Consider the following 576,716-nt stretch of genomic DNA (forward strand, 5'->3'; position numbering starts at 1 on the left):
AAAATTTATTTTACATGATGAAAAGGAGCTCAATTATTTTAGGGAAACAAATGCATTATTTACAGGATAATGTGGTTAATATTGCTCACATGTTAAGAGTGGCTAAGCATGAAACAACATGATTTTCCAAATGTTGTGAAAAAAATTATTTTACATCCTGAGCACAGTTTCTTCTCCCTCCTCTCCTCCTGTCCCTCCCCACCACTTCCTCTTTGTCCCCCCTCCACAGCTCCCATGGGCATCAACAAAGCATGGCACATCAAGTTGAGACAGGAATGAGCTGTTCCCCATGCATTAAAGCAACTCATCTTTGGGAATAGGTTCCTTATGCTAGAATCCCCACAAACAGACCAAGCTACACAACTGTTACACACATGCAGAAGGCCTAGGTTGGTTCCAGGCAGGCTCCCTAGCTGTTGCCAGAGTCCAGGAGCTCCCAAGAGCCCAGGTCAGCTGTCTCTGTGGGTTCTCCCTATCATGACTTTGACTCTTCCGGCTCGTACAATCCCTCCCCTCTCTCTTCAACAGGACTCCCCAAGCTTGGCCCAGTGATTGTCTGTGGATCTCTGCATCTGTTTCCATCAGTTACTGGATAAAGGCTCTCTGATGACTATTAGGGTAGTCACCAATTGGGAAGGGGGAATAGAAGAAATCTCCTGGGAAAACTTGGGACTGGAACAGGATGGAAATATGAGGGAATCAGGTTTGGTGCCTGGGGGTAAGGTAGAGTGGGAGAGTAATGAAAGAGATGTTTTGATGGGGATGCATTTCAGGGCTAGGAGAAATATAGTGCCAAGGAAACTCCCAGTAATCAACAAGGATGACCCCAGCTAAGACTCCACTGGCCTTCTGTAATCAGACTGGTGACTATCCTAATTGTCTAACAAATTTAAAGAGATACAATGATATCATTAATCTCTCTCTTTTTTTATTGACTTAGATTTTCTTTAATATATCATACTTAAAGCAATCTAAAGACATGATAAATCTGCTGATTCTTTTAAAATGTGATTTATCTATTAAATTAAAAAATCAAATTATAACCCTTTTCATTGATAGAGATTATGATGTGAGAAAAGTCATTCTGATAGTGTTGCAGTCAGTCTGATCTCTAAATTGTAGGGGATTTCAAGGTGATTGTGAAACCATGTTAGTACTGAAAGTATGATGGCTAGTGCTTTACTTTGCATTTTAAAATTGAAGTAAAAGTTTAATTGAAAGTGAACCATAATATGTGTAAATAGAACCTCATTTCCACTTGTATTATCTATCTAAAACTTTAGAGTGATGATAAAATTCTGCATAAGCTGGAGTGACTCTCTTTGAGAGACAAGACTAGTTGTCTCATTAATTTCAGACTTTTTTTAGGCTCTTTATAACTTAAGTTAGGCCACATATATAAGTTAAAAATAGTAATGCTCTAAGCTGCAGAAGATACTATCATATCTATCTGTTCATCTGTCTATCTACTTCTATCATGTCTTCCTCATCTGTCTATATCTGTCTGCCTGCCTGTCTGTCTGTCTGTCTGTCTGTCTATCTATCCATCCATCTATCATCTCTTTATCATCCATCTATCTCTCTATCTCTCTGTCTATCTATCATCCATCTATCATCTCTTTATCATCTCTCTCTCTCTCTCTCTCTATCTGTCTGTCTGTTTTTAGGAATGTATTCTGTGCTATCTACAGCTCCTCTTACATTCCTATTATTGTTTATAAAGAATATTTGCACATAGGTTACTAGTTCTCCAAAGACAGCTTGATTTTGTTATTTTAATGATAAAAATTAATGATCAGTCATGATGATAATACAGTTCAGAACACCACTTGATATTCTGAATTACAATACTGAAAATTCACCAGCATAATTAGTGATGAGAAGACAGTCTTTAAGATCTTTAAGACATCCTTGAAATGGGCCTAGAGAAATGATTATAATTCCCTAGGACTGGTGACCAGTATCATCCACAGGTGAAATTTTCTATTTACAGTGTCTTTTAGAAGTGTTTTGTAAGTAATGTGATGAATATGAGAAGAATAAGCCAAATAAAATATAATCACATACTCATGCACGTAAAACTCAGGGAATTTCACAAAAGAGGGCTGGAAAGATTCGAAGACCCAGAGAAGGTGAACATCTCCTGTGGGATTGATTGTGTCTCCTAGAAACAGCTGCCTACACAAGACCCTAGCAATGATAATATCAATAGACATGCTAATATAGAGGATGAAATCTCATGGATCTCACTCCAGACAAAGGACTATGGATAACTAATGACTGCTGAGGGAAGGACAATTGATCTCCTTAGAATGAGCCTCTTAAATGGTGATCCAATATAAAGTGTTGAGCCCTGAAATCATAGACACACAACAAAAAAAGCCTTAGTGGGTTACATTTGTATATTTGTATTTGTAATAATGGTTATCAAAGAAAGAGTCCATCAATTTGAAAGGACATGAGATAAGGACATAGAAGTGGTTGGAGAGAGGAAGTGATATAATTATATTTTGATTAATATATTATATAATTAAATAATTAAAAATATACATTATGATTTATGTTGATGCAAAAGGAGGAAATGATCTTTCATGGAAGTTTGAAAAATTGCATTAGAGAGAAAGTTTTCAATAAGATCACAAAAACATCTGTCAAGGTTTCTTAGACAAAATATTGCTATGTTGAATAGTGTTTGATAGTAATGTCTTAACAATGTGAGGAAGATCTTTATGATAGTTAATATAAGATGTATAAGGTGCCACTATGGTAATAAGTGATTTTGACTAATTAAAATCCTATTTGTTCTCTACCTATTTTCTCTTTAAAATATTATGGGTAATGTATGCTAAATTTAGAAAAAATACAAAATAAACATAAATAAATACAAAAATATCAAAGAGCTGTTATGATAGTTTATTTTTATTTTTTCCCAGCACAAATGTCACATTAGTAAAATCATTATGTGTTTATCTAATGTGTGGTTGGCACTAGGTAAACAACTCCAAGTATTACTTCAGATTCTACATTAACCCTTTTTTCTACATTTTTCCTATGACTGTAAAAGGAACAGTAGCAAGTGACACTGAATTTCAATAAACAAGAAGTTAGTCATTGAACCTCTTAACTTGCAAACCTGAGAACCGATTCCTTTACCTATGGAGACCCAGGAAATGACCCATTTTTCATTAACCATTTTTGTAATGCTAAAGTGATGGTTATAAAATAAATGTTCAGTTGGTTTTTAGTAAAATTTAGAAAAACAGTATAGGTGGAGCATTTATAATCTAAAAGTCTGTTCAAAATGATCCAGAACTCAAACCAGTGATTGTATGACAACACAAGTGGAAAATTCCTTTCCATGGAACTTTATTTCATGCACAGAATTACACACACACACACACACACACACACACACACACACACACAGTATAAAAATACTCCTAGGCTTTGCAGACAAGGGTTATATAACACACACTGATTCATTCTTAACCTTGGGTCTCATCTCCAATATATCTTCTTATGCATATGCAAATATTCCAAACATTTGGAATGCCAACTCCTCCAACCTATAAGAAACTATACAGATCTCAGTGCTTTCTTTCATCTCATCTTCACAAAGACTTCATTTCTGACTTAATTTCACATAGGTTTAATGTTGATCTGTGTCTGCCTCCTGTCTTTTACCATCACCACTATTGCTTCTGGAGAATGAAAGCTGTTACAGAGGCTCTGGCCTTTGCACCTGCTCTTCTGATCCAGGGTTACCTTGCCTATAAGATGCATGTGTGTTAGTCACATGCTAGATTCTGCAAAGAATTTCCTGAAGAAGTAGGGGTTTGGCATGTTTAATAGATTTTAAGTGACTTTGACATGATTTCAGAGAAGAAAACATTGTGTGTATGCTGCCGCTGTAGTGGAGGTCTGTTCATGGTTTTTGCTGTTGGGGGCCAACCCAAGTACTACCTCTGGGCCTGCCTACCAATCCTTCCTGACTCTTGACTTCCAAAACTTTAGATTTGAAATGAGTGTTGCAACAGTTTCTTTTTTTACCAGTAGTTACAGTAATATAGACTTCAGTGAAAATTTTAAAGTAAACCAGGGTTTATCCCGAGTAAATGAACTGGCTTTTTGGAGCCCATTCCCTATGGAGGGATACTCTCTCAGCCTAGATACAGGGAGGAGGGCCTCAGTCTGTGTTAAATGATGTGACAGACTTGGATGAGCCTCCATGAGAGACCTCACCCTCTCTGAGGAGAGGATTGGGGAGTGGGATGGGGAGATGAGGGTGAGTGGGGAGGGGTGGAGGGAGAGGGACCTGGGATTGGTATTAAAATAAGATTGTTTTTAATTTAAATAAAATTAATTAAAAACAAAACACAAAACTTTGTTTTTCATTAAAATTAAAAATTTATGCTAAAAACTAAAAAACAACCAAAATCATATATATAGATGTATATATACAACACACACACACAGACACACACATACACACGTATGATTTGAGGTTTGTTATTCTGGGTTACAAAACCACTAACCAGTGTGATGCCTGTAGTTCAGGTTCCCATTATAAGGGATGTTACATCATCCTCAACTCAATTCAAATTTATCATCTTGTGACCCAAGCCCTAGGTTCCAGCATTACTCATATGGTAAATTTGACTCTTTTCCTTCCAGAAAATGTATCCTTTCCTTGAAAACTTGGGTACCATCAGAGCCATCAAATAACTTTCTATTCCCATTGCATTTAACCTCATAGAAAATCCCTCTTAGTTTTCAGGCACTTGTGTCTTTCTGTGGTAATTTCTGTCCACTTGCCCTTTGGTGAGAAACAGCAGGTTCAGTGGTTGTTGGATTTTTTTGGATGGTTGGCTCTGGGATGTTTCCTGCTACTGCCTCATATGCTCTTTGGTCTTGGGCAAATAAATCCTAACGTTTGTGAAAAAGTGAGATGATCCATTACTATAAAATGAGGAACTTTAATGGAAGAATAAAAGATTTAGCACAGTGATAGTCACAACTGAGGACTTCATAGTAACATATTCTTGTTTTACACACATTTATGAGTTTGTTTCTGATGGAATGCTTTAGACAGAACCCTAACCTTAATCCCAACTTCAGCAATTTGTACTTCTGGTAGCATCTTTGTCTCATTTAGGAGCCTTGTAGAAATTCTACTCTTTGTATATTTGTGTACATCTTCAACTTAGTATGCAAATTTGACAACCAATGTATAGAATTAACTTAGGTGCCCATCAATAGATGGCTAAATAAGAAAAATGTGACACATAAACATATACATACCAAAGACATATTTTCAGCCATAAAACTGTCATTTGTTGGAAAAATGAAACTGGAGACCAACATATTAAGTTAATCAAACCAGACTCAGAATATCACATTTTTCTTATCAAAGGCATCTAAATTGAAATCTATATCATCTATCTATCTATTTATCTATCTATCTATCTATCTATCGTATAGATATATCTATCATATATCATCTGTCATCTATCATCTGTCTTTCTATCTCTGTAACAACTATAATAAAAGAAAAAGAGGTTATCAGTTTCAGAGTGGAGGACATGGGAGGGGAGGGCATGGGAGGGATTGGAGGGAGAAAATGGATGGGGGAAGTGATATAATTATATCTAATTATTCATATTAACTAAGTGTATTAAAATAAAAGAAAAAGTAAAAGACATAAAATTATAAGGGATGTGTTGGAGAAGAGAAAAGAGACCAAAAAGAGGCTAGACAAGCAAGGGGGGAATACAATATGTGCATGTATGAAAAAGCCATAATGAAGCCTATTGTTCCATACAACTAATATATGCTAATAAAATGAAATACAACACTCAGTGACCATTGCTAATGTTTATTTCCTCAAATATGGATCGTGCATCCTCTAGTCTTCTTAGCTAATAGCTAAGTATGCAGTTTAGGCTTTGTTCTTTCTGATATTGTGCAAATCATTACTATACCATGAAGCAGTATAATGTCCTCTCCATGTTATCAATTTCTGATGAAGACAGTGATGATGATGAAGTCTACAAACAAGGAGCCATATGTTTTTAGGCTGAAAGCCAATATCAGATGGAATATAGTTTGATTTTAATCACATTTGCTGCATATACACCTTAGCCTTTAACTTCTTCAGAGTTATAGAAGATGGTGTTGGTTGTCTGAGTGCTTCATACAAACATGTATTTAAATTTAATTTGTTTTTTTTGCAAATTCTGTTACTACAAAATGCTTTATGTGGAGGGACAAATGTCTCTAGAAACATCTATTTGGAGTGATTTAAATATGTATTTAGGGATTTGTCCATTTAAGGTGGTATAAGTCCATGGAGAGTCCCATCCCTGAATTACGTATACAGGAAGAATTTTGAGTTGCATCCTGTCACTATTTGGTTCTATACTCTCTTACTTGCTTCATATTGTGGCCTTGATCACAGCAATCCTTGGCCCAAAGAGTATGGACTAGTGGTGGTTCTCATATATTTTGGGAGTTTTAGGGACAGTATATTACTTTCCTGTTGCTATGATCAGATACCTTATAAGAAACAATTTAGAAAAGGACATATTTGATCCATGGATTGAGCCATGGTGGAGAATGCATGGCATCAGGCTGCTTTCTTCCATCTGGTTAGGTTAGGAAGCAGAGAAGTGAAACAATGTGGGCACTCACCAGGCTTTCTACTTTCTCACTTTTCATAAAGTTCTGGCATCTAAGTTATGAGTTGGTACTACCAACATTCAGGGCAGGCCTGGATTCTGAGCTTATCCTATGTGGTAATACTTTGTGATCTAACAGATAAAGCTTGCCTGAAGATCAGAGTGTGGAGCTAGCCACACTAGTTAGCCATAGAGGCCAGGAAGTGTTGGCACAAACCTTTAACCCCAGAACTTGGGAGGCAGAGGCAGACAGATCTCTGTGAGTTCAAGGCCACTCTGAGCTACACGAGATTGATTCAGTCTAAAAGAGAAACAGAGCCAGGCAGTGGTGGCTCACACCTTTAATTCCAGTACTTGGGAGTCACACACCTTTAATTCCAGCACTAGGGAAGTGGAGACAAGAGTGATATGGCTGGGGGGTGAGATGAATATAAGGCAGAGGAGACAGGAGCTCATTGCATTCAGTCTGAGAATTCCTAGAGACAGGATCACCCATTTGATTTGAGGATTCCATAGAAGTAAGACATCTTCTCTAGTGGCTAGCTTTTTTGCTTCTCTGATCTTTAAGCATATACCCCAATATATGACTCCAGGTTTTTATTATTAAGACCTATAAGAGCTCATGTTACAATCCTATCTGGAAATGTCTTCACAGCAATATTCAAAGTTTTGCCTCTTTGATTTCTTAATCCAATGAGGCAAAATTCACTATATTTTCAGGTAGCTTAATTTATATAAATCTTTGTCTGGAACCATAGTCAACTAAGGAATGTTGAGAGCTCCAGGTAAGAGCTCACTAATACAAGATGGTCAGTCCTCAAAACATACATAAGTAACATATACAGACTGAGCAAGTTGTATTTATGTATTTAAATTTATATACCTATAATAGATATTTATAATAACAATTAATGTAAAAAAGAGGCCATGACTTTGAGAGCAAGGAGGGTTATGGGGGGGGGTTGGAGAGAGCAAAGGTGGAAATATGTTGTAATTATAATCTCAAAATAATTAAAAAAACTTGGCTGATATAGGTTCTTTTTGTACTGCATATTTGTGTGTATGTGTGTGTGTGTGTTCATTCTAATAAACCATGTGTCAATGTCTTGATAAGTTTTCCCCCATTAAAATAAAAATCACTAAATATAGTTTGAAAGTCCTGTTGGGGAAGACAACTCCAAGGAAAAGTGTTGGGAAAAGACTAGACCCAAGTTGTTATTTATTTATTGAGTGCTGTGGTTCTCATGATTGATGTACATGTACTCTGCCACTGAGCTATATCCCCAGTCCTTCAAATTGACATTTATTCATTATTTTTGTGCTGAGAATTGAACCCACGTCCTGTGCGTGCTATGCAAGTGCTTTTCCATTAAGCTACACTCATAGCTGTGCTAGGATTATATTTGAACTTATTTCACAATATTTATTAATGTTGTGACATATCTCAGAAAAATACGTCAAATTTGAGTACATATATGTATATAAAACATAAATTTAGTAGAGTTTATTAGTAGCTTTTATACACATCTATTTAGTAAAAATTAAATAAACTAATGCATATTTCATTCCTGAAAATTGTGTCTTTTAAATTGAAACCAGGAACCAGGGTAGCTGGATGTAGGATTCTTCTCTGGAGGATGTCTGGGTCTGCTCTTTGAATGAATATCTTGATTTCTGTTAATGAGCCATTTAAATGTAAAAAGAACAATTCACTCTCAGCCTTCTACTATATTATTTTAATCTATTCTAAGTTGATTTTTTTAGGCAATCCTAGCTTTTTCTTAGGAAACACTAAGCTAGCATGTCTAATTGCCTTTTGCTGCTGTTCACATGTGTCTCCCATGCTGTCTCTCACTCCATTGTCTATTATTTCTTCTTCCACATAGGCCTCACAGAGCCTTCATGCTTCCTTTGGTTGTTGGGGCCTTCACCACTGCCCAGCCTCACCTGTGTCTATTTGCATTCAGCTTGTAGTTGCTTATCTGTTCCTTCCTATTTCCATTCCTTTCTTCTCTTCTTGCTTCCTTTCTTTTGGTCCTCAGAACTTAGAAGCTGTATAGCTTGTTACTATTTATGAAGAACCAGATTTTGCTTCTGGTTACTGCCTCTGCTGTGCCATTTAATTGAGTTGTTTTCAACTCTGAGCAGTTTTGTTTATTAGTTTCTTCTATTTTTTCAAAATTAATATTCTTTTTGCTTTGTACTCAACAGAGTTATTAGAATTTTTTTCAACTTTTTAATTTGAATTAGAAACAGGATTGTTTTACATGACAATCCCAGTTCCCTTCTCCCTCCTTTCCTCCCCTATCCCCCCCACAACTAAAACCCTACCTATCACATATCCTTTCTGCTCCCCCTGGGTGGTGAGGCCTTCCATAGGGTGTCATCAGAGTCTATTGTATCCTTTGGGATAGGGCCTAGGCCCACCCCTGTATGTCTTGGCTCAAGGAGTATCCCTCTATGTGGAATGGGCTCCCAAAGTCCACACCTATACTAGGGATAAGTACTGAACTACTACAGGAGGTCCTGTAAATGTCCAAGGTTTCCTCACAGTAACCCATGATCCTGGGGTCTGGATCAGTCCCATGCTATCAGTCTGGGGAGCAAGAGTTCCCTGATGTTTCAGGTCAGCTGTTTCTTCTTTACTAGCTTCTTTGGCAGTGTGGATTGTAGGCTGGTAATCCTTACTCTATGTCTAAAAAATCTGCATATGAGTGAGTACATACCATGTTTGTCTTTTTGTGATTGGGTTATCTCGCTCAGAATGGTTTCTTCTAGATCCATCCATTTTCCTGCAAATTTCAAGATTCCATTGTTTTTTCCCACTGATTCTTTATTCTTTATTCTGTTCATTTGGTGTTTTAATTATTATGTGACGAGGGGACTTTCTTTTGTGGTCCACTCTATTTGGCATTCTATAGGCTTCCTGTACTTTCATTGGCATGTCTTTCTTTAGGTTGGGAAAGTTTTCTTCTATGATTTTGTTGAATATGTTTTCTGCACCTTTGAGTTGGGTTTCTTCACCTTCTTCTATACCTAATATCCTTAGGTTTGGTCTTTTCATGGTGTCCCATATATCCTGGATATTTTGTGTTATGGATTTGTTAGACTTCAGATTTTCTTTGCTTGACAAGTTTATTTCCTCTAGTTTGTCTTCAGCATCAGAGATTCTGTCTTCCATCTCTTGTATTCTGTTGGTTATGCTTGCATCTGTGGTTCCTGATTGTTTACTCAGCTTTTCCACTTCCAGCATTCCCTCAGTTTGTGTTTTCTTTATTGTCTCTAATTCAGTTTCCAGGTCCTGAACTGTTTCCTTCAGCTGTTTAATTGTATTTTCTTGGCTTTTTTTTTGGCTTTCCTTGATTTCTTGCATGTTTTGGTTTATTTTTTCTTCCATTTCTCTGAAGGATTTTCTGATTTCCTCTTAGTTTCTCGATCATCTGCATGAAGCTCTTTTTAAGGTTGCTCTCTTCTGCTTCTTCTGTGTTGGGATGTTCATGTCTTGCTGGTGTAGAGTCCCTAGACTCTGGTGGTGTCAGATTGGTTTTCCTGTTGTTGGATGTTTTCTTATATTGTCGTCTTCCCAGCTCTTCTTCCAATGGGTACAGTTGGTGTCACTTCCTTTCGTGGTGTGTATGGGTCCACTGTTCTCTTCAGGTGTGTGCAATTGACTTTGATACTCTGATGGGTTTCAAGGTGGGTGCAGGCAGGTCTGAGGCACTCCTTCTCCAGGTGGGTGAGAGCAGCACTGGTGCAGAGATGTCAGCAGACTCTGTGTTGTTTGGTCCTCAGGGGTCAAGTCGTCCTGTCGAAGATCCCGGGGCAGGATTTGCCAGGGTGGGCAGACAGACGTTGGGCGCAAGGCAGGGGCTGAAGCAGCTCACCTCTGCTCTCTCTGCACTCTGTGGGGGCCTGAATAGCCCAGCGATCTCAGAGTCAGGATCCCAGGGTCCTCAGGGACCGATTCAGTCTGCCTGCCTAGAGTTGTTTTGTAAACACACTCAAGGCAGTCAGTTTGCTGTTTGATATTGCTTTATGTGTATTCTACAGGTATGATGTCTTTGTACATGTTTGCATAATTCCTAGATCTAAATATTTAAAATTTTCCATTATGGACTACATTTTTAAATTTAAATTTTATTCTTTTTAGAATTTCATACCTGAGTACTTACGTTATCTCCACCTTTGTCTTTCCCTCCAACTCCTTATGTTCCCAACTACCTTTCAAATCTGTGTGTGTGTGTGTGTGTGTGTGTGTGTGTGTGTGTGTGTGTGTGTGCATGTAATATACACACATGCACACACACATGTCTTGCTGAATCCATTTGGTGGTGTTTGTATGTATATATGTTTAGGGCTTACCTTGTGAGTTAGATAAGCTATCAGAGGCTTCATCCATGGAGAAAACCAATCCCCTCTCTCTTAGCAGCTTTTAAGTGCTCAAGCTCTTCATTTAGAGGTAAGGCCTTAAAGGATTTCCCCATCCACATTGGCAGGGAAACTGGTATTGTCATTGTTCAGGTCTTGTTTAGACTACCATATTGTTGAGATCTCATGAGAGGAGCTTTCCTGTCATATATAGAAGATACTCTCTCACAGCAGACATCTGGTTCTCTGTTCCTACAAACTTTCTGCCCCTCTTCCACAGTGTTCCCTGTGTAGGGGTTGTGCTGTAGATGCATCAGTTGGGGTTGGATACTACACAATCTGTTGTTCACTGCACTTTGACCAGTTGTAGATTTCTAGTGGTCTCATCCACTACAAAGAGAGGCTTCTGTGATGAGGGATAAGAGCTCCATTAACTGTGGGTATAAGGACAGGTTTTAGAATGCAGTTAGAAATTACACTGCTTTAAGCACCATGGGTTATAGCTGGATATCAACAACAACAGAAAGGTTACAAACTCATGGAAGCTCAACAACCCACTACTGAATGCAAAATGGATCAAGATAGAAATTAAGAAAGAAATTAAAGACAATAGAATTAAATGAAAACAAATACACAACATACCTAAACTTAAGGAAAACAATTAAGGTGGTTCTTAGAGGCAAGTTTGTAGCACTAAGTGCCTCCCCCCAAAAAAACTGAAGAGATCTCAAATTAGTTACTTAACCACACCTGAAAGTTCTAGAACAAAAAGAAGAAATCATATGCAAAAAAGTAAATAGCAAATTTAGGACTGAAACCAATAAAGTAGAAGCAAGCAAACAAACAAAACCACAAAGAATCAGTGAAACAAAGGGTTGGTTCTTTGGAAATATCAATAGGACTAACAAACTCTTATCCAAACTAAAAGGCACAGATACAAGAGCTAAACCAACAAAATCAGATAAAATGGGGGGGCATAACAGATACCCAGGAAATACAGAGAATTATAGGGACATACTTTAAAACCCCTAGTCCACAAAATTTGAGAATCTCAAAGAAATTGAAAAATTTAACAAAACATACCACTTAGCAAAGTTAAACCAAGGTCAGATAAGGTCAGATTAGACAAACATAACTACTAGGAAAATAAAAACAGTTATTAAAAATCTCCTCCCCGGCCCCTGCACTCCTGGGAGCCTCTGGAGATGGACTGGCATTTTGCCCTGGTGGGTGGGAGGGACTTCGAGAGCCCATCCCACTTGAAGGGATTCGCTCTGTCTCTGAACACATGGGGAGGGGCCTAGGCCCAGCACAGGAAGATTTGGTGGACTTGGTGGAGCCCTGGTTGGGGGCCCTACCCTGCCTGGGGAGTGGCGGGTGGATGGGGTGGGGGGTAGGTTGGAGGTGGGGGAGAAGGAATGGGGGTGGGGGGAGGGAGAGGGAGAGGGAAAGTACATGTGAAAATATTAATAATTTAATAAAAAAAATTTGAAAAAAAAAAATCTCCTCCCCCCCTGCAAAAAACCCCTCAGGGCCAGATGGTTTTAGTACAAAATTCTGCCAGAATTTCAAAAGAAGAGTTAATACTGACACTCCTCAGATTATTCCACAAAATAGAAATAGAAGAAATATTATCCAATTCATTTCATGAGGCCACAGTCACCCTGATAACTAAACCACATAAAGACCTAACAAAGAAAGAATTGCAGACAAATTTCCTTTATGATCAATGATGTAAACATTCTCAGTGAAGTACCTGGACTGAAGAAGGTACATTTCTTACATTTGCATGTCTCTGAGTTCTGCCTGCTAGCTGCTACCATCTTCTCTCTTACTCTGGCAGCCAATGATGATCTTACTGATGATAAACTTTTTCCTTTTCCAGAATGTTATACTGTGGGGATTGTACTGGCCTTTCTAAGCTGGCTTCTTAAATTGTTTGTATAATTTCATGTCTTGATAGATTTTTCTCTTTAAAACCTAATATTCCATCCTTTTGAGAGACATCTTGTTTGTTTCTATGCTAATAATCAAGAATGAAAGAAGTGTAAAGATTTTTTTGTGCAAGATTTTTGGTAAATCCTGGGTGTGTTCCTTGGATTATGTGGTAAGAGTGTGTTTAGTTTTATGAAAATCTGCAGAACTGTATTCCAAAGTAACTGTACCATTTTGCATTTGCACCAGTTTCAAAAGGCTGTTCCCACCTGTCCATGTTGTTTCTCAGTATTTAATGCCACCAGAGTTCTAGATTTGGGCTATTCCAATAGATCTGTATTAGGAGTTTATCATCATTTTAATTTGCACTCCCATGGTGGACATCTTTTCATATGCTTATATTTCATTTGTGTTCATTGAGGTTTATGTTAAAAGTTACTCATTTTTAATTAATTTTTTTCTTTTTTGTTTTGTTTTTCTTTTTCTTTTTTTTATATTTTTTTCATTTTTTTATATATTTGAATTACAAACAAGATTGAATTACATGATGATCCCAGTTCCCTTCTCTCTCTCTTCCTCATCTACCACCCCCACAACTAAAATCCTACCTGTCATATGTCCTTTCTTCTAATCTACACCTGACTCAAAATTTCTGATTCCTCATGACCTCTGCATCCTCCCTTTTCTTCCCTTCTCACTCTCATAGCTTCCTCCCCCTCTTGAAAATGTTCTCAATTTGTTCAGGGGATGGTTACCCTTTCCCCTTCTCCAGGGGACAAAGTTTGTCTCTTTTAGGGTCTTCCTTGTTTACTGGTATCTCTGGCAGTGTGGATTATAGGATGGTAATCCCTTACTCTATGTCTAAAATCCACAAATGCATGAGTACATATCATGTTTGCCTTTTGTGATTGGGTTACCTTGCTCAGAATCGTTTCTTCAAGTTCCATCCATTTTCCTGCAAATTTCAAGATTCCATTGTTTTTTTCTGCTGAGTAGTACTCCGTTGTGTAAATGTACCACCTTTTCTCTATCCATTCTTTGGTTGAGGGGCATCTAGGCTGCTTCTAGTTTCTGACTATTACAAATAATGCTGCTATGAACATGGTTGAACAGATGTCTTTGTTGTAGAAATGTGCTTCTTTTGGGTATATGCCTAGGAGTGGAATTGCTGGATCTTGTGGTAGACTCATTACCATTTTCTTGAGGAGTCACCACACTGATTTCCAAAGTGGCTGTACAAGTTGGCACTCCCACCAGCAATGGAGGAGTGTTCCCCTTTCTCCACATCCTCTCCAGCATAAACTGTCATTGGTGTTTTTGATTTTAGCCATTCTGACAGGAGTAAGATGATATCTCAGAGTTGTTTTGCTTTGCATTTCCCTGATGGCTAAGGATGTTGAGCACTTTCTTATGTGTCTTTCAGCCATTTTAGATTCCTCTATTGAGAATTGTCTATTTAGTTCTGTACCCATTTTTAAATTGGATTGTTTGGTGTTTTGGAGACTAGCTTCTTGAGTTCTTTGTATATTTTGGAGATCAGCCCTCTGTCAGATGTGGGGTTGGTGAATATCTTTTCCCAGTCTGTGGGCTGTCCTTTTGTCTTGCTGACTGTGTCCTTTGCCTTACAGAAGCTTCTCAGTTTCAGGAGGTCCCATTTATTAATTGTTGATCTCAATGTCTGTGCTACTGGTGTTATGTTCAGGAAGTGGTCTCCTGTACCAATTAATTCAAGGGTATTTCCCACTTTGTCTTCTAATAGGTTCAGTGTGGCTGAGTTTATGTTGAGGTCTTTGATCCATTTTGACTTAAGTTTTGTGCAGAGCAAAAGGCTTGGGTCTATCTGTAGTCTTCTGCATGTTTGCATCCAGTTATGCCAGCATCACTTGTTGAAGATGTTCTCTTTGTTCCAGCATATACATTTTGATTGTTTGTCAAAAATCAGGTGTTCGTAGGTATGTGGGTTAATATCAGGGTTTTCAACTCTATTCCATTGATCTACCTGTCTATTTTTGTGACAATACCAAGCTGTTTCAGGACTACAGTTTTGTAATAGAGCTTAAAGTTAGGGATGGTGATGCCTCCAGAAGTTCCTCTATTGTACAGGGTTATTTTGGCTATCCTGGGTCTTTTGTTTCTCCATATAAAGTTGAGAATTGTTCTTTCAAGGTCAGTGAAGAATTGTTTTTGGATTTTGATGGGGATTGCATTGAATATGTAGATTGCTTTTGGCAAGATTGCCCTAAATATATTTTTTTTATTTTTCTTATTGTTTACATGGGTATTTTGCCTACATGTTTCATGTTGTGCAGAACCTAAAAGGTCAAAAGAGGGTGTTGGATCCCCTGGAACTCTAGTTGTAGATGTTTTTTGAGCTGCTATGTAGGTGCTTCGAATTAAAGCTGGATACTCTGGAAGAGAAACCAGTGCTGTTAACCACTGATCTCTTCAGCCCTCTTACCCATATTTTCAATTGACATGCTTTTTATTATTTATTTATTTATTTATTTATTTATTGTTTTTTTGAGACAGAGTTTCTCTGTGGCTTTGGAGGCTGTCCTGGAACTAGCTCTTGTAGACCAGGCTGGTCTCAAACTCACAGAGATTCACCTGCCTCTGCCTCCCGAGTGCTGGGATTAAAGGCGGGCACCGCCAACACCTGGCTTTTTTTTTTTTTAACTTTTTTTTGACATGCTTTTTAATAGTGTTTTTTGAATAGTTTGCATAACAGACCTTTATCAGAGAGACATTTTTTTTCAGTCTGTGCCTTGTCTCCTCATTCTCTTGAAAATGTTTTTTTTTCAGAGAAAATTTTAATTTTAATGAAGGCCAGTTTCTTAGTTATTCCCCTTTCATAGATGTTGCTTTTGGTGATATGTCTGAAAAAAGACATTATCCAAAAGAGATTTGTGTTTCATCTTATCTAGAAGGAATTTGGGATTTGAATACTGTGGATAGTGTAAATTCTTTATGCAGATGATTTTTCTTTTTTGTGTGCCTGCCCAGTTGTTCCAGCACATTTATTGAAAAGCTGTTTTATTTTCCACTGTAATGATTTTATTACATGTTTGAAGATTAGCTGATTATATTCAGGAGGACTATTTTTATTGATATATATGCACATATCAATCAATATATATTTAAGAAAGTGTAATTTCATCTATATTATATATCTCTTGTGTTTATAAAATTTTGTTTTGTCAGATGCATCTTGTTGTGGATTGCTTTTCTCTTTTATCTATGAGAATTCAAATCATTTATTTATTCATTATTCTTCAAAGACGGATTTCCAGTGAGTGTCAAAGTATTGGAGATGTGTCATTGAAAATGGAATTCCCTAGATCCCAGAGTTTATAGACTTTATAATCTGTGTTGTGAGTATATAAGCTAAGGTAGCAATAGTCATAAATTAAACCCCTAATTATCACTAACCGTTTGTCTTGTGATTTTTATTCTGAACTGTCCCAATGAGGTGGATTCTTTTCTAAATAATTATTAATTTTCATTTGATTAAGAAGTTAGTTGTCTGTCTGTATGTGGATATGTGTACATTAGCACATGTCTGTAGAGGTGAGAGAGGGTGTCCATCCCCTGGGGACTGGAGTTAGAGGTGATTTTGAACTGCTTGATGTAGGTTTAGGACCAGAAACCAGGTGCTCTGAAAGAGCAATATCAACTCTTACCTACCTCTAGTCCCCCTAGCAATCATAAAAAACAAAACCTCCACAAACTTCTTTGTGTTTCCACTATCTTTCATCCCAAGTCAGAGTCATCATAGTGTCACCTGCATTCCTGCAGGCTAAGAAGGAAGGGAGTGTAGAGTATTGCCTGGATGCCACCTGTCACCTGATACTTTTTTGATCCAAAATCTTGTAGCTAGAAGTTTAGCAAATTTGAAGAGTTCCTAATAGAGGTAGTCTACTGTGGGCTCCAGGTTAAGCGGAAGCAAGTCTGGGCAGAGGTACAGCCTGGGCTGTGCTGCTGTCCAGTGAAAGGCCCACAGATCCTCGGGAGCATGATGCTGAGGTCCTTCAGAACAGTCCCAAGTTGAGTCAGTTCCCCACAGCTGCTCAACTCTGTGCTGACTTGCCACCAGAGTGAACTGCCTGGGAAAGGGATGTGGTTTTGAACAAGGTGGCTCCCTGGAGAGTGTGATTCTGAGGAATGTCACAGCTGAAGTCTGTACACTGTGCATTTCCAGAAGCAGTGACCAGTTTCTCTGGGACTTGTATCACCTCAGTATCCACTAGGAGTGTAGACGTTAGGTTTACCCGAAGACAAAATCCCGAAAAGAGAATGGCAAGACAGTGCATGAGAGACAAGCAGCATCCTGACTTTTTCTTTATATCAGATGCTTACTTCCAAGGGTGGTATGGATTTACGTTTTTCTTCTGATTGCTTGGCATCTGGAGTGTCCTTTCAGTCTGAGATTAACATCCGTTTTTGACATTGACAGGTCAAATATTGCTTTTCTTCTATTTCTCCCTTTCCTAAAACTTTGTTTACATAGAACCATTTAGTCTTTATTTCTCTTATTTTTATTTGTTATTTTATCTTTTCTTTTCTCTGTCTTTTCATTGCTGCTGGTAACTCCTCAGTACTATCTTCTAATTCTTATTCTACTCCACTCTAGACTTTATTTTCTACATTGGGCATATAATTTTTCCAAATAATATATTTCTATTTTGAAGCTCTTATTTGTTCTTTTTCACAGCTCTATTTTACTTCTGATGGCTTCTTTTATTTTCTCCTGTTTCATGGTAGAGTTTATCTTATTTTAAATTTTTTCATACACTTTTATTGTTTCTATTTCTTGTGGAATGGTAATGTAGGGAGAAATGCTGACCATGCCTGCTTGGGGCTGGACACAGGTAACACTTACCATGCCGCCCACTTGCGGTGGTGAGAGTGACGTAGCAATGTTTTAATTATCAGAGATAACAATAATTCATTTGACTTCTTATTACTGGCTACCTTTCCCAGTGTTAGTTTTATTTGTAATTTATTTGGGTGTGTGGTTGCATCTTGTAGCCTTCTTTTTCCTAATAGCAAATGGATTTTGAGTATCATTCCATCTACCCATTTTCCAATTGGAATATTCATTGCAAATTGTTTTCTTCCAGAATTTTTTCTTATCATTTTATTGATTTGTAAGGCATTCTAGATGTTTGTGTTTCTAATTTTAGATTATGTAAAACTAAAATTAAATGTGTCAACTTCCTGTAGTAGTTGATACTTTTACTCAAGTATGGCTCTATCTGACAGCGATTGAATCCTTTTGTTATCTGCAAGTCATTCTACTCAGCCACAGTGGTGAAGTGAAAGTTGGATCTCACCAACCTAGCCATAATCTGCTACTGTGGGTGATGTTTGATTCTTAGGGATATGCAGCTGGTGAAACAAGATAAATATGGAGGAAGGTTGGAGGAGAAGTATCCTCATGATTGGCTTGAGATGTGGCAGAGAGTCAGGGGGTCTGTTGCAGATTTGGTCATGGATTTCAAGGAGAGAGGAGAGGCAGGTGAAGAGTTGCAGGAGGCTCCCTGCTTCTCTGGCTGGAGTAGCCTGTGGGTTCCCAGGTAGCACCTGGTGGAGTTGAGGGTTGGGATAATAGAATGGGGGGCCTGGAAATTTAGAGGGGAAGAACTGTGTGATCCCCTGGAGCTGGGGTAGAGGCAGAGGGGAGGCTGAAGCAAGTGGTCTGCTCCAGAGCTGGAGATGAGAATGAGAGACTGGATTTGGAGGAGCGGATGGAATGGTGAAGATGTGTAGTTAGCCTACCTGCTTCCTTGGCTGGAATCCAGTTTCTTTTAACCATTATAATAAGACAGGGGCTAAAAGAGGATTATAATCTAATCAAACAGAATGCTGCAAATAATTATAAAGTATAATGTGAGGGGTTTAAAAGTTCTCAGTTTAACATCTTTAAAATGCTTTTAGAACTTATATAAAACAAAATAATATAATAAATCACTTTTTTGTGCTTTAAAGATTTAAATATTTTGTATACAAGTGGAAATATTAGAAACATTTCAATGTGTGATTGCTTGACCATCATTGAAATGACTACAACAACTATCTTATGAAACAATTAAGCTGAACTTCTCTGGGCCTGGAGCACCCTGGTAAGAGTAGATGAGAGGAGGTGCATCCTGGGGAGGCTCCGAGCTCCTCTGGTATCAGAAGAGGCAGGTGATCATCTGTTGTCTCTATTGCCCTCTGAGGATTAACTTAAATATGGATGAAATTCCTGTTTATAACATTGGTCTATTTAAAATCTTCTGTTTTTTATATGAGGAAGTAGAGCTCAGGTAGGCTAAGTGGTTTGGCAAAGATCATATACTTTGACATTGGAAGGGTGTGGCGGGATGGGTAGCCTAACAACTCAAACACATTTCGTTTCCATCTCCTGGTTCTACTAACCTGAGTTAGCGAATCAGAGAGCAATGTCTGCATCAGAAAATTAGTGTTATTCTATGTGTTTGCCATGTGGTACCTAGGCTGCTTGGATTCCCATCTTACCTGACATGCAGGATCAGAAGTTTATATAATATCTTCTTTCTATGTCATTTTGATCCTCTGACAAAATAGGTTCATGATATTTAATCCTATCATCTAGTGTACTTTTTGTCTACTTTATGTGCCTAATATTTGCCAGTAATATTGGCCCCATCTAGAAGTTGTTCAGTTTCCTTTAATTGTCTTTTCTTTTCTTAGTCCTGTAGTTTGTTGCTATCAGATAGTTATTTCAGAAGAGCCAGAGACTTGGCAGTGAAGTCATGGAACAAGTGTGGAAAATGAGCAGTCTAAGATTCTTTCTGTTATTAGTTACTGTTCTGTGTATAGTGAGAAGATACTTGCCAGAGGCACTTAGGAAAGAAAGGGTGTATCTTTGCTTGTGGTCCAAGGAAATAGTTCATAGTTACATAGAAGGTATATTGGTGAAAATAATTACAGCAGTGGTGGCAAAAGCAAGTGGTGGCTGGTCACACTCTATCCAGTCAGCAAGTGCGGCAATGACAACTGGGTCTCCTTCGTCCCAGTCCATTGCATGATGCCACTGACATGCAGGGTGGATCTTGTGTCTTAAAATTTCTGGTTAAACTTCTCAAAGACTTTCCCAGAAGTGTGTCCTCTGAGAAATTCCAGATCTAGTCCAGGGGACAATGAGGTTAGAACACTACACTTGCTAATTTGAAGAAGAAAATGCATCAGATAATGGAAACAGTGGCCAGAATAGATGGTGGGAGAGATTCCTGAGGTGCTATGGCAAGAGATGTAGTAGTGAGGACTACAGGTAGGCATATGACTCAGGAGGCCTGGCCTGCTCTGCCTCCTTTATGTCACACTCCAGAGCTTCTGAGAACACAGGAAGTATACACTGAGAGCCAGGCAGTCTTGAACATACAGCTGATTTCTGGTGTTTGGAACCAACTATTTGTTTTTCATTCCAAAATATACAAGAGCAAGGCACTAATAGTTTTAGAATCTGAAGGGCCCTTAAAAGTATTATATCCCAATAATTTATCACTTAAATGAGGCAAATGAAGCTGAAACAAGTCAAACTCACACACTGACTCAGTTCCAGAGTTTTAGAGTTTTAGGCTTGCAGCCCCAAGCTTCTTACCCATACTTTTTAGTTTTATGAGGTGAGTACAAAGTCTTTAAATGAAATCAGAAGCTGTGGGAAGGAAGTCATCTGGGCCATAGTTTAGAAGATGAACACTGCTATGCAAAGGATGAACTGAAACAGGCTACCAGTAGTTGAGTCAGGGAGCTGTTGCAGCAGTTCAGGGCTGAAGTGATTATGTTTGAGGGAAGATGATGAGATGCAGCTGTATTTTGAGGTTAACCATATGCACAGCTTGATGTATCGAATATAGCAAATAGAAACATAAGATGATTTGGGCTTATGACTCCAGGACACGTAGATACAGGTAAAGCTTCTGAGAGCTAATGTAGAGGTAAAAGTGGAACTGAAGGTTTAGAGACTTGGGATGGAGGGACAGTGGGGAGAAAGTTAGGGCTGGAATGAAGATTTCTGTCATTTGTTCTTGTATCAACTGCTGAACTATTTTCTTCAGGTCTCTAAAGTGTGATCCACTTTGCTGCACCCTGCCCCAAATACATCCGTATAAATGATACTTTTAGTCATCTTTCTATTGCTTTGCCAAAATTTCCAAGATACTAATGGTGAATTTTGAATGAGGAAAGTTTTATTTTAACTCATGGGTTCAAAGTTTTGTTACCGTAGTTGCTTGACTCCATCTTTTTTGTCTGTGGTGTCACAGTACATTAAGCCAGGAATATATGATACAGGATGTTTGTGCACCTCATGGTAAGTGGGAGGAGGGTGCCTATTGTTTCAGTATTCTCTATGCTTCAGTGCCCAAATATCCTCCCACCAGGAAATTTCACCATCTTCTGGCACTTTCATGGGCTATAGACTAAGCGTTTAATACACTGACCTTAGGGAAACATGGAAGATCCTATATAGTAGATTCCATGACCAACTCGTATCAGTTATCTACTTTATGAAGATGAAGTAGGAAATAAGTTCCAATTATGTTTGCCTCTTATCCTACAGAACAGGATTACACATCCTAAGCATTCCTGTCACCCAGTTTGGAGAGCCTGGAGTTGCATATACTTGGAGCAAAAGGGTAAAGGCATGTGTACTAGGATGCACTGAGGTAGGTATGAGAGGGAAGGGGCTCCTTGCCAAGTGTACTGTGACAGAAGTACTCAAATGTACAGCCATTTCTCAATACTTCTGTGTTCTAGGCCCTGTTCTGGGCAATGGGAGTATTGCAGGGAAGGAAATAAAGCTCTTGAATTTCTGAAAGCTACATAGAACACTGCTTATTTGACCATCTTAAAAAAGAAAAACAAAAATAAAAAACAACCCCCAAACAAAAGCAAATAGTTCCAGGCTCTTTCAGCAGCAGAAAATCAGGTCCTTCACTCCAGTCGGGCATACAATTCACTGTCCTCTACCCCACGTACATTCTCATCTCGTATTTTCTGTGCTGTGTCTTTCATGCAGCCATATTCACTGATTCTCTTGGGTTATGTAGTCTGTCATCTCAGGACTAATTTTCAGAGCAGGATTGCACCAGCTTGTGTCCTGTTTTGATTGTCTAATACCATCGTAATTTCACTATTCTACCATCCCACCCTTCTGGGTGTCTCTTAAACCTTCCTCTTTCTTTTCCTCAGTCCTTGATGCTGTTATTTATTTTTAAAACTAACCACCCTTTCAGGTTTATTCCACTGCTTCTTTATGACAAATACTGCTGTGATTTTTATTTTATTTTTGCATTTTCTTCCAAAATTGATGGTAGCAAGCCCCATGCTCAGGAAGACAATGAACATACACCTGGGGAAACTTGGATTCTCATAACTCTCTGGATGGTACTTCAAGTGGACAGGGACCCATTTCCCGATGTGTTGCGTCATTGGGTGTGTCTCTCAGCAGTACTGCCATCTGCAGTTGCCTTCCACCCATCTCCTGGCTCAGTTTCCCCATATTCTTTGGTTTTGTGGGAGCATTGCCATGAAAGCACTCAGTGGAATGCTTAGTGAATCTCTGCATTAAAAAGATAGGCACACATCTTGCTAGCCAGCCCATTTGGTATAGGATGGAACTCCTGGCATACTGAGTTAAGGCAAAGCAACACTAGAGAAGTCCATATCTATAGAGATATAAACGAGGAAATGACTGAGAAGGCCATGTCTCTAAAGATTGATAAAAATGAGGAAATGGCTGAGAAGTCCATGTCTTAGAGACAGATAAAAATGAGATCACAGAGCACAAATCAACTTAATTTTTCTCTTATACTGAAATACGAGAAGACAACAGTTGGTCAAAGCAGAAGACAAGCACTGCTGTTGATGGCTGAGGGCAGGGCTCGCTTCCATTCACTAAGTTTTGCTTTCAGGACTAGGCAGATCTTCAGCATGCTCTGTGCTCTTGCCTGCAGTATAATGCTGAAAATTTGAGAAACTCTTCCCCTAGATATTTTGGATTTTAAAGATGTGACTGTCATGGTTTCTTCCTCTGGGTAGAAGCCAAGGAAAATTTTTATACTTATGACTCTCATGACTTTCATAGGGCAAAGGTTATGCTTATTCCAACAATCTCTAAAGTGTTTAACAAGTTTTGAGCACTTCTTCACAGCATGTTGGTTGCATCAGTCAACTGAACAATTATATTTAGAGTTTAGAACAACAGCTCTGTGGGACCCTGCAAAGCATTTAGTATTCTTGTTTATAATCATGCAGCCACTGAGTGCACAGTAGTTTGCCTCAGTGGAAGTGATTGTGCAGCTGTAGAGACATTTGCTGCATTGTGCATAATGCTTCAGAAGGAATGCAGTGCTAAATGTAAGAGGGAGGGCTCACCTCAGGCCACACATGCATCAGTCTGTTCTTGAGCAGCTCCAGAATCTAGAACACTGGCTAGGAATACTGGGTCAGGATTCAAGCCAGGGATGGCTTCCAATTAACAAACATTTAGGCAAACTTCTAAAAAGAAGTTCCTAAATTCTGTTCTAGTCCAGCATGTTTTTTTATACCTTCCCAGGTGACTTTGGCAGTCATCCAGAGTTGAAGACTAGCTGAGTAAAGTATAATGTCCAGTATTTTAAGTATAGTTTTGCTTTTAGGGGCTAGGCAATCTGTTTGGGGATATAGGACTTTTAGAAACACCACTCCTGTTTTTAATCCCCTTACACAGCAAAGACAGCATAATTACCATAAAGCAGAGGTAAGAGGCTGAGACTAGGCAAATCATGAAGGAGAGGGGAAGAAAACAGGCATTTTAAGTTGACTATTAACACAAAACTAAGCTCAGAGCTGGGATATATAAGGTATATACCACATATACATTGGTAGTAGTAAGAAAGTAATGAAATTAGGTGAGCTCTCACAGGATCTTAGGCTCAGATATTTGAATTTGAGTTCTTTTATGTCACAAAACAGCTGTTTACATGGACAATTTATTTAATTTCTCTGTACCTTTATCTTTAGGTCTACCAAATGTGGGGCAGTAGTTCTGGCAGGGATGTAGTTTAGTTTTATTACTATAAATAAAATGTTTGAGGCAAGCTCAAATTATAAAGAAAAGTGGTTCATTTAACTCACAGTTTCAGAGGTACAAGAGCATCATGCTATTTTGTCCCAGCTTCAGGGTGGGGGGGTGGGGGCTGGGATGCTCTTGGCTGAACTCCTTATGGTGGGAGTGCATGCGAGAATGAGATGGTGTCTCAAAAACAGGAAGCCATAGGGGCAAGAGCACTGCTGTGGCCTCTTCTGATTGCATACTCCAGGTGGCTTAAAGACTTCACTTGCTTCTCTTTCACACGATCATGGCTACACTGTGGGCTGTGCTTCAAACACAGGAGCTTTTGGGAGTAAATTTAAAGACACCCAAACCCTTGAACATGTTTTTGGAACCAATAAGGTAGGACAGATACAGACACTCCATAAACTAGAGTTCTACCCATCCAAGAGGGGACGCTGGAAGTTCTAGATCAGAGGAATGAAATATCAAAGAGTTAGGTATTCATTTTATTTATTTATGGATGAGATAAATAGCTAAAATAAATGATCATCATGTCTTTATTACTCATGTAACAGCAGAGTCCACCATTCATAAAGACCAGCCTACCTGTCCATCATGGCAACTGAAGAAGCCATGCCTGAAGGAGCAAAAGGTGAGGACCAATGTTTACTTACTTTATGAGTAGAGCATAACACTTTCCATGTTTTGAAAAGTCTTTCCCTCTATTTTAATTGCCAGAATTTAATTAGCATGACTTATGACAATGTGTCCACTCTCCATCTACCAGAAAAGGCTCAACATGTTATCCACTAGAGCTGTGAGGACATTCACTACTTGGAACAAGTCAGGTGAAACTAAGTGTGCCATGACTAACAATTGATCATTTTTATGTTTAGAAAGTGACTTTTCCTACATGTGCATTGGTTTTAACCTATTAGATATATGTTTATTATAGCCAAAGATTATGTCTTTAAAAATAAAACTTAACAGGAGCTTAAATGTAGAGAAGAACCAGAGTTTGCACTATTCTGGCTGAATGAGGAGGGGCTCCCATGGCTCATGAAATAATGAAGTACAAATTTAAAGCCATTACTTGAATTGGGATCCAACTCACTGTGTTATTTCTCTGGAGACATTTCTGTTTTAAACTTTTTCTACAGCAATACAATAGAAAGCTTTAACTCTTTAAAGGGAAATTTTTGCATGATAAGTTGATTAGAGGTACTTTATGCTGTTCGATACTATAGTATATTTTCTACTAAATGTCATGGGGATTGTTTATAAAGTCTTTATAGAAAAAACTCCCTAAGCACTGTAGTAGCTAGAAAATAGGTGCAGTTAGCATCCCATTTGAGCAATTTAGCACCGAACAGGGCATAGTACTTAGTAGGTACTTAAGAAGTATGTGCAGAATCAAGTTCCATTGTGCCTAAAGGTTTTATACATTTTTGTTTTTCACTTTTTGAGACAGCATTTTGCTATGGAGTGCAGGCTGGCCTCAAATCCTTGTTTGCCTCAGCTTCCCGAATGCTGGGATTATAGTCATGTGACAACATGCTTAGCTTAAGAGTGCCTTTTCCAAATCCTGTGTTTACTCAGACTGTACATGCAAGATGGTCTCACCTACTTGGCCATAAATCTTTGATTATCTTCTTAGCAAATTTTTGCAAAGCTTTTCTGGAAAAGGAAGTCTTTGACTGGGAAGGAGTGAAACCTTCTGAATGTAGCAATTTACATACAATGGTTTTGAAAACTACATGTTTGCAAGATCCTAGGGCCTTTTGGACGCATAAGAGGCTTGTTCTGTGATTGTAATCAAGAGATGGCTCATCCCCGTCACAGTTACCATGACTAGATTTTCTTTGTGTAGCTCAGTTTAGAGGCTTACTGGAGTAACCCAGCAGAACTACTAAAGCGGTCAGAGTGCATCACACTATCAGCATTCAATCGGTCTCTAAGAAGAATGAGACTTTTTAAAGACTAATGTATGAAATTATTTTATGTGACTTCAAACTTTTGGAATCTGAGGTGTGCATATATTCTTTTCTTTGGAAGGACTAATTGCATCCATGTTTCATGTCAGTTTATTGTGGCCATTTCAATCTCTAAAATTTAGTTTATTATAAAATATTGTTATTGCTTATAATAATTTGTTATTTAGTTTTGGGTTTTTAGTAACACAGAGAATCTCAAAGATGACATTTTATTGTCTGTGGACACATTAATGCATTAATTTTAGATAAAATATCTATCACTAAGCAGCCTACTTAAACTAAATTAGATGGTTGTTTGTCTTTTTGCTGTTAAAAAAAACAAGAGTTGATTAATGAAATTAATTATGCAAACTTGGGCAGGAGAAACTTTAGTACAATGACAGCAGTACAGTAATCACAGCAATAATAATCGCCCAATGGGAAAACTTATGTGTTGGGTCTTGTAGTTAAATGTTCTGTGATAATATCTGAATCAACTCCCTTAACAGCTTTCTGGGACATAGCCTTATTTTTACCAATAAGAAAACCAAGGCTTGAGAAAATAAAATAATGTTTATGAGCAAATTGAATTAAAACATAGCAGGAATGTGGCTTCTTCAAAATTATTCCGTATGTTATGGGTCTGTGTTTTCAAATGTGATTAATCATAGATGTCCGAATGTAGAAGGAAGAGCAGTGACAACTTCATAATATCAGTTATTATGTGCACTTAGATATAAAAAACTTCATGTTTATACCCTCGCCCTTTTGTATCAAAGAAGTAGGAAGCTCAAACATTAATTGGATAGACCATTACTATCAGAGTTGTTTAATTATTCAAATCTTTAAACTCACTTGTTGAACATAGACCTGCTTTTGGAGCTGATAAGAATAAAAAAAACATAACTCTAGCACAACCTTTCCCATTGTGTTGCCATCTAAATTCTCTTATGCTGCCATGGTAATTTAAGCCTTCAAAGCTAAATTTAGTTATGGCAGAAATCAGAAGAGCTGACTCAGCACACTTGGTGACACGGAGGGCCAGCTTGAAGTCAGCATGTATATGCAGAAGACCCTCAGCAAAACCACATCAGGATCCATGGGAAGTTGGTGCATCGTGGCCTTGGTGGTGTGCTCTGCTGCTTTATGATCAAATAAATGGGCCTTGTCCCATTGCACTATCTAAAGGCCTGACCATAAGGGTGTGCACTGGCAGGACATCAGAGTCCAGATCTGCTTGCTAACCCCAAGAGGGCCATGAGGGTGACCATTGTGCACAGTTCAAAGGAGATATGTGGCACTATTGAGCACAGAAAGACCAGGTATACTGAGGTCAACAAAGGCACAGCTAGGAAGAAAATGATGTCTTGGGAATTTAACTCCTCTGTCAAAAGCTAATTTTTAGTTACAAGGGGGAAAGCTGGAATGCCAGCACATTAAATGACAACAAAGGGGCAGGCTTTTAGGCCTAGAATGAAAGTGTCAGTAAAATGTATTCTAGGAGCTCCAGTAGCTTCAGAGGAGTCTGTGGTACTCAGAGGGAGTGTGTGGCATCAAGGGAAGCAGCAGCTATGTAGAAAAGAGCAGCAAGTGGCACAGGAGGCCTTTGGACCCCCAGCAGAGCCTTCGTGCTTATTAATGCCAGCTAATTCTAGAGGGCATGGACTTAAGAATGGATTCTTGGACTAGAATACATGAGATGATGGACATGATGTACGTGCCAGAGAGTTTATATGTAGCTGTGGTTAAAGGAAATTATGAAATTTAGAAAAATGGAAATGGACAAGCACTATCATTATAACACTAGAGGCCATTAGGTATGAATATTTATTGTTCCCATGCTAGTCCTACACATTTATTGAGAGTTTTATTTTATAATTATAATTTAAATACACTCAGAGTAATGTTTGGTCATATGCATAGTCAACAGGGCAAAAGTTAATACTCTTTATGCCCCAAATATATTTGACTAATTTTTATAAGATGATATTCAAACAATTTTTAAGGCTGATGAATATTTAATTACCCTGACCATTTTAAGTTAGGTTTTCATTTTTTCCTTTTTTTTTTTTTTTGGTTTTTCAAGATAGGGTTTCTCTGTGTAGCTTTGGAGCCTATCCTGGCACTCGTTCTGGAGACCAGGCTGGCCTTGAACTCACAGAGATCTGCCTGCCTCTGCTGCCCGAGTGCTGGGATTAAAGACATGCGCCACCAACAGCCAGCTTATAAGTTAGGCTTTCTTTTTAAATAGCAGATATCATATAAAGGACATTATATTCATTTGTTTTGAATATAATTGTAAAAATCACTTAGAACATTTGAATAGAGCCCTGCAAAACTCACGACTGTCCTCAAAATTTAATCATATCATTTACCTTCTCTACCTTAAGGAAGTATAAGTAATTACTTTAACCAGAACCTGAGAGCCTGAGGCAGGAGGATTGCAAATTCCAAACCTGCCTGAGACCTTGTCTCAGAAACCAAACAAATTGTTTTATAAACAAAGATTTTTTATATAAAAAAGGATTTTTGTTTTTATTTTAGGTCCTGTATTGGAAACCACCCAGAAAGACTTTTTGCAAGAAGCAAAATCTCTTATTGCCCAACATTACAAGAGAATAAATGAGGTAGTGTTTTATATAACTTGATGTGTTTTATTCAGAAAAATGAATAAGTACTTTTGAATACTGCACTGGTTACCACAAAAGAGTTCATGGACACCAGTATGTGATATGCTTGGAGTCAGGTAGCAAATGATTCCCTCAGTAGCTTTTATGAAAAAAGATTCAGATGACATATCAAAATAAGATTTCTTTTACTTATTTAAAATATTTGATGTTATGTATATATTTAGTCTGCACATTTGATATAATTTTTCATGGTGCTAACACTTATTTGGATTTATTTTAAGTAAGTATCCCTTTAACACTGTTTAGACAAAACTAAAGTAAAAAATTCATAGATGTATTTCTGTCTTCTCCTTTGTCAGTTTGCTTTAGAACTCTCTTGCAGGGCACACTGTCTCTTCTGGATGTTGCATCTCCAGCAACAAGCTTTGTTCCTGGCTCAACAAACATTTGCCAAGTGGCAGACAGTTGTGAGGTTTCAGGAAGGGTGAAAAGGGACATAGAGATGTGAGGGTCACAGTTTGGAGCAAAGGCATTGAAAAACATGTGGGAAGACCAGGCAGCCATTGTGAAAAGCAAATCTTTGGGCAGAGAGGGGAGGGAGGGGATTTCAAGGATGCTTTACTGTGTGTCTGCTTCCTTTTCAAATAGCGTTTTAAACAGAATTTTAATGGTGCTTCTTTTGTTGAAAATAAGATTGTTCTTTTAGTTCTTTTGGTGAACCGTTTTGCTGAGAATGTCCATGGGTAGTGTTAGATAGTCAATATTGTTTACAAATAATGCAAATTTTTCTCTAAAAGTTTTAATTATTTTTAATTATATTTGCTTTAGAGTAGTAGGCAAAGTATTTAGGATGAATGTGTTCAGGGTTAGATACATACCTTGGAAATCTGACCTACTTTAAGAATTATATGTAATCTTGACAAACACTATTTCCCTATTATTTTATCAGACAAAAATAGTACTTATCACCAAAATATTATTGACATCTTGAGTAGGTAATGGTTAGAACCACCAACAATTTTAGTTTTTGTAATCAGCCCTATCTGTCTGTAGGGCATATATTGTATGGACAGTCACATTTCAGAGATCCGGAGCTGTATTAGTTTTCCACTGCTTATGTTGATCAAAATTAAGAAACAAGTGATTAAATGTATCTGAAATATTATATCCTGTTATCAACATGGTTTCCATGGCAGCATACTTCCATATATGTTGAGTGATTTCCAGGTTAGCAGAGAAAGGCTTGGGAATATTATTGGCAATTAAGAGATCTCAAAAGTAGTTAAAATAATTAAATTTGAAATTTCTTTTAAAATAGACTCTGAGCCTGTATATTTTTATTTTTGAGGTTATAATTTAATAATAACACTTCTTCGTTCCCTTTCCTCCCTTTTATTGTTAGTGCATGCATATATGTGCCTACATATATATTCTTAAATGTAACTTGTTCAGTCTGCATAATGCTGCTTGTATGTAAGTTTTCAGGGCTGACTATTTGTGTGCCTGCATTCTAAAATATCTTTTTTTTGAGACAGAAGTTACTATTTTACAATTTTTGAAGTGGGCTTTACCAGTCACTCTTGGGAATGGCTTTAGAGTGTGGGCTTAACTGAGAACTGCCATGTATATTGCAGTAAATGTCTTCTACAGCAAGACACTTTGGAAAACGTAATAAGTGAAGACAAGACTTTATCTTGACAAAATTTACTCTCAAAATTTACTATGCAATTATATTAAATGATGAATATTAAGACTTTTTTGTTTTATTTCCAGAATAAGACTCAAGGTACTTCCATAAATGTTTTTAAAAATAAACACCAAAAGCCAAAAACTGGCAAGTACATACCTTTTGACATTAAGAGAAGTGAAATTCTTAATGTGGTTCAAGAACATCGCACGGTCCTGAGAAGCATTAGCTTTCCCAAGGAGACTTCCAAATGCTCACCTTTAATGGAGGATTCACAGCAGATGGCCTCCACGGAGCCCCACTTTCCAAATTTAAAAGAGAAGTACCAGAGTGTGGATCTTTTCAAAAGAGGTAAGCTTTTGATGGAGGTAAGAAAATCAGAAACTAACGCTGGAACTGTTTACTTTTTGTGAGCTTGAAATGAGAGTTCCTGGTTCAGACAATACCTAGAAATTTAAATTTTAGCAGTGGTGCTTCCAACCTTGGATCCCCTGGAAACTGTTGCAGGAACATCCAGATGGGGAAGTGGAATATGGGAACCAGAAGTGTCTCATGTGTTTTCTATCCAGCAGCATTTTTTTCTAGGACAGATGGTCCAAAAATGTTTATTTCCCTGGTGCTAATCAGCTTGGGTTCCATTGAGAGAGGTAACCTCTTCTTAACTACGAGCCCCAGATCCTAAACAGAATTCTCAGGTGGTAGAGGTTAAATAAATGACCTTGCAACACATTTCTAATTGCAGGCATGAAAGCCTCTGAACTCAGGTATTTCTTTTCTTTTTTCTTTTTTCTTTTCTTTTTTTTGGTGGGGGGGTTTCGAGACAGGGTTTCTCTGTGTAGCTTTGGAGCCTATCCTGGCACACTCTCTGGAGACCAGGCTGGCCTCGAACTCACAGAGATCCACCTGCCTCTGTCTCCCGAGTGCTGGGATTAAAGGCACACGCCACCAACGCCCCGAGAACTCAGGTATTTCTAACTATTTACTAAGTCATTCATCTGTTGTAGCATTTAAAAAAAAATTGTTTATGCTTTATTTCTTTATATATTTTATTTTATTTAAATAACTTTTTAAAATTTATTTTACATACCGACTGCCCAGTTTCCCTTCCCTCATTTCCTCTCACCCTCCTCCTTCCCGTAGGCCCCCTTTCCTTCCACTCCTCTTCTGTCTCCATTAAGAAAGGGACAGACCTCCCATGGGCTTGAACAAAACATGACACATCAAATTGAGGCAGGATTGAGCCTCAAGGCTAGGGTAGGTAATCCAGAATGGAGAGCAGGTTCCTAAAAACCAGTGGTGATACTGTCTTTTCTTATCCCACTGGACGACAATTGCACAATGACAGTTTCTGTACTGTGGGTAAAAGCAAAGTGTGTGCAAGCACTAAAGAGTAACAAATTTAGGCCAGAATGAAAGTTTACCAGTGGAACCCTCACTAGAAATAGATTTTAAGGTGTTTTCTTTAGAGGTAGGTTGGGAACAAAGAAAAGCCACATTGAAGAATATGGGGAAAATGTATCAATCCCCGGGAGGGTGCAAGATCATGATATATGTTAGGAAATTAAATTTTGAGGAGAGATGGGGCTATATTTTGAGGTGCCTAAGCAGTGTAGGGTTTGAACCTATGCTTCATAAAAGCTACTCATGGCAAGGTAGTGGTGGCACATGCCTTTAATCACAGCACTTGGGAGGCAGAGGCAGGAGAATCTCTGTGAGTTCGAAGTTCAAGACCAGCCTGGTCTACAAGAGCTAGTTCCAGGACCAGCCTCGAAAAACCAAAAAAAAAAAAAAAAAAAAAAAAAAAAAAGCTACTCATGGTTCTAAAGCCATGGTGAGGCATAGCTAGATGTATCTGTTAAAAATAAAAACAAAACAGAAAGCCTGTGGAGAAAATGACAGCAGAGATGCCTGAGAAGGCTGCCTGAGAATTAGTCCTAGTATCAAACCTACATTAGGGCAGTGAAGTGTGTTGTGTCGTAATAGTCCATCTAATAGTCCTGAGTGTTTTGACGGGATACAAGTCTTTAGCATATAAAAGCAGAGGAAAACAAACAAACTCTGTATATTACACTCTTTCTTGGGTATTCATCAATAATTAGTATATTAAAATCTCAGAAAAGCACTGCAGTAAACTGTTTATTTTTATTCTCAATTCAGCTGACCAAGAATACCCCTGTCTTAGTTACTTTTCAATTGCTGTGGCAAACCACCATGACCAAGGCAACTTATAGAAGAAAGCATTTGATTTGGTCATTGGTTTCAGAGGCTTTGAGCCCATGACCATCATATCATATTGGAGAGCATGGCAGCAGGCAGACAGGAATACCACTGGAATAGTAGCAGAAAACTTATAACTTGATCCATTAACATGAGGGAGAGAGAGCATGAGACACTGGAATGAATCTGGGCTTTTGAAATCTCAAAGCTCCCTCCCAGTGACGTTTATTCTACTAGGGTCACACTGCCTAATCCTTCCTGAACAATTTCACCAACTGGGAACCAGATATTCAACCACATGAGCCTACTCTGCCATTGTTCTCATTCAAAACACCACACCCCTCGCCTCCTTTCACATACACTGTGCCTGTCAGTCCTTGAAGCTACTGTTTATTTAAATATATACCAGTAAATTCCAAACAAGAGGACTATAAGATGAATAAATAGTTTTTAAAAATTAGTAGGGTAATGTGGAGACATGAAGATTTTAAAGTTTGTAAAGAGAAAACTGAGCAGATATCACTGAGTTGAGAAAAGAATTTAGAGTATTTTGTAATCTGTTTCTGTTGCTACAGAAGAATACCTGAGTGTGGGTGTGTATGCATGCATGTATGTATGTATGTATGTATGTATGTATGTATGTATGACATAAATTTATTCCATACAGTTATGTAGGCTTTAAAACAGAAATATAATATTTAAGGCTTTGGACCTGCTGCCTAGGTGTAATAATCCATATGTTACATTATCTAGAGGGGATGAAAGTTATGTCCTCACATGGTAGATGCCCTTAAGACTTTGTCATGCCTCTAAAGCCCTAAACCTTAAAAATATCATATTAGATCTCAGTTTCAAATGTAAATTCTGGAGGGACACAAACCTTGAAATCACATTAGGGGAAATTTAGATATTAGGTGGGTGAGGAAATAAATGGAGGAAGCTAAAAATATATGTTTAGATCTATTAAATAGGCATGCACAATGAGATAGCCATTAGCAAGTTGGAAAAGGAAATATGGTATTTAAGTGAGCAGTAGCTGGAGACTGAATATAAAATCTCTCTCTCTGTGGGTCATTAATGTACTGAAATTGTGTGATTCATGCATTTGTTCAAAACACCCATTTATTCATCATTTAAGGTATAAGGAGGCAAAAGCTATACTAGTTCTGATCTAGAACTTCATATTTGATGTATGTAATTTGTATGATTTTCATTGAAGTTGGGTATACAAAACATGAAGCTATAGTATGGATAATATTGTAAATAGAAGCAGACTCTGATGCTTTGAAATCAATAGAAGAATGATTATCACATCAGATTAGACAGTCAAGCATGTATTCCCAAGAACTTTAAAGAATTTTGTAAATTTTGAAAGATATTTGTTAATACAAGAAAGAAGGAACATTCTACCTAGTCAGAGGGCCTTATGTGAACCTGATGCTAGATAACATGCAAATGAGCATTCAGTCTTCACAGGGACTGGAGTCTGATGATTAGGGGGTCTTAGAAATGACACTAGATATTGATGAACATTGAACCTTAACCTGAAAGTAGAGGAATAGTCCAAACACATTTAAGAAAAATTGCAGTTGGAATGTTTACAGAAAGGGATGAGATGTATTTTATAGGCATGAGGACCATTAAGGAGAGATTACTCAGTTACAATAGGATGGCTTCAAATAAGATGGTGGCACCTTACAAATTAGAGGGAAGATTCTTCAGATATCAGGAGCTAGAGTGACCTATCATCTGTCAACAAAATAGTAAGAAAGAGGGCGAGTGCTGAGTCTCTAGTTATTTCCACCAAGAAGTAACATGAAGCCATTTATGTAAGTGAAGCATATAGTAATTTAGAAGGCCAGGAGCACATCTCAAGCACGGTAGACCCACTACCAGGGATAAGTAGATCATGTACTACTGAATGTTGTAGCTCCAGGTAAAGAAACTCAGAATTATTAAAGTATGTTAGTGGTTCTAAGAAAAGTTTGAACTAAAGCAAGGGGTAAGAAGGTGAAGTATGTTTTAGAACTATGAACAGAAAGACACTTTGAATGTAGTTATTGGCATGTAGAATTAATTGGAAGCAAATAGATCGGAAATGCCAATTTTAAAAGAATATTCCTTACTGAAGAAACTATGAGCCTAGGTTTAATTGAGTGTTCAAAAAGTAAAATAACTTGCAGGAAGTGAACTGAACAACTTGTGTAGCCTCCAGAAAGGATAATAATAGCAAGAGGTGACTGGGAGCCACTCAAAAACTTCCTAGGGAACAGTAAGAACTTCCTACCACAGGCTGCAGGAGCTTTTGTGGCCACTCCCCAGCAGGTTCTGAACCTTATGTGGACGAGTGGCTGATGCATCTTCTTTCATCTTTCATCTTTTGCTGATGGAGGTTTCTCTGTGGTTCTGTTACATGCTTTATGGGGAAGATGACGATAACTTTTGTACTTAGTTTTTATGTCACTAGACCACCAGGAGCCACAACTCAATCTGATAGAGACAATAAGGCATCAGACAGAAGTGGATTCAGAACTGAATGGCACACCACAGAGAAATCTAGGTTGTTACCCTGTGGAGAGAAAGTATTTTCTTTCAGGCACCAAGAAATAAGAAAGTATTTTCTTTCAGGCACCAAGAAATAAGTGGATATTTAGTGTCCAGAGGGCCAGACTAGAAGAGACTGGTAGATACTCAACACATATTATCTTTTCTTTCCTTGATGCTCATATGAAATAAATTTCCTCAATTTCTTGTAGTTAGATGGTGCTGTGTGATGGTTGGAACTCAAGGGAACTCAAGCTGGAGATAATGAATATCCATAAGATCCTCTGTTCTCCCAGTGGGACTCCCTACATTTTCAAGCATGAGAACGCCTTTTAAGTTTGTTTACATTTGTTTTATTTCTGTGAGGATGGTAATAGGAATTTAAATATATTTTGATTATCAACTTTTTGTTCAGAGATTCAGCATATATACGAAGACATGTATATACACAGAGACTATATAGGTGAGAAAAACTGGACCTGAATTATATTCTTACAACACTATTATACCAGGTAGATATCAGTTAAATTATCACAGGTGCAGAATGATAGAATGTAGCAATTGAGTTAGACTGAACAGAGGGTGATATTTGAGCTAAGATGTAAGAAATGAACATGAATAATTCAGATCAGCAGTATGATGCTCTAGGTAATGGAGCATAGACACAAGGGCTTTTGACATGGAAAACAAGCCAAAATCTAATCCAACCAAACAAAACTAACAAAACTACAGTTTCAACAATGAGCTGGAAAAATGAGCTGGCTTTTATTGACACAGGATCTTATAGTAGATAGCAGCTGGCTTCAGCACACCTCTGAACATCGGCTGTTGTGTCAAATACTTTAATACACCACTTGAAGTTTCATCGCCTCACTTCTCGTTCCAGTCATTCCAGACACTGTTGTGGTGACTGGATTCTCTTACAGGCCTCCAGAATCCTACCTGACTTAGGTTACCCATGAGCTCAGTTTAGCACCTACATTTGGCAACCAGGAGGGGGATTGCTGTTGATGGGATAATGTTTTCTTCTTTCTTCTCTGGAGCAGAGGGATGCCAATAATATTCTACAAACTTCTCAGATGGCTAACCACCATATTACTTGCAGAATGGTTAACTCGGGAAAGACTGATATGAACTCTCTCATTGTGCTTGTTACCTCCTCTTTGTTCCTATTTCTAAAGACCACTGCATTAAAATGTTGCCTAAAAATTATCTTAATGGCAGAATTGTCAGTGTTTCTTGAGAGATGAGATGTAGTGTTGGGGAAACAGACATTCAAGGATGAACTTTTGGCTCTTGTCATGGGGAACTAGAAGAAGAGAATTTCCATTTCCTTGAGGTACAGGTAGATGGGCATTTTTTTAATCTTATGAGATTTTAATAAAATTACATTATTTCTTTCTTCTCTTTCCTCCTTCCAAGTTTGGCCATATAAACCCTTCTCTATTCTCTTCAAATTCCTTTTTTAAAATTGTGGTTAAGTGTGTGTGTGTGTGTGTGTGTGTGTGTGTGTGTGTGTGTGTGTGTGTATGTGTGTGTGTGTCCCCTGAAATATACAAATACAGCATGCTCTGTCTATGTAATATTATTTGTATGTATGTTTTTGGGACTGACCATTCAGTATTAGATAACCAATTATTGTGCTTTTCCTTGGAGACTATTTCTCCCACTGTCAGCATTCCTTAGTTGTCTTAGCTTTCTTGCTTCCATGTTAGCATGTTTACTGGTGCCCTTCAAATCATATTCAGACAGTCATGTTGGTGAGACTTTATGTGTGTACCTTCTGGCATTACACAGTCTCACAGAAAACTCCCTGTTACTCTGCTTTTCCAGTCCTTCTGCCCCATATTCTGCAATGATCACTAAGTCTAAGGTGCAGGAGTTGTATTGTAGATGTATGGCTGAGACTGGGTTCTACAAGTTGGCATTTTGATTGGTAATAGTTTTTTGTGAGGATATCCTTCTGTTGTAAAGAGAGATTTCCTCAATGAGGGGTGAGAACTATACTTATCTGTGGGTCTTAGGACACATACTCAGAGTGTAGTTAGGGATGAGCTGATTATGATTATTGGTTAAGTGGTAGATGTAGGTTCTGCAAGATCCATTACTTCACTAACCCTGAGTAGTTGGCTGGGTTTCCAGTGCCAGGCATTGTTTCTCTCTTGTTGAATAGGTTTTAAGTCCAATTAGAGAGCTGTTTGTTACAGCCAAGGCATGTGTGCCACTATTGCTCCCTTAGAGGTATTGTGCTGTGCTGGTTATTGTTGTGGTTCATAGGTTCATAGATGTGAAGGACTGTTGGTTGCCTCCCTCCTTTAGAATATTACATGATGTCTTTTAGTATCATGAAAGTTAGTCTTCAGGGAGAAAGTTTTCAAGTCAAGTCTACCTTGTGATGGGTCCTGTGTGGGCATGTAGTTTTTAATAGGCAGAAACCAAGGGTTAGGATTTAGATATTGTAGATACAAGGAGGCATTTAGACATTCAAGTCATGAGGTCAAGTAGTTTTTTTTCCCCTCAAGTGTGGACTCATAGGAATGGTTTGATCTATTAATGTATTTCCTAGTTTGCCTCTGTGCTGAGATATAGCACTCTGACCAAAAAGGGTATATTTGACTTACACTTCCAGGTCACAGTCCATTACTGAGAAAAGTCAAGTCAGGACCTCACACAGCATCAGTGGAGGGCTGTTGGCTAGCTTGTTCACAAGCTTATGCTTTTTTTAGCTCTCTTGAAAAGCTCAGGACCAGAGAATGGCATCACCCACATAACTGGGTCCTCCTACAACAATTAGGAATCCAAGCAACCTCTCAATCAGGTCCACAGACCACTTGATAAAGGAAGTATTCACTTGAGACTTTTTTTTGTAGGTGACTCTAGACTGTATTCAAGTTGACAGTTAAACTAGGACAGGTATAAACCAATATTATTCAACAGAAACATGAGCCAGTAGTCAATACTGAACATCTTTTGGGAGCCACTTATCAAGTTTAAAACAAGTTAAAATTACTTTTAATAATATATTTTCTATAATATCATTTCAATAGTCAATACAGAAATTATTAAGGTATTTTACTTTTCATTCATACTATGTGCCATTCATAAAAGCAAATTTTAGAAGCTTAATTCCTAGTGCAATAGTTAAAATTAGGACCTTTGAGGAGTAACTAAGCAGTGAGGGATTCATGCTTATGAATGGAATAATGGCAGTAATAAACAGAACTTGAGCTTACATGTTCCATCTCTTTCTCTGTTTCTCATTAATTGTTTGCCCTTTTGCCTTTCTGCCATGGCATGGTCCAGCTCTTCAATCTTGTACTTCTTGGCATCTAGAAGAGGAGGGAATCACAGTTCATAGTAAATTACCCTGTTGTGATGGCTAGTGTTCACTGTCCAACCTGACAGGACCTGGAATCACAGTGGTGAGAGGTGATTAAGTGGGCATACCTGGGAGTGATTTACTCAATCTGATGAACTGGGTAGTGTTTCACTATTTCTTGGGCTCCAATTTTAGAATATACAGTAATTAGAGAGTTGACTAAGCACAGGAACGTTTGCCAGTTTCCTTTTGACTGTGGATACAATGTGACCACTGCTTTAAAGCCTGTCACCTTGGCTTCCACACTGTGATGGACTATGCTCTCCAACCTGAGCCAAAATAAAACCTTCTGTCCTCAAGTTGCTTTTATTGCCAGATTATTTTATCACAATACCAAGAATATTAACTAAGACACCAATCATAAAGACTCTGTTATAGCATCACAAAATGGACTATGATAATTTTCAAAAAAATATTTTATTGACAACAACCTTCAAATTTGACTAGACAGATTTTGTGTTTACTCCTAAAACAGCAATATATATATAGTTATAATCATAGCCTTTATTTAAGAAGATCATGTAGGTAATAAATGAAGGATCAGAAGTAACAGAATTTAGAGGGACCAGGAAGGGATCAGTCTTGTAGAGTATGAAAGTGAATTGATTATGTTAAATTTTATTTTCACAGGAAAGAATCAGGATGTGAAAGTTTCTGTGAGGAGACTGACTTTATACAACCAAGGCATGGGGGATGGGCGGAAAGAATAAGTGAGAGCTTAGACAGTAATGTCCTTAAGTGTTGGGAAGGAAGATGAGGGACACTAAAAGACATGGTGAGAACCAACTTACCTGATTCAAAATCTGGAGGTATTTAGGACATAGTGGGGAGTTTATGGCAGTGGTTTGAGGAAAGATGATAGATTATGGATGTGTGGAACTTCAGATGAAATATTCAGAGTGACAAACTTGTTGTGAGTGTCTAGTAGAGATGATGAGGAACTCATTACAGTGATGGACTCTTTGGGAAGGTATTTCTCTCTGGCTGTTCATTTGTACACTTGACATTAGGAGTGGGGCTTGTGACAAGGGAGGGAAGCATTTGTAAGCATATAAACACAGTCCTCTTCCAGGGAATTTCATTATAAGTTCTGTGGAAGTCAGAGGCATTTGACTCAGAACCTTTGTATGTGCCCTGCCATGTAGCACTGATCTTAGAACTGATGTGTGAATTAAAATTGCGATTCATTTGTCAAGGTTCTTATCTCAAAATCATACATTAGGTCTGTACCTTGGATCCGTTTCTTAAACATATTTCTGATCTTCATTTCAGGGTGACTGGAAATGTAATCCAAGATATCAGTAACATTAGTTTCAGAACTTGATTAAAGTCTGTGTGATTAGAAAGAGAAAATCTGTTTTAGTACTTGTGCTCTACTCAGGCTGACAAATTTGGTTATATTTTCTTCTGAAAATGGAATAGCTATGTGAGAATATGCTAAACATTTCCTTGAATTTGATTCAATGATATCAGCTTTTTAAAATGCTGTGACAATTATCATATCAAATAGTTTTAGCAAATACTTTCTTTATGCTTGACTTTTTTTCTTAATAGAGTAAAATAAGGAAAAATACAAACTGAATTTCTCTTCAAGTTAATAGATTCTACAGTACTGATTAATCAATTCCAATTGTCATTCTTCCAACAACTTATGACTCTGGATTATTGTAAATTAGAGTTCAGAATGGTAAGTTGTCAAATTAGTGAGTGTTAGAAATTAGAGATCACATGAAGAAATCAATTTCATAGTACATATTAATACCACTTTATAGTCATCATGTGAAACAGATAGTGTTTATGTCTTCATGCTTTTCTTCGGGAATAAAGGTATAGCAGTTTACTTTCAGGTTCAATTTTGTAACAGTCTTTAACTGAACTTTGTGAGATTTAATATTTATGAACATAGCACATGCATCTAGGGTGGATAGTAGTCTTTAAGTAGTCTGAAAGGAAGTGAGAGAGAGAGGAGAAATTTTTTTTGAGCTGTGTAAATGTGGGTAGCTGTAAATGTGTAGACATGTGAGCATGTATGTATTCTTTGGTTAACAGGTCAGAAATCACTACACATACACATACACATACACATATACATATACAATTTCACAGTGCTTTCCTTAAGGCATCTTTAAGTGCTGCAATTGTGGGAAGCAACAGAGAAATTTTTAAGGAAAATGACATTGTGTTCTACTTATCTCTTTGGCCACAGTTACTGCAACTCATCAAAGTGTCTTGATAAATGATGTTTACAAAATATCCCATTCTATATTTTAATGACTGCTAGAATACATGGAATGGCAGCAAATGTGTTAAAACTTCTTTTTATACTTATTTCTACAAAATTATTTGGAAGGATTTAAGTCTGGGATCCATGGCAATTTATAAGAGAATAGGAACTAGGATATTTTTTCAATGAGGTGGAAAATTATATTGAATTTAGTATCACAAAGTAATTTGGTCTTTGAAGCTTTCAACTTGGAAGTATTTCTCTCTGCATAGAGGCAGTCCCTTGTTGCTGACTTGGGAGATGGTCACACTGAGAACTAGGCTTCTGCCTTTTCTTCTCAGTTTGGTTTCTTGTTTCTTCTCATTTTTTGTTATGGAACTTAGTTTTTTTCCCCCTTCTTACTTTGTGTTAGAAAGAAACTTCAAAGAATTCTTAAAATTAGTGACTGGAGTGAGTTCGAGGCCAGACTGGACTCCAGAGCGAGTGCCAGGATAGGCTCCAAAGTTACACAGAGAAACCCTGTCTCAAAAAACCAAAGAAATAAAATTAAATTAGTGACTGGATGAAATCACATGTCTGGGTCACAGGGCCTGCATCTCTATACTCTTCCTTTTTTCACTCTGTATCTTTGAAACAGATGGGTGCAGGATGATTGCTGATAAAATAGGTTCATTGCCTTTTCTGAAATAGGGTTTCTTATGTGAAAACTTTTGGTATGGTTACATTATCTTTTGTTTTTCCCTTCATTATTTTATTTCAATTAGAAACAGATAGTTTTACATGTCAATCTCAGTTCCCTCTCCCTCCCTTCTTCCCCTACCCCGCCCCCAACTAAAACCCTATCTATCCATACCTTTCTGCTCCCCAGGGAGGGTGAGGCCTTCCATAGGGGGTCTTCAGAGTCTGTCATATCCTTTGGGATAGGGCCTCGACCCACCCCTGTGAGTCTAGGATCAGGAAGTAGCCCTCTATGTGGGATGGGATCCCAAAGTCCATTCCTATGCAAGGGATAAGTACTGATTCTACTACCAGAGGACCCATAGATTTCCAAGGAATCCTCACTGACACCCACACACAGGGTGTCTGGATCAGTTCCATGCTGGGTTCCCAGCTATCAGTCTGGGGACCAAGAGCTCCCCCTTATTCAGGTCAGTTGTTTCTGTGGGTTTCACCAGCCTGGTATGGACCCCTTTGCTCATCACTCCTCCTCCTCTGCAACTGGATTCCAGTTCAGTTCAGTGTTTAGCTGTGGGTGTCTGCTTCTACTTCCACAAGCTGTTGGATAAAGTCATATTTGTCTTTTTGTGACTGGGCTACCTCGCTCAGAATGGTTTCTTCTAGTTCCATCAATTTGCTTGCGAATTTCAAGATTCCATTCTTCAGTTGAGGGGCATCTAGGTTGATTCCAGGTTCTGGCTATTAGAAATAATGCTGTTATGATCATCATTGAGCAGATGTCCTTGTTGTATGAATGTGCTTCTTTTGGGTATATGCCTAAGAGTGGAATTGCTGGATCTTGTGGTAGACTGATTCCCTGGTTACATGATCTTAAACATGACCATCATCATAAGAATTCAGAAAAAAAATTATTATTTTTAACTGTATTCCTTCTAGTAATTCTAATTTTATTAGTCCAGAAAAATCCCAGAACAGAGTGACTTGCCAGTCATCTGGTTATACTTGTTCCATATTCTTCACAGGTTGAGCAGAGTTAAGAGCATTGTCAAGTGTTTTACAAGAGATTAAGGTGGCACCATGAATTTTATATATGAAAATTAGTAACAACTCTTTTGAGGATGTAAAATGATAGCTTCTTAGGTATGGCTTCTTGTTTATAGTGACAACCTTCTTCAGTGAGAATACATATATTGCTTTGGACTTCTATGGACCCTTTAGTTTGGTTAACAACATAATAAACACTGCTTCACTTTGCATCCATGCATATGAGATGGACATGTGATACTCAACATGCCCACTGATTCACTATTCCTTGATCAGAGTGATAGATTAAAAGATCAAGCTCAAACAAACAAGGGTAAAATGAGCCTGAAGGAGAAAAGCTAAGACCTAAGGACACTGTTTAGTTCTCTGGACCTGAAAATAAGCCTTGCTTGGACCATGTAGCTCATGTAAACTGAGGACTGGATGACTGGTCCTCTTTGAGAAGTCAGTGACAATGCTCACAGCATGGGACTTTTAACTGTCTATACTAACATCCCACCTACACCTAAATTTCTTTTTGTGTTTCTGATAATTTAGTTTTGTGTTGTCACTATAATTCTGATGGGAACAAATTTCTTACCCAGTCCTCACAGGGGGAAAAGAACTTCCCCAGTTGTGGTCAGTAAGCTGAATAATGGTTAAGTGGAAAGTACAAACTCTAATCCATAGTACTTGTAAAGTTATGCTATTAAGCAAAACAAAACAAAAAAAGTCTTTGTAGTTATTGCTAACTTAAGAACCATAGTGTGGCTGGGCATTGGTGGCATATGACTTTAATCCCAGCACTCAGGAGACAGAGGCAGGTGGATCTCTGTGAGTTCAAGGCCAGCCTGGTCTCTAGAGCCAGTGCCAGGATAGGCTCCAAAGCTACACAGAGAAATCCTGTCTCAAAAAGCCAAAAAAAAAAAAAGGAACCATAGTGTGTGTGTGGGATATGTAGAGCTGAGCTAGAACCAGTATCCCAAGGAGAGCAGGAAGCTGCACGTGTGGAGAGGAGACAGAGGCCATGGCAGCAGGCCTCTGTTGTGGGCCAACATTGCTGGCAGCACTCAGGACTTGGAAGAGATCACTGTGTTCTTTTAATGCCTGTGAAGTATGGTGACCTCACTAGCTCCTTTATTTGTGGATGATATCCTCCAGAATTGGGAAGAGACTAAATTTCTACTATTTATCTTAGCAAATTACTAGCAAACTTGTTATAACAAGAATAGGGTACTAGTACAGTATGGTTTCAAAAGTAAACTTCAATTCTAGATTTGTTTTATCTAACATCTTTTACTTGTTAGGATGATTATAGAACAGTAGCCTAATGGTTTCAGCCTTTACTTCTCCAATCATGGTTTGTACTGTATATAGTTGTACTGAGTGCTTGCTTGGGACTGTCAGGACCATAGAATTTTATGTCAACAGAAATGGCTTTCTCTTTTCCTTGAAAGTGTAGAGTGTGGTTGGAAGGAAGTAGTAATCAAGATTATAAGAAGGAACACCCCCCCCGAATTTGGAACCAATTGAATTGGGGGCACAGAGAGCTCAAAATGATTGCTTTATGATAGAGAAGGCTGAGAGAGGGTGTGACGTGGGAAAGCAGCTTTGGCTTGAGCACAGCCTTCTTGCAGTAGGCTAATTGGACTTACAGTCTTCCCAACCAGTCTGTGTGTCTGTGTGTTGGACCACTCCCTTTTCTTTCTCTTTCTTTGAAGCAAGAAAGGGTATATAAATACGAATTTTCTCCAGGTTATGTAAATTCTGAATTAAAGGCTATCAAACAAAAGATAACTACTTGCAGGCATTGGAGATTTGTCTACTGTTACATGTCTTTTGGAAAATTTGGAAAAGCACTGCCAATAGACTGTGATAGTAACTAAATCTTTTACTGAATGACAGATAAATCTCCTCAGTACTCTTCTGAATACTATGGGACATTGAAAAAATGCATGCCATAAAACACTTCTCCAAGTGATTTATTTGTAGCCAAGAAATCCATACTCATGCAGCAAGTCAACAGCAAACATCAAAATAAATGCAGAGAAACTCAACATGATTCCCCTAAAATCAGGAACAAGACAAGGCTGTCCACTCTCTCCATACTTCTTCAATATTGTCCTTGAAGTTCTAGCTAGAGCAATAAGACAACAAAAGGAGATCAAGGGGATAAAATTGGAAAAGAAGTCAAACTCTCACTATTTGCAGATGATATAATAGTTAACATAAATGACCAGAAAAACTCTACCAGGGAACTACTACAGTTGATAAACACCTTCAGCAAAGTGGCAGGATACAAGATTTAACTAAAAAAAAAATCAGCGGCCCTACTATATACCGATGACACATTGGGAGAAGGAAATCAGAGAAACATCGCCCTTTACAGTTGCCACAACAATAAAAAATACCATGGGGTAACACTAACCAAAAAAGTGAAAGACCTTTATTATAAGAATTTTGATTCTTTAAAGAAAGAAATTAAAGAAGATATCAGAAAATGGAAGGATCTCTCATGGTCTTGTATAGGAAGGATCAACATAGTAAAAATGGCAACCTTGCCAAAAGCAATCTACAGATTCAATGCAATCCCCATCAAAATCCCAGCATAATTCTTCACAGACCTTGTAAGAACAATTCTCAACTTTATATGGAAAAACAAAAGAACCAGGATAGCCAAAACAACCCTGTACAATAAAGGAACTTCTGGAGGCATCACCATCCCTGACTTCAAGCTCTATTATGGAGCTATAGTCCTGAAAACAGCTTGGTATTGGCACAAAAATAGACAAGTAGACCAACGGAATCCAGTTGAAAACCCTGATATTAACCCACACACCTATGAACACCTGATTTTTGACAAAGAAAATTATACAATGGAATAGAGAAAGTATATTCAACAAATGGTGCTGGCATAACTGGATGCTAGCATGTAGAAGACTGCAGATAGATTCATGTCTTTCACCATGCACAAAACTTAAGTCCAAATGGATCAAAGACCTCAACATATATCCACCCACACTGGACCTATTAGAAGAGAAAGTGGAAAATACACTTGAATGAAATGGTACAGGAGACTGCTTCCTGAACATTACGAAAGTAGCACAGACACTGAGAACGATAATTAATAAATGGAACCTCCTGAAACTGAGAAGCTTCTGTAAGGCAAAGGACACAGTCAGTAAGAGAAAACTACAGCTCACAGAATGGGAAAAGATCTTCACCAACCCCACATCTGACAGAGGGCTGATCTCCAAAATTTACAAAGAACTCAAGAATCTAGCCTCCAAAACACCACATAATCCAATTAAAAAGTGGGGTACAGAACTAAATATACAATTCTCAATAGAGGAATCAAAAATGACCAAAAGACCATAAGAAAGTGCTCAACATCTTTAGCCATCAGGGAAATGCAAATCAAAACAACTCTGAGATACCATCTTACTCCTGTCAGAATAGCTAAAATAAAAAATCACCAATGACAGTTTATACTGGAGAGGTTGTGGAGAAAGGGGAACACTTCTCCACTGCTGGTGGGAGTGCCAACTCATACAGCCACTTTGGAAATCAGTATGGTGATTCCTCAGGAAAATGGGAATCAGTCTTGTGGTACATTTACACCATGGAGTACTACTCAGCAGAAAACAAAACAAAACAAAACAAAAAACCAATGGAATCTTGAAATTCCCAGGCAAATGATGGAACTAAAAGAAACCATTGTGAGTGAGGTAACCCAGTCACAAAAAGACAAACATGGTATGTACTCACTCATGTATGTATTTTAGACATAGAGCAAAGGATTACCAGCCTATAATCTACATTGCCAGAGAAGCTAGGAAACAAAGAGGACTCTGAGAGACATACATGGTGCTCCGGAGAAGGGGAAAGGGACAAGATCTCCTGACCAAATTGGGAACATGGGGGAGGGGAGAGGGAGTTAGGAGAATGAGAAGGTGAGGAGGGGAGAGGAAGACATGAGGGAGCAGGAAGTTTGAGTCGGGGAAGAACAGAGGAGAGCAAGATAAGAGATCATAATAGAGGGAGACATTATAGGTTTACAGAGAAATCAGGCACTAAGGAAAGGTCTGGAGATCTACAATGATGACACCAACTAACAATCTAAGCAACAGAGGAGAGGCTACCTTAAATGCCCTCTCCTGATAATGAGATTGACAACTATCTTATATGCCATCTTATAGCCTTCATCCATCAGCTGGTGGAAGTAGAAGCAGACACCCACAGCTAAACACTGAACTGAACTGGAATCCAGTTGCAGAGAAGGAGGAGTGATGAGCAAAGTGGTCCAGATCAGGCTGGTAAAATCCACAGAAACAGCTGACCTGAATAAGGGGGAACTCGTGGTCCCCAGACCAACAGCTGGGAAACCAGCATGGAACTGATCCAGACCCTGTATGTGGGTGTCAGTGAGGATTCCTTGGAAATCTATGGGTTCTCTGGTAGTAGATCAGTACTTATCCCTAGCATAGGAATGGACTTTGGGAGCCCATCCCATATAGAGGGATACTCCCTCAGCCTAGACACATGTGGGTGGGCCTAAGCCCTATCCCAAAGGATATGACAGACTCTGAAGACCCCCCTCCCCATGGAAGGCCTCACCCTCCATCGGGGGCAGAAAGTTTATGTGATAGGTAGGGTGTTAGTTTGGGGGGGCCAAGTTTGGCGGGGAGGGAGAGGGAACTGAGATTGACATGTAAAACAATCGTGTTTCTAATTCAAATAAAAAATGGAGAAAAAAGAGAAATCCATATTTATCCTGTCCTACTCTGTGGAATTCTCTCAGGCATACCCATTAACATTTGTTTCTTTAACCTCAGACACAAATCTCATCATTAATGCTAACTGGTAAATCAAGTAATGCTAATTTTTAATATCTGAGTCTGACTGTACTAAGATTTTATTTGTCTAAGAGAATAATACTCTAATGAGAATTTTGCATGTTTGAATAAAAATAAGCAGGGCTTAATTAATTGACTTTTCTTTTTCACTAATTCTTAAAGTTAGCATGGTATGTTAGCCAAATATCATATGGTATTTTCATTCATTAGTGTCATATAGTGTTCTGTTTCTACTAATTTTTTATGGGGTTCTAAGACACAGTCAAAAAATCAAAGGATGTTCCTTGGTTTTCTTCTCCACATTTCAGAGTAATAAAACTTTCCTCCTTCCACGTAATCCCAACAGCATGGTCAGGCCATGGGTGCTAATAGTAAGATAAAGGATTGGCTATTTAGACACCTTTTAACAGAGCCTTCAGACAAGAGTGGCTTTGGGCGAGTGTGTTGCATGAGATACATAACCTCAAGCAAGCCATCTTCTTAGGTAACAGAGGATAAAATAGTTTAAAACCTATTGTGTTAAATAGAAGAATTGTTGAATTTATAAGAATATAAGATATAGCTTCTAATTTTATATTTTTGGAAACATTCAGCAGAAAATAATTCTGTTATTAAATAATTATTTTTTGCTAGTCATTATTATTAGCAAGCCTTGGCTAGCCAGTATGTATATACTCTTCCTGCTCCTTCCTCCTCATGAGGCTGCTTATTTATACTCTGAGACAATTAGTTTATAACAGACTATACTAGAGTACATTACTTATTTCAGGCTAAATATTTCTTAAAAGGAAAACAAAACCTGGTGGTGCTGTGTAGCAGAGAGTTGATGGGGTAAACAGTGGAAGTTATGCTTGGAAAGTAGCTTCATGTGCTGTCCATCAGCTGTCTTCTAAAATGAATGGGTGAGGAATGTTCTCAGGGCCATTTGGGAGCAGTATTAGGTATCCTTAATTATTTGTAGCTCCAAGGATTCTTCCACAAAATTAGTTTGCCTCCAATGATCCTGCATTTCCTGTTATAAAGTCATCCTTTTGGGTCCAGGGACTCTCTACCTATCTTGTTTTCATTCATACTCCAGTGCCTAATAAGCAGAATGATCATTCCACTGAGAAGCTAATATTCTAGAAACTACTGAATAGAGGTAAAGGTAGTGTTGGTAATGATCTGTTTACCAGTGTAACAGAATGCCTTAAAATTAATTTAAGGCTGGGCATTGGTGGCTCACGCCTTTAATCCCAGTACTCGGGAGGCAGAGGCAGCTGGATTTCTGTGAGTTCAAGGCCAGCCTGGTCTGCAGAGCAAGTGCCAAGATAGGCTCCAAAGCTACACAGAGAAACCCTGTCTCAGAAAAAAAAATCAACTTAAAGCAGAAAATACATATAGTTTAGAGGTTAACCCATGATGACTGGCTCAGTGGTTAACCCATTGTGGTTGGCTCAGGGGTTAACCCATAGTGTCTGGCTCCCTTGTTTGTCAGCCTTATGGTTAGTTAGGGACAAGTGGAAGAAGATTCATGAACAGGGATGCTTGCTGCAAGGCTCTCAAAACACAGGGTGATCAGAAGTAGCTGGGCAAAATATACCTGACAAAGACCCCAGTGTACTGCCATCCTCCAACTGGAACATTCTATCACCTCCCATGGTCCATTTGAATTTTGACTCTATCAATGGATTAAAGCATTGATTAGACCAGAACCCACTTAATCTAATTATGTTCCCATATACCCTCATATACACATTAAAACATGTGCTTTACTAATCTTTTAGGCAATTCATAATTCAATCAAGATGCAGTAATTATTATCTACACACACACACACACACACACACACACACACACACACACACACACACACACACACACACATTCCTGAGTTTAATGTTGGACAGTTACTACACAGACTAAAGAGATGCATTCTGATCACTGTCTGGTATAAAACAGCTGTTGTCTGATCTATTCAGCACCTAAGGTAGTTATTCGTTTCTCTGCCCTTCATGGATGCTTCTAAAATGATTCTATCACAGCAGATGTTTTCTGGCATTTCTGGTAAATAACGAGAACCAGGACCCAAGGACCTATTAGTGCCTGAAGTCTAGAATGTGAGACACTGATCATCTCTTGTCTGAGCTGGCACACTATCATGAAACAGCCTTAGAATCTGGGGAACTTGCCCACTATCAAATCCTTGGGTTTTGATTCTAGTGCTCCTAATGAATCACAACATTATTTTAGATATTTTATTTTATTTTTTAACTTTTTCAGAAGCCCAATGAATTTTTTGATTTTGTTGAATGATGATGGGTCAGAAAAACATATACCACAATGTTATCACCACACTTTTGATACTTCATGAGCAAGCACTTGTAATGTGACAGAGTTAATGGAAGATTCTACCAATTTTTGTTGGTTACAGCCATACTTTACCACTATGTATTTAAGCAATGTTCAAACATACACTGGTTGGTAGCCCTGTGCATGAATGACCTTTACTTTTGCATTTCTCCACAAAAACCTGAAAATACACTGATCAAATTAGAAAATGATTTTTATGTGTTTTATAAAACTGAAAAATGCTTCCACTTTTCATTTAGAAGCCAACTAATGGAGACTGACTTAGATCAGCTGAGAAGTAGTTAGGTGATATTGAGCAACTGTTAATGATCTAGTTAATACATCAAGCCAGTATAATAGGTATAGTAGTTAATTTGACTCACCTGTGAAGTCAACTGAGGACATGACTCCATAAGATGGCCTTTGGGCATGTCTGTGGAGCATTTCCCAATTGTTAATTAACGTAGGCAGGCCCAGCTCACTGTGCTTGTTAGGATCCCTGGGCAGGCATGTTTGGGACCTGTTGAAATGCCTCCGATTCATCTTGACTTAAGGTCTGAGAGTTCAAACCCACTATTGCTCTTTCAAGGTTAACCAACAGGATGTTTGGCCTAAGGTGTGGCTATTGTGTGTCTTGCCTAGACAACAGGATATTTGGCCTAAGGTGTAACTAATGGATGACTTAACAACAGGATATTTGGTTTAGGGTGTAGTTATCAGATGTTTTGGGTATTGAGAAGGTAACTATGCTTGCTTGTTCTTTGTATCTTGGTAAGGAAGTCTTTTGCCTTTTCCCCCTTTGATTGGGGTATATAAGAGCTTTGAGTAATAAACTTGGGGCTGATCCTGGTGTTCACTAGGTGCCCTCCTGACTCTATCTCTTGTCTCTAGCCTGTTTCTTTCCTCAAGCCTCACTCCCTTCCTCATGTACAGACTGGACAGATGCCCCCACAACATGAGTGACTACACAGACAGACCTCACCTGTGTAAGAAAGATATCAAGATAGCAGAATGGTGCTGCAGAGCAAGCTACTTCCTTCCATCCCTGCCTTGGTTTTCCTTGAGCACAGACAGTAACTCATGAGCTGATAGAAAGAAGCCTTCCTCCCTATTTTAGTTATAGTACTATAACTAAAGTTGAGGTCTTCCTGTGTCTAAAGGTTTCTGTGCTCTACCCTTATCATGGGATCAAGTACTTCAGGGTGCTTGGACTTAAGGGCCTTCCATGTGCCTTGGGAGTGGTTAAGTGGCCAGGAGCTCTTTTCCTAAATTGTCATGTGATGTTGAGAACTTGCTTTTCTTCTACCTTAGTTTGCCCCAGAAACTGATCTAATGCTTGCTGCTTGGAGTCTATTTTATTGTTCATAAAGATGATAAGTTATCAGAAGAGATGTGCCATTGAGAGCAATGTCGTTCTTAGGTAACAGAAAGCTCTGCATGCAGTCCTCTGTGTGCTGAAGCACTTTAACTTTCCTGGTTCTTCCAAAAGTGTTCTCAAGTGGCAGAGACATTTTCAGTTGGTCCTCACAGAGGTGGCCTGTGTGTCTGGAGACAGCACAACAGGGAGTGCTGATGGCTGGGAATATGCCACCTTGGTAGACAGGGTTGGACTCTGCTGCTGTTCCTACCTTAAGCCACAAAAAAGCATAAATTTACCAGAAAAGACATTAAAATGTGTGTGTGTGTGTGTGTGTGTGTGTGTGTGTGTGTGTGTGTGTGTGTGTGTGTGTGTGCTGGGGGTTGTTGTAGGTTATGGTTCCACGGATTGGAGAGCTCAAGAAATCCCAGGAAACTCATTTATCTTTGCTAGTAAAAGTGAAAAAAAGAGCTGGTGTTTTACAGCTGTTTTAAAGGGTAGAATATTATTAGCTTTGGAATGAACTCTGACAGTTTGTTTTTCTCCTTTATTGTGAAAATGATGGCTTCTTCTTCTTGTATCTGGAGAGTCAGCAGGGATGTGGTAGAGTTTGACTTTCTGGAAATTCGGTGAGGGTTCAGTTTCCTTGTTAGCCATTCAGTAGTGACCTGCCCTAAGTGGACATAAATGATGTTTTGGTATTCCTGGTCTGGATCTTAGATGGAACTGCTCTAAGTTACTAGAATTTAGGAAAGATGTCTATGTTTAAAATTCTAGGACTCACTGCTAGGCCTTGGGTTTATATTGCCTGGGGCATTTCTTGCTTATCTTTAACTTTCAAATGGATCTTTTGTTATATTTAAAGGCAAACTCTGAGGACAGTGTCTAGAATCCAGGTTTGTTCAGATCTGCTATCACTGATTTTATTTATTTGTGAGACTAACTGTGTTTAGGTAATTTCATGGCATTCGCAATAAAATCAAGTAACTTTTCTAGTCATTTGTTTTCTTAAGAAATATAGTCTAGATAATTAGACTTTGATCAATTTTTCTGGAGTAAACTCTCAAGTTATTGCTATTTATTACAATAATTTATTTATAGCAGTTATAAGAAATTGTATATTTTTGTGGCTGGCCATTGGTTTTTTCTCTGAAATATAGAATGAATTTCATATAATACTTATTTTTGCATATGTAGTCATTAAATAAACATTCATTTCAGGAAAAGAAAAAAATAAATGTTTGCCTCTGTGGTTGTAGAGGAGGAAGAGTAGCAATAATCCCTGGAATATGAGTGTTCAGACCAGGTGTCGTTCAATACATGCATAATAATTGAAGACTAATGAACTGTGTGATACTTTGTAAAGTCTTTGCACCTGCTTGGAAGGAACCTGGGACTTAGGGACCAAATATCAAACATCAAGGGCTGTTTCCTTCTTATATGATTCTGGTCAAATTATTCAATATATTGGAAGCTCAGTTTCATAATTTTTTTAAATTGCAATGATAATTTAATATATGCTGATTATCTTGCTACTGCTGTGCCTGGTTTGCAGAGCCCAGAGACTAACCCAAGGAGTCAACACTCTGATGCAAAAGCAAAAGGTTTCTTTTTATTTCAAGCTGGCCAGCTAGGATATCACTGCATGGAGGGCAAATGAGATCCCAACCAGCCAATAAGAGAAGCTTTTAAAGGGGCAGACCATAAGGTTGAAGGCCACAAATTTCAGAGTTTCCATGGTTACTTCAGGTCATACAAAGTACAGAGTAAAGCAGTAGCTATATATTTTAAGTGAGAAACGTTTGAGTGAGATAAGACAGGGCATGGGCTTGCAGGGTTATAGGGTCACATTGTCTGTCAGTGATTCCCCTGGGCTGGAGGAGCTTTATAACCAGCAATTAGCAAAGGAATGTTAACAGGAGTGGTGGAGAGTTACCTGCCCTTCTCTGAGAGCAGGGGATCAGGCACCAGCCATGGCACTCCTAATTTATTTTATTTATATTTTTTAAAATTTATTTATTAGTTCTAGATAGGGAACAAGCTTCCCTTCTCACTCTCTCTCCCCTCATCCTCCCACCCCCAGCCTACCCCCCACCCCATCCACCCACCACTCCCCAGGCAGGGTAGGGCCCTCAACGGGGGCTCTGCAAAGTCCACCAAATCTTCCTGTGCTGGTCCTGGGCCCTTCCCCATGTGTCCAGGGCCAGAGTGTAACCCTTCACGTGGGATGGGCTCTCAAAGTCCCTTCTTGCACCAGGGAAAAATACTAATCCACCAAGAGGCTCCCTGGAGTGCAGAGGCCTCCTTATTGACATCCATGTTCAGGGGTCTGGATCAGTCTTGTATTGGCTTCCCCGACAGCATCTGGGGTCGATGTGCTCTCCCTGGTTCAGGCCAACTGTTTCTGTGGGTTTCTCCAACCTGGTACAGACACCTTCGATCTTTATTCCTCCCTCTCTTCAACTAAATTCCAGATTTCAGCTCAGTGTATATCTGTGGATGTCTGTCTCTGCTTCCATCAGCCACTGGATGAGGGCTCTAGGATGGCATAAAGATAGTCGTCAATCTCATTTTAAGGGAAGGGCTTTTAGGTTATCCTCTCCACCATTGCCTGGATTGTCAGATCATGTCATCCTTGTAGGTCTCTGGAGATCTCCCTAGTTCCAGATCTCTTTTCGGGCCTATAGTGGCTCCCTTTGAAATGGTATCTCTCATCCTGCTCTCTCTCCTCTATTCTTCCCCCAACTGAATATTTCTGCTCCTCCATTTCCTCTCCTCTCCTCCTCTTCTCTTGCTCTTATTGTGGTAGCTCCCTCTCCCCTACACTCATGCTCGCAATTAGCTCAGGAGTTCATGCCACCTCCCATTCCTGGGGTCCATTTAAAACTTAGAGTCCTTCATGTTTCCTAGTTTCTTTGGTGAAGAGGATTATAGGCTGGTAATCCATTGCTCTATATCTAAAATTCATACTTGAGTGAGTACATACCATGATTGTCTTTTTGTGACTGGGTTACCTCACTCAGAATGGTTTCTTCTAGTTCCATCCATTTGCCTGTGAATATTAAGATTCTATTGCTTTTTTCTGCTGGCTATTACAAACAATGCTGCTATGAACATGGTTGAACATATGTCCTTGTTGTATGAACATGCACTATTTGTGTATTTACCCAAGAGAGGAATCCCTGGATCTTGAGGTAGACTGATTCCCATTTTTCTGAGCAACTGCCATACTGATTTCCAGAGTGGTCTTACAAGTTCGCACTCCCACCAGCAATGGAGGAGAGTTCCTTTTTTCCACATCCTCTCCAGCATAGATTGTCATTGGTATTTTTATTTTAGCCATTCTGACAGGTGTGAGGTGGTATCTCAGAGTTGTTTTGAGTTGCATTTCTCTGATGGCCAAGGATTTTGAGCACTTTCTTAAGTGTCTTTCAGCCATTTCAGATTCCTCTGTTGAGAATTCTCTATTTAGTTCTGCACCCCAATTTTTAATTTCATTGTTTGGTGTTTTGGTGGCTAGCTTTTGAGCTCCTTATATATTTTGGAAATCATTCCTCTGTCAGATGTGGGATCGGTGAAGATCTTTTCCCATTCTGTGGGTGGTCATTTTGTCCTACTGACTGTTTCCTTTGCCTTGCAGAAGCTTCTTAGCTTCAGGAGGTCTCATTTATTAATTGCAGACTTCAGTGTCTGTGCTACTGGCGTAATGTTCAGGAAGCAGTCTCCTGTGCCAATTTGTTCAAAGGTAATTCCCACTTTCTCTTCTAGAAGATTCAGGGTGGCTGGATTTATGGTGAGATCTTTGATCCATTTGCACTTAAGTTTTGTGCATGGTGACAGGTATGGATCTATCTGCAATTTTCTGCATGTCCAAATCCAATTGTACCAGCACCATTTGTTGAAGATGTTATCTTTTTTCCATTGTATAGGTTTAGCATCTTTGTCAAAAATAAGGTATTCATAGGTACGTGGGTCCATATCAGGGTTTTCAATTCGATTCCATTGGTCTGTCTATTTTTGTGCCAATACCAAGCTGTTTTCAGAATTATGGCTCTATAGTAGAGCTTGAAGTCAGGGATGGTGATGCCTCCAGAAGATCCTTTATTGTAAAGAGTTGTTTTGGCTATCCTGGGCTTTTTATTTTTCCATATAAAGTTGAGTATTGTTCTTACAATATCTGTGAAAAATTGTTTTGGGATTTTGATGGGGATTGCATTGAATCTGTAGATTGCTTTTGGCAGGATTGCCATTTTTACTATGTTAATTCTACCTATCCAAGAGCATGGGAGATCTTTCCATTTTCTGGTGTCTTCTTTAATTTCTTTCTTTAAAATCTCAAAGTTCTTATTGTACAGGTCTTCATTTTTTGGTTAGTGTTACCCCAAGATATTTTATGTTGCTTGTGGATATTGTGAAAGGTGATGTTTCCCTCATTTCTTTCTCATTGGATTTATCATCTGTATATAGTAGGGCTACTGATTTTTTTGAGTTAATTTTGTATCCTGCTACCTTGCTGAAGGTGTTTATCAGCTGTAGGAGTTCCCTGGTAGAGTTTTTCGGGTCACTAATGTAGACTATCATGTCGTCTGCAAATAGTGAAAGTTTGACTTCATCCTTTCCAATTTGTTCCCTTTGATCCCCTTTTCTTGTCTTATTGCTCTAGCCAGAATTTCAAGTACAATATTGAAGAGATATGGAGAGAGTGGACAGCCTTGTCTTGTTCCTGATTTTAGAGGAAATGCTTTGGGTTTCTCTCCATTTAGTTTGAGGTTGGCTATTGTTTTGGTGTGTATTGCATTTATCATGTTTAGATATGTTCCAGTTATTCCTGTTCTCTCCAAGATCTTTATCATGAAGGGATGTTGGATTTTGTCAAAGGCTTTTTCAGCGTCTAGTGAGATGATCATGTGGTTTTTCTTTTTCAGTTTGTTTATATGGTGGATTACATTGATGGATTTTCGTCTGTTGAACCATCATTGCATCCCTGGGATGAAGCCTACTTGATCATGGTGGATGATTTTTCTGATATGTTCTTGGATTCAGTTGGCCAATATTTTATTGAGTATTTTAGCATCGATGTTCATGATGCTAAAATATATCATACATATATCGGTCTGTACTTCTCTTTCTTAGTCATATCTTTGTGTGGCTTGGGTATCAAAGTGATTGTAGCCCTGTAGAAAGAGTTTGGCAATATCCCATCTGCTTCTATTGTGCAGAACAGTTTGAGGAGTACTGGAATTAGCTCTTGTTTGAATTTCTGGTAGAATTCTGCAGTGAAGCCATCTGGCACTGGGCTTTTTTGGTTGGGAGGCTTTTGATGACTGCTTCTAATTCATTAGGGGTTATAGGTCCTTTTAAACTGTTTATCTGATCTTGATTTAATTTTGGTAAGTGGTATTTGTCCAGAAATCTGTCCATTTCCTTTAGATTTTCCAATTTTGTGGAATACAGGTTTTCAAAGTATGCCCTAAAGATTCTCTGGATTTCCTCAGTGTCCGTTGTTATATCCCACTTTTCATTTCTGATTTTGTTAATTAGCATGCTCTCTCTCTGCCTTTTGGTTAGTTTGGCCAGAGGTTTATCTATCTTATTGATCTTCTCAAAGAACCACCTCTTTGTTTCATTGATTCTTTGTACTGTTTTCCTAGTTTCTACTTTGTTGATTTTGGCTCTCAGGTTGATTATTTCCTGGCATCTACTCCTCCTTGGTGTGTTTGCTTCTTTTTGCTCTAAAGCTTTCAGTTGTTCTGTCAATACTCTAATGTGACTTTTCTTCAGTTTCTTCATGTGGGCACTTAGTGCTATGAACTTCCCTCTTAGCACTGCTTTCAGGGTGTCCCATAAGTTCAGGTATGTTGTGTCTACATTCTCATTAAATTTTAGGAAGTCTTTAATTTCTTTTTTTTTATTTCTTCCTCAATCCAGGAATGGTGCAATTGGCTGTTATTCATTTTCCACGAGAATGTAGGTTTTCTGCAATTCATATTGCTGTTGAATTCTAGCTTTAATGCATGGTGGTCTGATAAGATTCAGGGGGTTATTTCAATTCTTTTGTAACTGTGGAGGTTTGCTTTGCTGCCAACTATATAGTCAATTTTTGAGAAGGTTCCATGTGGTGCTGAGAAGAAGGTATATTCTTTTGTGTTTGGATGGAATGTTCTATAGATATCTGTTAAACCCAGTTGGGTCATAACTTCTGTCAGATCCTTTGTTTCTTTGTTAAGTTTCTGTCTGGCATTCCTATGTAGTGGTGTAAAGGGGGTGTTGAAGTCTCCTACTATAAGTGTGTGTGGTTTTATGTGTGGTTTGAGCTTTAGTAATGTTTCTTTTACAAATGTGGGTGCCTTCGTATTTGGAGCATAGATGTTCAGGATTGAGATTTCATCTTGATGGACTTTTCCTGTGATGAGTATGAAATGCCCTTCTTCATCTCTTTTAATTGCTTTCAGTTTAAAGTCTAATTTGTTAGATATTAGGATTGCTACCCCAGCTTGTTTCTTGAGCCCATTTGATTGGAAATTTTTTCCCATCCTTTTACTCTGAGGTATCACCTGTCTTTGAAGTTGAGGTGTGTTTCTTGCAAACAGCAGAAGGATGGATTCTGACTTCGTATCCATTCTGTTAGCCTATATCTTTTTATGGGTAAGTTAAGACCATTGACATTTAGGGATATTAATGTCCATTGTTCATTGGTTCTTCTTTGTTTTGGATTTATTATTGGTGGTGTCATTGTGTGTGGATTTTGCCCTCTTATTTCTTTTTGTGTTTGGTAAAATTAGATTGTCTATTGTCAGTGTTTTTGTGAGTGTAGTTATGTTCATTGGGTTGGAGTTTTCCTACCAGAGCCTTCTGTAGTGCTGGATTTGTGGATATGTATTGTTTAAATCTGTTTTTGTCCTGGAATATCTTGTTTTCTCCATCTATAGTGATTGAAAGTTTTGCTGGATACAGTAGTCTGGGTTGACATCTATGCTCCCTTAGTGCTTGTAGGGTATCGATCCAAGACCTTCTGGATTTCAGAGTTTCCATTGAGAAGTCGGGTGTGATTCTGATTGGTTTGCCTTTATATGTTACTTGGCCTTTTTCCTTTGCTCCTCTTAATATTTTCTCTTTATTCTGTAGATTTGGTGTTTTGATTATTATGTGTTGGGGGGGGACTTCTTTTTGTGATCCAGTCTGTTTGGTGTCCTGTAAGCTTCTTGTACTTTCATAGGCATATCCTTCTATAGGTTGGGGAAGTTTTCTTCTATGATTTTGTTGAATATGTTTTCTGTACCTTTGAGCAGTGTTTCTTTACCTTCTTCTTACCTATTATTCTTAGGTTTGGCCTCTTTACGGTGTCCCATATTTCCTGGATATTTTGTGTTAGGGATTTGTTGGAGGTTTTCTTTGGTTGATGAATGTATATCCTCTAGCGAGTCTTCAGTAGCTGAGATTCTCTCTTCCATCTCTTGAATTCTATTGGTTATACTTACATCTTTAGTTCCTGATCATTTATCCAGCCTTTCCATTTCCAGCATGATCTCATTCTGTGTTTTCTTTATTGTGTCTATTTCAGCTTTCATGCTTTGAACTGTTTCAAGAGCTTCCTTCACTTGTTTGGATGTTTTTTCTTGGCTTTCTTTAGATTCTTTAAGAGATTTATTTATTTCTTGAATTCTTTTGTTTGCCTTTTCCTCGCTTTCATTTAATTTTTTGTTTGCTTTTTCTCCTATTTCTTTAAGGGATTTTCTTGTTTCCTCTTTAAAGGTCTCTATCATCTTGCTGAGATAATTTTTGAGGTCCATCTCTTCTTCATACTCTGTGTTGGGCTTTTCAGCTCTTGCTGGAGTGGAGTCCCTAGATTCTGGTGGTGTCATATTGCTGTTTCTGTTGTTGGGTGAAATCTTATTCTGTCTTCTCCCCATATCTTCTTTTAGTGGGTGCAGGTGGGGTCCCTCTATCTCCCCTTGTGAACCCAGTGGTGTGTGGGGGCCAGTAATTCAATGTCCACAACTCTGGATGGTCTTGACTCACCTGGTAGTCTCCTCACTAGTTCCTGGGTCTAGTTCTGGGTCGGTCGGCAGAATGGAAGACTGCGCACTCCTAATTTAAAGAGTTAAATTTTCCTTTACCATTAGACATTCCCTTTTCAGGGCCTAAGTTTTTAAACTTTTATTAATTTTATTTTTTGGTTCTTCACTACAAGGACCAAAAGATTTGTGTGAAAACACAGTATAATATAAAATACTGTACATGACTCCTTAGCACATATGTGCTGTGCAGAAAAGCCTGTAGTCTTCTATCCATGTAACACTGCCATGAAAAAAAGAATTGTATTAGAAATACACACAGGCTTTGTGAGCATCTTTCTTTGCTACCTATGCCCACTGGGTTGAGAATCTAAAGATCAGTATAGAATGTTTATCCGGAGCCTGCATGAAAATGAATGCTGTAGTGTTTGTGCAATCTGTATTTAGAATATATGAGACCCAAGGAAATCAGAGAGCTCTAGCCTTTGCCATAAACTTAACTCCTTAATAAACTTCTTAGGGAACAATTGCAACAAATGCTTTTGCCTTTAAGTTTCCTGGAAAATACAATTTTCCACAGAAGCATCATAATTAAGAGTAGGACCAAGTTCTGACCTCTATTTTGAAAACATTGGTTCTGATCCTGCCAGGACAAATGGAACTAACTGCTCAGCTTTCAGCCTGAAGGTTTGTCACAGGTGGCAAATGTGTCCAATTTTATTCTGTCTGGTTGTTGATACCATTGGCAAGTCTGTGTGGAGATAGAGATGGAAAGAGTGACAAACCCATTTGAGGACAACTGCATATCACAATTTGTTGAAACTCATTTTAGGCATGGAAAAATATCACTACTAATGTGAGGCAAGAGAGTTTGTCAAGATGTTTGAGGTGTTTTACCTAAAACAAACATTAGTATGAAATGTGTGGAAAGTTGAGTTGTTGAGAAAATGACAATAAAATAATCATTACAAATAGCTGTTTACCTCACTTGAAAATGACACTAATAAAAATTTGCGTTTCTTTAAATCCTTTTTGTTAGTGATAATAACCCTTTCTCTATTTCTTAAAAGGCAATTATCACATAAAATGGTTTATGATAGAAGTGTTACTGCTTCTCTCGAATTCAGCATGCAAGGTTTTTATTGGCATACTTATCTTTTCCACCTAATCACCTCACATTATATTTACATTGTAACAAAATCTAGTAGTTATGGCACTTAAATCTCCAAGTTCTTGTGTGTCTTAAGAAGCAAGTTTTCCAGTTTTTTCTCTACTTCTTTTCAGTAACAATTTCAAATGCAGTAAAGGTATCAAAGTATAACTGGGAAGTTTCAAAGGGGGTAGACACCCTTAGAAAAGTTACCCAGGATCAGAAGACCCTTAGTAGTGAGACTAGCACCATCTTAGTTTGAATAAGAAAAGTTCTGATTGTATAGAGTAGACAAGAAAGCATGGAGAGGCAGCAGCATTTGTCAACTATAATGGAGATGCTGACAGTACTGCACTCAACTACCTCACAAATGACCAAAATACGGACATAGGCTTTAATTTCCAAATGAATTGTTTGCCAAACCATAACACAAAATATCCAGGAAATATGGGACACTGTGAAAAGAACAAACCTAAGGATAATAGGTATAGAAGAAGGTGAAGAAACCCAACTCAAAGGTGCAGAAAACATATTCAACAATATCATAGAAGAAAACTTTCCCAACCTAAAGAAAGACATGCCAATGAAAGTACAAGAAGCCTACAGAACACCAAATAGAATGGAGCACAAAAGAAAGTCCCCTTATCACATAATAATTAAAACACCAAATGTACAGAATAAAGAAAAATAATAGCAGCAGCAAAGGAAAAAGGCCAAGTAACATATAAAGGCAAACCTGTCAGAATTACAACAGACTTCTCCATGGAAACTCTGAAAGCCAGAAGGACCTGGATAGATATTCTACCAACTCTGAGAGAACATGGATGCCAGCCCAGACTACTATACCCAGCAAAGTTTTCTATCATTATAAATGGAGAAAACAAGATATTCCATGACAAAACTAGATTTAAACAATATGTAACCCTACAGAAAGTACTGGAAGGAAAACTCCAACCTAAGGAAATTAACTACACTCACATAAACATAGTTTATACACTCGCATAAAATTGTTCCACACAATAGAAGCAGAAGGGACATTGCTAAACTCTGTTTAAGAGGCTCCAATAACCTTGATACCTAAGCCACACAAAGACACAACTAAGAAAGAGAACTACAGACCAATATCCCTCATGAACATTGATGCAAAATTTCTCAATAAAATACTGGCAAATCGAATCCAAGAACACATCAGAAAAATCATCCACCATAATCAAGTAGGCTTTATACCAGGGATGCAAGGATGGTTCAACATATGAAAATCCATCAATGTTATCCACCATATAAACAGATTGAGGAAAAAAAAACACTGATCATCTCACTAGATGCTGAAACCCCACTCATGATTGAAGTCTTGGAGAAATCAGGGATAACAGGAACATACATAAACATAATAAAAGCAATATACAGCAAGCCGACAGCCAATATCAAATTAAATGGAGAGAAATTCAATCCAATTCTTCTAAAATCGGGGACAAGACAAGGCTGTCCACTGTCTCCATACCTCTTGTCCTTGAAGTTCTAGCTAGAACAATAAGACAACAAAAGGAGATCAAGAGAATACAAATCAGGAAGAAGTTAAACTCTCACTATTTGCAGATGATATGGTAGTCTACATTAGTGACCCTAAAAATTCTACCAAGGAACCCCTACAGCTGATAAACACCTTCAGCAAAGTGGCAGGATACAAGATTAACTCAAAAAAATCTGTAGCCCTACTATATACCAATGACACATTGGTGGAGAAAGAAATCAGAGAAATACCACCCTTTACAATTGCAACAAACATCATAAAATACCTTGGGGTAACACTAACCAAAAAAGTGAAAGACCTGTACCATAAGAATTTTGACTCTGTAAAGAAAGAAATTAGGCCTGGTGTTGGTGGCACATGCCTTTAATCCCAGCACTCGTGAGGCACAGGCAGGTGGATCGCTGTGAGTTCAAGGCCAGACTGGTCTCCAGAGCAAGTGCCAGGATAGGCTCCAAAGTTACACAGAGAAACCCTGTCTCAAAAAACCAAAAACAAACAAACAAAGAAATTAAAGAAGATACCAGAAAATGGAAAGATCTCCCATGATCTTGGATAGGTAGGATCAACATAGTAAAAATGGCAATCTTGCCAAAAGCAATCTACAGTTTCAATGCAATCCCCATCAAAATCCCAACACAGTTCTTCACAGATCTTTAAAGAAGAATTCTCAACTTTATATGGAGAAACAAAAGACCCAGGATAGCCAAAACAACCTTGTACAATAAAGGAACTTCTGGAGGTATCACCATCCCTGACTTCAAGCTCTATTACAGAGCTATAGTCCTGAAAACGGCTTGGTATTGGCACACAAATAGACAGGTAGACCAATGCAATAGAGTTGAAAACCCTGATATTAACCCACATATCTACGAACACCTGATTTTTGATAAACAATCCAAATTTATATGATGTAACAAAGTGAACATCTTCAACAAATGGTGCTGTCATAACTGGTTTTGCAGACATGTAGAAGACTGCAGTTAGACCCAAGCCTATCACCTTGCACAAAACTTAAGTGAAAATGGATCAAAGACCAAAACATAAATCCAGCTACACTGAACCTATTAGAAGATAACGTGGGAAATACCCTTGAATTAATTGGTACAGGAGACCACTTCCTGAACATTACACCAGTAGCACAGACACTGAGGTTAACAATTGATAAATGGGACCTCCTGAAACTGAGAAGCTTCTGTAAAGCAAAGAAGACAGCCAGCAAGACAAAACAGCAACCTACAGACTGGGAAAAGATATTCACCAACCCCACATCTGACAGAAGGATGATCTCCAAAATATGCAAAGAACTCATGAAGCTAGTCTCCAAAACACCAAACAATCCAATTAAAAAGTGGGGTACAGAACTAAATAGACAATTCTCAACAAGGAATCTAAAATGGCTGAAAGACACATAAGAAAGTGCTCAACATCCTTAGCCATCAGGGGAAATGCAAAGCAAAACAACTCTGAGATACCATCTTACTCCTGTCAGAATGGCCACAATCAAAAACACCAATGACAGTTTGTGCTGGAGAGAATGTGGAGAAAGGGGAACACTTCTCCACTGCTGGTGGGAGTGCCAACTTGTACAGCCACTTTGGAATCAGTATGGCGACTCCTCAAGAAAATGGGAATGAGTCTACCACAAGATCCAGCAATTCCACTCCTAGGCATATACCCAAAAGAAGCACATTCATATAACAGGATATCTGTTCAATGATGTTCATAGCAGCATTACTTGTAATAGCCATAAACTGGAAGCAGCCTAGATGCCCCTCAACCGAAGAATGGATAGAGAAAATGTGGTACATATTTACAATGGAGTACTACTCAGTGGAAAAACAATGGAATCTCGAAATTTGCAGGAAAATGGATGGGACTAGAAGAAACTATTCTGAGTGAGCTAACCAATCACAAAAAGACAAACATGGTATGTACTCATATGCGGAATTTAGACATAGAGTAAAGGATTCCCAGCCTACAATCCATACTGCCAAAGAAGCTAATAAACAAGGAGGACCCTAAGAGATACATACCTGATTCCCTGGAGAAGGGGAAAGGGTCAAGATCTGCTGAGCAAATTGGGAGCAAGGGAAGAGGGGGTGGGAACCAGGAGAATGAGAAGGGGAGAAGAGGAGGAATGCAGAGGACATGAGGGAGAAGAAAGTTTGAGCCAGGGGAAGAATAGAGGATAACAAGAATGGAGATATCGTAATAGAGGGAGAAATTTTAGGTTTACAGAGAAATCAGGCACTCGGGAAATGTCTGGAGATCTACAAAGATGACACCAGCTAACAATCTACGCCACAGAGGAGAGGCTACCTTAACTGCCCTCCCCAGATAATGAGATTGATGACTAACTTGTATGCCATCCTATAGCCTTCATCCAGCAGCTGGTGGAAGCAGAAGCAGACACCCACAACTAATCACCGAACTGAACTGGAACCCAGGTGCAGAAGGACCAGTGAAGAGCACAGGTGTCCAGACCAAGCTGGTGAAACCCACAGAAACAACTGACCTGAACATCTGGGAACTCTTGCTCCCCAGACTGATAGCTGGAATACCAGCATGGGACTGATCCAGACCCCAGGAACATGGGTTCTGTGAGGAAACCTCAGAAATCTACAGACATCATGTAGAAGTTTAATATTTATCCTTAGTATAGGTGTGGACTTTGGGAGCCCATTCCATATAGAGGAATACTTCCTGAGCCAAGACAAAAGGGGGTGGGCCTAGGCCCTATCCCAAAGGATACAACAGACTCTGATGACACCATATGAAAGGCCTCACCATCCAGGGTGAGCAGAAAGGATAAGTGATAAATAGGATTTTAGTTGGGGGGGTGATAGGGGAGGATGGGTGGGAGAAGGGAACTGGGATTGTCATGTAAAACAATCCTGTTTCTAATTCAAATAAAAAAGTTGAAAAAAAAAGAAAAAGGAGATGTAATCAATGGGAAACCACACGAAGAGATCACTAACAGATTAGCCCCCTCAAATCCATCTTCAGGGTCTTGAATTCAGGTTAACGTTTAAACAGAGGGCCAGGGATATGCACATATAAGCAGTTCAGACCAAAGAATGAACCCATCCAACCTACCCTTAAACCTTCTTTGCCTAGGTTTAGGTCTCATGCTGTAAGGTGGTCTGACAAATTCTTATGACTGTGAGAGCTCTTTCCATTAGACACACTGCCCTCTTGATGGCAGCCCTTTTCTCCTTACAGCATCAGATTCCTGGGGAAATACCAATTTATTTGGGTCCATTATTTCACTAGGTTGATAGTTAGATGGAGAGACACAGGTGTCCCTTAGGATCTGCAAGGCTGGGTAATGTGGTGCCTCTTTCCTCAAGGTTGCTTGCTGCTAACACAGCCCCAAGCAGAGACCTGGGTACAGAGCAAAGGAACAGAACTTTCACAGTTGGCATACCATGTATGACTGTCAGGGATAAATATCACGCATGGTGGACAGGCTCTTCTAATGTTAAGGAACTCAAGAAAATTGTAATAACCTTAAATTCTATACACGAACATATTTCTTTTCTTTGTAAGGAATGAGAAACCAGGCTTAAATAAACCAGGTTTAAATAAATAGCTAAAATCACCAATTGCTACACAGAGGACACCACAGTGCAGTCTTTATTTCATGCTCTAATACTGTTTCCATTAGATAGCCTTGTATGGCTGGTAAAGAATTTTTTGGCCTTGTTGGTTCCACATTTCATCGAGGGCTTTTTTCATTATTTAACTTACATCTGTCTATATTTTAGGAAATGACTGTTTGTTCATCTTTTGCTGCATTTCTGTTCTGTCAGCCTATGGTATTCCTACATCTTTTTTTTTCTTTTGGTTAGAAAAATCTTCTTTATTTCCACTAATCCATAGCTTGTGCAAAATTCTAGGAAATAGAGCTAAAACACTAAAGTTGTCTATTATCTTATATTTGCAGTTACAGACAAAAAAGTATACATTGTGCACAATTTCATCTGCTTATTAATGAGAAAGCAGAAGTTCAGGGAAACTCAGAGAACTGTCATACAGGGTCATGGTCTTATTAATGAGAAACAAGATCAGAATCGATGTTTTCACATATAAAATCTTGTGTTCTTATTATTGCATTATATTGCCCTCTCAAAGAAAAGAAGTTCAAGGATTTTAGTAGAAAGTGCCTTTGCATTATATGTTCTGAAACTCAGTTGGGTAGTAATGCCTCCCCTTCTCATGAATGAGGCTGTTATCTAGACATCTCAGTGATAGCTGGTTTATTATTCTTTTAAATCATGGGTAACAAATTAGCAGGTGACACAAATGTGTGAAATAGTTGCATGCTCAATGGGAGGGATAGAGCCTACAGGAAATTAGAGAAAGTTCAGTCATCTAGACACATTCTAATTCAATAGTCTTACTCAGCATTATGTGAATAAGACTCTGTATTTAGCCCTTTTGCTGCCATTTTGTCATACCTGATTGGGGTCAAAATAGTTCTTATATCCTTAAGTATGATTTTGCCACATGGGGTTTCAGAGTTATGTGGAATATTAGGTGTCCGTCATGCTATCTCATCACACTACAAAGGTAGAGAATGAAGGTGATTCCGTGATTGTCTCAAGTTCACAAAGCTGTCAGAGGACATCAAGTGTGACTAGAATCAGACTTGCATGTTCTCGGTCCTCTCCTTCCTTTTTTATCTTGAAGAATTAAGAGAGAGAGAGAGAGAGAGAGAGAGAGAGAGAGAGAGAGAGAGAGAGAGAGAGAGAGAGAGAAAGAACATACGGGGAACATGATATGAGCACAAGCCTTGATGGAGGCATTAGAAAAGACTTTCAGTTTTAAACAATAAACATCACATGATAGGCCTCCTTACCTTTTGATTTGTTTCATTCTCACTGGTTTCAAAGATGCATTTTTATAGCCTATGGTATTATAATTTTTATCCTTTTAGAAAAGTCCTCAGTGCTTTTCTTTGCTTATGTTATTAGACTTCTGCAGAAAAGATCAATGCATTTATTACGGAACTGGCTTCCATCACTAGCTACAGATGAGAAAATCCTATATAGTCTGTAAGATGGGGAGCTTGGAAAGAGAAGGAAAGCGGGGGAACTTACTGTTGGTGACAGTACACTTTGTTAGTAGGAGCATGTAGAATGGACACCCACTTACCTCATGGTGCCTGGAAATCAAAGTGTCAGAGACCACCATCGAAAATCCCCTTTCAGGGTGTGTCCTTGATAGCCTAACTTTTCTGCAACCTCTACCCTTGTCTAAGTTTCTGTCACTTCTGAATAGTACCATAGGATGGTGCTGAATCTTTTAACATATGGGACTTTGAGGTAGACTTCTACATGTGATCTTAGCCAAAAGACAGATGAGATATAGGGTTGCCCTTCTGTGTGGTAATGTTTCTTAGCCTACTGATTTAAATGATAATCTCTTCTGGAAATCACCTTACAACCGTATCCAGAAATAATGACCCTCCATGGGCTCAGGCAAAGTGGTTTAACATATGGACTTTTGTGGGGTACTTCCAAAAAATAGTGTTTTGCTAACCCAGGTTCTAACTCATTGGTCACAACTGGAGGTGCTTATCCTGAGGGTTGGGTGAGATGACACCTTACTGAATACAAAGCTTTTGTTTGTATTTTTACCATAGCTTCTGCTTATAGTGTGTATTTGTGTTCATTTCATAATGTGTGAAATTCATTAATAAGGTAAATAAATATAATTTCTTGCTGTGTGTGTGTAACCTGTTCAGGTGTTATGTAATGACAGTGGTAAAATAGCTTTTTGAAAAGTCAGAAACTTCTACTCTTGCTTTTTGGATTTTCCCCCTTTCTGCTCATAGAAGAGAAAGGCACTGTAAAGATCAGAAAGGTGTAGAGCGGCAATATACAGAAAAGGCTCTAGGGAATGCCAAAGCCTCATGAATTGTCTTCATATTTGAATGTTTTTGGAAACTTCCTGTTACTCTAGAACTGACCATTAGTCCAATTTCCCCATTAACAGAAAAAAATTTCTATTTGCCATTCACAAATATATTCAGAACTGTTATTTTAAAAACTTTTATGTAAGATATATTTATCTACTTTGTTGCTAGCCCCAGTTGCATAATTTGGCTTTGAGATAGCCTGTATACCAATGTCTCCCTTCTGCTTTTCAGGTGTTATAACACTCATAGAGTTGTGATTATTTTGATCTATTCTTTTGCCCAGTCCCATCCAGTTGACTCCTAAATATGCCCTCATGAAAGAGTTGATTTTAATGTGAATTTATTTTGAGAAATTTCTGTTAATTTTATAAGGTTGTTTGATACAATTTCATCCCTTGGGGACTGCTGTAAATCTGAATCAGACTGTCTCATGTAAGTAGGCAAATTAAATCAGGTCATTCTTGATAGTATTGCATTAATGCTTCATGGTAATGTACTCCTATCATTAAAATAAATAAAATGAATGATTTCTTGGTTGCTGCTAAGAATTTAATTCTGCATGTACTTAATGACAAAACTACAAATAGAAAATGCAATAGAGATCATTTTTCATTTTTGGTATGATCGTGGCAAGTTAGAAGTTAGATTATTAGATAGAGAAGACAGCATGCTATGCTAGCATTCTGCCTTGGCTGGATTTTCTTAGGTTCACGTTGTGTCGGTATAGTCCCATTCCATACAGGCCTTTTGGAAGGACTTTGAATTCCTGTGCACTCTGTGAAAGCAGTGGAGGTCCTATGAATCTTCTCAGGTAGTTAACTTACTGAGTCAGTATTTGTTTTTCTCTGAGTGCTAGATACTGTTGTGGGAAACATACTCTTTTACTATCTACTAAAAATTTGTCCACATATCCAGTACTGAAAGGGTACTGTGAAGGAGAAGTTCTTCTAAACTGTCATAGGGAAGCGCTCTCAGATACTAAAGTCTTACCCATGGCATGCTAAAAAACGCCACTACTTGGTTTTTATCTGTGTTTGCTCAGCCCCCTTTCTGCTATTGTGTTGCACTTTCTGAAACCTTTCGTCTTCCATTTGCCATGAAGCAAACCAGACGTTTGAACTTGAGGTGGCATGAAGTTGGGAAGTAAGGAGAGGAACAGGACGAAATCTGTAGTAGGCGCTTGTCTTGCACCAGGTGTTTATTCTAGCTATGCCTCTTGTGTGAAAGCCTCCTTTTCAGCAGCCCTGGGGTGTTTATTGTTAGTCATCTTATTTTGATGTTTGGCAGCTGGACAGAATGGTAGTGAGTGAGAAAGACATGTGATATTTAGGTGGGTAGATGCCAAACAGCTGTAGGAAAGCATCTGATGTGTAAAGCTCAGGGTACAGAGAGTGTGGACCATCCTCAGGTGTGTTGTTGTCTTACTAGAATTCATGAAAAATGCCTGTTATTTGCAAGTGTGTGTGAATATCAGTTTTAATGAATGTTGGCTTGTAGATGTATGCTATTGTTTAATTTAATAAATTTACTTTAGCACATTAAATTGTAATGGTCATGGAGAAATGTACATAGAAATCCGGTGTTTATACTGGGTCAAATCAGATGGCCGATTGGGCTTTGGGCTTTGTTGTGTAAGAACATATGGATGAGTTGTAAGGCTAGGAAAGAATCATAGCATTTTAGTTTCTTTTAGTTTTAGAGTCTTATCTACAAGGGTAAAGGTTTATATTTAACTTTTTAAGAACTATATGTGTTAAGAAAAATAAATATATGTAAAAACGTATCTGTAAAATATAAAATTTTGATAAAACTGAATTGATTCATGACAAAGTTCTGAATGTTAATGTGACAGAAATTCCCATCTGACTATTTTCTATCCTTGCAGTATCTTTTTTAGTGATATAGGCATGTTTTTTAAAAGTTGGCACCCATATATAGCAAATAACTGTGAAATGTTTCAAACCTCAAAGTGACACTAAAACTGTGAAGTATGAAATCGAAGTGCCAGAGCGTGTGAGACACATCATACAGCATCGCACAGTAATCCAATGTGTGCATGCAAGAAAACCAGCAACCCTATTGCAGGATGCAGCATGGTGAATGCTATAGAAATTAAACAAAAACAGCCAGAGTTTGCAAACTCTCCTCCCAATCCTTTAAAGTTAGCACTTCCTATGTTTAACAGCCCCACCCTCTCCCCTCTGAATATCTGCTGTGGGAAATAAAATTGTAATAAGTATTTTCCTTCTATGTCAGGTTACCAAGTAGTTATGATGAAGGGTGGTGATATCTTGGACTACCCACAGATGCCTTTGTTTCCTTCACACCAACATGAGTGTAACTAGATCTGGTTGTGACATTTACAATCTATCACCCATGACTGACGTTTGCTCTTTTCTCAGTTTTGTTTTACAGACACTATTCAACAGGAGTAGAATAAATTATTTGATCTTTTAATTATTATTTACTTTTTCTTTTATTGAAAAATAGCTTTTTTTATACAAAATAATCTGATGTATGATTTTCCTTCCCCCTACTCCTTCCAATGGCTCCCCCACCTCCATCCAGATCTATGTTTTTCTGTTTCTCCTCAGAAAACAAACTGGATCTAAGCTGAACAATAAAATAAAATAGGATAAATCAAAACCAAAACATCAGAATGTGACAAAACAACCAAACAAGAAAAAGAGCCAAGGAAAACACACGAGAAACTCCAATAGACACAGAGAAATACATGTTTGCACACATAGGAATTCCATAGAAACAGAAAACCAGAAGCCATGATATATATGCAAAGAATCTGAAAGTTAAATCCCCAAACCCAAAACAAAAAACAAGAAACAAACAAACAAACAAAAGTCTCCCTAACTTAATGTCATGAGAAAAAGAACATCCAAAGATGACATTAAGTTTGTTTCCTGTTGACCATCTACTGCTGGGCATGGGCCCTATCCTTAAGAGTGGGGAAAGAGCTTCTTTCCCCAGTGATACTCCCTTGGAGAAAATGAATTATTCATTTGAAGATGCCTATCAACTGAGGATAGCTTCTGGTTTGGGGATGGAGGCATGTGCTACTTTACCTTTCACCTCTAGGATTCCATCTGGTGCAAACCCATATAGACATTACGAATTCTACCTCAGTCGCCGTGAGTTCACGTGTGCCCCAACCCTGCTGCATCTTGAAGGCATTGATTCACTGGTGTCCTCCATCCCCTCTGGCTCTTACATGCTTCCTGCCTCCTGTTCTGCAGGAAGGTATTTAATGGAGACACCCCTTTTAAGATTGAGTGTTCCACAGTCTCTCACTCTCCGAATATTGTCTAATTGTGGGTCTCTGTATTTGCTCCTATTTGTTGTAGGATGAAGCATCTCTGGTGATGAATGAACAAGGAATGGATCTATGAATATAGAAGAATGTTGTCAGAAGTAACTTTATGGCTATGTTACTTTAGCAGAACAATAGTATTTGGTTTTGTTCTAGGCCCATGGCATATCTAGTTTCAGGTTCTTGGTTACCCAAGCAGTGTTGGGTAAGGATTCCAGATCATGGAGTGGGCCTTAAGTCAAATCAGATCTTGGTTGGATACTCCCACAGGTTTTGCCCACTATTGTACCGAGTGCCCTGCCTTGTAGGCAGAAGGGTTTATAGCTAGGTGGGTGTTTACCTTCCAGTACCATGAATACTAACTAGTTCATGAGGGTGAGGTTTTAGTAGGTACCAACTCAACATCTCTGTTCAATGAGTTGTGTAGCTGTTGTCTTCAGTAACAGGGCCTGCTGTCATTATAGCCTTGGCAATATCCTGGGTTGGTTGGGGTTACCACAGGACCCCTTTGGGTAAGAACTTGGTTAGCTGTAGTTCATTACTATTACTGGAAGCTTCATTTGGTGATGAGAGCTGCCCATTTGGGGCTTGGTGCATTTACTGAGTTTTCAAACACTTTAGATCTGAAAGAAGTTCCCAGCAAAGGAGTTGGTACCAAGTGGGGTGGTAGGAACATAACAGTGAGTTAAGAAACTCATGCTGTAGTGTTCCATGGCAGTGCAAAAGACACTAACCTAGTTACTGTCCCATTACTGTGAAGAGGCACCATGACCAAGGCAACTCTTACAAAATAAAGTGTTTAATTGGGAGCTTCCATCACTATGATGTTGCCAGCTGTGCTTGCTGGAGAAGCCGTTGAGACCTATATCCTGATCCATAGACTAGGACAGAGAGACTGGGCCTGGTGTGATTTTGAAACCTCAAAGCTCACCCCAGGGACACACAACCTCCAACAGGGTCACACATCCTAGTCTTTCCAATACTTTCAAATAGAACCACACCCTGGTGACTAGGTGTTTAAATATATCAGTCTATAGGGACCATTTTTGAAATTCAAACCACCACAGGTACAGAAGACATATTCCTTCCACAGTGGGAAAGAAGCAGGGAGATAGGCATGGGAGGTGTCTTGACAGAGCTTAACTTGAGCACCAAAAGAAATGAGAATTCAGCAGTGACTGGAGAAGATAGCAAAAATTAAAATATGTTTAAACTGGAAGCACCATCAGAAAGAGTATGTTAACTGTAGGATGAAGGAAGACTTGAATGTTCTGCAATCACCCGTTCACCTCCATGTATGTCATCTGTGAAAGGAAGGCATGGTTTGCTGATATTAAGCTATATGTCTTTTTGTGTATATCTGTTTGGGTATGTCTGTTTAACAGAAACATAATGTTTTGGGATTAGACTTTTAAATTATTTTGGGTCTCTATCAGTTTCCTCAGGCTTCCATCTTCCTTAGGGCAATGTATCAGGGTGGATCTTACTCACACATGCAATGGGGTCAATACCATAGGAGGAGACTCTGAAATCACGAATCTTGGAAATTAGGGTGTTTGGTATATTTGCTTCTCTTCAAATGACTGGGGTAAAGGATGAGCCAGTGTTTTATAAACATAAACAAATCTAGTTTATGGAAGGAGATATAATAAAGGGCACTGTGTGTATTATTTGTGGATAGCAGATAAATATCTTCTGGGAACATAGCCCTAAATCTCCCTTGAGTCTCTGTCCTTGACTTCCATGGCTTGTCAATCATTTGGACGTCATTAATCCAGATGCTAAAATTCCTTCCTGTGAAAACAATGATAATGATATATAAAAGCATGGCACTGAAGAATAACATTCTGTTAGACTCCTATGTTTATTTAATTTAGAAAGACATCAGAGGTTGTGTACTAGGGATGAAATCTATGGCTCTTTCATCAGGTGACTTCAGTAGTTGTGAGCAGAAGCTCATATTTGGGTAACTGTACTGTAGCCATATTTGTTGTTGTTGGAGAGGATGGTCCTGAAAAGATCAATTTATGCTCATTTTCTCTGAGAAGTTGTGTTAAGCTTTGGACTGTGACACACATATGATAAAGACCCAGCTCTCTCACCAGGTGATACTTGCTAGCTCAGTTACAAAGTTAAAGGATACATTTCATTCTCTATCTTGTGTTTATGAGACAATGAAAATAGTTTCCCACTATTTTCAGTTGGAATCACTCAATTATATGTGACTAATTTCATTGGACAGCACAAAGCAGTTAGAAACCTAAGGTTATTTTCTTTCTTGCTAGTACCTACCAGACTGCCTATCATACTGTAGTCACTCGGCAACTATGTTGAATACTGACTAAATAACCAGAGCTATATAAAAGCAATCACTGTCCTCAGGAAACCACCAAAGAGTTCACAATCTAGTGGGGGAATTGGCATTCTGTAGAACACACATGTGCTGGAATTTCCAACAGTAGAAAATCATATGACATCCACCCAGCCCACACACTAGAATGTGAAATGTCAGTAAATCACAATCTGTCATTCTTGACTAATGAATCTGTCTATAAAATTTATCTATCTAAATTTTATTATAATTACTTCATATAAAATGGAATACAATTTAAGTTCTCTTGAAAAAAGAGAAACATGAAAGATTACTTTATAGTCTGTATATAAGTTCTCAGTTTTTACACAAATAGATCTTATCTAATGAATATGAAACATTTTCAGAAGAATTCTCATTCTCCAAAGATACTTCAAAATTCTCGTAGCTCCCTCATCTTCATCGCATAAAGTCTCCTCTGTTAAAATGTCCTGAAAGGTGACACTTGAGGTGAAAAACACAGCTTTATTCATTACAACCTATACCTAAATCATTCAAACTGATTTTAGAAAACTACATTCCAGTTTTACATTCATTTAAACATTGATTTAGTTTAAATCTTTAGGCTATTTTTATAGCACAAATGGGAGCTCCTTTTGGAGGATATGAGGAGGAATAAGTATTTTTTACAAAGGTCAGTGTAGAAATTTAAATTTCTATGGAATATATGTAAGTAATTCTTATTCTTAGGCAATATTTGGTTGTAAATAGTGTCTATATGTATAGAATATGAATTTGCAATGTAAGAAATTAAAACTCATAAGGAAGTAAGCCACCAGGAGTGAGATTGAGTTACCTCTCCTGAGTAGGATTAGATTCACAAAGACCATAGATACATAAATTATCAGGTAAAGGATAGAAATAACTGAGATCAATGTACATAAAAAATAAAAAAAATATGTATAGCCAGGCTCCAGTGGCACACACTTTAGTCCTAGCACTTGGGAGGCAGAGGCAGAGGAAGGCAGATCTCTGTGAGTTCGAGGCCAGTGTGGTCTACAGAGTAAGTTCCAGGATAGCCAGGAATACATGGAGAAACTCTGTCTTGGGGGAAAAAAAAGCTCATATGAATGAGCTAGAGACTATCAATGTAACTGAGAATATCTGATGAAGAACCAAAGAAATCTGTAGGAGTTCAGGATATTACTGAAAATAGAGTTAACACACTAGAAATCATGTCATAGAAAATAGATAAAGTGGAGCACAGAGGCAGAGAAGAAATGTAACACACGGGACTCTGGATAACATATGGTTTGTTTTAGTAGAAGCAAGATGCAGACTTTTTCTAGCTAAGAAACTAGCTAGAGAACGAGGGAACGAGGGAAAGCACATTAGAAGAGGCAATGACCACTGCTTCATGCATATCCTATTTCATGTCTGGAGCAGGGAAAACAAAATGAAGATGAAATGGTGCAAGCAAGAAGCCTGAGAGACCACAGCTCTACGGGAGCTGGCTTGGCTCTGATCTGCCAATTTTGCTGTTGTGAACATAGAAAAGAATAGTGACTATTGCAAAGGGTGATGTTTCCCTAATTTCTTTCTCAGCCCATTTATCATCTGTATATAGTAGGGCTACTGATTTTTTTGAGTTAATCTTGTATTCCGCCACTTTGGTGAATGTGTTTATCAGCTGTAGGAGTTCCCTGGTAGAGTTTTTCATATCACTTATGTAAACTATCATATCATCTCCAAATGATGAAAGTTTCACTTCTTCCTTTTCAATTTGTATCCCCTTGATCTCCTTTTGTTGTTAATTTAGTTTGATGTTGGCTGTTGGTTTGCTGTATATTGCTTTTATTATGTTTAGGTATGTTCCTGTTATTCCTGATCTCTCCAAGACCTTTATCATGAAGGGGTGTTGGATTTTGTCAAAGGCTTTTTCAGCATCTAGTGAGATGATCAAGCTTGTTTTACATGTCACTCCCAGTTACGTCTCCCTCCCCTCCTCCCCTGCCCCCTATCAACCCCCTATCCTAACCCCTTTCTGTTCCCCAGGGAGGGTGAGGCCTTCCATGGGGGGAATCTTCAAAGTCTGTCATATAATTTGGAGCAGGGCCTAGACCCTTCCCTGTGTGTCTAGGCTGAGAGAGTAACCCTCTATGTGTAGAGGGCTCCCAAAGTCCATTCGTGTACTAGGGATAAATACTGATCGACTACCCCATAGATTAACCAGACCTCCAAACTGACATCCTCATTTAGGGGGTCTGGGTCAGTCCCATGCTGGTTCCCAGCAATCAGTCTGGTGTCCATGAGCTCCCCCTTGCTTAGATTAGCTGTTCCTGTGGGTTTCTCCAGCCTGGTCTTGACCCCCTTTGCAACATGTAAAAAGAAATTAGAATGAAGGACATTGACTGGATAGGGGACTGACTTCAGGTAACAATACTTGATTCCATTTACCTCTGAGGGAGGCAGTTTTATTGTCCTTTCTCATGTCCTATGTACCTTCAACCTGATTTTATATTCCCAAATGGTCCTCAGTACTCCTCCATTTTCATTTCTAGCCTCCTTTTTTTGCAACCATTTCAATCAGATGATCCATTATTCATGTTATAAAACTGGAAGCATAAAGTTTTATAACATTGCTTTAAAGGAAAGATTTTACATAAAGAGATGTTTACAAACTCAGAGTGTTATGGCCTGGATGAAGTGGCAGGGAAGCCCATTGCCCATCTTAAGGCAGAGCTAATCACAAACCCTTGCAAAACTGCAGGTTTTCAATGCCATCAGCCTCTTGTGTAATCTTCACTGAAATTTATGGATAAAACTGCTTGTATTTTGTAGTTTGAAAGCAGTTTTACTTACATGATTGAGTAGCTACACAAATGTAATACACATAAAGAGAGCTTAGATCAGTCCTTTGCAGACTCTTCGGGTTCTCAGTTCATTCTCTGTGAGCCCCTATAAGCCCAGGTTCTGTGTGTTTTATTGTGCCCTTTACCTCGTTAGTTGTCTCTAACTTTTTGTTTTACAGGCCTTTGGGACTCTACTTCTCATCCTGGATCATCTTACCCAGTCTTAATACATGGGGATGTGCTTAGTCTTACTACAACTTGATATACCATGTTTTGTTGATACTCATGGGAGGACTTCTCTTTCCTGAACAGAAACTAGCAGGGGTGGATTGGTGGTGGGAACAGAGGGGAATGTGGGGAGAGGGACTGGGAGGGAAAAAGGGAGGGGAAACTGCTTCCAGGTTGTAAAATAAATAAATAAATAAATAAATAAATAAATAAATAAATAAATAAGATACTTCAGTGGACTTTCACTTTAGAACTTACAGAGCTTATGCTCCACAGTTCTCACAACACTTTGCAAAAAAAAAAAAAAAATAATCACTATTCTGAGACTCACAAGAGGTAATTCCTAGGTAATTCTAAGCACTCAGTATTCCTGGAACATTGTGTTTTCAGTTTCTGATCAAACTTGCTACTCTGTGTCACACTAAACTGCATAGTTCAGTCCAGTGTGCTCCATTCTGTGTTGACACTAAGACTCTAGCTAGGTGTAACTTCTCTAAAGAGCAGGCTTTCTGTTTGTGCACTGCACGCCTCTGTAACTTTTTATGTATCTGCCAGGGAAATAAAAAGTGCTGCACAAACCTGACTCAGTTATCTTTAGTCTCATTCTAGTAAATGAGGAGATTTTGTTTTCACTAGTATGTGCTAACTTATTTTAAAGCAGCAGAGTCCCATATAAACTAATATTTATGATAAGATAATAATGGTGGCATGCACAGAAGTCCTTTGCATTTACATGAATGTACTATGTTGTTGCAGGCATTTTCCTGAGATGTCCTTTTTGATATATACTTTTCATTTATGGTTTACTTTTTAGCCCCAAATTTTAGTAATTATAAAAGATCAGAGTCAGATGGGTATAAAGAAAAACTACTCAAATGTGATTTGTGAGTAACTTTGTGTTGGTAATTTTAAAAGAATATAGTATCAGTTATTTAAAACCCCTGTAATTTGCAATTAAATTTTAAAGTACATTTAGAACTTGGAAATCACAGTACTGTACAATCAAAGCATTTTTTGTTAATTTCAGAAAAAGTTAACCTGGGTAAAATAATGACTGATATTGAATCTGTGAGTAAGAAAATGGAGAAAGAAAAGCAACTGCACCTCAAGAAATCCGGGTAATGTGGAATTATTTGACCTAGAAAACAAGGGGGAGGGGGAGAGATTTTTCTTCTTTGCCAGTATTCTCTCACCAACTGCAGTGGTTTCTCAAGCCCATTAACACCCCATGCATAAGGCTAATTTGTCTTTCTACTCTAGTCCCAACGCATATCAGTTATCAAAATTTTAGTTTTCAGTTCAATTAACTTTTGAACTGGAGGATGTCTGAGTAGCTAAGCAAACCATCTGGGTTTTACAGTGCATAAGCTCAAATCCAATTTGTGTCTTTCTTGAGAAAAATGCCATATTTTATGATAATATTACATAAGTTTGGAATTTTAATAACTCCTTTGCAGCAATTATGGAGCAGAATAAGTTATAATTTTCCATTTAAAATCTAATAATTAAAGGTTAGTCTTTCTCTAACAGAAGGTGAGGATGATTCCACAGAACATGGTTGGAATGTGAGGATTTGGAACATTGCTTCTGCTCTCCAAAGCATCTGGAGATGGGTCAGCTACTCTTCTGGATTAGTCTACATCTTCCAGATGACTTTACAAGGGTGTGCATGAGGGTTGGCCCTAAGACTTCAGAGAAAACCTCCAATAGTCCCCAAGCACATATTTTTTTTATTAGTTCAAATTAGGAACAAGCTTGTTTCACATGTCAATTCCTTCTCCCTCTCCCTCCCCTCACCCTCATCCCTCCTACCCCACACTGACCTACTCCCCACCACATCCACCCTCCACTCCCCAGGCAGGGTAGGGCCCTCAGTCCACTACATCATCCTGGGCTGGGCCTAGGCCCTTCCTCCTGTGTCCAGGGCAAGAGTGCATCCCTTCACATGGGATAGGCTCTCAAAGTCCCTTCTTACACCAGGGAAAAATACTAATCCACTACTGGGGGCTCCCTAGAGTGCAGAGGCCTCCTCATTGACATCCATGTTCAGGGGTCTGGATTAGTCCTGTACTGGCCTCCCAGATAGCATCTGGGGTCGATGTGTTCCCCTTTTTTCAGGCCAGCTGTTTCTGTGGGTTTCTCTGACCTGGTACCAATCCCTTCAATCTTCATTCTTCCCTCTCTGCAACTAAGTTCCAGAGTTCAGTTCAGTGTGTATCTGTGGATGTCTGCCTCTGCTTCCATCAGCCACTGGATGAGGGCTCTAGGATGGCATAAAACATAGTCATCAATCTCATTTTAGGGGAAGGGCATTTAGGTTATTCTCTTCATCATTGCCTGGATTGTCAGTTCATGTCATCCTTGTAGATCTCTGGAAGTCTCCCTACTGCCAGATCTCTCCTCGGACCTATAATGGCTCCCTCTAATGTGGTATCTCTGGTATCTCTCATCCTGCTCTCTCTCCTCTATTCTTCCCCCAACTCAATATTTCTGCTCCTCCATTTCCTCCTCTCCTCTCCTCTTCTCCTGCTCTCATTCTGGCAGCTCCCTCTCCCTCACCCTCATGCTCCCAATTACCAAGCACATATTTTTGAGAGCTTTTAGAATATAGATACTCCTCTGTTAAAACAACTTTTGATGTCTTATTTTATAGGAGTTCATTGACACAACATGTTAAGAAAAAATTCAGTAATTGACACAATGTACAAGTAATAGAAATTGGAGGAGATACTATTTTGCTTTAAAGAATATCTTGGCTTCCAAAATCTGTGTCACAAATTGTGCTTAGCACTAGAAGATCCTTGGCCAGTGTAACAATTTTATTTGTTTAAATTTATTGTAAGTCTCAGATTTGAACAAGTGGAAAGTGTGCACAGCTTCAGGGCAAGATGTTTGGTTTTATTCATGATAGGGGAAGAAATTATTATATTGAAACATTAACTAAATTTTCCCCCTTACTATCTTTACCCAATTTAACTTAACACCCAGGCTAGCTTAACTAGGGTCATGGCTGTGGAAAGAGTACTTATAAAGCAGTTAAACAGTTTAGATTATCCATTGAGCTTTTAATAACTAGAAAAGATAACTGAATTCACTGAACAATACTTCTTTATTTATATGAAGCCTGTAATCCAAAGAACACTAACATCAATTTAGGGACATGTAAGGTACTCCTTAATGATAAGTCTGGGCAGCAATAATATCTTTCATTATGTTGTTTTTCTCAGTAGGGTTAACTGTTTCTCAGGGAATTGTTCCTTCTACAATTGGTGGAAGATAAAGGTCTCCTAACACCTTTAGTTCCCCTTTTTAATGAAAATAGGTCCCATTTAATGAGGAAGATCAACCCTATTTGAAATTAAGAGCAGGTATATGTACTCCAATGACAGCCTAGGGCACATAAAGCCTGTACTTGAATCCACTCGGGCTGCCTTGTCTTTATTTATAGCTAGTTTATGTTGGTAACTTGTTCCTACCTTAGCAGTTAGCTTCATTTCATTAATGCTGGAGTGTAATGAGGATGCAGAGGGAAAGACAAATAAGCATTTGGGGATATGGTGGTTTAGGTTCTTTGAAAATCTGTGTTTTAGTAGAGTAAAAAAAAAAAGGCACCAGATAGTTTTGTTTTGTTTTTAATTGAAATATGGTTTTCCATATAATACAGAGGAGAGGCTGTAGGCAGGAGAAGGAAGAGAACAGAATCAGCTAGAGAGTCAGCTAGAGGATTGCCACCAAGCTTTCAGACTAGAGCCTGGCAGGGTTTCTGTCCAGGAGGCTTATGGGTGAGCTTTTATCTGTCCTATATTTTCTTTCAAGGTGCCTTTGGAATCACGTATGGTTGAGGTGACACACAACATTTTTAGGTACATTATAAAAATATTGATTGAAAAAAGAAAATAAGTTGGCTAAAAGTAAGAAATATGAAACAATTTCCTAAATGTATGGTGTTTATCATTGTCCACATTTTCCTATTTTTGGCATGCAAAGATCAAAATAAAATGGAATGCTTTCATGTTTTCACATCTTCAAATTTTAAATTAAAGGTTATCAGGCATAGGAATCCTTGTCTTAGGACAATAAAGGTGAATGTGGATACCTTCTAAATGTTACTTTCCAATCCCCCAAAATTCACTTATCTGCCTATTTATTAGTGCTGGTTTTTGTTGTTGCTAGTAAGATTCAGTGCATTTGAAAGAATGACAGCTGCATTTCTGTCAACATACTCCTGTAGTTCAGGCAAGTGAGCATGGTCTTAGTCCTCGAGTTTTGTCATCACTATACTCCTTATGTTGTACTTGAAAACCTATGTTTAGGTCTTCTGATCACCCCTTTAACAGAACAAAGATTTCTTTATCTCACCTCAAGAGTGCTAGGATATTGGCATGCATTCCACTGCATTGAAACATCCCAGAATGTTTACTTAATGGTTTTCAAATGCTTTTCTAAAAGGGATTAATTGTCAATTTTTGTTACAATTTTTCATTAGTAGGAGATTGTTGAAAAAATATTTGTCCTAATTTGAAGATTAAGTAATACTTATCCATGGTCCAAATACAAGAAAGTAAAGCAAACTATTCTATAAGTGCATTTTGCTTCAACTTTAGCAGGATATAGATGAATCCTAGAATTTCAAGTGGAATTAACCAATCCTTGACAAAATCCATGGATATGTCTAATGCACAACTGAGATATAAAATGGGTTTAACTTATAACTTATTTTCTCTTTATTGAGTTCCTATCTAATATCAAGCTATGATTAGAATGGTCATAGCCTTTTCCCCATCCATGCTAATATTTTCCTTAGGAAAACATATTAAGTAATAAAACCCACGTAACACTTATATAACACCTAGATAGCATTGCCATCTCTAGGCACTTACACCAAGCATGTGATTAAACAACAGCACAAATGAGAAGGCTCAAAGGTTTGAGAACTTCTATAAAAACAGCAAAAATATCTGAGTACCTCAAATACCCATTAGAAGACTGATAAAATATTAGTATATTTAATCTATACAATACACTGTTAAATGACTGTCCAATATAACAACTTCCATATATGTTAATGAAGATGTCCATAATATAAAATTAAGTGAAAAACTATTTAGAAAGTTTATTTGTACATATACACACAAACATTGAAAAGGTATGGAATATACTATACAGCTAATCATGTCAAATGAGGTTAGAATAAAATAGTGTAATATAATTACTGAAGCTCCATTGCCTGACATCAAATCACTGCTCCACCTATGTTTTGTTGGGACAATCTAACTTACATAACCCCTATGCATCTTAGTTATATCATGCATAAAATGAGTACATTAATAGTAGATGCAGTAGCAGTTACTGCTGGGAGGGTTAAGTCGGGTAAGACATGCAGAAGGCTTTGAATTTAGACTAGGAGAAAGTCTAGGCTTGCAAAAATTAGCAAACAATCAGAATGATGGGATTAGAGAACATTTTTCTTTTCATTTGGTTATTTATATTTCCTAAACTGCTTATATGGCCCTTGACTCTAGATCCAACAGATGAGCTTGAATCTCTATAAGTGATATTAGCAAAATGATATTTTTTAAAATCCCTTATGAAACAATGGGAAATAAATACAATGTTTACTTTCCTGATTTTTGTTAGGTGGGGTTTGCTCAGAAAGCAAAGTCCTCCTTTTTTGTCCACATTTAAGAACCAGCAAATTTAGTATCATTCTTTCAATAGTAGTTACTCTGCAGTACCCCCAGGATGCCACAGGTCTAGCCCTGTTGTCAGGAGTATCCGAGGCTAGCATTTAATCCTGTAATATTAGGTGTGGGGGTTCAATTACAAAAATGAGGAGACCCATTCACTCAAGTTGTAACTCTGTGTTTTGGAAACAGGTTGTTGGAACCCTTACATTCCCATCTTAGCTTGCCGATGCCAAGAATGGACAGTAGCAGTTCTTCTACGGAACTTCTGAGAGATCATGGTGAGTTTCACTAGGTTAATGCTGGGAGCAGTAGTGGTTTTCATGATGTAAATCAAAGAGTTAGTATTGAGCAAAGTCATTTGCTTATTATTTCATTTTAAAAACTACATAGAAATATAAAAGAATTTCTTTTACTTTATTTAAACTTGAGAAGTTGGATCTCCTTAAAATGTGTGTAAATATAGAATGTTTTGGGAAATTATGAAGATGAATTCTTAGAATTTAAAGGGGGTTTTCAGTAGTAATTCTCCCAAGTTACTTATTTAAAATATATAAAAATTTCTTCAAGAGAAGCTACATATGTATTTTAAAGTCCCTTGAATATAATCAGAGAGTTTAGAATTTAGAGACTATCTTGAAGACCTAGGGAGGCTATTGACTTAAGGAAACTATGTTGTAGTTTTCCTTTTTTTATAATTTGTTACTCATATTCTTAACCTTCAGGCTGTTATTTTTTTTTCTTCTGCATGTACAAAGAGTATCTAGACAAAGGCTCAGCCATTATCTGTTTAGTGCTGCACAAAAGATAGAAGAAGACAATTCTAAAATGTTTGTTGAGGGAATCCTAACCACAGATTCTTGTGACATTGAATGGAAAGGAGCAGAACTGCAGCCCAAGTAATACTTTCAAGACTTGTTAAAAATTGCTCCAATGCAAAAATATTCAGATGCCTAAATACCCAAAGTAACCACAGCTTCATGACAGCAAAAGACTCTCTGTCCCTTCCACAGCCCTGCCATGTAATAGGTCTTAATACTGGTTGAATGATTGGATGGATGATGGATACAAATGAAAAGGAGAGAGCACCCAAATGAAGCAGTTGCCAAAGTATATCTGTGTGTCACTTCTTCACTCTAGAGAGTGGGTAGTAAGACACAGGACAGTTGTTTAAGTGCCCAAAGAAAAAACAATTTGGGGGAATAAAACACTTGAACTACTTTTAAATGTTTTTTTTTTTAATGTAATAACTGTTAGTGGACTGAAGTGATGGTGTCATTAAGTCAACTAAAATGTGTTGCAGTTTTATGCCTTTCAACTAAACTCTCAGCAGACTATCAGTGTTATCCCAGAGGTCTCTCAACACTCATCTCACAGCATTCAGAGTCAGAAAGCTGCATGTTCTGAAAGCATTAAAAATTGGAACAAATCCATAATTTCTGAATGTTAAAGGCTTTCTTTTCCTTCCTCCTTTAAAATGAAATGTATCTCCAATATAAGCAGATATGTAGCCAATGTTTTATCTTGTCAAGTTTTGTTGAATTTTGTTTTGTTTTTAGCTAAACTATTATTTTTTAATTGAAATAAAAACAACAAACAGCTAAAACAGAAATGTCTAAAGGTTTGAGACCAGCAATTCATTTTATAAAATAAAATGTGAAAAATGTTTTTTTGTTCTAAAATAACTTACATATACTCATAGCACTACATCTTTGTTGAAAACTAAATATTTTAAAAATGGCACTTAAGTTCATTTTAATGATGTTTTCTAAAAATCTCTCTGACACAGGAGTCTACTGCATTGGTATTATATGTTTATTTGCTGAGGTAGGTCTCCAGTTATCCCAGGGAGCATTTACTGAAGTCAATTAAATAACAATGTTACTTAAGCAGTCAAAGAATACAGATGTGTTTCCTTTCGAAGGCACAGCCATTTTTATAATCTTAAACATTTCTGAAATACTAATAAATCATCATTTTCATTGTAGGAAAAAGGAAAGGAAAGAAAACTAGAGTAATGAATCAAGACCAATCCTGATTTCTATTCATTTGATTGAATTTTTTCTATAAGATTTTTTCCATTTCCTTTTTTTATTTAGAAACAGTCATTTTACATATCAATCCCTCCCGTCCGTTCCCTCTCCCTTGCATCATCCCTTGCCCTCTACCAACCCCCAACCTACCCCCCCAGGCTCCCCAAGGATTGTGAGGGCTTCCATGGGGGATCAGAAAAGTCTGTCACATTTGGGGAGGGCCTAGGCCCTCCTCCATGTACTTTTGATTGAAATTTAAATGGATGATCTAGGGAGTTATCATGCCTTATAGTCTCACTTTTTAAATTGGTGTAACAGAGCACTTGGTAGTGATGATATTGGAATTCTGTTTCTTCTAGCTTCTAAGTGGAAGAAGCTTTACCAGAATTACTGAATTACTTAGTTACTGTTTCTTCATGGGAGATGCATGGAGGCTAATAATAACACCAACTGAGAGTGCTCAGTGCATGCTTGCCAGGTTTGTGACACAATCTGATGTTCACCAAAACTGAGTTGCAGTTACTAGTAACAGTTTCAAATGAACGAACTCAAAGGCATGATAGGAGCAAATATCTGGTTTGCAAAGAACTGTCTCAGCAGCTATCCAACAAGAGGAGCCATGTTAGAGTGTCACCTTCACCGTGTGAACACTGTGGCCCTGAGACACCTGTTTCTGCTGTTGTCATGGTAGTCATCTTGCCCTTTTGCCTTCCCACTTCAGTACATTTGAAAAGTCACTTCTAATTTGATATTCCAACAAAACCCTTTCACCAGTGATTTCAAAACTCTTTCTTTCCTTTCTAACTCAAATAGATTGGAACCAAGGCATAAACCCCGATTTAGAAAAGTGTTCTTTAAATAAAAAGAAAGTTAAAAAAATAGAAAGGTATTCTTAACAGACAGTTTCAAAAGAAACTCTGGAAGGAGGGAGTTGAGTCAAAGACACCCATATTACCCTAAATAACAAATTCTGTGGCTTGATGAAGATCCCTTCAGCTCTGTGGGCTTTAATTTTCTTATGTGTTGTCTTCAAGGAAAGGATGAAGTTGCTATTTAGGAAAGGAGTAGATGGTTAGACAGTGTCCTTTATCTGTGGCTGGTTCTTAGTTTATCTACACTGTTAGCAGTAGGGCACTGATTTTCCCCAAGTTCATAGCCTTGAGACCCTCAGGGAAAATACATGAGTACCCCCTACAACTCTGATACAGCCTCTACCAGATGTGGGCTTTTGTAGTATCTGGTGAATGCCAAAGCCTACTGTCAGAAACTCTGTGTCTTGTGTACCTCACCACCACCTCCCCTACTCTGGAATCTGTTCATCATGCTGCCAGAAATCATATTAAATGACAAAAAATAACCTTTTACCTTACTAAAGTGTTCCCTACACATTTTAGGACTACCTGCAGAGTGTCTTGAGAACATTTATTCTGCAGCTCACTGACATGGTGCTATTTCTCTCTCATCCTTAATACATACATGTAGGGTTAGAGATGGAAGAGTGTCCTCCTTGGTCCTCATCACTGTTGCCTCCAGACCATTTCCCCCGCTTTTCTAAAATTCTCAGCTTTGACTCTCATGTCATCCAATCACATTCTCCATTAGCTTGTTTCTTGCAATAGTTATTGGTTTGTGCCATCTTCTTGTAGTCAGTCCCAGGACCCTTGTTAGTCTCTAATGCTTGTCATCATTTGTAGCTGTTTTACTATCTAGATAAATAAAATCTTTAATTCATTAGCATCTCAATTCTTTTAGTGCTTTTCCTCTAGTGATTTTGCTTTTCATCCATCATATATGTTCTTTCATGTTATTGTATAGGGAGCTAGACAGCACGTCCAATATTATACTTTGAAGAGTGCTACTGATAATGCATGGCATTTTATAAAGTCCAACAACCTTTAAAAATTAGTTCCATGAGGGGTTTTGGGACTTAAAAGATCAAGCTTTTAATTTCTTCTCTTCCCGTACTAACTTCACCAGTAATTTTATCCAGCTCATGATTTCATGCTCCAGCATATTTATATGGCCCCCAGACTCCAGCATACATATTTTGTAAATCAGTTGTACCATTTATTATATATTGTAACTCAATTAGGAGATATAATATAATTTATTAGAATGATTTTACACACATGGAGCTCAAATATTCTCTTTCTGAATTAAAATACTATTGCAAAGAATATAGCTTTCATGGTTTTTTGTTTGTTTCTTTTTCTGAAAAGGTGGACACTAACCAAGGACTAAAAATCCTGGCTAAATATTAAAAGATAATTTAAAAAATTTGATTTGTTTATCAGGAAAATGCAAAAATAAGTTCACAAACACAAGAAAACCAGATTCCATAGGGGCCTTATGTTCTTTAGAGGTGATTGTTTTCATGACTCATGCTTCTTCCTGTTTTCCTAGAATTTCTGCTTACAAACTATGCCCAACCACACCCTTCCCATTCTCTCTCTCTCTTTAATTCTATCTCAGCCCACCCATATATTTTTGTAAGTGCATATGTGTGATGTTCTCTAGATATAAATATATATATATGGAATGATTGTCTTATCAATATGATGGTGTAGTTGTCCCGACCCTTGGGACAGCAACCTAGAGCAAGAAGTCCAGGGAGGGGAATGGGGACAAGAGATACAAGACAATGACCACAAGACAGGATTCTGATCAAGTGACGAATTTTATTTTTTCCAGGATAGGTTATTTAGTCAGTAGTATGGGGTAAAGGGGAGGGGGAGAAGAAGCTAAGGGCCAGGTGTTAGTTTAAGCAGGATGTTAGAAAGCTATAGAAAGAGGATGTTGGCAGGGTAAAAAGTTCAAGGGTGGTGGGGAGAGGGAGTGTTACCTAGGTAAGTGGTGGCAAGGAAGGTTGCTTAGGTAAGTGGGCTTGTGGTTGGAATAAAGGATTGATGTCTGGGTCATGTTGTTCCTTCTGGGTGTTCATGCTTCTAGAAGACATTTATAATGAAAAGACAGTTCTATAACCCTGTGGCTTGCCAAGTTTGGCCTAAAGGTTCATGCCAAGCTGTATGGCTCTCAACATGATGGAATCTTCTTCCAATGAGATGAATGACATTTTTGTTAGGACAGTCAATAAAGAATACCTCATTATGTTGGCAGCAAAGATAATTTCAAATAGTCAAAGCTGTTTCATTATATTATGTTTATATTGCATTCAGATAAGTAACAATTTGCATATTTTATTTTTATAATACATATATACAGCCTTATTAAGAACATTCAGAGCAAAACATTTTCCCATTAACGCTCTGCTTTCTCACAACCATGATTCCCAGCTTGTTTTATTTCAAGATTTTGATTCTTCATCTTTTAAAAACCTACAGCAACACAAATTCAAGTGTTTCCTATAGTTAAGTCACTATTATTTAATTAATCACACAAAACATCCGTTTCCTTTTCTCCCAATGCTATTTACATTATCCCCCACCTACCCATACATGCTGAAAGGCATCTCTCATTTACCCCTTCTGCACACCTGTCTGGAGTGGTCAATATCATTCTTTAACCTGACTTTCCTGTAGGATATAAAGACAACAAAGACAAGGGAGGGTGTCAGGGATTTTCTACTCATTTTAGAAGTATAAAATAGATAACAACAATTCTTGATAGATTTAATTTTATACTGGGGTCTGCTACATAACCACAAGTGGATTGAGAGACACATGAAGCTTATCTAAATACATTCAGTCATTGCTATAGCCCTGTTAATTATATGAGCTCTCATCTCCACAGTTTTAATGTAACCATCAAATGTCTTCTTATTTTTACTCATTGGTATAATTTGAATTATTACCATACCCCACTATGTCTGACAAAAATGAAATCTACTATATTTTAAATGTTTTGTTATACTTTGCTATAATGATTTCTCAAAATATTAGTGAAAGGGTAGATGTTTATAACACAATAAATTTATTTTAATACAATAATAGTGTAATTTGTCAGATTTTTTTATATATACATGTGCATATATAAACAGTTTGATTCTCATATTTTATGCATGCTAAATCCTAACTTTTCCAATGTTTCTTCTGAGGAACTAAGAATATTAATCTTGTAACCAGCCTAAGCCATGTACGTCAGCCTATGTTTAGTATGTGTGAATGTGTGTATGTATATGTGATGCTGTAGATTAAATTCCCAAGGCCGCACACATGCTGAATGTCTACTTTACTTCTGAAGTACACCTCAACCCTAAGCATCATACTTCTGATTCCAATTTCCATATTAATTCCAGTTTACTATACAAATGTACATACATTCATATTATCTGATATGTATTTATGGCAGCTATACATTTGATTATTATACAATCGATATATAGTAAAGCAAACTGTGATTCAGAATAGGAGGGGGCTGTAAGCTGAGTGTTTTGTAGAGCATACAACATCATGAACTAATAGGTAATATACATATGCCTGGGTTTTTGACAGTTTGGGGCTTTGTACTATTAAATATTATATTTCACATTCCTTTGCATAATTTTTACAGTGAACTTTTTCAGTCAGTGTCACAAATATCAGTATGGTTATTGTGTGTTATACAGCTTTGCAATGTGTTGTTCTTTCAATATGTAATAATTTAATATGAAAAATGCTTTTCTGGTATGATCTCCCATGGTTCTCCTTAATAAGAACTTCATAAAAGTAAGAGTTTATTATCTGAAAAGAGATCCTGCCTCCTCCTCACCAAGAAAATGTAAGAAAATATTCCTACTATGCCAAATTCTGAACAATCAAACATATTCTTGCGGGGAGGGAAGCATTCTGTGATATAAAGGGCTCAGCAAGTCTTTCAGAGATGTGTGAGATGTAATGGAGATAGTTTTCAGACCATTACAATAATAGCCATGTCTTCATCAAGTGTGCTCTCTCCTCATTTTATACCTGCCACAGAAAGGAGAACCAATAGAGCTCAGTCAATTGCACATAGTCTAATTTCTGAAATTTCAAGGGAGACAGTACTTAGTCAATAATTATTAATGGCATTAAGAGATGCTGATTATTTTATCTAAAATAATTTTAGATAAAATATTTTAAAATTGTAGGTAAAGAACTCATTAATACATCCCATGGCAACACCAAGAGAAAGCCCCCTTAGACCCTTGTTGTATAATAAAAGTAACATTCAAAAAAGTTATAATGTAATAAACTCTAGCATATTAAAAAGTAAAGAGGAGGCAAAATAAAATTTAAGCACATTTTATTTAATATGACCAGGTATATCATTCCTGTATATAATCAGCCTGAAAAGTCAAGAGTAATATATTTTGTATACCTTTTTCTCATCAAGCTTTTGAAATCTTTGAATAGGGAAGCTTACCACACATATCAATTTTGGATACCCTTCATGTGTTCATAAAAATCCATGGCTTGTAGTTTTTGAGCACAACTTTTGACTGTGTGCTCCCAAGGACCTTGAGCACTTATTTCTGTATTAATGACACTTGGCATCTAGCAAATATACAACAGATATGTAAAAAAAATGAAGCAAATGAGGACAAAGTAAGGTCCAAGAACATTGGAATGAAACTGAACACACACCTGATAAGAGATAAAATGCCTACGTACTTCATGTCTATCCTATTGTCTATCTGAACTCATATGTTAGGTAACTTCATGTATTTTTATTATTTTATTAGGTTTTATAAATTTTATAAATACCAAATGTAGTATTTTTTTCAGTTACAATTTAGCAGAAAGAAACTAGAGTCAAAGAGTGGGAGGTTCTTGGCATCAAGATTATAGCCAAGGACAATTATGTTAAATTGCTTAGCATGAGGTGGAATTAATTGCCCATGATCTTAAGCATAAATACTTAATTTATAAAACAGCCTCTAAACATGCAGGTCCACATTTAGATACATGAACATTTTGGTGAGTAAGTGGCAGTCATATATCTAATCTGAGAACTTAATACCCCCATCACTTCAGGTCTCCTTAGCACCCCTCTGCTCAGGCCATTGGGTATATAGTCTGCTCTTCTTGTCCTACAGTCACATTCACACATACACAGTACACTAAGCATGCAAAAATGTGAAATGTACAGGGCAGATATGCATACATGCATGTGAGGATGGAGGCACATGACCTTGCCCTTGCAAAGGATTTAGTGCTCCGTGACCTTGACATTTTTAATAACTTTACAAATTTGCTTTCAAATTGGTGCAGCTCACCCTCACCACCTCCTCTCTTCCCTCCCCTGTTTTACAGGGACAGGTTCTTGACCCTCTGTGCTTTTGGATTCTATGGAGTAGTGTCAAATCATAACAATTTCCCAGTGTGGAGTCTGGGTGCTGAAGCAGGGAAGGTCTAGGTTAGGGGTGGGGGTCTGAGTAGCTGTGCAAAACACCACAGGTGGATACCTCTGAATCAAAATCTTTTCTCCATCTATCTGTTTTTTTCTGAAATAATTTACCATTTTCATTTTGTCTACTCCAAGTTTTATAGCTGGCTCAGGATGGTGTGAGGAATGATGATGATATTAACCCTGTGTTAACACTGCACAGGTCATATAATAGAGTATTTCATGTGGTACTCAACAGCCTCTCCACTCCCACTCCTCTTCCCTATTAAAACCTTGCACTGCATCCCTCAGAGATGACCACTAACATCTGCATTGTGATGGTAGCTTATGTGGTTTTCTTTCTACCATAATTTATCACCAGGAGTAGTGGAGATACACCATTTTGTTTTATTGTGTATGCTTTTCTGTGCCACTCTGTTGTTTCAGACCATACCCATGTCTGTACACACTGTTGTCGCTGTGTGTTGTCACTGGTTCAGTGTATTGTTTTAGAAACAGCATGGGGTATTCATCTTGTTCCTTTTGGACTTTCCACCTTGTCCTGGGTATGTGGAAACGTTCTTTGCTCTGAGCCATATACAGAAGAGATTTTGTGACTCAGGAGTTGACATCTTCAGCTCCTCAACAATGTCAAGCTGCCCTGCTAGGTTGTATTGATTTGTGCTCCACTGGCAGACAGTACTTCTCTGTTGTGACTGGTTCTTGCAACTGTTAAACTCACACTTCAGGCCTAGGATACAGGCATTTCTTTAAAATTTGGTTTTATTTTTACTTGGCTGTCGTACTAATTAAAAAAATCCTATTGAACTTTATCTACTTTTCTTTTGACTTTGTCCTGTTTCTGAATTGTAGCAGCTCTTTATAAAGTATTCTCAACTGTATTTTGTCAGTTGAAAAATTATCCAGTTCTTTATTATTTATCTTTTCAGACATTTAATGGTATTTCTTTTATAAAGAGAAATGTAATTTATCAGAGTTCTTTGTAGACTCATTTCTTTTTAATGTTTGTAAAACATTAAAAATCTTCAAGTCACAGAATTAATGTTTGTTATTCATATTTAAGCTATTTATGTTCTTTGGAATTTAATTTTGGGCAAAATGTGAGTGAAATACCCAGTTTCATTCTTTCTTGTCCTTTCTTCCTCCTTAATAATCATAGAAATCTTTGCTGACATGCCCTCTTTCACTTAGTTGACTTGAGACCATCTCCACCACACAATGGATGTCTGTAAAGCATGTGATTATTGTTCTCGTCTTGTTTCACTGTTGAGCTTGTCTCACCTGTGTGACATTACTCATTGCTATGTCTTTATAATGAACCTTTGTCCTGTTTGCTAATTGTCTATGACAAGATGGTCCCTGCATTCATGAATCGAAGACTTTCTTTCTGGTTTTTTTTTTTTTTAATGTAGTTTTGAGTCTGTGTCATGTGCAATACTAGATTTTGTTTTTGTTGAGATAGGGTCTTGGAATGTAGCCCAGTTTGGCCTTGAACTCAATCTTCCTGCCTCCTGTTCCCAGCACTCGAGATAGCCAGTGTGCTACCATAGCAGGCTAATAGAATTTGACTCTGTTCTGTCTTCCTATCTCCTTTATATGCCACCAGTTTTCACTAGACATGTTATTTTTGTATGTACCTTCATACTTTAAAAGCATGGATATGTTTTAATCTATAGTACTTAATAATTAACTGATGATGATACTGTTACCCTTGGCTCAGCCATTGAAACACTCATTAGCTTCTTTTCCTCCTCTCTCAAAATTTTAGGTTAGTGGTTACTCAGAGCTCATGCTGACCAAAGTTTTCTATTACACTTCTTTCTCTTATGAATTTTTATACTTTCAGGACCACTTTAAGCTGGGCAGACTGTGCTCTTCGTTTCTGAAGTTTAGTGTGTTTTCCGAGGTGTGTTTTAGTGAACATCACAGACTGCTGTGATTTGCCTGCTGAGAGAATCAATATCCTTCAGTTTTAAGACTTTTTTTAGTACTCATTTTATAAACTGTCTTTAACTTGCAATGCCTTGTTATTTTGTTTCTTCCCTGTTTGCTATAATTTTTCTTCTTACAACTCTTTATCGTGTTTCAGATTGTTCACATCATCAATCCTATTTCCTTTATCTTTTCCTCTTTTTTCATTTCTGAAAATGCTTTTATTTTTGCTTTATTTCTCTCCTGAAGTTACCAACTCACATACTTATCTTTAATATTTCATTGTATTTTACTTTTATTAAAAATTGTTTCTTTTCAGCTGACCTGAACACGTGGAAGCCCACGAACACAGTCTGACAGATGGGAAACCAGCATAGAACCAAACCAGGCCCCCTGAACGTGGGTGTCAGTTAGGAGGCCTGGGCAGTCCATGGGGCCTCTGGCAGTGGATCCAGTATTTATCCCTAGTGCACAAATGGGCTTTGGGTGCCTATTCCTATGGAGGGATATTCTCTCAGCCTAGATACATGGGGGAGGGCCTAGGTCCTGCCCCAAATAATAGACTTTGTTGATCCTCTAAGGGAGGCCACACCCTCCGTGAGGAGTGGATGTGGGGTGGGGTGGGGACTTGGTGGGGGAATGGGAGGACAGGAGGGAGAGGGAACTGGGATTGGTATGCAAAATAAGATTTTTTAATTTAAATAAAAATTAATTAAAATTGTCTCTTTTTATGGTAGCAGTCAGCTTTTATCTCCCCTAACCTATTACATAATACGATTGACCAAAATGTCTGTTGTCTGTTTTAGCTTATATCAGCAATTTTCATCTTTTTGTTCCTAGCAATAATTTTTGCCTCATGACATATCTGACATTCATTGACTCCTCTTTCTTTTATTTGTCTGTAAGATATATTTAATAGATTTAGATTCTATATTCACATCTTATATAATATTCTTAAACATACTATATACTACTAGAATACATTTTGTTTGTGATGCAATAATTTAATACATATCATACTTAAAAGTATATATTGTGAAATGAAGTACATAAAATAATTGTGAAGAAAATAAAAGTCACTGAAAACATCACTGCAAATATTTTTGATTCTTTATTTTTAGTTTTTTTTACTTATTTTTTATTTTTTATTAGAAAGAAAATTATTTTACATGTCAATCCCAGGTTCTTCTCCCTCCCCTCCTCCCCTGCCCCGCCAACTAATACCCTACCTATCCCATACCCTTTCTGCTCCCCAGGAAGGGTGAGGCCTTCCATAAGAGGGGCTTTCAAAATCTGTCACATTCTTTGGGATAGGGCCTAGGTCAACCTCCTTGTGTCTAGGCTCAGGGATTATCCCCTCCATATGGGATGGGCTCCTAAAGTCCATTCCAATGGTAGAGATAAGTACTGAACCACTACAAGAGGCCCCACAGATTCCCAAGGTCTCCTCACTGACAACCACATTCAGGGGGTCTGGAACCCTTTGCTCATCAGTCCTCCTTCTCTGCATCTGGTTTTCAGTTCAGTTCACGGTTTAGCTGTGGGTGTCTGCTTCTACTTCCACCAGCTGCTGGATGAAGGCTATACGATGGCATATGAATTAGTTATCAATCTCATTATCAGGAGAGGGCATTTAAAGTAGCAGCTCCTCTGTTACTTAGATTGTTAGTTGGTGTCGTCTTTGTAGATCTCCAGACATTTCCCTAGTGCCTGATTTCTCTTTAAACTTATAATGTCTCTCTCTATTATATTATCTCTTATCTTGCTCTCTTCTGTTCTTCCCCCAACTCAACCTCCCTGTCCCATCATGTCTTCCTCACCTCTCCTCTTCTCCCCTTCTCACTCTCCTAGGTTCCTCTCCCTCCCCCATGCTCCCAATTTGCTCAGGAGATCTTGTACCTTTTCCCTTCCCCAGGGGACCACGTATGTCTCTCTTAGGGTTCTCCTTGTTTACCAGCCTCTCTGGAAGTCTGGGCTGGAGGCTGGCAATCCTTTACTCTATGTTTAAAATCCACATATGAGTGAGTACATGCAATTTCTGTCTTTTTGTGATTGGGTTACCTTGCTCAGAAAGATTTCTTCTAGGTCCATCCATTTGCCTGCAAATTTCAAGATTCCATTGCCTCCCCCACCCCACCCACCCCTGGCTGAGTAGTGTAAATGTACCATTGTATAAATGTACCCATTTTCTCTATCCATTCTTCAGTTGAGGGGCATCTAGGTTGTTTCTAGGTTCTGGCTATTACAAATAATGCTTCTATGAACATAGTTGAACAGATGTCCTTGTTGTAGGAATGTGCTTCTTTTGGGTATATGGAATGGAATTGCTGGATCTTGTGGTAGACTGATTCCCATTTTCCTGAGAAATCACTCTACTGATTTCAAAAATAGCTGTACAAGTTGGCACTCCCACCAGCAGTGGAGGAGTGTTCCTCTTTCTCCACAACCTCTCCAGCATAAACTGTCATTGGCGTTTTTGATTTTAGCCATTCTGACAGGTAGAAGATGGTATCTCGGAGTTGTTTTAATTTGCATTTCCCTGATAGCTAAGGATGTTGAGCACTTTCTTATGTGTCTTTCAACCATTTTAGATTCCTCTATTGAGAATTGTCTATTTAGTTCTGTACCCCATTTTTTAATTGGATTGTTTGGTGTTTTTGGAGACTAGTTTCTTGAGTTCTTTGTATATTTTGGAGATCACTCTCTGTGGGATGTGGGGTTGGTGAATATCTTTTCCCAATGTGTGGCCTGTTGTTTTGTCTTGTTGACAGTGTCTGTTGCCTTACAGAAGCTTCTCATTTTCAGGATGTCCTATTTATTAATTGTGTATCTCAGTGTCTGTGCTACTGGGGTTATGTTCAGGAAGCAGTCTCCCGTACCAATTCCTTCAAGGCTATTTCCTACTTTCTCTACTAATAAGTTCAGTATGGCTGGGTTTATGTTGAGGTCTTTGATGCATTTTGACTTAAGTTTTGTGCATGGTGATAGACATGAATCTATCTGCAGTATTCTACATGCCACCATCCGGTTATGCCAGCACTATTTGTTGAATATACTTTCTTTATTCCATTGTATAGCTTTGGGTTCTTTGTCAAAAATCAGGCATTCATGGGTGTGTGGGTTAATATCAGGGTTTTCAACTGGATTCCGTTGGTCTACCTGTCTATTTTTGTGCCAATACTAAGCTGTTTTCACAACTATAGCTCTATAATAGAGCTTGAAATCCGGAATGGTGATGCCTCCGGAAGTTCTTTTATTGTACAGGGTTGTTTTGGCTATCCTGGGTCTTTTGTTTTTCCATATAAAGTTGAGATTTGTTTTTTCAAGGTCAGTGAAGAATTGTGTTGGGATTTTGATGGGGATTGCATTGAATCTGTAGATTGCTTTTGGCAAGATTGCCATTTTTACTATGTTGATCCTACCTATCCAAGAGCATGGGAGATCCTTCCATTTTCTGGTATCTACTTTAATTTCTTTCTTCAAAGAATCAAAATTCTTATGATACAGGTCTTTCACTTTTTTAGTTAGTGTTACCCCAAGTTATTTTATGTTGTTTGTGGCAATTGTAAAGGGTGATGTTTCTCTGATTTCTTTCTCAGCATATTTATCATCCATATAAAGTAGGGCTACTGATTTTTTTTTTTATTTAATCTTGTATCCTGCCACTTTGCTGAAGGTGTTTACCAGCTGTAGGAGTTCCTTAGTAGAGATTTTTGGTTCACTTATGTAGACTATCATATCATCTGCCAACAGTGAAAGCTTGACTTCTTCCTTTCTAATTTGTACCCCTTGATCTCCTTTTGTTGTCTTATTGCTCTAGCTAGAACTTCAAGGACATATTGAAGAGATATGGAGAAAGTGGACAGTCTTGTCTTGTTTATGATTTTAGAGGAATAGCTTTGAGTTTCTCTCTATTTAGTTTGATGTTGGCTGTTGGGTTACTGTATATTGTTTTTATTATGTTCAGGTAATTTCCTGTTATTATTCCTGATCTCTCTAGGACCTTTATCATGAAGGGATTTTGGATTTTGTCAAAGGCTTTTTCAGCATCTAGTGGGATGATCATGTGGTTTTTCTTCTTCAGTTGGTTTATATGGTGGAATACATTGACAGATTTTCAAATGTTGAGCCAACCTGCATCTCAGGAATGAAGCCTACTTGATCATGGTGGATGATTTTTCTGAAATGTTCTTGGAGTTGGTTTGCCTGTATTTTGTTGAGTATTTTTGCATGTATGTTCATGAGGGATATTGGTCTGTAGTTCTCTTTCTTAGTTGTGTCTTTGTGTGGCTTGGCTACCAAGGTAATTGTAGCCTCATAAAAAGAGTTTGGCAATGAACCTTCTGCTTCTATTGTGTGGAACAATTTGAGGAGTATTGCTATTAGCTCTTCATTGAATTTCTGGTAGAATTTTGCACTGAAGCCATCTGGACCTTGGCTTTTTTTTGGTTGGTAGACTTTTGATGACTTCTTCTATTTCCCTAGAGGTTATAGGTCTGTTTAAGTTGCTTATCTGTTCTTGATTCAATTTTGGTAAGTGATAACTGTCCAGAAAATTGTCCATTTCCTTTAAATTTTCAAATTTTGTGGAGTACAGGTTTTTAAAGTGTGACCTGAAGATTCTCTGGATTTCCTCACTGTCCCTTGTTATGTCGCCCTTTTCATTTCTGATTTTGTTATTTTGCATGTTCTGTCTCTCTGCCTTTTGGTTAGTTTGTATAATGGTTTGTCTATCTTGTTGATTTTCTCGAAGAACCAACTCTTTGTTACATTTATTATTTGAATTGTTTTATTTCTTTTGACTTTATTGTTTTCTGCCCTCAGTTTGATTATTTCCTGGCATCTTACTCCTCTGGGGTGAATTTGCTTCCATTTGTTCTAGAGTTTTTACCTGTGACCTTCTGGTGTGATTATTCTCTAGTTTCTTCATGTGAACACTTAGAGCTATGAACTTTCCTCTTAGTACTGCTTTCAAAGTGACCCATAAGTTTGGGAATGTTGTGTTTTCATTTTCATTGAATTCTAGGAATTCTTTAATTTCTTTATTTATTTCTTCCTTTACCCATGTATGGTACAATTGCGTGTTATTCAATTTCCATGAGTTGGTAGGTTTTCTGCAATTTGTATTGATTTTGAATTCTAACTTTAAAGCATGGTGGTCTGATAAGACACAGGGTATTATTCCATTTTTTTGGTACCTGTTGAGGTTTGCTATGCTGCTGAGTATGTCGTCGAATTTTGAGAAAGTTCCATATGATGCTGTAAATAAAGTATATTCTTTTGTGTTTGTATGGAAAGTTCTATAGATGTCTGTTAATCCCAATTGTGTCATAACTTCTGTTAGTTCCTTTGTCTCTTTGTTAAGTTTCTGTCTGGTGGTCCTGTCCAGTGGTGAGAGTGGGGTGTTGAAGTCTCCCTCTATAACTGTGTGAGGTCTTATTTGTGATTTGAGTTTTAATAATTTTTTTTTTTTTTTACAAATGTTGGTGCCTTTGTATTTGGGGCAGAGATGTTTAGAATTGAGACTTCTTCCTGATGGATTTTTCCTGTGATGAATATTAAATGACCTTCTTCTTCATGTCTTTTGATTGATTTTACTTTGTAGTCTACCTTGTTAGATACTAGGACACCAGCTTGTTTCTAAGGTAATGTCTGTCTTTGAATTCGAGGTGTGTTTCTTGTATGCAGAAGACAGATGGATTCTGTCTTTGTATCCAATCTGTTAGCCTGTGTCTTTTTATAGGCGAGTTAAGACCATTAATATTGAGGGAAATTAAGGTCCATTGATTGTTTATTCTTGTTTGTTTTTGATTTGTTGTTGGTAGTGTTATTTTATGTGGATTTACCCTGATTTTTCTTTTGGGTTTTTGAGGAATTATCTACTGCCTATGTTTATGTGAGTTTAGTTAATTTCCTTAGGTTGGAGTTTTCCTTCCAGTACTTTCTGTAGGGCTGGGTTAGTGGTTACATATTGTTTAAATCTGGTTGTGTCGTGGAATATCTTGTTTTGTCCATTTATGGTGATTGAAAGCTTTGCTGGGTATAGTAGTCTGGGCTGGCATTTGTGTTCTCTCAGAGTTGGTAAAATATCTGTCCAGGTCCTTCTGGCTTTCACAGTTTCCATGGAGAAGTTTGGTATAATTCTGATAGGTTTGCCTTTATATGTTGCCTTTTTCCTTTGTTGCTCTTAATATTCTTTCTTTAGTCTGTATTTTTGGTGTTTTAATTATAATGTGACGAGGAGACTTTCTTTTGTGGTCCACTCTATTTGGTGTTCTGTAGGCTTCTTGTACTTTCATTGACATTTCTTTCTTTAGGTTGGGCAAGTTTTCTTCTATGATTTTGTTGAATATGTTTTCTGCACCTTTGAGTTGTTTTTCTTCACCTTCTTCTATACCTATTATCCTTAGGTTTGGTCTTTCCACGGTGTCCCATATTTCCTGGATATTTTGTGTTAAGGATTTGTTGAACTTAAGATTTTCTTTGCTTGATGAATTTATTTCCTCTAGTTTACTTTCAGCATCTGAAATTCTGTCTTCCATCTCTTGTATTCTGATGGTTATGCTTGCATCTGTGGTTCCTGATTGTTTACTCATCTTTTCCACTTTCAACATTCCCTCAGTTTGTGTTTTATTTTCTCTATTTCAGTTTTCAAGCCTTGAACTGTTTCCTTCAGCTGTTTAATTGTATTTCCTTGGCTTTTCTTGATTTTCTTGCATCTTTTGTTTGTCTTTTCTTCCAATTCCCTGACAGATTCTCTGATTTCCTCTCTTAGATTCTCAATCATCTGCATGAAGTTGTTTTTAAATTGCTTTCTTCTGCTTCTTCTGTGTTGGGATGTTCACATCTTGCTGATGTAGAGTCCCTAGACTCTGGTGGTGTCAGATTGGTTTTCCTGTTGTTGGATGTGTTCTTATATCGTCATCTTCCCATCTCTTCTTCCAGTGGGTGCAGGTGGTGTCACTTCCTTTCCTTTCCTAGTGTCCCATATTCTCTTCAGCTGGGTGCAATTGGCTCTGATACTCTAATGTGTCTCAAGGTGGGTGCAAGCAGGTCTGAGGCACTGGCTCTCCAGATGGGCGAGAGCATGACTGGCACAGAGATGTCAGTAGACTCTGTGTTGCTTGGTCCTCAGGGGTCGAGTCATCCTGTCTGCAGACCCTTGGGCAGGAGTTCCCAGAGTGGGCAGGCAGAAGTTGTGCCCAAGTCAGTGGCCAAAGCAGCTCACCTCTGCACTCAGTGGGGGCGGGAATCTGACTTCTCTTTCAATGTTGTTTTTATGCAGTATTTTTTGCTTGTTGTTGTTATTGTTGTTGTTGTTGTTGTTTTTTGAGACAGGGTTTCTCTGTGTAGCTTTGGAGCCTATCCTGGCACTCGCTCTAGAGACCAGGCTGGCCTCAAACTCACAGAGATCCTCCTGCCTCTTCCTCCTGAGTGCTGGGATTAAAGGCATGCACCAGTAATGCCCGGCTTTATGCAGTATTTTGTATACATTAAATGTTAGCTAATTTTTAATTATTACTCAATTTGAATGTATTGAATTTTTCTCGGACAAGCCACTCGAGGAAATGTTGGATGTGAATAACCAGAGCAGTGCTAGTGAATCATGGGTAACTCCTTTACAGACACCGTTTGGTAATGTACATGAGCTGTTTAGCCTTTATTTTCCCAGCTGTTTTGTTTCCACACTGAGGGGCTGTTCACTTTGTTGAATACCTGTTCTTCCTTCTACCTCATTTGGATGCTGAATGCTGAGAATTTGTGAAAACCTTTCGACATCACTCTTCAAAATTTGTAAGATTCCCTAACAATATCAAGAGTGATTCTGTTGTCAAAATAAGGATCCTATCCCCATTTCACCAGATAGATTGATCCTTATGCTGTGGCCACATATTTTCTCCAAGATGAGCAACTGAACACCTGGGACAGCCTTTGCTTCCACTCCCAGTTTAGCCCCAGGCCTGTTAGGAAGCACTTGACCCTTCATATTAATGTGCTAGGAGGGTCTAGAATGTTGCCTGGTGCCATTTAAATAATTTGCATTTGTAATATTTATTGGTTGCTAATTATTTTGAGAAGTGAAAGAGTTAAGACTTCATTTTATTTCACATTTTATGAATCAGAATGTGTAATTCTATTATGAGGTATTGGAACAAATGACAAGCAGTTAAGCTTCGTGAAAGAATTGGAGTTCAAATATATGAATCCCTGGCATAAAGCATTATTATCACTCTGTATTTTTTATTTAAATTAGTAACAAGCTTGCTTCACATGTGAATTCCAGCTCCCTCTCCCTCCCCTCCTCCTTTGGCCCCTACCAATCCCCCCAAGCCCTCACCCCATCCTCCCTCTGCTTCCAGGGAGAGTGAGGCCCTCCATGAGGGATCTCCAAAGTCTTTCATATCATCCCAGGCAGAGCCTAGGCCCTCCCCCATGTGTCCAGACTAAGAGATCATCCCTCCATGTGGAATGGGCTCCCAAAGTCAATTCATGTGCCAGGGATAGGCCCTCAAAGAGTATATGAGAAAATCCCTTACAGAAAGGGAAGAAAAAACTATCACTGTATATTTTTCTTATTTTTATATATTTGAATTACAAACAAGATTGTATTACATGACAATCCCAGTTTCCTTCTCCCTCACTTCCTCCCCTACCACCCCCCACAACTAAAATCCTAACTATTATATGTCCTTTCTTCTAATCCACACCTGACTCAAACTTTCTGCTCCCTCATGACCTCTGCATACTTCTTTTTCTTCCCTTCTCATTCTAGTAGCTCCCTCCTCCCTCTTCCCATGCTCTCAATTTGCTCAGAGGATGCAATTTCCCCTTCTCCAGGGGACACAGTTTGTCTCTTTTAGGGTCCCCCTTGTTTACTAGTTTCTCTGGCAGTGTGGATTGTAGGATGGTAATCCCTTACTCTATGTCTAAAATGCACATGTGAGTGAGTACATATCATGTTTGTCTTTTTGTGATTGGGTTACCTCGCTCAGAAAGGTTTCTTTGAGTTCCATCCATTTTCCTGCAAATTTCAAGATTTCATTGTTTTTTTTTTTTTTTTCCAGCTGAGTAGTACTCCATTGTGTAAATGTACCACATTTTCACCATCCATTCTTTGGTTGAGGGGCATCTAGGCTGCTTCCAGTTTCTGGCTATTACAAATAATGCTGCTATGAACATCATTGAACAGATGTCTTTTTCATATGAATGTGCTTCTTTTGGACATATGCGTATGAGTGGAATGGCTGGATCTTGTGGTAGACTCATTCCCATTTTCTTGAGGAGTCGCCATACTGATTTCCAAAGTGGCTGTACAAGTTGTCACTCCCACCAGCAGTGGAGGAGTGTTCCTCTTTCTCCACATACTCTCCAGCATAAACTGCCATTGGTATTTTTGATGTTAGCCATTCTGACAGGAGTAAGATGGTATCTCAGAGTTGTTTTGCTTTGCATTTTCCTGATGGCTAAGGATGTTCAACACTTTGTTATGTGTCTTTCAGCCATTTTAGATTCCTCTATTGAGAATTGTCTATTTAGTTCTGTACACCACTTTTTAATTGGATTGTTTGGTGCTTTGGAGACTAGCTTCTTGAGTTCTTTGTATATTTTGGAGATCAGCCCTATGTCAGATGTGGGGTTGGTGAATATCTTTTCCCAGTCTGTGGGCTGTCGTTTTGACTTGCTGACAGTGTCTTTTGCCTTACAAAAGTTTCTCATTTTCAGGAGGTCCCATTTATTAATTGTGGATCTCAGTGTCTGTGCTACTGGTGTTATGTTCAGGAAACAGTCTCCTGTACCAATTAATTCAAGGGTATTTCCTACTTTATCTTCTAATAGGCTCAGTGTGGCTGGGTTTATGCTGAGGTCTTTGATCCATTTGGACTTAAGTTTTGTGCAGGGTGAAAGCCTGGGTCTATCTGTAGTCTTCTACATGTTTGCATCCAGTTATGCCAGCACCATTTGTTGAAGATGTTCTCTTTGTTCCAGCATATACATTTGGATTGTTTGTCAAAAATCAGGTGTTCGTAGGTGTGTGGGTTAATATCAGCGTTTTCAACTCTATTCCATTGGTCTACATGTCTATTTTTGTGCCAATACCAAGCTGTTTTCAGGACTACAGCTCTATAATAGAACTTGAAGTCAGGGATGGTGATGCCTCCAGAAGTTCCTTTGTTGTACAGGGTTATTTTTGGCTATCCTGGGTCTTTTGTTTCTCCATATAAAGTTGAGAATTGTTCTTTTAAGGTCAGTGAAGAATTGTGTTGGGTTTTGATGGGGATTGCATTGAATCTGTAGATTGCTTTTGGCAAGTTTGCCATTTTTACTATGTTGATCCTGCCTTACCAAGAGCATGGGAGATCTTTCCATTTTCTTTCTTTAGAGACTCAAAATTCTTATAGTATAGGTCTTTCACTTTTTTGGTTAATGTTACTCCAAGGTCTTTTAGGTTTTTTGTGGCAATTGTAAAGTATGATGTTTCTCTGATTTCTTTCTCTACCAATGTGTCATTGGTATATAGTAGGGCTACAGATTTTTTTGAGTTAATCTTGTATCCTTCCACTTTGCTGAAGTTGTTTAGCAGCTGTAGGAGTTCCCTGGTAGAGTTCTTGGGGTCACTTATGTAGACTATCATATCATCTGCAAATAGTGAGAGTTTGACTTCTTCCTTTCTGATTTGTATTCCCTTGATCTCTTTTTGTTGTCTTATTGCTCTAGCTAGAACTTCAAGGACAATATTGAAGAGGTATGGAGAGAGTGGACAGCCTTGTTCCTGATTTTAGTTTCTCTCTATTTAATTTGATGTTGGATGTCGGTTTGCTATATTTTGCTTTTATTATTTTGACGTATGTTCCTGTTATCCCTGATTTCTCCAGGACCTTCATCATGAAGGGGTGTTGGATTTTGTCAAAGGCTTCTTTGGCATGTAGTGAGATGATCATTTGGGTTTTTTTCTCAGTCTGTTTATATGGTGGATTACATTGATGTATTTTCCTTTTTTTTTTTTTCTCTTGTGGTTCTTCTAGGTTTATTTCTCTTTTTTTCATTTTTTATTTTATTTTGTTACTTCAAATTAGGAACAAGCTTGCTTCAGATGTCAATCCCTTCTCCCTCTGCCTCCCTTACCCCCCAACATCCCACCTGCCCCTAGACATCCCCCCTCCACTCCCCAGGCAGGGTAAGGCCCTCAAACAGGGCTCCCCAAAGTCTACCACATCATCCTGGGCCAGGCCTAGGCCCTTCCCCATGTGTCCAGGTCAAGAGAGCATCCCTTCACATGGGATGGGCTCTCAAATTCCCTTCTTTTTTTTTTAAGACCTTACATATTTAATACAGTGTGTTACCCCTGTACAAATTCTATTTGTACATTGATGGACTTTCATATGTTGAACCATCCTTGCATCCCTGGGATGAAGCCTACTTGATCAGGATGAATGATTTCTCTGATGTGTTCTTGGATTCGATTTGCCAATATTTTATTGAGAATTTTGTATCAATGTTCATGAGGGATATTGGTCTGTAATCCTCTTTCTTAGTTGTGTCTTTGAAAGCATAAACACTGCTCTTCTGATAACAACTATCCTTGCTTTAATTTTGTTTAAATTTATATATTTCTTAGGTTGAGGGAAAGTACTTGGAGACCTTTTGTTGCTCCTATATCAGGGTGTTAAGGTGCTCAGGTTTCTGAATTTCCTGTTTGATGAGCAGTTTGGCAGTTCTGCAAACACACCCAAGCTTTTGTCATGCAGCCCTGGAAATGGGGACACTGGAATGGTGCTTTGAGTTAGTTTGTCAGTGAATAAAGTTTGAGCTCTCAGGAACTTGACAATTATAATGGGGTAGTTATTTCTACAAAACAAGGGGAAATATGATTTTGATAAATTGCCTTTTAAAAGTCAGAGTTTAGATACATTTTTAATTTATTTTTGAAAATTTTATTTAAGAGTACTGCATTTTTACTCCTACCTCTCTCTCTTTCAAATCTTCTAGTATCTCCTAATCCCTCTCATATTTATGGCCTCTACTTCTTTTTAAGTGTTATCTTTTTTAATTTAAATTAGAAACAACATATGAATCTCAGTTCCCTCTCCCTCCCATCCTCCCATGCCCCCTCCATCCTATCCCCCTTTAGCTCCCCAGGGAGGGTGCAACATTCCATGGGGGATCGTCAAAGTCTGTCACATCATTTGGAGCAGGGCATAGGCCCTCCCCTACATGTCTTGGCTGACAGAGTAACCCTCTATGGGGAATGGACTCCCAAAGTTCATCTGTAAAGTAGGGATAAATACTATTCCATTACCAGAGGCCCCATAGACTGCCCATTGCCTCCATTTCTACAGGTAATTTTGTTATATACATACATACATACATACATACATACATGCATATGTGTGTAACTAAGTAGATTATATACCTGCCTACACATACACATACATATAACTAAATAGATATACCCATTTTGTGTTGTATGTACATGTTTTCTGGCTGAGCACTTGGGTTGAAAAGTCTATCAGGGGGTTCAATCCCAAAGAAAACTAATTTAAAATAAATCACTAAGAAGTACAAAGACAGCTGGGCAGCTCCTGGCCAGACAAGCATCAAATCCAAATTGGGATGCAGTGTCCTGAGCAAGCCTGTGGGTGAAGAGGCTAGACTGAGGACCTACAGTGGTGAAGTTTACACAGGACTGTCCAGATTTAAGCTTGTGAGGAGCAGAGAAGAATGAAAATGGCCCTTTCTCTAGAGAATAATGGAAACATAGTATTTACATTTATTTATAAAGGATGCCTTGCTGCTTATCTGAACAGATAAATGAGAACATGAATGGAAAAATGCCATCAAGAGCTGTGGCTACATACAATGCCTTTCATGGACTCTTATAATCACCACAGGTTGGCCAGAGAACTTCAAATTTTAACATAGTTTGATGTTTTCCAACTGTTAATTCCCCCAGGTAGCTGTCAAAAGGAAATGCAAAAGTATTTGACCACAGGGGATTATGTACATTATTTTTAAAGAGTGTGGCAATTGAGTAAATAAAAACTTAGGCATAGGAGGAAACAGTGAAAAAGTTTTAAGAATCAGCTAAAAATAATATACTATTGACAGCCTTATCCAAATTCAGGTATTTTGTAATGACTAGATTCAGATATTAAAGCAGTTATGCTTAGTGTGCTTAATGAAATAAATGATAATTTGAAAATAGATACATAGAATATAAAATTGTAAAAAGTGACACCAATTTAAAATAGAGTCAGTAGAATTTCTAGAAATAAAAGTTTGATAATGATTGCTAAATGGGCACCTCAGTATAGGAACTTCACCAGAGGGAGAATTCCAATATTGTAGAAGAGAGGAAAGGAGGGGAGGGATGGGGATAAGGATGGGGAAGGGGAAATGAGGGGAGAGGAGGGAGAATCAGGAGAAGAAGAACCAAGAGGGCAAGAGAAAGATCTAGAGAGCATTAGTCAAAATAGCTAGGTGTTACAGGAAAAGAGAAGCTGGGGGAAGGAAGCAAAGCTCAGAGGATGAAGAGGTTTAGAGCAGGGGGCAGGAGTGAGACTTGCAGAGAAGAGGTAGGGCTCTGTAACTGGTTCTTGTCAAAGAAGCTGAGAGTGGCTGGGAGAACCTGGAGGCCAGTATCCACTTCGACATGTTAGACACCAGTTAGCCATTATCCCAGGTTTCGTTGAGACCTAACAATTATATTGCCAGTAGACCATTTGGGAGCATACTAGGAGAGAGAAGCAACATAAAGAGTAGGAAAAATGATTCCAGTGCAACCCAGAATGGTGAATAGGAAGATGCAGAAGTGAGGGTAAGAGTGACAAATCAGCAGCAGGATAGGGTCCAACAAGCCCAAGAACACAGCCCAGGAGGCAGGAAACACCCCTCCAAGGATATGATCAAGGACTTTCTAAAGAGATGGTGCTGAGAGAACTTTAGACTCTATGAAAGATATCACTGCTTAGACCAAGAATGGCCAATTACTTTTAAGTTTAGCTTATAAAAATGCATGGCTTGAAAACCAAAAGAGAGAAAAAAGTCAAAGTCTCAAAAGGATGGGTGGATGTAGGGTGGAGAAAGGAGGGAGGAGATGGAAGGAAATGGAGAAGGATGAGGAGGAAGAGGAGGGCAGAAACAGATTTTACAATAATAATGGCTGAAGAACTTGTGTACTTAATAAATTAACTGTTGATTTAAAAATTTGTAGTTTTGGTAACATCTTTTGGGAAGTTAAAAAAATCAACAGAAGTTGTGGATTGTAGGCTGGTTATCCTTTGCTATGTCTAATATATGAGTGCGTAAATACCATGTTCGTTTTTCTGTGACTGGGTTACTTCACTCAGAATGGTTTCTTCTAGTTCCATCCATTTGCCTGAAAATTTCAATATTTCATTGTTTTTTCCCACTGAGTAGTGCTCCATTGTGTAATAACACATTTTCTTTATCCATTCTGTTGAGGGGCATCTAGGCTGCTTCCAGGTTCTGGCTATTACAAATACTGCTGCTATGAACATTGTTGAACAGATGTCCTTGTTGTATGAATGTGCATCCTTTAGGTATATGCCTCAGAGGGAATTGGTGGATCTTGAGGTAGACTGAGTCACATTTTTCTGAGAAACTACCATGCTGATTTCCAAAGTGGCTGTACAAGTTTGCACTGAGCTGAACTCCTGGAAACCATTTGTACAGAGGGAGGGGTAATGAGCAAAGGGGTCAAGATCATACTAGGGAAAACCACAGAAACAGTTGACCTGAGAAAGTGGGAGTTCATGGACCCCACTCTGACAGATGGGGAACCAGAATAGGACCAAAACAGGCCCTCTGAACGTACATGTCATTTGGGAGGCCAGGGCAGTCTATGGGGACTCTGGCAGTGGAACCAGTATTTATCCTTAGTACACAAATGGGCTTTGGGAGCCCATTCCCTATGGAGGGCTACTCTCTCAGCCTAGATACATGGGGGAGGGCCTAGGCCCTGCCCAAATGATGTGACAAACTTTGATGATCCCCCACAGGAGGCCTCACCTTCCCTGATGAGTGGATGGGTGGTGGGCATGGGAGGACAGGAGGGAGAGGAAACTGGGATTGGTATGTGAAATAAGGTTGTTTTTAATTTAAATTTTAAAAATGAGAAAAAATGAAGAACTAAAAATAATCAATAGGTAAGTGAAAACTGAGACTAATAGGAGATGACATAGACGTACTCAACAAACAAGTGATCTTATTATATGCTGAGATGTAAAGGAAAGTCTAGATTTAAAAAGGCATAGATATCTAAATGTTAAAAATAAACTGACAGTAAATAGTAATAAAAATGTCTAATGAGTATAGAATACTAATGCGAAATACAAGCAAAACAAAAAACAAACAAACAAAACAAGAAAACCCCAACCAACCCACACCTCTCACCTTAAAAAGGGATAGTTTATTTTGTAGCTAAATATGAGTGACAATGGCTTAGGATTTTAGGTTTCCCCCAATTCCATGTTCCATGGTGCATACAATTTCATGAAATTTTATACCTTTACAGTACAAAGATATTCATAAATCAAGGCGAGTTTAAAATAATTGGAAGGTACATGAGAGAGGTGGTATAGTGAGACATAGAGGAAGTTTTTCCACAGGCCTCAGATGCCATATGATGATGTAATATATTTTGATCATGTTTTTTTTTCTTCCCATAATTTCCCTAAGATCCTTCTCACCTTCAAAAGGTTTTATTTATTAGTCACAGGATGCTGGTTTGGAAACAGAGGTGGGTAAGCAATGGTTATCCAGGACATTAAAGCCAGCCCAAGGAAACCTCTGGATTTGCAACATCACAAGGTGTGCACAGCACTGCAGTTTTAATCAGCCGATCAGTCCTTGTGGTTACAGCTTCTTCCCAGCTTTCCAGAATTGAATTCTTATTGACAAGGGCACACAGTTAGACTAGTAGTGATTATGATTCATACTCTATTAATAGATATATAAATTAAAGTACTGTGTGTGTGTGTGTGTGTGTGTGTGTGTGTGTGTGTGTGTGTGTGTGTGTGTTGGCATATGCCTTTAATCTCAATATGCAGGAGGCAAAGGTAGGCTAATCTCTGTGAGTTTGAGTCTAACATGATCTACATATAAAGTTCTATGACAGCCGGGGCTGCTTTGTGAAGTCCTATTTGTTTGTTTTACTAATGATGATGATGATGATTTATATCTTTACTAAAGTTTCCTCTCCTCTCTTTGGAGTCACTCTCTGCTACTTCTCTGACCCTATATATATTCCTTCTTTGTTTCAAATTATAGGATGTTTTTAACTATTTTGAGTGCAATTTTCAAAACTAAAATTCAAGATAGTGAAAAGTTAAAACTAGCATAGATAAAAGGTTGTTAAGACAATTGAGAGATCAGTGTCGGGGTCCAGAGTGTAATAGTACAGAGAGTGATTGTGCAGAGTGTGAGAGTGCAGAGAGAGAGAGTCAGAGTGAGAGTGCAGTGTGAGAGAGTGGAGAGTGAGAGTGCAGAATGAGATTGCAGAGTGTGCAAAGGCCATGTGGGAGTGGTGAGCGAGAGTGCAGAGTGTGTGAGTGCAGAGTGAGAGTGTGCAGAGTGATAGTGCAGATTTACAGAAGTGGAGACTGAGAGTGAAGAGAGAGAGAGAGTACAGAGTGTGTGAATGCAGAGTGAGAGTACTGAGTGAGCCTGCAGATTGTGAGTGCAGTGTTAGAGAGTGGTGAGTGAGAGTGCAGAGTGAGAGTGCAGAGTGAAAGTACAAAGTGAGAGAATGCAGAGTGAGAGAGCAGAGTGTGAGTGCTGATTGTGAGTGCAGAGTGGGAGTGCACAGTGAGAGAGTGCAGTGTGAGATTGCAGTGTGAGAGTGCAGAGTGTTAGTGCATTGTGAGAGTTCAGTGTGAGAGTTCAGTGTGAGGGTGCAGAGTGAGTGCAGAGTGAGTGCAGAGTGTATAAGTGCAGAGTTAGAGAGTGCAGTTTTAGAAAGTGGAAAATGTAACAGTGAAGAGTGAGAGCACAGTGTAAGAGTGCAAAGTGAGAGTTCTGAGTGAGAATGCAGAGTGTGAGGGTACAGTGTAACAGTGCAGAATGAGTGCAGATTGAGAGTGAGAGTGCAGAGTGAGAGTGCAGTGTAACAGTATAGTGTGAGAGTGAGAGTGAGAGTGTATAGTGAGAGTGCAATGTGAGAGCAGTGTGAATGTGCAGAGTGAGAGTGTGCAGAGTGTGAGTGCAGAGTGAGAGAGCTCAGAGTGAGAATGCAGAGTGAGAGTGCAGTGTGACCATGCAGAGTGTGAGAGATCAGAGTGTGAGAGTGCAGAGTGTCAGAGTGAAGAGTGACAGTGCAGAGTGAGAGTGCAGAGTGACAGTGCAGAGTGAGAGTACAGAGTGTGTGAATGCAGAGAGACTGCAGTGTTACAGTGCAGAGTATGTTAACTCAGAGTGAGACTGCGTAGTGAGAGTGCACAGAGAGTGCAGAGTGTGTGTGTGTGCAGTGTGAGTGAAGAGTGAGTGTGCAGAGTGAGTGTGCAGAGTGAGAGTGCAGTATGAGAGAGTGGAGAGAGAGAGTTCAGTGTGAGAGTGCAGAGTGTAGGTTCAGAGTGACCATGCAGAGTGGGAAAATGCAGTGTGAGAGTTCAGAGTATGAGAGTGCAGAATGAGAGAGTGCAGAGATTGAGAGTGCAGGTTTATAGTACAGTATGACAGTGCAATGTGCGGGTGGAGTGTGAGAGTACCGAGTGAGAGTGCAGAATGAGAGTGCAGAGTGAGAGAGTGGGGAGTGAGAGTTGATTGTTAGTGTGTAGAGAGTGAGTGTGCATTATGAGAGTGCAGAGTTGGAGAGTACAGTGTGAGAGAGTGCAAAGTAGGAGAGTGCAGAGTGAGAGTTCAGAGAATGCAGAGTGTGAGAGTGCAGTGTGAGTGTGAAAATTGTGAGTCAGTGTGAGATTGTAGAGTGAGTGTAAAATGTGAGAATCCAGAGTGAGAGTGCATAGTGAGAGAGTTGAGAGGGAGAGTGCTCTGTGAGAGTACAGAGTTAGTGGGTGCAGAGTGAGAGTGCAGAATGAGAGAGTGCCTAGTGTGTGTGTTGAGTGAGAGAGTGCAGAGTGAGATTGCAGAGTGACAGTGCAGTGAGAGGGCATTGTGTGAGCGCAGATTGTGAGAGTGCAGTGTGAGAGAGTACAAAGTGTGAAAGTGCAGAATGAAAGCTCACAGTGAGAAAGCAGTGAGAGAGGCCAGAGAGTGAGAGTGCAATGAGAGAGAGAGCACTGTGAGAGTACAGAGTGAGCATGCAGAATGAGAGTGCAGTGTGAGAGTCATGAGTGAGAGTGCAGGGTGAGTGTGCAGAGAGGGCAATGTGAGTGTGAAAATTGTGAGTGCAGTGTGAGATTGTGGAGTGTATGTAAAATGTGAGAATCCAGAGTGAGTGTGCATAGTGAGAGAGTTGAGAGTTAGTGTCCTCTGTGAGAGTGCAGAGTTAGTGGGTGCAGAGTGAGAGCCCAGAGTGAGAGAGTGCCTAGTGAGTGTGTAGAAGGAGACAGTGCCGAGTGAGATTGCAGTGTGTGTGAATTCAGAGGGAGAGAGTGCTGTGTGAGCGTGCAGAGTGAGAGTGCAGTGAGAGAGATTGGTGAGTGAGAGTGCAGAGAGTGAGACTGCAGAGTAATGGAGTGCAGAGTGAGTGTGCAGAGTGTCAGAGTGAAGAGTGTGAGAGTGCAGAGTGAGAGTGCAGAGAGTATCAGAGTGAAGAGTGTGAGAGTGCAGAGTGAGAGTGCAGAGAGTATCAGAGTGAAGAGTGTGAGAGTGCAGAGTGAGAGTGCAGAAAGTATCAGAGTGAAGAGTGTGAGAGTGCAGAGTGAGAGTGCAGAGTGTCAGAGTGAAGAGTGTGAGAGTGCAGAGTGAGAGTGCAGAGAGTATCAGAGTGAAGAGTGTGAGAGTGCAGAGTGTCAGAGTGAAGAGTGTGAGAGTGCAGAGTGAGAGTGCAGAGTGTGGGAATGTAATGTGAGAGTGCATTGTGAGGGTGCAGAGTTACAATGCAGAGTGAGAATGCATTGGATGAGAGTGCTGAGAGTGAAAGAACAGAGCATGTGAATGCAGACTGAGAGAGTGCAGAGTAAGAGTGCAGTGTGACACTGCAGTGTGAGAAAATTGTGTGAGTAGAGAGTGACAATGCAGAGTGAGAGTGCAGAGTGAAGGTACACTGTGAGAGTCCAGAGTGGGAGTGCAGATTTACTGAGTGCAGAGTGAGAGAGTGATGAGTGACAGTGCATTGTGAGAGTGCAGAGTTGGAGAGTGAAGTGTGAGAGAGAACAAAGTGTGAGAGTTCAGAGAGTTCAGAGTGAGAGTGCAGAGTGAGACTGCAGTGTGAGTTTCCAGAGTGAGTGTGCAGAGCAACAGAGTGCAGAGGGAGAGTGCAGAGAGTGAGAGTGCAGAGTGAGAGAGTGAAGTGTGAGAGTGCAGAGAGTGAGAGTGCAATGTGTGTGAATGCAGACTGAGCGAGTGCAGAGTGACAGTGAAGAGTGAGTGCAGAGTGAGGTTGCACTGTGAGAGTTCAGAATGAGAGTGCAGAGTTGCAGAGTGCACAGTAAGAGTAAAGTGTGAGAGTGCAGTGTGAGGGCGTCCAGAGAGTGAGAGTGCAGAGTGAAATTCTAGAGTGAGTGTGCAATGTGTGAGTCCAGAGTGAGAGTGCAAAGTGAGAGAGTGGAGAGTAAGAGTGCTGTTTTAGAGTGCAGTGTGTGAGAGTACAGATTTAGTGGATGGAGAGTGAGAGCCCAGAGTGAGAGAGTGCAGAGTGAGAGTGTAGAGTGAGAGAGTGCAGAGTGAGAGTGTAGAGTGAGAGAGTGCAGAGAGTGTAATGTGAGAGTTTAGAGGGACAGTGCAGTTTGAGAGTTCAGTGTGAGAATGCAGAGTGAGATTATAGAGTGAGTGTGCAATGTGAGAGTCCAGAGTGAGAGAGCAAAGTGAGAGAATGGAGCGTGAATGTGCTGTGTGAAAGTGCAGAATGTGAGAGTACAGAGCTAGTGGGTGCAGAGTGAGAGTGCAGTGTGAGAGTGCAGTGTGAGAGTGCAGAGTGAGAGTGCAGTGTGAGAGTGCAGAGTGAGTGCAGTGTGAGAGTGCAGTATGAGAGTGCAGAGTGAGAGTGCAGTGTGAGTGCAGTGTGAGAGTGCAGAGTGAGAGTGCAGTGTGAGAGTGCAGAGTGAGAGTGCAGTGTGAGAGTGCAGTGTGAGAGTGCAGTGTGAGAGTGCAGAGTGAGTGCAGTGTGAGAGTGCAGTGTGAGAGTGCAGTGTGAGAGTGCAGAGTGAGAGTGCAGATGGACAGTTGACAGTGAGTGTTCAGAGTGAAAGGGCACAGTGTGAGAGTGCAGTTTTAGAGCATGCAGAGTGAGAGTGAAGTGTGAGAGAGTAGAGAGTGAGTGGATTGTGTTTGTGCAGAGTTTGAGAGTGCATAGTTACAGAGGGCATTGTGAGAGTGCACAGTGTGAGACTGCAGAGTGAGAGACTGGTGAGTGAGAGAGCACAGAGTATTAGAGTGCAGAGATAGAGAGTGAAGTGTGAGTGAGTGCAGAGTGTACAAGTGCAGAATAATGGTTTAGAGGGAGAGTGCAGTATGAAAGTGCAGTGTGAGAATAGAGTGTGAGAGTGCAGAGTGAAAGTAGAGAGAGAGAATGCAGAGAGAGCAGAGTTAGAGGGTGCAGAGTGAAAGTGCAGAATGAGAGTTTGGAGTGAGAATGCAGAGTGTGAGAGTGCAATGTTACAGAGTGCAGAGTGAGAGTGCATTGTGGGAGAGTGGTGTGAGTGTGAGTTCAGTGTGAGAGTGCAGAGAGTGAGTGTGCAGAGTGAGGTTGCAGAGTGACAGTGCTGAGTGAGAGTGCAGTGTGTGTGAATGCAGATTGAGAGTGCAGTGTGAGAGTCCAGAGTGTTAGTGCAGAGTGAGAGTGCAGTGTGGGAGAGTGGTGTGAGTGTGAGTGCAGTGTATGAGTGTAGAGAGAGAGAGTGCATGGTGAAAATGCAGAATGTGAGAGTGCTCCGTGAGTGAAGAGTGAGAGTGCAGATTGAGAGAGTGCAGTGTGAGAGAGTGGTGAGTGAGAGTGCAGGCTGAGAGTGCAGACTGTGTGAGTGCAGAGTCAGAGAGTGCAGCGTGATAGTGCAGATTAGGAGAGCATTGTGGGAGTGCAGTGCGAGAGTGCAGAGAGTGAGATTGCAGAGTGATAGAATGTAGATTGAGAGTGCAGAGTAAGCATGCAGAGTGATTGTGCAGTGGGAGACAGTGATGAGTGAGTGCTCAGAGTGAGAGTGCAGAGTGAGAGTGCAGTGTGAGTGTGCACTGTTAGAGTGCAGTGTGAGTGTGCAGTGTGAGAGTGCAGAGTGAGAGTGCAGAGTGTGAGTGCATTGTGACAGTCCTGTGTGAGAGTAGAGCATGAGAGTAGAGTGAGAGTAGAGAGTGAGAATGCAGAGTGAGAATACAGTATGCCACTGCAGTGTGAGAGTAGAGTGTGAGCGTAGACAGTGAGAGTAGAGAGTGAGAATGCAGACTGTGAGAGTGCATTGTGAGAGTGCAAGTGAGTGCACAATTACAGATTGCAGAGTGTGAGTGCAGAGTGAGAGAGGCCAGAGAGTGAGATTGCAGAGGGAGAGAGTGCAGTGTGAGAGTACAGACTGATAGTGCATAGTGAGCATGCAGAGTGAGAGTGCAGTGTGAGAGAGTAGAGAGTGAGAGAGTCTTGTGATAGTGTAGAGTGTGAGAGTGCAGAGTATGCGAGAGCATATTTAGAGATTGCAGTGTGAGAGAATGCAAAGTGAGAGAGTGCTGAGTGAGAGTGCAGTGTGGGAGTACAGTGTGAGAGCGCAGAGTGTGAGAGTGTGGTGAGAATGTGCATTATGAGATTTCATGGTGTGAGAGGCCTGTATTAGGGTGCAGAATGAATGAGTGCAGAGTGAGAGTGCAGAGTGAGAATTCAGTGTGTCAGTGCAGAGTGAGGATGTTCAGAGTGAGAGTGCAGAGAGTGCTCTGTGAGTTCAGTGTAAGAGTGCAGTGTGAGAGTGCAGAGAGTTAGAGTGCAGCGTGAGAGTTCTGAGTGAGAATGCAGAGTGGGAGATTGCAGTGTGAGAGTGCAGAGTGAGTGTGCAGATTGAGAGTGCAGAGTGAGTGTGCAGATTGAGAGTGTGGAGTGTAAGAGTGCAGTGTCAAAGTACAGTGAGATTGCAGAGAGTGAGAGTGCAGAGTGAGAGAGTACAATGTGAGAGAGTGCCACGTGTGAGAGTGCACAGGGACAGTGCAGTGTGAGAGTGGAGAGTGTGAGAGTGCAGAGTGAGATTGCAGTGTGACAGTGCTGAGTGTGATAGTGACATATGAGAATGGAGAGGGAGAGTGCGGTGAATGTACAGTGTGAGAGTCCAGAGTGAGAGTGCAGTGTGACAGTGCAGGGTGGGAATGCAGAGTGAGAGTGCAGAGTGTCAGTGCAGTTGAGAGTGCAGATGGAGAGTGTGTGAGTGCAGTGTGAGAGTTCTGAATGAGAATGCAGAGTGGGAGAGTGCAGTGTAAGCATTCAGAGTAAGAGAGTGCTGAGAGTGCTGAGTGTGACTGCCAAGTGAGAGTGCAGAGTGAGAGTGCAGAGTGAGAGTGTACTTTGAGAGTAGAGAGTGAGAGTGCAGAGTGAAATTGCAGAGTGGCAGAGCACAGTGTGAGCTTTCAGAGTGAGAGAGTGCAGAATGAGAGTGCAGAGTGAATGTGCAGAGTTTTCAGAATGAGAATGCAGAGTGTCAGAGTGTAGTGCCAAAGTGCAGTGTGACACTTAGAGTGAGAGACTTCAACTCCCCACTCTCACCACTGGACAGGAACACCAGACAGAAACTTAACAAAGAAACAAAAGAACTAACAGAAGTTATGGTGCAATAGGATTTAACAGATATCTATAGAACATTCCACCCAACTATGATGAGTGAACAGCCCGCAGCTGATAGTGCTAAGATTTTCTTTATTGAGATACACCAATCAAGTGAGAGGGAGGGAGCTGGAACCAGCTCCGGTAGCTGGGGGAGCAGAAGAGAGAAGGGCTGGGGTCTCCACGTGCAGACCTTAAGAACCGTCCCTGTCAACCCTGACTGCCCTTTACCCTGCCCTCATGGGCGTGTCCTGGTACACCTGGCACGTCTCTGGGTTGCCTGGGGCAGGGCTTCGGTGTCTCCCTTCAATCCCCCTTTTAGTCTAAAAGAGGATTAAAACTTAATAGTGTAAAATGTCTAAAATCAGCAATCATAAAGGTGAAATATAAGAGGATACAATAATCTGCTTTTGCACATCCTATGTCTATTCCAGCTAAGTCTTAAAGTCATGTGGAAAGGGTGTCTAACTTGAACACCTCCTTCCAATCCCAACTCTAAACAATAAGAAGGTCATTCTTAAGGAGGCTTACACTACCCTAATAAACAATAATGGGGAACAGGGGCGTAGCATCTTCTAAGTTACTTCCTGCTGAAATGGGACTATGGTAGCCATGTGGGGTCCTGTGGGGGGGGAAATGCTAATACAGGGAAAGTCTCTAATGAGTTATGTCTAGTCCATGTTAGATGAGATTTGCTTGATTGAAAATCTAGGTTGAAATCCTCAACTTGATTGAAGTCATTACTCGAGGTTCTGGTTGGAGTGTCAGTCGAAACAGAGTGAGTTGAATCCAGTGCAGTCGGGGAGGTGTAGTCCAATTCTTTTCCAGAGCATGCAGGGATTGTTGTCAGGCTGGTTCTCATTGGCTGTATGGGACTCAAACATAAGTGTCATCAGAGAAATGTTCGCTTGTACATGTATGTGTACTGAGAAAGGCAATCCTTGAAAAACAACAATTATGAGAGGGTGTAGGCCTTGAAAGAAAGAGCCAAGAAAAGACAAAGATAGTCCTCTTATTCTTCATTTATTCTGTATTACAACAATTGGCTTCTTGATATAACACAGAAACTTTAAAATTTTGTTAAATAACATGCTTGAATTTTAGGGTAGGAAAGCCAAATCCAACTCTAAATCCAGCATTGATTTAATTGAATAGGGACTAGGAAATGAAGAGAAATAGTTATTTGAGAGGCAGCTGTAAATTTTACCGTATGTCACGTTCCTTTTGTTCGATGGTTATAGCTACGTTCTTTCCTTAAGTATCTACACATGTAGTGAGTGTCCTTTGACTTCTGGGGGTGGGTTTTCCTGTGAGGATAAAAACAAAGCATTTCCCATCCTTTGGGAGGCTTTTATTTAATTCATGAGATATACCTCAGTAAATACCTGTCAGTCATCCTTGTTGAGAGGGTTGTCTTTTTCAACTCGAATCTTGATCAATTTTGATGGTATCCAAAGATTTTTCTTCTCCTGTGGAAACAAATGCAAAACCCCTACCCCAACATAACACATGTCTGGGTTTCCATACTGAGGTCAGTACATCTTTGAAATACACTGGTTGGTTCAGTTCAGCAGTATTTTTCTGTAGTCCAGTGTCTTTCCGCAGCTGTTTGTCCATTGTCATTGGCATTAAGAAAGTTTAGCATTAATAAAGCATTATGCAATCTATGTTTGGGGGGTTTTGACTTACCAGCTTGCCTATGGAACATCTGCTTAAGTGTCCTGTTAGACCTTTTGACAACTGCTTGTCTTGTAGGGTTGTGTGGTATACCTGTGACATGCTTAATGTTATAATATTTGAAGAACTGTTCCATTTTTGTGGAGACATATGCTGGAGCATTGTCAGTTTTTATCTTTTATTCTGCAACACATGGAACTGTCTCTAAAATTGACCACATACTTGGCAACAGAGCAAACCTCAGAGGTACAAAAAATTGAAATAATACCCTGTGTTTTATCAAACCACCATGCTTTAAAAGTAGAATTCAGCAACAACACAAACTACAGAAAACCTACAAACTCATGGAAATTAAGTAACATCCAATTACACAATTCATGGGTCCAGGAACAAATAAAAGAAGAAATTAAAGAATTAGGATGCAACATATCCAAACCTATGGTATACTTTGAAAGCAGTGCTAAGAGGAAAGTTCATAGCGCTAAATGCCCATATAAAGAAACAGGAGAATAATCACACTAGAGAATTAATGGCACAACTAAAGCTTTAGAAAACAAAGAAGCCAATGCACCCTGGAGGAGCAAATGCCAGGAAATAATCAAATTGAGGGCTGAAATCAATAAAATGGAAACTAGGAGAACAATACAAAGAATCAATATAACAAAGAGTTGGTTCTTCAAGAAAATCAACAAGATAGACAAATCTTTATACAAACTTAACAAACAAAAAAGAGTGAACATGCAAATTAATAAAATCAGGAATGAAAAGGGGGGCATAACAACCAGACAGAGGAAATCCAGAGAATCATCAGATCATACTTCGAAAACCTATATTCCACAAAATTCGGAAATCTAAAGGAAATGGACAATTTTCTGGACAGGTTTCACTTACCAAACTTAAATCAAGAACAGATAAGCAACTTAAGTAGACCAATAACCCCAAATGAAATTGAAGCAGTCATCAGAAATCTCCCAACCAAAAAAAGCCCAGGGCCAGATGGCTTCAGTGCAGAATTCTACAGGAAATTCAAACAAGAGCTAATACCAATTTTCATCAAAGTATTTCACACAATAGAAGCAGAAGGGTCATTACCAAACTCTTTTTATGAGGCTTCAATAACTTTGATATGCAAGCCACACAAAGACACAACTAAGAAAGAGAACTACAGACCAATATCCCTCATGAACATTGATGCAAAAATTCTCAATAAAATACTGGCAAATCGAATCCAAGAACACATCAGAGAAATCATCCATCCCGATCAAGTAGGCTCCTTCCCAGAGGTGCAAGGATGGATCGACATATGAAATTCCATCAATGTAATCCACCATATAAAAAGACTGAGGAAAAAAAAACCCACATGATCATCTCACTAGATGCCGAAAAAGCCTTTGACAAATTCCAACACCCCTTCATGATAAAGGTCCTGGAAAAATCAGGGATAACAGGAACATACCTCAACATAATAAAAGCAATATAAAGCAAGCTGACAGCCAACATCAAATTAAATGGAGAGAAACTCAATGCAATTCCTCTAAAATCAGGAACAAGACAAGGCTGCCCACTCTCTCCATACCTCTTCAATATTGTCCTTGAAGTTCTAGCTAGAGCAATAAGACAACAAAAAGAGATCAAAGGGACATATATTGGAAAGGAAGAAGTCAAACTCTCACTATTTGCAGATGATATGATAGTCTACATAAGTGACCTGAAAAACTCTACCAGGGAACTCCTACAGCTGATAAACACCTTCATCAAGGTAGCAGGATACAAAATTAATTAAAAAAAATCTGTAGTCCTGCTATATACGGGTGACACATTGGTGGAGAAAGAAATCAGAGAAGCATCACTCTTTACAATTGCCACAAACAACATAAAATACCTTGGGGTAACACGAACCAAAAAATTGAAAGAACTGTACTGTAAGAATTTTGAGTCTTTAAAGAAAGACATTAAAGAAGATACCAGAAAATGGAAAGATCTCCCATGCTCTTGGATAGGCAGGGTCAATATAGTAAAAATGGCAATCTTGCCAAAAGCAATCTACACATTCAATGCTATACCCATGAAAATCCCAACACAATTCTTCACTGACCTTAAAAGAACAATTCTCAACTTTATATGGAGAAACAAAAGACCCAGATAGCCAAAACAACCCTGTACAATAGAGGAACTTCTGGAGGCATCACCATCCCTGACTTCAACCTCTATTATAGAACTACAGTCCTGAAAACAGCTTGGTATTTGCACAAAAATAGACAAGTAGACCAATGGAAGAGAGTTGAAAATGCTGATATTAACCCACATACCTACGAACACCTGACTTTTGACAAACAATCCAAATGTATATGCTGGAACAAAGAGAACATCTTCAACAAATGGTGCTGGCATAACTGGATGCAAACATGCAGAAGACTACAGATAGACCCAAGCCTTTTGCTCTGCACAAAACTTAAGTCAAAATGGATCAAAGACCTCAACATAAACCCAGCCACACTAAACCGATTAGAAGTTAAAGTGGGAAATACCCTTGAATTGATCAGTACAGGAGACCGCTTCCTGAATATAACACCAGTAGCACAGACACTGAGATCAACAATTATTAAATGGGACCTCCTGAAACTGAGAAGCTTCCGTTAGGCAAAGGACATAGTAAGCAAGACAAAACGACAGCCCACAGCCTGGGAAAAGATATTCACCAACCCCACATCTGACAGAGGGCTGATCTCCAAAATATACAAAGAACTCAAGAAGCTAGTCTCCAAAACACCAAACAATCCAATTAAAAAGTGGGGTACAGAACTAAATAGACAATTCTCAATAGAGGAATCTAAAATGGCTGAAAGACACATAAGAAAGTTTTCAACATCCTTAGCCATCAGGGAAATGCAAATCAAAACAACTCTGAAATACCATCTTAGGTCCTGTCAGTATGGGTAAAATCTAAAACATCAATGGCAGTTTATGCTGGAGAGGATGTGGAGAAAGGGTAACAGTTCTTCACTGCTGGTGGGAGTGCCAACTTGTACAGCCACTTTGGAAACCAGTATGGCGACTCCTCAAGAAAATGGGAATCAGTCTACCACAAGATCCAGCAATTCCACTCTTAGGCATATACCCAAAAGATCCATATTCATACAACAATGACATCTCTTCAATGATGTTCATAGCAGCACTATTTGTAATAGCCAGAAACTGGAAGCAGTCTAGATGCTCCTCAACTGAAGAATGGATAGTAAAAATGTGGTACATTTACACAATGGAGTACTACTTAGCAGAAAAAACAATGGAATCTTGAAATTTGCAAGAAAATGGATGGAACTGGAAGAAACCATTCTGAGCGTGGTAACCCAATCACAAAAAGACAAACATATGTACTCACACACATGTGCATTTTAGACATAGAGTAAGTGATTACCAGCCTACAATCCATACTGCCAGAGAAACTAGTAATCAAGGAGGATCCTAAAAGAGACAAGCTTTGTCCCCTAGAGCAGGGGAAAGGGTCACCATCCCCTGAGCAAAATGAGAACATGGGAAGAGGGAGGAGGGAGCTACAAGAATGAGAAGGGAAGAAGAAGAAGGATGCGGAGGTTATGAGGGAGCAGAAAGGTTGAGTCAGGTGTAGATTAGAAGAAAGGATATGCAATAAGTAGGGTTTTAATTTGGGGTGGTAGGGGAGGAGGGGAGGGAGAAAGGAACTGGGATCCTCATGTAATTCAATCTTGTTTGTAATTCAAATAAAAAAATCACAAAAATGTGTAGTGTGAGATTGCAAAGTGAGAGAGTGCAGAGTCAAATTGCTGTGTGTGATTGCAGAGTTTGAGAGTGCAGTGTGAGAATGCAGAGTGAGAGTGCAGAGTAAGAGTTGATAATGAGAATGAAGAGTATGTGAGTGCATTGTAAAAATGCAGAGAAAGAAAGTGCACAGTGAGAATGAAGCGTGAGTAGAGAATGTGAGGGTGCAGAGCAGGAGTTCAGAGTGAGCATGCAGAGTGAGTGTTCAGATCGAGAGTGCAGAGTGAGAGTTCTGTGTGAGAATGCAGATTGGGAGAGTGCAGTGTGAGTGCTGAGTGAGTTTTCAGAGTGTGAGTGCTTAGTCTGCGAGTGCAGTGTCAAAGTGCAGTGTGGGATTGCAGAGTGTGAGAGTGCAGAGTGAGAGAGCAGCGTGAGAGTGCAGAGTGTGCAGAGTGTGAATGCAGGGTCAGAGAGTGCAGTGTGAGTTTGGAGAAATTGAGAGTACATAGCGAGAGTGCAGATTGAGAGTTCAGAGTGAGAGTGCAGTGTGAGTGCAGAGTGTGAGAGTGCAGTGTGAGTGCAGAGAGTGTGAGAGTGCAAAGTGGGAATGCAGAGTGAGGGTGCAGTGTGTCAGTCAGAGTGTTAGAGCGCATTTGAGAGTGCAGTGTGAGTGTGCAGAGTGAGAGTGCAGTGTGAGAGTCCAGAGTGAGAGTGCAGAGTGACAGTGCAGTGTGCGCGTTCAGTGTGAGTGCAGTGTGAGCTTTCAGAGTGTGAGAGTGCAGAGTGAGAGTTCAGAATGAGAGTGGAGAGTGAGTATTCAGAGTGAGAATGCAGAGCGAGAGAGAGCAGTGTCAAAGTACAGTGAGAGATTGCAGAGTGTGAGAGTGTACTGTGAGTGTGCAGAGAGTGAGTGTGCAGCGTGAGAGTGCAGAGAGTGCAAAGTGAGAGTGTAGAGTTTGAGTGCAGTGTGAGAGTGCAGAGTGAGAGTGAAGTGTGAGAGTGTAGAGTGTGTGAGTTCACTGTGAGAGTGCAGAGTGAGTGACAGCAGAGTGAGTGCAGTGTGAGAGTGTGCAGAGTGGGAGTGCAGAATTAGAGTGCAGTGTGTGAGTGCAGAGTGTAAGAGTGCCATGGGAAAGTGCAGTGTGAGAGTGCTGAGTGAGAGTGCAGTGTGTCTGTGCAGAGTGTGAGAGTGCAATAGAGAGTGCAGAGTGAGAGTGTGGAGAGTGAGAGTGCAGAGAGTGCTCTGTAAGAGTGCAGAGTCAGAGTGCAGATTAACCGTGCAGTGTATGAGTTCAGTGTGAGAGTGCAGTGTGAGAAAGCAGAGTGTGAGAGTAGAGTGTGAGAAAGCAAAGTGTGAGAGTACAGTGTGAGAAAGCAGAGTGTGAGAGTGCAATGTGAGAGTGCAGTGTGAGAGTGCAGTGTGAGAGTGCAGTGTGAGAGTGCAGTGTGAGAGTGCAGTGTGAGAGTGCAGTGTGAGAGTGCAGAGTAAGAGAGCATTGTGAGAGAGCATTATGAGAGTGCAGTTTGAGAGTTCAGAATGAGATTGCACAGTGAGAGTGCAGAGTGAGAGTGCAGTGTGTCTGTGCAGAGTGTGATATTTCAGTTGAGAGTGCAGAGTGAGAGTATGCAGTGTGAGAGTGCAGAGTGTGAGAAGCAGTGATTCAGGACCATGTGGAGGTCCAGGTTCTGTCACTTGCTGCTGCTACCCTATTAGCACTACCTTCAGTTATTCTATTCCTTAACCTGAACTCTTGTAGGGCTTCAGACATTTAACTCTGTATGTCATTTGCACATATTGGAATAAAGAAATGAATCCTTACAAGGGAGGTGTCTGACGTTTCAGGTTTTGTTTGGAACTATCCAGCCCTCCAGTTCCGAGGATTCTCTTGCATATATGCAGATGGATGAATGAGAATGCTCGCTGTGGCAGTCTGTAATAACCCCAGACTTGAAACAATACAACTTTTAAATACATCCATTTAAGTGCAGAGTTTACAGCTAAAGTACACAGCTTACACTGACAGGGATGTTTTATTAATACAGTATTGAGTAATATAGGCAAAGCACAAAGCTGTTTTGATAGATCAGGTTCAAATACAAACGTGAAACTAAGATTTTCTCCTTTAGGACCATTTGCTAATTTGTCAAAATGGAAGAAATATTTATGAGAGTCAAAGAAATGGTTGATATGGCAGGAAGGATGTTTGGATTCTGTGGAGCTGTTTTGGCCACTAAGCGGCCTCTCCCTGTAAAACACAGATATGCATATAAATTTTATGCTTTTTTGGTCACTTTACAATTGCAGGTTTTAAAAACAACACATTTCACTAATGAAAGCAATTTTGACATCTAATCTCATAGAGGCTTTGGGAGCAGAAAGTTGTAGGTAACCCACTGGTCCATCTAGCCCTGGACATGGAGCTGTTTCAGACAAACTAGAATAGACAGTCATTACGCATAATCTAAAGTGCTACAAAGTTATGACAGGAAATATATTAACAGTAAAAACTCTGTCTTAAAAGCAGGATTTAAAGAACCATCCCAGTTCAGTGGAGAGATTTATTTGGAGTTTGTACTCACCGCTTTTGGGAAAACAGTGCAGCATTACATAAACTGTTAGGTTTTCTTGAGGAATCCCCCAAATCCTAGTCTTTTCTTGTCTGAGTAACCTGAATGGCATGCGAAACTTCTGGATTCTGACACATGTGCCAGTAAACTTCCCAGTAGTGTAACAGAATGCCTGACACAATAAGCTGAAGAGGGAAATGGATTTAGGCCCACAGTTTTGGAGATTTCAGTCTGTGATTGGTTGGACTGACCCATTTTACATGGGCCATGGTAGGGAAAATCCTCTTACTTCACAGGAAGCCCAACCCCTTGAAGGCTCTACCACCTCTCAGTAGGGAAACAAAAGCTCCTTAAGAACCAAGACAAACTAAAACATGGGCCTTTGTTGGACCGAACTACAGTAACTAGGTTCTCTCACACCTCCCTGTCTAGATAAAACACTCTGTGCTTAGGTTGTAGAGGTCCTAATGGAGGGTAGAGATGCCCTGAGAATATGGGACCCTGTGCCCTAGCTCCTTATATTTACTATTGTCTTTCAGTTAGGGCCAGAAATTCCCCAGTGCCCTGATGTCCACCTGTCCTTACCTGCACACCGTCCTGAATTCACAACAGGGAGTTGTTTCCCAGTGCACCTCCCACACCAACCCTGTGTGGCGCCCCAAATGGCTTTGAATTTTTTCTTTTTTTTTTGTATTATTCTCAATCCCTGGTACTATGCCTTGTTCCTCTAATAATATAAACACTTTGCCTGACACCTAGTTAGCATTCATTACTTAGGTACACCTTACAAATATGAAATAAATATATGTAGTAGATATAGACAGTACAATGATGTACTGAGCAGAACTTCTGGGTGTTACAATAAGAAAACCACACCTCGTTTTTATTCTTATATCTAAAACAGTATTAAGTATTTGACTTAATGTAGCTTCAGCAAACAATGTTTTGACCTAAAGTATTTTGAACAAAAATGTCAAGAAAATGCTCAGCATTGTTCTATAGACAAATGATAATATTAATGTCTTAGAACCTAAACTGTTTCAGGACAGTCACATGTTCTATGTGAACTCCACTGAACAATAACAGTGGTTGATATTCATAATTAAAAATACTGAACATTTCTCTCTGTCTAATACATAAGTCAAAGAATGATGCTAATGTCATGGGCCAGTAAATATTGTTGTATTCTTTCTTTATATCTGAAGAGAACTATTTATTATTGTGTCCTAGCTCAGAGGAAAGCCAGTCAGTCATTCTTTCAATTTAATACCCTAGAAGAGTATTCTAGTGTTCCGAATGTATTTTAAACCAATGAGAATCACTCCAAGCCTTGAAGGACCTCCAAATGTTCCTGCATAGTCTGTGAGATGAGTGTGTAGCTTAGATATTTGAGGACAGTAACTGTTGACATTACAGAATGGCCTTTTTTATTTTATTTTATTTTATTTTATTTTTGCTAAAGGGGAAAAATCTTTTTGCTGTTCCTGACTGCTTTGCATGAGGTAAAAATATTGTAACCCTTTAAAACTGGAAATAATTTATAGCAACCATTCAAATAGTATATCCAGTTATACACCAATGGTTATAAAACGAACTTCTTATTTTATGGTCCTTGTTTCTATCAGTTGTTCTGTGTCCACTGGGAACTATAATGCATGTATATGTGCTATCCTTTTCAAGTGTTTCACATATATGAATTTCTAAGCATAAGGTCATCAGTCTATGCTAGCAAATACAGCACAGCTCTCTTGTTTGAAAATGAAGGGGCCATGGTGGTTTGCAGAAGGATTATGGGGCCTGGCAGTTCTTCAAAATACCATTGACTAAATGTCTTATTAATTACTTGTGCCATCAACCATACAGCCAGATCTCTGTGTAGTCACTTTCTGCAGTTTTTATGTCTCTGATCACTTTCTGGAATACTAATTTTTGAATATGCATAGAGCATTTAAATAAATCACCAGATAGACAAATACTAATTTGTTTAATGTATTTGTTGTAAAACTGAACTTGATTTTAGAAGTTAATAAGCAAAGCCTCATCCCTTGATTTATTGTTTCTTTTTAAAGGAAATGTCCATAACTGATTTACAATTCTTTTTTTAAATCCAAGATGGTTTCTTTGGCATATGTTTTAAAAATTGGAATTAATAATTCATTGCCACTGTAAATTCCAAGCATACCATGTAATACTAAACCTGGATATGAAGACAGTTGCAGGTCTCTAAGCTGTTCTTTTCCTGGTTTTCTTGTTTGCAGCTTATATTACATTAGAAATTTGGCAGGGAAATAAAGTAAAAAATATTTAAATGAAGGGGGGAAGAGAGACCCCTGCAGGCAATCTGTTACAGGGCTGGGGAGGAGACTGGAGTGACTGAAGTGATAAGAGGAGGGAGCATGGAAATGACCCATCTGGGCCCAGCTTAGCTGTGGCCACTGGGATCTCAGGTAGGAAGTGTGGCTAGGCATAGGTGGCTACCATAAATGATCTCATTGTGCTTTAAAACATGAGACAATTTATTTCCTATCTACAAAACAGAGAGAATACATAGACTTAAATAAAAAACTTTCTGTTTTCCATGCCTTTCAGAGCCTCTGAGTCATTCTTATCAGTGTCTGAATGACAGGTTTCCTGCAACTCATCTCTAGAGCATGCATTTTAAAATTTGGTATTCACACTCTTCCAATTTCTAGTGTTTCCGAGATATACATAATTAAAAACATGTTGTTTGAAATCACACACATTCTTAGTTATGGACGCCTGACTTTAGCTTGGCTTGTTGCTAGCCAGCTTTTCTTAGCTTGAGTTAACCCATCTACCTTTTCCCTATGGGCTTTTATCTTTCTTACTTCTGTATATCTTATTTTCCTTTTCACTCTGTGACTGGCTGGGTGGCTGGGTGGTTGGGTGGCTGACCCCTCACATCTTTCTCTCCTTGTTCTCTTTTTTATTCCTCGGTTCTTTTTCTATTTATACTCTCTGCCTGCCAGCCCTGCCTATCCTTGCTCCTGCCTCACTATTGGCCTTTATTAAGACCTTCAGGTATTTTAGACAGGCACAGTAATACAGCTTCACAGAGTTAAACAAATGCAGCATAAACAAAAGTCACATACCTTAAAATAATATTTCCCAACAAAAACTTATGAAGGTTTTGTGCAATTGCAAAACCATAGATATTGTAAAAGCCAATTTCCATTACTACTAAATAAATATGGAGAAAAAGACCAATTGGTTAAATATAATGACATCTGCTTTATTTATGCCTTTAGTTATAATTCTTCGCTGTTTCCCACTGTTTTGCTTTGTCAGAGTTAGTTTAACTTTTGAGCATCAATGAAGATGAAAACACATATTTTCCGAAGTATGCATCAAGAAGTTGTTTAAGATATTTTGTTATATTCTTGGCACCATCAGATTTTCTTGGTAGCAAACAAAACAAGCAAGAACACTAACCAAGAAAATAAGATAACGATTTTATAATATTCGAATTGGCTAGAAAATCGCTCCTTCATATACTTCTCATTGTGAATTTGACAACCAGATGAAGTTATTTATAAATTGTGAAGTAAACACAACATTTAAAATTCAATTTTGAGATCTAGAATGTTTGCCAAGAAAAAAAAAAGAAAAGAAAGAAACCCAGGATCTTATGCCCAGAAAATTCACTTGGTGGCTGGGATTTCTCTCTTTTTTAATGTTTTTTTAAAAATATTTTATTTATTTTTAAATTTTTATTTTTTACATTCCAATCCCAGTTCCACTCCCTCCTTTCCTCTCACTCTTCCCACTCCCCACTCCTCCCATCTGTTCCATGGAGAGGGTAAGGCCTCTGCTAGGAAGTCTAAGTCTGTCCCATCATCTAGTTGAGGCAGGACCAAGGCATTTCTCCACCCCCACACCCCTATGTCTCAGCTGGGCAAGTTACCTCTCCATATAGAATGGGCTCCACTAAGTCAGTTTGTGGACCCACTGCCAGGGACCTCATATATTGTCCCAATCACACCATTGTCACTTATGTTAAGGGAGTCTAGTTTGGTCTTATGCAGGTTCCTCATTTGTCAGATGGGAGTCAGTGATTTCTCACTAGCTTGGGGACCAGCTGATCCTGTGTTTTTTTTCCCTATCATGATCTTGACTCCTTTGTTCATATTTTTGTTCCTCTCTCACTTCTATTGTACTCCAGGATCTTGGACCACTGGTTAGTTGAAGATTTCTGCATCTGCTTCCATCTGTTTCTGGAAGAGGGTTCTGGGACTATGGATTGTATACTGGGTATCTTTTGCTTTATGTCTGGTATCAACTTATGAATGAGTACATACTATATTTGTCTTTCTGGTTTTGGGTTACCTACTCAGGATGGTTTTTTCATTTGCCTGCAAATTTTAGGATGTCACTGTTTCTTACCACTGAGTAGTACTCTATTGAGTAAATACATCACATTTTCTTTATCCATTTTTCAGTTGAGGGGCATCTTGGGTGTTTCAAAGATCTGGCTGTTACAAATAATGTTGCTATGAACATATTTGAGCAAATGTCCTTGTGGTGTGAAAATGTGCCTCCTTCGGCAGGGTCTTGAGGTAGGTTGATCCCTAATTTTCTGAGAAAACACCACAGTGATTTCCACAGCAGCTGTACAAGTTTGCACTCCCACCAGCAACGGAGGAGTGTTTCCCTTTCTCCACATCCTCTCCAGCATAAGCTGTCATTAGTGTTTTTGATGTTAGCCATTCTGATCAGTGTAAGATGGAATCTCAGAGTGGTTTTGATTTGCATTTCTCTGATGGCTAAGGATGTTGAGCATTTTCTTTTTTTTAAATTTTTTTATTAGTTCAAGTTAGGGAACAAGCTTGTTTCACATGTAAGTCCCTTCTCCCTCTCCCTTCCCTCACCCTCATCCTGCCTCCCCCCACCCAACCTACCCCCCACCCCATCCACCCACCACTCCCCAGGCAGGGTAGGGCCCTCAATGGGGACTCTGCAAAGTCCACCAAATCTTCCTAGGCTGGGCCTGGGCCCTTCCCCATGTGTCCAGGGCCAGAGTGTAACCCTTCAGGTGGGATGGGCTCTCAAAGTCCCTTCTTATACCAGGGAAAAATACTAATCTACTACCAGAGGCTCTCTGGAGTGCAGAGGCCTCCTTATTGACATCCATGTTCAGGGGGCTGGATCAGTCATGTACTCGCCTCCCAGACAGCATCTGCGGTCTATGTGCTTCCCCTTGTTCAGGCCAACTGTTTCTGTGGGTTTCTCCAACCTGGTACAGACCCCTTTGGTTGATCATTTTCTTAAGCGTCTTTCTGCTATTTGAGATTGTTCAGTTGAGAAATTCTCTGTTTTCTATTTTGATCTGTACCCCATTTTTAAATTGGATTATTTGGTAGTTTGATTTCTAGTTTCTTGAGTTCTTTGTATATTTTGGAGTTCATCCCTCTGTCAGATGTAGGATTGGTGAATATCTTTTCCCATTCTGTAGGGAGCCATTTTATCTTGTTGACCATGTTCTTTGCTTTACAGAAACTTCTCAGTTTCAGGAGGTCTATTTATTAATTGTTGCTCTCAGAGTCTGTGCTATTGGTATTCTAGTTAGGAAGTGGTCTCCTGTGCCTATAAATTCAAATGTATTTTCCACTTTCTCTTCTATAAGGTTCAGTGTGGATGGATTTTATATTGAGGTCTTTGATCCATTGGGACTTGAGTTTTATGCATGGCGATAGATATGAATCTATTTCCATTCTTCTATATGTTGACAGCCTGTTATACTGGCACCATTTGTTGAATATGTTTTCTTTGTTCCACTTTATATTTTTAGCTTCTTTGTTAAAAATTAGGTATTCATAGGTGTGTGGGTTTATATCAGGACCTTTGATGCAATAGCATTGGTCCACCTGTCTGTTTTTATGCCAATACCAATCTGTTTTCATTACTATAGCTGTATAGTAGAGCTTGAAGTCAGGAATGGTGATGCCCCCAGATAATCCTTTAATGTACAGGGTTGTTTTTGGCTATCCTGGGTTTTTTGTTTTTCCATAATATGAGGTTGAATATTGTTCTTTCAAGGTCTGTGAATAATTGTGCTGGGATTTTGATGGGAATTGCCTTGCATCTGTAGATTACTTTTGGTAGGATTGCCATTTTTACTATGTTGATCCTACCTATCCTAGAGCATGGGAGATTTTTCCACTTTCTGATATCTTGTTTAATTTCTTTCTTTAAAAACTTGAAGTTCTTGTCATACAGGTCTTTCACTTGTTTGGTTAGAGTTACCCCCAGATATTTTATGTTATTTGTGGCTATTGTGAAGGGTGATGTTTCTCTGATTTCCTTCTCAGGTGGCTGGGTTTTCTAAGCACTCTAATTTATTATGTGATTATTTATGCTTGTGGTTAATGAACTTTAAACCTTTCAGGAAGTGACTCAGCTTTGACTTGGCAACATAACAGGTGTAGCAGGCATGCTGTGCTTTCATGAAGGTACCAACAGACATGGAACAATGTAACTTTTCCTTATTTGCTCATTAGAATATAATTTATAATCACTGGAACACTGAGATGCCCAGATCTCAAGTCACCACCTAGTTTTGCAAATAGATATCAAGACAGAGAACATTCCTGTCACCATAGAAAGTTCCTCTGTCCCTTCCCAGTCTCTCACCACCTTCCATCTTTATAGGAGAATACTGGCTGATGTGACTGCCATGATCATATTAAAGTTATGTACATTGCAATCTCTGCCAGTTTTTAACATGCCATAGAAATGGAATCATATAGTTTGTGTGTTAGTTTAATGTAGTTGCTGGATTCTTCCATGTTATTGACTGTATCAGTGATTTATTTTTAAATGAGTATTAGTCTGTTTATCTGTACTACAGGGTTTAATTACATTCTCTTGTCTATGTATATCTGTATTATTTTTTAGTTTTTTGCTAATGTAAATAAGTAAAGCTGTCATTGTCATTTGTACAAATTGTTCTATCATGATGGGAGATGTCCTTCTGTATTCACATGTAAGTGAATACATGTTTCTCTTATTGGTTGATGAATAAAGCTGTTTCAGTCAATGGACTGAAATGGATGTAGCCATGTGGGAAGGATAGGTGGGGTGATCAGACTAGGAGAAGCTGATGAAGCCAGAGGTCTGGGAATTACCAGTAAACCAAGACCATGAGGAGTTACACAGATTAATAGAAATTGTTTAATAATTGAGAGAGCTAGCCAATAAGAAGCCTGAGCCATCAGCCAAAACAGTTTATGATTAATATAAGCCCCTGTGTATTTATTTGGGACTAAACAGCTGCAGGACCAGGTGGGACAGAAACTTCTGTTCACAATATCATGTTTTGATTTGATCAGGTGAATACCTGGATGTGAGATTGATGGATTATAGCACAGGCATACATTTACTTAGAAAATAAAGATTTTTCCAAAGCAACAATCCCATGGCTGCTTTTATTAGCCATGTATGTGGATTTCAGTCACTCCACATTTATCTGACTTTTTAATGTAGTCTGTCATTCTTGCTTACTTTAATGATTTCAGTGGGGTGATCCCATGGAGGTTTCAAGTTTCACTTTTCACATAGTTATTATTATTTAAAAGTGTATATATGTGTGCGCCAATGTGTGAGTATGGGCACATGTATGCATATGCCCTCAGAATCAGGGCACTGTATCTCTTGGAGCTGGATTTATAGGAGTTGTTGGCCACTTGATCTGTGTGCCTGGAAATAAATTCAAGTCCTCTACAAGAACAGTAAGCATGTGTCCTTAATTGCCAAACAATCTCTCCAACTCCTCAATTTCCATTGTCATGCCTGATATCCAATGGGTATACTGCCTTACATGCCTATTTTCCATTTGTTTGCCACCTTTATTTGAAAAAATATTTAGCATTGTATGGTATGTGTACGTGCACTTGTTTTTGTGCATGCATGCCTGTGCATGTGTGTGCTGTTCATATGTGCATATGTGTCTGCATGCATGCATGTGTGTGCCTGGGTGCAATTGTGTATGTGTCTTTGATGGGGAAATTAACCAATTAATCTTATTGGTTAATGAATAAAACACAATGAAGCAGGAAGATAGACAGGACTAGGAGACAAGGAGAATTCTGGGAAAGGTAGAGAGGGACCACCAGAACAGTCGCCATGTGGGCTGCCAAAGGAGTAACAGGTTTGGACCCTTCTCCAGTAAGATAATACCACATAGAAATACTTACATTAATAGAAATGGGTTCATAATTAAGACAGAGCTAGCCAATAAGAACCTCTAGCCTTTGGCCAACAGTTTAATAATTAATATAGCATCTGTGTGTTTATTTGGGGTTGAGAAGGATGGCAGGACCAGGCTGGAAAGAGAAACCATTCACAACATGTTTGCCTATGTCTGTATGGTGCATGAATGCTGTGTGAGTGTGTGCATATGTGCCTGTATGTCTGCATGCATGCATGTGTGTTCCTGTGTGTGTGTGGTACACGAGTGCTTGTGTGCAGTGTGCATGTATGCCTGCATGCATGCTTGCATGTGTGTATAGTGCATGAATGCTGTGTGAGTGTGGTGAGTTTGTGCATGTGTGTCTGCATGCATGCATGCATGTATGCGCCTGAGTGTGTGTGTGTGGTGCATGAATGCTGTGTGAGTGTGTGCATATGTGTATACATGTCTGCATGCATGCTTGCATGTATGTGTATGGTGCATGAATGCTGTGTGAGTGTGTGTCCTTGCAGAAAATGTTGGGTGCCCTCAGCTGCTTCACTCTAGGCTTTCCTCTTTGAGGTAGAGCTGTTCAGCTGTTCAGAGCAGCAAGACTGGGATGTGGAGGCCAGCAAGCTCTTTCCATACTTCTTTCTGCTGTGTAGGGTTGAGGCCTCAGGTATGTCCAGCATCTGACTTTCTATGTGAGTGCTGGTAGCCACATTCAGGGCTCTGTGCTTGGGAGACATGTGCTCCCACCCACTGAACAGCCTTTTCAGCTGTTGTCTTTTCTGTGGTGGTTGTCCTTTGTCAGCTTTTAAAATGGGACAATCTGCCTTTATGGTACAGAGTCCCAGGAACCTGCATGAGTTCAGAAGTCCTTTGTCGAGTGCTGTATTTACAACAGCCAGGAGTTTCTACTCTTTTCTTGCCATTCCCTATGTTCAGGTTTTATTTTTGATTAAGACCAGTCTTCCAATGTTTTTTTTATTTTATGGCCTATGCCTTCTGTGGCCTCTGTAAAAACTTTTTGCCTGCCTGAGGTTGTGAAAATCTACTATATTTTTTCCTAGTAGCTTTGTTGGGTTAGCTTTCATAATTTTCTTTATGAGTGATTTAAGATGATAACTTTGTCTTTGATATTACATGTGTAAGCTGCATTCAGGGATTTCTATGATGCTCCTACATTGGTTTGTCTGCATATCCTTTCCCTAATCCACATTTTAGCCTGTAGCTTTAAACATTTGAGGTCATGTGTATCCTTTGATTTTTTCCCTCTCCTGTTGTTTTCAGCAATTTTCTTATGCTTTTCTAAGTTTAAGTTACCATTCAATTGCTAGTTTAATAGCCTGCTGCGATTTTTTTAAATTTTTAATTTAAATTAAAAGCAATCTTATTTTACATACCAATCCCAGTTTCTTCTCTCTCCCATTCTCCCACTACCCCCCTTCCTGCCCCCAGCCATTTCCCCATCCCACCACCCATCCACTTCTCAGAGAGTGTGAGACCTCCCATGGAGGATGATCAAAGTCTGTCACATCATTTGAGTCAGGACCAAGCCCCTTCCCCCTGTATCTGAACTGAGAAAGTATCCCTCCATAGTGAATGGGCTCCAAAAAGCCCATTCATTAGCAGCCCCATAGATAGCCCAAGCTCCCCAGCTGCCACCCACATCCAGGAGGCCTGGTTCGGTTTTATGCAGGTTCCCAAGCTGTCAATATGTGGTCTGTGAGCTCCCACTTGTTTAGGTAAGCCTGCTTCTAACTGGGAATACCTTAAATCCATGAGGGAGTAGAATAACAACCCTAAGATTGCTTTCTAACATGAAGCTGGTATAATTTTTGCAGTGTCTGTATCAGAAATAGACTTCTTTAGATTATTTCAACCCTCTCTGCCAGTAGTTAGGATCTACATACCTTCTCAGGAGTCATTTCCCTCAGGTTTTTTGTCAGTTTAAGTGGAAGAGACTCTCCTTTTGTTAATCTTCTAGTGATTCTGTACTACCTAGTTAGGTCACAATTGGTCTTTCAATTTATCTTCATTTATTTGGTCCTTTATAGCTCAGCAATATTTTCTGTTTTAGTTGTAAAATTCTTACATGTTATTTATTAAATTTATTCTCGATGCTTTAAGTTTTGAAATGACTGTAATCTATATTAGACAGAGTTCTCTGGAGGAAGAGAAGGGGGAGAGGGGAAGGAGGAGAGGGAGAAGAAGACAGAGAGAGAGAGAGAGAGAGAGAGAGAGAGAGAGAGAGGAGAATACAGTGAATCAGTTTTCTTCAGGGATGAGCTCCTGATAAATTATATAATCTCAACACAGTCATGCTCAACACATGTACATACAAGCAGTATTAAATGGACTGAGTAGTGTGTGTGTGTGCGTGTGCGTGTGCGTGTGCGTGTGCGTGTGCGTGTGCGTGTGTGTGTGTGTGTGTGTGTGTGTGTGTGTGTGTTTGTGTGTGTGTACCTAAACATGTGAGAAGGGATTATGACATGGAGCAGGGAAGGGATGTGTGAAAATGATGTAAATTTAATACTCATAAGGAAGTTCTCAAGAAAATATATAAATGTGAAATATTTGTGAAAGTTTTACTTATTCTCTATAAAAGATTACTTGATTTGTCCCACAGTCTGTTGAAATAGTAAAGTACATAGATTGCTTTTCCATATTTAAAATCAACCTTCTCAGTAGTGCTAGTAGTAGAATGTTTATGTGCTAGTGAATCCCTAGCTGCTCACTAAGATCACTAAGGCTTTCCTTCTTATGTATTGGTAGCTCCCTTCCCTGCCACTCACTAAGGGCTTTCCTATCCTGCCCATCTGTAACTTTCCTTTCTTGTCATCTCTTATCTGACTTTGCCATTGAGCTTATTGTAGCTTCATAAGCTGAGTTGGGTTTCTTTTCCCTTGCCAAGGAGCATTCAGATTTTGGTGTAGAGATATAGTCAGAATTTTTCTAGAATATTCCCTACACAGCCAACAACAGCTTTGTAGTTTGGAGAAAGACTTCTAGATTTTTCTGCTCCAGCTTTAAGCAAGGTAGGATCTATATACATCCATCCTAGAAGTGGACTTTTTCAGGTCCAACTGCCCATCTCTTCATCAGCACCATTGTGAGCTCCTGGGAAAGAGGGAAAATAGGAACATGAGCTGCTAGTGCCTACGGCTTCTGAAGCATCTGCAACTCAGTTAAGTCACATTGTTTTTGTGACTTTACCCTCAGACTTTACCTACTACCTTTGCTTTCCTTCTGTAGGGACATTTCTTTTCTCTGTGGCCTGACCAAGGTCAGGTATTTTAATATTCTTATTTTTTGAAAATACTTAAATACTACGCAACTCAAAAATGATTTTAATGGAAAAATCTATATGTACCTAAGACTTAAGAGAGTAAAACACTAAATCCATATAATTTCATCATTCAGCCTCAATCACTGTGAACTCAGAATCAGCTTTATTTAATTCATCTACCTCATTCCCCTCTCAGATTGGATTACTTGGAGTAAATTCCTCAAAATCCACCTTTAAATATCTTTCAACTTGTATTATAAAAATAATCTCTTTTAAAAACCTATTTAAATATAATCAAATATTAATAATAACTAATTGATATCAGTAATCTATATCCATTAGCTGTTTACTACCTCATGCCTTACTTGTGAGAGATCATTCAGGTACAGATGACATTGATAAACTTATTTTAATCTTTCAAAAGTTCTAAAACATTTTGAGTAAGAGATTTGAAGGCAAAGAAATGTTTACTGGTTTTGTTTTGAATAATTTGATGATGGTTGAGCATCAGGGTGCCAAGCTGAGTCTATATACATAATCTGATGCACTAGTTGTGCCTTAGAAAGAACTTAGAGTTTGTGGCTGAATTGTTGGACATACAAAAATAATTCTACAATTCAAAGCAATAATTGTCTTTTGTCTCAGTGGTGAAGACTCCAACCTCAGCCTCCATACCTATGCCTATTAATGAATCATGATTAGTTCAATTACTACAAGATATAATTTTCTTAATATTGAAAAAACTTTCAGTGTTAATGTTTAAAATTAAGAATGGAATCAGGTTATATATGATCATGTAGTCACATTTCGTTTTTATTTGTATATGCTTTGTGAGGAGATGGTGGTGCTATAGTTTGACCTTGAACCTTGAGTGCACTGTGGTACAGGTACTGATTGACAGAGATCCTAGCAAAGGGCACATGAAGACAGGGGCAAATAGAACAATGCAATTGGAGGAAAGGTTCTGACATGGACAGAGCTGTTTGTAAGACCAGTAAGGCAGTGTGAGCAGTAAGCTTAATTTAACTTTGATTCTTAAAATTCCTCATAAAATAATTCATATTTTCTATCTCTGAAGAATGAATTTTTTTAAAAATCACAACTGTTGGTGTGTAGGTAGAAGGAGACAGAACATCTGAGAAATATTTTAATAGTACACTCAATGTTCAGTTATTAGTAAAAATGGAAACAAAGCCCACATCTACCTGAGTTCCATAGATAAATCCTGAAGTGTTGAAGTGTAGAGCTAACATCATGTTTCAGAACATGGTCTTCTATTTATAGTAAATAGAAATTCTGATTTATGTTTCACCTTTGATTTTTGATAAAAGCTCTGAAGAGGGAGAACAGGCAGAAATGGCTTAATTCTTCAACAAATAATTGTAAATGTTAATCGTGATGGAGTTTGTGCCTTAGCTCATTTAACTAATTTTGCTTGTGTGATGTTTTCTGTGGCTTTATAAACTTACAGTAATTTCAGAAAATTTTAATTGGCTTCAGTATTATGGAATGAGTATATAGATAAAAATAGGGCTAAAGTTCTATTCTGTGATTATTCTTCTATTTGTAACCCCATTTTTCCTTCTTCATTTTTATTTATTTATTTTTTTGAGACAGGGTTTCTCTGTGGCTTTGGAGGCTGTCCTGGAACTAGCTCTTGTAGACCAGGCTGGTCTCTAACTCACAGAGATCTGCCTGCCTCTGCTTCCCGAGTGCTGGGTGGGATTAAAGGCATGCGCCACCACAGTCTGGCCATTTTTCCTTCTTTAATGCATTCCTCTAGTGAGCTTTCAGTAAAGATAATAATATGGCAAAGATCTCCAGTCTTCTGACAAGCCAACTCTCAAAGGCAGATGGAAATAACAAGCTCAAACTTCCTTAGGAAATTAGATTTTTATTTTTGTTTTCTAAATGGGGATAAGCTCATTCCAGAATTTGCACAATAATTCTGGCTCATGAATAACCCGTGAATAAACAAAAACCACAGACTTGCTTTGAAAACTTTTATAGATAATTTTGTTTCCTAAAGCTTAATCATCCCGTTACATTACAAAACAAACATACTGTTATGATAAATATTTCCGCCAAAGCCGCCCGAGCCCTATAGCCCTATGTGGGTAGTCTCCACCAGTGGCCCGAGTTCTGCCCACCGCGTGGATGGGCAAAATAATACAGAGACATATTAGGTACAAAGCTGCTTGGCCAATGACAAGGATTCCCATCTGTTAGCTCAGTCTCAATTATCATAAATCTATATATTTTATAAGATTTACCTTATCGGATGCCTAATTGGCATCCCTCCTTACCAGTGGATAACATTGCTCTGCTGGAGGAAGACCGAAAAAGGGGGACAGTTCCTGTTTCCTTTGCTTGTATATGAGTCTCCTGGCTATGTCACTTCCTGCCTGGATCACCACTTCTCTACTACATTTCCCAGAATCCTCTTTGACTCCTAGTCCTGTCTAACTTGCTGTCTCATTGGCCAAACAGAACTTTAATAATCAACAAGATAAACATACAGAGTACATTCCCCATCAACATACTATTACACACTAGAACTGGAGAGCCAACCATGTAGGCCACCTTCCTTATAAAGCATCAGGCATTCCCTTTGGGATAGAGTCTATGTGTAAAGTCTGCCCTATACCTGGTTTCTGGATTCTAGATTTTCCCTGTGCTGAGAGTATCAGTCAGCTTCAGAGGGTGTTAGAGAAACTAGTTTCCTGTTCAGCCAATATACCCTGCTTCTGCTAGTTCACTTAGCATTTAAATTGTTACAATACTAAGATGCGAATTTATCAGATTGTTTCCTTGTGATATTGAGACCACCTTGGGCAAGCATGTCCAATGTTACTTCTCCCTTGTGTCTAACTCATAGATTATCTCAGGGTTATGGACTATTTGCCAATTTGTTCTCTGAGAGCTCAGACTGCAGGTACTAGTTTCATATCATGTAAGTTGTATGACACCAGTATGAAAAGACAATTATTACTTTCCTCAGAAGATGGCTGTGTATGACATAGGTATTTAAGACTTTGTCAGCCCATTTATAATAAAGAAGACAGTGGATTATAGAATATGTTAGCAACTTTTAATATGTGGCACATTTTGACTCCACCCCCCTCTCTCTCTCTCTCTCTCTCTCTCTCTCTGTGTGTGTGTGTGTGTGTGTGTGTGTGTGTGTGTGTGTGTGACAGCTAGAGGTTGATGTTAGGATCTGGGATATTATTTATAATCACTTTTCCACCTTCTCCACCTAGTTTCTAGAGACAGAATCTCTTACTGAACCCAGAGACAATGTTTTGGTTAAACTGGCTCACTAGGGAGCCACCAGTATATGCTGGTCTCTGAATCTCGATACTGGAGATATAGTCCTATAGGGGCCATGCCTGTCTTTTATGTAAGTGCTAGGTATCTGAATTCAGGCACTCAAACATTTTCTGGAAGCAGTTTGGTCACTGAACAACTGCCCACCTGGTCTTCAGTCTTTTTGTCTATAATTTTTTTTGTTCATAGTTAAGAAATAGTAAGATTTTTATATCACCATTGCACTATAAAATATCTTATAAGTATAATTTAATCATTGACAAACAGTCTAATATATGATGTACTTGACCAATCTTCTACTTATTTTCAGTTTTTGTTTGTATGTCATGGTTCCAAAGACTACACTAGGTTGGGTAATTATCCAGAAGTCAGGAGATTCAGTATATAGTTGTAGATCTGGTTACTATTTATTGCAACAGCAAATACAAAATGTAGGGAAAAGGGGCCACCCAAAGAAGCACACCCTGAGAAGAGCCAAAGAAATACACTTTGGCCCAGCAACCAGAACCAAAGAAATAAACCCTGACCCTGAAACCAGTGCCAAAGAAACACACTTTGTCCCTGGAATCAGACCAGTGAAAGAAATACACCCTGGCCCTAAAATTAGAGCCAAAGGCTAAAAAGGACCAGTGAAAGAAACACACTTAGACACTGAAACCAGAGCCAAATCTGACCCTAAACCTGTGCAGAAAACTAACCAATTCCTGAGCAGGAGATCTATCCATTCTGAGCTCCAAGATTAAAATCTGATCAATCGCCACCCTGGAAATCTCCCTGGAAAAACTCTGCCCCTAAGAAGCCCTATATAAACCCTGTGTCTGTTCAGTTTGTGGCTGTCTGACTGCCCAGCTGCCCTCTATCAGAGGGCAGAAACTCTCCTGGATTCCTCACTCCTAATAAATCTCTGGAATGAGGTTTGGGTGAGACCTTCTTTTGCCTGAGCAGAGATGACCCTGGGTGGAGCAGGGCTGTGAACACTCCCCAATCCCCTCTTCCACCAAAGCTTGAGTGGATATACTCTGCTCTCCAAGGGACTGGAGCTGAACTGTAACAACTTTGTAGGGGAAACCCTTTCCTGCCAGAGCAGAGCTGTTACATTGAGGAAAAGCCATTCTCTGGAGCTGGGGAAGCCTTCTCCTACCAGAGCAGAGTTGATAAACTGGGGAAGCCTTTCCCTGAAGCAGGGCTATAAGCTGCTATGTTTACTGTGACCTGTGGTATTCCTTGGCTCCCGATTGACAGAAAGTCTTTCCATCTGAGCTGTAACACTCAATATTCTGTGGTTCCAGAGTGCCAGAATGCCTGCCCATCCCATCTGATCTGTCCCAATGCTTATACAAAGGAAATCATATGGTGGATGAAGTCTAGAGAATCGAAGAACAAGCTTCTAATGGATTTTTCCCTGTTAAGTCACATAAAATTCATTTAATTCCTCCAGCAATGAATCATGGTAATATATGCAAAGTAATATATACTTGGGGAACTCAACAAAAGTTCAGTACATAACATTTAAAGATAGATTTTTTTTTATTCCATCATCTATGCTTCAGTCCACTCTTCCACCCATGCATCCATCCATCTGTGTATCTTGTCTGTGTCTGTACATGTGGAATACAGAGGATACCTTTTGGTAGTCTGGATTCTGTTTCTATTATGTGAGCTCAGGTCCTCAGGTTTGTTGGCAAGTGTCTTTACCTGCTGAGTCATCCTACCAGCCCTGTATTTACCCAATGATTTTATTGGAATTTAATTACATAGACCTCATCTTCCTAGAGTATACCAGTATTTCAGATCTCTGCAAGGAAAGTAGATGTTCACCATAAATTCTATCATTTGCATACTAATCTGGGAGATGGTCTAATCATTGAGGAGGTTTACATTAGTGTGGCAAAGTGTTTTTCTGCCAAATTCCCAGGCACCAGCCACAGGTCCACCTTATATAGGTTGAGAATTGCTCTCTCAGGCTAGTTTAGATTATGTTTTTTTCTGTATAATCTTTAAAAATAAACTGATCAGGGTGGTGCACATCTGCAATCCAAGCACACAGGAAGCTGTAGCAAGATGATTGTTGTGAATTTGAGACTAGACTGGGAGACAGTGTTAAGACCCTATTTTAAAGAAACAAACAAATAGTAAATGTAAATAATGCTGTAATAACCACTTCCGAAAACCTTTTTTAACATTGCCGATGTGGTATTTTGAATAGGAATGTTCCCCATAGACTCAGACGTTTGAATACTTTAGTGCCAATTGGTGACATTGTTTAAGTATGGTAAGAAGATGTGGCCTTGCTGAAGAAAAAAATATCCCTGGGGAAGGCTTTAAGATTTCAAAAGTACTGTGTGACTCTCAGTCCACTCTGTGAATCATAGTTATAGTTCTGAGATGCAAGTTCTCTGCCGTTCCTTCTGCCTACTGCCACAGTTCCCTGCCATGAGGACTCCCAACCCTCTGGAGCCTTGAGCCCCAACAAACTCTTTCTTCTGTCATGGTGTTTTATCACAGCAATAAAAATGTAGCTAATACATTAGATTATCTCATCATTAAAGTAATCCAGCAAATGACATTTTATTAAAATGTGAACATTTTTTAAAAAGACTTTGATTACTGGCAAATTACTTTCCTCAAAATCTATTCCTATTTTCATCTGATATATATAAAGTTGAAAATATGAATCTTGACTAAAGTAATATTAGGTCTAAATACCGATGTACAGTGAATTTGGCAAAATTAAATTTATTATTAACATTATTATTATTATTATTATTATTATTATTATTATTATTATATGTGTATGTATGTGTGCATGTATGATAAGTGTGTGTATTGTGTGTGCACATGTGCCATCACATGCATGTGGAAATCAGAGGACAACTTCTTGGAGTCTCTTATCCCTTTCTTACTTTATGTGGGTCCTAGAGGTCAAACTCAGGTGCTAAAACTTCAGTGGCAAGTGTGGCAAGTGTCTGTACCCACTAAGCTATCTTACCAACCTAAATTAAGTTTTAAAAAATTAAAATTGCATTAGGCTAACTAAAAAGTAGTTGCTGTTGTCTCCAGAGAAATGATAAGAACCACTGAGGAAACTTACAAAGTTCAGTTTCCTCCAATATTGATCTCTCTCTCTCTCTCTCTCTCTCTCTCTCTCTCTCTCTCTCTCTCTGTCTCCCCGAAGAAACAGTGAATTGACTTGTGTCTGTAAAGCTTGCATATATCATACAGCTCTCTAAAAGTAATTTGATTAAACTGGATGTGGTAGCACACAGTGGTAAATACAGCTTTCCAGCAGCTAAGGCAGGAGGAACATGGGTTTGAGGCCAGGTTGAATGTACAGATAGTGAGACCCTGTCACAGTAAAAAAAAATCAAAATCAAAACCATTAAAAAGTCCACTTGCAAGCCGGGCAGTGTTGGCGTATTTCTTTGATCTCAGCATTCGGGAGGCAGAGGCCAAGGCAGTCAGATCTCTGTGAGTACAAGGGCAGTCTGGTCTACAGAGCAAGTTCCAGGACAGCCAGGGCTACAAAGAGAATCCCTGTCTGGAAAAACAAAACAAAACAGAATCCATTTGCTAACAGATGAGTAATTAAGCATCTCTTGTTTCCCAGGCAGCGTAATTGCGGGCATCTACGGACACTGGTCACAGCTCTGGTTCTGGAATGTGCTGCCAGGATGAGCTGTGTGTGTCATAGTGACACAAAGATGACACATGGGGTGTTTGCAGATTATAATTCAGATGGGTTTATGGGAGGCCTGGCACCTGAGCCTATTTTCTCAGGAATCCTGACTTCCTAGGCCCCAGAGTTCTTTAAGTCATTCGGCCAGCAGGCTGTCCCCTCCTTCCTGGAAGAGACTACAATTTCTGAGTCTTGGATGATTTTTTCCTAGTTTCAAACCCCCCAAATTATCATTGATGGTAATTTTAAAGAAAGTGTTTATTTTTATGTTTACTTGTTCAAAGGAAGTTTAAACAAAATGAGTTTCCTGCTTTGCAAGTATAAACTGTCCTTTTTAGAAAAAGAACAAAATTTAGTTTTTACTGTAATATTTCACAAGAGGCAAATGTTCCTCAAGTTCTGTGCTTTCTCCAGAGCCTGATTTCACCTATAATTTTGACTTAATTCTGCTTCACATTATGTGGCTATACTTTTGATGTATTTTTCTAAGCTTCCAATTAGATATGGTTTATTGCAGAAACTTGATACAGAACACTATCAACCCCATTGCCAATTAAATACTTATAGTTATCTGGAATTTCACTACCCTGCAATAATTGCTGTTAACTTGGATATATTTTCTCCTGCCTTTTGTTTTCAAGATATAATTGTTTTCCTAGTTGAAGCTCCGTGGGGACACTAAGAACTTGCTCCATAGAATAGTGAGAGACTGTGGTGGGGAGCGGTATACGTCAACTGTTGCAGAACATTCAACTTTTTCAGAAGGAGTTGTTACAAAGAAGGCAAACCATTTTTAAGTTCTATGACAATGAAGAGCCATTTGTTGTTCTTGGATAATCCCATTTATTGGATTTCTGTGTATGTAAAAGCTCCTAAAGTTGTTAGGTGTACACCCACTGCAGTCCATGGATTTGGGCTTTTGGTAAACATAGCCCAAGGAGCCACTTGAGAGCTCACAGATCTTTTATAGTGGGTTGGAGTTCAAGCTTATGTTTTAGAATAAAATGATTGGGTTCCTGGGAAAGTCTAATATGCAAATGAGGCTGTGAGCCTGAAGTAAGCAGGGACAGCCTTTAAGTCCACTTGTCCAATCTGTGGGAACACATGGTCCTGTAAGAATCAAAGGCACTATCAGAAGAATTGGTGCTTCTCTTCTACCAGAATTTCAGGTTCTTGAAGTCTTAATTTTGACTCATGTCTTGGTCTTTAGAGGAATGTGTGGGTATTCAAATAAAAAGCAGGTTTCCTTAGCTGATCTGAGAATGTTCCTTTGGCCTTTGAACATTGAAGAAAAGCACTTAAAAAATTTCTGTTCTGCAGCTTTTCTTTATTCAGAAAATCCTGTTGTTGGTCTATTATTTATTGATTCTTTTGTTGGATTCACTGAATGAACTTGAAAAGATCTGAGTTTTACACCTCTGCACATGTTTTCCTTTCTCCAATCTGTAGCAAATATTCTTTATTCTTATAATCTAAATTTCATTCCTCTAGTTTTGTAGGGTATAATTATAAACAAATGTATTTCAAGTAATTATTATCCCAAAGTTAAAAAAATTGCTAGAAGTTTCTGATCATGTTCAATTCAGGAATGTATTGCATAGTTACCTTCATTTATGATTGTCCTGATTTCATCTCCAGTCATGTGTGACTCCTTATAGAGGTAATTATTTTTGTCTTCACTACTCTGCAATGTCTCCACTCTTTTTCATCTTTGGATGCTTAGCATCTGCATTCCAGGAGTACTTGCCAAATACGGTCGTTTGGTATTCTATGCTGTCAAACACACTCCTACAGACTCCAAACTACATTTGAAGTCTCCCAGTTACATTTTTATTTCTTTGTATTTCTTGTCATACAAAGTGCTTGTTTTAAATTTTCTAATAATTCTTACAAGTTTTTATAGTCTTATTTTTATAACATTTTTCTAAAAATTTTACCCTGGGTCTACCAGAATGTTTTTAGAGGAGATCAGAAATACACTTCTGCAGTAAAGAGCACTGACTGTTCTTCCATAGGACCCAGGTTCAATTTCTAGCACCCACATGGCAACCCACAACCATCTATAACTCCAGTCTTAGGGGTTCTGATGTTCTTTTCTAGGTTCTAAAGGTCTCAGTGAAACACAGACATATATACAGGCAAAACAATAATATAGACAAAATAATAAAACAAGAAAAAAGTTAAAGTATTTTTTGGATTTAAGTTTCTTTCCTGGAATTTTAGACTTGAAACCATATTTGTCTCCTGTGTCTACTGTAACAAACTATAAAACATACATCTAACAAACTATAAAACATACACCGTCCATCTGTCTTAAACTCAGACAGCAGTGTCACACTTGCTGTGTCAATTCTGTGCATAACTGTCTTCTGAATATAGTCCTCTTACCTCTTAAGAGAAATGAAATCAGTTTCACTGGACTTAGCATATGTGTAGTTCTGGTTCCTTCTTGAGACTCTAATGGTGAATTGATTTTGATGTTCTTTCTGGTTTGTGAATGATATCTGCATTCCTGTTGTTATCCCTGTCTCAGTTACTCTAATCTACTTGTGGCTTCCTTCACAGTCTGCTCCTCTTGTGCTATCATGAAACCCTTGGCTTTGTAAAGACAGCTATAATTACATGTAAGGCCCAGCAGGATAACCCCATGTATACTTTCTGTTTCCAGATATTTGGTATAACCATATCTGAGAAATCTCTTGTGACATAGAAGGGAACATTTACAGGGGTCAGAATGTCAGCATCTTTGGAGCCAGTGTTGAGTCAACCATTGTTCTTTTTCTGTGTGTCTGTCAGGTAAGCATCAAACTCACATTTGGGTTCACACAACATCTTATTAGTTGTCTACATTTGGGGATCCAAGTTAGTGTTTTATCCTGTGAAATGGGCACAGCATCAGAATCCATGGCTCTTAGGGTTACTCTTTAGATTAGATCAGGAAATGTGTTGTGCATTGATTACAGAATGAGTTTTCAGTACATGTTATATCACATTACCATGGATATAGGTCTGCACAGAGAAGAGGGGCTTTATTCCAAATTAGTGATTGCAGTACAATATGTGATTTTTTTCCTCAGCTCTACTCCTTTACATTGGGTGTGTCAATTACCTGATGCTAATTCTGTAGTTGATGGGCTGCTGATGTCTTGTTCTCTATTGTTCCCATTAATCTTCAGATATCCACATAGAACACTCAGGCTTTGGTGAGGTAAGATCTTTCTTACTCTAGTTCTTCATTTCTAATTATTATTGCCTATTTAGGGCATGATGAATTATAATTCTCATACATTGCTACCAAACCTGCCAGTTCCAGTCTTTGCATTGAGCTTTCCCCTAATGCTATGGCTATAGCATACCTTCTTCCAGAGTCAGGGTTGCTTTATTAAACTTGTGGATTCAGAGTAGATTTTGATGGATATGAGCAGAAGATCGAGAGAAAGAGCGAGAGAAAGAGAGAGAGGCTTCAATTTCTTTCTTCCTTTCTATTAGCGGTATTAAACATCTTCCCACCATCTTTCAGATTGAGAATGGAGGTTATATTAATGCATACATGAATGACTTTCCTTAACTGAGAATGGAGATTATATTAATAAGTACATTAATGATTGTCCTTGATTTATTTCCATTTATCCTAATTAAAGGAAGAGTTCTTTTCTGTCAATTGGTGGTGACTGATTAGATTTAATGTGTTGTGATCTTGATAATGCTTTTCCATTATAACTCTGGCATTTCACTGGGTTGTAAGGGTTTGCCTTGTGGATGAAGGTAACAAGGGGATGTCCTCCTGCATGCTGTGAACATATGTTTCTCTTATTGGTTGAAAATAAATAGGCAGGGCTACCAGATTAGGAGAATTCTAATTAGAAGAGGAAGAGAGGTAGAAGAAGAAGGAGAGAGGAACTGTTAGAGAGACACGATGTAGCTACCAGGAAAATAGAATGCTGGGCATTGCATTTTCTGGTAAGATAAGGCCATGTAGTAGTACACAGATTAATAGTTATGGGTTAATAATTAAGAGACAGCTAGCCAGTAAGAAGCCTAAGACACAAACAGTTTATAATTAATATAAGCCTCTATATATTTATTTGGGACTAAATGGCTGTGGGACCAGGCAAAACCTCTACTTGGGAATTCAGAAACCAAGGCAACCAAGATGTCACTGGTTTGCACTGTATTTTTTCATACTCAGAAGTAAATTCCTGAGTGTTTTCTAAATTGTGCTAGGCTTCAACATTTGCTTTCCATCTGTAAAACAGTTATATTTTGAAATGATCAGGGCTTAGAACATAATGACTCCTAAACATGATGCCTTCAAATGCTAAATATTTTTGGCTAAAGAGGTTGCGGAGGAGGAAAAATGCCTTTCTGACCCTGCTCTGTAATTCCTTTTGTCCCCCAGTTCTCTCTTTCCAAGAACACCACTAAAACTTAGGAGAGTCACTCCTTTGATCATTTGTCACCCTTTATTCTGAGCTCACCCATGACAGGTGCCTTGTTCAATACTTGCAGACCAAGGAGCAAGTGAAGAAGCAAACATATCTAAGCCCCTCTCCTAAACTATGACCATTAGACCATGCTTCCATAGTTAATGTAAATTTTAAATAGTAAGAGATTTAGAATCCTGGGCCAATGTTACTATTTATGTACCAAACTCGCATTAATTAAATTTCTGATTGCTCTGTTAAAATATTCTCATTGCTGTGATTAGAAACAGCTAAAAGTAGATAGCTTAATTTTGCCCTAAAGTATGGAGATACAGACTGTCTGATGGGGAAGGTATAGAAGTAAGAGCAGCCTCTGCTTTGGTGGCAGGAATATGATGCAGCTGTCTACATTGTTTCACAAAGTCAGCAAGACAAATTCTGGTGCTTGGCTGATGTCTTCCTTATTCCTTTCTTGGCACCCCAGTCCATGGCATGGCATCACCCACATCCAGGATGAATCTTCTCTCCCCAGTTAAACCAATCTAGAGACACTCAGAAACCCCTGGAGAGGCGTGTCTCCTGTTAATACCAGGTCCTGGAGACACTCTCACAGACCCCTGGAGAGGTGTGTCTCCTGTGTAATAGCAGATCCAGTAAAGTTGAAAATCAGAATTAACCATCGTAAGACTTATGAGTAAACTGGGTTTTTTGAGGGTCTGAAGGTTTGTGTCATGTAAAGCTCTGATAAATGTATAGGATTTTCTCCTATTAATCAATTTTTACAGGTTTGTTGGCCATGAACTTCATAATGTTAAGGAAACTATTGTTTTATTTCTTCCACATGTCTTTATTTTTCTTGAATCTATTTAAGAACAGTTCATTTTAAGCAAACAAAAGAAGGTAGTTTTAATAATGTTAGAAAATACACATTGTTCATTTCATTTTACAAAATAATACATATGATTAATTTAAATGGACTTTCCAGTGATTTATTCTAAAATTCAACTAATATAGCAGATAGAATTCAGCTATCCAAGCAACTTTTTTAGGTTGATTATTCAAATTATTAAGATGCTACTTGTCAACTCTAGCTTACCATCCCTTTTAATTATACAGATAATCAAACTAAGAACTGCTAATTCTCTCTCCTAACTATTAATTGTTTGTAATTACCTACAGATTAAAACTGCATGTGTAATTGACTCTAAGAATTAATTGATACAAAGGGATTGATAGAAGGAAACAGAATGAGCTTAGCATTACAGTGGCCCTGGGGGCCCAGGACTACTAAACCCGTTTGGTTCTGCCATGTCCTAATAAAGATATATTGTTTTTTCATTGGGGCATCCTGCTCTGTCAGAGGAAGCTCCATGGGCTGTTACTTCAAAGCATTCAGTGTCTTGGTTTAGTGAACCCTCCCCTATGAAGTTTGAATTGCTGTCGTCTTTGCCAATATCCAGATGAACTGAACAAATCTATTGTGTGCAATGTAGGGGTGCTAGCTAATACTTTTCCTTTGCTCTCTGCTTTCTCCTCTCATTCCCTCATACCTTGGTGACATCCCCAGGTACACAGCTTACCAGTTTTCTATGACTCATTTGAGTAATTTAAATTTCTAAAATAACTATGCTTATTAGGTTTTAGAAATATCTCCCACCTGGGTAAATAATTGACTCATGTTAAGTACATAAATTTGAATAAAAATTGAAAAGTGAAATATAGAGCCCTTCCACCTGGAAGATATTTAGAAACTATTATCATTATAAATATGAAGAAATTAGACACTGAAGAAAGAGGATCTGGTGGCAACATTTTATCCCAGGGAAAATATAATGTCCCATGTTAAAGCATTTCTGTTCCCTGGTGTTGGATGGGGACTTTCATGTTTATGGTTTTGCTGGCTGACATGTCACACTAGTGCCAAATTGGCACTGGAAAGGCATTTTTACTTGTGCCTAGATATGATGTGCAGAAGACAGTGGAATAATGTGAACTTGTGGTATGATAACATCTTTTAAAAAGAGAGCCTAAATTATGAGTCAAGGAAAAGCAAAACCAGGAAGACATCAGTGTGAGACTTGTCTTTTGTGTTCAGGAATTACAGCTTTTTCTGAACTCCTTATGTTTTCTTTCCAAAATACCTTATTTCCTAAGATGTTTAAATCCCTGAGTGTTTTGTTCTGTCCTGTTGACTAATATGTGTGATTACTGTTAAAGATTATAATTACCCCACCTATTAGTGTGCAGCCTGCTCTTGTGAAGCCTGTGCAAATACACATACATACACACACATGCAGGCATGCATGCATACACACATGCACACACATATACACATGTGCACACACCCATACATGTACACATATACAATATGCACACACACAAGTATACCTGCATACACACTCACATGCACACATAGGCATGCACATACACACAGGCATGCAGACACACATGCACACACATGCAGATGTGTATGCAGACACACATGCATACACATGCAGACACACATACACACATGTGCACACACAGGCATGCACACACACAGACATGCACGCACACATATACAGTCATCCATACATGTGCACACACAAATTCATGTAAACACACAACATGCATGCATGCATGCCTGCACACACACACACACACACACACACACACACACACACACACACACACCTCGACTCCAGAATTGTCATTTCTCTTTGACATATCTCAGATGATTATTGACTCTGGAAGTTTCTCATCATTTGATCTGACATATGACTCTGGTTTTCTTTTAACTGTATGCTTATAACTTTGGGCTGACTTTGTGGAATAAACTGGAATTTGTTGCTTGTCACCTTGTGTGCTGGCTTCTGAGGGGGAGTCATTAGCATACATCAGTGTGTGAATGATTGCCTTAAATAATTTAGTAGAGGCTTTACGGCTTCCTGGAGTGGAAAACTTATAGCTATATTTTGTAGTGTGATACCTACATACTGGAGGAAATAATACATGTCCTTCTCTACTGCACAAGTCTGTCTGGTGGGTAAACAGGATAAAATATTTGAAAATACTCCAAACTCTGCTTTAGAAATAAATTGTGTAGTATTAATTCCATATGGTGCTTGATCCACTTGTGGTCAGGAAGATCTCCTGCTTTGCCCATATACTTTAATTCTTGAGACCAGTTCTATTTTCTTTTGAGTTTTCCTTTTATATTTTCTTGTTTTAGTATGTATCAATTGTATGTATTAGTGGATTTCATTAAAACTTTAACATACAGGCACACACAACACACACACACACACACACACACACACACACACACACACACACACACACACACACACACACTGGGCTTTAATCATGGTCACACCCTCAATGTCCCTTCTTAGATCTATCTGTCTAGCACTCTCCTCTTGACTTTGCACTTCTATCTCCCCTGACTCAGATAGCACATATGAAAGGTGATACATGTTTTGTCATAGCTTACTGTGTTTACCATGATCATCTGCTGCTCCATACATTTTTGTCTTAAATGGCACAATATTCTTCTTCTTTATGATTGACTAAAACTCAATTGTGCATACTTCACATTTTATTTATCTGTACAAGTATCTTTGTAGTAAGCTTATGTTGTTTCTTTTGGGAATATATCAAAAGTATTATAGCTGTATCATATAAAAATTCCATTTTAATTATTTGAGGAACTTCCGTATTGAGTTCTATTCTGACCAGAGTAATTTACATTCCTACCAGTACTGGGTTGCCCTCACATGATCTGGCATTTTTATTTTCTGTTTTCTTCATATAGCCATTCTGGCTGGAATGAGATGAATCTCTATGTAGTTTTGATTTTCATTTATCTTATGACTCAAGATTCTATGCAGTTTTTTTCATGTACCTATTGACTTAGTTCAAACTAGGAACAAGCTTGTTTCACATGTCAATCCCTATACAAATACAATCTAAAGTAATGGATGACTTTCACACCGAGGAATGAAGTCCCTGCTTTTGTAATTAAGAGAAGAAAAGTTTGGATGTGTAGTAAAAGAACTGCGAGTCATAGCACACAATCATCTCGAGTCTGAGCTAGGTGGGGCGTTTCAGGCAGCATTTGTTGGCACTGTTTGTCACGGAGACGTGAAACAGAGTGCATGGGTATGCAGAAACGAAGCTGCAGCGAAGGTGCACAGTGAAACATGTACTTTGGTTTTGAATTAATTTTAGGTTGTTGTACATTCTGAAAATTTTTACTACTCTTGCCATTTTATTTTTTTACTGCCACCGAGATTTAAGTATACAATCTCATAGGTCACCATGCATGATTTAAGAAGCTGGGTACTAGACGTATACAAGCACTCATTGTGGACATATAGTAAGGAAAGGAATTAGAATAGGAATTGCAGGATATTGCTTTGAGTGAGTTAAGAGTTTCAGAAGGAAGCTGGAGAGATGATGCAGTGGTGAAGAGCACTTGCTGTTCTTCCAGAAGATTTGGTTTGATTTCCAGCACCCCCGGGGTGGCTGCCAACCATCTATCTGTACCTCCACCTTCTAGAAATCTGACACCCTCTTCTGGCATCCATGGGCAATGGACACACATGGTGCTCAGGCATGACATACATGAACACAAAAATACCCATACAAATAAGATGAAAATAACTATTCAAAAAAGAAAGCTTTACAAAAAGTGTGAGGACTTGCCAAACCTCTGATATGTCTTGTGCAATCCTGCATCTCTTGAGGGTGTATAAAAGTCCCAATTAAGCCTGGCAGTTATGGCACACGCTTTTAATCCCAGCACTCTAGAGGAAGGGGCAGGTGGATCTCTGTGAGTTCCAGACCAGCCTGGTCTACAAGAGCTAGTTCCAGGACAGCTTCCAAAGCCACAGAGAAACCCTGTCTCGAAAAACAAAAACAAAAACAAAAATGTCCCAACTAAAGTAAAAGCTACATGATCTTTTCCTGGTCAGCATCTTTGGTTGTTTTAATCTAATCAGTTCTCTCTAAGCTGCTGCTTATTGAAATTTGCATCTACTAAAAGAATCTCCTATGTTCATACTGAGTGTGTTCCTTTTTTAAAGAGGTTTTAAACTTTTGATAGAGACTAGTGACTCTTTTGGCCAAACAGACAACTATATAAAAATAAAATGTGCATGTGTGCAATTAACAACTGCCCTTTTCTTATTTAAATTTACATTTTTGCCTTTCTATAAGACATTCAGCCTATAATTCTAAGAATAAATTGAAGCAACTTATGATTCTATAAATAAACTGAAGTAAATAAAACAATTACTTCTGAAGTCTCAAATTCTTGTGTAATACATCATAGATGACTATTGAACTGACCTTTTCCAAAGAAAATATATGAGTCAAAATTAGGGAAGTTGGAAATATGAAACCATTTGGTTTATTTGAATGAAAAAATTAAATGAATTATTCTCGTTTAAAAATAGTAGGTAGTTTTGAGAAATAAATCATCAGGTGAGTCTCAAATCTCCCCATCATTTATTAAAGACTAGATTACAACAGAAATCCCATAGAGGAACTGAGGGACTCTGCTGGATGGCCATTTCCTGTCTCAGTAATATTTACCTTAGCACTGTTGACATTTTCAGTTACTTTGCAGTTTTAAGACATAGTCCTTAATAATAATTTTTGTATTTTCTTTTAATGTACTTACATTCCCTTTCTTTTTCTTTTTATATGTGCCATTCACAAATAGGATTTCATTTTAAGTTTTCTTTTTAATAAGGAAGCCAATGTTCTTGTGAGAAATGAGTGACAAGAATGAACCCATTAGCCTTCTGATGGGCATACTGCATGCAATAAAAGCTTTACCGAGAAGGAAGCAGTTAATTCAAGTCTCTCTCTATGCAGTGCTGTCGCATCTTCATCTCTCTCTGATGAGATGACAAGATGTGATTTTAACACAGAAAAGTGAGCCCATAAAAATGATTTGCTCTCCTCTTGTATCATTAAGCAATATGATCAGTGTGTACTCTTCTTAGATAAATATTGTATTAACTTCCATCCATATTTTTAGAAGAAAGGGTGCTTTATGATTGGAGAAACATCGCATTGACAAGAGCTTCCTATTTGCCTGAAGAATCTTCTCAGAGCTTATTGACACCGGATTATTATAAGGATTATTTTACGGTAAGTGGTTTTAAACGTGGCATAGATTTTAATTGCTGTTTGTTTCCCAGCAAAATATTAGGGCAATTTTGATGAAAAACATGAAATTTTACTGTGGACCTATTTCATTCCTAAATTCTTAACTGAAATCCACCCTTTTAGCCAGGTGTGGAGCTTCATGCTGGCAATCCTAGCACCTGTGAGGCTAAAACAGGACAATGGCCATGTGTTCGAAGCCAGGGTAGGTACCAGTTTTTAGATACTGTCTCAAAATCAAAAGCACCCACCCCCCACCACACACACACACACAATCTTTTCCCCTAGAAGCAAAGTTAGAGCACTTTTGTCATGTTTTGTGTAAAATTTACTAATCACCTTGACCCACAATATATGTATTATATTTTATTTGAAAAGCACTTAGCCAAAGGGTCATTGCATAGCCATTTTTTTTAATTGTATAAAGAAGTCAAGTAGAGATGGAGGATGAAGACAGGAGGATGAAGACATCTATGTGAAGTATGATAATGAAAGGACTGAGAAAATTCAAATGCAATTTCATGACTACCCACTTGTGACTTTTAGAACGAAGACTCTAATTCATAGCATGTGAATCTCTGATCCAACAGTTAAGGGCTTTACTTTGGCTTCTTCTATTAGAGCAAGTCCTCAGATGCTGCTGTGTGAATACCGCAGGAGACTCATTTTTAAACGTCTTTGTCACCAGTTCTTTAAAAGACATCACAGAGCTACAACCCCATGTCTCAGAGAGTCAGTTTATGTATCCTATGTCTCCCACAGGATCTACCCTGTGTATGAATATGCATGACCCATCTTAAAAGTAAAATGCAAAAAATGTGGATTGCTGTGGAGTCAGAGCAAGTTTGATGAGCAGATCTTTATTAGAAAAAGTACTCACGTGGCAGTCAGTCTTGTACCACCAGGCAGCTCAGGGAACAGAGGGAGCCCCATGCATGGGGCCCTCATATTTAAGGTCTTGCTTGCCCACGCCCCAGTGTGCATGGTCTGCGTCACCTGTGCCAGCCCCCAAGAGGGCGTGGCTAACATTTCCCCTACACCATCTTTTATCCTTTTTTGTTGTTGTTTTGTTTTTTTTGAGACATGGTTTCTCTGTGTAACAGCCCTGGCTGTCCTGGAACTCACTTTGTAGACCAGGCTGGCTCGAACTCATGGAGATCCACCTGCCTCTGCCTCCCGAGTACTGAGATTAAAGGGGTGAACCACTGCTTGGCTGTCCTTTATCTTTTTATGTCAGTGATTTATTTAGTTTTATTGACTTTCATTTGCTATCATGGTAGATATGACAGTGAATGGTACTAAGTTGATTAAAGATCAAAAGTCAGCTCTTGTCATAGTTCTGGAGCCCAGAAGTTGGCCATCTGGGTGCTGGCAGACATTTCCTCTATGTTTCACTTTTGACTTCAAGGCAGCTGCCTTTTACATGTGTTTTCCCCTGACCTCTCCTCTGTTTACATGGATCCTGGGGTTTCCTGTCTTCTGATTTCATTTAACTTTAGTTAGCTTCCTAAGAGCTGTGTATCCAAAAATTGTCACACTGAGGTCTGAAACTCTAACATGTTTGAAAAACACAATATAATTCATAATTTTGTTAGACAGATGAAATCCATTTGAAGTGTTTCCTTATATTGAATAGCTCTTTAACATTATCTATCTATCATCTATCTATCTATCTATCTATCATCTATCTATCTATCTATCTATCTATCTATCTATTCATGTATCTATTTGGTAGGGGTACATGGCTCACTGAAGACGCCCTATAAGAGTTAGTTTTTTATGGTACTGTATGGGTTCTGGGGTTTGAACCTAAGTCATCAGGCTTAGCAGAAAGCACCTGTACTCATTTACCAGCCATAGTTCTTTTTTGTTTGTTTTGTTTGCTTTTTTTGAGACAGGGTTTCTCTAAGTAGTCTTGGCTGTCCTGGAACTCACTTTATAGACCAGGCTGGCCTTGAACTCACAGAGATCTGCCTGCCTCGGCTACTCAAGCTCTGGAATTGAATGTGTGTGATACCACCACCTGGTCAGCCATAGTTCTTAACCTGTTATTTAAATATGTTTCATTTCTATTTTTCTTATAGTTGCAACTTTAAAATTAAGTCATACTTATGGTAGTAATTATGTTGCTAATTTTTTATGAGTCCACTTTTACTAAAACTAAATTTTTACAACTGTGTTTTAGGTATGGAAATTATGTGAATGTCCTTTATGGAGCATATATGAGTATAGACATGGAAATTACATAGGCGCAATCTCCTGAAAAGAGCTAACAGTCTTATGGAAGATATTCTTTACTTCACTACTGTTATAGTTGAGTAAAATATCTCCTACAGGCTCATGGTTTGAATACTGGATTCCTAGTTGGTGGCATTGTCTTGGTAGGTTGTTGACATTTAGGAAGCAGAAACTTGATGGACAGGTGGTGAGTTTATCTATGTAACCTGATTTTTGTGACAGTCTCAGTTCCCTGCACTTGCTGACTTGGTAAGATGACATAACCAGTTGCTTTATACACCTACTTTCAAAGTATTAGCCAATCCTGCCACCACACCATCCCTGACACAGTAGACTGTACCCTTTCAAACCATGAACAAAACAAATCCTTTCTTTTTTTCTCTCTCTCTTTCTTTCTTTCTTTCTTTCTTTCTTTCTTTCTTTCTTTCTTTCCTTTCTTTTGGTTTTTTTGAGACAGGGTTTCTCTGTGTAGCTTTGGAGCCTATCCTGGCACTCATTCTGGAGACCAAGCTGGCCTTGAACTCACAAAGATCCACCTGCCTCTGTCTCCCGAGTGCTGGGATTAAAGGCATGAGCCACCATCGCCTGGCATGAAATCCTTCCTTTCTTAAGTTGCTTCTATCACTATTTGATCATGGTGATATGAAAATAACCAGTATAGAAAATCAGTACTGAAAAATGGAGTCACTGTTGCTGTAAACTTGACATTGTGGTCCATAAGCCCTTGGGAGAGGTTTTCAGTGGGAATGTGAAAGCATTTGCAGCTTCAGGCTAGAGAAGTGGTAGTATGCAATAAGCAAAAAGTAGTGGCCCTTTCAGGTAGAAGTTCAAAATTAAGCTGTTTTTAGAAATGTAGGTGTGAAATCTTTGCATGAGGTTTCAAAGGGGAATGAGGAATGTACTAGGGGCATTCATGTCCTGACAATGCATCTGGCTACATTCTGCCCTTGTGTTGAAAAGTTGATTCTGAATTAAAAATTAATGATTTTTTTGGCAAAGGAAAATTTGAAGCATTGTAGCATTCAAGTTGCCTTGTGATTATTTCTCCCTGCTTTTGGCAGGTTTACAGGGGGTCGAGCAGAAAGTGGAGCAGAAGGCTGTGAAAAATGTTCACATTGATAAGGAAAAGTGTGAACTTAGTTGGAGTTGTAGATAAATTAGGACCATGAGAAATGCTTCAGCCTTTACTATGCTTGCCACATAATGGAGAAGACCCCAGTTTGGATGGCATCTGTAACCCCAGCTCTGAGGGTGGGGGCGGGAAGGTGGAGCCGTTGGGCTAGCTGCTCAAACAAGCCAGTGAGCTATCTAAATTCAGTGAGAAATTTTAGTATCAGAAATAAATAGTGACTGAGGAAGATAATGTCAACTTGTGTCCTCTACACATATGTGTGTACATGTGTACCTGTAAGCCCATATAGGCACAGGAATGTAACACAAATAATAAATACCCTGAGGCAGATATTCGAGATCAAGCTAAAGATCAGAGAAGCAAAACAGCCAGCCACTAGAGAGTTCTCACCTCTACCAATGTTCTGATTGAAGGGGCAATCCACTGAACCTCAGATTGCATCTCCAGACTACACTGCTCTCCACCAAGCTTTAGAGTCCTAAACTATAGTGCTCTGTCTTCAATGTGGCTGGAGACTAATTGTCACATGAGACCCTTTGCTTCTTCCTTATTGTTATGCCAAGTTTGTGAGACCCCCCAAAAGACCACCAAGGAGCCGACTCACTGATGTAAATGCATAAGGTTTAATGTTACAAGACTTGGCAGAAACCCTGATCAAAAAACTGGCACAGCAGCTACAGGAAAAGAGTGCCTGGCCTCAATTGTAAAGAGTTTTTAAAGGAAAAAAATGCAAGCAGGATGGTACGAGCCTTGGCTGTTCAGGATTGGGGTAAGAGTAGATGACCTTTGGATTCATTGACTTGGGGGCTAGGGGAATTTCAAAATTGTTACTAACAGTTGCCCACAAGGACAGTTCTGATGAGAAGATATTAGTTCCCAAAATTAGCCATTGCCTCACCACCCAAATGGGGTCACTTTGTCTGGGGTGGGCACAATTTGGGTGCTCCTTGGAACTGTTTATGGAACTCCTTGGCTGGAGCTGAATCAGCCTTGTGCCATGCAAGGAATTTCTTAAGGTGGCTTTTTTCTGAGGATAGAGTTAACTCTATCCTCTCCAGTTTACCTTGCTGTTATACTCATTAAAGGTGTGATCTTTGCCAATCATTTAGACTGATTCACTCTAGTATAGCCCTGGGTGGACTTGAACTCAGAGAGATCCATCTACCTCTGCTTCCTGAGCCCTGGGATTAAAGGTATGCCACCACTGCCCAGCTTCTATAGATAGCTAACTTGTGTGGCTTTGCATTCTGATCCTTCAGACCATCTTTATTAAATCATAAACAATATATCAATGTGCAGGAACATATACATATACATCCCCCCCTCACACACAAAGAGATTCATGTCATTAAAGAGTAATTTTACAGTTTAAAGCAAAAGCAAATGTGCTTTGAGGGTTCACCCGGCTGTAAAGCAGAAAACCCCAGTTTAAAAAACAGAACAAAGCAAAGCAATAAAACCATTCATTTGAAAGGGTTGGGCCTGAAGATTTAGAAACTCCAAGGTAAATGGGCACCTAGGAAATTATTTAATCAGATTCTGCCATGGCGATATATGGAAGCTACTGCAGAAGGCAGAACTGTAGGAGCAGAGTACCCCAAGTCCATTAAAGGACAGAGATGTGATCACTAGCCTCAGATGCTGGGCAAGGAACACCTGAGTTTGATGTTTTCCCTTCTAGGTTTCCATTTGCTTTGGTCCAGTCATTCCTTCAATACCCCATCTCCCTCTGTGAAATTGGAATGTTTACTCTGTCACTATACATTGGAAATGTATAACTTTGTTTTTGGTACTGCCGGAGCTGTCAGTTATGACTGCTCTTGGTCTCAGAACTTTTGAATAGTATTGCCACTGTAAGACTTTGAAGTAATATAAATGTGTATTTCAGTGTGGGATGGCCATCAGCCAATGAGGGTGAGGATAGGAATGTTATATGGATATTGAGATGCCTCACAGTGGCTTAAGTGCTTGAACTCTTAGTCCCTGCTGGAGACAATGTTTCTGGAGATGGGACCATTAGAAGGGGAGCTTTATTGGGAAGTGACTATATAGGCTATACCTCAGCCTAGATTTCAGACCTAGTTTTCCCTACTTCCTGACTGCCAAGGCAATGTAGCCAGTGGCCTCACATGCCTGTTGATGCAGCTATGAGCCATTCTCACTGCCATGTCTTCTTGTCATAATGGACTGTACTTTCCATGAACAGATGGAAATCTTATAAGTGACTTCTTTCAGATTTTTTATTATGGTGATGATAAAAGTAACCAACAACCATTATTTTCAAAACTTCATTAGTCATAGTATATGTTTATACTATTCTTGCTAGCTAATAGGATATATATTCGATGCTTGTATATCTTTATAAAATAATAGCCCTAGAAAGCTGTTTTCATTGTATTCTGTGAAAGATGAAAGGGCAGGCAAAGGGTAGGCTGCCACTTCTTACTTCTCTGCATGCCCTATTTTAAACAACACTTTAGATACTGCTCATATTTGTATGAAGTACACCAAAATTTCGGGGTGGGGGGAGAAACATCACTGTCAAGATTATATCATACTTGATTGTAGAATGTTTAGCCTGCGTAGCAGTGTTTATCCTTTACTGGGGAGCGTGAAAGTCTTGTGACCATGGCTGTGACATAATAGCTGGTGCTTCTGAATGATGTACCCATTTAAGATGGTAGAGCTCCAATGATCTAGAGACAGTGTGAGCAATCATAAGTTTTTGTATAAGTGATTAGAGGTAACTAAGATTGGATCTTATCTTGGCATACAAACTACATGGATGTGTGTGTGTGTGTGTGTGTGTGTGTGTGTGTGTGTGTGTGTGTGTGCGTGCGCGCATGCGCGCGCGCGTTGCATTTCTACATTTGATTGTTTGGAGAATCCTCTTTTGTCTTCCCAGAATGGCTGTACCACTCTATTTCCTACTAGTAATGTCCATCGATTCCAGCTTCTCCACAGTCTCACCATACTTCCTATATCTTCTGTGTTTCCCATTCTGATGATAGTAAATCATATTGATGTCAAATTGTTTCATCAGCTGGGAATCCAAAAGGGGACTAGAAAGAGAGTGAAGGCTGCTGCATTATTGAAGTATAGTGGAGACAAGGACATTACAACCCAGCTTTTCATTTTCTTGTGGGGAGAGGTGAATATAACACATTTTGCTTTGAAATATTCTGTAGAGCTATTCCAATCTCTTGGCATTTTAAAATGACATTGTCATTTCAAATATGATGGATCATATTTGTAGCCATCCTGGGATGTATGTGACACATGGGCTGCAGATTAAGTGTGCTAGCTACAAACTGCCTGCTTTTATTCAAGCTCACTTGATTAAAATAAGAGAGGATATGCTTCCTTTAGGTTTGAAGAGCACTATCCCTTTTAAAGGTGAAATATTTCTGTAAAACACATTTTGTATCTTTGTATTTCTAATAATTTGATAATGTTTTACATCATTTGTACTTAATGTTTTACTGTTTTAGCAGTAGAGTAGAATAACCAGTTGTTTTAAACAATGACACATGACTTCCTAAAAGTTCTTCATAAAGTGTAAATAAGACCCTGTATCCTTGAGGCATAGCTAGTTGGGTTATCCATCTTATAGCCTCTGAAAAAATGGAGGTATTTATGGCACTAATTATCTTGAAAGATATTACCTAAGGTAAGTGAAACCTGTGTATATAATATCTCATGTAAACATAAAAATATAAAATTATTTTATAATCAGATGTGCAAGACTAGAGTCTCCAATCCCCCCTTCGGTTTTATGTTATAAATCTGAGGATACATGGGGCAGTCTTAGAGAATGTGGACCTGGGTGTTTTAGTTACAGTAGGCAAAGCTAAGCAAAGCAAACAAACCGTTGGTACTCATCAGTATTCAGAGATGTAATGTTTAATGTATGAATCCATAGCATTGTTTCTATGCTATGACTCTTTGCTTATATGAATATATACATACCACTTGAATGGCCAGTGGCACTATAAAATCCAGAAAAGGGCTGTGGGTCCCCAGAACTGGAGTTACAGATGGTTATAAACTGAATGTTGGTGTTGAGAACTGAAATGGGTTCCTCTGCAAGAGCAGTATGTGCTCCTAGCCACTAAGGCATCTCTGCATCCCAAAACTATAACATTCTTCAAAATGGTAAGAATTTAAACAAATATTGGCAGAAGTTTGTAGCCAATCATTGGAAAAAGAATACAGTGAGGGAACATACTTACTCATTGTCAGTCATGCAAGACTTTCCTCTTGATTCCTTGATTCATGCTGTTGCAGTGGTTCTAGGGATCAGAAAGCTTTGTCTGAAAGAAATTGATTCATGTTGTGATCCCTTAGAATAATGGGATGGGAGTGACCCTTTGTGTATATGCCTTAGAAGAAAGGTGTCAAGAAATGACGATGAGATGCACATATGGCATTATGGAGGCATGAGGTCCTCCAGCAATGCCATGCCCTAGGGACAGGAAGAAAATCATTGTTAAAAGGAAGATCCCTGACATTTACTTGGAAGTAGAGGATTAGTGCAAAACAGACTTGGTCTCAAAATTGGTTGCATTAGAATTTCCTTCTTTTTATATTTTAATGTATGTATGTAGGTACATATACACATGTGTACATGTATGTGTGGAGACCAGAGATCAACACGTCTAGACCTCACCATTTTGGATAAATCATCTGCCAGCTAGCCCCAGGGAGCCTCCTGGCTGTGCCTCTTCAGCACTGAGATTAAATGGTGCCACACTCATATTTGGCATGGATATCAGGGTTTGAATCAGGTTTTCATTCTTGCATAGCCAACATTTCACTCACTGAACCATCTTCACAGACCTCTAGTTTCTGTTTTAAGAAGGCATCCTGTGCCTTCTAGACTTGGATTTCGAGCCATCCCTTCCAACCTCCCAAATGGGGAACATAGCCTATATGGAAGAGAGAAACAAAAAAAGCTTACTGCTCTTTAAATTTTATTAAAATACTTCCACTCCTACTTCTCCTTGTTTATGCTGGGAATGCCTCTGGCTTTTGAGCTTGTGCATGTCTGTCTATGCTGTCACAGTCACCGTGAGTTCATGTGTCAATCTACCCTATTAAGTCTGGAAACATTATTTTCTTGAGGTCATCTGCTACCTCTGGCTCTTACAAACTTTCTAACTCCTCTTCCCCATAGATCCCAGAGTGTGAGGAAATGCTTGCAGCAAAGACTTGCACACTTATGGCTGAGTGCTCCAAACTCATTTGGCACATGGTTCAGCTGTGGTCCTCTGTGTTAATTGTTGTCAACCGAGAATCTTCTTGAGCAATGATCAAGGCGCATATCTATGAATATAGCAATGTGTCATAAGAAGTCATTTAACCTCTGTGTCTACTTAGCACAATAATAATAATAGATTTCCCCTTAGGACCCATGGCCTATCTATCCTCAGGTTTTTTACCTCATTGACAGTGTCAGGAATGGGTTCTATCTCATGGACTGACCTTAAATCCAGTAAAAATATGTGGCTGCTTACTTCTATAACATTCATGTCACTGTGTATTAGTAGGCATGTAATGACAGAAGTTGGTAGGTTTAAGAGAAAGGACTGTTGAGTTTAAGGCCAGTCTGATATGCAGGGCAGCCTGATCTAGTAAGTGAAATCCTTTATGGTATTACAGGAGTGAGATGAACAACCAACTAAAAAGAAATACATCTTAGTATATAAGTCTTAATTTTTTCATTATAAAAGACCATTGGAGTTTCACTTTGTGGAGTCATTCCACACCAGTCTATTTTCTGTGGAAACTAATATATCCAACTATATTTCTTAATAATAATTGGCCCGTTGTTCTGAAATACCCTCAGGTGGGAAAGACATTTGAGAAGCATGAGGCTCCTGAGTGTCAGTAATGGCATTGGCAGTGCTTCTACTTATGTGGCTGCCAGTCAAGTTATGCCATTATTATTAGTGTGTGGATAAGCTAGAATGTGCTTGTTTCCAGTATTGGGATGAAGGCACTGGAAGTTGTGTACAGAGAACATTTGAGCAGTTATTAGGTGAAGGAAAGGAACAGCCTGTGCATGCCCTGGGGAGTCCCTGCCTTCCCCTACCTCCTGGGGAGCTAGGTACACTTGTTCTCCAGTAAAGGAACATTAACTAAATTTCTTAAAAAGTAATGAAAGAGAACAAACTATAAAAAGGCAGCCAAAAAAGGCAAACATCTGTTACTGAGCATGTCTCTCTTGACTTCCTTTTAATGTTCTTAGGAATAAATTTATGAGCTTAGGAAGGTTGAGCACTAATTAGCTTGTTTTCATCAAACAAAATGCACTAGACATGAATGTTGAATATGAATGAAAACTTCAGTAGTAATAGTAAGTAGCTAAAGTGTTTGCAGCATGGGTGAGGCTGTAGGAGGCCAGGGTGAGAGCTTCAGGAGGCCAGGGTGAGAGCTTCAGGAGGCCAGGGTTAGGGTTATAGAAGGCCAGGTGAGGGCTGAAGGAGGCTAGAGTGAGCCCTGCAGGAGGCCAGGTGAGGCCTGCAGGAGGCCAGGGTGAGGCTGCAGGATTTTGATTTATGACTATGAAGCTATGTGTCAATTGAAATGGTTGTGATTTACTTTTTATAATTGTCAGAAAAATAATCTCTAAAAAGTTGAGTATCCGAAGAGCAATGGATAATTAGGAAAAGGCCTTTCTTTAGTCATGTACCTGCAGGCTCCTGAGATATTTGAGTGAATTGGAACTGTAAAAGGGCCGAGGTTTGTAGCACAAATGGCAACAGTAGTAGTAAGCGTGCCTTTTAGGACTTATACAGATACATGCAAGTCTGCATATAAAAAATCTTCAGGACAAAAATTTTCAGGGATTCAGAAACTTTTCAGGTTTAGAAGGGGACAAAAGTGAGTGGATTAGAAAATCTGTATCAATTGTGCTCATGTTTGCAGTATGACTTGAGGATATTATCTGTACAGAGCAGGCAGAGGCCAACATAGTGACCTGGGGTGATTGGAGCAGATCCAGTAAGACACCAAAAATCAGATGGCTTAGGGTTTGTTCTCATATGTGATAACAAAAATGTTTTGGTTTTCTGAGCTTTTCAAATTTCAGTCTCAGATGAGAAAATGTTTACTTGTTTATAGTAATAGTAAAAGGAGTTGATGGAGGATGGGGAAAATAAGACATACCCCACACATGTACACTCTGTATACATACAAGCACATATATACCCCTGCATAAATATACACACATGTACAGACGCATATACATATTCCCTCTGCATATACACACACTGTGCATACTCATACAAATGAATGCATACACATTACCCTCACATACATACACACATATATACACACATGTGCTTCCTGCATATCTGCACAATGCATACACGCATCATATATATGCACATATATATACATATGTAACCCCCTCAGACATACACACAGTACACACATATGCACACATATACACATATACACATATAAACACACACATATATATACATACCATCTGCATAAATATGCACATGTCTACATATATACATACATATAACAACCATGTGTACATACATACACATATGCACACATATGCATAAACCTCCACATCTATACATATGTACTCACATCTACACATATACACATAAACATAAACACAAAGGAATATGTGCAGATACACACATGTACACACCTATAAACATGCACACATATACACACAAACACACATACATACATGCATGCACATGGAACAGCAACATTGAAAAGCATGGCTATGATGCTATTACTAGGAAGAAGAAAAATGGGAAGAGAAACTGGTTTAAGGATGTCATGAGTGTTTTGCTGAAAAGATTTTTTTCCTGTAGTGGCTAAAAAGATGTTAACGCCCCTACATGTTTGTCATCTAGGATGGACTTCCTCTCATTCCTGTTCTGTGGAGCCAGCACTCATTCTCCTTTTGCCAAGTGTTTCTCTCTTGGCCACACTTCCGATTCCCTGGCATCATCTAGAACTCATTAGAGAATGTCTTGGGCTTACCATGGGGTATGCTATTGGAACTCTCACATCTGATCTAAGACCACAAATCTAAAGCCTTGAGTCTGAGAAAATCCTAATAGCAAAGAATAGGTCACAGTGAGACCCATCTGGAAGTAAGGGATTACACTCAATTTGTTAATGGGGATCTTCAAGAAGTGGGGGTGGTGTTCAAAAGAAAGTCAGTGAAAGATTCAAGTGTTATTCTTGTATCATTCATGAAGGTTAGCTTTTGGTGTTTTGAGACAGGGTTTCTGTGTGGAGCCTTGGCTGTCTTGGAACTCACTCGGTAGACCAGCCTGGCCTGGAGCTCAGAGATCTGCCCGTCTCTGCCTCCTGAGTGCTGGGATTAAAGGTGTGTGCCACCACTTCTTCACTTCCTTCCCCTGCCACCGACCAGACCTCTACTGAGCCCAATTTACCCTGATCTCTCTGGACCTGTGCACACTTGGAGTAGACCCGCCTGGCCAGGGAGGGGCTCCCTGAGTCTGGAAACACCTCACTCTTTCTTCCTGCTCCAGCGACCTGTCCCATACCAAAGTGAGTGGCCCTCTGCCCTTGCCCCACTCCTGTCCAAAATCCCATTAACCCCAATCTCTCTGGGCCTGTGCCTGCTTGGAGTAGACCCTCCCAGGCAGGGAGGAGCTCCCTGAGTCTGGAAACACCTCACTCTTCCTTCCCCTGCTGCCTACCTCACCCCATTCAGAGTGAGGAGACTACCAGGAGAGGCAAGACCATCCAGAGCTTCAGACATTGAATTCCTGGCCCACACACACCAAGAGGAGATAGAGAAACCTTACCTGCACCCACTGGAAGAAGATATGGGAAGAAGACAGAATAAGAACTCACTCAACAATAGAAAGACCAATATGACACCACCAGAATATAGGGACTCCACACCAGCAAGATCTGAAAGCTCGACACAAAAGATGAAGAAGAGATGGACCTCAAAATTTATCTCAAGAAGATGATAGAGACCTTTAAAGAGGAAACAAGAAAGTATCTTAAAGAAATAGAAGAAAAAGCAAGCAAAAAAATACATGAAATGGAGGAAAAGACAAACCAAAATTCAAGAAATAAACAAATCTCTTAAAGAATCTAAAGAAACCCAAGAAAAAACAACGAAATAAGTGAAGGAAGCACTCGAAACAGTTCAAGGCATGAAAGCTGAAATAGGAACAATAAAGAAAACACAGAATGAGGCAATGCTGGAAATGGAAAGGCTGGATAAATGATCAGGAACTAAAGATGTGAGTATATCTAATAGAATTCAAGAGATGGAAGAGAGAATCTCAGTTATTGAAGACTCCAAGAGGATATACACTCATTGACCAAAGAAAATCTCAAGTCCAACAAATCCCTAACACAAAATATCCAGGAAATATGGGACACCGTGAAAAGACCAAACCTAAGAATAATGGGTATAGAAGAAGGTGAAGAAACACTGCTCAAAGGTATATTCAACAAAATCATAGAAGAAAACTTTCCCAACACACAGAAGGATATGCCTATGAAAGTACAAAAAGCTTACAGAACACCAAACAGACTGGACCACAAAAAGAAGTCCATCCCCCCCAACACATAATAATCAAAACACCAAATGTACAGAATAAAGAGAAAATATTAAGAGCAGCAAAGGAAAAACACCAAGTAACATATAAAGGCAGACCTATCAGAATCACACCCCCGACTTCTCAGTGGAAACTCTGAAAGCCAGAAGGTCTTGGATAGATACCCTACAAGCACTAAGGGAGCATGGATGTCAACCCAGACTATACTCAGCAAAACTTTCAATCACTATAGATGGAGAAAACAAGATATTCCATGACAAAAACAGATTTAAACAATACATATCCACAAATCCAGCACTACAGAAGGTTTTTGAAGGAAAACTCCAACACAATGAACAAAACTACACTCACAAAAACATAGGCAATAGATAATCCAATTTTACCAAGCAGGAGGGCGAAATCCACACACAATGACACCACCAACAATAAATCCAAAACAAACAAGAACCAACAATCAATGGACATTAATATCCCTAAATGTCAATGGTCTTAACTTACCCATAAAAAGATATAGGCTAACAGAATGGATACGAAGACAGAATCGATCCTTCTGCTGTTTATAAGAAACACACCTCAACTTCAAAGACAGGCGATACCTCAGAGTAAAGGGATGGGAAAAGATTTTCCAATCAAATGGGCCCAAGAAACAAGCGGGTGTAGCAATCCTAATATCTAACAAATTAGACTTCAAACTAAAATCAATCAAAAGAGATGAAGAAGGGCATTTAATACTCACCACAGGAAAAGTCCATCAAGATGAAGTCTCAATCCTGAACATCTATGCTTCAAAAGGCAGCCACATTTGTAAAAGAAACATTGCTAAAGCACAAACCACACATAAAACCACACATACTTACAATCCTACTTACACTGCTATACACTTACACACTCCTACTTATAGTAGGAGACTTCAGCACCCCCCTTTCACCACTAGACAGGATCACCAGACAGAAACTTAAAAAAGAATCAAACTATCTGAAAGAAGTTATGACCCAACTGGGTTTAGCAGATATCTATAGAACATTCCATCCAAACACAAAAGAATATATACCTTCTTCTCAGGGCCACATGGAACCTTCTCTAAAATTGACCACATAGTTGGCAGCAAAGCAAACCTCCACAGTTACAAAAGAATTGAAATAACCCCCTGTATCTTATCAGATCACCATGCTTTAAAACTAGAATTCAACAGCAATACAAATTGCAGAAAACATACATATTCCTGGAAATTGAATAACACACAATTGCACCATTCCTGGGTTGAGGAAGAAATAAAAAAGAAATTAAAGACTTCCTAGAATTTAATGAGAATGTAGACACAAAATATCCAAACTTATAGGACACTTGGAAAGCAGTGATAAGAGGAAAGTTCATAGCACTAACTGCCCACATGAAGAAACTGGAGAAAAGGCACACTAGAGAATTGACAGAACAACTGAAAGCTTTAGAGCAAAAAGAAGCAAACACACCAAGGAGGAGTAGACACCAGGATATAATCAAACAGAGGGCTGAAATCAATAAAGTAGAAACTAGGAAAGCATTACAAAGAATCAATGAAACAAAGAATTGGTTCTTTGAGAAGATCAACAAGATAGACAAACCTCTAGGCAAATTAACCAAAAGGCAGAGAGAGAGAGAGCATGCTAATTAACAAAATCAGAAACAAAAAGGGGAATAAAAAAACAGACACTGAGGAAATTCAGAGAATCTTCAGGTCATACTTTGAAAACCTGTACTCTACAAATTAGAAAAATCTAAAGGAAATGGACAGTTTTCTGGATAGATTATCACTTACCAAAATTAAGCCAAGAACAGATAAGCAGTTTAAAGTGACCTATAACCCCTAATGAAATAGAAGCAGTCATCAAAAGCATCCCAACCAAAAAAAGCCCAGGGCCAGATGGCTTCACTGCAGAATTTTACCAGAAATTTAAACAAGAGCTAATGCCAATACTCCTCATTCTGTTCCGAACAATAGAAGCAGAAGGGACATTGCCAAACTCTTTTTACAATCACTTTGATACCCAAGCCACACAAGATACAACTAAGAAAGAGAACTACAGACCAGTATCCCTCATGAACATCGATGCAAAAATACTCAATAAAATATTAGCAAATTGAATCCAAGAACACATCAGAAAAATCATCCACCATGATCAAGTAGGCTTCATCCCAGGGGTGCAAAGATGGTTCAAAATACAAAAATCCATCAATGTAATCCATGTTATAAACAAACTAAAAGAAAAAGACACATGATCATCCCACTGGATGCTAAAAAGACCTTTGACAAATCCAACATCCCTTCATGATAAAGATCTTGGAGAGAACTGGACTAACAGGAACATATCTAAACATGATAAAAGCACTATACACCAAACCAACAGCCAACATCAAAATAAATGGAGCAAAACTCAAAGCGATTACTCTAAAATCAGGAACAAGACAAAGCTGTCCACTCTCTCCATATCTCTTCAATATTGTACTTGAAGTTCTAGCTAGGGCAATAAGACAAGGAAAGGGGATCAAATGGATACAAATTGGAAAGGAAGAAGTCAAACTTTCACTATTTGCAGATGACATGATAGTCTACATTAGTGACCCGAAAACTCTACTAGGGAACTCCTACAACTGAAAAACACCTTCAGCAAGGTAGCAAGATACAAAATTAACTCAAAAAATCAGTAGCCCTACTATATACAGATGATAAATCCAATGAGAATGAAATCAGGGAAACATCACCCTTCACAATATCCACAAGCAACATAAAATATCTTGGGGTAACACTAACCAAAAAGTGAAAGACCTGTACAATAAGAACTTTGTGACTTAAAAGAAAGAAATTAAAGAAGATATCAGAAAATGGAAAGATCTCCCATGCTCTTGGATAGGTAGAATCAACATAGTAAAAATGGAAATCTTGCCAAAAGTAATCTAAAGATTCAACACAATCCCCATCAAAATCCCTATACAGTTCTTCACAGATATTGAAAGAACAATACTCAACTTTATATGGAAAAATAAAAAAACGCAGGATAGCCAAAACAACTCTGTACAATTAAGGATTTCTGGAGGCATCACCATCCCTGACTTCAAGCTCTATTATAGAGCCATAGTTCTGAAAACAGTTTGTTATTGTCACAAAAATAGACAGATAGACCAATGGAATCGAAATGAAAACCCTGGTATTGACCCACACATGTATGAACACATTATTTTTGACAAAGATGCTAAATCTATAAAATGGAAAAAAGATAGCATCTTCAACAGATGTTGCTGGCACAACTGGATTCGGACATGCAGAAGATTGCAGATAGATCCATACCTGTCACCATACACAAAACATAAAAGTGCAAATGGATCAAAGATATTACTATAAATCCAGCCACAATGAATCTTCTAGAAGAGAAAGTGGGAGTTACCCTTGAACAAATTGGCACAGAAGACTGCCTCCTGAACATTATGACAGTAGCACAGACATTGAGGTCTGCAACTAATAAATGGGACCTCCTGAAACTGAGAAGCTTCTGCAAGGCAAAGGACACAGTCAGTAAGACAAAACAACCACCCACAGAATGGGAAAAGATCTTTACCAACCCCACATCTGACAGAGGGCTGATTTCCAAAATATACAAGGATCTGAAGAAGCTAGCCACCAAAACACCAAACAATGAAATTAAAAAGTGGGGTGCATATCTAAATAGAGAATTCTCAACAGAGGAATCTGAAATGATTAAAAGACACTTAAGAAAGTGCTCAAAATCCTTGGTTATCAGAGAAATGCAACTCATAACAACTCTGAGTTACCACCTCACACCTGTCAGAATGGCTAAAATCAAAAATACCAATGACGATCTATGCTGGAGAGGATGTGGAGTAAAAGGAACACTCCTCCATTGCTGGTGGGAGTGCAAACTTGTAAGACCACTCTGGAAATCAGTATGGTGGTTGCTCAGAAAAATGGGAATCAGTCTACCTCAAGATCCAGCCATTCCACTCTTGGGTATATACCCAAATAGTTCATGTTCATACAACAAGGACATATGTTCAACCATGTTCATAGCAGCATTGTTTGTAATAGCCTGAACCTGGAAGCAGCCTCGATGCCCCTCAACTGAAGAATGGACAGAGAAAATGTGGTATATTTATACAATGGAATACTACTCAGCAGAAAAAAAAGCAATGGAATCTTGAGGTTAGCAGGCAAATGGATGGAACTAGAAGAAACCATCCTGAGTGAGATAACCCAGTCACTAAAGGACAAACACGGTATGTAATCACTCATATATGAATTTTAGACATAGAGCAAAGGATTACCAGCCTATAATCCTCTTCACCAAAGAAACTAGGAGACATGAAGAACTCTAAGGGATAAATGAATGGACCCCAGGAATGGGAAGGGGCAGGAAATCCTGAGCTAATTGGGAGCATGAGGGTAGGGGAGAGGGAGCTGCCAGAATGAAAGCAGGAGAAGAGAAATGGCGGAGAACAGATGGAGGAGCAGAAATATTGAGTTGGTGGAAGAATAGAGGCGAGAGAGGAGGATGAGAGATTCCATATTAGAGGGAGCCATTATAGGTCCAAGGAGAGATCTGGCATGAGGGATATTTCCAGAGACCTACATGGATGACACGAACTGACAATCCAGGCAATGGTGGAGAGGATAACCTAAACGCCCTTCCCCTAAAATGGGATTGGTGACTACTTTTTATGCCATCCTAGAGCCCTGGTCCAGTGGCTAATGGAAGTAGAGACAGACATCCACAGATGTACACTGACCTGAACTCTGGAACTTAGTAGAAGAGAGGGAGGAATGAAGATCGAAGGGGTCGGTTCCAGGTTGGAGAAACCCACAGAAACAGGTGGCCTGAACAAGGGGGAGCACATAGACCCCCAGATGCTGTCTTGGAGGCCAGTACAGTATTGATTCAGACCCCTGAACATGGATGTCAATGAGGAGGCCTCTGAACTCCAGGGGCCCCTGGTAGTGGATTAGTATTTTTTTCCTGCTGTAGGAGGGAACTTTGGGAGCCCATCCCACGTGAAAGGATGCACTCTTGCCCTGGACAGATGGGCAATGGCTCAGGTACAGCCCAGGATGATGTGGTGGACTTTGGGGAGCCCATGTTGAGGGCCCTACCTTGCCTGGGGAGTGGAGGGTGGATGGGCTGGGGGGTAGGTCGCGAGAGGAGGGATTGGGGTTAGGGGAGGGAGAGGGAGAAGGGATTGACATGTGAAACAAGCTTGTTCCTAATTTGAACTAATAAAAAAATTTAAAAAAATGCTGTGTGTCACCACACATGGTATGAGAGATAACTTTTAACTTTAAATTAGTTCAATGCTTTGTTTCATTTCCATTCCTACACTTGTTACAAAATATTTACCCCTCTTTTTTAATGTCTTCTGACACTGCCTTTTATCTGATTTGGCCTGGCTTGTCTCAGTCCCATACCACAGAAGTCATGAGGTCTGGCCTTAGTGGGGGAGCATGGACTTGGAAATTTGTAGCCACTCAACAGCAATAAGGACCAGACACAGGCATCTTGTCATCTTTGGGAGCTCACAGTTCCATGCTGCAAACTGGAGTCCCCCATTTATTCCAGCATTTTCCTCAACTGCTTTCTAACCGTTCTCCCCTGACACCAGAGACCGTTTCTCCTCAACCTCTCTCTAGACCCTATCAGCAGATACCTCAAATCAGTCTCTTCCCACCTAGACCTAAACCTTCTGCCCTGGTGCAAGCCTATTCAAATGATTAGGTCTGTAGAGATGCAAAACTTGGGGACATTCTCCACTAAGGCTATGCCATTCAACAGCAAATCAGCTAGCATCTGCAATACAATGGAGACCAGAGCTCAGGGATACTAGAATGGGAGGTCTGGACCCCAAGAAATTCTCTAATACCATAATTTTCAGCTCCTGACATTTATCATGTTAAGATAATTATGTATATCATGCTTTCTCTTTTTTTATTTTTTATTTTTTATATATTTGAATTACAAATAAGATTGAATTACACAATAGGATTAAATTTTAGTGATTTCTAGTTTTGTAGAAGAAGATATTGGTGTACCTTGTTCTATTTTATATTTATCTCAGTTATATATTGTTGAGTCACTATTTAAAGAAGTACTGGTTTTGGATTTTTGAAGGTATTCATTGCTTCAGTTAGAAACAAAATCAGAAAAGAAAAACAAATGAGTAACCAACTAGAAGAAGACAATCAAATAAGAAATATCTGAGACTACTGTAGCTAGATTACAGTAAGTACATGGAGAATAACAGCTTTTATTAATGTCATTAATTTGTTCAAGGATTTCTTAATTCCTTTTGTAGAGAATTTAGCATGGCATATAAAAATATATAACATGGCATATGCAAGTAAAGATATCAGAGTAATTGAGAAGTTAAATATATAGATTCACAATTTGATAAATTAAATGATAAAGGTACCAGAAATTTAGCTTTTCATATGCATATTTTATCATCAAATAAGGGGCATTTTTTCAGATTTTTTTTATTTGAATTAGAAACAGGATTGTTATACATGACAATCCCAGTTCCCTTCTCCCTCCCGTCGTCCCCTACTACACCCCCCCCAACTAAAACCTTATCTGTCACATATCTTTTCTGCTCCCCCTGGATGGTGAGGCCTTCCATAGGGTGTCATCAGAGTCTATCATATCATTTGGGGTGTGTGTCTTGGCTCAAGGAGTATTCCTCTATGTGGTATGGGCTCCCATATTTCACACCTATGCTAGGGATAAGTACTGAACTACTATAGGAGGTCCCGTAGATTTCCAAGATTTCCTCACTGAAACCCATGTTCCTGGGGTCTGGATCAGTCCCATGCTGGTTTCCCAGCTATCAGTCTGGGGAACAAGAGTTCCCTGATATTCAGGTCAGCTGGTTCTGTGGATTTCACTAGCCTGGTCTGGACCCCTTTGATCTTCACTCGTCATTATCTGCATCTGGATTCCAGTTCAGTTCGGTGATTAGTTGTGGGTGTCCACTTCTACTTCTACCAGCTGCTGGATGAGAGCGATCTGGTGGCATATAAGTCAGTCATCAATCTCATTATCTGGGTAGGGCATTTAAGGTAGTGTCTCCTCTGTTGCTTACATTGTTAGCTGGTGTCATCTTTGTAGATCTCCAGACATTCCCTAGTGCCTGATTTCTCTGTAAACCTAAAATGTCTTCTTCTATTACAGTATCTCCATTCTTGTTATCTTCTATTCTTCGCCTGACTCAACCTTTCTGCTCCCTCATGTCCTCTGCATCCCTCCTCTTTTCCCCTTCTCATTCTCCTAGCTCCCTCCCCCTTCTTGCCATGCTCCCAATTTGCTCAGGGGATCTTGACCCTTTCCCCTTCTCCAAGGGACCATGTATGTGTCTCTTAGGGTTCTCCTTGTTTACTAGCTTCTTTGGCAGTGTGGATTGTAGGTTGGTAATCCTTTACTCTATGTCTAAAATCCAAATATTAGTGAGTACATACCATGTTTGTCTTTTTGTGATTGGGTTATCTCGCTCAGAATGGTTTCTCCCAGTTCCATCAATTTTCCTGCAAATTTCAAGATTCCATTTTTTTTTTCCTGCCGAGTAGTACTCCATTGTATAAATGTACCACATTTTCTCTATCCATTCTTCGTTTGAGGGGCATCTAGGCTGCTTCCAGTTTCTGGCTATTACAAATAGTGCTGCTATGAACATCGTTGAACAGATGTTCTTGTTGTATGAATGTGCTTCTTTTGGGTATATGCCTAAGAGTAGAATTGCTGGATCTTGTGGTAGATGGATTCATAAGGGGCATTTTTTATTGGTCACTCATTTTAGTGACTCCATAAAATGAGAGCAAATCAGAAGTTCCCCGATGTAGCTGATAATGCAGGTGACACTTCGGATAGCGTACTCACAGCACATTTGTGATCCTACCTTATAAAGCGAGAGTGCTTGTTGACAGAAGTTCCTGTTCTGCTGGTCCCAATGCTGTTTAGTACCAAATAAACACACAAAGACATATTAATTATAAACTTCTTGGCAATGGTCAGGCTTCTTATTGGCTAGCTCTCTCTTAATTATTAACCCATTTCTATTGATCTGTGTATTGCCACATGGTCGTGGCTTATTGGTGATGCCCAGGCCTCTTTCTTCCTTGGCAGCTACATGGCTGCTCTCTCTCACCCCACTCTCTGTGTTCTTCTTCCCAACCTTTTCATTGTCTATTAGTCATTCTTAACTGGTCTAAGTAATAGAACCTAGAGTCAGATATAGAGAAAAATGCTGAGAGAAAAGAGAAAAACATGGCCACACCTTACCTCTTTAGCTTCTTAGCAGACAAGAGATAGAGTTCCTCTTTCTCCTTGTTTATATTCTGTTTTTGCCCAGTTATCTCACTTCCTGTCTGTCTGTACAGACCTCCAGACCTCTATGGTTAGCTAGTGGCAAACTTCATTCTCTGACCTTCAGACAGGCTTTATTTGTACAGCAAGATTTCACTACATATCCCCCCTTTTGTCTAAAATTAAAAAAAGATATCTAATATAAGAAAAAATTATATACAATAAGCATATACAATATATACAGGCAATAAGTACATTAACAATGTCTAGTCCATTAGCATTTGACAAATTCAGAAAAAATACTCCATAGCTATTCTTTCTTGTTGAGTTCAAAGTCTTATACCTAATTTACTTTCTATTTTAATTTGCATTATCAAATTATCTTTTGATGTCTTTCAAACCTATTACACTTAACACATCTTTAGTGAGTATCTTCAATGAGTCTGCTAAACAAAGAAAACTCTAACTATACTATCCAGTCTTCAACTCCCTCAGAGACCCAAGAAGGAAATAATGTTAACTGAGTAAACAGGAAGTTAGAGCAAGCAACTTCCCAAAAATGTGAGAAATGACAGAAGCAGCTGGCTGTCTGACTATCACCCAAGGTTGCTCTGTAATGTTGGGGCAACATTTTCAGTTTGCCTGGCAAACTTTTAAATGAAGTAGGAAATTTGAAGATCTGTTCTGTTTTGTATTGGCTAAGTTCATCAGTTGCTTTGTTCTGTAAAGCAGGAACCCTGGAGGACCATCCTGTCTCTAAGCAAGTTTCAGCAGTCACTTTCCTTTGTAACTGCATACTTACAGTCAGCAGTTAAGGCAAGGGCAGTTCTTTGCCCAATAGTCCAGTTTTGCCACATAGAAGGCAAACTACATAAAGAGTTTCTTCCATGCCCATTTTCCTCTCTGATATAATTGGTGCTGCCAGGAGTAGTTGTGTCTCATTGTCAAGAAAAACCCTAATAATTTTAAATGCCATATTCTGTAGGCCTTTGAAAGGTTTTGAAGAACACCTATTCATTTGAAAATTTATCTCTGTATATCCAGAAAAACTAACTAACATGACTAAACTTGTGACTATTATAGATGACTATCTATAATCTGTATTTAATTATATTTTACATTTTAAAAGAGCTGTATAATCACAACACCTAAACAAGAATAGAAATATACATATAACAAAATTTATCTTAAATTTGTATCAATAAACCAAAATCCATATCTATGCAAAGTATTCATTTCTATATCATATTCCCTTTTTTAAAATTTATTCTTATTTAAATTAGAAACAAGCCTGCTTCATATGTCAGTCTCAGCTCCCTCTCCTGCCCCTCCTCCCCAGCTCCCCACCAACCTCCCACCCTATCCCTCCTTCACTACCCAGGGAGGGTAAGGCCTTCCATGGGGGTTTCCCAAAGTCTGTCATCCTCCATCCAGGGCAGGACATAGGCCCTCTCCCATGATTCCAGGCTGAGAGAGCATCCCTTCATGTGGAAGGGGTTCCCGAATTTCATTCATAAACCAGGGATAAATATTGGTCTACTACCAGGGGTCCCACAGATTGCTGAGGCCTCCTCACTGACACTCATGCTTAGGGGGGTCTGGATCAGTCCCATGAAGTCCTCACAGCCATTAGTCTGGGGTCCATGTGTTCCTTCTTGTCCAGTCTGTGGATTTCACCAGCTTGGTCTTGAATTCTTAGCTCTTCACTCCTTCCTCTTTGCAAATGGATTCTAGGAGTTCAGTTCAGTGTTTAGACTTTTTGCTCCCCCATTTCCTACTCTCCCCTACCCTTCTCTTCCTCTCTTTATCCCAGTTCTCTCTCCCCTAGCCCCATGCTCCCACTCTGCTCAGGAGATCCTATTCCCATCCTCCTCTTCAGGGTACCATGCATGTCTCTCTTAGGGTCCTCCTTGTTTCCCAGCTTCTTTGGTGGTGTGGATTGTAGGCTGGCAATCCCCTTATCCATAACTAAAATCCATATATGAGTGAGTACATACCATTTTTTTTGTGACTGGGTTACCTCATTCAGGATGGTTTCTTCTAGTTCCATCTCTTTGCCTTCGAATTTCAGGGTTCCACTGCTTCCCCCACAACCCCCCTGCTGAGTAGTACTCCATTCTCTATCCATTCTTCAGTTGAGGGGCATGTAGATTGCTTTCAGGTTCTGGCTATTACAAATAATGCTGCTATGAACATAGTTGAACAGATGTCCTTATTGTATGAATGTGCACCTTTTGGGTATATGGCTAAGAGTGGAATTGCTGGATCTTGTGGCAAACTGATTCTCATTTTCCTGAGGAACTGCCATACTGATTTCCAAAGTTGCTGTACAAGTTGGCACTCCCACAAGCAGTGGAGGAGTGATCTCATTTCTCCACATCCTCTTCAGCATAAACTGTCCTTGGAGTTTTTGAGTTTAGCCATTCTGACAGGAGTAAGATGGTATCTCAGAGTTGTTTTGATTTCCATTTCCTTGATGACTAAGGATGTTGAACACTTTCTTAAGTGTCTATCAGTCATTTTAGACTCCTCTATTGATAATTCTCCATTTAGCTCTGTACCCTACTTTTTAATTGGATTTTCTGATGTTTTGGAGACTAGCATCTCGAGTTCTTTATAAATTTTGGACATCAGCCCTCTGTCAGATGTGCGGTTGGTGAAGATCTTTTCCCATTCTGTGGGCTGCCTTTTTGTCTTGTTAACTGTGTCATTTGCCTTTCAGAAGCTTCTCAATTTCAAGAGGTCCCATGTATTAATTGCTGATCTCTATGTCTGTGCTACTAGTGTTATGCTCAGGAAGTGGTCTCCTTTACAATTCCTTCTAGGGTACTTCCCACTTTCTCTTCTAAAAAGTTCAGTGTGGTTGGATTTATGTTGAGGTCTTTGATCCATTTTGACTTAAGCTTTGTGCATGGCAATAGATATGGATCTATCTGTGTTCTTCTACATGCCAGCATCCAGTTATGCCAGCACCATTTGTTGAAGATGCTTTCTTTTTTCCTTTGTATAGTTCTACCTTCTTTGTAAAAAATCAGGTGTTCATAGGTGTGTGGATTAATATCAGGGTTTTCAATTGAAAACCTGTCTAAACCATTGGTCTACCTGTCTATATTTATACCAATACGAAGCTGTTTTCAGGACTATAGCTCTATAATAGAGCTAGACTCAGGGATCGTGATGCCTTCAGAAGTTCTTTATTGTACAGGGTTGTTTTGGCTATCCTGGGTCTTTTGTTTTTCCATGTAAAGTTGATTATTGTTCTTTCAAGGTCTGTAAAAATTTGTGTCAGTATTTTGATGGAAATTACATTGAATCAGTAGATTGCTTTTGGCAAGATTGCCATTTTTACTATGTTGATCATACCTATCCAAGAGCATGGGAGATCTTTCCATTTTCTAGTATCTTCTTTAATTTCTTTATTTAAACTCTCAAAGTTCTGGATATACCGGTCTTTTATTTGTTTGGTAAGTGTTACCCCAAGATATTTTATGTTGTTTGTGGCTATTATAAAGGGTGATGTTTCTCTGATTTCTTTCTCCATGCATTTATCATCTATATATAGTAGGGCTACTGACTTTTTTGAGTTAATTTTGTGTCCTGGCACTGTGCTGAAGGTGTTTGTCGGCTGTAGGAGTTCCCTGGTAGAGTTTTTTTGGGTCACTTATGTAAACTACCATATCATCTGCAAACAGTGAAAGCTTGACTTCTTCCTTTCCAATTTGTATCCCCTTGATCTCCTTTTGTTGTCTTATTGGTCTAGCTAGCACTTCAAGTACAATATTGAAAAGATATGAAGAGAGTGGACAGCCTTGTCTTGTTCCTGATTTTAGAGGAATTGTGTTGAGTTTCTCTCCATTAATTTTATGTTGGCTGTTTTTTTTTCTGTATATTACTTTTTTATGTTTAGGTATGTTCCTGTCATCCCTTATCTTTCCAGGACCTTTATCATGAAGGGGTGTTGGATTTTGTCAAAGGCTTTTTCAGCATCTAATGAGCTGATCATGTGGTTTTTCTTTTACAGTTTGCTTATATGGTTGATTACACTGATAGATTTTTGTATGTTGAATGATCCCTGCTTTCCTAAGATGAAGTGTACTTGATCATGGTGGATGATTTTTCTGATGTGTTCTTGGTTTAGATTTGCCAGTGTGTCATTGAGTATTTTTGCATCAATATTTATGAGAGATATTGATCTGTAGTTCTCTTTCCTAGTTGTGTCTTTGTTTGGCTTGAGTACCAAGGTAATTGTAGTCTCATAAAACTGTTGGCATTGACCTTTCTGCTTTTATTGCATGGAACAGTTTGAGGAGTACAGGTAACAGCTGTTCTTTCAATTTCTGGTAGAATTCTGCACTGAAACCATCTGGTCCTAGGCTTTTTTTGTTTGTTTGTTTGTTTGTTTTTTTGGTTGCAAGATTTTAATGACTTCTATTTCATTAGTGGTTATAGGTCTATTTAAATTATTTATCTGTTCTTGATTTGATTTTGGTAAATGATATCTATCCAGAAAATTGTCCATTTCCTTTAAATTTTAGAATTCTGTGGAGTTCACATTTTCAAAGTATGACTAGATGATTCAATGGACTTCCTCAGTGTCCCCCTTTTCATCTGATTTTGGTAATTAGCATGCTCTCTCTCTCTCTCTCTCTCTCTCTCTCTCTCTCTCTCTCTGCCTTTTGGTTAGTTTGGATAAAGGTTTGTCTATCTTACTGATTTTCTCAAAGAACCACCTCTTTGTTTCATTGATTTTTTTTATTGTTTTCTGTGTTTCTGCTTTATTGATTTCAGCCTTCAATTTGATTATTTCCTAGCATCTACTCCTCCGGGGTGAGTTTGCTTCTTTTTGTTCTAGAACTTTCACTTGTGGTGTTAATTCTCTAGTGTTACTATTCTCCAGTTTCTTCATGTGGGCACTTAGTGCTATGAACTTTCCTCTTAGCATTGCTTTCAAAGTATCCCATGAGTTTGTGTCTGTTGTATCTTCATTTTTGGTGAATTTTAGGAAGTGTTTAATTTCTTTTTTTATTTCTTCCTTGACCTAGGAATGGTGCAATTGTGCATTGTTCATTTTCCATGAGTTTGTAGGGTTTCTGAAATTTGCAGTTATTGAAGTCTAACTTTAAACCGTGATGATATGATAGGATACAGGGGGCTATTCCAATGTTTTTGTATCTGTTGAGGTTTGCTATGTTGCTGAGTATGTGGTCAGTTTTGGAGCAGGTTCCATGTGGTACTGAGAAGGTATATTCTTTTGTTTTTGTATGGAATGTTCTATAGGTGACTATTAATCCTAATTGGGTCATAACTTCTGTTAGTTCCTTTGTTTCTTTGTTTAGTTTCTGTCTTGTTGTCCTGTCTAGTGGTGAGAGGAGGGTGTTGAAGTCTCCCACTATACGTGTGTAGTGTTTAATATGTGATTTGAGTTTTAGTAATATTTCCTTTATGAATGTTGGTGCCTTTGAATTTGGGGCATAGATGTTCAGAATTGAGACTTCATTGTGATGGACTATTTCCTGTGATGAATATAAAATAACATTCTTTATCTCTTTTGATTGATTTTAGTTTGAAGTCTAATTTGTTAGATAGTAGGACATCAGCTTGCTTCTTAGGGTCATTTGATTGGAAAATCTTTTCCCAACCCTTAACTCTGAGGTAATGTCTGTCTTTAAAGTTGAGATGTGTTTCTTGTATGCAGCAGAAGGATGGATCCTGTCTTCGTATCCATTCTCTTAGTCTGTGTCTTTTTATAGGTCAGTTAAGACCATTGATATTAAGGGATATTAATGACCATTGATTGTTTTTTCTTGTTTGTTTTGGATTTGTTTTTGGTGGTGGTATTATTGGGGTTTTTCCTCTATTTCTGGCTTTTGATAAAGTGGGATTATCTATTACCTATGTTTTTCTGAGTGTAGTTGATTTCCTTGGGTTTGAGTTTTCCTTCTAGAACTTTCTGTAGGGCTAGATTTGTGGATATGTATTGTGTAAATCTGGTTTTGTCACGGAATATCTTATGTTCTCTATCTACTGTGATTGAGCGTTTTGCTGGGTATGGTAGTCTGTTCTGCCATCTGTTATCTCTCTTAATGTTTGTCGAACATCTATCCAGGACCTCCTGGCTTTCAGGGTTTCCATGGAAAAGTCAAGTGTAATTCTGATAGGTCTGCCTTTATATATTACTTGACCTTTTTCCTTAGGTGCTCTTAATATTCTTTCTTTATTCTGTATGTTTGGTGTTTTGATTATTATGTCATGAGAGGACTTATTTTTTTTGTCCAATCTATTTGGTATTCAGTAAGCTTCTTGTATATTCATTGTCATGTCTTTCTTCATGTTAGGGAAGTTTTATTCTATGATTTTGTTGAATATGTTTTCTGCACCTTTGATCTGGGCTTCTTCACCTTCTTCTATGCCTATTATTCTTAGGTTTGTTTTTTTTATGGTGTCCCACATTTCCTGGATATTTTGTGTTAAGGATTTGTTAGATTTAAGATTTTCTTTGACTGATGAATCTCCTAGTGTCTTTACCCCCTGAGATGCTGTCTTCCATCTCTTGTATTCTGTTGGTTATGCTTGCATCTGTAGTTTCTCATCATTTACCCAGCTTTTCTGTTTCTAGAATTCCCTCAGTTTGTGTTTCCTTTTTTGTCCCTATTTCAGTTATCAGGTCTTGAATTGTTCCCTTCATTTGTTTGATTTTTTTCTTGGCTTTCCTTGCTTTCTTTGAGAGATTTGTTGATTTATTGCATTTTTTGGTTTGTTTTTTCTTTCATTTCTTTAAGGGATTTTTTCATATCCTCTTTGTGAGCCTCTAACATTTTCATGAAGCTGTTTCTAAGGTCATTCTCTTCTGTTTCGCCTATGTTGGGATAATCAGGTCTTGGTGGTGGCGAGTCCCTAGACTTTGGTGGTGTCATATAAGTCTTTCTGTTGTTGTATATGTTCTTATACTGTCATCTTCCCATCTCTTCTTCCAGTGGATATATGTGGGTTTCTCCCTCTTCTGGTGGGTATGGGTTCAAAGGTCTATCCACTCCTCTCACTACTTTGTTCACTGACTCACTGGCTCACTCTACTGGAGGGTGAAGGGGAAGGCAGGAATGATGGCCTCCAGGTCCCTCTGCAGGATTTGTTGGTAGGAAGGGTCTGGTGGACTCTGTAAGTCAGGGAACTCAGAGAGGGAGAGGTTGGGTGGAGGAGCCCCTGACTTTCACCACTCTACTGGAGGGTGGAGGGGAAGGCAGGCCCCTTTTGTTCTTTAGAATGAGATTGACTGTGATCATTAACTATCTATAACCAATGCCATTTAAATGAAAACATTTATAAGGAATATTTGGGAATTTGGGTATAGTTCTCTCCAAACTGCTTCCTGCTGTTTGGGGGTGCTGTCAATCTCATGGGCATCCTGAGAAAACCCAGAACCTTGACCAAATACTGGCTTATTAGTCTGTGAGGCCGCATGTCTCAGCAGTTTTGGATATTGGTTTACCTGGGCCACTTCTTCAGGGGATCTTATTTGATCAAAACATATTTGTCTGGAAGGAATCCACAGCTTTTCATTTTCTGTAGAAACAAGAGCAGAACCTTTTTCTACAAAGTAACATGTCTTTAGACTTAAACTTTGAAGTCAAGGCATTTTCTAAATATGTAGGTAGGATTAATTCAGCAGCATTTATAATCAAATGTCTTTTAGCAGCTGTTGCTCCTTCCTCAGCAGTCAAATGATTCAAAGACAACACAATAACATACAGTATTCAAACTCTCTGTATATTTTCCATATTTACATGGCTTTTTCTCTATTTCTTTTACTTTTAATTTTTCTGTTTTTTGTTTTTGTTCTTGAGACAGAATTTATGTGTGTATCTTTGGCTGTCCTGGAATTCACTATATAGACCAGGCTGGTCTAGAAACCATAGGGATGTGTGCCTTCTAAATGCTGGGATTAAAGGTATGTGCCACCTTGCCCAGCTACTCTATTTCTTTTGTACCAATTTTCTGTATCCCTTTTCTTTTCTCTCCCAAGCCTACATATATTTTTAAGCACACTGTATACCATTTAGAGGTTTTGTTCCTCTGAATCTGTATTTACTATATATCTCTATCTTTTTCTGACCATGTGAGTCTTTAATCTGCTAAACAGCATGGCTAAGATTGAAATGATGACTGGCCCCACCCTTTCTGAGAGTCTAGATTCATTTCAGAGGTACTGGTGGGAGCAATGTTTATTGTCACAACTCTGTGGAGTTTCTATGTCCATGTCATCACCAAGAAGCATGCTGCCAGCTGCTCATAAACATCATTTAATTGTTTGGAAGCAGGGTCACTTAAATGAGCTATGTAGTTTTTGCCACTAACACTGAATCAGGAAGCCTCTCCTAAAGCAGCTGGGCATCTGTTTGCCTCTAGCAAACAGAGCCCACCAGAGAAAATGATGCTACTGAGAAGTCATGCTTGCCTCTGTTCTTTTGTGTTTAGAATCCCTTCCCAAGCGCTCTCAGGATTTATGTGGATGTAGTTGCTAGAAGTTGGGTGTCATTTGTGGATAGAAGTTTCTGTCCCATCTGATCCCACAGCCATTTGGTCCCAAATAAACACAGACAGAGGCTTGTATTAATTATAATCTGTTTGGCCTATGGCTCAGGCTTCCTACTGGTTAGTTTTCTTTTAATTATTAACCCATTTCTATTAATCTGTGTATCTCCACATGGTCTTGTCTTACCAGTGATGCCTGAGCCTCTTGCTTTCTTGGCAGCTACATGGCATCTCCTCCCGAATCCTCTCTGTGTTCCTCTTCCAGCATCCTTACAGTTTTGTAGCCCCACCTATACTTACTGCTGGCTATGTCCTGCATGTTCATTGGCTGAAACAGCTTTATTCATTAACCAATAAGAGAAATATAAATTCACAGCATACAGAAGGACATCCCCCATCAAGCACACTTTGGTGAAAACACTTTCACAAGATAGAGAGGCTGGGGTCATGGAACATGGTGGAAATGCTACGAAAGCAATATGTCCCCTGTACTCATCTTTCTGTGGTTTCTCTTTAAATAAATACATTTTAGAAAATCTTAAAGAGCATAAAAATATCTTTCTCAGCACTCTCTCTTTGAGGCCCATGTGTCCCCAGCACTGTTAGTATATGGAAATTTATTAGACATATAGATTCTCACTCCCAATCCCAGATTTATTGAAGTAGAATATCTGTAGATATTTATCAGCATCTTGGTGTATGATGCTAGCTTTTGTCAGATTCTCAACAGTGGTTATGTATATGGGCTGTTTTCTGATAGACATTGAAATGTCTATTCTATTATGATTTAGTTGTGTAGTAGCATAGGAATGCAATGCAATTTCTTTTTAAATTTGTTGAGTGGGGTTATCTCTCCTCAAATGTGTCAAAATCCATTATTAGATAATGACATATAATGATAGCAAATGTCAAAGTTTATCTGGAAAATATGGTAGTTGCTTTGACATTGTAGAGTTTTCACTCATGTGTTATCCTGGACAGAGTCAATAAGATGATGTATCCATCCAGGTAAGCGTGTCTTTGTCTTGAAAACAAATCCATAGTGATTTATAAACATGTTAAAATTTGAAGAGCCCCCTTCCAGATCATTTCCTATCAATGTCCTCCAAAAAAATAGCCTTGTTCATATAATTTCCAGTTTGAAATTTCAGTGTGGCTAAATCTTGGAGTCTTGTAAATGAAATAAGATAAAAAATAAAACTACTTAATACAGATAAATTTAAAATACAACACAAACAGTACCACTGCCCTGTTGAATGATGTTCTGACTATTGTCATAAACTAAACTTAGGTTAGAAAGGAAAACTAAAGCTATTACTTTTTTTTTCAAATGACAGTATTATGTACCTAAAAATCCTCATGGGATCCACCCCAAACCCTTGTCTCTGATAAATACTTGCAATAATGTATCAAGATACAAAATTAACATATAAACATTGGTTGCTTTTACATAAAGCAAGAACAAACTTGCTGAGAAATAAAACAGGAAAAATATACTATTCACAGTAGATTCACCCTGAGAAAAAATCAATTTCAAACTGGATCCCACACCTTAATTTAAAATTGGTATCACTGAAACTTCTAAAGTAAAGCAAAATGGGGAAACTTTAGGATATAGCTATGGGCAACAAATTTCTGAATAAAACCACAATAGGAAAGGAAACAGAATTGACAGATGGAATAGCATGAAATTAAAAACCTTCTGTACAACTAAAGAAACTGCCAACCAAATCAACAGCCTACAAAATAGGGGAAAATTTTTTCCAGCAAGACCTCAGGCCAGAGGTTAATATTAATATCTATAATATACAAAGGGTTGCAGAAATTAAACACCAGGGGAGTAAATCTGTCAACCAATAAATGAGCCAATGATCTGAGGAGAGGTTGTTCAGTAGGCCATAGAATAGCATTCTGATATGTTACTACCACACAGCATACTGTATTTAGGTAATGGTGATAAACTGTATATTTCAGGAAGCTAGCAGAAAGGATTTTGAATGTTATACAGTAAAATAATGATAGATGTGTGATGAAATAGACACATTTTCTCTTACTTAAAGACTAAATAGAATGGTTTTATTCAGAAATTTGTTGCCTATAACTATGTCCTAAAGTTTCCCCACTATGTTGAATCATTGATACATGCAATTCTTATACTTTATGTATCAGTTAAAAATAACTGCAATTTAGAAAAATTAAGAGAGTGACAAATTGCCTCAAGGTTTTAAAAAAATTAAAAGAGACTAGAAACAAAATAGGGAGACGAGACTCTTGCGGCCAAAGCAGCCAGTGTCCTCAGGATATCTGTATTAGTCACCTTCCTCACTGCCATGACATGACAAAAGCAACTTTACAGAGGAAGGCTTTATTTGGCTCACAGATTCAGAGCATTCAGTCTCTTGTATCAGGGAGGTACAGTAATTCACATCAGGAACTGGCAGAGAACCAAGAAAGGGTCAAGTCAGGATATAGCTTCAAGGATGTCTTCAGTGACCATGTCTTCCTACAATGCCACATTCTCCTTCTACCTTTTACTGTTTCACTGACACCATCCAATTATGAATCCATCAAGGGACTAACTCCATTCATACATCAGAGCCATTCAGATCGTATCATTTCTGGTCCCTGGAGCCCATCATAGACAGACTCAGAAATATGCCTCCTTAGTCTCCTAGGTATTTCTCAGTTCAGTCAGGTTTATGATCAAAATTAATACACAAGCTTCAAAAGGACAGGCTCCAAACTCATAAGTAAACATTTTGTTGCTTTTAACTAGAATGAAATTCTGTTGTTTTTCTATCAGCTCAGTCATACATTAAAAATGTAATTCAGGCCAGGCAGTGGTGGTGCATGCACGCCTTTAATCCCAGCACTCTGGAGGCAGAGACAGGCAGATCTCTGTGAGTTCAAAGCCAGCCTGGGCAACAAGATTGATTATATATATATATATATATATATATATTATATATATATATATATATATAATCAGTTTTATGTTTTTAGAATTATTTTTGTATGGTGCTAGGGTTTATTATTACATACATGTTCCTTGAAATGGCAGTGCCCTTACCTTTTTACAGATAACTAAGGACTTAGTTGGGAAGCGGTCACTTCTCTTTCTCCCTTTCAGCCTTTGTATTTAAGTGCTGTGTTTAAAACCTGTGAGGAATAGAGGAGGGCAAGAAAGGAGATGCCTTGATAGAGGGAGACAGTACAGGTATGGAGAGAGGTCTGACACAGGGGAAATGATAGGGGATCCACAGGGATGACCCCAACTAAGAATCCAAGCAGTGGTGGAGAAAATGCCATTGATGCCTTTCTCCTATAATGAGATTGGTGTCTACCTTGGTTACCATTCCTAGAGCCTTCATCCAGTAGCTCTTCTAAGCAGAAACAGGCACCCACAGCTAAGCACTGAAACATACTACTGTAATTCAGTTGTCGAGAGGGAGGAGGGATAAGCAAAGGAGCCAAGATGGGGCTGGAGAGACCTGAAGAAACAGTGGACCTGACCTAGTAAGAGTATGGAGACCCCGGTCATAAAGCTGAGGAAATAGTATTGGACCGAAACAAGCCCTCTGAATGTGGGTGCCACCTATAAGAGTGAAGCCATTCTTCAACCCTATAACACAAATGGACTTTGGGAGCCCATTCCCTATGGAGGGATACTATTGCAGCCCAGATACAGAAAGGAAGTCCTGGGCCCTCCCCCAAATGATATGACAGACTTTGAAGGTCCCTGGTGGAGGACCTCACTATCCCTGGGGAGGAGTTGGGGGGTGGGTTGGGGGGATTGATGTGGAACATGGGAGGATGGGAGGGTGAGGGAATGTGGGGATGGATATGTAAATATGAGTGGTAATTAAAGAATTTAAATAAAATAAATAAATAAAATAAAATAACTGCAAAAAAGTAAAATAAAACCTGTGCTAGGGAAGTGTAGCTTGATGATGGAGTACTTTCCAGGTAGTGCAAGACCCTAGACTCAGTCTCCACAATGGCAAAATAAACAAGCATAATTCCCATGTAAAGGAGTAAATTCTTAGTTTTCGTTCTTCAGGGAGGTTAAAGTGATGCTTTGCTGAGTCACTTTGTATGATTTTCCCTGTTCTGAAGGACGTATGAGTCCTGCAGACTTACCAGCTTCTCTTCGGCAATCATGCTTTTGTGGAAAGATACAGAGAGGAAATGGTGAAATTGAGATCACCTTTTGTACAGATGCTAGGGGGGTGTCTTTGGGCAGCTTTCCTGTGGGTACACATGGGCTTAGGTACTACAGCCCTTTGAAGTTTCTTGCATGCTTTAAAAGCTCTTCTGTTGTTGTGTGCATTCTGAGACACTCCTAAATTCAAGAATTCAAGGAGAATGACATGTTAAAATTCTCCCCAATACATTTGGTAACTTTTGATTCTGAATGTGTGATGATGATTGGCATTTCTTTCTGTCCTAGTCATTTCTCAGATTGTAAGCAGTAGTGGCATAAGAACTGTAGCTTACTGCTCCTCACAGTGCTAGGGGCATGGCTGATCTCCACAGAACAAGCCCAGCTGTTAACAGTCCAGCCTGGCAGGAAAGCTTTGCAGTTGATTTCACATGTTTTAATGTGTAACTTTTGACATCACATGTATATACTAGAAATGTTCTCCTTTAACAGTTGTTTCTTTGAAAACAGATCATTTTACCTTGCATGGTATGTTTATATACTATGTTTTATATGTAGTCTGGCAGGGACACAAGACTGTTTAAAAAACTATGAGAATTCCTTATGACTTATAGAATACCCCTTTAACCACATTTAGGGGTGCTAGGGAATAGCATGCCATTTATAGAGTACCTTTTTATAGCAAATATATTTCAGAAATTCACAGCAGCAGAGTGAAATAGCAATCTGTCTAGCAATAACATGTAAAATGAAAGGCTCGAGAAGTTCTATAGTTAATCAGTGTAAGAGTTTAATTATTATATTATGAGAACTGTCAGAAAGGAAAAAAAAAACAAATTTGGAAAGAGGATGGGGATTGATGGGTTAGACAGCTGTTTTTCTAAAAAGAAGACTGAGGTGTAATAATATTGTGTAAATCCCAGAAGTGAGTCCCAGTTAATTCTGATAGTTGAGAGACTATGTAGGGGAAGGAGTCTGGGAAGTGATGTGAGATAAATCTATTCAGGTTGTTAGAAAAAAAAATTGAAAATATGTCAGAGAGTTTTATTAGTAGTTTACATATTCTTCAGCCAAATGTTTGAGGAACAGAAAAGCTGTTTCTGGGCAGAAAGAAGGATTTCGGGGAACTTGGAAGAAGCACCTGACAGCTGTGTGAAGAAGAAACATTTTAGGACAAAATGGAGTTGAAATATCAAGGTATACTGGGCTTGAGAATTGAATATAGAAGTCTTTAAAAGACTTCTATGTTATACTCATGGGGGAACCCTTTAAAACAAAAACTGGCATTCACTTTGCAAAATGCAAACCACAACAAACAACAAACACACAGGAAAACCAAAGCAAAACCCCAAGTCTATTCTAGCTTCCTTAGGAAGGAAGGGAAGGAGGGAGGGAGGAAGGAAGAAGGGAGGAAGTAAGGAAGAAGAAAGGTAGGAAGGAATGAAAGAAGGAAGGAAGAAGGGAGAAGGAGGGAAGGAAGGAAAGAAGGAAGAAGGAAGGAAGGAAGAAGGAAGGGATGAAGGAAGGAACAAGAAAGGAAGGAAGGGAAGGAGGGAAGGAGGAAGGAAGGGGTACCAGTGGAGAAAGGGACCCCAGTGAGTTTTCAGAAGAGGAAAGGAAAGAACGAGAAGACAAGCTAGGAGGGGAGACCCTCACAATGGACTTTATTATGGAGACTTGCAATTTAGTTAGTCTGGCCAAGAAGAAAGACAGAGAATAAAACATGACAAGAATAGTAGTATTCTTACCTAAAGACTGGGTATCCAAACCAAAAACAGTTCCTATAAAAGTATGGATTAAAAGATTAAAAATTAAGTTTTATGAACCATTAGTAGTTTTGTATCCATGAATACCTATCTTGGAGCTTCATGAAGGCAGCAGTGAAAAGCATGGCTTTGTGGTTTAGCATCGCTTATGTGTTATACATAAATTTAAAAATAATAGTATTATTTTTGGAGTAGTTGTTTACTTTGAAAAAGAATGTATGACCAGAAATTCTGAAAGTACCAATCTGTTTTCAAGGTTCATATTTTCTAATGTAATTGTAGAAAAAAATAAAACCCTTAGAAATGAATACCATGAGAGAGCATGAACATGTACAGCTAAGATTGCATCTGAGAGAAATATAATACAAATGAAGCTCTGCTTTGTAAGTAGCAGCTATGATTTGAAATAAACAGCCTATGTCTAAAGCTGAGCATTTTTTGCAGCACAAGTGCAACATCTTTACATTTCATCTTATGTTGCCTTTTACATTTTCAGAGAATTTATATAAGATATGTTTGGCTTCTGTAAATGTGAAGACACACATTTTCTAGGTGATGTGCATATGCCATATGCCACAAAAACTTCCATTACCTGACTTCATAGAATCTGAAGGAGACAATGACCACACACACTCCATTTTTTTTCCTCTCAACTATCAGAATGACTTGAAATTCCTTATCCCTGTTCTTTTTCAAAAGCTATTTTGTGCAAAATGATCATCATGAAAGATTATAAAGTGGATGAAATGCATCAGCTTCACCTTTGGCTCACATTGCTCAGAGGCAATGACCAGTTACCCAGAGCTATTATGCAATTATTTTTCCGTATAGTCTCATTGTTGTTTAGCGCAAAGGGAATGTATAAGAAAACACCCTATTAAACACTGTTGTGTAATTGTTGAGAGCAGTGCAGCACTTTATACCAGTCTTGTTCTGAATGACATATGGAAGACATTTTTCACTGAATGCAAGTTGGCTTCTCTAACTGAACTCTTTTCCTGGGCATTTTTGTATCAGTCTTCTAGGGTTCTAGTACCAAAACACAACAATGTATATGACTTAACCAGTAGAGTTACTTATCTCATAATTCTGGAGGCCCAAAGTCCAAGCTTAAGCTGCCAGCAAGAGGATTTCTTTCTCCTTAGTTTGAGATTCTTTGTCTTTTTGGCCTTGTGTCATAAGAGGACCTTATTATGGGGCATCATCCTATTCATATGAGTGGCAGGATCCTGATGATCTCAACTAGCCTTAATCCCAGGTGGGCTATACCTGGCCTTGCTCCTCAGAGATAGCACCTAGCCTTAATCCGTCCTTTGTTAAGCAGATACCTTTTGTCCCCCACATGAACCTTGTCTGAGAGTTCACCAAGGATACAAAGGCCTATGCAACACTTGGTTTGGGAAACCCAGAAAACTGTGATACACAATGATCAAGACTTTTGGCATTGTGTTTTTGGAAGCCTCATTCAACTTGTTTTGAGCATATGGTGATCAACTGGCTAAAGTATACAGAAAAGTAAAAATGCCCTGGACATGAGAAAGTGCTTCAGTCCATTGAGGCTGAAGATACCTGCAGCCAATAAAGGCTAAGTTCATTCTTTTTTTAAAGACTTTATTTATTTATTATGTATACAACATTCTGCTTCCATGTATATCTGCACACTAGAAGAGGGCACCATATCTCATAACCATGTCTCATATCACCATATCTCATGAGCCACCATGTGGTTTCTGGGAATTGAACTCATGACCTCTGGAAGAGCAGTCGGTGCTCTTAACCTCTGAGCCATCTCTCCAGCCTGGCTAAGTTCATTCTTAAAAGTATCTCTGAGTCTTCTTTTGAGGGACCTGTGTAAACCTGCTCCCATGTGGCAACATCTGCGACATATGAGAGAATCAGTAGTTTGGATTATGGCGTCACCTTTGAACCTCACACTTCTCTGGAAGCCTTTGCTAAAAATATAAACACACTGTGGATTAGACTTTGAGAATTTGGTGAGAATGTATTTTAGTCCATAAGTCTTTGACAGCTAGGAATTTGATAACCAATTCTGATAGACATACCAAGTAACATCAGGAAATATTCCACATCATTCTACTTACATTTTCCCATTAAACCTAATTTAAGGTTATTTTTATTTTTCATAGATGATTTTATTTTGTAAAATGTTACGTCAGTTCTTTTGTAAGGCACAGCCAAATAAATAAATTCTTATCTATATTAAATTTATAAAAAAACTTGTTCACTAGAATTATTACTAAGATTTATATTTCTGGTGCAAAAAGATACTGAAGAAGACTTAGTATTGAGCAAACCCAATATTCATATGGATTCTTGGTTTATGACATGTATTATGAATATAAATGTATATTTGCATTATAAAGATTTATTCTCCATTTGAAAATATAACAGAACACAAATTAAAATTTGTACAGGTAGTCATTATTGTCTTCTTAACACTTTCCAGAAAGCCCTTAAGAAGAAAGAACTACAATCTATCAAGCCAGATGAGACGCCAGAAAAAAGGTAGATCTTTTATACAACAGATGAAAAACATAAATCATGTTTATTCTGTTGTTGGCAATATACCTGCTGACTTTCATACTGAATGTAAAGAAGCATAGATTGTAGAGAACTCAAATGTATGTGTTACATGCCTGGGAGTATGTGAATCTGTATGTATGCATACTGAGGCCAGAGTAGGATGCTGGATGACTCTGTTGCTAGTTGCCTTATTATTTTGAGAGATTTCAGCTAGACATGAAGGGCAATGTCCTTCTGTATATATGCTTCTCTTATTCGTTGATGAATGAAACACTGATTGGCCAGTAGCCAGACAGGGAGTACAGGTGGGGCTAACAAACAAGAAGAATTCTGGGGAATGGATGCTGAGAGAAGTGGCCAGAGAGATGCCATGTAGTACCAGGAAGACAAGACACTGGGTATTCTCTGGTAAGATAATGCCATGTAGAAATACATGGATTAATAGTAATGGGTTAATAATTAAGAGAGAACTAGCCAATAAGAAGCTTGAACTATTGGCCAAACAGTTTATAATTAATATAAGTGTCAGTGTGTTTATTTGGGACTGAAGGTCTGTGGGACCAGGTGGAACAAGTTCTTTTGCTTGCAGAGCAAATTTTCTGAAAAGGTCATGAACACATTCATTTATTAGCATTACTGGAGAATCTGGGGCTGTAATTCAAAATTACAAAAACTAATTATAGAATCCTACAAATGAGAAGGGTCCAGAGAAGGAGTTCTAGGTCTGAATATAAACTTTTCTCAGATACCTAGCTGGTCTCTGAACTGTGCACATGCAGAACAAACCATGGAATCCAGTCAAGAGCAGCAACTTGTACAGTTAATTTTTAGTTGGTAATTGATCACCTTAAAAGGAGAGTATCAGAGCTGAGAGATTGTTCAGTGGTCATGATCATATATTGCTCTTGAGAGAGTATTGGTTCAGTTCCTAACGCTCTTGTCTGGTGGATCAGAAATGCCTATAACTCCAGATCCAGGGGATCTGATGTCCTCTTTTGGCCTCCATGGGTAAAAGCCCACACATGAACAACCCCTTCCCTATACAAATATTTAAAGATAAATTTTAAAGGAATATTCTGTGTATTAAGAAGATGTTTGTAAAAATAGGCCTCTCTAATGTGGAAAGGAAAGATATTGAAATAAAGAACAAAATTTTAGATATAAAGATTTAAAGACAAACCATCAGTTACTTTGAACAGTGGAGATATATACAAGACCATATCCAACAGCTGTATAAAACACATTCTTTGTAAAAAAAAAAAAAAACACAAGCAGCATGCATTATAAAAGTACAAAAGAAAATACGAAATTTAATATTAACAATAAAGCTAAAAAGAAATCCAAAAGTTAGTTATTTGAAAAGACAAATTAAACCTATAAGCTACTATCACTTTTCATTTTTCAAAAAGAGAAAAGAAACAAACTAATGACACCAGGGATGAAAGAAAGGGTATCATTCTGTATCATGTAGACATGAAAAGGAAAATAAGGCAATGTGTAAAAAACTTTGTGACAATTACATTCAACTAAGAGACAAGAATTAAATTTTATAAGGAAAAAGAATGACAGAATTGACACAAGAAGAAATAGAAAATCTAAACAACCGACATCTGTTAATTGGATGCTATTTTAACTTCCCATAAACTTGTTTTAAAACTAATAAATTTTAACTGTCACAAGTTAGTTATTTCTCAAGTATATGATTGTGTTTTTCTCACAAACACTCTTCAGCTGGTTACTTTGATTGTGAAACCCCTTTTCTTTATAGGTGTTACTAAATTAAAATTATTCTACCTCTATTAATAATAAGGAAGTACACATTCTCAGATATTATCATTTGTTGTAGCTGTCTGCTTAGCTAATATGAATCCTAAACATTTCCTCATATCTGTTAGAGCAGTGGTTCTTGTGGTCTGTGATCCACACGGGTCGCAGAGCAGATATCCTGCACATCAGATATTCATAACAATAGCATGAAATAGTTATGAAGTAGCCATGAAATAAGTTTATGGTGGGGGTCACCACAACACGAGGATAACATAAGAATCACAGCATTGGAAAGGTTGAGAACCACTGTGCTAGAGGTATAAAGAACAGTGATAGTGTTGTGGGAAACTTTGGCTGCTTTCCTGCTGGTATTTCTTACACACTTTATAGGATTATGACAGAAAGAAATTTTAGACATAAACTCCACTATTGTGTTTGCTAATAGAGAAAACCAAGATTCAAAAAGCTTAGGGACTTTTACAGCTTCACAAAGGGAAGCAGTCTGTGAGAAGATAAGACCCTTAAAGTTCCTGGTCATGCTGTTGTTAAATGTCAATTGTATCTTAAATTTTAAGTCTTTCTGATGATTCTGAAAGCTAGCAAATAGGCAAGGTTAATGATTACAGTGATTTTAAAAAATATTGTTGAGCTGAGTCATAGGGATACACTAAAAGGCAAAATAATGCACAACAAGCAAATTGTGTTTGCATATGTATACACACAATATATATGGCTCACAGAGACATGTATTAAATATATTTAGTTTAACCAATATCAAAGTCCTATAATTATTTCAAATTCTGTACTTTATCATAAAAATTCCATGAAAATTTCAAATCCATATACCAGGACCCTGTATAACCAGGCTTAGAAGTTTTATTCTTCTTAGAAGTTTCCCTGTGTTTTCAGTAAGTGGTTTTCTTTCAGTGCACATGAGTTAGAGTACATTATAACCTTCCACCAGATGCCAATTAAGTTCAATAAAGTATTTGCCTGTCTATAGTAGTTTTGCATTTCAAGGATAAAAAATATCACACATGTATTACCACTGTCATCATCCAGTAAATAGCAGAGTGTCTGTTGACCTTAACTTCTTAATAATAGAGAAAAAATATTTATAAATATCCACAAGCTGGAACCCTCAGCAGTTGACACAGAAGACTTACTCTGATGTATTTTGTAAGGAGACAGTCACTTGGCTGTGAGGAGGTGGGAGTGGGGAAGCTAAGAAAATAGACAACAAGGCTGCAGTATTTAGGTAGGAATTCCTGCTGATGTGATACCCATTCCTGTCTAGCAGAGTGGATGGGATACTGTGTCTTATATGCTATGAAGGCAGCCCTATTTATTTTGTCCTGCCACTGACCAAAATCACAAAAGGCAAATCTTCACATTCATGCTGCTGCTGCTGATCATATAATGGATTTTTTCAACTTCAATGACTTCATTATAGAAAGGGAAGGGAAAAAAGGTGCTGTATTGCATAGGAACATGTGTACAGTTGTGCAAAAATATTTATGGGGCACCTTCATCATTCACATTGTTAAACATTGAAATCCCGAACATTTAGGGTGAGTTAACTAGGCTGTAGATATTTGCACAGACTGTGCAGTTAACTGCACAGTATATAATTGATTTGATTTTTGCATTCATAATATTTATACTTATATCCAGTGTTTATTTAAAACGTATCTCATAGATAAAATTTTACAGGGTCAAAATGCTTAATATGTAAACAGAAGTCTCTACTTCTTTAAATATGTATGTATTTATGTATGACTGTGCATGAGGGTGAAGGTGCTTGCAGCAGCCAGAGGAGGGCATCAGATGCCATGAAGCTGTAGTTATTGGTGGTTATATGTAACTTGACATGGATGCCGAGCACCCAACTTCAGTGTTTTGAAGAACAGCAATTGTTCTTAACTTCTGAGCCATCTATTTCCTTTTTCAAAATTTACAATTGTAGGGAGAGATCCCAACATCTATACTGATGTCATTGTCACAGGTATGTAGGGGGTAGAAAAGGGTGAGAGAGCAGGGTGCTCGCCCTCTCTCAGGGTTGAGTCAGCATTGGGAAGCATTCTGGGACCGGACCACTCAGAGTGCCAATCTGGTTACTGGTACCTCCCCAATAATTACCAGTTAATAACCTATCTTGGATTCCATTCGTTTCATCTATATACAAGCTTTTATATAATACATTTTGGTTATGTTTCCCATCCTCCTTTCCAGCTAGTTCATGTTCTTTCTCTCTCTTCTGAAAACAAAACAAAAATCCAGAAAAATGAAATTCAAAGCAAATAAACAAAAATGCAGTAATTCAAAAAGTGCCCAAACAAAACAAAATAAAAGCACGCATTAAAAAAAGAAAGAGAAATTTGTTTTTGTATTGTTCAACTTCTGGACATGGGGCCTGCCTTCTGCCCATTAGTGTTGTTGATATATCTAGTGACACTTTCTTAAAGAAAACTGGTTTTCCTTTTGATAGCAGGTATCTAGTGCAGATAGCTTTTTGGTTTGGGTTGGACCCCATGTTCATTTCCCCAACTTAGTGCTGGAACCTGAGGGGAGCCCCATGCTCATGTCCTCAAATTAGTGCTGGGGCCCAATTGGAACTCAATGCCCAACCCCATCTCAGTGCTGGGACCCATCTTGCTTGAACTTGTGCAGGTCTTGTATATGCTGACATGGTCTCTGAATTTGTATGCCCTGTCATACATATGGCTCCCTCCTCTTCCATAGGATTTGGGTGGGGTTTGATGAAGGCATCTTTATTTCTTTAATATTTTAATTAATATAATCCTTCAAGGCTTTTAATTTCTGTGTAAGTTTCAGAGGACTGTTGAAAATTGATAAGATTAAGATATGTTTGAGAAAGCCTAAACCATTTTTAAGGAAAAAGAAGAGACATTGTAAAGAAAACCAATCAGTGTCAGATAAGTCAGAATTGCTTAATTAATATTTTAGGGCTTTATTTTATTTTTTGATCTGAAATAAGTAATGATAAATTTTTGAACCAGGAAGAATTATATTTAAACAGGTACATGAATTTCATATATGCATGTCCATATATAATTTTCTTTAGATTTGGGACTGAAACTTAAGTGAAATACCTTTCCTGATGATACTATTTGAAATTTCTTCATTTCTCTAGGCTAAATCTAGTTTCCACTTATTGTTATACTAAAGAGTATCAAACACCGAGTGCTCTAGCTCTGTGTCCATTGTCAAAGGCTTAGTTAGTACTCCAGCTTTGCTGCCTGTAACATGCATTTCTCTTGGGCTTTTTCTACTCCCTGCTACAGTTCTCCTAGGCAGCTATCTCATGGTTCTGGCATTTTTTCACACCTTGGGTTCTCTAGGACAACCCAGGCTTCACTTCCATAGTTCCACTCAATGGTCCCTCAGAGCCTTTTGCTTCTCATGGCCTTCACCTAGGGACTCCCTTGCCACACAGTGCATAGATGCAGTAGCTCTCCGAGACCATGGAAAAGATGCCATGATCCTTTATCTTTCTAAACTCTAAAGCTAGCACCACATGGAAACTTGATGGGTTAGATCTTACCTGGAGAACATACTTGATTCCAATGTAGATCAGTTCTGCCCTTAGTGACACCAATATCATTTACAATTGTAGCCTTTCTTCTAGCATAAGCCTTGGCTGTGACATTAAACTTGCTGTGTGCTTTTTCTCTCTAGGCATTTTGTATTTTTTTCTTTACCATTTTACACCTACATAATAGTAGTTGCTAATAACCATGCAATAGAGCCAATATTAGGCTGTCCTGAAAACTCTGCCAACGAAGTTAGTCAGTTCAGTTGCTTGTAATTGTAGCCTCAGACACTTTCTCAGGACATGGGCAGAAAAAAGCCACATTTGTTGTCGAAATATCCTAGGAATGGTCTGTTTGTGCCCAGATACCACTACTCTACCTCTCTGAGTCCTACTCAGCAAGGCCCCTGTAATCTGCATGGTGCTTGGTGCTACCTTCCAGGCACCTGCAGAATTTAATTGCTTTTCTAGTACAACCGCTGAAACCTACAGTCCTCTAAAACCCAGCATGGTCAGGCCTGTCACAGAAATAGACCATTGGGAAAGGGCCTAGGCCCTGCCCCAAATGGTGTGACAGACTCTGAAGATCCTCATAGAAGGCCTCACCCTCCCTGGGGAGCAGAAAGGGGATAGGATGGAGGGGGTAGGTGGGAAGGGATGGGAGGATGGGAGGGAGAGGGAATTGGGATTGATATGTAAAATAAGATCGTTTCTAATCTAAATTTAAAAAAAAAGAAATAGCCCATTCTCTTGTACCAAATTTTGCATCACTTACTTTTCTATTACTGTGATAAAATACAATGACTAAAGCAACTTACAGAAGGAAGGGTTTGTATGGGCTTGTGGTTCCAAAAGGATAAAAGTCCATCATCATCATAGAGGGGAAGCATGGTAGCAGGCAGGCATAGCTACTGGAAGAGGAAGCTGAGAGTTCACAACTTAAATTTCAAGCATGAAGCATAAATAGCACAGCAGAGATGGTGAGAGTCAACTTTGGAAGCACAGTGGCAATGTGTGATGAAGCAAGCTGTGAGCATGGTGGCTTGTGTAGTGACACACACTGTAAGCATGGTGACTCTGTGTGGTGATGCAAGCTGCAAGCTGTGGATGGAGTTTCTTTTCTGCCTAGTCCTGCCTTCCTTCAGTCCCAAATAAACACTCAGAGGCTTATATTAATTATAAACTGTTTGGCCAATGGCTCAGGATTCTTGTGGGCTAGCTCTCCCTTAATTATTGACCCATATCTATTAATCCAAGTATTTCCACATGGTCTCAGGGTTACTGGTGATGCCAGTCCCCTTTTCTCCTCGGCAGCTACATGGTATTTCCCTGGAGGCTCCTCTCTGCATCCTCTCCCCAGAATTCTCCTTGTCTATACTTTCTGCCTGACTACTGGCCAATCACTGTTTTATTCATCAGCCAATGATGGAAAGATATATATAGGACATCCCCCATCAGCAAGTATTATGGCTGTGTGTGGTGATGCAAGCTGCAAGCTTGGTGGCTGTGTGTAGTGAAGCAAGCATTCTAGTTAGGAACTGTCACCACAGTTCCTACTTAGGACAGAACCTACTTAGGACATACTTGAAATCTCCAGGGATGACAAGAACCTGAATTTGAGTGGCAGCTCACTTGGTTCAAAGACTGCTCTGATTTTCAGATGGCTTTCAGTATTAAATGGGGTACTTGTGTCTCTTGCACCACAAAGTCCTCCTTTTCCTTCTCCACATTCTCTTTTTTCTTCCTCCTTTTTGTATGTATTAATTGTAAAAACTAATGGTCTTCATTGTGACATTGAACTTCTCAATGCAACATGTTACCAATTTTCTCTTGTCACATCCCTCACCTAGTTCAAATAATTACATATGTAAAGAAGTCTGTAACATTTTTAATAGAATGGTAGCTCACAGCATCTTTAAAAAGTGGCACAAGATTTTCCCAACTGGAAATTATAAAGCTTTGAGTTGTGTGGACATGTGTTCTTAGTCTCTGCTCAGTGAAGATCTGTGTGACTCAAATAGTGGCTTCAGGATACTTTCTTACTTACATTTTCAACTCTTGCAGTTGTCTCTGCTTAGCTTCAATACCTTTCTGTAGTTTCTTTTCACATGGCCAGAAAAGCAGCAGGCTTCCAAAACGTTTAATTCATTTCCTACTCTCCCCACAAATCTGCTTATTTCTAAGAAAGTGAAACAAAATAAAAATAACAATCCCACAGAAGAAACATCCCTTAAACAACAAAAATAGAATAATGAACAATGCTATGGATGACTCCACAGCTTCTAAGACATGGTCATCCCTAGAGAGATCATGTAGGACTCCACATGACTGGAACTGTAGAGGCCCAGACCACCTGCACCCCATACAGAAGAGGGCAGTGCCACACAGAAGAGGAACAGATGTCCACCACAGTTAAAACCAATCTAGGAAAGTGTAAGCCTTCCAAAGCAGCACTGGGTTTCAGACCTAATTTCACTAGCTATAACACAGTAGAGTGATGTGTAGTCTTACACTTTAGAGACCTGTTCACAAGCTGTTATTTACGTTAGTTTTAGAGGCCAACTTCTCAGGGGAAGTAGCTGGTATTGATACGAATTCTGGTAAGAAAAAGGAAATAAACTTTGAGTGTTGTTTAAGTAGTTTATCCTTACTGTATTCTTTTCTTCTTTTTTGCTTGACTTAACACTTGGCACTCTTGCTTTGTGTAAATCCTCACCACCATCAATCTGATTACAAACTTGGATATTAAACTTACAGGACCATGCTTTGCAAGTCTTATTTTTCTAGTTTTCTAAAGTGAAGACGATTGGTGTTCTTTGGAATTCTCACATCATAATCCTTATCCAGTTTCTCAAAGTAAACAAATGAACAGATAACTGTAGACAATTGCCCATTAGGCAAGAACATGTAAGTACTGAAGGGAAGCTTCAGTTTTCTTTATGAGAACTTTCCTTGGCTCAAGTCTTTGTTCTCTCCCTTTCAGTCTGCTGGCCTGTGGTGGTTTGAAAGAAAATGACCCCCAAAGGGAGTGACAGTATTAGGAGGTATGGCCTTTTTGAAATACCTTGATGAAGGAAGTGTGTCAAGTTGGGGATGGGCTTTGAGGTCTCTTTTGCTCAAACATTCCCTCAGTGTGACATTGAGACCATTTTCTATTGTTTTCTGATCAAGAGGTAGCCAGCACCATGTCTGCCTGCATGCCACCATGCTCCCTGAATAGTTGTAAAATGGACTGAACCTTGCTATAAGTGAGCCACCCCAATTAAATGTTTTCTTTATAAGAATTGCCATGGTCATGGTGTGTCCTCACAGCAATAAACACCCTAAGACACAGTAGAATCACAGACTGATCTAGCATGAGCTATGTCACTTCCAGTAACCTCCAAGACACTGAGTACCAAGCTAGAAGATGCATTAACTATATCTGGTCCTTGCTTTCCTGCCCTCTGCCAGGCTAATTTGAGTCTTAATTACTGATTCAATTTGACTTTATCCAATGTTTTCACTCTGGTCAATAGAGAGAACTAGAGTAAACTGCCTTGATGGCATCCCACTAGCATGAGCTTGTATAGGTAGCCCAGAGTAGCTAGAAGAAGGCTGCATCTTCCAGAAAAACCTCTGTCTCCAAATTCACACTTATCTCCAAGCCTAGTTGTTCTGGTCTGCGACTTTAGGCTTCAAGGCCCACTTTCCGCAGGATGGTCTTCTAGTGGAGGAAGAACTAAGGTTAAGGCAAATGAAACCATTCTATGGTGCTTGGTTTGACCTGTGTCCTCATCCTTGTTTCTGGTTCTGTCAGCTTGAGAAGCCTGCCTGCCCATACTGTCAATCACTCCTGATGTCTTCTTCACTACTATTGCCAAACATTTGAACTTTCTCTTGAATGTGGAGTCTGGGGTTTTCACTTCCTGCATTCACTCTTCCATGTGATGCTTCGCTCAAAAGAGATGTACATTCAAGCAGGAGCTGGATAAAGCAGTGAACCTTTGTAGCATGTCTGACCAGTATGTATGACCAGTATGATCAGTAGCTTTCATGCAAGCAACACTCTGATTCCAAATCTAGTCTAATCAGATTAGGAGAAGCACTGCACTGTCAGGTACAGACAGTGAGAATCTCTATGAAAACTGAATAGAGCCTGCTGGCTATATCTACAGGTTGAAATGGAACCTTCTGCTTTCCCTCTTGGAGATAAGATGGCCTGGTCTACATCCTTACTCATGTGTACAGAAAAGAAATATTTCCAGTAATGTCGGCTGAAGAATAGAGCAGCGAGTAGAGAAACCACTGGTCCTGTGAAATGCACAGATGGTGGGCTGGATCTGTGGACTATGATTTTTGCCTGGAATCAGAAGGGAACTGTCTGAGGAGGAACAGACAATGAAAGAAAGGATATAATTAGGTCCTCACCTTGGTCCTCACCTTTTAAAAAATTCTTTACATACGTTACATTCTGACTGCAGTTCCCCTACCTCTACTCCTCCCAGTGCCCCTGTTCTAACTCCCCTAGATCCACTCCTTCCATGTTTCCCTTCAAAAAATAGGAGCAGGCCTCACCTTTAAAATAGAGAAGTGTGCCAAAAGAGTGACGTGGAAGAACAGAGTCCCAAGGATTGGTAAAGCAGCCTTGCAAATGGCTTTTCTTTAGAAGGGCTTCTTAAGAAGTGCTAACAGAGGGTCAGAAGCATGAGGAAGGGGCTTCTAATGCCATAGTGTGACTCAGAGAGTGTCTGCACTTCCTACTTTTCTACTACCCCTTGACTTATTACTGCTATCTGTTTCTTCAAGGTGTTTGTTTACTGGGATCAGTGTCCATAAATGAAATTGGGAATAGAATGTCAAAATTGTAATGATTAATTGTTAAGGGAATTCATTACTGGTTCTCCTCCTCCAAAACAATGGAGTTCAGAAACAGTAGTTAGACCCTCAAAAGCCCAACATCTGAGTGGAGAGCTGAGAGATGGAGAGAGTCAGCAGAGTTCAACCAGAACTGATGAAAGTTTTGGTTCAGACCAGATGATTGCCATAAGAGACATAAATCACCTTGCCAAGAGGAAGAGCAGAAAGGCTCCCTGGGTTCTCTATTCAGAGCAAGCTTATAAAAGGGGGAGGGGACCTGTGGACTGTGCTTTTGAAAAAATAACTCCTGTAGCCCCTTTGACACTAATACTATAGTCATTCTAGATGTCTTGCAGGATAATTCCAGAGTGATGGAAAAGTAAACCATATAGGTCCAATACAAAGGATTGTCAGGTGTTTCCATTGTAAAGAGAATTTTCACAAAGCAGGGCCTTTCACACAAAAGAAATCAATTTGAAATGAACAGACAGCAACCCCTTTTGCTTCTTGCCTGTGAGCTGTACGAATGATCTCTTGCTATAATTCATAAGCTATGTTCCTCCAGACTGCTTCTCTATGCTAAGGTGGAAGAAATGATTATACTGTATGAAATCTATTTGGAATTCAAAAATTGCTGTTGCATTTTGAGGAAAAACTGTTGGAAACTCGGTGAGCAGCAGTAGCAGCAGTAATAACAACAAACCCTAATGGTGGGCAGGGAAGTTCTCTCTGACTCGTGTCTCCCACATGTCTGCTTCTTTCTTTGGTTGCCTTCAGCCATTTACTGTCTGAACTGTACTAAAAATCTATCGAGGCTTTTAAAAAGTACCCTGTGCAGAAATTCAGACACTCTTAAAGACCCTAAATAGGTTATTAGCCTCCATCTTTTAATACAGCCATGCTAAAGCAGTCTATAGACCCATGAGTAGCCAAAAATAGATTGACACTTTGGGGGAGTCACAGGGTACAAGTTGTGACTCAGGGCAACATTATGAATAGTAATGGTGACAAGGAGAGACAAAAGCTAAGGAGAAAACACACCCCATTCTGGTGTTTTTAAAGTACTTAAGATTGTGCCTAAATTAAAGTGATATTATATTCTACTTCAGGAAGATTGCATCTCATTTTAGAAAGTCCCAGGAACCTCCTCTGATTTCTGAAGTGAGCAGGTTTTGATGGCATGAAGTACTCAACCCTTGGAGAGATCTGGAAATGGATAATATAGAGACAGTGTATTTTTCTCAAAGTCATGTTGAATTCAATGCACTATTTTCCTACTAAGTAGACCTTATTTAGGGGATTTAAGTAGGACACTAACTTGTTTGGCTCATTCCCAGGTTGTTTTCAAATCCTACAATGAAAACATGAGGCATCACATGTCTGTGCTTCAAGACTGCACATTCAGGAAATGAAAACCCTCAACACAGCTTGGTAGCAGAAAATCCAAATCAAAGTAAATTGTGTAAATTATAACTCAATTGCAAAGCATTTGGACAAAGCAGGCATGCTAATCAGGAAACTTTTGATATTTACTTTATGATAATGCAAGTTGGAAGAGGAATTGGTGGGGGTTGTATCATCAGTCTCTCAATGTATTTCTGAATTTGGCAACCTGGACTGGTTTTGTCATGTGTTTGCAGCTTAAATAGTATTTGACTTTAACACAGCCAAAATAAGTATTCTTTAATCATATTCAACCTATGAGCAGATGGGCAAACAGCACTTTTTCTAAATGGGGCATACACAAGACTTGCATATCAGCCAAAACTGGTTAATAGCACTATCTAAACCTACCTCTAAAACTGATTTATTGTTTAATATATTATCATATAAGCATTAGTAGTTGAAAGAAAATTCCTCATTCAATTGTTTGTCAATCTCAGGGTCTATAATGTTAAGATATCATTAACTTACTAATTAATTTCTTGCATATTTTCTCACATGCAATTTTACCTAATTGTTTCTTCTGTCTCTGGAACCTATTTGATTTGATACTTTGATTACACATTTGTCAACTTTAAGTGAAAATTCCAAATGCATCCATGGCTCTTTGGTCTTTCCACTTTCTTATAATGAGGTTAGATTATGGGGATGAGCACAGACAAACAAGGTAGCCTGTCATGATGAAATCTGGCTTATATATAGCCTCTAATAACACATTTTTACTGTTGTTATAAGGATAGTTACAGAGAGACTCTTTGGTGGACAAGAATCTCCAGGAAAAGTGACATTTCTCCCTTTACCACATTTTTGATGAGACATAGTAAAGAGAGATAAATTTCAAAGTTTCATTTGGAGGATAAACCAAGACTGATTTCTGTGAATTCTTTAACTCAAAGGGATCCTTTAACTCCCAATATCTGGTGGTCACAAGACAGTGTCCATACATCATCTACTCCTCTTCTTGGACCCTGAATGACCACTCTGTAACAGAGCACACAGGTGTGATGTGGCTGCATCTTTTATGTACTATAGACACAAACAGACAAGTGAAAACTCATTGCTACTCTATTGGCAAGCAGAGTTTTGTCCCCATGTGAGTTTTATCACACAGAGCAGGACAATGAATTTTATCTTTGTGAGGGAAGAAAGTCACCAGATTTCTGTGGGAAAGCAGAATAGTCAATTACCTCAAGATAACATTTTTTAAAATTAACTTTTATATAAATTAAAAACAAACTCATTTTACATACAAATCCCAGTTCCCTCTCCCTGCCATTCTCCCATTCACTCCCCCAACCCCCATCCCATCCCCCATCCATTCCTCAGGGAGGGCAAGGCCTCCCGGGGATCATCAAAGTCTGTTATGTCATTTGGGACATCCCCCATGCATCTAGGTTGCTAGAGTAACCATCCATAGGGAATGGGCTTCCAAAGCTCATTTGTGCACTAGGGATAAATACTAGTTCCACTGCCAGAGACCCCATAGACTGCCCTAGTCCCCCAGCTGAAACCCATGTTCAAGGGGCCTGGTTTGGTCTTATGCTGGTTCTTTATCTGTCAGTCTGGGGCCCATGAGCACCCACTTGCTGTGGGTTTCCCTAGCATGGTCTTGACCCCTTTGCTCATTTCTCCTCCCTCTCTACAACTGGATTCTAGGAGTTTGACTAGGTGCTTAGCTGTGGGTCTCTGCTTCTGTTTCTATCAGCTACTGGATGAAGGCTCGAGGATGGTATTTAAGGTAGTCATCAATTTTATTGTAGGGTAAGGGCATTTAAGGTAGCCTCTCCACTATTGCTTAGATTCTTATTTAGGATCATCTTTGTGGATTCCTGGAGATTTCCCTAGTGCCGGATTTCTCATTAAGTCCATAATGGCTCCCTCTATTAAGGTATCTCTTCCCTTGCCCTCCCCCAACCTCCTGATCCCTCATGTTCTCCACCCCTATTCCTTCTCCCCTTCTCTCTCTACTACCTCACCCACTCCCCTTGTGTTCCCAGTTTACTCAGGAGATCTTGTCCCTTTCCCCTTCTCAGGGGTCCATGTGTGTCTCTCTTAGGGTCCTCCTTGTTTCCTAGCTTCTCTGGGGTTGTGGATTTTAGGCTGTTATCTTTTGCTCTATGTTTAATATCGGCTTATGAGTGAGAACATACCATGTTTTTCTTTCTGGGTCTGGGTTACCTCACTCTGGATGGTTTCTTCTAGTGCCATCCATTTGCCTTTGAATTTCAAGTTTCCATTGTTGTTTTTTTTTTTTCCACTGAGTGCTATTCCATTGTGTAATTGTACCACATTCTCTCCATCCATTCTTTGCTTGATGGGCCTCTAGGCTGCTTCCAAGTTCTGGCTATTACAAATAATGCTGCTATTATCACAGTTGAACAGATGTCCTTGTTGTATAAATGTACATCCTTTGGGTATATGCCCAAGAGTGGAATTGCTAGGTTTTAAGGTAGACTGATACCGTTTTCCTGAAAAACCACCACAATGATTTCAAACATGGCTGTACATGTTTGCATTTCTATCAGCAATGGAGAAGTGTTCCCCTTTCTCCACATCCTCTTCAGCATAAACTCTCAATGGTGATTTTGATCTTAGCCATTCTGACAGATGTAAAACGGTATCTCAGAGTTGTTTTGACTTGTATTTCCCTGAAGGTTAAGGATGTTGAGCAACTTCTTAAATGCCTTCTGGTCATTTGAAGTTCCTTTATTGAGAATTTTCTGTTTAGATCTGTACTTCAATTTTTAAATAGGATTATTTAGTGTTTTGATGACTAGCTTCTTGAGTTCTTTGTATATTTTAGAGATCAGCCTTCTGTCAAATGTGAGGTTGTTGGAAATCTTTTCCCATTCTGTAGGCTGCCATTTTGTCTTGTTGATTGACTCCTTTGCCTTACAGAAGCTTCTCAGTTTCAGGAGGTTCCATTTATTAATTGTTGCTTTCAGTGTCTGTACTACTGTTATTATGTTCAGGAAGTGGTCTCCTGTGTCAATGCATTCAAGGGTACTTCCCACTTTCTCTTCTAAGATGTTCAGTGTTACCGAATTTATTTTGGGGTCTTTGATCCATTTGGACTTAAGTTTTGTGCATGATGACAGATATGGATATAACTGCATTCTTCTACATGTCCTGTTATGTCAGCACCATTTGTTGTATAATTTTAGCTTTTTTTTCAAAAATCAGGTATTCTTGGTGTGTGGAGTAATATCAGGGTCTTTGATTCAATTACATTAGTCTGTTTTTGTGCCAATACCAAGCTGTTTGCATTAGTATAGCTCTAGAGTATAGCTTGAAGTGAGGGCTGATGATGCCTCTGGAAGTTCCGTTATTGTACAATGTTGTTTTGGCTATCCTGGGATTTTGTTTTTCCATATAAACTTGAGTATTGTTCTTTCAAGTTCTGTAAAGAGTTGTGCTGGAACTTTGATGGGGATTGCATTGAATCTGTAGATTGCTTTTGGTAAGATTGCCATTTTTACTGTGTTGATCCTACATATACAAGAATATAGGAGATCTTTCCATTTTCAGTTATCTTCTTTAATTTTTTTCTCTAAGACTTAAAGTTCTTGTCATATAGGTCTTCCAATTGTTTAGTTAGAGTTACTCCAAGATATTTTATGTTGTTTGTGGCTATTGTGAAGGATGATATTTCTCTAATTTCTTTCTCAGCCCATTTATTGTCTGTATATAGGAGGGCTTCTGATTTTTTTGAGTTAATGTTGTATCCTGGACCTTTATTAAAGGTGTTTATCAGCTGCGGAGTTCCCTGCAGAATTTTTTGGGTCAGTTATGTAAACTATCCTATCATCTGCAAATAGTGAAAGTGTGACAGTAAACCAACAGCCAACATCAAACTAAATGGAGAAAAACCTCAAAGTGATTCCTATAAAATCAGGAACAAGACAAGGCTGTCCACTCTTTCCATATCTCTTCAATATTGTACACCAGCTAGAGCAATAAGAAAACAAAAGGAGATAAAGATGATACAAATTGGAAAGGAAGAAGTCAAGATAACTATTTTAAGGGTTAAAGGAGAAATTGAGAATTTAAGGCTTAAAGGATGTGACTATTGTTAATCCCATCACATATGTAACTAATTGTATTTGATTTTGAAAATATGCCTTGTATGCTGGTCTATCTCAAAGATCTGAGCAAAATTAAAAAAACTAAAAACAAAAGATTTTTCTTTACAACCCAACGCTTTCTTTGTAGTCTTCAGATTAATGGAATAGTTGCACCAGTTTTTTAGACCATGAATCAGAATTGTGCAAGCTGGGCTTTTCTTCTCCCCAAAGAGTTCAATCCACCTTTGATTAGGAACAATGCTAATACACTGCAGTAACATTTTGGTATATTGCTTCCTACTCTTATTTATATGTATTTTAAACAAAAGATTACAAGTATTCATGTGTGTAGTTTGATATCTTTATTCACCAAATTTTAAAGTTATAAGACTTTTATTATTACATAATCTTTGGTTTTTTGGCTTCATCATTTATTGATTTAATCTAACAATTTATGTAGATATTTATAAAAACATTCATTATAAATTAAGCCATGGTGGATATTTTCATGCATGCAGCTTTTCCTGTAATTTTCAGAAAGCGTAGTGACTAGTTTTTATTCTCATAATAGCAAGTTATTTTTTTGAATAGTCTATGCAATCAAGAATAATGTTAAGAATAATGTTGACATTATTCTTTAAAAAAACTTTTTTTTGAAAAATTGAAAATAAATTCTTCTCTCATACAATACAACCTGACTATAGTTTCTGCTCCCTCCAGTCCTCTCCAGTTCTCCCAGTAACTTCCCATTCCCCCTCTCCCCCAGATCCACTTCACTGTTGTTTGCCTTGAGAAAAAAGCAGGCCCCTAAGAGACAACATCCAAACACCATAACCTAAAATATAAGACAAGGCAAAAGTTCTCATATTGAGGCTGGACAAGGCAATCCAACAGGAGGAAGAGAGTCTCAATAGCAGGCAAAAGAGTCAGAGATATACCAGCTCCCACAGTTAGGAGTCCCCCCAAAACACCAAGTTAAAAGCCATAGCATATATGCAGAGGACCTAGTGCAGACCCATGTAGGTCTGTGCTTGATAGTTCTGTCTCTGTGAGCCCATGTGAGCCCTGCTTAGTTGATTCAGTGGCAATGTTCCTCCAACCCCTTTGACTCCTACAGTCTTTCTGTCCCCTCATCCACAGGATTCATCATTTCTGAATGGGGGACCCAGTGGAGACCTCCAATTTATACTCTCTCTGCATAATGTGTGTCTGTGTGTCAAGTCACAGATCTACGAGTATAGCAGAATATTATGAGAAGTCATTTCATTGTTTTTTTTTTTTTTTTTAAGTTTGGTTCTACCCTAAGTTTCTGGGCTGTGCAGTCTCTGGTTTCTGGTCATCCAGGCAGTAGAGAGCAAAGGCTCCCTCTTATTGGGTAGTCCTCAAGTTAAATCAAACATTGATTGGCCACTCCCACAAGTTCTGTGCCTCCATTGCTCCAGCAATTCTTGCCCATAGGACAGATTGTAGGTCAAGGGTTTTGTGACTGATTGGTATCTAGGTTTCTCTTTCTGTAGCCTGAAGAGTACTTTCCTACATCAAAGAGATTAAAATCTTTAATAAAAATTTTAATTAAACTTGTGTAGTATTTCCTTTACAATTTTGAAAATGAAAACAATGATGCCATATTATTTCTATTTTAACAAAGTTGTTGTTGAAACATTTTCCCTTATGTTTCTCATAACATTTTTGAAGAACTATCTTTCTATTTTAATTAATGACAATAAAGCTTTATTTGAGAACATGATAAGATCTTCAAGGCAGTCTGTTATGTAATCACAAACCATGCTTAGAAGTCATTATTCATAAATCAGGATACATAGTGAAACATAATGCAGTAGGTTGATTTTATGAGAATATGATATCACTTCTTAGAGATACTTTTTTTTGGAATTGAGTTGTACATACTTCTGTGAAGACAGATTTGGATACTACAAACTAAAAAATTAGCTATTAATTTTTCATTCAGGAAATGAGTATAAATCTGAACTATGTGAAAGGTGGTAGCTAATTTCTTTTGCCTGTATATACACTATTCTTGTCTTAGGTGGACAGCAGCTAAATGATCAAATGAAGTTTGAATTTATATATGGGTTATAAAAAATGAACACTGAATTCAGAGTTAAAACATTTTTTAAAAAAACTATGGATTCAGTAAAAGTTTACAGAAAAGACTTTATGTTCCAATCATTTTAGGGATATTTGTCTGCCTTGTAGATGAAGATTCATTTACCAGGCACAGTTTGAGGCACATAATCTTGTTCAGCAACCCAAGCTTTAGTTATGCTTCATTGGACCAATATTATTATCATACGAAGAACAAGGAATGTAGTAAACACAGAAATGTATATGCTGAGGCATGTTACTCACATGACAACAACTAAGACATCATTAACTTCCTTTTAGAAGATTGATCCATCATTTAGTGTCTCAGTTTTAAATACATACTTTTTAGGGTAGCATACAAGGTGATGGGATTCAGCATGTCATTTCATATGTATGTCATTATCCTTTGTTCTCATTCACTCCTGCCTCCTGTCTTTCCCTTCACTCCTTCCCTCTCCAGCTGGTACCTCTTCTTTAGTTAATTCTAGTTCTCTTGTACCCTGGCCTCAAACTTGCTAGGCTAGTCTTGAAATCCTGCTTCTCTTACTTCCTAAATTCTGATATTATAGGTAGTGACACCACACCAAGCTATGATTCTTATTAAAAATTTAGAAATACTAATACAATGAGCTCAACAAAGGCATTTTTATGTATTTACTTATTTCACAAATAGAGTAGATTAGCATGTATTATTAATTTCTATTAATATATTTATCTGTTGAATTTGTAACTTATGATGCATGCAAAACCTTCATTGGGGATTTGTTTTCTTGAACACTGACAGTTTAGTTGGAAATATTTTCATTACAGTGCATTCAAGTTAAGGCAATTAATAAATTATATGTAATCATTTAAAGGTTTTTCTCAAACTTTGCTAGAAAATAAATAGGAATTATAAATTAATGATCATCATGATGATGTGGAATAAGAAGCTTGTGCTTCTGAATGAGAAATTATCCTGTCTTCCTGGTGAATCCTTTTGTTCTACCACATGCATAGTAGTGACAGCAGCTTTAGCCTGTACCCATAAGTCCTTTCTCTCTGTGATAAATTGCTTAGAAAACACAATCTTCATAAAGCTGCCATATTTCTGATGTTTCCTTCAGAAAACACAATTGATGCCATGTGTGAACCTTATCACAGGGCATATGGGAAAATGGATGTCAATAAGGAGGTCTCTGCACTCCAGGGAGCCTCCCTCTGGAAGTGGATTAGTATTTTTCTCTGGTACAAGAAGGGACTTTGAGAGCCAATCTCACATGAAGGGATACACTCTGCCCTGGACACATGGGGAAGGGCCCAGGCCCAGCACAGGAAGATTTGGTGGACTTTGCAGAGCCCCAGTTGAGGGCCCTACCCTGCCTGGGGAGTGGTGGGTGAATGGGGTGGGGGGTAGGTTGAGTGTGGGGGAAGGAGAGGGAGAAAGGACTTACATGTGAAACAAGCTTGTTCCCTAACTTGAACTAATAAAAAAATTTTTTTAAAAAAGTAGTTTGGGCTCAAATGATGGCAAATACCAGGGATACCAAATTTTGCAAAAATCAATTATAAAAAGGAAGGAAATAGTTTACAAGCATTAATAAAATGAATGCTATTTTAGTATCAGGAACTTTTTTGTTATCTATGGAAATTATATTAAAGACATGAAATAGGTCCCTCATTGCCAAATTATGAGCAGACAGTACTTAAAAATCAACTTGTTGGCATAACAAAGTATTTCACATTGAATTTTGCTTTCTTTTTATTCAACCTGTGTTACATTTGTGATTGGTTTTTCAGTGTTGGAGACCAATCTCAAGGCCATGTGCATACTAGACAAGCACTCTTGCTGAGTTAAAGTCTCTGCCCCTCTATGTAACATTTTATAGTCATAAATTTGTAAGCTTTTGCCTATTTTATTATTGTCCTCATCAAAATTCATCTGTCACATTAGTATATTTTGTAGTTTCTTTTCAAATACTGTATTTGTAAGAATAATTCAAGTTTTTTTCTAGCAAGTCCTCTATAAATTATTCCATCTCAGCTTTCTCTGCTTTAAATGATAGTTATTATTCATCACTGACTGATGTCTGTTTGTTTATGACCTAAGGTGAAACTTTTCTTTTTCCAGTTGTTAAAAAAATTACTACCAACAGATTTGAAAGGATTGCATTTCTTAAAAAAATCGTTTTGAGACAGTAGTACATGTGCTTAGCAACCACATTAATACTGCTCCTCCTTCCCCAACTCCTCTTACTGTCACCCACCACTCCCTTCCAATTCATAATCTCTTCAATTGTTACTGTTGCATGATTATACACACACACACACTCTCTCTCTCTCTCTCTCTCTCTCTCTCTCTCTCTCTCTCTCTCTCTCTTCTCTCTCTCTCTCTCTCTGTGTGTGTGTATGTGTTGGATTGTTCCTGGAGGACACCACTTCTCCCTTTCTCAGCAGCCGTTGATCAACTATAACATTTCATCAGTAATGGGGTCTTGAGGAATTTCCCCTGTTCACACTGGCAGGTCAGTTAGTGTTGCCATTATGCTTGTTTGGTTCAGGCATTCATATTGATGGGAATTCATGGGTTTATTTTCCTCGTCATGTCTAGGAGACATTATCTAGAAGCAGGTATGCCCCAGATCTCTGGCTCTTAAATTCTTACTCTCTCATAATTCACTGATTGACTGGAGTTCTTCATCTAGGATTGAGGTCTTTTGATATTTTGCCTATCTTCATTGGCATGACAGCTGATGTTGTCATTATCCAGGTCTTGTTTATGCAACCATACTGCTGATATTTCATGGATATAATTCCCTGACATAGTGAGAAGACACTGTCCAGCAGCTGATGCCTTGGTCCTCTGGCTCTTCAAATCTAGGGATGATCTCCATTCTAATTTTTCTTCAGAATTATCTGTGAATGAAGTTGAAGCTTATATCCAGAATGATGTAATACTGGTATTCCTGTGACATACAAGACAGTGCATATTAGAAGGTAACACAGCCTTCAAGTCAAACTGTAGAAAAATACAAAATACAGATTTGATATTCCTTGCTATCTTCTGACAACCAAACTTTGATGGCTAGGTAGATAACAAAATCAGACTCTCAAGTCTTCAGATACCAAGCTGAGAGAAATAATAACATGTGGAAAACAAAACAAGAGACTTACTCAAGAACCCACTTAATGCAGAGATAAAGATAGGCTAGAAGAAAATAAAACAAAACCACAGTTAGTTTGAGATTTAGGCTGAGAATTAAGGAAAGTGGGCATGAAATTCTGAGGCCTGAGCCCTAGAGAAGGGGCATCTGTGGTAGGTGAGCTGCCTGTGGATCTCCTTTAGATATGCACCCAGAAGATACATAATACTTCTGACTTTTATTTTCTATATGCTGAGAATTTGCAAGAGAAGTAGATTCTACATTTTCATACTACATCCATGCTCATGGCAGAGAACTAGCAGTTTTCTTCTCTGCATATCATCGATGGTGCAGGTTATTCATGATAGTATTGAAGGCTGATCACAGTTTCCAGTAAGATCTCTCTGTAGCTTATCCTGTAGCCCATGATCCTGCTTGCAGCACTGCTGCCCCTCCAAGGTCCAGGGTCAGAAGTATTTTTCACATGATGATAGGTTTGCATATAAGTAACAAATGACTTAGTATTTTGAATAGAATGGTAGGGACATGAAAATTATTTGTACTAACCTTTCCTCTTTTAGTAGTTGTGGATAAGTTTGAAAGATTCACTTCTTTTGGAAGTTTAGTGTTATACATAGTGTATTGATTCCAGCATTTTCAGCCTTCTTTGGAAACTTTATCAGCTTAGTTGATTGAGGAGTTATCTTAATTTCTACATTTAAGTCATAGTACATTCCTTGTTTCAATATATGTGTCATTGAAGGTTGACCTAATAGTAAAGGGTTATAATCCCAGCTTCTCCAGAGGCTGGGACATGAAGTTCATGAGTTCAATACCTGAAAAGGATACAGTGAGTTCAAGGCCACTTGGAGCAACCTGGTAAGACTGTGTGTCAAATTAAAAGAAATATAAAAGAGATGGGGATGTAGCTTAGTAGTAGAGTGCTTATACAGGAGACCCTGGCTTCAGTCGTCAGTACTAAAGTATTGTGTGTGTATGTGTGTGTGTGTGTGTGTGTGTGTGTGTGTGTGTGTGTGTGTGTGTGTGCATTTATCATCTAAATAATTAAGACCATAGATATGCTTATTTTTCTAGTTATTTCTAAGAAGTTTTTAACATTTTATTTTTAGCTCAAAGACTGTCGTAAAGTCTGATAAGTTGGACAGTAAAGTTAAAAGAATTGGACCACACATAGAAATTTACCAAGTGTTCCAGGGAAAAAACAAACTCATATTTACTAAAAGAATTATTAAACTGATCACCATCACACAAGCACATATCAGGGGATGGCTTGAGCGCAAAAGACTTCAAAGAATAAAGACTAAGGTAAGAGGAACCTCGTAGACAAGATGGTTTTGCATGTTCTTACATAGATCCAATTACAGAATCTGGAATAGTTTGCCTGGAAATGTCTGTGTAATTCTAGCCACACGTTTTTTATTAAGAAAATGAAATGAATAATCTGCACTGAGAAGAGTTTTATCTTCTGAGAATTTGGACATTGAACAAAATACTAGGCTGACCCATAGCTTGGGAGTTCTGGAACCTGAACAAACTGTCTTTTTTATTTTTGCTATTTGTTCTCTAGTTAGAATACCTGGAGCCCTTCTGCTTCTCAAGCCTCTGGGTATGCTTGCATTTTGTCAAATGTTTTCTTTTGTAACTAACTATAAATCTCCTTTTGTAAATACATCTACCTTGGCAACTTTTAGAAAGAGCAACACCAACTTTCAGAATAAAACAACAAGGATCGCTTTTGGCTACCCAAATACAAGAAAAGCCCAAATAGATAGATCTTGTTAAAACTGTGAAAACATAAATGTCCTCATCTTGAAGGCTAAAGGTTGGGAAACTTTGAAGAATAAAGTAAATTAGAAGGCACACATTTGTCAGAGTAGCCCTCTGGAAGGGGCATGCAGTTGTGTCCCTTAAGCACCTATGTGTAAGAACACAGCTATCTGCTTGTTCATAAGTATAAGTGTATCCATTATATTATCATTATATATGACAATATATCTTATATATAATCATAATATATATCATTATACATTATATTATCATTATATGTTACTCTGATATTAAATATTATGCCTTATAAAAAGTAAACTGTTTTTATACTTAACCCACTACTAATTCTGTTAGGTAGCTACTGTATCTGTTTGGAAATGAAGAAATGCAAACTCAGATACATTAAATCAAGAGCTCAGCATCAAGTCAAACAGATGATGAATACCTGACATGAAAGACTGTGCTTATTATTTATATCTGTCACATACTTGAACTTCATTGGGCAAGACTATTTCTGAATCAAGTCAAAGCTATATCATAGACTTTTCTGTGTAGCTGAGATCCAGGCATTACATTGCCTATTTGAAATTTCCATAGTTAGTTCACACTTCATTTTTTCACTTTCTTACTTTCCTAAGTACTTTATCTGTTGCACTACATATGTACTACATCAATTGTGCAGGTCACCACCTAGAATTGTCTGCATTTTTGACAATTTTATTGCCATACCCAATTGCTATGAGTTTCACATATTTTCTTTTTCCCTGCTCCTCCTCTCAGATTTTATTTTAATCTGCTCTCACGTGAATAAGCACAGTAGATTTCCAGCTGACTTTCTTGACTGTGGTTCATTCTCGTTTAGTCTCAGTTTGGATATATTTATAAATAATGAAGCATTGTTCAATTATCTTAGCAGTCATAAATCAAAAGAAGAATGCAATATTTAACTACTATCATAATTTTTGCCATTCAAAAGTTCTTTTCTTTTAAAATCTTTGTTACTACATGATTTTGGTATAACAGTCTTAAAATTTTAATGACAAAACAGTAATTTCTTGAATATAATCTCTAAAATTTTACTTAATATCAATATTTTATTTATGATTTTAACTAAATAAGTTTGGTCCTTGGGTGATGCTGGTCAAATTTTTAAGGTTAGGTTAAGAAAGTGTTTAAATACTTAAAAACCCAAATTTCAAAGTTACTTTAGCAATGTACCACACATAGGTCAGTGCTCTTTAATATTTTGGAGCTTACAAAAATCCTTTGAAAGCTTAAAAGAATATTAATCACCTCTCATTGTCATATGTCAAAATCCATAACAATAACAAATTCTCCAGCCTATTCATGGCTCTCCCTTGAATTTCTATAGTTTGTTATATAAATGTTTGATTCCCTAGATACCTGGAGAGCTTTCATTTACTTAACAATATATCCTTTTTTATTTAATGTTTACAATTAAATAAATTCATCAATTCAACAATATGTACTTTTAAATGTAATAATAGTCACTAAGTCTTTGGTTTAATTTTCTGATATAGGACTTCATAGAGCACTCATGCCAGTTGGAAGTACAGATGATTTTGAAAGTCTTTGGTATTGTGTTAATACTTAATTTAACAAGGTCAGTCACTTAACTCAAACAGCTGTGTCTGGTACAGGGCTTGGGGAGTGCCAGTATACTGAGATGTAGAGAGTTTTATTTTGTCAGATGGCTGTGGAGGCACAGAGGCACAAGGAAAGACCATACCAATGAGCCTTGGGCCAGATGGAACACTTACGGGCCTGGTAGAGTCTTGGGCAGTGGAATTGGAGGAAGCTAAAGATAAGAGGGTTCTTAAAAGTCATGCTGAAAACCATATTATCAATCAAGGCTTATAACATGTACTTGTATGTAATTTGTGACATTAAGTAGATCAGTGACAAGAGTTTTTAGATTAGAACATGGGCTGTTCTGAATAGTGGGAGAAGACAGTGAAAAAAGAGAGGAAGATGGCTTAGTATGTTTTTTTTCAGTAGCCTTCCTGGTGCATAGTGAGGATGACTTGAGATAGAGAGAGTATCAGTAGATAAGACTTGGGGTTGACTGGATGAAGAAAATATTGAGGGAGTAATCAATAGATCACCACCTTTCAGTTTTGAGTATTCAGGTAGATGTTTTAACAGCACAGAATTATTGGTATCTTCAATAAGAGAGTAGGGAGGGAAGTAAATGAAGTAGAATACAGATTTCAATACTGTCTGGGTTAGGGTTTCTGTTGCTATGAAGAGACACCATGACTACAACAATCCTTATAAAGGAAGACATTGAATTGAGGTGGTGACTTACAGTTCAAAGGTTCAATCCATTATCATCATGGTGGGAAGCATGGTGGCCTGCTGGCAGACATGGTGCCGGCTGCATCTTGATCAGAAGGCAATAGCAACAACAAGGACTGTGCTACTAGGCAGTATCTTGATCAGAAGAAACTTCAAAGCCCACCCCCAAAGGGACACACTTCTTTCAACAAGGCCATAGCTACTCAAACAAAGCCACATCTTCCCTCCCCTCAACTGGGCTCCATATCATGGTCTAAAATATTAGAAGAAGACTTTTGTAATACCAGGGGCCAGGACTGATCTAGGAATCCTAGATAAGACACCACCCACTGCCTGCTAACACCCCTTAAATCTCACCCAGCAACCCCAGATTGCACCCACTCCCTTGGCCTCCACACTAGGGCCCATAGACTCAGCAGTCTTAGGAGATGCCAGGCTGGCCCTAGGAATCCCAGAGAAGATATTGACAGCAAAACTCCTTTAACAATCCCAGACTGTGTACACACACACACACACACACACACACACACACACACACACACACCACCCACACTGTGGTTCCATATTCTGATCTACAACATCAGAAGAAAATATCCACATTATCAGAGGCCAGGAATGATCTAGGACCCCTACACTCAAAACCCCAAAGGAGATACCCTACTGGACCTGAAGATATGCTAGTCACAAGAACCATTGGCCATTTAGGCCAGAAGACCAGAAAGAAAAAGAGAAACCAAGGAACAAATTACATATCCAACAAAGACAAATGCAAGAATAAGCACCTAGACCTATAATCATTCAAAATCCAGATGCCTAAATGCCAGCATAAAAATACAATCAATAACAGAAAGGGCAATATGGCATCACCAGAGCCCATATCTGACTGTTTAGGCCTTAAAAATGACTTTATGAAGATGATAGCAGTCCCTAAAGAGGATATAAACAAATCCCTTAAAGACTTTGTGGAGGAAACAAACAAAAATTGGAGGAAATCAGTAAATCCTAAAGGAAATCCAAGAAAAAACAAACAAACAGATAAAGGACGCTTTTTAAGATCTGAAAATGGAAATAGAAGCAATAAGAAAAAGACAAATGAGGGAATCCTGGTAATAGAAAATCTGGGTAAGCAAACAGGAACTACAGATCTATAGATACAGGCATCACTAACAGTATCCAAGAGATGAAAGAGAGAATATGAGGCATTGAAGACACAATAGAGGAAATAGATTCATCAGTTAAAAAATGTTAAATCTAAAAAATTCTTAACACAGGAATTCTAGGAAATTCGGAACACCATGAAAAGACCAAATACAATAGTAATAGTCTTAGAAGAAGAAGAAACACAGCTCAAAATCCCAGAGAATAAATTCAATGAAATCACAGAAAAAAATTTCCCAACTAAAATAAGGACATGCCTATAAAGGTACAAGAAGCTTAGAGAACACCACTTAGATTGGATCAGAAAGAAAATACTCTGGACACATTACAACCAAAACACTAAACATGCAGAACAAAATAAGAATGTTAAAAGCCAAAAGGGAAAAGGGCCAAGCAACATAAAGGCAGACATATTAGAATCATACCTGAATTCTCAACAAAGACCCTAAAATCCATAAGGACCTGGACTAATGTCTTACAGACTCTAAGAGACCACTGATGCCAGCCAAGACTACCATACCCCAGAAAACTGTCAATCACCATAGGTGGATAAAACAAGATATTTCGTGACAAACTCTAATTTAAATACTATCTACCCACAAATCCAGCCCTACAGAAGGTACTAGAAGGAAAACTCTAACCTAAGGAAATTAACTACGCCTACAAAACACTGGCAATAGATAACATAACACTAGTAAACCCCAAAGAAGGGAAACACAAACACACACACACACACACACACACACACACACACACACACACACACACACAGCCACCAAACAACCAAATAACAAGAATTAACAGTATTTGGTTACTAATAACCCTCAATATCAATGGACTCAATTCTCCATAAAAAGACAAAGGGGTAACAGATTAGATATGAAAACAGGATAACCTCAAACATAGATAGTACCTCAGAGTAAAGGGTTGGAAAAGATTTTCCAGTCAAATGGATCTAAGAAGCAAGCCAGTTCAGATATCCTAATTATCTAACAAAATAGATTTTCAACCAAAATTAATCAAAAGAAATGGAAAGGTCATCTCTTATTCATCAAAGGAAAAATCCACTAAGATGATGTCTCAATTCTGAACATCTTTCCCCAAATGTAAGGGCACCCATATTTGTAAGAGAAACCTTATTAAAGCTTAAATCACTCATAGAATTCTACATAGTAATGGTGGAAGATTTTAACATCACACTCTCACCAATAGACAGACCATCTAGACAGAAACTGAACAGAGACCTAATGGAACTAATAGACATTATGACTCAAATGGATCTAATGGATATCTATAGAACATTTCACCCAAACACAAAAGAAAATAAATTTCTTCTCATCATGACAAGGAACCTTATCCAAATTGACCATATACTCTCAGCCACAAAGCACATCTTAACAGACACAAAACAATTAAAATAATCCTGTATTTTATCAGGTCACCCTGGATTAAAGCTGGATTTCAACAATGATAGAAACAACAGAAATCCCACAAACTCATGGAAACTGAACAACTCTTTACTGAGTTACTATTTCATCAAGGAAGAAACAAAGAAAGAAGTTCAAGACATCCTAGAATTCAATGAAAATGAGTGCACAACATGCCCAAACTTGTGGGAAACAATAAAGGAGAGCTAACAGGGATTTTCAAAGCACTAACTGCCTTCATGGAGAATTTGCAACAATCACATACTAGCAACTTATATTTTTGGTTGTGAGCCTAGCCTTTAAAGGCTGAGCCATCTCTCCAGCCCCTCATACTAGCAATTTAACAGCACACCTGAAACTCTAGAACAAAAAGAAATAGACATGCCTAAGAGTAGATGGCAGAAAATAAACTGAGGACTGAGTAAAAACAAAAGATGCAAAGAGAACAATACAAATAATCAATGAAACTAAGAGTTGCTTCTTTGAGAAAGTCAACAATATAGACAAACCCTTATCCAAACTAAAAGCCAGAGAGAGGATTCCCAAACCAACAAAATCAGAAACAAAAAGGGGGACATAATAGCAGAATGTGAGGAAATCCAGAGAATCATTAGATCATACTACAAAAACCTGTATTCCACAAAGGAAAATCTAAAAGAAATTGATAAATATCTTGACAGATAAAACTTACCAAAGCTAAATCAAGATGAAATAAAAATTTAGACTCCTAAGGAGATAGAGGCAGTAATTAGAAGTCTTCCAATAAAAAAAAAAACCCCAGGGTCAGATTGTTTTAATGCAGAATTCCACCAGATTTTCAAAGAATAGCTAATACTATTATTACTCTTTTTCCTTTTTTATTTAAATTAGAAACAAACTTGTTTTACCTGTCAATCTCAGTTCCCTCTCCATCCACTCCTCCCATGCCCCCCACCAACTCCCTATCCCATCCCCTTTCTGCTCCCCAGGGAGGGTGAGGCCTTCCATGGGAATCTTCAGAGTCTGTCATATCATTTGGAGCAGGGCCTAGACCCTCCCCCACGTGTCTAGGCTGAAAGAGTATCCCTCTATGTGGAGTGGGCTCCAAAAGTCCACTCTTATACTAGGGATAAATACTACCAGAGACACCATAGATTAGCCAGACCTCCAAATTGACATCAACACTCAGGGGGTCTGGAACAGCCCTATGTTGGTTTCTCAGCTATCAGTCTGGGGTCCATGAGCTGCCCCTTGTTCAGGTCAGGTGTTTCTGTGGGTCTCTCCAGCCTCTTCTTGATCCCTTTGCTCATCACTCCTCCCTCTCTGCAACTGGATTCCAGGAGTTTAGCTCAGTGTTTAGCTGTGGGTGTCTGTTTCTGCTTCTATCAGCTACTGGATGAAGGCTCTAAGATGGCATATAAGGTAGTCATCAATCTCAGTTTTGGAGAAGGGCATTTAACGTAGCCTCTCCACTATTGCTTAGATTGTCAGTTGGGGTCATCCTTATAGATCTCTGGACAATACTATTACTCCTAAAATTATTCCACAAAATAGAAACAGAAGGACCATTGCCAAATTCTTTCTATAAGGCTACAGTTACCTTGATACCCAAAACACAAAGACTCAATAAAGAAAGAGGATTACAGATCAGTTTCACCCATGAACACTGATGCAAAAATGCTCAATAAAATATTGGCAAACTGAATCCAAGAACATGTTAAAGAGATCATCCACCATGACCAAGTAGGCTTCATCCCAGTGATGCAGGAGTGGTTACACACATGAAAATCTGTCAAGGAAATTCAATATATACTAAAAATGGCAATCATCATCTCTTTATGCTGAAAAAGACTTTTACAAAATCCAATACCTCTTCATGATAAAGGTCTTGGCGAGATCAGGGTACCAGGGACATACCTAAACATAAAAGCAATATACAGCAAGCTTATTGCCAGCATCAAATTAAACTCAGAGAAACTCAAAGTATTTACACTAAAGTCAGGAACAAGACAAGGCTGTCTACTCTCTCCATATTTATTCAATATATTACTTGAAGTTCTAGCTCAAGCAATGAGACAACAAAAGGAGATCAAGGGGATAAAAGACGGAAAGGAAGAAGTCAAAATATTGTGGTTTGCAGATGATATAGTATATATTAGTGACCCAAAAGATGCTAAAGGGGAACTTCTATAGCTGATAAAAACCTTTAGTCAAGTGGCTTTATACAAGATTAAAAATAAATCAGTAGCCTTCATAAGTGCAAATGATAAGCAGGCTGAGAAAGAAATCAGAAAATCAACATCCTTTACAATAGCCACAAATAACATAAAGTATCTTGGTGAAAGTTTAACCAAGCAACTGAAAGCCCTGTATGACAAGAACTTCAAAATTTTGAAGAAATAAACTGGAGAAAACATCAAAAGATGGAAAGATCTCCCATGCTCATGGGTCAGTAGGATTAACACGGTAAAAATGGCCATATTGCCAAAAGGAATCTACAGATTCAATGCAATCCCCATTAAAATTCCAACACAATTCTTTACAGACCTTGAAGAATAACACTCAACTTCATATGAAAAAACAGGAAATCCAGGATAGCTAAAACAATTCTGTACCATAAAGGAATTTTGAGAAGTGTTATTATCCCTAATTTCAAGCTCTAGTAAGAGCTATGGTAATAACATTGAATGATACTGGCATAAAAACATACAGGTAGGTCAGTGGAATCAGAAAGACCAAGGTGTTATCTATATACCCACTGACACCTGATTTTCAACAAAGAAGTCAAAATTATGCAATGGAGAAAAGAAAGCATCTTCAACAAATGGTGCTGATCTAACTGGATATTGGCATAGAGAAGAATGCAATAGATCCATATCTAACACCCTGTACACTCAAATCCAAATGAATAAAAGGCTCCAACATAAATCCAGACAACACTGAACCTGATTGAAGAGACAATGGGGAATAGTCTTCAACTCATTGGCACAGAAGCCAACTTACAGATTATATATATATATATATATATATTATATATATATATATATTCTCCTATGGATCAATAAGATACAAAACAAAAAAAACAAAACAAAGCAAACAGCAGCTTACAGAATGGGGAAAGATCTTCACCAAAAGAGGGATGATTTCCAAAATATATAAACTGCAGAAATTAGATATCAACAAACCAAATAATATTAAAAATGGAGTACAGCTCTAAATAGATTATTCTCAATGCGAGAATCTCAAATGGCCCAGAAACACTTAAATGTTCAGCATCCTTAGCCATCAGGGGCTCTGAGATTCCATATTACACCTACAGAATAGCTAAGATTAAAACCACAAGTGACAGCTCATGCTATAGAGGTGTGGTGCAAGGGGAACAGTTCTCTACTGATGGTGGGAGTGCAAATGTGTATAGCCATTGCAGAAATCAGTGTGGTGATTTCTCAGAAAACTGGGAATCAGCTTACTACAAGACCCAGCTATACCACTCTTGGGCATATAGTCAAAGGATGCTCAATCAAACCACAAGGGCACTTCCTTAATTTTGTTCACAGATTTATTTGCAATAGTCAGAACCTGGAAACAACCTACATGGCCATCAACCAAGGAATGAATAAAGAAAATGTGATACATTTGCAGTTAAAAACAAGGACACCAGGAAATTTGAAGGCAAATGGATGGAACTACAAAAAATATCATCCTGAGTGAGGTAACCCAGATCAAGAAAAACATGGTGTGTACTTAATCATAAATAGATATTAGCTGTAAATCCACAGACTCAGGGAGACTAGTTAACAAGAAGGGTTCATTGGGGGACAACAAGATCTTCCTGAGAAAGGGAAATAGAAGAGATTTCATGAATGGACTGGGAGCATGTGGGGATGGGCACATGAGGGGTCAGGTTGGGGGTGGTGCAAGGAAAGAGCACTGAGACTCCTGGAAAGGGGAGGCATTTCAGAGTCAGTAAAAAACTTTGGCACAAGGGACTCTCCCAAGAATCTACAAAGATGACTCCAGCTAATACTCTTAGCAACAGCAGATATGCATCCTGAACTGGCCATCTCCTGTGATCAGATTGATGCCTAGCCTAGTTTTCATCAGAGAGGCTTCATCCAGCAACTGATGGAAACAAATGCTGACCCACCAGCAAAATGTGAGGTGGAGCTCAGGGAATTCTGCAGAAGTGAAGGAGAAAGGATTGTAGAAGCCAGAGGGGTAAAGGACACAGAAAAACAAAACAAAACAAAACAAAACAAAACAAAACAAAACACCACATAACCAACTAACCTGGGTTCATCAGGCTCAGAGACTGGACTGATAACCAGGGATCCTTCATGGGACTGACCTAGGCACTCTGCATGTATGTTACAATTGGGTAGCTAGGTCCTCTTGTGGGACTCCTAACAGTGGGGAAAGGGGGTGTCATTGACTCTTTAGTGGCTTTTGGACCCTAACCCCCATACTGAGTTGCTTTGCCCAGCCTTAAGTCATGGGGAGGTACTTAGTCTTACTAAAACTTGATATGCCATGCTTTGTTAATACTCATGGGAGAACTGCACATGGGATTGGGGGTGGGAACAGAGTGGGTATTTGGGGAAGGGACTGGAAGGAGAGGAGGGGGGAAACTGCAGCTGGAATGCAAAATGAATAAATAAATAATACAAGCCATACCTACTAATAGTGCCACTCCTATTGAGTTTATTGGGGCCAATTACATTCAAACTACCATCAGCACTGAGTCTGAAATGCCTGTGAGAGATGGTTGAGGTAGCTGGAAGGCCATTGGAAATGTGATCTAGACTCAGGAAGGAGACTGGGCCAGACAGTGGGCCTTTGGTCTTAACTCCTTTCAGAGTACCTCCCCACAGAAGTTCCTTATTTTGTTGATTATTCTTGTCCTGTCTCTTCTCCCATGGAGTGCAGTTCCTTTGCTTCAGTCAAGTACCTGTTCCTTGCCTCCATATCAAGCAACTGCCCTGTTGTATGCAATTGAAACACTCACTCTGGAGCTGTCCCTATGTCACATAAAGTACTTAACTGTTTCAAAATAGTCAGCCTTAAAAACATACACACATGAACAACAAAACTACTGTGCTGGTTGTATGTGTGTGTGTGTGTGTGTGTGTGTGTGTGTGTGTGTGTGTGTGTAAAATGTAACAATAATGAAGAAAAAGATAATGAAGAAAAAGATACCAGTAATTTGAGAGGAAGTCAAGGGGCATAGGAAGTGTTGGAAGAAGAGGACATGATAATGGGGGAGAGTGATACAGTTATATGTTAATTAAATAATTTAAAATAAACTTTCACATTTAAAAAGTACTTGATTGTTTGGAATACTCCACAAATTTATCAGTACTAATACCAAAGCCTTTGCCACAGTAGTTCCTAGCAATGTTACAGTCTACTGAGCTAATGCAACAACTTGTTTCTTTGAATTTCAATGATGAAGCATGTTCTTATTTTCTTATGTCTCTGGTTCCTGCTTCAGTGTTTATGGAACAGATCTATTTCCCTTTGACAGGTATCTGTCTGAATGTTCCTTCTGCAGAATTCTATCTTTGCATAGTTTCTGAAACAATGACATCTATTCCCATGACTCTAGTTACCATAAAAAAATAATGATGCTAAAATTTGTGGCTGTGAGGAGGATATTCAGAAGATATACTTGGCTAAGAGACTGATAAAGAATATTTAGGAAAAAATTAACCTGACCCCAATGTGTTTTTATACATTTCACTTAGTTATTCAAATACATGCACTAGGCTCCAAAGAAGTCACAGGAATGTTCTGGACCTTGCAGACAATTTAATGGATATCTAAGATTCCTGTTATCAAGGAATTACATTCTACTAGAAGGACATTAACCTAATAAACAGTTATGAAGTCGATACCAAATTGAGGAAGGAGACACAGGGTCATCTTTATCTCTGCATGGCTGAGAGTGTCAGTAACATTTTATTGGTTGGGAAAATGGATATCCAAATCACAATTGATGTTTCTTGTATGTATTACTTGCATATTTAAGTGAGTATATATGTATATGAACTTAAGGCAACTATTTAGAACATTCTTCTTTATTTCATTTTGTTATTTTGAATTTTATTTCATCGACTGAGTCATTTGTTTTCCTTCTTACTTTATGAGGTTTTGTAATAAAGACTCTCTTAGATATTGCTATATGTCAGTGCTTAGACAAGGTTCTTGGGGTCTATCATATCATTTTCTAAGAGTTGGATAAAACCAACACAACATAAAAGCATTTATTAAGATAGATACTTGGGTTAAGAAACCATCCTAACCTTTTACACTCTCTTACAAAGCCCTGAGCAATACTGAGAATAAAAAAATAGCAAAGAAGACAGTTTCTGGTACTTCTCAGATAGAACAGAATAAATGGGCAGTAAACAGGAAAGGGGCTGCTCTTGCAAAAATGTAGAAGAAATCTGTCCCATTAAGTGTCACTGTGCTGAAAGGAGACACATGCCAGAATCAAACAAAAGACAAACTGAAATGTGTTCTGGAAGAGAGTGTTGACAAAAAAAGCAATGCAATCCTGAAGAATTTGCTTTGGCTCATAGTTCAGAGGAGTAGTCTGTCACATCAGGAAAGGCATTCTAGTTTGCTTTTGCTGTGGTACTTGTGGGGCAGGTGTTAACTTCTTTAACTTCCCACTCTGTCACTGAGGGAAAGAAGGGAGGAACTGAAGAAAACCCTGGAGTAATGCTTACTGACTTTTTCACCATGGCTTGTTCAGTCTGATTTCTCATACCACCCAGCACCTCTTGCTCAGGGGTGGCACCTCTCCTAGTAGGCTAGATATTCCTGTGAAATAGTTAACCAAGAAAATGTCCCCAAAGACTTGCCTACAGGCAATTTAATGGGAGTATTTTCCCAATTGTGGCTTCCTTTTCCCAGATAAATCTAGCTTGTGTCATAACAACAAAAAAATAATCCAGCATAAAAGGTATTTTGATGGGAGTGACTCAGTGCTCAGAGAGTAGTGGAGTACACAGATGGCCATGGTAGAGTGATCAGAGGACAGTGGTGGAATGCATATTTCTATGTAGAAGACTTTCAAGAATGGCCTTTACCTAAGCTGTTCACTATGGATGCCCAAGTAGGTGTAAATAACAGAAATGCATGAAGAACATTATGGTACTTTTTTACTTTTCATAGTCTTTATATCATGGACCAAATTTGAAAACAGTTATCTGCATGTATCAGTGCTTAATCCACCGCGTTAGACATCGACTTGGTCTTTGGAGAACAAGACAAATAATAAACTTTGGAGAGTTAGAGGAATGGATGGACAGGAAAAAATGTAAGTATTGCAGTCTTTTCTTGTTTGGTGCTAAGTTTAGAATCAAGTTCTGAGCCAATGAAAAGACCTTTTATCTACTCCTAGCAATGGAAGGGGGACTATATTTTATATTTCTATTTGCATTTTAAGATGGTATTCTGTGTACTTGGGTTCATTCATTAGCTCTTCAGTTTATAAACAATAGAATTCTCATTTGGCTTCACAAAGGTTATTTAAAGGGAAAGTGTTGGAAAGACAGGTGAAGCATCAGATTTCACAGAGGATATAAATCCAACTGCTCCAGAGACCTAGGGATCATAAAATAAGGAAAAAAGAGTCCATTATTTTCTGAAGAAGAGAAACAGACCAGCCCCACTACTTAGAGACTGATTTACCTATCTGTATCTGTCTATCTGTTCATCCATATGCCCACCCACATACCCATCATCTATCTATCTATCTATCTATCTATCTATCTATCTCTCTATCTATCTATCAAGGCTGACTTTGAATGACTTTGAACTCTCTGTGTAGCTAAGAATGACATTGAACTCTAGCTCCTCATCCCTCTACCTCCAAAGTGCTGAGATTACTGGTGTATATCACCATATTACCATGCCTGTTTTTACACAGTGTTGGAGAACTCAGAGTTTTATGCATGCTGTACAAACACTTTACCAACCAAGTAGTCTGAGATACTTTGCTTTTTTAAAAAAGATTTTCAAGAGATTTATTTTTTTAATTTTTCTTAATGTCTTTATTATTTGAACTTTAACATATTGCATATGACCTATTTTAATATATTTTTGCTTTTATTATTTTTTTCTTTTTTAAATTTAAATTCTTTAATTACTGCTCATATTTACATATTCACCCCCCCATCTCCTTGCCCTCCCATCCTCCCATTTTCCCCACCAACCCCCCCAACTCCTCCCCTGGGATAGGGAGGCCTTCCACCAGGGACCTTCAAAGTCTGTCATATTGTTTGGGAGGTCTTAGGCCCCCCTTGCTGTATCGGGGCTGCAATAGTATCCCTCCATAGGGAATGGGCTCCCAAAGACCATTTGTGTTCTAGAGTTAAAGACTGGCCCCACTGTTAGACATCCCATAGACTGTCTTGGCCTCCTAGCTGGCACCCACATTTAGTGGGCTTGTTTCGGTCCAATGCTGTTTCCTCAGCTTTATGACTAGAGTCTCCATGCTCTCACTAGGTCAGGTCAACTGTTTCTGCGGATTTCTGCAGCACTGTTTTGGCTTCTTTGCTCATTCCTCCTCCTTCTCAACAACTGAATTCCAGTAGTATGTTTCAGTGCTTAGCTGTGGGTGCCTGTTTCTGCTTAGAAGAGCTACTGGATGAAGGTTCTAGGAATGGTAACCAAGGTAGACACCAAACTCATTATAGGTGAAGGGCATCAATGGCATTTTCTCCATCACTGCTTGGATTCTTAGTTGGGGTCATCCATGTGGATGCCCTAACATTTCCTCTGTGCCAGATCTCTCTCCATACCTGTACTGTCTCTCTCTATCAAGGCATCTCCTTTCTTGCCATCCTCTATTCATCCTCTTTCTCAGTTCAAGTGATTTCAAATAAATGATTTAGTCCAAGCTATAAGTCAGATAATTTGATGTGGCCATGGAAGGCCTTGAGAGTTATGGTGTGGCTCTCTGCCCTTTATGGGAGAGATGGGTTGCTTCTGAAATGAGTATAAAATTGTATAAAGCTAAGCGAACATTAATGTACACTCAGAAGATTAAGTTACACATTACTTCAAGTTGTTGGGAATTCTCACAAAACAAAGACACAAACTTTCATCATTGGCTTTCTGTTTTTATTTGATCAGTTGAGTGTTTCTTAAGTAGTACATATTACTAGGCCAATTTCTTGAAGAATGAAAATAAATTCTTGCAAGTATGTTACATTTAATTCGAATCATTTTATACTTGTAAGGGGATCAATGTGTTACATTTTTGTAGTTTGCACTACATGCAAAATGCTTATTTTATATTTGGGACTTCACATTCACAAAAGCTCCATGAAGATGGGGTCTGTCTTTCAATGATGATTCACTATTTAATATGTTCCTAGTGCATCAGAATGGGATTTGCTCAAAGGACAATTTTCATTAAGTTTATATACCAAGTGTTATTTTAAAATGAGTTATACTTATTCCATTTCTGTAAGAGACACAGAGATAATCCAGAACTCAGTTTGAGCTTTCAGCTCATTTATCTAGTTCTACAGCCTGGTTTTCAGAAAGTTGGATAAGACACTCTCAAGGCATCCCTTAAACAGACTACAGCAAAAGGTCAGACAGATGGAAAGGTACAAATGAGCAAGGGAGAGAAAGGAAGCAGTAGACAGTGGCAGGGACACTGAGGACCTGCATGCAGTTAGGGAGCTTCTGGAACTTAATTTACATGCTTGAGGGAAGAAGGAGAAAAAGGGCTCCCAACCACTTGCACTCCAGTTTCGTGACTGTTAGTCATGAGTGCTCTACCCACTAGTAAAAGTTGTAGTAGTACCAGTCAGTCCAGGAATGTCCTTCATTCTCCCATTCCCCATAATAACCAAGTTGAGAACATTCATATTGGCATCCATAATGCATTTGCAAAGAGAGTTATACTTACTCTCTTTGATTTTTAACAAGAATGACTCTTCTGTAAGAGCAGGTGCACTCTGACATGGGGTCAAGACTTCTCGCTTCATGAGAAAACCTTCTTTGTTGTTCCTACCACTGATTCAGAACATATAACTCTTCTGCTCTTTATTTAGACCACCTACGGCTACTTCTATGGCCATTCCTAGGGAACACCATGAAAGATTCTATTTTAGAATTCAGCCACTGAATTCCTAATCACATGTATTTTCAAATGTTCCCATTGTTTTATTAAGTCTTATCTTCATATCCCAAATTCAATTCTGTCACTATGCCATTTATTTTGGTTTTATAGTAACTTATTTCAGTTTTATCCTTACTGCCATTTCTCCTCTTGATTTGTAATTAGACTTCAAATTTTTGTACTCTGATTTATTTTTATTTTATTTTTTTATTTTGGAAAGACACACAGATGGATGCTTGTATATACACTCCAACCCCTCCAATGTGGTATTTGTTTCTCCAGACTGGATTCTGGTGGTTTCTACTTGAATAGATTATTTAGTAAGAATCTTAAAAGTCTCTGAATAACATGTATGTTTCTTGGTTTGATTCCCAGTTAGGTGGTAAAGGCTATGGGAGATTACACACAGAGAACCATGATGCAGTTTATGAATACATATCACTGTGGTTAGTCTGATATGAGCCAAAGACAGAATAAATGCATTAGGGTAAACAGATGGTTCTCTGTCTCACATAGGGTCTGAGCCGCAGAATGGAATTAGCTAAAGAAATAATTTAAAGAATTATGAATAGCATTCATTTACATTATGCCTAGAGTAACATAATTTGCAAGATATTTTTGTCATGTTTCTTATAGAATTATTTTTTTCTATACAGTGATTGCTAATTGTTTGATATTTGGCAAATATAAGTGTAAATTTTAAAATATATTTTAGTAGTCTCAAACTGTATTTTCATAATTTCAGTTACGTTTCCACTGAAATTGGCTACCTAGCTTACTTTTTAAATCTGCCAGTGAGCTTCCAAACTTTTGTATTGTACTCTAAGTATTGCATAGTCATAGAGATATATTAATATAAAAGGTATGTAGAGGTGATTGAGGGAAAAATTAATAAATGTGCATGATATTATAAGGAAATACATTTATCTAAAGAACATAAGGATATTCTTTGTGTCTTAGTTTTAAATTTCTCTGGAATCAAATCCCGAGAAAAGCATTCAATACAGCTAAGTTATTAGAAATAAATCCCCCAAAATATTGTTAATGGTATAGAGACATGCAGAAGGGATGGGATGGAAGTTAAAAAATACACTATCATGAGAATTCATAAAAATAATGGAGCCAGCTTTCTCAAAAGCTAGATTTTCCTACAACAATTGTTCCTCCCTGCCAGGGGTTGAGGGCCACTTCTCAGGGGTCTTAAGACCCTGGGACTTGCAGCTTATTTCCAGGTGTGGGGAGGGCTAAAGCTCTGTGCTGGAAAGGGTGCTAAGGCAATGGAATGCAGGTGCTGGTATCTCTGAGTCACAATGCATTGAGTCCTGGTCTACAAGGCCCCAGATGCAGCAGCTTTAATTTATATATTAGAAAACAGAGAAAAACACATGCCTATATAAAATAGTGATTTGTGTTTGTTTCTCAAGGTTTTGAAGATTTGACATAGCTATTCATATTTAGGTAGAATTTTTTTTGAGTTTTCTTCTTTTTTTTTTTTTGTCTCGGTGTGAAGTAAGCAAGCAGAATGTAGACATTGCTCCTAATTCTATTTCTGAATCAGAAATTGAAAGTTTAATAGAAGTCCAAGTGGCAAGAGTATGAATTGAACCTGAAAGGAAGTGAGAAATTTAGAGGAAGTAATAATGGCTACTGACAGGAGTCATCATGAGTCAGGAACCTGGGATTCCTGTCATTGCTGGCCACAATGTGGACAAAAGGGAATTTTCATGTACTATTTGTGGGAATGTAAATTAGCAGATCCTTTATGAAGGGCAGTATGACGATTCAAAAACTAAAAATAAAAAATAGGCCAATCTGGTTTTACAAACCTATAATGGTCAGAGCAAGAGGTTCCTGAGCTCAAGGCCAGCCTAGGTAACTAAGTGATCCCTATTCTAAAAATAAAAATAAATAATAAAAATAAAAAGAGCTGTGGTGGTGATATGCAGTAGTAGAACACTTGCCTTTCATGAATGATGCTCTAGGTTCAGGCTCCAAGTATCTTTACAAATTAAAAAAAAAAGTAAAGACAAACGAATATCATGTGTCCTAGCTGAGCCACCCTGAGTGTACTCAAGGAAGACACACCTGTATATTTGCACACCTGTGTTCTTGGTCACACTAGTCACAACAGTGAAGACATGGAGTTAGCCTAAGTGCCTATCAACAGATATATGGGTAAAGAAAACAGTTTAATATCCACACTGCAGCGTCAGCCATTAAAAAAAAAATACTTTTATTTTCAAATGTATGAGTGGATAGGAGATCTTACACTAAGTGAAATAAGCCATACACAGAAAGAAAAATACCCACATATCTTCCTTTACATATGAATGTTTTAAAAATTGACATAAAGACGCTAAATCTATACAATGGAAAAAAGATAGCATCTTCAACAAATGGTGCTGGCACAATTGGATGCGGACATGCAGAAGATTGCAGATAGATCCATATCTGTCACCATGCACAAAGCTTAAGTGCAAATGGATCAAATATCTCAACATAAATCCAGCCACACTGAATCTTCTAGAAGATAAAATGGGAGATACCCTTGAATGAATTGGCACAGGACACTGCTTCCTGAACAGTACACCAGTAGCACAGACATTGAGATCCGCAATTAATAAATGGGACCTCTTGAAACTGTGAAGCTTCTGTAAGGCAAAGGAAACAGTCAGTAAAACAAAATGACAGCCCACAGGATAGGAAAAGATCTTCACCAACCCCACATCTAACAGAGGGCTGATTTCCAAAATATACAAAGAACTCAAGAAGCTAGCCACCAAAACACCAAACAATGAAATTAAAAAGTGAGGTGCAGAACTAAATAGAGAATTCTCAACAGAGGAATCTGAAATGGCTGAAAGACACTTAAGAAAGTGCTCAAAATCCTTGGCCATCAGAGAAATGCAACTCAAAACAACTCTGAGATACCACCTCACACCTGTCAGAATGGCTAAAATCAAAAACACCAATGACAATCTATGCTGGAGAGGTTGTGGAGAAAAAGGGACACTCCTCCATTGCTGGTGGGAGTACAAACTTGTAAGACCACCTTGGAAATCAGTATGGCGGTTGCTCAGAAAAATGGGAATCAGTCTAACTAAAGATCCAGCCATTCCTCTCTTGGGCATATACCCAAATAATGCACGTCCATACAAGAAGGACATATATTCAACCATGTTCATAGCAGCATTGTTTGTAATAGCCAGAACCTGGAAGCAACCTAGATGCCCCTCAATTGAAAAATGGATAGAGAAAATGTGGTACATATATACAATGGAGTACTACTCAGCAGAAAAAATGCAACGGAATTCTGAAATTCCCAGGCAAATGGATGGAACTAGAAGAAACCATCCTGAGTGAGGTAACCCAGTCACAAAAAGACAAACATGGTATGTACTCACTCATATATGGATTTTAGATGTAGAGCAAAGGATTACCAGCCTACAATCCTCTTCACCAAAGAAACTAGGAAACAAGAAGAACTCTAAGAGAAAAATGCATGGACCCCAGAGAATAGGAAGGGGCAGGATCTCATTAGCTAATTGGAAGCATGAGGATAGGGGACAGGAAGCTGCCAGAATGAGAGGAGGAGAAAAGGAGGGGAGAAGAGGAAATGGAGGAGCAGAAATGTTGAGTTGGGGGAACAATAGAGGAGAGGAGGATGAGAGATAACATATCAGAGGGAGTCATTATAGGTCCGAGGAGAGATCTGGCACTAGGGACATTTCCAGGGATCTACATGGATGACACGAACTGACAATCTAGGTAATGGTGGAGAGGATAACCTAAATTCCCTTCCCCTATAATGAGACTGATGGCTACTTTTTATGCCATCCTAGAGCCCTCATCCAGTGTCTGATGGGAGTAGAAACAAACACCCAAAGATATACACTGAAATGAACTCTGGAACCTACTTGCAGAGAGGGAGGAATGAAGATCAATGGGTTCAGTACTAGGCTGGTGAAACCCACAGAATCAGCTGGCCTGAACAAGGGGGAGCACATGGACCCCAGACTGCTGTCTGGGAGGCCAGCACAGGACTGAATCAGACCCCTGAACATGGATATCAATGAGGAGGCCTCCGCACTCTAGGGGAACCCTGGTAGTGGATTAGTATTTTTCCCTGGTGTAAGAAGGGACTTTGAGAGCCCATCACATGTGAAGGGATGCACTCTTGGCCTGGACACATGGGGGAAGGCCTAGGCCTGGCCCAGCATGATGTGGTGAACTTTGAGGAGCTCCATCAGGGGCCTTACACTGCCTGGCGAGTGGAGTGTGGATGGGGTGGGAGGCAGGTAGGGGATGGGGGGAGGGTTGGTGGGAGGGGGAGGGAGAAGGGATTGACATGTGAAGCAAGCTTGTTCCTAATTTGAAATAAAAAATTAGTTATAAAAAATAAAATTAAAAAAATTTGACACAAACATTGAATAGCAACTATTAGGAGTTGGGAAGGGATATTGATATGGGATTGATTAGTGTATGCTATGTGCCTGCATGGGATTATCACACTGAGCGCCATTAAATTATATAATGAATTTCTGGCCTGCCTTCTGGTGCCCTGCTTGGAGCCTCCTGAGGCCTGGGGACTGTACTCTGGGGAACTCATCCCAGCAGAACAGTCCATCTAGAGTCTGCCAACATCATGGTACTAGTCCCGCCTCCACCCCCGGGATGAGGAGAGCCATTAGAGTATTGGACCTGCTTGCACCCATTAGAAGAGAACGTTGGTCTCATACACACCAGGAAAGGTAGAGACCTCATTGGAAGAATGGATGGGAAGACAACAGTATAAGAACACAGTCAACAACAAAAAGATGAATGTGATGCCACCTGAGTCTAGGGACTCCACACCAACATACCTGGACATTCCTGCACAGATGAAGCAGAAGAAAATGACCCTAAAAACAACTTTATGAAGACGATAGAGACCTTCAAAGAAGTAATGAGAAAATCCCTTAAAGAAATGGAAGAAAAAACAAAAAATTCAAGAAATGGAGAAAAAGATGAACTAGAATTCCAAAAAACAATTCAAATGGTAGAAGGTTTGAAAGCTGAAATATAGACAATAAAAAAACAGTCTGAGGCAATGTTGCAAACAGAAAAGCTGTGTAAATGTTCAGAAACTACAGATGAAAACATAATCAACAGAATAAAAGAGTGGAAGTCAGAATCTCAGCTGTTGAAGATACACTGGGAGAAATGGATTCATTGACCAAAGAAAATCTTAAGTCCAACAAATCCCTAACACAAATATCTAGGAAATATGGGACACCAGTGGCATAGACACTGAATTCCATAATTAATAAATGGGACCTCCTGAAACTGAGAAGCTTCTCTAAGACAAAGGACACAGTCAAAAAGACAAAACAGCAGCCCACAGAAAGGGAAAAGATGTTCCCAAACCCCACATCTGAAAATGGGCTGATTTGCAAAATATACGATGAACTCAAGAATCTTGTCACCAAAACACTAAATAATCCAATTAAAAAGCAGGGTACAGTGTGGTTGTACAGATTAAGATACACAGGACTAGGAAAATGTAGGTTAATTTTGTTCAGGTGAAGTCAGTTAAGTTCCAACTCTGAGAATCAACACTCAGCTGATCTCCCTGACCCGACCAAAACCAAGAGACAGCAAGCCTGTTCTGGAACCAGAACAAATCCCACACTCTCATGTACACACCTGTGACTATGCTCAAATGGGCATGGTCAGCAGGACAGGTGCTTAGTTAGATCTCTCACTACAGTACAGAATTAAATAGAAAATTCTCAATAGAGGACTCTAAAATGGCTGAAAGACATTTAAGAAAGTGCTCAACATCCTTAGCCATCAGGGAAATACAAATCAAAACAACTCTGAAATACCATCTTGCTCCTGTCAGAATGGCTAAAATAAAAAACACCAAGGACAGTTTATGCTGGACAGGATGTGGAGAAAAGGGAACACTCCTCCATTGCTGGTGGAAGTGCCAACTTGTACAGCCACTTTGGAAATCAGTATGGTGACTCTTCAATAAAACTGGAATCAGTCTACTACAAGATCCAGCAATTCCACTCTTAGGCATATACCTAAAAGATGCACATTCATACAAGGGTGTCTGTTCAACTATGTTCATAGCAACATTATTTGTAATAGCCAGAAATTGGAAGCAACCTAGATGCCCCTCAACTGAAGAATGGATAAAGAAAATGTGGTACATTTACTCAGTGGAGTACTACTCAGTGGGAAAAGAAAAAAAATGGAATCTTGAAATTTGCAGGCAAATGGATGGAACAAGAAGAAACTGTCCTGAGTGAGAAGAAACCTAGTCACAAAAAAAACATGGTATGTACTCACTCTTATATGGATTTTAGACATAGAGCAAAGGATTACCAGCCTACAATGCACACTGCCAGATAAACTAGGATATAAGGAGGACCCTAAGCGTGATATACACGGTCCCCCTGAGAAAGATTAAGTGACAAGATCTCTTGAGTTAATTGAGAGCATGGGGGGAGGGGAGAGGGTGTTAGGAGAAAGAGAATGGGAGAAGAGGAGAGATGAGGACATGAGGAATTAGAAAGATTGAGTTGGGGGAAGACTAGAGGAGAGCAAGAAAAGAGATACCGTAGAAGAGGGAGCCGTTATAGGTTTAAAGAGAAATCTGGCACTAGGGAAATGTTCACAGATCTACAAGGATAACCCCAACTGACAATGTAAGCAATAGTGGAGAGGCTACCTTAAATGCCCTTGCCTGATAATGAGATTGATGACTACCTTATATTCCATACTAGAGCCTTCATGTAGTAGTTGATGGAAGCAGAAATAGACATCCACAGCTAAGTACCAAATTGAACTCCTAGAATCCAGTTGCAGAGAGGGAGGAGTGGTGAGCAAATGGGTCAAGACCAGGCTGGAGAAACCCTCAGAAACAGCTGACCTGAACAAGGGGGAGCTCATGGACCCTAGACTGATAGCTAGAAAACCAGCATAGGACTGATCCAGACCACCTGAATGTGGGTGTCAGTTAGGAGGCCTGAGCAATCTATGGGACCTCTGGTAGTGGGTCAGTATTTATCCCTAGTATAAGAGTGGACTTTGGAAGCTCATTCCAAATAAAGGGATACTCTCTCAGCCTAGATACACTGAGGAGGGTCTAGGCCCTACTCCAAATGATATGACAAACTTTGAAGATTTTCCCCATGGAAGGCCTCACCCTCCCGTGGAGCAGAAAGGTGATGGGATAGGGGGTTGGTGGGGGACAGGGGAAGATTGCATGGAGAGGGAACTGGGATTGACATGTAAAACAAGGTTGTTTCTAATTTAAATAAAAATGGGAAAAAGTATATTATGAATGCATATTAATAAAAATAAAATTTTCCAGTTTGTATGAGGTCTGTGATAACTTATCATGGAAGAGAGAGTGCTCCCACTTGGCCTGTGTTCTCCATGGGAATCCAGACTGAATTTCAATGTGTTTGAATCCTCTGAAGCCAGGAGTGAAAATAATTCCTTTTAAATCTTTGTTTTTTTTTCTCAAGGATTTATCATAACAATGGAACAAGTGACTAACATACTTAACTAGATGTAACTAGATGGATATGGGTGAGGAAGAAAAGCCCTGCCTCTTGCCCTTAGCCAAAAGGCTGACACCAGCCTGATGCTACTGTCCCAAAGACTCATCCTTAGGTGCGAAGACAAACCTGGGATTACACTTGCTTCCAGTTAGGAAGGACTTTGCAGGTGACTTGTCCTTGGCATATTATTTGAAAATAAAAACTATATTATTTTACCTTTTTGGCTTTTAGTCTATGAAACCATGTTTGCCAAGAGAGAAGACTGGCAAGGGTTAGAAAGAAGCGAATTGCTGAAGTACTTCAATGATTGTGGTCATTTCCCTACACAGAGCCAGATCGACGAACACTTGGACCTGTTCCATAGACGTGAGTGCTCCGGCTCCCATTCCTAGCCTGCCTTCCTTTCTTCTCTCCTTGGTTTCCTCCTTGCTTCTTCTTTTGCCTCTGGTTTTATTCATCATTTAGTCATGTATATTCATTACATATTTTATTTTATTAAATAAGGACAGTTTCATGCACTCATAAATTGTATGCTGAGCCTATTCCTTCTGTCCCTTACCATCTTTTATACCGTAAAATCCTTTTCCTCAAATTTACTTGTATCTGAATTCAATCCATATGAGCAAAGGCAGTCAAAAGAAATTAAAGATTTTTTAATTGAAGAGCATAAAGATAATTTTAGCTTTTACTTTAAACTATATATTTTGATACACCAAAAAGTTACATCTAGCTAAGTATGTTAGTCACTTATTCCATTGCTATGACAAATACTTGAGAAAAAAAAGATTTAAAAGGAATTATTTTTACTCCTGGCTTCAGAGGATTCAAACACATAATGGAAGGAGTGGGGGTAGGAGGAATCAGTACAGAGTTCCACAACAGGATGCTGTACACAATGACATGCCTCAAGTAATATATTTCTGGAAGTTTCCAGACCTCCCAGAATAGCACTGTCTGTGAGGGACAAATCTCTTCAACAAAGAGACCATTGGGCACATTTAATTTATAATGAAACTATACAGAATATATTTAATCCATTGAATTAAAAATTTTCTGCTACAATTTTTCTCCTGGATAGTCAGATTTGATAATATGAAATCAGTCAAGTTAAGAGGGATAAACATAGTAAGCTAATGCATATTACAACTGGAAAATAAATTCTTACTGTATGTATAGATCACTGATACCCAGCTTGCCCACCATACAAGGGCAGGGTACAGTCCTCATAATGCCAAGAAAAGAAAATAATTTTGTTCCAAACAGTAAGTGGATACAAGGATAAAATTGCCTGATATAATTTAATAGTATATATGAAGCAACACTGCTATCTTCTCTAAAAACTAGTAAGAGGAAAAAATCATCACAAGTGTAAGAAATCTTAATGAATCATTTTTTTTTAGCTTTTTTACTTTCCTAGGCTTATTGAAGTCTAATGGACAAAACCATTACTGGTGTGCCATGTCGTGTGATATGCCACACATTGATGGCCAGAATCATGAGCTGGCATACCTGCCATTATCCACAGCTCCCTTCTGGGTATATCTGTGTATGTGTGGGAGGGGAGATTAAAGGTGTTCACTCATTTAAAAAGTCTGAAGTAAACCATATAGCATTATTTAATTTTTCTTCTTATTAAACTTGCTTGTAAATCATGGTGCTATATTTTGGATAGCTGATTCATCACATCAGTATATGTGTTATTAGCACCAGTTTATCACTAGCAACATTTTCAAAGTCAACAAATAATATTTTGTAGTATTTTCTTTCAGCATCTTACTTCATTTAGTACAATGTCCTCCAGTTTCATATATGTTTTCAAAGTGACAAATTTTCCTTTAAGATGATGAGTACTCTTCATTTGTTTATGTAGACTACATTTCTTTATTCAAGCCTATGCTGATGGACACTCAATGATGTCACATTTTGACCAGCTGCTTAGGACATTTCCATAGTGAACATATAGTGTTTCTTTACCCCAATGGTTAACAGCATCGTTCAGAATTACAATAGTTCTGGCTGGAATTTTTAGCAATATTTCTATATTGTTTTCTATAATGGCTGTAGCAACCTACATCCCTATCCACAGTGTTCAAATATTCCTTCTTTTTACCATTTATCTTTTGTATTGTTGGAAATAGCCAACAGCCATTATAGCATGTGTGTGGTGGCATCTCAGTGTAGTTTTGATTTGCATTTCTTTGTCTGGATTTTTTTCTTAATGTTAGTTATTTGGAGTTTGGAGAGTTTTTAAAAAATTTTTTTGACAATGTTCTAGTTCTTGTCCATTTTTAACTGAATTTTTTGTGTGTGGGTTTTAGTTGACTAAGTTGTAGGATTTTTCATCACGGTTTGTGTATTAACCTGTATCACAGATATTTTATCAGTATTCTCCCCTGTTCTTCTGGCTGCCTTCCAGCCTGTTGGTTCTTGTTTTCCTGTGTGTCAGCTCTTTAATATGGTGTAGTCTCACTATTCATTTTGTGTTTTTGTTTGCTTTTATGATGATGTTCAAAACATCCTAGCCAATCTTAGGCAAAAGTGCTTTGTCCCCATGTCATTGAGGAATTTCATGGTTGGAGACTTTAGTGTAATTCTTTTCTAGTGGATGTTTTATAATTATACAACACAGGCACAACTTTATTCTTTTATCTGCAGGTATCCAGTTTCCCAGCACTGCTTGTTGAAGATGCCACCATTCTCTAATTGTATTCTTAGCATTGTTGTTAAAGATCATTTGCCTACAAATGTGTAGGTTTTGTTCTTTCTGTTCTCAGTCTCATGAGTTTTTTATGCTTTGTCCATGTTCCACACTGGTTTGAAATATCCAGACTTATAATAAGTTTGAAGTCAGTAAACAAATGTTTCTGGTCCTGTTTTTCTTTCTTAATATTGTTTGGTTGTTAGGCATCTTTTGTATTCCCCTACAAATTTTAGGTATTTTTTTCCTAAAATGCCATTTTAAGGTTGGAAGTAACTCAGGTAATTAATCTTGTCCTGATTCTATTTTGTGTCTGTGTGGACACTTCTTAGCCCTCTGTTCTTCCCCAACAGCCATATTTGTCTTGGCAACACACTTGGCATTCTCTGTGACTATGGCCATGGGCCAGATGTATTAACCAAAATAATGTTTGTCCAAGCTAAACATAAGCCAAAATAACTGATAAAGGTAAAAATTAAAAAAGAATTGTCATGCTGTATCTGAAATAGCTACATGCTCTGCCAAAATGGATATTTCAAAATTATTCTGATCCTCATTGAAGATTAGTACAATTGTGGTCTGTGTGGCCTTTGGCTTTAAAAATGTTGTGTCCAAGCTGGAGAGATGGTTCAGTGACTGAGAGCATTGACTACTCTTCCAGAGGACCTGTGTTCAATTTTCAGCACTGACATGGCAGTTCATAACTGTCAGTAACTCCTGTTCTGGCACCCTCACACAGACATATATGCAGATATAAGAAAAAAAACCAATGCATATATAAATGCTGTGCCCATGAACTTTGGTAACCTAGCCTGCTCTTGGTTACTTGCTTAAGAACATAAGTCTAATTTGACCTATGTATTGTGGTCTTCAACTTTCTAGCCTATATTGTAGAAGTTTAGAAAAAGATTTTATTATATGTGAGGGTTTGGGGGCAGTGTGTGTGTGTATACTTCTCCCAATCTCTAAATGCAAAGTGGCTTTCCATTTATTTATGTCCACTATTTATTTCATTAATATTTTATTGTTCTGAATGTAAAGTTAGTTCACTTTCTAGGTTCAACTTACTTCCAAGTGTTTTTCTTTTCTTATTATGAATAGAATTATTTTCTTAGTTTATTTTTCTGATTATTTTTATTTGTGTAAAGAATTGCAGCTTGAGTTTTTGTATGTTAGCATTTCTGGAGTGCTAGCCTATTCTTTGTTACCTGCATAAATACATGACATTTGTACATTTGAGTGCTCTGTCTTTATGACATGTTTAATGACAGTGTATCCATAATTCAGTCCTTGAAAATCAATATTTTAGGATGTATTTTTTGCTTTTGGAAAAGTAGTCACAAAATTTGGATATTCTGATTTTCAATAGTGAATCATGATTTTATTTTTAAATGTTTCTTCCTTTGTTCTCCAGAGACATTCACTCAGTTATCTTACCTCTAGATTTTGTCCACTGCTGCCACTACACTTAGAATTATTTTCTCAGTCTCTATGACTATCTGCTCACCTGTTGTCAGATGCATCTGAATCACTTTGAATTTCAGTGTTCATGACTAGGTTAGTAGATACAGTTTTGAAACATGACAAAATACTGACTACAGAAGATGTGGAAAATATAATATATAAAACTTTCAACAAATTGCAATTGTTAATACAAAAAATGTATCGTTTTAGCCTCCACTGTGCATGAAACATAGTTGTGTGAAAATCTTTATTTTCTGTTTAATATGTATGCCTCTGTTTGTTTGCCTTACAATACTCTTGTTTCTAAGCTATACGTTTGTTCACATTATTTATGCATAAATACTAATCTGTCACATGAGTATTCTGAAATGTATTTACTGTTGTATATTTAAGTTGTCTTGATTTTCCTTTAAAGTAACTTAATTTTAAAAATTAACTCCAGCAAGACAGTTATTTCTGAATTGAGCAAGTGTTAGTATTCAAAACCTCAGATTTCTAACTGAATAGATTTCCAGTGTGGTTTTCTCTGAATACTTTGGGGTGTACTACAGTGGGGTGGGGTTAGAGCTTGGCTCTGGTCCTGAATCATTGGCATTTACTTCCTGATTGTATAACTTGATAACCATTTGTCTTTAGGAGGCTGTTTTTACCCCCTATTTTTCTTCTCTATAAAAGTCAGAATATATCCCTGCAATTATATTGTTAAGATGCTTAAATGAAATTATTCATGTGAAATAGTTACTATTTGTCTATAAATACTCAATGAGTGTTTGCTGGTACTATTTGTTACTTATAGTTGATTTTTTTTATTTTTTGCTTTGAAGATGTTTAGGTCTTGAACCTTATTTAATTTTATCTTGACTCATTTCATAGAGATTTTTGCCAGTTGACTTCCACACACACACACCATCTCTCTTGATATCAAAAGAGTTTTCTGTTCATCTGACAGATGAGGACAAGGGTTGAAAGAAACTTCTGAATTCACTGGGAAGACTGAAGGCTTACCTGAGTCTCTTCAATATAAGTTGATGTTGACTTCATTTTATTTTTTGAAAATATTTCAAAATCCATGATATGAAAACACAATTACATGAGTTAGAGAAAGACTTCTGGGCTTCAGAAATAGATTGGTGGTAGAGTACTTGCCTAGCATATGTAAGGTCCTGTGTCCTACTTCAGAAGTGAAAAAAAAAAACAAAAAACAAAAAACAAAACAAAAAATCCAAGAAAAATCCCAAACAAACAAAACATCCAAAACCCAAACCAAATATTGCCCTACCTGTAAGCATTACAGCTCAGATGGAAAGGTATCCTGGCAGTTGGGATCCAAGGAATACCACAAGGTCTTACAGCCCTGCTCCAGGGAAAGGTTTGTTCAATGTAACTACTATGTCCCAGTAGGGAAGGGTTTCCCCAGCAAAATTGTTAACAGGTTCAGTGAAGTGTAGCAACTCCGTTCTGCTAGAGGAAGGTTTCCATAGCAAAAGTGTTACAGTTCAGCTCCACTCTACTCCTTTGACAATGCAGAAGTTGTTACTTCTATGCTCTACTCCACTCTGGTGAAAGAAGGTAATCATCCAAGCCTCATTCAAGAGATTTATCTTGAATACACAAGGTTTCTGTCCTCTGCTTTCAGATCTGTGTGAGGAGTGGGGCTCACATTTAATGATGACTTTGCAAGGCAACCCCATGTTTTACTTTTAGTGGTACTCTTGAGTACTTCTGAATCATTTGATTTCTCTGACAGCTTTGGATGACTTTCTTTTTATAGGCTTTTCATTTCCAGAGTTTTCCTCTTCATGACAGATTTCTGGTTGATCTCAGCTCAGACTGCTCCTCAGGATAACAGAACTGTAGCTTTTCTGTGTATTTCTTACACTTTTTGTTATTTGTAGTGTCAATGCCAATGACTGTCGGTTCTCATCTCTTCAAATCAATTTAGCTTCATATGATAGCTGGTTAGGAAAGAAAACCACTCTTGATTTAGAATTTTAGTATCTGTTTCAGTAGTTGTATACTTGCCAGAAACTAGTTCAGTAGCTCAACTTTTCTTTAAAAAGATAGAATGCTTAGAAGAATGACGGTAGGCAAAAGAGTAGAATACTTAGTATAAAATCTGAAGATCATAAAAGAAACAGCAAAGATGACTTAGTCATGTGGCAACAATTAAGAAAATCTGTCACCTTTCCTAATAAGCAATGAAAGTAATCCTTCTATTATCATGCTCATGTCACAAGTAATTTGAGTCATGTGAAATGTTCTGATATTAGCTTATTTATAGGGATTTGAGATGTTTATATCATATAACACTGGATCACTGGGGAATAGTCTCACATTACCCCATATATTGATGGGTCTAACCCAAAGACCTGTGGGTCTTTGTGTATCAGGATGCCAGGTCTTTGGCTTTAAGTATTTGCTGATGCTTTCCACTTTTAGAGAACATAACAGTGAAAAGATATGCCTGTGAATCTGCTAAGCAAATGCTTTGCTTCCCTTGGTTGTTTATGTACTGTATGTGTATGTTTGTATATATATATATGTGTTTGTATGTATATATGTTTGTGTGAGTGTGCCTAAGTAGGGACCTGACATTGAAGTTCTTCCTCTATCACTCTGTATCTTATACTTTGTGATTGTCCCACTGAACAGAGCTCACCATTTCAGGTAGACTAGCTGACCGGTAAGTCCACAGGATCTGCCTGCTCCATCCTCCTCATGTTGGGGCTATAAAGGTGTATGGTTGTAGCTGGCTTTATGCAGGAGCTGGAAGCTGCACTTAGATCCTCATGCTTGTACAGCAAACAGTGTATCATTTTCCTAGTGCTGTAGAATTTATTTTTTGATGAAATTGTTATTTGTAATTATGTTCTATAAATTATCTTCCAGCACTAGAGAGATAGTAACATGTAACTGGACAAATGTAGCATGCTAAGTTTTATGCTGTATGCAAAGATGATGTAGGTATTAATTATGGCTTGAGTCTGGAAATCAGAGAAATTATAGAGTAGTTATAGCTCAAGTTAATAATTGCAAGAGAGTTAACTAGATTGAAAACAAACACAAAGTTCTGACAAATAGAGGAAGGACAATGCAATTTAGAATTCTCTTGGCAGCTGGTAATTCTGAGTAGGAGAATGTGTGTGTTTTCTGGGTGAGGAACTGGAAAGGGCACAGTATTACTGAAATTTCTGAAAAAATCGTGGTCATTTACTGGGACAAAATTGATGGTGGTTGCTTTTACCTCTAGGGAGGACTCTTACCATTTGGAATTGCTTATCCAACCCATCATCTGCCTACTGAAAAGAAAATAAATGCTTCAAAATACATAATCCAAATAAAATTTCAGATATAAATCAGTTATGTTCCAGGAGGAGTTATTTAAACACTTTCCCTTAAAGCTCTGCAAACCCACAGATAGAAAAACTTTGGGAGAAAAGTAGATCCCTAGGGATGTCTGACATCACTTTGTTTTAGTTTCTAACTAGTATAGCCATGAGAATTATCAAGGACAAGGACTTTTTCCTTTTTTCCTACATATCTGTCCTATCTAGTAGTTATGTGAATTGCTGCTCCAACTAATATATTATCCTAATTAGCCACTCTGGATGAAGTCTCACTGATGACAATTAGGGTAGTCACCAATCTGATTACAGGAGATGACAAGTTCAGGTTACCTATCCACTATTCCTAGCAGTCTTGCGTCATCCTTGTAGATTTGCATCATATATCTACCCAAATGCTCCTCCCCCCATCAAGGCAACTCGTTCATTATACTACTCCTCCACTACCCCCTCAACCCAATCCCTCATGTTCCCACCCCTGCCAGGCCCCAGTATACCCAGGATATTTCTTCTATTTCCCCTTCACAGGGAAATCCATGCTTTTCACAGACCTTAAAAGAACAATAAGCAACTTTACATGGAAAAACAAAAGACCCAGGATAGCCAAAACAACACTGTACAATAAAGGAATTTCCAGAGGCATCACCACCCGTGACTTCAAGCTCTATTATAGAGCTATAGTCCTGAAAACAGCTTGGTATTTGCACAAAAATAGACAGGTAGACCAATGGAATCAAGTTGAAAACCCTGATATTAACCCGCATACCTATGAACACCTGATTTTTTACAAAAAATCCAAAACTATACAATGGAATAAAGAAAGCATCTTCAACAAATGGTGCTGGCATAACTGGATGCTGGCATGTAGAAGACTGCAGATAGATTCATGTCTATCACCATGCACAAATGTTAAGTCCAAATGGATTAAAGACCTCAACATAAATACAGCCACACTGAACCTACTTGAAGGCAAAGTGGGAAGTACCCTTGAATTAATTGGTACAGGAAACCACTTCCTAAGCATTACACCAGTAACACAGACACTGAGATCAACAATTAATAAATAGGACATCCTGAAGCTGAGAAGCTTCTGTAAGGCTAAGGACACAGTCAGTAAGACAAAACAGCAGTCCACAGACTGGGAAAACATATTCACCAACCCCACATCTGATAGAGGGCTGATCTCCAAAATATACAAAGAACTCAAGAAGTGAGTCTCAAGAACACCAAACAATCCAATTAAAAAGTGGGGTACAGAACTAAATAGACAATTCTCAATACAGAAATCTAAAATGGCTGAAAGGCACATAAGAAAGTGTTCAACATCCTTAGGCATCAAAGAAATGCAAATCAAAAATACTCCGAGATACCATCTTACTCCTGTCAGAATGGCTAAAATAAAAAACACCAATGACAGTTTATGCTGGAGAGGATGTGGAGAAAGGGGAACACTTCTCCACTGCTGGTGGGAGTACCAACTTGTACAGCCACTTTGGAAATCAGTATGACGACTGCTCAGGAAAATGGTAGCCACAAGATCCAGCAATTCCACTCTTAAGCATATACCCAAAAGAAGCACATTCATATAGCAAGGACATCTGTTCAACCATGTTCATAGTAGCACTATTTGTAATAGCCAGAAACTGGAAGCAACCTAGATGTTCCTCAACTGAAGAATGGATAGAGAAAATGTGGTACATTTACACAATGGAGTACTACTCAGCAGAAAAAAATGGAATCTTAAAATTTGCAGGAAAATGGATAGAACTAGAAGAAACCATTCTGTGTGAGGTAACCCAATCACAAAAAGACAAATGTGGTATGTACTCACTCATATGTGGATTTTAGACATAGAGAAAAGGAATATCAGCCTACAGTACACACTGCCAGAGAAGCTAGTAAACAAGGAGGACCCTAAGATAGACATACATGGTCCCCTGGAGACGGGGAAAGGGATAAGATCTCCTGAGCAAATTGGGAGCAAGGGAGGAGAGGGAGGGAGCTAGGAGAATAAGAGGGGAGAAGAGGAGGGGTGCAGAGGTCAGGAGGGAGCAAAGAGGTTGAGTTGGAAGAATAGAGGAAAACAAGAAAGGAGATACCCTAACAGAGGGAGACATTTTAGGTTTACAGAGAAATCAGGCACTAGGGAAAGGTCTGGAGATCTACAAAGATGACACCAACTAACAATCTAAGCAACAGAGGAAAGGCTACCTTAAATGCCCTCCCCTGACAATGAGATTGATGACTGTCTTATATGCCATTCTATAACCTTCATCCAGCAGCTGGTGGAAGTAGAAGCAGACACCCACAACTAATCTCTGAACTGAACTGGAGTCCAGTTGCAGAAAAGGATGAGTGATGAGGAAAGGGGTCCAGGCCAGGCCGGTGAAACCCACAAAAATAGCTGACCTGAACAATGGGGAGCTCTTGGTCCCCAGACTGATAGCTGGGATACCAGCATGGGACTGATCCAGACCCCAGGAACATGGGTTTCATTTGAGGAGACCTCGGAAATCTACAGGGCCTCATGTAGAAAGAAGTTCAGTACTTATCCCTAGCATAGGTGTGGACTTTGGGAGCCCAATTCACATAGAGGAATACTCCCTGAGCCAAGACACATGGGGGTGGGCCTAGGCCCTATCCCAAAGGATGATAGACTCTGATGATCCCCTATGGAAGGCCTCACCCTCCCTGGGGATCAGAAAGTATATGTGATAGGTAGGGTTTTGTTGAGGGGGACATGGTAGGGGAGGAGGGGAGGGAGTGGGAACTGCGATTGACTTGTAAAACAATCTTGTTTCTCAGTCACATAAAAATGGAAATACAGAAAAAAATACTCAATAAAATACTGCCAAACCAAATCGAAGAACACATCAAAAGGGTCAACCACCATGATTGAGTAGGATTCATCTCAGAGATGCAGGAAAGGTTCAACATGAAAATCTGCCAATGTAATCCGCATTATATATAAAACATGATCATTTCTTTAGATGTTGAAAAAGCCTTTGACAAAATCCAATGCCACATTCATGATAAAGGTCTTGGAGAGATTAGGGTACAGGGAACATACCTAAACATAAAAGCAGTATACAGCAAGCAGATATCTAGCATCAAATTAAATGGAGAAGAACTCAAAGTGATTCCACTAAGAGGAGGAACAAGGCAAAGCTGTCCACTCTCTCCATATCTATTCAATATAGTACTTGAAGTTTTAGCTAGAGTATAAGAACAAAAAGGAGATCACAGGGATACAAATTGTAAAGGAAGAAGTCAAAGAATCCCTGTTTGCAAATGATATGATAGTGTACATAGCGATCCCAAAAATCCCACCAGGGAACTCCTACAACTGATAAATACCTTGGATCAAATGACTCCATGCAAGATTAACTAAAAAATAGTCAGCAGCCCTCTGATATATAAATGCTAAACAGTCTGAGAAAGAAATCAGGAAAACAATACCCTTCATAATAGCCACAAATAATATAAAACATCTTGGGGTAACTCTAATCAAGCATGTGAAAGACTTGTATGACAAGAACTTTAAGCCTTTGAAGAAAAGATAATTGGAGAAGATATCAGACGATGGGAAGATCTCTCATGCTCATAGATGGGTAGGATTAATGTAGGTAACAATAGGCACCTCACCAAAAGCAATCTATAGATTCAATACAATACCCATCACAATTCTTTAAAGACCTCAAAAGAACAGCATTCAATTTTTTAAAGTCACAATAAATTTTGTATTTTTCCTGCAGCCCACATCACCTTTAACAATGTATGTTTTCGGACTCTGGCTTTTAAAGCGGTTTCTGCTTTGCTTAGTACAGCATCATGAGCCTCCTCAGCTGTGCAGTGCATCATGCTCTACATACGTTATTAATGGTACTGAAATGAACACAATGCATTGCATTTGTAAAACCTATTGGTTTTGGCCAGTTCAGTGCCATATTGGCCAACTATTAATGACACAAGTCTTATTTTCTCAAAGTTTACTACTAGAACTATGGAAGGACTGTAAGAATATCATTGTGGAATAGTGATTTGCAAACTTAAAACTGTTTCCTCATTGAAATCAACATGGGGATGCTGTTAGAACATAAATTTTATGTCATGCAGACTACTATAGAGATATTTAGGGGGGAAGCTTGTACTGGACATAGAGTTTCATAAATCTCTCATGCTTCTATCCTAAAAATGTTGAGCTTTTATTCTTTATAAATATTCTTGCAAGTGATTCTCCATCTACCAATTGTGATATATTTTTAGGAGGAGCATGAAGCAGTGTTTCAGCTGACAGTCTTCAGTGACTGGATACAGAAGAATTAATTTTCACATTCATCTGTCTTCTACTGAGATTAGCACAGATACACATAAATGGTTCTCATTTTAAAGACAGAACTTCTTCCATTTTTGAGGGTAATTCACAGTATTAATTTGAAAAGACATGCAATTAGGTATATACAAACCACTTACTGGGTATATTTTTAAGCATAATGATATACATGTAATAATAAACACTTAACAAGCAGATCCCAACCAAGACTTCATTAATTGACTACTCTTAAAACCAGTTTCAAAGTGATATTCAAAAAATATGATTGTAAGGAAGTTAAAATTCTAGACTTAATTTTAAATTTATTTTTATTTAAATTAGAAGCAAGTCTGCTTCTAATAAGAAGCATGTCAATCACAGCTCCCTCTCTCGTTCCCCTCTTCCCTCACCCCCACCAACTTCCCACCCCATTCCCCCCTCCTCTACCAGGGGAGGGTGAGACCCTCCATGGGGGATCACCAAAGTCTGTTGTATCATCCAGGGCGTGGCCTAGGCCCTCCCCCGTGTGTTCAGGCTGAGAAAACATCCCTCCATTTGGACTGGGCTCCCAAAGTCTATTGATACACCAGGGATAAATACTGGTCTACTACCAGAGGTCCCATATATTGCCAAGGCCTCTTCACTGACACCCATGATCAGGAGGGTCTGGATCAGTCTTATGCTGGCCTCACAGCCATTAGTCTGGTGTTACTCAAGGGGTCCATGAGTTACCCCTTGTTCAGGTTAGCTATTTCTGTGGTTTTCACCAGCTTGGTCTTGACCCCTTTGCTCTTCACTCCTTCCTATTTGTGACTGGATTCCAGGAGTTCAGTTCAGTATTTAGCTGTGGGTGTCTGCCTCTGCTTACATCAGACACTGGATGAAGGCTCTAGGGTGGCATATAAGGTAGTCATCAATTTCATTATCAGGGGATGGTGTTTAAGGAGTGGTGTTTAATAAACTCCGCTATTGCTTAAATTGCCAGTTGGTGTCATCCTTGTAGATCTTTGGAATTCTCCCTAGTGCCAGATCTCTCCTCAAATCTATAATGGCTCCCTCTATTATGATACCTCACATCCTGCTCTCCTCTTTTCTTCACCTAACTCAATCTTCCTACTCCCCCATTTTCTCCTCTCCCCTCCTCTTCTCCCCCTCTGTTTCTCCCAATTCCTTCTTCCCTCCCCCCATGTTCTCAATAGGCACAGGAGATCCTATCCCCTTTCTTTTCTCCAGGGTACCTTCAAGTCTCTCTTAGGGTTCTCCCTGTTTCCCAGCCTCTCTGGTGGTGTGGATTGTAGACTGGCAATCCCCTCATCTATATCTAAAATCTATATATGAGTGAGTAATACTATGTTTCTCTTTTTGTAAGTGGGCTACCTCACTCAGGATGGTTTCTTCTAGTGCCATCTGTTTACCTTCAAACTTCAAGATTCCATTGTTTATTTCTGCTGAGTAGTACTCACTCCATTGTGTAAATGTACCACATTTTCTCTATCCATTATTCAATTGAGGGGCATCTAGGTTGGTTCCAGGTTCTGGCTATTACAAAAATGAACATAGGTGAACAGATGTCCTTGTTGTATGAATGTGCTTCTTTTGGGTATATGCCTAAGAGTGGAATTGCTGGATCTTGTGGTAGACTGATTCCCATTTTCTTGAGGAGTTGCCATACTGATTTCCAAAGTGGCTGTACAAGTTGGCACTCCCACCAGCAGTGGAGAAGTGTTCCCCTTTTCCACATCCTCTTCAGCATAAACTATCATCGGTGTTTTGGATTTAAGCCATCATAATATGAGTAAGATGTTATCTCAGAGTTGTTTGACTTGAATTTCCCTGATAGCTAAGGATCATCTTTCTTAAGTGTGTATGAGCCATTTTGGCTCCTTTATTGAGAATTCCCTAATTAGTTCTGTACTCCACTTTTTAATTGGATTATTTGGTGTTTTGGAAACTAGCTTCTTGAGTTCTTTGTAAATTTTGGAGATCAGCCCTTTGTCAGATGTGGGGTTGGTGAATACCTTTTCCCATTGCGTGGGCTGCCTTTTTGTCTTGTTAACTGTGTCCTTTGCCTTACAGAAGCTTCTCAGTTTCAGGAGGTCCCATATATTAATTGTTGATCTCAGTGTTTGCACTGTTGGTGTTATGTTCAGGTAGTGGTCTTCTGTACCAATTAATTCAAGAGTACTTCCCACTTTGCCTTCTAATAGGTTCAGTGTGGCTGGATTTATGTTGAGGTCTTTAATCCATTTGGACTTAACTTTTGTGCATGGTGATAGACATGAATCTATCTGCAGTCTTCTACATGCCAGCATCCAGTTATGCCACTACCATTTGTTGAAGACGCTTTCTTTTTTCCTTTGTATAGTTTTAGCTTCTTTGTCAAAAATCAGGTGTTCATAGGTGTGTGGGTTAATATCAGGGTTTTGAACTCTATTCCATTGGTCTACTTGTCTATTTTTCTGCCAATACCAAGCTGTTTTCAGGACTATAGCTCTATAATAGAGCTTGAAGTCAGGGATGGTGATGTCTTTGGATGGTGATGCCTCTTATTTGAATTTCTGGCAGAATTTTGCACTGAAACTATCTGGCTTTGGGCTGTTTTCAGTTGGGAGACTTTTGATGACTGTTTTGTTTCATTAAGGGTTATAGGTCTATTTAAATTATTTTTCTGTTTTTCATTTAATTTTGGTAAGTGATATCTATCTAGGAAATTGTCCATTTGCTTTAAATTTTCAAATTATGTGGAGTACAGGTTTTCAAAGTATGACCTGATGATTCTCTGGATTTCCTCAATGTCTGTTGTTATGTTCTTTTCATTTCTGATTTTGGTGAGTAGCATGCTCTCTCTCTGCCATTTGGTTAGTTTGGATAAAGGTTTGTCTATCTTATTGATTTTCTCAAAGAACCAGCTCTTTGTTTCATTGATTATTTGCATTGCTTTCTTTGTTTCTACTTTATTGATTTTAGACCTTAAGTTGATTATTTCCTGGGGTCTACTAATCTGGGGTGAGTTTTCTTCCATTTGTTCTAGAGCTTTCAGTTGTGCTGTTAATTCTCTAGTGTGGCTATTCTCCAGTTTCTTGATGTGGGTACTTAATGCTATGAACTTTCTTCTTAATACTGCTTTCAAAGTATCTCATAAGTTTGGGCATATTCTGTCTTCATTCTCATTGAATTCTAGGATATCTTCAATTTCTTTTTTTTTATTTCTTCCTTGACTCAAGAATGGTGCTGTTGTGCATTGTTCAATTTACATGAATTTATAGGGTTTCTGCTGTTTGTGTTGTTGTTCAATTCTAGCTTTTAAACCATGGCGATCTGATAGGATACAAGGCCTTATTGTAATTTTTTTTGAATCTGTTGAGATTAGCTATGTTGCCATGTATGTGGTTAGAGTTTAATGAAGGTTAAAGAAAGAAATAAATTTGAATATATGTTTACTATATTATCACTCACACATTGAAATTCTAGGGGGAAAAGTATTGGAACCTTCTCTGCCAGGTCTATGAACTTCTTGCCTTTTGAAATTCTATAAAATGCAAGAATTATTCTTTCCAGTTTCATTTAAAATGTAGGGAGTTGGCTTATTTTGATATGAATGGTTTGATATGAATGTCTTCTTTTTATGTGACATCTGTGACTCTCCTTTTATATTTTAATAAGTTTCCTTAACCTCTTCATACTAAAGACCTTCTAATATTTTGCTAGCTTGATCTGTAGTTACCTTAAGGTTTTGTTGCTGCAGAAGTACAAAAGAGGTCCTGTTCTCTTATAGTGTTTCTCTGCCAGGTGCTGGGTAGGTACAGATGTAACTGTAAAGTTTCATTCTTGTATAGTAAACACATACAGCTGTTTTCATGAAATTTTCCAGTTCATTCTGTCACATGAACAATGCAGTCCAGGTCCACTCCTTTCTGATGTCAGCTCCCACTTTCCTTCTTGCTTGCTCTACTTAAGCCAGGCTAGCAACTTTTTAAAAACAATTAATTCTGTACATTTTTGTGATAGTTTGACTCATATTTTGACTTAAATACCAGTTATTCCCATGGACCTTTCTTGACTTTGTCCCTGATACAGCCTATTATATACTCTCTGCTCTTTTTCCTTGGTTCACCTTTTGAATGGTTGTTTTCTTTCATTCTGATATAAGACATATTTACTTATTTGTTTAATGTTAGCTTCATCCACTGCCTTGTTGAATACCATTCTGTAGAAACCAGTCCTATTCTCTGTTATAAATATGTTCATTAGAGTAGAATCTTGTATGTAGACTGGAGAGGAAAGACTGTCACCAAAGAGAAGAGAATGAAGGGCATGTGACCATTCTAAGATAAGAAGCATGGCAGGGTCTCTTTGCTGCTCCTCTCTTTCCCACTCCTCTCTCTTCCCTTTCTCTTTCTTGCTGTCCCCCTGGGACAAACAGGACTTTTACTGTTTCCCTCTTCTCTTCTGTCCTCTCTGTGTTTCTGTGTCTCTTTACCTCTTTTCTCTTTCTTTCCCCCTTCCCTTTCTAATAAAACTTCTCACTTAAAAAAAAGAAGCATGACAGGAAACCCTTCTTTATATTCCTCTAAAATTCATTGTGCAAGAAAAGTTTTAAAGTAGCCTATGCCTCTGTATGGTGAGAGTAAAGACTAGCTCATCTGGTCATCTCTATTTCTTGTTTTGAGACGTATGCCTATAACAAGCTTGAAACATTTGAAACACTCATGCAGTACTGTTCAGTGATAATTTCCTTCCAAATGCTCTGTTTAGTTATTGTGGGGGATTATTTTAGGCAAGAAGATTATCAGAGATTTAGATCCAGTTAGAAAAACACAAAAATAAAAGCCAATATGTTATCCAATGAATGTATATCTAGCTGTCATAGTGTCTTCTCTCTCTCTCTCTCTCTCTCTCTCTCTCTCTATCTCTCTCTCTCTATCTCTCTCTCTCTCACACACACATTCATACACACATTTTTAGTTACAACCACTAACATTATAATCTATAATGTATTTTAAGTTCTAAGAGTCTCCAAGTTAAGGATATTGGTACCAATTCCTCAACTCTTGTGGACTGCTTTGTTTCATGTTACATATTTAAATCTCACATTTCTATTCTGGGAAGTGGTAAGCTCATATTTTGGGGAATGTATTTGCAAAGATCTTTTAGAAACCTCTTTTTAATATAAACTTTCACACTTGAAGCATGCAGTTAGTATAATATGACACTATTAGAACTGTTGTGAAACAGTTTTACTCAGGAGCAGCAATGCTTAAATAAGCTAGTCTTTGTAGCAACAAGATGAGTTTACTGTATTTGTCATATGATAAGATTTTACAGAGAATTATTTTCTCTTTGTTTGTATGGAATAACATGAGTAATATCATCTCTTCAGAAGTAGCATAGGTTTAACTCTCAAAGATTTGCCCAATGTGTCAACTATGAGCATAAAAACTAGTTGGGAAAGATGGTAACAGGTGAAGCATTTGAAGAAAAGGAAACTTTATTTCTCTAAACTACATATACATTAATCTGAAGCCAAAGTTCTACAATATTTGTTACTTTTCTATTACCTTGTCAAAATACCATGACTGGGACAACTTGTATAGAAAAGCATTAATTTAAGGATTCATTATCCCACAGGGTTAGAGTCCATGGTCATCATAGTGGGGAATATGGCAGCAGGCAGGCAGGCAGGCATGGCATTAGCCAAGAGCTTACATATTGAGACAACCATTGGGCAGGGAGATGGAGAGGGATTAGGAATAGTGTGAGTTTTTACCTCAAAATCCACCCCCAGTGACACACACCTCCTTCAACAAGGATACACCTCATAATTATTTCCAAACAGTTCTACCAACTGGTGATGAAATGTTCAGATATGAACCTATGGGGACCATTCTCATCAAACCACCACAGCCACTGTCACCTTTTTCTAATTTCCTTCCTTCTTCCCGCCATCTGCACCTGTCAAACAGCCTTTTTTTTGGCTCTCATTTTTCGTTGAACAAATATTAATGTTAATTTCCACCAATACATAGGTATATACTAAGAATAAATGATCTAAATATTAATGTTAATTCCCACAGATGCATAGGCATACACTAAGAATGGATTAACTAAATGTTTACAACATACTCCATAAGGAAAGAAGATATTTACCTAATGCAATGCTGAAATGAATTTAGAATTTTAGTTGCAAAGCATTGGAGGGCATTGCGGTGATATATTATTTGTGACTTATTAAAACTTGCTTGAGGGTACAGAAAGCAAAGCTAGCCACAGGCCATAGAGCCAGGTAGTGGTGATTAATCCCAGGACTCAAGAGACAAGCATATGGATCTCTGTTAGTTCAATGGCACACCGAGCTACATGATATTATCCAATCCTAAAGAGAAGCAGCTCACACAAAGGTAATCTCAGCACTTGGGATCACATGCCTTTAATCCCAGCACTAGGGAGGTATAAAAGGAAAAAGCTGAGGAGAGGACACCCCTTTCAACCTGAGGTAGAGGTAAGAGCTAGTGGCCAGCTGCTTTGCTTTTGTGATATTTAGCTTGAAACTTGAACCCCAAGATCAATCTCTGGGTTTTTACTATTTGTGTTACAGGGCATGGTGGGTGGGGGGGCGCAATGTGGAAACCCAATGCAGTAGAAACTCCCTGGAATCTACAAGTGTGACCATAGCAAGGAATCCTAGTAATGGGGGATACAGTCTGAAGTGACCATCTTCTGTAACCAGGCAAGGCTTCGGTGATGGTCCTGGGACTTCAACCCAGCCACAAAACCCTTGATCTCCAGTCTGTCCTGCCTGTGAGATGTGCTGAGGCAATGCTAGCACATTCAGGGGAGGGCAAAGCCACAGGAGGGAACCCAGGACCAGGAACTGAAGGCTGGATAGCCCAGAGAACTAGGATAGAACCAAACATGACTAGCTAAAACAAAATAAAACAAAAAGTCAATGAAATGATCCCTAATGATGTCCTGCTATACTTAGAGGTTGATGCCTAGTCCAGTTGTGATCAGAATTTTGTCGTCAGCGCAGATGCAGAGACCCACAGCCAAACATTAGCAGAGACAAGGCCCAGATTGGAGGTCTCCATTGGGTTTCTTCCATCAGAGCTCAAGAAAACCCACAGAAGAGGAGAAGAAGAATTTTGAGAACTAGAGGGGTAGACACCAGGGCTTATGTGGGCTCAGCGAGGCCGAAATGGCAATCACAGAGTCTGCATGGCTTTGCACTAGGTCCTCTGCATATACATTGTGATTGTTTAGCTTGGCATTTGGGGGTCTCCTGGCAGTGTGAGTGGGGGTTGTCTCTGGTCTTTTGCCTGCTCTTCAGACCCCCTTTTCACCTATTGGGTTATTTTGCACAGCCTTAATGTGAGGGTTTGTGGCTGGTCTTATTGTATCTTGTGCTGTGTTTGGATGTCCCTGGGAAATCTCTTTTCTTGGTCTGGGAAATACGGAAGTTATATCGGGTGAAGAGGGTAGGTGCATGAGGGAACTGGGAGGAGTGGAGGGAGGGGAGGTGTGGTTAGGATGTCTTGTATGATAGAAAAATAAATAAAAATTAAAAATGGATGTTTTAGTGAAAAAATAAGCTTACAGATATTTTCTTAAATATAAGCTGACAGCTGATAGTTATTAAAATTCATTATATGCAGTAGTAACAGGATTAGGTTCCACAGAAGAGACTACATACTGGTTTACCATTCTGTCTTATTTTAATAATCAAATAATACCCCCTTTTAGGGCATTCTCTTACTAAATAGCTCATTATTTCTTACTCTTAACAAGACACACCTGCTATTTTTTACTGACTTCCCTATAAACCTATTATCTATACAAGATGTCCATTAACAAAAATGGTCACTTTTTTTGGCCACATTGGAGAATGGCTTCACCTGGCAGCAGGGCCAGTTCCTTTAATATCCTGTATATGAATCCTAATCTGATTTAATCTATCCCTCCAGCTCTTTCTTTAGCTGGGTGAATCATGCCTCACTGGCTGAGCCAACTCTGTCTTGTCACTGCAGAGCACTGTTTGAATGTGTCTCTGTACTCACACTTAGTGTATAGACACACTATAGCCCCAAACCTTGAGAACCACACTGAACTACTAAGCACAAGAGCAATCACAAGTCTTTTGGAGGTTAGCAGACAAAGTTAGTACTGTGTGACATCTGAGGCCATCCTTGGTGCCAGCAAAGGGATACATCCACTGTAAATTCACAAGACATGTCTCATATCTCCTGCCACCAAACTTAACACACTGATGAGAATCACACAGACAGTAGTACACCTGCATAGCTAAGGCACAGGGACAACGTTTTACCTTGCTGTTACTGTATTTTTCTCCAGAAGAAAGAAGACTGGATCATCTAGTTTTCTGCATCACTAATGGGCAAATGCCACTTTCAGAACTTTTCTTGTGCCATTGATTTTAGAGGAAAGTCAGGGAGTTTTCTGCTACCTTCACTTTTTAGGCTTCTTTCTAGTTAATCTGGTTCAATTCATCCTTTCTCCCATGGCACAGTTCTTCAGGGCTTTCTGAGACAACAAGATAACATTTTAACCCGCTGTTCTCAAATTTTACACAATTACATTTTTATATTTGATAAGACTGTGACAGTCACTTAGTGTTTTCTTATCTTTTTCGAGACAAGTAACTTTACAAAACCCTTTCATGCCTGAACCCAAAGGATTTGTTAGTGATGCCTGATAGAATATCAAACCTGAAAAATTTGGGGGTTCTAGATGCTGCCTCCGTTCAGAACATTGAGTATTACATTGAAAATCAAGGTAATCTTTGCTAAGTTGACTAGAGGTTTGTTGATTTCATTAATCTTTAAAAAACATTTAATTAATTCTTTGTATTGTTTTATTTATTTCTATTTGACCAATTTCAGCCCTGATCTTGCTGCTCTTTATTTTTCCTGTCTACTTTTTGCTTTCTGTTTCTTATTTTTAGAAGGCACTCAGTTACAACATTAAGTTGCTGTGATTACTCTTTGTTTGAATAGTCACATAGTGCTATAAACTTAGCTCTTAGCACCATTTTCATTGTGTTCCATAGGTTTTTTTGATATGATATATTTTCACTTTCATTCAGTTATAGAATTTTTTTGTTTCTGAGTAATTTATTAGTTAAAATGCAAATTATAATAATTGTTTAATTGTTTTATCAGTTGTCTTTTTTCCACTTTTTAAATTTTAATTTCATTTTACATTCCAACCACAGTTCTCCCTCCCACACCTCCTCCAACCCTCTTGCCTCCCTCCCAGTTTACCCCAGTCCACTCCTCCTCACAGATAAGGGCTCCCATGAGGAATCAACATAGTCTGGCACAGTAGGTTCAGGCAGGGCCAAACCCTTCTCTGGTGCATTAAGACTGAGCATGGCATCCCACCATAGGCAGTGGGTTCCAACAAGGTAGTTCAGTACATGGTTTATATTGTGGTCCTACTGCCAGGGATCCCTCAGCTAGTCCAAGCTTCACAACTGTCTCCCACATATGGAGGACCTAGTTAAGTTCCCTGGAGACTCCATAGCTGTAGGTCTAAGTTCAAGAGTTTCCTCAAATGTGGTTCAGCTGTCTCTGTATATTTGTCCATCATGCTTTTGACCTAAATTTCCTTCTTAATTTCTTCCTTGACCCAGTTATGATTATATAGTGTGCTATTTAGTTTACATGAGTTCATATACTTTCTGTGGTTTCTATTGCTGATGATATCCAGTTATATTCTATTGTGTTCAGATAAAATGCAATTTCAGTTTCCCTCTATTTTTTGAGATTTGCTTTCTGCTTTAATCTGTGGTCAGTTTTAGAGATATCTGTTTGGTTAATTTGATTTATGATGTCATTAAAATATAGAGTTTCTCTGTTTAGTTTTTTCCTTTTCTTGATTACCTGTCTTTTGGTGAGAGTGGGTATAAAAGTCACCCACTATCTCTGTGTTGAGGTAAATCTGTGATTTTTTAGATCTAGTTGCATAACCTTAGCAAATTCTCTTTTAAATCTTACTCTTTTATAAATCAGAAAGACTTAACCAAAATGGTGAATATCTTAGATCAGGATGCTGTGACAAGTATCATACACTGGTAGTGGGAAACAGTTCCTCCTCCTCCTTCTTCTTTTGATTTACTATATGAGAGGGAGAGAGAGAGAGAGAGAGAGAGAGAGAGAGAGAGAGAGAGAGAGAGAGAACAGAGAATAGGGAGAGAGAGGACACAGAGAGAAAATTTTTCTTTTTCTTATAAGGATGTCAGTTCCTTCACCAATAATTCATTTTCATAACCTCATCAAGGCTAATTAAAATGCAAATGTCACAGGTACCAAAAGCCTCTTATTTGCCTTTGTGTCAATGTATGAATGGACTGTAAGTAATGAGAGGCAAAAACAATCAATTTGTGGCAACGGGATGCATATTAGTATAAAACAACATATCTATAGTTCTTAAGCGTTAATTACTTTCTTTTTTTAAAAAATTTTGAGATTATAATATAATTACATTTCTCCCTTCCATTTCCTCCCTATAAACTCTCCTATATCTCTCCCTTTCCTTGCTCTCTTTCAAATTAATGGCCTCTTTTTTTACTAATTGATAGTGCATGAACATATATATCTAAATAGGACCTACACAGTGTGTATAATGTTACTCGTATGTGCAAGTTTTTATTTGATATTGGATAACCAATAGATGTACTCTACCATGGGAAAGACTATTTCTCCCACTCTAAGCAAATCCTTGTTGCCTGAGTTATTTGTGTAGGGTTGAGGCCTCTTGGGCTTTTCTCTGTCCATTTTTGTATGTCTATTAGTGTTGTCCTTGTTCAGTTCAAGTTTGGTTATCATGTTTATCACATAATGAACATTAAGAAGGTAATAATATTAGCAAGTATTAATTACTCTTCTAAGATTGCAACCTTGAGAATGTCTTGCTTATAGCCTTTATGGCTGGGAAAGGCTATTTAATATGGGAGCTTTCATAGGACCTTTGGATTATACCAGAACTAGTTCTCTGGAAAGATATTTATAGATCAGTTTGAACTTGATTCCTCCAAGGTCCTGATCTAAAGTGTGTTGTGTCTTCAACAATAAGGCATTACTTCCAAGTTCTGAGAGGCAACCAAGAGTAATAATGGTGGTAGTTCATATTGTTTTTGGAGTCTATTATATTTCACAGATCAACTATTGGAGGGTACGTTTCTATGCCTGGTGCTATTTTTATTTTGTAATCAAAAGTATTTACATATATATGTATTTTTAAATGAACATAAAATAACATGATTCTCCATGGCATTTAAAAACATGTTTAATGTTACTATCATTCTTCTGTCCCTTCCCCGTTCCTGTTAAAATCCCCTATCTATTTGACCCATTGATTTCTTCATAGCACATGCGTTACTAACCCCTTTCTTGAGTTCCTTCTTCACCCCTTCTTTGATCCCTCTAGTTTCCTGAGTTATGTGCTTACTACAGGTTGTATACTCACATCTAAATGTTCAGTTAACTGCACTCTAAGAACTTATCCTTATACTCACAAATAAATTTTAGCCTTCATTTCTACTCAAAGAAGCTCCCTTTTATAGCAGATGGAGATTATTAGAGAAATCCTGGTCAAAATGCAGAAAAAATGAGCAGTGACATTCCCAACACCAACTGATACATCTGCAACACAATCCCTACACCTAGTGCTCAGAGAACATCACAGAAGGTGGGATGGAGCAATTGTACAAAACAGACAACCACTGTTCTCCTGTGAAAAGTGTCTTCTGTATATGTCACAAATTTGTGTCCATGAAATCTCAACAATATGTTGCCTAAACAAGATCTGTATAATGATTATACTAGTTGACATGCTAACTCAGATTAGAGAAATCTTGTCAAAGCTCATCCCCCTAGATGAAGAACCACACAAAATTAATGGCTGCTGAGAAATGAAGTATCTGTCTTCTCCATAATGATCCCTCAGTGGTTATCCAATTTCAATCGCTCAAGCCTAAACATAAACACATCTGAAAAATACTAAATAGAGCCATACATATGTATATATGAATATATAATTATATAATATCATGTATATTAGTGTGTATGCATGTGTGAGTGTGTATGTATAACAATAATAACTAAAGAAGATGAGATCATGAATTTGAGCTGGTAGTGACATCAAAAACGGATTTGGAATGGGGAGCTATAAATGAATTAAATATAGTTAGTACTCATGTATAAAATTTCAGTTTTTTTGAAAAGATGCCAGAGAGAAAAATGCCAAAAGATTCATATAGGTGGGTGGCACCTAAAACAAATATAATGAAAATATTAAATGATATGGGAGTCAATTATCATCTTTTGCATCCTATTAAAATCTTTTCCTTCATTGTTGCTCGATTGAAAAATATTGTTACAATGTGTTTGGGTTCCCAAGAGTTTGCATAATACAGTTGGCATATCTTAATTTTGCCTTAGTATTATTTCTTTTTAATATTGATAAATCCTCCGGAGGCCTCCTTTTGACAATCTATGTTCCCTTTGGCTGTGAAATCCATGTACTTTTACTGAATGTGATTATATGTCAACCTCGTTCTCAGAGTCATGATGCTAATATCCATTTTAACATCCCCAAAGGCTGTTAGTATTCATCAAATATTTGATTAACATGGTCTAATAAAGCTTATAGCATGCAGAAACATGGAGCTTAACACCACCATGATTTTTACTTCTATCTCTCTCATTAACTGTGTGAGTTGCTTCTCTAAAATAATTAAAACCTATAATTGAATACACTAGAATAACTTTAGAAAATTAGTTTAATTATTCCAGTACTTCCATTTGGAAATACTACATTATTTATTACAACTTCATGCATAAATGTGCTCCCCCTGTCTTTCATTTTATTTCATACTTATTCTTTGAGAGTGGATATTTGTTTTGTATGCTTGTATTGTTCTTACAGGAGTTGCTAATGGCTCTAAAGCTGTGTTGACAAGAAGAATATGGCTTAGGCGCTATAAATAAGATGAACATACTAACTGTAGAAATCTCATTCACCTTCAAAAATTGACTTATTATACTAGCAACCATTCAACTCTCTCTTCTCAATGAATATGTTTGTCTATGTTTGAAATTAGTTTATAATCTTCATCAGCAAAATATGAGATGTGGATTACTATTTCTCAAAATTTTTCTCTTTGGATGAAAGACACTAATTTACTTGCTTCTCTAATTGTGAGCTTTAGGGTTCACTGGTGAGTTAGAGTATGTTTGGCACACACACGTCTCATTATCTGCATTAACTCTGGGCTGGGCATGGTGTCTAGAGCAAGGCCAAGCTATTTATACAGCAGAAAATAACTAAAGATCTTTTATGGACTGGGAAATGGAAACCTAAACAAGATTTGTTAAATGTATATTATATCTCCCTTGTTTATATTCACATAGCTACCCAAGCAATCATGATGTAGAAAGCTTGAGGGTGTCTTTATTAAATCCATTTCAGTTCAGCTTTATGAGATAAAAGTTATTCAGAACACCAGATGACTATGGTGACTTTATATTTTTTGAAACACATATTTATGAGAATCAGCAAGGGGCCCAGTGGAAATTGCACAATTAATATTGTAGGAGGTCTAGGGTTCATCCAGTCAGCAGTCAGATGAGTTGGTTGGGTCATAAGTCACAAAAATACTTGGATTTCATAATTGGAAGCTTCACCTCTAACTTAGCAGAATGATTCTGTGGACAGTACAGAACCCAAGGAAAACACTCAAGTAATTTAAAATAGAAATAAATTAAATCTAATATGAAAGGTCAAGGGCTCTCCATTTGTGAATTCTCTCAAGTTAGACTAAATAAATAACTGTAATAAGGGGCTTAAAAAATACCACTGCCATAATCCACAGAGCCAGATTCTTATCTCGGCATCTGAAATAAAATCTGCATGACTACCTGTTGAAATGTTATACTATTTTGCGGAAATCTCCACTTCTAAGGCATTTCTCACCTTCCTCTGATGTTTCCTGTCCCTGGTCCTACACTGCTTCCACAGCCACCAGAGACTGCTCCTCTACTTTCAGAAAGAAGTTTTCACTTTCTCATGGTTCCCTGGAAACTAGGTGGTTAGCTTGTCAGTGGCATACAGTATGTATGCCTATAAGGGATCTTATTCCTGAAAATGTTAATGATTTCATGTGTTACATGGCTGCAAAGTCATGGCAACAGGGAACTGTGTCTGTCATTCTACTAAGCCTCCTACCACCTCAAAGCTGGCACAAAGAAGGTAGGCAATAAATGATGATTTAGTGAATGAATGACAATCAAGAGCACTACATATGTTTTGAGAGATATTGTGATCAAACCATGGTATTTTGCAACAAAATTTATTTTTCCACCCACTCTTTTTGAGTACATATTTGTATTTGGGCACTACATTAGCCCCAAAAAACTGAAAACGAGAACCGATATTGCTTCTCTTCTTCAGACTATGAGATCTGTGATGGAGAAGGGTGTCATGTTGTAAGAACATAGAGGAGTATCTACAGAACCTGGATATCTCATAAAATGTACTTTTGAATCAAAGTATTCTATTCAATTGATATGTGAAGAATGGGATTTACCTTAGGTAAGTCAGAGTGGACTAGAGAAATAAAAAAGTTTAATTGACATGTCTGAATGAAGTAGAGGAAGACAGCAAGGATTACCCTCTTCATGGTACTATGGGTCTTATTTGGAGGCTGGGCTTTTCCTATAAGCTATGAGGGAAACTTTAAATTAAAATTATACTTTTATTCTAAACAAAACATGGTTTTGCCAACTTGTTTTCAAGGAATAGACTATGTGAATGAACAAATAATAATTTCATGGGGATGAAATTTGACAGATACTATGATATTCAATTGATAATGTTTTTTGTCATCTGTGATGCTGTATGAGAACAAGTGCTACCTGGTGTCATGTAATGAGGAAGAGATGGCACTTCTTTGGTACTGTTCTAAAAGACCACACCTGTGGTTTCGCTATGAAGGAAAACATAAGACAAATAAAAATTCAGGAACATTCTAGAAAATCATTGACCAACAACCCTTAACACTGTTAGTCATGGAAACCAAGAAGCTATTCCAAATTCTAAAAATTTAGAAGCTATTCCAAATGAGACAATATAGAAAAACTCAATGGTTTTTTCCACAATGGTTTGTTTTAAAATGATTTATTACAGGTAACCACTTTTGATCCTAGAACAGCAACAACAAAAACATCAATGGAACAGTTGGCAAATTCTGAATAAAGCCTAGAATTTAGGCATTGGTAAAACACTGATGATGGTATCTTAGTTTAACAAATGGATTATGCTGCTGGAAGATTTTGAGTCAAGAAAAAAACTAGACTAAGTGGGGTATATGTAGCATCTGCACTATCAATGCAGATGTTATATGGTCTGAAGTAATTCTAAAATCAGAAAGGTTGTTTTCACAGCCCCAAAATAATTCACAGGAATACCTACTAGACTTTTGATAATAATTTTAATATTAAAATTCTGTGTTATACCAAAAGTCCTTTCTATTTTATTTATTTTATGTGTATGATTTCTTGCCTGCATTCAAGTTGGATGCCATGGAACTGTAGTTACAGATGGTTGTAAGCCATCATGTAGTTTCTATGAGTTGATCATAGGTCCTCTGCAAGAGCAACAAGTACTCTTAACTGTTAAACTATTTCTCCAGCCCCATAAAGTCCATCCTTTGTGCTTTTAAGAAACAAAGATAAATAACTGACTAGAATAAAGGGTAAATAATAAGGAATTTATCTGAAAAGAGAATCAGACAACTAATAAAAGTTCAGCTACACCAGGAGTCAGGTTATGGGACTAAAGATATGACTTAGCAGTTGATTGTGCACTGCTCTTAAAAAGGACCTGAGTTCAGTTCCCAGTACCCATGTCAGGTGGCTTAAAGCCATCTGTAACTCCAGATTCAGGAGATCTGAATCTGTATGCACATGGCATGAACACACACACACACACACACACACACACACACACACACACACACACCAATAGTAACAATTTTTTGGTTTTTGTTTCTTGAGGCAGGGTTTCTCTGTGTAGTCCTGGCTGTCCTGGAAATCATTATGTAGACCAGGATGACCTTGAACTCACAGAGATCTGCCTGCCTGTGTCTCCTGAGTGCTGGGATTAAAGGTGTGCACCATCATCACCTGGCTACTTACTACCTTTTTAAAAATTAAAAATAATGGCAATATGTGGCTCTGGTGGACATTGCAATAATGTGACTTTGTCATAGATTTCTGGTATAAGTTTTGTTATGGTCTTACTGGATATCACATTGGTAATATAATATGATGCACATATTTTCCTTATGAGCAGACACTTGAAAAATGATCCATAAAATGAAAAGCTAGTATAAAATAAGGATACCTATTGCAGCATTTCTAGAGTAGCAAAGTATTGAAGCAGAATTCTTCAATTAGAAAAATGAAGAAATGAGATCTTATCGATACCAAGGATTCAAAAGAAATCATATGAATGAATTAGAACTAAGGTTGGATATTTTCGTATACTACTAAAAAAGAAAGGGAGATACAATGATGAACATGATTGGATTTTGTATATTGAATGTTCTCTCTCTCTTTCTCTTTCTCTCTCTCTCTCTCTCTCTCTCTCTCTCTCTCTCTCTGTGTGTGTGTGTGTGTGTGTGTGTGTGTGTTTAGACAGATAGACCTTTCATATTACAGTGACATTTTCAAGAGGATATGATGAGTAAAAAAGTAAAACATATGTTTTACTTTTCTCTATTGGTGATCAGACTTTATCAGATCTTTCTTCTTTGTCTTTGAATTATATCATTATCTTACATCTCTTGGTTTTTCCAGTATTTTTTCAGTTAATAAAATGATCCAGAACAATCTAATATCAATCTATTAGTGAATTCAAATCTTTGTCTTCTTTTTAGGGAGACCATGGGTGCTGTAGCAGCAGCTAAAATGAGGATAAGGAAGGAGGCATGCAGAGGCTGAATGGCTCTTTATTTACTGTCTTGCCTTTCCTTCCTTGTTGTCTTGTTGCTTTTGATTCTTCCAGTGTTACCACAGAGAAAGTAGATGAGAGGTAGCCAGTCGATGGTGTGTGTGATTAGGAGCCTCCTCTTGATTTTTATATTCTGTGTCATGACATATATTTAATTGCTGTAGGAGTTTCTTTGGGGGAAACTGTCTCTAGAGTCATCAATTGCATGCCTATTCCCAGAACCTTGGTACTATGACTTTTTAGATTCAAAATTTGTATGATGTGAGGATGCTCTTTGTAACCATAAGTCTTACGCCATCCACCCAAGCCCTGCTACCACGTGGGCAGTCAAAATAACACACAGAGACTTATATTAGGTACAGTACTGCTGGCTAATGACTAGGATTTCTGAATCTATATATTTTATGAAGACTTATCTGATCAGGCACCAATGGCAGGTTGTCTTCTCTTGCTGGGATCACATGGTGGCTCTAGAACAGAGAGCAAGAGGAAGAGAATGACTTCCTACTTGCTCCTGCTTATTCTGAGTCTGCCTGCTATGTCACTTCCTGCCTAAATCACAAGACTTTACTACATTTCCCAGAATCCTCCTTGACTCTTAGTCCTGCCTAACTTGCTGCCTCATTGGCCAAACAGTGCTTTATTCAACAACCAATAAGATAAACATATGCAGAAGAACTTCCCCCATCAGCTCTTTTTCTAAGAATTTTAAAGGTAATTTCACTTTAACACTTTATGAAACATAAATCTTGGGTCATTTCTTTCTGCCAAGAACTCATAAAAGTGATCCTTTCAGTATCACCTTAGCTTACTTACAGTAATATCACTTGACTTGTGGAAACATTACCCTTGAGTCTGACTTTCTGACCTTATTCTGATACCAGAGGTATTTTCCTCAACTTTTAGTTTTAGCAGATAGTCCTCTAAAGTCCTGCAGTGATGTATCACTGTCCCAAGAATTCTATTTCACATTTTGAGCCTAGCCTTTAATGACTGAGCCATCTTTTCTAGCCCCGAATTATTTTGTGGTTCAAGTATGTGAAGTATTACTTGAACTTATCAGTTTCCTTTGGTGAAAAAGCACAAATAACATGGCAGGATCTCTTTGTGAAAGCATCCCTAAGTTACCCCCCACACACATACACAAAGGATTTCAGTGCTGTGCTTCCTTTTCCAGTTTTTGAATTGCTGAGAGGATATTATGTTCGTCCTCATCAGGAAGTGAAAGTGCTGATTCCTCTGCTGCATCTAAATTAGCCATCATGCTAATTTAGCATGGCAGTAAGTAAGGGTCATAGTTCCAACTGTAGTTGATCCTTTCTAAGAAAGTTATATAAAGGTTGTATCCTGGATCTTTCTTTAAACTCTTCAGAATATTTTGGCACTTTAACTAATTACATCCTGCTTAGAGTTTCTATCTTCTTTCAAAATGCAGGTATAATCTAATTTATCATGCTGTTATGAACATATACATACATGATAGTATGACTATAGAAAAAGTAACCACTAGATACTTTATATTAATTTTGTTAGTGAAAAATGATGGAGGGTTAACAAAAAAGAAAAGAGAAAATGAACAGTTGCAACCACATATAATAGCAGTAGAGTGTTCCCCTTTTGAATGTGTGGTAATGTGCAGACTGAGAAAGGAAGAGATGTCAACAGCAAAATGTTTATGGTGATTTTTTTCAGGGTGCTGGGATGACTTACATTGCTTCTTGGCATGATTCTTTATGATAGAATTTCAGAAAGAATTTGAAGTGTATTTTTATATGACTTGGTAAAAACCACAGAGCCATACATCTCATTAATTAAATTTATCCTTTGCCCATTTCATACATGGATATAATGCATTCCAATTGCTCTCATTCCCACCCTGTCTTATCCTCTTCCTCCTCTATCTCCTCTCCTTTTCCCTGTTAATCTCTTCCTTAAATTCATTTCTTTTTGTGTTGTACTAAGTTTAATAAGGGTTATCTCTGTGACCATGGAATTAGAACTATACACAGGACTCTGGAAGGTCACCAGTGGGAATACAGAATCAATCTATCAGTAGCAAATACTCAACAGGGCATGTCTTGTACAGGGCCAATACAAATAATTGTATCTGCTGTGCATTCATGGTTACAATGTCCTGCTTGAGGATGATATATTTTAGCTCTTTTTTTACTCGTGACTCATATTTTCTCCATCCTTTCTTCAACAGTGTTCCCTGTACCTTTGAGTGAGTAATATAAATGTATCATTTAGGGCTGAGCTCTCATCTGCCTTATTCTTAGAATCTTGGGAAGCAATGGATACTGCATTTAATACTTTTCACTGTAAAGGAGAGGATTCTCTGATTATTGCTGATATTTGTCTATTGTTTTAAATGGGGATATTTAGAAGTTAATTTGATGCTGTGTCTATTTAGGTAAATATCAGTAGTTAAGTTTTCCTCTTGGGCCTAATAATGTCCCCAGGCATGGGTTTTGACCAGGTTTATTGTACCACAGTATTGGAGCTTTGGTTCCCACCTATGCAGTAGGCCTAGAATCCAAACTGGATGGTGGTCAGTTACTCTTACATCTAACAGTAATGCCACTATTACAAATATGGACACATCTTACCTGTCAGTTGGTATTATAATTCTTGTAGTTTACACAGTCCACAGAATTCATGGCATACTGGCAATTTCAAAGGTAGCAATTTCAAATGATTCATGCCTAGTTTCAACTTGATTTATATGTATCTTTTAACCAAACTGTATGGTATCTAAAGCAATAGATTCTTATCATCTAATTGTAGAATGCAATCAAGCAGGAAGGCAAGATGCTGTGTTGTTGGGGGCCCCTTGGATCTCTTTGATCAACACCTTTTATGGAGGTGTCCCACACCCACAGTGAGGTTTCTGTTTCATGTCCTTCTGTTTCTAGAAGCAGCATTATCCATGCACAGTATCCACCTTCAAATTCTTTTAAATGTACTTTTCAAATTTGCAGGATTGTAGACTTTTTCAGAATCCCTTTGTTTTAGATGATTAACCTACCTCAACTCCCACATTTCCTCCAGCCTCCTATCCCTCTCTTCATTTAACCCTTTCCACTACAAGTATTTCCTCTCTCTCATTTTACCTGTCTTCTACTGTACCCCCTCCTCACTATATTCTCCACCTTCCAATGATCTCTTTATAGTTTCCTGGCTTCCACAGTCACTTCAAGGTGAAAATAAAAAACTAGAGTCAATGGATCTGCAATGAGAGAGACACCACGCTATACCTTCCTTTTGGTGCCAGGGTCACATCAATCAGTATAATTTTTATTATTTCTATGGATTTACTTGCAAATTTTATTTCTCTATAGCTTGATAAGATTACTTGGTTGTGTAAATAACATTTTCTTATGTGCTAATCAGTTGATGGACATTAACGTTGATTCCATTTCCTTACTGTTGTGAATAGAATAGAAATGAATGTGGCTGTTCAGGGTCTCTGGGGTAGGATATATTCCTTTGACTATATGTCTAGGAGTGTAATATCTGGATCATGTGATAATTTAATGAATGTTTTTGAACCTTCAGACTTATTTAAAAAATGGCTGTATAAGTTTCTACATCCACAGTAGTACATAAGGGCTTCCCTTTCCCCACATCCATACCAGCATTTGCTGCCATTTGTATTCTTGCTAATGACCATTCTGATTAGGGTGAAACATATTATTAAAGTAGGTTTGATCTCCATTTTCTTGATGGTTAAGAATGGTGAATACTTTTTGAAGCATTAATAGCCATTTATAGTGCTGCTTTTGAGAACTCTTGTTTAGTTCCATAGTCCATTGTTTGTTTTCCTAATCTAGTTTTCAAAACATTCCTTATATAAGTGCTAATCTTCAGTCAGATTAGTGGATGGAAGAGACTGTCCACAAAAGCAATAGTTTTACCCAGGTGTAAAGACTATGAACTACACCAATGACTATCCTAGCAAGGTATCTCCAAGGGTATTATAGTGACATTTATATCTTGAGGGTTAGCTAATGGCCATATAATTAGACTAAGGTAGGAGGAAACTCAGGCCATGTACTGTAAATGTATCTTTACCCAAGGCTGATGAGGTCATGAACCCTACTTCTTTAACCTCTTAAATCAGTATAATCTCTAACTGGATTCTGAAAATTTACCCATTTACTCACAGAAAAGTTTAGTTCTCAACTCAGCACAGAAACTTCTTCGCGAAGTGCATGAAAACTAATACAGAAATTCACTGGCTATGGGGTGTCATGCCCAACTTATACCTTTACATCACAACTCTACTACGTGAGATTCAGGCAACATGGACCAGGATGTCTGCTGTGAGTTAATGTCTTTTACATATGACAGGGAAGATGAACACATGAAATCTCAAAAATGTGCTCACCTAAAGAAGACATGCAGAATGATAACAACAGCTGACATGTCAGTGGTGGGGAAGCTGCATAAGGACCCAGGCTTGATAAAGAGCTACAGTCAATTAATGGCTGCTGATGGGTAATCAGTTTCCTTCAGGGATGAAGCCCCTAATAGGGCTCATACTTTCAAGTGCTCAGCCTTAAACACATAGTGTTGTTGTAAGCAACACTAGATGGACTCAGCAGGTTGTCCATGGAGTTGGAAAGAAAGTGGAGGAGGCATGAAAGAAGTTGGAAGGTAGAGGATGGGGTAGAAATGTTGTAAATGCTCTACAGAAGTAGACAATTCTTGGAAAGATTAAATTAAAACAACAACAACAAAACAAGGCAGAGGAAGCCATAGGATAGGGGTCAGGGGGGAAAGAAAATGGTATGTAAACCTTCACTCAACTATTGAAGAACAAAAAGCCATGCCTTATAAAAACTGAATTTAACAGGTAAACTCCATCTTCAGTTTATCATGTACAATGACATGATACTCATGTTTTCTGTCATATGTGAAATCACCAAGGAATGACATGGAAATCAAAGGGGCTATTAGGAAAGATAAAGGGGTTTAGGAGTATGTGGAGATGATAGAGGAGAGGGGAGCCACAGGCGAGTTTGATCAAGGTCTGTTCTGAGCATGTATGAATCTATTGCAACTATGTTATGTGTATTGTGTTGCAATAAAACCCATTATTTTACATAGCTAAGATATGATGGTAAAAAGTCCAAAATGTTATAAATGTTGCAATAAAACCCATTATTTTACATAGCTAAGATATGATGGTAAAAAGTCCAAAATGTTATAAAATGTGGTATATTAAATATTTATTTACATATAAATAAATATAATACATGGTAGAAAAAATGATCTCCTGTCCTGTGGGATTCTTTTTGATTCAGTGATCAGTTTTCTTTGCTGTAGAGTAGCATTTCAGTTTCACAGGGTTCCATTTGTCAGTTTTTGTTCTTATTTCCTGTGGCCATCAAAGTTATTCAGAAAGTAACTTCTTATTTTTCTTTGAGCAGTTTCAGAGAATCAGGTCTTATGATGGGATTCTTGATTCATTAGGAGTTGAGTTTTATGCAAGATTAGAGATGATAATCTAGTTTTTCTTCATTATTATTATTAGCCCTGGGTTTTTTACATTTTTTTAATTTTAGAGGCACTCATTTACATATCCATCCCCCCATTCCCTCACCCTCCCATCCTCCCATGTTTCCCACCAAGACCCCTCAACCCACCCCTCCTCCCCAGGGATAGTGAGGCCCTCCGTGGGGGACCTTCAAAGTCTGTCATATCATTTGGGGGAGGGCCTAGGCCCTCCTTGCTGTATCTGAACTGCAATAGTATCCCTCCATAGGGAATGGTGTCCCAAAGTCCATTTATGCTCTATGGATAAACACTGGCTCCACTGTTAGAGGTCCCATAGCCTGCCGTGGCCTCCCAGCTGGCACCCACATTCAGAAAGCTTGGTTCAGTCCAGTGCTAGCTGGTTCCCCAGCTTTACCACTGGGGTCCATGTGCTCTCATTTAAACAACTTTTTTAAAAAAAAATTAAGATTTATTTATTATGTATAGTGTTCTGCCTGCTTGTATCCCTGTAGACCAGAAGAGGGCACCAGACTACATTACAGATGGTTGTGAGCCACCATGTGGTTGCTGGGAATTGAACTCAGAACCTCTGGAAGAGCAGTCAATGCTCTTAACCTCTGAGCCATCTCTCTAGCCCTGTTAGCTCCATTCTTAGTGTAGTGTTTTGACAGTGGAGCATTTATTCTATGTCATTATGTGTTAGAAGTATGCATCTTGCTTTTAATTTAATGACTGGTGGTTTTTAAAGTGTTGCACTATTTGGGGGGACTTCGGGGATTTTGGAGTTGGGCTATATTTTGCATTATGAGATTTACATGAGATTGGGGAAGGTGGGAGGGTTTGGATTCAAGTATTATTCATGTATTAAATTGGCAAGGTGTAGAGTTGTAACCGTTGTCTTTAATTGTCACCTTGACCTAATCTAGAATCCTCTGCAAAAGAAATTTCAGTCATGGGTTATCTGTGTTATGTTAACCTGTGGACACATCTGTAGAGTAGTAATCTGATTATATTAATTGAGGTGTGAGGACACACCCACTGTGGGTGGCACACATCACACACTTCTAACATATAATGATACAGGATTAACATTTCCATGCCAAAACCTAAGAATAAGAATTTAACAAATTAACAACTACACTTAGCAAAACTAGGTCATTATCTGTAATCCTGCACAGAACTAAGCAAGTAATTCTGAAATGTATATCAGGAGAAAGCAGGCTGAGTAGAAATCCAGAGTTCTCTGCCCTTAACTGTGTGTGTGATGGGATCATTTCTATGAAACTGTTGCTATGACTTCTCTGGACTATAAACTAGAACAGGAGTCTGAAGAAACCCTCTTTCCCTTAGTTTGCATTTGTTAGAGTGCCAGTGGAAAAGGAAACTAAGACAGCTGGTGTTCCTTCAAATAATATTTCTGGAAAAATACCTCATATTCTAGATTCTTTTATTTTATTTTATTAGTTCAAATTAGGAACAAGCTTGCTTCAGATGTCAATCCCTTCTCCCTCTCCCTCTCCTCTCCCCCAGCATCCCACCTGCCCCTAGACATCCCCCCTCCATTCCCCAGGCAGGGTAAGGCCCTCAAAAGGAGCTCCCCAAAGTCTACCACATCATCCTGGGCCAGGCCTAGGCCCTACCCCATGTGTCCAGATCAAGAGAGCATTCCTTCACATGAGATGGGCTCTCAAAATCCCTTCTTTTTTTTAAGACCTTACATATTTAATACAGTGCGTTACCTATGTACAAATGGAAAAAAAAATTAAGTTCAACATTTCTAGACCAATATGGCTGTTACTTTTTGTACAATGCCAACTCAACATGGTAAACTGGGATACTTTTTTCCAAAGTTGACACCACAGCTAAAGTTTCCAAAAATTCAAATTATATATGTATATAAAAATATATTTATATTTATATAAAAAGACCAATAATGGCAGTGTGTTATGCATCAATAGCAGCAACAGCTTTTCCAGGTTCTGCAGTCATTTGAACAAAATTGTAGAGACATCCAGCACTCTCCATTTAAAAAAAAAAGTAAAAAGCAAAATCCCAGAAAAACAGCACAGTTCTGTTACTCTTGTGGTACCTGGCACCATTTTTTTTTAAAATTAGCTTCTCAATCATCATCTGGAAGAAAACCATTCTGAGCAACATCATTAAAAACAGCTCTGGTAAAGCACAGTCACTACTATGTATCATAAAGCAGGTCCACATATGAGTGAGTACGTATCTGACCCATCCAGCAGGCCAGGTTATTTGTGGGTCTCGAGGGGGTATCACCTAGGAGTCAATGGGGGCGAGAGAGGAGGGAGACCAAGCGCATAATGAAAGACAAAGTCAGTCTGAGTAGCATCAAGGTCTCATTTATTGAAGTGTAAAGCTTGCTTATATGTAGGGGATTTTGCTCGGGGCAGGGTAGGAGGGTAGGAGGAAATGGAAATTTTAAGAGGAAGTGAAGATAAGGTTGGCCTTGGCCCATGTCCTTGTGACCGGTCAACTGCAGCCGATTCCGAGAAGTAAGGGAACAACATGTTTTAAGCAACATATCTAAAAAGAACATCTTGTGGTTAGAACAGGTCAGAGTGGGTGGCTGTGCAAGATCTTGCTCGAGATTCTCTTTGGCCCTCAACAATTCCCCCCTCTATACTTAAAAATGAGAGGGGCTCTACAGCTTTCGTCAGAGAGAGCCTTTGTCTTAGGCTGCGTAGGCTGCATCCATGGTCAGGCAACGTGCCATGTTGAGCCGGTCTTGACGACCTCCAACGTGCCATGTTGAGCCGGTCTTGACGACCTCCAACGTGCCATGTTGAGCCGGTCTTGACGACCTCTGTACGTTGTTGCTTCCTGCCCCAGGACCTACACGTATTCCCGTCATTGAGTACTCTCTTACCATTTGACCAGCTTTTAAGGATGGAGGTTATTGAATCTGAGCCTTTGGTCGCCAAATCTGGGCTCTTGTTGTGACCTTTGTTCTTCCCCAAGATCTTTATCAACAGCTAATTTATGATAATGGACCGAAATATTTCTAGGTAGGGCCGAATCAATCTGTCTCTTTATAAGCTGGGTGAGTCGTTGAAAGGCCCATGGGCCAAAGGAAAGAAGAAGAAGAAAGACAATCAGGGGGGGCTACATATAGATCTGGGAACCATTTTCCAAAAGGAAAGTCTGAGGAGGTATTGGATGCGGCAACACCCCCGGTGGAGAGGTTAATGATGGCCCATTTCTGGGGGGTAGGCATGTGCGGCTGGCTTCCAGTGGCGGCAGTGGTCATGAGCATGGAGCAGAGAATCTGGAACATAATCCCCAGCCATCTATTTTTCTTTTCTCGAGTTGGCATCAAATTGTTGAGGATCATCCAGGTATAGTTGTAGATCTGATAAGGGCTTCCAGTGGCAACGGCAATCAAAGGTGATAAATGCCCAAGTAGCCAGAAAGACAGCATCTTTTATCTAGAATTAAGCAGAATTAGAAGTCTTCTCAGGGGCTTCCCCTGGGTGTATTAAAAAGGCATTTAGGCAACCATCTAGCATTGTTGGCCTGAGTATTAAAATCCATGCATGTCCTTTTCCCCAAATGAGGACCAGATCTGGTCCGTGCCATTTGTAAGTTAGGGGATTTTTACACAAGGCTTAAGCATAATTTTGAGCCGTTCATGGATGCCAGAGGCGATCCTCGGCTGATTTTTCTGTAGCATCATACATGAGGAAATTTAACATAAACAATGTATGGTATAGAACTCCTCCTCCTTAGGCAACCTGGTGGCCGCCCGCTCTCTGGAGGTCACCATATTGATGCCGAACTTAGTGTGGACATCTGATCAGCATAGCACACTACAGCCCAAAATTCCTGGACTCAAGTGATCTCCTGTCTCAGCCTCCCGAGTGCTGGGATTAAAGGCGAGTGCCACCACTGCCTGGCTTGTATATCCCGCCGGCTCAGGAGCCGGCTCAGGAGCGTCACTGCCTGAGCTGTGGGCTCGCCTTGCCTCATGTCTCACCACTGCTATAAAAGCTCGGAGGCAGGCGCTTTATTCCCCCAAGTCAGCAGCATCCTTCGTCCCCAAAGGCCCAAAGGCCCAGCCGTGCCCACCACGGCTCAGCAGGCAGGTCCACCCGGCGCGCTGGGCAGGACTAGGCCACATGGGCTGTTCCGGTAGCACTGATCTCTGGAATTAAGCACAAAATTGCTGGAAAGCTTTGCTAGTATATCTAGACCCATTATCTGTTTTTACAACTTTTGGCATTCCCATGTAAGCAAAACATCTTAAACAGTGACTTATAACATGCCTGGTGGCTTCTCCCGTTTGTGGAGTGGCACATTTTTAACTTGCCAAACTCTGTAATGTGAGTCGCATCCATTTGCCATAAATGGTTGGTGAGCATGCCTTGAGGAATCATCCTTAAATTAGCCATAGCCATATTGTGGACATATTCCACATTGTTTGATGATTTGATCAGAAGTCTCTCTGGTTAGGCCAAATTTCTTACTTAGACTTGCTATTATGATGAAGAAAAGTTACAAGCCTGTTGAGCTTTTTCTATTTAAGGCAAATCAACTGATTTTATTAGTCGATAATTTATTCTATTTGGCCAGTAATCAGGGAAAGACCTATTTAATAGGTTCCCCGTGTGACCCATAAACATGATAATTCTTAGGTGAATAACATTTTGAATTTGCTCAAATAACATTTTGACTTGGCTGTTACCAGATCCGTGCATGGGACTGTTTCTGTTACTTTATAAGCCTTAAATACATAGTGACTGTCAGTATACAAATTAAATGAATTATTTACCAGGATTTAAAAGACCATTGTAACAGATTGCATTTTGATTATTTGAGCTGAAACCAGAGCTGTCTGCTCTATCTATTTCTTTCTATTAATAACCTATGTAAGTGACTCTCCCAATAGAACTATTGGTAAAAAATTAACATAGCATATTTTTATGGGACTGCTTTTTACAATTTTGGAAATACAAAGGGATGCATAGTGCAAATTGTAACAGTCCATGTTTGTCTTTTTATGATTGGGTTACCTCACTCAGAATGGTTTCTTCTAGATCCATCCATTTTCCTGCAAATTTCAAGATTTCATTGTATTTTTCTGCTGAGTAGTACTCCATTCTGTAAATGTACCACATTTTCTCTATCCATTTTTCAGTTGAGGGGCATCTAGGCTGCTTCCAGTATCTGGCTATTATAAATAATGCTGCTATGAACATGGTTGAACAGATGTCCTTGCTATATGAATGTGCTTCTTTTGGGTATATGCCTAGGAGTAGAATTGCTGGATCTTGTGGTAGACTCATTCCCATTTTCTTGAGGACTTGCCATACTGATTTCCAAAGTGGCTGTACAAGTTAGTAGTCCCACCAGCAGTGGAAGAGTGTTCCCCTTTCTGCACATCCTCTCCAGCATAAACTGTATTGGTATTTTTATTTTTAGCCATTCTGACAGGAGTAAGATGGTATCTCAGAGTTGTTTTGATTTGCATTTCCCTGATGGCTAAGGATGTTGAACACTTTCTTATGTGTCTTTCAGCCATTTTAGATTCCTCTATTGAGAACTGTCTATTTAGTTCTGTACCCAATTTTTAAATTGGATTGTTTGGTGTTTTGAGGACTAGCTTCTTGAGTTCTTTGTATATTTTGGAGATCAGTCCTCTGTCAGATGTGGGGTTGGTGAATATCTTTACCCAGTCTGTGGGCTGTTGTTTTGTCTTACTGACTATGTCCTTTGCCTTACAGAAGCTTCTCAGTTTCAGGAGGTCCCATTTATTAATTGTTGATCTCAGTGTCTGTGCTACTGGTGTAATGTTCAGGAAATGGTCTCCTGTACCGATTAATTCAAGGGTATTTCCCACTTTATCTTCTAGTAGGTTCAGTGTGGCTGGGTTTATTTTGAGGTCTTTGATCCATTTTGACTTAAGTTTTGTGCAGGGCCAAAGGCTTGGGTCTATCTGTAGTCTTCTACATGTTTGCATCTGGATTCTTATAGTTTACAACAGAACATTTTTGTATTAATACATGGTCTACAATTTTATCAAAATCTTGTGTAAATGTTCCTCTTTCTAAAAGCTTTGAAGATTTAATTTAATTTATCTTTCTCATTTCCTATATGATGGAAAAATTCTGGAGTCACCTTTACTTTGATTTCCGTTAGTCTTGAATTTCTTTAATTTAGATGATTAGAAGAATATTGCCTTTGGGGGTAAGAATGTCCTTGTTTAAGCATGTATTTTTTTGCATTAATTTGTTTAGCTTTCATAAAAGATTTGGGTAGTGGATTGGGCTATATGTCAGAAATTTATTTTCATTAATCAGTTAATTTTAATTCTTTTTAGGGGGATGTCTTTTGTATACTAATTTTATGGCTCTTTTGCTTATCTGCTTGGAATTTTTCTCATTTGTTCTCTAAATAAATTCTAATTTTCTGTCATGCCAGTTTTCCTATTCATCCTTCTGGGTGCATATAAAATGTTCATTTTGCAATTGTATTACTTTCATTTTCTTTACCTCCATGTGCATATTTTTTTCTTTTTTCTTCTCAGTCTGTTATCACACTATTTCATTACTCATTTTTGACCTTAAAATGTAATTTGTGAATTTTATTGTAAACACAATTTTACTTTTGTCTTAAATAGCGAATTATTTTGGTGAAAACATCTTTATCTACACACACACACACAATTTTACAATTGTTCATTGAATGTGAGAAGCAAACCCAAAGCTAGTAATTGGACTTAAATTTCAGATGGAATATTGTCTAGATTGTGTCTATAAAATATCTTACCAAATCTTGATATTTTTGACTGATGGACATAAATTTATGTAATTGTAACCTATCAAGTTAAGGTGAACTGGCAGTGAGCTTAGGAATACCAAGTAGGCTTTTTTTCTCTACTTTTTTGTAGAGAAATTTCTTCCTTATTAATACAACTGTTACATTGGGAATTGGCTTCTGGATAATGTGCATTCTTTTGACTGTCAACCTGATATCCCAGTAGTCCTTCTTGGGACTTTTGACATTTCACTCACCAGTTGGTGTCCACACCTCATGTGCAGTCTCCCTGAGCCATTGATGCTGTAATGGCAAACGGAAGTCTAGATATTAGTCCATATTAATTACTGCTGCCTTTGCCTCCAGTATTTATTTTCAAAAGTTGTTAAGCTTTTCCTTTTTCCTGGTGATTCTGGGCTTTAGTAACAGGAGAATTTATAAATTACCTTTTATTTCTTATCTTAAATGTGATTTGCATTGCTTCTGTATAATTTGCTAATATTTTTTACATTGGTAGACCTTTAAATTATTGATGAGATTTCTCTGCATTTTAATTGTGTTTTTTTCAAAATTGTATAGCTTATTCAGTGATAATATCCCCAGTAAGGGCTGGGGGCGGGGTGACTCAGTGGATAAAGGACCTTTGTGTTTTATATGTGAGGACTGGATTTTGAATACCTAGAGCCCACAAAAAAAGGCAAGTATGGTGACTTATTGTTAACCCACCACATGGGAGTTAAAGACTGGAAATCCCTAGGACAAGATAGACTGTTGGAATTTGAAAGTTCTGGTTTCATTTAAGATGTTCTTCCTCAATAAATAAACTGGAGAGTGATTGAGGGGAACACATGCTTTCAGCTTCGGGTCTCCAAATGTGTGTGTATACATGTGCATGTACTCCCTTCCCATGTGTGCACCCATGTATACGTGTGCTTGCAAACAGGTAACCACACGTGCATGTGCATGTGTGCACATTAGGCAGGCATGCACATGCATGTGGCACGCAACTGCATGTGCACACACAGACATAAACAAACACACACATACACACACACACACACACACACACACACAGAGAGAGAGAGAGAGAGAGAGAGAGAGAGAGAGAGAGAGAGAGACAGAGAGAGAGAGAGAGACACAGAGAGAGATGCAAAAATAAAAGAAAATGGAGTCATGAACAGGTAAGTCATACCTATTACTCATTATACCAGTACCTTTTTTTCTATTATCTACATAGCTGTAATATCTCCTGCAATTTCCGATTGCAGCAGATCACCCTCCTGATTAGGCTTTTCTGTAATCATGTAAGTTGATTTTATTCATCAAACACTGAATATTTATCATGTTTTAGGCACTGAGGATACCAAGAAGATTTTTCAAAAATGCTTTCTTCAGGACAGTAATAGTCTGGATGGCTGAAATGGTTTTTAACACAGGGAAATTAGATTGGTTGTTCATCACTGGGGAAAATATTTCTATAGATTCTAGAGGAAGACATCTTAGAGGACCTGACTGGAAGCAAGAAATAGGTCTAATGGAAACATAAAAGCTTTTCTGCTGGTCAAATCAGGGAGTGCTGGGGAAAGTCATTGAAGAAGTAACAGAATAGAAAGCAAAGCTTGAAAGTGAAACTTTATTCCATGCTAAGTAAATTAGAATAGATTTTTGTCTTCCTAAAGTGGATGATCATGATTTCTGCATTTCTGAAGACTCTAAAAAGCAGTATTTATAAGGGAAAGAATCCAGAAAGAGCCCAGGGACTTCCTTTAAGATTTTAGTCCACTTGGGGCATTTGTATCTGGCTATATTTTTCTACTCATCTTACAGAGAAGCAATAGCAAAAAGGGAACCGATATTGATTTAATTTGAATTTTCTCTTTGACCTTTGCTGGGCTCCACTCTTTCTCCATAAATATACACAAGCCATCTGCTGAAAAACCTGTCCCAGAATTTTCTCTTGAGATTGATGTCAATGTTTCTATGGTTTCTGGAATTCAAACTTAAAACAAAAAGAATAGGTACCTTTTGCTTGCCTTACTCTTTTGGTACTTTTGCAAGTCTATGTGGCTTCAAAGAATTCTGGGATTTTGCTCTTATTATGAGGAATATGTCCAAGACCAGTGGTGGGCACCTAAAATATAGAACTATGGTTTTCTTTATATTTTGTTCATTTGAGAATAGAAAATAAATTCCCAATTTACAAAAAACCTCAAATAAGGAATCAGAGACTTGTAAGTATTGCTTCCTGTCTTCCTTTTAAAAATCCTCTTTACTTTGTGAGAATTTCATGGGTTTATACAATGAAGCATGATCATATTGACCTCTCATTTCTGCCCTCAACCTCCTGCCATAATCTCCCCAACTTGATATCTTCTTCTTTTTTTAAGTAACCCACTAAGTCCAGTTAGTGCAGTCCATATGTTGGTGGGTGTTGGTGCCATCCACTGAAAGTGGTGCAGCTTATCACTGGTCACACCCTCAAAGAAAAATGGTTCTTCCCCCTTGTGCTTGTTAGTTTTATGTCAACTTGACACAAATTAGAATCATTTTGGCAAATGGTGGTGAGAAAATGCCCACCGGATTGGCTTGTGGGGGAGGTTGTGGTGCATTTTCTTGGTGGTTGATGTGAAAGGTCCGAGCTCACTTTATTCAGAGCCACACTGGGGCTGATGGTTCTGGTTTTGTAAGAACACAGACTGAAAGAGTCATGATGGGCAAGCCAGTAAGCATCATTCCTCCACTTATGCTTTCAGGTTCCTCCCCAGAGTTTCTACCCTGCATCCCTTGAATGATGAATGACAGCTGATAGATAAATGCTTTCCTTCTCAAGTTGCTGGGGGTCACAGCATTTCATCACAGCAATAGAAACTGTAACTAAGACATTCCCTGGCGGCTACCCACTGCAGGAGTTCCTCACCAAGAGTGGTGCCTGAGAGTACCTCCCCTATATATGCTGGAAATCCACAGCACCCCTCCTATTCTCTTTCTTTACTCTTTATCTTCTCTTCTTTGTTCTTTAAGCCTTGACAGGGTTGAGTGGAGTAATAAAGATGTCTTGTTTAAGGATAAGCAGTCAGTCACAGACTCTTGTTTTCAGCATTTTGACTAGAGTCCGGTTTTACCTTAGGGCTTATTATCTCCCAGCCATGGGCTTTTTAGCAGAAGTACAGTACCAGGCATGGAATTCACTAACATTGATCAGGCCTTAATCCAACCAGAATGTGATTCATTGCCCCTTAATAATCTTACCACTCTTGCCCTGGTGGCCATACTTTCCTGGTAGGTCAATAAGATAGCAAGTAAAATCTAGTGCTGAATAGACCATTGTCATCTTTTCCCTCCAGCAGCCTGCATATCACCTTACAGCATTGTGAAAGCAGCCAGCAGGGAGTCAGTTTCCTGGTCAATTTGAGGTTGATTTCTCTGTTTTGCACACAATATTTATAATGTCTTCAGCAGATAGGGTCTTATTATATAGCTATGGTGCATGACCAAGGGCAATGACAATAGCCTGGATTGTTTTGGAGACCTCTGGAGCCCCCAATCCAAACACTCACAGAGAGGTTTCCCATGACTTGTACTGGGATTTTTGTGTAATAACCCATGTCTTTTTGGAGTGGCATTATCCATACATGGAGGGTACCTCTTTATGAACTCTTATTTAATAAAAGTTATATTTTGAAGTTAGCTTACTAACTAGTTGGTTTCCATAGTGATTTTTCATAATTCTTAGTTTTTGTGAACACAGAAACTACCCTTCCTCTCTCTCATTTCTGCTATAAGAATTAGGCACAGGAAGAGGAAAACAACAGAGGTAATAGAAAACTTATAGCAATATACTGCTACTTTTCTATATTCAAAAGTTACTTATTCATAGATACAACCAAACATGCCAAATTAGTTTGATTTGTAATAAGCATATGCAAACATTTTGCCATTATTTTCTAAACAATATAAAACTATTTACATAGTATTTATATCATCTTTGTTATTATAAGTAGATTAGAGATGATTTAAAGTATACAGTATACAGTAGGTTTTATGTAGGTTATAGGCAAATATTTCACCATATTATACAAGGGACTTGATCATCTATAGATTTTGGTGTCTGAAGCCAGTTCCATATGGTATCAAAGGGAAACAGTGTCAAGACAATTATACTATAATAAAAGATACTGGTATGTGTCTGTCTACTTTCACAAAACAGCATATTGCACTGAAATCATCTGCACTAACTGCTTTTGTTGTTGCTGTGACAAAATACCCAATAAGAAGCAATGTAAGAAAGGAAACTTTTGTTTTTTTATTTTGAGGGTATAGTTTATCATAATGATAAAGCCATAGTGATAGGAGCATGAGGCAGCTGGCCACACTGCATCCACAGTCAGTCATTGTAAGCAGAAGGAGATGCTGCTGATGCTTAGCTCATTTTATGTTTTTAATTCAGTCTTCAACCCATTAAGTGGTGCCATCCACAAGCAGTGTGGCTCCTTCCCCTTTTGTTGTCTTTCTAGAAACATCATCACAGACACACCTAGAAGAGTTCATAGCCATTAACCATCACAGCATCCTTTCTGTGGTGATTTGTATGATAAAAATATGTGTGGTGAGATGAAGTGATGTGAAAATGTAGTGCTTGTGACAAAGTGTTAGGCATCTGCGGACCTTCTGGTGTTATTAGGAGGAGTATCATCTTCCCTGAGACATCCTGTACCATTGGCTGGAGGAGTGTCACTAGTTAAATGTCAGGAACAGAAATGTTGGTATTTGAAGCTCCTTGGTTTTTGAAGGGTATGGTAGTTTTAACTTTATTGGCCCCTATAAGCTCATAGGAAGTGGTACTATTAGGAGGTATGGGCTTGTTGGAGAGGGTAGGTCAATGTGGATGTGGGCTTTGAGGTCTCCTTTGATCAGGCTTAGTGTGACAATCAGTTCACTTTCTGTTGTCTATGGTTCAAGATGTAGGTAGAATTCTCAGCTCCTTCTCTCCACCACCATATCTGCCTGCATGCTGCCATGTCCCACTTTGATGATAATGGACAAAACCTCTGAAATTATAAGCCAGCCCCAGTTAACTGTTTTCCTTTATAAAAGTTGCCATAATCATGGTGTTTTTCACAGCAATAGAAACCATGACTAAGACACCTACTTTGAAGAATCCCATCTTCAATGTCCAGGATGTTCAGTCTATTCGCTTACGGAATGTGTCAGAAGAAGGAATAAGGATCCTAATAGAATGAGCAGCAGAGATTTTCTCAGAAGTAAAATGATGTGTTAAGTAATGATCAGATCAATGTAAATGATGGTTTATTACAGAGTTAAGACGAGAAGATTCTTGACACAAGAAGAATTAATAAAATGGATTTTAAAATCCTTTTAAAATAATTCAACTATTAAAATTTACACTACAAGAAGTACATATAGTTATGTATTTGTTCATATATATCAATATTATTAAGTAATAACAAATATAATAATCAAAGAAAAAAAGGCTCTCAATTCCAGAATGAGGAGGAGAACATAGGAAGGGCTAGAGGGAAGAAAAGGAAGGAGGAAGTGATATAATTATATTTTAATGATAATGAATTAAAATGAATACATTCTTTTTCTAATGTACTTTTATTCTTTGGTTTCCTCATTCTAAATATGACCACATTGTATTTGTTCACCCATAAGGTAATAGTGCATCTTAGGAAACATATTACAAATACATCTTGTTTTCCAGTCATTTCCTTTCTTAAAAAGCAAGCCTCATTCTCAGTTGACTGCTTGCTCTTCTCCAGTCAAGTGATCCACTATTTGGGTTTGTCTGGGGCAGAGCAGTATCTATCCCAGGACACATAATTTCCATTGCTAACCCAGAGAAAGTTCTAAGCAAGTGAGTGTAGTTGATCACACTACCAGAGTTTATATTTTCCTGCATACATGTGTTTTCCTTTCTTCTTTTTAATTTGAATAGACTTCTCCTAACATAATGTATCCTTATTACAGTTTCTCCTCCCTCTACTCCCTTAAGTTCTTTCTCATCTACCACCACTTTTCTGTCTTTTACTTGAAAACAAACAGACTTCTAAGGGATAATAATGAAATGAAATGAAGTGAAATGAAATACAATAAGGTAAAACAAGAACTAACACAATTTCAAAAGTCCCCATAGTCTATCTCTCAACACTGTATAAAAGTTCAAAGTTCAAAATCTCCTTGGAGACTTGGGGCAATCTGTTAACTATAATCCCTATAAAATTAAAATGAAAAGCAGGTCCCATTCTTCCAATATACAATGGCACTGAATATAAGCATAGTGAAGAAATATGAGACCAAAGCAAGACCAAAACCAGCAGGGCAAACTCCAAAATCTGCATTTCCACATTTGACATTAAAGGGCTCTTCAGATCCCCAACTCCTTTCAGCTTTGTTGACTGCAATGCAATTCTTTGTCTTGGGTAGTTTCCACTCCCTGGTAGCAGCTTTTCTTAACAGGCATCCTATGACTCTGGCATCTCCAACATCTTGGGGTTTCCAAGGCAGTCTTTCACAGATTCACACAATGGCCTCTCTAGGCCTCCAATAAGGGACACTACTGACACATGCATGGCCCTAGCAGCTTTCCTGAGACAGAGAGAGACTCCACAATCCTTTCCTTGAACGCTTGAATCTAAAGCCACATGGCTGAAGCTGCCAGGTTCTGCTGCTTGCTGAGGCTGGACATCATTTTATTACATCTTCACCAGATTTCTGTTTTTAATAGCTATCATCACTGCCTAAGTTTGGATGTCCTGGAACTTGCTCTGTAGACCAGGCTGGCCTCAACTTAGAGATGCCCCTGCCTCTGCCTCCTCAGTGCTGAGATTAAAGGCCTGCACCACCTCCTCTAGCCCCAAGTTTTCTTTAATTCCTTTCCACAAGTTAGAAGCTTAGCTGGGTGGGGTTTTGCCCTAAGGTCAGCACTTTATTTCATTTAGTGTCAGGCTTTTCTTTTAACTTCTTGTCAGCTGGAGCATTAGACTTAGCTCCGTTATACTTCCTGGTGCCCCCTTTCTCCTCAAACTGTAATTTTATATTTTTCCTCTCTTAGCTTGCTCTTTTTCATTATATATTCAAATGAGATTGGCTACTAATAACCACATGACCCCGTGAATACTTTCCTAGGTTCATTTTTTTTTCCACTTAACAAATCTGTGTATCCTCCTTTTGCCTTGCAAGGTAGCATGTTATCATCTTTGAAGGATCATTGTTTGTCTACCATACAGAGCCTTGCAGGGTTTGTAATGCCTAGTGTCTACCTCACAGCAAGTATGTGAAAGATATTGGGTGACACTGCTGTTATTCAGAGGGCCTAGAATTTATCAGTAGTCTGTCACCCCCCCTCTTCAACTTCTTCACCATCTTCATTGGGCTTAGTCTGACTCTCCATATGCAGAGCACTTGCTGGGCCATTTTTCAAAGGTATTCTCTTTATGAATATGCTTAATCTCATGCAGCCAAGTGTCTTTTCTTTTCTTCATATGATGAATCGACTATCCTCTGGAATCATGTTAGTTATGAGCTATCAGTGCCCTCTTATTAAAACAAATCAGGAAAAGCTACTCTATCAACATAGAATAGACCTATATTTTGGTGCCTGATATTTTGATCAGTCATGAAAGGTAAAATTATGTTTGAAGAGGTGTTGTGACCTGGCTTGTATCAGTCCCATGCTACAGAGGCTATCTATTCTGGTCTAATGTCCTTGGTAGCTGTGATTGGAGCCATCTGAACAGTCATGGGTCTATCCCTGAGTGGGGGTGTGTGGACCTGGAAACTCCTAGCTACCCAATGGTGATAAAGACCAGACACAGGCATCCTGTCATTTCAGGAGGGCTCTCTGTCCATGCTGGAAACTGGAGTATCCAGTTTATTCTCACATCTTTTTAAATTGCTTTCCAATAGTTAGGGTGACCACAGGTGACCTTTAAGTCATTCTTTTAACCCTAGTGGCACACCTAAAAACAGTGTCTAGGCCCATACACAAAAACCTCAGCACAAGTGCTGCACATTAAGGGCGGAGGCCTGTTCTAATGCAAACTAGGAGACATTCTCCACTGAGGCCATGCCATCAGGTGGCAATTAGCCAGCATTTGCAATACAATGGAGATTCAGGCTCCAGAAAATTGGAGTAGAGATTTGGACCCTGAGAAAATTTGTAATAGATAATTTTGGTCCCCAACAAAGAGGTTATTTCTCAAGCTTTCATTTAAATCTCTACCCAAAGTGTTTTTACCATTCCCAATTACCTTTCTTAACCGACTTGTCTTTTTAATTTATTTTTATTTATTTATTTGAATTAGAAAGATTATTTTACATGTCAATCCCAGTTCTCTCTCCCTCTCCTCCTCCCCTGCCCCCTCCAACTAACATCCTACCTATCCCATACCCTTTCTGCTCCCTAGGGAGGGTGAGGCCTTCTGTAGGGGGGTCTTAAGAATTGGTCATATCCTTTGGGATAGGGCTTAGACCTACCCTCTTGTGTCTAGACTCAGGGAGTATCCCTCCCAAAGTCCATTCCTATGCTCAGAGTAAGTACTAATCCACTACAAGGGGCCTCATAGATTTCTGAGGTCTCCTCACTGACACCCACATTCAGGGGGTCTGCATCAGTCCCATGCTGGTTTCCCAGCTATCAGTCTCAGGACCAAGAGCTCTCCCTTGTTCAGGTCAGCTGTTTCTGTAGGTTTCTCCAGCCTGGTCTGAACCCCTTTACTCATCAGTTCTCTTTCTCTGCAACTGGATTCCAGTTAAGTTCAAGCTTTAGCTGTGGATGTCTGTTTCTACTTCCACCAGCTGCTGGATGAAGGCTATATGATGGCATATATGTTAGTCATCAATCTCATTATTAGGGGAGGGCATTTAAGGTAGCCTCTCCTCTTTTTAACAATCTTTTTAGATTGTTAGTTGGTGTCATCTTTGTAGCTCTCCAGACATTTCCCTAGTGCCTGCTTTCTCTATAAACCTTGTCATAAAGTGTCATCCTTCAGTGGAAAGCTTATCCAGCCATTCTGTGTTCATTTTGTACCTTAGAGTACCATTGCAATCTTCCCAGGTGCTTAACATTGGAAGCAACATTATTCTGTTATTCTATTGCATATAGGTAGTTGAAAACCCAAACACACTCTCTCTTTCTCCCTTTGTCTCCCTCTCCTTCCAGTCCCCCTACTCATCTTCCTCCTCTTCCATACTGTCTGGTTTTGTATCAACTTAATACAAGCTAGAGTCATCAGAGAGGAGGGAGCCTCAATTGAAGAAATGCCAACATGAGATCCAGCTATATGGCATTTTCTCAATCAATGATTGATGGGGGTGGTCCCAGCCCATTGTGGGTAGAGCCATCCCTGGGCTGGTGGTTCTTTGTTCTATAAGAGAGAATGTCAAGCAAGCCATGATGAATAAGCCAGTAAGCAGCATCCCTCCATGGCTCTACTCTAGTTCCTGCCTCCAGGTTTGCCCTGCTTGAGTTTCTGTCCTGACTTCCTCCTGATTTACAGGACTATAATCTGTATGTCTAAGCCAAATAAACTCTTCTTCCCAACTTGCTTTTTGGACATGGTGTTTTGCTGCAGCAATAGAAACCCTAACTAATACAGCCTCCTTCTCATCTCTCCCACTTTCCACTTAGGAACAGATGTTCTAAAAGTTCTATGTTATACTTATTTAATGTCATAAACTTTAGAGTCAAATAGCCTCAACTTTAAATCCTGGATAAGACATTTGTCTGCAGGATGACCTTCCTTCTCTAAACTCCAACATTCTCCCCTACAACATGGGTTTGTATGAAGTTTAAATGAAGTGAGTGCTTAGATTTGTCCTTACTTCATGTTTGATCTCTGCATTAGGTATTCTTTTCCAATAATTGTCTATGTGTCCCTGTAGAACACAAGTCATTAAAAAAGCAATGACAATACCCATATCTATACCAGCAGAGATTGCTTTAACAGTTGTGGACTTAGATTTTAAGATAACATTTTTCTCACATCTCTATATTCTTTCTGTGACTGGCACTATCAATTATTTCTCCACTGATAGTTGTCCTTTTAAATCATCTGTTCTTTCTGACATCATCTTTAGTCCTAACTCTAAAAAACAAAGCTCTTATAATACACCATGGAAGCATTCTTTGTTTGGACAATGTTCCAGTTAGGTTGGGTCTGTAATGTAATGCCCAAGACCTATGTGGTGGTTTCAGTGAGAATGATCCCCATAGACGTATTTTAATACTTGGACCTCAGTTGGTGCTTGTAAAGATTAGCATGTGTGACCTTGGGTATGCCACTAGAGGCTTTGTGTGAGGTTTCAAAAGTCTGGTACCATTTCCAGAGCATCTTCTCTTTGCTTTGAAGATTGGGGTTTGAGCTTTCAGTTGATCCTGCTGCCATGCCTTCACTCTGCCATCAGGGACTCAGACTCTGAAACTGTATGCCCAAATAAATGCTGTTTTTTATAAGTTGTTTACCTCATGGTATTTTGTCATAGCATTAGAAGAGTAACTATAAAACATACATATCAGTTGATAATCCCACTGTACTTAACACCTTCCATGTTTACAGGATACTTTAGAATAACATGTATGCCCTGTTTCTTACCAACAAGGTACCCACTTCTGTTTGCCATTTTCCCCCAGTCCTTTACTTTCTTGCTATCCTTCAAACTTGCTGAGCCTCTTCTCTTATAAAATCTACCTATTGTTTTTGAGTGGAATGCTAAAGGCTTGCCCTTTTTGGCTCTGGAATGAGGTTTTATAGCTTTTCTATATTACAGAAATGATGCCATCACCCAAATGCGCAAGAACTCTGCTGGTGTCTTTGGAACAAACATGAAAATTGAAGTCTTAGTTTTTGTTTTTGTTCCTTAATCAGGGTTCTCATTTTTGGGGGCATTGAAAGTACAAGCTCATTAGCCACTTTAGGGTATTGAAATTACTAAAGGCAATAAAAGATCAGTACTTTAAATGACATTCATACCCATGCAGTTGCATTGAGGCTGATTCCTGGCTTGCTGCTGGTTACTTTTCTTTATATTTCCTTATTTGTTGCAGAGACTTGTTGCAATTGTTGTAAATGTTTATATCTACTTATTAGAGTGATTGCTTTGCATTTATGTCTCAGTGGTAGGAACACTGTAACTCACGCAAAATGCTAGTTGTTAGAAACTACTGCTGTGCCCATGTTAATTAAAAAAAACAGAGGAGGTTCAATCTGACTGTGGGTGTAGTAAGATCTGTGTTTGGACAAAAGTTTTTGTTTGTTGAAGTGAAAAGTGCAGAAAGAAAAATCCACTAAAAGCAAAGAAAAATGAAAACAAAACAAAATCAACAAACAAAAAATCCAAAGCAAAATAAAACAAATATATATATGTATCTGAAGAGACCCCAGGCTTAAGCCATGGCAGCTAGTTCTTACATCATAAAGTTGTAATGATATATTATTTATGATTTATCAAAGCTTGCCTGAGGGTACAGAAAGCAAACCAGCCATATTAGTTGGCTATAGAAATCAGGTGGTGGTGGTAAACCTTTAATCCCAGGCCACAAGAGAAAGGCAGATGGATCTTTGAGTGTAAGATCACACTACCACAGAGTGAATCAGAGCTCATGCCTTTAATCCCAGTATTTAAGAGGCATAAAAGTTAGAGGCATTCAGTCTGAGAGTTAGTCTCTAGCCATGTTGAGGAGAGCTAAGTAAAGCTGAGGAGCAGTAAACTGGGGAACAGTTTGAGGATTGCACCTTTGGTCTCAGCTGAGGTAGAGGTAAGAACTAGTGGCTGCTACTTTGTTTTTTTTATCTTCACCTTGAAGCTTGTACCCCAATATCTTTCTCTGAGTCTTTTATTTATTGTGTTACACAAAGTTGATGATTTGTTTTGATTATGAGCCATTTTTGTCAAATTTTTATATACTAGTAAGTTCTGGGCAGAAAATTATTCTTTGTCACTTCTGAATTTCTCTTCCCATGGCTATTCCTTGTACTTTCACCTCTTATCTTCTGCTCTTCTGAGAAAGGGAGCAAAGCAGCAACTACAGAATTAGAATTAACATACTTTTCCCTTTGTGTTTGCTAAATTGTTCAAGGTCCATAGCAAGGTGAATTTTCATCTGCCTATGTTCACATCTGAGACTGTAGAGATCTACCAAGAGTAAACACATAGTTTAATGGGAGCCATAACCTTCCTTCTCTTATGGTAGAAAGAGGGACAAGTTATAAGACTGATCAACACAAGAAATACAACCTGGCAGCCTCGAGACACAGGCAGAGGCAGTCCTAATATGTGCAGTAACTTAACTAAGTAAAGAACATGAGAGAAGTGCATATAAACCCACTCCAGAGTTTATCCTGTAGATTATCCTGTTGTACATGCCCAATGGGAAGTTACAGAAATATTTTAAGTAGTGAGGATGCTTGTTGATCTTTGCTGTCAAAGTTGACTTTGCACATCTGGTATCCTAGATCATGATCTTTCCCTTCCATTTCTACTCTGTGTCTTTTGGCCCATGCAGATGATGGCATTTTATATGTGACACTTTCTTCGATCAAAGGTCTATCTTTTTGTTATAGTAATTAGTTTTTTTTCCCTTTTCATCTTCATACAAATTAGGTCATCTGGTAAGAGAGAACCACAATTAAAGAAAGCCTTGCATTGGATTGCCTGTAGGCAAGTCTGTGGGACATTTCCTTGATTGATTGATGTAGGAGGGCCCAGCCCACTTTGTGCAGTGCAACCTCTGAGTTGGTGGTCATGGATTGTATAAGAAATCAGGCTTAGTAAGGCATGTTGAACAAGTCAGTAAGCAGCATTCCTCTATGGCCTCTGCATCAGTTCCTGTCTCCAAGTTCCTGCTTGATTTTCTGGCCTGAGTTTCTTCAATGGTGGACTGTTATCTGTGAGGTGAACTAAACCTTTAGCTCCCTAAGGTGCTTTTGTTCATATCATTTATAACAATAGAAACCCAACCGGCACACATTGTTAAGAGAGGACATGTACAATGAGAGGAAATATCTGCCAACCATGTATTTATTAGTTAATATTAAAATATGTAAGGGATTCAAGCATATCAATAGTCAGAAAACAACTAATGCTATTAAATGTTTCAGAGAATCAGCATTGATTTTTCTCAAAAGAAGGAATACAAATAATAGGTGTATGGAAAAATCTCCCAACTCTTTTTATCAAAGAAATCCAGGGATGAAGAAGTGGGTCAAAGGTTAAGAGTTCTTGCTGCTGCTGAGGCTAGAGATGTCTTGGCATAGTTAAGAGCATTTACTGTTCTATACCTTTGCCTACCTTAGGTTTGATTTCTAGCAATGGCATGATGCCTCACAGCTTCCTCTGAATACAGTTCTAGGATATCTGATGCCTTTTTCTGACTTCTATGGGCTCCAGGAATACATATAGTATACATACATACATATACAACATGTGCATAAATAAAAATAAATATATACTTTAAAAAGAGTGCTTGCAGCTCTTCCTGATGATCTGAGTTCTGTTCTCAGCATGTAGGTTGTCTCACAACATTTGAAACTCCTGCTTTAGGTGATCCAATGCTTTCTTCTGGCCTCCACAAGTACCTGCATATATGTGGCATACACACACACACACACACACACACACACACACACACACACACACTACTTTAAATTAAATCCATAATGAAACATCACCCTATATCCACTTCATCAGAGCATCAGAGAATATGGAGGCTAATTGGAAAGGGTGAACATGAGTGTGGTGATTTGAATAAAAATGGCCCTCATAGGCCCATAGGGAGTGGCACTATTAGGAGGTATGACCTCTTTGGAGTAGGTGTGGCCTTGTTCAGGAAGTTTGTCTCTGGGTGTGGGCTTCAAGATCCCACATGCTTCACAGCAATAAAAACTTAAGACAGAACTTGGTATCAGGGACTGGGGTATTGCCATTATAGGCCTGACCATGCTTTTGTTTGGAGGAATGTAGACTTTGAAACTTTGGATTAGAAAAGCAGTTGAATGCTTTATGTGGGGTTGATGGGCCATCATAATAGGAACACGGAAGACAGTGGTGCTGAAGGCGATTTGAATTGTGGGGGCTTGGCTCAAGAGGTTGCAGAGAATGCTATTATGCAACCTAGAGACTGTTCTTATGTTATTTTGGTTTTCCCCTTGTCCTAAAACCTGCCCAAGCTTAAATTGAAGTGTTAAATATTAACAGCATTGGCAGAGGACATTTTAAAAGTATGGACTGTGTCATGTGCTCATTAGTAGCTGGTCTTATGCAGATCTATAAAGAAAAGAAGCAAGCTGGGCAAAGAAAGTTACAAAATGTACAATTCAGGGGCAACAGAAAGTGAAATGGAGCTAATTCCTGTGTTCAAGTTCATAAACAGATTTTTAAAAACCCTGATGTTATGTGGAATAAAGGGAGTAGTGACTTCAGGGCAAGATTCCACCCAGAAAAGCTTCCAACTTGTGAAAAGAAATTTGTGGTGGTACACAACTTTATTATAAGCATTGGGGAGACAGAGGCAGGATCATCTTTGAGTTTGAGGCCTGTCTAGTATAGGGAGGGAGGTACAGGATACCCAGGGAAACCAGCTTAGGAAACTATCAGAAACAGAAGCTGGTGAATATGTAATCAAATGATGGGGCCATATTCCAGGCCCAGCAAGCAGAAGAATTTGGCAGCTTCACCCATGTGGTTCTGGCTTTAGAGTCAAGGATAGAAGAAAGGGGTTGTGGAATCTCCCTCTGTGACTAAGAGAAGCAGCTAAGACCAGGCATGTGTCAGGGGTGCCCCAGAATGGAAATCTAGAGAGACCATTGTGTGAAACTGTGAAGGTGAAGCCTGGGTTGCCTTGGAGACCCCAAAATGTTGGAGATGCCAGAGTCATGGGATACCTGAGAAGGAAAGCTTCTAACAGGGAGTAGAACCAGCCCAAGAGAATGAAGTGTTTTGTAATTAGCAAAGTTGAAAGGAGCTGGGGATCTGAAGAGCACTTTGACATCAGACATGGAGATACAGAGTTTAGTTTGCACAGCTGGCTTTTGTCCAGTATTTCTTCAATATGTCTCCCTTCCTCCCTTTAAGAATGGTAACATTTATCCTGTGCCATTATAGGTTGGAAGTATGTGATAAGCATTTTCATTTTGACTATACAGGGGTTACAGTTAAAAGAAGAGGCTTTGAACTTTTAAAGAAGTTTGAGATAGTTATAGACAATGGCGACTTTTGGAGTTGGACTAAATACAATTTTGCATTATTTTAATTGCTACAGGCCTATTGAGGCCAGGGAGTGGAATGTGGCTATTTGAATAAAAATGGCCCCCAAAGGGAGTGACACTGTTAGGAGGTGTGGCCTCATTGGAGTAAGTGTGATCTTGTTGGAGGAAGTGGGGATGGGCTTTGAGGTCTCCAACACTCAGTGTAGCATGCTCTTCCTGCTACCTCTGGACCCAGATGTAGAACTCTGAGCTACCTCTCAAGCACTGTGTGTACCTGCATGCTACTATGCTTTCTCCCATAATGATAATGCACTAAACCTCTGGACTAATCCAGTCCCAATTAAATGTTTTCCTCTATAAGAATTTCTGTGGTCATGGTGTCTCTTCTCAGCAATAAAACCATAATTAAGACTTTGAGCTAATATACCTTCTTAGTGTCTGTCACCCTTGTATTTCCTTATGGACTATAATCAAGTGGGTGTGATGGCCAGCACTTCCTTTGTAACAGGTAGCCATTCATTGTCATAGGATACTATGATGAATATTTTAAGGATAATGGCATCTCTCCTATGAATAATTACAAGGAGGTAATATTTCATTAAAGAATAGTGTTTTTCTGAATGGGTGATTGTGGAAGGAAGGTACTTTCTATGTTACTTCATGGAAGAAATAATATGAGTTCTAAGACTATCTTAAACTATTGGAGAATGTATTGTAATGTAGGGGCAAGACCGATGACTTTAAAAGTAGGAGGTATATTTATTGAATTGAAACAAAAGAATAAAATGGTAAAGAGTAGTTAAGGAAAATTTATGAATTGATTCCAGAATATTTATTTTCCTTGTTTTTACTGATCTGGTTCATGGGGTATTTCTAAATTTCCTCCTTAAGTTCTATTTTTTCTTTTCTTTCCTTCCTCCCTTCCTCTCTTCCTCCCCTCCCTCCACTCCCTCCCTCCCTCCCTTCTCTTTCTTTCTTTCTTTCTTTCTTTCTTTCTTTCTTTCTTTCTTTCTTTCTTTCTTTCTTTCTCTCTCTCTCTTTCTTTCTTTATACAGAGTCTAATGAATCTTATTCTGGTTTCAAACTTGCTATGTATATGAGGATGTGATCCACTTGCCTGGACCTCCTAACTTTTTGGATTTTTGAACACTTGTTGCCTATTCTGGCTAGAATTTTTATCTTAAAGATTTTACTATAATGTGAAATAGAGTACTATTATTGTGCACAATAGACTATATTTTATGTACAAGGTAGAAGACATAATCAAAAATATTTCTAAGCATATCTTGTTGAATTTGTATAGTGATGGAAGATTTTTGTTGTCATTTTGAAATTTAATACAGTATGATCAGTATGATACTTTGTTACTTAACACACACACACACACACACACACACACACACACACACACACACATATGTATATATATACCACATTATGTGTGCCTGTAAATATTTTACTTATGTGTATTTATTTGTATATACGGTAATTAAAATTTAGACTACTTTAAAGTAGTAGCTGTTTTTTCAGAACTTTTAGTTTTGTATTTTAACGTCTTATTGATTATGCAATATATTTCCACTATATAGTGTGATTTTACTTATTTATTAATTTTCCATGCCTACATATTCATTGAACTAGTAGCAGTAAAAATACAGAATTGAAACATCTATTCTAACACTGGATTTCTAGAACATAAATGTGGATAATTTACTTAACCAAGGAAAAAAGTTTTAATCATCTTCAGCTTATGTTTTGAATTTGAGGCAATTCCCCTTCTTAATATTTGTTTTGTATTTAATAGGATTTAAATAGAATGAAGAGAACTCTGTTGTGATATATGTTTGTATGCATATGTATTTATATACATATACATTTAATTACTGATATATCCTTAGCTCCTAAAGCATGACATCAAGGCAGGTCAATTTTTTAAACAACAGTATTTCATTCAGTACCTTGGTGGTTGTAATTAACGTTTCTGTTTAGTTCTAATTATAGTTTTTGTATCACAGCCATTATGCTAATGGTGTTATTCAGTATTATGTGAGATTGCATTCATTATCACTGGTGAATTAAACCTTTATTAAAGAAAAATTCCCGCAGGCCTCATTCTGGAGTTAAGTAATTATTCATTTGGTTTTATCCTAGCAATTAGCTTATATATTGTAGCACTCATTATTGAGTTTCTATACCTCACTGAATGAAATTAACCCACCGTGGTAAATAAATGCCTAACAGTTCCCAAGCTCACAATGTGTTGCTTTTTAAGCATGTTATTATGTAACAAAATAAGGAATCAGAATGCACTGAAGCAGCATTCTGGCTTCCAACAAATAATATGCTTGCTGGGAAGACCATGCTGGACATTTTGTATTTAATTCAAAATTTGAAAAAAAATACACTTGAAGTTCTCCAAAGCTGAATTCACCTTTGTGGGTGTATGTTTTTCTTTGTTTAATTCAGTCCCATTATTTGCTTGCTAGTTGAGTTATGAGGCTATGCCTATTTCGTGTTGATAGCAGGCTATTTCAACAGCATTGCCTCTAAATAGAACATCCAATTAAATATCCATCCTAAATGTAAAAGCATACACAGTATCATGGGCCATTAATTATTATTCACTAAAATTTATTGATTTAAAGCTTCAGTATGTGTATTTGAGACTATTGCTTGTTTTTACAGTTATTCATGTTAATAGAAGACATGCATTCGCACTATGCGATGCACAATGCCTCTCACTTTTTCAGGATATCATATACTGAAAATGTTATATACTGATGTATGTAACATCATATTTTGAGATAAAGGAACTATAATTGTCTTAGGGTTTTATTGATGTGAAGAGACACCATGATCACAGCAAATCTTATAAAATATTTAATTGGGTCTGGCTTAGAGTTTCAGAAGTTTAGTCCATTATCACCATGGTAGGAAGCAAGGCAGCATGCAGGCATAGTGCTGGAGAAGGAGCTGAGAGTTCTACATATTGATCCACAGGTAGCAGATCAACTGTAAGTCACATTGGGCATAGCTTGAGAATATGAGACCTCGAAGCCCACCCCCACAATGATACATTTCCTCCAACAAGGCAATACCAATTAATAGTACCACTCCTTATGGGTCAAGCATTCAAACACATGAATCTATGTGGGCTATTCTTATTTAAACTACAACAATAATACTTTTCTCTTTTTAGACATTACCACAATCAGATTACCCTACCTCCTTTATTTATTTATTTATTTATTTATTTATTTATTTTAGAGTTGACATAGAATTTACTTAAAGTGTAAAATGGAGACTTTGGGGTCATACCTATTCCATCTAAGAAGAACATTGTTACTTTCTCTAGTATGGCTCATAATCTGTGGGTATGATCTCAAACACAACATCGTGATAATTATATTATATTAATCAGTTTTAATTATTGATACCTAGAAAGATGGTAGCACTTACATTATATAATGTATTCATGTTCTTGACAAATTTATATGAGAATATACTTAGAAGATTCAAAACTGGGTGGTTTCAAATTCCTAGTTTATCTCAAATATATTTTTGGAGAATGAATATTATCTATAGAAAAATAATATTTATTTTTTAATTTTAGATCCCAACTGCAGTTTCATTTCCATCCTCTCCTTCCTGTATCCTCTCTGCCCACCCCTATAAATTCCTACTCTGTTTCTATTCTGAAAAGGGCATGCCCCCTATGGATATTGACATATAATGGCATATAAAGTTGTAGTAAGACTCAGTACCTTTCCTTAATTAAGGCTGAGCAAGGAAACCCAGTATGAGGAATAAGGTCCCAAAAGTCAGCAAAAGAATCAGAGACAGCATCTGTTCTCACTGATAAGAGTCTCACAAGCAGTCCAAGCTACACAACTGTTAGCCATATGCCAGTAGGCCAAGGTCAGTCTCTGGTTGTTGGTTTACTCTCTGTGAGCCCTTGTGAGCCCAGGGTAGTTGATTCTGTAGGGTTTATTTTGGTGTCCTTGGCCCCTCTGGCTCCTACAATCCTTTCCTCCCTCTCTTCACCAAGATCCCCTGAGCTCAGCTAAATGTTTGACTGTGGGTCTGCATCTGTTTCCACCAGCTGCTAGGTGAAGTCTCTCTGATGACTGTTGGGCTAGCCACCAATCTATGAGTACAGCAGAATATCCTTAGTCATCATTTTATTTACTTTATTTATTTATTTATTTATTTATTTATTTATTTATTTATTTATTTTTGGCCAGTCATGCTTGAATCTATCCTAGGTCTCTGGACCATCCAGCCTGTGGATCCTAGTGCTCCAAGCAGTATCAGAGGAGTGATCCCCATGTGGCATGGGTCTCATCTCAGGTTAGACCAGTTATTGGCTGGCCACTTCCACAAACTTTGTGTCATCCTTACCCCAGCACAACACATAGGCAGGACAGACTAAGTCAAAGGTTATATAGCTAGGTTGGTATCCTAGTTCTTCCTCTGGTATTCTTTCCTGATTGCAGGGAATGTTCAGTTCAGATTTGTATGCCCTTTGTAGGAGTCATGCTTATACATTCCTGGGAGTTTCCTTTGCAACAGGTGTATAGGTCAGGATCATGTGGCAATGAGAGAGGGGGCAGTTGGAGTTTTTCTAGACAAGCACAGGAAGGCAGGGTGGAGGGCAGTGTTACCTGGGGTTCAGGATGCTGGCCTGGCCTCTGGGAAGTGGAAGGATTCTTCCAAAGGTATGGGCCAGGAATAGATGGCAAGCAGAGGAGGGGCACTTGAAGCGATACTGGGCAGAGCAGGTGTGGTATGGGGCAGTATTAACTGGGGTTCAGGATGTTGGCCTGGTCTCTAGGGGGTGGTGCTGGTGGTGTGAGTCTCACTGATTCTTGGCTCTGTAACTTAAAATTGGCATCATCTTGAAATTTTATTCTAGCAGTTTCCCAGGGTACTTTTCCTTATGTGGAAATAATAAATGGACCTATGTCTCTGAGTTCATAGGAGAATCACATGATTTCATATGTGCCAAGCCATTAGAATAGCAAGTAAATACTCTAGTGGTAATGCTTTATATTATTATTATTTACAATGTAGTGACATGTCCCAAATATAATTTAGGCTATATGGAAGAATTAGTATCTGACACCAGCACTTTAAGCAGTGTATACTGCAACATTGGGAAGGATATGTGAAAATACACCATTCATTTTGTTACATTTCTATCTCATGGTAATAGAGTCAATGTGACCAGTCATTGGTGTAAGCTGATTTAAATATGACTTTTATTTTAGAAACAGCAAAAGGTTTTATTCCTGTCATGATAATTTATTTCTAGAAACACTTGCCCAATTATTGACCAGAATGAGACTGAATTATTTTTTTTACTTCTAATTAAATGAATTGTTGTCATTTGACCCTGTCAAAGTTTTCATTCTATTGATTTGTACCACCATTAATATTTATTAAATGCAAATCTTATAAGGAAATTGTAATTTAAAATTTATCAGGGAAGAAAGAGTCCTTCATTTGAGGTGATTATACTTTATTTGAAAGGAAATTAACAAGCATAGCCAATTCAAGAGTCCTGTATCATCATTAATCTATAAGTGCAAGTAAATCACATTAATGTTTGTGTTAACTAGATTTCTATTACTTACAAAATACCTGAGAGAATCATCCAAAGAAGGAAATTTTATTTTAACTACAGGGTTCATGGTGTGTTGGCAGTTATTTTGGGTCCTCTGTTTAACAGAATATTGTAGTGGATTGGAGCTTGCTTCATAGTGGCAAAGAGTAGGAGAGACAAGGCCAAGGGTCCTAAGGTCACTTCTTTTTTCATTTTTTTCTTTTATTAAAACTGGATTTTTTCATATAATAAACACTGATTATGGTTTCTTCTTCCCCTGCTCCTTCTAGTGCCTCCTCACTTCCCCTCCTAATTTCTTCATACAATATATTCTAATGACAGTTTCCCTTCCCCACCTCCTCCCAGATCCTCTGACCCACTTAACTCCATGTTCGTCCTTTCTTTCTTTGTTCCTTCCTTCCATCCATCTTTCCTTCCTTCCTTTTCTTTCCTTTCTATATTTCTTTCTCTGTCTGTCTTTAGAAAGAAAACTACAAATGAAAAAAAGAACCCTCACAAGCCAGAATATAAAAGTAAAACAAAAATAGAAAAGGTAAACAACAACAACAATAAACATAAAACCTCACATTCCATGAAAACTCACAAAGTTGGAAAACAACATGCAAGCAAAACACATACACACACACACCAAAACCAAAACAAAAAAGAAAAAAAGCCCCCCCCCAAAAAGCCCAAGCAAAGCATGCAATACAAGACAAAAAGTCTACACAAATACCAATGTATTTTTTTGTGGTGGCCATCTTCTACTAAGCATGAAGTGAGCCCTTATGTGTGGTTAATATACCCAATGAGATTCCATTAGATTATGTTAATTTTTCCTTGTAAAGTGGTTGTCAATTTCAGATAGCTTCTTGGTTAGTGGTGGGATGCTTGTCTACTTCCTTCTCTCATTATTGGGACCCTGTCTGGCTTAGACCTGTGAGGCCTTGTACATGCTGCCACAGTCTCTGTGAGTTTGCATTTGTGTCAGTCCTGTTGTGCCTGGAAGACATGTTTCCTTGGTGCCATACATTCTCTCTAGTTCTTACAATCTTTCTGCCTCCTCTTCTGTATAGTTACCCTAGTACTGAGGGGTGGGATTTGATGAAAACATCCAATTTTGGACTGAGCATTCCTAAACCTCTCAGTCTCTGCATACTGTCCAGTGACAGGTCTCTGTTCATTCCCATTTATTATATGAGGAAGTTTCTCCGATGATGGCTAGGTGAGGCACAGAATGTTGTTAGGAGTCTTTTTACTTCAATGTTCATTTAGTGGAACAATAATATTTTGTATTACTGTATACCAATGGCTTCTACAGCCTAAGGTGTAATGATAACTCTTTCCATCAGCTGCCTGGGCTCTGCTGCCACCTTAGGGCCCCCAAATAACACATAGAGTCTTATATTAGTTACAGTGCTGCTGGCCAACAACTAGGATTTCTTATTTACTAGCTCAGTCTTAATTATCAACAATAACTACTAATCTATAAAATCTTATGAAGACTTATCTTACCAGGATGCCAGCCTTATATGTCCTCTCTTCCTGGGATCACACGGCGACTCTCCCCTTTCCTACATTTCTCAGAATCCTCTCCTCCTTCTCTCCTAGACCCTCCTAACTTGTTTCCCTATTGGCCAACAGTGCTTTATTGATCAACCAATAAGACAAGCATATACACAGAAGGATTCCCCCCTTCACTAAGGTTCATGCCCATTCAAGTAGCGTCAGGTGTGGATTTCATCTCATGGAATGAACCTTAAATCCATTCAGATAACAGTTGGTTATTACCACAGCACTTATGCTACTATTGTACCAGGATATCATACAGTAGATTACTGTTGTAGATCACAATATAGCTGGGTTGGTGGTTACCTCTCTACCCTAGGGGCATACAGAGTACCTTCCAGTACCATGAACACTAGTCGGTAGGGGTGAAGGCTCTAATTAGGCACCAGCTTGATTTTTTTCATGTTCAATTAGATATATAGGTACTGTCTTCAGCATTAGGGCCTTACCATCAGTTTGTGGAATCAATCAAAGCTGTGACAATAGCCCGAGTTGTTTTGCAGTTTCCATAGGGCCCATTTGGGCAACAATTTGATTAGAAGTAACTCATTCCTGACACTGGAGATTTTACTTGGTGGTGAGTGATGTTTAGTTGGGGCTTTGTCTCCCCCTATTATTTGGTGACTCCATTTATATTTTATTCATACATTTTATATTTTATATTCATGTATTTTAGGAAGCTTTTACAGTGGTAGGTTTCCATATGATATCTCAAATATCTTTTAGCATCAGCTGTTCCTCCACCATATTTTTTTATTACCCACCTCTTTCCTCCAACTTCCCATTTCTCATCCCTGTCTCTCTATAACGATTTTTCTATTTTTCCCTTCCTTTAGGGATATTCCTATCCCCACCAGTCTCTTACATGATAACTAACCTCTGTGGTTACTCAGACAGTAGCATGCCTTAAAAGCTAACATCCATATATAAGAAAACATGCAATATTTGTCATTTGGGATCTGTGTCATCTCACCCAGGATGAGTTTTATATCCATCCATTTACCCAAAATTCCATTTTTAAAACATCTAAATAGTAAATATTGAATAAATGTACTGCACTTTCTTTATCCATTCATCAGTCAATGGACATCTAGCCATTTTTAATTTCTGTTTTGCTATTATGAATAGAACTGTAATGAACATGAATGAGCAAGTATCTCTGTATTAGGGTGTAGAGTCCTTTAGGTATATGCTCAAGAGTGATATAGATGGATCTTGAGGTGCATTTATTCACAGCTTCCTGAGGAACCACTACACTGATTTCATAGTGGCTGTACAAGATTGCATTACCACCAATAGTTAAGTATTACTCTTTCTCTATATCCTTACCAGCATGATTATGCTCATTAATGAGTCTTCCTTGGTTAGGCCATGCCTTCTCAATATCCCACCAGTACTCTATTGAGCTGGGACCAAGTCTTTTAGTAAGTTGGCCCTTGGTGGAAATGTGAAATCCAAACTATAATGACAGTAACATGCTATTTCTGGTGATGACCAGAACTAATTGACTGTAAGAATTTCTTCTCTCTCATCATCTTCCTATACTTTTTTGCTACAGAGTGTCTCATATAAGAGACTTGTGCCTATGCCATATCCTCAGATCCCTGAAGGAGGCTCAGAATTACTCCATTATTCTCTGCTCTTTTGTTTACCATGAAATTCCTCTTGGTAGTCGAAAGTTGGCTAGAGGTACCATGCATGTTATATTCCCTCCAGGCCCCACAAAGCCATGAGATGTCTATGTCAATTGGGAGAACTTTCTTTTCTTTATGTATCATTATATCCTGTCACTTGGTACTCAGTCTGATAAGTTTCTCCATCTATCACAATAACTTATACGCTCTATGTTTTGCAGAGGTAATATGTGAGAGAATGGGTTCAGATTTCTATAATTTGGAAGTCTGTGGAACATACATGTAACAACGTCCAGTGTCTTGACCAGCCATTTCCAAGGCAAGAGAGGAAGGTCTTATGGATGCCAGCCTGGCCCAGTCCCTATCTTGTATTAAAGATGTGTGAAACTCTTGTTGACACATCACCAGTGGCACAGCCATTGTGTTTAGCTCTCTACATGAAATAATAATTATTATGAATTGTAGTATTTTCTTTTTTTACTTTTGATATTTGGGGGCCCATTACCCAACTCTCAAATAATCACACAAGACTTACTCTTTCATGTGAATGCCTGCCTTTAGCTTGGCTTATTTCTAGTCATCTTTTTTTTTAACATAAATTTTCCTGTCTACCTTTTGTTTCTGGGCTTTTATGTTTCTCTATTTCTCTATATTTTTTCTTTCCATCTTATTCTGTGTCTGCCTGTGTGTCTGGCCACTTTTCTTACTCCTCCTTCTCTCCTATTTATTTATGATGTCTGCCTGGCAGCCCTGTCTATCCCTCTCCTGCCTAGCTATTGGCTGTTTAGCTCTGTATTAGAATAGTCAGGTATTTTAGGCAGCAAAGTAACACAGCTTAACAGTGTTAAACAAATGAAACATAAAAAAATTACACATTTTTAAAATTTTATTAATTTAAATTAGAAACAAGCTTGTTTTACATATGAATCCCAGTTCTCTCTTCCTCACCTCCTCCCCTGCCCCCACCAACTCCCTATTCCATTCCCTTTCTGCTTCCTAGGGAGTGTGAGGCATTCCATGCAGGATCTTCAGAGCCGGCCATATCATTTGGAGCAGGGCCTAGACCCTCCCCTGTGTGTCTAGGCTGAGAGAGTATCCCTTTGTGTGGAAAGGGCTCCCAAAGACGATTCATGTACTAGGGATAAATAGTGATCCACTACCAGAGGCCCCATAGATTGCCCAGACTTCCAAACTGACATTCTTGTTCACAGGGTCTAGAGCAGTCATATGCTGGCTTCCCAGGTATCAATCTAGTGTCCATGAGCTCTTCCTTGTTCAAGTCAGCTGTTTCTATGGGTTTCTCCAGCCTAGTCTTGACCTCTTTGCTCATCACTCCTCCCTCTCTGCAACTGGATTCTGGGAGTTCAGCTCAGTGTTTAGTTGTGGGTGTCTGCTTCTGCTTCCATCAGCTACTGGATGAAGGCTATTGGATGGCATATAAGGTAGTTATCAATATCATTATCAGAGAAGGGAAATTAAGGTAGCCTCTTGACCATTGCTTTGATGTTAGTTGGGGCCATCCTTGTAGATCTCTGGACATTTCCCTAGTGCCAGATTTCTTTTGGAACCTATAATGGCCCCTTCTATTTTATTTTTTATATATTATTTATTTTTTTATTTTAGAGGCACTCATATTTATATATCCATCCCTCCCATCCTCCCATATGGCCCACCAAGATCCCCCAACCCACCCCCACCTCCTCCCCAGGGATAGTGAGGCCCTCAACGGGGGACTGTCAAAGTGTGTCATATTATTTGGGGAGGACATAGTCCCTCCTAGCTGTATCTTGGCTGCAATAGTATCCCTCCATAGGGAATGGGCTCCCAAAGTCCATTTGTGCTCTACGGATAAACACTGGCTCCACTGTTAGAGGTCTCATAGACTGTCTTGGCCTCCTAGCTGGCACCCACATTCTGAGGTCTTGCTTCAGATCAATGCTGGTTCCCAGCTTTGCAACAAGTGTCTCTGTGCTCTGACTAGGTCAGGTCAATTGTTTCTGCAGGTTCTTACAGTACAATATTGGTTCCTTTGCTCATCCCTCCTCCCTCTCTGCAACTAGATTCCAGGAGTATGGTTCAGTGCTTAGCTGTGGGTGCCTGTTTCTGCTTCGATCAGCTCCTGGATGAAGGCTCTAGGAATGGTAACCAAGGGAGACATCAATCTCATTTTAGAGGAAAGGCATCAATGGCATCTTCTCCACCACTGCCTGGATTCTTAGTTGAGGTCATCTCTGTGGATCCTCTAACAGTTCCCCTGTGCCAGAGCTTTCCCCAAACCTGTACTGGCTCCCTCTATCAAGACATCTCGTTTCTTGTCCTCTTTTCCTCCCGTCTCAGTCCTCTTGTTCTCCCCCTCCCCCTTTCCCCTTCTCCCCTTCCCACCTCATTTCTCCCCCTCCCAATTTGTTCAGGGGCTTTTGTCCCCCTCCCCTTCTTCGAGGGACTAGGCAATCTTCTTTTGGTGTTCTCCTTGTTCCCTAGCTTCTCTGGTGGTGTGGATTGTAGGCTGGTAATCCCTTGCTCTATGTCTAAAAAATGGCTCCCTCTATTGTGGTATCTCTTTTCTTGCTCTTCTCTATTCTTACCCACACTCAATCTTCCTGTTTTGTCATGTCCTTCTCTCTACTCCTCTTCTCTCCTTCTCTTTCTTCCAACTCCTTGCCCCTCCCCCATGCTCCCAATTAGCTTAGGAGGTCTTGTCCCTTTCCCCTTCTCCAGGGGACCATATATGTTTCTCTTAGGGTCCTCCTTGTTTCCTAGCTTCTCTGGTGGTGTGGATTGTAGGCATACAACACATTTTTGCGTCATTAAAAAAATTCTACAGCTAATATCCCATAGCAATGTATATTAGCACTGTATATTAGCACTATTCTAAGTAACTTATAAATGTACACTTGCCACCGGGCATTGGTGCCGCACACCTTTAATCCCACCACTTGGGAGGCAGAGGCAGGTGGATCTCTGTGAGTTCGAGGCCAGCCTGGTCTCCTGAAGGAGTGCCAGGATAGGCTCCAAAGCTACACAGAGAAACTCTGTCTCAAAAAACCAATAAATAAATAAGTAAATAAATAAATAAATAAATAAATAAATGTACACTTGCCTAATTGTTCACAAACAACACCATAAGTGTTGATATTCTTCCAATTTAAAATTTTTAATTATTTATTTTAATATTATACACGTCTAAATGGTTTCCCGAATGCATGTCTGTACACCACATACATGCCAGATACCCATGAAGACCAGAAAGTGTCAGATTCCCTGAAACTGGAGCTGTGAACAGTTGTGAACTGACAGGTGGATTCCTTGAATTGATCCTGTATGCTTTGCAGAAGCAGCCAACAATCTTATCTACTGAACCATCTCTTTAGCCTCCCATTCTTGCCATTTCAGTCAATAGTGGCACATGCTGAAGAAATTCACAGAGTCACAGATTTGCAGGCTTCTGATCTCTCAGGTCCTGAGATGCCAAAGTACTCCACATCTTTTCTCATACTAAGAAAATCCACCCTTTCAAGGAACGTCCTTGAGGTTTGCACCACCGAACCATAAGATTCCTTCCTCACCTCAGAAATATGTTTATTTATTAATATACCATTCTGTCAGAAGAGGAAAGCTAGACAGACCTGGCAACAGGCTTTAGAAAGTGACTTCCAAGGCTAGAGAAAACTCAGCCACGATCAGCAGACTAATCCTAGATTGGACTAAAGTATACAAAATACTCACTACATCAAATAATTTAATTTGGGGATAGGACGAATCTGGCTTCTAGCATGAAGTTGAGGTGGAGATTGTGGTATGCACAGATGTACCTGGTCTAGAAGCTAGTCCTCTGAATTCCAACATTCTCACAGGATGAGGCTGGTGTTGAGAGCAGTAATATGGTCAAGAATAGCGCCTTGAGGGAAGGTTACCTGAACTGTCTGTGGATGACGCTATACGTAACCAGCGAGAAAAAGTGAATATCATGAAGATTTATTATTTTGCCTTTTACCTAAAAGGAAATAAGCAAGTTTAACTTTTTATTTGAAAAGCTTTCCTTTGAGAGTAAAACTTCTCCTTCAAAGCCATATGATTAAGAACTTCCTGAAAGATTCCATTTAGTGGCTCTCCTATGGTAATTTTCATGTTTTATTTCTGAACTTTTGCAGTGAACTAAGTATGTTTATTTATCCAGATATGCCGAACATCTGGTGTGGCAATTGTAACCATTCTTTTATATTCCATATGTTTTTAATTTTGATTCTCTGCTATCATATTTGAAATACAGTATTTGCTTTAAAGTACCTAATCAATTTTTTATAGGAACCTTAAACAGAACAATGGGTTCATTTTAAGGGGTGAAAAACTTATATGTTTAGTGTTGAGATTATAGTTACAATAATGCATTCTTTAGGGACTTGTAATTTAGCTATCATGATTTCATAACTGATATTTTTCTTAGTCCTCCAGTATTAAGAATGGGATTTCTATGATAATTCTGGATTCTGAAAGTGCTCCTCTTTGCTGTAAATGGATAGTAAATAGCTTGTTAGCTCAGATTAGATCTCAATGTTGTGAGAAGAAGAAACACACTACTTATTTAAAAATCGACTAGTTTCAGGGCACCATAATATATTCAGAGCCTGTAAAACCACAACCTCTTGATTGTTAGTGTTAGCAAAAGCTTGTTCTTTAATTACCTCTATTGCATCTGGCTTCTGTTTCCTTCCAAAATCTAATTATGGCTAATAGCAGCAGTAAGATGTGCTTGTTTATAGCAGCTCATTGTGGATTTCTCTATTTGATCATTGTTTGTCTTCATGACTTAAAGAATAAGGTTCAAATTGTTACTGGGCACCTTGAGTTAGGCAGTCTTTACCTTGCATGTGTGTATAAGTGCATTTCTAATATAACTTGGATGTCCTTTTATTTTTCCTAATTAGAGGATAGTCTGTAATGATTGAAATCATGCTATTTCTGTAAGTACAAACAGCTTCTCAATGCAGTAATTCCAGCACCTCACACCAAAGGGATATTTGAAATCTGCAGCAGAGGGATGGGAGATGTTTATTTATTCCTTCTTCCTACAAATCCATTTTCTCCCAGTGTGGTGTTCATTGCCTAATCATTTCAGCAGCTCAGATTAGTAGATTCTCCTGCCGAGACAAGCAAGCTGCCTCCTAGAGTTGAAACCAGAATAATTCAGCAGTCTAATTCTGATTTAATTTTGCTGCTTTCCAGCTGTGGTATAAAGCCAGCTCTGAGAATTGAATGTGTAGCACTTTGCCTCAATTTAAAATACTTATGTCCCTATTCTCATTCTCATGAGCCATTGTTTCCATGATAACTAATGGGATCCTAGTGGAGAGAAGATGAAAAGGCACATGTGAAATAAAGAGAAGACAGAAATTCAAGCAGCAGTAAGCATTTCTGTTGCCTTATTGAAGCCCAGGTACTTTACTGTTCTGTTCATAGGGGTTGGAGCTGTAGATAAGAAAGAAAGTAATGAAGGAAGGAAGGAAGAGAAAGAAAGGATGGTTTCCACTGACATCTGTTCCTCTAACCCTTCTCTTTGTGCCTCCCATGTCTTTAGACATTCTTGGAAATACCCACCTCCAATGGGCTGGAGATTGCCCTGCACAGTGATTTTTTTTTTATTAGTGTGATTGAAGAAGGTCATTATTATGTTTTTTCATCTCAGAAAAAGATCTTTTCTTTCATTGACCATGCAGCCCATGAGAACCTTCCCACTCAGTGTGTGCTCTTATAAAACACTGATGTCACCTGGGCTCATGCTGGAAGAACTGAATCCCATGCAGTACACCAGAGTTGGCAAATCATGATATTTACTTAGCACAGATACAACTTATTAACACTAGCAAGATAATAATTCAATAATTTGGTAGATACTACAAGTTCAAATATTTAGGGATGCTGGAGAGGTGGTTCAGTGAATAAATGGCTTGCTGCACAGCATGAAAATCTGAGTTTGTGTCCCAAGCACCCACATGAAGATGGACATCTGTAGCCCTGGTGCTATGAGGCAGAGAAACAGATTCAGGAGGCTCTCTGGCCAGCTAGTGTAGCAGAAACTTCAGCTTCAGGTTCAATGAGAGACCCTCTCTGAAAAATAAGATGAAGACAGGCATAAAATATGCAGAGAGTGGGAGAACTTGAAAGACTTAGCCCTAAATGTTATGTCTCCATCATATCCGAATCTCCCCTCAGAATTCAGGAAACCCAATGGAAGATGATCCAGAAAGATTGTAAGAGCTATAGGAGATGGAGAGCACCAAGGAAAGAGGCCTTCTATACACCACATGATCCATGTACATATGAACTAACTGATACTGAGGCAGCACGCATAGGGCCTGCCTGTACAGGTCCACTCTAGATGGGGTCCTATAGCTAAAAGGAGAGGCAGACACATACCCCATCCCTAACCCAGAAGCTATCTCCAATAGATAAACACTTCCAAATGAAAATCTAGTTTTCTCCAAGGGAGACTCTCTGGCAAACCAAACTAGTCTTACAGGCAGGCTGCAAGCCCAGCAGTAGATGGGCAACAGAAAATGAACTCGAGGGTGTCTTTGGAGGGTCCTTTATCACAATGTCATGTCAGGGCTTTTTCGTTTTCTTTTTCCTTTTTTTTATTTTAAATGCTATCTTTTTTGTTATTTATTTCCCTACAAGTCCTTTGTGCATATATTATGGCTTCTGGTTTTTTGTTTTTATGGGATTCCCGAGTGTGTAAATGAGTAGGTCTCTCTGTACCTATATAGGTTTCTTGTGTATTTCCTTGGGCTCCTTCCCTTCAGGCTTTTTTTTTTTTAATCCTATTCAGTTGTGTTTATCTTACTACATTTTATTATCATTCCTTAGATGCTTGTTTCTAACAAGATACTTTAGGGATGTGGATCTGGATGGGAAGGGAGATGGGAGGAGTAGGGAGAGGGGAAATGTAATCAGGATGTATTATATGAAAAAATCTATTTTCAATAAAAGAAAAAATAAGATAATGAACAATGAGGACAATTCTGGAAATTAACTACTGGCCTCTGCAATACACATGCATGCACACATGAACACAATTACACAATCTACTGTTAAGTTTTCTTTACCTAAAGAGATGATGATACACATGTAACAGATAAAGCCTATTAAATTACATGATTTTAAGGAGTAGGACTATTTCTTCTACAATTTCTACTCCTTTGCTTAAAAAGAAGACTGTGAGGTCTTAGCAGTTTACTTCTTCATGGTTCTTAAATGTCTGTATTTTCTCTCTGGCTTATATTTGGTCTACTTTAAGTAGTTCTAAGGGAATTCACACATATCTTTTTAACCCTTGCCACAAACGATATTGTCATTTAGATTGGGGGCCTACATTTACTCCTAAATTGCTTCAGTCTTTAGTCTCCTATCATTTCTTTGACAGTGAAATAAGGAACTAGTGTGGTATAGCAAGAAAAGATAGTTATTGCATCTAATTCAAATCTTGATAAAATTGTTTTCTTTAATTGAAACTTCTTGTCTCAGAAATGTTGTACACCTCAACATATATATTTAGGCTAGATATGTGTTTGGTTTTATTCTAAATAAAATTTTGTCATTTAAATTAGAAACAAGCTTATTTTACATGTGATTCCCAGTTCCCTCTCCCTCCCCTCCTCCTCTACTCCCAATCCCATCCCCTTTCTGCTCCCCAGGGAGGTTGAGACCTTCCATGGGGAACCTTCAAATTCTGTCATATCATTTGGAGCAGTGCCTAGACCCTCCCTAGTGTGTCTAGGCTGAGAGAGCATCCCTCTATATGGAGAGGGCTCCCAAAGTCCATTTGTGTATTAGGGATAAATACTGGTCCATTACCAGAGGTCCTATAGATTAACCAGACCTCCAAACTGACATCCATGTTCAAGAGGGGTCTGGAACAGACCTCTGCTGGTTTCCCAGCAATCAGTCTGGGGTCCATGAGCTCCCCCTTGTTCAGGTCAACTGTTTTTGTGGGTTTCTCCAGCCTAGTCTTGACCCCTTTGCTCATCACTCCTCCCTCTCTGCAACTGGATTCCAGGAGTTCAGCTCAGTGTTTAGCTGTGAGTGTCTGCTTCTGCTTCCATCAGCTACTGGATGAAGGCTATATGATGGCATATAAAGTAGTCATCTATCTCATTATAGGGGAAGGCCATTTAAGGTAGCCTCTAGACTATTGCTTAGATGGTTAGTTGGGGTCAACCTTGTAGATCCCTGGACATTTCCCCAGCACCAGATTTCTCTTTAAACCTGTAATGGCTCCCTCTATTATGGTATCTCTTTTCTTGCTCTCCTCTATCCTTCCCCTGACTCAAACTTCTTGCTCTCTCATGTCCTTCTCTTTCTCCTAACTCCCTCTCAATTAGCTCAGGAGATCTTGACCCTTTACCCTTCTCTGGGGTCCTTCTTGTTTCCTACCTTCTCTGGCAGTGTGGATTGTAGGCTGGTAATCCTTTGTTCAATGTCTAAAATCCACATATGAATGAGTACATACCATGTTTATCTTTTGTAACTGGGTTACCTCACTCAGGATGGTTTCTTCTAGTTCCATACATTTACTTGAGAATTTCAAGATTCTATTGTTTTTTTTTTCCACTGAGTATCCCTAACACAATAAAAGTAGATATATGTGTTTTTTTTTTATCTGTCTTTTTGGTTTTGTTTTTTTCTTTTAGATTTCACTTTGCTATTAATTAGAAACTTGTTATGATGGAATCCTTCTTCCATTTTTCCAATTGCTTTCAACTCTGAAAAGAAATCTAGGCTAATATATTATAGTATTGTAATCGCACTTATCTCAGTACAGAGAGTAGACACAATCTGGGAGGTACAATGTTGAATGGTGATTGCCAGGAGTTGCCTCAAGATAGAAATGAAAGATCACTGCTTAATGAGTATTCAATTTCAGTTTCATAGAATGAAGAGAATTCTGGATGTGGGTAGTGGTTCTTCAGCCTCAGGGATGCCAGCAGCACCCCTGAACTGCATGCATGCCTAAAGTGATGAAAATAGTAAAATGTATATCATATATTTTAAAAATTTAGAAGTGATTATAAAAATATATTATTTGTATTAATTTTATTTGATCCAACCATCAATATTTACTGAGTTCTCACTAAGTTCCAAACATGTCATTGACACATTTGACCCAAAGAGGCAGATGTGAGAAGAGCCTTAGCAGAGAGCATCCTTTTTTCTTTTTCTGTCCTTTGTGTGCCTATCCCACTGAATGGAGACACTCCTCAATTATCTTATTCTTCTTGAATGTGTGATTTTAACAAAACCTTTTAGAACAGGGGGTATAATGCTTCTTCAAGTAGTTAGACTCCTTTTGACTATAGAGTCAACATTACCCTATGAAAAACATGGGAATATTCTGAAGGTGTGTGACAAGGGTTGACACTTCCACTGCTCCAATCTTAGTCATGCTGACAGTAGAATAACAACAGAAATACTCCATGTACTTTATTGTTGTGACTTACATTAGCTGTTTACTAGACTGGATGGCTACCTAGTGCACCTGAAAAACAAACCATTGAGTCTATAGTAAAACATAATCCCTAAACCTAGTATCTCACAGAGGACAAGGACAGCTACTTTCTATAGATTGGCTTTGTCTTTGTGAAATATGTAGATCAATTATTGAGTATCTCTATATTTTGCCACTAAAATATTACTCTGATTTAGCTTTCAAAATTTTGACAAGACTCAATTTGTCTCTAAGAGCCTGTTGAACGACACAGCTTTTAGTATCTCCTTTCTTTCCTTAGCCAACTAACATCTGTTACAGCTTTTATTTCCATCAGGTTGACATACAAATACTAGTAACATTTTCTTTATTTGTTTGAGATTTCATATTTAGTATAATTTAAAAATGCTGTGAGCAGGTGAATGAAGAAGGCTTTGTAGAATCTGTGCAGGTAACGCATTTTGGAGGGACTCCTCATCTCATCTCTGCTGTTGCAGGGGGACACTGAGCAAGACCCCACTCCTTTTCTAACTGATAGTGATACGACTATCTAACAGGAGGCTACAGAGAGCAACCAGGGGAAATTCCCAGGGAACCTGTATTTGGGTCTGTGAACAAATAGGAAGAAGCTTTTCCAGTAATAGTTATATAACAATGTCATTCAAAAACAAAAGGCAGAACACATTTATCCAGGTTTCTATTTTCTGGCCACTCTGTAGATGAATGGACAAACATTACCTGTGGTCATATTTTGTTTATGCTCTAACAAATAAAGCTTTTAGGGTAATTGTAAAACAATTATAAAACAATAAAAACAAATAAAGTCTCAAGATCAGAGGGCACAGCTAGCCACTAGTTAACCATTGAGGCTAGGCAGTGGTGGCACACACCTTTAATCCCAGTACTTGGAATCTCACACCTTTGATCCCGGTACTTGGGAGGCACAAGTCTTTAATCCCAGCACTAGTGATTAAAGTGGTGGGGTGGGGAGAGGAATATAAGGCAGGAGGAGATAGGAGCTCACTCCTTTGATCTGAAAATTTGGTATACATAAGAAGTCTCTCTAGAGCCTGACTCCTTTACTTTTCTATCTGATCTTTCAGCATTTACCCTGATACTTGACACTAGGTTTTTATTATTAAGACCAATTAAAATTCACACTACAACTACCCTAAAACAAAACAATTGTTGGTGAAGCTAAGGGAGAGAAGTGAAAGTAATCCACATTGGGGATCAAAAAATATCATTTATTTAGAGTTGTAGAGCATTGGGCAAATTTATTGCCTGTGATTTTGTGGGAATAGTAAACTTAGGGTTGGAATTTTCCTTCTAATACCTTTTGTATGATTGGGTTTGTGGATAGATATTATTTAAATTTGACATTGTAATGAAATATCTTTTATTCTCCATCTATTGTGATGACAGTTTTCTGGGGTATAATAGTCTGTGCTGCCATCCATGGTCTCTTAGAAATAGTCTGGGCTCTTCTGGTTTTTAGGGTTTCCCTTGAGAAGTCAGGTATGATTCTAATAAAACTGCCTTTAGATGTTACTTGGCATTTTCCCCTTGTTGCCTTTAATATTCTTTCTTGTTCTGTATGTTTAGTGTTTTGATTATTATGTGGTGAGGGTATTTCTGATCCAAATCTATTTGGTGTTCTATAAACTTCTTGTATATTTGTAGGTATGTCCTTATTTAGGTTGGCGAATTTTTCTTCTATGATTTTATTAAATATATTTTTTGGGTTTTGGAGCTGTGTTTTTTCTACTTTATTCCTATTATTCTTATGTTTTTTTTTTTTCATAGTGTTCCCAATTTCATAGAATTTTTGTGATAGCAACTTTTTAGATTTAACCTTTTTTTTTTTTTTGACTGCTGAATCTATTTCCTTTATCCTTATCCCAGGATTTTAACTCCTGGGATTCTCTATTTCATCTCTTGTATTCTGTTGACAATGCTTACATCTGTAATTCCTGTTTGGTTACCAGATTTTAAATTTCCAGGATCCCCTCAGTTTGTGTTTTCTTTATTGATTCTATTTCTATTTTCAGTTCTTGAATAGCTTCCTTTATCTGTTTGTTTGTTTTGTTTTTCTTGATTTTCTTTTATGGATTTATTGGTTTCTTCCAATTTTTGTTTGTCTTTTCTTTAAGAGATTTTTGTGATATCCCTTTAAGGACCTTTATCATCTTCATACATTAATTTTAAGGCAATTTTCTTGGGCTTTAGCTGTGTTGAATTTGTTCAGCTCTTGCTGTTATAGAATAGTTGGATTCTGGTGATACCATATTGACTTTTCTGTTACTGATTGCATTCTTACACTACTGTTCAAGCACCTGTATTTGGGGATGATTATAAGTATGAATGTTGATTTCTGTGTTTGTTTTTGTTAGATGGGCTTTTTGTTCCTTAGTTTCTCTTTTCTCTCTGTCTCCTGGCCTAAATGTCCAATGATTCTGGTAGCTAGTGTGCCTTCAGTTCCAGTAGGGAGTGCACTCTGGGATTTTGGGGCCTAAGTCTCCCTAAATCTAGCCTGGCCTTTGGTAAATCTGAAGTTTTCTTCCTAAGTTGTAGACCAGGATATGGCCCCAGGGGTGTGTGTGTGTGTGTGTGTGTGTGTGTATGTGTATGTTAATGGTATTATTTTTTCTTTTTTTTTCTACAATCTGAAGGTAAAGAGGTTCTTTGTTTCAAAAAATATTTCTATTCTGGAATTATGTGTCTTAAAATTAACATGTGTTAATATATTATGTTTTTATTTTCATTCAAAAGCACAGGACTTTATAATTTCTCTTTTGCCCCCAGAGTTCTTTAGAAATGATTATGCAATTTTCAAAGATGTGAAGATTTTCCATGGATGTAGTTTGATTGTTCACTTTATTTCTATTCTGCTTATGCAATTATTCAATTAAAAACATTTTACATCTTAAACTATTCTAAGTAAAATATATCATTAATTGTAAGCTATGAGCCTAGCTTTTAATAGCTGATTTTGTTTCATTTTGCTTTGCTTGGACATTTTTTGCTACTGGTCTTTCACTCCTTTATTTTGATTTTGTGTTAGTTCTTTTTTGTATGTGACAGATCTTTTTGATTTAAAAATTTTAAAACTTGAGTTCCATAAGACCAGTCCATCCAGAGTCTTCCAGCTTCATGGTGCTAGTCAAGCCTCCACCTTTGGGAGGAAGTAAACTTGTTTCCGGCCTGCATTCAGGTGCCCTGCTAGCAGCCTACTGAGGCCTGGGAACTTCAGGAGAGGAACCTGTCCCATCCTGGCAGACGAGACCATCCAGACTCTGCAAGCTTCATGGTGCTAGTTCAGCCTCCATCCACAGGAAGAGGAGAGCCATCAGAGTATTGGACCTGCTAGCACCCACTGGAAGAGAACCTTGGACCCATACACACCAGGAGAGGGAGAGACCCCACTGGCACCCACTGAAAGAAGAGATCAGAAGATGACAGTATAAGAACACATTCCACAACAGAAACAGCGATATGAAGCCATCAGAGTCTAGGGACGCTCCACCAGCAAGACCTGAACATCTCAACACAGATGAAGCAGAAGAGAACAACTCTAATAACAACTTTATGAATATGATAGAGAACCACACAGAGGAAATGAGAAAAGAAATAGAAAAAACAAACAAAAATTTAAAGAAATAGAGAAAAAGACAAACCAAAAATTGCAAGAAATAAACAAATTTCTTAAAGAAAATAAGGAAAGCCAAGAAAAACAACCAAACAAATGAAGGAAATAATTGATACAGTGCAAGGTTTGAAAGCTGAAATAGAGACAATAGAGACAATAAAACACACACACACACACACACACACACACACACACACACACACACACACAGTCTGAGTGGATGCTGGAAATAGAAAAGCTGGGCAAATGATTAGGAACTACAGATACAATCATAACAAACAGAATACAAGAGATGCAAGAGAGAATTTTAGGCATAAGATACACTAAGAGAAATGGATTCATGGACCAAAGAAAATCTTAAGTTCAACAAATCCCTAACACAAAAACTATGAAATATTGGACATCATGAAGGTCAAACCTAAGAATAATATGTATAGAAGAAGGTGAAGAAACCCACCTCATAGGGGCAAAACGCATACTCAACAAAATTATAGAAGAAAACTTTCCCAACCTAAAGAAAGACATGCCAATGAAAGTACAAGAAGCTTACAGAACACCAAATAGAGTGAGTCACAAAACAATTTCCCTCACCACATAATAATCTAAACACCAAAGACACAGAATAAAGAAAGAATATTAAGAACAACAAAGGGAAAAGGCAAAGTAACATACAAAGGCAAACCAATAAGAATTACACTTGACTCCTCCATGGAAACTCTGAAAGCTAGAAGATCCTGGTTAGATATTCTAACCAACACTAAGGGATTGTAGATGCCAGCACAGACTACTATACCCAGCAAATCTTTCAATAACTTAGATGGAGAAAACAGGATATTCCATGACAAAACCACATTGAAACAAAAACATATCCACTAATCCAGCATTACAGAAAGTTCTGGAAGGAAAACTCCAACCCAAAGAAGTTAACTACAACACATAGCAATAGATAACCCCACTTTACCAACAGCAAAAATAAAAGAATGGGCTGGGGAATCCATACACAATACCACCACCAGCAGCAAATACAAAACAAACAAGAATCAACAATCAATGGTCATTAATATCTACCCTTCTGCTGCATACAAGAAACACATCTCCACTTCAAAGACAGAGAGTACCTCAGAGTTAAGGGTTGGGAAAAGATTTTCCAAACGAATGGACCCAAGAAACAAGCTGGTGTAGCAATCCTAATATGTAACAAATTAGACTTCAAACTAAAATCAATCAAAAGAGATGAAGAAGGACATTTCATATTCATCACAGGAAAAATCCATCAAGATGAAATCTCAATTCTGAACATCTATGACCCCAAATACAAAGGCATCCATATCCATAAAAGAAACATTACTAAAACTCAAATCACACATAAAACCTCACATACTCATATGGGAGACTTCAACATCCCACTCTTACCACTAGACAGGATCACCAGACAGAAAGTTAACAAAGCAAAGAACTGAGAGAAGTTATGACCCAATTTGTTTAATAGAAATCTACGGAACATTCCATTCAAACACAAAAGAATATACCTTCTCAGCACTACATGGAACCTACTTTAAAACTGAACACATACTTGGCAGTAAAGGAAACCTCAAAAGATAGAAGAAAATTGGAATAATCCCCTGTATCTTATCAGACCACCATGCTTTAAAGTTAGAATTCAACAACAATACAAATTGCAGAAACCCTACATACTCATGGAAATTGAACAATGCACAATTGTACCATTCCTGGGTCAAGGAAAAAATAAACAAAGAAATGAAATACTTCCTAGAATTCAATGAGAATGAAGACACACATATGCAAATTTATGGGTCACCTTGAAAGCAGTGCTAAGGGGAAAGTTCATAGCATTAGGTGTACAAATAAAGAAACCGAAGAATAGTCACACTAGAGAATTAACCGCACAGCAAAAACTCTAGAACCAAAAGAAGGAAACTCAGGGGAAGTACATGCCAGGAAATAATCTAATTGAGTGCTGAAATCAATTAAGTAGAAACAATACAAAGAATCAAAGAAACAAAGAGTTGGTTCTTTGAGAAAATCAATAAGATAGACAAACCTTTATCCAAACTAACCAGAATGCAGAAAGAGAATATGCAAATAAACAAAATCAGAAAGGAAAAGGGGGACATAACAACAGACACTGAGGAAATCAGGGGAATTTCCAGTTATACTTTGAAAAACTGTATTCCACAAATTTCGAAAATTTAAAGTAAATGGACAATTTTCCAGATAGATATCACTTACCAAAATTAAATGAAGAACATATAAGCAATTTAAATATACCTAAACCTGCAAGGAAATAGAAGCAGTCATCAAAAGTCTACCAACCAAAAAAAGCCCAGGGTCAGATAGTTTTAGTGCACAATTCTACCAGAAATTAAAAGAAGAGCTAATAACAATACTCATCAAAGTGTTGCACACAGTAAAAGCAGAAGGTTCATTGCCAAATTCTATTTACCCAAGTCACACAAAGACACAACTAAGAAAGAGAACTACTGAACAATATCCCTCATGAATATTGGTGCAAAAATAATAAAATATTGGCAAATCAAATCCAAGAACAAATCAAGAAAATTACCCACCATGATTAGTAGGCTTCATCCAATGGAAGCAGGGATCATTCAATATACAAGAATCCAGCAATTTAATCCACCATATAAATAAATTGATAAAGAAAACCCACATGATCATCTCACTAGATGCTGAAAAAGCCTTTGACAAAAATCCAACACACCTTTATGATAAAGGTCTTGGAGGGATCAGTAATAACAGGAACCTAAACCTGTTATTACTGTTATTATTATTATTAGTAATACCTAAACATAAGAAAAGCAATATACAGCAAGCTAACAGCCAATATTAAACTACATGGAGAGAAACTCAATGAATTCCTCTAACATCAGGAACAAGACAAGGCTGTCCACTGTCTCCATACCTCTTCAGTATTGTACTTGAAGTTCTAGCTAGAGCATTAAGACAACAAAAGGATATTAAGTGGATCAAATTGGAAAGGAAGAAGTCAAAATTTCCCTATTTGCAGATGATACGATAGTTCACATACATGACCCAAAAAACTCTACCAGCTGAAAAAGACCTTCAGCAAAGCCGCAGGATACAAGGCTTACTCAAAAATCAGTAGCTCTACTATATATACAGACAATAAATGGGCTGAGAAGGAAATCAGAGAAACATCACCCTTTACAATAGCAACAAATAAAATAAAATATCTTGGAGTAACAGTAACCAAACTAGTGAAAGACCTGTATAGCAAGAACTTTGGGACTTTAAAGAAAGAAATTAAAGAAGACACCAGAAAAGCATCTCCCATGCTCTTGGATAGGTAGGATCAACATAGTAAAAATGGCAGTCTTGCTAAAAGCAATCTGATACCCATATCAAAATCCCAGCACAAATCTTCACAGACCTTGAAAGAACAATTCTCAACTTCATATGGAAAAACAAAAGACCCAGGATAGCCAAAACAGCCCTATAAAATAAAGTTATTTTTGGAAGCATCACCATCTCTGACTTCAGGATCTATTATAGAGCTGTAGTCCTGAAAACAGCTTGGTATTGGCACAAAAAATAGACAGGTATACCAATGTAATCAAATTGAAAAACTGGATATTCACCCACATACCTACGAACACTTGATTTTCAGCAAAGAACCTATATTATACAGTGGAAAAAGGAATGCATTTTCAATAAATGGTGCTGGCATAACTGGATGCTGACATGTAGAAGGCTGGTGAAATCCACAGAAACAGCTGACCTGAACAAAGGAGAGCTCTTGGTCCCCAGACAGTTAGCTGAGAAACTAATCAGCTGAAAAAAATAATGGAATCTTGAAATTCACAGGCAAATGGGTGTCTGAGTGAGGGAACCCAGTCACAGAAAGATGAACATGTTATATACTCACTCAGAGATGGATATCCTTAGAGCAAAGGATTACCAGCCTATAATCCATACCTCCAGAGAAGATATGAAACAAGGAGGACCCTAAGAGAGACATACATGATTCCTCAGAGAAGGGAAAAGGGATGAGATCTCTGGAGCAATTTGGAAGCATGGGGGAGGGGAGAGGGAGTTAGGAGAAAGAGACAGGGAGAAGAGGGGGGGAGAGAAGGACATGAGGGAGCAGGTAGATTCAGTTGGGGGAAGAATAGAGGAGAGCAAGAAAAGAGATATCGTAATAGAGGGAACCACACAATCTGGCACTAGGGAAATGTCCCAAGATCTACAATGCTGACATCTACTGACATTCTCAGCAAAAGTGGAGAGGCTACCTTAAATGGCCTTTCCCTATAATGAGATTGATGACTGCCTTTGGTGACATCTTAGAGCCTTCATCCAGTAGCTGATGGAAGCAGAAGAAGATACCCACAGCTAATCACTGAGCTGAACTCTTGACATCCAGTTGCAGAGAGGGAGGAGTGATGAGCAAAGTGGTCAAGACTAGCCTGGAAAAACCCACAGCTGACCTGAACATGGGGGAGCTCTCAGACTACAGATTGATAGCTGGGAAACCAACATAGGACTGGTCCAGATCCCCTGAATATGGGTGTCAATTAGGAAGTCTGGGCAATCTATGGGGCCTCTGGTTGTGGATTAGTATTTTTCCCTAGTGTATGAATGGACTTTGGGAGGCCATTCCACATAGAGGGATACTCTCTCAGCCTAGATACTGGGGGAGTGTCTAGGCCCTGCTACAAATGATGTGACAGACTTCGAAGATCCCCTATGAAAGGCCTCACCCTCACTGGGGAGCAGAAAGTGGATGTGATAGGGTGTTGTTTGGGAATAGGAGGAGGGGAGGGAGAGGGGACTGGGATTGTTGTGTAAAACAAGATTTTTCTAATTTAAATTAAAAATGGAAATGAAAAAAATTATAAAAATTTAAAACTTAAATATTATATAGTTTTCCTTCTTCCTTGCATCCCTTCTCATGTCCTCTTTCCTGTCCTTCCCAATATTCTTCACCTTGTGATAGTCATCTGTCTATTTTGTTTTTCTTGCTTTTTGTTCATTTTGTTTTTGTTTTAGTTTTTTTTAAAGAAAGAGAGAGAAAGTTGGGTGGAACTGAGATGAGAAAGATCTGGGAGAAACTGGAGGGAGGAGTGATCCTAAAAATATATATGGAATGAAATGTTTTTATAAAATTGTGTCATTTATCCATATTACTATTTTATTCAGATAATTAAGTTTTCATCTTTGAGTCAGTCAGCTTTTGAATGGAACATATAACAACATGAATTCAGCTATTCTCTTGGCCAGTTAACTTGCACAAAGAATCCATTTGTTTCAGTGCTGCATCTGTCTCTTTTGAAGGAAACTTGTGTGCCGATGCCTGTGTTTGTGCACTGTATATGAAAGTCTTTTTTTCCTTTTAAAATATTTAAAATTAGAAAATTGTTATATCCTTTTCTGCCTTCCCTTCCTCCAACCCCTGCCAATATTCTTTAGTTTATGTTATCAATCTTGTGCTTAGGGAAAGTCGGGTAGTGAAAGATTTTGTTTTACTAGATATGCAGTAGATCACATATCAGCATAGGTGACCAGGCCGCTGCATATCTTGGCACTCTGTGTGTGTGTATGTGTGTGTGTGTGTGTGTGTGTGTGTGTGTGTGTGTGTGTGTGTGTGTGTTGTGTGTGTGTGTGTGTGTGTGTGTGTAAAAAAATAAAACATTCCCCTTTTATTTCCAACAATGTAAATATGGTGCTGGAACCTGAGACCTAGAACTTGTTTTTTCAAATTCTGGTGGAAAATTTTAGAGAAGCTGTATCAGGGAAGCAGCCATTATTTATTTATTTGTGTTTTAATTTTAATTTGTGTGTGTGTGTGCTTTTGAGACACAGTTTCTCTGTGTAGCTTTGGAGCCTGTCCTGGCAGTTCAGGTTCCCAGGCCAAAGAATGGTTCCACCCAAAGTGGATGGATCTTCTTAGCATAACCAGTCTAATCAATGAAGACCATCCCTTTCAGGTGTCTCATCAAGTTGACAATTGAGGCTAACCGCCATATTCTCTCTGAAGTTTAGAGTAGTTTTTTCTAATACAAGGTATCTTACACACATTTCAGAGAACCTGAACTGCAATGAAAAGGAGGAAGTGAATGAGCTCTGATATTCATCATTCTCTGCCTTCCTACTGTGGGTGCAATGTGATCAGCCACTTCTAGCTCTTGCCACCTTGATTTCCCTGCATCAGGGACTGTGTCCTTATATCCATAGACTGTGACCAAATTAACTCATTCTCCTTTAAATTGCTTTTGTCATGATTTTTTAAAATGACAACAATGGACAAAGCAAGCAAGACACAAGCATTAATGCATTTCCCTAGACACACTCTTTCATGAGTCTTGTAGAACTCCAGATTTAGCTTACTGAGGCTGCCTAGATGACAAGTGGGCATAGTGTTATCAGACATTTCCATTTAGGTGATGCTAATGTTATTAAGGATGGGACTTGCTATGTAGTCCTGACTAAGCTTGAACTTGTATTAGCCTCTTCCTTCAGCCTCCTAAGTACTGCGATTGTAGGCATGAGTTTGTCTAGACAGTTGTGTTAATCTTTGAACTGAGAATTCTGCATTCATGTGTAGAAACTAAGTAGTCACAAAGGCCCATCTACTGTTTCAGAAGGAGAAGGAGAAGCTGTCAATGCAACATCTCAGGCATGGTTCATGGTTAAAGGAGAACAATGTTATAAACAAGTCACAGTTTATTATATATAATTTTCATTTTCATGGCTTAAGTCTGAATGCCCCCCAGGCTCCAATGTTTCAGTACTTGGCTGCTAGATGATGTTTTGAGAGGTTCTAGAATCTTTGGAGCTTTGTGTATAACTGGGAGATACAGGACAGTGTAGTCTGAACTTTAAAGGGTGTCTCCATCTTCTGTTCTAGTCATCCCAGTCTAGTTCTCTCTATTCACTTTGCCAGTCTGTAAATGCCTGCTGCCAGGATGCCACGCCCTTCCATCTATGAACTAAGCCTCTCCTTGCTTGCACCTTTCCATTGTTGCCACCTGAGACTGTGTTCCCAGATACTGTGAGTTGATAAGTACTTACTCCTTCAGTTGTTTCTCTCAGTCACTTTGTCACCATGGTGCAAATGTGATGCTTATAAAAGGTACTTCTAAGTCAAAACTGGAGCACTTAGTTAGGGGGAAGGTGGCCATTTAATAATATTTATTTGGGGGAGCTAGGTATGGAGCACAGGACTTCAGACACACCTAGCCCATGCTTCTCTACCAAACTACACCACAGCCCTGAAGTCATTTGTTTTAATTTAGTCAAAACCATCCTTTTTTCTTTATATTGTACTTTTTAAGGATTTTCCCAATACATTTCCTGAGCAACACTATGTGAACTTTCCCTCTATTTCCTCAAGATAATACAATGTGTTGAGCTCATATTTGTTATCATATCAGTTTAACTAATATCTCCTGTCAATTTGCCATGGACCACTAAAAACAATCTGTTTTTTATTTCTTCCAATTCATTTTATCGTAGTGCTTGATAATCTGTTTTTCCTTTAGCTTCCACATAGCATTTAAAAAAAATCTTTAAAGCCTCATTAAAAAGGAGAGATAACAGGTCCCTAATTTTCCTTATCCTTTAAGCTTGTTATCCTCTGGAATATATTAAATACAGCACAGTGGCTCTCATACACATTTATAAATTATTTAAGCGTATCTTTACTCGTGCAATTAATCTTGCTCTTTTGGAAGAAACCCAGTGGGAAATGCTTGGGTTGCTTTAACATTTCTAAGAAATAATATGCAGAATCAAAACTCTGAAATTCTAATGTTTTCAGAATATGCACAAGTATATTATGGAACTATTACTTTCCTCCCAATCTTCATGGCAAGATGAGCTGTTTGGCAAATGTTTACTGACTCAGAAAGTGGCTGACAGTGGTAGTTTATCTAATGTTATAGAAAAGATATTCTTTTAACACACTCATAAAATTATTTCATGGGATTAAAAGAGTATTTTTCTGTCCAATTGCTTTTCCTTTATCTGGACAACGAAGAAAGAGAGCATAAACATAGACATGTAGCCTTTGTCAGTTCCACTGCTAATCAAGGTTCATGCCATTGCTGGAGGTAGCAATATGTCTGGCTAAAATATAACACATTGAGTATTAAGCATTTTTAGGGATTATCATGAATTTTCTGGTCTTCAAGTTATAGTTTTAGAAGTTTAAATGTTTAAATTTTCCTGGTTTGTAAAAATTCTTTATGTTCTACATTTTAACATATGCTTTTCTTTATCATTCTTTCCAAGAATTCCCCAACCTATAAATGTCTTTTAATTTTAAGAAACTCTTTTTTAATATTTAAATTAGAGACAAGTTTCTTTTACATGTCAATTCCAGTTCCCTCTCCCTCTGCTCCTCTCCTGCCCCCCACAGACCACTTATCCCAACCCCATTTTGCTCCCCAGGGAGAGTGAGGCCTACCATGGGGGGGATCTTAAGAGTCTGTCATATCATTTGGAGCAGGGCCTAGACCCTCCCCCATGTGTCTAGGTTGAAAGAATATCTCTCTATGTGGAGTGGGCTCTCTAGGGGGAAATAGTGATTCACTACCAGTGACCTCATAGATTGTCCAAACCTCCAAACTGGTCTCCTCATTCAGGGGATCTGGAACAGTCCTATACTGCTTTCCCAGCTATCAGTCTGGGGTCCATGAGCAATCCCTTAATCAGTTCAGCTGTTTCTGTGGGTTTCTCCAGCCTGGTCTTGACCCCTTTGCTCCTCCCTCTCTGCAACTGGATTCCAGAGTTCAGCTCAATGTTTAGCTGTGGGTGTCTGCTTCTGCTTCTGGATGAAGGCTCTAGGATGGCATATAAAGTAGTCATCACTCTCATTATCAGAGAAGGGCATTTAAGGTAGCCTCTCCACTATTGCTTAGATTGTTAGTTGGGGTCATCTTTGTAGACCTCTGAACATTTCCTTAGTGCCAGATTTCTCTTTAAACCTATAATGGCTCCCTTTCTTTTCTTGCTCTCCTCTATTCTTCCCCAGACTCGGCTTCTTGCTCCCTCATGTCCTCTTCTCTCCTTCTCTTTCTCCTAACTCCCCTACCCCCATTCTCCCAATTATCTAAGGACATCTTATCCTTTTCCCCTTCTCTGGGGGACCATGTATGTCTTTGTTAGGGTCTTCTTTGTTACCTAGCTTTTCTGGCAGTGTGGAATGTAGGCTGCTACTTCTTTGCTCTCCATCTAAAAATCCATATATGAGAGTACATACCATTTTTTCCTTTTTTGTAACTGGGTTACTTCACTCAGGATGATTTCTTCTACTTCCATCCATTTGCCTGAGAGTTTCAAGATTCCATTTTTTTTTCTGCTGAGTAGTACTCAGTCCATTGTGTAAATATACCATATTTTCTTCATCCATTCTTCACTTGAAGGGCATCTAGGTTGCTTCCAGGTTCTGGTTATGACAAATAACACTGCAATGAACATGGTTGGACAGATGTCCTTATGTATGAATGTGCATCATTAGGGTATATGCCTAATAGTGGAATTCTTGGATCTTGTAGTAGACTGATTCCCATTTACCTGAGAAACCACCATACTGATTTCCAAAGTGGCTGTATGAGTTGGCACTCCCACCAGCAGTGGAGGAGTGTTCCCCTTTCTCCACATCCTCTGCACCATAAACTGTCATTGGTGTTCTTTTTATTGATAAATTTTTAAATTTATTTATTAGTTCAAGTTAGGGAACAAGCTTGTTTCACATGTAAGTGCCTTCTCCCTCTCCCTCCCCTCCCCTCCATCCCTCCTCCCACCCCCACCTACCCCCACCCCAACCACCCACCACTCCCCAGGCAGGGTAGGGCCCTCAACGGGGGCTCTGCAGTATCCTCCAACTCTTCCTGTACTGGGCCTGGGCCCTTCCCCATGTGTCCAGGGCCAGAGTGTAACCCTTCACGAGGGATGGGCTCTCAAAGTCCCATCTTGCCCAGGGAAAAATACTAATCCACTAACAGAGGCTCCCTGGAGTGCAGAGACCTCCTTATTGACATCCATGTTCAGGGTTCTTGATCAGTCTTGTACTGGCCTCCCAGACAGCATCTGGGGTCGATGTGTTCTCCTTTGTTCAGGCCAACTGTTTCTGTGGGTTTCTCCAACCTGGTACAGACCCCTTTGCTCTTCATTCCTGCCTCTCTTGAACTAAATTCCAGATTTCGGCTCATTGTATATCTGTGGATGTCTGTCTCTGCTTCCATCAGCCACTGGATGAGGGCTCTAGGACGGCAAAGAGAAGTCATCAATCTCATTTTAGGGGAAGGGCTTTTAGGTTATCCTCTCCACCATTGCCTGGATTGTCAGATTGTATCATCCTTGTAGGTCTCTGGAGATCTTCCTAGTGCCAGATATCTTCTCAGACCTATAGTGGCTCCCTCTGAAATGGTATCTCTCATCTTGCTCTCTCTCCTCTATTCTTCCCCCAACTCAATATTTCTGCTCCTCCATTTCTCCTCCTCTACTCATCTTCTCTTGGTTTTATTGTGGCAGCTCCCTCTCCCCTACCCTCATGCTCCCAATTAGTTCAGGAGTTCATGCCACTTCCATTCCTGGGGACCATTCATCCCTTAGAGTCCTTCATGTTTCTGAGTTTCTTTGGTGGAGAGGATTATAGGCTGGTAATCTTTTGCTCTATATCTAAAATTCATATATGAGTGAGTACATACCATGTTTGTCTTTTTGTGACTGGGTTACCTCACTCAGGATGGTTTCTTCTAGTTCCATCCATTTGCCTGCAATTTCAAGATTCCATTGCTTTTTTCTGCTGAGTAGTACTCCATTGTATAAATGTACCACATTTTCTCAATCCATTCTTCAGTTGAGGGGCATCTAGGTTGCTTCCAGGTTCTGGCTATTACAAACAATGCTGCTATGAACATGGTTGAACATATGTCCTTGTTGTAAGTACATGCCCTATTTGGTTATATACATAAGAGAGGAATGGCTGGATCTTGAGGTAGACTGATTCCCATTTTTCTGAGCAACCACCATACTGATTTCCAGAGTGGTCTTACAAGTTCACACTCCCACCAGCAATGGAGGAGTGTTCCTTTTTCTACACATCCTCTCTAACATAGACTGTCATTGGTATTTTTGATTTTAACCATTTTGACAGGTGTGAGATGGTATCTCAGAGTTGTTATGTGTTGCATTTCTCTGATAGCCAAGGATTTTGAGCAGTTTCTTAAGTGTCTTTCAACCATTTCAGATTCCTCAGTTGAGAATTTTCTATTTAGATATGCACCCCACTTTTCAATTTCATTGTTTGGTGTTTTGGTGGCTAGCTTCTTGAGCTCCTTATATATTTTGGAAATCAGTCCTCTGTCAGATGTGGGATCAGTGAAGATCTTTTCCCATTCTGTGGGTGGTCGTTTTATCCTACTGACTGTTTCCTTTGCCTTGCAGAAGCTTCTCAGTTTCAGGAGGTCCCATTTATTAACTGCAGACCTCAGTGTGTGTGCTACTGGCGTAATGTTCAGGAAGCAGTCTCCTGTACCAATTTGTTCAAGGATAGTTCCCACTTTCTCTTCTAGAAGATTCAGTGTGGTTGGATTTATGGTGAGATCTTTGATCCATTTGCACTTAAGTTTTGTGCATGGTGACAGGTATGGATCTATCTGCAATTTTCTGCATGTCTGAATCCAATTGTGCCAGCACTATTTGTTGAAGATGCTGTCTTTTTTCCATTGTATAGATTTAGCACTTTGTCAAAAATAAGGTGTTCATAGGTGCATGGGTTAATGTCAGGGTTTTCAATTCATTTCCATTTGTCAATCTGTCTATTTTTGTGCCAATACCAAGCTTTTTTCAGAACTATGGCTCTATAGTAGAGCTTGAAGTCGGGGATGGTGATGCCTCCAGAAGATCCTTTATTGTAAAGAGTTGTTTTGGATATCCTGGGTCTTTTGTTTCTCCATATAAAGTTGAGAATTCTTCTTTCAAGATCTGTGAAGAACTGTGTTGGGATTTTGATGGGGATTGCATTGAATCTGTAGTTTGCTTTTGGCAGGATTGCCATTTTTACTATGTTAATTCTACCTATCCAAGAGCATGGGAGATCTTTCCATTTTCTGGTATCTTCTTTAATTTCTTTAAAGTCTCAAAGTTCTTATTGTACAGGTCTTTCACTTTTTTGGTTAGTGTTATCTCCAGATATTTTATGTTGCTGTGGATATTGTGAAAGGTGATGTTTCCATGTTTTCTTTCTCATTGAATTTATCATTTGTATATAGTAGGGCTACTGATTTTTTTGAGTTAATTTTATATCCTGCTACCTTGCTGAAGGTGTTTATTAGCCATAGGAGTTCCATGGTAGAGTTTTTCGGGTCACTAATGTAGACTATCATATTGTCTGCAAATAGTGAAAGTTTGCTTTTCTTTTTTTTTTTTAGTTTCTTTTTTTAAATTATTTTTTATTTTATTAGTTCTAGATAGGGAACAAGCTTGTTTCAAGTCCCTTCTCACTCTCCCTCCCCTCACCCTCAACTCCTCTCCCAGCCCCCGCCCAGCCCCCCACCCCATCCACCCACCACTCCCCAGGCAGGGTAGGGCCCTCAATGGGGGCTCTGCAAAGTCCACCAAGTCTTCCTATGCTGGTCCTGGGCCCTTCCCCATGTGTCCAGGGCCAGAGTGTAACCCTTCATATGGGATGGGCTCTCAAAGTCCCTTCTTGCACCAGGGAAAAATACTAATCCACTACCAGAGGCTCCCTGGAGTGCAGAGGCCTCCTTATTGACATCCATGTTCAGGGGTCTGGATCAGTCTTGTACAGGCCTCCTGGACAGCATCTGGGGTCGATGTGCTCTCCCTTGTTCAGGTCACCTGTTCCTGTGGGTTTCTCCATCCTAGTACAGATCCCTTTGTTCTTCATTCCTCCCTCTCTTCAACTAAATTTCCGATTTCGGCTCATTGTATATCTGTGGATGTCTGTCTCTGTTTCCATCAGCCACTGGGTGAGGGCTCTAGGATGGCATAAAGAGAAGTCATCAATCTCATTTTAGGGGGAGGGTTTTTAGGTTATCCTCTCCACCATTGCCTGGATTGTCAGATCGTGTCATCCTTGTAGGTTTCTGGAGATCTCCCTGGTTCCTGATCACTTCTCGGGCCTACAGTGGCTCCCTCTGATATCGTATCTCTCATCTTGTTCTCTTTCCTCTATTCTTCCCCCAACTCAATGTTTCTGCCCCTCCGTTTCCTCTCCTCTTTTCCTCTTCTCTTGCTCTTATTGTAGCAGCTCCTTTCCCCCCCACCCTCATGCCCCCAATTAGTTCAGGAGTTCATGCCACTTCCATTCCTGGGGACCATTTATCCCTTAGAGTCCTTCATGTTTCTGAGTTTCTTTGGTGAAGAGCATTATATACTGGTAATCTTTTGCTCTATGTCTAAAATTCATATATCAGTGAATACATACCTTGTTTGTCTTTTTGTGACTGGGTTACCTCACTCAGGATGGTTTCCTCTAGTTCCATCCATTTGCCTGCAGATTTCAAGATTCCATTGCTTTTTTCTGCTGAGTAGTACTCCATTGTATAGATGTGCCACATTTTCTCAATCCATTCTTCAGTAGAGGGGCATCTAGGTTGCTTCCAGGTTCTGGCTATTACAAACAATGCTGCTATGAACATGGTTGAACATATGTCCTTGTTGTAAGTACATGCCCTATTTGGTTATATACATAAGAGAGGAATGGCTGGATCTTGAGGTAGACTGATTCCCATTTTTCTGAGCAACTGCCATACTGATTTCCAGAGTGGTCTTACAAGTTCGCACTCCCACCAGCAATGGAGGAGTGTTCCTTTTTCTCCACATCCTCTCCAGCATAGATTGTCATTGGTATTTTTTATTTTAACCATTTTGACAGGTGTGAGATGGTATCTCAGAGTTGTTTTGAGTTGCATTTCTCTGATAGCCAAGGATTTTGAGCACTTTCTTAAGTGTCTTTTAATCATTTCAGATTCCTCTGTTGAGAATTCTCTATTTAGATATGCACCCCACTTTTCAATTTCATTGTTTGGTGTTTTGGTGGCTAGCTTCTTGAGCTCCTTATATATTTTGGAAATCAGTCCTCTGTCAGATGTGGGATCCGTGAAGATCTTTTCCCATTCTGTGGGTGGTCGTTTTATCCTACTGACTGTTTCCTTTGCCTTGCAGAAGCTTCTCAGTTTCAGGAGGTCCCATTTATTAATTGCAGACCTCAGTGTCTGTGCTACTGGTGTAATGTTCAGGAAGTGGTCTCCTGTGCCAATTTGTTCAAGGGTAGTTCCCACTTTCTCTTCTAGAAGATTCAGTGTGGCTGGATTTATGGTGAGATCTTTGATCCATTTGCACTTAAGTTTTGTGCATGGTGACAGGTATGGATCTATCTGTAATTTTCTGCATGTCTGAATCCAATTGTACCAGCACCATTTGTTGAAGATGCTGTCTTTTTTCCATTGTATAGATTTAGCACTTTGTAAAAAATAAGGTATTCGTAGGTGTGTGGGTCAATATCAGGGTTTTCAATTTGATTCCATTGGTCTATCTGTCTATTTTTGTGTCAATACCAAGCTGTTTTCAGAATTATGGGGAAGTCAGGGATGGTGATGCCTCCAGAAGATCCTTTATTGTAAAGAGTTGTTTTGGCCATCCTGGGTTTTTTATTTTTCCATATAAAGTTGAGTATTTTTCTTTCAATGTCTGTGAAAAATTGTGTTGGGATTTTGACAGCGATTGCATTGATTCTGTAGATTGCTTTTGGCAGGATTGCCATTTTTACTATGTTAATTCTACTATCCAAAAGCATGGGAGATCTTTCCATTTTCTGGTATCTTCTTTAATTTCTTTCTTTAAAGTCTCAAAGTTCTTATTGTACAGATCTTTTACTTTTTTGGTTAGTGTTACCCCAAGATATTTTATGTTGCTTGTGGATATTGTGAAATGTGATGTTTCCCTGATTTCTTTCTCATTGGATTTATCATCTGTATATAGTAGGGCTACTGATTTTTTTGAGTTAATTTTGTATCCTGCTACCTTGCTGAAGGTGTTTATCAGCCGTAGGAGTTCCCTGGTAGAGTTTTTCGGGTCACTAATGTAGACTATCATGTCGTCTGCAAATAGTGAAAGTTTTACTTCATCCTTTCCAATTTGTATCCCTTTGATCCCCTTTTCTTGTCTTATTGCTATAGCCAGAACTTCATGTATGATATTGAAGAGATATGGAGAGAGTGGACAGCCTTGGCTTGTTCCTGATTTTAGAGGAAACACGTTGAGTTTCTCTCCATTTACTTTGATGTTGGCTATTGGTTTGGTGTATATTGCATTCGTCATGTTTAGATATGTTCCTGTTATTCCTGTTCTCTCCAAGATCGTTATCATGAAGGGATGTTGGATTTTGTCAAAGGGTTTTTCAGCATCTGGTGAGATGATCATGTGGTTTTCTTTTTCAGTTTGTTTATATAGTGGATTACATTGATGGATTTTCATATGTTGAACCATCCTTGCATCCCTGGGATGAAGCCTACTTGATCATGGTGGATGATTTTTCTGATATGTTCTTGGATTCGGTTGGCCAATATTTTATTGAGTATTTTAGCATCGATGTTCATAAGGGATATCGGTCTGTAGTTCTCTTTCTTAGTCTTATGTTTGTGTGGCTTGGGTATCAAAGTGATTGCAGCCTCATAGAAAGAGTTTGGCAATATCCCATCTGCTTCTATTGTGTGGAACAGTTTGAGGAGTACTGGAATTAGCTCTTCTTTGAATTTCTGGTAGAATTCTGCAGTGAAGCCACCTGGCCCTGGGCTTTTTTTGATTTGGGAGGCTTTTGATTACTGCTTCTATCTCATTAGGGGTTATGGGTCGATTTAAACTGTTTATCTGATCTTGATTTAATTTTGGTAAGTGATATTTATCCAGAAAGTTGTCCATTTCCGTTAGATTTTCCAAAATTGTGGAATACAGTTTTTCAAAGTATGACCTAAAGATTCTCTGCATTTCCTCAGTGCCCGTTGTTATATCTCCCTTTTCATTTCTGATTTTGTTAATTAGCATGCTCTCTCTCTTCCTTTTGGTTAGTTTGGCTAGAGGTTTGTCTATCTTATTGATCTTCTCAAAGAACCAACTCTTTGTTTCATTGATTCTTTGTAATGTTTTCCTAGTTTCTACTTTGTTGATTTTGGCTCTCAGGTTGATTATTTCCTGGCGTCTACTCCTCCTTGGTGTGTTTGCTTCTTTTTGCTCTAAAGCTTTCAGTTGTTCTGTCAATTCTCTAATGTGACTTTCCTCCAGTTTCTTCATGTGAGCACTTAGTGCTATGAACTTCCCTCTTAGCACTGCTTTCAGGGTGTCCCATAAGTTTGGGTATGTTGTGTCTACATTCTCATTAAATTCTAGGAAGTCTTTAATTTCTTTTTTTTTATTTCTTCCCCTACCCAGGAATGGTGCAATTGGGTGTTATTCATTTTCCACGCAAATGTAGGTTTTCTGCAATTCATATTGCTGTTGAATTCTTGCTTTAATGCATGGTGGTCTGATAAGATACAGGGGGTTATTTCAATACTTTTGTACCTGTGGAGGTTTGCTTTGCTGCCAACTATGTGGTCAATTTTTGAGAAGGTTCCATGTGGCGCTGAGAAGAAGGTATATTCTTTTGTGTTTGGATGGAATGTTCTATAGATATCTGTTAAACCCAGTTGTGTCATAACTTCTTTCAGATCCTTTGTTTCTTTGTTAAGTTTCTGTCTAGTAGTTCTGTCCAGTGGTGTAAGGGGGGTGTTGAAGTCTCCTACTATAAGTGTGTGTGGTTTTATGTGTGGTTTGAGATTTAGTAATGTTTCTTTTACAAAAGTGGATGCTTTCGTATTAGGGGCACAGATGTTGAGACTTCATCTTGATGGACTTTTCCTGTGATGAGTATGAAATGCGCTTCTTTATCTCTTTTGATTGCTTTCAGTTTAAAGTCTAATTTGTTAGATATTAGGATTGCTACCCCAGCTTGTTTCTTGAGCCCATTTGATTGGAAAATTTTTTCCCATCCTTTTACTCTGAGGTATCACCTGTCTTTGAAGTTGAGGTGCGTTTCTTTTAAACAGCAGAAGGATGGATTCTGTCTTTGTATTCATTCTGTTAGCCTGTATCTTTTTATGGGTAAGTTAAGACCATTGACATTCAGGGATATTAATGTCCATTGTTCATTGGTTCTTCTTTGTTTTGGATTTATTGTTGGTGGTATCACTGCGTGTGGATTTTGCCCTCCTGTTTCTTTTTGTGTTTGGTGAAATTAGATTAATTACTGCCAGTGTTTTTGTGAGTGTAGTTATGTTCGTTGGGTTGGAATTTTCCTTCCAGAGCCTTCTGTAGTGCTGGATTTGTTGATATGTATTGTTTAAATCTGTTTTTGTCGTGGAATATCTTGTTTTCTCCATCTATAGTGATTGAAAGTTTTGCTGGGTACAGTAGTCTGGGTTGACATCCATGCTCCCTTAGTGCTTGTAGGGTATCTATCCAAGACCTTCTGGCTTTCAGAGTTTCCATTGAGAAGTCGGGTGTGATTCTGATTGGTTTGCCTTTATATGTTACTTGGCCTTTTTCCTTTGCTGCTCTTAATATTTTCTCTTTACTCTGTAGATTTGGTGTTTTGATTATTATGTGTCGGGGCGACTTCTTTTTGTGGTCCAGTCTGTTTGGTGTCCTGTAAGCTTCTTGTACTTTCATAGGCATATCCTTCTGTAGGTTGGGGAAGTTTTCTTCTATGATTTTGTTGAATATGTTTTCTGTACCTTTGAGCAGTGTTTCTTCACCTTCTTCTACACCTATTATTCTTAGGTTTGGACTTTTCAAGGTGTCCCATATTTCCTGGATATTTTGTGCTAGGGTTTTGTTGGACTTGAGGTTCTCTTTGGTTGATGAATGTATATCCTCTAGCGAGTCTTCAGTAGCTGAGATTCTCTCTTCCATCTCTTGAATCCTGTTGGATATACTTACATCTTTAGTTCCTGATCGTTTATCCAACCTTTCCATTTCCAACATGGTCTCATTCTGTGTTTTCTTTATTGTGTGTATTTCAGCTTTCATGCTTTGAACTATTTCAAGAGCTTCCTTCACTTGCTTGGATGTTTTTTCTTGGCTTTCTTTAGATTCTTTAAGAGATTTATTTATTTCTTGAATTTTTTGGTTTGTCTTTTCCTCCAAATCGTTTAATTTTTTGTTTGCTTTCTCTTCTATTTCTTTAAGGGATTTTCTTGTTTCCTCTTTAAAGGTCTCTATCAACTTGCTGAGATAATTTTTGAGGTCCATCTCATCTTCATGCTCTGTTTTGGGCTTTTCAGCTCTTGCTGGAGTGGAGTCCCTAGATTCTGGTGGTGTCATGTTGGTCTTTCTGTTGAGTGAAATCTTATTCTGTCTTCTCCCCATATCTTCTTTTAGTGGGTGCGGGTGGGTTCTCTCTATCTCCTCTTGTGGCCCAGTGGTGTGTGGGGGCTAGGAATTCAATGTCCACAACTCTAGATGATCTCAATGCTCCTGGTAGTCTCCTCGCTAGTTCCTAGTTCCTTGGTCGTTCAGCGGAATGGAAGAGTGGGGTGCTACCAGATTTGGGGCACATGGAGCTCCTCCCTGCCTGGGCTTGTCTGGCCCAAGCCCGCAGGCACAGGCGGGGGTGGGGGATGGGGGTGGTGGGGTGTTCTGGCCTGGGGTCGGGAGCGGGCAGGAACTCACTCACCTAGTTCCAGGTTAGTATGCCGAAAGTTTTCTTTTCTTATTGCTATAGCCAGAACTTCAAGTACAATATTGAAGAGATATGGAGAGAGTGGACAGCCTTGGCTTGTTCCTGATTTTAGAGGAAACGCGTTGAGTTTCTCTCCATTTAGTTTGATGTTGGCTGTTGGTTTGGTGTATATTGCGTTCATCATGTTTAGATATGTTCCTGTTATTCCTGTTCTCTCCAAGATCTTTATCATGAAGGGATGTTGGATTTTTTCAAAGGCTTTTTCAGCATCTAGTGAGATGATCATGTGATTTTTCTTTTTCAGTTTGTTATATGGTGGATTACATTGATGGATTTTTGTATGTTGAACCATCCTTGCATCACAGGGATGAAGCCTACTTGATCATGGTGGATGATTTTTCTGATATGTTCTTGGATTCGATTCGCCAATATTTTATTGAGTATTTTAGCATCGATGTTCATGAGAGATATCAGTCTGTAGTTCACTTTCTTAGTCTTATGTTTGTGTGGCTTGGGTATCAAAGTGATTGCAGCCTCATAGAAAGAGTTTGGCAATATCCCATCTGCTTCTTTTGTGCAGAACAGTTTGAGGAGTGCTGTAATTATCTCTTGTTTGAATTTCTGGTAGAATTCTTCAATGAAGCCATCTGGCCCTGGGCATTTTTTGGTTGGGAGGCTTTTGATGACTGCTTCTATTTCACTGTGGGTTATAGGTTGATTTAAACTGTTTATCTGATCTTGGTTTAATTTTGGTAAGTGATATTTATCCAGAAAGCTGTCCATTTCCTTTAGATTTTCCAATTTTGTGGAGTAGAGGTTTTCAAAGTATGACCTGAAGATTCTCTGTATTTCCTCAGTGTCCATTGTTATATCCCCCTTTTCCTTTCTGATTTTGTTAATTAGCATGCTCTCTCTCTGCCTTTTGGTTAGTTTGGATAGACGTTTGTCTATCTTGTTGATCTTCTCAACAAACCAACTCTTTGTTTCATTGATTCTTTGTAATGTTTTCCTAGTTTCTACTTTGTTGATTTTGGCTCTCAGGTTGATTATTTCCTGGCATCTACTCCTCCTTGGTGTGTTTGCTTCCTCTTGCTCTAAAGCTTTCAGTTGTTCTGTCAATTCTCTAATGTGACTTTCCTCCAGTTTCTTCATGTGAGCACTTAGTGCTATGAACTTCCCTCTTAGCACTGCTTTCAGGGTGTCCCATAAGTTTGGGTATGTTGTGTCTACATTCTCATTAAATTCTAGGAAGTCTTTAATTTCTTTTTTTATTTCTTCCTCAATCCAGGAATGGTGCAATTGGGTGTTATTCATTTTCCACGAGAATGTAGGTTTTCTGCAATTCATATTGTTGTTGAATTCTAGCTTTAATGCATGGTGGTCTGATGAGATACAGGGGGTTATTTCAATTCCTTTGTAACTGTGGAGGTTTGCTTTGCTGCCATCTATGTGGTCAATTTTTGAGAAGGTTCCATGTGGCGCTGAGAAGAAGGTATATTCTTTTGTGTTTGGATGGAATGTTCTGTAGATATCTGTTAAACCCAGTTGGGTCATAACTTCTGTCATATCCTTTCTTTCTTTGTTAAGTTTCTGTCTTGTGGTTCTGTCCAGTGGTGTAAGGGGGGTGTTGAAGTCTCCTACTATAAGTGTGTGTGGTTTTATGTGTGGTTTGAGCTTTAGTAATGTTCCTTTTACAAATGTTGGTGCCTTCGTATTTGGGGCATAAATGTTCAGGATTGAGACTTCATCTTGATGGACTTTTTCTGTGATGAGTATGAAATGCCCTTCTTCATCTCTTTTGATTGATTTTAGTTTAAAGTTTATTTTTTTAGATATTAGGATTGCTACCCCAGCTTGTTTCTTGAGCCCATTTGATTGGAAAATCTTTTCCCATCCTTTTACTCTGAAGTATCGCCTGTCTTTGAAGTTGAGGTGTGTTTCTTGTAAACATCAGAAGGATGGATTCTGTCTTTGTATTCATTCTGTTAGCCTGTATCTTTTTATGGGTAAGTTAAGACCACTGATATTTAGGGATATTAATATCCATTGTTCATTGGTTCTTGTTTGTTTTGGATTTATTGTTGGTGGTGTCATTGTGTGTGGGTTTCTCCCTCCTGTTTCTCTTTGTGTTTGGTAAAATTAGATTATCTATTGCCTGTGTTTTTGTGAGTACAGTTATGTTCGTTGGGTTGGAGTTTTCCTTCCAGAACCTTCTGTAGTGCTGGATTTGTGGATATGTATTGTTTAAATCAGTTTTTGGCATGGAATATCTTGTTTTCTCCATTTACAGTGATTGAAAGTTTTGCTGGGTACAGTATTCTGGCTTGACATCCATGCTCCCTTAGTGCTTGTTAGGGTATCTATCCAAGACCTTCTGGCTTTCAGAGTTTCCATTGAGAAGTTGGGTGTGATTCTAATGATTTGCCTTTATATGTCACTTGGCCTTTTTCCTTTGCTGCTCTCAATATTCTCTTTATTCAGCAGATTTGGTGTTTTGATTATTATTTGTTGGGTGGATTTCTTTTTGTGATCCAGTCTGTTTGGTGTCCTGTAAGCTTCTTGTACTTTCATAGGCATATCCTTCCGTAGAGGTCTGAGTGAATGATTGTTTGGGCCAGGGTTGGGTAAGGGCAGAAGCTCACTCGTGGGTCAGCCGGTGGAAGGGGAGTCATTGGTGTTTTTGATTTTGGCCATTCTAAGAGGAGTAAGATGGTATCTCATAGTTGTTTTGATTTGCATTTCCCTGATGGCTAATGATGTTGAGCACCTTCTTATGTGTCATTCAATCATTTTAGACTCCTCTATTGAGAATTCTCTATTTAGTTCTGTACCCCATTTTTTAATTGGATTATTTGGTATTTTGGAGACTAGCTTCTTGAGTTCTTTATATATTTTGTAATTCAGTCCTCTGTCGGATATGGGCTGCCCTTTTGTTTTGTTGACTCTGTCCTTTGCCTTACAAAAGCTTCTCAGTTTTAGGAAGTCCCATTATTAATTGTGGATCTCAGTGTCTGTGCTACTGGTGTTATGTTCAGGAAGTAGTATTCCACACAAAAGAAGCAGAAGAAACATTTTCAAGTATTCTAAAAGTTGTTCTTCTTCTATAAGCTCTCCAGATGTTTGACATTGTGGTTCACTGATCACCATTTTCTATCGTTAGTTACATCATTCTTCAGGTTTTTATTGGGATTAAACTTTATTGTCTATATTTTGGTAAAATATATTTTAATCTGTTTTGTTGTGTTCCTAGAAGAGATTGTGGATACTCTATTTCCTTCCAAATTGGTGGGGTTTTATATTGTCATGTACATAAAATTTTTATCATATTTTCTCAGAATTTCTTAGATATTTTCAAGGGAATCTGAGTAGTTTTACATGTTAGAAGTGATTTAGGGGTGGGGAGATCACTCAGTGACACAAAATCAGATCAGTAGTGCGTACATTTTTAATCCAACTCTTTAACAATGAAATGAGAGGTAGATGTAGGATAAATCCTGGATATTAGAGCTAGCCTGGTGTACATAGATGTGAATAATAAAAACATGGTCTCAAACTAGGATCAACTGTGGACTGAGGTTTCTGTCCCTCCTGGTCCCCCAGCCATTCAGTCCCAAATAGACATATAGAGACTTGTATTAATTATAAACTGTTTGGGCGATGGCTCAGGCTTCTTATTGGCTAGTTTTCTCTTAATTATTAACCTGTTTCTATTAATCTGTGTATCCCCACATGGTCTTGGCTTACTGGTGATGCCTGGATATTTTTCTCCCTCAGCTGCTACATGGCATCTCCTCACCACTCACTCTCTGCATTCCTATTCCCAGCCTTCTCCTCACTGGGCCTGTTCTTTCTGCCTGTGTACATCCCATTTGTCCATTGGCTGACACATGTTTATTCATCAACGAATAAGAGAAACATGTATTCACAGCATACAGAAGGTCATCACCCATCAACAACATCCAAAGATGCCCTCTGAACTCTACAAGAATAAATTGGCACCAGGCCAGTATCTAAACAGGCACACACTCACAAGCACATCTTGTACACACATAGTGATTTTTTTTACAGTATTAGTTGTCATTTTTATACCTGTAAAATATAGAGATGGCATCATTTTCATTTCTGGTATGAGTAACCTGGGACTATTTTACATTTTTTTCTTTTATTGAAAATGTTTTTCATGTAGTTTTATATAAATTTTCCATGTATTTTCTCATATAATTTATCCTGATAATAGTTTTCTTCCCTTAGTCCTCTCAGCTTTCCCCACCTCCCCTCTCTTACAGAACTGCCTACACTTCCCCTCCCCTTCAGATCCACCCCCTTTCTATCTCTCATTAGAAAAACAAGGCTACTGAGGGATAAGATGAAATGAAATAAGACAGAACAAAAATTAACCCATCTGAATAGGAAAGAACAACAAATAGAAAGAAAAGAGTTCAAGAACGGACACAAGAAATAGATATTTATGCAGAGACCCATTTGTTCACATATTCAGGAATCCCATAAAACCATTAAAATGGGAGCCAAAATATATACCCTAGGACTTGTAAAAGAGAGAAAAATATAAATAGAATAAAATAAAAAATAAAAGAAGTTTTTTTCACCTCCTGTTCCACAGGATTTCCTGAGCCTGAGTGGAGGGATTTGATGGAGACATCTTATTTATGCCCTAGTGTTTCTAACTCTGTCTCTCTGTGCATATTGTCTAGTTGTGGGTCTCTGTATTTGTTCTCATCTTATGCAGAAGGAAGCTTCTTTGATGATGGCTGAGCAAGGCACTGATCTTTGACTATAGCAGAGTATCATTGGAGTCATTTTATTGCTATGTTCTTTTAGGAGAACAGAGTATTTGGTTTTGTTTGAGGTTCATGGCCTATCAAGTCTCAGGTTCTTGGTCACCCAAGAAGTGTCAAGAATATGTTTCATCTTGTGGAGTGGGCCTTAAGTCAAATTAGATATTGGGTGGATATTCCCACAAGATTTGTGTCACAATTTTGTTAGCGTATCCTACAGGCAGGACACCAGTGTAAATCAAAGAGTTTGTGGCTGGTTTGGTGTTTATGTATGTGGTTTTGTAGCTTTTGTAGTACCTTCCAAAGAAACTAGAACATAGGATTGAAGACTCTATGAAGGCACCAGCTTAAATTCCCCATATTCATTAATTATGTAGATGTTTTCTTCAGCAATGGGGACTTGCTGTCAGTTTTTGGAGAGGAACTTATATTTTTGGATACAGCCTAAGCTGCTTGGAGGTTCCCATGGGAGTCTTTTAGCCAACAACTCAGTTATATATAACTTATTCCTGGTATTGGATGCTTCATTTGGTGACAGATGTGGCCAGTTGAGGGTCTGTTTACCCCATTATTTGGTGATTTCATTTAGACTACCTTTATATATGCATATATTTTTTAAGAAATTTCTACTGTATTAGGCTTTCATACTATCTTTCAAATGGCCCTTAATTTTAGCTTTCCCTCCTATTATTCCCCTCCTCCCACTTTCTCCCATACTTTCTCCTTATATTGTTCTCCCATTCATAATTATCCTATCTTCTTTTACTAATGAGATCAACCAGTCCCCTCTAGTGTCTTACTCTTCCTTTAGTTCCTTACTCTATATCTACCCTCTGTAATTCTATGAATTGTAGCTTGGTTATCATTGACTTATCAACTAGTATTCATATATAAGCAAATGCATACCATATTTGTCTTCCTGTGTCTGTGTTACTTCACCCAGGATGATTTTTTTCTAGCTCCTTATATTTACCTGTGAATTTCCTGATTTCATTTTTAAATGGTCAAGTAATATTCCAATTTATAGCTATTATGAATAGATAAGCAGAGCATGGTTGAGCAAGTGAATTTGTATTAGGATTAAGTAGCCGTGGGTATATGACCAAAAGTGATATAGCTGGATCTTGAGGCAGATTGATTCCGATCTTCCTGAGCCTTGCTTATATTGACTTCCATAGTAGCTGTACTATTTTGTAGTCTCACCATCAATGGATGAGTGTTCTTCTTACTCCACATACTTGTCAGCGTGAGCTGTCATTTGTTTTATTCAGCATTGTAATACCTATTCTGATGGCCTTAAGATAAAAATCTCACAGAAATTCCCATTTCCCCAATGACTAAGGATGTTGAATATTTCATTAAAAGTGTTTCTAAGTCTTTGAATTTCCTCTTTGAGAATTCTCTATTTAGATCTGTACTCCATTTTAACTGGGTGTTTTCTTTATATGTACTTTTTGATTACTGTATATATTTTGGATATCAGGTCTCTATAGGTAAAAAATCTTTTCTCTTCCCTCTCCTCTTCCTTGTCGTTGGGATGTAATATATGAGTGAAGAATAAATAAAAAAGAAAAAGAAAATTTCTCCCATTCTGTAGGCTGACACTTTGCCTGTACAAATGATAGTGTCCTTCACCATGCAGAAGCTTTCAGTTTAATGAGGCTCATTTATTATGTGTGCTACTTTGTCCTTTTCAGCAAGCCCCTCCTGTGCCAATGTGTTCAAGACTCCCACTTTATCTTTTGTCAGAATCAATGTATCTTTTATGTTGAAGTCTTTTAATCAATTTGGAGTTGAGTTTTATGCAGGATGCTAAGTATGGATCTCTTCAGATCCCTTTACTTGCAGCGTTCATTTTGACCAGCACCATTTGTTGAAGATGCTATCTTTTTTTCCAGTGTGTTTCTTTATCAAAACTCAGCCATCCACAAGTGTCCAAGGATTTAAGTCTGCATCTTCAATTTGATTCTGTTGATCAATTGTCTCTCTCTGTGTGTGTATGTGTGTGTGCCAGTACTGAGATGTTTTTATTACTGGAGCTGTTTTATAACTTGAGATCATGGGTAATGATACCTTCCACAGTTCTTTTATGGTTAGGGATTGTTTTATCCATCCTATTTTTGTGTGTGTATGTGTGTGTGTATGTTTTCATATTATGTTGAAAATTGTTCTTTCAAGATCTATGAAAAATTGTGTTGGAATTTTATGGGGATTGCTTTGATTCTGTAGATTAATTTTGGTAGGATGGCCATTTTGCTATATTAATCCTATTGATACATATTTATAGGAGATTTTTCCATTTTCTGATTTCTTCTTAATTTTTTTCTTCAAAGACTTGAAGTTATAGTCATACAGGCCTTACACTTGCTTAGTTAGAGTAACTGCAAGATATTTTATGTTATTCATTTATTCCCGTATTTTCTGAGGTGTGGTTAACCTCATAGGTTGGAGTTTTCCTTCTAGTCCTGTCTGTAGGGCTGGATTTTTAGATAGATATATTACTTGCATTTTCTTTAATCTTTAATCATGGAATGTCTTATTTTCTCAAACTATTCTAAATGAAAAATTTTCCAGTATTGTCATCTGGGCTGGCATCTGTGGTCTCTTAGGGTCTATAGAATATCTGTACTGGTTTTTGGCATCTCCAGACAGAATTTAGATGTACAATTCTAATACATCTTCCTTTTTTTCCATTTTTTTATTTTTGAATTAGAAACAGGATTGTTTTACATGACAATCCCAGTTCCCTTCTCCCACCCGTCCTCCCCTACCCTCCCCCAACTAAAACCTTATCTGTCACATATCTTTTCTGCTCCCCCTGGATGGTGAGGTCTTCCATAGGGTGTCATCAGAGTCTATTGTATCCTTTGGTATAGGGCCTAGGCCCACCCCCATGTGTGTAGATCAGGGAGTATTCCTCTATATGGAATGGGCTCCCAAAGTCCACACCTCTGCTAGGGATAAATACTGGGCTTCTACAGGAGGTCCTCACAGAAACCCATGTTCCTGGGGTCTGGATCAGTCCCATGGTGGTATTCCAGCTATCAGACTGGGGAGCAAGAGTTCCTGGATGTTCAGGTAAGCTGTTTCTGTGGGTTTCACCAGCCTGGTCTGAACCTCTGTGAACTTCACTGGTCCTTCTCTGCATCTGGGTTCCAGTTCAGATCAGTGATTAGTTATGGGTGTCTGCTTCTACTTCCACCAACTGCTGGATGAAGGCTACAGGATGGCATATAAGTCAATCAAAATCTCACAATCGAAGAGGGCATTTAAGGTAGCCTCTCCTCCTTGGCTGAGATAGTTAGCTGGTGAAATCTTTGTAGATCTCCAGACATTTCCTTAGCGCCTGATTTCTCTGTAAACCAAAAATGTCTCCCTCTATTATGATATCGCCATTCTTGTTATCATGTATTCTTCCCCTGACTCATACTTTCTGCTCCCTCATGTCCTCCTCACCCCTCCTCTTCTCCCCTTCTCATTCTCCTAGCTCCCTCCCCCTCTTCCTGTGCTTCTAATTTGCTCAGTAGATCTTGAACCTTTCATCTTCTCCAGGGGACCATGTATGTCTCTCTTAGGGACCTCCTTATTTATTAGGTTCTTTGGCAGTGTGGATTGTAGACTGGTAATCTTTACACTATTCTAAAATCTGCATATGAGTGAGTACATACCACGTTTGTCTTTTTGCAATTGGGTTACCTTCCTCAGAATGGTTTCTTCCATCCATTTGCCTGCAAATTTCAAGATTCCATTGTTTTTTTTTTTTTTTTTTTTTTTTTTTTTCCGGCTGAGTAGTACTCCATTGTGTAAATGTACCACATTTTCTCTATCCATTCTTCGGTTGAGGAACATATAGGCTGCTTACCGTTTCTGGCTATTACAAATAGTGCTGCTATGAACATCATTGAACATATGTCCTTGTTGTATGAATGTGTTTCTTTTGGGTATATGCCTAAGAGTGGAATTGCTGGATCTTGTGGTAGACTGATTCCCATTTTTTTTTTTGAGGAGTCACCATACTGATTTCCAAAGTGGCTGTACAAGTTGGCACTCCCACCAGCAGTGGAGAAGTGTTCCCCTTTCTCCACACCCTTTCCAACATGAACTGTCATTGGTATTTTGATTTTGGCCATTCTGACAGGAGTAAGATGGTATCTCAGAGTTGTTTTGATTTTCATTTCCCTGATGGCTAAGGATGTTGAACACTTTCTTATGTGTCCTTCAGTCATTTTAGATTCTTCTATTGAGAACTGTCTATTTAGTTCTATACACCACTTTTTAATTGGGTTGTTTGGTGTTTTGGGGACTAGCTTCTTGAGTTCTTTGTATATTTTGGAGATCAGCCCTCTGTCAGATGTGGGGTTGGTGAATATCTTTTCCCAGTCTGTCATCTGCCGTTTTGTCTTTCTGACTGTCTCCTTTGCTTTACAGAAGCTTCTCAGTTACAGGGTGTTCCATTTATTAATTGTTGACCTCAGTGTCTGTACTACTGGTGTAATGTTCAGGAAGCTGTCTCCTGTACCAATTAATTCAAGGGTATTTCCCACTTTGTCTTCTAATAGGTTCAGTGTAGCTGGATTTATGTTGAGACCTTTGATCCATTTTGACCTAAGTTTTCTGCATGGTGATAGGCTTGGGTCTAACTGCAGTCTTCTACCTGTCTGCAACCAGCACCATTTGTTGAAGAAGTTCTCTTTGTTCCATCCTATAAATTTGGATTGTTTGTCAAAAATCAGGTGTTCATAGGTGTTTGGGTGATCATCAGGGTTTTCAATTCTATTCCATTGGTCTACCTGTCTATTTTTGTGCCAATACCAAGCTGTTTTCAGGACTATAGCTCTGTAATGGAGCTTGAAGTCAGGGATGGTGATGCCTCCAGAAGTTCCTTTATTGTATAGGGATGTTATGACTATCCTGGGTCTTTTGTTTTTCCATATAAAGTTGAGAATTGTTCTTTCGAGGTCTGTGAAGAATTGTGTTGGGGTTTTGATGGGGATTGCATTGAATCATAAATTGCTTTTGGCAAGATTGCCATTTTTACTATGTTGATCCTACCTATCCAAGAGCATGGGAGATCTTTCCATTTTCTGGTATCTTCTTTAATTTCTTTCTTTAGAGACTCAAAATTCTTATGGTACAGGTCTTTCACATTTTTGGTCAGTGTTACCCCAAGGTATTTTTTGTTGTTTGTGGCAATTGTAATGGGTGATATTTCTCTGATTTCTTTCTCCACCAATGTGTCATCGGTATATAATAGGGCTACAGATTTTTTGAGTTTATCTTGTATCCTGCCACTTTGCTGAAGGTTTTTATCAGCTGTAGGAGTTCCCTGATAGAGTTTTTTGGGTCACTAATGTAGACTATCATATCGTCTGCAAATAGTGAGAGTTTGACTTCTTCCTTTCTGATTTGTATTCCTTTGATCTCCTTTTCTTGTCTTATTGCTCTAGCTAGGACTACAAGGACAATATTGAAGAGGTATGGAGAGAGTGGACAGCCTTGTCTTGTACCTGATTTTAGAGGAATTGGATCAAGTTTCTCCCCATTTAATTTGATGTTGGCTGTTGGCTTGCTGTATATTTTCTTATGTTGAGATATGTTCCTGCTATCCCAAATTTCTCCAGCACCTTTATCATGAAGGGGTGTTGGTTTTTGTCAAAGGCTTTTTTGGCATCTAGTGAGTTGATCACGTGGGTTTTTTTCCTCAGTCTGTTTATATGGTGAATTACATTGATGGATTTTTGTATGTCGAACCATCCTTGCATCCCTGGGATGGAGCCTACTTTATCATGGTGGTTGATTTCTCTGATATGAACTTGTATTTGATTTGCCAGGATTTTATTGAGAATTTTTGCATCAATTTTCATGAGGGATATTGGTCTGTAGTTCTCTGTCTTAGTGTGTCTTTGTGTGGCTTGGGTATCAAGGTTATTGTAGCCTCCTAAAAACAGTTTGGCAATGTCCCTTCTGCTTCTATTTTGTGGAACAATTTGAGGAGTATTTGTATTAGCACTTTGAATTTCTGGTAGAATTCTGCAGTGAATCCATCTGGCTCCGGGCATTTTTTGGTTGGGAGACTTTTGATAACTGCTTCTATTTCCTTAGAGGTTATAGGTCTGTTTAAGTTGCCTATCTGTTCTTGATTCAATTTTGGTAAGGGATAACTGTTCAGAAAATTGTCCATTTCCTTTAAATTTTCAAATCTTGTGGAGTACATGTTTCCAAAGTATGACCTGAAGATTCTCTGGATTTCCTCAGTGTCTGTTGTTATGTCCCCCTTTTCATTTCTGATTTTGTTAATTTGCATGATCTCTCTCTGACTTTTGGTTAGTTTGGATAACAGTTTGTCTATCTTGTTGATTTTCTCGAAGGACCGACTCTTTGTTATATTGATTCTTTGAATTGTTTTCTTTGTTTCGACTTTATTGATTTCTGCCTTCAGTTTGATTATTTCCTGGCATTTTCTCCTCTGGGGTGAATTTGCTTCCATTTTTTCTAGAGCTTTCAGCTGCTGTGATGTCAAATCTCTGGTGTGGCTATTCTCTAGTTTCTTCAAGTGAGCATTTAGAGCTATGAACTTTCCTCTTAGTACTGCTTTCAAAGTGTCCCATAAGTTTGGGTAAGTTGTGTCAACATTTTCATTGAATTCTAGGAAGTCTTTAATTTCTTTATTTCTTCCTTGACCCAGGAATGTTGCAATTGCATGTGGTTGAATTTCCATGAGTTGGTAGGTTTTTTGCACTTCGATTTTTTTTTTTTTTGATTTCTAACTAAATGGTGGTGGTCTGATAAGACACAGGGGATTATTCCAATTTTTTTGTACCTCTTGAGGTATGCTACATTGCCGAGAATGTGGTTGATTTTTGAGAAGGTTCCATGTAATGCTGAAAAGAAGGTATATTCTTTTTTGTTTGGATAGAAAATTCTGTAAATGTCTGTTAATCCCAATTGGGTCATAACTTCTGTTAGTTCCTTTGTCTCTTTGTTAAGTTTCTGTCTGGTGGTCCTGTCCAGTGGTGAGAGTGTGGTGTTGAAGTCTCCCAGTATAACTGTGTGAGGCCTTATTGGTGATTTGAGTTTTAATAATGTTTCTTTTACGAATGTTGGTGCCTTTGTATTTGGGGCACAGATGTTTAGAATTGAGACTCCTTCCTGATGGATTTTTCCTGTGATGAATATGAAATGACCTTCTTCATCTCTTTTGATTGACTTTAGTTTGAAGTCTATCTTATCAGATACTAGGATAGCTACCCCAGCTCGTTTCTTGGGTCCATTTGATTGGAGTATCTTATCCCAGTCCTTTACTCTGAGGTAGTGTCTGTCTTTGAATTCGAGGTGTGTTTCTTGTATGCAGCAGAAGGATGGATTCTGTCTCCGTATCCAATCTGTTAGCCTGTGTCTTTTTATAGGCGAGTTAAGACCATTAATATTGAGGGAAATTAAGGTCCATTTAATGTTTATTCTTGTTTGTTTTTGGTTTGTTGTTGGTACTAGTATTGTATGTGGATTTACCATGCCTTTTATTTTGTTTTTTTTTGTAGAGTGGGATTATCTATTGCCTATGTTTATTCGAGTGTAGTTAATTTCCTTAAGTTGGAGTTTTCCTTCCAGTACTTTCTGTAGGGCTGGATTAGTGGTTACATATTGTTTAAATCTGGGTTTGCTGTGGAATATCTTATTTTCTCCATATATGATGATTGAAAGCTTTGCTGGGTATAGTAGTCTTGGCTGGCATCCATGTTCTCTCAGAGTTGGTAGAATATCTATCCAGGTCCTTCTAGCTTTCAGAGTTTCCATGGAGAAGTCTGGTGTAATTCTGATAGGTTTGCCTTTATATGTTAATTGGCCTTTTCCTCTTGCTGCTCTTAATATGTTTTCTTTATTCTGTACGTTTGGTCTTTTAATTATTATGTGACGAGGGGATTTTCTTTTGTGGTCCACTCTATTTGGCATTCTGTAGGCTTCTTGTACTTTCATTGGCATGTCTTTCTTTAGGTTGGGAAAGTTTTCTTCTTTTGTTGAATATGTTTTCTTCACCTTTGAGTTGGGTTTCTTCACCTTCTCCTATACCTATTATTCTTATGTTTGGTCTTTCCACGGTGTCCCCTATTTCCTTGATATTTTGTGTTAAGGATTTGTTGGATTTAAGATTTTCTTTGCTTGATGAATTTATTTCCTCTAGTTTGCTTTCAGCATCTGAGATTCTGTCTTCCATCTCTTGTATTCTGATGGTTATGCTTGCATCTGTGGTTCCTGATTGTTTACTCATCTTTTCCACTTCCAGCATTCCCTCAGTTTGTATTTTCTTTATTGTCTCTAATTCAGTTTTCAGGTCCTGAACTGTTTCCTGCAACTGTTTAATTGTATTTTCTTGGCTTTTTTTTGGCTTTCCTTGATTTCTTGCATCTTTTGGTTTGTCTTTTCTTCCATTTCTTTGAAGGATTTTCTGATTTCCTCTCTTAGGTTCTCTATCATCTGCATGAAGTTGTTTTTAAGGTTGCTCTCTTCTGCTTCTTCTGTGTTGGGATGTTCATGTCTTGCTGGTGTAGAGTCCCTTGACTCTGGTGGTGTCATATTGGTTTTCCTGTTGTTGGTTGTGTTCTTATATTGTCGTTTTCCCATCTCTTCTTCCAGTGTGTACAGTTGGTGTCACTTCCTCTCCTGGTGTGTTTGGGTCTGGTGTTCTCTTCAGGTGTGTGCAATTGACTTTGATACTCTGATGGGTTTCAAGTTGGGTGCCAGCAGAGCTAAGGCACTCACTCTCCAGGTGGGTGAGAGCAGCACTGGTGCAGGGATGTCAGCAGACTCTGGGTTGCTTGGTCCTCTGGGGTCAAGTCGTCCTCTGCATTCTCTGCACTCTGTGGGGGCCAGAATAGCCCAGAGATCTCAGTAGAGTCAGGATCCCAGGGTCCTCAGGGACCAATTCAGTCTGCCTGCAGATCCTGGGGCCGGATTTGCCAGGGTGGGCAGGCAGAAGTTGGGTGTAAGGTAGGGGCCAAATAAGCTCACCTCTGCACTCTCTGCACTCTGTGGGGGCTGGAATAGCCCAGTGATCTCAGCAGATTCAGGATCCCAGGGTCCACAGGGACCATTTCAATCTGTCTGTAGATCCCGGTGCCTACATCTTCCTTTATATGCTACTTAGTCTTTCTCTCTTTTAGTTTTTAATATTCTTTCTTTGTTATATGTGTTAGTGTTTTCATTGTTATGTGCTTAGGGGACTTTCTTTTCAGGTCCAGTCTATTTGGCGTTCTATATTCGTCTTGTACTTGATAGGCATCTCCTTCAATAGTTTAGGGAAACTTCTATGATTTTGTTGAAAATATTTTCTGTTCTTTTGGCCTGTGTTCCTTTCCCTCCTCTAGTCTCATTTTTCTTTCTTTCTTTTTTTAATTTTTAAAATTGTTTTTAGTTCAAATTCAGAACAAGCTTGCTTCACATGTCAATCCCTTCTCCCTCCCTCAACCCTCCCCTCTAGCCTCCCATTTGCTCCCCCCATTCACCCTCCACTCCCCAGGCAGGGTAGGGCCCCCAGCAGGCTCCCCAAAGTCCACTACATCATGCTGGGCCGGGCCTAGGCCCTTTCCCATGTGTTCAGGCCAAGACATGGGATGAGCTCTCAAAGTCCCTTCTTAACACCAGGAAAAAATACTAATCCACTACCAGGTGCCCCTTAGAGTGCAGAGGATTCCTAATTGACAACCATGTTTGGGGGTCTGATTCATTCCTGTGATGGCCTCCCAGAAAGCAGACTGGGGTCCATGTGCTCCCCTTGTTCAGGGCAGCTGATTCTGTGGGTTTTGCCATCCTGGTACTGACCCCTTTAATCTTCATTCCTTCCTCTCTGCAAGTAGGTTCCAGAGTTCAGTTAAGTGTATATCTGTGTATTCCCATTATTGTTAAATTTGTTCTTTTCTGAGTGTCCCAGATTTCCTAGATGTTTTGTTTCAGGAATTTTTTAGGCTTAAGATTTTCTTGAGCCAAGGTATCCATTTATTTATTGTGTCTCCATTGCCTGAGACTCTTCCATCTCTTCATGATTCTGCTGGTGAGGCTTACCTGGGACTCTTCCATCTCTTCATGACTCTGTTGGTGAGGCTTGCCTCTGAGGTTCTTGCTTGAGTTCCTAAACTTTTTGTCTCCAGATTTCCTTAAAATTTTTTATTAATTCTATTTCCACCTTCAGGTCTTTAATCTCTTGAATTTAAATTTATTTCCTTCCACTGTTATTGTTTTCATAGATTTCTTTCTTTTTTCTTTTTGGTTTTTGGAGACTGAGTTTCTCTGTGGCTTTGGAGGCTGTCCTGGAACTAGCTCTTGTAGACCAGGCTGGTCTCGAACTCACAGAGATCCACCCGCCTCTGCCTCCCGAGTGCTAGGATTAAAGGCATGCGCCACCAACACCCGGCTCATAGATTTCTTTAATGGACTTATTCATTTCCTCTCTAAGGATCTCTCATATGTTCAGAAAGACTACATTAAGGTCCTTTTCTTGTGCTTCAGCTATGCTGGAATACTCAGGGTTTGCTGTGGAGACATACCATCCTGGCTGTTTTTGGTTGTTTTCATGCAGGTGTCTAGGCTTCTGGGTTTGGGGAGATTGTAATTCTAGGAGCTGATATCTGATCTTGTACTTTTTGGGTGTCTGCTTTCTTCCTTGGTTTCTGTTTCCTCTCTGGTTCTTAGCAGAGTTTGGTAACTGTTTTTCCCCTGATTCCAGGTAAAATGTATTTCTCAGTATTGGGAATTAACATTTCGAGAAGGGCTAGGGTCAGGGTTAAGTGTGTCCACAGGAGGGAGGAAAGCAGACTGTTCCATCTGGATCTGTTGTCTGGGGATGGGGGCTGAGAGTGTTTTGAGGCCACAACAGGTAGTCCACAACAAAGCCAGGGGTGTGACTGGAGTATTGGATATGAACGGGAAGAGGGAGAGTGAAGACTTCAAGCTCTCTTACCTGCTCTGCTGGCCTATTGGCTTTTCTGGCAAGTTTGGTTGGTGGGTTCCCAGGCATTGTCTGCTGGAGTTGGGCATTAGACAATAGGATGAATAGGAAAGGAAGATTGGAGGGAAAGAGTTGCATTATCAGCTGCAGGTGTAGACAGAGGAGAGTGGGCAGCCACAGCAGGTAGTCCGCTACAGAGCTGAGGGTGAGGCTGTGGGATTGGATTTAGAGGAGAGGAGGGAAGAGGGGACAATTGTTTAGGCTACCTGCTTCTCTGCCAGTTGTTTTTAAAATGTCATTTGGGTTTCCTGTGTATGTTTGCTTTATTCCTTAGTTCATTACTCTTCATCCTTGAGCTCATGATCTTTTTGGTGTGTGAACTTGGCTGGACCATTGTCTTCAGCTATCCTCCCAAACAGTAATATGTGTTGCTCCAAAAGAGTTTCTGGATATTATTGATGCCCATACTTGACTTTAAGCAAGGAAGATTATCAAGGGGATGCAGGTTCAGGATTATAGTACTTGTCCAGCTTACACAAAGAAGAACTGGTTCAATACTCAGTACCAAAACAAAGTCAAAGGCAAGCAAGCAAAGAAAATGCATCCTAGTTGAAAGGCTTTAAAAGTATCCTGAGACTACTGTAGAGAAAACTACCACCATGGGTATAATTTCAACCTTTGTGCAAGAATTCTGACTACTGTTTCCTGATGATGTAGTCAATGGAATCAAAGATCCCTCATTCAACCAGCAGAACTGTGGGTATTACCAATGACTTCAGTAAAATAACTCTATCTATCTATCTATCTATCTATCTATCTATCTATCTATCCATCTATCTCCTATCTGTCCATCCTTTTGATAGGACACTGGTGATATAGATTATCTAAAAATTTTTAATTTCTTAAGTGGATAGATGTGAGAAGGAAACCAAGGAGACTGATAGATAAAAACCCTTGATTGCTTTAGATGATTGGTAGAATTGTGGACATTATTGACTCTGTTAATAAAAGTCAGAGAAAGTGAGGGGTGAAGGTAAATTGTATTAGAGAAATCTAAACAATAAAGAGACTCTTGAGAGAAGTAGGGAACTTAAAGGCTCTGCTACTGAAGGCACCAGGGGAAGTGAGAAGCAGGTACTGAAACTAGACTGGGGAAGGTGATATGTAGAAGCAGAATCTTCATTACTGGAACTAGACCCTTCTTTCATTTGAGTGTGACCTTTAACACTCAGCTGAGGAGACTGATAAGCAGAGTTTTAGTATTGAGATAAGGTCTATGAATTGGCTGGCTTACCACTTACAATGTATTCCAACTATTCATTTTACTGCAGCTTCTTGAATTCTGGGATTCCAGACAAAGTTCTAAGTACAGCTTATTTTCTTTTTCTTGCTTATAATAAAAACAGGAACAGTGTTTGAGGAAATCTGTAACTGTAGAAGCAGGACAAATGACTTGTGATATGTTTAGCCTATCCAGACTGTTACAAATCTAAAAGAGAGTCATTCTTTGGAAAGAATGTCTCAGTGAGAAAACTGAAAGGCTGGCTGCATAACCTTTGTAAATACCTTGGACAAAAAAAATAGTTTTTAAATGGGAAATTCTGTCAAATTGGCTCAGTTAAGAGAATAAATGTGTGATTTATAGGTTTCTTTCCTCATCTGAGAAGAAGCAAGATAAGGAAAAGCATTATAAAAATAGATATTGCAGGGTAATTTCTAAATGAATGGAGTGAATTCCCATGGTGTACATTGGAAAAACGTATGATAATTTCATACAAAAACATTGACAGCCTAGACCCAAACGCTAGCAGAGCCTATGAAATAAAAACAGTAAACACTGGGTATATGGAGTACCCAGGCAGACTTGCATCTTGTATTAAATGCAAAAAAAGGCGTAGAAGATAAAATGGAAAACTACAGATGATTCCAGCCTGGCATTTGAAATGTCTTGGGCATGGGACACCAATTCTCCCATTCTTCCCATTTTCTCCCCCTGCCTGGATCTCAATACTTGTTATTCTGTCTTTTGTCTGTCATGTCTCTGTTTTTAGGACCAGGTAGTTTATTCTTGAGATGCACAGGTCCTGAGGTAAGAGAACATGTCTCAGAATGGATTATCATGAGAACTTCTCAGCCAATTTAGATTCATTTCTAACTCTTCTTTTATTCAGGCCTGAGTTATATTGTTTCTGTAATTTATTCTTCAAAATTATTGGAAAAGGTATGGATTTTAATAAAAATTATATTGCATTTTGACAGACAGATTTAGAGTTGTGACCCAGAAAGAGAAATGATTTTATCTATGTTGGGTTAAAGAAACTACCTATCGATATGCACTAATGAATCAGATCCACAAAATGGGACATTTGTAGGTGATTTTTGTGTTGTTGCCTTTGTTGTTGTTGAGTTTTAAGACAGCCTTCTCATATAACTGAAGTTGACCTTGAACTTGCTATGTAACCAAGAACCTGACCTTGAATTCCTGGTCTTCCTCCCTCAACCCCTGAGTACTCCCTGGCATTTCAAGCACACTATTCCTGGACACTTGTGCAGTATGCTTCTCTCTGGCTAACTGAAATGCACTCAACCTAGTTTTAGAAATAATTCAGTATTACTTTCTTTATAACCATTAAGCAGATTCAAGTTACAGACATTCAGTAACCTCAGTTCAGATGAATCTAGAAAATAAAATTGAAAGTTAGAGGGTGGCTCATTTCTGAATATTGGGGTATATTATCGAAAAATAAACAGAATCTATTTTGTATTCAGGTGGAGAAAGTTACTATCTGAGACTCATTTTTATTAGAATTAATAGAAATATTATTTTTTCTTTTTTTTTTAACCTAGAAAGAATCAGAAGCACATGAAAGGTAAGGTGAATGTTTTCACTTACAAGATCACACACACACACACACACTCACACATACACACAAACATACATTCACACACCCCACACACTCACACCATACACACTCATACCTCTCACAGAAACAGACACACACCACATGTTCATGTCACACATACCCACACATTCACACCATACATCCTCATACCCCCCATAGAAGCACACACATACTCACACACTCACATACACACCCACACACTCATGGCACACACAGAAACATACACACTCACATATACCCCACCACCCACAAAGACACACACACACACATAGACACAAATGCACACACACTCACATTTGCAAACACATACCCACACACTCATGCTCCACACACTCACATGTCTTATACACTCATATCATACACACACACACACACACAGACACACACACACACACACACACACACACACACACACACACACACACCATGCTTTGCTCAACAGGCTGATATAAATATTGAAGATAGCTGTATCTCTGTTTGTTCAACCATACACTAGGTTTTGCTCTGGTACCAAAATAGCATGAGAAACTAATATTGAAAATATTGAATTATGTGCAAATACTGTTTTTATTCAAAATATCCCTTTTAAAACTGATGATTACAGATTGGTTGAATTTCTTCCTTATCCTTTAGGTATGTATAGACATACATCTAAAACATCTATGTATGCACATACATCTAAAGCACCTATGCATATCTATCTATCTATCTATCTATCTATCTATCTATCTATCTATCTATCTATACATATAATGCATCTATTTATACACATACATCTAAAATCATCTAAATGGTATTGTTTATTTTGTGATAAGAAAAGCAAGAGAATTGCTTAATTCAAATTTAACTTATCAATACAAGTGTTTACAACTGAACTGGAAGGGTTTTACTTCCAATGTGGGAAGTAAATTTATTATATACTCTTCAAAGAAAAGTGAAATTTCTTGTGAATTCCATATAATAGGCCCAATGACAGCTGTGACTGTGTTCTTATATATTTTGTTACAATGTTGTTGTCATGATTGAAACACGAGGCAAAGGTGAGAGGAACATCAAGTCATGTGAATGGCTTTAATCTGAACGTCCCGAGAACACAACATTAGGAGAAAATGAAGCACATTATTATTAAAGTGGAGAATTTAAGATTAATCACAGTATCACTGTGGTGGTTTGAATAGGAATGGCCCCATAGGTGTTTGAAAGCTTGGCTCATAGGGAGTGGCACTATTAGGAGGTGTGGCCTTATTGGTGTAGGTGTGATCTCCTTAGAGGAAGTGTGTCACTATGGAGGCAGGCTTTGGGGGCTTATATACTCATGCTAGGCCCAGTGTGGCATACAGTCTCCTTCTGTTGCCTGTTGATCAAGATGTAGAACTCTCAGTTCCTTCTCTAGCACCATGTCTGCCTGTACACTGTCATGTCCTGCCATGATGATAATGGATTAAGCCTCTGAAACTTTAAGCCAGCCCCAATTAAACATTTTCCTTTATAAGAGTTGCTGTGGTCATGGTGCCTCTTCACAGCAATTGAAACCCTGATTGAGTCAATCATAGTAACTCAATCACACTGGTAATGTATGCACGCACATGTGCATGCTCACGCGCGCGCGCGCACACACACACACACACACACACACACACACACACACACACTCACTCACACACATTCACTCACACTTACCCACTCTCACACACATAGCACCTCCCCCACATACCATGTAGTGAGATATCCACCCTACCCTCACCTGTAGCACTGACCATGCCCATTTGGGCATGGTCACAGGTAAGATGTGCTGGGGAGTGAGTTTAGGTCTGGGGTCAGGGCATTGGGCTCTCTCTTGTATCAGGTTGGGTCACAGAGAGCAGCCTGTGCAGATCCTTAGGAACCTGAGGTGGCCATCTGTTTCTTATGTAAGTGACTTCTCCCAGAAATAAATTATATTTAACCTTTATTTGAACCTAGTTCTGTGTGTAATTTCCATGCCTCTACAATAACACCCCCCAAAACACACACACAGCATACACAGAACACACTACAAATACACACTTTCTCTCACATGATGTATATGTATTCTACTGTAAATTTAGACATAGAAAATGGCAGTCCCATGCTCACTATTGCTTAGATTTTAGTGTAACCCTTTTGCTTACTTAAAACTGAAGCATTGACCTTTATGAAAAACAAAATGATTAATTAAGTATAATAATAATCTTATCAAATTTATAATGCATTCTTGTTTTATAGTAGTATTTATTGGGCCTAGTTCTCTGTGTTTCCAGGCTGGGGTTGAGCTCACTCTGTACTTTAGGCTGACTGACTTCAAGCCTGTGATAATGCCCCTTCCTCTACTCAAGTCCTGGGATTACAAAAGAGAGCTGCCACACATAGGTTTGGACAGAGTTTCAAGATGAAGGAATTAGAATGAAATAAATGTGGGAAAGGAAAAGGCTTCTGTGCAATTTGATCCTTTTCTATTAGGCAGCTGATATTATTTGGAGTCACTCCCACTTCCTTTATTTTTCTCTTTATGGTTTCAAGGAGCAGCTGCAGTTCATTTACTTCCTTCTCTTGTGCTCTACAGAGAGTCACGGTGTGTGATTCAGCCAGAGTTTCCTGTGCTGTTATTCTTCACTCTTAGCTTCCTTAATGCTTGGAAGTGCATATGTTGCATGAGAGCTCCCTGCTCAACTTCTTAAAGAAGTCTGACCCAAGCATGGCCAATGGGAAGATACTTTAAGTCTGGGATTTGGTTTGATTAGGAGGGAATAGGTTTTAACTTTATATTTTGAAAAGGAAGTGTAACTACCCCTGTAGTTTGCTCACACTAACAAGATGAAATAATATTCTAAATCCTGGTGTCCTGGTGCACACTGATAATCCAGAGGTGGGAGGTTGAGAGAGTCCAATCCCTTGGACTTCTGGCCAACCACCCTGGCTTACTTGGTGATCTTCATGTCAGTAAGAGACACTGTCGCACAAAACAAGGTGGGCAGTTCTAATTAATAACTGCCAAGCTTGACTTCTGTCCTACACCCACACCCCCATACCAAACAAAAAATAATCATAAAAGATACACAGTGACATTTAAATGCTAAATGCTAACTCAGTTTTCCTTATCATTGGAAAAATCCTCATTGACATCTATAAATGTACTCATTAAATATTTAATAGATATGGTGGTATAAAATGCTGTATAATTTAATCAAGTATTTTTAGGAGGTTAATGTCATCAGTTGGGGTTTAATTGTTTTTAATTGTTTAATATTTCAAAGTCTATCTATCTGAGTTAAGGTTCAGTCTGGAGGCATAAACTATCCAGGAATTTGTGTAAGAAAAATCTAGCCTGAGAAATCATTAACTCTTGACAGGAACTGGAGTCACCATACCTCTATTAAGGAATAACAATGCTAAAGAGCAGAGTAGAGCAGATACAGGGAGTGAAGTGGATACCAAGCAATCAAGGGACAGTAAAGCAGACCTTTCACCCCAGATTGACATGTCCTCAGTGATGGTGCAGCTCCAGCTCAGGGAATGGTGGACACTACTGAGAAGGCATACTTGTGCATCTCATATGAAGCCATTTTCTAGGGTTCCAGAAGTAACTGTGGGGTGATGTCACACTGTGAAGCCCTGAGCAGGGTGGGATAAAGGATGAGGATGGTGAGGAAACTGCCCTGCCTGGCTGGTGACTTGGCATTAGGCACCAGTTGAGAGATACTCCAGAACCTCCATTGACTTCTTAGGTTGGTGCTGAGATCATACCACATGGAGGTCCTGGCCTTGCAAGAAAGACAATGAAGACAGGCCTTGGAGCTTGGCTCTCTGCCTACCAACAAATCCTCATTCTTAATTATTTTGTGAAACTTTCTTGTGGTTATTTACCCTCCCTGCAAAAGGATTTTTAACAAAATAAGGAAACATAAGAGGAAAAGAAAGAAGCAAAACATGATAAGGCATTCCATGGAGGTTTTTGTGGGTATCAGTTAGGAGGCCTGGACAGTCTATGGGAACTCTAACAGTGAACCAGTATTTATCCCTCGTGCACAAATGGACTTTGGGAGCCCATTCTCCATGGAGGGATACTCTCTCAGTCTAGATACACAGGGGAGAGCCTAGGCCCTGCCCCAAATGATGTGACAGACTTTGGTGATTCCCTCATGGAAGACCTCACTCTCCCTGGGGAATAGATGGTGGGGTGGGATGTGGGGGTCCTTGGGGGGAATGGAAGGATGGGAGGGAGAGGGAACTGGGATTGATAGGCAAAATAAGATTATTTTTTTGTTTTCTTTCTTTCTTTCTTTTTTTTGTTTTTTTGTTTTGTTTTGTTTTGTTTTGTTTTGTTTTTGTTTTTTGAGACAGGGTTTCTCTGTGGCTTTGGAGGCTGTCCTGGAACTAGCTCTTGAAGACCAGGCTGGACTCCAACTCAAAGAGATACTGCTGCCTCTGCCTCCAGTGTGCTGGGATTAAAGGCATGTGCCACCACTGCCCAGCTAAGATCATTTCTAAATTAAGTAAAAATATATAATAAAAAATCTAATGTTTTGTCAGAATAAATATTAACTACCTTCAAAATTCAAATCTAATTATATCATTTCTCCCCATCCTTTCCTAGCTGTCCCATATCTGATCCTCCCCAACCCAATTCTAAACCTCCTCCTTCTAACCATTGTTGTTGCAAATACATATGAATGAATCAATGCATAAATACAACTTGCTGGGTCCTATCAGTGCTGCCTGTTTGTGTTTTTATGGCTGACTATTCAAGAGGCTCATCACCCCTACATTGCCAAGTACTAATTCTCTGTCTCTATCCTATAGCTCTTTGTCTAGGGGTGGAGACCTGTGAGATTTTTTTCTGTCTAAATTGGGCTGTCCACTGTTGCTGGACTTGTTCAGGTCTGTTTCAGACAGCCAAGTTCTTGAGATTTTATGGGTGTTCCCGTGATAGCTAGAAGGCACACTCTTACATCAAGCTCTTTGGTCCTCTGGTTCTTACAATCTTTCTGCCTCCTCTTGTGCCTTGCTCCCTGAGCCTTGGGTGTAGGAGTTGTGTTGCAGATTTATCATTGGGGCCAGATACTCCACAGTCAATTGTTTCTAGAATTTTGATTTGTCATAGATTTTGATAACGGTCTTTTATTGCTTCCATGAGGGTGAAATTCACTAACTGTGGGTATACAGTTAAGTAATTAGGGTGTAGTTAGGGATTACAGTGGTTTAGAAAAGTGGCCATAGTAGGTCACCTTCTAAGAACCAAGACCTCACTGCCTATGTGTAGTTTTCTAGGGTTACAGTATCAGGCATAGTTTTCCTCAGATTAAATGAGCCTTGAGTTCATTAGAGCTCATTAGAGCTGTTAGCTACTGCTAATATATAAATTCCACTATTTACCTTTAGCGATATCAGATTACTGCTGTGATTCATAAGCATCATCGATGAGAAGGACTATTGATTGATTTCCTCCCCTAGCAGCTTACATGCCACCTTTTGTATTTTGAAGGCTAGTCCTTGAGGAGGAGGCTTTGAGGTCAGTTTCAGTTCAAACTCTCTTAATCCTATGCCCAAACTGTAATGGTGTCTTCAGCAATAGGAACTTATCTTCAAGTTCTGGGAGGCAAACCAAGGGCAATAACAATAGACAATATTGTCTTGCGAATTTCTTGGAGTCCCCTGACCAACTACTTGGGAAAAGGGTTTGAAGCCTAGGGGTTTTTGTTAGATAATCTATGGCTCTTGGGGGAAGTATTTTCACCTCAAGTGGTATAATTTAAGTTTTAAGCTATATACACACATATTAATATATGAACTAAATGTAATATTTAGATAAATATAAAATAAAAATTTCCTATGTCTTTTTCAGGCATCTTTTAAAAACTCCCTTCTCTTTCCTTGTCTTCTTCTGTACTATCCTTTCTCACCTCTTCACTGCTAAATACACATGCCCTTTTAGTTTCTCAGAAGTTGTTGAGTTTAGGATACTGACAAATGGGAAAGAAAACTCAAGACCATAACCAGAAATTGTTTTGCTCTGCAATTCAGATAAGTTTTTGATTCATAGTTCCATTTCCTGATGTACTTCTGAAGCCAAGTGATATTTAGTTGAAAAGCATACCTATGCTATAATATGATACTTGTATGGAGTAAGATATGGACAAGTTTTGTAATTTCTGGGAGCCTGTTTCTTCAGGTGTATAGAAATAGGATCTCCCTTGGAGATGTGCTTTGACAATGTAATGTGGTACTATCTTAGAGAACTTGTGTCAATTCTTTGTTCACTACAAGTGGTGTGCTTGAAGAAAAGGACACTTGTGTATGTATTTTTTCTTTAAAAAAAAAAAAAACATTAGTTTAGGGATGCTAATTCTTTCTTTGTTGCCAGTTTATAAAACTTTATGTTGATTCAAAATTTTGTCAGATTATCTGATTTTACTGTTTCCTGGCAATTAAAATCTTAAAAATGTTCATTTGTGTTATGGAATGTTTAGTGCAATGTGGTTCATTACTTAATTTAAGTTTTGTGTAGCTTTGACAATCACTGCTTTAAAATGATAGCATCTGAGTATGATATTGGCTTACATTATACATTTTGTCAGGACTGTATAAGCAATATGACTTTTGTTAAAACAATTCTGATTTAAGACAACCCATGTTTTCAATATAATGTTTAGCACTAAAATTGTTATGTAGATTTTAGTTTTCATCTTTGATAGTAAATTTATACGGCATATAAAATATGCAAAACCTTTAAAAACCCAATTCTCTCTTCTTTTTTACAGACAGCCCAGGAAAATACTCTGAAGTAATCAAAAAGTCCAGTGCAATTGAACTGTTATTTACACTCTACCCTCCTCGAGGTGCCAAAGTGAACATTAGCACAAGACTCCGGTCCACATGGCTGAGACCCATAGTGAATGGAGAAGAAGGTTATAAGTACATAGGTAAGAAGCTAGCTTTATCTTCAAAGGACAAAGAAGAAACACTTCCTTATGCTGTATAGAGTCCTCTTTACTTCCTGCATATTGTGTCTACAGGCCTAAAAGTATGTATTTTGTGCTTTTGTGCCCTCACTAGTATAGTGAAATCACGGTGTGCTAAACTATTTCTGGAAGATGGACAACAAATGCTCATCTTTTAATTACTCATGTAAAGCCACTATGGACATCTATGTGCAGTATTATGTATAGACATATACATGTTTTTCTCTTGTCCATAGTGTTCCTGTGGGGATCTTGCCATTCCGTGTCCCCATTCAGTAGGGATATGACAATTATTATTTTCTACAGCTATATTATCACTTGCTGTGATCAGTGTTTCTATGTTTACCAAGTCCAACAAACATTAATCTAGTGGTATCCCTTTATGGTTCTAATTTGCATTTTCAAATTAACTAATTATATTTGATATCTTTGTATTTGCAATTTTAATTTTTATTTGGTGAAGTCTGTTCAAGTACTTTAGCCATTTTTATATTGTTCTGATTATTGTTAAGCTTTGGAACTCTGTTGATATTTCTGGATACAAACCCTGCACTGCATACATGTTTGGAATGAATGTTTCATCTTCTTCTAAATTGCATCTTTTGAAGAGATTTTCATTTGATGAAGTCCAATGGACCATTGTATTTCTTTGTGACTTATGATTTTTCTGTCCTTTTCAGGAAATACTGGCTCAACTTATAGTCACAAAGGTGTTCTTTTATAAAATTTCAGCTTTAGGATTTATATTTCAGTATATAATTGGTTTTGAGTAAATTTTTGCATGTGACTCAAAGTGTACACTAAAATTTTAAATTGCATTTTATGTCTAAATTTTCCAATAGCATTTACTGAAAAATCTGTCTTATGATTAACTTTGCATATTTGTTCAAGTCAAGTAAATAAAATGTTTGGTTGGCAACCATGTGGCTAAAAATATGCTTGATCCAGTAGTGGCAAAAGAAATGAACATTAGAACTATTGTGAGGTAATACTACTTATCTATTGCAAAGGATAAAACACTGTTGATATTAAAAGCTATCAATATGATGTTTGACAAGGATATGGAATGTATATTATCAGTGAAAATGCAAGATGGCTGAATCACCTTGGAAATATTTTCAAACTTTCCTATGATATTTATTATGTTCCAGCCACTAAATTTAGCCATCTTCTCCTATGGGGTTACTGAAGATAAATGAAATAATTTTTATATGTAACTTAAAAGTAAAATTAAAATTTAAAAAATAGTTTCTTTATGTTTTGATATTATAATTACATCATTTAACCCTCTCGTTTCCTCCTCCAAACTGTCCCATGTAGCCCCCTTGACAATCAATAACTTTAAAAATTGTTCTTACATATATTTGTGAAATAATTTTATATAAAACCTATATGTATGGATGTATATAATAGCATCATCCATAATTTGTGAAATCTGGAAACAACAAAAATGGAATTTAATTGGTGAATGGGTAAACAAAATTACAAGAGGCTGTATTGTAATACTCAGAAATAAATAGCAATAAACTGTTACTAAGCATAATGATAGGGATGAGTCTCAGATGCATCATGATAAACAAAGGAGCCAGATTCAGAGCCACATGTTTTATGGCTCTGTTGCTGTGACAGTTGAGGAAAGGAGGATCAATCCAACAGACCCAGGGCTGAGACTTGTTGAGCTGATGGTTTGTGCTTGAGCTCTAGTGTGAAGGAGCTTCATGAGGGAGTTCTCAGAGTCATGGACCAGTTCTGCATTTATTTATTTATTTATTTATTTATTTATTTATTTATTTATTTATTTTTACTCAGATTTTTTAAAATTTGAATTAAAAACAAGATTTTTTTACATAACAATCCCAGTTCCCCTCACCCTCCCATCCTTCTCTACAATTCCCCCCCCCAAAAACCCCTACCTATCACATGTCCTTTCTGCTCCCCCTGGATGGTGAGGCCTTCCATAGGATGTCATCAGAGTCTATCATATCCTTTGGGATAGGGCCTAGGTCCACCCCCATGTGTCTTGGCTCAGGGAGTATTCCTGTATGTGGAATGGGCTCCCAAAGTCCACACCTATGCAAGGGATAGGTACTGAACTACTACAGAGATCCCGTAGATCTCTGAGGTTTCCTCAGTGAAACCCCTCTTCCCAAGCTGTTTTCAGGACTATAGCTCTGTAATAGAGCTTGAAGTCAGGGATGGTGATGCCTACAGAAGTTCCTTTATTGTACAGGGATGTTTTGGCTATCCTGGGTCTTTTGTTTCTCCATATAAAGTTGAGAATTGTTCTTTCAAGGTCTGTGAAGAATTGTGTTGGGGTTTTGATGGGGATTGCATTGAATCTGTAGATGCTTTTGGTAAGATTGCCATTTTTACTATGTTGATCCTACCCATCTAAGAGCATGGGAAATCTTTCCATTTTCTGGTGTCTTCTATAATTTCTTTCTTTAAAATCTCAAAGTTCTTGCTATACAGGTCTTTCACTAGTTTGGTTACTGTTACTGTTACCAAGATCTTTTACTTTATTTGTTGCTATTGTAAAGGGTGATGTTTCTTTGATTTCTTTCTCCACCAATATGTCATCCATATATAGTAGGGCTACAAATTTTTTTTGAGTTAATCTTGTATCCTGCCACTTGGCTGAAGGTGTTTATCAGCTGTAGAAGTTCCCTGGTTGAGTTTTTTGGGTCACTTATGTAGACGATCATATCATCTGCAAATATATGTTGAACCATCCTGTATCTTGGGATGAAACCTACTTGATCATGGTGGATGATTTCTCTGACATATTCTTGGATTCGATTTGCCAGTAGTTTATTGAGAATTTTTGCATCAATGTTCATGAGGGATATTGGTCTGTAGTTCTCTTTCTTAGTTGTGTCTTTGTGTGGCTTCAGTATCAAGGTTATTGAAGCCTCATAAAAAGAGTTTGGCAATGATCCTTCGGCTTCTATTGTGTGGAATACTTTGAGGAGAATTGGTATTAGCTGTACCTTGAATTTCTGGTGGAATTCTGAACTGAAGCCATCTGTCCCTGGGCTTTTTTTGGTTGGGAGACTTCTGATGACTGCTTCAGTTTCATTAGGGGTTATAGGTCTATTTAAGTTGCTTATCTGTTTTGATTTTATTTTGGTAAGTGAAATTTGTCCAGAAAATTGTCCATTTCCTTTAGATTTTCAAATTTTGAGCAATATAGGTTTTTGAAGTATGACCTGATGATTCTCTGGATTTCCTCTATGTCTGTTGTTATGTCCCCCTTTTCATTCCTGATTTTATTTATTTGCATGTTCACTCTCTGCTGTTTGGTAAGTTTGGATAAAGGTTTGTCTATCTTGTTGATTTTCTCAAAGAACCAACTTTTTGTTATATTGATTCTTTGTATTGTTCTCTTAATTTCCATTATATTGATTTTAGCCCTCAATTTGATTATTTCCTGGCATCTGCTCCTCCGGGGTGTATTGGCTTCTTTGTTTTCTAAAGTGTTCAGTGGTGCTATTAATTCTCTAGTGTGATTATTCTCCTGTTTCTTAATGTGGGAATTTAGTGCTATGAACTTTCCTCTTAGTACTGCTTTCAAAGTATCGCATAGATTTGGATATGTTGTGTCCGCATTCTCATTAAATTCTAGGAAATCTTTAATTTCTTTTTTTATTTCTTCCTGGACCCATGTTGTGCAATTGGGTGTTACTTAATTTCTATGAGTTTGTAGGTTTTCTGTAATTTATGTTGTTGTTGAATTTTAACTTTAAAGCATGGTGGTCTGATAAGATACAGGGGGTTATTTCAATTTTTTTGTACCTGTTGAGGTTTGCTAATTTGTCAAGTATGTGGTCGATTTTAGAGAAGGTTCCATGAGGCACTGAGAAGGTAAATTGTTTTGTATTTGGTGGAATGTTCTATAGATATCTGTTAAGTCCAATTGTGCCATAACTTCTATTAGTTCCTTTGTTTCTTTGTTAAGTTTCTGTCTGGTGTCCTTGTCCAGTGGTGAGAGTGGGGTGTTGAAATATCCTACTATAATTGTGTGCAGTTTATGTGTGATTTGAGTTTTAGTAATGTTTATTTTACAAATGTGGATGCGTTTGCATTTGGCACATAAATGTTCAGAATTGCGAATTCATCCTGATGGATTTCTCCTGTGATGAGTAGGAAGTGACCCCCTTCAACTCTTTTGATTGATTTTAGTTTAAAGTCCCATTTGTTGGATATTATGATTGCTACCCTGCTTGTTTCTTAGGTCCATTTGATTGGAAGATCTTTTCCTAGCCTTTAATTCTTAGGAACCCTCTGTCTTTGAAGTTGAGGTGTGTTTCTTGTAAATAGCAGAAGGATAGATCCCTCACACAATTTCGCCATCATCACCAAATCAAAAACAAAGAAGAATGAACAATCAATTGTCATTAATATCCCTCAACATTAATGGTCTTAACTCGCCTATAAAAAGACACAGATTAACAGAATGGATAAGAAGACAGAATCCATCCTTCTGCTGCAGTTCTGCATCTTGATCATTATATGTATTAAACATGTATACAGGTTTAATACTATAACTGCATCAAATCCCATAAAACTAGACACTGTACTATATGCACATTAAAAAAAAGACATATTGTATAAAGATAAAATTTTTCCAGTGGTCCACAGCTCTGTTAAAGTTATTATGGAATTGTACACCAGTCCAGAGTTGAGTATTAACACACCTGCCTAATGGCTAATATTAGATGGCTGGTCATCCCAAGTGTTAGCAGCCATATGTAACTACTGGAAAACCACCATTCTCCTGATGCAAAACTGAATTTTCATATAGTCTTCAAAACAGCTTGTCACTCTCTTGAAAAAATTAAACATATGTTGTCCCATTCAGCATAAACATACACAGCTATTTACCTAAGAGGAGAGACTTAAATGAACATCTACAGGTGGATGGAAGAAACACTTTGTGATATGTTGTTGCACAATATGTATAAATGTAATACAAAACCAAAATCCTTAAAAGTGGTAAAACACATGAGAACATATATAAATGACATAATTCTGAGGAATGAAATAAGCCAGACAAAAGGGGCTAGATGTTACATAAGTCTGATTCTAGTTAATTTGAGAAAAGGTGGATTAATTCATAGCAACTAAAGGACACTGATAGCTTTGTAGGAAAGTAGTTAGTGCAAGGAGCAACAGTTAATGGATTAAACAATTAGGCGTGAAGAAAATGCCTAGAATTTTGATTGTATAATGTTTTCATGATCAAACTGTCAAAATCGATCACATTGTGCACTGTAAATGTATGCTATTATTACTTAACATCTATACCTCAATAAAGTTATCAAAGGAAATATGAAGATGTATTTAAAGAATGAAAATATTAAACTTGTATTTTGGTAATGTTTTTAAAAAGATCCATTTCTTTGTAAGTGTTCAAACTTGTATACTAAAATTTTCATATAAGTTGAGTGTTGGTCCAGGGGTTGATGCTCAGTAGTAAAGTGCTCACTGTGTGTGCCTTAATTTCAACCTCTATCATGGCTAACAAATAAGAGTCACAGAGTCAAATGTCACTTGAATTCCATTGGGCTGGTATATAAGAATGCAAATTAATATGCTCAGTTCAGTGGTACTCTAGGAGAAAAAGAAGGAAAAAATGTTTTTTTTTTTTTTAAGATGAAAAGGGGAAATTAAATTGAACGTTTTAGTCAAAACTCTGCTATTAATTTTATCTTGCACCTTTCCACCTAAGAGTACTAGAACTTGACCTATGTTAGGCTGAAGATTTGCTTTTAGTGTTTAAAGCCAGTTTACTGAAGTTTTGTCATAATAAACAAAAAGGAAATATGACAGGTGCTTATGCTCTATGTTGAGGATTCTTTCATTATGAGTTTCTAGACTGATTTATCATTCCACTTTTGGGAAAATGACCAGAGCCTTGCATCATTTTCATCATAGCTGTTACAAAGTTGATCAACAAGAGAATTGAAGCATTTCCCTTAAAAGAAATAATTCTATTTTTGAAGTGTTTTATGAATCTGAGTAACTGTAAACACTTTAGGGGAGCTGGATTTGGAAGTTTGTGTTGTGCTCCCATGTTAACTCTCTATGGTGTAAGTACTCAGTTTATTGGTTTCACTTTGTAGATTTGGTGACCAAGGGACAGTTAGGAGAGATTCGAAAGCATTATATAAGCCTTGAGTGGCTAATACATTGGTCTTTGGACTATGCCTTCTCTGAAGATTCTCCTTTCCCATATGTATTTTTAATAGCACAATTTGTAATTGAACAGTGTGTTAAGCATGGCAAATACTGAATATGTCCTTCATAATTATAATTTGCACACAATTTCTTTTAATGGGAATTGTATAATCTTAGACTGTAGAAACAGTATTCAATTTTTCAATGATATATATCTAACAACATATTTAGAAAGGCTGTTTGGAGAATATTTTTTAAAACATACCTCTGATTATTCTTTTCCTTATAAGTCACCTGCCCTTCAACAAGCTGACCCTCTGGCCCCCAACCTCCACCTCACATACACAGAGAGGTCAAAATTCTTTTCCTATGTTAAGTTTATTTTGTGTGTGTCCTTGGTTATCTTTCAATCTGGAAGGTATAGACTTTATGAATGAATATCTTATCCCTATAGTTCATGGAGTTTTCATGGGAGTCGCCTTAAAGGGATATGTGAGCCATTATATCACAGGGAAACCATTTAGGGAATGCAAATGGATAATTATAAATACCTTTCTCAAGTCAATTGTCATTTTAATAAAATCATATTATTGTATTATTGTATGTTTTATATCTTATTAGTTCAGACCATGGTCTACTTCTTGCAAGCATAATAACTTGCAATATTTCACATAATGGATTGTACTTACCATTATAACATATAGTATATTTTAAAAAATGGTCAGTACTAAAACCTGTTTTGTCACCCATTTCAAAAGTACATGTTGAGAAAGACTGAAGAAAGAATAGGAAGGGAAAATGCAGAATCAAAATACATTGCATACATTATCAAAGAAGAAAATTGTGTCAAAACCCAAAATTCACAGAGTATCTTTACATAGCATACAATTTGTTGCTATGACTTTAGTTAAATTCTGACTTTTTTTTTGTTAACCAGGTAAGAGTCTATCCCATTTTTTGAGGGAGTCATTCTTGACAGTTAAGTTTGATATTTGATGACCTTTGATGACCTTTTCTTAGAGTTTTCTATCTGACTACATAAATATTAAAACTTTCTTTTTCTTATACTCTTTATTGAAGATACCACCTTTAAAATATCTTTAAAGTAGTGCTTTACAAAGGCTATTAAGACTCTACTAAAATATAGCATTCAAGTACCCTTCATAAGCTCCACTCCTAACCCTCAATGCATTTGGATTTTCTCTCTAAATGCTTTACATATCTTCTCATTCCTTATATGTGATTGAGTTTGGAACAAGATATGATTATTAATACATTTCAGATTTATTTTAAAGTAACTTGAGTTTCTACTAGTAACCTTTATAATTTTAGACCCTGTAGAGGACTCTCAATGCACATCCAAACAGTTACTTTTCATTTGGCTATGTAATTTGTATATATTTTATTTTACTTTTTAATTTTGCTGGCTTGTCCTGGCTTTATTCATTCTTTTAAAATGCACACATTTATTACTCTTGTCAAAGCTAGGATTAAATTTGAGACCATTCTTTGAATTGACCTAAAGGATTATTATAAAAATTTAAAATTAAGGACATATACATTTATCATTTATTTCTGCTTAAATAAAATTACCCATTAAAATTTAGAAATGTCATGCTGAGCATATACAATATGTGCTTGATTGAAATATATTTTAAACTAAATCAGCCTTGAGATGTTGTTTGTTTGTATACCAGACATCTTCTTTACCAACCATGAGCTCCCTGCAGATCCACTGTGATGCTTTCTGACTTTTGATTTATTGTGTTAATAGTAAGGTATGGTTGCATTTTCATGGTAAGTACAGTTGCTGATGAGTAAAGTGTATGTTTGTATTCAGTTGTTAAATCCCTCAGCACTCAGGGAACTTACCTTAGCCATCCTTGAGCATGACTGAAGGGATGCTGTGCTGCCCTTTGGCTACAGCAACCATATACACTGAAGTTTTTAAAAATTCTTTAGAGTGATTAATAATTTTTCTTGTTTGGTGAAATAAATGTATTCTATGCAGATCCCATTTTTCCTTGGACCTACCCTCAGTCAAGTAAAGTAAAGAAGTGGTGGTACATGAGGAATACGATCAGGTTTTATCAGGTTTGTAAGATAGAGGAAATTTGAGTCACAGAGTACCATAGATTTGTCTCTCACTACTTCATTATTCAACTTTTAAAATAGAAATTGAAGAGTGTTTTATTATAGCTTCTGTATCTGTTTAATAACTATTAACTGTCTGCTATGTGGTTGGCAGTAAAGTTTGGAAAAAAACTGTCTCAATCCCCAGTCTAATTCAATACAATGTCAATATATTTTTGCACATGTGATCCAAATCTTAGTCCCATTATTAATTCAAGGTCAGACAAAATGTTTCTGCATGAAGAAATTCACAAAATCTTAGATCTCCATCTAGAAATTATAAAAATAGTACCCAGCTTTTAATATCCCAAGTAAAAACACCAAGTTGAATTCACTGTCTACTTACTAAGAGGAAGTTGTTCTTAAGATACACAGTCTTTCTGAGAAAAGATGCCATTTTCCCTTCATTGTGGTTTGGAATGAAACCCCTGTGTAGTACGTTTTACTCTTTTGACTTCTGGGGACCCCCACCACCCAGATCCAAGTAAATCATACATGGAATATTATTATTGCTTATGAATGCCCAGCCTTAGCTTGACTTGTTTCTAGCCAGCTTTTCTTATCTTAAATTATCCCATCTAGCTTTTCCTTCTGGGCTTTTATCTTTCCTACTTCTGTATGTCTTACTTTCCTTCTTGCTCCATGTCTGGCTGAGTGGCTGAGTGGGCTGAGTGGGCTGAGTGGGCTGAGTGGGCTGAGTGGGCTGAGTGGGCTGGGTGGGCTGGTGGCTGGATGGCTGGGTGTCTGGGTGTCTGGGTGTCTGGGTGTCTGGTGTCTGGGTGTCTGGTGTCTGGGTGTCTGGGTGTCTGGGTGTCTGGGTGTGGGTGTCTGGGTGTCTGGGTGGCTGGGTGGCTGGGTGGCTGGGTGGCTGGCCCCTGCAGTCATCCTCCCCTCATTCTCTCATTCTCCTCCTTCCTTCTTTCTCCTTTCTGTTTATCCTCTCTGCCTGCCAGTCCTGCCTATCCTTGCTCCTGCCTCACTTTTGGCCATTCATCTCTTTATTAAACCATCAGGTGCTTTAGGCAGGCAAAGAATCACAGTTTCACAGTTAAACAAATGAGGCATAAACAAAAAGTCACACCTTAAAATAATATTCTACCACATTTCCCCCATTTTGTCTAAATAAAAAGAAAGGTTTTAACTTTATAATAATGAAACTATATGCAACAATAAGTAAGAATTAATTTACAATATTCTTTCCATTTGTAGTTAGCATATTCAGAAAAAATAATGCATTATCCACCCTATGTTAGCGAATTCAAAGTTTTGTACTTAACTTACTTTCTATCATATCTAAGGAAAACTGTAACTATTAATATCCGGTCTTCTACTCCATCAAAGGCACCAGAAGGCTATATTGTATAAGCAAACAAAAAGTGCATTGCAAATGAGTTCCATAATCTCTAGAAATGACAGAGACATATGGCTGCCTGGACAGTCACCCAAAGTTCTTTGGCAATGTTGGGGCATCCATCTTCAGCCTACAGGCCAACAGTAGCTGGTAGACTGTTCAATAAAGAAGGAAATTTGAAAAACTAACTTCCTGCCTATGTTGGCAGTTTGTCAGTCATTATCCTCTGTGTCTTGCAGAACTTGATAGACACTACTCTGAAGTAGGAACTTTGAAGGTCTGTCCTGCCTTGTTTTGGCAAAGTTCAGCAATATTTTTTCTGTGTGTCCTTCATGTCCAGTTTATACAAAATACTGTCAAGCAGTCCAGGCAAGAGCAGTTGTTTGCCCAAATGGATAGTCTTGCCGAATTGAAAGTAAACTCAACAAGGAGCTTCTAGATGCCCATCATCACTGTAGTAAATTAGTGCTGCCAGGAACAGATGTGTCTCATTGTCATGTAAATCCCTAAATTAACAAAACATTTTAAATTCCATATTCTATAGGTCTTTGAAACAAGGAGGACCCTAAGATAGACATACATCATCCTCTGGAAAAGGGGAAAGGGACAAGATCTCCTGAACAAATTAGGAGCATGGGGCGAGGGCAGAGGGATCTAGGAGAATGAGAAGGGGAGAAGAGGAGGGGTGAGGAGCACATATGGGAGTAGTAAGGTTGAGTTGGGGGAAGAATAAAGGAGAGCAAGATAAGAGATACCATAATAGAGGAAGCCATTATAGGTTTAAAGAGAAACCAGGCACTAAGGAAATGTCTGGAGATCTACAAGGATGATGCCAACTAACAATCTAAGCAACAGAGGATACCTTAAATGCCTTCCCCTGATAATGAGATTGATGACTAATTTATATGCCATCCTATAGCCTTCATCCAGCAGCTGATGGAAGTAGAAGCAGACGCCCACAGCTAAACACTGAAGTGAACTGGAATCCAGTTGCAGTGAAGGAGGAGTGATGAGCAAAGGGGTCAAGACCAGGCTGGTGAAACCCCCAGAAACAGCTAACCTGAACGAGTGGGAGCTCTTGGTCCCCAGACTGACAGCTGAGAAACCAGCATGGGACTGATCCAGACCCCATACATGTCAGTGAGGAGGCCTCAGAAATCTATGGGGCCTCTTATAGTAGATCAGCACTTATCCCTAGCATAGGAATGGATTTGGGAGATCATTCCACATAGAGGGATACTCCCTGAGCCTAGCCACTTGGAGAAGGGCCTAGACCCTATCCTAAAGGATATGACAGACTCTGAAGACACCCTATGGAAGGCCTCACCCTCCCTGGGGATCAGAAAATGTATGGGATAGGTAGGGTGTTAGTGGGGACGAAGGGGAGGAGTGGAGGGAGAGGGAACTGGAACTGACATGTAAAACAATCTTGTTTCTAATTTAAATAAAAACTGGAGAAAAAAGTACATAAAAAACAGAACTTTATCTTGAATTTTTAAATGAACTACCTAGGAACAATAACTTAAACAAGAGCAGTAACAAATATATAGTATATGGTAACAAAATAACCTTAAATTGGTATCAATGTACAAAAATTTTAAACAAGAGTAGAAACATATATACATAGTGTGTTGTAACAAAATTTCTCCTAAATTTGTGTCAATATACACAAGAGTATACAAAAATCCTTTAAACAAGAGTAAAAACATATATACAGTATAACAAAATTGGCTTTGAAATTGTATCCATATACAATAATTATCTTTTTATCCTATTTTCTTATATTCCCCTAATTTATAATAAACATCTTTGATCCACAAAATAACCAAAGACCACACATACCTCCTTTTCTCTTGGAAATGTGGACACTGTTTTCTCTAGTCTGCTACCTGCTAAATGTGGGTGAAATATCTTTATGGTCCCTGAGAAAATTGGAGATAATGGCCAAGTCATGGGAAGACCAGATCTAACTTTTGTTGATCGGTACCACCTGTTAGGTTTCAGGCAGTCTCCCTTGATCAGACCAGATCCTTATCAACCAACAAATCCACAGTCTCGTTTCCTGTGGAAACAAAAGCAAAATTGCTTCTCCAAGCATTTTTGTTTCCCATTTGACAAATACATTTTTTAAACATTTTTAAAGTTATGGCATCCTTAAAGTATATAGGCTAGTTTATTTTAACTGTACCTCTTTCAATTCCAGGTCCCTTAGTAGCTATCATTTGCTTTTTAGCAATCAAAAAATTTAAAATCAACACAATACTATACAGGATCCAGACTCCCTGTGTATTTCCCATCTTTATGTGGCTTTTTTCTTTTACTCTTACTTTCTCTTTAAATACTTTATAATTTTTAATCAATTTATTTCTTTCTATAACTACCTATACGCATTTTGTTTCTTTCTTAAACCTATACACATAGTAAAACACACTGGAAACTATTTAGGGGTTTTTCCATCTGGATCTCTTTTACTGCATATGTCTAGTCTCATTTGACTGCCTGCGCAAACTTTAAATTGTTAAGCTACACTTGGATCCTCTAGGTTCAGCTCTATCAGCTGGCTCTGCCCACGCTCAGGTAGGGTCATGAAAGCCAAGCCCAGAGCTCACAATCTGGTCAGAGATTTGTGCCTGAGAACTGCATTGAACCTTTCTAGCTATGGAAGCCAGTATCTGTGTTGCCACAAGCAGGTTTTACTTAGCTTGCCATTTCTAGTTTCTATTTAGCACTGGCAGCTAAACAGTGGTGCCTCTTAAAGGAGCCATGTCCTTTGCCTTTCTTTTTCAGATTTCTCAGGCCCTACATGGAAATATGGATTCATGTTGGTATGCCATAATGTTGTGATGTTTTTTATCTTTTGTCTTTTTTGTGGGCTGGCAAACCAGCTCCTGAATAAATCACAAATGGAGTCAAATTATTAGTTATGAATGCCTGGCCTTAGCTTGGCTTGTTGCCAGCAGGCTTTTCTTAAATTAAACCATCTATCATTTCCCTCTGGGCTTTTATCTTTCTCTAGATCTGTATACCTTTCTTTGTTTCTTACTCCTTGGCTGGTTGGCTGGCTGGCTGACTGGCTGGCCTCTGTAGTCCTTCTCTCCTAGTTCTCTTGATTCTCGTTTTCATTTCTCCTTCCATTTATACTCTGTCTGCCAGCCCCACCTATCCTTGCTCCTGCCTTGCTATTGGCTGTACAGCTCTTTATTAGAAACATCAGGTGTTTTAGACAGGCAAATAATCACAGCTTCACAGAGTTAAACAAATGTAGCACAAACAACAGTCATACCTTAAAATAATATTCTACCACTTCTCTGTGAGGAATTTCCAAATATTCATGATTTTTTATAGTCCTCTCATATTGCATGAATAATGGGTTGTGTTACCAACAGTTAGTTACTAAACTCTAATGGCTGTACCAAGAATTAGTTACCAACCTCTCATGGCTATAGTAGGAGTGACTATCTATCTCTTCTATCTCTTCTGTAGATAAGTCCTAAGAGATGTTCTGGCCTTTGAGTCTCTCTTGGATAAGTTGCTCTGAGGAAAACATAGTTATCCATTTGTGAGATCACTCCAGCAGTCCTGTTGAAGATGGACTGAATTGTTGCTATAGATTATTAGATAATGCAGTCTATATGCCCCCTGTCCTTTGGACCTGGAAGCTCCAGTGCAAACATGATTGTAACTTCCTGAGATTCTACACCCCAGTCTCAAACCATTCTGGATCCTTATTTCCCAGGAACTATATGACAAGTATGCATGTTTATTATTTAAGCTTCTACTTTAGGGCAATTTTCTGTGAGGCATTAGTTAGCTAATAGTGGTGAGGTGAAAGTCACCGTATGGATAATTGATAAATGGTGAAATGAATTTCGAACTGGTTCTTGTGCTGTTTGGATACAGCAATCATGATTTATTAAAGAGGTTTAAGAATTTCTTCTGCCTCTACCAGAAGCTTGTGGCCAGATCTGCAGGAAGCTTTAAATGTGGCAATTGGTTTTATGAAATTTTTCTTGTTTGTTCCTACTCCTGCATGAATTCCCAAGCACAAGACTCATCTTAAGACACAAGTTTTAATGTGACATGATAAAGTTGTGACACAGTATATAATGACGGGCATGATTTTTAGGATGTGCATGCCTTAGTCTATTCACTCATTTAAAATGTAATTTGTGGTTATATTTATAGTTATCAATATAGTGGATATAGATATACACATAAGAGGTGTTTATGAATAATTAAAGTCTTTATATTTTATAATTTGGGCCACTGCTATGTGAAAATTTACTTTATGCAATACATTTGGGCTTTTAAGACTCCAGTAAAAACCTTCAAGACAGGCCTCACCCTTTCTGAGGAGTGGATGGGGGTAGGGTGGGGAGATGGAGGTATAAGTGGGAGGATGGGAAGGAGAGAGAACTGGGGTTGGTATGTATAGTGGGAAATTACCAATACGGAGTCAGGTAGAAATACAAGGATATTTAATAGGGAAAAGCCTTACTTACAGAACAACCTAGCCAGCCGCAGTGGCAGCGGTCTGTACGCAAGCCCAAAAGAGAAACCGAAAGAGAAAACGCAGTCACACTACGTCACCTTGACCACGCCCTCGCAAGTGTGGTCAGGCACACCTGTAGCCAGCCCCTAAGTAGGCGTGGCTACAGCTTCCCCTACAATTCCCCTTTTAGTCTAAAAGAGGATTAAAACTTAACAGTTTAAAGTATCCAAAATTAACAATCATAAAGGTAAAATATAAGAAGATACAACAATCAGCTTTTGTGTCACATCCTAACTATCTATTTTAACTAAATCCTAAAGTCATCTGAAAGAGGTGTCCCAGCCTGAACATCTCCTTCCAATCCCAACCATAAACAATAGGAAGCTATCCCTAACTAGGTATATACAGTATCCTAAATGACAACAATGGGGAAGGGGGCGTAGCATCCTCCAAGTTACTTACTGCTGAAATGGAATGACGACAGCCTTGTCGGGGTCCTGTAGAAAGAAAATGTTAGTATAGTGAAAGTCTTGAATGAATTGTATCCAGTCCATGTTAGATGGGATTTGCTTGATTGAAAATCTCACTTGAAATCCTCAACTTGATTGAAGTCAGTAACGGAAGCTCTGGTGTGAGTGTCAGTTGAAATGGAGCAAATTGGATCCAGTGCAGTCGAGGAGGTGTGGCCCATTTTCTTTTTGGGGTATCCAGGGATTGCTGTCAGGCAGGTCTTTATAGTTAGGATGCGACATAGACATAAGCAGATTGTTGTATCTTCTTATATTTTACCTTTATGATTGTTAATTTTGAATACTTTAAACTGTTAAGTTTTAATCCTCATTTAGACTAAAAGGGGAATATTAGGGGAAGCTGTAGCCAGCCCCTAAGTAGGCGTGGCTACAGCTTCCCCTACAGGTATGTAAAATAAATTTTTTAAAAAATAATAGAAAATTTTAACTTAGAAAAAAAGTGTCTTCAAGAGTTTATAAAACAGGTCACAACAGACATAAGAATAAATTTCTTGAAGCCACAGGAGGGTGTTCATTTAATGCCGAGTCACTTACTTCAGCTAATGGAATGGATTCTTGTTCAAGACAAGTTTCTCTTGAAGGAATGGCTCTCTAAACTGTTAGAGCCACAGTCTTCTTTATATAATAAATATTTTGTGTTTTCTCTTTGGTTCTTAAAGTAAAATGTACAGGTCATACATTGAGATGAATCACCCACACATATAATACCATATATATATATATATATATATATATATATATATAAACAAAAACTTGCATACTTATAATTTTCAGTGTTCATAGTATATAATTTATAATTAAACAATAAATAAATATAACATATAATTATGTATGTTAGTTATAAATTCCTTATATTCATATCCAGGGAAATTTTAGTTTTAGATACTGGAATTTGTATAACTAAAAGAAGTTCCATGTGAAAATATGAACTTTAATTATATAAATGCTAAAATGCTAAAAATCTAGAAAACACAATGAAATACCTGCATTTCAATGTAGTATGTGAAACACACCATCAATGTGACAGCTGTAGATACATAATATAAACGTGCTGTACATTTGGCCACATACTTTGTAGAGTAATGCTTTGGAGTTCTAATTTTCAAAGTGATGGACAATTCATAATAGAGCTCAGAGTAAGAGCACGCAAAAATTTTGTTGTTGTTTGTCTGACATTGTGCTGTGTCCTGCCTGGGAAGCTTGGTATTAGAAAAGTATTAAAGAAAGCATTTTGTCCATTTTTAAAAGGAAACTGGGATCTATGCCTAAGTGAGTATAAGCAAGATTTTCTCACAAAAGGATGGAGTAGAAGGTCTGAAATTTGTTTAGGATATAGATGTTTCTTGTCATATAGGGCCATTTTTTTTTTACCATCAGATGAGCATTGTATCATAGATCTCTATCTCAGAAACCTTTTTAGCCACTGGATTATTATGATCACAAATAAAACGTATTTTAAGTTTTAATGTGGTAGAGATACATTCTGGAGTGATCACTGTGCCTAAAATACATAGGTAAACACAACACTGATAAATCTTGGAGTTCAGTTTAATACTCCTGAGATACATGTTCATATCTTTAAGCTGAATATTACTATAATTTGAGCTGTTTAGCAATTGGCAAACTTTTTCAGTTCTTAGTGTCTAATATGATTATTGTGATGGTTAATTTAATTTGTCAATTTGACTGACTTAAGAAATGCTAAGGTAAATGATAAAACATTACTGAGTGTACCTATTACAGATTTTGCAGTAGATATTGGTTTTTGAGATAGTATACTAAGTAATAAAAGCTTTCACACCAGTGCAGTGAGCATTGAGAAATCTATTGAAAGCATGAGTATAACAAATGGATGGAAGGAAGAAAGACACATCACTTTTCTTGGTTTGAGATAGGACATGCGTTGTTTTCTACCTTTTGCAATGGTGCTTTCCATTCTTGTGTCATTTGATTAGACCAAAACTTATATAATCAACCACCCAGTTCTTGAACTTTTGATTAATACTAGGATGTACAATGTTGGCTCCTATGTTTCTGAGATCATAACATATGGATTTAACAACTGGCATTTCTGGACCTTCAGCCTGCAGATGCAACACTTCGAGGTCTCCTAGCCAATCCTTCATATTCTGTCATTCTTACTCTCTTCTATCTTTGTCTCTCTCTGTCCCATCATCTCTCTCAAAAAATATTTTCTATACCTCTTGAGAACATTTGTTAATTCAGTTGACACGGAGATATACTTAGATTTATACTTAAAGTTAAGTCTTCACTTCCTACATGACTCAGAGATTTGTATTTTATGTACATTTTCCCATTTCATCTTTATCATGCATGTGATAAATGCTGTTATCAAATTATTATTTTAACAAGAATGGCATCATATTATAGTGAAACTAATTGCTTTAGATCATATAGTTACTGGATATGCAACAAGATTTCAGTTCAGACATTTGACTTTAGACCAAGATTTGTCACTTCAAATTGCAATAAATACTGGAATTTATCACCAAGAAACTAAATTCTGTTTCATTAACTTATTTAAAATTCAGTGAAGTTGCTAAGCATAGCTCTGGACACCTGAATCTTAGTTCTTAGGAGACAGAGATGAGAGGGTTATGATGTCAAGACTAGCCTGAGCTACATAGCAAGACTTGAGCTGAGGCTATAGAACATGGAAAATGCTTGTCTAGCATGTGGTAGGAGCTGCTTCAATCTCTAGCAACAAAAAAAATGGGTGATGTGGTATGATTATTTGTCTTAGCATAATATACGAAGATTTTATATACATAATATATACAGTTTAAGTGCCAAAGAACTGTGCCTGCCTATATTATAGCTAGCACTTAAACATTTTATTTAAACGTTTTATTTAATAAGTGCAAGTTAAATATTGTGGTAAGAAAAATTGAAATTATATACAAGCATTATATTCACTCAACACACATTTATTGAGTGCCTATGACAACTATGATAAGGATTCTTTATCAAATAAAATATTTTCATCTCTGTGTTAAAGGGAAAGAGATAAATAGTATAATTAACTACATTAAAAGATGCAAATGGAAGAGCTATACAAAACAACCACATACTAAATTATCTAAAGGCCTTTCAGGAGAGAGGAGCAGGGGCCATGATTCGGGGACTGTGGACATCTTCAGTAGTGAGATCATCTATGCTCACAGGAGGAGAGTGCCCTCTGCTCAGACACATAACCATCATTTCTTTGAAACAATGTTAGTAGTTCAGAATGCTGTCTTTGTCTACTGAGGAGGAAGCCTACTTCATTATACAATGACCATCTAATTTCTTACGCATTGATATTTCCATGTATAAATGTAATATAGAGGAAGAATACAGAAACTTATTGCAAATTTTAAGATGGAAAAATATAACTAGGATATAAATTTGGTATTATAAGTGCCTATTTTTTGGCTTAGTTACTTCAGAAATTTTATATAACTATACAATATTGAAACCTTGTAAGGGCTATTGCATGCTATTTTGTCCAATTCTCTATTTATCCTCACAGAAAGCTAGTTATCAGGCATTAGGAATGTATTTAATTCAGGATCTCAAGGCACAGATACTATGTGGCTAGAACAAGATTATGCCCTTCAAGTTCAGCTCAGATAAGACCTATTACTCTCTTCCCTGTGGGTACCCAAACTTCTTCCTTTAATGCACAGTGATTTAACTGGACAAAATATCTGCAGTGTTTGCAGATGGATGAGACTTTCTTTATCTTTTTGTTTTGATCAAGTATAAATGTTGGTGGCTGCTTTTGTCCTTTTCGTATTCTCTGAAAGACAAACTGCAAGAATTGCCTGTTCTCCTTTGTCTTGAGAAATGGAGTGGGGCAATTGTGAGCTGAGGCATTTTAACCCTGCAAAGTCTCTCACTGCCTGTGGGCACAGTGGGTTCCAATTTGGGGAAGTCTCTGAACGTGAATTTATTTATTTGCCCTTCAAAACATGCTTCACACATCCATTTTAAACCCATTTCTTCCCCTTTTCAGTAGTGGACATTTTCAACTATGGACATTACAGGAAGGAAATGGTATTTCCTCTTGTAATCTCATGTAAAACAGAACCTGATTCTTACTCCATGTAATTTTTAAGCAGAAATAATTTCATACTGCTAGAAGAGAATGATGATACCCTTTCCCTAAGACTGCAGCATAATAAAGTAAGAATGTTTTCACAATACTTAGGAGTTTTTGTAATTGTCCTCCTTATTGTTTGACTGTCAGTTAAATTAGAACATTTGATAATTGCAGAGAGCTGATAAGACTTTTCTATTACAGGGATGTCATTATGTTAATCTCAGTTCAAATATAGTTTGCCTGAGTCCTGTTTTGATTATATAATATGAGAATAAATTAACCTCTTAAATAAGCTTACCTGGAGAGCAGAGATGTTTTAAAGGTTTTTAAAGTTAACAGTAATTTAAACAAGATGGTAAATATTCTATTAAAACCATAACTGTCTTTACTCCCTAAAGCCTTTAAAATTTAGAGCACAGACATTTAGATATCTACATTTAGATCTAAAAATCAAACAATATATACAGAATATTTAGATCATATTGTTTGCTGAAAAGATAGCAATGAATTTTTAAGAATGTAGGGACTCCCAGCTTTCATTTCATATGCAAACACCTGGATACTGGAAATTTTGAATAAATTAACTGGAAGCTGCTTCTATAAAACTTGAAAATGTAAGCTCATTTTTATCTTTTGTTTAAAATAATAAGTGTCTCCCAACAATTGTTGTGCTCCCTTTGTTTATGAGGGTAAAAGTTCATTAACCATGGCCATCTCCTAATCTGTTTTCATCCATTCATATTGCAGTTGTGTGCACTCTGTTTTTTCCTTTTTCTTTAAATTAGAAACAGCTTCTTTTACATGTCAATCTAATTCCCTCTCCTTCCCCTATGCTCCCCCTCCCCCACTGATCCTCTATCCCAACCCCTTTCTGCTCCCCTGAGAGGGTGAGGCCTTCCTTGGGGGATCTTCAAAGTCTTTCATATCATTTGGAGCAGGGTCTAGACCCTCCCCAGTGTGTTTAGGCTGCAAGAGTATCCCTCTATGAGGAGAGGGCTCTCAAAGTTCATTTATGTGAACTCTGTTTTTAAAAACATGGCCTGTATTCTATTTTTGGAATAAGTTTGGCAAATATCTGCAAAACACAATTATTGAATTGAGATCAAATCTCAATTACAAGAAAGTTTAAAATCTTTATTCACTTAATATTCACTCTACAAATATTATGAAGCACACAGTATGTCTACATTATGGTCTACATACCAGGAACCTGTAAGCCATTTAGAGACATGGAAGAATCAAAAAGGACCAACAAGTTAGTAAACTAATTATTTTTCTAACCTATCTGCAAGTTGACTTCCAGGATGCCTAAACTTACACAAATCTGTTGTGTGTAATACTTTGGCATTATCAAACTGCTCTTCATGGTTTTCCATATTGTCTTATATCTAAAAATCTGCCTAATTGACATCTACTAAAATTTTACGGCAGAGGGAAAAGTATGGAGGTGATGAGAGAAGACCCCTTCCCAAGACACTACACCATTAAGGGAAAATTATGACTCCCATTTATCAGGTGGAAAGTCCTGTGATAAATAATTTAACTTGCTGCATTTAGGTGGCTTTATTTAAAATTTAGAAACCCAATATGTCAGGTGTCTCACTATGTATGGTGGCTTGTTTGGGTGATGATTCCTGGTTATATTAAATAGGTATGATATGTTTATTATTGATTTTAGGCTATGATTAATATTTTGGAAGAGGAGATAGGATTAACTTTTAAGACTAACACAATGTCTAATTTTGTGATTTTACCAATGTTCTTAAGAAATAATATAATTACTCCTTACAAATGCTTAAAGAATAAGAAGAAAAATCTCATTTATTCAGCAAATAATTATTGAGTACTTCAGCTCTACAACGAAATGACCACCAACAGACAGCTACCCATGTTTTGTTGTGTTTGCTAGTATTTTTCTTTTTATATGTAATTATCATAATTATCACTAAATGTAGATTTTAAAATCAGCTTTTCTGATTATAAAATAATACAAGGTCATTGTGAAGTAACTTTTAAAATTCAAACTATCTCATAGAAAGGGTATGGGATAGGTAGGGTTCTAGTTGGGGAGGATGGGGAGGAGGGGAGGGAGAGGGAGCTGGGATTGCCATGTAAAACAATCTTGATTCTAATTCGAATAAAAAACATTTAATAAAATCTCAAACTACAAGTAAATAAAATTATAAAATATTTAAATATCTACATTTCATCACTTATGCAATGAATTAATTCATTATATATATCATCTAATTATACTGATTACTATCATACTTGATCTAGGAATATTTAGGTTGGATAGACTATGTTAATGAAGAAGTAGTAAATGAATCCTGTTAACTTCGGGAAGACTTAGTAGAATTTCTTGATTAAATGATTGAGCTATTTGTGTTATTCAGTGTGACTTTACCAAATTCAGAAGAATATCACTCAAAATTCTCTAACAGGAAAATGGCTAAACTAACTGTTTGCACCCCCTTGCTTTTGTTCAAAGGAAACATTTTAGTATTCCATAGCAGGGTCTTCAGTTATATAAAAAACTTTGACCATTTAAGGAATCTCTAGAAGACAAGAGCAATTTTTAAGCTACTATTTCTTTCTATGTCCACATTATATAATTGAAACAAAAAAAGTAAATCAGGAATGTTTTGTAGCATTTGTCACCTGACCATGAACCCATGAGCATGGAACAGTTTAGTAATAAGGGAAAAATCACTAGAGAGAGAACAGTGACAAAAAACATATCTTCCACACAGAAAGGAGAACATGTGATCATATCCTTTAAATATTAATTTTCAGACTTGAATACAGTGCATTTTGTCTAACAAAATTATGCTTTGAATTTAGTCATTAGAAGACCATTAAATTCCAATGGAGCAAAATGAGATGGCACCTAGAAGTAACTTTGGGAGAGACTAGTTCCAGAACAGCTAGGCCAAAGGCATGTAAGGAAGCCATGGTTCTGATTGACACAGGATCAAAGCCATGTGCAGGGAAGTGAGCATACAGACCTCCACAAAGTCCCTCCTCAAGTTCCAGGGAGAGTCACGAATATCTTAGGAATCATCAGGTTGGCATAAACATGATGAGGGACATAGCACAGAAGCAATTTTCTGAGACTAAGAACAGAGCTGAGGCTCTTAGTGAAGGGCAAATTCGGTCAGGCTATGCAAATTCTTTGACAACCAGTTATCCAATGGGGTCCTTGAGTGTGGGCTCTAAGCTGAATAAAAAAATATACATGCAACTTTTCCATTCTTGAGTTTAGTTTTGATTAGGCTCTCCATCTGCTAAGTATATCTACAACTTGAAAATTATGTAAGTCCTCACATAGCCTTAAAAGTCTGTTCTTTTACAAAACCAGAAAGTATATGAAAAATCCTGGGTCAACCCCCATCATCCAAGCCTGTATAAATCCCTCAGCTTTATTAAGTATTTTTTTTCTTTTTAAACTCTTTGATCTTCAAGGGGCCTGCCACCCAGCTCCCAAAACAATACACAGAGACTTACTCTTTATGAATGTCCAGCCTAATTGGGCTTGTTTCTAGTCAGCTTTTCTTAACTTGAATTACTTTTTGCCTCTGGGCTTTTACCTTTTTCTTAAAAAAAAAAAACAAAAAACAAACAAAAAAAAAACTTAGTTGTTTAATTTGGAAACAATCTTATTTTACATATCAATTCTAGTTCCCTTTCCCTCCCATACCCCCCATGGACTCACAACCATTCCCCAGGGAGGATGAGCCCTTCCATGGGGGAATCATCAAACTCTGTCACATCACACTAGACCCTCCCCCAGTGTATCTAAGCTGAGGGAGTATCCTTCCATGGGGAATGGGCTCCCAAAGTCCATTTGTGCACTGGGGATAAATGCTGGCTCTACTGTCACAGGTCCCATAGACTGCCCAGGCCTCTTAACTGGCACCCATATTCAGAGGGTTTGGTGCAGTCCAATGCTTTTGCCCTAGCTTTACTACTGGAGTCTATGTGCTCTCACTTGGTCAGGTCAGCTGTTTCTGAGGGTTTCCCCAGCGTGGTCTTGACCCTTTTGTTCATGACCCCTCCCTCTCTGCAACTAGATTCCAGGAATTCAGCTCAGTGATTAGCTGTGGGTGTTTGCTTCTGCTTCCATCAGCTACTGGATGAAGGCTCTAGGATGGCATTTAACATAGTCACCAATCTCATTATAGGGGAAGGACATATAAGATAGTCTCCCCACTACTGCTTACATTGTTATTTGGGGTCATCCTTGTGGATCTCCAGACATTTCCCTAGTGCCAGATTTCTGTTACTCTCCTCTATTCTTTCCCTGACTCAGTCTTCCTGATCCCTCATGCTCTCCTCTCCCCTCCTCATCTCCCCTTCTCTTTTTCCTATCTCCCTCCCCCACATGCTCCCAATTTACTCAGGAGCTCTTGTCACTTTGCCCTTCTCAGAGGGACCATGTATGTCTCTTTCAGGGTTCTCCTTGTTTCCTAGCTTCTCTGGAATTGTGGATTGTAGACTGGCAGTCCTTTGCTCTATGTCTAATATCCATATATGAGTGAGTACATACCATGCTTGTCTTTCTGTGACTGGGTTACCTCACTCAGGATGGTTTCTTCCACACACCCATGAACATCTGATTTTTGACAAAGAAGCTAAACTTATAAAATGGAAAAAGAAAGAATCTTCAACAAATGATCCTGGCATAACTGGATGCTGACATGCAGACAATTGCAGATAGATCCTTGTCTATCATCATGCACACACTTAAGTCCAAATGGATCAAAACCTCAGCATAAATCCAGCCACACTGAACCTCTTAGAAGAGAAAGTGGGAGGTATTCTTGAACAAATTGGTACAGGAGATCCTGTACCATGGTGTATGGTGAACATAACACCAGTAGCACAGATAGTGAGATCAACAATTAATAAATGGAACCTCCTGAAACTGAGAAGCTTCTGTAAGGCTAAGTACACAGTCATTAAGACAAAATGGCAGCCCACAGAATGGGAAAAGAACTTCACCAACCCCCACATCTGACAGAGGGCTGATTTCTAAAATATATAAAGAAGTCAAGAAGCTAGTCACCAAAATGCCAAATAATATAATTAAAAGGTATGATACAGAACTAAATAGAGAATTCTCAATAAAGGAATGTAAAGTGGCCGAAAGACACATAAGAAAGTGTTCAACATCCTTAACTATCAGGGAAATACAAATCAAAACAACCCTGAGATACCATCTTACACCTGTCAGAATGGCTAAAATCAAAAAACACAATTGACAGTTTATACTAGAGATAATGTGGAAAAAGAGGAACACTCCTCCATTGCTGGTGGGAATGCCAACTCATACAGCCACTTTGGAAATCAGTATGGTGGTTTCTCAGGAAAATGGGAATCAGTACACCACAAGATCCAGCAGTTCCACTTTTGGGCATATACCCAAAGGATGCACATTCATACAACAAGGACATCTGCCAACTATGTTCATACATTGTTGTTTGTAACAGCCTGAACCTGGAAGCAACCTAGATGCCCCTCAACTGAAGAATGGATGGTGAAAATGTGGGACATTTACACAATGGAGTATTATTCTTCAGGAAAAAATTGAATCTTGAAATCAACAGGCAAATGGATGGAACTGGAAGCTTTTTTACCTTTTTTCATTTATGCATGTCTTTTCTTTTCTTCTTATTCTGTGGATGGTCGTGTGGCTGGGTGGCTGGCCACAGCATCCTCTCTCTGCCTTGTCCCCTCCTTGATCCTTCTTCTTCCTCTATTTATTCTCTCTGTCTGGCAGTCTTACCTATTTCTCTCTCCTGTCTAGCTATTGTACATTCAGCTCTTTAGTAGACCATCAGGTGTTTTAGACAGGCAACATAACACAGCATCATGGAGTTAAACAAATGCAACATAACATTAAACAAATGTTTAACAGCATAAACAAGTGTAACACATCTTCACCTAATATTCCACAACAATGTTATATGCACATTTTATTATATTAGCTTTCAGTATAATAGATTATGGTGATGGGCCAATAAGTAAGGCTATTGAATTAGGACATGAAGTAACATCCCCAATACCAATGTCTGGGCATGGCCACACTTGCCTGTAATGCCAGTGCTATGATAGTGGAGGTAGATAGAATGATAGCTGAAGTCTTCTGGCCAGCCAGACTGGCTAAAAATGTAGAACCCCTGATTTAGTGAGAGACCCTGTCTCAGATGAATGAAGTTTAGAGTGGTAGAGAATGGTCTTGCTATGACTTCCACACAGGCACATACAAGTGTACATGCCTGCATACATAGGGGCACACCTACATACACAGGGGCACACCTGCATACACCACACACACACACACACACACACACACACACACACACACACACACACACTCCAAACACGAAGGATAGCTGCTCTTGCAGTCTCTATTACCACTTTATTTGTTTATACAAGCCAGAGAAGAATACACTATTAATATTTCTTAATTTAAAATGCTTCAACTTTTTGTTGTTGTTGTTGGTTTTTGTGTTTGTTTGTTTGTTTGTTTTTATTTTTGAGACAGGGTTTCTCTATGTAACAGCTCTGGCTGTCCTGGAATTCACTTTGTAAACCAGGCTGGCCTCGAATTCACAGAGATCGACCCGCCTCTGCCTCACAAGTGCTGGGATTAAAAGCATGCATCATCACCACCTGGCTAAAATGTCTACATTTTTAACTATAATATTTTTATTCTTTGAGAATTTCATAATGCATGCAATGTATTTTGATCATATTAACTCACCATTCCCCCCTTCATCTCTTCCCAGATCTTGCACCACTACCCCTTCATGTATTTTTTTCCTATTTTTTTAATAGGCCACCAAGTCTAACTATCAATGCCTTATGCCCATCGGTGTGAGCATTCCACTGGAGTACAACCATAAAGAAATCAAAATCTTTCTCCCACAACATCTATCAAGTGCCAACAACTTAATTGGAGTGAAGTGGCTCACATGCCCCTGCTTCAGGCCATGCTGGGATATTTACTGGTTTTATCTTGTACAAATCTAGTGCAGACAACCGTAGCTGCTTTGAGTTAATGAGTGCAGAATACTGCCATATCCAGATGACACTGTTTGGAAAGCAGCAAATAGAAATGAAAGGAATTGTTGAGAATTTATACATGCATGAATGTATACAATGAAATATGACCACATATCCCCTTCTAACACTGTCCGAATGACCCATTACACATCCCCTTTCTTTTGAGAATCCACTGATTCCAGTTAGTACTGCCCATGTGACATGGTGGCATTCTAATTGGGGGATACATTTTCCCCATGTGACTGACATCTTAGAAGACAGACATGTGAAAACAGAATATTTTCAACTAACCAAATGATGCAAAACATGAATGGAAAAAAGTAACAATTCTAAAACAGAATACATGCAATCTACATCCACCAAAAACTGACTTCTCATTAAACCCCACCTCCTAATAGTCCACTCATCTATGAACAAATCAATAGTATGATCTATTGGTAAATTAGCATATTAATGTTTCAGTCATCTTTCGTTTCATTGATTCCATCAGCTGGGCACCAAGTCTTCAACACATGAGCCCTGCGAGGACAGTACATGTTTCAAGCATATAATTTTCCTCCATGAAATACAAAGCAAAAGATTTTTTTCTTGCTCCAGAAATTCTGGAATTCCTATTCTCCTCTGTGTTTCAAATTGCTCTATTAGTCTTTAACACTATTTCACTGAATTTAATATTTGATGTAGTAATTATTCTATAAATATGAGAAAATTTTAGCACTATTGATATAGGAGGAGTCATTTATTCTAAGAGATTTGGGGTTTGTAAATTTTTCATGTATGTGTGATAATAACAAATATTTAGGTAATAGAGCAATGTTTATGAAATATAGGAAATTCTCATAGGAACTTTTAGAAAGGGAATCAGGAAAGATGAAATGGGTTTTATTGCATTTTGGTACTAAGGGGCATGATGGACATATGCCAAATATTTGATCATCATTTCCTGTATATGATTCTGCAATTCTCCAGTCTTTGATCTCACCTTTCCAAAACTGCTCTTTCTTTATAGCGAGACAGAAGAGACTATGCCCTGAATCAGGGCTGAAATTCAGGCTCCTGTATTATTATGTAATTGAAAAGCTGTCATGGTAAAAGTAAATACTTTTCTTTTAAGCTTGTTGCAGCTTCCAGTTTGGGCCCAAACTGTCTGTCATGGAGTACATCCAGTAGAATCTGTCTACTGCTTTGACAACATTCAGAATGCTATGGCACCCCTTATCTCTCAGCAGCTAGTTAAAAATCAGGAGAATGTTGAATTTAATCATTAAGTGGTTTTCATCCCCCCCTTAGTAAAACTTTCATTGTAAGTTAGTAGTAAATAAGGTCAGACAGGGTTTTACATGTGAGAAAAATCAAAAGAATTATTTCTCATTGTATTTGTCATCGTAAATAAACGTGCATATTTCAAATCACTGGCTCTCAGGCAAGAGATTACATGAATATGAGACATAGACATGTTTTTATAACATGCCTGAAGGAAAATTCTTTGTTATGGCTTCACTGAACACTCATTAATTTTGTAACTGAAGAAAGGAGTTGATAGCAATTTTGCACCTTTCTGCAGATGTATGAAATGTTTAGTCACTTTCAGGTAAGAAATTCTCACATGTCAACATTTCAGTGAATTTAACAAAAGTGTTCAGCTACTGTAAGAAGATTTAATGTTTAATAGTCACAAGATCAAAATTCTCCATTAGTTAATGAAATTGATTTAAAAATACAGCTATGCAAATAAACTGTTGTTTAGTTTAAGTATATTTCAAAACCTTAGAGGGATATGGAGGCTGTTACATGCACACTTACCTATTTGCTGTCCAAATAGGGCCCTTAAATTTATTTTATGTGCTGTTTTCCCCTCCATTTTACTTTTTCACCCTTCTTTAGGAAGGTTTGAATAAACATATGCAGAGGACTCCTAGGAAATGCATCAGAGCAGTGATGGCATGGGGGTAGACAGGACCTCAGTTGATCCCTAGTGTCCACAGTTTCCCAGACACTCAGCCATAGCCCTGGTCTACACTGAAAGTTTAAACCTGGTCCTATTGCCCTGTAGCATGTTTCCTTCTACTATCACTTGTCACTTCTGTTTGGATTTGTCTCTTAAATGAAATGCCAAATTGATTGCAAAATATCCGCATCTTCACATCTCTTCTAAATTGACATTACCTAAAGGAGTAATTTCTAAATTTGCCAAAAGGGTGAACCATTATGTAAAATAAAATCTTAGAGCTACTATTTGGTTTTATCTTTGTTCTTGTATTTTGAAATTTTGACTTTAAAGAGTTTCTATAATTTGCCTAAATGTTCATCTATACATGGATAAATGCACATAAACAGGGTGGTTCATATAAATAGAGGTACACAACAAACATTGTAAAGGACACTGGGTTGGAGAACAGAATTCAAGCTGCTTTAAGTTCATACAGTATCCCATTTTCATCACCTACCCCTGTCCTTGTCACTCTGAACTTTGTCACTTTGCCTGTTCTTGTCTCAATACAGGTTCTGGGTTTTTTGTTTGTTTGTTTGTTTTTCAGTAGCTTCCTGGATGTCAATTTGTTCACAAATAGGAACTAAATCTAATAGCCCCAGCGTATGAAGCATTGTAGTTGCTACAGTAACCACTTTCTGTGCTGTTCTTTTCTGTTCTTTTTCATGTACTTTTTTTTTAAACATGCTTAGCACAGCACATTGTAATTTAGATGTATGAATAGTTGCCTTCCATGTTTTACTATGATCTATAGGAAGTAGGAGCTATTACTTGTTAATCTTTGCCTCTTCACTGTCTCACACACTGGTAGTGCATTATGGGTGTTTAGTAAATAGTTCTGTTAAGTGAATAAAACCCTAGATTGCTACAATTTACACTAATGCAACTGAATGTGGATTTAAGTTAGATCTGAGTACATGGATTAGAAAAAATATTTTGAACACAAGTGTAAAATGTGGATGCTAATGGGGAGGCGCCTAGGTATTTACTTACTAGGTATATTACTATACTAGGTAGGTATAGGCTTTTCTATGCTGGAGGCCTGTTTTAGACATACTGTATTCTAATACTTTAGTGGGAAACATCTCATTAGTCTTGTTTTTTATCTTTTGAAGAATTTCTTAAACTCAAATTGATCTGAGCTATTATTTCTTTCTTTCTGCGGAGCTCAAACACACAAGCATTACATGATCATGTGCACTGTAGAGCCATCCTCATGTTTTCTATAATTCAGGGCAGGACACTGAAGAATCTAAGCTATCCATAAACTCAGTAAATTAGTTTTATAATAAGATATATAAAGTATATAAATATAATTATAAAATAAGATGGTAGAGCTTAATATGTTAGTTCCCTTCTTTTGACAGAAGATACAAGAGACAAAGTAAATTCCCGAAGCTGCAAGTTGTAATAAACTTTATATATAAGCAGTACAGGACTGTTAGTCTCATTACTATGCATGCTTCTCATTGACCAAAGAGTATGCAGCATACACAGCATGGATACATACATGGACAAAGGATAATTCATGACTAGATGGAACCTAGAGAGAGTCTAAATGCTATTTTGTCATACTACTCTGAACAGTATGGAATGTAAAAGTTATAGATTGTTTATTTCTGGAAATTTTCCATTGTTTTTGGACAGTTATTGACAATGAGAGAGCAAAACAATAAAAAAGTAAAGCTATGAGCAAGATCAGAGTACTTTATATTATATAGTTAGTTGAAAACTTAAACGGAACAGTCTGGACTCAACACCAACTCTGCCACTAATAGTCATATGTCTTACACATATTCTTTGCATTCTTTAGCATCATGGTTTTTGAAATCTTGAAAATGAAAAATTTGAAAAGGAAACCTGTATTTTCTAAAGTAAGATGTCTCAGTAGCATAGCATAGGACCTGATTTAAACACAGAATACATGACAGGTGTGATGGTCAGATGCTGAGCGAAAGCCTAGGAACTCCAGGCCATCCCTGACTACATAGTGAATCATATCTATTAACAAGGGGTGAAGGAGAGGCAATGTAGTTATTAGATATCCACATGATTTTCTTCTTAGTAAACACTACTATTTTACATTTTTCATTGCAAAAGAATATAAATATGTTATTCCTTTTATGCTCCTAAAATGTGTTTTGAAAGTCAGGCTTTCTTTTGAATTCCACTGATCATCAGTTCAAAAAAGAACATAAATCTCTAGTCACCAAGGAGTCATCACCTTGATCTACTCAGAAGTGTTATCTTTTTAAAAATTTGATTTTGGGGCTAGGGATGCTATGGCCGTCCTACGTCAAATCATATTTTAGAGTTATTTAATATAAAAGTTGGATTGCTATATATAAAATAAAGCATTTTAAAGAAGATTTAAATTTTTATTAGCTTATGGAGAATTAGTCTTCTATATGGTATTGTCTTTCAAGCAAAATTTATTTTTGCTGTTTCTTTTCTCTACAGAAGTTCTGTAGTTCTGACATTTGCAAAATGGGATTACTTCTTTCATCCTCCTTAGGTTAGTCAATATGAAAGGCACCTAAAAAGGCTTGATATATAGTGAATGATCAAAAAAATTAGGTGCAATTGGCTTTTTTATTGACAAATTTTTAGGATTTATCCATAACCACAGTATAAGTAAAAATACAAACATATTTTGAACTATTAAACACTTATGTTTTCTCTAACAGAACTGTAATAATGATAAATCTGTATTTTGTTTTAAAATACTCTAAAATCTAAATCATTTTAAACTAACATTTAAAAACCATTGCAGGAAAAACTGCTACTAAAGAATATTGAAAGTTAAATATTTAGGAGACATAAAATTTTTAAAATTAGTAGGATATTGCAAAAGAAGTTCTGTTCTGTAATTGGTGATTCCAATGAACTTCAGCTTCTTTGAAAAGAACATTATTGCAAACAGGAAGCTTGTATCTCTGACAACACATTGCCTGTTGCCCTGACAATAAGATACCTGCATTCCTGACAACAGGGAAGACTGCTTTTAGCATTTGGAAATATACTATGAAAATTTATTACATAGTACCACCTCCCTGTAATTCAGGCCAACAAAAATTAGACCTTTTCTCATTTTTACAAGTATATTTTACAAAGTTCTAATATAAAATCCATTTAGGTGAAAAGTCCACACTGTCAAAGATTGAAAAAGTGGCCATATGTAAGAGAGTTTCCTTTAGACAATCAGTCGAAGCCATAACACTCTGACTACATTAGACATCATTAGATAAAGATAGAAGTCTGCCTTTTCACTAATTTAAACCTAAATGTCGTTGAAAATAGCTCTCCTTAAGGTAAAGTTACATGAGCAATTTGCCTACTAAAAAGAAAATGACAGTGTGATTGCCATTGTTAAGTTCTTTGGATGCCAGTACCTAAAATTACAATTTTTCCTTTATAAACCAGTGGATTATTTATACATTGCAAAATGAAAATACCATATTTAAACAAAGCCTAATATGAAAAATAAATGTACACATGTAACATACACATGTATATTATGTAGATATATATGTATTTTTTTTATAGAATAAGCTCCTGTCAAGAATGATAATAGTTAAAATTGTTATTTAAGAGGATGTCAGGGTCCCTGTGTGTCACAGTACGAGTTGTGTGGAAGGCAGGAGGGCAACAGGAAGGTGGAGCCACTTTCACCACTGCCTGTCTATCTCTCTGATCCTGCTCATTATAGTACATGCCCATGGACAGTCTTAATACAAAGGAGTGGGCTACAATGGGACAGGGCACCTCAGCATCTGGGATGTTTGGATTTAGACTGTCTCCAAAGCCTTTCTTCACACTACTTTTCCATTTTTGTTATGAGAGGGGTTGCACTCTTGGCCTCCATTGGCCAGGTTGGCCCTCACAAAATACAACAAAAAACCTTCCATGACTTTTACCTTGTGAAATGTCATAATGAAAATTGCTGCACCATTTACCACGTCTTGTAGCTCATCCTACAGCCTGACTGGAGAAAATGGTGCCTTGGATCATAGATGCCTGGGATTTGGTCCCATTGGACTGAAGGAATCTGGCCCCTGCCAGTGCTTCTAGTCCCTCATTCCTACATGTCTCCTTAGACTCTCCAGGTATCATTTATAATGCCCTTCCAAGCCCCTTCTTACTTGATGTTGAGAATCTTCTAGATAAAACATTCACACATGGCTTCTCACCTATTGGAGCATCCTTAGAAGCCCAGGGCCTCTGTCTGTTTGGGGACTCAGCCTTGTTTTCAGTAATGACATGGGACAGTATTTCTGCCATTCACAGAAGGGTCCTGAAAAGTGACTGGCAACTATACAATCACCTCATTTAGAAATTAGAAATAACTGTGGAAATCATTCTAAAATTGTGCTGGATATGCAGTACTACATAGCTAATTTTGAGCAAGGCAAGGCCCTCCTTGACTGTCCCATAAGACAGTCTTCTAGTCCTACCTCATTTTCTTTCATATTAGGTACTATTTAGCATGAGAACATTTAGTAGGTAGTATTTTACTCTTAAGGAACAGTCTAAATGTTAATCTACCTAGCCATTATATGAAAACTTAATATTTAAAGATACAAAACCCGCAAAGATTTATTTTAATAACCTAGTAGTCAATGTGCACACACATGCATACCCTTACACAATCATTCACATCCATGCACACCCATGTGCAAGCATAAACATACTGAAGAGAACACTCAAAGGATGTTTAAAACATAGTGGAACCTTAGTTTGAAGAATTCCTTCAGAGGATAGGAATCACCTTTCAACTTACTGTTTCAAATTGCAAGGACTTAGCTGCTGTCCATGCCTTTCATTAAAACCGTTTGGTTTCTAAGTAGGAATTTCTTGTATAAAAGAGGAAAAGCATCTGAAGGTCAAGGAAACATATCACACTGTGGTTCTGCTGTTTCTTTGGGTGTAGGTGCTCTGTAGAACAGCCCAGGAGAAGCTTCCAGAAATTGCAGCTAATATCTCGTTAGTTTGTCATGGGTAACATTGGTGTCCAGTACTATAAATTCATTATTTATACTGGCATGTGTCACTGTACCAAGTTTGCACAACTTTATCTTTGCCTTTAGGTAATGAGATTCCTAGGGGAAGACATTAACTTGCTTTCTATTAAATGTCTCTTTGCCTGGGACAGAGTGTGGCATGAGTGAGAACATGCATTGAGGAGAAGACAGTAGATGTTCAGTAAACATTTTATTGCATGAGTAGGTAAGTTAGCCAAGTTCATGATTATATAGGGATTTCTATCCCATAGATCATTATCTCTCTGGCTTCTTCAGCGACACACTCAGAATTTAGAAACTTTGAGTTTTCTTTGGAATATTTTACATTTTTTGTTTATTAATACTTTGGTCTTTGAAAGTTTGGAATTGTTTATTCTTTTTCTTCTTTTATTGAAATAGTTTTTCCCTCCCATAATACAACCCAAGTATGGTTTTAATCTTAACAGCTTAATTATTTCCATTGCTAATCTCTCACAGATATTAAAGTAGATAACACAAGTTTAAAAGCATCTAAAAATGAATGTGATTTGACTATAAAATGGAGGCCTGGGAATTTTCTCTGACTAATTTATTGTCAGTGGCATTTCAGGCAACATAACAGGATATGAGCTATGTGTGTAAGGTCACCATAGGATTTCATTTAACATTTTGCTGATTTGTATCTATGTGTATGTGTATGCCTGCAGGAATTTATGTGCACCATGTTTGTGGAGGTACTCACAGAAGCCAGACATTGACACCCAGGAACTGGCATTCTAGGCAGTTGTGAGCCGCCATGTGGGTGCTGAGAGCCAAGTTCTCTACAAGAATATTGAGTGCTCTTGACCTCTGAGCCTGTCTACAAGCCAGGGAGTAGTATTTCATTTGGCTGTTTAAAAATCTTTCTTCTTGCTGTTTTCTACTTTCTTGTGTTATTTTCTTTCTCTTCTGTACATGCAGATTTTGCAGACAGGAGAGTCAAGGGGACTGAGATAATCCTTTTCATTCTAAGACATGCCTTTTCATTTCAAGGTGGAATGTTTTTATCAATTTCCTCAATGGTTGCCTTTCTATAATGGGAAACATTACCAAATAATTTCATTTTCTATATTGTTCAAATAATTGTTGCTATGTAAAATATGAGCTCCTATTTATCATTAAACAAGCTTATCTGCTCTCTTAAATCAAATGCATTTTGTTATTAATGATTTCATACACATTTTTCTCAAAAGTTTTGGGAAAGCTGTGTATTTAGGCATACTTTTTTGTGTATCCTTGTCCTTGGAGACTACAAGTTCTCTTTTATATACCCCAAATATTTTCCTATCTATGGTAGCTAGTAGTACAGTTTACCCCCCCCCATATCTAATTTGACATTTTCCTTGGGCTTTCAGCAGCCTCTGTGCTTTTCTGTTTGTGCTCCAAGAGAAGAACATGAGCCTTCATGAATGTACTTTGTAATGCTCTTCTCTTATGTTCCTATGTGGGAACTTTTCACAACATTATTACCTCCTGAACACTTTCATATTTTTTGTAAAACTTATTTTGCCTTACATTTCAACTTCCAGGGCATATTTTAATTTAATAAGCAGCTAACAGTCAAGAAATCTTATTTACTTACTTCATGATATTTTTTCAAGTAATTTTATTTTTAAAAATACCAGACTACAATCCACACCACTACTAGAGAAGCTAGGAAACAAGGAGGACCATAAGAGAGACATACAAGGTCCCCCAGAGAAGGGGAAAGGGACAAGATCTCCTTGAGCTAATTGGGAGTATGAGGGGAGGGAAAAGGGATTTATGAGAAAGAGAAGGAGAGAAAGGGACATGAGGGAGTAGGAAGACCAAGTCTGGAGAAGAATAGAGGAGAGCAAGAAAAGAGAGGGAGCCATTATAGCTTTAAAGAGAAATCTGGCACTAGGAAATTGTCCAGAGATCTACAAGGATGACCCGAACTAACAATCTAAGCAATAGTGGAGAGGCTACCTTAAATGCCTTTCTCTGATAATGAGATCGATGCCACCCTATAGCCTTCATCCAGTAGCTGATAGAAGTAGAAGCAGACACCCACAGCTAAACACTGAAAAGTTGCAGAGAGGGATTGATGAGCAAAGGGGTCAAGACCGGGCTTGTGAAATCCACAGAAATAACTGACCTGAACAGGGGAGCCCATTCCACAAAGGGATACTCTTTCAGCCTAAACACACAGGGGAGGGCCTAGACCCTGCTCCAAATGATGCCACAGACTTTCAAAATCCATCGTAGAAGGTCTTACCCTCCCTGGGTGTTGATGGGGAGCAGGGGAGGAGGAAAGGGAGAGGAAACCGGGATTGACACATAAAACAAGCTTGTTTCTAATTTAAATAAAAAAGGAAAAAATACCCAGATGGTTACTATTTCTTAGTGCAGCTTAAAAATTTATTTATTTATTTATTTTGCATACTGAAATTATGGGAGCATTTTAATCAATGAGTGCTTTGATCAAGGTTATTTTCATCATTATGCTGGTAGGGTTTTGTGTTGATTAGATTAAAAGGTGTGGTGGTTTATGGTGCCTTCCTGTGGCTGTCCACAGGATCTGTCCCCAGTGCTTTTTGAGCAGTGGTCACGTGTTTACAAGATCAAATGTCTTCTCAGTGCTTTAGAATCCAGGCACTTCAGGGGAGAAAACTGGATTTTCTCACCCTCTGTTCTTATATCTCTCTTTCCATTTTGCTTGACAAAGTGTCTAGCAGATGTTATCCACTTAATAAATGTTTTCAGAGTATTTGATAATTTAAGTAAATACTTACCTGGCTATTTCTCTATACTAAAATTCCTCTCCTTTGACAGCACCATTTATTTCCTTACTCATCTTTAATTCTGCTTCAATGTTGTGGATATTTGAAAATGAAACACTGAAATGTTTAATTACTTTTTCTAATACATTACCTATGACATCCCCTACCTAATCAATATTCTACCTCTAATTGAATTCACACATGTGAAGACATTGTGAATGATGCCTTATGCATTCAGTTTTGTCTGCTGCCTCCTTGAGGCTCCTTAGCTTTCCTCTGCCATCCCTACTCTGCTCCTGGTTTGATAATGATGCTACTGTCAGCGATGGCATATTTATTCATTGACTGAGTGAAAAGATCCATGCAGGAGCTGATCAGTAATTAGCAATGCATTTCCCAGAGTGAAAAATTGGACTAAACTTTGAAGAAAAAAATTAGATTTGCTGAGGCTGAAAATTAGACTGCCAGTTCAGACCCCTGGCAAGTTGTTATTGCTTTAAAACTTAGAATCCTCACAACAGATAATTGAAGATTCTTTTAACTAAACTATCATAATGGTGTAACTATGATGATTCTATCTGGAATTCAGCCCTTGTTTTCAGGGATTCACTGTTTTGAAAAATGTTTGATAAATTTATAGCAGAAAAGAAAATACTTCTGCCAGCGACGTAAGTGCTTTGAACATAATTTGTATTCCTGCTGTTACATGCAGAAACTTGTGCCAGAGGGGAGGAAAGAAAAAAAGAAATTTTGTTTGGGAAGAAACCAGCAGTCTGAAAAGGTGGTTTTAATCTATAAATATCTCTCTCAGGAGAATTGAACAACCAACTAAATTTAGTCTCAAGAAATAAACTGCTTAAGTTAATCACAGTACTCGCCTCACTTCAAATGTTTACTGGATACATTTTTTGATGCGTTTTCAAGTAAAAGTGGCATCTGAGGATTATTATAAGTTATTTAATAAGTGAAACATATAAAATCCAGTACTTTCTGTGTCATAAAATAACAAATACTGTATTGAAATGGGAAAATGGGACAAAGCTGAAAGAACTTAGTAACATACTTACTTATCCATTTATTAGGTGCATGCCCTTGGAAGAACTGGCTTTACTCTTTATAGAAAAGTAAACTATTCAGAATGTAGGAGACTTAAGTAAGTTATTCTTGTGTGTTCCTGTAAAAATGATTTATAAATTATCAAGTACCATACAAATAAACACATAATTTCTTTAAAATATTCATGTAACATGGAATAATTACAACAGGGAAAATTTAATTACTAAGTATCATGGATAACTATAAATTTTACACAAAGCAAAACTTTATTAGACAATGACTATATTTAGTTCATGATGTGTTGGTGTCCATGCCATTGTTTCATGATGCAAAACACCCTAACCTACTGAGCTTGAATAAGTGCCTCTGAGTCAGGGGTTCTCTCTCATTCTAAAAACAAAATCCATTTTGAAACAGTATGGAAATTCCTAAAAAATAATTGGAGCCACTTTATGATCCAGTAGTTCCACTACTGGGTACTTATCCAAAAGCATTTCAATCAGTATTTCCCTATGAATGAAAATGTTAGCGTTTCTATGTTCATCACTGCACAGTTCATAGCCAAGATGTGGAAACATCTTAAATATCTATCTATGGATGAATGGGCACAGAAAATATGTGTACAAACAGTGGGGTTGTATTCATCCTTAATAAAGAAGTAAATTCTTCACTGCTGGACAATATGAATATAATGTAAGGACATTATGCTAAGTGAAATATAACAGAAAGGAAAATACCTCATGAATCCACTTATATTAATTTGGAAAATGGTTAAATCTTCATGACAAAAAATAGAATGGTGGTTTCCCAGGTTCAGAGGATACTGAGTAATGGGAAATGGCCAATAAACAGGAGGCATGAAGGTGACCATACAAAAACACTAATCTCTAGAGACCTTGCTTTATAAATTCAGTCAATAGTGTAGATGGAAGTTTCTTTCTCACCTGGTCCCATAGCCATTTGGGCCCAAATAAATACACAGAAGCTTATATGAATTATAAACAGCTTGACCGATGGCTCAGGCTTCTTACTGGCTAGCTCTCTCTTAATTATTAACCCATAACTATTAATCTGCATATTTCTACATGTCCTTATCTTACTGGAGAATGCCTGGCATCCTATCTTCCAGGCAGCCACAAGGAGTCTCTCTAGCAGCTCCTCTCCCCTTCCTCTTCTCACAGTTCTCCTAGTTTGGTAGCCCTGCCTATACTTCCTGCCTGGCTACTGGCCAATCAGCACTTATTCATCAACCAATAAGAGAAACATATATTCACAGCATGCAGAAAGACATTCTCCCATCACAATAGTAGCAAAATGTATACTTAGAGTTTTTTTCCAAGGGCAAGCTCCATAGAAAATATTCTTACCACAATATTAACAGATGAAAATTTCCTTATAAGCAAATATGCAAAGAGTAACAGGTTACAATTTTTAGTGACTCAACAACCTCACTACCGGGTACTTATTCAAAGAATTGCAAACAATATTTTCTTATTAATTAAATTAGAATTTCATGGATTGTAATATAATATATAAATATCTATATATACATATATAACATATATATTACATACACACACATATATATATATATTCCATGAAATATGTATATGTGTGTTTTAGTGAGAGATAAAGTAGAAACTCATAATAATAATCCCATACAAATTTAGAGAAATTTTTAGGGACAGCTACAGCACTTTAATTAAGCTAGTAATTGTTAAACCAAATTGACCATGCAGCGATTCAGGTATTTGTTGTGGTATTTTAACTTTTCTATAGTTCAAAAATATTCATAATTAGAAATTGTAAAAACCTCCTTTTCTTCTTCCCTTCTTTCTCTTCCTCCTCTTTCCTTCCCTTTTTCTTTAGATATTTAGACTTTGTCTTCTCTCACTAGCTCAGTACAGAGTCTTGAACCTGTGACAGTTCTCCTATGTTAGCCCTGTAAAGTCTAGAATTATAGGCATGAGTCACATTCTTGATTTTAATATTATTAAAAACATAAAAATGTTACAAAGGTAAGCATTTTTAAAGAACTTCCTCTATGTTTTAAATTTGTGGCATAGGAATCTGTTCTGTTGTAAGTATGAAATCAGATTGAAAAGTCCAATTTGAAAAATTAAATTTTGAGTTTTATGTGTATAGAGACGACTGAGGAAAATATGTTAATGTTTCCAGAGACACCAGGAGTTTAAAAAATGCAACATGTCTAGTCATTTTCCTCTGCTGGGGATAGAGAACAGGTCTTAATACTAATTATAACAACTAGCATTTGCATAACACTTTATTGTTCCCAAAATACTTTCCTGTCTCCTGGTAGATATGGCTGGAGGTAATTGAAATGAGCTACTTAGAATAATTTTACATTCTCTCTCATTTTTTGGCAGAGAATAGACAACCCCATGACAGGTAGGTTGTATAATTCCCCAGGGGTTAAAGAGAAGTGATATATAACCCTTTGGGATCCTTTTCAGTTTGTAATTTTATATTTTCTATTCTTTGTTATACAAAACTAACTATGTTTAAAGAAAGCATTAAATCCAGGATATTCATACATAACTATTCTCAGAAGAGCAGCACTTAATTAGACCCCAAGTTGCTTAAACTACATTTTTTGGTCTGGAAGCCATATTCAGAAACTTATATTTGTATAATAAAGTTTCCACTATTACATGTGTGCAAAGTGGCTTTGTCACAGTTTAAAAACACATACAGCATCCCTAATATTCTGAATGTGCAACACCTAATGTTCTGGATAAACAGCATCCCTAATGTTCTCTATACACAGCACCCTAATGCTCTCTATGCACAGCACCCTAATGCTCTCTGTACACAGCACCCTAATGCTCTCTATGCACAGCACCCTAATGCTCTCTGTACACAGCACCCCTAATGCTCTGCATATGCAGCACCTCTGGATCTGGAGGCAGGTTAGCCTTTTATGCTGTCAGCGAAGACAGGAGTTTCGTCCTACTTGCTATGTGTTTCTGGATGGAATGTGTGATGGAAACAAATGTTAGCTATAGATATGTTTATTTGTGTTACTCTGTAACATTTTTCCCCATTTGAGTTGGCCTTTTTCAAGTTCTCAGACTTTAGTGAAACATTGTTAGATATCTATTTGTGGACATGTGTGCTTTCTATTTTCTTTTAGCTGGGTTTAGTTGGCAATGTTTACTTCTAAAATGTTTTCTGCCTCGGTAAAATTAAATATGGTGATTTGGGCCTCTATAGAGTAAAACTTCACAACTACACAGTCAAGAAAATTTTCTATATGCAATTCTTCAGACACAAATGAATAACTAGTTATTTAAATAAATACATTTTAAAAATGAGGTTACACAAAGTATTTATAGCCAATCTATCAGATAAACTTTATAGAATGTGTGATGTAATTACACCTGTGGAAGAGAGACCATATGGGCATCGTGTCAATTCTCAAGTACGTGGGGTTGGATTTGACTGAATGGGACCCAGGCACCCATCTGTAGGGACTCCCAACCTTGGAAGTTACCTTGCAGGCATTGAAACTGACCTCCAACTCTAGGGAGATCAAAGCATCTATTTAAGCCAGAAAAGAAAATGAGGGAAAATTCAGAAGTCTCCATAGTTCAAATTTCCTGGAAGCAGCTGTGACTGGGAAAGGGTTGAGAAGCCACCTGCATCAGGCCCAGGGCAATACCAGACATTGCCTAGAAACTGTTAGTAGAGCAAATACTGAAAGAAATGTTTGCAAGGTAAATATCTCTGAGACCAAAAAATGAAGCAATCACAAAACCAAAAGCAAGACACAAATGAAAGCAGAGATCCACAGACTAAAAATATGAAGAATGAATTTAAATAACAACGAAGACACAGCAAATGAAGTAAAGGCTACTACAAGATGAAGATCAAAGTAACAACAAACCACATAAGCATTTACAATAGGACCAAATTGAAAGGTCTTCAGCTGTGCTCATCAAAATTGAGGCAGTAATGCAGCTTTTGAATTATGTTACTTCATACATAATCTAAGATCTTACTAAGAGAAAGCCAAACATACAAAGAGGTTACACTGAAGTAAATTTAACAAATCTTGTATTGGACATACCAGAAGCAATGCATATTTTGAGAAGAGAGTAGAAAAATATATCTGGGATTCTCCTCCTTGACTTGGAAACTGCTGGCTAACAGTTCAGACTTGTATTCACTTGTTCAGACTGTATTCACTAAGCACTAGCACGCAGGTGAGGAAATTAGTAGAGGGGCCACGATGGAGACTTTCAAGGGAGTTGGAGAGACAATTCAGTTGTATACGTGGCTAAAGGGGAAATACAGTACAGAGAGAGGTGTTAGCATTAAGGGTGGAATAGTTGGTTGCAGGAGGGAATATGGGGACAGTACTGAGCACCCTTGAAAAGGTCAACAGAAACATACCACTGTAGAAATCTCCTAAAATATATACATACATACCTATAATCAGATGCTAGTGGTCTACTAGATACCAAATTGAAAAATAGTGGCAGGCGTTGTTGGTGAAGCACTATCGTCTTCTAAACATTTCAGGCTGTTGCCAATGCTGTTTGTTCCCCTCCAGGACATTGATGTTAAGACCCTAGTTCTGAAGACATCACATACTTGAACATGGAACATGGAAAAATCAGACGGGTATTGGCCTCAATCCTTACTTGGTAGCTTTCATAGTTCTGGAAGGCTCTATGCATGGTACTCTGGAGACACTGGTTGAGCTGTTGTTTACAGGAACATGGGTTACACCACTGAAGAAAATCCTCTACCCTCCTCATTCTTTCAGTCCCTCCCCTCCTCTCTCCATTTTCAGAAACTATAAAGTAGGTATAGATTCTCAAAGATGGGCAGGGTCCACCATTATAGAATGCTTAATGGTCCCCATCTTGTTCAGTTCTTGAATAATAACTGGAGCTACAAGAGGGCAACAGCACATCATTCACAGAGGATTGAGCTCCACAACACCTTCCCCACTGTGAAATGATGCATAATTGTCTTTAATATAATTGATTTTTTCTTATTTCTAGAACAATGTTAAATAATATCTTGATGAAAAATGAATTTTCTCTCTTCCTTTTATCTTCTTTTTTAAAAAAATATTTTATCTAACTAATATTTTTATTTATTTTACATGAAGACCAGTTTCCCATCCCTCCTCCCCTCCTTTTCCCTCTACCACATGCTGCCATCTACTCCCCTTCCTATACACTCATCCCCTGTCTCCATTCAGATAGAGGGGCAGATCTCCCATGGGCTTGAACAAAACATGACACATCAAGTTGAGGTGGGACAGAGCTCCTTCCCCCACACCCCACCTCACCCCTCATACACCACAAAAAGGCTGGGATAGGTAATCCAGCCTGAGGAATAGTTCCCAAAAGCAACCTAGGTTTCAGGGATAGGTCCTGATTGCAGTTCTAGGAACCTCACAAACATACTAAGCTACACTGTGGCACACACTAAGGGAGCTTATATCGATCTCATACAGGCTTCCCAACTGTCGGTCCAGTTTCCATGTGCTCCCACAAGCTCAGGTAAACTGTCTGTAGATTCCTCCATCATCATGGCTTTGACCTTCCTGGTTCATACACTCCCTGCTCCCTTTCTTCAGGAGGACTCCTGGAGCTCAGCCCAGAGCTTGGCTGTGGATCTCTGTATTAGCTTCCATCAGTTACTAGCAAGGTTAGGGTAGTCACCAATTTGATTATAGGGGAAGGCCAGTTCAGGCACCCTCTCCACTATTGCTAGGAGTCTTAGCTGGGGTCATCCTTGTAGATTCCAGGGAGTTTCCCAGGCATCAGGTTTTTCCCTAACTCTGAAATGCCTCTCAATCAAGACATCTCTTTCATTACTCTTCCCCTCCATCCCACCCCAACCCACCTCCAAACCAGCCTGTCCAATATGCTCCCTCAAGTTTCCATTCCCCATCTCCCATCCTCCCACCGGACCCCCAGTTTACCAAGGAGATCTCTTCTATTTCCTCTTTCTAGGGAAATCCATGCATCACCCTTTGGGTCTTCATGTTGTCTAGCTTCACTGCCACTATGGATTGTAGGTTGTTTATCCTGTACTTTAATAATAGTATCCATTTATGGGTTAGTACCTGCCATGTTTGTCTTTCTGGGTCTGGGTTATGTTACTCAAAATGATTTTTTCTATCCATTTGTCTGAGAAATTTATGAGGTCATTGTTTTTTTTTTTTTCAGCCGAGTAATTATCCATTGTGTAAATGTACATTTTCCTTCCATTCTTTGGTTGAGGGGCATCTAAGTTGCTTCCACATTTTGGCTATTATGAATAATGCTGCTATGAATACAGTTGAGCAAATGTCCTTGTGCTGCAGTTGAGCATCCTTTGGGTATAGCCTCAAGATTACTATAGCTGGGGCATGATATAGATTTATTACCAATTTTCTAAGAAATCAATATTGATTTCCAAAGTGGCTGTACCAGTTTGCACTCCCACCAGCAACTGAGGAATGGTACCCTTACTCCATATACTCTCCAACATAAGCTGTTATCAATGTTTTTGGTCTTACCATTGTGATAGGTGTAAGATGGAATCTCAGAGTTGTTTTGATTTGCATTTCCCTGATGACTAAGGATGTTGAGCAGTTCTTTAAGAATATTTCAGCCATTTGAGATTCTTCTGTTGAGAATTCTCTGTTTTGATCTGTACCCCACTTTTAAATTCGATTGACACTTTGATGTCAAGTTTCTTTTTAAAAATTTTATTTAAATTAGAAACAATCTTACTTAACATATAAACCCCAGTTCCCTCTCCCTCCCATCTTCCTGTGCCCTCCAACAATTCCTCTATCCCATCCCCCATCCACTCCTCAGGGATGGTTAGGCCTTCCATGAGGGAATCATCAAAATCTGTAAAGTCATTTGGGGCAGGGCATACTCCCTCCCCTATGTATCTAGGCTAAGAGAGTATCCCTCCATGGTAAATGGGCTCCCAAAGTCTGTTCTTGCACTAGGAATACATCCTGGTTCTACTGCCAGAGGCCCCATAGACTACCAAGTGTTCCTGCTTGGGTCCTATGTTGGTTCCCCAGCTGTCAGACTGGGGTCCATGAGTTCCCACTTGTTTCTGTGGGTTTTCCCAGCATGGTCTTGAGCTCTTTGTTGATCACTCCTCCCTCTCTGAAACTGGATTCCAGGAGTTTGGCTCAGTGGTTGGCTGTGGATCTCTGCTTCTGCTTCCATCAGCTACTTGATGAAGGCTCTAGGATGGCATTTAAGGCAGTCATCATTTTCTTTATAGGGGAAGGACATTTAAGGTGGCCTCTCCACTATTGCTTAGATTCCTAGTAGAGGTCATCTTTGTGGATCTCTGTATAATTACCTAGTGCCAGATTTCTCTTTAAACCAACGGTGGCTCCTTCTGTTGATACGTCTCTTTTCTTGCTCTTCTCTATTCATCTCCCCACTCAATTTTCAAGTTTCTTGAGTTCTTTATATATTTTGGAGATCAGCTTTCTGTCATATGTGGGGCTGGTGAAGACATTTTTTCCATTATGTGGGCTCTCATTTTGTCCAGTTGACAGTGTTCTTTGCCTTACAGAAGCTTTTCAGTTTCAGGAGGTCCCATTGATCTGTGTTACTGGTGTTATATTCAGGAAGTAGTCTCCTGTGCCAGTGTATTCATGGCTACTTCCTACTTTCTCTTCTCTCAGGTTCAGTGTAACTGGATTTAGATTGAGGTCATTGATCCACTTGGACTTGAGTATTTTCAGGGTGATATATATGTAGCTATCTGCAGTCTTCTACATTCTGATGTCCAGTTATGCCAGCACTTTTTGTTGAAGATCATTTCTTTTTTCCATTGTATATTTTTGGCTTCTTTGTCAAAAATCAGGTATACATAGGTGTGTAGATTTATGTTAGGGTCTTTGATTCAATTCTATTGATCCATGTGTCTTTTTGTGCCAATCCCAAGCTGTTTTTTATTACTATAGCACTAGAGCAGAGCTTGAAGTTGAGGATGGTGATGCCCCCAGATGATCCTTTATTGTAAAGGATCATTTTGGCTATCCTGGACTTTTTGTTTTTCCATGTGAAGTTAAGTATTGCTCTTTCAGGGTCTGTGAAAAATTGTGTTGGAATTTTGATGGGAATTCCTTTGATTCTGTTAATTCTACCTATCAATGAATATGAGAGATCTTTCCATTTTCTGGTATCTTCTTCAAGTTTTTCTTCAAAGTATTAAAGTTCTCGTCATATAGATCTTTCACTTGTTTAGTTAGAGTTACCCCAAGATATTTTATATTATTTGTGGCTATTTTTGTAAAGGGTATTCTTTCTCTGATTTCATTCTCAGCCTGTTTATCATTCGTAGATAGGAGGGCTATTTTTTATTTAGTTGATCTTGTATCCTGCTACATTACTGAAGGTATTTCTCAGCTGTAGGATTTCCCTGGTAGAATTTTGGGGGTCACTTAGATGTATAGTCGTATCATCAAATAACAAAAGTTTCTTGGTGTTCTTTAATGGCTTTATTGATTTCTTCCAATCTTTTGTCTTTTCCTCAATTTCTTTAAGGGAATTTTTCATTTCATCTTTAAGAGCCTCTATCTTCATAAAGCCATTTTAAAGAATATTTTCGTCTGCTTCACTTGTGTTGGTTTGTTTGGTCTTAATGTTGTAGGACCACTGTGTTCTGGTGGTAAAATATTGCCCTTTTTGTTATTGAATGTATTCTTAGACTTGTGTTTACCTATCTGTTCTTCTAACTAGTATAGGTGGTCCTTGTACTTCTAAATAATATGGGTGGCTCTCATGCTTTTATAGTCCGCTGATGTTGCAGAGAGGACTGTCCATGGGAGGATGCTGGGGTAGGTGTGGTTGGGTGGAGGAATGGGTCTTATGGGAACAGAGTCTGGTGGGTGGCAATGGTGGTGGTGCAGCCTGCCTGCAAATCTCTCACCTGCTAGCCTGCTGTTGGAAACTATATCAGAGTAGTAGAGTCCTACCAGGGTTGGTGGCAGAGCCCAGCTGACTTGTTGGGGCTGAGAGAGGAAGGGAAGTGACATGAGAGTGCCTTTGGATTTAGGATCTTGAGATTGGGGCAGTTTAGCTGGGAGACCTGTCATTCACATGTTCTTCCAACTGATGTTGGTGGTGCTTGTGCCTATAGGGGCTACTGATGTTGCAGGGGATGATTGTATGTTTTTTTGTTTGTTTGTTTGTTTGTTTGTTTGTTTTGGTTTTTGAGATACGGTTTCTCTGTGTAGCTTTGGAGTCTATACTGGCACTTGCTCTGGAGACCAGGCTGGCCTTGAACTCACAGAGATCCGCCTGCTTTTGCCTCCCGAACATTGGGATTAAAGGTGTGCACCACCAACGCCTGGTGGGATGATTGTATTTTACTTGTTCATCAAGAATAAGTTCCTATTAAGTAAAATCTTATAATTTTATTCATTATACTTATGACTTCTAGAAATTCTACTTTGTTTACTCTTGATATTTTAGTATGATCTCATTATTTGTTCATGTTGTTAATTTCATCATATTACTTTGAAGTGTATTTGAGTTCCATTGTAGTATATCATCTAAAATTCAGATTATTTCTTAGACAGTCTTGAAGAATTCATGATGCTTTCACTGGGGGCTACTACTTTTCTGGAGCATTGTATACATTTTGAATTGTGGGTTTGTAAAATGCTCAGATAATAGTTGTGGATTTTCCAGGGGTTTGAGGTCTGCTTTTAATGGAAAAGTTATACATTTGTTTTTGAGGTAGCCTCTCCTATATTGCTTAGATTGTTAGCTGGTGTCATCTTTGTAGATCTCCAGACATTTCCCTAGTGCCTGATTTCTCTGTAAACCTAAAATGTCTCCCTTTTTATGGTATCTCCATTCTTTTTATCTTCTATTCTTCCCCTGACTCATACTTTCTGCTCCCTCATGTCCTCTGAATCCCTCCTCTTCTCCCCTTCTCATTCTCCTAGCCCCCTCCTCCTTCTTCCCATACTCCCAATTTGCACAGGGGATCTTGACCCTTTCCCTCTCTCCAGGGGACCATGTATGTCTCTCTTAGTGTCCTCCTTGTTTAATAGCTTCTCTGGCAATGTGGATTGTAGGCTGGTAATCCTTTATTCTGTGTCCAAAATCTACATATGAGTGAGTACATACCATGTTTGTCTCTTTGTGATTGGGTTACCTTGCTCAGAATGGTTTCCTTCTAGTTCCATCCATTTTCCTGCAAATGTCAAGATTCCATTGTTTTTTTTTCTCCTTATTGGTACTCCATTGTGTAAATGTACCACATTTACTCTATCCATTCTTTGGTTGAGAGGCATCTAGGCTGCTTCCAGTTTCTGGTAAATGCCCTCCCTGGATAATAAGATTGATGACTGATATATATGCCACCTGATAGCCCTCATTCAGCAGCTGGTGGAAGTAGAATCAGACACCCACAACTAATCACTGAACTGAACTGGAATCTAGATGCAGACGAGTGAAGAGCAAAGGGGTCCAGACCAGGCTGGTGAAACCTACATAAACAGCTGACCTGAACATCAGGGAAGACTTGCTCCCCCGACTGATAGCTGAGATACCAGCATGGGACTGATCCAGACTCCAAGAACATGGGTTTCAGTGAGGAAACCTCAGAAATCTACAGGACCTCTTGTAGTAGTTGAGTACTTATCCCTAGCATAGATGTGTACTTTGGGAGCCCATTCCACATAAAGGAATATTCCCTGAGCCAAGACACATGGGGGTGGACCTAGGCCCTATCCCAAAGGATACTATAGACTCTGATGACCCTCCTATGGAAGGCCTCACCATCCAGGGGGAGCAGAAAGGATATGTGATAGCTAGGGTTTTAGTTGGGAGGATCGTAGGGAAGCATGGGAGGGAGAAGCGAACTGGAATTGTCATGTAAAACAATCGTGTTTCTAATTCAAATAAAAAAATCAGGAAAAAATTGTTTTTGACACTTCTAGAACAATAAATATTTATCTATATTCTTGAGGTATGAACTATACTATAGTTGTAGCTAGTCAGTGAATGAAATGTATTCATCTAGTCCATTTTCTCACTGATATTAAGCCCTCCAAAAACATGAGAAGGAGATCATAGTTAAAACCTGTATAGGTTTGAGGTTTGTGTTCTGTCTTCCATTCAGAGATGTTTATGCTGGTTAGAGATTACAGATTAACTCCTGGGAACAGCAGCTATAGAGGTAACTAGAACTTTTATTCCCATTTGTGTCTCCTTAATAACTTTTGTCCATATCTATTTTTCATGGCTTGAACAGAAGGCAATAGAATCTGTAGATTTTGATTGGCATGTGTCTTTTACTTCTGTTACCCCTTCCACATAAATTCAGTATTATAATAAAATAATGAAAAAATTATCCTTAAAGGTTGTCTTAGTTACTCTTCTACTGCTGTGATGAGATTTGATGGACAAGCCAACTTATAAAAGAAAGTGTTTATTTTTGGATTGATCATTTCAGAGGCTGGTGGAACTGGTGCTAGGACAGTAGCTAAGAGCTAACATCTTGATCCACAAGCATGAAGGAGAGAAGGGGAAGAGAAGAGAGGATGCTGGAGGGAAGGAAAGAAATGAGAGCGGGAAAGGGAGGTAGGGAGGGAGCTACCTGCAAATGGTTTTGGCTCTGGAAACCTGGAAGCCCACCCTCAGTGACAAACCTCCTCAAACAAGACCATGCTTCTTATTGTTAAATAATTTCCATCAACATTGACCAAGCATTCAAATATAGGAGCTTGAGGGGGGCATTCTCACTCAAACCATACAGAGACCACACTTAAATAAGTTATCTGATATGAATTTCTTTTAAAGACACTTAACCCAGTCTTTTGATAATTTCCTTTTAAGAAAATTTATTTTTTATTTACTTAATTCTATATATGTGCGTATTTTGTGGGAATGCACATGATAGTCATCCCTGCAGAAGCCAGCAGAATCATCAGATGCCCTGGAGCTGCAGTTACAGGGGTTTTAAATCTCCTAGCATGGCTGCTGGGACCTGAACTGGCGTCTTCCACAAGAGTAGCAAGTGTTCTTAACTACTGGGACATCTCTTTAGCTCTCTGATGTGTTTTTTAAATTTTCTTTGTAGCCTATAAGTTTTCACAATGCCATTGACTCTCTCATTCTTTTGTATCATAGTAGTATTTTTGAACTTATATGTCAAATTTATTGTTTTAAAGAGTCTGTTTTGAAAGAGAAAGGCTAAATTGAACAATGTCTGATTTTTAAGGAATTACAATATTTGTAAACATATTCTAATGAAAACTATTTTGCTAAATTTTTCACAAAAGAAATATAGTACAAGTTGAAAATTGTAAATGCTTAATGACCACTTTGTAATATCATTTGCTTTTATAGTTTATACAGTTATTTGACTAATTCAATAACAATGAATTGCCAGTGAAATTAGAAAATATTCTGAGACAAATGGAACTTGTGTGCTGTAGCTAAGCAGTGCTTAGAGAGAATGTTTTTAATATTTAATGTGCAAATGTCTGCCTTATAAATGACTAAGGAATATCTTGTAGCATAAACTTAACCTCCTACATTAAATTTCAGTTAAAGAGAAAATTATACCCAAAGCAAGGAGAAGTAATATAGTAGATACCAGAGAAATGAATAACATACAAATAGAAAAATAAAATAAACAAGCTAACAAAAACCCTCTGTTCTTTGAACATATCAATGGAAGCTAGGAATCTAGAAATAATGAAATAGAGAATTGGTTCAGAGACAAGATTGGATATGGGGTCATCATCACAGTCCTTACAGAAACCAATAGTTAATAAGAGAATGTTCTTAACAATGTATGGAAATAAACGAGAGTACTTAAAGTTGGCCGAGATCTAAAAACTCAGAGCCTATCCCCAGTAGGCTCCACTCCCCCACAGCATCAACAACCATGAAATAAATGAACCTGTATTAGGCATTTCACATTCAGACAACAATAGGAGGTCTAGGTCATAAATCTACAAGAGAAACCATGGTGGGGAGTGGATCTTCAGGACACAATTAGAAGGGAAAAACTAAGAGTGTGATGGAAGACTTATGGCATGGCAGGATGGGGGAAGTTGAATGGAGAAGGGAAAGAAGGAAGAGCATGAACAAAATGTATATGGAATTCCATAATAGCACTCCTTACTTTGTATGCTATTTAATAAAACTGATGAGCACAATATTCTTATTTTTATGATCAACATTTTAAGGTAAACCAAACATCTTAGACAGCAAAGGTACATTTTTACAGAGGAATTTCAGCTCAGCAAATATAAAAAAAAAATCATCATCTTGTAACCCTCAAAAATGCATTCAGGTTGGGAAGTGATGGCAGATACCTTTAATCCCAGCACTTGGGAGTCAGAGGCAGGCAGATCTTTGTGAGTCTGAGGCCAGTCTGGTCTACAGAGTAAGTTCCAGGACAGCCAGTGATGTTACACAGAGAGACCCTGTCTCCAAAAAACAAAACAAAAACAAAAAAACAAAACAAAGAAAATGCATTCAGCTAAAGATCATTTTAAAAAATTGAACCTAGTAGGCAAAAGACTGATTATTTCATAGTAGATTAACTCATTTGTCATCACATACTATGTTCTAAATGTTTGTGTTTCCCCCAAATTCATATGCTGAGATCCTAAATCCAACATGATCATATAAAGCATTGGGGACTTTTGGACAGTGAGTGGGTCATGAAGATGCAGTTTGATGAATGGTATTTTCCCAAGGGAACATGTTTGCTTCTGCTACTATATGAGGACTCAGGTAGCAGGAGCCAGATCTCTTGAGATAGTCTGCTGGTGTCTTGACTATGGACTTCACAGACTCCAGAATGGAGAAATCTCTACTGTTGATAACCTACACAGTCCATGGTATTCTGCTAAAGCACATGAGCAGAATAAGCCAACACCCAAATCAACATCTGTTTTAGTGTTATCAAAGGTATAGCAAAAGGGGTTAGCATTGGTGGTGCACACCTTTAATCCCAGCACTCAGGAGGCAGAGGCAGAGGCAGGCAGATCGCTGTGAGATCAAGGCCAGCCTGGTCTATAGAGCGAGTTCCTGAACAACCTCTAAAGCAATACAGAGAAACCCTGTCTCGAAAAACCAAACAAACAAACAAATAAAAAACAAAAAAGTATAGCAAAAAGTACTTTGTCCCCACTTCATATTCAACATTCTCTTGGCAGTCTTAGAGTTGCTTAAAAGGATATTAAATTTGAAACTATTCAGACCTTTTCAGGGAATAATTTGTGTTGGAAGCTAAACAGGTCAAATGAAGCCACAACATTATTTTTTCTTCTTACAAAAATCTGTATTATAGGCATTCTACACAAGGACTAGCTCAGTTTCTTTACACAATGGATGACATTTTTGAAAGGTGAAGAGGTACAGCATTGCTTTACATTAAGAGACTTAGGACACATAACCAAATATAAGGAGTAGAAGTTAATTGGATCCTAATCCTCTCTTTTTTATTTTACTCTCATTAGTTTGTGTGTGCATGTGTGAGTGTATGTGTTCACAGAGACCAGAGCAAGCATTAGACCCCTGGAATGTGGGTTAATAGATGCTTACAAACTGTCCTCATTGATGCTGTGAACCAATCTGGTTTTCTACAAGAGCCACAGTTACTCGTAACTGCTGAGAAATTTCTCTAGAAGCCTAGATACTAATCTTACAAACATGTAAGAAAACTTCAAATAATTAGAGAAGATTAAAGTATGACTTTGGCATCAGATAACATCATGGGGTATTTACTATTTTTTGTTATGTATAACCAGGATATTTGTAGTGTATAAGATATGAATATTTTATTGTTTTATTTTGTTGGTGTGTAATGTGTTTGTGTGTGTGCTGCATGAACAGCTCAATTGTGTGGATATAGACAGATGCTCGGTGTCTTCCTTTATTGTGTTCTACATTAGTCTTTAAAGACCAGGTTCCTTAATAAACTGGAGGCTCACACTTTCAGATGGGCTAACTCCTAGTATATACACCAAAACACTGGAGTTGGGTGCACACAGAGCCATGCTCAGCTTTTTTTACAGAGGTCCTCAGCATTTTAAGTCAAGTCCTCATGATTGTACTGTGAGTGTTCTTACTCACTGAACCAGCTATGGAGTCCAACACATGATTTTAAAATCACATTTGCATATGCTGACATGGATGACATGAGGTTCAGGATCATTTCTAAAGTGCTTCAGCAGAAAACCTATATGAGGAATATATGTATTTTGTTATAAAGTTTCCTATTTTGTTTCTGGAATATTTTGTAATTCAACTTCTATTTAAGGTGTAAGCCTGTAAGCTCTCCCCACTTCCATTTCTCCTCTGTCTTCTCTTGTATCCACTGAAGGATGGCATATTTGGAGTTCCCAATTATTCAGTCTGGAGGTGACATCATAGTGATAATAAATTACAAATGAATAGAGTAATATTTCTCATCTTATTTTGTACAAGATGGAGCATTAACTAATCCATTCATGCAGGACATTCCAACTCTTATTAATCTTTTCTTTAGAAGTGATGAGAAGCCCGTGCAAGTTTTTAGTATGAGATGTTCATATTTGAGAGCTGAGAGCACACTCTTTTTTCCCAAGAAAGTGAGTTGTAAGAAGGTAAACACACAGGACACAGGCAACATACTTCAGTCCATAGTTTATTCATTCAAATGTATTCATTGAACACTTAGTATGGTTCTAAGTAACACAGTTATGCAGCAGTTGGTGTAGCTGATGATTTGAATTAGAGCCGTCGTGGAGAAAATGGAAAGGCTTGTATTCATTTGAAAGATATTTTAGGGTACAATTAAAAAAGAAAAGACTTGAAAATGATCAAATTTAACTTGGATTTCCAACTAGAAATATGGAATGTAATATCTACGGTGACAAAGACAGAATTTGTATGAAAAAATCATTAGATAGATTTTGTATACACTGGGCTTGACACATTTATCAAGTTAATACATTGGATCTGGACCTTGCTGGGAAATCTTGGTTTCATTGACCAAGATTTTTTTGACCTTGAGCTTTTCTGTCCCTGTTTATTATTCTTATTCTTATTCTTATTCTTATTCTTATTATTATTATTTATCTGACTCATCCTGACAGTTGTCTGATCTTTCCTCCTGTTAGTCTGGTATATGTGAGTGATGACCATCAATTCTTCATTATGTTTGATTGGTCTTCAGCTCTCTCTTTCCTCCTGATGCCTATGAGGACTAGTTAGCTAACTTACTCTAGTTAGGCAGAGTCAGACTCTTGGCAGTCATTTGACTGCAGATACACTTAGATGGAGAGTTTGAGAGTCACAGTAAGATTGTTTTAGGACTAAGCCCAGATTCACAGCTAGTGCTGCAGCCCTGGGCTCTCCTCATACTCTCCCCAAATATCTCTGGTGGAACAGCAGCAGAAGATCATTTCTCACCTCCCCTCCCTCATCTCATCATTTTAAATAGAGGAGCTGAACTCAAAGTGAACACTGGAAAAAAATCGTAAGAATGCATGAATAATTTGTTCAAGTAAGGTGGTGAAGTCAACAGTGGTGGAAATACCATATCATACCTGCCTCAGAGGAAGTTTTTAATGCTTGTTCTTGAGCCAACTGAAAATGGAGCATGTCTTGGAGAGAAAACACTTTCAGTCTTCCTGTTTTGAGAGTTGAGAAACTGAAAGTTAGGAATTCAGCCTCTCTTTGGTTCTATACCATCAATAAACTTTTTAAGGTGTATTTAATGTTAATGACTAAAACCATAAATTTAGAGAGAGACTTTTCTTCCAAATTTAGCATTCAGTTTTGTAACTGAATATATGACATTTCCAAAATATTTGTGGTAGATTTAATAATCATGTAAAATTTTGTTTGTTGAATATACCAGAATATTGTACATCTGATAATAGCATCACTTTGTGTGATTTAAAATTTCAGTGTCCCTGAAACTATCATATTCTGGGAGAGCCACTAAACTATCCATTATTCACATATAACTTCAAACCTTGTTTAATTATCACTTGTTAGCATTTTTTTTTTGCTAAGATCAAGTACAGTAGCAAGCATTAGATAATGACTAGGTGTGTTTTAATGTTTCTAGATTTATGAGCAAGTCAAAGTGTATTGACTTAGTAATTTGTTCCAGTTCGTTATCATGACATCATTATTCATAGTATCTTCATATAGGAAAGAAAGTAATTGCTGATGTAACAGGACTTCTGTTTACTATGGCATAACTATAGGGGGTTCAAGAAAAAAACATGCGGAATATTTATATCAGCCTTGGGTAGTGAGGCATTCCATCTACTTTTTTTATGCTGTTGGGATATATTATATGTTTAAGAGCATTGAAGCTTCAGTAAAAATTTCTTCTCTCTTTCTGCTCATGGATGTTATCACTAATGTCAAAATAAGACTAAAAATAAAACTTAAGTTGCAGTTTTTACATGGCTGCTCTAAACTAGATGCACTAACCATTAGCAAAACCAATGAATTTAAATCAGTTATTATTCTGATGTATTGAAGCCTGAGGGGGATTCTGCCTTTAGTATCACTGAAACTTAATGTGAACAATATCCCTAAAAACAATCACATAATAGGGCCTTTACTGTTGCTTCATTAGCACCCAGAGGCTGTTTTGAAAGAAATTATCCCCCTCTATTCAGCAGGAGGCTTCTCTTTTCTTCTCTCTGACATTGTGTTTTCATCTGAGTTGATTACTATGAGCTATCAGATGCCAAATACAACACGAGCTTTTTTATCTAAGTTCTGTAGGGGGAAAATGACCTGGGAAAGTACCCATTCTATAACTATAAAGACTTTGGGTTTGTAAGTTAGAATTATAATATACCATAGTATCATATTAAAATAGGGACCTGGTGCCAATTTCATTATAATTGGTTTACAGACTCAACGGAAACACTCACTCACTAAATTACTATATATTCCTAAATTTTGGAAGAAAAATTTACCCAGATGCAGAATCTAAATAGAACAAAGCCAAATAAAGGGTTGGCAACATTTCAAGAGCTAGGACAGTGGCAGCAAATAGATTGTATAATTCCACCATTTCCCCAACTGCACTCAAGAATGATTTTTCTCATATGAATTTACTCATTCATTTACTCAATGTATTATTGAGCTTCTGCTGAATGGCATTCTCCATTCTAGACACATGAGAAACATTGTGATCTAAATAGTCCCAAAGCCTTGCCAGCAATTAATTTATATTCTGATAAAACATATGTATATGTATTATAAAAAGTAATTGAATGTATGGTTCAAACTACTATGATGGGAAGGAATGGGCCAGAAGGCAGGTAGATGTCCTGAAGATACACAGTGCTTCAATTTTAATAGCATGCAAATTTAATTGCATTTGATCTTAAAATAATCAAATTAATACAAGTAAAATTATTACAAGTAAAACTTAGATTGTTATAAATCATTTCTATAGAGTGCATAGTTGTTTTTCCTTTTTTATTAATTTAGCTTTACATTCCAATATCGGTTCCCCCTCCCTCCTTTCCTCCCACTCATTCTATTCCCCCCTCCTTCCATCTGCTCCACAGAGAGGGTAAGGCCTCCCATAAGAAGTCTACTAAGTCTATCCTATCATTTAGTTGAGGCAAGACCAAGTCACCTCTCCTCCTTCATACCCCTGTGTCTAGGCTGGGCATGGTATTTCTCCATATAGTATGGGATATTCTAAGTCAGCTTGTGCAATAGGTCTTGGACCTACTGACAGTGGCCTCATTTATTGTCCCAGTCACAACATTGTTACTGATATTAAGGGAGTCTAGTTTGGTCTAATGCAGATTCCCCATTAGTCAGACCTGAGTTTGTGATCTCTCACTAGCTCAGGTCAGCTGATTCTGTGGGTTTCCCCATCATGGTCTTAACTCCTCTGTTCATATTTTTGCTCCTCCCTCACTTTGATTGTACTCTAGGAGCTTGGCCCATTGGTTAGATGTGGATTTCTGCATGTGCTTCATCTGTTTCTGGAAGAGGGTTTAAGCTTCTCTGGGGTTATTGGATTTTAGACTGGGTATCTTTTGCTTTATGTCTGTATCCACTTATGAGAGTGAGTACATACTATATTTGTCTTTCTGGTTTTGGCTTACCTCACTTAGGATGCCATTTTCTTGTGACTTTTAGGATGTCATTGTTTCTTAGTGCCAAGTAGTACTCAATTGTGTAACCATACCACATTTTCTTTATCCATTCTTCAGTTGATGGCATCTAGGCTGTTTCCAAGATCTGGTTATTACAAATAATGTTGCTATGAACATAGTTGAGCAAATGTCCTAGTGATGTGGATGTGCCTCTTTTGGGTATATGCCCAACAGTGGTATTTTGGTCTTGAGGTAGGCTGATCCCTATTTTTTTCTGAGAAATCACTATACTGATGTCCACAGATGCTGTACAAGTTTGCACTCCCACCAGCAATGGAGGGGTGTTATCCTTTATCCACATCCTCTCCAATATAAGACGTCATTGGTGTTTTTTATCTTAGCTATTCTGATCAATGTAAGAGGGAATCTCAGAGTGGTTTGTATTTGCATTTCCTTGATGACTAAGGATGTTGAGTATTTCCTCAAGTGTCTTTCTGCCATTTAAGATTGTTCTGTTGAGAATTCTCTATTTAGATCTGTACCCTGTTTTTTTAATTGGATTATTTGGTAGTTTGATTTCTAGTTTCTTGAGTTCTTTGTATATTTCGGAGATCAGTCCTCTGTGGGAGGGAGATGTGGGGTTGGGGAAAGATCTTTTCCCATTCTTTAGGGAACCGTTTTGTCTTGTTGACTGTGTTCTTTGCTTTGCAGAAGCTTCTCAATTTCAGGAGGTCCCATTTCTTAATTGTTGCTCCCAGAGTCTGTGGTACTGGTTTCTGTTTAGGAGGTGGTCTTGTATGCCTATGTGTTCAAATGGATTTCCCACTTTCTCTTCTATGAGGTTCAGTGTGGATGGATTTATATTGAGGTGTTTGATCTATTTGGACTTGAGTTTTGTGCATGGCAATAGATATGGATCTACTTGCATTCTTTTACATGTCGACAGCCAGTTATACCAGAACCATTTGTTGTAGATATCTTCTTTTTTCCATTTTATATTTTTAGCTTCTTTGTCAAAAGTTAGGTGTTCATGGGTGTGTAGGCTAATTTCAGGGCCTTTGATTCAATTCCACTGGTCCACTTGTCTGTTTTTATGACAATACCAATCTGTTTTCATTCATAGTGCTTCAATTTAAGTGGAATGATATTAGTCAGATTTCTGTTACTATAACGAAGTACCTATGAAAAGTATCATTTAAATGGTAAAGGTTTGTTTTGGTTGAAATTCTTAGAGGATAAAGTCCAAGATCAAGTATTTTTGGAATTCTAATGGTGTACGTAATAAAATAAAACTCACTTCCTTGAACATGGAAGCAAATGAAAGGTTTTGTAGGTCCCAGAGTCTTCTTCAAGTGCAACTTTCCAAAGACACGGGGATTTCACTAGGCACATCTAATGTTCCACTTCCCTATAACTCTGCCCTGGAGACTGAGCTTGTAACATATGGTTCTATGGGGTCAGTTGTCCAAAACATAGCAAATAACCAGGTATACTGAATTAAGGAGGTGACATTTGGTCACTATGGTATGTGCTTCAAAGGTAGAGCACTTGCTTTAGCATACATGAGGCCGTGGGTTCATATTCTAGCAGAGGAATAGGGAGGAAGAGAAGTGGAGGAGGAGAAGGAGAAAAAGAGAAGGAAGTTAAGGAAAAGAAAGAGGGAAAGAGGAAAGGAGGGAGGGAGAAGGGAAGGCAAGATAGTAACATTTGAAGCAACAGGTGAAGCATAATGGAGAAGGATGAATAGTTCTAAGACTGAAGAGCAAAGTCAGAAGGCTTTAGCAGAGCATGTCTGTCTGGAGTGTTTCAGGGCCAGTAGGGGAGCCTGTGTAGTTAGAAAAAATAAATGAGATGCAAGAGTTAATGATGAGGTTGAGAAGTGACTGACCCATGTCAGGGGTGCAGACATAGTTGAGAGGTAACCTGTGGGAGGGGTAGTTGTAGTTTTAATGATTTTAGGATTTGGGAAGATGAAATTGGAATCTTAGTGGAGGTCATGTGTTGGTTTGCAGTCCCAACACTTGGGAGGCTGAGGCAGAATGACTGGATTCTAGGGCTAAGATGAGCTATATAGAAAGTCTCTGCAAAAAGAAAAAAAAGTAAAATGAGTTTTAAGGAAAGGCATGATTTATTCAGGTTGTTGTATAGAAAATATTGAATGAAATGAAAGGGAATGAGGTAAAGAGGTAGGAATTGTGGTGATCAGGGGTATGATGGTGCCTGCTTCTCTGGCACATGCCTGAGGACTTAGCTATTTGAAAGACTGAGGATCAACACTGCTCAGAGCCAGTCTAGGAAGCCCAGTGAAGTTCATTTTCAATCAATAAAACCAGCAAGCAATGAGGAAAAGAAGAGCTGTTTTAATAATCCAGGCAAGTGCCAATAATGGCTTCGAAGATAAGGAATAAAGATCATATGGCACTGATGACAAGTGTCCATAGTTTGAATATATTTAGAAGATAAAGCCAGAAAGGCATGGTATTAGATTGAAGATAGTTATACCACAGACACTAAAGTCTAATTTAAGTCTGAAGAGTAGATAACGAGCTTCACTGAGCTGGAGGAGAAAGGCAAATGTGAATGAAGAGAAATTTTGGAAAATTCAGAAGTTCACTTTTAGAGATGTGAATTTTACAATGAGGACTATGCATTAAAGAAGACATTTCAAGATACCTGGATGCCAAGTCTGGACAGTAATGAAGATATTTTTAATCAAAATGAATATTAATAACATAATTGATAAGAAAGTTCATATAAAATAATAACAGCACAGTAGAACAAGCAAGCTGAGTGCAGAATGTAGAGCCATGTACCTGAGTTTATGCATTAGGGGATATGCTTTGGCCTTCTTTCCCTCTCTTTGTTAGGCCATAGGGTCTCTTAACCTTCTTTTCTTTGCATATTTGCTTATTGTTTTTGATAACACTCAGTTTTCTCTATCCGAAGACACACAGAGGCCATTTCACCAGAGTATAAAATCCGGGCATTTAAACTTTGCTCCCAACAGTTCATCCACCCTCTACTCCCGAAAGAGTCTGATTAGCTAGCTTATGTTATTTGTTCTCTCCTCCCTGATCTAAATATTGGCCTGGATCAGGATTTGCAGCACAGATGTCACAGTTGTTTTCATCCAATTAGTTACATGCAAAGTAGATTTGTTTTCCTCACAACACACAGATCTGAAGTCTTGCATTTCCATCTCAGTCAGTAGATTGAGTATCTCAGAGCTACCAAAATCAGCTATTGATCTGGGCTTGAGGCTTTGCATTCACATATTAGCACTAGATAACTGAAGCAATTGCTAAAACAGTTTTTTTTTTCCAGCACACACAGTGAAGAGCATTTTTCATCACTCAGTATTTTGTTGGCTCAGTTTTTTGGCATCTCCAGGTCTTTATCCTGAAGTACTTATCTGCAGTCTGATTCTGGAGGGACTGGTAGGGTTGTGTGTTGCTATTGAGTGCAGGATTGATAAAGGATGTATTAAAATATAAAACCTCCCTAATGAACATAGCACATCACTGGTATGGTTCTATTTTTCTAGTACCACAGTACATCCTAAAACCCCTTTCCCTTGAACTCTAGAATCCTCCCAACTCAGCTTTCTATTGATGAGGTGACAAGTATAAACTACCTTGTCCCAATTAAATCATGACTTTTAAAGAGATCTAACTATATGAGGACAGAAAACAAGCAGTGAAAGCACATGAGTGAAAGTAAACGAGTTCCCTCATCTCAGAATATGATTACAAGCCAGAGGAAAGAAGCCTAAATGTCTTCACAGAATCACTTCAGGGAAGGGAGGATGCTGGAAGTCTCGATTTGGCTAGACATCCTGTGATTATCACTCCAGGGGAGGCAGGAATGTACCAGGCCAGCCAAGTCTTTTAGAGACCTTATTGACAAATTGACAAAGTTCAGATGATTTTTGATTACCACAGCTAAGTGAGAGCCTTCTGTTTCCAATTGGAGCTATTATCCTGATACAAAGATCTTTAGTCTTAGCATGTGAATAAAATTTCATTTCATTTTGAAGGTCAGTTGATTTAATCTTATCACCTTGGCCAATGTGCCAAAATATATGTTAAAAGGAAATTTTACTAGATAATTAAAGCAATGATTTGTTTTTGCTGTAATATAAAATTTAATGTATTCTGTGGAAAGAAGAGATTATAAAATATTATCATAAACTTTAATTAGACCCAGAAGCTTAATGTGGCTGATTTGTGTGTTTAAGTAGCAGGGACTGGAATAAACTAGTGTGATTGTGGCATTTTTATATCAGATTGCAAAGATTCCTTTTCTTTTATTAAACCATTCTACTTTTACTTTGTTTAAAGTAAATACACTTTGGAATTCTAAATGAAGACCTTGAATAAACATCAGATTTAGAATCTTTTAAAAAGCATAAATATCTGTTGTTTGTTTCTGCATATATCAGATTATATTATAAAACAACAGTGGTGAGCTCACCAAGTATTTTAGTTGTCTTTTATTGTATAAAATGTATTTTGTATTTCCCTTCCTATATAATTGTTAATCTGGATTCAGGTTTGAGTCAGAGTAATCTGAAGTACTGAAGGGCCAGTGAGTGCTATTTGTGAATTGCATCGAGGGCTTTGGGCGGTGCCCATCATCTGGTATTGCACATTCTCATCTCAGCTGGGCAGCCCTGGCGATATTGCAGCAAGCTATTGTTTGTGGAGAAAGCTGATATTAGGAGGAGATGTGATAAGAATGCCTTAAAAAAAGATAATTGAATACTATCTGGTTTTTGGCACTAGCATCTTGTATCTCTCTGTAGTTTATCACTTTAGAGTCCTTTATTCATTCTTTTTATAAATCCCATTATTTAAAAATTGAGGGCAGAGCAATGGCATGTAAGGAGCTTAATATATTAATCCGGTGCTCAGCGATAAGCCTTTATGCTCTGCTACTCAACAAACGTATTGAAAATATGGAAAAACCTGCAGAAAATAATTTAATATAAATTATTATTCTAGGGTTCATTTCAAACACTTTCCAATTTACACAGCAATTTTTACATAGGGTGAGGACTTTTCAATGTATTTATTGTCAAGTTTATAAGGAATAGAGTAGGCATGTTTGTATTAAATTCTGCTCTTTCTAATATTGTTTAGATGGTTCCTCTTTATAACATGATTATGATACTTCCAAATCAGACAAATGGATGGAGAGATTTATGATAATAACCAAGTAAAGTTTTAATTGTAGAATCTAGACATTCATTCATACTTTTACTACTTTTAAAAACTTCATTGGAAATGCAAGATGCTCAGTTATTTCCATGCTGGCCTGATCATAAAATATAGAATAACTTCTCAATTGATTATTATTAACATTTCAGTGATCTTATGGCATTAAATTATGCTTTTTGGAGAAAATGCTTTTTGAGGAAATGAATTTGAGGAAACATGAACATGGAGTGGATGAGTTAAGTTACAATACGTGGAAAAAGACAAACTATGACAGGGATGTAGTAATGAAAATATATTCATATTTGTGTAAAATGGCTGGAAAGAAACCAAGGAGAAAAAAAAAAGCACCTGCTCTTATTTAATAGGAATACATAAAATTAGCATGCAAAGCTCACTTAGCTTAAATTTTTATTTTATAAACCTCTTTCTAACCCCATGCCATGGAGATTCTCCTGTGTGACTCTTCTGTGTTAGGCTTCTCTTGCCTAGCTGTAGTAGGGATTTGTACAGAATTTGTGATTCTGTGCTTCCTCCCCTCCTTCTGCAGGGAAGAGGAGGAAAGCAGGAGCATCAGATGGCTGCAGGCGCCCAGATCTGCAGTAACACAAATACCAGCTGAATGTATTTTTGGTCAGGTACAAAGAAACAAACGGCTGTTGGTTTTCCAAATGTTGTTTAGCCTCCTGATATTCTCCTCCAACCATCATGTATAAATATGTACTGTATTTACTTAAGTGCACAGCTGAACACAAACTAAGCAAGACTCTTGGGCACTGATGTTTATTTTTCACTACGAAATTTACTGAATGTTTTAACTGAATGATCTGAGACTACCATAGTGGCTACTTCTAGATAAATCTTGCTAAAAATAGATTATCTAGAAATAGAGTGGTTAGAGAGTCAGGGAAAGAGAAAGGGAGAAGAATAAAATCAGTTCATTCCCTTGATAATATCATCACTATATTCATTAAGATGGTTTCTGCATGATCTAATTACCTCTTGACAATCTACTTCCTAATATCAGCACAGATTTAAGCATGATCTTTGGAACCACAGAAAACTGAAATGCATGAGAAAACAAAGCTAATATCCACAGTATCACACTCTCTAAAAGCTATCAGCTTCCAGAACCTCTACCAGGAAGCAGTGACACAACTTGTACAATGAATGCATTATTAGTCGATGTCTGGTGAGGAAATGGAATTATTTAAAATGTGAGGAGATACTTGATATACAAGTCACTTAAAACAGTGGTGCAGGCCTGATTGAGCTGACTTCTGGGGTTTCTAGGAATGACTTAGAACAGTGAAGGCCTAAACTCATGGCTGTTAAGAAGCAGAGATAGAGTGAAAGGGGGCATGAGGAAGGCATTCCCTTCAGAGGCCCAGTCACCTACCTCTTCTATCTCAGAACCAACACCTGTGTCTACCCCTTCCAATAATGTCACCTAACTATGGCTCCACCAAGGATTTAATCTGTTGATGAAATCAGAGCTGTAGCACACAATTCATTCAGTTCCTGATTGTCTTCTAAAGAACTTCAGAGAACAAGAATATAATTAATTTTGGAAAAATATGTGAGTAAATGTTTGGTTTTATTAAAGTTGTGTTGTTGAGAAGAGAAGAAAAAGTTGGAATTGGCAAACTTAAGGTGAAGTATCTACTGTAACAGAAACCTACTTGCATTCCTATCTCCTTTATGCCACTTAATGTCTGGGTGAGCCTAACACATTAATGACCTCTTTGTTCTATAGATTTTATATTTGCTTATGATATTGCCTTATAAAATTCTTCAGAGATTCTACTTAATGTATATGTACCTGCATGACCAAAAGTTTAATAAATAAGTCTGGAGTTCCATTCATTCTAAAATTAAGGACATTTTATTTTAAACCCTTATGAAACTCACAAGTAGCAGAATCTATGTGTCTATAACCAATAGAATGTTTCACGTTATAAAACAAAATGAAAATTCAATGGATGGAAAAATAAACATAATCAAACTTCCAAATAATCAGGACATATTTATCTGAAAATATAAATAATATTCAGTACAGTAAGATGTTAAACCTGTTACCTTCAGCTTCCTCAATTGTGAATAGAGAGTACATTTGTTTCTGAGAGAATGAAAGTGTGTGGTACATAGTGAGTCTTAATAAATGTTAGCTATTATGGTTAGAATGATATCCATGGTCATTAGCCATCTCATCATATTTCAAGCTCTATGAGAGAGGTCAACTAACCAACAGTAGCAAACATGGTACTTAAGAGTCACAAAGGAAAGTTACCTTCACGTTCATTCTTTGGCAATTAACTTAGATGACTATCCCTCAAAGAAAATATATGATTCCTTCTCATGCTCCTAGCTCCCTCCCCTCTCCTCCCATGCTCCCAATTTGTTCAGGCGATCTTGTCCCTTTCTCCTTCTCCAGGGGACTATGTATGTCTCTCTTAGGGTCCTCCTTGTTTACTAGCTTCTCTGGCAGTGTGTATTGTAGGCTGGTAATCCTTTATGTCTAAAATCCAAATATGAGTGAATACATACCATATTTGTCTTTTTGTGATTGGGTTACCTTGCTCAGAATGGTTTCTTCTAGTTCCATCCATTTTCCTGCAAATTTCAAGATTCCGTTGTTTCTTTCTGCTGAGTAGTACTCCATTGTGTAAATGTACCACATTTTCTTGAGGAAATGAGGGAGTAGAAAGGTTGAGTCAGGGGAAGAATAGAAGAAAACAAGAAAGGAGATACCATAATAGAGGGAGACATTTTAGGTTTACAGAGAAATCAGGCACTAGGGAAATATCTGGAGATCTAAAAATATGACACCAGCTAACAATCTAAGCAAGAAAGGAGAGGCTACCTTAAATGCACTCCCCTGCTAATGAGATTGATGACTGACTTATATGCCTTCTTATAGCCTTCATCTAGTGCTGGAAGTAGAAGCAGACACCCACAACTAATCACTGAACTGAACTAAAATCCAGTTGCAGAGAAGGATGAGTGATGAGCAAAGGGTTCTAGACCAGTCTGGTGAAACCCACAGAAACAGCTGAACTGAACAATGGGGATCTCTTGGTACCCAGACTGATAGCTGGGATACCAGCATGGGACTGATCCAGACCCCAGGAATATGGGTTTCAGTGAGGAGACCTCAGAAGTTTACTGAACCTCCTGTAGTAGTTCAGTACTTATCCCTAGCATAGGTGTGGATTTTGGGAGCCCATTCCACATAGAGGGATACTCCCTGAGCCAAGACAAACAGTGGTGGGCCTAGCCCTCTCCCAAAGGATATGATTGACTCTGATGACCCACCCTATGGAAAGCCTCACCATCCAGGAGGTGCAGAAAGGATATGTGATAGGTAGGGTTTTATTTGGGAGGGGTGGTAAGGGAGGAGGGGAGGGAGAGGGAACTGGGATTGACATGTAAAACAATCTTGTTTCTAATGAAAATAAAAACATATTCAAAAAAGGAAATATAAGATTAATTTAAAAATTATTTTTACCCAAAAGACAATGAAATACAGTATTCAATAATTAAACAATTGAGTAGCAGTTAGTGTATGCACTGCATATATGCTTGTGTACTGCATGAACTTTCAGCTCACAGTGGATCATGGATAAAATGGTGGTTCCACAGGATTATAATGCAGGTGAAAAATTCTGTAATCTAATGATGTCATAATACAAAACTGATGATACTGATGCAAGCAAGTCTTCTTTACTTGCAAATGAAGATATGGCACAATGCAGCATATAGCAAATAACCCTTAATAATGATGATAAACAAAGACATTAATGATTTATGCAGTGTGGTTTTGTGTTTTTATTATCTTAGAGTGAATCCCTACTGCTGAAATATTTACTATGTCTTTATTCTCTGTTACACCACCAGCAGCCATATACACATGTTTAAATGTACATGTACATATTAAAGAACCTCCGTATTGTATCAAGAGGCCACAGAGGATGTTTGGCCTTTATCTAGGTTTGTGTAAGTTTACTCTATGATGTTTCCACAAGGAGGCAATGAATACATATATATTCAATCATTGCAACTCTAGGTTGAAATGTGTTCATTTTCTCAACTGAGGAATGAGATTTAAGTGGGGGAATGATGTATAAATTTGGGTACTATGTGTTGGAGTTGGTATTCATAACAAGCATGGACTACTACATCATTAACTCCAACTCTAGATTAATGTTGACCTGGATTTTCTTCTACCACTTCTATTATATCTACATATGGAACTTATAGGAACAAAGTCAATGACCAATAGTACATTTTAGATTATAAAACAATATGCAAATTCAATAGATAGATAAAAACATAACCAAATTTCCAAATAATCAACCTATATTTTTCTGCAAATATAGGGAATATTCAATAATAATTTGATTAGCAGTTAAAGGTTTTATCACCTGTTGGTCTTTCTAAACCTTATGTATAGAAACCATGGGGCACAGTAGATAGAACATTAGGAAATTTAACCTCTGTAACTCAGGATGTGGGAGTAAACTGATATGAACCTAAAAGCAAATCATGAAAGATGAAAAGTGTCTTTCCAGAAACTTGTGTGAAAGTGGCGTCGAGGAGAGAAGGCTTCAGGATTTTACATTTTTCAATAGCACCAAAGAGTAGGAAACGACTATGACAATGGAGACAATTTTGGCATTTGGATGAGACAGGTTTTTAGCAGATGGCATATGTGGATGAACTAGAGGAAAATCACAGGTTTCATGGACTTCATATTGTGAAGCACTGGGGAGTAAGAAATAAATGGAGAATGTTTTCAAAGAGAGCTTAACTAAGAACAAACATATTGAGCATCAACAAGATGGCTGAAGATGACTTTATAAAATAAGTTTATCATTAATTTAGAACTGAGTAAAACTTAGTATTATTCATCATTAGCTTATACTATGCTGAAGACATCACATGGATCTGCAATGTGTAATTGGGTAAATTATGAGACCTATGGACATTAATCTTTTTTAAAATTTAACTTGATGAACTCAAAATTGAAATTCCTTTAACCTTGAGACAAGAGTATATTTCTCCTTTTTTTCATGGAAAAATAACGGTATCATAAAGAAGATTATCTCAGTTTTGTTTCTGGTGCTATGTTTAAAATACTCTATCAAAAAGCCACATGGGGGATATAAGGTTTTTCTTTTAGTAGCTTATAGTTCCAGGCCACAGTCCATTTTTGTGAGGAAGTCATAATGGCAGGGGCTGGGAACTCCTGGTCACATTGTATCCATAGTCGCAAAAGATGAGTGCAGGGGGGATGAATTTATAAATATTTATAAATATTTGCCACTCAGTCTTCTGTCTCTTCATTCAGTCCCAGTCTGGGTCATGAAATGGTGCAGTCCACATTCAGCTTAGACCACCCAGCTCAATTGCCAGTCTCTTGAGAAAATCCTTCCATGCTTGCTCACAGGTCAAGCTGATCAAGACAATTCCTCACTGAGGTACCCTTCTAGGAAGCTCTAGACTGTGTCAAGTACAGTCAAAACTAAAGACCACAAAGCACACCAACAACTTTGAATAATGCCATGATGCTAAGTTACAGTATGCCCTCAATTTTGAAATAATAATCTACAGTTTCATTCAAAATGCTCTGCTGAAGACATGCCAAAAATGAAGCAAATATGGATACCTTCAAAGTATATAACAAATCCACTAAACTGAGTAGGTCTAAATAAATACTATCGGTATAACCATGTTTGAACTCACACTGAAGTATATAAATTCATACTGAAGTATATAAATTCACATAAATTCACACTGAAGTATATAAATATACTCCTAAGTATATAAATTCTTTTGTTCAGATAATGTCTAAATCAGATAAATTTGGATCTCTAAGATTATTAGAATATGTCCCCCTTGAAACATATAATTAATAACATGTTTGTTGGTGTTGTCTTTAACTATTTGTTGGTTCAGACCACTTACAATAATTTTCTGAAGGCTTGAGGAATTCATCAGTCTTATATAGTGAGAGGGACTGCATGGTAGTGTATGTCCCTAAAACTTTAGGACAGTCATGCTGAGAAGTGCAAGACACTAGCTGCCAGCATCAGACCCAGAATTGAGCTGAATTCATGAGTCCAGTTCCACTATAGTCTTCTCAAGATGGAGTTATTCACCAATAGATTCTTGCTGTAGCCAGTTCATTCATTTCTATGCATCACCAAGAAAGAAAAAAATGTGTGATTAACCTTCATGATTTGTCTTTTAGAAGTTGAAGAATAAACACAGAGAAGCAGGGAGGAGCTCAGGACTGAAACATACCTAGGCTCTGCTTGCTCCTCTGGGAGAGAGCATCTGTTAAGTGAAGTACTCATTGGTAAAGGTGTGCAGCTTCTCCTGTCCAGACCAAACATGCTCAGAGCCAGCCTCGGTATTCTTTATTGTTCTTGGTCTGTACATTTCCCCCAACACATCAGAGGTTCATAGGAAGAGCTAATGTTACTGTTGGTTGCTTTCTCAGGATGGGGCAAGTGCCAAGACTGCAGAACATTTTAGTGGGAGGAACTGGCCCCACATTAGCTTGCATGTGACAATGGAATAGTATCTAGGAGTAATTTACAACTCTGAGCATAGTGTTTAGCCTACAAATATACCTTTCTAAGTTCCTCTGACCACAATGATCTTGTTTTAAAGAGACTGTATAACATTCTACCCAGTGTGTTTACTTGGAAGCCTTGATTGATTAACTCCAAAGTTGTAAAGAAATGCATTTGGTGTACTCTGCCAGACTGATTCTCATATTCAATATCCACATAATGGAAAGATGTGACAGTGACAGATGAAGATTGAGATGGATATTTGTACACCTCTTAGATACACCCAATAGACATGCCTAATTAACTTATCTAAAAGGAGTTAACAAAATGGAAGTTTATACTCCTCAGATTTACATTGTTCTATGTCTTGAAAAGTAATAAGATTAGATAGTTATGTATTTCAGTTTTCTGCACATGAGTCAATTTTAGTGTTCATAGGTGGATGAATAGATAAGTGTCATATATCACATGATAGAATATTATTCAGCTCCTAAAAAGGGTGACATACTCTTATGTGCAATGGCAGTACATGAAATAAGTCAAGCACAGAAAAACAAATATTGATTAATATCATGCACATGTGGATTCTAAAAAGGTTAATCTCATAGAATTCCAGAGTGGCTGAGGAAGGTATGAGGGAATATAAATTTGGAAAACTACAGTTTTACAGGAAAAGGCAAGCTCTTTTGTCACTATAGTCATTCTTTGACTTGATTGTAAAAATGATGTATAGACACATTAAGACATTACATTATAGCCCTTAAATATATTCAGTAATTAGTAGTGAATGGAAACAAGAAAGGAACAATTTTGTTTGTTTTCAGGATGGCTATCTTCCATTTCAGCCTCCCAAGTGCTGGTATAACAGAGTTCACCACTGTAACCCACTTGAAAAACTATTTTCATTAACAGAATATATGACAAATACGTTGAAGTGAATCATCCAGATTATGCCTATTCAAAATATTTAAAGGCTCTAAAATATAATTAAATAAGGCAACTAAATATGTGTTTGCTACTGGGCCACCTTATGAAAATCTCATGTATTTGTTTGGGATATTATGACTTAATTGAGTTCAGAGAAATTTGTCTCTTACACTGATTCTGAAGCCTTCAATTTTCTAGCTTTTATTTCCTTCTCATCCTTTTTAAATCTCAAAAGAAGAAAAATGCTGAAAACTCATTTGAAATTGGGAATTTAGAAGCTGCTCTTGAATCCTCACCTCTCTTGTCCTTGCTTCAGAGCCTCTCTACTCAGCCATGTCAGAGAATGAAATACAGCTAATGTAAATGGCCTCTTTGATACACCTTGGCCAAGAGTGCTCAAAGAGAGTTGATTTCTTATAATATGACCTGAAAGATCCAAAGAAAATTTCTACCAACATGGAATTGCTTAGAAATTCTTTGCCTTGATAGTTTGGAGATTAGTTAAAATCTAGAGTCAGTTATCTATTAGAGGATATACTAAGGCCATGCTATTCTGTTCTAGGACTAAAATAATACCACATTGATATTTCTGTTTCATAGTTGATTATATAAACACATTTAATGAAACATATATTACCAATTACTATGGTAAGTAATCGATAAATTCAACTAGTCTAAATAAATAAATAAATACATAGAAAAGTAATAATCATTAAATAGTTTAGAGAGCAATGTACCACATGGGTGGGGAGATAGTCAAAAGAAAGAATAAATAAGGTACGACAGACTTAATAAAATTTTCTATGGAAACAACATGAATAAGAGTGGATTGAGTGTGGATTTCCACATGTCCTCCCTTTTTTGGCTGTTGGTAGATGGGATTATCTATTGCTTATGTTTTTCTGGTTATATTTAACTTCCTCGGGTGAGAGTTTTCCTTCTAGAACTTTCTGTAGGACTGGATTAATGGATATGTATTGTTTAAATCAGGTTTTGTCATGGAATATCTTGTTTTCTCCTCCATCTATATTGATTGAAAACTTTGCTGGGTATAGTAGTCTTGGGCTGGCATTCATGTTCTCTTAGTGTTGGTAAGTATATCTATCCAGGACATTCTGGCTTTCAGAGTTTCCATGGAAAAGTCAGGTGTAATTCAGATAGGTTTGCCTTTATATGTTACTTAACCTTTTTCCTTGGCTGCTCTTAATGTTCTTTCTTTATTCTGTATGTTTGGGATTTTGATTATTTTTTGTGGTCCGTTCTATTTAGTGTTCTGAAGGCTTCTTGTACTTTCATTGACATGTCTTTTTTCAGGTTGGGAAAGATTTCTTCTATGGTTTTTAATATGTTTTCTGCCCCTTTGAGTTGGGTTTCTTCACCTTCTCCTAGAGAATCTCATTTTTAAAGGCAGGAATTTAATGCAATAAATGGGGTAGAATAGAAAATAGTTGGATATTATAATCACAAATTAGGTCAAAGATGTAGAGGAACCATTCACAAAATGAAAACTCAGTCACTTTCAAGGTGTGCACAACCATAGCAGAGGTGAAACATAGTGAGATAAGTTCCAGAGCAGTCAACATAAAATAAGGGGAAAGAAAATCATCATCAGGATATGAATAAAGTCCTGTCCATATATCACAGCTTTAGAAAGCTAGCGAGTGAAAATATTTAAAGTTAAGTATGTACACATCTCTTTGACTCTTAAACATGCAAGTCTATGACATGAAAAGCAAACACAATCATTTCAGCATTAGTTCTTGCTGCAACACCCGGTGAGGGGCAAGGTAACTATTAATGTATATGAAGAACTATCCATAACGTTATGTCCATCCATAACGCAGTATATTCATATGCAACAAAATAATTAAAAAGGGCTGTACTGTTGGCTTTGGGAAGTTCCAAGAATTATTCATGATAAATGGATACTATTCATTCTATGTCATTTCTTTTAAAAAATAGATTAGCACTTTTAAAGATTGTTCATTTGTGAATATATAAAATTGTAAGAAAACAGAAAGTAAACTCCTCATTCATGAATAATCCTAACTCCAAAGTTAACGAGCATTAGTGTTCTAGTTTATAGAATTGAGATGGGCTGGTGTCAAAGGGAGGAGGGATAACACAGGGCTTCATTCTAGCCTAGAACTTAATATGTGCTCTAGCCTCAAATTAATGGTGACTTCCATCAGTGTCCCAGTGCTGGGATTCCAGTAATGAACCATCTTGTGCATCCTGGATCATACTTTTAAAATGTGGGCATAAAAAAGCAAATATTGTCATACAGAAAATTAAAATTGTTTTTCATGTAATTTGTAAAGGTACCTCCTTCATAAGAATGTAGGTGTCTAAACAAGTCTTGAAAAGTGACAACACTGATAGACATGATAACATAGAAAGGGGAAATTTCACAATGCCTCACGTCTAGAGAAAGAAGTATGGGCATCTTACTGCTGAAAAAGAGTAAACTAGTTAAGAATGAGCTCCCAACTGTCTTTGGTGTATAGCATGTTTTCTTGTTAGATATTGGTCTTCCCTCTTTATCACATCATCTCACCAGCTTTCGTGCTTCTATACTCCTGTTACTAACACTGATTCTTCCCGTTTTGCTGACAGTCCTTCAAAAGAAGCCTGACCCCTCGCTTCCTCTCATCTACTGAAAGTGGCTATCTCCTCTGGGTCTTCTGGATGCTACCCTGCTCTGTTCTGCAATCTGTCACCTGGGCCTTATAGCCCTTCAATGACCTGTTGCAATGTCTGCTAGGTCCCTGGAGTTGAGTGCTATCATGTCTGTTTTCACTTTTTTTGATTCTGGTCAGAATCACCAAGCTTCCTCTTGAGATTTCACAGCCACATTAGATTTCATATTATCATGTAGGGATCAGTTTGTTCTGTAAACTTCAGAAACCCAGATGGATACTGCCCACAGTTGGGCTTCACTAAGAAGTCAGCAACTGAACTTCCCTACTCCTAGATCATCCTAATGATACACACATTCTCTATCATTGACTTTTTCTTTTTCTTTCCCCAGGCTAAGCAATAAGGGGAGAGGGAGTCTGGCACCCTCTCACTCCTCAGCAGTGTCTCTTTTGTTCATTACTAGTCTGCTCTTCGATTCTTATTTCCTTTAAGTTGGACAGAGTTCTCATGTCAACACGCTCTCTTCCTCACCATATGGTCCCATGTGCTAAGTTCTCCAGACTCTCACTTCTTAGATCCCCAAATGCCACTCATTCTGAGTGAAGCTATGCCCTTCCCAGTGGAAAGATTACTTTTACAAGTTAGTTTTACTTTGTCTTTTAAAGCTTCTTGAAATTCACTTGTCTTTGTTCCTGGATTTTTCTGCTTGGAGGAAGTGCACATGTGGATATCACAGAATTATTCACCTCATTTCAAAAAAAAAATCAACTAAGTTGATTAAGTAGCTATATCGTTTTCATTTTTTTGCAAATTTAAAACTCAAGATTAAAATATGTATTAGCCGCATTTAGTATGTGTTTGTTAAAATTGGCAAACACCAGAAATAAAGTGATTTCTCTTAAGTCATCCTTTAAGGAATATTTCACAATAATACACAACTATAGGTGCACACATATCTGTAAATGAAAATACATATGCAGGAGCATGTATATATGTCTACTTGGAAGCAATCCTAGTAACCTTAGTAATTCTTATGGGTTCTCATAAACATCTCATTTTCACACATGCTAATCAATGCATCACTCTAGACTGCAGCATAGAAACCCAAATTCTCTGTACTCAACCGCTTCATCCCTGTGTCCTGGAGGTCATGCTGAAGCTTAGGGAGCCTGTGGGGGTGTTTTGTTGCCTCTGTTGCCATTTTTACCTGTCAAGGTCATGTTCTGGTGACTCACATGGACCAAAATCAACCCAGTGAAGGGAAAAGCTGCTTTCCTGTCATCGCACTACTGTCACTCACATTCAGATGGCTTGTCTTCTGTGACACTGCATAGAAGAATGAACTTTCACTCTTTCCATTTTCCCACTGAAGCACCCCCTATAAATTAGTGCCCTAGATCTCCCTGTGTGTGGGATAAGAAGAAAATGGATATGAACATAGAGAACCAACCCAAAATATGGAGACACCATCCAGAGTGCATTAGAGCCCCAACTAGGAAATGTTGTTTTCACTATTCCATTGCTGAGTACATTTTTTCACCTAGAGAGGTTTCCTGCATTTTGCAGTTATGTCCCTTGAGGATCTACTCCATCCCTGTTCATAACACCCCATTTTCTGAAATCTAAGGACACATACAACTAAGTTAAAGCCCGGACATTTACTTCTTAAAAATTTAAGACAATTAGTTAAATAGGTCTTTATCTCCTAGAAATTTATTTTGTTATTTATTGCCTCTGGTCATCTTTAATGAGGAAGACCACATTGCTACAATTAGGTACTACTTTCATCTGTTTTAGCTAAATCATTTGAAAACATGATGGTAAACAGACAAACTTTCTGTTTGTCTTTGGTCTAGGAAACAACCCAGGATCTATAATGACCCCAGATAAAATCCCTTTCCATGGACTTTGAAAAGTCAGCCCCAGTAGGTAGTCCATAATGTACATGTCATGTGTTTTGGAACACAAGCTCTGGCTTATTTTTTTCTTTCCAAGTCACTTGATAAAGATTTATAAAGTAGTAAAATGAAATGCTCAATGCTGTAGAATAATATGTGTCCTTGGATGGGTCAAGGAATTTTCACAATGAAGATATAATTGTGAATGTCTAACTTGTAGATGGTCTATTTCTATTAAAAACAAAAGGTAGAGTAATTTTTAATCCTAGAGAAAGAAAATAATATCACATTTCTTAAGATACAGCTTAAAATAATACACATTGCAATACTATTTATTCTACTTAATAATTTTCGCAACTTGAAATCCTTTAACTTATTGAAGTATAAACAAAATATCTAATTTCTGCCTATTAATTGTACACAATGGGAATGACTTTTATGTTCTAGTCTAGAAACTTATAATTATCTGTTCTTGTTTTTATATAAATAATATTTTTGTTTAAAATACACATAAAGAAAAGCATAAAGCTAAATTTTTATCATACAAATTACTTTGGTATTACTATTTTACATATTACTATGTGTAGGAATTTTAAAAATGGATGCTGTATTGCAGATACTGCCACATAAGTGCTTTCTTCTTTGCAAATCCATTAACATCTGAGAGATTTCATGAAATATGCCTCAATGACATATTTCAGTGAGTTTGGATGAAATTGCTTTCCTCATTTCTTCTTCAAGCCAAACAGATTTTAAATTTGGGGTATTTTAGGGCCACACAGGTGACATGAACTGGGACATCAAGTCAGGGGTTAGCTGTGGAGGTAGAGTGTGTCTACTTAGAAGCTAGGAAACAGGAACTTTCCTTCTGTCACCTGGTCTTTCAGATGATATGATCTTTGAAGATGCCCCTCTGGGATGGCCTCACAGATGGGAAACTGGGTGCAACCTTCTGTCCATGTTCCTGTCACCTACAAAAATTCAGATAACTAGGACTTAACAGAAAAACCTGGGCTGAAAAACTAGATTTACTCCTCAGACACCTGCTAATGTGACTGATTTCACTCTGGTTTTGGCTGGATTGTCCTTCCTATCTGCCAACTTAGCAATGGAATTAAAATGCACTTAATATTTTATCCAGAACTTGACTGTTTTTAATCAGATTATTTTGTAAATCTCTTCTGACACAAATGAAGGTCAAGACTATTTACTTTGGAGTTTAACATTATGCCAAATGTGTGTCTTTACTATAGGGAGGTGCTGCTTTATTTATTTTAAATGTTTGTGAACAGTTCATTAACCAACTGTCAGTAAAATTTCTCATGAAAGCCTATATTATAATATCATAGTATAGACAATAATGCTTAAACTGTATTTTGAATACTTGCTAGGTGTGATTCATATCTTCTTTCTAATTGACAGACTCTGTAGGCATTGCTTGATTTATAGAAACATCAAGGAAAAGTATGCTATCCCATATTCAAATGATGAGGTGCATGTTTGACATTGCATATTGTTAAAATTTCATAATAGGAAATATTCTCTGTTAAGACTGCATCTAAAATGTGTGCTCATGTCATGTAAGCATATTTGATTAGAATCCTAATGGGTGTAATTGTTTTCCTATGACTGCAGTGGGAATGATCACTAAAATTTATCATTTTTATAAACTCTCCTAATGTGGTCTAACTTGTTTATTTTTGGAATAAATTTTATTATGCATATTTAAGGCATACACAATATAATGTTGTGGGATACATGTAGATAATAAAATGGTAACTATGGCAAGCAAATTAATATACCTGTCACCTCATAGACATGCTCATTCTTCACTTACTTTTTGTTTTTGACAAAACAGCTAAAATCTAATCATTTGGCAGGAATCCCAAATGCAGTGAAATTTTATTCATTACTGATCTCATGCTGTACATTATCTCCTCACAGTTCTTCATCCTTCATTTCTACTGTTTTTAATCAGGGAACTATACCCTCCTATTTCCCATGCCCACACTCCTTGTGTCCAGACTTACTTTCTATCTCTGTATATTTGAACTTAAAAAAGAAAACATTCCAAATATAAGTGAGATTATTTCATGTAGTACAATTTCTTCCAGTTTCTGGCTTATTTCTTATAGCATGATGTGACAAATATTGCGGTCTCCTTGTCAAAGACTTAGCATTCCATTGTATAGATTGTCTACGTGTCTGCTGGTTAGAAGCCTATGCTCAATATTTTAGTCATTATGAATAGTGAAGATAGAGCTCTAGATGCCTATATAATGTGGTAAACTTGGTCATTTATTGGTTATATGCACAAAAGAAGGTTTGCTGCATCCTAAGACAGTTTTGTTTTTATTTCTTTTGGAACCACTGTTCTGTTTTGCAGCAAATGGCTGCAGCCATCCATATTCCTGCCATGAGTATTTGAATGACCCCTTATCTGCATCCTCACCAACTGTTTTCTTTTAGTCTTTTTAGACTTTTTGGTACTAGCTAGCTATTTCTATGTGGAGGATCAATGATTCCATAGCTTTGCTTCTTATCTCTGATGGTCAATGACACTGACCATCTTTCTATATATGTATGCTCCAGTTGTCTTTTGTTTAGACAAAGACACCTGTTTAGAACCTTTGATGTATTTTTTTAAATATTTTGCTTATGGAAGACCTAGCCCTTCATCTAATGTCAGTGTAGGTGTACATGAACACAACAACATATGTCATAGCCTGTGTGCAACATAGAATATCCTCAAAACTAATGGATTTCTAGTGGGTTTTGTTTAACAATTATTGTAGTACCCAAATAACAAGGCTACATAAATCTATCTGTGAATGACTGCTATGTGCAATGGTGTCTTCCATAAATATATGACTTTCATCAGATTTTCAAAATGTCACCTTACAGATAAACATAGACCCAACACAGACACTGTATGCAATAGTGACTTATATTAAGTATCTGAGTTAATGTTGTACTATCAATTTTAAAATTTTTCTTCTTGTGATTGAGCAAATATTACATCTAATTTATTTCAACTATTCTGTGTATTAATGAAACTCATTTCCCTGACATCATTTCTTTCAACTCATTTTTGAAAGATTTATTTTTATTTATGTTTATGTGTGTATGTGTGAGTATATGCCACATGTGAGGGCCCCCAGAGAGGCCAGAAGAGGGCAGTGTATCCCTGGGAGCTGGAGTTACCAGCCATTGTGAGTCAAGTGAGCTTGGTGTTGGGAAATGAACTCAAGTCCTCTAGAAAAACAGTAGCACTCTCAACTCATCTTTTTGACTCCTTCTCTCAACTCTTTAGTCCAACAATGACTTTAGCCAAGTCAGTTGGCAAGATAAAAAAGGTGATACAATAAAATGAGGGAAATGTGCCCAATTCAATTTTTTGGCATGCTTAGCAGAACAAAACTTCATTTCCTATAATATACTAGGATTTTAAAAATCATAATGTATTTTCATTGTATTAATTGATTGAGCATTTATTAATTTAATTATATATTTTGTTTTATAGTGAGTGGACATCCAATACTCAAGAGAGCTAACATCCGGACTGCTGGCAAGTTGGTGGCTAGATCCATAAGGGAAAGGAAAATGAGACAATTTTATAAATTATGAGAAGTGGGATAAAGTTTTCAACACAGCACTCCTTTACCTAGTTGAACTGATTGCCTAAGAAATGCATATTAGTAATGACCACAGAATGATTTGCTATCAACAGGATAAAAGACAAACATCTTTGCCCATGCAAAAGTGGACTTTGACAAGTTAGTTCATCATTATAAGTGCATTTGGATAAGCGTGCTTTGTCTTCTTCATTAAACATCTACTAATCATATGAAGTGAGGCTGTACAGTGTCACTTACTGCTTTCATTAGACAGAAATCTGTTTTGCTCCACTGCCAATAATTGTTACAAGCTTTAAAATTCTTATTTCAAAATTCTAAGTTCTGATAGCTAAAAACTTTTAATTCATCATTATTTCTTAATTGAATCAGTGTGCTATTTTGCTGAAATGAAACATTTAAAATAGTTTGTTTTTCAGAATATATATCATCACTAAAGTGTTTTGAATTGTTAATGAGAATTGTGGCTAAATCATATACCATTTTTCCATACTCAGTATTCTTTCCATGCCATCATTGCTCATACTAAAGGGAAGACCAGACATCCAATATGCTTTATGTCTGATCCTACTTACACTTTGAAGTATAGTGGCCATAATATCAGTTCCTTACAAATCTTGAATTTTGTTTTATCCATATGCCCACCCTTAGATTCATACTCAATGAGTGGGGATAGAGAAGAATGCAGTTATATTTATGGACCAGCAGAATCTACATGCAACACAGATTAAGATGTGAGGAATGACTGTGTGGCAGGCATTCGGGGTTTTCAACATTCTTAGCATTGACATATTACTTCTACAATATACTATTTACTACCATAATGTAGTTTCCTGTAGGAATATACATGGAAGTCAAGGGAATGAACTAAGACAGTCTATGTCTCACCTAAACTAGAGCCAAGGTAGCTTATAAAACATGAGGAAGACTAACCAGAACATTTTAGCTCTTACATCTGATAGGGAAGAAAACACTGGTTACTAGCTAAAACATAGCTTATGTATGAAATTAAATAACATATTCTAACTTTAATGAGAAAAGTTTTCATTATTTGTGTACTGAAAAATGGAAAGCAAACACAAGAGAAAAATGTAAACATGAATTAAATCTAAGTATGGCAAGTGCCCATCAGCCTGCTTCTGGATATGGGTTTGATAGATAGTACATTAGCTATATTATAGCACTGCTACTCCAAAATATTGTGAGAAAGATGATATCCAGTGATAATTAAATGTTGTTACTGACCTGAAAAACAAGATATCCTAAAAAACATTTTATAATCTCTTTAGCAAATAAGTGACAATATGTCTAGTAGGGAATTAATATAAAATCACATTAAAAGTACTTAACAGAAATAAAACAAAATTTAATTATGAATATAACATTCAGGTAGAATATAGAAATACTTTTAAAAAGTGATCTCTCTTGTCTCTGTCTCCTACTTTTGACTATCATTGGCTTTTAGCAAACTAAAGTGGGAGTTCTGAATGTCTTTTAGAAGTGTGGCCTACATTAAGTCTCCTGACAAAGTCTCACCAGAACTGGGGAAGACAGTGTAAGGTCAGGGAAAGAAGCCTTCACTTTTCAACAGTCAGGTCCTATATGAAAATTGGCAGTTGATGCTCATCAAAGAACAAGAAATATTGGAGCTCTTCTAAATGTCCATTGTGTTTTGGAGCCAACTACTTGATGGAAGTCATCACTTATATGCAAATGAACTGTCAATGGCTTGCCACAGTTGGCAATCACTGGACTGTGAAGGGTATGTCTTAATAAGAACCGAAGCTCTTCACATACTTTGATTTACTGGAAATAAAATGGAAAAGTCCTTTGAGACTACAAAGGACACTTGTTTCAGATAAAATGTCTAGACAGTAGCAATATATTTATGGCTTTTATTATAGCAGAACTGCAAATTAGAATGGAGTGGTGAGAAAGTCCCTGTGACCCAGCTAAATTCTAAAGCACTGATCTGGCTGGAGCAATATGATCTTTAAAATATCTAAGCCAACTGAAGAAGAGCCTGTTAAGGAACAGGGGTCAGACATGCAAGGTCAATATTTGGTGCCTTATATCTTTTTAAATTATTTGCATCTTACTTTTTGTATTTTCTGAAAAAAATCCCCTGTATCTTTCTTAATTAATGCAACTATTAAACCAGGTGAAGATTCAGTTCCTATGAACCTGAAACATGGATCACCACTCTAAAAATTCTAGTGTAAGAGAATTATTCATTTCCTTTCCAACTTCACTTCCAAAGCACAGATACAACTGAAATGCTTAATTCTCTGTAACTACTTACATTATGTTGTTCATAGTAATACTGGATTCATAAAGTGTTTCACCTATAGCTCTACTCAATTATGGAATATTGATGGATAGATCAAGCTGTTATTGGTTCATCCATCATTCAAGACATGCTAATTTTTCTTTTAATCATAAATATCCTGCTGTTTTAAGATAATATGTGGCTTATTTCATCATCCAATGTGATTAGTAGAAGCTTTGAGCCAAGCAGTCTCACTGGGTTCAGGCCTATCTCTTCTACAATCATCCTTTAAAGCTATTGCTGCAGTCTTTGTGTCCAGGCTAGAAACAATGAAACAATGGGAAGAATGTGAGGAAAGCATCCCCATTTCTTAATCACTTTAACTGGAACTTGGAATATATCACACCTGTTAGCATTTTACTCGAGAGAACTAACCAGTCATTTGGCAAGGGCAGGATGGGATGTTATCTGTCTTTGCTTGCAGGAAGCAGACTGCAGAATTCTGAATGTTAACAATAACAATATAGACCAAGGATATAGACAATCTGCATTTTCTCCCTTAACCCAGGGAACAAGAGATATTTCTAATAGTTTCACTTGAGTTATTGGTATTTATAGTATCATCATAAAATTATTCAAAGAATTTAATTATTTCTAGATTCTTCACGTATTTTTGTTAAATTTCTTATAGATCACCAAATCATGAAAACATCAAGTTTAAATCATTTTTATTGTATTGCTTGGGAAACTATTTGTAGAAATTGAAGAACTTTGATCTGTATTTTTATGTCTTACATTTTATTATTCAATAAAATTATTACAAATAAGCAATTTTAGCTATATCTTTATAAGAACTTTTCTGTCTAAATAAAAAGCTATCCAGTTTCATTTTATCAACTAATATTTCTAGAACAATGAAAGGGGACAAGGAGTTGTATAATCTCCAGAATTTTCTGTATTAATAATCAAAAACAGATTGATTGATTGAGGGGTATTCTAATGGAAAGAGTTCAAAGAAATTAAAATATTTCCCATATCCTGAGAAAAAGAAATTACAAATAATCATAATTCAAATAGATTTGTTAATTTTTTAAAACAAATGTTCTGGCTTCAGCCTGATTCTTTCAAGCCTTCTGGGCTCTTTCTGAAATAATTCCTTAAACTTGAAGTTGAGTAAATTTCATATTGGGATTAAAAATAACAAAAGAACTTGTTCTTAATTTTTTCTGAGAAGTCTCTGCACATTTCCTTTGCTTTTCATGTATTTTAAGAACAATAAAATAGTATCAACAAACCATAGACTATTGAGACTATGTTATAACCATGCTAAAGTCTGTTCTGGAGATTAGCTATGTGGGGACAGAAAGTGAGCAACATATTTGTACTCCTATGACCACCATGACGACATTGTGTCCTGTGATCCTGAGGTTGATGGTTGTATTGTGGGTTTTTGATATAGATTGCTGATATTGTTGAGACAATTCTAGGGAGATCTTCTGGTGCTCTATTTTGCAACCTTAACATTTTTTTTTGCCTGACATAATCATTCAAATATGCATTTTGTATCAATAGAGGTAGTGTCTTAGTTAGGGTTTCTGTTGCTATGAAGAGACACCACTGCCACAGCAACTCTTAAGGAAAACATTTAATTTGGGTCTGGTTTACATTTCAGAGTTTTAGTCCATTATCATCATGACAGGAAGTGTGGTGGTATGCAGGCAGACATGATGCTAGAGAGGGAGCTGGGTGTTCTGTGCATCTTCATTTCTTCTCTCTTCCTTATTCCTTCCATCCTCACTTAATCTCTCCATCATGTTTACCAATTCTAGTCAAGGAAAGCTCTGTATATTAACACAAAATATCTAAAAGTTAATCTGCACTTTCCAAATAATGCTTTTGATGTATACTGTAGTTATGAATGTCAGCTCGAAGATGTCTTGACATATCATACTGCTGCAGAGTTCTAGTTCTGCTTTCCTCTTGTTCCCAGGTTGCAGTTTTGTCTTATTTGAAAGCATGCATGATGTCTTGAGTATTTCTCCTGTAAGTAAGTCTCTGCAGAGGAGAAGGTGAAGGTATCACAAAAGTAATTATTCCTTTAGATGGTTTATAAGCATTTGGAAATTTGAAAACTTGACATTTGTTCATGATCCACAAAACTGAAAGGATTCAACAGGAAGAGGTCTATCAACTGAATTTCTCTGCAATTTCAAATGTGTATTAAAGGCTAAAGGATATTAAATTGCATATAATTTCAGTGGTAGTACAGTGGTTAGTCTGGAAGCTAAATCTCTTGAAGAACTAGATGACAAATTTGGGATTTTATAACAAATGAAATATTATAAGGAAAACAGATTGCCTTATACATATGTAGGGTCTAAAAATCTTTCATTATAAATCAAGATGCCTGATTACAATGCAAAGTGTCTGAAAAATGTGTTTGGTTCATCAGTGGTGCCTGAGATTCTTAAACCAGTGATTTTATAAAAGTACGTCTGAGTATGAACCTCATTCCTTTATAGTAAAGCAACAACAATGGCTATGAAACATAAACTTGAATAGTGTTCTATAGAAATGAATACTGACACAGGTGTCATCTATCAAGTCCAAGACCTTTATCATATAAGAATATGCTGAGGCCGAGAAGGAAAAGAAATCAGCAGGTAGTTTAGTGCCAGAGCTGGGATTTGGCAAGAGAATTTCATGTCTCAATAAAGCCTTCCTTGCCTTATGATATATCATCTTCACGGAAGGATTTCCAATACAGCCTCAAGCAACTGCTCAGATTTTGGCAGAGGAAAACCTCTAAATATCCTTCATAATCGTCCTTCCCATAGGAAAAGATCTCTGCCATTTTCTTTCTCCTCCTCCTCTGCCTTAGATTTGTCAATTGGCTCAGCAAAGTGGGTTCAAGGTGTTAATGGATCCTAATGTCTTCATATATAACTTATTTGAAGTTTTCAAGGTTTGCTGTATTGCTGTATCATTGTGTGTAATGCCAGGACTTTCAGACATTGGCAGTCCAGTTGACAAGTTTCCTTATGACCTACATGCATTGACTGCTAGATACACAAATGCAAAAACAATAATTTCATTTTGTGCCTCTCTTGTGACTTTTGTTAGGTGACGCTTATAGTATGCATCTGAGGGTAATCCAGCAACTAATTGTATATTATGTTGATGTTTACATAAGAAAATACTGTATAATCTTTTATTCTAGCCTACCTGATACAAAATATCTCATATCAACAATTACAAAGACATGTATATGTATGTGTCAAAGAATTTCATATATACATTTGATATTTTCAGATGACACAAACCAATGAAATGCACAGTCCTTCATCCACCGAACCTCTGTTCCTCACTGTCAACATTTTACAGCTTCCATACATAGGAGAGAACATGTGTACCCAGTTGTTTTTTTTAAGTTTAATCTACTTTACATAGTATGAGTAATGCTACATGAGCTTTGTAGGTTGTATATACACACATGCACACACATGCATGCACACACACATATGAGCACTTGTACATGTGTGTACAAACAATAACAATAAAATATAAGATCATGAACTTGGGGACATGAGAGGAGTTGGGGAAATGGAAGAATAGGAGTGATGTATCAACAGTACTTATGCATGAAATTCTCAATTTTAATAAAAAGTTGCATTAATTATTCATATGGCTATGCATCCAGGCCTGACTATTTCTTCTCTCCACATCCATTGGCCACCTGTAGTTCTTTGTCTATGGGCAGGGAGGGCCTTGTGTAATTTACTGTCAATTGATGTTGCATAGTTATAGTATTTTTTTTATTATTGCAATGATTTTTCCTTTTTAAATTAAAATTAGAAACAAGCTTTGTTTACATGTTAATCCCAGTTCCCTTAAGCTCACCCTCTCCTGCTCCCCACTGACCCCCCATTTCATTCCCTTTCTCTCCCCAGGGATTTGTGAGGCCTTCCATGGGGGATCTTCAAAGTCTGTCATATCATTTGGAGCAGGGCCTAGACCCTCCCCAGTGTGTCTAGTCTGAGAGAGTATCCCTCTATGTGCACAGGGCTCCCCAAGTCCATTCATATAGTAGAGATAAATACTGATCCACTACCTAGTTATAGTTTTTAAACTCAACCTTTTGATGTTTCCCTAAAAGATTTTTTCATCCATTTTCTTATGTTTTTCTAATTTGCATTTTATATTATATATTTAAAATAGTGATACTCATAACAAGACTTTAAAAATATATTACATTGTTGTTAATTGAAAAAACAGTGTGTGTGTGTGTGTGTGTGTGTGTGTGTGTGTGTGTGTGTATGATTCTGGTGAACTCAACAAATTCTGTTAACTTAAGGACATTTTTCATTGCAAATTATTTTGTATATGGTTATATGTAAGTACTTTAACTCAAATAGTTTCTGATTTTAATGTAACCTCCATTTATAGCCCATTTTTGAAGAAATAGAAATTTATTACTTATCATTTATTTGTTTATTATCATTTATTGGGGGCAAAGGAAAGCTTGTCTGTAGGATTTAGTTCTCTCCTCCTTCTATTAAGTCCTAGGAGGTCAGGTCATCAGGTATGGTGGTAAGTGTCATTAGCTGGTCCTTATATAACAGTATGTTAAATATACTTGGAATAGTTTGAATGAGTTTCCCTAGAGTTATATATAGGGATGTTTTCTGGGAAAAGGAGCTAGTAGGAAATTTGTAAGCTTTACCACAAATGGACTCTTGTCCTAGTGTCCTGTCTCAGGTAAGTGGTTGATTCGTCACTATTCCAACGAGGATCAAAGCAATGAGAAGCCCCAATCTTGGCATTCACCCTTCTAAACTCAGCCAAAACAGGCTTTTCTCTTTACAAATTAATTATCTCAGGTGTATCAATATAGCTATCGATGTCCAGCAGGTAGGTGTTTGATATATTTAGCTAAGTATCAGAAATCTAATTAGTGTTGCTACCAGACAGTATACTCCAAAACAAAGTGACAGAACTTCAGAATTAAATCTTGTATGATATATATAGCTGGACTTGTGCCTTCAAACTTTGTGGTAGGCATGTTTATTTGCTGATATCCTGTCAAAAACTTTAGAATTTCAGCTTCTAAAATTTTTGCTAAGGGTTCAAATATAAAAATAAATTAAAAAAGGAACTGCAAATAAGTGAAGGAACTAAAATCTGAGGGAAAAAGGATTTGCCTCACACGTGATTGCTCCTCTGCATGTTCTTTTATTCTTCCGCTCTCTTTCTCTCTTGCTGTTCTGTTTCTATGTTTTTCTGTCTGTTTTCTGTCTCTTTCTCTTTGTTTCTCCCCAGTTCTTAGGGGTACAGGTATATACGTTTGCAACAGTAATTCTTTTCACAATAAAATGTGAGGGTTGAGTTTCTCAGGGTGAGCAGAGCAACAATATACACACAGAAAAATAAACTAAAACTGCTAGGAGAAACTTTTAGCATCAATTGCTTAGTGCTGTAGGTCAAAGAGATGGTATAAGTTTAATTTGCACAAGAAACAAACCTGGCACCTTCCAGTGCTCTGGCCTCAGTGGTAGCATAAGCCTTCCGGAAAGTTTACTTTCCTTAAGGATGAGCAAAAGAGCTGATTACCTTTGTCTTTATCTTCTCAGAGGAAACAGGAGGGAACAGTAAATTTCTGAGCTAAAATCTTTTTTTTGGGGGGGGGGGTTCGAGGAGGGTTTGTCTGTGGTTTTGGAGGCTGTCCTGGAAGTAGCTCTTGTAGATCAGGCTGGTCTCGAACTCATAGAGATCCAGCTGCCTCTGCCTCCCAAGTGCTGGGATTAAAGGCATGTGCCACCACTGCCTGGCCTCTGAGCTAAAATCTTGAATTAATAAAACAAGAAGTTTGTGAATCTTTTTGTGCAGGGTTAGTTTAGGTTAACACTTCTCTATCTGCCAGTGAGGTAAAATCAGGGCATGCTTATTTTTTTCTATCTATTTAGGTAGCTGTGAATCAACAACTTTGTATGTGTAGCAATTCTATGTCCTTGGATATCTTAGATGGGATGCTTTTGTCTGGCCCTAAACACTGACCAAATGTCTGTCAGTAAAGGTAATTTCAGGAAGGCAGATCTCCGAAATTGCAATGGAGAGGGGAATAAGGACCTGATAGTGGGAAACAAGTCTCACACATAGCTAAGGAATGTAATCAGCCAACTAGGACCTGATAATGGAGAGCAGGTATTTATGCATAACTAGGAAGGGTAAGCAGTAAAACTCCAAATGCATGGGAGAAATTTGTTCCCAGTAAGTAATCAGATGCTGAATTGTGGGAAGTAAATACTAAGTTTGTTACAGAAAGGAATAAGCTACAGGAAAAATCTCCAGTAAGAAACAGCCAATTGGTTCATGAGATTATAATGCCAAGTACATGTTTTGTACTGGTTTCATCCTCCAGGAGAACCCTCAATTCTTCTGAGTTATCTCATGATACATTGGCTGTATAATTACTGTGTGATCTTGCGACTTGTAGCAATATCCTGCCAGCCCTAAAACCATCTTATCAATTGTATATAGTATCATCTTTGTGATAAGCCTATTTTAATTTTTTTCAGAGCTGAGAATGGAATCCAGGGCTTTGCACTTGTTAGGCAAGTGCTCTACCACTGAGCCAAATACTCAACCCCTCTATTTGAAATTTTTATTAGTTTTAGTGATTTAAATCAGTCTTTATTTTAACTGAATGTGGGTGCTGTTTCTAGACTTTATATATATTGAATAGGGTCCCTTCATAAAAAAATGATATTTTTATGGTTTGTGTATGCAATTTCCTGAAAGCCTTGGTTCATAGCTAATAGAGTTTATCACTGAGATGTGATTGGATTGTGGTTAGTCAGTGGATTATTCTATTGTTGTATTTATGATCTGATGGCATTAGGGGAATTGGTGCACACTGGTTAGGGTTGTAACTGGAGGAAGGTCACTGATAGTCTACCTCTGATAGGTCTATCCCTGGAAACTTCCTGTGCCTTCCTCTGCTTCCTCGATTCTATGATGTGAGCAGCTCTGCTCAACCATGCTTTCTCTGCCATGACATTTTGCTTTGTCTTGGTCCCAGAACAGTGGAGTCAGCCGGCAATTGCAATACATCTTTGGAAAGTAGGAACCAAAATAAATTTTGCTCCCTTATAAGAAGTTTATATCAGATATGTTGTCGTAGCTGCAAAAGGCAAGACTAACAGTTCCCAAACATGGTGTGATTTGCCAGTTCTGCAGCTACTCTACATGAATACAGGCTTGCACAGAGAAGTCAATGCACTGCAGGGAATGAAAGCTACATTTCTCACTTTCACAAAGTGGGAATGCAGAAATAAAGTCTAATAATAGTACATAATTTTAACCAAAAGGGGCACAATCCTCATAAAACTGTAATGATACAAATAATTCAATAACAGATGCAGAGGAGGGTACAACAATGTTAGAAAATGCGTATTAATTATAAACCACTATGTAAGAACATTCAGACTATACATTACTGCAGCCTACTCAGGCTTACTCCCCTTGCATTGTTCAACTTCACATTTCCTATTGACCCCAGAAATTTCATCAGTTTTAGGGGCTCTGTTCATTTCGCTAACAAAGATGGGGTCCATGACCCAGCAGGAACAGCAACATTAAATACATCTCTCCCTATATATAGCCAGAAGCCAGAAGAAGTCTGCTTTCCTTATTGCAGTTGTTGGCATACATTTTATTTAATTAGTGAATGGTCTTCATGCCAACCTCAAAAGGAAGGTGTTTCCTTGCATTCCAAAGATGTATTTTGAAAACAGAGATGGACAATTGAAGGTGGGTTTTCTGTTAACCGTTTATGTTGTGTGAAACTCTTCATTGGGCAGACATCCTACATTGGTACATGAAACATGGTTTAAAAAAACTGGAAGGACATCGTGGATGGCTACCATCTAAATCTGGCTTATTTTTAATACAGCTATTAAAATTAATACTTTGGTAAGCAGTGAGAAATCTGGGGTAGAAACTGACCATATTGGTAGCCGGAACACTTGATTTAAGCCAGAACTGCTTCAAGCACACCAGAATGTATTATCACCTAGCTAGGAATTGAAGGCTGAGTCAGTTCCCCAGATGAATTCCTTGTCCTTTTGAAAATGTTAATTCCTTTAGCAAGCAACATACCTTTCTGGATTTGTCATAGTCCCTGTCTGGCCTTCTTTCTTTATGAAGTGATTTTATTGAGGAATATCTTTGTACTATTCTTCTTTACAAACAGAGGTTATGTCAGTTTTGATGCTAGACGCAGAAAGAGACATTGATTACTGTCAGCTGGTAACAGATCAATCGCCTCCCTTACAGCTAAGATTTGGATTGTTGTCTCCATGTAGTTCCATGATTAGCCCTTTGCTTTGCTTCATAAATTTTAGATAAAATTAAGTTCTCAAATGAAGTTCAGTCCCCAACCAATTATTTCTTTCTGAGATCATCCACTGAGCAAACCTTGCCCCCTCCCTTTCTCCCTCCATTTCTTCCTTGCTTAAGTATTCCCAAAATGTTACAACCCCAGTCTTAATCAAAAGCCTCTCATAGGACCAGCAAGATGGCTCACTGGGTAAAGTGCTTACTGTGCATGCTTGCTCAGCTGAGGTCAACTCTTAGAATCTATGTAAAGGTAGAAGAAGAATCCCTACTCCCCAATGTTATCCTTTGACCACCGCATGTGCATAATGGCACACTCATATACACAGAGTAATAAGGATTTAAAACTCGTATATATTTTTTTCTTACTGAGGCTTCTTAACCATGCTCTGTGACTTTATTTTTCTTTTTCTGTCTTGAGTATATCAGTTTACAATTGGCTATAATTCTATCTGACAAAAACTTGAGTTTTCAGCAGTTGCTTTATATAGGTCATTGCAGGCAGCATTATGTTCCTCCAAAACATTTTATAGTCTTATTTGGAAAGAGGGTCATTACAGATGTAATTTGTTAAGATGAAGTCATACCTGAGTGTGTATCCCTTATTGTCATATGACAAGTGTCTTCATCAGAGATTGTATATAATTCTATTTTCTTGAAATCTTTGTCAGGCATTATTTTCCAAATGACTGGCTTCCCTACATTTCCTAACTGGACCCTGTGAAGCATCCACAAATCACCCAGGTCATCTTCTCAAAGAAGTGATGTTAAGTTTTAAAAAATGGGCATGTTTTGTGGGTGCTTTGTTTGTTTTCTGTTTTCTTAAGTTCCTTTTATTTGGTAATTAATAGTGACTTACTTTTGCACTACCCAGGAAAATATTGACTTCAGAACTTGCTATTTATATAGGAAGTCTTTACTGTATTATGATTATTTTCTTCTTTCTATCTTAATATTTTGTTTGAGTTGTCTATTAAAAGCATCTGTCACACAGAATTGATGAAGGCTTATCAAAGGAATGAAATATAAAATATCCATAGTTGTATAGTAGAATTAATCTATAAAATACCATTGCTTTGATAATTAAATTTCATTATTCTATTCTTTTCATTGTTCTACTTTTTCACTTATTAATTTCTGCTTTATTTCAGTATCTGTTTTGATTTTAATGGCTTGTTGTCTTCATTTTTCTCTCTATCCCTTTTAAAAAACCCACCTCTACTTATTTGGTGGTTTTTCCAGCACTTACCTCTTCCTCTGTTTCATCTAGCTCCAAATCTAGACTAGCAGTGGTATCAAAATATAGATGATTTTTGAGCAATCATAGACCTTGCATTTTGCCTAGAGGGAGGCTTGTTCCTAGACTGAGCTACCTAACTGTGTTCTTTCTATCACATACAGACTGCAGCTTTCTTCATTTTCAGCTGGGACCCCAAGTATTTCATTTTCCTACTAGGACTTCATATCCTATGCTGGACTTCGCTGTACCTCTAGAGTCAACAGTGACTTTTGTTTTAAATGCAGGATGAATATAGCTACAGCTTGTGATTTCTGAGTTCTTGTTCTATTTGTGGTCCATAAAGACTTTTTTAAATTTAAGAGCAACTATTTCTTATCAATTTATATTTAAACACTCATTATTATTCACATGTTAATAATTATTTTATAATTTTCTTGTGCTTTAAGTAAAAGTGAAGTTTATAGTGTGAAGTCATAGAACCATGTGGAATTCAACATGTTTTTCCTAATGAAACTTAGGATTTGTTTTGGGGGAGAGAACACATTTCATTCTCTAAATCTCTTTGCAGATAAAGATAGCTTAAATTTAAACTTCTTTTACTTTGTATCAGATATTTTTAATAAAAGATAAAACTCCAGCCAATACAAATTTGGATTAGCATTGCTGAAGAACATTGTATTGGTGAAAGATGCTGAACACAGACAAATACTACACAGCCTTAATTATACATGGAATTATAAAGGAATATTGAAAAATAAGCTTTTAAGGTCTTAGAAGTTTTCAACAAAATCTGTGCTGGCAAGGAAACAGTGCCTTGTACCTTTCAGATGGCCATGGGCAAAGCCACGACAGTACATGTTGGCAGGTTTTTGGAGAAAAGTGACTACCATCATATCATGACCATTAATTGTGTAGCTCTTGAAGAAAACAGCATGAAGCTGTCTTGAAGAATAAAACAAGGGATATCCTGCAACATAGAGATCCTAACACTGGGTATGTATTGAAAGGCAGTGAAATCATCATCTCAAGAATTACTCACACTCCTGTGTTCATTCCAGCATTTTTCAATAGCTACTGATGAACACAAGTGTGTGCATAACTTGTAATGCATACACACACATACACATATCATTATGTGTTGGGAGCCGAATCTCAGGGCTTGGCATGAGATCCTAGGCCATGCTTGGCAGGCCACATAGTTAACCTTTACATAGCAGCTCCTTAGAACCTCATCTCAAGAAAAGAAACAACCTGACCCAGTCCTCCACCCACAGGCTCAGTCACCTAGGCAACCCTCCCTGGACCTCTTACTCATGAGCTCTTTACCCTGCCAAACATTCTCTTTGTGGCTTCCTAATATCCTGCCTATACCAACACCTGGCTCACAAACAACCCACTCTGCCCCTCTGCATATCCTGACTATATAAGCTAGCCTGAGAAAAGTAAAATTTGCCACTTGATAAGAATCCTGTCTTGTGGTTGTTCCTTCTGCGTCTCTTGTCCCCATTCCCTATCCCTGACTCTCTTGCCCCAGCTTGATGTCCTGCAAGTCAGGACAATTATGGAAAAATATTCAGTCATAAAAAAGGAAATTCTGTCACCATGAGCGTGGATTAGCATTGCTGAAGAACATTGTATTGGTGAAAGATGCTGAACACAGACAAATACTACACAGCCTTAATTATACATGGAATACTAAAAGCTGATCAGAAACAGAAAGAAAAAAGTAGTGTTCTGCAGTGGGAGGTGATGTTGCTAAGAGGGTAGGTTGTAAACGTTTCAGCACACACTTGGTAACCATAAAACATGTTAAATAAGTTAGCTAGAACATGGTGTGTGTGTGTGTGTGTGTGTGTGTGAGAGAGAGAGAGAGAGAGAGAGAGAGAGGGGGGGGGAATGTTTTAAATGTATATGTATTTTTGTCAATTAAACTTGAATAAACCAAGAAGTAACTGTTATTGTTTTGTTTAAAAAGAAGAAAAGAGAAATGCTGAGACATGAGACATAAGACTATAAGTTTATTATAAGGCCCGGCAGAATGGGGAGACTAAGAAGAGGAACAGGGGTAAATGGCTGACCGCCATGGCTGGTCGCCATAGAGAGAGCACATAGGTGAGAGAGAGAGAGAGAGAGAGTAGAAAGGAAGCTGAGAGAAAACAGAGTGGGGAAACAGAGAGAGGGGAACAGAGAGAGGAAACAGAGAGAGAGAACAGAGAGCGTAAATAGGCAGGGACTTGTCTTTTAAAGGGGTCCTTTGCACCTGCATGCAGACTTAGTTCCCATGGAAGCAGGTAACAGGTACTGCCTGTTCCACCAGGTAACAGGGGCAGGCCAGCATAATGCCTGAACCTTTCATTCCCACCTCTACTTATTATTTAAAAAGGTGGGGTGTTTAGACATGGCAGGTTAAGGAATAAGGGCGTCGAATTCTCAAGACTGCTTCCTGCTGATGTGGGGGGCGTTGACCATCTTTGGGGGACCCGAGAAGGTTGGGGTGCTGCCACGTCCTGGGGAAGCTGGTGGTTTCATTGCAGTCCAGGCTGTATGGAACTCCCTGGTGCCTCTTAGACCTGGCAAGATGTTGGCAGAGCAGAAGACAAGGTTGAGTTTAGAAAAAAAATTCTTTTCTTAGGTCCTGTCATTTGAGGGGAAGATGGATGGCTCAGAGGTTAAGAGCACTGACTGCTCTTCCAGAGGTCCTGAGTTCAATTCCCAGCAACCACATGGTGGCTCACAACCATCTGTTATGAGATCTGGTGCCCTCTTCTGGTGTGCAGATATACATGGAAGCTTGGGCTGACCAGGGTACTGCCTGTTCCACCAGGTAACAGGGGCAGGCCAGCATAACGCCTGAACTTTTCAGTAACAACAATACAAAATGCTGACAAGGAATGGGAAAAATTGATTATTTAAATACTGCTGATGGGAATTTATGTTGGTATATCCAATCTGGGAAATGGTTCACATTCTCCTAAAAACTGAGCAGGCAATATTCATAGTAGCTTTATTACTACTAATCCATAGGAATGTTCTCAGTAGCTTTACTAGTAGTAACCCAGATATTATGTAACCAAAGTGGGAATGGTTTAAAGAAACTGGTGTATCCATACAATGGAATACCATCCACAACTCACAAAGAGCAAACTATTAGCATAACCCAACACTAGATACAGTGTGTGGCTCTATTTGTGGATAGACATGGATAATGTTTTAGTGATTTCAGGGGTCAAGGAGAGGATTAATGGGAAGGCTGTCAGAATAACCATCAAAGAGTCAAACAAAGGAGCCTGTTGGTGATGGTCTGTATGGTGACTACATCAATACCATTATTGTGGTTGTGATATTATTATATAGCTTTGCATGCCATTACTATCATAGGAAACTGGGTAATATTTCTATTGGATTAAATTTTATGTCATAAATTTATGAAACTGTATGTTTTGCAAACCCATAATTATCTAAAAATTAAAAACATATCCTGGAAAAAGTTTTCTTTGTTAGTGACATACATCATCCCTCCCAAAATGAGAAAGAAACTTTCAACATTATAAAGGACTTGAGAAACCCACAGAAACAGTTGGCCTGAACAAGGGGGAGCTGATGGACCTCAGACTGATAGCTGGGAAACCAGCATAGAACTGATCCAGAAAACCTGATAATGGGTGTCAGTTAGGGGGCCTCAGAAATCTATGGGCCTCTGGTAGTGGGTCAGTATTCATCTCTAGTATATGAATGGACTTTGGGAGCCCTCTCCACATAGAGTGATACTCTCTGAGCCTATACACACAGAGAGGACCTAGGCCCTGCTCCAAATGATATGACAGACTTTGAAGATTCCACATGGAAAGCCTCTCCTTTCCCTGGGGAACAGGAAGGGGATGGAATAGAGGGTCAGTGGGGGACAGGGGAGGAGGAGAGGGAGAGGAAACTGGGATTAACATGTAAAACACGCTTGTTTCTAATTTAAATAAAAAAGAAAAAGGGGGCTATTAAAAGTATAATAGTGATAGCATGTGTTGAGTAATTACTATCAAGTCCTGGCAGGTAGGATTCTCAATTCTCAAAATCTACTTGTGAATATATCCTTTTGCTATGAATGAATAACATACTGGAGGCACAGTCCGAGACTTAACCACAAGAGAAATTGAGGCATTTCTGACTGGGCTAAAGCATTTCCTTTATACCAACAATCTTTGTCATATGAGAAACATGATTCTGCATGTAGTACAAGTTAATATTGGAAACAGCATTTAGGATCCTTTGTCCAATGCTTTTCCCCCTCGTTCTCAAACTACTGAGAACATACATATCCTCCCTCAGGAAGCAGAACTTGTTCCCTGGCATATTCAGAGTTCTGTGTAAACCAAACAAAAGTAAAATCCACCGAGAATCATGAGACCAAAAGTCTCAATTTGCTTTAATCACACTTTTGGTTCTTTTTAGGTCTTTTAGCAGATGGACTTGGGTTTATTTGGGAGATCATTGAAATCCCAAAAAGATGGGTGCCATTGGGATAGAGTTATCCACAGGGACATAGCTTAGAGTAAAACAAATGTCTTACTTCCTAGGAACTGAAAATGTCAACAGGATAAGCTTAAAAATCAATCTGCTCTTTCACAGAAAGGATCAGAGGAAGTGTAAAGCGATCACAGATGCTCAGTTTTCAGAGCAGACATGGTGTGGTATGAAAGACGAAAGAACACTCCTACCAGTCACCAACATTCCTTCTTGCCTTAACTGGGGAAGCAGGGTTTTTTCCCCAGTAGAAGACTAGGGCATATTCCTCAAGGTGAAGTGGACACTTATTTTGGGAAGAGATAAACACAATACAATATTATTAATAGTAGCAATAGCAAACATATATGGAGTGCTTGCCACATCAGAAATTGGGCTAAGTGGTTTGTAAAACTTTTTTCCTTATTTAATCCTCACAGTACTCCTTGGGTACCTGATAGAGAGAGAGGGAGATGATAAGGTGTAAAGAAGGGTGCTGGAAGAGAAAATATTAGCAAGATGCCAGGCTGTCAAATGCATGGCTTCCCTATATTGTAGGTTAGGAAAGATGATTTGTAAGGTTAGTAAACGTGAGTACAATGGTTAAATATCTCTTGCTACATATGACTGTCTGAGTAACCATGTTGTCCTGGCCCAGGGTTCCTCACATTTAGTCCTGATGACATTTCTGGTCAGATAAATTCTGTGGTTTACACCCAGAAATGTCTCCAAACATTGTTACATACACCCTAGGGAGTAAAACAAGTCACCCCCACTGGAGAACTTGCTAGGATTAACCCTTTTCAGCAACTAGAACAAGTAGGTTAAAATTAAGCATATATGGCTTATTGTGGCCACACTTTAGTTGATTTAAAATGTAAAGTCAATGTCACTCTTACACAACAGGAATCACCATGCACTTCTTGTCATCACATTCAAGAGAAAAACATATATTGGCCTTTTCTGTTTGTTGTAACTTTAAAGATGAAGACCTATATTCTCATCGGATGACAATCAACAAATTCTGAGTCAGAATTGCTATAAAATAGGGGATATAACCCAAATCCTTCTAAATGATACATGAGAGAGCTAACAGCATTCACCACAGATAGGCATGATACTGAGAACAAAGGACAGTAATAGGATCCGTGAACAATTTGGGAAAGAGGCCGTTATGTTAGTTTCGATAAAGTGAAATCTAAGTGGATCAGAGCACAGTAGGGAAAAATCATTTTAAAGACCAAGATACCAAGATGAAAATGATGCTTGGCTGAATATACAGGTTATTTGCTATGATCTGAGCATTTGTTTGAATACTTGTTTCCCAAGATGGTAATATGGTTTAGGGGTTGTGAGGGCTTTTAGGTGATGGGGTCTGGCTGATGGAAGTTAGTCATAGGGTAGTGCTCCATGGTTATGTCCACTTCTGGATCAAGCCAGAGTTCTTTACTTCCTGACCCATGTCATATGAAGACACATAAATAGGACATCCGTAGTCCCACAGGAACACTCCCATCACCATGCCTTCTTGTCATACAGTTGAAGTATCTCTGAAACCCTGAGCCAAACCACAGCCTTCCTCCTTTAAATTGCTTCTGTCAGATATTTTGTCATATAAATTATAGGACAAGAAACTATCTGGAGGAACAATGCACCATAGTCTTCAGAGTGGTGTAGGAATTTGTGCACCACACAAGTATGAAAGAATTATAATGTTTGAAGTGCCAACCATCTTGAGAGAGATGGCCCTAAAAGAAAGATTGCAGGCTTGTTAAATAAGCTGTTGCCAGAGATTGATACATGAGGCATCTTAAGGTAATTCCATCTGGGGGTTCATTCATTCAAGAATATTTATGGAGTTTCTTACCATGTTCCAGGCATTCTTTGACACCAAAGAAATATAAAATTAAATGACAAAAACACATACCTGCTTTCAGAGTTACATTCCAGGGTGGAAGATAGACATTTTTAAATGTATCAACTGATGAAGTGTTTACAAATAATTGATCCTCATTGAGAAAGTAGTATTTTTATTTGAGACTAGTAGGATGAGAAAGTGTAAACCAGGCTAACTGAAGAAAACATGGAAAATGTCATGAGCAAAGTCCCTCATTCAAAGGCTGGCTTGGAAAACTAAGGAAGACAAGAAGGAGAAAAGAGCAGAGGATGTGGTTACACAAAGAATCTCCAGGTAAACTGTGCAGGAACTTACAGGCCACTTTTATGGTTTTGAAATTTAATTTGCAGGAATAGAGAGAAGCAGTGAAGTGCCTACTTGAAGAAAGGCCATGATATGGTTTTTGATTTGAGAGGGTTACTTGGATTGGCCTTTGGAGATTTGGTTTGGAAGGAAGGAAAAACATGAAGCATGTAGCACATTAAACAGACATCACAGAACCCAGGGAAGACAATGGCCAGTGGATTTTTTTAGTAGCCATGGACCTGGAGTGGTGCTAAGTGACAGACACTAGAGATGCTGTCATATTTGAAACTACTTGGCTTGCTGACAAATTAGATTCAGAGTATGAGGAAAGGGGGCACCAAGAAGGGCTTATATTGCAGGTATTATTAATTGAAAATTAACCACTTGGGATGTCAATTTCGGACACACACACCACACACACACACACACACACACACACACACACACACACACACACACACACACACCACACACATAATATATATATATAAATATATATTATATATAATGTTATATCCACAATTTTGCTGTTCATGTAGCATTTGTGGTGCAAACACAGGCATATGTCTGATTTTGCAGAACTCTTCCATCACTATTTCAAAAGTCTCATAGTTACAGAAACCAGTCACATAAATTATGTAAAGTCATTTTGAATTGTTCAGCAAGAACACATCAATAATCAATCAAGAAATAAAGCAGCCCCCTGCCTGCCATAAGTGCCCTTTGGTAGCTGTGATTCAAACCCTATAGCTGTGGTTCATGAAATGTTCTCTGAGTTCTTGCCTTTGCACATAACCTCTTCTCAGACTGTCTGTCCTCTCTGGTACTCCCTTAGTCAGTGCCAGTCCAACTTCCCCTTGAAGATAAACTTTCAGAATGAGTTTCCTGCTCTTGCCATGTGGTGTTTTTAACTAATATTTTGTAATCTCACTTGACTATTTTAACAGAATCCTTAGTATTTTGTTTTGCTTTGGGTGACCATTAGAAACTTTCACCTATGCTATACTCGATTCCGCCTGTATAATGTTAACATCCTTAGAATAGTGGATCGCTAATTTCAGAATGGCCTAATCATATCAAAACAAAGTATATGTAAAATTAACTGAATAAATGACATCACTGATGCCATTCATTGGGAGTTGTGGGATGCAATGATTGTGCTGGAAGCTTCATGTGTTCCACTGTTGCTTACAACATCCTGTGAGATAGGTAGGTCATTGTCATAACATTAGAAGAGGTGAGGCCATTGTGATCAACTTACAAGAACCACAGTGGGACTGGGATTGAGGCTGGCTTCCCCAACGCCTCTGCTTCTCTCTATGCAAGTTGCCTTCCTTAGTGTCACAACGTGCCCACCCACAGCTTCATCTGTTTGACTTTACTCCTTGTAAATATCCAGTGAGACTCATTCCAGGAGAGAGCAACCAAGATTCTGAAATCTCAAATAGTATTTTAGTTGACTCTGAAGAAATTTGATTCATTTAAAAGACCCAGTGTGGGATATTGTAAAGGAAGTAGGAAGGGAGATGGGATGGCTATATTGAGCAGTGTCTTCCAATCATCACTACCTTCCAGGAAATGGTGACTTAATGGCACTGTGCCAGGGTGGGGACATGATGAGCATTTATTAGCCAAAATTTGCTGATTCACCAGAGCCTGTGTGTAATTAGAAAGTATCAGAAGTCTGTACAGGAGGACAAACATATCATATCCTAATGCACCGTTCCAACAGGAAAATAAATAACTAGAAGTAGGGTGACTAAAAATGGAAGGTAGCTTGGAATCATGTTCACATTTCTCCTCTTGTTAAAAGTGCATAGGCTCCAAGTCACTGTGCATTAATTATGTACTTTCATCTTCTTTACTGGAGACAACAAAGGCTTGAAATTCTCTTTCTCAATTGTCAAATTTTGTATTTATAAATAGGAAATTGTTAGGGAATTTTCATCCTACAACTAATTATTCCTGGAGGAGCACAAAGTCATTTCTAGATATCCATATGTAATATTTTCATAAGTAATATTTTGTACTCAACAATATTTTTAATGTGCTACTTTTTTCTGTGGGAATTACATAATTGTCTGAATATATAATGATGAAGAATAGAAGAAAAATGTATTTTAATTGGAGTAAAGAAAGAACAAATGAACAAGTGATTTTATTATAGCGATGTATGCATTTCTCTTTATTTCTGGTTATATCTCTTTCTACTTTAACTCAGTAACAAAATGAATCCGGGGAATGAGGGTTTTATACAAAAATACAAAAGTTTAATGATAGACAATGAAACATTTTCCAAATACATTATTTCTGTGTATTTGGGAATGAATGTCTGTGTGTGTGTGTCTTCATGAGGAAGACAGAGTTCATACTTGGGTGTCATTTCTCAGGAACCATCCAGGTTTTGCTTGTTTGGTACAAGATCTCTCCCTGACCTGGGGTTTACCAACTAGGTTAGGCCCAGAGCTGAAGTGTTTCTGCCCCTTCAATGCTGGGGTAGGAAATGTGCATGCAGCATTGTAGATGGGTTCATAACTTAGGACTGAGTATTTCCTCAGCTCTCCCAAAGACTATGAAATCACAAGCAGGGCAAACTAAGACAGTTTTTCTCGGCCAGTTTTCTGACTATGTCTTTTTAAGTAAAGTCAGTGTTTTTCAAACAGTTAAGTTAAATTTATTGTATATCCTGACTGAAGTTTCCCATCCCTCCTCTCATCCATTCCCTCCCTCCATCTACCTTCTGCCCTCCATATTCAATCCACTACTTTATTTCTGTTCAGAAAGTGTTAGGCCTCCTATGGGTATCAACAAAACATGGCATATCAAACTTGCAGTAAGACTAAGCACATCCTCTTGTATTAAGCCTGGGAAAGGCAATCTAGTATGAGGAATAGGATCTCAAGAGATACCCTAAGTATTAGTGACAGCCCTGACTCCATTGTTAGGAGACCCAAAAGTATACCAAGCTACACAACCATCACATATATGAAGAGAACCTAGATTAGTCCCATGCAGGCTCCCTGATTGTTGGTTGAAACTCTGCAAGCCCCTATGAGTCAGGTTATTTGTTTCTGTGGGTTTTCTTATGATGTCCTTGACCCCTCTGCCTCCTACAATCCTTCTTCCCTCTGTTCAGATAGTTTCCCCAAACTTGGCATAGTATTTTCATCATTTACTGGATGAAAGCTCTCTAATGACAGTTGCAAAAGTCACCAATATTATCATTGGAGGTGGCCAGTTCAGTCTACATATTCACTATTGCTAAGAGTCATAACTGGGGTCATCCTTATAGGTTTATGGGAGTTTCCTTTCCATCAGGTTTTTACCTGACCCTGAAATGTCCCTTATCCAATCATCTCTTTCAGTACTTCCCCTCCATCTAACCCCCAACCTGACCCCACCAGTTCCCATCCCCACCCACCCCCAGTCCACCTAGGAGCTACCCAAAGGATGTCCAATCATACCACAAGGACACTTGCTCAACTATGTTCACAGCAGCTTTATTCATAATAGCTAGAATCTAGAAACAACCTAGATTCCCCTCAACCAAAGAATCGATACGGAAAATGTGGTACATTTACACAATGGTACATTACTCAGCTGTTAAAAACAAGGGCACAAGGGTATTTGAAGGCAAATTGATAGAAATAGAAAAAAAAAACATCCCAAGTGAGGTAACTCTTTCAGTGTTTTAAACAGAACTTTAATCCTATATAGTATTATAGTTTCTGAAGAAGACTTCCTCTCATTAAAATACCAAAATTACAATTCTATGAACAAAAAAATCCATAAAAACATGATTTCTCATTTTATAGTTTCTTTGATATGAAATCAAGATATTATCTTCATAATAATCAATATGGATGCAGTTATTTGAGATAACTTTAAAATATAATATTCCATCCACTAACCCAGGGGATGCTCCTCCCAGGACAACAAGTAGACTGAAGATGGATACACATCTTCTGTTCCTCCAGATCCAACCCCCCAAGTCTTGTTCTGTAGCAGAAAACCTGCTGCAGTCTCCTTTCCTCTGACATCACAAAGATCTTCTTTAACCTTCTTTCTCCCGACTCATCCCATTATCCCAGCATTCAACACCAGCAAACATACCCTGTGAACACATTAGATGAGCAGTCCAGGGAAGCCAACTGAAGACCTTCACCTCCCCTCCAAACTCAACCCCAGTTTTTCATCTATCTCTGCAACCAAACAGCAGCTGTAGCCTTCCTTTCCCCTCTGCCCACATCTTCTGTGGATCCCACAGACCTTTCTCTACTATCTTCCCTATCTCCACTTGTTGCTTCACCTCAATTCCCAACTCTAGAAGGTAATCCCTCCTAACTTATTGACAACTCCTGCCAGGGAAGAAGGCAGGCTTTGGATCTTTCCTTTGATTCCTCTAGATCCAATTCCCAGTCTCATCCCCAGTTGCTGTAGCAGACCCTCTGGGGTGAGTTCTCTTCACTGTCTTTGCCATTTCAAGGAGACAAAATAAGATCCTGGTTGAACAACCTGTTTTCCTTCCTCCTATGAACCCCTTGAGACTCCTAGCCTATCCCCATTCCTAAATGTCAGATTCCAAAACCCATACCACTTTTTAACTGGAATCTCCAGTGGCCCCAACTACCAGGTCCAATGAAAATTTCCTACCAGGCAGCACACAGCTACCACACTCTCTGAAAGTCCAGAGAGGAAACAGAAACTAAGGAATAAAACACCCACACAATACAGACAAATCCAGTCCTATAATCATCCCTAGATGTTATCATACAAATACAATAAATAACAGTTAGGGAACCATGTCTCCATTAGAGCCCAGCTATCCTCCCACAGCAGGCCCTGGATATTCCAAAGTAGTTGAAGCACAAGGAAAAGACCATAAACCTGACAATATGAAAACCCTTGAAAGATTTTCCATGGTGTAGTCCTTCTAATATCTAACTAAACAGACTTCAAACCAAAATTAATCAAAAGAGATAGGGAAGGACACAGCATACTCATCAAAAGAAAAAATTCACCCAAAATGACATTCTAATTCTTAACATGTATGCACCGAACACAAGTTTCTTTGTAAAAGAAACACTACTATAGCTTAAATAACATATTGACCCTTATGCACTGATAGTGAGAGACTTTAATACCCCACTTTCATCAATGGACAGAACACACAGACAAAAACTAAACAGAGAAATACTAAAGCTAACAGATATTATAAAACAAATAGCCCTAGCAGACATTTACAGAACATTACACCCAAGCACAAATGAATATTCTTTCTTCTCAGCACCTCATGGAACTTTCTCCAAAATTGATCACATATGCAGTCACAAAGCAAGTCTCAACATGTACAAGAAAATTGAAATAACACCCTGCATACTGTCAGAACACTATGGATTAAAGGTGGATATCAACAACAACAGAAACAGAAAACCTATGAACTTAAGAAAAGTGAACAACTCTCTATTGAATAAAAACTGCATCAAGACAGAAATAAGGAAAAAAAATAAAGACTTTCTAGAACTGAAGGAAAATGAATACACATCATACCCAAATTTATGGTACACAACAAAGTTGTTTGGTGCTAAGAGGCAAGTTCTCTGTTTACAGAGAATATGCCAGGCCTTGTTGACTCCCCATGGGAGGCCTTATCCTTTCTGAAGAGTGGATGGGGTGGGTTGGGAGGAGGTGGGGGAGGAGGGGAGAAAGAACTGTGGTTGGTATGCAAAAATGAATAAAAAACTAAAATGGAATAAAAAACTTATTTTTTTGAAATTAAGAAAAGAAGCAAGTTCATAACACTAGTACCTACATGAAAAAATGGAAAGAGCTCATACCAGCAACTTGGCAGAACACCTAGAAGCTCTAGAATAAAAAGGAATTAATCACACCCAAAGGAATAGATGACAAAAAATAATCAAACTGAGGGCTGAAAATGGAAATTAAAGAGAATAATATAAAGAATCAGTGAAACAAAAAGTAGGTTCTATGAGAAAATCAATAGGATACACAGACCCCATCCAAACTAACTAAAAAGACATGGAAAGAATATCCAAATTAGCCGAATCAGAAATGAGATCAGGACATAACAGACACCAAGGGAATCCTGTATATCATAAGGACATAATTTAAAAATCTATACTTCACTAAATTGGAAAATCTAAAATAAATGGATAATTTTCTTGCTAGGTACTACTTACCAAAGTTAAACCAAGAGAAGATACATCATTTAAGTAGGCCTATAACTCCTAGTGAATTAGAAGCCATCACTAAAATTCTCCTATCTCCCAAACACCCCCAAAAGATTCAGAGCCAGATGTTTTTAGTAAATAATTCTACCAGATTTTCAAAGAGCAAATGCCAATACTCCTCAAATCATTCCACAAAATAGAAACAGAAAGAACATTGCCGAATTCATTTTATGAGGCCACAGTTACTCTCACTCCAAAACCACATAAAGATCTAGAAAAGAAAGAAAATCATAGCCAACTTCCCTTATGAACATGTATGCAAAAATACATAAAATATTTGCAAATTAAATTCAAGAACACATCAGAAAGAACATCCACCATGACCATATAGGCTTCATTCCAGATATTCAGGGAGAATTCCACATATATAAGTTGATAAATGTAGTCCACCATATAAACATAATGATCTTCTCATTAGGTACATAAATGGCATTTGAAAAAAAATCAAAACCCCTTTAGGATAAATGTATTGGAGGAACTGTGGATACAAGGAACATGTCTCACCAATAAAGGCAGTTTACAGCAAGCAAATAGACAACATAGCCATAAATGGAGAGAAACTCAAAGCAACTCCACCAAAATCAGGAATAAGACAAGGTTGTCTACTCTCTCCATATTTATTCATAAGTACTTGAAGTCTTAGCTAGAGCCATGAGACAACTGAATGAGATAAAGGGGATATAAACTGTAAAGTAAGAAGGCAAAGTTTTGTTATTTGCAGATGATATGATATTATGTGTAAGTGACTTTAAAAGTTCCACTGGGGAATTCTTATAGCTGATAAACACTTTAAACAAAGTAGTTGGATGAAAATCTTACTCACTGAAATCAGTAGTTCTCCTATAAACAAATGATAAATAGACTGAGAAAGAAATCAAGGAAACATCATATAAAATACCTTGGGGTAATGCTAACCAAACAAATGAAAGACTAGTATGATAAGTTCAAGTCTTTGAAGGAATTGAAGAAGATATCAGAAAATGGAGAGACATCCCATGCTCATTGATCACTAGAATAACATTGTAAAAATGGCCATCCTGCAAAAACAATGTACAGACTCAATGAAATACCCATGAAAATTCCAACACAATTGTTCACAGACCTGGGAATGACCCTCTTTAACTTTGCATGGAAAAAAAAAACCCTAGGACAGCTAAAATAATCCTGAACAACAAAAGAACACTGGGGATCTCAACATTTCCAATTTCAAATTTAATACAGAGCCATGTTCATAAAAACCTTATATTATATACATTTAAAATATACAGTTTGACCAATGGAATTAATTGAAAACTCAGACATAAATCCACCCATCTATTTGATAAATAATCCAGAAATAGATATGGGGAAAAAGACAGCATATACAACAAATGGTGATCCTCAAACTGGATACCCACTTGCAGAGGAATTCCCAAAGATCCATACTAATCACCCTGCACAAAAATGTTCAAGTAAATCAAAAACCTCACCATAAAACCAGGTACACTAAACCTGATAGAAGAGAAAATCAGGAATAACCTTGAAAGCAATGGCATAGGCATTTTTTCTGAACAGGACACCAATAGTACAGACAATAATATCAATATGAAAAGCTTATATAAAGCAAAGAAAATTATTATTTGGCCGAATCCACAGTCTAGAATGAGAAAAGGTTTTACCAATTTCACATCTAAGAGAGTACTACTATCCAAATATATAAATAGCTCAAGAAAGTAGGTATCAGAAATCAATTAATACAATTAAAATGGGGTACAGATCTAAACAGAGAATCCTCAAAACAGGAAAATCAAATGACTGAGAAACATTTAAAGAAATGTTCAACATCCTTACCCATCAGGGAAACGCAAACCAAAACTACTTTGAAATTCCATCTCACACCTGTCAGATGGCTAAGATCACTAACACAAGTAACAGTTAATGCTGGTGAGGTTGTGAAATTAGAGAACATACATTGCTATAGGAGAGCAAACTTGAATAGCCACCATAGAAATCAGTATCACAGCTTCTCAGAATGTTGGGAATCAATTTTCCTCAAGATCCACCTTCACCACTCTTAGGATTATACCCAAAGGATGTTCCATCCTACCACAACGGTACTTGCTCAATCATGCTTACTGTTGTTCTATTCATAATAATCAGATTGGAAACAACCTAGATGTCCCTCAACAGAAGAATGGATAAAAAATTGTAGTACATTTACACAATGTAGTACCACTCTTTTAAAAAAGTGGCATTATTAAATTTTCAGGCAAATTGGTAGAACTAGACAAAGTCATACTGAGGGAAGTAACACAGACACAAATGGATAAATATTATGTATGTATCCCCTTATATGTGAATATTAGCCATTAATAAATAATAACCAAGTTACAATTCATAGACCCAGAGAGGATAAGTATAGACAAAGGGCATAGAGGGGACACATAGATTTCCCTGGAAGGGAAAAATGGAATATATCTCATGGGTAGACTGGCAGCAAGTGAGTATGAGAAAGGGGAGTCAGGTAGGGATGGGTAGGGGAGACAGGGTTAATGTAAAGAATTCAGGGAAAGATAGCTGAATTGAGGGACATTTGGGGGATGGTATGGAAACCTGCTTTGCAGTGGAAACTTCCTAAAATATATGAAGGTCATCCTAATGAGGTCACCTAATAATAGTTTTTCATAATTTCAACTGGCCATCTCTTGTCACCAAAGAAGGATTCCAGTAGCAGCACTGGGTTGCATTCAATTAAGTTGTTGGCTGAAAGGCTCCCATGGAAAACCCCAAACAACTCAGGCTCTTTCTGAGATAGTGGGTTGCTCTCTACGTACTGACAGTGGGGTCCTGATGCTGAGGACAACACCTACACAACTCCTTGATCATGGAGAAGTCAAACTAACACCTGCATAGAACCTTTACCACTGTGTTCTACTCTCTTTAGTGCAGGAAGGTACTCTGAGGTTGCACAAAAAGAAACACAAACACCAAACCAGCAACAAAACCTGTCACCTAGGATCTGCCCTGCCTGCAAGATATGCTAGGACAATGATGGCACAGAACTTTTGGAAGAAGACAACCATTAAAGGTGAGGGATTAGCGAGTTCACCAGACCCAAGGTAAAGATAAATAGGTGATTTATTAGAGAACAACTTACACAGATAATAGCAATTAGCCACCATGGCATTCCTGCCCCAGAAGATGCAGCTGCCCTTCTGATGCTTTCTGTGACCCAAGAAAGAAATCAAAGATCTCAGCATAAATACAGCCACACTGAATCTTCTAGAAGAGAAAGTGAGAATTACCCTTGAACAAATTGGCACAGGAGACCACTTCCTGAACATTACGCCAGTAGCACAGACACTGATATCTGCAATTAATAAATGGGACCTCCTGAAACCGAGAAGCTTCTGCAAGGCAAAGGAAACAGTCAGTAGGACAAAACGACCACCCACAGAATGGGAAAAGATTTTCACCTATCCCACATCTGACAGAGGACTGATTTCCAAAATATATAAGGAGCTCAAGAAGCTAGCCACCAAAACACCAAACAATGAAATTAAAAAGTGGGGTGCAGAACTAAATAGGGAATTCTCAACAGAGGAATCTGAAATGGCTGAAAGACACTTAAGAAAGTGTTCAAAATCCTTGGCCATCAGAGAAATGCAACTCAAAACAACTCTGAGATACCACCTCACGCCTGTCAGAATGGCTAAAATCAAAAATACCAATGACAATCTATGCTGGAGAGGATGTGGAGGAAAAGAAACACTCTTCCATTGCTGGTGGGAGTGCGAACTTGTAAGACCACTCTGGAAATCAGTATGGTGGTTGCTCAGAAAAATGGGAATCAGTCTACCTCAAGATCCAGCCATTCCTCTCTTGGGTATATACCCAAATAGGGCATGTTCATACAACAAGGACATATGTTCAACCATGTTCATAGCAGCATTGTTTGTAATAGCCAGAACCTGGAAGCAACCTAGATGCCCCTCAACTGAAGAATGGATTGAGAAAATGTGGTACATGTATACAATGGAGTACCACTCAGCAGAAAAAAGCAATGGAATCTTGAAATTCGCAGGCAAGTGGATGGAACTAGAGGAAACCATCCTGAGTGAGGTAACCCAGTCACAAAAAGACAAACATGGTATGTACTCACTCATATATGAATTTTAGACATAGAGCAAAGGATTACCAGTCTATAATGCTCTTCATCAAAGAAACTAGGAAACATGAAGGACTCTAAGGGATAAATGGTCCCCAGGAATGGAAGTGGCATGAACTCCCGAACTAATTGGGGGCATGAGGGTAGTGGGGGGAATGAGCTGCTACAATAAGAGCAAGAGAAGAGGAGAAGAGAAGAGGAAATGGAGGGGCAGAAACATTGAGTTGGGGGAAGAAGAGAGGAAAGAGAGCAGGATGAGAGATACCATATCAGAGGGAGCCACTATAGGTCTGAGAAGAGATCTGGAACCAGGGAGATCTCCAGAGACCTACAAGGATGACATGATCTGACAATCCAGGCAATGGTGGAGAGGATAACCCAAAAGCCCTTCCCCTAAAATGAGATTGATGACTTCTCTTTATGCCATCCTAGAGCCCTCACCCAGTGGCTGAAGGAAGCAGAGACAGACATCCACAGATATACACTGAGCTGAAATCGGGAATTTAGTTGAAGAGAGGGAGGAATGAAGAACGAAGGGGTCTGTACCAGGTTGGAGAAACCCACAGGAACAGTTGACCTGAAAAAGGGAGAGCACATTGACCCCAGATGCTGTCAGGGAAGCCAGTACAAGACTGATCCAGACCCCTGAACATGGATGTCAATAAGGAGGCCTCTGAACTCCAGGGAGCCTCTGGTGGTGGATTAGTATTTTTCCCTGGTGCAAGAGGGACTTTGAGAGCCCATCCCACCTGAAGGGTTACACTCTGGCCCTGGACACATGGGGAAGGGCCCAGGACCAGCATAGGAAGACTTGGTGGACTTTGCAGAGCCCCTGTTGAGGGCCCTACCCTGCCTGGGGAGTGGTGGGTGGATGGGGTGGGGGAGGCTGGGGGTGGGGGAGGAGGGTTGGGGGTGAGGGCAGGGAGAGGGAGAAGGGACGTGAAATAAACTTGTTCCCTAACTAGAACTAATAAAATAAAATAAATAAAAAGAAAGAAACTACTCTGCCTTAGAGCTATCAAGTCTGTACATGAAACCACACCCAAAGTGTGTGGCTACCTCTTCAGGTTCATTGGCAAGACCAGATGCCACTACAAACCAATGTCTGATTTGTCTTAAGGCCCACTCCACAAGAAGGAACCCATACTCAGCATTGCTTGAGTGACCAAGAATGTGAGACTACATAGCCTAGAGGCCTAAGCTGTTGGTTGAAAAAAAAGTACCAATAAAAGTACTCCTAATGTTCTTCTTCTATAGTCACAGATTAGTGCCTTCTTTAGTCATCATCAACCAATAGTGTTTGGTTTGAGTCTCTACTACTTTTCTATACTGAAACATGAGCATGCCTAACAGCATACTTTGAAGTCTCCAAAAGGAAGATGGGGCCCCACAATGACAATTTTGCCAGGATTATGATAACATCATTAAGATAAACAAATTCAACTAAATATCAGATTTGGACAAAAAACTGCTAAGAACAAATTTGAGGAGACTAACTGAGATGATCCAGCCTCACAGACTACTTTAGATAGGATTTGAGACAAGCCCTGTACTTTCACATTATGCAGAGAGTGGACAAAAATGATACAGCTTGATAATTAACCCAAATTTTTCTTTTCAGAATCCTCTAAAGATGCTGCTGTCCCCAGACAGCAGGAAGTAATTTTAAGAATATGACACTCACATTTCCAAAAGGAAGGGTGTGAGGTTTTTTGGTCTTTCATTGGGGTATTTGTCATTGTTTAGGGGGATTGGGTACGAGTTGTTATTGGTAATTGTGAGGAGAAAAGTTAAACAAAGGGAATTAGATTCAGAGTTCTTGTTTAGAAAAAAAGCAGGATACAGATATGGCATAGCATAAAAGGGTAGATTATTGAATATACTCTGAAAAGAAAAATGGAAAGATACAGATATAAGATAAAAAGGTAGATTATTAAATGTACTCTTAAAAAGCAACAACTAAATTTTAAATAGTTTACATTGGATTAAACTTTTGCGTATTGTATACAAATATTGTCCATCGATACAAATTTTTGAAATTAATTGTTTAAGCATATTGTACATACATTTCTAATCTTCTTCAAAGTATTGTACCTATATAGCTCATTTAACAATGTAATTCAAATTTCTAGTCCTTGAAAGTTATTATTACAAACTATGTAAGATAATAAGGAAATGTAGGTTAGCAGTTAGTCAGCTTTACAATCGAACTTGCAGTTACATTAGGTATGATTTCAAGGTCAAACAGAAATATTTTAGAAACACTTCAGAGATCTACAGAAAATGTCATTTATGACATTTTCATAGCATTGTTTTTTTTATGACAATGAGACATGTCTGCTCTTAGTATCACAAATTTACTTCAGACAAGATGATGGGCATCGAAGAAACTCCTCATGAAGTTTGTGGCAAACGTAAATCCTGGGCAAGAAAGTGTTCTTGCCTTGACTGATGACAGTATGGTATTCAAATTGGATAAAGACACAAAAGAGAGTAACTGCAAAACCTTGCCAAGAAAAGGCAGAAGAGTCCTTCAAAAATCATGCTTCGCAGAAAAGCCTATCAGATGATATACTAGGCATGTAGACCAAAGATGAATGCCCCAATGTTGCAAAGACTGCTGGGGTAACTAAACAGCCAACCAACTATTTTTGTCATTTCTTACTTTTTTGGGGAGTCACTTTCTTGCACTTCCTGTTTACTCAATTAATATTAATTTTTTCCTGGGTCTCTGAGGGAGTTAAAAACTGTATAGTTATAGCTATAGGTTTTCTTGTTTACCAGACTCAGAAAAGATACTCAATAAAGTATATATGTATATATGTAAAGTATATAAGATATTAAAAGATAATTTGATAATGCAAATTTGAATAGAAAAAATTAGGTACAAGATTTTGGACTCACTGAGAATAGATAATTGTACATAATTTTGAACTTGTCAAATGCAAATGGACTAGACATTGTTGATGTACTTATTGCCTGTACATACTATACATAATAATTGCACTTCTTTATAGTTTTATGTTAGTTATAGACTTCTTCTGTATTAAATGAAAATGGGGAATTGTGGTGATATATTATTCATGTTTTAATAAAGATTGCCGGAAGTATCAGAATGCAAAGCCATCCACACTAATTAGCTACAGAAGCTAGTTGGTGGGGGTACACACCTTTAACTCAAAGACTCAGGAGACAGAGGTAGACAAATCTCTGCTAGTTCAAAGCCACACTGAGCTACATGAAATTGATCCAGTTTAAAAGAGAAACAGCTCACACAAAGATCTTGGCACTTGGTGTCCCACCCCTTTAATGCCAGGATTTGAGATGTATAAAAGGAATAAGCAAAGGGTCTAATGTAGGAATCAGTCTTTAGCCACATGAGTACAGGACAACCCTTTCATCCTGAGGTAGAGGTAAGAGCCACTGGTTTGGCTGCTTTGCTTCTCTGATATTCAGCTTGAAGCTTGAACCCCAATATTTGTCTCTGGGCTTTTATTATTCATGTTACACTGCATCATCATATTGCTATTACTATAAACCCAATAATCCAGTAGAAAAAAGACACACAATGAAACTAACCAAATCATACATTAAAAGTAATACATGCAATAGAAAAAACCTACCCAACTAGTAGATTACAGTGGTATTGTTCATCTTGTTTCAAAGATGACACTGATGATATTTCTTTGGTATTCTCTATTTGTATGTCTAAATAGTATTATTTTAGAGCATGAACTTATTTATTTTTTATTTTATATTTTTATAATTTATTATTTTAAATTTTATTTCACATTCCAACCACAGTTCTCCCTCCCTCCCCTCCTCCTGCTCCCTTTGTCTCTCCCCCAGCCCACCCACATTGCATTCCTCTTCATAGGAAAGGGTTCTCATGAGGAGTCAACAAAGTTTGACACAATAGATTGGGGCAGGGCCAGGCCACTCTCCCATGAATTAAGGCTGAGCATGGCATCCCACCATAAGGAATGAGCTCCAACAAGCTATCTCATGTACTAGGTTTGTATCATAGTCCTACTGCCATGAGCTCCTCTGACAGTACAAGCTTCACAATAGTCTCCCACATATGGAGGGCCTAGTTTGGTCACCTGGAGTCTCTACCATGGTTAGTTTAGACTTCATAAATTTCCATGAGCTTGGTTCTGCTGTCTTCAGATTTTTCCATCATGATCTTGACCTCCCTTGCTCATATATCCCACTCCCGACTCCTTGATTATTTTTCTAGAGCTATGTCTGGTTCTTGGTTGTGGATCTCTGCATCTGGTTCCATTAGTTGCTGGATGAAGACTCTATGATGACAGTTTGGGTTTTCACCAATCTGATTACAGGGGAAAGTCCTGTTTGGGCACTCTCTTCACTATTGCTAGGAGTCTTAGCTGGGGTCATCCTTGTGGATTCTTTGGTGTTACCCAGTACAAGTTTTCTCCCTAAACCCATAGTGACTCTCTTTATTAATATATCTCTTCATTGTTCTTTACTATATCATCCCCCACTTGACACCATCCCATTCCCTGTTGATCTCATCCCCCTTAACCTCTCTTACCACCCTCATTCCTAGTTTAACCAGTAGAGTTCATCTAATTACCCTTCCCAGGGTGTTCCATGTGTCCCTGCTATGGCCTTCTTTGTTACCTAGCTCCTCTGGAGCTATGGATTATGGTCTGGTTGTCCTTTGATTTACATATAATATCCACCTATGAGTGAATAAATACTGTGTCTTTCTGAGTCTGGGTTATCTCACTCAGGATGTTTTTGTCTAGTTCTATCTATTTGCCTACAAATTTCATGAGATCATCCCTAAGAAAGAAGTTGAAGAAGATATCAGAAAATGGAAAGATCTCCCCTGCTCTTGGATAGGTAGGATCAAAATAATAAAATATCAGTCCTACCAAAAGAAATCTACAGATTCAATGTAGTCCTCATCAAAATTCCAAAATTCTTCACAGACCTTTAAAGAACAATATTCAACTTCATATGGAAAAACAAAAATTCCAAAATAACTAATATAATCTTTTACAATAAAAGAACTGCTGGAGGCATCACCATCCCTGACTTCAAACTCTACTATAGAGGTGTAGTAATAAAATCAACTTGGTATTGGCATAAAAACAGACAGGTGGATTACTGGAATAGAATCTAAGACCCTAACATTAACCCACACACCTATGAACACCTGATTTTTAACAAAGAAGCCAAAATGGTATAATGTAAAAGGAAAACATCTTTAACAAATCGCGCTAGAATAACTGGATATCAATGTGTAGAAGATTGCAAGTATATCCATATCTATGACCTTGCAAAAAACTCAAATCCAAGTGGAATAAGGACTTTAAGATGAATCCAGCTACCCTGAACCTGATAGAAGAGAAAGTGGGAAGAATCCTTGAATGCATTGGCAATGGAGTCCACTTCCTTAATATAACAACAGTGGCACAGACAATGAAAGCAACAATCAATAAATGGGAACTTCTGAAACCGAAAAGCTTCTGTAAGGCAAAGGACACTGTCAATAAGACAAAATGACAGCTTGAAGAATGCGAAAAGATCTTTACCAACCCCAGATCTGACAGAGGGCTGATTTCAAAAGTATATAAACAACTCAAGAAACCAGACACCAAAATATAAAATAACCCAATTGAAAAATGGAGTACAGTGCTAAACAGAGAATTCTCACCAGAAGAATATCAAATGGCCAAAACACATTGAAGGAAGTGTTCAACATCCATAATCATCATGGAATTACAAATCAAAAGACTGAGATACCATCTTATACATGCCAGAATGGTTAAGATCAAAAATACTGAGGACAGCTTATGTTGGAGAAGATGTGGATTCAGGGGAACACTCTTCCACTGCTGGCAGGAGTGCAAACTTGTATACTCACTTTGGAAATCAGTATGGTGGCTTCTAAGAAAATTTGGGAATCTATCTACCTCAATACCGACCCAGTGATACCACTCTTGGGCATATTCCCAAAGGATTGTCAATCATACCAAACGAGGACACTTGCTCAGCAATGTTCATAGCAGCATTTTTTGTAATAGCCAGAACCTGAAAACAACCTAGATTCCCCTCAACCAAAAAACGGATAAGATATGAGAGCATTCCTAATGGTGGGAATCCAGGTCAAACAACTTGAAAAGGCAAAAGCATGCTAGTGAGTCTGGATTCAGTGAGTAGGTCTGGAAAACCAGAGCACACCACTAGGATTCACATAGGGAGCAGGTAGCGAGAAAACTATGATTGATGAAGACAGACCATGGTGTCTTTCCTGAGAATGTGGTCCTATACTTGAATGACATGCATGGCATTGCAGGATGGAGGAGTCTGATACAACTTTTCTTTTTTAGAAGGGCACTGTGGGTGCTCAGTGGACCATGGATTATGGGACATAATGGAGAGCTGGGGTGATAAGGTAGACAGCTACTAGAGTAGCAGATGGAGGATGGTGTGGCTCCATAGGAGTTTGTAATTATCATACTTTGAACAGTGAGCATTGTGATACCCTATGAGGGAAATTTCAGAAAGAGGTTAAATTTTTATTCAAATAAGGTACATACACATGAAATGATTTTTAAATACTGTATAACATAATAAAACATGAAATGAGACTAGTTTTATGGGATATGTGTGTGGTGGGCCTGGGAGGTAAATCAGTAAACATGAAATAGTTTCAGATCTCAACTCTATCATTAACTGGCTAGATGCTTGTGGTCAATAATATTGCCTCTCTGGACATCATTTTCTCAATATATAAAGTATTGAGTTTATCTCAGTTGATCTCTTAAATGCTTGCTGTATTAAATGTTTCACAATGCATGGCCTAAATTAATTCAAGTAATAAATATTTATTGATTGTAGTCTATAAACAAAAATGAAGCTTATGGTTTTTATTAAAAATCTGTAAACAGTAATGGGTATCTGAAGAATAAGAGTATTTACTAGGGACATTTTCACACAGAAGGCATACACATCTAAACAAATTTTATTAGCTCTTCAGACCACTATATAGCTATATAAAAATAACATTTTAGAATGCTACAGAGTTTTCCCAATGGGTGATATCAATGGAATAATTCCTTGGAATAGTATTCCACAGACTTGGGACTTGGTTTTATAAACACCCATAAAAATCATAAAAATTTCATTGAAACTAGATTAAAGAATGTTCATCTCAAAGCAACTTTTTAGTTTGGTGTTTCATGATTGATGTTTATATCCACTACTCATTAATCCATTGACTGTGTTTTAAAATTATACAATTTAAAAATTATTTCTAAAATTTTCCTCTGAAAGAAAGATGCCCTTCGCTTCCAGATTTTGCACTTAACATGGGATAAAGCTCATATCATTATGTAAATCTATAAAACAGCTTAATCATAGAGTAAGTGTTTTATATTTTATTGATAGAAAATAATTCTATTTTAGGGTATCTTGTTAGATACCAATATTAATATTTACTGGTCCCAAAAGTGACCACATCTCATGTTTGAGCTCTATTCTAATTTCATTAACATTGAGTGTGTTTCATAACCAGATTCTTGGGATGATGTTGCAAGTGAATGTAAGAAGCTCAGGGTCTCACATCTTTGTGAGATGGTGAGAAGATCCTCACTGGCTCAGTGTCACATTGTGGATCACTTGTATTTTGTCAATTGCTTTTGTTTTATAAGAGAGAAAGCTACTACAGAAATTGACTAATTTTGATTTGTTCTTGGTTTCTCCATATAATGTTCTTAGAAAATGATAAATACCTAATTTGTACTTGGAAAGATGTTTCTTGTTAATGCTAATACATTTTCTAATGAGCATGTAAGACACTTTTTAATGAGTGAAATTTAAATTTGTGATCTGGATTCTTATGCTGACCACCTTGGTTATATGTGTCCAGATAACCAAGGACACACATTCTAGCTACAGTCCCAGTGGTCCAGCATCATATCCAAAAGAGCTTTGAATCTCTGAATAAAAATGCACAACTTCTAGATGTGGCAGCTCATGCTATAACACCAAGCTAAGGCAGGAGGAAATGTAGGAGTTCTAGGTCAGTATCATCTTTGGATGTAGAGTAATACCATGTCTCAGAAAGCAAACATAAAATAAACAGCCAAACAGGAAAATCAAGTACTGAATAGCATATTTATTTATGCTGCTATGTGTATATGCATAAATATGTGTATTAAACATGTATGTATCATGTATGTATTTAAGGTAATACATGATGTTGCTTAGGGAACTGTTCTGATATTTGATAGTACAATGATTTTGTGTTTTATTGTAGTGAAATTTTTTAACATGACCATTTTATTTTTAGTAATTAGCTTGAAATTCTTAATTATAGTTATACAAAATATAGAAACTTGCTTTTGTTTTTATGAATATATTTGAAAACACGGGCCTACAATCTTTGTTTGTTAAAATATGCCTTTAAAATCATACATGTTTCATTTAGCTAAAATATAAAATACTAGTCATCATATATATACATATGGAGGCTAATATATATTCAAACACTTAATCTCCTAGCTTGTTTATCCAGAGACTTTAAAGGTTGGTGATATATCATTGACAAACTCCAATTTTGTCTTACTGAAAATCTGATTCTTCTTAAGAAATTGGCATTTTTTATAAATTATTAGCAAGTAAGTGTGTGTGTGTGTGTGTATGCATGCATGCATGTGCACCAGTGTCTGCTGGAATAAATGCTTGTGAGCTTATCAATTGAGATGAAAGCCCAATGTCACATGTATTCCTCTGCTGCTCTGCACCCTATTTTTCAGACAGTTTCTCAGTGAGCGTGGAGACTTCATCTAAGCTAGACTGAGTTTGCCATTCATCCCTGTCCCTGCTGCTGGGGTCATAGACCTGTATATTTGCCTCCTGTGAGGGCTGAGGACCTGAATTCAGCTCTTCACATTTGTGCAGCAGGCACTTCACCCACAGAGATGTCTCCATCCCCTGCTGTTGCTCTTGAAATACAGGCTCTTGCTAGCTCCAAATAGTCTGGAACTCACTCTGTAGAACAGGCTGACTCCCAAATCATGACCCTCCTCAGTCTTCCAATATGCTACCATGCTAGATAACCGTGATTCTTTAATTTCATGCAAATAAGCAGCATGAGAATATATGAAACAACATTTGAAGTTAGAAATTAGTATAACTATCTCATTGTCTTGACTACAGAGGTGACCTTATTCGTATAATGCTTTGAAAAACTAGAGAGATATTCCAAATCTTTGCTAATAAAGAGTTGTAGTCAGTACTTTTCTCAAAATACCTGTTAAGTCTTAACTGGCAAATTTAAATTTTCTCCTCATTTCTACTACGTCTCTACATTCATTTAAAAATCTCAACTAGCTTCTCCGTCCGATACTATTTCCCCAGAAGGACTGGGTTATTTGAGTGGCCTATCCAATATTACAGGAAGTGGTCAGTGTGGGCACTGACCTCATCTTTACCATGACTTTCACATCAAAATGATATGAAACCATGATGAGAGACACTATAATTTAAGAGTATAGTTGTCCTTTTTTGGATGTAGCTCTTATCAGAGCCTCAAATCCCCCATTTTCCTTACTTTCTTTACTAAACACTTCCTAGGGACCTTTCAGTCTCAGTGCACTGGAGGCTCCTTGGGGCACTGCAAGACTTCCTATCTGAAGCATCAGAATTAGGACAGAGATGGGAAAGGGTCAATAAAGTGGGAAATTACCAATATTGAGTCAGGTAGAAATATAAGGGTATTTAATAGGGAAAAGCCTTACTTACAGAGCAACCTAGCCAGTTGACATGGCAGCAGTCTGTACAGCAAGCCAAAAGGATGAAACCTGAAAGCAAAACCCAGTCAACTGAAACTCTTACTCTACATCATCATGACCACACCCCCGAAGGCATGGTCAGGCAGACCTGTAGCCAGCCCCTAAGCAGGCATGGCTACAGGTTCCCCTACAATTCCCCTTTTAGTCTAAAAGAGGATTAAAACTTAACAGTGTAAAGTATCCAAAATTAACAATCATAAAGTGAAATATAAGAAGACACAACAATCTGCTTATGTCACATCCTAACTATCTATTTTAATTAAACCCTGAAGTCATCTGAAAGAGGTGTCCAAGCTTGAACACCTCCTTCCAATCCCCACCATAAACAATAGGAAGCTATCCGTAACTAGTTATATACAGTATCCTAAATGACAACAATGGGGAAAGGGAGCATAGCATCCTCCAAGTTACTTCCTACTGAAATGGGATGACGATAGTCATGTGGGGTACTGTAGGAAGAAAATGTTAGTATAGTGAAATTCTTGAATGGATTGTATCCAGTCCATGTTAGATGGGATTCGCTTGATTGAAGATCTCGCTTGAAATCCTCAACTTGATTGAAGTCAGTACCCGAAGCTCTTGTGGGAGTGTCAGTTGAAATGGAGCAAGTTGGATCCAGTGCAATCGAGGAGGTGTGGCCCATTTTCTTTCCAGGGTCTCCAGGGATTGCTGTCAGGCAGAGGATGGGCATCGAAGAAACTCGTTATAGAGTTTGCTTTCAACATGGCAAGATTAGCCATTTGGGCAAGAAACTGCTCTTGCCTGGACTGTTTGTTGCTGAATAAACTGGACATGCAGGACCCACAAGAAAATGACTGCTGAACTTACAAAACAAGACAGTACTGAAGGGTTCCTGTTGAAATGGAGAAGTGTGCCAGACACACTGTGGCCTATGGGCTGAAGATGGATGCGCCAACATTACAGAGGAACTTTGGATGACTGTCCAAGTAGCCAGATGTCTCTGTCAATTCTAGAGTTTATATATTTTCCTTCTGTGGTCTTTGATAGAGTTGAAGACAAATAGTTATGGTTATAGTTTTCTCAGTTATTATAAAAGATAAGTTATCCTTTTATTTAGACAGAAAAGAGGAGACTTTGGGGAATGTACTGTTTATGTTTATCTTATTGATTGTTAAATAAAATACTGTTTGGCCAATGAGACAGCAAGTTAGACGGGACTAGGAGTCAAAGAGGATTCTGGGAAATGTAGTAGAGAAGTGGTGATCCAGGCAGGAAGTGACATAGCAAGGAGACTCATATTTAAGGGAAGGAGAAACAGGAAGGGTCCCCTTTCCCCTTTGCTCTTCCTCCAGCAGAGCAATGTGATCCACCGGCAAGGAGGGATGCCAATAAGGCATCTGATAGGATAAGTCTTTGTGGAATGTGTGGATTTATGATAATTGGGACTGCGCTGACAGATGAGAGTCCTAGTCATTGGCCAAGCAGCATTTTAACCTAATACAAGTCTCTCTGTGTATTAATTTGGGCCCTAACTTGGGCAGGTGGCTGGCATGGAGCACATACATGGCAGTGGGGCTTGGTGGCTTTTGGCAAAAAATTTTGTAACAGGTCTCCTCTCTCTTCCTAACTTTTCTCTTGAGTTCACTCCAAATAAACCCAGCTTTCTTCTCTGAAGGACCATTGCATACCTGCCCTTTAGAGAAAGTCAAACTCATACTTTGCAGTTTTTTTCTTGTGCTTGTTCTGTGATTCTTGTCTTTTGTTGGAGTATTTTAATGCTTCATTATTTTCATTCACAAATTTCCTTCAGTTTCCACCTACAAATACCATGCAGGGATCAAGGAAGCAGCCTAACTGAAAAAAAGAATGGCTACATCAGAACTGGGTAATAGTTCTGGCAATGTGGTCTGTTCTTCCCAAACCGTGGCTACTAAGCAGATGGATAGTAACTAGGATCAGTACTGAGCTCTCTTTATGGCATTTTTCCAGGATTGGACTGTGATAATTAGAAGAGAAAAGTTCCCAGTGGTTCTCAACTCACCATGCTATTGTTTATTCTGTAAAGAAGGGTCTAGTGGCTTCTACTTATACTCTTCATTTTTGTCTTCTGGTTTCAGGTTTACTGACCTAAGGCAACTTCCTGGATAAGGGAAGTGTTCCTTGGTTTTAAGACACCAGGGATCAAAAGCAAAAACTAAGATAAAAATTTAGGTAAGGGCAAGAATGTATGTATAATTTTCAATAAGCTGCTAGTAAAATAAATAAATTGGGCAAGAATGTGAAAATTTTGTCTGGGTGAAATAGTTCAGTTGGTTAGAGCAGCAAGCTAAGGTAGAATGCTCACATGGATAGACAAGGAAATTCCTCAGCATTTTCAGTAAACCACTTCAGCATATACCAGGGTATGCCAATGAATATAAGATGAATGCTGGCTGCATCTTCTGTGGTCAGTTGTGCAGATCACAACTCTACTTTTGTTCAAAACTAAGAGCATTCAGTCTTATTATTTCCTCTATGTGATGCTTTGTTATAATTTCTAATAAAAGGAAGCCATCAGAGGATTAGCATATGACCCATCCTATTCCACTTGGTCCTAGAATTCACATGGCATTCATCACTTTCTCCTTCACTGTACATATCTCTTACTTGACCATTATCTGATCTAACCCAAGTGACTTGCTCAGGAGGGTAGCTCAGGCTCATAGCTGTGAGGGTACAGAGCTTACTGAAAGCTCTGGGGATCAAGCTGTTAATCTTCAGTTAATTGTCCACAGGAATAAGAGACATGAAAATACTAAGAAGGACAACTGTAGGTTCTATAGGTGTCCTCTACACAAACTCTTTTGTAGCTACATCATATCCTCATGCTGATATCCAGAGCTGATGCCACTGACAATCTGATGATACCTTTCTTCAGTTGATACTCTATTGGACAATAATCTTAAAATAATTCAATAGTAGCTTTACAGTGATTTTCTATAATCATATCCAATCTCTAAGATCCAGACACAATATTTTGAGTCTGCTCTTTGATTCCAGATCATGAATTTTACTTTTCAAAGATTTTACCACATAATGGCTGCATCAAAACACAATGCACACCTTGAAGAACAGGTCCCAGTCTTGTGGGACACCACATTTAACCTGACATCACAGCTGCATCTTCAAGCAACTATTTTAGTTGTCTCTTGTTTGTACAGTTTCAGATAATGTGGTATGTTAGGAATGGACAATTGTTCACTGTCACACCTGTTCCACAGAATTAGTCCAAGGTGATGTTGCCTAGGGTCTCTGGATAATAAATTTGATTCTTTGGAAATTCCTGTAATGTAGTGCTGACCAGACCATGAAAATAGAACAAGGTAAGTTCCCAAGGTGAGTGGGATGATAAGGTCTCCAGTAAAGGAGTAACAAGGCCCTCAGGAAAGAGGCGATAAGGTCTCAGGTAAGGAGCAATAAAAGCCCTCAGCAAAGAGGCAATAAAGTCTCCGGAGAGGAGCAAGACTGTTCTCGGCAAAAGCGAACAGAAAGTAAAACACCTCGCTCCTGCTTTAACTTGCAGAGTGAGAGTAAGTGAATGGACCCCGCTATTATAGTGGTGATTTGGCTGCTCTTTAACATTGCAGTGTGGGCTTTTGTTTTCTGGTGGTGTTATCCGACTTGCACACCTTCGGAGCGCATAAACTAAAACAGAAGCATGATGGGATCGTCACAATCACATCCAATTTTTCTGGCTCTTCAAGAGCTGCTTCATTCTAAAAATTTAAGGTTAACTAAAGCCACGTTGCAGAGGTTCCTGAATGAATGTGACACCATTGCACCCTGGTTCGCTGCCTCAAGCAATCTCTCAGTGGCTAGTTGGGATAAGTTAGGGAAAGACCTGGATTTTGCTTGGGAACAAGGAACGTTGAAGCCATGTGTTTGACCAGTGTGGTGTCTGGTATGCAGCTGTCTAGAGGACCAAGAGGGAAATAAGAAAGCTATACCGAATGGACAAGCTGCCCTTGAAATGCTTCAAGAAGAAAGATCAGAACAGTCAGAAAGTGAGAGAGGAAAGGAAAAATGAAAAGGGAATAAGAAGCGAGTCTATCCTTCTCTAGGAGAGTTGAGGAAGGAGTTAAAAGAACCAGGAGAGGATTCAGAATCAGAGCAGGATATATGTGATGATGAGGACCTCACGGAGGATGAGGAGGGAGAGATTATTGAGCTCATGGAAAAACATTCCTTAAAAGTATCAGAAAAACAGTGCCCTAAAATGGCGACTGTAAAGCAAGGGCACCGCCCTATCGCTCCTCCCCCCTATTGCTCGAAAGAGGAAGTAGGAGCTCCTGGTTGTTCCAACTTTTGTCCAGAAGTGTGGCGTACTGTTCACACTGAGTTCCAGATTGCTCGACCACTGGCTTATCCAGTTTTTACAGATGGTAACCAACAGAGATATCATGAACCGATTGACTTTAAAATAGTCAAAGCTCTGGCAGAGTCGTTACACACCTATGGGGTGACCGCAGCTTTTACAATTGCTCAGGTAGAAGCAGTCACTCGCTTCTATATGACACCTAGTGATTGGATGAATTTGGTAAGAGCTTGTTTATCACCAGGACAATATTTGGATTGGAGAGCTTTCCAAATTGAGTTTGCCAATGATCAAAGTGCGGCTAACCACGCGGCTGGTAATCCATACTGGGATGTGGACATGCTTCTTGGTCAAGGACATTTTGCACAACAACAAACAGGATATCCTCCTCAAGTGTATGATCAGATTAACCAAATAGCCATTAGGGCTTGGAGGTCTCTGCCCAACAAAGGTGAGGTCAATGGAAATCTTACAAAGATATTACAAGGTCCTATGGAACCCTTTTCAGACTTTGTGGCAAGAATGGTAGAATCTGCAGGACGAGTGTTTGGGGATCCAGATGCTGCTATGCCTTTGATCAAACAGCTGATTTATGAACAATGGACAAAGGAGTGTAGGGCTGCAATAACTCCATATAAGGGTAAAGGCCTTGAAGTCTGGATGAAAGTCTGTAGGGAGTTAGGGGGTCTGCTGACCAATGCTGGCCTAGCAGCTGCTGTGATGCAATTAACTAAGAAAGGTGGAAGTTCAGGAGCTTGCTTTAAATGCAGCAAGCAAGGGCATTTGAGAAAGCAATGCCCAGAGGGAGGACTTACTAAAGTCAATAACTCTACTCCGAGCCCTAAGCAACCTGGCTTATGCCCTAGATGTAGAAAAGGAAATCATTGGGCTAAGGATTGTAGATCAGTAAAAGACATCAGTGGACAGCCTCTTGTTCAGGGGTATGGAGGAGCCCATCCAAAAAATGGACGATGGGGCCCATGACCCCAGGGCCCACAAATATATGGGGCCATGGAGGAACAGAACCAGGAGCAGAGTCCCGAAACATGGCCCTTGCTTCGACATCCGAGGGACCGAGGAGAGCCACTACAGGCTCCTCGGGGCTGGACTTACACTTCACCACCATACTCATATTAACTCCCAGAATGAGGGTCCAGCTGGTTGACACTGATTTTAAGGGACCCCTTGAGCCTGGCACAGTAGGCTTGCTTATAGGAAGATCATCTGCAGCATTGAAAGGTTTACGAGTACATCCTGGAGTTATAGATCCTGATTACATGGGTGTAGTAAAGATCATGGTAGAATCTCCTAGAGGGATTACAGCCATTTCTCCTGGAGACAGGATAGCACATCTACTGCTTTTGCCAAGTTTGCATGACAAGTTTCCAGCTCAAACCAGAGAGAGAGGAGAGGGAAGCTTTGGTTCCACTGGATCAAACTTAACTTTCCTAGCTTTAGACCATGATCAACGTCCGACCCTTGAGTTAATAGTGAATGGTAAGAAAATCCTAGGCTCACTAGATTCTGGAGCTGATAAAAGCATTATAGCCACCAAAGATTGGCCCTCTGGCTGGCCTATACAGGTCTCTTCTCAAACTTTACAAGGTTTGGGCTATGCTAAGGCTCCTGATATGAGTGCTAGACAATTGCCTTGGAAAGATCAGGAAGGGCATTCAAGGACCATGCAACCTTATGTATTAGACTTACCAATTTCACTATGGAGAAGAGATTTGTTAAAGGATATGGGTTTTAAACTCACAAATGAATACTCAGAAACATCTCAAGATATCATGAAACGAATGGGATACGTCCCAGGTCGATGCCTCGGAAAACATCTGTAGGGTCAAACTAGTCCTATTATTCCACAGCCAAGACCAAAGAATCTAGGTATGGGTTTTTCCTAGGGGCCACTGAGGGAGGTATTCCTATTACCTGGAAAACAGAGGAGCCAGTATGGGTTCCTCAGTGGCCACTTTCCTCTGAAAAACTGGAGGCTGCTAGGACTCTAGTGCAGGAGCAGCTGGATCTGGGGCATATAAAATCCTCCGTATCTCCATGGAATACTCCTATTTTTGTCATTAAGAAAAAATCTGGTAAATGGAGATTGCTTCATGATCTTAGAGCTATTAATCAGCAGATGCAAATTATGGGCCCTTTACAACGTGGTCTTCCACTTTTAACTTCTTTACCTGCATCATGGCCTATCATCTCTATAGATATTAAAGATTGTTTCTTTTCCATACCTTTGTGTGCCAAGGAATCAGGGCGTTTTGCATTTACGCTGCCCTCTTGTAATCATGAACAACCTGATCTAAGATATGAATGGATAGTGTTGCCACAGGGGATGGTCAATAGTCCTACTATGTGTCAGTTGTTTGTAGCAGAAGCCATTGCTCCTTTGAGAGTGGACTTTCCAAAGATTAGATGTGTTCATTATATGGATGATATTTTATTGGCTGCCAAAGATGATAAAATGCTCAATAAGGCATATACAAAATTGGTAAAATTGCTTGAGATGCATAATTTAGTCATAGCCTCAGAAAAGGTACAAAAGGATACTGTTATTAACTATCTAGGGGCTAAGATTCTCCCTCATACAATTATCCACAAAAGATAGAGATTAGAAAAGATAATTTAAAAACTCTTAATGATTTTCAGAAGTTGTTGGGAGATATAAATTGGATAAGGTGTTATTTAAAATTACCTAATTATGACTTGAAACCATTGTATAATATTCTCAATGGTGATTCAGCATTAGATTCACCTAGGCATTTGACCGCTGAAGCCAGAGAAGCTTTAAAGAGAGTGGAGACAGAATTACAAAATGCCAGCCTTAAACGGCTAATAGAAAATATGGATATTCTTTTGTGTGTGCTCTCAACATTCTCCCAGCCTACAGCTTTGCTGTAGCAAGATGGTCCGTTACTATGGATTTATTCTAAATCCTCTCCAGGAAAAAGTATTGAATATTATCCTGCAGCAGTTGCTGACTTGGCTTAAAATGGGATACAACAATGCATTCAATATTTTGGGAGACTACCACATAAGATCATAATCCCATTTACTTCTCAACAAGTTAAGATTCTTTGTGGAAATGTGGATGATTGGGCCATTCTTTGATGCGGATTTTCAGGAGAAATAGATAATCATTATCCAAAACACCCTCTAATGTCATTTTTTAAAGAACATCCGGTCATTTTTCCTAAAATGACTGCAGCAGCTCCTATTGCTGGAGCCACAAATATTTTCACTGATGGATCCAAGATGGGGTGTGGAGTCTATATGATAGAGCATCAGGATCCAGTGCAATTTCAATACCAGCCTGGCTCCCCCCAGATTATTGAATGTAAAATTGTTCTTGAAGTGTTTAGAAATTGCCCATTCTCCTTTAATCTGATTTCTGATTCAGCATATGTTGTGAATGCTGTTAAGGCCCTGGAGGTTGCAGGACCTATCAAACCTAATAGTACAGTTTGCAAACTCTTACAGGAGTTGCAAAAGTTGATCTGGCATCGCGATCAGAAATTTTTTATACAACATATTAGAGCTCATACCAACTTGCCCAGACCTCTATCAAAAGGCAATGAGATCGTAGATCACTGTACTAGAGGGGAATATGTATTTTTCGCTTCCCCTGTGGAGCGGGCTCAGCAATTTCACAAACAATTCCATGTATCTGCAAAAACTTTGCAGCAAAGGTTTCAGCTATCTCGAGTGGAGGCTAGACAGATAGTATTGTATTGTCAACAGTGTATAACCTTTTTGCACCCCCCTAGCCTGGGGGTCAATCCTAGAGGGTTATTGCCCTTGAAGATCTGGCAAATGGACGTAACTAATTTTTCAGGATTTGGAACTCTTAAATATATCCATGTGTCTGTGGATACCTGTTCAGGCATCATCCATGCCACCCCTATGAGTGGGGAAAAGGCTCGAAATGTCATTGGACATTGCCTTGAGGCATGGGCTGCTTGGGGAAAACCTCAGCAATTAAAGACTGACAATGGTCCTGCTTACACAGCTCAATCTTTTACCTCCTTCTGTAAACAGATGGAAGTCCAATTAAACCATGGCCTACCTTATAATCCCCAAGGACAAGGAATAGTTGAAAGAGCTCATCGCACATTGAAAGAATGTTTATTAAAACAAAAAGGGGGAATAGGCCATGGTAGAACACCAAAGGAACAACTATCCTTGGCTCTCTTTACTCTGAATTTTTTAAATTTGGATTCTCAAGGCCTTTCTGCTGCCGATAGGCACCAGACTCAGGCACCTGCTCAGAAGGGCTATGTAAGATGGAAAGATATCCTTACGGGTCTATGGCATGGACCGGACCCGGTGTTAGCATGGGTGAGAGGTTCTGTTTGTGTTTTCCCCCAGGATCAGCAAGACCTGGTGTGGATTCTAGAGAGACTAATGAGGCGGTGCAACAAACAAGATGAAGCCTCCAATATTGATCCTGCTGCTGACCTTGACAACACTGTGGCTGATCCAGGCCAGAGAACAAATCCTGTGGGCCATAGCGAAAGCGTGGCCAATTCCCTTGCCTGTTCATAGCACATCTAAAGTTTTGCCTGTTTCTTTTCTACTAGTTGTGAATTGGGCTTGCCTTGTGTAAATTTAGACCCTGATACTGCCCAGTATTCAGCCACTAATATTTCTCTCCATGGAGCTTTATGCTTCTCCCTTATTAATAATTCTAACCCATGCATTTGGTTGAAGAATGGTTCTGTTGGCAATTGGCTTGACCCCCTTACTCATAACCAGATCTCGAGTGCTATGCTCACTGAAGTCTTGACTCAGACTAGTGCAGGTGCTAGTTCTGGCTCCGGCACTAGTACAAATGGGACCAAAGATGTAAATATCACTACATTTCTGATGCTGATGGAGGGGCTCCGACCCTCAAATTCACACTTTAGTCAAGCGAACTCCACTGCTCGACAAGTCTTGCTATCCTCCTCATTGGATGCCCTGTCAGAGTCCGGACCACAAACTTAAACAGATAGCTCCTGGTTTTGAATTTACTCCCCCTCTTGGCAGATATCAGTACAACCTAACTCAAGGAGGTTCCCAAAGAACAAGCAGTAAAAATATCTGGCCATGGTTTCAATGGGTACTCTCCAATGAGTGTGGAGCATTTACTTCCCTTGAACCTTTTGCAGTTCTCCAGAATCTCTGCATAAGACTTCTTAATGTTTCTGGTACAAGGGATGACAAGGGACCTTCTCTTAAGAATCTATCAATACATAAAACTTTGAATAATCTCACTATTCCAGCTAGCCCAGTATGTTTAAAAGCTCCTTTTTCCTTTCTGCTCTCTAATGCTACTGATGATACCAAAGAAGTGATCTCGTGCAATTCGACCAATGTCTCCTGCATTGCTAGTCAATGTTAGAATGGTTCTGCTAATACAGCAGTAGTGATGAGGATTCCTATGTATGTTCCTATTCCCATTAAAGTGGATACAGGAATGTTTCCCATTACAGAAATCATCAGAACCAAACGGGATTTTGGCATAACTGCAGCATTGGTTATTGCCATAACCCTTTCTGCAGCAGCGGCTACTACTGCTGCTGTTGCCATGGCTGTTCAGGTCCAATCAGCTGAGACAGTCAATGACATTGTGGAAAAAACAGCCACAACATTAACTATCTTAAGATCTATTGATGGCCACTTAAAAGCTGGCATTCTAACTGTGAACCAAAGAGTGGACCTGTTGCAGGAACAGGTGGATGATTTAGTAACCTTAACTTCCATAGGATGCATTCATTCCTTTTCTTCTTTATGTATCACCTCCAGGATAGCCAACAATTTCATGAAGAACAGCAACCTGAGTTGGCAGCTGAGTGCCTACCTTCAGGGAAATTGGAGTCAACAGTTCGAGAACCTGACAGATACCTTAACACAACAGATTGTTGCCGTGAATGCTACATGCCTGAGCCTGCCCACTGTTAATACCCTCTTAACTACCCTTAAGCAAGCCTTTAGTTTAGTTAAGGAATGGGCTGGAGTAGGGGTTATGCTTTCCATGATGTTGTTAGCCATTTTTGTTTGCCTGTGGTGCCTATGCAGGATCAGGAAGTCACAAAAATCCCAAGCTGCCATGTTGGTACAGGCCTTTGCTGCTGTGGAAGCAGGACAATCCCCTCAAGCATGGTTATCCATGCTGACAGACAAATAGATGTCTGTCTCACCCTTACTGAGTGAGTGATGTGTATCTGAATCAGTCATGCTCAATGACAGGCACCTACCCTCTTGCTGAGCAAATAAGCATACATGTGTTCCCTTCAACCTAAGACATGAGCCTGTGAGGGCAACACAGTGACTCTTTGACTGGTAAGATAGGGACACTGGGGTTGAGCCTAAGACAGAGATGACTGAAATCTGACAACAGATAGATACTGCTACTCCTATAATATTAAAATAAAAAGGGGGAACTATTGAGAGCTGCAAAGTACCGTGCCCAAAAGATGGCACCGGTTTCTGCCTTCTGCCAGCCCGACAGCGAGTGCTCTCTGTGGTAAACAACTCCTAATTTGGTGAAGGCCATGTATTATCTTAATTCTGCTTGGAGACAACCTATCCTGGCGCACCATGTAGTGTTAGGTGATTGGTAGATGTAGACTATATCAGGCCCCGTCTTCCTCTACCCGGGGCCGCCATTTCGTTGTAAAGCAAGGTTCCCGAATAAAACTGTGTGAAGAAGATTCCTCGGTGTTGTGTCATTCTTGCTGGTCAAGGGTGGATGTGACAGTCTCCAGGGAAGTAAAGAAAGATGAAGTGACCATGGCACTAAATTTCTTTGTAAGGGCATCTCAGTGAACTCTTATCTTTCCACTAGACATTCTCCCTCACAAAATCAAACAATAGCATGGTGAGCTGAGGACCAAACCTGTAACACATGGGCCTTTGGGGGCCATTCCTCTTCTAACTATCACAGTCCTCTTAAGGAAAATGCTATACCAAGAGCTCAGTACTGATTGCAGTATGATAGGGCTTTTATATTCAGTTGCTTAGTAACCAGGCATGGGGAAAAACAGACTATTCATGATACCGAGTTCTGATAGAGCTATTATTTTCATGGACAAGTTATACAAATATTGAAGTAACCAGTTGCTTACATCCAAAAGAAATATCATCCTGCCCACCTGCTACCCAGAGTCTTCTGTTTACAGGGTTCTGTCCAGAAGTAATGTTTGAGAAACTCAGAGATCTTCAGAATGACAATGGGTCCAGGCACAGACATTTTAAACAGCTGTGTCTCTGGCTTTCCATCATTATTCATACAACTCCTTTGGCCAACCAGACAACCAGGCTGTTCAATACTATATGAGTCTATCCCCATCTCACAAAGTTGATGAACAGGTGTATGAAGCTTTCCCACTGGAATAGTGTCTTTAACTGTTGTTATTCTAAGTAACCCTTAGGTGGGATTTACTACTCTAGTGCATTTACAGCCACTTTTGTTTCTTATAGACATATGAGTCTAACTCATTTATAAACAATCCTGGTTTTGTTCCTACCATCTGGTCATAGATATTTTTCAGCAAGCCACATTTGTGACTAATAGGCACCTGTTCATGTGACTTATATTTGCTTCATGACTGGATTAAAAACCATCTCAAATGTGTCATTTCTATTGTCTGACAAATTGCTCCTATGTCCATCAGTGCTATGACCTGATAGGTCTGAAGACTGGTTCATTATGGGAAACTTCAGTAGAGAGTCACTCTGCTGAGGCATCTTGGCATGTAAAGGTCACTTCTCAAAACAAAAAATCATTGCCTTCCTCCCAAATGTAGAAATAGTTACAATTATAATTTGATGGTTTGCTAGCAAATGATAACCATATGCACCATGAGTGTTTTTTTGAATAATATGGAGTCTTCTGTGCCTTTTACCCATTTAGTAGAGTTGTTGGTATTGCAGCCTAAGTCTGCATCAGAACCCTCTTTCCCCCAACTTCCAAATGCCTTGATAAATGGGTTGGTGAAAATTGTCAAGCATATGTGCTGTCTCCAAATCTGAAGTGAAATAGTAAATACCAAACCTCTCAGTGGTAGATTATATAAAGTAGGTTGCATGGTGAAAAGCAATTATTATTATCCTTCAGGAAGGTGACTGAAGATCATCACTTCAGAACTTTTTCATGACAGAGCAAAAAATTATGCTTACCTGCAAATGTTTCCATCACTTCTCAGCAGCTACACTTGACTTAAATACTGCTGTTGACACACATTTTCAGCACTTGACTATCATCTGGCACCATTCATCTATTTTTCAAGGGAAAATTGGTGAACATGATCAAATTATGACCAAAACCTCTTCTTAACCTGCTTCATACATAAAATTTGAAGTGAGCACCCTACTATAAATGTGTTTTTATTTTTACTTAATGACTCTGGTTGTGTCTAAGAGATTTATTTTTCCTGTAGTTGGGCTTTCTCTTGTTTTTTTCTTGCCTATGGCTATGCTGGTCAGGGTACAAGTTAGAGAATTGATGTCTGTGATCTCTAAGCTCTTGATCACCAAACTATCTCATCTCTGAGCAGGTTTGTGAAATTCGTTTATCAATAAGCTTCTAGTACCAACCCCACAAGGAGCTATGGGGAAATTTGAGTCATCTAGGTCAGGGATTTTAAACTTTCCTCTACTCTGATTTTTTCCTATTACTTAAACAATCCTGAGCATATGTGTATGCAACATAAATACAGAAATCAAACATTTACTGATAACTTTAATTTGAAAGTTTTGATGTTTATAATATTTACCCCTTTTAAAGGCTAAAACAAATATGCATTCTAACTTGCTTTTTCTTTTTTATTTACATTTTTTTCATTTTACATGCCAACCTAAATTTTTCCTACCTACTCATCTCCCACCCCACCTACCCTCTTCCTACCCTTCATACATTCCTCAGAGAGTGTAAGGCATCCCTTCCCTTGGGGAGTCAACAAAATCTGGCATACCAATTTGAGGCAGGTTCAAGCCCATCCCTCCTGTATCACAACTGAACAAGGTATCCCACCATGAGGAATGGGCTCCAAAAAGGTAGTTCATGCCCCCAGGATAGATCCTGGTACCACTGCCAGCCCCCCCCCCAAAATAAGATAAAGCAACATAACTGTCACCTACATGCAGAGGGCCTAGTTCTTTTCCATGCGGGTTCTGCAGCTGCCAGTCCATGGTCCATGAGCTCCCACTAACTCAAGTCAGCTGTAACTGTGGTTTTCCAGATCATGCTCTTGACCCACTTTTTCATATGATACCTCCTCCCTCACTTCAACTGAATTACAGGAGCTCACCCCAGTGCTTGGCTATGGGTCTCTGCATCTGCTTCCATCAGTTACTGCATCTAGGTTCTATAATGACAACTAGGGGGTAGTCACTATAATCAGATACACTTAATTTTATAGAAAGAGTTAAATCTTGGATAAATGCTTGATAGTGCAAAATGAGGAAGATATAACATTTTTTAGAGTTGCTTGGTACTTTGATTTTTATACTCATTAATGATAAGAGTACCTCTTCATGTAAATACACAGTACAAAATGGCATACCTATATTTAGGACCATTTCAGATAATGTTGGAGATAATCTTGTAATCCTAAACCAAAATTCACTGAACGATTATTAAATGAAAGTCAAAAGTCAACAACTCAAATAACAATTTTTCAAAGGAAACATTCTAACCCAATCCAATCCAAATCCATACCAACTTGACAAATCCTGTGGAATGATGTAAGGAAATATTAAAAGTCTTAGTTTTTCATAATTAAACAATTATGCTTCTGTAAGAACAGGAAAATCTGTGTCTACAGCAAAACACTCTAATTTATAGCATATAGTATACAGTATGGTCAAATCTAAGCTGAGAAGTTCCAAGCAGAATTTGTTGACTGGTGTGCTGTGGTATGATAGCATGCATGACACAAATTAAGCATCAAAACGGAGACTGCAGTGAAGTCATGATATGAAGGATGGGCAAGGACTTCCAGAACCACCTCAGATAGAGTATGTGTTTTGAATTAATTTTTGTTCATTGGATATTCAGAAATCTTTACTGTTGCTTAATATTTCACAAACCACCACATTCAATTCCATGATCCTTTATGGGATCACTACCTGCAGTTAACATCACTGGGCTTTGGGGATAAGCCTTGGTTACAACACTGTACAACAATCTCTGAGGTATAGTATCTCTGGTAAATGCCTTCATGTCCCTTTGTAAGAAGGGTAGAGTTTATGTGCTTATTATGATATATACTGACTTTCCTCAAGGGTAGCCACCTTCTCTTTTAGTTCAGTGACCTTTGGTTTCAGATCACTAATGTTTAAATACAGAAGCAGATGGATATCCCAGGTCAGAGGATGAGTTTGCCATTTCTCCTCTTTCCTTCCCCTTCAGAACTGAGCATGTTCCACTTGGTTGTTATTATTTAACTTCTTACTGTATAATATTATGGGAGAGCAACAATCATGTCTTTATTATCTACTCTTAAATTTTCTGCAACTAGCTCCAGCTTCTGGAACATATAGGAATTTAATAAATATCTGTTTGTAGGGTTGGAGACATGGCTCAGCCATTAAAAGCTAGGCTCACAATGAAAAATATAAATATCTGTTTGTAATAGGTTATTTTCTTTTAACTCATTATATATGACATATTTTAGAAACTTTTTTGATCACTCCTATTTCACCATGACTTTGTGTTGTTTTTAATATGGAGAAGACACTTGATTAGTGTTAATTGACTTAAGGAATGAAGACGTTAAATTGAATGGCAATTACAGGAGACACTAGATATTCCCAATTCTAATGGAAGGTACCTAATAAGGGTAACTACTATAGCATGTTTGTGCTCAGGGCATGAAAGTCATTTTCAAGTTACCAGTTTTATGTTTCTTCATAATTGCATGCTCAATGCAATAATGTACAGGATAAATATTGTATATCACTGACTCCAAAATACAGAAATGCTTGTTAAATAGTATCTGTAGATTTTGCTCTACTTAGTTGGGGTAAATAAATAATTTACATACTCAAAACTTGAAAAAATGGCAAATCCCTATAAAAGCAACGAATGTCATTACCATTCCAAGACTCAGCAGCATTTTAAAATAAGGGTCGAGGAACTGTCCTTAGGGAATTTTCTTCACAGGAAAGGCAAAGAACTCTCCCATAAACTTTTCACTCCACAGAACTAAATGTTAAGCAGCTTCATGGTTGGAAAATGTATTCTTTCCACTAGCTATATATTTCTCCATGGCTCAGATCATCTTTTCTGAAATACATTATGACACCCTCCTTGGGATGCAGGACAGTGGTGCCTCCACCCCTGACTTCACCCTCCTGAGGAATAACTAACCTTCTCTGCTGAGACACTTGTATCTTTTAGCTTTTCATACCAGTAAACATGGCCTGTTTCATTTAAAGACAATTCTTGTCATTCAATTGAGAGAACTGGATAGCCTGCTTTGATTAGAGGTTATCTAGTGGGAAATGACACTTTGGAAAATATGAGCCAGTGTCTTGTTATGGAGCTACTCATGGATATGAAGTGTGGAAAAGAGTATGGTTTCTCAGGTTTGTATATTGTTAAAACAATATATAATAAGACAAGGAAAAAGCCCTCATATGGAGGCTAGACCAGGTATCCCAATATGAGGAAGTATCGCAAGAGCAGGCATGTTCTTTCATATACTCAGAGTCCTACTGCCCTCTGGAAGCATTTGGGCACATACCCAATAACCTATGGTTTGCTTTGAATTTTGTAAATTAACAATTTCAGAGAGTTAATCCACTTTTCTGTGTAGAGTATGGCAGTAGATATTGCTAATGAGAAATAATTACTTTTAAAACATTGCTTCTTAATGTGCCTTTTGTTCTTTTTCTTACACACACACATACAAGCACACACACACATACGCACACACACACTTACACGCATGCACACACTATGCCTTTGAACACCTTACTAGTTCACTAGTCTATTTTCCTTTTCTCCTGAAGCCATTTTCTATACACTTACATACATGAATACTCATTATGATTAATTTATGTAGATATGAACAACAAAATCATAAGTTAAATTTCCATGATTCTTTCTTCTTAAATACACTCATTCAAACACACATATATAATTGTATTTTATGCTAATGTGTTGTGATATGAGATGGCCTTTAAAATTCTTTTCTTGCTCTAATTTTAGCAGCAACAACTGCTCACATGTTGGCAAATCTCTGGTACCCCATTTACTGTGCATATTTGCAATATAAAATATGGAAGGAGGAAGGTGACAGTGACTGGAGAGATAGCTTCTAATTTATGAAGAAAATTGGTAACTCATTTCTCCTCCAATGTAAAACCATCATCAAATAGCTTATTTTTTCTTCTAAGACACATTCATTCTATTTAAACAATGTTTATGTTGTTGCCTATGCAGTTGGGTAATAGCACAAATAGAAGCAATCTAGATAATTTAAAGTCTTACCCAATAAAGAGTTATATTTCTAAATACATAATATACTTGCCACATAAAAGTCTTTATCAACACAATTAATAAGTAGAGCTGAAACAGATTTAATTTAAAATTTTTGTATGGCCACAAAATCATATGCTACATCTAAGAGACTCGCTTGACATGTTTGTATTACATTTAATATTTCATTGTCAGTTTAAAATACTAAGCTTAAAGTATTTCTTTTTATTCAAAATTATGCACCAGAAATTCTGTTAAAGAAAAATGTTATTATAGATGAAAACTCACCAACTATTTTCTAGAAAGACTGAAGAACCAACGATGGGTCCTTTAGCATCAATTATCAGGGAATAATATTTGCCTCTAAGCCTCTAAATGTTTATTTTTATTTGCATTGAGGAGCAAAGATTATATATATATATATATATATATATATATATATATATATATATAAGAAAAATCTTATTTTGGTATCTTCACAAATATTGCTATTTAATTTTGGGTCATTACACTATTATTAATCTCTTGCTTACTGTGTGTGTATGTGCATGTGAGTATGTGTGTGTGCATGTGTGTTTTTCTGTCAGATCTTTATCTCTGACCCCATCTTTCTCTGTTAGAGATCAAAAACTGATCTTGTACATACTTAGCAATACTCTACTTTAAACTATATCCAATGCTCTATCATAGACTTTCAGTAAAGGGAGTGTGATAAAATTATCTCATATAATTTATTTCCTGCTAAATTATGTCTCATTTTGTGTTCTTGGAGGAAATAATGAGTACCTGAAAAGTATTTTCCCTCCTGTCAATGTTTATGTGATATTTCTCCAACTAACACACATTAATTACCAACAATACAATAAAACTCTGATATTTATCAGAGGGAGTTTATGTGAAAGTGTAGTCATATAGTATATATGATTTAATAATGCTTTCCTGAGGTTTCAGAATGCAAAGCTAGCCACAAGCCATAGAGTCAGGCATTGGTGATACACACCTTTAATCCCAGCAGCCATACTAGCAAGCCATAGAGCCAGGCAGTGGTGGCACAAGCTCAGATCTCTGTTAGTTCAAGGCCACACTGCTACATGAAATTGGTCCAGGCTAAAAGAGAAAGAGCTCACACAAAGGAGATTTCAGCACTTGGGATCCCATGCCTTTAATCCCAGGATTTGAGAGGTATAAAAGGAAGAAGCAAAGGGTCTCAGGTAAGAATTAGTCTTCAGCCATGTTGAGATCATAGAAGTCTAGGAGTGCAGCCAGAGGCTTGGTGGAGAACAATGCAGTCTGGATTGCACTCTAAGGATCCGTGGAGACAGGATTGCCATTTCGGTCTGAGGTAGACATAAGAGCTAGAAACCAACTGCTTTGCTTTTTGGATCTTTAGCTTGAAGCTTGAAACTCAATATCTGTCTCTGAGTCTTTACTATTCACATTACATAGAAATTACAGCTCAAAGGATGAGTCCCATAAGCCTTTCCCTCAGCTTTAGAGATCAATTGTAAGTCTCAAGTTGTCTACTGAATAAGATTCATTAACTGTAAATAGAAGTTCCCAAAATCCCCTCTCTTTAGGCTTTGTAACTTACTGTAGCAGCAAGCAGAGCTCATGGAGTATTTTACAATAGGAATCCAGGTGGATCAAGAGGCACATAAGTTGAGGTCCAAGTGTCTGAGGGTAAGATCTATCCCTGTAATATTAGGATATAGCAATTTGCAGCCACCGATGTGATCAGCAATCCACTGGTGATAAACTCAATCTCTAATCCTTCTCTTATGCTAAGAAGTTGGGGATAGGGCTGAAAATGGCAAGTGTCTCTCTAAACTTGCTTTGTTTTCTGATTACCAGAAGAGGCTCATGAACTTCTCTGTTTAAGACAGGAGCATCCATTTATGCTATACCCAGTATCCCTCCAAGTTTTCTTTAAATCCCTCTCACATCCTCTAAATGTAGAAAAAAATCCAAATTGACTCTGGGAAAAAATAAAAATAATATAATTTAGATTGTCCTGGGTGTATTTATCTCTAAGACTAGGACTCAGGAGGCTAAGGCAGGAGGATCAGGAGTTCAAGGTCAGTTTGACCAAATAAATAAAGCTAGGCATAATCTAAATAAATGTTACTAAGTAAAGCTAAATTAAACAAATGCAATTTCTTGTAATAATTTTAAACATTGTATAAATGTATTTATGTATATATGCATGTATGAATGTAATTTGCTTAACCTCTTTTATAATACCATACAAGAATAAAATAGACTAGAATTAATTCAAATATGAATGATGCTTTTAAAGTACTATACTTTGCTCAATTTATAATTAATCAACGTTCCATATAAATCCATGGAGGCATTTGGGGTAGAAATTATGCAGATCACAGATTTTAAAAAAACTACCATTATATCGTATTACAGCAACAAAATTCTGTTGGATTTACCAGAACCTTTGTTTTCTGGAATAATGCTGAGTGACTATTGCTTTGTTACAATGTGGTATTTCTCTTCAACGAAAGACTAAGTAAAGTAACCTTGTCCCTAGAAAAGGCTTTGGTGTGTTGCAAACCTCACTTCTTCTAACTTCATCCCCACCAGTGGCTTTTAATTTGCATAAAACATAAGTTAATAAAAAGTCAATTTCAAATTATGTACCAGTAGCCGATATTAATTACATTAATTATTTCCAATTAAGTTTCTGCATTTGTATTGTTGCGAATGATACCAAGTTCACCAAGAAAGTGTCATGATGGCAGAGTTATTTGCAACTGTATGTCCACACTTAAATTCCTTTCTGATTTTACTTTAAACTGCTCTCTCCAATAGTAATGGACAAACTTTAAAAGAAATTGCAATATATGTAGTAAAGTTAAGTGATACACAGTCATTATGGGATATTTCTTTAAATGTTTTAAGTAGAGAAAACACACGATTTTTTGATCATGATCTTTAATAATATGCACCATATGTTTATACCAACAAAATTTATCAAAATAAACATTTGGTGTCTAGAAAAGTGTGTTATTCAGTTGAAACTTGGTACCAATGGGGAAAGAAATGACTTCTCAGTAATATGTCTTACAATGTTCTGCAACACTGGAAAATGAACTTCTAATCCTTTCGTCTGAGGTCAGTAACTCTGATTCAAAAAAGTAGCTGAAGCCTAATCTTACTTAGATATATGGATGAACATCCTACATAAAGCATTAAAACATAGAAGTCAGCAGCATACTAGAAGAATAATTCACTATGGCCAAGTGGGATTTCATCCAGGATACAGAAAGTGATTCAATATTTTAAAATGCATTAATAATATCTAGCATATTAATAAGTCAAAGGAGGAAAAAACAAATGATGTCTTCAACATATGTTGATGTGACATTTGAAAATTTAATTATCCATTGCTGATTCAAGAAGAAAACATCTTTAAAAATAAGAAGAAAGAGATTTGATTTATATGAAAATTTCTGTATTTCAATGAAAAGTTTTAGGGTGATGAGGGAGACACTGGAAACATTACACATAAAGCTGGAAATACAACATGATTTTCAACTACTTTTAGAAATATCCAGGACTAATGAAATGAAGGAGAGATTGGTACAAAAGGGCAGATATTAGTGCTTCATCCAATTGTCCCCATGGCGCAGATAAAGACCCTTCTAAGGCCAGCCATATTTCTTATGACACAGTGACAAGAGGATGATTTGGCTATATTCCTGAGGTTTACACTCAAGTAGATCAAATGCAGATGGTGTTATAGTCTGGAAGGGTGAAACCCAACAGAGGTGCGGTTGTCCTTTTAAAATATAGCTGGGTATCAGTGTTCACTTATATCAGAGTTAGCTCTCAATTAGTAAAGATTATTGAATTAAAATCATTTTAGTGAAAGAAAGTTAAAAATATCCCTAAGAATATTCTTGATTAATATAAAACACCTTTTCCAAGGAAATGATTATAGTTTTTAATTTCCATTGTCGATTAATTTGGGTGTTACTGAGTGAACTTTTGTATGTTGTCAAGGAGTTTCTGGAGAGAATTAACTAAAGAGGAAAGCCCTGCGCCAATGTAGGCAGTACAGATCCAGAGACCAGGAGTGCAAATGGAATAAAAAGAGGAAAAGAAGATAGGAAACCAAGTGACAGTCAGTATTACTTTGTGATATTTTTACAATATTTTTCAAGCTTCTATATACATGTACTGTATTTATATAATTTCCCCTCCTTCTCATCCTCATCCCCCACATCCCATGCCCTCCCTCATTCCTCATATCCATGGCACTTTTTCTTTAATTATTATAGTTTTACACACACACACACAGAGAGAGAGAGAGAGAGAGAGAGAGAGAGAGAGAGAGGCAGAGAGAGAGAGAGAGAGAGAGAGAGAGAGAGAGAGAGAGAGAGAGAGAGAGAATAAATGTATACATACAACCTGCTGGGTCTACTTATTGCTGGTAACATGTTTTTAGGATAGACCATTGGGCATTGGATAACCAATTTGGGGGTTGATCACTGGGAAAGACTGATTCTCCCTCTCTTATTAGTCATTAGTTGTCTGTAGCTCTTCTATATATGGCACTATTACCTTATATCTGCTTCCCAATATATAGGCATGCAAGCAATCACCTTTATGTTCCTGATGCCATAGCTAGGAAGCAGCTGCCACCACCCTGATGAAATATATCCTGAAAATTTGAGCCTTAATAAGAGGGGTGAGGAGGACATGATGAAGCAGAAAGGTTGAGTCAGGGGAAGAATAGAAGAAAACAAGAAAGGCAATACCCTATTTGAGGGAGACATTTTAGGTTTACGGAGAAATCAGGCACTAGGGAAATGTCTGGAGAGCTACAAAGATGAAACCAGCTAACAATCTAACCAACAGAGGAAAGGCTACCTTAAATGCCCTCCCCTGATAATGAGATTGAGGACTAACTTATATACCATCCTACAGCCTTCATCCAGCAGCTGGTGGAAGTAGAAGCAGACACCCACAACTAATCACTGAACTGAAAAGGAATCCAGTTGTAGAGAAGGATAAGTGATGAGCAAAGGGATCCAAACTAGGCTGGTGAAACCCACAGAAACAGTGACCTGAACAACGGGGAGCTCTTGGTCCCCAGACTGATAGCTGGGATACCAGCATGGGACTGATCCAGACCCCAGGAACATGGGTTTCAGTGAGGAGACCTCAGAAATCTATGGGACCTCCTGTAGTAGTTCAATACTTATCCCTAGCATAGAAGTGGACTCCGGTAGCCCATTCCATATAGAGGGATACTCCCTGAGCCAAGACACACAGAGGTGAGCCTAGGCCGTATCCCCAAGGATATGATAGACTCTTTTGACCCCCTAAGGAAGGCCTCACTATCCAGGGGGAGCAGAAAGGATATGTGATAGGTAGGGTTTTAGTGGGGCAGGGAGTTGTAGGGGAGAAGGGGAGAGAGAGGGAACTGGAATTGATATATAAAACAATTTTGTTTCTAATTCAAATAAAAAAGAATGTGGTTGCCTTTGTATTTGGGGCATAGATATTCAGAATTGAGACTTGTTCCTATTGGATTATCCTGTGATGACTATGAAATGACCTTCTTCATCTCTTTTGATTGATTTTAGTTTAAAGTTTTATTTGTTAGATATTATGATAGCTATACAAGCTTGTTTCTTGGGCACATTTGATTTGAAAATCTTATTCCAACCCTTTACTCTGAGGTAATGTCTGTCTTTGAAGTTGAGGTGTGTTTCTTATATGCAGTAGAAGGATGGATTCTGTATTTGTATCTATTCTGTTATCCTCTGTCTTTTTATAGGCAAGTTAAGACCAATAATATTGAGGGAAATTAAGGACCATTGAGTGTTAATTCTTGCTAGTTTGGGATTTGTTTTTGATGGTGGTATTGTGTGTGAAATTATTCTGCTTTTTCTTTTTGCTTATGGTAAAGTGGGATTATCTATTGCCTATGTATTTGTGAGTGTAGTTAACTTTCTAAGGTTGGAGCTTTCCTTCCAGTACTTTCTGTAGTACTGGATTAGTGGCTATGTATTGTTTAAATCTGGTTTTGTCATGGAATATCTTGTTTTCTCCATCTACAGTGATTGGAAGTTTTCTGGGTATAGTAGTCTGGGCAGGCATCCGTGATCTCATAGTGATTGTAGAATATCTATTCAGTACCTTCTTTATGGCTTTCAAAGTTTCCATGGAGAAGTCAGGTGTAATTCTGATAGGTTTACCTTTATATGTTACTTGGCTGTTTTCCTTTGCTGCTCTTAATATTTTTCTTTATTCCAAATGTTTGGTGTTTTGTTTATTATGTGAGGAGGGGATTTTTATTTCATTTGTGGTCTACTCTATTTGTGTTCTATAGGCTTTTGTACTTTAATTGGCATGCCTTTCTTTAGGTTGGGAATATTTTCTTCTATGATTTTGTTGAATATATTTACTGCAACTTGAGGTGGGTTTCTTCACCTTCTTCTATACTTATTATTCTCAGGTTTGGTCTTTTCATGATGTCTCATATTTCCTGGATATTTAGTATTAGGGATTTGTTGGACTTAAGATTTTCTTTGGTCGATGAATCTATTTCTCCTAGTGTATTTTCAATGCCTGAGATTCTCTCTTCCATCTCTTGCATTCTGTTGCTTATGCTCGCATCTTTAGTTCCTGATCATTTACCCATCTTTTCTAATTCCAGCATTCCCTCAGACTGTGATTTTTTATTGTCTCTATTTCAACTATCAGACTTTGCAATGTTTCAACTGTTTCTTGCAATTTTTGTTTGTCTTTTCTTCCATTTTTTAAAGGATTTTCTCATTTCCTCTTTCAGGTTCCCTATCATCTTCATGAAATTGTCTTTAAGGTCATTATCTTCTGCTTCATCTGTATTGGGATGTTCGGGTCTTGCTGGTTAGAGTCCCTGGTCTCTGGTGGTGTCATATTAGTTTTTCTGTTGTTGAATGTGTTCTTATATTGTCATCTTCCCATCCCTTATTCCAGTGGGTGCAGTTGGGTCTCTTCTTTTCCTGGCGTGTATGGGTCCAAGGTTCTCTTCTGGTGGGTTGCAAGCAGGTCCAATACTCTGCTGGGTTTCATGGTGGGTGCAGGCAAATCTGAGTCACTCCCTCTTCTGTTGGGTGGGAGCAGGATTAGCTCACAGATATCAGCAGCTTAACAGTTGCTTGGTCTGCCTGTGGTGAGTCGACCTGCCTGCAGTTGCCAGGCCAGGATATTCCAGAGTGAGCAAGCATAAGTAGGGCTTGAGACAGTGGCCTGAGATCACCTATCCCCTGAGTATGTGCAGGATTAGCCCAGAGATTCCATCACACTAGAAGTTGCTTGGTTTGCAGGGTTGAGTCAACCTGCCTGCGATCCCCAGGCCAGTCAACATGATTTCTTGTGCATAAATGCCTCAATGCAGTGTATACATGCTTGAATATTAAAATGTGAAAATTTTCTTTTAAAACAAGTATATTGAAAAATATTAAATTTTCATCATTAGGCATTGTGAATAAATTTTGTTACAAGCAATAATTTAAAATAGTATGTGGTAGCTAAAATTAATGAAGTTGGTATTTACAGCCTGTTTTCTAAAATGTATACAATAAACTGTTTAATGAAGGGTGACAATTTACTCTCTATTATATGATTGCATTGTTGTCCAGAGGAAGGGGCATGTATGGAAGAGAGAGTATATGTCTTCATTGATATTCATCTCTAATGAGTCATGTTTTCCTAATTTCTTTGCAATTAAGTATGATTAATTGATAAGTGAAAGCACAAAATTATACATATCAATGCTACACTGATACGCTTTGGTGCATGTGTACATTAAGTAATGTATAAATCATAATCTAAAGTATCTAAGAAGGAATAAAATCCAGTCAATACCATGTTATTATAATAAAAATACCTCAGAGACTTAATGGTTCTTTCTTGAGAATGAATCCAACTATTGAACTCTTTTCCAGTTATCTTTGAGAAAAGAGTTTTATACTTTTCCATATATAGTGGTATGCTAAATTTCCAGTAAAAGTTAGCTTTATGAAGAAGTTAATAATGCACAATTTGAATTATTTATATGCACCTGAAGATTCGAGGCAGAGAGGGCAGCCCCATGTTCCTCTCCCTTTCAGAACATAACCCTCCCTCTGACTGTGGTCTTCCCCATATTAATGAGGTCTGCAGAGCAGAAAGGACATAGTTAGATTTCAGGTCTTGAGTGTGCTAGGTGTTTTATCTGTTGCCTTCTACAGGCAGATCAGAGAAGAAAAGTGTCTTCAGCTGACCAAAGCTTACTCAATCATGGATTCAACCGAGACCAAGCATATTAAATATGTCTTAGGTGGAAAGATCCCTCACCTTGCTCCAAGTGTTAGAGGCAGTTTTGGTGTTTTGGAAAGACTTGAGATTTAATTCTGAAGTCAATTTCTGGTCTTGGTTCCTATTCTGCGTACAAGTTGTCACTTAAATAGATCCTTGTTGAAGCTTGGGTTGGAGAGGAGATGGGGTCAGGAGAAGAAGGGTGGGCTTAAGAGTCTCAGAGTTTATGTTGTTGGGTTTCCACAGAGGGAGTGAACCTCAGTGAGCATAATAATATAAGCAGCACATCTAACTCTTGCTCATTTATAATTTTTCTGACCTGCCCTGAGCCTCAGCTGGAGCTCACAGTAGAAAAGAAAGGCACCCAGGTCAATCATAGGTTCTTATAAACAATTTGCCTTCCCTCTGACTACCACTATGGATATGTGTGATAAGCTACTTGATGCTGTGACTTAAATCCATGATATTGTGCTTTGTCTGTTTGCTGGACAGCTATCAAAATAAAGCATTTAAAATGTTTTCTAAACATTCAAATAGATCATTCATCACAATTTTATCAATTACTTGGCACATTAGTTGACTCCTGTCTGGCAGGTGTACAAGGCATTTACTTGAGTTATTTCCCTTCTAAATTTGTTGCCAGAATTTGGATGTCTAAGAACCACTACACCATGTCTCATCAGTTCCATTATTTCAAAAACTCATTCTTCTCGGGGGAATGACCCCATGTTCCAGGGGCTGGAAGAAAAAGTATACTCTGTGCTTCAAAGGTAGTCAAAATTTAGTAAAGACTGTCAGGCAACAAGGAAGACAAAGGAACTTAAGTGTGGCCTAGCATTTTGCTATGTAACTCCTTGTTGATTCTAGGTTGGGAAGCTAACCCATCACTGGACTAATGAGCTTTTGGGATGAAAAAGAAAAACATAGGTCAGAAGGGATAAATGCTATTTTTGTAGCACATGTTGTTGTGGCCACACAGCACCAATGACATTCTGGCTGAGTACCTCTAGCTCCTGATAAACTTTCAAATATTGCAAGGACTTCTTAGATTGTATCTTTGGTGCCCTGAGAACCTTAAGTGACAGAGATGTGATATGAAATAAGACTTGCTTGATCAAATTTCCTCTTTTCTTCCCATTTCCTTACCTGAAAAATTCATTGTTGTTTTAGTGCAGAGATCACTAGGTAGATAAATATCAAAGAAAGAATGATATGGCTTAGGCTCATATGTGCCTCTTTTCTGATTACTTAAGATTTCCCTAGAATATGAAACTTTTATATTGAAACAGAACTTACCAGGAAATGAGAATAGGCTCACTCTAAAAGTGTCATAATGATATTGAAAGAGTAACAAACATGCCTACATAATGAAGTTTAAGGTACATGTATCTTTCTAGGGCTGTTATAATAGACTTTTACAAACTGAGCCACTGAAGCAACAACAAAAAGATGTGACATCCAGAAGTCAGAATCTCAAAATCAAAGTGGTCAAAGGTATGCTTTCTCCAGACCATTGTCTCCTTGCCTCATCTCTCTGAGCCACCTTGTGCCCCGTGTGTGTGTGTGTGTGTGTGTGTGTGTGTGTGTGTGTGTGTGTGTGTGCTTGTGTGGGGTGTGTTCCTGGTATCTCTTCCAGAATATCAGTCTTCTGCTTATGTCTCCCTCCATCTTAATATTTTCATTTTAATGAACTTTTCTCTTTAAATACCTAATCCCCCAACATAGTTACAAGATGTGGTTTGTAACTTTAGCATATGAATCTGAGGACTGTAGCACTTCAATAAAAACAGGCATTGGGAGGCCAGTATAAAGCACATACCAATAAAATGCATTTAAACACAACACATAGAAGATACAGTAACATCCAGAGATACTAAAGAGATGAGAGCTGCTGAAATAAGAAGGAAGCTCCTTGGTTGGCAGTAATGCTGACTCCTCCACTACCTGTGGGAATCTCTCACCTTATTGAAATCATGGTAGATCTTTTATTAGGGTAAAAATGGACACAGAAACAAGCTACTATTGTGTGAAATTTAAAATCTACAGAAGTGGCTATTGTTTAAAAAATGTAATATAAAATTCAAGTATTTTTGTAGCCTAAACTTCTCTAAGAAAATTCACTCAAGTAGGTAAAAGTTAAAAAATATTTTGTGGAGATAATAAAGTCAGTAGAAGGAAAAACACATTGTCCCTGAAGAGTGGCCTGTATTTTAGTGACTATAGTTTCTGAGTGAATGGAAGTTGAACTCTCTTTATCTGGATTTGTTTTTCAGTACTGGGGATTGAACGCAGGGCATCATGTCTGCTAGACAATAACTTTTGCCTCTAAATCCCTATCCCATGGCTTCATTATCTAGAATTAGCAGTGTAAAACAAACAAACAAAACACAAAATTGTATGGAACACTTACTATATCTTTCATTTATTTTAAAATAAATATCAGAGTACAACAGTGTTATGAACTTATGAAAGCATACAGAGAAAGCATAATGTATCTGTCTATTTAGTGTTTAGAAACCTTTACATTTCAATGAAAATGATATCCCATTTTTGCTGATGTTACTTAAAACTCATTTTTTGCTCAGTGTATCTCATATGAGAATTGGTGAGTTTTGTTGCTTATTTGTTGGTTGGGCTTTTCAAAAATTAAATTTATTTAGTGTGTGTGTTTATGTGTGACATATCATGTACATGGAAGTAAGAGAACAGCCTGCTGGAATTGGTTAATTTATTTAGTGTGTGTGTTTATGTGTGACATGTCATGTACATGGAAGTAAGAGAACAAACACCCTGCTGGAATTGGTTGTCTCCTTCTACTCTCCATGTGGGAACTAAGGATCAAACTCAAACAAAAAGCCTTGGCAGCAGGTAGCTTTAACCACTAAGACATGGTTGGTTTTATTTTTATAATTCTCATGATGTAATCTAGGCTGGCATTAAAGTCACAATTTTACTAGCCCACATTATAAGTATTTCTTAGGAACAAACTTCCTTTCTTTGGTCACAGCAGTCTTAGATTGTCTTTTACAAGTTTGAGTCTCTACTAAAGTATGAATTCAAGATAAAAGCAAACAAGAATCCTGGGTTGACAAGAACCTATTTTCTCTCTTCTGGAACTTGCTTACCGAAAGCCTCTCCTGAACCATATCCACTGTGCCTGATGATGCTTCTCCTCTTGTTTTTTTCTGTTTTTTTTTTTTTAATCTATTAGATAGTTGACTAACTTGTAACAGGGTTTGGCCACTCCCATGCATGTCCTTAAAAAGGGAGAAAACATCTGCTTAGTCATCTCAAAGAGTCCTAAAAAAATACTAGATAAATTTTGTTTTTTTTTAAACAGTTAAAGAAAATCTATGCATTTAGAAGGATGATACTTTAAATACCATAAGTAATTTGCATGCAGCATATGACAGGAACATAATAAATGGGCATTGACTCATAATGATAGTCTAACTAAAACAGTAAAATTTTAAGGCCATGTAATTCCAAGTTGGTGCTTCTATTATTTTTTTTTTTAGAATTATGTAAGGGAGAGAAACAACAATCATACTATGCCCATTGTGATGCTGTTGTAATACACCAGGCATGATCCAATTATGGGCAGGCCCATGACTGAAAAATAGAGGTAGGAGGATATAAGACATTGAAAATTAGAAGTATCAGTAGATAGATATCAGGAGGAAGATCCAGCCTTACACTTACAGTGTGTGTGTGTGTGTGTGTGTGTGTGTGTGTGTGTGTGTGTGTGTGTGTATGTGTGTGTTCAGATATGAAAAGGATCTGGCAGGGGAAAAGATCTAGAAAAAAAAGTGTCACTTTCTTGATGCTGTCCAGGAGAGAACACTGGCTTGGTGCCATTGCTGCTTTGGGGTCACAGCCAACCTGGGAATGAACAGCTGTTGTTATTTAGAAAAATATTTTGGAAGACTTTATTTGGGAAAAGTTAAGAATAAAATGTAAAAAAATAAAAACAAACTAACTGAGAAAAAACAATTTTAGAGCAATAAGAATGCTGTATGTTTTGGGATGTGTTTAATATAACTTGCAATATAATCCAGAAGGGTAAAGATCATAATGTCCTTAGGCAGTTATACAGCACAATGATGCAATGAAAGAGTGTGGGATTTTGGAGTCAAAAGAAGCAGATGTGATGTTGGCCAATGCAGTAGTTTTCCAGTGCCTTAATGTATGTGGAAAGCAATGGTTTTCAGGTATATAGGGATATTTAACACATGCCATTTTTAAACACATTGGTGCTTAGTAGATACATATTTGCTCATGGATGCAATGTCATGCATCTTAGTTTTTCATTGTGCCCTCGTAACCCTGAATCAGTAGTTCTCAAGGGACTGTGTTCTCGTTTCAGGCATCCCAGAGAACAGGAGAAGGTAGACGCAAGCAGCTGTCAACAATTAAGCTTGACATGCAAGAGACTTGAACATATTTAAGAAAATTCTACACTTCTTGCTATTTAATTTGAATATTATATGTATTTAACTGACATTCTGTGAACATACAATAGCTTCTTATGGTCAAATGCATTACATATGTCAAAATTAGTATTACTAAATGCTAACTTCTACTATTTTAAGTACTGAAAAGGATAGCTATAAGCAAACATTTTTCTGGACTTCTTAGTTTTTAAGATGAAAATGAAAACATAGTTGAAAAATATTCAAGGCCTCTTCTATAAAGAGAGTTGAACTGTATGTTATGTTCACTTCGTAGAATGAGAATTAAAGTAATTAAAAATGAATTTGCTTGATGGATGAGTTCTTGTATATTGGTTTAGAATGAAGAAGTTTCAACTCAAAGTTCCTTTTACATTTTAATTTAATTTTCCCCCAATATGCTATATGTTTTAAACAATTATTGCTCAAGTTTAAAATACAATAAGCATTTTTTCTTTTTTATTATCATATATTAATTGCACAAACTAGTGGATTTGTTATGAAAAATATTCATCCTAGTGTAGAGTTCTTTGAATTTTAATAAGATATTGATTCATGTAACTATTACCCAAATGAGAATAAAATAGTTTCATTACCTCAGAAAATGCCCCTATGCTAATCCCAGTTAGTTGTTTTGACTATTTTGTGTTGCAGTGACCAAATAACTGACACTGGATAATCTGTAGAGAAAAGGAGGTTTATTTAGGCTTACAGTATGGAAGCTGGAACACCCAAACTGAAGAAACCATATCTGGTAAGGGCTTTCCACTGTGTCATAACGTTTCGATTAGTGTTGCATATTGTGAGTGCTTTTTAGAGTAATGTGGTCTGTAATAATGTTCAGGGGTGATGGTGTGCTTGCTTATAATAATCCTTATAAATACCAATCTCATCTCAGGATATAGAAAATGCTCCCAAGAAAGTACCATTTCCTTCCTAAGTGGTACTCTTAGTGAATTAATCACCTCCAAGAGGTCCCATCTCTGAAAGGTTCTACTCCATATTGTGCTGTGAAATAATCATTTTGTATACTGTGAAGATATTTTGCTCTCTTTGGTTTAAAGAAGAGCCAGTTTTCCAATAGCTAGTCAGAATGGGTTAGGCAGGACAGACAGACTGAAAGAATGCAGGAAAGAAGGAGAGCAGAGTCACTAGCCAGACACACAGGAAGCAAGAGATGAACATGCTGTGCTGAAAACAGTACCACCAAGTGATAGAGCATAGATAAGAAATATGGGTTAATTTAAGTTGAAAGAGCTATTTAGTAGCAAATCTAAGCTATCAGCTGTGTGATTATCTGGGGGATCCAGCAGTACCAACAAAAAAACTCCACCTACAAATGATACCCAACATGGGTCAACTACATCCACATACGGCCCAAGAAAGCTTTTAAAAGTGTTTCAAAAACAAAGCCAAATGTAGCTTCCTAGTCTTGTGTCTTTTCTGCCAGTCTAAGTATAGAGACGCATCTCCCAGCCTCTTCCTGTGGTCTGGAGATGCCAGTGTGTGCCTCACCATGGTGAGTTAAAGGTTTTGTTCATTCAGACAAAAAAGGTTACAGATATGCAGTAAAGACAGATCCAGATGGAAAATGAAAACAAAAAAATGAAAAACCTCATTTAGGGTTAAAGTATACTTAAAAATGTAAGGCATGTGAGAAAGAATATAGACAGTCATACAAAAATAGTTTAAAAATAATAAGGTCTTTAAAGTAGGAATAAAATAATATAAATGAAAAAGCCACCCAGAGAGGAAAAATATATGGAGAGTCTGGATCCTGTTCATTATTGTGTTATCTTTGAGTTTTTTGATTGCTGATGAATAAACAATAGCTCCTAAGAGACAGTGCATTGTGAAGACTGCTGGATTTAATTGACCTTTATAGTTTAAGAATGTCTTGACTTCAAAATGGAATTCAAAAGGTATGTTGCTTTGAGAAAGAGATTATGCTTTTGTTCCCACATAAAATGATTTGTTCAGGGTTAAAGAAGATCAGGTTTGATCAAGGAAGACCCCCTGAAAATCCTGGTCACAAACACAAAGAAATAAACCTAGAAAACTACAAGATGTGTAACACATATTTTACCCATTCAAACATAAAATAAAAAATCATTTTTGTCTAACTGGCATACAACATACAGTCTATACTTACATTAATGCAAATAAGTATGTTATCTGTTACAATAAATCTTTCTGCCAAAAGCCGCCTGAGCCCCACTGCCACGTGTGAGCTTTATGCCAACCGCCCGCCTGAGTTAGGGCCCAAATGAATATGCAGATACTTATATTAGGTTCAAGCTGCTTGGCCAATGACTAGAACTTCTCATCTGCTAGCTCAGTCTTAATTATCATAAATCTATATATGTTATAAGACTTATCGATGCCTTATTGGTGTCCCTTCTTCCTCATGGCTCATATCCTGCCGCTGGAGGAGGCGAATGGGAAAAGGGGACACTTCCTGTTTCCTCGCTTAGATATGAGTCTCCTTGCTATGTCACTTCCTGCCTGGATCACCACTTATCTACTACATTTCTCAGAATCCTCTTTGACTCCTAGTCCTGTCTAACTTGCTGTCTCATTGGCCAAACAGTATTTTATTTAACAATCAATAAGATAAACATACACAGTACATTCCCCATCAGTTATCTTTGAAAGTTTATGTATTTTCAGAGCAAGGGACCCCACACCAAAATAAAAAAAATGGATTGTGCAGGTGACACAATAACTTAGAGCACTTCTGTTGCAGTTTCCTCAGAGTTTTGCATTCACAAAATCTTCAAGAGTACTAGCCGAGATGGTCCAGTTTCACAGACTACTCCTGCCAGGAATTAACCATAATCTTGACTTTTCTCAGGGCCCCACAAATATTCCAGTGACCTCTGACAACAGGAAGTAGTCCATAGATAACAATACCCACTTTCCCCAAATAGGTTATGGATGTTTGTTATCATTTAAGGGGAGTCATTTACAAGTTGTTATTGGTCATGATCAGGAAAATAGCCAAACAAAGGAGCTAAATCCAAAGATATCTTTCTAAAGGAAAAAGGGGGCTATAATATAGAAATGATGACATACAAGAGTAGAGTATTGAATCTACTTTAATCCAAAAAGCAGCTATTAGTCCCCAAATATCTTACATTGTTAATCATTTTCATTTCTTGATACAAACTCGTTATTTTTGTTATAGTGTATATATGTTTCTACTCTTGTTTGGGGTGCTTATGCAGCTCATTTAAAAATGTAATGTATAATTAAGAAATATAGGTTAGCAGTTAGTCATCTATAATAATCAAACTTGCAGTCATATTAGGTATGTTTTCAAGGTTAAACAGATATATTTAGATATATAGGTGATCTTCAAATACTTCAAAGACCTACAGAATATGGCATTTAAAATATTTGAATAACATTCGACTTTTCTTGATAGCGAGACACATCTATTCCTGGCAGCACCAATGTACTTCAGAGAAGATGATGCTCATCAAAGAAACTCCATATGCAGTTTGATTTTCTTTGTGGCAAAAGCTAGCCACTGAGCAAAAAAACTTCCCTTGCCTCAATTACTGATAGTAAACTGTCCAAACTGGATCAGCAGGATGCAAAAAAAAAAAAAAAAAAAAAAAAAAAAAAAAGCAACTGCCAAATTTTGCCAAGACAAGGTAGAACAGTCCTTCAAAACTCCCTGCTTCTCAGAAAGGTCTATCAGATATACTAGGTTTGTAGGTCAAAGATAGATGCCCCAAAATTACAGGGGAGCTTTAGGTAACTGTCCATATAGCCAGATGTCTCTGTCAATTGGTAATATTGCATCCTTCTATAATCTTTTGTTGAGTTAAAGACTAAATAGTCAATCTTACAGTTTTCCTTAGTTATGATATGAAAAAAATTAGATATAAAACTTTAAACTCACAAAGATAAGATAGATAATAGAATATTTTCTCTAAATTTGGCAAATACAAATGAATTGGATATTGTAACCATAATTCTCACTTGAAAAATGTTTTTGTTGTAAATATTTTTTTATGATACAGTTAAAACATTCTTTTTCAGTTGGACAAAATGGGGGAAATTCTGTGGAACAATGTTTTTATACACTGTATTTGTTGCTCTCATTAGTTTAATGAGGCTAAATGTCCAATAGCCAGACATGTAGAAGACTTGTAGACAAAAAGAGTGCTGAGGAGATGAAGAGAGCAGAGTCATCAGCTAGAAACCGAGGAAGCAGGAGATTAACACGCTGTTCTGAAGGAAGGTACCACCATGTGGTAGAGCATAGATAAGATATGGTTTAATTTAAGTGGTAAGAACTAGTTAGTGACAAGCCTAAGCTATCAGCTGAGCATTTATAATTAGTTAAAAGTCTCTGTGTGGTTCTTTGGGGAGTTGGCAATCCCAATGATAACTCTGCCTACAATACCCCCACAGTATTGCCATGTTGAAAGCCAACCCACTAGCCCTGTGACTCATTGAGTCAAAATTACATCAAAACTACAGAAGTGGATGACATAGGATGCAATCTCTTAAACTTTTTACGTAGGATACTGCAGCTAGTATCTGGGAAGTTTGCCTCAAGGGTCTGCTCCTCCATATTGGGAGTAAAATTCTATTCTGTGAATGTCCTGTTACATGTTTTCCCATTCACTGGCTGAAGGATGTTTTGCCTGTTTCCAATTTGAGCTCTTTACTCATAGCAAGTATATAAACATCTCTGTACAGACTCACAAACATATGGCTGTAAGTTCGCAGTTAAGGGTAAATATCTGAAAATGAAGTTTCTGCATTCTGAAAAGCATTTTATGAAGCTCTAACTTCTGTGTTCACCAGCTTTTGGTGACAGTGGTGCTTTGTTCTAGAGCATTGCAGATGTGTGGTCACATTTCAGCTTGGCTTTGCTTTGGGATATCCAGGATTCTGAACATACTCTTAGGTATGTTTCCTGTGAGCATCTTTCAGAAAAATCTTGAGTCACTTATACCCATTTTTAAAACTAACGGTTTTATTGCTTAGATCTTAGTTGTTTGCATACTCAGAATACAAATAATATCCCACACATGTGACTTATTATTTTTCCCAGTCTGTAGTTTGCCTTTTTATTCTCCCAAAAGGATGACTGAAGAAAAGTTTTGCAACTTGATAAAGTTTGTACATTAGTATTTTTTTTTCCTGGACTACTTATAGTTCTGCTACCAGATTGAAGAAAGCTTGTTTAACCCATGCACATGATCTTCTAAAAATATTTTCACTTGACTAGAGAGATAGCTCAGCCAGAGGTTTACAACCAGGATGTTGAGAGTTAGGTTCCCAGAACCAATGCCAAAGCCTAGCTTGCCAACTTCCAAGTTAAAAGTAAGTTAATAAGAGAGAAAATACCTTCATGTTTGGCATTTAGATCTGTGATATACTATATGTTCATTTTCATATAAGGTTAAGGTTGATATCCGCTTACTTCCCCTTTGACATACAACTCTTTTCAGTCACTCTTGTTGAAAAAGACTACTGTATCATCAACAGATTTCCTTTGTAATGAACTGATCATATGTATATGGGTCCCTTCTGTTCTACTGGTCTGAGATCATCCACTTACATTAATAGCTACTGAGGTTTTATTATAAGCCTGAAAATTGAGTAGTGTGATTTTCCTCATTTTCTACAGTGTATTTTTTATCTGAATAATCATTAAGTGCAGAGAAGATTTATGTCTTTAAACACCTTTTGATTTTTTCCTTTCTTATTGCACTATCTAGGACTTCTGGTTTAATGGTGATGTGACTTGTAGCAGCAGAAGTCTTTTCCTCATGCTCTCCCTCTGGGGTGAAAGTGGGACAGTGTATCCTATGCCCATTATCAAGTCATAAATGTTCCCTTGAGTCCTAATTTTCTGAGAGATTACCATGAAAAACTTGATAAGCTATGTTTTCTTAATGTGTGCTTATGTGTTTATTTTTCAGACAATGCTTTTTTTCCATGCTGAAATAGTTTTGCCATGCTAGACTTAGTCTACAGTTTTGTTATCCTAGGCTTTGTCTATTTTACCCTTTTTAAGTATTTCTGGATTTTGTTTATATTTTGAAGAAAAGTTTTATTTCTATATTAGCGAGAGATATTGTTTTACAATACTCCTTCCTTGTACAATACTCACTCCTTACAATACTCCATCCTTCCAGATGAAGATCTGATTTTGCCAGGGGAATGCAGACCTCACCAAAGGAACTGGGAACTGCTCTGTTTGTTTCTGTTTTCTGTTACAGTGAGGATGCAGCTTCTTCTGCTTCTTCTTCAGCTGTTTGCTAGACTTCTCCAGAGAATTCAGAAGGATTTGAAGTTTCTGTTTTGGGAGGGTTTTAATTTTTAATTCAAATTCTTGATAGGCATAAAGCTATTTGGATTATTTAGGCATATGACTCTATGTCATTTAACACTTTTCAAGAGATTTCACATTTAATTTTATTTTCAAGTGTTTCTCAGGAACTATCATTTCCCTGCTATTTTGTATCTGTTGACACAAATTTTAAACTTTCTGCATTGTATGTAAAGTCCTTAAAAGTATTTATTAAATGTCTCTTCTCATTCAGATGACTTTAAGGAATCCATCTTGAAGTTCCAAGATCAATAACTTTTTGCTTTTCATTTCCTTTTTCTGTTGAGACCATGCAACAAATTTCAAATTTTAATACAAATACCTTTAAGTTATAAGCACCTCTGTTGCTCATTTATGCCTTTTATTTCGTTGATGAGACATCTTTTATTCATTTTAATAATATTTGGCTTTTCAGATAATTCTTATAATAGTTGCTTTAAAGTTTTGGGTAAATATCCCAAACTCTGTGGTACCTCAGCATTGGCATCTGTTTATTGTCTACACAAATAATTGTCTTCCTGCTGCTTCATAAGTAATGCACTTTTGGATAAGAGCCTGCTGTTATGCATATTATACTATGATTTTCGGGATGCTGTTTATATTATGTCCTTTGGAGATGTTCATATTTCCATTCCAATAGCCAATTGACCTCATTGATTTCAGCTTGCAACCGTGACAGAACTGACAGGAGTAGGGGGTCTTGGGTGACTTTCTCTTTATCTTGTTGTGTTAACTGACTCTTTTATATGTGTTTGTAGTCAATAGCCTCATCACTTTAATTGGCAGTGATCTAGCTATTTCTTAAAATTGATATTACGCTTCTTCCTTAAAGCCTAACACATGCACTTTGCAGTTCATGATGACTCTGGTCCCTTTCATGACTACTTCCTGTCTGTCATCTCCCTGGCATCTTGGAGTTCCACTCTTCAGTAAAGACAGGAAGATAGAACTCTAGGGTCCTCCCTTGTACTTTTTTTTTTGCAACTCTTTCCATTTGCTGAGCCACATTGCAGTAAGAAAATAGGAAAGGAAACATAGAAACAGCAGGTGATTACCCGCTAAGTCTAATCCCCTCTGAGTAGATATAAGGCTCTTATCCATGTTAAGTTCCTGTGGATCCCTTTATCATCACTGCTGCTGTTGCAGCCACTGTCATTGCCAGCAGCACTGGGTTGACTTGAGAATGGGGAAGAGCATAGGGGAAGGAGAGGTAGAAGAAAGGTTAAGAGTAAGAGGTTTCTGCCATTGTGGGAGTGTGAGAATACCTCTTCCTATCTCCTAGACAAAACCCAAGGCTGTATCTGGACATCTACCCAGCTTTGAGACTCACTACTTTTGAGTTTGCTGCAGCAATCCAGGTCTGTGGGTAACAGAGGCAAAAATAGTGAAATTTACTGGTCATCCAGTGACATTTAGAATTCTGCCCTTCTCTCATCTTCCTGCTGCTGTTTGTTACAAGACTATCCAGATGCTTGCCCTTGCATTATGACCCTGACTTACAGTGTCAATGGAAGAGACAGTCCAATGTTCATGCTCCATCTTACCTGGAGCCAGAACCACAGTGAATTAGTTTTTGACTTTTTGTAATCTCCAGAGGAATGATATGATATTTTCAGAGATATTAAGAGCAGGTACTGAGATAATGCATTGCTCAGCCCTTGTGCCATGGTTCACTACTCTGGCTTCTGTCTCTGGGGCCTTTGCTTCTTAGTGATGCCATTGGGTCAGATAAGCTGCCTGGGCCTCAACCAGAAGTTCATTCTCTCTTTCATTTCTTATACTAGTACCCAATACCCTTGAGTTCTATTTGGAATATTCAGGTAAAATTTTACTAAATGTTAATGGTGAAAGAAAGAAATGGTGAAGAAAACTGTATTGACTCTGTGGTCTTTACAGAAAAAACATTGTGTTAATATATATCCAATCTGGGGCCTTGCAAGCCACACTTGCCTTCCTACAACTGAGGATAACTATGAATATGGTCCAACACAAAATCATAACCTTACTTAAACATTCTGAGAAAGTTTTGACAGTTGTTTTGTAACTCAATTGCATGGTTCTCCAGTATGAACCTTTTAGAGGACTTGTTCAGACATTGGCTGTGCTGAACTCAGCAGCCTGGATTTTGTCCTAGGAAGCCTCCTACTAGGCTTCTGGCTTGCATTTCCATCTGTAGATAGGAGCATGTCTTCTAGAGAGCTAGTCCTCAAGTGCAAGAGCAGTCTCTGTACTCTCCTATGACACTAATTCTGTTGGTTCAAGTATCAAAAGGATATCAATGACTTTTCTGGGAATCCTGCCAGTTACTGCCTTCAGAGGCTTTCCACCTGCAATGCTAGTAACACACATGGTAGGTTTGAAAATGCAGAAATATCCTAGCACTGAGGAGCTTGATGCAGGAGGATCATGAGTTTAAGGTCGGCCTGAACTACAAAGCAAGACCTGTCTCCAAAATACAAAGACCAGAAACAATAACAAAAATACAAACATTTTTGTCCTTCTGAAGGCATAAATATTAAGTGTTGGGTCTTTATTTTAGTTGAAAGAAAACTTCTTACAAAGCCTGCTTTTGATATAAATCTGTTCTCTTGAGTTTCATGAATCAATTGTAACAAACTCCTCTACATGACAGCATGTATGATCAGGAAACATCTTTCATGATTGTTCATGATTGCTTAGAGTCTTCCCTTTTCCAGGTAAATTTTCTCTTCATTTGTGTTTCTTAGAAAGATGCTAAAATTCATATCAAGACAGAAATAACATACTTGTTAGGTCATTTTGTAGAAGATGTTGTCTGGGAAATACATCTGGCTTGTAAGTATGTTTTCCAGAACATATCTACAGCATTATCCTTTACAATAAATGAAAAATTCCATTAGTGTCAGAATCTGAGGGACATATTCCACTACAGATGGAATTTCTTCAAATCTTAAACTTTATTTCAACATTGATAGGCTGGGGATCAAAATCATCACATATAGTTTATCCAATTTCACTATTAATGTATTGCTTTCTGGATATTTTTGATTGTGTGTATATGTATGAAGGTGCATGTGGGCATGTGGGCATGTGTGTGGGAGACTAGAGGTGACATTGGGTGTCTTTATCAGTTTGCTTTCCATGGTATTTACTGAGTCAAGGCACCTCTTACTTCAGAGTTCACCAAGTTAGTTACTCTATCTCACTAGCTTTCTCTGAGGATCTGTCTTTGTCTCCAGAGTACTGAGATTTCAGTCAGGCCACTGCACCCACTGTTCATGTTGATGCTAAGGATCCAAATGTTGGGTCTCATTCTATGGATCAAGCACTTTATCCACAGAGCCATCACCCTAGAAACTTGGCTGCACCATGAAGATCTCAACTACAGTCAAAAGTCCTGAAATTTTTATGAACTGCTTTTTGTAGTTTGCTTGTTAGCTATAAAATGTGAACATTTTCTCTGTACAAATATGCATAATGTAAAGTAGCAACAAGTTCCCAAGCAAACTTATACAGCCATATTTCAAAAGTGTTATCCAGTGATGTAAAGGCAAGACTGCTGTGGATTCAGAGGAGGAGGTATTGCTACCTGTAAATAAAATGTCAGTTTTAATTATTTCTTGCTGCTCATTTGTTATTATTGTTATTGTCTTCACAAACTGGGTATGTCTAAAAATTGTGTTGCATTATTGATTTAGTGAGACAATAATTAATTTAGTGATTGAAGGGCTACAAAATGACAACTGGGATCTGAATTAGAAAAAAATTCCATGTCAAGGAAAATTCTGTGCAGATATAATCTGCAGAGCAACAGCTGACAATTGCTCTCAGAAATCTTTTCATGTATTTTGTTGTAGCCTGTTAAAGTACATGACTCTAAATGGAGAAAAATTTTCAGTGCTATAAATAATTTTTAAATGTGTGAAATTTGATTTTGTGGCCCATTTCTCAAAAAAGAAATAAAATTTTGGTCATTAATTGGATGGCAACAAAACAATGGATGTGAAATTCTCTTGTATTTTCATCCCATAACTTTCCTCAGATTTCCCTATTGCATATCATTTTAATCCTGGTACATTCAGAGATAGAGATGTACATTCTCAGTCTGGAAATCTAAAACAGACAGATTGTGCCCACTTTTCAATTAGGGAAAGTCATCAGGTCATTTGTACTGTCATATTTTCAATGGTCAGACCACATGACGAAATCCACAACTTGGTGGTCACTAAGGGCATGCAGTGAACCTAGGATGGATTATTTAACTCTGTCCCCTGGCCAGGGACAAGAAAGATAACAGCCAGTGGGAAATAACTGTTTGATTCAAGTATCAGGGGCTATGGGAAAGGTTATGTTGAAGAAATTTACATAATATATAATATAAGGAACCTTTTAGTCACAAGTCAACGATTCTATTTCTTTTCTTTCTTTCTTTCTTTTTTTTTGGTTTTTTGAGACAGGGGTTCCCTGTGGCTTTGGAGGCTGTCCTGGAACTGCTCTTGTAGACCAGGCTGGTCTTGAACTCACAGAGATCCACCTGCCTCTGCCTCCTGAGTGCTTGTATTAAAGGCATTAGCTACCAACACCCAGCTCAATGATTCTATTTCTTACCCATGTTTTCTTACTAACATAGCAGCATCTTATTTCAGCTTTTCATTCCTGGCCATATACCCAGGGAACTTATGCTAGACCACAGAGATAAGCATCATATATTTTTTGCTGTTCTATAACCACAGCAAGGAGATAGAACAAATTTAGATGTCCAACAACAGAGGAGTGGATAGTAAGAATGTGGGTCATAGGCTAAATGAAATGTTATCTAGTTCCAAAGAAAAATGAAATCACCAAATTTGTGTGATTCATGGATTGATATATAAGCAGTGTATAATGATAGTTGAGGTTCCCTAGTCTCAGAGAGGAAGAAAAACCCACCCATTTGCAGATCTTACCCTATAATGTATTATGGATATAAGCAAACAAGTATACCTGTGAGTAAATTATAACATTTAGACAGAAAAGAAAAATGGCTAATAAGACAAAATATTTACAGAAGCGTTCACATATGAAGTGTAATTTGGGTGGACTCTTTCAGTGTTCTCTCAATGCAACACAAGTTCTTAGATGGAGAATGTATACATGGGATTCCATAAGGAGTTCTTATCCAAATGAGAGAACTGAATTTTTCCATCTTTTTTATTGAATTAAAAACAAGATTGGTTTACATGTCAATCTCAGTTCCCACTCCCTCCCCACCTCCCCTACTACCCCCCACCCAACTAAAACCTGACCTATCACATATCCTTTCTGCTCTACAGGGAGGGTGAGGCCTTCCATAGGGGGACATCAGAGTCTATCATATACTTTGGGATAGGCCTACCCCCATGTGTCTTGCCTCAGGGAGTATCCCTCCATATGGAATGGGCTCCCAAAGTCCACACCTATGCTAGGGATAAGTACTGAACTACTACAGCAGGTCCTGTAGATTTCTGAGGTCTCCTCATTGATACCCACGTTCCTGGGGTCTGGATCAGTCCCATGCTGGTATCCCAGCTATCAGTCTGGGGACCAAGAGCTCTCCATTGTTCAGGTCAGCTGTTTATGTGGGTTTCAACAACCTGGTCTGGACCTGTTTGCTCATCATTCATTCTTCTCTGCAACTGGATTCCAGTTCAGTTCAGTGATTATCTGTGGGTGTCTCCTTCTACTTCCACCAGCTGCTGGATGAGGGCTAAAGGATGGCATATAAGACCGTCATCAATCTCATTATCAGGGGAGGGCATTTAAGGTAGCCTCTTCTCTGTTGCTTAGATTGTTAGTTGGTGTCATCTTTGTAGATCTCCGGACCTTTCCCTATTGCCTGATTTCTCTGTAAACCCAAAATATCTCCCTCTATTATAATATCTCCTTTCTTGTTTTCTTCTATTTTTCCCCTGACTCAACCTTTCTACTCCCTCATGTCCTCTGCATCCCTCCTCTTTTTCCCTTCCTATTCTCCTAGCTGCCTCCCTCCTCTTCCTGTGCTCCCAATTTGCTCAGGGGATCTTGACCTTTCCCCTTCTCTAGGGGACAATGTTTGTGTCTTTTAGGGTCCTCCTTGTTTACTAGTTTCTCTAGTAGTGTGGATTGTAGGCTGGTAATCCTTTACTCTATGTCTAAAATGTGAATATGAGTTAGTACATACCACTTTTGTCTTTTTGTGATTGAGTTACACTGCTCAGAATGGTTTCTTCTAGTTCCATCCATATTCCTGCCAATTTCAAGATTCCATTTTTTTTTTCTGCTGAGTAGTACTCCATTGTGTAAATGTACCACATTTTCTATAACCATTCTTCAGTGGAGGGGCATCTAGGTTGCTTCCAGGTTCTGGCTATTACAAATATTGCTGCTATAAACATTGTTGAAAAGATGTCCTTGTTGTATGAATGTGCTTCTTTTGGGTATATGCCTAGGAGTGGAATCGCTGGATCTTGTGGTAGACTGATTCCCATTTTCCTGAGGTATCACCATACTGATTTCCAAAGTGGCTGTACAAGTTAGCACTCCCACCAGCAGTGGAGGAGTGTTCCCCTTTCTCCACATTCTCTCCAGCATAAACTATCATTGGTGTTTTTTATTTTAGCCATTCTGACAGGAGTAAAATTGTATCTCAGAGTTATTTTGATTTGCATTTCTTTGATGGTTAAGGATGTTGAACACTTTGTTATGTGCCTTTCAACAATTTTAGATTCCTCTATTGAGAATTGTCTATTTAATTCTGTACTCCACTTTTTAGTTGGATTGTTTGGTGTTTTGGAGACTTACTTCCTGAGTTCTTTGTATATTTTGGAGATCAGCCCTCTGTCAGAAGTGGGGTTCATGAATATCTTTTCCCAGTCTGTGGGCTGCCATTTTGGCTTACTGACTGTGTCCTTTGCCTTACAGAAGCTTCTCAGTTTCAGGAGGTCCCATTAATCAATTGTTGATCTCAGTGTCTGTGCTACTGGTGTAATGTTCAGGAAGCAGTCTCCTGTTCCAATTAATTCAAGGATATTTCCCTCTTTGTCTTCTAATAGGTTCAGTGTGGCTGGATAGATGTTGAGGTCTTTGATCCATTTGGACTTAACTTTTGTGCATGGAGAGAGACATTTATCTATCTGCAGTCTTCTTCATTCCAGCATCCATTTATGCCAGAACCATTTGTTGAAGATGCTCTCTTTATTCCATCATATAAATAAAGCTTCTTTGTAAAAAATCAGGTGTTCATAGGTATGTGGGTTAATATCATGGTTTTCAACTCTATTCCATTGGTCTACCTATCTATTTTTGTGCCAATCTGTTTTCAGGACTATAGCTCTGTAATAGAGCTTGAAGTCGGGATGATGATATCTCCAGAAGTTCCTTTATTGTACAGTGTTGTTTTGGCTATCCTGGGTCTTTTGTTTTTCAATATAAAGTTGCGAATTGTTCTTTCAAGGTCTGTGAAGAATTGTACTGGGATTTTGATGGGCATTGCATTGAATCTGTAGACTGCTTTTGGCAAGATTGCCATTTTTACTATGTTGATCCTACCTATCCAAAAACATGGGAAGTAACGGTCCTGCCTCCATCAACTGGCCCAGGTAGGACAGGGGCTGCTTCTGGTCTGGCTTCCCCTGCCCTAGTTGGGGGCATCTGACTCCAGAGGTCTGCTTATGGGATAACCAAACTATGTCAGTGGGTTCCAGCACACCCAGAGACTGACAGGGCCCCAGTAACAGTCCTGCCTCCATCCACCAGCCCAGGGATCCAAACTCAATGAACAGGTTCTAGCACACCCAGAGATTGCCAAGGCCCCAAGAACTGAATTTTAAATTATGTTTTTCCTTAGCTATTCCTGTAGAAAGTAGTTCTTTGTAGGTAATACTAAACTTACATGTTTTATCCTTTAAACAACAATTTTAGATATTCAAATTACAAAGTGTGAACATTGTTAGAAGTATGCTTAAAAATGCCATAACTTTGAGAATTCCTGGGAATACAGATTTATTGTTCTTAAATCTCAAATAGTGACATAACAGGAATTTGAAAACACGGAGAAAGTTGTCTGTTACTTTTTCTACCATATGTTATAATTCTAAACTGTGTCATTATTGATGAATAAATGTGTTGTTTTTAATATAAAAAATAAAACCTTAAACTTGCTGGAAAGATATTCGGTATCTTAGAAAAAAGAGTAAAGACAAACACAAAGGAAGAAATGTACCAGAATGAAAAGAAAGCACAGGGGATGAATGAGTGTTCCTTGAGACTGTTTCTTCATTTACCCAATGTGCAGGAGCACATTCTATGTTGACAGCAAAGGCAACAGTTCTCTTGAGTGTGGTTTATAGAGCTTACCTTTAAAGAGCAGTGATCAAGCTGGTTAGAATAGTAACTTGACCTCAAAATTCTAAGATAGTTAAGAGCCATGTCCTCATGTAATAATTAGCAGATATATCAATTGCTCATATGAAAGTACTACATTCTAATTTCTCAAAAAGCCATTCCTTGGTTGTGGTTAGGATACTCTCCAAGCCACTACAATCTTCCTGTCTATCCCAAAATTCCCAGATCAGATCAGCAATTGAAGTCCTATCTGGAGTCAGACAGTTACTAAGCTTTAAAGTCCCACCTGGCACAGTTGCCTCTTCTGCTTTTCAATTGCCTATGTGCTTAAGGGGAAATCACTGGACCTTTCTCTTTTCAGTTCTTGATCTTAGCTTTTCCTCTTTTCTTGTCAAGACACTTGGACTTCTATCCCTGCATTTGGTTCTGTGGGTATGCTCTGCCTTATGTGCCTTTGATATCACTGTTGATTTACTCTCCTTTCCCCCTCTGTGCTCTAGCAGACATAATCTAATCTGTGTTATGTGACAAGACCAATTAGTCTCACCCACTCAGCAGCCTTCTGTCCCTCCCCCTCAGCTGCTCTCCTCTTGGCACTCCACCTCTTTTAGGAAGTAAAGCTGGGAGCCAAATTTCTAAGCAGAACTCATTAGATGAATATGCAGGTCCAGATTGCATAAATGTGCTTGCAGCCTCCAATGGAATTCAGACTCAAGACTTCTGACTTGTCTCATGTGTTACATTTGTCAGGAGATTTCCAGCCACAAAATTTCTTCACCATCTAGAAAGATGTATGGACAAGATGAGGAGAAAAGGAAGGTCCAGAATTGAGATAAATAAAATACTACATGATACAAGCATATACTGCCATTCTTTTCTTGATTATGCTATGGTACTGGCTACAATCTTTTGCAAACAAGTCTACTGATATGACAGGTATAGGTGGGCTGCAGGGTCTAGGTGATGGATGAACAAAACAAATATTTAATAATTCATACTTACATTATGATCAAGTCAGTTACACCAATGAGAACAAGAGTCCCAGAAAAAGACATAGAAACATGGAACAGCAGGTGGTATGTGGTTTTGATCAGTATTATTGTTATATGCCAGATTGGACCCACCAATGATGGGTAGAGAAGGTACCAGGAAAACCTGGCCCATGAAAGTATTGTGAGACCAAAGACAGAAAAAGCTTAAGGTTGTTTCACTTAGTTTCTGCTATCAGAAATAATTTTATATTTACTTACATACATCATTATTTTTCCATTTTTTAATTTAAATTAGAAACAAGATTGTTTTACATGTCAATACCAGTTCCCACTCCCTCCTCTCCTCCCCTGCCCTCCACTAACACACTACCAATCCCATATCTTTATACATCACTATTTTAATGCCATGACTTCAAAAGGAAAAAATGAATGTTCTGTAATAATTAATATAGTAAATGATTGGTGGCTGATAGGCTAAAAGTTAAAGATAATATCTATATATAAATCTTACATTATCTGACAGAAAGGTCAGATGTAATTATCTATGGGCCAACAACCAAATTAGACCATGGACTATTGTTTTTCAATGATCATTAATAAAGCTAGTATCAACATAAAACACCTATTTATCTGGATTCATTTGGGACGACATTGGCCCCCTGCCACATTCGGATCACAAGTAGACTGCCTTGAGGTAACTCCAAATTTTCACCTAAATTCATAAATACAAAACAAGAAAAAAAGAGGTAGAGGAAAGAGCCAGAAAATAAACACTTGTCTAATCAATAATTTTTTTAAAAAAATCTCTTGGATTTAGGCTCTCAAATAATATAATGATATTTTGTGTGTGTCAGTTTTCTCTCACAATTCAAATTTGAACTGCAGAGTTCCTTGTCATCTGTTGCCAAGATACCACTAACAGGAAACTCCAAAGTATTTAATGAAGGTTCTCAGACCCCTTTCTTATTATATAAAATCCAACCCAATCACAAACCCTTTGATCTCCAGTGGTGTCCTGCCTGCAATATATGCTGGTGCAATGGTGGCACAAAGCTTGTGGAAGTAACCAATCTATATATAATTTGACTTACTGTCCACTCTAAAAGGGAATCCCTACCCAACATGCTTACATGACCAAGAACCTGAGACTAGATAGCCCAGAGACTTAGAGTACAACCAAATAATACTGGTCTTTAAAAGAACGTAGCAATAAAATGACTCCTAAAGACATCCTGCTGTACTCATACATTAGAGCATTCCTCATCCATCATCAGAGAAGCATCCTCCTGCAGCAGACAGGAACAAACAGAGGGACCCAGAGATAGACAAAACACAGAGAGTGAGAGACCTTGGAACACACAGCCCTAAACATGATATCATAAAATCCTTCTCCACAGTGCTCTGGGAACACTGCAGAAGAGGTGGAAAGAGTGTAAGAGCCAGAGGAGAAGGAGGACACCAGGGAAGCAAGGCCCAGCAAAACAACAGTATCAATGCACATTTGGACTTGTAGATACTAGGGGAGTATGAGCAGAACCTGCAAGGGTCTGCACTAGGTGGGGTCTTAGAGCTGAAAGAAGCAGACACATGACCCCATCCCTAACTCAGAAGCAATCTTCAATTGATAAGTACTTGTAAATGAAGATTTAATTTTCTTTAAGGGAGTCTCCCTAGGAAACAAACTACTCTAAAGGGTAGGCTGCATAATCCACATCACCAGAGAAGCTAGGAAACAAGGAGGATCCTAAGAGAGACTTATAGTGTCCCCCAGAGAATTAGCTCAGGACAAGATCTCCTGAGCTAATTGGGAGCTTTAGGGGAGGGGAGAGGGAGTTAGAAGAAAGAGAAGGGGAGAAGAGGATGGGAGAGGACATGAGGGAACAGGAAGATTGAGTCAGGGGAAGGATAGAAGAGAGCAAGAAAAGAGATACCATAATAGAGGGAACCACTATAGGTTTAAAGAGAAATCTGGCATTAGGGAAATGTCCAGAGATCTATAAGGTTGACCCCAACTAATAATCTAAGCAATAGTGGAGAGGCTATCTTAAATGCCCTTCCTAGATAATGAGATTGATGACTACCTTATATGCCATCCTAGAGCCTTAATACAGTAACTGATGGTAGCAGAAGCAGACACCCACAGCTAAACAATGAACTGAACTCCTGGAATCCAGTTGCAGAGAGGGAGGAGTGATGAACAAAGGGGTCAAGACCAAGCTGGAGAGACCAACAGTAACAGCTGACCTGAACAACTGGGAGTTCATGGACCTCAGACTGATAGCCGAGAAACCATCATAGGACTGTTCCAGACCCCCTGAATATAGGTGTCAGTGAAGAGGTCTGGTCAATCTATGGAGCCTCTAGTATTATCCCTAGTACATGAATGGACTTTGAGAGCCCATTCTCCGCAGAGGGATGTTCTCTCAGCCTAGATACATGGGGGAGGGCCGAGGCCCTGCTCCAAATGATACGACAGACTTTGAAGAACCCCATGGAAGGCTTCACCTTCCTTTGGGAGCAGAAAGGGGATGGAATAGGGGGCTGATGGGGAGCAGGGGAGGAGGGGAGGGAGAGGGTACTAGGATTGACATGTAAAAAAGCTTGTTTCTAATTTAAATAAAAAATGGGAAAAAAGGGTAGGCTGTATATTCAGCAGTAGCTGGCCAACAGAAAAAGAACTCATTAACATCTTTGGAGGATCGTTGTCTCATAATGTCTTACCAGGGCTATTTTTAAATTTAAATTTAAATTTATTCATGTATGGTTTCTTTTCTTTTTACCTTACTGGTCTTTTGCATACATATTATAGCTTCCAGTTTTGTGTTTTTATGGGACTCCTAAATGTGCAAATGTATCTAAAGCTATTACTTACGACTTTTCTTGGGCTCTTTTCCATTTGTTTGTTTGTATTGTCCTAGTCCAATGTGTTAGTTTATGTTTTATCTTATAATATTCTGTTTTATTTTATTATCCATTAGAAGTCAGTTTGTTTCTAATGAAAGACAGAAAGGAGGTGCATGCAAATGGGAGCAGAGGTAGGAAGGAACTGGGGGGAATAAAAGAAGGGGGAATTTTAATAAGAATATATTATATGAGGGGAAAATCTATTTCAAATAGAAGGAAAAAAGAAAACAACAAATCATTCATATACATGTATGTGTTTGTATAGGAAAATATAAACCGTGTTTGGTAGTACGACCGATTTTCCTCACTTTCCTAAAACTTTCTCTGGGTTGCAACTGGAAATGACATGTCCTGGGATGGATACTGCTCTGCCACAGCCAAACCCAGGGTCACCTGTTTGGAGGAGTGCAAGTACTCAACAGAGAATGGTGTTTGTATTTTGAAGGAAGGCAGTAACTGGAAACCAGATGTATTTCTCATTAAGTTTTTCTATGTATGTGAATGAATGCAGTGTGGCCAGGTTCCAAGTGAGGAAACTTAAGGAAAAACAACTATGTCAGAAAAAGAAAAAAAAGTGTTTATTTAATTCATTATGATTGAAATATAATTATATCATTTTCTCCTTCCTTTAGACCCTCCCATGTTCCCCTCCTCATTCTCAAATTGACAACCTCTTTTTCTTTGATTATTATACTTGTAATTATTTAATAATATTGACATATATGAACAAGTATATAACTATATAGAATTCTTATAGTATGAATTTTAATATAATTGGTTTATGTTAAAATGATTTTAAAATCCATTTTATTAATTCATTTTGTGTCAAGAATCTTCCCATCTTAACTGTGGTGTAAACCATCATTTACTTTGATCTAATCAATATTTAATACATTCTTCTGAGAAAATCTCTGCTGTCCATTGTGTTAGGATTCTTATTCCTTCCTCTGACACATCCTGTAAGTTAATAGACTGAACATCCTGGACATTAAAAATGGGATTCTTCAATCTAGGTGTCTTAGTTAGGGTTTCTATTGCTGTGAAGAGACACCATGACCATGGAAACACTTACAAAGGAAAAAAAAACATTTAATTGGGGCTGGCTTACAGTTTTAGAGGTTTAGTCTATTATGTTCATGGTAGTGTGCAAGCAGACATGGTGATAGAAAAGAAGATGGTAGTTCTGCAACTTGGTTTGCAGGCAGCAGAAAAATACTGTGTGCTACACTGGGAGTAACTTGAGCATGGGAGACCTCAAAGCCTGCCCCCATAGTAACACACTTCCTCCAACAAGGCCACACCTCTTAATAGTGGCACTCCCTGTGTAGCAGGCACTCAAACACATGTTGCAGGATATTTGATCACACTGTGTTAAAAGCATCTTCTGATTGACTCAACAAAGCTGAATAGCCAGTACCTAGGAAGGAGATGACAGACAGGACATAGTTGCAAACCACCATACTAAGTCAGCAAAAATTTCTTCTTCTGACCTGAAACTAGGACCCCCCAAACAACCTATTAACAGGGGTCCTGTAGGACAACCACAGAAGATTAGAATCTGTGAGTCTCAGTAAGGCATTGACAGCACTACTATGCCTGCTAGAAGAAAGGTAGCAAGGGGATACAGGAGACCACCAAATAGAGCAGATCTAATAGCAGGTCGGCTATTCTAGTCATGACATCTTCTGCCTGATGTCCTAAAACCTCTCCTGGGGGGGAGCATTGTTTATAAATGTGAAAAGTAACAGTATCAAGGCTACTGTGACTTAAATACAGCTTTCATAGATGAGCATTTTATTTACTGCGTGGTGATGCTATATTTGGAGGTTCCTCCACTAACAGTTTTTTTTGGGGGGAGGGCAGAAAGAATTAGTGAGAAATAAAGGGAGGAATGAAGGAAGGGCATGAAAGGAGGAAAGAGGGAAGGGAGCAGTTGAGACTAAGAGTGGACCATTGAGTAAAAGAATAGGGATGGCAGGAAAGATGATTTGTGGCATGAATTCAATCACAGTGAATTGTATACCATATGCCATTGTCAAAGAATTTAAAAGATGATAATAACATATAAAAATAATGAAGGTAAATGATAACCTAACAAATAAAAAGTATACACAGATCAATCCCTGCTTTCATGGGAGTTTCGATGCCTTTGTGAGTTGTGGGAAACACTAAGTTATCTTGCAATTGAGGACATAGACATCATGTTTTCATAACCACTGAATCATTGTTAGAAACTGAAGTTGTTTGTAGTGTTTTGTTCTTACTCAAAGCCTTATAGACAGTCATATTTTATCAGTTGAATAAATTGTAGTGGAATTTCTTCATGAGGCCCAAGTATCATTGAAGTATTTCCTCCATGAAGCTGTGTGCCCTCTGAACTTTTGTCTTATGTATTTTCATAATCCTTTTGATCTTTATATTCTCATAGGGAAATTTGGTTGTTTTGAGTTTAACTTTTTAAGTGATAATAATAAATATTTAATGCCTTTCTTTCCATTACATTTTATATGTGTGTTTTATCTTACATCTCTTGGCAATTTTCCTACCAGAGCCTTTGTTACATCTCTTGGCAATTTTCCTACCAGAGCCTTTGTTTTGTTCCTACAGATCTGTGCATTTCTTGTAAATTTAATCTACCTGTCCTGTTCTTTGAATATATTACACATTCTAAAGGGAATGACACTTTTAAAGTGCTTTGGTACCAACATTATTTTTAACTTTTTAAGTAGTTCCTTTAGTAGTAAGAGGTATGGTACTGATATTTTCACTTCGCTCTGAATGATAACTGAGGTTAAGTGGTAAAAGAACATTCCCCTAAATTATTCAGCTACTTGAGGGCATGCCACATTCATTATCTACAGTTAGATTCCTAAATCAGTCTCTTCGCTTCAAATTTGTAAGTGGTACTCTGCATTACTTCCTATGACATAATGTGCAATAGCATTAAAAAATTAATTTATTAGCCACTTTTTGCCATTGTTGTTGACTACAGAAAATATTTATTAAAGTGAGGGAAGTACAGTGTAGTGTAAGACTGAAGCTACAATCAATAGTACTGTTTGAAAGAAGTCTGGGATCTTTGCTTGATAGATGGAACCAGCTCACAACAACACTACTGAATATAAAGTAAATACTTTGATACCTCTTGTCTTTCCTGCCATTCTTATATGCTCCCATTGGCTGGGACCAATAAAAACCAAGGCAGAAGAGAACCCACTGATGGAATGCACTGACTTACACAATCATTGAGCAGGTGGAAAATGGACTTGAAGGGCCATGGAGAAGATTTCTAGCAGACTCAATTTCCTAGCCTTATTCAGGGCACACGGTAGGTCCAGAAAAGGATACCCACCAGGGCCAAAACAAGAGACAGATGATAGTTTTGAAATAGAAAAAGCACCCTGTATTTTTCTAGTCTTCCTTATCTTCTAACATTTTCTGTGTACTTCACTGTTCAGATAGGAAAATCAGTTATCTGTAATCCCTCCTCATTTTTTTTTATCAGACTGAGTGATACTTACCAGGTAACCCACAATGGTGTAGAATACCTTCACACACACCATGGGAGGCATTATTCAACTGACAACAACTGAGACTTGATAGTTGTTTTCCATAATTATAAATTGAGTTACAGATCTAAGAATTGTTGTTTCAGTTCTATATTGTAATATCTATGCTACCTATTATCAATTAAATTCTAAGTCCACATGTTGACCTATAAAGTCTATCTTTGCTTCCCTATGATATGGTGATTTGTGTAAAACAAGTGAACAAATTTTAAGCCTGCTTCTCTTTGCTTATCTCCACTTTTAAAATAAGATAAAAACTTACAAATCTCCTTGAAGCATATGAAAATTGTTCTGGTCTGAGATCACTGTTTTATTAGTTTGACTTGTCCTTTTAAATCTCTCTCTCTCTCTCTCCCACTCTCTGTAGGTGTCTTTCTCTGTCTTCTGATTGTCCTTCCATCTGCCTCTCTCTCTGTCTGTCTCTTTCTGTCTGCCTGTCTGTCTGTCTGTCTCTCTTTCTCTTTCTACACACACACACACACACACACACACACACACACACACACACACACACACACACACCTCTATTGATTAACAGTGATCATTAGAAGCCAGGCAGTAGTGGTGCACACCTTTAATTCCCAGCATTCAGGAGGCAGAAGCAGGTGGATCATTGCTCTACAGAGTGAGTTCCAGGACAGTCAGAGCTACACAGAGAAATCCTGTCTCAAAAGACAAAAAGACTGATCATTCAGTTCTCAACCATATTGTATAATTAAAAGTTTTGTTGGAGCTAGGATTTGAACCTGTGTTTTAGCAGTGAGTTATACCCCAAAGTGCTTTAGATTATGCTCTCACTCTTTTACTCATTATGGTTTTGCCCAGATGCTTAATCTGCCCCAACTTCTGTTTGAACAGTTAGTTTATTTGATAGTTCAAGTAGTGTCTCCTTGTTGCTCTTTTCCCCATTTATCCACAAAAGAAAGATTTGTTTTTCATGGCATATATATTTTTGTTGTAGATAGTATTAGTTTATTTTGTAATTACAGATTAATTACATGTGATTCCTTCTTTAACTCACAAATCCAACTAAACCTGTTGTCATTAAGAATAATTTAAATGGTGGGGCTGAGGTGTTCATCTGTGTACATGCTCATGTTTGAAGTAGGCTATGGATTTCTAAGGTCAAAAATAGTGTTGGTATATTAGGTTTATTGAAATAACGATTATTATTACTAACAAAATGTACATTATCTTATATTTTTATATCCATAAACATAATACATATTATTTCTTCCAAAACAAAGTTAATTGATGCAGCAATCAACTAACAGCATTAAGAAACACAGAATTATGAGAAAATATGGTCACAACTTAGAAGCATAAGGTTTAACAACAACAATAACAAAAAAAAGCAAAACAATGACAGCACATAGGTGCAACAGCAAACCAAAAATTTAGCTTTTAAATGTCATCACTTTTATGTAAAAAGTCAATTTGTAAATTAAATTTTAGTTTGATTCTGACTCTGTTTTAAACACTTGGCACAACCATGAACATCATACAGGCTTTAATGACACCTGTGATGGTTTATCATGAGCCTACACACACTGAATCTTTACAGAGTTCCCAGTTTTTGAAGGTGCTAGGCCTCTAAGTACACACATGAACACTGATACCAATAGCAACAATTTGTTTCTGAAGCTTTTAAAATTGACGGAAAAATAAATGTCTAGATAAAATTCTTTGTGTGAGTCCAATGACATAATACATTTTCCAGAGAGCTTGGGAACAGAAAAGAAATGAAGAACACTCAAGATTCAGGACCAAACAGAGTCCAGAAACACTTACTTTTAAAAAATCTGTATTTCTATGTATTTGGTTTTGTTTTCATGTTTTCTTTTGCTACAATAAGATGAATTATGCCATGTACTTAGAAAGTGACTGTATCACATTGAAGTCTATTTCAGATGGGTTAAATACTAAAATGTTAGATAGCGATTTTTAGCCAGGAAATCACATATTGTATCAGCTTTATTATTTGGTTATACACAGTATTTAAAAAAATAGCTTTCATGGAATCTAAGGTTTCATTTGCAGTCTCTAAAGTCTCACAATGTCATGTTTGTTTTTCAGAAACCAATACTTATATTTTTGCATCCACATATATCACAGTTATCAGATTTTTAAAGAACAATTCAGTGCACATGTCCAGTCAATGACACTATACTTTCTTTTTTTTTGTAAATTTGTTATTTCAGAATTTTGAAGCCAGAGAGGGTTGATTTAAATCTTGATTTAGTGACCATTTACTTTATCTATTCCCTTGTATAAGCAATCTTCCTGTATAGGCAATCACCCATGGAGCCATACATTCTTGGCACCATCTGTTTTCCTGGTGGGAAACTGCATTCCTGTGGTGTGAGAAGACTCAATGCTCACTGATTACACGTTTGAGAACAGACTTCCTGTCTGGAAGAAAAGGCACCATGAGCATCCTGCTGTGTATGAACACCTATGACCTAGGTCAGACCTTCGAAGTTTCTCTCAATTGCTAAAGGAACTCCCCTTCCAACTTCCTATCATCTTTGCCATCTTATCTTCCCATTCCAGATTAGGTGTTGTTTTAGGCATCTCAGATTCTACTTGGATTTTCTTGTCTCATTGAGAAATGTTTTGTAATGAGTCCTCTTTATATCCACTGCCATGATTTCCACCAGAAAACCTTGGGAACTCCATTATGATGATATCTTTCCCCAAATCTACATAGACAATTAAGAAATATAATATTGCCCGATAATTACAACATGATCCATATGAATGACTGGAATGAGCAGAAAAGACAGTGCTATCAGAGATCTAGAGTAAACTGAGCCAACAGAGAAAGTCCTGTTAAGATTGTATCAATAAGGGTTGTGTTTGGAATTCAAAAACAAAAAGTGTTTATAACAAAACCATAGGAAACTAACTAGTATTCAAATCCCCAATAGAGAGTGAATGAAAACAGATATGTCCTGATGGGGAGAGGCCCTTCTGTGTATATGTTTATCTTATTGGTTGATCAATAAAACACTAATTGGCCAGTAGCCAGGCAGGAACTGGTGGTGCTGCCAGATGAGGAGAATTCTGGGGAGAGCACTTGCAGAGTAAGCCACCAGAGAGATGTGATGTAGCTGCCAAAGGAGTAACATGCTGGAGCATTCTCCACTAAGCCCAAACCACATGGACATACACAGATTAATAGAAATGGGTCAATAATTAGGAGACAGCTAGCCAGTAAGAAGCATAAGCCATTGGGTAAACTGTTTATAATTAATATAAGTGTCCACGTGTTTATCTGGGCTTAAAGCCTGTGGGACAAGGTGGGACAGAAACTCCATCTGCAGTGTCCCACCCAAGGAGGGTCTTGGGGGCAATGAGCTGTGTTCTCTAATGGGGTTATGCTTGGAGATCCTGGAGCTGGGGGAGGGGTGACAAGCAGAGTATATTTTTGTTTAAGGATATTAAAGAGAAAGTATGAATTAGCTGCTAACAACAAAAGTTTGGAGAACATTTAGGAAGCCTTTAATGTAAAAATGATCTGAACAAAGTCAGTGGCCAGAAGAAATGGGGATGTATTCTTAAGGAACAATCAGCAGTGTCTGTGGAATGTCAGGTCATGGGGGTTAGAAAAACAAAGAGTCAAATGTTCACTCCATATAACCCAGAGTGCCACAGATCCATATCCTCACTTTACAGAGGGTGAAGCAGCAACTGAGAATGAGCACCTGGCCCAGAGCCTCCAGAGCTACAGTAGCATGGCTGCTGCTGCACATCCCAGGGCTCTCTGATGTCTTACATAGTACACTTATGTAAACTTTCTAAATCAGTGAAATGAAGATACAGAATTGACACTGTTGTTCATTTCCTGCATCACTCCCAGGTAAGCTTGCCCTCTCCAGCATTCCTCTGACTAACTCTGTTCTTCCAACAGTACCCATCACAATACCTCATCACATTTTCTGTTTCCATGAATTAGAAACATTTAGATTAAAATTTATCTCAGATGCGTCTTGCAGAGCAATCAAAGTATATTCTGGAAAAATATGTTTTGAAACATTTATTTAGATGTAATGTTTCAAATGTTGAAAGTTGGCAGGAAGCAGATTAGCCTCTTATGTCTGTGTTGCTTATGAACATGAATGAAACGATACTTAGATTATATCATTTTTCAAGTAAAGAGAATGGAGCTATGGTACCCCCATAAATCATCAACAGAGAAGATAGAGCTCTATGAGAGTTTGTGTTCTAGAATTTTCTTAGCACCCAGTGGTAGAAAGTGAAATATTTCCTCACCCCTCCCCAAACATATACTCCTCACAAACCAGTACTGTCTATGGGATGTTATGACCAGCACAGCAATGTGCTGTGTATGTTGTGTATGACTCCAAGTACATACTTCTGAGCCTTTGTCCTAAAGGAATTTGGAGTTTATGTCTTTCCATTTACCAGGGAAGCCATAAAGGAAAAAAAAACATTAATTTAAGAATCTGAACAAGGAATAAAGAAGAAGATAAAAATGTGTCTTCCTATGAGCAGGTAACTTTGAGATTTCTTTTCCTTTTAGTCAAAACCACGCTCACTCTTACAAGACTTTTAAAAGTGAACAAGGCAGAAAACATTTTATAGTCCAGTAATTGATGTCATCCTACCATGAAAACAAAACTACTTCTGTGGTATTTCATCAGCCTCTTCTTATTTGCTAATAATCTTAAATAAGTCTCTAGAATAATCAAAAGTAGTCATGGGAAACTTGTAGCAGAGGCACATTTGGTCCAGGTGCTGAAATTAAGAGATGGCTTTATTATTGAGCTTCTTTTGTACATTTTCTTACATTTTCATGATAAACTCACATGTACATTTGCACACACACACAGTTTGTGGGTTATGATCTCTAGCCGTACTCATGTGAAGGAAAATGGAAAAGGGTGGGCTGGTTGGGAAATAAAAATGCTGACATATTAAAATACACAGAAGCAAAATATGTAAGTGGTGAAATGAAGTGGGCAGGGTGCAAAGATTCTTGGAACTTGTGAGGCTTCAGGCAGCTCTCTCTAGATTCACAATGATGTTTCTGTCTTGTCAGCATTTTTCTTTTATTTGTGTTGGACTTTATGACATATCTAAGAATAATAAATAATTTATAACTTGCAATAATGGCCTGGAACATTTCTGGCAGATTTTAAAAAATTATTTTCCAATAACTCATTTGGTAAAGTCTTGAGTTCCCTTCTCTAGAACATTTTACACAACAATGCTTTGTTTTAAGGGTTGTCTATCAATGGGCAGCAAAGCATTCATTATGTATTCAAGCCTGCTTTTTTGTGGATCCTTTTCTTGCTTCCTTTTTTTCCCCCTTTAAGTGGCATGTTCTTTTTTTTTTCCTGGGTGTAATCTGATTCTTTGGGATGCAAAACAAAATCATGTGAGGGAAAAATTAACACTTAAGCTTCTCAAGGGAAATGACAGTTTTTCAAAACAATATTACACTTGCACTGTAATTTAATATACAGTTTTATGTCACCTATGCATTCCATACATAAGTACATGTAGTGTTTTGACTGCTGTACTCTGAAGACTGAGACAGGGAGGGCACAATAGTATCTCCATACATATTCCTAAGGAATAATGTCGTCCTTTTGTCTTATTGACAACTTCCTGAACACATATACTTAACTAGTTACCCCAGCCATTTTCCAAAATTAATGCAGTGTGTAATTTTTCTCCTTTGTTCCCTTTTTCAGGTTTTGTGGGTAATCCCAAAGAGGGGGTCAGGTCTCAGAAATGACTCTTTATTCCTGAATTCTTAGCCTGCTGTCCTTAGTGATTAAGGTCATGTTCACATTATGCCCTCATCACATCCAAGGCTGCAGAACATGTTTGTAAAAGCAGAATGCAAGGTGATTCATATTTTCTGTTCTTTTCTGGACCTCTTAATAAATAAAGATTGAATTCAGAAACTGAGAAACTGCTGTTTGGCTACAGATCCAGGATTTTGCATATGTACAGCAACTAGTCCTTCTTATGAATGAAAATGAAGGGAGACAAAAAGAAATGGAGACTAAAGAGCAGGAAACCCAGTAACCACAGCAATTTGAGAAAATTAAAAGTATCACTCTCAGAGATGAGGGAATTGATGAAGAGGATGGGCAAGCGGGTGGCTTTTTTCCAGAGACATGGTAAAGTCCTGAGCTCAGGGTGTGTTCCAATCGTAGTCAGTTCTCACTAGTTCACTTTGGGGATAAAAAGCACACATCTTCCCAGTGAGGTTAGAATTCCTTTCTTCATTCTCAAAAGGCCTGGTGTCTATTCTGGACATTTTAAACCCAGAATCTGAATCTAAATGCACATCTTTGGACCTACAGTCTATTTCCTCAACTCAAAGAATGGCATTTATTGAAATTGTTGTTTTTCGTTTATGCAAACAAAGTCAGCATTTTCTGTCTATTAAACTCTCAATTTCTTGGGAGCCACTAGCAATCAGGAGATGACAGCAATATCTGAGTGGTTAGCTGAAATGACACAAAGGACTTTTCAGGTGTTTAGGGTCAGGGAAAAATTACTGTAAACTTGAAATAGTGGAATAGATAGATAAACACCAAAAGGAAGACTTATCAACTTAATACAAACACTGATTTTTGTTTCCTCCTTTGTCTAAAAACACAATCATCAATACAGAGATGAGAAACACCTCAGCAAATCCCCACTAAGGACAACCTTTAAGCAAAACAGTAAGCTTACTAGTCTGTTTTCAGTGGATAACTGATATTTATAAGCCAACTGAACCAAGCTTGCTCTTGGGTGATATGTTTTCCACATTTTGGGATGACATTTCTCGGTTCCTGAGCAGATCTTATTAGCTTGGTGATTTTAATCGGTGTCTTTGAAAAATGAAGGTCTTTGCTTCAGAGTTCCTTCAGTTGATTTATGTCCCCTGATTTTTTTTTTTATCACATTACTCTGTCTCCAGCATAGTGGTGTCTCATTTGAAGCTTGATCGTTTGAGGCTTCCTTTTACTTCTTAGTCAAATTTACAAGGATTTGTGATAAATGTTAAATCTCTAACAAACTGTACTGCTACAATGTTCTCTTCAAACAAAATAAGACAGAGATGGAGGCTACTGAATCTTATGCCGCTTTAGGTGCTATTACTTGTGTTTGTCAGCTGTGAACATTACCCAACCACAGTTCAGTGACGTTTGAAAGGAGCCTCTGAAAATGGAGTATAAATTCTTTTCTGTGCCCCACACTCTAGTTCACAAACAAATAGCTATTTATCCTTATCAACTATGGAGCACAAAGCTGGGGATAGGCTAATACATTAGCTGCTACCTAAATTCTAATCTCAACTTCTTCATTGCTGCAGTTGAGGATTGGAAGAACCGGAAAAGGAAACTTGGGCAGGAACTGTAGCGTTATGATACTGGTAGGAAAGAAAAGGCACAGCATTTTCAGATTACTTTTCAAGTGAAGTACTTTAAATAGTCCTCATTTTTGAATGTAGGAATTGTAGCCTGACAGCATAGGAACAGTGTCCATAGGTTTAGATAGATTGTAAAATAATGTCAAACTTCAATAGAGGTGAAATATGAAAAAAAGAGAAAGAAACCTGGCAGATTCTGAGCAATGAAGACTTTTGCCCAGAGAGCATAATGAAGATGAGACAAGCGGCGACTGATCTTCAATCTTCCACAGCACTGCAATATAGTGCTGGTTAGCAAGGTTAAAACAGGATTCTGGAAGCTGTCCATCAACCTCTGAAACATCACCGTAATTAAGTTTCAAGGCTGTACTCTGTAGATCACTTGATCAAAGATTATGGTTGAAAAGGTCTCATTGATATGGATGACATAAGTCATCCAGATGCTCCTCAAAGATACCACCTTAAATATCACACTTTCATTAACTCTGAAAGAAATTTATCAACCAATGGATACATTTAGTAGACCCCCTTGGAGGTCTACTAAAAAGTAGGGCATGTTTCTGTTGAAAGGTACCTTCTTAAGAATTGAACAAAGCAAACAGGGGGTCAACAGGATAAAAGTACAGAGAGCTCTTCCCATCATGCTTTGCTGCAGCTTTCTCCAGACTGCACTGAGAAACTTGGGACAGGGCTTTCTTTACTCCAGTGCCAACTAATTCAAATCTTCAGGCAAGTGTGCGCAAAGACCTTACCTCCTCACAGAAGGAGCCCATATAGGAAGAAAACACAAGAAATGAAGCCTGCAATTTGCTTCAGTAGTGTTTTCTTAAAACAAACATACAGCAACAAGAAACAGGACTTGGATTCATTTTCTTACCTGAGCCCCAGTTTCTGTTTGTGAGAATGGCAAAATACCCATGCCCCATCTTGTGTGTTAATAAATATAAGTAGACTCTGAAACTTCCAGTACAAAGGAAACGTTTTTTCTTTACTGTTCTTCTGAAGGAATGTAGCAACAAATTGACTCCTAATGACATACTGCTCCAGGCATAAATCAGCACCTTGTTCAGCCATCATGAAAGAAGCTTCCTCCTTCAGTAGATGGGAACAAACACAGAAACCCACAGCCAGACAGTGTGCACAGAGTAAGAGACCTAGGAATACTCAGTTGGAAATGGAATTTCTCCGTAAAATCTCTCTCCTCAGGGCTCAGAGAAATCTACCGAGGAGGAGGAAGGAAGTTTGTAAGAGGCAGAGGAGATGAGTGACACCAAGAAAACAAGGCCTTCTAGACTGATTTCAGAGATGAACTCACAGAGTCTGTGGCAGCATGCTCAGGGAATGCACAGGTCTAAGCCAGGTGGGGTCCCAGTGCTGAGAGGGGAAGTGGATACAAGGCCCCATCCCTAACACTGCAGCTATCTCCAGTTGACAATTACTCACAAAGGAAAGAGGCTGTCCAGCAGAGTCTCACTGTGTGTACAAAACACACTTAAGGGCAGACCCATTTCCAGCAGTGATGCCAACAAAATGATATTTTTGTTGATTTATGTTTTTCTTTTCCGATCACAAGGCTTTGTCTAGGCATTTTTTGTTGTTGTATTTTTTTTTTTTTTTATATCACCATGATTTGTTTCTGTATTATGGTTTCCTCTTTTGTTTCTATGGATTTTCTCTATGCCCAAATGTGTGTGTGTTTCTTGTGCATTTTCTTTGGCTTTTTTTCTTTTTCTGTTTGTTTGCTTTATCCTATTCTGGTGTGCTTGTTTATATTTTACCTATTTTACCTTATTTTATTTCATTCTTATTCACATGCCTTTTGTACTCTAATGAGACAGTAAAAGGAAGAGTGTGATTTGAGTGTCTGGAGCTAAAAAGAGGATCTTGAAAGGACTGGGAGAAAGGAAACTGTAAGCAGAATATATTGTCTGAAAAATTTAAAAATAAAAGGAAAAAAATAAATTATAAATAATGCAATTTGAAAAAACACAGTTGTATGCTAAGAATCAATCGATTCATAAAGCAGTTCACTATTATTGGAATTATACTAACTACATGTTATCAAGATGGGGGAGAATTATCATCCTTTTTTTCTTTTTACTTTGGGTTGACACACCATGGGAGTGTCTCTGGAGCACCAGGACTCTGTATCTGAAATTGCTAGCCTCTGCCACCAGATGGCAGTGTGCAGCAAGTAAACCCCAGGTGCTTTGTGCTCAGGTGGGAGAGTCTTGTGCTTTTGTAACTTATGGAAAAAAACTGGGGATGCTTCTACACATGTCTTTCTAAGTATTTTAAATAAAATAACAAAACAAAAATTATTGAGTCTAGCATGGAAGCAGTCAGCTCACTGTCCTATTTAAGTGCTCCTGTCAATCATTTTGCTATTAGAGTGATAGAGTGATTCTATGGTAATTCAGTTCACAGTACTGAGAGAACTCAAATTTTAGTAAAAACTACTGTCTGCCTTCTAGAGAGCCATGAGTGGCCATCAATGGGCTTTGTACTGTATAGGTCTTATGGAGTTTTTAAAATAGATTTTAGGGAAACACTTTCCCCATGTCCTTTTCTAAATAGGTGAACCCTTTTGTCTATGCTAAAGGCTTATTGTCAACATTGTATAGCATTAAGAGGAAGTAGGTGCTACTCCAGCTATCTTCAATAATGTTATAAACTTTCTTTAGAGTGGTGGTACATGTGGAGCCAGCATGAATGGAGCATTATCTGCCATGGAGGAGCCTTCCCAAATTCTTTCCAGTTTTCTTCAACTCATCTATCCATTTTTATGTCCTTCTGATAGTGCCTTGCTCTCTTAGACAAATTCCAGTATTCTAGTCCTTCTTCCTAAGCTAAACACCAAAAAACAGAATCTCAAAAATCTGACAGGTAGATGGTGTAACAGGATTCTCAGTATTATGCTCCCACCCCAGTCTCTAAGGGTAAGCTAAATAATTGCAAGTAACCTACAAACAGAAAGTCCAAGTTGTTGGAGCTTAAAGGTCAAGAAGTACCAATTATACCTTAAGGTCATTGGAAATCCATTTTTTTTCACACTGTCAAAACCCACCAATACTAAATGGGAACCAGGTTTTTAAAAACATGTTTGATGGACAGGTGTCCCCTTGTGACTGAGCACTGTCCCCTAGTGACAGGCTACTCTGCACGGCTTATTATCTTTTGATATGTACTTTAATCTTATAGTCTAGTACCACTTACATATAATTAAGTATAGTCAATGCGTTTCCTGGAGTTGAAGACATGTCTCAGTGGCTCAGAGTACCTCCTTGCTCCTGCAGAGGACCGAAGTTGGGTTCCCAGCACCCACATCAGGTGGCTCACAACTGCCTGTGACTCCAGCTCCAGGGGACCCTGCGCCTTCTGGCCTCTGCAAGTCCCTTCACTCATGAGCACCCTCCCACATACACATCATTGAAAGTACATTACATACTTTTAAAAAGAGTGCATTTCCTGCAAGTACAGGGACGCTTGTTTAACTTGCCAAGACTTCAAATCCAGTTTGTATTTCTTAAAATAACAGAGAGTAGGGAGCAGCATGGTAGGGCTTCTTTGGTTTTTCTGAAAAACTCAGTTTTTATAGCAAAATGTTTACCCCAGGTCAAGCACAGGCCAAACCCTAACTCTCATTAAGAATGCTTTTTAGAATGCTTTTTTTTTTCCTTTTCAAAAGTCTAGAATTGTTATGATAAATCTTTCTACCACCTGCTTGAGTTCTGCCCATCAGGTGGATGTTCAAAATAATACACAGAGACTTATATTAGGTACAAATTCTGCTTGGCCAATGACTAGGATTTCTCATCTGCTAGCTCAGTCTTAATTACCATAAATCTATATATTTTATAAGACTTATCTTATCGGATGCCTTCCACTGGTGTCCTCATTCCCGGGATCACATGGTGGCTCAGAGCAGAGAGCAGGAGGAAGAACAAAGGGGAAAGGAACCACTTCCTGCTTGTCCTTGCTTAAATATGAGTCTCCCTGCTATGTCACTTCCCGCCTGGATCATCACTTCTTTACTACATTTCCCAGAATCCTCCTTGACTCGTAGTCCCATCTAACTTGCTGCCTCCTTGGCCAAACAGTACTTTATTCAACAGTCAAAATATGAACATATACTGAAGTACATTTCCCATCACAGAATGATTTCTGTTGAAGTTCTGTGTGTCTAAATGGAATCATGTGTCTACCCTGAAGATGGGGATTGGGTAATATAGTGGGGTGAATATCAAAGACTTTATTAAAGTAGACAAGAACCGAGAGGCCAGGAAAGAGCCAGGCTGGCCATCAGTCTCTGCCAGATGACCTCCTCCCTTTTAGAAAACCCTTGATGTTTTCAACTGAGCATATGGATTCCCAGAATGAGAGCATTTCCAACTTCTCTTGTAGCTCACAGTGACTGCCAGGCAATTCATATAAGGATATACACTTTTAAGTACATGTATACACCTTCAGGAAAATATATTATACATGTTAATTACCTAAATATTATTTATATTAATTAGATGGATGTGTACAGAGTCAGGAAATGTTGCACTACCCATCTTGTACTTAAATCTGCCTCTTCCTTCAACAGTAATTTTCCTTCTACTGTCTCAATCTGATGTAACTAAAAAAACCATCTTGAATTATAATATGGTAACCAAAAAGGAAGCTGATTTTAGTGGGCCAACCATATAAGAGGAATCTGGGTTACTTACACAGTGCAGGGAATCATAACATCCTATGACTATTTGCCAAAATTTTATATCACAGATAAATAAACTTCTATTTTGTGGAGTGGGTTGATTTGTGCTCATTCCCATATCTCAATGCAGGTAACAAATTACCTTATTTGGAAAGAGTATTGGGAAATATTATTCACATTAAGCATTTTAGGATAAGAACATCCTAAACTTTCCAGGGGCAGGATCTCAATTCAATAACAACTATCCATATAGGAGATATATAGATTGTAGTTACATAGGCAAATGGAGAATACTCAGAACACAGACAGGACATGGAGTAATGGGAAAGGACACAGCGGCTGGGGAAAGTTCTTAGAAATTTTAGGAAATCTGGAAGAAATCCCTGTGATTCTAAAGGGAGCACAGCCATGAGGACCGCTGGATTCTTATCTTTCCTTTGTTTGTTTATATGGCAATAGTTCAGGCTGGCCTCAAGCTCAGGATTAATCCTCTTACATTTGTTAGATGAGTATAGAATGGCAAGCACGCACTAGAATGTCCAGCCTGATATGAGGTTTATGACCCCTAAAACAGAGGATAAACAACCATGTTCACCAAATTTGTGATTACTTTATACAGCAGCATTAGGAGATATGTACTTGCTTATGGTACTGAGTTTTCTAAAAAAAATATTTTGCCACTCATAAAGAAACCTACATATCAGTTTCCCAACTGTATTACAATCTTTAAAGCAAATCTGAGTCTTAAGATTACTTATACACCCCACAAAACTGGACAGTTTCCGTGGTACTAAATTTGCATTGCTAGCAACTCATGAGGGAATTGGTATTTAACAGAGACTGCCTCAAATAAAGCTTTGAAAAATTTCAGGAACTATTACTATTAATTATCATTACCACATTGCCAAGTATGGGTGCTGAAGTAATGAATGGGTGAAAGTAAAAGAAAACCTGCAGAGATGAATCCAAATTTTGGATATGCTAGTGTGCTGAAATCTATCACAAGGGCTAGTTTATGTTATGAATGAAGCAGACACTTCCCTCTCCCTTGCCAGTACTAAGTAAAAACCCAGCAGGTTGTCTGCTTATTTACATTTCACCTGCCTTCTAAGTTAATTGTTTTTCCTCTAGTTTCTGAATCACGAAGACTGGTTGAATGCACTGAATCGTAATAGGAATTTTGGTTGTTGTTTTCATCAGATTCAGTCAGGTATAGAAATATCCAAATTAAGTCTCCTGATTTTCTGCAGAAATGAGAAATAGAGGGTTATGCTGACTTGCTGGTCTTTATGAAGGCCACATTGATGATGAAAACTTTAAACTGGTTATCTTTGATTGAATGCTTATTTCGATGGTGCTTCAGGCACTCTGCAGCAGCTGTCAAGAGTTAAGCCCAGGCAAATGGAAGTCTGTGTTATTGAGCCCAAGCATAACCTTTATTTCTGCTAAAATGGCCACTTTTTTTATGGGCTCATTAGGCAATGAAATGTATGGCTGGAGAAAGAGGTTGACAGTCCATAAAATGGGTCATCCTACTTAATTGTTCAATCCCTTCCCTGAAGTCACCTTTTGATGAGCAGTTACATGGGGCACAAGTATCTCCACATCCTCTACCCATTTAGAGAGATCTATCCACATACTTGTCCAAATGGTCTTTTCACTTTCTTTCCCATCATGGTCATTCCAAGTCCCTGACCATTTTGCCAGTCTATTGGCTATAGTCCACGAGTCAGCAAACAGTTGTACATGAGGCCATTTCTTCTGCCAAGAAAAGTGTATGATCACTAAAGCAGCTGTCCATTTCTGAGTGGCACCTGTGTAACATGCAGAATCTAGTATCAACTGGGCTCTAGTCTTCTCTTCCTCATCATATCTAGAAATAGAGAAACAGAGACAAAGCCATGAGGCTGAGAAGGTGTTATGTTAACAACTATTTATGACTCCTTCCCTTGGGAACACATCTAGTGTTCATCTTCTTCTTTGTGATTGTGTAACACTCAATGAGGTTCTGATGAAAGTCTGTAACAACTTCTACATTGCAAAGGGACTTGAGTCTGGCCATTGGGCTAATGACTAACATACTATACCTAAATTTAATTCGAAAAGTCTTGTGTTTAAATCTAGATAAACTTCTGTAAAAGAGGACACTAGAAAAAATATGCTTTCTATGAAACAGAAATTGAAAGGATTAAACCTATTAAGGCATGACATAGAAACTAATAACAACTGAGAGTTGCTTGATGGCAGGCCAGTCTTCCAGGCCAAAGATGGTTTATTGGATAGGCTGAAATTTGTCTCAGTCTTAACAGGCTTTCTCTAGTGCCAAGTTGGTCCTAAGGAGGACTCTTCAGGGGGCACATTCATTCTTGAAGGCATGGAAACTCATTTGATACCCTGAAACAGGCTCATTATTTCCCCAAAGCAATGCTGCCGCCCACCTAAAAGTCTTTCATAGAGAATCCCACAGTTTAGACTAATTAACTTCTGCATTATTTAGCTTAATGTACATCATTAAAGTCAGTTTTATTCTTTAGCATTGTGGAGAATTCAAATAATAATGCCTTGTATTTGTAAAGAACTTAATTTTCAAGCCCCCCATTCATTATGTTGCTGGGTTCTTTTTTTTAAAGTACATATATGAAGGTTCCAGTGTGCACAGTAATTATACAGCAAGTCTTACAAGAGCTAGGGCAGAATCTTTCAGACTTCTATTACTCCCCATATCTAGTGCAAAGCTAGGAACAGGAATGCAATCATTTGCAAGTGCCAACTCATTTAGTCCACAAAGCAGGCAGAAGTGGGTGCAATCACTTCCCTCACTTGACAGCCGAGGAAAGTCAGGCAGACAGAAGGTCGGCTGTGAGGCACCATACAACAGGCCATTTCCCTCAAATCATACCTTCGAGGTATAAAAGAAGGAATGTGGTATTATAGTAAATTAGTAGAATACCATTGTCTCCAAGTAGACACAGGAGCATCGCAACTTAGAAAGAGTAGACACTTCCTGGTCGAGCAGAACCAATCAGGCCATCTGGTGCTGCCCCATGGTTTTCTTCTGTATCATTTTTGCTTCTTCCTGTTTATTCACCTACAATATATATGCTCTTTATATGCTTGGTCCAGCTGTCACCTGTCTTTACTATGTTGATGCCATCATTCCTCCTAAGCTCCTCACAATCCAGGTTCCATACACTGGCTTGTTATTCTAGGGAGCTGGTGCTAGCAGTCAATGCGCCCCAGAGACCTCTCCATGAGGAACAACATTCTTAATTCTCTTCAGGAAGACAAAGCAGGGCTTCTTATACTCTTTCTACTTGTGGCCCCTTTTACAAGAGAGTTTTGTTTGTTTGTTTGCTTGCTTGAATATATATATATATATATATATATATATATATATATATATATATATATATATCCAAAGCTAGTGGTTCAAATTAGAACTCTTTCTCATAGATTGAGGTATTTGGACACATGGTGGTAATTCATGGTGTGTTGTTTGAGGAAGTTATGGAACATTTAGGAGGTACAGCCTTGCAAAAGGACTAAGCCACTGGGGTTGGACTTTGAGACTTTGTAGACTTTCACCCTTCTAGTTTGCTTTTTTCCCTGGTGTGCTGATAGGTGTGATCAGTCAGCTTTTGCTCCAGCTCCCTGCTGTTATGTAGTTCCTGCCATGATGGACTCTTAACTCTCTGAAACCAGAAGCTGGGACACACTTTCCTGTGAATTTTTTTGCTTATGGCATCTTATCAAAGCAACAAAATTCACTAATACACAAGTATGTGAGTATATAAAATAGGAATGTGAATCAAATTGATAATAAATAATGAAGAAATTCCCTAAATCATTGTCTCCATGCATTTACTTCTTGCCTCTTGTTAAATGTGGTGAAATGTGGTGAACTGTTCCATGTTCCTAATGACACTTAAAGTTCCAGGTCCCAGATCTACTGAATGCCACTTCTTCCTATGTCTCAGGCTTCTGTTTTAGTCTGTATTCTCTACTGTCTGCCTCACCCTTCCCTTTCTCCCTTCTCTCTTCTTCTTTTAGATTAAGCTTACAAATATATATACAAAGGACACATCCCCGATATAAACTAAAAAACAAATAAAGCCTGCTTGAGCTTGACCACATATGTACCTCAAACCCCTACTCATTTGTTGCCTTTTTTAGCAAAAATTTTCCAAAGGGTTGTCTGTAGTTGCTTTATGTCTGTCCTCCTGCTCCTTCTTCACATCTGCTTTCCACAATCCAACCTGCAAGACTCCACTGAAATGATTTATGTCTACTGTGGTCAGCTCTGCCACCAGAGGCAGAATTCTGGCATCAGATACAGGATGTAGAGTAAAAGACAGAGAAGCCTTATCTCAGCAAGAATGAAAGCTTCTCTTCTGGAATCTCTATGGTCTGAGATGCCCTCTCCACATCAGTGTTTCTTACAGTGCCAAGTTCAAAGGCCAGTCCTCAAACCCATTGCAACCTTGATTAAGTTGTTCACTTTGTCTTCGTGTGGCCTTTGGATGACAGTACTCTCCATGTTTTTCTTCCACACTGCTATTTTTTGTGCCTTTGTGTCTTTGTTGTTGTTGTTGTTGTTAGGTGCCCCTCTGCTGAACTGAAAGCACTGGCCTGTTTCTTCTCCTTGGTATTGTCCCCTTTTCTTTTCTCTCTTTCTAGCACCTATGCACAGACCTTAGGCTGGTGCTAATGTTTGCACAGAAGTGAGAGCTATAAAGAAAGGGGAGTTACATTTTAGTTACAGCATATCACATTGGGTAATGCCAAATCATAGGCCATCTGTCACATGGCATCAGACACTTATAGAAAATTACTCTCAAAAGTTTAATGGTTTTTCAACACTCATATAAAACCAACAATTCCATGTTATAGAGGAATGTAGAAAAAGCCAGATCATTGCTCCCTGTTTCTTATTTACTGACAATATAGATGTCTACCTTATCTACACATTTCTTGACAGGCAGGAAGAATTTTGAAAACTCTAGAATAGCTCTTTGAAATTTATACCCTGGTGTGTTTCTCTCAGATCTTTTATATGCAAGAATCTGCAGTTGCTTGGAAGTCTCATGTTTTTTATGAAAGTTGCATCCAGGACTTTGTGATGGTTAAAGGCACATCACTTTTGCATGAAATTTTCTGGTGAGAAAACATTACCTAGTCAAATTCAGATTATTTTTTAAATTCAGATTATTTTTTACAACTATAATAATATGTTCATATTTAAGTTTGCATTAATTAGTAAGTGTAAGAAGGGCCTAAAACATCTTCACATTCCAAAGAATGTCCAGATATTGGGATAACTTTATTTTTATTTATAATTATAAAAACAATTCTCAAGGATACCATCTTGTCACAAATTTACATTTTATAATTTATTGCCTATATTCTGAGGCATGTACAAATTATCTCCCAAACTGTTAGAAGATAGAAAGACCAGAAGAGGGCAAACAGATGGTATAATCTCAGAGTAGGTTTAAGCATGCCCTGAGAGCTGGGAGTTTTGTTCAGGGTCAGGGGTATATGGTATGCAAACTCCCTCTACTGAACATACTAACTGAAGAAGAATCCCTCTACAGAAGGGATGTACAACACAGGGGAAGCAACAATATCTGGGCACTTTGGCCTAGAGGCAAAAATATCAGAGATGAGATGAGGCAAAGCATGTCTTTTCTTGGTGAGACATCAAGATAGCAAAGATGACCTGTATTTGAGTGAGAGAGAAAGGAGGCCGCAGGAGATGAGAAATAATAGATTAAAACAGGCTGCTGGTCTTGGATACCAGCCTGGCTACTTACTAACATTTCAGTCCTTTACTTTCCCAATCTGTAAGAATGAGAATGTTAACAGCAACTGCTAAGTAAGGCTGGTAAGAAGATTAATTATTTAATACAGAGTTCTTAACATTGCTGATGTTGGCATTTTGGGCTAGATAATATCTTGATTAGATGAAGAGAAACAGTATGCCACATGTATTATATGATATTTAGCAACCTTCCTAGCTCTCACCTCATAGATGGCTTAGCAGCATCCCCATCATTTGGGGCAAACAGATTTATCCGTGTGTGTGTGTGTGTGTGTGTGTGTGTGTGTGTGTGTGTGTGTGTGTGTAAGGCATAAAGATAGATATGTTTTGTTAATAAATGGGAAAATAAGTTGCTGGTCTTCTTGAATCATCATGACCTAGAATGCCAGAAGTCTCAATCTCCAAGCCAGGGTCTGCTGCTAGCACTGTGTCCTCCCTGGTGGCACTCCTGCTGTCTTCCAGTTCTTTCCTCCACACCTTTCTCTTCCAGACAAAGCTTACATGAAGCACTTTCTTCATAGTTGAATAACTTCTCCATTTCTCTGACATGTAGCTCTTTACAATCTAGGCTTCCCTGCCACTTACACATACAGTAACTTTGTTCCTTTCTTTGTGAATAAATCTAAAATCTCAAGCTCCAATGACTCAGGAACAAAAACTATAACTCAAATGGAAGATATTGGTTCATGGTTCAACATTACATGCTCCAGCAGCTTTATATCATTGGTGATGTGAACCCCTTTTCACCAAATTGACATTTTTTTCAATCTCCCTAGGACCCAGATAAATTGTAGTGAATGGTTGTAGTTCTTCAATATCATTTCTTACTAAATTTTCAGAGAGCTGTATACTTTATACTGGTATACTTCTGAAAAATGAAACAATGGTATGAAACATTTCAAGTAAATATATAAAGGTAATTCTGGAACTGTTTATCATATATCCAGGCAGTACTATATGCCTGAAAAAATATCCATTGGCATAAATTGTGTTCTAACTCTGGTACTAAGTACTGGCATGAATCTATGGCTATACTGCTTGTTGTTGTACAAAAATATATTAAATCACTATTTTATCTTTGGGTATTGTGGATGGAATCTTTACTTATAACTTGTGTTAAGCCACACTATGACATTTCAAGTCATAAAGGCATATCTTGCATAGTACTCTTTTCCTAGCAAGAAAAAATACTCCTTTTAAATAGTTTTATGGCAACTAATTGTGCTGAACTGATGTTATAGACAAAATAAGCAATTCAATTATAATATGGTTGATCAGGACTTGTTATCCATGCAAGGCCTTAAAGTAACTCTGCTCTGGAATTCTCTGAGACCCCATGTAATTCCATAGACTTGTCATCGCCAGGTTCACACATTTCAGTGACATCTGTGGGTACATACTAGGTAGCTAATAACAATTAACAATTTCATGAATATTAACAATTTCATGAATATTATTGAATTTAAACCTCATACTACCTAAGAGATAAACATTTCATTATTTCCATTGAGAAATTTTTAACTCAAAGACATTATCTTTGTTTCATGTTATTACTTGCTAAGTTGTAAAAATTATTTTGGATCAAGAATTTCAAAGGTGCCAAATGTCAGAGAACAAAGTTTTACAAGGCAAACATTAAAACTTCTTTTTTTAATAAAACATTTATCATTTTGCATACATGCCAACCCCAGTTTCCCCTTCCTCTCCTTTTACCCCCCACTTCCACCCTTCCCCGTCCCATCCACTCCTGAGATGGGGTAAGGCCTCTTTTGGGGAGCTAACAAAGTCAGGTATAACAAGTTAAGGCAGAAACAAGCCCCTCCCCACTGTATCAAGACTGAGCAATAGGGAATGGGGCTTCAAAATGTTCATGTCCCTGGTACCATTGCTACCTTTCCCCCAACAGATCAAGTCACATAACTGTCACCCACATTCAGAGGGTCTAGTTCTGTCCCATACAGGTTCCCAGCTGTCAGTCCATTGTCCACGAGCTTGCTTTAGCTTGGATCAGCTGTCTCTGTGGTTTTCCCCATCAGGATATTGACCTCCCCTGCTTTTAGTATCCCTTCTCCCTCTCTTCAGCTGAACTCCAGGAGCTCAACCCAATGCTTTGTTGATGGTCATTGCATCTGCTTCCACCAGTTACTGGATATAGGTTCTATGATGACAATTAGGATAGTAATTGCTAGGAGTTTTAATAGAGGTCATCCTTGTAGATTCCTGAAAATTTCTCTAGCACCAGTTTTCTCCTTAGCCCCATAATGGCTTCCTCTATCAAGATATCTCTTTCAATGCTTTCCTGCTCCATCCCTCCCTTAAGGTTTCAGTTTTTCTTTTTTTTTTTCTTTTTGTATTTTTTATTTTATTAGTTCTAGTTAGGGAACAAGCTTATTTCAAGTCCCTTCTCCCTCTCCCTCCCCTCACCCCCAACCCTCCTCCCCCACCCCCAGTCTACCCCCCACCCCATCCACCCACCACTCCCCAGGTAGGGTAGGGCCCTCAACTGGGGCTCTGCAAAGTCCACCAAGTCTTCCTATGCTGGTCCTGGGCCCTTCCCCATGTGTCCAGGGCCAGAGTGTAACCCTTCACATGGGATGGGCTCTCAAAGTCCCTTCTTGCACCAGGGAAAAATACTAATCCACCACCAGAGGCTCCCTGGAGTGCAGAGGCCTCCTTATTGACATCCATGTTCAGGGGTCTGGATCAGTCTTGTACTGGCCTCCCGGACAGCATCTGGGGTCGATGTGCTCTCCCTTGTTCAGGTCAACTGTTCCTGTGGGTTTCACCAACCTGGTACAGACCCCTTCGTTCTTCATTCCTCCCTCTCTTCAACTAAATTCCCGATTTCGGCTCATTGTACATCTGTGGATGTCAGTCTCTGCTTCCATCAGCCACTGGGTGAGGGCTCTAGGATGGCATAAAGAGAAGTCATCAATCTCATTTTAGGGGGAGGGCTTTTAGGTTATCCTCTCCACCATTGCCTGGATTGTCAGATCGTGTCATCCTTGTAGGTCTCTGGAGATCTCCCTGGTTCCCGATCTCTTCTCGGGCCTATAGTGGCTCCCTCTGATATGGTATCTCTCATCCTGCTCTCTTTCCTCTATTCTTCCCCCAACTCAATGTTTCTGCCCCTCCATTTCCTCTCCTCTTCTCCTCTTCTCTTGCTCTTATTGTAGCAGCTCCTTCCCCCCCCCACCCTCATGCCCCCAATTAGTTCGGGAGTTCATGCCACTTCCATTCCTGGGGACCATTTATCCCTTAGAGTCCTTCATGTTTCCTAGTTTCTTTGGTGAAGAGCATTATAGACTGGTAATCCTTTGCTCTATGTCTAAAATCCATATATCAGTGAGTACATACTATGTTTGTCTTTTTGTGACTGGGTTGCCTCACTCAGGATGGTTTCCTCTAGTTCCATCCATTTGCCAATTGAAGGTTTCAGTTTTTCAAAACAGGGTTTTTCTGTGTAATAGTCCTAGGTGTCCTGGAACTAGATTTGTCAACCAGGCTGGCCTCAAAAATCACAGAGATCTGCCTGCCTCTGCCTACCAAGTGCTGGTAATAAGGTGTGGGCCATCAATACCCAGCAAAAAGAAATTCCTATTTTTATATGAAGTTGACTTCTTATAATTATTGCAGACACAGTGGTGACATATTTATATAAAAGCAGGCAATATGTCAAGGATACATATGCATAATAATATGCATATAAACTTGTATAATGTAAATATATCTATGAATTTATATAATTAGATATAAGAATATACAGTATACATCTCTTAATATATGCATACCGTCAAACCAACAATTATAAAAATGTATCTTTCTTCATATATAATTTTGTATGTAAGTATTTACATATAGATTGAGGCAGTAAGAATCCCAAATCAATCTCTTCATCTAGATTTGCTTAAGACTGTCACTGACTTAAGGAAGAGTTCGATTGGGCACTAACATTAGAACCAAGCTTCACTTGCAATTAAAATTAAGTAGAGAGTATAAAGATCATATTCCACAGCAATTTTCTGTGGTTTGATTAGGGTTAAGAAAAGAATCATTCTATTGTTTTATACACAGGTGCCAGGGTATTTAATGAAAAGTATTTGGATTCTGTTAAATAGAATGAACACTGGATTTTAAAACATGTTAGCAGAATCAATTCCCTCTGAAACCTAAAGGAAAAATGAAAAAATCAGAAATGATAATAACCAAAGGGAGAAAAAGAGAACATACAGACTTGCAAACAAACATACACATTTCAATACTGGAAAATTTGGAAACCCAATTAGGAACATCTAAATGTCAACTGTATTAAGTGTTTCACTGTGGTCATTATAATCCAATGTTATTAAGTTCATTCAATAAAAAGAAAGATAAAAAGAATGACTTGCTAGATCCTGATAGTCTTTTCGAGAAAATGCATGTAATTTTGCATGAATATTCATGAATTCAGCTTTACTAATTATAGCTAACCTATATAGAGTTACTGGGTTAACATATACTCATTTAGGTGTTGTATATTATACTTGGTATTCTGTACCCTATGAATTTTTCAAAACCGTCAAAAGGTAGTCGGAATTAATGATGAAATTCATTTAAAAGACCTTCATTAATATATCTTGTTTCAGAATTTGAAATCCTGACCCAAGCAGAGTATAGAACTGAAAAATAATCTTTGCTCTATGCTTGTTTAAGAATGTTAATGTGTAAAATTTCACTGGAAATTCAACCAGTCTCATTACCAGGTGATTTGAAAGTCTTACTCTAGTTTTTCAATAATCTCATGGCTAGCATCAAAATAAAATCATATCATACTACTTGGGAAAGCAAAATGTACTGATTGACTGAGTCTGGAACCTACAAGGAGAATGAAATAAACAAACTAAAGGAGCCCAAAGAATGCCAATATGGACAGAGAATGCAATGAGATGACACAGGATGTTGGTTGGCTCTGCAGAAAGACGGAGTAGCTGCCTTTTATTTGTTTATGCTTCTGTCTTTGTCTATTCGTTTGTAGGTAAGGATGGTATCTTTTTTCATCTTGCTATATTTTATGATTAATCATTTATAACATTCATTGTGTAGTAGTTTAAAAAGTGAATAAATTTGACCTAGCATTTTTCACACTATTCATCGGTTAGTGAGAACATATTGGACACTTCATCCCAAGTTCCAGACCAGCAATTAGTCTTTCACTTCACATCAGCATTAGCCAGTATTCCAACATGTTAGGCTTCTTAGGAATTCTTTGTGAGAATATTGGGGAAAAAACATCCTGAATTAAGGATTGGAGAAATATCTTGTGACCCAGGCTGGTTAGTGTATCCACAGGAAGCTTCAGAAAATTATAGTTCCAAAAGAGTCCTCTGTTCATGCAAAGATTGAATTTTCAAAGGATGAAAACTTATTTAGTTGTCTAGTTAATTTATTTAAATTTGGTTACTTATTTTGCTACAGGATTAACCCTGCAGCCTAGACTGGTCTAGAGCTCAGACTCCTCTGGCCTTAGCCTCCTGAGTTCTAGGATAAGTGCCTGATTAATGACTAATTGATTCATTTGGCTGCCTATCCAACATGCCTCTTCCTAACTCTTACTGACAGTTTTCAAAGATAACATAAAGTAAAAGCACAGGCCAGGTTTTTTGGGGGTGGGTATTGTTAGTTTTAACAAAAAGGATGATTGGATACAGAAAATGTGTGGAAAATTTACTGCTGGAGTCAGAGTGGGTCACTAGTTGAATCCACAGAAGTCATCCGATCTTATTAGGACACTTGAAAAAGGAAAAGAAAAGACACAGGAGCGAGGTAAGACTGGAGACTGGGTCAGTCTTAGAGATGCCTGTATGGGAGAAGTCCTAAGGAGTGTTTTTGAGCCACTGGCTGTTTTGGGGAGCCTTCCCATAGATGCTAGTTTTTGAATACTAAAAAGGAACCCATTTCGTCTTGGAGGCTGAAGCAAAAACTTTGAGTGTCCTTCTCAAGTGATTTGGTAGGTGAATTAAAAACTCCACTTCAAATGTAGGCAGAAAATATCAAACCAATTTTTTCTAATTATATTAGTGAAATATAGATAGCATGAGAATCTCTACTCAGACACTTGATTTTGAGGAGCATAACAGGTTGGAATACAGCTAAAGATCATAAGAAATTTCTCCTATCCTTACAAATTTACTTTCATTAAGTCCACTCTATTTCACTTAAAAGTGACTAAAAATTTAACAAATTGAATGTGGTCATGATGCTGTCAACTTCAAAGGCAGCTTGAGGTACAAGGAATGTAATAACAAGGCTTATTAATGCATAAATGAAGAGTGATGCCCACCATACAAACATGAATTCTTGTTGTTCAGAATAAGTATTCTCCAAATATGGTCTGAGAGCTTCTAAAGTGCTATCTAAGGGTTCTCCAAATGGTGTCTGAGGCATCTGGATTTATAGATTTTAAAAAAGCAACAAAAAGGGAGCAAGGTTATAGCAAATTAGTTGTGACATGCATTGTCTGGTAAAGAAGGCACAAATTCAGTGGATTATTTACTGTGTGAGATGCATTCATGTAAGATTTGGAATGGGCAGGGGCAGGCATTTTCCTTGTTTTATTATTCTAATGGTGTCAGTGGGTCTACAAAGAAGTAAGCCAACGTTTTAAGATTAAATTAGCCAAGTTGTGAGAGGCTAGAAACAGGAAGGCTTTATTCTGTCTTACTCAATGTCCCAGGGACTGGAAGGAGTCAGCAGTCACTCTTACTATATCTTAAATATAGTTCATGAAAAAAAGTCTATGGAGAAATATGTATTTAATTTCTTGGCAACTACATAGCATATACTTTTCAAATGCATACTTCATATCAGGCTATTCAAAATACTGTCATTTATTACCCCTGTGTTGATAGATGAGTAATTTCCTCAGTGAATAGCCTTGAAGGTTACAGAACAACAGGGCTATCCCAAGATGTACTTAAAGTACAAGGCCAATGCCAAAGCAAATGGTGGAGGATACAGCATACTTAACCATCAACACACTGATATTCAATCACAGTCAGGAAGGTGGAGAACTGGGAGTGCAGAAGGCCCTGCAAGGACAGAGGACATAAGGATACAATGAAGAAAGTGTGATACCAATGGAAAAACACCAGAAGGAAATGGGAAATAATTTTCAATGATTGAACATTATGAGCTTAACCTTGAGTCAATAATGTTTCCATGTCCATGACACTGTAACTCAAACAGTAATCATTAGAACATTTTATTTTATTTCTTAGGCACCAAGCTAAATACTTTTTGAGTCTAGTTTCACCAAATCCTCACTTCATTCTACCACCCCACTGTGCCATGTGAAGAATCCTAGTTTACTGAAGATGAGCACCTTATCTATGGCCATACAAAAACAGTAAAGGAAGTGACATTTCTATATAGTGTTTTCCTAAGTGGCCCAGAGCTAGAGCCACAGATAAGAGATGAGCCCAGGAATTATTGGAAGAGACAAAAAAATTCTTTAAAACAAATAAATATATTGTAGCATAGATGACATTATCCTGCAGATTTTCTATAAAACATGTCAATGCCAGACACCAATATTCTGCTTTATCTAGCACATGGAATGAATTCCAGTATCCTAGTCAGGCATAATCCTCATTCACTTCCAGAAGGACCTCAGTGTGGAGACAAGTCTAGAACATTTGCATTGGATTGATTCCCAGGTACCACATCCAACCTCACTTGTCACCCACAGCATGCATCTGCAGATGTCTGGCCAGGTTTACAGCCCAACTTTGAATGTAGAAGAGCTTTGCTTTTCTCTCTGAGTCTTTTGTTTCTGATTTCCATGGGGAAGGAGCTTTTGGCCTTATTAGTACCACACCAACTGAGCACATTGACCCAGATAAATATTGTCTGCCTGATAATATTTTAGGGATAATCAATATTCAGCACTATGGACTTCACTCTCAGCCATCAGGGAGGGAATCAAAGAATGGAACAAGCACAATGCCAGGCAGTCCTATGCTCTATCTACATCATTCCCGTTTCCCTTTGGCCTCTGCTAAACAACATGTTTTCTGTGGTTTTAAATTTTGAGTAGTGCTTTGGTTAAACTAAGGTTAAAATTAGTTTGCATTTGCTGCCCACATAGCAACTGATGGCTGGCAATTCATCCTGGGAGGATGCTGCACTGTGAGAAAAGGCAGTGCAGAAAATGTTGGTGGGAACTGGGGAGTGGAAAATATTCATGGCGATAATTAAAAAAAATTATAGCTAGTTCTATGGAAACACATGAGCACACACATTCACAAACATGCTCAAACATGTACACATGATATTCTGTCCAACACACAGAAAAAAGGATGGGAAGGTGGTTGTATAAACTTACATGGAAAATTGAAGGGAGAAGCAAATGTTGCATAAAATGCTGGTACTATAGCAGCAATTGGGAGCACACACACAAGGAGGAAGGAGGAGTCAGGGCAATTTTTTAATTTTTTTATTTATTTTATTTTAATTTATTAGTTCAAAATAGGAATAAACTTGCTTCAGATGTCAATCCCTTCTCCTTCTCTCTCCCTCCCTAACATCCCACCTGCCTTTAGCCATCCCCCCTCCACTCCCCAGGCAGGGTAAGGCCCTCAAAAGGGGCTCCCCAAAGTCTACCACATCATTCTGGGCCAGGCCTAGGCCCTACCCCATGTATCCAGGTCAAGAGAGCATCCCTTCACAAGTGATGGACTCTCAAAATCCCTTCTTTTTTTTTAAGACCTTACATATTTAATACAGTGCGTTACCACTGTACAAATGGAAAAAAATTAAGTTCAACATTTCTAGACCATTATGGATGTTAATTTTTGTACAATGCCAACTCAACATGGTAAATTGGGATACATTTTTCCAAAGTTGACAGCACAGCTGAAGTTTCCAAAAGTTCAACACACACACACACACACACACACACACACACACACACAACACACACACACATATATATATATATATATATATATATATATATAGAGAGAGAGAAGAGAGAGAGAGAGAGAGAGAGAGAGACCAATAATGGCAGTATGTTATACATCAATAACAGCAACAGCTTTTCCAGGTTCTTCAGTCATTTAAACAAAATTATAGAGACATCCAGCACTCTCCATTTAAAAAAAAAGTAAAAAGTAAAAACAAAATCCCAGAAAAACAGCACAGTTCTGTTACTCTTGTGGTATCTGGCACCATTTTTAAAAGTAGCTTCTCAATCATTATCTGGAAGGAAACCATTCTGAGCAACATCATTAAAAACAGGGCAAATATTTTTAGGAAAGAAAAACGTTGTTACAGATTTTTCCATAAGTGATACCATGTCTAGATTGTAGTTTATTCATCTCGGAGTATGACAGCCATGCTGTCTTTCCACTTGCAACATGGGATTTATGCTACATTTCTTATACACATGAGGATTTACAACCTAAGAAAAGTCAGTTTGCTTGCAGCTACCCTGCTTTATTTATCATCCAAAAGACCTTGCTTTCCAGGCCTTCAATTTGACTTAATGGAGTCATATTGCTTAAAAGAACAACATGAGGAACCAAAATTATAAGAATGCCACCCAAAGTCATCTGCTTCCCATGAATGTCTTTGCATATGACTGGGGTAACCACTGAGAATATTTTGGTCTAGGTAAGTTCTTAATTTAATGCCTTTTCTTTTTAGAAGGCTTTTTTTTTGGCTTAGAAATGAGCAATACAAAAACTAAAATGAGTTTACTTTTAAGCTCACAGAGCTTAAATGCAGCAAAGTATCATGAAAGGAAAAAATCATCAGAGATTTTAAACTGCTCAGTGAGTCTAACTGCACCCAGTCAACATCAGCTGAGTGATTTTTAATAGTCATTTTCATTTAATGTAAAATTCGGGTGTATTGCAGCTATTCATCAGGTAGGGAATCATAAGATGTGGTCCAATGATTGTTACGTTGTTGATCATGAAGAATCTGAGAAACAAATAGCCATTTGACAAGGGTCCTTTTTCTTGCCACATCCACATGACAACACTGATAGCAATCAAAATATTGTAACTCATGACAGCAGGGCTTAAAATATTAACTATAGCATTCCACCACCAGTATTCTTTGTAGTTAGTAGTTTCAGTGCCCTGTAGGGGAACCTGTAGCGACGCCTGCTTAGGGGCTGGCTACAGGTCTGCCTTACCACGCCTTCGAGGGCATGGTCAGGGTGATGTAGATTGAGAGGGTCAGGGCTTCGTCAGTTTTGTTTTCCCTTTTCGGCTTGCGTACAGACTGTTGCCACGCCAGCTGGCTAGTCCCACTGTAAGTAAGGCTTTTCCCTATTAAATACCCTTATATTTCTACTTGGCTCTGTATTGGTAATTTTCTACTTTAGTGCCCCCTGACATCCTTGCATTTGTTAAGCTGGAAAATTTAGAAGATTTAATCTCTGAATGTTTGAAGGAGAAAACACCTCTGTTTCTTAACAGACACACTAGTTAAGGAATGGTCACCCGATGTATAGAGTTCACCATTGGATGCAACACTGTTCCTCACTATCAGATGAAAATAAATTAAGGCTGCACTCACCTGCTGAAATTGGCTACTGCAAATAGGTGAGGTGAGAGAGAAGGCTGAATTTGTCAAAATAATGTGGCTATCATGGTAAGTAAACTTCAGGCCACCACCATTCCCAAGTTTATAGGAAGGCTCTTCATGCTGTAAACGATGAATTCCTGGACCTTGGAGAGAGGAAGAGGCATAATTTTCCTCAACTTTACTTAGTCAGCTTTCTATAACAATAACAAAATACTAGACATTGAGGTCCTGGTCAGTTTTGATTGACCCTGTTGCTTTAGGCTTATGGGTAAGCATCATGTCATGGAGGACATGTGTGGTTGAGGAATCCTGTTCACTTCATGGACAAGTAAAAAGAAGAAACAGAAGATACTGGTATCCAAATATCTTCATTTGAAGCATGCTACCAATGACCAGGAGGTCTCCTTCTAGACCCCACCTGTAAAGATTGATGCCATCTCTCAGGAGTGCCAAACTGGGATCAAAGATTTTAACAACTGGACACATTTAAGTTTCAAACTATAGAAACCATATTTCTATATTTCTATAGCCTGGAAAAACAGTTTGTCCTTTTGTCATGGTGCAAGATATAGTAGCAATGTTGGAGCTGGAAGTCATTAATAAGCAGATGTTCAATGCAGTAGTAGGTCAGTAGTTTGGAGGTAGGCTATGCATAGGTCCATGCATTAATTATTATTGCATTTATCTCTTTTAAAAAAAACTTAACAAGAAACAGGATGGATAAAACTGAAGACTTTGTTTTTGCCTAACAAAATCTCCACCCACAGACAACTTAAGACTTATTTGCTTACTCAAAGATCTTATCAAAACTTCTACTTCTTCAAACCACCTTTTATCTTTTTAGGTGCAGTATTGATTTTAATCTTAGGAAGCACCAGGGTTTTGTTCAAGAAGGGAGGAAGAGGATGAGACCATACTACCTCCCCCCGATTGGACTATGCTACAGATATGCGACCTAGAGTAGAGATATAATCTGAGGAATTAAAAATAAAACAAATGTTTGTTATTCAATAAAGAAAAAGGAAGTAGGATGAAATTGGCATTGACTTAAATTAAAATGAAGTAAAAAGACAGAAAATCTACCTTTGAGAATATCGAAATTGGGCCCATCAAGGGCTACCCGTAATTCATAATCTCATGAAAAATAGACACTCTCATTTTTTTCAAGGTGGACAAAATATGAACTTGACTTAGTGCTCCTCAGATAGGTAATAAACAGCATACCATACTAACAGGGAGCTCAGGAACAGTAGTTTTCCCTTTTATTATTTAGAAATGCTTTTCCATCCCTGACTTATCTATACATCCTTAGCTGTTCTTCTGGCATTCAAATTACATGATATGAGTGTTCTATAAAATGCTACAAAATGTAAGAATAGAAGTTCAAATTTTCATGCCTCACTGCAGTGAGTTTGGTTAGTGAAGATGTCTGAAAGGCTACAGCAGCATGATTGGTTTAGAAACAAAAAAGATCTGTCTGCTACATTTGCAGAAGCATAAGTACATCCCATCACAGAGCTGAATGCAGAAGATTGCAGTATTAATGTGAGTATATTCCAACAGGTGGGAAAAGCTTCACCTTATACATGGGAGATGCAGTTGAGTTGAAAACAATCAGAAAATTCTTAAAACATGGTTTATATCACGTGGTTGTCCAAATTCTATTTCTTTGAACCTTTTTTGATATACACACATGAGTTCCCTTGAATACTGTTAGAAATGAAGACACTGGTACTGCAGATCAACTGGGTCATAATGTAGAGAAGAACCATCTAGAAAACCATAGAGTTCTGACTTCAGGTATGAATTTAAAGAGGTATCCAAAGGAAGCAGAATAGGCTACCCCATTGAGCTTAGAAACATATAGAAGAAAAGTTCTCTGCCCTTACCCATTTACCTAACATAACTCTTCAAGGTAGGTTCCATTTTCCATTTTACCAGGATCAACGGGAGTTAAATAGCAGCAGAATCTTCCTAGAGATGCCACCAGAGGAATCTACCTAACAAACCCAGTCTTGCCTCATTGCTTTCCATGTGTAGTTATGCTTGCTTTCTGCAGTCCACCTGCCTGGAAGCTCAAAACCCATTTGTTTTGTCTTCGCTCTTCCTTAAAAACTGTGTTTCATTTATTTGATAAGTTGTTATGTCATTCCTTTGATGTACTTGTCTCTGAGTACGTGTAAATAAAAATCTTTTAATGTCTTTATGAAGGAAAGGAGCTCTCTTTCTCTACAGATTCTCCAGTTTATGGAAGGAAACCATGGTCATTTTCTGCACAAAATTTATTTTAGCCTGTATAAAGATTTTTACTAAATAAACATTGCCAGTGTATTAGATATATTGCCATATTATCAACAAAATTTCCCATTCTGTCCAAGAATTTAATTTTCCAGGTGAGGTGTTTTTCTGTCCAGTTGGGTCACAATGTAGGTGAGTCTGAGTCTCTGTATATGTACTAAGCATTCAAATAGCAGAGTAAGAAGCAATATAGTTATTATTTTATTTTTATTTCATTGTACTCCTTACTAGTGAATGTCATAGGTTTTGAAATTAATGTTAAGTTAATGGAGCTGAGGAAATGATCACATGATACTGAAATCATAGTCTATTAGCCAGTGAAAAATAGCTAGAACATTTTGGAAAGAAGACTTAGTTTTCTGCTTATTACCACTTTGTAGGTAATAGAAAATGGAACAAAATGTCAATAACAATTATGCTGAGCTATAGCAAAGAGAGGCAACATATCATTATCTATCTGCAATAAGCGTATCATTTTGAAAGACTTCTACAATAGGGCATATAACCATCTTTCTGTTCATTCTATTCACGGACAAGAAGTCTTATGCATTCTTAAGTACTTGAAATGTGCTGTCAAAGAGATTTTTCTGATAAAGCAAACAATTTCAAGTGCTTTAAATATTAAATGGTAAATTTAGAAGAATTGATATTCTTCCACTTAGTAATAAAATAACTCCATGGCCTTCTGTCCAAAAGATACACTTGGATTTTTCCATTCTTGGATTGGTTCTGTTCCTAGACTAGTGTCTTAAATATCAACTCCTACATAATGATTATTTCTTTTGCTTATACATTGGAATTTGGGTTTCATGCCAATTTCAAGGGAAGCCAAACAAAAGTTTGATGTGACCATGGTGTGGAGGAGGGAGAAACCTGAATCCAGTAGAAGAATGATGATTCCTTAACTATCACAAACTGTAGGAGAGACAGGGATAAGATATATAATTTATATATATTAAGGAAGTTTTCATATCTCTACTATCTTTCATTTATAGTAGTATGACAGGCTGGGTACCCCTAAAGTTATGCTGAAAAGATAGCTAATATTTACATAAAAATTAAAATTAATATACCAATGAGGCAATAAAAGAAAACAAAAGTTTAAAATGAACAGAGGTCAAATTGAAGCAAGAATAAGAATTTGGGGAGCTGAACCATGCCTAAGCCATGTCAATGACATTTTGGAGAAGCCTGAGATAGAAATTAGTCGCTTAAAGGAGTTTAATTTCAGTGGGTACAGGTAAAAGGAGTTCTTTTGCATAATGATGACCAATAGTTTCTACTGCATAAAACTGAGTCTGACAGTGTTCTGAAAGTCATTATGCCCTACATCAGGGGCCAGCACAGAAACCTCCAACTTGACCTTGTTGCCAGAAGTTATTATAATATAGCCCTGTCTTCATGATTGGCTCTACCACAAATGTGTGCAGACTTGGGGAGAAGGACCCCCAATTCATGATATATTTTCCTATAGCAAGGAGAAACAAGGAGAAGTTCTTCTTCCTAGAAAAAACATCTTCAAACTTGGTGTCAAAGAACCTTCACAACAAGTTCCAAGGAACAAGAGTTCAGAGTTGAAAACTATAAAACAAATCAAAGAATTGTGTTCCATGTGCAAGGACCAGCAAACACCATAGAAAGTGGCATCAAGCATAGAATGACTCTAATTACATACAAGAGAGAAAAGATTAAATATCATTAATAGATACTAGTGAATAAAAAACTCATCTAAATATATAAATAAAAATAATATCATCGGAAGAAATTTCAAAAACATTGCCAGAAAGTATTTTTGTGTATAAAAACAGTAATTATAATTTTAAACTTAATAGATAATTACATATTCAACTCATATGAAAAGAGAATTAAGGAATTGGATGAGGTTAGAAGTTGTCTGGAAAATAACAAGAAAGATGAATGTATTAGCTGCCAAAAAGAACTAATAAAGATAATAGAAAAATGAAGCTTTCCAGAAAATCTTCCTCATTTATGGGAAGATGAAAAGGAATAAATGGAATAAAATGGGTAGGAATAAACTCAGGAAGCAATTTTAATAACACAAGTGGTAGAAATTAGTCACTTAAAAGAGGATTGCCAATTAGACTTTGATAGATTTTAGGATATAAAAATATCAAAAAGTTGAAGATGAAATATAGAAAGATTATAAGAAAACATTAGAAGAAAATAATCATACAAATTACATAAAACAACAAAAACAATATAAAAATTTGACAGTAAAAAGCCCATCATATAATTAATTATAAATTTAATGTCAGAGAAATACAAAGTTGTACAAATAACAATAGTTTAAAAATATAAAGTGCCAAAATATTTCAAGTTAGATGCTGAACATTTTAGGGTTATATATCTTCATAAGTATTGCTACACTAGATGCAAAACATAACTGATCACATGTTAAAAACAGTATTACTATTTAATAGTTGATGGTGTTGAACATTTTTGAAAAAGAATAATATTCAGGATCCAGCAAGGTTGTTCAATAGTTAAAGGTGCTTGCTCTAGGGCAAAAAAGCAAGTTATACATTTTGAATATACTGTTGTACACAGTAAGCATTCTAATTCTAAATGGAAGGACAGGAGGAAAAAAATTAACCAAACCACTTGTGCAACCAACATGCCCTGTATCTTGAGTCTAGCATAAGAGGTCACAGTGGGCTCATCTGTGTTCCAGCAGCATTTGGTACCCAGCCCAGTCATTACAGTTCTAACCATATCACACAAACCTCTTCCTTGAGCAGACTCTGCACAGTGCTTACTATTTTCCTCATCAAATGCTTCTGCTTCCAGCACTTCCAAAATCCTGGAGTTTCTACTACAACCTAGGTGTCACTTTTAGAGCTTCACACAGCCCACTCCCGGACTTCATGAATGGAATTTGACATTGTTCTCTGCATTTTCTAAACTCAGCAGATTGCTGGAACCTTGGTGCAAGCCCACATAAACCCACAACATGCCTGCAAACTAGCTCCATTTTACCAAAATTGCAGTAGTCACTTTAGAACCTGCCAGAAGGTTCTGGGTAAATAAGATTTATACTCCCAGAAGCTCTACCAGTGTGAACCAATATGGTCAGAGCAGGGCACAAGCAAGCTACTTTAAGGCCTCCAGTCTACTATAAAGAGAAGACATGGACGAAGGACATTACTGTGGGCTTTTGTTTGCTTTATTTTTCATTTTTAATTAACTAAAGAATTAATGACACATGTGTATTGTTCATATTTATGTGCTGCAATGTGGCTTTTCAATACATGTGTACCATGTGTGATGAGCAGATCAGGGAAGTTAGCATACTCAGCCATTGCTTCAGACTGTAATCATTTCTCCAAACTGAGGATATTCAGAATTTGTCTGCTAGCTATTTTGAAGTGTAAAATTAACTGTTGTCACTCAGTTTCCCCACTGTGCTATATAGAGTGTGAGAATCTTTTCTGTCAACCATCTTCCTTCCATATACCTCCCCACCACAACCCATCTTTCCAGCTTCTGGAACCACTTAATGGGACCATCTTATTTCTCTGTAAGTGAGAAGATTGCTTCAAAATATCTTGAGTTAAAAAACCAAGTTCAGGGGTTAGAGAGATGGATCAGTGGTTAAGAACATTGGCTGCTCTTCCAGAGGACCTGGGTTCAAGTCCCAACACCCATACAGCAGCTCTCAACTGACTGTAACTGATATACTCTCACAGACATACATGCAGCAAAACACCAATGTAAATAAAATAAAAATAAATATATGAAACTAAGTTCATCAAAGTTCAGGGTTGGAGAAATAGCTCGGTGGTAAAGCTCCTGTGAAAGTTTGATGACCAGAGTTCGAATCCCAGAACCCTCAAAAAAAGTCAGATGTGGGTCATTGGTGGGCATAGAAGTCTGTTTGAAATTCCAGGTAATGAGAGGTAGGGACAGGGGATCATATATATGTATGTATATATGCATAAATGTGTATATATATGTATATTACCCCTTAAACATAACATACCACAACACACACACACACACACACACACACACACACACACACACACACACACACACTCACACACACACCAGGTATTCCTATTCCCTCAACGGAGCAAGTGACAACACTACCTAGTTTTCCATCGCTGGACTCAAACTCTCAGCTTTCCATACATTTCTGTACTTTAACCATTCACCAAAGTATTGTGTAGTCTTTTAGAATTCAGAACTAGTACCCTCTTCATCTCTGAGGCTTTTCTCATTCTCTTGAGCAATCCATCACTGCAGTCAGTTCCATGGTTTGGAGGCTTGGACTAAAGCAGGGAACCAATTCTCACACTAAATTCTGCATTCGTTATCTATTGCTGCACAACAAAGAACATTCCCTTAAGGACTCCAAATCTGAATATTTGACAGGACTCAGTGCCAGCAGTTCACCTCTCGTTACCCTGCTAGAGACAGAAGATGTAAGATTGTTCCTGCTGGAAAATCAGTGCTGTCTGTTGCTTCTTCTGTTAGAGCTTCAAAAAGGATGGTGAAAATTGTCCTGGTATTTAAAGACTCATAAGCATGAACTGGCCTTTCTTTTAAGGCCCAGTTCTAGAATCTGAGGCAGCATGCTTCCTGGGTTGAGTATTGGTGGGGTAAAGAGTTGTAGAGATAGAACAGGCACCCAGACCTCGGTGGACTTATTGCAGGAATTTGGCTTCATAATTACTTCTTTCAGTCTATAACTGTCAAACATTCATGCATTTATTTTTAATCTTCGCTTCAACCATTTCCTCATTTCACACTTATTCTTTGAGTTATTTAGCTTTTACTAATTCATAACTACACTGAAAATTACCCTTCTCACTCATTATCAATGGTTCTCATACACATTTTAAAATATAACTGCAAGATTTTACTATCTTTTAAAATTATTTTCTTTTTAGAAAAATGTTCCATACAAAATATTCTGATTATGGTTGCCCCTCCTCCAACCTCTCCCTGGTCCTTCTTACCACCCTCCCCACTCAAATACATATTCTTTCTTATTCTCTCTTATTGGAAAGGAAACAAGATCTAAAAACAAAATAATAATAATTGATGGGGGATGTCTTTCTGTATATATGTTTCTCTTATTGGTTGATTAATAAAACACTGATTGGCCAATAGCCAGACAGGAAGTATAGGCGAGACTATGAGATGAGGAGAATTCTGGGGGAGGAGACAGAGAGAAGCCACCAGGGAGCGACACCATGTAGAGACCAGGATGTGCCAGGTGTTGTCTGGTAAGATAAGGCCATATAGAAATATATAGATTAGTAGTTAATGGGTTAATAATTAAGACAGAGGTAGTCATTAAGAAGCCCTAGCCAACAACAAACAGTTTAATAATTAATACAGCATCCGTGTATTTACTGAGGCAAAGTGGCTGTGGGACCAGGAGGGACAGAAACCTCCATCTTGAAATAATAATTTACTAATATATTTTCTCCCTTCCTTTTCCTTCCTCTAAGCTTTCCCATGTACCCTTCCTTATTCTCCTTCAAATTCATGTCTCCTTTTCCATTAACTGATAGCACAAGGATGCAGAAGTGACACACATAGCTTTGTGGTAGCCAATAAGGATGTAATAGTGACACACACACCTTTGTGATAGCCAGCAGCTCTCTAATAAGACAGGATCACTCAGCATGAGGCAAAGACCCTGGTACCAAAAACTTAGCTAGCTATCCAGAGGACAAGAACCCACAGCTGCCTGACTCTTTACTAAACTAGCATAACCTTTAACTTTATTCTAAATATTTGTTCTTATACTCACAGATTTTATTGCTCTTAGAACAAAATCAGCTTAGAATTGGCTTTCTTGAACATTTCCCTTCTTACCAATTTTGAGGTCAAAATGTTTACAGTGAATAGCATTCTTTCAGGTCTGCAGCTGGCTCAACAGAGTCAAACCTCAGCAGGGTCTTCTTTATAGTTCTAGGTTTCTGGGGAATGTAGGCTTAGTCTGTCCACCATAGCCGCTCTATTTCCAGCACAGTGCTGTTTTCCCTGGGTGTCCAGAGTATCCTGCTCTTCTCCTACTGTGTCACTACATGGATTAGTCTTTGATGCATGTCTTAGGTTTTAAAATGCTCACTATGTTTCCAGAACATGATCAGCAAACAAAGAGACTGGACCAGAAACGGGAGTGCATTCCATGTATACTTTTCACTTTTCGTTTGGATCTCAGCCTTGCGCTATATTCATTTTTAACAATTCTCCTTACTGATGCTGTAACTCCCAGTTTCTTTGGCTTCTCTCTACCCATTTCTCTAAAGAGTCATTCTCTTTGTAACTTTGACTATGGTTCATAAATGATTCCAAAGCCATTTAAGGTTTTTACAGGTATAGAGCAGAGTAAAATCAAGTTAGAAAAATTCGGTTTTAGTTACTCTAACTCTAAATTTCACCAAATATTATTTTCAACCTGACTTCTGAAAGACAGGCTGATATTTAATAATTTCATTGTCTATTCCTGCCTGTCAAATTATTTTTGTTTGTGTTCTAGCTAAGCAGTCAAATTTAATTACATCTTCCAAATTGTCATGAATAGCTTTGATCAAATTCTAATGCCTTTGACTTAAAAATTGTTGTCTTTTAACTGTAGACTAACACAAGTTAGTGTTTCTTTTGGATTGGTAGTCACTGGTACAGACTAGGAGGCTCACTGGCTGTCAAGGAGCTTATCTCTTGAATACTCAATAAGAACTTCTAAAGAAATTGGAGTTCATGGGTCTTGGGAGTCTCATTCATGGCAGAAGAGGTACATATATACTATATCTTATATGTTCTAAACTTTTGTTTATTTACTAATATATTTTCCTATAATTTCCACTTAAGGAAATATATTCACTGATGACAAATGGTACAAATACAAACACATTATATTATCTAGAAAAGAATGTTTGCTTCAGCCATTATTTAACACTGATTATTTCTTTCTAAAACATGTTGTTTGTGGTGTTATACTATTTATGATTTATTAATGTTTGCCTGAAGTATCAGACAGCAAATCCAGCTACACTAGTTAGCTGTAGAAGCTAGCCAGTAGTGGCACACACTTTTATTCCCAGGACTCAGGTAGATGGAGCTCTCTGAGGTCAAGGCCAACCAGGCCTACATATGAGTGAAGAGTAGCAGAGCTCACACCTTTGACCCCAGCACTTGGGATCACATGCCTTTAATGCCAGCACTAAGGAGGTGGAAACAGGAGTGATATGGCTGGGCAGAGAAGGGAATATAGTGAGGAGGAGACAGGAACAGAGAGAGCTTTTGCCTCTGAGGATTAATAGAGACAGGATTGCCATTTCAGTTTGGGAAAGATAAGATCTACCAGCTTGACTGCTTTGCTTCTCTGAAGCTTGAAAGCTAGTATCTATCTCTGGGTTTATATTGTTCATGTTACAATTGTTAATTGAAAGTAAAAGTTGAAAAGCTGATTATTAGAAGGGAAAAGGTAAAATGTACCAGTCTACCTACTGCCTTTAACAAGAAGCAGTTTTAACCATGAAACAAAGTGACATGTTCACTTACTTCTGTGACTCACTCAGAATAGTTACAACTTACAAATCATTGACCATATTTTTATTATACAAGCCATTCTGGTTTTGTGCGACAATCAACAGAAAATATCAGACCCTAACTCTGTGGACCCTTAACTCAAGGCTGTTACAGGTTTTTTTTTGTTATATAAAAGAATTCATTCTCTCTGTTTTGAACTTTGAAGTATATTTTAAAAGATCTACATTTCACTTTAGAAATGGATAATTACTTGTGGAATATTTTATCTAATTCATGATTTATTTTATAGTCACTATCAAGTTACCACTTTAATTGTTATTTTTTCTCCTTCATTTGGATTTTCATGACAGGAACTCTAAAGAATGTAAAATAACAATAAATAACACACTAATAATGTTACTGTTGTATCACAAGGCTGTCCTTATATGCTGTGTTAAGAAATATATTCCAGCTAGTTGTAGTAGCACATGCCTTTAATTCCAGTATTGAGATAGAAATCCTGCCCCACACCAAGAAAAAGCCAGGCAGTGGTGGCACATGCCTTTAATCCCAACTCTTGGGAGGCAGAGGCAGGTAGATCTCAGTGAGTTTGAGGCTAGCCTGGTTTACAAAGTGAGTTCCAAGAAAGCCAGGACTGTTACACAGAGAAACACTGTCTAGAAAAAACAAAAACTAAATAAACAAATAAATAAATAAATATTTACCCAAAATGTTTCCAATATGAAATGTTTATACTAAAATAATTCCCATGTGCAATTAATAATTAATCACCTATTCCATTCTTTACTGAAAGACCTGAAAATTTTGAAGTCTTCAGGGTTCCACAGAGAGACAGATCAACTGCATAGGTAGAAAGAAAAAAAAAAAAAAAATATATATATATATATGTGTGTGTGTGTGTGTGTGTGTGTGTGTGTGTGTGTGTGTGTATGATAGATTATAGATTAAGGACATATGGTAGACAAATAATAGATTGATATATTGAAGAACAATGATATATGGATGGTACATGAAAAATACATTGATAGATTCATAGGTGATTTTTTAGGAAAATTCCCTCAGGAAAAGCCTCACAGTAAGCTGTCTGCAGGCTTTGAATGTCTGAATGCTGGCAGCATGGCTTTGTCCCAAAGTCAAGGGCCTGGGAACCAGGAAAGAAAATGCTATAACTCCCACTCCAGACTGAAGGCCTGAGGACCTGTGGGGACCCTAGTGGCCTCCTAGAGTCAAAAATGACCAGCCTCAATTTTAATGTCCAGGGAAAGTAAGGATACACCAGTTCCCAGAGAAAGATCACTACCACATCACACTCTGCTTTTGTTTTCTATGGGACTTGCTGATTAGAAGGTGCCTAGCTAAGCTGAGGGCAGAGCTGCTTCCCCCAAACAGTAGGGTTCATTCACAAATTTCCAGAGAAACTTGATCCTATATTGACCTCAAATAATACTCTTTGTGTTATTAGCCATTTCCTAGTCTAATCAAGTTGCTACCTAAAATTAAGAGATTTCAAAGCTGAATTATATTCTGCATTCTACTATTTGAACCCCCAAGAAAACTGAAACATATACTTTCTTTAAAAGTTTATCCAAAATTAGCATAGAATATTCCACTTCAAGCCTAGAGAATAATAATATAAATGTAATTAAGCGAAGTTTATCCACATGAAAAAATATAATTACCCCCTTTTCAGATTTAGAGATGTTTTATTAGTTCAAAGACCAACTTACACTACTGTTCTGTTTTGAATTCCATTTTGTGGTCAAAGCAATTCCCAGCTAGTCCCCCCTCTCTCAGAAGGCTACATAAGCAGTCTATATTCAGAGGCACAGGGTGGATTCTTGAAATCTGGCCACTTTTATCCATTTATTTTAGCTGAGTATTGAAGCAGTGGATATGTTCATCTATTTACCATATGGTGGACATTTTGGTTTTGGGGTGAGCGTGTATTGGTGTGGAGACATGGGGAATTTAGAGGTGAAAGAGTGAAGACTGAACATATTGTAAATGCAATATTATGTATAAAATTCTCAAAAACTTTCAATAAAAATCTATTCATTTATAAAAAATTTGTCAGTAATGTGTCTCTTCAGCTGAAACATAATTCAATGATCATTTCCCCCCATTGTAAGACAGGGTCTTGCTCTGCATCCCGGGTTGGCCTTGAACTCAGGGTGCTCAGTTTTCTGAGTGCATGGGATTATATGCACACTAGCCTCCCTACTTGATCTTCCACTAATTGCCCAACATCTTTGCCCCACCATGGTTTAGGAGAACTTTCTTGAAACCACTGTAACTATCATTTTATAAATACTTGGCCAGTTTCTAATTAATAGATTGTATTTGTTGTATACCAGGCCACATCTTTTGACAAGAATAATGCTAAAGTTTAATAAGAAAGACAAAATGAAATAGGACAATGAAAATATACTTAAAAACATACTGTTGTGGCCAGTCTTCCTTCCTGCCCCGCCGACCTGAACCCTACTAAGGCCTAACCCCTTCGGAGTGAAGAGACTACCAGGAGAGGCAAGACCATGCAGAGTTGCGGACATTGAATTCCTGGCCCCCAACACCACTGGATCACAAGAGGAGATAGAGCGACCACACCTGCACCCACTAGAAGAAGATATGGGAAGAAGACAGAATAAGATTTCACTCAACAACAGAAAGACCATTATGACACCACCAGAATCTAGGGACACTACACCAGCAAGATCTGAAAAGCTCATCAAAAAAGATGAAGAAGAGATGGACCTCAAAATTTATCTCGGGAAGATGATAGAGACTTTTAAAGAGGAAACAAGAAAATCCCTTAAAGAAATAGAAGAAAAAGCAAGCAAAAATTACATAAAATGGAGGAAAAGACAAACCAAAAAATTCAAGAAATAAACAAATCTCTTAAAGAATCTAAAGAAACCCAAGAAAAAAACAAGCAAATAAATGAAGGAGGCACTTGAAATAGTTCAAGTCATGAAAGCTGAAGTGAACACAATAAAGAAAACACAGAATGAGGTAATGCTGGAAATGGAAAGGCTGGATAAATGATCAGGAACTAAAGATGTGAGTATAACTAATAGAATTCAAGAGATGGAAGAGAGAATCTCAGTTATTGAAGACTCGCTAAATGATATACATTCATCGACCAAAGAAAATCTCAAGTCCAACAAATCCTTAACACAAAATATCCAGGAAATATGGGACACTGTAAAAAGACCAAACCTAAGAATAATAGGTATAGAAGAAGGTGAAGAAACATTGCTCAAAAGTTCAGAAAACATATTCAACAAAATCATAGAAGAAAACTTCCCCAACCTACAAAAGGATATGCCTATGAAAGTACAAGAAGCTTACAGAACAGCAAACAGACTGGACCACAAAAAGAAGTCCCCACAGGCACATAATAATCAAAACACCAAATCTAGAGAATAAGGAGAAAATTTTAAGAGCAGCAAAGGAAAAAGTCCAAGTAACATATAAAGGCAGACCTGTCAGAATCACACCCGAATTCTCATTAGAAACTCTGAAAGACAGAATGTCTTGGATAGATATACTACAAGCATTAAGGGAGCATGGATGTCAACCCAGATTACTGTACCCAGCAAAACTTTCAATCACTATAGATGGAGAAAACAAGATATTCCATGACAAAAACAGATTTAAACAATACATATCCACAAACCCAGCACTACAGAAGGTTCCGGAAGGAAAACTCTAACCCAAGGAACCTAACTACACTCACAAAAACATACCCAATAGGTAATCCAATTTTACCAAACACTAAAAGAAACAGGGGGGCAAAATCCACAGACAATGAAATCACCAACAATAAATCCAAAACAAACAAGAACCAACAATCAATAGACATTAATATCCCTAAATGTCAATGGTCTTAACTTACCCGTAAAAATATATAGGCTAACAGAATGGATACAAAGACAGAATCCATCCTTCTGCTGTTTACAAGAAACACACCTCAACTTCAAAGACAGGCGTTACCTCAGAGTAAAAGGTTGGGAAAAGATTTTCCAATCAAATGGGACGAAGAAATAAGCTGGTGTAGCAATCCTAATATATAACAAATTAGACTTCAAACTAAAATCAATCATAAGAGATGAAGAAGGGCATTTCATACTCATCACAGGAAAAGTCCATCAAGATGAAGTCTCAATCCTGAACATCTATGCCCCAAATACAAAGGCAGCCACATTTGTAAAAGAAACATTGCTAAAGCACAAACCACACATAAAATCACACACACTTATAGTAGGAGACTTCAACACCCCCCTTTCACCAGGAGACAGGACCACCAGGCAGAAACTTAACAAAGAAACAAAGGATATGACAGAAGTTATGACCCAACTGGGTTCAACAGATATCTATAGAACATTCCATCCAAACACAAAACAGTGTAACTCCTTCTCAGCACCATATGGAACCTTCTCTAAAATTGACCACACAGCTGTCAGCACAGCAAACCTCCACAGTTACAAAAGAATTGAAATAACCCCCTGTGTCTTATCAGATTACCATGCTTTAAAGGTAGAATTCAACAGCAAAACAAACTGCAGAAAACATATTCATGGAAATTGAATAACATCCAATTTCACCATTCCTGGGTGGAGGAAGAAATAAAAAAGAAATTAAAGACTTCCTAGAATTTAATGAGAATGTGGACACAACATACTCAAACTTATGGGACACTCTGAAAGCAGTGCTATGAGGGAAGTTCATAGCACTAAGTACCCACATGAAGAAACTGGAGGAAAGTCACATTAGAGAATTGACAGAACAACTGAAAGCTTTAGAGCAAAAAGAAGCAAACTCACCGAGGAGGAGTAGATGCCAGGAAATAATCAAACTGAGGGCTGAAATCAATAAAGTAGAAACTAGGAAAACATTACAAAGAATCAATGAAACAAAGAATTGGTTCTTTGAGAAGGTCAACAAGATAGACAAATCTCTATCCAAACTAACCAAAAGGCAGAGAGAGAGCATGCTAATGACCGAAATCAGAAAGGAAAAGGGGGATATAATATCGGACACTGAGGAAATCCAGAGAATCTTCAGGTCATACTTTGAAAACCTGTACTCCACAAAATTCGAAAATCTAAAGAAAATGGGCAGTTTTCTGGATATATATCACTTACAAAAATGAAGCCAAGAACAGATAAGCAGTTTAAATAGACCTATAACCCCTAATAAAATAGAAGCACTCATAAAAAGCCTCCCAACCAAATAAAGCCCAGGGCCATATGGCTTCACTGCAGAATTCTATCCTAAATCCAAACAAGAGCTAATACCAGTTCTCCTCAAACAGTTCTGCACAATAGAAGCAGAAGGGACATTGCCAAAGTCTTTTTACGTGGCTACAATCACTTTGATCCCAAACCACAAAAATATATGAGTAAGAAAGAGAACTAAAGACCAATATCCCTCATGAACATCGATGCTAATATGCTCAATAAAATATTGGAGAATTGAATCCAAGAACACATCAGAAAAATCATTCACCATTATCAAGTAGGCTTCATCCCAGGGATGCAAGGATGGTTCAACATACAAAACTCCATCAATGTAATCCCCCATATAAACAAACTGAAAAAGAAAAACCACATGATCATCTCACTAGATGCTGAAAAGGCCTTTGACAAAATCCAACATCCCTTCATGATAAAGATCTTGGAGATTACAGGAATAACAGGAACATATCTAAACATGATAAACGCAATATACACCAAACCAATAGCCAACATCAAACTCAATAGAGAGAAACTCAAATTGATTCCTCTAAAATCAGGAACAAGACAAGGCTGTCCACTCTCTCCATATCTCTTCAATATTGTACTTGAAGTTCTGGCTACAGCAATAAGACAAGAAAAGGGGATCAAAAGGATACAAATTGGAAAGGAAGAAGTCAAACTTTCACTATTTGCAGATGATATGATATTCTACATTAGTGACCCAAAAAACTCTATCAGGGAACTCCTACAGCTGATAAACACCTTCAGCAAGGTAGCAGGATACAAATTTAACTCAAAAAATCAGTAGCCCTACTATATACAGATGATAAATCCAATGAGAAAGAAATCAGGGAGACATCACCCTTCACAATATCCACAAGCATCATAAAATATCTTGGGGTAACACTAACCAAAACAGTGAAAGACCCGTACAGTAAGAACTTTGAGACTTTAAAGCAATAAATTAAAGAAGATACCAGAAAATGGAAAGATCTCTCATGCTCTTGGATAGGTAGAATCAACATAGTAAAAATGGCAATCTTGAAAACAGTAATCTACAGTTTCAATGCAATCGCCATCAAGATACCAACACAGTTCTTCACAAACATTGAAAGAAAAATACTCAACTTTAAATGGAAAAACAAAAAAACCCAGGGTAGCCAAAACAACTCTGTACAATAAAGGATCTTCTGGAGGCATCACCATCCCTGACTTCTAGCTCTATTATAGAGCCATAGTTCTGAAAAGAGTTTGGTATTGGCACAAAAATAGACACATAGACCAATGGAATCAAATTGAAAACCCCAATGTTAACCTACACACCTACGAACACCTTATTTTTGACAAAGATGCTAAATCTATACAATGGAAAAAGGATAGCATCTCCAGTAAATGGTGCTGGCACAACTGGATTCAGACATGCAGGAGATTGCAGATAGATCCATACCTGTCACCATGCACAAAACTTAAGTGCATATGGATCAAAGATCTCACCAGAAATCCAGCCACACTGAATCTTCTAGAAGAGAAAGTGGGAGTTACCATTGAACAAATTGGCACAGTAGACCGCTTCCAGAACATTATGCCAATAGCACAGAAACTGAAGTCTGCAATTAATAAATGGGACCTCCTGAAACTGAGATCTTCTGAAAGGTAAATGACAGGGCTAGAAAGACAAAATGACTGCCCACAGAATGGGAAAACATCTTCACTGACCCCACATCTGACAGAGGGCTGATTTCCAAAATATACAAGGATCTCAATAAGCTAGCCACCAAAACATCAAACAATGAAATTAAAAATTGGGGTGAAGGACTAAATAGAGAATTCTCAACAGAGGAATCTGAAATGGCTTGAAGACACCTAAGAAAGTGCTCAAAATCCTTGGCCATCAGAGAAATGCAACTCAAAACAACTCTGTGATACCACCTCACACCTGTCAGAATGGCTAAAATAAAAAATACCAATGACAATCTATGCTGGAGAGGATGTGGAGAAAAAGGAACACTCCTCCATTGCTGGTGGGAGTGCCAACCTGTAAGACCACTCTTGAAATCAGTATGGCAGTTGCTCAGAAAAATGGTAATCAGTCCACCTCAAGATCCAGCCATTCCTCTCTTGGTTATATACCCAAATTATGCACGTTTATACAAGACATATGTTCAACCATGTTTGTAGCAACATTTTTTTTGTAATAGCCAGAAACTGGAAGCAACCTAGATGCCCCTCAACTGAATAATGGATAGAAAAAAATGTGTTACATTTATACAATGGAGTACTGCTCAGCAGAAAAAAGCAATGGAATCTTGAAATTCGCAGGCAAATGGATGGAACTAGAAGAAACCATGCTAAGTGAGGTAACCCAGTAACAAAAAGGCAAAAATGGTATGTACTCACTCATATATAAATTTTAGACATAGAGCAAAGGGTTACCAGCCTACAATCCTCATCACCAATGAAACTAGGAAATAAATAATGGACCACTAAATAATGGAAATAAATGAATGGACCCCAGGAATGGGAAGGGGCAGGAACTCCTGAGCTAATTGGGAACATGAGGGTAGGGGAGAGGGAGCTGCCAGAATCAGAGCAGGAATCGAGGAGGGGAGGAGAGGAAATGGAGGAGCAGAAATAATCAGTTGGGGGAAGAATAGAGGAGAAAGAGCAGGATGAGAGATACCATATTAGAGGGAGCCATTATAGGTCTGAAGAGAGCTCTGGCACTAGGGAGATTTCCAGAGACCTACAAGGATGACACGACTTGACAATCCAGGCAATGGAGGAGAGGATAACCTAAATGCCCTTCCCCTAAAATGAGATTAAAGACTACTTTTTATGCCATCCTAGAGCCCTCATCCAGTGGCTGATGGAAGCAGAGATAGACATCCACAGATATACACTGAACTGAACTCTGGAACTTTGTTGAAGAGAGGGAGGAATGAAGATTGAATGGGTCGGTACCAGGTTGGAGAAACTCGCAAAAAGAGCTGGCCTGAACTTGGGGGAGCACATCGAACCCAGATGCTGTCTGGATGCCAGTACAGGACTGATTCAGACCCCTGAACATGGATGTCAATGAGGAGGCCTCTGCACTCCAGGGGGCCCCTGGTAGTGGATAAGTATTTTTCCTGGTGTAAAAATTGACTTTGAGATCCCATCCCACCTGAAGGGATGCACTCTTGCCTTGGACACATGGGGAAGGTCCCAGGCCCAGCCCAGGATGATGTGGTGGACTTTGGGGAGCCCCTGTTGAGAGCCCTACCCTGTTGGGGAGTGTAGGGTGGATGGGGTGAGGGGTAGGTCTGGGATGGAGGAGGAGGGATGGGGGTGAAGGAAGGGAGAGGGAGAAGGGATTGACTTGTGAAACAAGCTTCTTCCTCATTTGAACTAACAAAATAATTTAAAAAAAAAACATTCTGTTGCTCGAGAAGACACAACAATACAATTAAAAATAAACCCATGCACATGATTATGGTCTAGGTTATTTACTTCTTTTTGGTCACCTGTTAAGTCACAAATCTCTAGGAAATGTAGGCTCTAGCAGCTGCGGCCCCTTCCTTTTAGTTCTTACAAGGATGTGTCTCTGTGTGAAGGCTGAGATTTAGCTTCAACTCAGGCATGTTTCTCTTTGGCTTTCTTTATTTCTGATCATTTTCCTTCAACCATTTCAGAATGCCATATCTGCTCTGAGAGTGCTCACTATTGTCACCACGCACCCTAATTCTCTCTGCAGGAACCTTGTCCTTGCTTGTTTACAACAAGGCAACAGCATGTTAAGTGGCAGTGTAGACTACTCTCCCAGTTCTGCATTGCTAACATTTCTAGAATATTCCTGTCTAAACACTTCCCATTCCCTGATATATGTCAGTAATACCTCCTCATAGATTCCCTTGAGTGTAGCTAGAGGAACAACTCCTCATTTTCTAAAGCCCAGAGAGTATAGATGGACCTCCTTGCCTCCCTTCCTTTATGTTGTCCTTTTACTGGAAGATGCTGGTTGCAACAGAAACACTGGTTCTATTTCTTTATATATTACAAAACTTATTACTTGACCCCAACTAGGTCCCTAAGCAATAGTGGAGAGGCTACCTTAAATGCCCTTCCCCTATAATGAGAATGATGATTACCTTAAATGCCATCCTAGAGCTTCATCCAGTAGATGATGGAAGCAGAAGCAGGGATCCACAGCTAAACACTGTGCCCAACTCCTGGAATTCAGTTGCAGAGAGGGAGGAGTGATGAGCAAAGGGGTCAAGACCAGGCTGGTGAAACACAGAAACAGAAACAGCTGACCTGAGCAAGTGGGAACTCATGGACCCCAGTCTGATAGCTGGGGAACCAACATAGGATCAAAACAGTCCCCCTGAACATGGGTGTTAGCCAGGAGCACTGGGCAGTCTGAGGAGCCTCTGGCAGTGGAACCAGGATGTATCCTTAGTGCATGAATGGACTTCGAGAGCTCATTTCCTATGGAGGGATACTCTCTTAGCCTAGATACACAGGGGCGGGCCTAGGCCCTGCCCCAAATGACTTAACAGAGTTTGATGATCCCTCATAGAAGGCTTCACCCTCCCTGGGAAGTGAATGGGGGACGGGATGGGGGGGCAGTGGGGAGAGCATAGGAGGATGGGAGGGAGAGTGAATTGGGATTGACATGTAAAATAAGATTGTTTCTAATTTAAATAAAATAAAAAGTAGTGTTTTCACCTTGTGTGTTAGTTCTCTTCGATATATATGTAGAGATAGAATAACTGATTAATAAAGTAACTACGTTTAGCTCTATATAACTGTGGGATTGTTTCCTACACCTTTTCAGATTTATGACCTGTTCTTTAATTATTAGTATTCACACACACACACACACACACACACACACACACACACACACACACACACACACACACGTATGTATATCCAGCCATTTAGTGTTGCATAAGAATGCATTTAGTGTTCAGATGCATGCGTGTTTAGAGATGACTCTTTAGGATTGGATAACTAATCAGGGACTCATCTCTGGAGAAAATTGATTCTCCATTTTTAGGAAGCTACTGTTTACCTATAGCTCTTCACCTAAGTGTGGAAACTTCTGAGTTACCCTATCCATTTTGGCTTGTTAGCTCATGATGTAATTATAGTTTCCCATACTGAGCATATCATCCTATGTTCCTATAATCGATTATTTTCATATTCTTGCCAACACTTGCTGTCTTCATACACACACACACAAAAAAAAAACACATGCACACATTTATATGTGTATTGTGACAAATATGTATCTCTTCTTGTTATTGTTAAGAGGTATCTTGTATCCATCCCATTGTGGGTTTGACTAATTAATTTGATTGGATTGGTTCTTCTAAATTGGTGTCCTTGGGGACCATTACTATGATATTACTAGTGGGATGTATGTTGTATCATCTTGATTTTCATATTGCTTCTGTTTTTGTGATAGAACCTAGGCATCTGAAGTTACAATTGGGGTTGTGTTTTTTATATGAGCTCTATTCCCACCCAATAAGATTTCTAGATTTCTAAAGTAGAACAATGGGCTGGGTAGCTTGTGAGAATGTGGTGAAGCTTCTGGATAGCTATTGGTTTTATATGGTTGTCCTCTGAAGCAACAGGGCACTTGGTAGCCAGATCACAGATCTAAGTGTCTGGAGTCATGTGAGGAGCTCCTCTTACCAGTACAAGTGCCTTCTAAAGAGGTTCAAAGGGTAGCATAAGTGACATTTTATTATTTATGTGATTTTAAGCATTCTCCATATATTTATTGACCCTGGTACATTTTTTTGAAATAAATCCATTCATATAACTTATCTACTGTTTAGTAGAGAGCTATTTATAAGTTAATTTTTGAGTTGTGAGAGTTCTTTATATATGCTAGATTATTGATATTTATCACTTGAAGGGTTTACAAAGCCTCCATCACACCCTATAGGCTATGGTTCACCTTCTTAATAATGCCTTTTGATCCACAAGAAATTTTAGTTTTATTAAAGAAAATCACCTGTATTTACTTTTATTTATGAACTTGGTTTCATACTTAGTACGACACTTGATATAGTGTTGAAGTTAAGGTTAATTTACACTTTCTAAATTTCCTTCTAAAAGTAACACACTTTTAGTTTTTATATTTAAGTGTTTGATCCACTTTGAATTGACTTCCTTTTATAAAAATGTACTTATTTTTCTTGAATTATATGGTTGTTTTTCCTTCTGTTTTTCAGCACAGACAATTGAGAGTTTATTTTGTTTTGAAATCCTCCTGATTGAAGACACTTTGAGGCATGCAGGCATCAATGCCAAATAGTCAAATCATGCATAGTGAGTTTAGCATTGTAATGGGCTTTGAGTCCCTTTGGAGTAATACAATTTCAATGTGTGAAATCTGAGTTACATTAGTAGCATATATAAATGTTAACCCAGTTAAGAAATACATCATACCTGCCTGCTTTCTTTCTCCACTTGTATCCTCTACTTTAATCTCCTTTATCTCCACCGGGATTCTCAGTGGTCTTAGTTTGCTTTTAAGGTTAGCTAAATTAGTAACACATTAAAATTCCTATAAAAACAAAACAAAACAAACAAACAACCTCCTCAAAACTTATGGCCACAGAGTCCTGTAGTCAGTATTAAAATGTGCTTTCCACTGTGAGAAGAAATAGAAGTATGTTTAACAAGAACTTCAGTGCCTTCTGAGGACTTTGTTGATTTCCCCAGTAAAGATTCTTCAGGGATGGTGTACAGATGTGTGCGGCTGAAATTACTCACAACATGGAAAACCCTCTAAACACATGATATTGTGATAGCCACTTTAACATGAAACTGCTTTCTAATCCTCAACTTCTACCAGGGTGCACATATTTCTGGTTTGCTTTACAAAGGAGTGGTCCTAGTTTCAAATGTAATGGAACCTATACACATCTTGAAAGCTGGAAACCCACCAGAGTAAAGATTAAAGTGTAAGACAGGTAGTAGTGGCACATGCCTTTAATCCCTTCACTTGGGAGGCAGAGACTGACTGGCAGATCTGAGTGTACAGACTGAGTTCCAGGACAGCCAGGGCTACACAGAGAAATCTTGTCTCAAAAAAAAATAAAATAAAACAAATGAAGAAATGAACAAACAGATTAAGATCTAATATTTTAACATTATTTGAAATTTAAACATAATTATATAATTAGTTTGAGGATTAGACAAAACTAGTGTTAAAAAGCCATTTTCAGGTAATATTGAAACTTTTTAGTCTTCCATTTTCTTTATCCAATTCCAGCTTGCAAAAATCCTAAAATATTCTAGAATTAATATCTCTCCAGTGATTCTGTCTTAAAAATTCACTGTTCCATATTGTATAAAATACCTACCATATCTTGATACTGTTTGTGAATTTTGGAGATTCTATCTAGCCTTCAGGTGATGGACCATCCATCCAGTGTTGTTCTGTGAGTGGAAGCTTTGGACATTGATTCAATGGAGGGCAATTTCTCCCAACATCAGTTTCAACCATTGTAGACACATTTATCATTATATCTTTGACTGGTT

At 38.1% G+C, this 576,716-nt stretch overlaps 1 protein-coding gene across 1 annotated transcript; it reads left to right on the forward strand.

The window, feature by feature from the left end:
• The first annotated feature begins 21,569 nt into the window (after positions 1-21,569).
• Iqcm (IQ motif containing M) lies at positions 21,570-435,298 on the forward strand. Its single transcript, XM_027410546.2, has 13 exons — positions 21,570-21,670; positions 24,618-24,694; positions 28,560-28,642; positions 30,419-30,683; positions 77,304-77,394; positions 82,153-82,241; positions 152,035-152,147; positions 190,377-190,435; positions 212,478-212,673; positions 225,198-225,342; positions 235,953-236,087; positions 358,180-358,341; positions 434,971-435,298. Exons 2-13 carry the CDS (start codon positions 24,658-24,660, stop codon positions 435,072-435,074), a joined length of 1,479 nt encoding a protein of 492 aa, XP_027266347.2. The 5' UTR covers positions 21,570-21,670; positions 24,618-24,657; the 3' UTR covers positions 435,075-435,298.
• Positions 435,299-576,716: the final 141,418 nt, after the last annotated feature.

Source organism: Cricetulus griseus, chromosome 3, assembly GCF_003668045.3.
Source record: "Cricetulus griseus strain 17A/GY chromosome 3, alternate assembly CriGri-PICRH-1.0, whole genome shotgun sequence".
In the NCBI taxonomy this organism is placed as follows: Eukaryota; Metazoa; Chordata; class Mammalia; order Rodentia; family Cricetidae; genus Cricetulus; species Cricetulus griseus.

What these genes read in the sequence shown, in the direction of transcription:
- Iqcm (XM_027410546.2), top strand. Translation starts at nt 24,658, where the DNA reads ATGGCAACTGAAGAAGCCATGCCTGAAGGAGCAAAAG. An exon ending in CTGCACCTCAAGAAATCCGG is followed by an intron (nt 77,395 to 82,152) that starts GTAATGTGGAAT and finishes TTTTGGAAACAG; the next exon opens with GTTGTTGGAACCCTTACATT. An exon ending in AGAAGGTTATAAGTACATAG is followed by an intron (nt 358,342 to 434,970) that starts GTAAGAAGCTAG and finishes TTTGTTTTATAG; the next exon opens with TGAGTGGACATCCAATACTC.